Here is a 415,322-nt window from a genome sequence, read left to right as displayed (position 1 = left end):
CCTGGGCACATCTTCCAGGGGCGGGAATCCAGGGCCACCCTAAAATCCTGGGGAGGCGGTGAACAAATGACCCCATCACAGGTAGCAGTCCCGAGGGAGGCCCCGCCCTTGCAGCACCTACAACCCTACAGTTGTGAGCTCTTGGTCATCACTGCTGGGCCTTCACCGGGGGACCAGTGTGACTTCAGGGATTCCCAGGTGGGCCAGCAGCACCCATCCTCCAGGCCTCCAGCTCTGCCTGCAGGGAAGCTCCCTTAGCCTCAGGGAGGGCTGGGCCAGGGCTGGCCGCCACAGGCAGCATCACAGCTCCGAAGCTGGGCCACCAGCAAAGCCACAAAACCCATCACCTCCTGATCCAGACTCACATAACGTAACCCCAGTTGTAAAACTCCACAAACGCACTGCCCAGAGCGTTCCAGCACTGCAGGGGGCAGTACCTCCCCTCTCCCCCGTCGGGGGTTGCGGTGGCTCAGAGCAGACTCTGGAGAGCAAGCAGAGCCCCTCTGAATGCTTCTCCAGGTGCGGGGCTCAAGCCTCACCAGGTGGCACAGCTCGCCTGGCTGCTGGGGGCAGGGCCATCCCTCATGAACACCCACAGCACGTAGCCAAGTGCCACCAGTGGGAGGCCAGAGGAACAGCTTACTCTAGGCAATACAGCAGAGCCGCATGGGTCGGAGGAGGGCATTACAGAAAGTGTCACGGGGTCCTAAAGCCTGGGTCCCCTACTGGAGGCCTTCGTTGAGCACATTCACTCCCTCACCAGCCAGGTACTGCAGCAGGCCCTGCACAAGGCGGGGGTGCAGCTAGGGGTACAAGGCCTGAAGTGGGATGAGGTGTGTGCAGAGGTGACTGAAGACAGAAACCATGTCAAGGGGTGACAGGCCAGCACTTGGGAACTAGTACAGAGGGGCTGCTGCCCTGCATGTCCGCCGGAAGGCCCCTGGGCTCCAGGACCTGTGAAGAGCATAGCCAGGACTCTGGCAGGACAGAGCCACCTGCCCTTGGGGACACTAGTTTAACTCCTCACGAGGCTCCCAAGCACAAGGCAGACGGAACCCACATCACACGGCCACCAGAGGTCCCCACCACGTCCTTCCTCTTACGGATGGATGTCAGGGACACGGCACAGGATTCCTAAATATACAAGAGCACGGGAGTCAGCACCCCAACAACTGGTGACTACAGATGTGCAACAGGGAAGCCCTCTAAACCGTCGGATGCAGCTGCTGGGCACAGGATTGCCCGTGACCCGAGTGCATAAAAAGCTGCATCTGCAGGGCTGCAGGGTCAACACTAAAACATACTAAGAAGTCAGTCTCCAAAGCTGCTTCTCTCACAGCAAGCCCTGCTGTGACAAACAGGGACCAGGGACCAGGGACCAGGATGGAGCTGTATCTGAGCATCTCACTTGTAGGGAAACCAGACTCCAATTTCAAAAACACTCAGGCACCGAGGCTGGCCCGGTGGGCAGCGGTTAAGTGCGCACCTTCTGCTTCGGCAGCCCAGGGTTCGCCAGTTTGGATCCCAGGTGCCGATATGGCACCGCTTGGCAAGCCATGCTGTGGCAGGCGTCCCACATAGAAAGTAGAGGAAGGTGGGCACGGATGTTAGCTCAGGGCCAGTCTTCCTCAGTGAAAAGAGGATTGGCAGCAAATGTTAGCTCAAGGCTAATCTTCCTCAAAAACAAAACAAAAACCGCCACACACCATGCTATCATCAGGGGTACAGGCAACGCAGTGCTTGTCCATGTGGGCACCGCACAGCTGGCCTCCAGCCCTCCTCTGGGGTGGGCAGTGGGGCTGTCCTGGCTGCCGCTTGGCAGCAAAGTAGGTGCAGGGATTTGCAGGTGTCTTAGGGGTAGGAGAGGCCAGCCTTCTGCAGAGCACACATGGCCCCCGTTTGGGTGACGGGCCCCTCCTCGGCACAGCAGACGGGCAGACGGGCCCAGGGAGAGTCTGGCTGTGAGTCAAGGCAAGGCTGACTACCCAAATCTGGGGATGCTAAAGTAACTAGAAACTACTCTGATTAAAATAGACAACTTTACTTAACATTAGGCATTGGAACCTTCCCAGAAAAAAAGCTATTAAATTATTCAACCAGCAACTAATCAAACGGTTCGGAAATACAAAAAGCAAGATGCAATCCAGTCTCCGGGCTCCCCTGCAGCAACACCTTCGTCCCCTGCCAGGCCTGCAGGCTCCCCTTACAACAAAACATCTCCCCAGGCCACAGCCCGTTCCTCAGACGGATGTCACGTGGAGACCGCAGATTTATCGCAAGTTGCCCACAAGGCTTTATTTTTTCTTTTCCACATCCTGCTCTGCGGCCTCCTTGGCCCTTTTTGCCCGGATGCCAAAGAGCCGGGCGTTGGCGCGGGCCATGCGGAGGCTGGCGAAGGCCTTGAAGTTCTTCTCCTCGTCCGTGATGGCTCTGGCCTTCTCCTTCTTGTAGACCTGGAAGAGAGCGTGGGCTCAGGCCTCACTGCGGACGCCTGTGACGAGGCCGAGAACCAAAGGCCGGAACCCGAGGCGCCTTGGAGATCAAGGAACGCCGCCTGGCCAGGCCACTGCTGGGGCTAGAGGCCGCCAGGCCAGAGGTGTAATAACCCTCCCCAGGATTCAGCAACCTCCCCAAACTCAAAGCAGAGGCAGAAGCAACTGCCTCAGTTATGAAGGATGGTGGGGCACTGTGCTCAGACCCGCCACCCGTCCCAGAGGAACCTCAATGGCCTGGTCGCTTGCTGGGCAGGTTAGAGGATCATCAAAACATGCCCAGAGAAAAAAGAACCCAAAGATGAGGAAGTGCAAGCGAGGGTCCCCAAAGCTTCCTCAAAGGGAGGACAAAGCCCTCCCAAGGAGTGCACCTGTTAAGAATGCAGGATGCTCTTCCCAGGACTAAAGAAAAAAGTCCCTTTTCGTGAACCTATACATCTTAACGCAGGCCCCAGGTGCCGCCCTTGACTCCCTGCAACCCCTTCCCCGCCCCAGTAAGCCCTCACATGCGCACGCGCTCAACTCCTCCACTTACGTTCCGTATAGGCATAACCGGTCCTGTCAGCTGGGTGGCCAATTTGAGTTCTTCCGCCTGTTAACGAGAAAGGAGAGTCAAGTGGACTCAGCTCATTTCCCCAAGAGGTCCAACTGTCTAACCTTCTGAGACAGCCCCACGCCTCTCGCTAGACGTCCATCCCCATGCTTGGAAGTGGAACGGCGCCTGCCCCCACAGGTGCGTGTGTTCTGCACACATCCTCAGTGTGTCACTGGGGTCCTGGTGCATCTAGCTAACAGCAGACACGGGCAGACACAAGACAACCACCCAAGTGTGACCAGGGATGCAGGCAGAACAAACTATGGTCTGGACTATAAAGTCACCCCCCAAACCCTACTCCTGAAAGTCCATAGGCATGGACGCTGTCAACCGCGTCCTGCAGGTTCTTCTAGAAATGTCTGCATTGCGTATGAAGCATCTTAAACAGCAAGACACTTCCAATGTAAGAAAGCTAGCTCTAACACAAACAGCTCTCACCATCACCATAAGCCAGATCGCTTTTGAGCACAAGCGTGAACTGTGGCAGTTCTCACAATTAACGTACAATCTCCCAACAGCTTTTTTTCTCATTCATCAGTTCTCTATCACCCACCCATACAAGGCCACCCAACCTTAGGAAACAAAGAAATGCTAAGTAAATGCCTCCTCTTCTCACACCACCTGACCCACGGGCAGGCCTCCAGGCCCCTCTCGGGCCGAGCACTGACTCACCGAGCTGTCCCCCTTCTTGGGGGCCGAGGGCCTCCTGGGGAAGAGGATGAGCTTGGAGCGGTACTCCTTCAGCCGCTGCACGTTGGCCTGCAGGGACTCGGTGGACTTGTTCCGCCTCCTGGGGTCCACCGAGATCCCGATGGTCCGGGCCACCTTCTTGTGGATGCCGGCCACCTGTCCAGAGACACACAGATGCAGCCCCGAGGGATGATCGCCCCGCGCCCCCAGCGCGCGCCCGGCCGTCAGACGGACAAGGGTTCAGTGCACTTTCATCAAGGCCGTGCAGAGATTCCGGAGACTGTCATCATGCGACCGGCAGGGACGGCTGACGGCGCCCGCCGCGCTACTCACCCGCAGCTCCTCCAGGCTGAAGCCCCTGCCGGCGCGCACGCGGGTGTGGTACCTGACGGTGGGGCAGCGCACGACGGGCCGGACCGGGCCGCACGCCGGCCGCGGGGCGATGCGCCGCGCCTTGGCCTGCCGGGCCTTGCGCCTGGACGGAGAAAGGCCGAGCGCCGGTTACCCCGGGCCCCCGCTCGGGGACACGGCGGGACGGAGGAAACACACGGAGGAGGCACGGAGGGGACACAGGGAACATGGAGGGAGAAAGAAAATGCACGAAGCAGACACAAGGAACACGGAGCAACAGAGAGGAGACACACGGAGGAGACACAGGAGCACGAAGGAACGGAGAGGAGACACACGGAGAGGACACGGGAACACGGAGGGACGGGGAGGAGACACGGAGAGAACAGAGGGAACACAGGAGGCCGCGCCCGCCCGCTCACCTGCGGATCTTACGCGCCGGCTGGTTGAACCACGTGGCCACGCGCCGCTGCCAGTCCTTGTGGAAGTGCGGCTTCAGGATCATGCCATTCCGGCTGGGCGCCATGGCTGCTGCCTAGGGGCCTGCGGGGTAGGCAGCGAGTCAGCACCTGGGCTCCGGCGGACGCGGGGTCCCATCCGCCCGCCTGCCCACAGAGCCCGGGTCACGGCCCGACGCCATCTGCAGAGTCCCTTCCTCGGCCGCGCGGGCAGCTGCCCTACGCGGATGGCGGCGGATGGAACCCGATGGCAATCGCCGGCTTCCCATGGCGCCGAGCTCCAGCCTACCCACCTCCTCCTCCCGGGTACGGCCGGCGAAAAGGAAGTGGCGCCGCAAAGCCCCCTGGGATGGTTGTGGGCCCAGCCAACCAGAGGCGCCGGAGCTTTCTGACCAATCAGAGACGGGTATCCCGGAAGTGACGCCCGTGCGCTCCCGGCCGCTCCCGCGGTCCCTGGTGGACATGGCGCCGCCCGCGGGCTCTTCGCGGCCCCGGAAGAGGACGCCCCGACCCACAGGGCGGCCGCGGCTTGGGCTCAGCGGGCTCCAGTAGGTGCCCGGCCTTTCCTGCTCTGCACGACGCCGGACTCGGTGTGACCTCTCACCGAGGCTTCCGGTTTCGTTCCACCTCCCGTCGGGGCTTCCGTGCTACTTCAGGCCCGTAACTGTGCCGAGCGGGCCGTGAGCGGGCGCCCGGCTCCTCTCGGGTGTTTCCACGCGGAAGCCCCCCTCGGCGGGTCGGTAGCTCCGCCGCGGCCGGGCAGCTGGGACCGAGAGTCCCGGCGGCCGGCTGCAGGGGCCGCTCTGCCCGCCGCGCGTCCTCCTGACGCTCTCCGCGACGGGCCCGGGAGTCGCCGCCGCCCGTGAGCCTTGCCCCCAGTGACCCTCCTGCCCGCCCTCCTTTCGCCAGGTTCCCTCGGTGGACCCGGTCAGCGGTTTCAGGACGTCACGACACGAGTGGGACCCTCGGAGGCCGGCGTCCTCGCTGAGTAGACGGGTTGAGACACCCTTGGGCGTTGGAGGCCGGGCTGGGGCTCGGCGAGGAAGGCTAGGGTGTGGTCGGGGAGGCCGGCGTTGAGCCGCGCGGAGGAGTGCGCGGCCTGCAGGGAGGTCCGGGCCCGTCCGTGGTCGGCACAGACGGCTGGCACGAGGCGCTCCTCCCTAAGCCGGCCAGCCGCGTCTGTCTGGGAGGGTAGGACTTAAGATGCCTTTAGTCTGCCCCTCTCGCAGACGCAGGCGGGCTCACGTGGAAGGCCCGTGCCCGCAGGTCCCTGAGACAGCGGCGCGGGGTTGGCGTGGTTCTACCCGTGTGCCGGCGTCGAGACTTTGCCGAGGTGCTTGAGCTTCTCCCTTCGGTGAGGTGGGAGGACTGCTGGGAGTCCCCACTGCTTTAGGGCCCCGCACGCGGCGGCGCCCAGCACGGGGTGAGCCAGTGATGCTGGGCGGTCCTGACGTCGCACAGCCCTGCTTCCAGGCGACATGGCAGGAGCCGGGGTGGTGAAGGCGGCGCAGCAGAGGGGAGGGTTGGAGTTAGGGAATGCTCACCAAAACCGTGAGAGATGCTCTTCCGCCTCAGATCACCGTGTCCAGTGGAGCTGGGGCCTGAACCCACGCTCACTCCAGGCAGCAGCATAACTGCACCGACACTGGAGGAGACGTTTGTGGAATAAACGCTTGCCTTGGCTCCTGACAGATTTCTTTGAATGTGATCAGTCAGATGTTAGCCCACACTTCCTGTGCTGTTCTCAGCCCCTTGCAATGATCCCGCGGTGGACCCAGATACCTGCTCCGTCTAATCTCAAGCACATTCCTGTCCCCATCTGCAGTGTCTCTTTCTGGGCAGACCCACAGACTCAGGCAGCTCCATCTGCCCTAACCCACGCCTCCACCCGAGCTCCAGCTGCTTGCAGTTAAGATGCTGCCCTGGGCCACCGGGCCGGGGTTAAGGTCTGAAATTGGAAACACGGCTCAGAATTACGTTCCAGGTGAGAAGGCCGAGTTGTAATTTGAGGACTGTGGTCTGCTGCACACGGCCAGGCGTAGAATTCCAGTTCCCACGCCTGGAGACGCCACACTTCGTCCTTTAAAAGTATGCAAAACGAGGGCCGCCCGCTGGCGCAACAGTGAAGTGCACGTTCTGCTTCAGCGGCCCCAGGGTTCGCCAGTTCAGATCCTGGGTGCGGACCTGGCACCACTTGGCGAGCCATGCTGTGGTAGGCGTCCCACATATAAAGTAAAGGAAGGCGGGCGTGGATGTGAGCTCAGGGCCTGCCTTCCTCAGTGAAAAGAGGGGGATTGGCAGCAGTTAGCTCAGGGCTAATCTTCCTCAAAAAAAACAGTATACAGAATAGCAAGGCAAAAAAAGTGATATGAAATTCTACTGGAAACACGCTCAGCCTTCCTGTTGGGAAAGATTAAAGTGTCATGCAGCGGTCCTTTGACATGAAGCCTTGGCTGGCCCAAGGGTTTTAAAAGTCAGTAGCCATAGAGACAGTCCCTGTCCTGCTTTGCACAGAACTCCACAGCCTCAGCTCTGCTGAAGGGCTTTGGGCTTGGGCCTGCAGGGGCCACTGAGAGGGCTGCCACTCATGCCCCTGGAAGCCATGCCACGCTGGGCTAGGAGGCCCGGGGGCCAGAGGGCCTGGATAAACGCCCCTGGAGGTGTCGGAGCATGCTCTGCACAGCTTCCCAGAACTTCTTTGCAAGGCTGAGCTCCAGTAACTCAGCCGTACCGGCTCATTCTCCACCTGCACCTGATTGCCCTCATCCAGCTGCTGCTTGGAGGGTCGGCCTCAAAGAAATGCAGCCTGAGACAGTTGACGATAGCGTCTGGAGCCCTTGCAGGCACACAATCTTGATTTTATTTTTCTTAATAAGTTGGGGAATATTCCTTTTTTTTTTTGAGGAAGATTAGCCCTGAACTAACATCTGTGCCCATCTTCCTCCATCTTATATGTGGGGCACCAGCCACAGTGTGGCTTGATAAGCAGTGTGTAGGGCCACACCAGGATCTGAACCCATGAACCCTGGGCCACTGAAGCTGAGAGCACGAACTTAACTGCTGCACCACTAGGCTGGCCCCACAAAAATCCTGATTTTTAATATGGCAGCAAAGTGATTTTATAATGCGTTGAGGAAAAACATGTCATGTCTCTAATACCACTTTGCAAAAATTAGCATGCTAACAACATCCTATACATTGAACTAGGAAAGCCTCCAACTCAGTAGTTTTACACTGCCTGGTCACAGAAGGCGACAACTCCGCCTCTCAACTTCCCCAAATCAGCCTACACATAAATCAGATATGGGCGAACTCGGAGTCCTGTAATATGAGAAACACCCAATGTCATGGAAAGAAAACTGCAAGTACGTTATCATAATCATAAATGTTCCATTTGAAAGTTCTTGAGAGTAGATCTTAAAAGTTATCACAGAAAAGAAAATTCTGTAACTATGGTGATGAATGTTAACTAGACATTGTGATCATTTCACAATATATATATCAAATCATGTTGTAAACCTGAAACTAATAAAATGTATGTCAATTATATCTCAAAAAATAAATTTTGAAAAAGCAAAACATCATTTCATTCTTGAGTATAGATCAAAATGGAGAGGGGCTGGCTCGGTGGCACAGCAGTTAAGTGCACACGTTCTGCTTTAGTGGCCCAGGGTTCACCAGTTTGGATCCCGGGTGCAGATGTGGCACCGCGTGGCAAGCCATGCTGTGGTAGGCATCCCACATATAAAGCAGAGGAAGATGGGCATGGATGTTAGCTCAGGGCCAGGCTTCCTCAGCAAAAAGAGGAGGATTAGCAGGAGGAGAAAAAAAAAAAAAAACAGAACAATTTGTATTGTGATTTAAGAAACATAAAGTTCATTTCTCTCTTTTAATCTGCAGAGGCTCTCTATGTTAAGTATACGTTTACTTAAGCAACAAGTGTTCATCTCAACAAGGAGACTTCCCACGCCTGACTCAGAGAAGACTTGCAGAAGCTACGGCCAGGCCATGCTGCAGAGGGCAGAGGGCAGGGTTGTGGTCCCAGGGGTGCAGTCTGGCTGCTCCAGGAGACCACATGCTGTTGCTGGAGAAGCCTCTTCACTTCCAGGACCCCCTTCAAGGAGGTGTGAGGAGCAGTGTTGGTCCACGCACGAGATAGCAGAGGAGGCATTACCCACGGTGCTCTTCTCCAGCACCAGGTGTCTGATAACCGGGAGGTGACGTCACTTGTGACCCCTCAGAGGGCCCAAATCTGCGAACAACTCACTCGTGTAAATCTAAGCACGAAGTGACCTTCCTTCTCTGGGTGGCCATGAGCCCACTCACACCAGTGAGCACTGGGAAGCCGGGCTGCAGCTTCCTCCGCTATAGCAAGGTAGCCCTTTCCTGCCATTCACCTCCTTTTCCTGGCTAAGCATCTTCTGGCACTCAGCAAATGATTTTCCAAAGGATGGACAGACACAGGCTATTTGAATGAAGTGCGGGGGGTCCACCATCAGAGAGGATGCCACCCCAGGGCAGAGGTACCAGCCGCAACGCCCTAACTACATGCAGATCTTTGGGAATGAATTGGAGAGCTGGGGCAAAGGCCACAGTGCCCCTCAGAGCTGCCCTCCCTTGGTGCGTAACCACACCTGCCCTGCCCCATACAGCAGGTCCTCAGGGCAAAGGGGGGCAGCAACAGGACAACCCATCCTATCAGGAAGCGGCCATAACCGCTCCAAACGCCACTCACAGAGCAGGCGAAGCAGTGAGAGCAGCAGGGAGGAGCCCCCGTGCTGTCGGGCACCCCTGGAGACGGGGAGCTGAGGGCACTTCTGTCTCACAGCGATGCGGCGTCCTTGCCCCTTTATCCCAGATCCCTGTGAAAGGGGATCTTCAGTTGATTATCTCATGGCCGATTATACACTGCAGACACAATCCTGTGATCCAGGACAAACCGACAACCCCGGGGGGTTAGAGCTGGCAGTGCAATACAACGACCTTCTCCATCCACAGAATTTATTGGTAAGTATCCCAACAGTTCTCAGGTGTCCCCCACAGCACCACCAGACCAGCAAGGAGAGGTTCTCGTGCTCAGTGGTCCACACAGCAGTAGGTGGCAGTGTTTTAATCCTCTAGAATCTCGGTATCCCCACTGACGAGTGAGCACAAGGACAGGGCCCAGCAAGGAACCAGTGACAATCGGCTCAGAGGGTCCCTTCATCGCAGATCCCATTAGCATTCTGGTGAAGACACAGGAGCCGGGAGCAGCCCATGCAGCAGCCCCGGCATGAACAGGCTGTTCAGAGCCTGCCCGCTGCACTGCCCTGGGATCCCCCCACACCAAGAAGTGACAGGGTCACAGACTGGGGAACTCAAGAAGGGCTCCACGCGCACCTGGGACCCTCCCGTGGAGGAAAACCATCTAAAACAAAAGCTGAACCATCCATCTCTCGAAGACTTTACTAATCCCGGGGGGGGAAATGGGCACACAGAGCTCGGAAGCCCTCAGCAGAGACCAGAGCAGGCCGAGTCTCTGGCGAAGGGAACTTGAAGGAGCCAGTAAGGAGCTCGCTTTCTGGGCCTGGCAGACGCCGCAGCCCCACGGGCAGTCAGGGTGATCCCACTATTTGGGCCAAGATGGCTCTTCCCCTCGGAGCGGGGGCTGCTGAGGCGCCTCCTCCTCCCCGGCATCTTGCTTCTCTCGCTCAGCGTCGCTCCACCTCTGAGGCGCGATCATCTTCTTGGGTCCGTGAGGCGGCGGGCCAATGAGGGCCTCGATGTCCTCATAGTTTATCACTTCCTTTTCCAGCAGGGCATTCGCCAGCTAGGAGGAACAAGCAGGGCAGTGTGTGAGCCCCCGACAAGGACAGACAAGAGCCTTTTGAGAGCGCAGCACCCAGGAGGGAGGGGCCCCCCTCCCAGGAAGGGGCGTCTGTGAGCAGGAGGCCCCGACAGGCCACTTTCCCAGGGAAGCAGCACATGCAGGCAGCTCCAGCAAAGAATCCCTCCCTGTCTGAGGCCTGGAGAGGACCCCCAGCTGCCGGCCTCGTCAGCCTTCCACCTCCCTTTGCCAAACGGTGTGCATGTGTGCACGTCGGGGAGTGGGAAGCTAAAACGCAGAGCCCCTCACTGGGATCTGGGGAGAGGGAGCTGGCATTGAGGTCTGAGGGCCCTCACAGTTTGCGAAGGGAGGCTCTGCCGCTCCAGACGTGGTCGTGAGAAACATGCTGAGGAACCCTGTGAGCATCCCGCCCCAGCAGTTCATCTCTGCCGGCTCGGTGCCGACTACACGGGGACACTGCACGGCTGCTCCTGACTGCTTTCCGTCACCCCCAGATCGGGGCGACTGCTTCCTCTGCACGCTGCCCCACTATCTTGCTGAACTCTGAACCCACCAATGGTGTGAGGAGGCCACAGTGCAGACCAGAGACAGGACACTCTCAGCCCGCCACAGAGCCAGAGGCCTGGGCAGCAGCCACAGCCGTGAATGGCAGGTTCCGGCTCAGCAGGTCCGGTGGGCCTGACACTCTGCACTGCTCACAACATCCAGTGAGGCTGGTGCTGCTGGTCCAGGGACGACACTGAGCCCCTCCACCAGGAGCTGACCCTCTGCCGGGACACAGTCACTTCACCTCTGAGGTCACCTTCCCCAAACCCAACGCGCAGGCTCACTGTGAGAACATCTGGGGGACGCACTTCACACACCAGGCCAGGCCTCATAAAGGCCAAGGCCATCACAACAGGGAGTGAGAAACCGCCCCGGCCAGGAGGACCCTGGGGAGAGGGTGGACCATAGACGGGACGCAGGGCAACACTGAGGAAGTCCAACTAAGGTGTGCGCTTCAGTCACTAAGAACACGTCAGTTCTGGTTCACTAGGTGTGGCAGACGCTGACAGCAGAGAAAACTGGGTGTCTCCAGTAGAAGGAACTCTCTACTATATTTGCAACTTTCCTATAAATCTAAAACTATTCTGAACTTTAAAGTTTATTTTAAAAATTGACAAGAGTTTGGGCCTGGCCCGGTGGTGCAGCACTGAAGTGCGCACGTTCTGCTTCGGCGGCCCAGGGTTTGCTGGATCCCGGGTGCGGACATGGCACTGCAGGACAAACCATGCTGTGCTAATCTTCCTCAAAAAAAAAAAAATTGATAAGAGTTTAAGAGTTGGGAAAAGATTAAAGGGAAGTGACCAAACGCTAATTACTGCTGATGCTGCGCAAGGGGCACATGGGTTGTTATGTTCTTCTGTCTCCTCGGGAGGAAGTGACTGGACACGTTTGTAATAAAAAACTAAAAGGTATGGAAAATGTTCATTTCAGCTGAACTGAATGGAACACACATCGGTTATCCTGCTTGCTCCAGGTCTGTGGACAACAGTCCACGAGAGGGCAGGCAGCCAGCTGTGCCGGCACAGTGCAGTGACAGTCAGGGCCCTCCCCAACTTCTGGGGGACAGGCGGGGGCTCAGAGGTCTCACCGCCTGCAGCTTGTCCAGGTTGTCCTGCAGCACCTTCTCGGTGTGCCTGTAGGCCTTAGCCACCAGCAGTTTTGCTTCCTGCCAATCAAAGAGAACAGATCTGTAAGGAGCAAGGACAGCTGACCAATGTTCCCAGTGTCATCTATGGCCTGGCTCTGCACCAAAGTACGTGGAAGAAATGCAGGTTCAGAACACAGCCTCTCGTCTCTTAGGATGAACAGGAGAGCCCAGCTGCCAATAGTTTCCTGCCCCTAGCCTCTCCCCTGGGAATGCCTGCCTGCCACCCATTCACACCCACAGACACCCTGCCAGCTCCTGGAGGCCAGGGAGCCCGCTTCTGTCCTCTATGCCCAGAGCTGCTTGTGCACCAGGCCGAGTGGAGCTGCCCCAGGATGGGGACCCCTGCCCTGGTCCAGTCTCACGTGGGCAATGCAGTGCATCCCTACAGGGACCACGGGACACTGGCTCTATCATTCAGTGCATTTATTTGATATTTGTCCCAGTTCCACATAACCTACAGTTTCATCAGGAGCCACACGGGTCCTCATCCAAGAACAAAAACTTGGCAGGTCAGAGCTGCAACAGAGGCCAGGAAGAACACCCACGATGTGGGGGCCACATGACAGCTCTCAGCTCAGCGCAGTGGGGGCCTCACGTGGCAGAGGGCACCAGCACAAGACCTGTCTCCTAACCTCACTGCAGCGCAGGACGCGGCCGACGCTGGGCAGAGGTACAGCAGCGAGGGCCATGCAGACTCACGTGGTCCATCATCTGCTGGAGGCCCTGGCTGAAGGGGCGCCGTCCGATGCCCGTGAGGCCCTCCTGTGCCTCGGGGAAGGAGACGGGCCCGATGCTCGGTGCCATCCCAAACTGCCTCACCATGGAGTAGGCGATGCGGGTGACCTTCCTCAGGTCGTCCTGCGCCCCTGGAACGTGGGTTCAAGAAAAAACGTTTCTTTCCAGTAGTGCCAGGCCAGGGCACCCTGGTGCCCCACTGGCACACGTCTGGGCCTGACAGCAAGCAGAGCACCCAGGGGACAACAAACTCTTTTACTGTTCCTTAAAAGAAACTTTTAAAAATGCTCTTTTGTTTAAGCAGCAGCTCCTCAGGATGCGTGCTCAGATTCACTTCCCAGCAGTTCTCCGACACAAACCCAGGTCTGCACAGGGCGCGCGCCAGCACAGAGCCCCAGAGTCACTGGGACAAGCCAGGAGTGTCCTCCGCCTCCTCTCTGCACAGTCGACTGAGGCAACAGCTTCAGAACAGGGAAGCTGCTTGGATTTTATACAGTTTTATGTAGCCATTGCCAACAATTAACCAATTAAACGCATTTACAGTCTGCACATGTATGTGTTTTTTGCACATGTATGTGTTTTTGTATCAAATTATTTAAAAAGCCTTGCTTAGTTCCAAATCTCCTTTCCATAGCTCATCTTTTTTTTTTTTCCTTTTTGAGGAAGATTAAACCTGAGCTAACATCTGCTGCCAATCCTCCTCTTTTTGCTGAGGAAGACTGGCCCTGAGCTGACATCCATGCCCATCTTCCTCTACTTTATATGTGGGACGCCTACCACAGGATGGCTTGCCAAGCAGTCCCATGTCCGAACCCGGATCTGAACTGGCGACCCTGGGCCACCGAAGTGGAACATGCAAACTTAACCACTGTGCCACCGGGCTGGCCTCATATAGCTCGTCTTTTAAAGACACTTAATAAAACTCACAAGCACACGTGCATCCCCCTGTTCAGACGCCCCAGCATTCACCCCACATGATAACGGGTGTGAAGGCACTCTGAAACCCTCAGTCCCACCCGGCCGGCTCCTCACCAGAAGTGACCTTGTTGAAGGAGATGTTCTCTGACGCGCGGCCGCCCAGGGCCATGCACATCCGTTCAAACAGCTGCTCCTTGGTGAACAGGTGCTGGTCTCTTGGGAGCATCTGAGCAAAGCCCAGTGCAGCATTTGTCCGCGGCGCAATGGACACCTGCAGGATGTCAGGCGGCCCGAGTTAGCAGGCAGGATGCAGGCATCAAAGACAAAGGTGGGGCAACGTAAGATCTCTAACTGGAGGGCTTCAAAGCAGTGAAGCAATTCTGTACTGTCCCCGTTTTCACAGGAAAGCATGATCCTATCACTGAAGGAGGCTCACACACTGTGCGGTGTCTTCCTCACACATTACTACATATATATGAAGTAAAGAACAGCGGAGACAGGGCCACTTAGGTGAGGCCAACCAAGAGGTCAGGGACAAACTCCTCCCCTTACCCCCCACCCTGGGCTGTCTGCACTGCTCCTCCATCACCGCCTCCACTGCAGGCCACCGACCTGCATGAGCGCCCTGCGCCAAACCACAGACACGCTGGCTTGAGGATACAAAAGGGGAGTGGGGACTCTCCTTGCCTTTGCCCCCAGCCCAACACCAGGTGTAACCACGGGGCCACCACTCCAGCGGGATGAGACCTGCTGCAGGAGCGACAGGGAGGGGGCCTCGGGGCAGCAGGAGCTGTGCTGCAGCAGGCACTGTTTCTGAGGGTTACAGCACCGCAGAATCTGAAGGGCAGACAACCTAAAACTAGCACTAAAGTCAATTACAATTGAAAAGGCTATAAATAAGGACCAGATCAGTGACAGGAACTTCACAATCTGTCCCCAGCAGAGTACTGAGCCTTGGAGGGGTTTCTCATTACAACTAGTTTATCTGACTTTTAGCCATCAAATGAAGTGAAAATTCTGAGAATGGGAAATTGTTAATTATGATATTTACTTAATTGTGGATTTTTCTGCATTAATTTTTTTTGAGATACTGCATATTAAAATATTTATCTTAGGGGCTGGCCCCGTGGCCAAGTGGTTAAGTTCATGCACCCCACTTCAGTGGCCCAGGGTTTCGCTGGTTCAGATCCTGGGCATGGACATGGCACAGTTCGTCAGGCCATGCTGAGGCGGCGTCCCACACGCCACAGCTAAAAGGACCCACAACTAAACATATACAACTATGTACCAGAGAACTTTGAGGAGAAAAAGGAAAAATAAAATCTTTAAAATATTTACCTTCATTACTGAATTTTTGAGTGTCCCATAAATGTCACACCCTTGGTAGCTGTCCCGCCTGCCTCACTCTGGGCCCAGCCCTGGTCACCTCAGTGACTGCTGCATATGATCATCTTTGTCACAAGACACTAGACTTCCAGCCCTCAGATGAGCACATAAAAGGAACCAGCCTGATCGGTAGGACATCATCAAACACCACCAGACTAACAATCTACTTTGCTACAACTAACACCTCTGAAAAGAAAATTAACAGACATTTAAACAGCAACACAGCAGGCCGGCAACTGCTACATGGTCCCATTTTTGGAAGCTCAGGAAGTGCAGTGCAGGTCCCTCACAGCTTGGTGGAACCAAACTGGATGCACAGGCCCCCATGTGCTCTGCTCCGGGCTCCAGCAGGTCACAACCCACACCCTCAGCTTTAAAGACTGGGCACCCGCATCCCAAATACTTACATTGTCCTCAGCGGTCACTCAGGATCTCCTGGTCATGAAGCTACACATTTTGAGGAGGTGTTTATGATATTACCATTTGATACAAATAAACTTTCATCAAGCTCACAATTGTCTACAAGAGTAGTGTTTTTAAAAATGTAGACTAAACTCACTTCTCTTTAAGCCTAGGAGTCATTACATCAAAACACTTCAGAGCTGACAAGACTGACTGTGTAGACAGGGGAGTGTGGCCTCAAACTGTCATGCCCATGACTGGAGCCCCTGGTTCAGATGAAAGACCTCCCCAACCCTATGCCTCCCAGGATGACGGAGCCTGCAGTCGCCTCCCACCCTGGCCCAGGCCCACCTTGTCTGCGCCCCAGCACAGACATGCAGTGCTTCCAAGGTCAGCTCTGCTCACGGGCCTGTCAGGTCGGCCCACAGGACCTTACCTTCATCACAGCCTCGGTGTGCTCCAACAGCCAGCCCACCAGAGCATGGCCTGACTCATGAAATGCAACCACCTTCTGTTCCTCCTTTGAGAGGATCTTGCTTTTTTTGGCAGTCCCTGAAAGAAGGTCAAGAAAATGAGCTGGGCTGCAGATCACCCAGGCTAAGAATGCCAGGCTGTCTCCTTGGCCACGCGCAATTTCCACCCCATCATTAGAGCAGGGTCATCACCAGACGTCTACCACCTGGGTCCCTGTCCCCAGGTGAGCGCCACTCACATGTGAGTTTGCCAGATCCTTCTATATTCTATTTGAAGAGTGTGTCTGCTCTTAGGCAAACATGCAGTATTTAAATGAAGGAAAAATAAGTCCATTGTAAAGACCTGACTCAAAAACAGAAACACTTTATGTATTTTGTCCAATAATCCTTTGCTAATCACTTCCATCACACGACGTCTAAGCCTGACCCGGCTCCCTCCATCCCCCTTCCTCTCAGCATGTAGGGAACGAGCCCTGTGGAGAACCAGGTCCTCATACCAGCGATGACGCGCTCCACAGCGTACTCGAAGTTGAAGGTGTGGACGGCCGTGTGCCCTTCCCGTGCAGCGTGCAGTGCGGCCTCGTTACAGATGTTGGCGATGTCAGCACCTGTCAGCACACCGGGGGCGTTGGCTCTGCTCCCTCAGGGCTTGGGAGGAGGGGGGGCACGCGTTCAAGCAGATGAGGGGACTTGAGGGCAGGGGTGCAGGTGGAGAGGGCCGAGAGCAGGAGGCCAAGTGCCATTTCACACAACAGACCTGAACCACCTGCTCACAGCCACTCCCACCTCCTTCCGTGCATCTGCCTCTCCAGACACCTCACCACTTGAGTGTGACCACATCACCCTGGGTTTTATTCCACCTAATACTTCATGCACGCATTGATGGAGAAGAAATTAAAGGCTCTCTAGTATCCAAAAGAGTCTAGTTAAAGATGTTAAAAAAAAATCAAAAGGGAAGAAATTATATCATAATAAAAGGAATTATTTACATTGCCCTTTAAAATGAGAGCCATACAGGAAAAAAATCCTGATTTCTTTTTTTGTGTGTGCTGGGAAAGATTCACTCTGAGCTAACATCTGTTGTCAATCTTCCTTTTTTTTCTCCCCAAAGCCCCAGTACATAGTTGTATATCTTAGCTGTAAGTCCTTCCAGTTCTATGTGAGCCGCCACCACAGCATGGCTACTGAGAGACGAGTGGTGTGGTTCCAAGCCCAGGAACTGAACCCAGGCCACTGAAACAGAGTGTGCAGAACCTTAACTGCCAGGCCATCAGGGCTGGCCCCAAATCCTGATTTGTGATGTCTGTCTCTACTGAATTAAACCTGAGACCATGAGGGAGGGCAGTGGTGCCCCAGGGGTGACAAGGCCTGGCATGGCAGCACCTGGTGGGGAAGAGCAGGAACACAGGGTCTGTGCTGGACAGGATCTGAAGCAGCAGTATTCGGAGCCCTGAAGGCCGAACTACCAGTGTGGGGACACAGCACTGTGGGTTCTCCACCCTCAGGGAGGAAAAGCAAAGTACTGTGCAGCTCTATCTGCCGCTCACTCTGTGTGCACAACAGCACTCCAACCCAGGCTGTGTTGACCGCGGGGCCCTGAGCAGGGGGGACAGAGGGAACGTGGGGAGGCCTGTGCCCAAGTGTGCAGGCAAGGCCAGCCGACCCTCAGGACCAACAAGAACCAGCTCCCGTACCACTGAACCCCGGCGTCAGCTCTGCCAGGCGCTGTGAGTAAAAGCTGCTGGCCTGGGTCAGCTTCAGGCTCTTCAGGTGCTGCTCGAAAATCTCCCGCCTTTCCTGCCAGGAAGAAAGGACATGGGGGGGGGGCTCATGTTGACTGACATTCCAGGCCCCCAACACGCCTGCCCCGCAGACAAGAGCTGCTCAGGAGCCACTGGCTTTTAGATCAGTTGCTTCATCGTCAGTCACAACCCATGGTTTGTGAAACCAATTTAGAGCTGCACACAGCACTCCAAGAGTGAAAAGGAAGAAAGGGAAACAGAATGGACAAGGTGCATCACACACAGCAAGGGCCTCTCTTGTAGAACTTATGATTCATGTACATCCCATGTGCTCTGGACCCCGCTATCCATGTTATCTGTATTGGAAAGACGGGAAGCCCTCCTCGAGAGTGGTGTCAGGGGAGTGCCTTCCTCTGCTTCTTAGGGAGGAGCAGTCGAGAATCACCCCAGAACGATCACTGGGGTGTGCCATGGGCCACAGCCCTGCTCCCCCCTCGGGACTCCACGGGACATTAACCAACTAGCTAATTGCCAGGGCGACCCTCCAAATCCTTTCCAACTCATGCTGGGTCCCTCCCACACACGTGATCCTCCTCACAGCACGCTGGGTCCCTGCTCCCTCAGGCGTCACCACGAAGCCCCAAACCCCCAGAGGCCTGAGACAGGGAGGCTGGCGGGCTGAGAGGTTGCCAGGGCTTCCACCTGCTTCCACCAGCTCAGGGAAGCTGCACAGCTCATGCTCCAAAACCAGGGAGCACCTGAGTACTTGACTGCTCAGGATGGAGCTCTGAGGCTCTCCAAAGAACGCGCCACAGAACTCAACCCAGACCAGTCCATTCAACCCAGACGTTCGAGGATGAGGAGAAAAACATGAGTGACAGAAACAAGCTGCAAAACCAAGAGGAGAGCAGTGAGCCCACGTCTGGACAGACCAAAGGCACAGCAGTAGGCGACTGGGCCGAGGACAGCAGCCCCAGGCCACACTGACCTGCAGCGTGGGAAGGTCAATGAAGACGTGTCTGTCCAGCCGGCCTGGCCTCAGCAGAGCATTATCCAAAATGTCAGCTCGGTTGGTGGACGCCAGGACGATGACATGGTCAGTCGTGCCCATTCCTGGGGGGACAGACCGTGGCTGTTAAAGTAGGGGTCCCCAACACAATAGCATTCCCCACAGGGTCCTCTTCCAGGACACAGGACGGGAGAGATCTCCCACTGGGGTCCTGGGGAAAGGAACACACACATCGTCATTCTGAACTAGAAGCCATGAACTGACCCAGGATTGATGCTTCCCTGAGAACCTTTCACCAAAATCACCATAAGAGGCAGAATTCGCCTGTTTTATTTCCCCCAGCCCACCAGCCCAGAGGCAGAACCGCAGACCACACCTGGGCTCTGTCTAGGCCATCCTCTACATCCACACAGCATCCCCGGAGGGAACCTGCTTCTCACCAATGCTAACGGGGGACCTGGGGAGCAGGGGCCCTCTCCTCACGCTCCGTCACCGCACTTCCTCTACTTTACAATAACTCACTGGGCAGGAGGGCCGGAGAGGGAGGGTAGTGGACCAGGACAGGCCAGCTCCTGACAGGCACTGAGGCTGGCCTGGGACACAGGGCTCACCACACACCTCTCAGCTTTTGTGGATGTTTAAAAAGTTCCATAAAATAAAGATCCATGATCTACCCTTCGCTAACTTAAAAATTCCTAATAAACTGACATTGACAAATTTTAAATCTCCATCAAGTCTTTTAACGAAAGTGACATTTAGAAGAAATATTACACAATTAAGCTCTTGGAGTGTGTCAGCCACTGTGGCCTCACAGCAGGCTGTTCGTAACTGCACTGCACAATCCCATGACAGCGGCTCCCTCCCTCTCAGGCCAGGGGCTGCTCAGACGGACCACAGGGTGCAGACCTCCTGGGGCTGGGCCCTTGTTTTGTTTTTCAAACTGTGGATTTTGACATAGATACACAGCAAGTTGCAAAAACAGCAGAGAGAGTCCCCTCAACCCAGTTTCCCACAGTTGCATGTTAAGTAGCAAGGGTGCAGTGTCAAACCAGGAGAACATGCTACGCAGCCCACAGGCCTTAGTGGGAGCCCCCCCGTCCTACGGGCACGCCCTCCTCTGTGCTGAGTCCTCTGCAATCTGATCACATGCAGACTCACGGAGCCTCCACCTCAATCGAGACCGATTCCACCACCACGAGACCTCCTCTACAGTCACAGCCCTTCCCCTCTGCCTTTCTAACCCTGGTAACAGGCATGTGTTCTCCATCTCTAGAATTTGGTCATTTCAACAAGCTCATACAAATCGAATCATACAATTATGTAGACTTTTGAGGTCAGCTTTCTTCACTGAGCATAATTCCTTGAGAGCCACCCAAGCAGCCGCGTGTGAGAACAGTTCGCTTCCTTACAGTGCTGCACGGGCCACCAAGGTGAGCGCACACCGCAGTTCACACACTTGCTCAAGGACATCTGGCCGTTTCCCATTTTCAGCTATTACAAATACATGAGCATTCCCACACAGGTGTTCTGTGTGAACACTTCTTTGGGATAAGCGCCCAGGAATGTGAATACTGGGTCATGTGGTAAGTGTACATTTAGTTTTTTCAGAAACTGACAAACTGTTTCCCAGAAAGGTCACACCATTTCACATCCCCACTGCAACGTGTCAGGTCCACATCTCCCCGACAGCTTCATGGATGTATTTCTGCAGTTGCTTTATTCCAGTGAGGGCCCAGTCCAGATCCACCCACAGACTGGGGTCCTCCCCAGCACTTGGTGTGGCCACTGTTTGTTATTCTAGCTATCCTAGTAGGTGTGTGTTCCAATCAAAACCTCAGCAAGACTTTTTGGTGGATGTGGACAAGCCTATTCTCAAAATTATATGAAAAGGCAAAGGAAGGAGCTATAACATTGCTGGTCAGGAAGGACAAAGCGGGAGGAATCAAAGAGCCCAGAAACGGATTCTGCCAAATATGCCCAGCTAAGCTCTGACAAAGGAGCATGAGCCATCCAAAGGAAGCACAGTGTTTCCAAGACACGCTGCTGGAGCAGTTGGACATCCACAGGCAAGAAGGTGAAGGACAACCTAAACCTCACACCTACACAAAAACCAACTAAAAATGGGTCGCAGATTTAAAACAGAAGCAGCCACATGAACCGTAGCTGGGGTTTCTAATGGCTCCCTGTGGAATGAGAGCTCATGTCTCCGATATTCTTTCTAACACAATAGCTCTGACGGAGACGTTGAAGTGCAAAGCCCTTTCTGCCGATCAAACTGTAAAAAGGTGACTGTCAACAGGCAACTCGGCTAGGCCGAACCCAGAGCTCTCCGAGGCAGGTGCCCTCCCATGTGGTCTGACGGTCCTGCAGGGCCGCCCCTGCCTGGCCTATGAGCCGGGGATTTCTCTTCCTCGGTAAGCTTTTCCCACGACGGGCACAGCATCTGCTCCATGCTCTGTACTTCAATGAATAGACACTGCTCTTCCCCAACGAGTGACAAAGACTCCTCAGATAAATCTGGAGGGCTGAGAATGCTCGGCTGTGTCTGCGCACAGAGGGACTTGTTAGCTGCTGGCCCAGCCCAACAAGAGGGCTTCAGTCAGGGATTCTTGGGCGAGAGCAAATCCTGGGGCGGAAGCAGCTCCTTTCACGGCAGCGTAGAGAGGACCAGCTCAGAGGAAGATGCCATTTGGTAAATGCTTCCTGGTGGGCTCAAGTCTGCCCAAAAAGGTGGTCTCTGTCTTCAAGTGCAGAAGGCAAGATAAGCAGAAAGAGATGTGCTACTTCTCAGGGCCTCGAGTGCTCAGTTGAGAGAGCTATGTGGGAGCCTCCCCGTTGAGTCCCCTCACAAATAGGTCACAGAATCACAGATGAGGTCATGCACTTTAACCTCATTTTACACATCAGAAAACCCAGCTCAGAAAAGAAGGACCAGCGTGAACTCCACAGGGTCCTTCCACAAGTCCATGAGCATGCCTGAGGCCCAGCACATGGACGGGCATCTGCAGGAGCCAAAGGACAAATGTAAACATCGCCATACCTGCCAGAGCGGTTGAACTTGAGGAGGCATCTAGTCTGGACAGCCAACTAGTCATCTGATGACTTTCAAAAGATGTTCTCCCTTTGTACTCTCAACATCACAAAGGTTATTCTCTCTTTTAAAGAGATGACCAGAAGCTATCATCACAATCTGGCACTTCTGAGCAGAGACTCCTCAAATGCATGGCGCAGGGTCACAGCTGCCGGACAGAACGCAGCCGGCCCATCATGGCCGTCCACCTACCCAACCCTCACTGGTCACGAGACCCTGCGGCCAGAACCCAAGGGGAGTTCCAGATTTCTTTGAGACTCCAAAACGACCTCTGGAAGCAATCACCAAAGCCACAGTGAAGGCAACACGCCACTAAGAGATCATGTAAAGCCATTCAAAAGAGAAGCAATGCGATGTGGTTTCTTAGAAGTTGGAGACTTCAGAGGATAGCTTTTTCAACTATAAAATAGTACACAGCTTGAAAAGCAGATCCAGCTCATCACAGCCAGAGCACTCGGTGGAGGGAGCACACACGCCCCCAGAGGAGGGGTATAGAATCCCAGTGGGTCCCTGGGACCTGGCCTAGAGAGTGCACTTGGAGAGTCCCCACCTCTGAGGGTGTCTCTTGACAGCTACATGTCAGAATCTGAGCCCCACTCCATTCATGTGTCCAAAGGCACTGAGTTCTTCAGAAACGTCCTTGCCAAGAAAGTTTGCTCTTCATGTGGAAGGTGGCCCTTCAGACCCTGACTGTTGCTGCCATAAGTAGTCCCTGAGCAAATGTTGACGGCTGCCTGGACGAGGGAGAGACGGGACGCAGGATCTGCAGGGGCAGCTCCAGATGTAACCACTCTTCTCATGATGCAAGTCAGCCCTTCCCTCAGCTCTGAGGAATGATGCTCCGATTTTAAAACGCGAACTTTCCGAGCCTACAGAAGCCTCCAGTGCAGCAGCCCACCTGACCTGCGTGAGAGCGCGTGAAGAGAGGCCTCGCCACGCGCCTGCAGCTCAGTCCATGTCCCACACAGGGACAAGGTGCGTCAACGCTGTGTGTGGTGAGGGGCAGCGAGACTGCTGGGATCTTCCTGCCAAAAACGCACAGCTCTACCTGACTCTGAGGAACAGCACAGCCTCATGTAGGGACATCCCTTCACAGAAGTATCAGAAAGACAAAGACGCAGGAACAGTGCCAGCTGGAGGACACCAAGGAGACAGGATAACTAAACGCAATGTGTGAGGCTGGACTGCATCCTGGACTAAAAAAGGCACGTCTGTGGGATGAGAGGCCACCCACGTGGACGCTCGCATCCTGGTCATGTCCATGTGGGCCTCTGGGAAGCTTGGAGGAAGATATAAAGGAATGCGCTGACTGCTTTTGCAACATTTTCGTAAGTCTGAAATTATTTTAAAACGAGAGGTTAAAAGAAAGTTTTGCCTTTAGTCTCACTCACAGTCAAACTCTACTATCCATATGCTGGCCAAACAGTACAAACACTTTAAAAAGGATAATAAATACACAAATAAAAGCTCTCTTAGAACCAAAAATACTTTGAGAAAAAAGTGTCTCCATCAACTACAATATCTAATATAGAAGTAGAATTCTGCTTAAAGAAAAGTTAAAAACAGATCTTACACAGCAGGGTCTCGAAGAGACATTTGTATGCCCATGTTCTCAGCAGCCTTATTCACAGTAGCCAAAAGTGTCCATCAACCGATGAATGGATAAACAACATGTGGTCCATCCACACAATGGAACATTATTCAGCCTTCAAAAGGAAGGAAGTTCCGACCCATGCTACAACATGGATGAACACTGAGGACATTATGCTGAGTGAGATAAAACAGATACAGCAGGACAAACACTGGATGACTCCACTTATATGAGAGACCAAGAGGAGTCAGATTCACAGAGACAGAAAGTAGGACGGTGGGCACCAGGGGCTGTGGAAGGGGATGGGGAGTCAGTGTTTAATGGGGACAGAGTTTCAGTTTGGGAAGATGACAAAGTTCTGGAGAGGGATGGTGGTGATGGTTGCACAACAATGTGAATGTACTTAATGCCACTGAACTGTATATTTAAAAATAGTCAAAATGGTAAATTTTATGTTATGTATATTTTACCACAATAAAAATAAACATACAGGGGCCGGCCCAGTAGTGCAGTAGTTAAGTTGGCACGTTCTGCTTCTCGACGGCCCGGGGTTCACCGGTTCCGATCCCAGTGCAGACATGGCACCGCTTGGCAAAAGCCATGCTGTGGTAGGCGTCCCACGTATAAAACAGAGGCAGATGGGCATGGATGTTAGCTCAGGGCCAGTCTTCCTCAGCAAAAAGAGGAGGATTGGCAGTAGTTAGCTCAGGGCTAATCTTCCTCAAAAAATAAATAAACAAACAAACATACAGGGGCCAGCCCTGTGGCCAAGTGGTTAAGTTCACGCACTCCACTTCGGCGGCCCAAGGTTTTGCCAGTTCAGATCCTGGGCACAGACCTAGCACGGCTCATCAAGCCATGCTGAGGCAGCATCCTATACTGCACAGCCAGAAGGACCTACAACTATAATATACAATATGTACTGGGGGGCTTTGGGGAGAAGAAGAAAAAAACAAAAAAGATAGGCACAGACACTAGCGCAGGGCCAATCTTTAAATAAATAAATAGATAAATAAATAAATAACATACATTACATATCTACACCAAAAAAAAAAGAAGGAGCCAACCCAATGGCATAGTGGTCAGGTTCACACCCTCTGCTTTGGCAACCGAGGGTTCGCAGGTTCAAATCCAGGGTGCAGACCTGCACACTGCTCATCGAACCAGGCTGCGGTGGCGTCCCACATGTAAAGTGTAAGAGGATGGGCAGGGGCGTTGGCTCAGGGACAATCTTCCTCACCAAAAAAAGAGGATCTTACAAAGGTAACTCAGAAGAAACACAATTCCATGTCACCTTTACTGGGTCATCTCCATTAAAAAGAAAAAGAAAGCAAGCCAGCCTGAGGTCATGTTCAAGGGCAGCAAACACAGCACCTCCTCAGGGCACCAGAGGCCTCAGCTGCGTTCCACGGATGTCCTGCTCCATCCAACCTCAGCCAACCAGGCGGCATAGAGACGCACAACAGCACAATCAGCTGGCTCCTCCAGGCTGGAACTTGCCATCACAACCTGACCTGCCACCTATATTCCCAGTTTTTTTCCTTTTTCTTTTTCACTATCATCTTGACTTTTTAAAATTAAAAGCTGTCTTTCTTGAAAGCAGCAAGATGCTGACTACTCCTTAAACTGGCCTTGTTTCTGGTTCTTACCTGCTACAGAACAGCTCTCTCTGTGCTGACATCACCCTCACCTCTGGCAGGTGGCGTGGTGGAGAAACAATATAGACCAGTGACTGGAGGAAAATAAAATGCCTATGAGCATTAGTGTAAGGTTCTGGAACAATAAACATAAGCAGCGTGACCCTAGAAAACGACTGTTCTGAAAGAGGGAGGAAACCTTCCCGCACAAGAGCGGCTGGGCACGTGGGCACTCACCATCCATTTCCACCAGAAGCTGGTTGAGCGTCTGCTCCTCCTCCGTGTTGGAGAAGCCGGACATGGTGGTGGAGCGCTTCTTGCCCACGGCATCAATCTCATCAATATACACGATGCAGGGGGCCCGGGAGCGGGCTTCCTTGAAGAGGCTCCGCACGCGGGCAGCGCCGAGGCCTGATGGGACACAGAGGGCCAGGAAGCAGACAGGTGACGGGAGATGAACCCTATGTTTGTGCCAGGGGCCAGAGTTGCCCACTAAAGGTGACAAAATCTCAGCAAGTGTCCTCTCGTGCAAACAAAGCCAGGCACCCCATCCCAGAAGAGGTCACCCTGGTGGACGCTCAATCTCCCGGAGTCCCCAGGCCATAAGTGGAAGTGGCTTCAAAGAACATCACCACCCAATTCTCTACATAAATACGACATTTCCTGTAATACAGGTTTCATTCTTCCTTCTCTATTCCCCCCACTTCCTCGTCAGTTCAGCAACCTGAGGAAGGACGTGTGAAAGGAGAGCCATTCTGGACAAATGGTCAGGTGAGCCTGTCTGCAGCCCCCCAGGCAACACCTACCTCCAATGACCTCCACGAACTCCGGGCCGGCCATCGCCAAGAAGGGCACCTGGGCCTCTGTGGCCACCGCCTTGGCCAGCAGTGTCTTCCCACAGCCAGGGGGTCCGAGCAACAGCGCACCCTTTGGGACTTTGGCACCGAGCTGAAGGAAGCGCTCTGGGCTCTAGAAAAGCAGCAGATAATGCGACACTAACCACAGGTGTTTCCGAGAGAATTTTCAAGAAAGGCCTCACGTGAAGGTCAGCTCATGTATTGTCATGAATCAGCTACGGTTCAGGCGGTTCTGGGAGACGCAGAGGGCTCTGGCAGCGACCAGCTGGCTCAGGTGTGACCTCTCTTGCACTACCGCCCTTCGCTGGTTAACAACCACGCATTTCACCTGCTTGCTGTTCAACAGGCCCCAGCGTGTGCAGCATGCACCTGGCCCCCCCACCTGCACTCGGGGAGCTCCTGCTCAGGACACAACGTCTGACTGTGTGGCTCTTCCCTCAGGAGAGCGTCCTGGCCACCTCCTGCTCAGCACGTGCTCACCTTCAGATAATCCACAAACTCCTTGACTTCCAGTTTGGCTTCGTGCATCCCTGCGACGTCTTTAAAGCTGACTCCCTTCCCCGTCTTGCCGTCCACAATCGTGAAACGAGCCATTTTAAGCTGATTCTGGGCAGAAGGAACATAAGGGCAGGGCACTGTGCACCCCGAGAAGAGCAGGGAAGTGGAGCAGCTTGGTGCTGGCTCTGCCTGTGCATCCCCGTGTCCTCGCCCTCCCTCTGCCCGGAAATGCCAGCCCACACCCTCGCCACTCATTCAGACAGACGGAGATTAAGGTAACATTTCAGACATTTAAGGAGAAATGTTTATTTTACATCATTAGCAGTAAGAAAGCAGTGTAGCATCTAGCAATTTGCCTTAAAAAAAAAACTCTCCCCTACAAGCTAGGTAATTTAATATTTTTTGCATAGACAATCTTATTTTCCTATATGATTTTTCCCACTATCGTGTAATTTGTTCTTCTGATTATGAAAGAATATAACAGAGAATGGCCCGGTGGCATAGTGGTTAAGTTCACACACTCCACTTCAGCGGCCCAGGCATGAATCTACACACTGCTCATCAAGCCATGCTGTGGCAGCATCCCACATACAAAATAGAGGAAGATTGGCATAGATGTTAGCTCAGGGATGATCTTCCTCAGCAAAAAAAAAAGAGAGAAAGAAAGTAACATAATAACACTCAGTTCTAAGGAGTCTTGGTAGAAATGTTAGTTGGTAAATTTCTGGAGAGCAATCAGGCCAGAGAGATGCAGCTCTTTGTGAGGTGTGTGAGCTACAGCTAGGCTCTACTTTAGGGGGACACGCCAGGCAAGTAATTAGGCACTCAGAAGACATGTGCACGGAATCCACTGTAATATTATTTAAATACAACAACAATAAAAATAAACAGCCCAAAACATGCAAGAATTATCAAAGTGATTGAGTAAAACATGATGCAGCCTCACAATGAGACCCAGGGTGCCATTAAAGTAAGGCGTGAGCCTTTAGCTAGACACAGGAAGATGCTCCTAGTCTAAGTGGAGGCAACCAGGCGACACTCTGTGCCCCTGCCCTGTGACAGTTCCCAGGGAGGGGACCGGGAGGGGACCAGGAGGTGACTGGGCCACGGGCCTACCTCCTCAGCCCCTCTGCTGACATGGCTGATTGGCCACAGACAACCTGATGGGGAAGGAACGTGTACATTATAACGAATGCCACAACAAGAGAAGATTTTCAAAGTGTATCAACGTTGTCCTTTTAAAGGCAATCTTTAAAATTTCTCAGCATGTCAGCTAACAGGGGAGACCAAAAAGAAGCGATGCCCAGCTGACACTGAAAACTGCAGAACAAGCTGTCCTAGAGATGCCCCGGCTCAGCCCCCATGTCAGGGAGAGAGGGGCCTCAGGTAAGGCTGGCTCCCGGACACCCTCCGGCCAGCCAAGCAGAAGGAAAGGGGAGCCCACCGATGGCTCCAGGCCGGCCTGTGCGACAGGTCCCTCTTCCTCATGTGTGTGTGCTGCAGTGTGGGGGACGTGTTCGGCAAGCACATACACAAACCCTCAGACAGCAAGTACAGGGAGATACGATCTGTACAACTTACGAAAGCACTGAATCCTCCTTCTCTTCCCGTCATTCCAGCCAAACGGAAAACATACCACAGGATGGCCAGGCCCACTGCTGTCATCCCCAAGGCGTAGAGGGCACTAGCGAGAGAGAGGGAGAGGGAGGCAGTTATCACTGGGAAGCGGTAGCTGAGGGCACGCCTCACAGACTCAGCGGACCACGGAGGTCACGGAGGTCTCAAAGACAAGAAGAGCAACCCCTCCCGCCAAAACCAACGTGGAGAACAAACGACCATGAAAGTGGGTTTCCTCATCCGTCTCACCAATCATCCTCTTTTACATTTTTCCCAGCCCTCAGATGGAGCGTGGAGATGCTGGGGACACAGAGCCTAACCTTGGCATGAAGCCAGGAGGGCCGACGCTACTCACACACCCCGCCATCTAGAGCCTTGTGACAATTAATGCCCGACCAGAGCAGGTTTTCATGTTTAATGTGTTTCGTTTTCAAAAGTAGTCCATCAGCTCTGGTTAGTAGGGAAGTAAGCACAGCAGCAAGGAGTGAACCTAGGGCGTGGGCTCGCAGCGGGAGAGGACCCCCCCTGCCATGAACCAGACCCTCAGGGGACTCAGAGCCTCAGGGGCCAGTGGCTGCAGAGTTTAGAGACAGACCATTTCAGAGGAGCGCTTGCCAGTCACTGGCACCCTGTGTCTCATCAGAACTTCAGTGCGCACCCATGAACCAACGTAAACCCCTCCGCATACAGGTCTCAGCCACTGTTGGCTCCAGCGTGTGGCTGAAACAACCCCCGTGACCATGCTGATCAACTTGATCCCTTAAGCAGTCTGCAGGGCCCATCCATCTCTTTTTCTCTCTGTGACGTGGAACCAAGAGCTCCTACCGGATGTCCCTGCTTCTCCCCACCTCTTCCATTTTCCTATTGGTAGAAAATGGCAACCCTACAATGCACGGAACTAAGAGATGCCACAGGCAATGAAAAAAAGTGACTACAGGAAGCTCCAGCAGGCTCACAGATTTCCAAATCTCCCAGCACTGCGTCATCCACTCATGTTTATTTCCCCTCCCACAAGGGGGGTCTAGTCAACAGCAGGCAAGGCCAGTATGAGATCTATGTTTGAGGTTTGTTTCTCACATCACAAAGCCAACCTGGTTTAGTTCAAGAGCCAACAAAAATGACCAACATACTTTCCAAAGAATCCCGTCCGCTTATAGGAAACCGGGATCCTGTCCTTGCCTTCAATATTCAGCTCATCTTCAGCAGCTCGAAGCTTCTCTTCAAATTTGTCAATATTTGCCACCTGCATTCGGTACATCAAGGCCAGCCGCTGGGGGCAGAAAGCAGAGCACACCGTGAGAGTGATGAACAGGACAGACTGCCGACCCCACCTACAAGAGGACAGTCCCTCAACATCCTGTGCCGACAAAGCAGGGAAACTAGACTGGGTCACATCCTGATGCTCTGGGTCACAGAGGTGATGCTTTCCTGCTGCCCCGGAAACTGCTTCCAGGTCTAAAAACTTTCAGTTTTCTCAAACACAATTACAACAAAATTTCAGTAGATACTCTGTCTCTATTTTCAGCAATAGGCACATTTTAAGAAAATGAAGGGTGGTATTTGCATTTTAAACTGGGCCCCTGCCTCACACCCAGCCCTGCATGCTCACAGAGACACAGCAACGAGCCTGTGGTACTGGACTGGGGACGTGCGGTCAGCATACTAAGGCAAGAAAGACAGGTTTTCTGTTTAACCGCTGGCCGAATCTGAACTCAGCTACATGGGTTTCTTTTTTCCTCAGTAAACCTTTCCAAGTGAGAAGAGACTGAGGAACAGCGAGCAGGTGGAGTCTTCTGAAGTGGAAGTGCTGCCTCCTGCGGGACGTAGGCCTCACCAAGGAGGCTCAAGAGCAGGCCAGGAGCCCACACGGGGTCCGAAATCCCTTCTCAGCCAGCCGACCTGCTCACGGGGTAACCTGAAGCCCCCTCAGAAGAAACGTCTGAGCAGCCCACGAAGGGCAGGGGCCTCGGTGGGGAGGCCTGACTGTCTCTGCCATCATGGCCCATGTCACACCACTCCTGCAACAGTTTCCTGATAGCTGAGGCCACGCTTTCCAGAGCAAAACTGCTCCAAGCTCAGATTCCAAACAAACTCTTGGAATCTGGATTGAGCAGCCAGATTTCCCTCTGGCTCTTAGGAGTCTCAGAAGATTTCTTGTGGAATGACTGTCATTACGAGAGTGGCCAACCAGGCTCTACTTCATGGGGTAACAAGGCCAGATGCAGAGGTGGCCTCAGTTGCTGGGTGAACCTAATGGACCCCAAATGTTTGGCCTGGACTTCATCAATGCCTCAATCACTTAAAGATCTGGCCTGGCCACGTAAACAGGGTCACCCATTTGCACAGAAGGGGAAAATGTAGAAATGACTCTCTTTCTATGCCCAGATCCAAGAGCAAAATGTATGATTCCAGAAGCCAACTCATCTTGCACTCCTTCTGTAAAGCTTCCTCTCATCACCCGGGCCCAAATCATCCCTTGCTTGGGCCAGGCCCCGTAGTGCCACCAAGGTCACTCAGCACTCAGGCCCAGGCAGCGTCTGCCTCACCCCTCACTTCTGAAGTGTGCTGGAGTTCAGCTTGGACTGGTTAACAGTGTATGTATTGATCCTATCACCCAACCACACTACAAGCTCTTGCAAACTGACACCCAGCTGCAAACACCATGCTCGAGATCGTATCTGAAAGAGAAGCTTGGCAGCTGTGGTGCACCCACAGCCGAGCATGCCCAGCAGGACCAACACTCTGCCGACCACTCCACCCTACCCAGGAACCAGAGCAAAGGCTGCGGTGCACACAGGGCATGCTCTGGGGTGCCACAGAATTCTGCTGTAAGGGAGAGAATACTTCACCGAAAAGAGTAAAGCCATGTCCCCAGTGAGCAGACTGAGTCAAAACCAGAACGCCGATGTGTCTCCCAGCGTGGAGAAAGGTACAGGATGTGACCCAGTCTAGTTTCCCAGTGTCCAAACTTCTAACAAAAAGTGGGAAGGAGACTCAAGAGACACGACAATTAAATATCATTCATGATCCTTGGTTGGACCCTTAAGGCTGAGGGAGAGGCAGCTGGGAGATGTCAACAGGGACAGGGTTTTTAGAAAACACTGTGTCAGAGTGGCCTTTCCTGGGCCCAACAATGGTGTCGTGGTTACTAGGGGATCTGGAGGGGTAAGAGGGACAGGAGGGGAGACTAGAGAGAGTGGTTCATTTCACATGGTCAAGCTTTTGGGGCCCAGTCTCCATGAGCCCCCTCATTTTCCAGCAGTGCCAGACAAGTCGGCCCCTGTCACTAGGGCAAGTCTCTCCCCCTCTGTGATGCCCAGCCCTCCACCTGTGATGGAGTCCCACCCTCCCAACCCCTCTGCAATGCCTGCAACCTCACCTCTCACTGCCGCACACTCTGCAGTCTTGTCCACACTGGGCTTCCCTCCTGGGGGTGGGGGTGCCTGAGGTGGGAGATGAGCAGGGTCCCTCCCGTCCCTCTCTTCCTGCTGCTCTCCAAGGGCCAGCCCTCACCTGACTCCCAACTCTCAGCCACCTCTCAGAGCGCTGTTTCCTGCCCCTGACCGAGAGATTCCCACTTGGCCAATCCCCCATGCCCTCAACTCACCTGCATCTGCCAAAGCTACCCTGTCTGCTGAGCTCCAGCCAGCACCACACCACATGCCCAGACTGACAGAGGGAAACCTCAGGGCCACAGCTGGCCCGCCTCCTTGATCCCTAGTATCAGCGGTCACCACTGTGGCCACTCTGTCACTACTTCCACCTCCTCCTCTATCCACAGCAGCTGCAGACCCCAGCTCCTGTCTGGAGACGACCCTGCCTCCCCTGTTTCAACCTCCATCTTAGAAGGCCACCATTCAAAGGCCTTCAATGAGTCCTCCTTTGAATAGAGATACTCACATCTTGTTTCAAGAAAACCGAAAAGATGACAGTCAAACAAATGGGGGGAGCAGGGGCTGCCTGGAAAGGGGTGTGCACCCGAGCCCCCAGGTCCCTCCGAGTGGCTGCACCACAGAGCCCACACCCTCACCCTCACTCACAGGCCGCCCGAACACCACGGCTCCAGGGTGCAGGTACACCTCCACCACCTCGCTCTCGGGCACCACCTGGACCCGCTGCACCTCACCCTTGGCCAGCATCTCGTGCACAAAGTCGTTCCAGGAAATGTTGCCCCCGCTGGTGCTGAGCGCATTCAGAAGGCTCATGACAACGGCGATGACGAACAAGGTGCGCAGCCGCTCACGGTACATCTGGTCCTCCCTCTCCCTGCGCCTCCGCTCCTCTGTGAGACAGCAAGCAGAGGGAGTGTTAGACATGGGCCGCAGGCCGGAGCCCGCCCTCTGCACCATACCTCCTTTCGTCGGGAAAGCTCAGCACTGAGACAGTGGCGTCTCATCTCCTATAGGATCCTGCATTTGGGCCAATTTTTCAACAAAGTGGTTCAAGACAAATACTATTCACAGCTGATCGAGGTCAGCAAGATACCAAGTACTAAGGTCCCACCTGCTTAGATAACATGAAACCATTTTTAAAGTCAAAAACTCCCCAGGACCAGCACACGATGCGGTTCGACAGTCAAGCCTTCCCTGAAAGCACAGCAGACCCAAGGCTGGTGTGAAGTCAGGCTCTCCAGGTGTGACCAGACACCACGTGGCGGCAGCAGAGCATTTGTGGCACATGTGTAAGTTATCAATAACAAAGAAATAGCTTTCACCAACACCTGCCCTCCCCCAACCCACAACCACCTATCCTGAACTTGTTATTCATCAGAATGAGTAACATTCAAATAAGTTGTATGTCATTCATCACAATAACATTTGAAAATAGTACATTTAAAAGACGTAAGATATTGTTTAGTCTATAGAAACATACTGGGGACCACTTAATTCTAGAATGTTCCCAGAATCAGTTCTTTATCAGAACCATCAGATAAATTCCCCTCAACCACCTTACTCAGTTATCAATACCCTACTTAGGATATAGACAGCGTCATGCTCAGTTCTTAGGGGATGAAAAAAAGACACAAGACTCAACCCCTGATCTTGAGACAGAAGGACACGGCCCCTGGGGGAGGTAAGTGGGCTTCAGCAGGCAGTAGACAGAGGCTGCAGTAGGGGATTAGTGCAGCAGGAATGTGCAGGAATCCCAAGAAGAACACTCAGCGTGGGCACCACAAGCAGACTCCAGGAAGGAGGGAAGTCAGGGAGAAGCGCTTAGGGAAGGGACGAGGAGCACGTGCGCCCACAGCACAGATGGAAAACAGCATCCTGAAGCTGCGCTGGGATTTAGGGACCCACCAAGGTCAGGCCACAGTCTTCCTCCCAAACCCACCTATCAGATAAGCCCCTCCTCCACTAGGGATGGAGGGCAGGTGAATTTGATTTACGTGGTGCTTTTGGCCCAGCACTTTACATGGTCTCACTAGCCCACCTCCCCTAGCAGCCCACCTCCCCCCAGCCCTTACACCCACCTGGGTGCCTCCATTTACACACCAGGAGGCCCTGGAACTACATGTGTTGCTTGCCTGTGCAGTGTGGGCCCGTCCTTCCCAACACTCCATCTAGATTTTACCAGAGCTGTTGTTAATGACGCCTCTTGAGAAAAGCACGCACAGTCCTTCACCTTTTCTGCCCAGGATGGGCCCAGACCTATCGGAGCAACCAGACCTTTAACCATTTACTCATCCTCCCCACAATCGTGTGATCCTTCGTGCACACACTCGTGGTGTGCTCGGGGGAAGGGCGAAACCCACTCACAGGAGCACAGAGGGCCCGGGACCGAGGTGGAGGCAGCCCAAAGCCTGGGGTGGGAGGTCCACACCACGCTGCCCGTGTGGTCGCTTCTCCAAGGACAAGCGTGCAGCTGGACCTCACTGTCCTTTCTGTACGGCCTGGAGATATAGTCCCCACAAACACACCACCCTCCTCTCCAACAATCACTTTAGAAGAATTCAAAAGCATTTTAAACCAGCTTAAAAACACAAAATGAAAGGAAAAAAAGGAAAACATGAGACAAAAAAATAAAGAACTAAAAAACATCTCAAAATGAAACCTACTGAGAAAGCTGTCTCAGCAATCGTTTTGAAAACATGAAGGCACATTTTAGAAAGCATCGTATCTTTTAATAGATTATAATAACATATCTAATATTTAAAACTCATATTCACAAAAGGCAATAAAGGCTACCACTTATTTTGGAAAGCAAACATGGTCGCAGGTGAGTAGCTAATTTAGAGACCATCTGTTCCAAATATTTAATTTCCAATCTTGCTTTCTAATTAACAATGTTGACAGTCACCATACCTTCCAACAGCCACAACACGCTGCCCAGAGTGAGGCTCAGTGAGCAAGACGAACATCTCCTTTCAGAGCTTTCAGTGATCACAATACCTGACTCTCAACATAAGCAGGGATACAGTTCAGACACTGAATGTGAGCGAGTCCCTGTGATCCTGGCTGGGTGGCCACAATTCAAGAGAAGTAGTTATAAATTCACGCCCAGGCGATGTGACAGCTGTGCCCTTCCTCACCACTCTGCCCATGTGCCCATCATACTCCGGCGTAAAAAAGGTTTTGAAACAATTCTATGACTCACAAGCATCTGTTCATAGAACAAGAAGCAGGCCTATGATTTTTAAAAGATACAGCTTGGTTTTAAATAAAAGACAGCTTTGTGCTTATAACAAAAATTTTTAAAAACAATAAAATGACAGCTTGGATTTGGGCTTCAATAAACACCTGTTCTGCTCTCTTCACAAAATCCATCTCTTTTCGAATAAACACCAGCCAGGCGTTCTAACACACACAGAGCTGCCGCCTTACAGGCCGCCCCCATCACCCACTGGGGCCACACACCCCATTCTGTACTGGACTCTGCAGGCTGAGGAGAAACAAGTTCCACCTAGAGTGGTCACTGCCCTGAAGCTCCGGGAGAGCTCACTGGAGTCTTAGGGTAAAATAGTTTCTGTTTTTCAATAAATCCTCCTCTGGCTTCTCAGCCAAAAATCACCCTGAGTCCTCTTCCCCAGGCACAAAGGAGACCAACAAAGCACCCCTGAGGACAGGGCCACAGAAAGAGGAGTCTGTCCCCGCAATGGACACCCAGGTACAAAGGTGTGCAAACACGCGCTTCGACAGTGCACACACACGACAAAGTGCAAATGTTAAATGAGGGCCAGGCGTGGAAGAATCCAGACACCCAGGCCTGGGAGGTACAGTGAGCTGGCCCCACACTCATTCTCAGGGGGTACAAACTGGAAATCCTTTCTGAAAGCTAATTGGCCAGGTGTATCAAGAGCAAAGAAAACATTTAGTTTCCATAACTCACTAATTCTACTTCCGAAACTTTAACCCATGAAAACCAGAGCTAAACAAACACATCTGTAGTAGTGATCACGAAATTATAAGCCCAGCCCAAAAAACAAAAAAGATAACAGTGAGGGAAGATATGGATGCACTCTTGCAGGATTGGTTAAGACAAGGAACATTTCTGAGACTAAGAGATGAAACAAGCTCTGACGCTGAGATTCTAAACAGAACATGGCACTGAGCACTCCGGGTAGGAAAGACGCCTCCTCTACCTGGAAGACCCTCTTCCTTCCCAGAAGTCCCGTGAGCATCCCTTGGGGACACCAGCGCTACTGAGCTGCCGAAACGGCCTGCCTTCTGTCCGCTGGATCGCCTGCATTTCTCCATCCAACACCAAGGTGTTTTTCCTCCTGCACACTTCTCAGACACTTATTTAGTCTCCCTACAGGAACTGCAAGCTCAGAGAGAGCTGAGGGTAGAAACAATTTCTACTGCCCGAGTCCCCAACACCATGCTGTCCCCAGAGGTGCCAGGAAATGCTGCTGCCTCCTAAGCTGTCAGACTGTCCACCCACTGGACAGCAGCCTGCAGGACCACTGGGGAATTTTGGTGCCAAAATTCCCTTTTTTGGGGGGAGGGAGGGATGTCAATTGCTGCAGTTGATCAGCCACCTAAAGACAAATAAATTACTGATGCTGATGAATCTCAAGGAAACAGCTGTGGGAGCTGTCCCAGGTTTTCACTCCCAGAAATCCTTCTTGAAGAAATTAACCCCACTGACTCCAAGTGTGAGCACGGCGAAGAAGAACTTATGAGAAATGCAGTGGTAATCCAGTTCTTTCTAACAATCCCTGTGGAGCTGAGCCTGATCCTGAGCCTGATCGCCTGCAGAGTAACTCTGAAGAGGGAGATGAGGATACTCCCTCTCAGAAAGTATTCCCACTTCTCAAGGACAAAGGAGGCACTGAACACAAAGGGCTGTTTGGAAACTCCAGCAATTGCTCCGGTGCGCCAGGAGCTGTAAGAAGGAAGTGGCTGTTCCTTCCAGAAATCACCGAGTGCAGGCCTGAGTGATTGGAGCCTGATACGCAAGGCACACGGCAACACAGCTTCGGCCACCCACCTCTTTACAGGGAGCCCTTCCTCCTCCACTTCTTTTTAATTCAGAAAGGCCTTTCCCATTTCAAAATAAGGAATATTCCCCTATGTTTTCTCCTAATTCTTTTTTTTTTTTGAGGAAGATTAGCTCTGAGCTAACATCTGCTGCCAATCCTCCTCTTCTTGCTGAGGAGGACTGGCCCTGAGCTAACATCCGTGCCCATCTTCCTCTACTTTATTTGTGGGACGCCTCCCACAGCATGGCTTGCCAAGCAGTGCCATGTCCGCACCTGGGATCCGAACCGGCGAACGCCAGGCTGCTGAAGTGGAACATGCACGCTTAACCACTGCTCCACCAGGCCAGCCCCTCTGCTAATATTTTCTAATGAATCAAGCACTCATCCTATTCCTCTAAGCCCCAAAAACCTCCCAACTCAGAGTATTTCTGAAATGAATGACACACTTGAAAACATACCACATATTTTAGAATATGAAGATATAAATGTTCAAAAACTCGGCTTTAAGTGAAAACTAAGATCACAGTCATAAGCTACAAGTTACTATTATTCAGCAGAGCACTGCTTGTCAGATGCTGGGTTTGGAGTTTTACTTTAACACCTGAGCAGACACAAGTGAGCCAGAACAAGCTCAGAGGACCCTTAACTGGGCTTTCCTTCAACAACCGAAAACTCCTCCTCTGAACCTGGTTATGGCACCTTCCAGTCAGCACAAGGCCTAGAAGCCTACGTGAAAACGGGGATTGCCAACCCTACACCCCCTAGACAACAGAGGAAGTATAATTTGCAAAGTAAATCTACATGAAAACATGTATTAAGTATGAGACCTATAACCAGTGACAAAACCATTGAAATTGTAGGCAAAATAAAGAAAAATACCTACAGTCAAAGGCCATGCAGTGAAACGGTTAAGAACACATGGAGAAAGTTCAGAAATTAGGTCAAGACAGTGACACATTAAGATTCAGAAGTCTTTTAAAGAACAGCTGGGTCCCTGGGGAGCTCTCATGGTGGTGACGACAACTGACTGACTGACAGCCACGATGGAGTCACACTGAGCCTGAAACCAGAAATGTCTATGCTGAACCAACCAATGGCCATGTCATTTCCGGGAGTTAAGACCTGTCCTTAAAGCGCTTTAAGATGGAAACTTACTGATCCTCTCAACCTCAAAGTGAAGGTGCCAAGAGTGGAAAACATAAGCTTCCGGGAAATGTAGCACCTCTCGAAAACCAGTGAGCTCTGGGGCTGAAGCTCCACGTTCACAATGGAGCCAAGCACAGTCGCCATGTCCTGAAAACATGTCTGAACTGTGACCTGGGAAAAAAGTCCTCCTACCAGTTACCCAAAGCCTGTCCCCACTCAGCTTCCGGGTGGAAGCATCCTCCAGAAAGACAGGCTGGCGAGTGGGAGTCAGTCCACGTGCTGATTTCTGGTGAGAGGCGGGCCCAGGGGCCCGGTCGACAGAGCACTTCTGAGGCTGCCTTCACCCTTACGCATCTGGGGCTCCCAGGAACTGTGCTTCTGAGCACGGTTGGCCTTTGAGCCCTCCTCCGGGCCCCCTACTCAGGTTTCCTCGAACAATACACAGCAGCCACGTCAAAATCAGGACCCAAGTACAAGGGAGCTCCTTGACAAAACAACCATTCCTCCACGCATGTCCCTCCCGAGACCAAGCACACAGCAGGCATCCCATGTCCTCGGGCATGAGAAGGGAACAGTAGCTGGGTAATTCTGAGGAAAGAATTAATTGAGAAGATATATAAATCCCTTAGTAGGGTGCTGTGCACATTGCAATCATTTATAAAGGTTAGCAATTTCCATGATTAGCTCTAAGCAGCCAGCTTTTATCTCTGAGGTCAATTCCATTCAAACTTACCTTTCTATTTCCCTCACCCTTCACACCATCATCTAATCCTAATTCCAGAGCAGAGATGAGACGCAAGATTTACAAGTGAGGTCACTGTGAACTGGGGCTGGAGGCTGGGGCAGGAATTAACTGGCACACGGTGGTCGCGTGTACAACCAGTGATCTGTCCCGCTCCTTCTTCAAGGCCACACATTGTACCACCCTCGCCTCGGGGTGCGGCTTCTCAACTGCATGGGGATGGGTTCAGCCAAGGAGTCCTGGTGCCTTCCTCTCCACCCAGAACTCAGAGTTCAGGGAAGATCCGAGATTCACCCTCTCCATGCAGAGGACAGAAACTCCACCTGCCTTCAGACATTCTAACAGACAGGGGACACAGGTGCTGATGGAAGCGTCTCCAAAATGACAGGCAGGAAGGATCCAGCAATCACACGAGAGCCTGGGGGCAGGTGTGCCCAGGGTGAGGGAGACACAAGAGCCTGGGCTTGCCCTCCCTTTGAGATGGGTCTCCTGTTGCTTAGACTAGAAGACACACATGAAGACCACCAGGGTGGCCAACATTAAAAACATCATAGACATACCTTCATCATCTTCAGGGGTCCTCCCCTTGGATTTTCCCTTGTCCTTCATCTTCTGCCTCATCCTTGAGGTGTTAAAATAATAAGTGCCACCTACAAGGAATAGGGAAAATGTTTCACAACCAAAATCTGCAACCAGGGGACGTGAAGGAGAAGAGCAGGTTCTCAAATGACCAAAGCAAACTGAAACCCACATGCAGAAGATTTAGAAGTTTGAGATAATCATTCTCAGTATGGTATTTACTAATTATAGAATAATAAACTACTTCAACTTATGAAGTTAAGCATGTTTGTAATTTAAATTAGCCAACATGAGGGAATAAAAATTAGTTATGAACATAAATCTGAGAAAGTGTCACGAGTTTGTTGGAGAATAACCCTTCAATATATACAGGCACTTGAATTTAAACAAATGAACAACACAAGTGGCTTTGGCACATGCAGCAATGGCAGTGACCCACTGCCACCATTACCAAGACAGGCCCACATTAACACTCCTCACAAAAGATTGTCTTGTCTAAGAACTGACCAAATCAGTCTAAAATGGGGTGAGGGGGCTGGCCCCGTGGCCGAGTGGTTAAGTTCGCGCACTCGGCTGCAGGCGGCCCAGTGTTTCATTGGTTCGAATCCTGGGCGTGGACATGGCACTGCTCATCAAAGCATGCTGAGGCGGCACCCCACATGCCACAGCTAGAAGGACCCACAATGAAGAATATACAACTATGTACTGGGGGGCTTTGGGGAGAAAAAGGAAAAACATAAAATCTTTAAAATAAATAAATAAATAAAATAAAGTGGGGGGAAACGTCTCACAACCATGACGGCACCACACCTTTCTTCACAGACACTAACAGAACCACACATGAGACTACCTGGACAGCCACCACACAGGATCAGGCTGTCTGGAGGGTGGAGTGTGTGCCACTGGGTGCACGTGTAGATTTAAATGAGAAAACATAGCAGATGTGCACGCTGCCACCAAGTCAGAGCTGTCTCTGACCACATGTGGGCACCAGGCTGCTGAATGCACATTAGGAGTCGGAAGATTTTATTTTTTCCGTGTTCCAACTGAATAAAGGAGGGAGTAAAATTACAGGCGTCAATCCTCCAGGTGCTTTGACCTCAGGTCAAGAGACAGCAGGATGTCAGTGTCTCATTAGATGGTGCAACTCTACTGCGCGCACAAATTCTGTGTAGGCCGTTGTTGATCACCTTCTGGATGGAAAACACACAGAGCCACTTTGTGGATCTCTACTGAGCATTCTTGGAGACAGCTAGAGAACATGAAAAATCTTCTTCAAGCAACCCAATTACTGCTATACACCGGAATTGAAAAAAAAGATGACTCAAAAATAAGCAAAAATGGCCTGTTCAGACCTCAGATGATCTTCCTTTTCATGAACTTCCTTCAGAGCTTCTAACGGCTCACAATAAACAAAGGCCAAATGTCCTTACAGCGATTTTTGGTATCTTGTCAATGTCAAACCAGCGACGTTATCCTCATTTATTCACAAATGCCACAGGCTCTGTCACTTCTGTCTTTCCAAAGATACACACCTAACAGTTTCCAGAGTCTGACTGGATTCTGGACTAGATGCTGTTTCAACAGAAATCCACTGATCCCTTCAAAGGTGGGGGTGAGCAGTCGCAACCGCAAACTCTGAAAAAAAGGAGAGCGAGGCTCAGTCACGCCAACACTGCAGCACACAAACGATGTGCACTAGTTCCCCACTGCAAATGCTTTTCTCAAAGTCCAGATATATTTATTTGTAATGTTTACCTTGCCCTGAAATGTGAAGTTATAGTCTCAGCATTTATTTCAAAGTTTTAACATAACATCAAAAAAAAAAAGAAAAAAAAATCAAAACGTCAAAAGTGAGCAAGTCAAAGAAACGCTGAACTAAAGGCACAGAGCACTGGCTGTCATTCTGTGCCCTGGAGCTCACAACTCTCCTGCAGGACACAAGGAGCAGACCAGCTAGCAGAGGCTGCAGTGACTCCTAGACCCTTTGCTCCTTCTAGAACATTTCAGGTACTATAGCAGATTACTAGTCTATATTTCTAAAGTTCTATTTTCAGGGGCCAGCCCAGCGGTGCAGGGGTTAAGTTCGCACGTTCCACTTCAGTGGCCCGGGGTTTGCTGGTTTAGATCCTGGGCACGAACCTACGCACCTCTTATCAAGCCACGCTGTGGGAGGCATCCCACACATAATATAGCGGAAGATGGGCACAGACGTTGGCTCAGTGACAGTCTTCCTCGGCAAAAAGAGGAGGATTAGCGGTGGATGTTAGCTCAGGGCCAATCTTCCTCAAAAAACATAAAGTTCTGTTTTCAAGATGAGCATTTTCTCACTTGAATGTGTTTAAGATCAACAGTCTAATTTTTTCTATCTCTGTGTCGGTAGTTTCTTCATCCGTTTTATTTATTTACTTATTCTTAATTTTGTCCTTAACTCACCCCTGCTGGGCTCCTGCTATGGAGAAATCCAACAGCTTGCACAATGCTATTTGGTAAGGAGCACCTCACGTGCAATTTCCTGTTAGCAACAGGGTGAAAATTCCTGGTCTCTACAATCATTGTCCCATTTAATTAATACTACTATTCTTGGCTCAGCAACTACCAGCAGTCACATAAGGAGGGGCCACAGAGTGTGGACTGGGCCCAATAAACGAGTAACATCAGCGTCAGATACAGCAAAAAGAAAAATGTCATTCTCAAAGTCAGCCCCAAACACGGTTTAAACCAGGTTACTTTAGTTTATTACTGTTATAGCCATTGATGAAGTAATCTGCTTAGATTTCCAAAGAATGTGTGAACTGCCTACTGCAGCCCTTACGTTCACAGGATACGCCTAAAATCCGACTAAAGATTATAAACTATAATTTTCCTTCTCAAGAGAACTAAAAAGCCAAAAGAAAAGTAATATACCGACAGTCGCCCTCAGGTTCAGAGTGCCCAGTAACCCAGAACACGATTATAATTCAAACTGTTTCTCAAGTTACGGTAAAATAGAACAACAATAATGGACGACGACCGAAAACGTGCGGGATGAGCTCTAAGAGAGGGCTGAAAGGAAGCAACCGAAAAGCCCAGGACGCCGGGTCTGCGCTCAGGGCGGGCGTGGACCCGGGCCGCGCTGCACGGCCCTGCGCCGGCCGCTCGCCAGGCCAGGAGGCAGCCTGACGAGCCTGCCCGGACGAGCCGGGCCCAACAGTTCTCCGCCGGAACCGGGCGGCACTAGCGAGGCTCGACGTGAAACGCCAGGAAGACAGGTCGAAACACCACCACACGAAATCGGGCCGGAAACCAGGCTGCGCCTGGGCGGGAGCTCGCCCGGCTCACACCTGCGGCCGCCGAGGCCCACCGACCGCGAGTCGGGCGGGGCGCGCGGCCCCGGCCCCGGCCCGGGCCAGGCCCGGGGGTTACCTGCAGGGCTCGGCCTCCAGCCCCGGCGAGGCCCATCGGAGGCCTGTGGACGAAGTACGCCCACCTCCTCCCAGCCCCGGCGGAGAGGCCTGGGCTCCAGCCCGAGCAGGGGCCCCGCAGGGCACCCGGGCCCGGACCCTGACGGAGGGCCCGCCGCAGCAGCAACACAGCCGCCATGTTGGCCGGGAGGCGGCGCCTACGCGGCCGGGCCTCCCCAGGCGCCTGCGTGTTCCGGGCCTCCTCAAGCGCCTGCGCTGCCGGGGCTCTTGCGTCATCCGGGCCTCCTCAGCGCCTGCGCGATCGGCCCCGCCCAGGCTCTGGTCCCTGCGACCAGCTTCCGGAGCCGCGCCGCCAATTCGCTCCCCTAGTCCTGCTGGGGTTCCCAGCGGCTTACGAAGGTGCCGTCCCGTGCTGCGCGCCGCGACTAGAGCTGCAGCCTTGCGGGCCCGGGAGGGAGGGTGTCGGGACCCCGCGCCGGGCTGCCCTCCAGCTCTGGGGAGGACTCGGCCGGAGGCGGGGTCACGGGGCAGAGCCGGGAGCTCGAGGGGAGCGGGCGCCGGACCCCGGCCTGGACCCCCGACCCGGCCCTAACGCCGACTCCGACCCCGCATCGCAACCCCGGCCCGGCCTGGTCTTGGCGGCAGTGAGGCCGCAGGCCTGTCCGCGTGCCCGCGGTCGGTGGTCCGTGCACGGGGTCAGACGGTCGGAGGGCCGAGGGCCGAGGGCCGGAGCGGCACCGAGCTCAGGGGCCGCCGAGGGCTGGAAGGGCGGGCCGGGTGGACGTGTGACAGACGCTTATTTCTGTGTTTTTCTGTTTTCCCCGAATCCCCAGCGGCGAGTGACCGTAACAGTGAGCGGTCCTGCCGAGAGCGCCCCGGTGCCCGGCTCCGTCCGAACACTCATGTCATATTCACTCTGCGAAGTAAACGTCTTTAAAAACTGCGTTACCGGCGACGAAACAGACTCGGGAAAGGGAGACTCGCCTGTCCAAAGTCGCGGCTAAGGAGCGAGGACCGCGTTTCAGGGCCGGTCTGACTGGTTCCCGGCCCGCGCCCCCGCCATGCGCTGCTGCAACAGTCACCTGGTGACGCTGCAGCCCTCCCCGCCCTCCCCTGAAACCAGAGAGGGCTGGGGACACTTTTTAAACGAAGTGTCCTGATTACTGGTCCTCAGCTCTCGGGCAGCGGTGCCTTTGTGAGGTCCTTATTTGTGGATGGTTCGTGGAGGGAGCAGCCCTAAGCCGGGGCCAGGCGAACTACACGGCTGAACTGCCTTGTCGTCCTGCAGTCTTCCTTCACAGTCAGTTCGTCCTCCCCAGCTCCTCCTCCAGGATTTTTTCTGTCGCTGGTTAGATTGTCCCGCCCACTTTCTGCCTTCCGGCTGGCTGTGTCCTGCCCTCACTCTCCCCAGACCGGTCCCGTGACTGTGACTGTAGGCAAACTTCCCTGTGGTTTCTTGCACCCTCTAGAAGCTTGTGCAACACCACCCTGACAGGAAGGGACCAGGCCCCTCGCCCTCACCCCTGTTCCCTCATCACTCTGCTCAGAGGGTTTGTGACTCAAAGCCTCTAGCACACTTGCATGTTTTGGAGAAGAGTACAAGATGCAATCCTCTAACTATTGTTTGAGATAAAATTGTTATTGTGGTCGAACCTCTTTGCCCGGCCATTCAGTTGGAAACAGTGCAGGGTGAATGACAAGCCTCTGGGGAAGGAACCCTGGCTTCTGTCCTTCTCAGCCTATGACCTTGAGCAAGTCATGACCTTCTCCCAGCCTCAACTTTCTCATCAGCAAAATGGGGATAACAATTATCTGCAAAATGAGGCTAATGTCAGCTTTGGCTTTCCCATAGGGTTGTTGTAAAGATAAAATGCAATAAAAGTATGTGAGAGCAACTTGTCAACTGGGAAGCCAGCCCTTCATATCTGTGAGTTATTCCTAGGATGTTGTGGGAAATGAGGTTTTGGGAAAACAGACTATTGATCCATTTATTGAAACTCATTTATTTAACAAGTGTGCTTTGAAGGCTGGCTGTGTTCCAGGCCTCAGGTGAGAGGTGAGCTTGAATGAACCCACCCTGCTCCAGTTCCCCTCTGCAGTGGCCCAGAGGGAGGCTCCTGTGCTCTTGGCAATAGGGGTTAGTTTAAGGAATCAGATGCCCCATGACCTGGCCCCTAGAAGGGATGGTCTGTAGGACAACTGGCTCCCCAGGCCTCCCTTGGCTCTCAGGCCCCACTTCAGAGGCATCATCTCCTGCCAGGATGTCAGCTTCACTTTCAGCCATTTCTGTCACCTGCTCTCTCTGTTCTTTCTGTACTTCCTAACTTCTGTTTACTCATTTGTACTTCCTCCACTCTCTGAACTCTGCACGTCAGGACATTTCAGCGGGGCTTCCCTTAACTGACTCAGAGACAATCTCACAGTGAACTCCTGGTTTGAGTCAGGGTGTGTCCTAGGTGTCTGCACTGCCACCAGTCAGGGTGTGTCCTTGGTGTCTGCACTGACACTAGGTGCCAAGATCCATGAGCAAAGTGAAGCCTCAGGAGGTATGGAAGGGCTGCCCTTTTAGCCTGGGTCGTGGGAAGGGGACAGGAGCAGAGGGCGTCTGTCCCTTGAACTCCTCCCTTTGTTCCTGAGCACGGAGGAGGCGTTGGCTCTTGTTCCTGCTCACTGTCAGCCGAGGGGCTTCAGGCCAGCTGCTCTTGGAAAGTCCATCAGTCACCCCGTCTGTAAAACAGGAATAGTACTTTAGCAGTCTGGAGACAAGTTGGTCTTTTGGGCCATTTTTTATTTTAAGATCTAGGCTTTTTTATTTATATCAGAGCAAATAATTATTTGCTTCTTCCAAAATTAGGCAACTTTGCAGCAACTAAACATAAAATTTTTGTTTAAAAGCATAATTGCTTCCACGCTTCCCTGGCCTTTGAAGCCTTTGGACCTAGTCTATAGATATTTGGGTAATATTAGGATGTCTTCTATAAAATATACTCCTTTGTGGAATGTTTGAATAAACTCGTTCATCTCCTTGAATTTTGGTAAATTTTATTTCTAAACTAAAGATCTTTCTTTTTTCTTTTTTTCTTTTTTTGAGGAAGATTAGCCCTGAGCTAGCATCTGCTGCCAATCCTCCTCTTTTTGCTGAGGAAGATTGACCCTGAGCTAACATCTGTACCCATCTTCCTCTAACTTTGTATGTGGGATGCCTGCCACAGCATGGCTTGCCAAGCGGTGCTTAGGTTCACACGCGGGATCCGAACCCGTGGACCCCAGGCCACTGAAGCAGAACGTGTGAACTTAACTGCTGCACCACCCGGCCAGGCCCTAAAGATCTCTCTGGGAAACAATTTCATCTCATGTCGCTCGCTAACTGGATTTTACTCATTACATGTAGAAGATTCATGATCACAGATCTTGTCCTTGAAGGGATGAAAAGTCCATTTCTACTAGCAAAAACCTGTACAGGAATTTGTGCGTGACCGAAGAGCTGTGTTTCCCTTGCTGTTTCTTGAGACTGTTGGAGGTGGGATTTTGAATAGATATTTAGGAGGGACCTCGAAAGGGCAGGGTCTGTATCCTCTCCACATAATGTTAACTCCCTAAGCTCTGGACAGCACATACCAAATTCATTTATTTAACCACTCCTGTTGACTGTATCAGCTATCCGTTGCTAGGTAACAAATTATCCTAAAACTTAGCAAGTTAAAACAATGTTTATCTCACCCAGTTTCTGAGGGTCAGGAGTCCCGGAGTAGATGACAGGTTAGTTCTGGCTCTGGGGCTCTCACAATAGTGCAGTCAAGGTGACAGCCAGGGCTGTGGTCATTCGGAGCTTGTGTGGTGCTAGGATGGGCGTCCAAGGAGACGCCCTCACCTGGCTGTGGACTTGAGGCCTCAGCTCATCGTGTGGACTCTGCAAGGGGCTGCTCACATGACATGGTCCCATGCGGCAGGGACATCCAAAGATGTGAACACAAGGGGCGGGGGTCAGTGAGGGCCAGCTTGGAGGCTGCTGATCACAGTGATGATTGTAGAAGATATCTGCTGTTCAGGTCTGCTCAGCAAAACCCGTCTCCTCAGTTCCTCGTTCCCCTGATCATGTGGTCCCAGCCCTGACAGTGTCGCATTAATCACACTGATTGTTCAGGAACGAGAAGGTCAACCCCAGTAAGTCCTTCCTTAGGACTTTTATTTGAAGATGGAGGAAGGACCTTGCCTTTGGGGTCATGGAGTAGAAGGATGAACTGAGGGTACTGCTGGAACCTTCCCCACCCGGTGGGGGAAGCCAGCTGTGGTTGGAGAGGACAAGGCCACACCAAGAGTGAAGAAGCAAAGGTACCGGTGGGACTCGAGACATCCCAGTGTGCGTCCCTAGGTCCAGTCACTGAAGTGGGACCCCTTATTTCTGCATCATGACCCAACCCCTTTCTTATGATGCAAATTTACATTGGACTTGTGTCCATCCTAGCTGGGGTTGCCTATCCAGGTCCTTTAGCTACTGGGGAGTCATCACTCCAGAGGCCTGGGTTCCTCCTCAACTCCCAAGGCAGGTTCAGAACCTCATCTGGGTTTAGCTACCAGGAAAGATGGACCATGTCTGGATGTCCACTTTACAGCCTGTTCCTGAAAGTCACTAGCTTGGTATCTCTGGTCCCAGGGTTCCTTGTGAGGGAGCGATAGATATTTGAAGCAAGAAAGGGTTCACTTGTCTGCATAGGGTCCCCCAGAAAGTTGAATGCGCCATGAAGCTCACAGGATCCTCTATTTGCTCATCTCAGGATGTCGCCAGTGGTGGGATTGGCTGTACCCCACTCCACAATCCATAGCCAGCAACCGTCGGCAGGCGGCTCGACTTCGCTGGGCTGGATGGAGCGTGCTGTGTCCCTGAAGGAGGACAACCTGGGCCTTTGGCCTCCATTAAGGCACAGAGTGTTCACTGGCTGGCTGGTCCTGGACCCTAGAGGTCTGTGGCCATTATGGTTTTTCAGCAAATCAGTGGTGGAGAAGTTCCCAGGAACCACATTGAATTCAGACCACCACAGTCTAATGAGGAAAAGAGACAGTGACAGCAAGCGTTCTCAGACATTCTGGCCCTTTCTATCTGCCTGCTAAAGAAAACCTTGCCTTCCTCCGCTCAGAACTTCCAACTCCCTGTCCTCAGAGGTTGCTAGCCCATCCCGGATATTTTGTAATGAAGAACAAAAAGAGAAAGGACAAAAATAGGTCAAAAGAAAGGGGGAGAGATGCAGACGACGGGAAAGACATACCAGAGCTGTCCCTGACCCCAAAGTAAAGAGGATGGAAAGAGGAAGAAGGAGGGGTGAGAGGGGCAGGTGGGTGGAGTTTCTGGGGGCCAGTTTTTGGGGGGATTGGTGAGAGGCCCCCAAACAGTTGCAAAGAATGAAGGAACCGGAGAGAGAAGGAGATTTTTGGGGGATAAGAGGGAATTGCCTTAAACAGATATTTACTGTGTGGCCATCTCCGAGGTGCTGGGGACCCAGCAGTGAGCAAAGTGACACCTGTCCCCAGTGGTCTTCTGTTCTAGCAATGGGAGAGAAACAAGGAGAGGGGACTTTTTGGGGGGCGGGGGGAGGAAGATTGGCTCTGAGCTAACATCTGTGCCAGTCTTCCTCTATTCTGTATGTGGGACGCCACCACAGCATGGCTTGATGAGCAGTGTGTAGGTCTGCACCTGGGATCTGAACCCACGAACCCTGGGCCACCAAAGCAGTGTGTGTGAACTTAACCAGTACACTACCCAGCCAGCCCTAGAGGGAACTTTCTATCTTTTTTATTTTTTTCTGCTTTTTCTCCCCAAAGCTCCCTGGTACATAGTTGTATATATTTTTTTAGTTGTGGATCCTTCCAGTTGCAGCATGTGGGACACCGCCTCAGCATGGCCTGATGAGTGGTACCATGTCCTTGCTCAGGATCCGAATCAGCGAAACCCTGGGCTGCCAAAGCGGAGCGCACAGACTTAACCACTAAGTCATGGAGCCAGCCCCTAGAGGGGACTTTTTAAAAATTGTGGTGGGGCCAGCCTGGTGGCATAGCAGTTAAGTGCACATATTCCGCTTCGGCGGCCTGGGGTTCACTGGTTTGGATCCTGGGTGTGGACATAGCACTGCTTGCCAAGCTATGCTGTGGTAGGCGTCCCATATAAAAAGTAGAGGAAGAAGGGCACAGATGTTAGCTCAGGGCCAGCCCTCCTCAGCAAAAAGAGGAGGATTGGCAGCAGTTAGCTCAGGGCTAATCTTCCTCAGAAAAAAAAATTGTGGCTAAATGTACACAACATAAAATTTGCTATTTTGAAACAGAACTTTGGAGCAGGAGTGAAGGGAGGCCTGTGCAGGGCCAAAGATCCAGCCAGCTGGTGGGAGGGAGCAGCGGGCAGGCTGGGTCAGGGCTGGAGGCAGGCTGGGCTGGAGCCCCAGACTGGTGGGCTCTGGCTTTGAGCTCCAGGTGGATGTCAGGGAAGATTCTGAGCCGAGGACTGATTGCTCTATTTTAAAAGCATCGTTTTGGCTGCTTTGTGGAGAATAGGCCAGACGTGGGGAAGGGGAGAGCAGGAGGAGGCTGCGACAAGGCCAGCAGGAAAGATGTGGCCTGGCCTGGATGGAGGGGAGGTGGAGTGGGACGGGACGAGCTGGTGTCCAGGAGGCACAGAGAGTCCCGTGGCTTCATGTTTACCCTGGGAGCAGGCTGCTTTGCTCTACCAGCAGCCCCATGGAGTCAAGGCTGGCTGAGATCCGTGTCAGTAGCACATGACTGCCCCGCCCAGCCACCACGGGAGGGGGTGGGGAGGCGGGATTGCTGAGCCCAGGGGCAGCGGCCACAAGGCTCAGGTCTAGGAGGAACGAGTGCAGGTTCCAGACTCCGCCTCCTTCCGCTGTGATTTACAGGGTTGACTGAGGGAGGAAGAGGTGGCCACTTCCACACAGAATTGGAACCCTGCTCGCTTAAGCCCCCTGCCCCGTGAATCCTTGGAAGAACAGATACACAACAGCAGATGGCTGCTTGATGGCAGGACTGCTCTGCCGTGCCCTCAGCGGTTTCCCCAGGGGATCCTGTGTCTCTGGCATTCCCAGGCGCTCTGGTTGGAGAAGGCTGCAGAGCTGATTGGGTGAAGCTGGAGATTACTTGGAGACAGAAGGATACTTTGGCATTTTTTTTTTTTTTTTGCCTCAAATCAAAGCATGCAGCCTGGGTTTGCCATCTCCATCCCTGTTGTTTTCTGTTTTATTTTGCTTGACAGTATATTTCTTACTGGGGCCCTAAAACCATCCTATATGAGGTTACAATTTCAAAAACAGAATAAACAAAATAAAGTAAATCCCGTAGACTGTGTTTACAGTCCGTTTCTACTGGGAGAAGGGAAGAACCAAAGCCCTGGTCCGGGAGGTCTGGGCTGAGAGCGCAGTTGTTCCACAAAGGCCGGAGCGGCTGGCCTGGCTGGACAGCACGGGTGCTGCTGAGGGTCACTGAGAGATAATTCACAGTATTCAACAGTAAAATGGAGCAGCCCCGTAGCATTTCTATAGTTAAGTCATATGAAATGCATCTTTTTATTTTCTGAATACTTTTTATTTCTTTTTTTTTTGCTGAGGAAGATTTGCCCTGAGCTAACATCTGTTGCCAGTCTTCCTCTTTTTTATGTGAGCCACCACCACAGCATGGCCACTGACAGATGAGTGGTGTAGGTCTGCACCCAGGAACCAAACCCACACCGCCGAAGTGGAGCACACTGAACTTAACCACTAGGCCAATGGGGGTGGCCCATTATTTGCTGAATACTTTTAAAGTTGCAAACTAAAGCTGGGTTTCAGGGACAAAATGTATGAATTCCTATAATCCTGAGCACCTGCACTGTCCCCAGAATTACCCTGTGCATGCATAGAGCACCACCTCCTGCCGGCCAGGGACCTGATGAAGCAGGCAGGGGTGAGCCGTTCTCAGGCTGCTGGCTCAGGGAAAGTGCCAAGTGACTGACATCAGGGCAGTTCCTGCAGCCTGGGCCTGGGCCAGAACAGTCTCCTGCAGCAAACTCTCACCAGGAGTCTTCACTTATCAGCACTGGCAGATGCTTAAGTGACATGCAGGACAGCTCTGGGCGTCTGCCAGCTCAGGAGCTGGCTGAGGCCTCGCCATGCTCTCTGCACATTCCTTTACCATGTTCCCCAAACTCCCCACACTCGTACTAAATCAAGCCACCTCTTTCTCTCCCTCGCTGAGTGGTCCTGCATCCACCTCTCAGCCTAGTGACTCCATCTTCCAGACTCCAGGGCTCTGTACGGCCTTCTTGAGAACACTCGCCCTGGCCAGCAGCCAGCAGTCATGCCACCCAAATTGCCAGAGCACCGCATTCCCCCTGCCAGTGCTCAGCCACACGGCAACCCTCACAAGGCTCAGACCCCCTGGGTATTCAACACATGAGGTACGGGGAATAACTACTGGGATACAATGTGAAATGACACTCGCAGCACTAATGTAGTTATGTCTTTAGTTTTACAACAACAGTTAACATTTAGGTTTACTACACGTTCCAGACACTGTTCTAACCATGCTGGATGTGTTGATCTTCCAGAATCCCACCAGGTAGGTGCTCTCATTAGCCCACTGCAGGTGGGGAGACCAAGCCCCTGAGTGGTGTGCCCCCTGTCCAAGATCACAGTTAGTGTGGGGCAGAGCTGGAGTCTGATCAGTCCTTCTGGTCCTGGAGTGTAAGCTCTGAAGGACTGTGTTATCTTGGGAGAGTGGCCCACCAGGCTTTGTCTGCAGAAGACTGAGGTCGGATCCTCAGTCGTGATCGTATGCATAATACAGATTATGCATAATTTTCAAAATGCGTTTCCATTCGCTGGGGCTTGATCTCTTCCACTGGTGCCTGGTGGACGCCGTGCTGCCAACTCACAGCTGCTCAGGAGGTAAGTGAGCCTGAGCCTCAGCTTGGAGCCTTTAGTCTCAGGACCTCTTTAGGCTCCTAAATACATAAACACTACTAGGAGCCCAGAGAGCTTTTGTTTATGTGGGTGGTGTCTCCTGATATTTACCGTGCTAATATCCAAACACAAATGTTTAAGACGCAAGAACACACGTTCCTCAGCTGTCAGAGTGATGGCATCATTCCACGTGGTGGATCCGCTGGAGAACTCCACGGTCAAGAGAGGAGACGAAAGGGAAACAGACAAAACTCTTAGTATCATCAGGAAGATAGTCTGACCTTGGACCACAAAGGGTCTTGGGGACCCCCAGGGGTCCCTGGATCACACTTTGTGAACTGGTAGTCCAAGTCAATCACGGCAATTAAAATGCAATTAGCATTCTTTTTTATCAAAGATATCTGTGAGTTTTACACATTTAAAAAGGGAACTGGGGATGGCTGGGTGTCGTAGTGGTTAAGTTCGGATGCTCCACTTCAGCGGCCCAGGGTTCATGGGTCCAGATCCCGGGTGTGGACCTACATGCCATTCACCAAACCACACTGTGGTGGCATCCCACATATAAAAAATACAGGAAGATTAGCATGAATGTTAGCTCAGGGACAATCTTCCTCAAGCAAAAAGAGAAATTGGCGACAGATCAATCAAGGTCAATCTTCCTCACCAAAAAAATAAAAAAAATAAATAAAAAGGGAACTTGGCGTAACAAATTCAAGGTGATCCTTGTGAGCCCCTCTTCAGCTAAGCCAGCTTGAAGTACCCAGGGACAATTTGGGGACTTTGTTTGCAAATCTTCACTGAATTCAACATTAGTAAAAGGTTCTGAATTTACCATCCTGGAAAAGAAGTTACTTGCACAACTGGCACCAGCCGTAGGGCTGCTGTTCCAATGACTGTTATCAGCAGAACTCAACTGTGTTCCCAAGGGCTGGTTTCAGGGATGGAGAAGGGCAGGCCTCTGTGGTGACAAATCTGTGGCTCCTTCACAAATCCAAGGAGGGGGTTGCAGATGCGGGTCATGTCGCTTATGGAATGTGACCACCCCCCAGAGCTTCTGGCCTGTTATATGCCAGTTATATAATCACAAGATGGTGTTTCAGGTCCTGACTGTCCGGATTGTGGAGGTGTTGAAGAGGTTTTTGTGTTTTGTCCCTGGTGTAACACTGTCCGGCACACAGTGGGCACTCAGACATCTGTTGAATGAGTACATGACCCATCTTGCACTGTGGAAGCCTCCTGCTTTCTGCACGCTGAAATTCTTTGCATGAAACACATTATGCAATATTGTGACAGCCTTACTAGCAAAAAAGTCTTAGGAAGACATTTTTACTCTCAATCTTTCTAGTTGGATTTGTGATGAATTGATTAAAGAAAAGAATACATCATATATTTAGACTTTAAAATAACATCAAAACTGTTAGGGCTACAGGAAGAGTACTGGGTGTAGAGTTTTAAAAATTGAGGGTGGTTTTGGTGGTCCTAAGGTCAGGGGCCCCAGGAATATCAGAAACTTGCTTCCTGCCACAGTTCCTCCTTCCCTTCAGGTTTGTGAGGGTGACACACCACAGAGCTATGGTGACTGGAAAGCAACAGACATAATAATTTACTGTGAAATGAGCATGGGTTCCAAATTCTAATGCTAAGAATGCTGGTGAGCTGGTGTTGACTACAGGGCTGAGACTGGGCTGGCTGGGCCCAAACCCAGGTGTCACTTCTTAATACATGGCCACAGGGGAGGAGACAGGGGGGTGTGCCAGGACGTGGGTCTGCTCTGGCCACTTCTGCCACTTGTGTACAAGAGGAAGTAGGAAGAAGGAAGGTGGCTGGGCTGCCTCCATTTCAGCAGTGACCTCTGGCCATTCGACGAGGGAGCGAGGAGCCCACCCATGCGCGCACTCTCAGCGAGCCCCCAACTCTCCCAGTCTACAGCAGAGGAGTGGTTTGATGGGAGGAGGTGGGGGTGCTCCGAGTACCTTCACTTCGGGGCAAAATGAAGTAGGACACGTCGTTCCTTCTCTGGGCGGGCATCGAGCATCACCAGCACTGACTTTTCTGGAGCCACATGTGGCTAAAGCTTAGTCAACAATTAGCTTTTGGTTCCAGGGAACACAGATATGCTGGAACGTAAGTGCCTTTGGCAGGAACTTGGTTTTGTTCATGGTTGAGTCCACAGCTTTTAGATCAGTGTGTGGCAAATAGTAGGCCCTGAATCAATGTTTGCAGGATGAATCCAAGAGCTTTGAGTGGGGAGGGGGTGGGCTGTAACAAACACAGTCACTGAGCAGTATCGGAGAAGGCATCTGAGCAGAGGTACTGCCAGGGCCACACCTTACTGACTGGGCTGGGGGACGCTCGGGAGAAGCGAGATGGCCCTTGGACCATGTGGGTGCATGCTCTGGGTCTCAGTGCAGCGTTATGGAGTCAGAATGCTGGGTGGCCCAGGTGACTGCATTAAGGAAACCAGGCTTTGCGGGAAGGTGTCGGAGAACTACTCTTCAGGGCTAGAGCTCAGTAATCTGTAGGAATGATGTGTTTTGTTTGGCCCACACAGTGTTTGACAAATTAATTGCTTTTATTGAAATGTCCAATAAAAATTTAATTTCCAGTTTCTATGGAAAAACTGGAAGATGTGGCAATGCTAGCTCTCTAGCAGCTCCCTTCAGTCCCCCTGGGCCCAGCAGGTGCCTTCACTTCCATGTAATCTTCCTGTTCCTCTTTTCTCTGGAGCGACTGCGACGGCTTCCAACTTGGCCTCGCATCATGTTCTTGCCCTTCACACAGTTTCAAGAGCAGCATTTTATAAGAGGACTCTGTGTCTGTGCCTCCCGACTAAAGCCCTCACTGGCAGGTCCTGCTCACACGCTAAGGATCACTCATGTGCCCTGAGGCCTCGCCTCACCCTGGCCACCCCCCTACTGCCGTGTCCACCTAGCACCCATATGGAGGCCCAAGCATCTTGGGCTTACCTGTACAAAACTAAACTCCCGGTTTTTCAACCCAAACCTGTACCTCCTCCTGGTCCTTTTAGCCAATGTCGACTTCATTCCAGACCCTTCTCTTTCTCTTACAGCCCAAACTCTTGCCAACTCTATCCTGAAAAACATCCCAGGTTCGACTATCTCGTGAGTCCAGATGTCACTGCCGCCTCACTCCACCTTTTCTGTGCTCTCATCGTCTCCAGAGCAGTCCTTTCAACAGTCAGTTGCCTTGTTCCCCACCTCCCTGCGACCTTCCGTGGTTTACCTTTTCATGCAGGGTGAAATCCCAACTGTGAATTGGAACCCTCACCAGTCACCTCCTTCCTCTGTGTCTCCCAGGTTGCTCTGTGCTGGTGGCGCTCCTCCCGCCCCTCCTGGTGTGCCCTTCCCCAAGTCGGCTGCCTTGCTTCCTCAGTGGGCATCTTATCTGAGTCCTTCCTCGCCCCCATTACCCTGTATTTAAACAGGCCTTAGAACCGTGTGGGCACATAGTAGACACTTAGAAGCCTTAAATATGTGTTGAATGGAAGAGTGACTGCTGCCCCTCCAGCCACAGGCCTCTCTCCATGTCACCGACACCAGTGATGCTGCCCCTTTGCCCAGAGTTGTCCAACAGAAACTAAATGCAGCCAGGGTGTCACTTAAAATTTCCTATTAGTCACAATTAAAACAAAATGAGGGCAGCCCAATGGCGTAGCAGTTAAGTTTGAGCGCTCTGCTTTGGCGGCTTGGGGTTCACAGGTTCGGATCCCGGTCACGGACCTACACACTGCCCATCAAGCCATGCTGTGGCAGCATCCCACATACAGAATAGAGGAAGATTGGCAACAGCTGTTAGCTCAGGGCCAATCTTCCTCACCAAAAAAAGACACAAAAATACCCCAAAATGGGTAAAATTAATTTCAACACTATATTTAATGCAATTGTCCAAAATACCATCATTTCCACATGTAATAAACACAAAAAATTTACTTGTGAGATATTTTACATTCTTTTCTTCTTTGTACTAAGTTTTTGAAAACAGGTGTGTAGTTTATATGCACAGCACATGTCAGTTTGGACTCACATTTCCAGTGCTTACTAGTCATCTGTGGCTAGAGGCCACTTAGTGGACCAGACCTAGAATGCTCTCCCCACCACTTCTTACTCAGGTAGTTCTTCCTCGACCTTCTGACAGCAGCTCCAGGGTCAGGCCTTGGGGAAGGCTTCTGTAGGCCTCACCCAGATGAGACCTGATTGCCACTCAGTGTTCTCCCATAACTCCCCACCTGGTCTTTCAAAGCACTGAGCACGGCTTGTAATTAGGGACCTCTTCAGCTATTTGACGAACACATGTTGTCCCCGCCTGAGGAGAGGCCACACGTGGGAGAGACTGGACCTGCCCTGCTCCTGTTGAATCCCCAGTGCCTGATCTAGGGCCTGCCCACAGCAGACACTCCATAAATATTTTGACTTAATGCATTAAATGGCTTGATTCTTCCTTTGCTCTGCTTTTCTTTTCTCTCTAGTTTTGACTTACAGGTTCTGCTTTGGTGGAACTTTGCTTTTCCTTACTATGTTTTCAGATTGTTTCCGAGGGAAATTGCCTTATTTATATTTCCTACTTTAAATTCCCTAGAGAGAGTATTGGATTGGCTAAGGTCAGTGTTTTTCAAATTTTCTCATGGATGAGTATTGTCAGGAACCCAAAATAAAAAACGCTAATTCCGGGGCTGGCCCCGTGGCCGAGTGGTTAAGTTCGCGCGCTCCACTGCAGGCGGCCCAGTGTTTCGTTGGTTTGAATCCTGGGCGCGGACATGGCACTGCTCATCAAACCACGCTGAGGCAGCATCCCACATGCCACAACTAGAAGGACCCACAACGAAGAATATACAACTATGTACTGGGGGGCTTTGAGGAGAAAAAAAATAAAACAAACAAAAAACCGCTAATTCCTAGTTCCCTCTCCTCTAGATTGACACAGTAGATGAATGTGGGGTCTGGAGTCTGAATTTTATCAATTTTACCAGGTAGTTCTTACAATGAGGCAACTCTGGGAACCCTTGGGTCTTCTTGGATGCTCGTCAGCCCCTGGGTTGGCTGTTATCGTCAGGTGTCCCCATCCAGGGAAGTTACTGGGTAAGAGTGGGGAGAGCACAATCTAGCTGCCCAGAGGAGTCTGAAGTTCTCCATGGTTTCCCACAGGACGAGCACTGTTCTCAGGGTTGTGCACACCCCTGGTGGAACCTTCCGGGCGGCCCTTTGAGAGCAGCGCTGTCCGTGGTTCCCGCTCCGCCAATGAGACTGAGGGTCTGAGAGGTGATGAGGCTGCCCGGGCTCCGGCTGGTGGGTGGCCTGGCGGCGGAGCGTCCTCCACTCCTCGAGCACGGGGACAGGGTCGCAGGCTCTCCTCCAGCCCCAGTGAGTCCCCCCAGATGACGGGTCGCGGGCTCCCCTCCGCGGCTGAGTCCCCTGGACGAGCGGCGGGCGCACGGAAGGAAGCGGAACTCGAGCGAACCCAAAGCCCCCCAGCGTCCCGCGTCGGGAGCCACGGTGTAGGTCACCGCCGACCGCCGTCCTCCCGCCGGGGCGCGCGGCCTGCCCCCGCCCGGCCAGCTCGACGCCTCGCGCGCGTTTCACGACGAGAGGCCTCGGGCCTCGGGCCGCACGTAGCTCGCGCCGCGGCCGCACGGCTGACGTCCGGTCGGCCAGCGCCTTCCACGCCAGACTCAGGTTCTCGAGCGTGCCCTCGCCGCTTCCGGCACTCGGAGAGACCAACCGTCACGTCCGAGGACGAAAGACCCACCGCCTGCGCGACGCAGGCAGCCAACCCAGCTGCGCGCTACCCTAGCGTCCCGTGCGCCTGGACGCACTACCTTGGCCAATCCGTCCAGGGACGTCCTCCTGGTCCCGCCCCGGCCTGTCACAGCTGCTGTCAATCTCGCCGCCGCCCCTCCCGCGTCGCGCACTTCCTCCCCGACGCCTTGACGTGCGCAGCCCTGTGCCCGGCGCGGCGAGCCAATGGCGGTGGCGGATACGGCGGGCCAATGGGCGGCGGCGTCTCATGTGGCCGGCGCCCGCCGCAGCCGCCGCCGGGCCCCGGAGCCAGAGGCCGCTCGAGCCAGAGCGCGATGGAGCGAGGGCCCCAGGCGGGGAGGCGCCGCCGCCGAGCGCGCGGCCCGACGCCCCCTCAGTGAGCCCGAGCCCGGCCGCGCCTCCTGCCGGCCTCGCTGCCTCGCGGACGCTTGGAGCCGCCGCCACCGCCTTCCCGCTCGGGCCGCGGGCCGGGAGACGGGCCGGGGCTGCATGGCCTCGCCCGCGCCCCGCCGCTGAGCCCCGGAGCCGCAGCCCGGAGCCGGGTGAGAGCCGTTGCCGGCCGGGTCGTGGGTCGGGCGGGTGCCGGGGCGTAGGGGCGGCCTCGCGGCCTGCAGGCCTTCCGCACGGGCGGAGCGGCGCGACGGCTCGGACGGGCCTGGGGGCCCGGGGGGTCCGGGCGGGCCTGAGGGGCCGACGCGGGGCTCCCGGGCGGGCCGCGGGGTTCTGGGGGCTGTGAAGGGCCGACGCGGGGCTCCGGGGCAGGTCTGGGGCATTCAGGGGGGCGTGAGGGGCCGACGAGGGGCTCGGGGCGGGCCTGCGGGCACCGGGGGTACATGAGGGCCCACGGTGGGCTTTAACGGGTCTTAGGGAGCCTGGGCAGCCGTGAGGGGCCGACGGGTGGATCTTGGGGGTTCGGGGGACCGACGGTTGGCTCGGCGCAGGCCTGGGGGGACTAGGGCAGTCGTGAGGGGCCTAGGGGGGGCCTTAGTGGGGGTTGGGGGCCTAGGATAGCAGTGAGGGGCCGACGGGTGGATCTGGGGTTCCGGGGGCCGACGGAGGGCTCGGCGCAGGCCTGGGGGGGGGGTCCAGGGTGGCCTTGAGGGGCCGACGGGACCTTTGGGGGGGTCTGGGCAGCCGTCAGGGGCCGGCGGGGGACTCTAGGAGGCCCCAGGGCACCTGGGGAGCTGGGCCGCCGACCTCTGACCCGCGGGAGAGGCGCCTTCACGGTGTCGGTTGTAGTTGTTATTCCCAGCGTCCCTATTATTATCGCTGTTTTGAAATGGGAGCAGGCGGCTCTCGGGCTTCCAGCTGGAGGGGGCTGGTGAGCCGGGCCCTGGAGGTAGAGTGGGGGCGCCGAGGTTTGCAGGGGGCGCGCGTGGGCTCGCAGAGGGGCAGGAATGCGGGGCCGCGGCGCGGGGTGTGTTGTTTCGGGGGGAGGGTAGGCGGGACTGGGGGGCGGTGGGAGGGAGGCGGTGGCGGTGGCGGCTGCAACAGCAGCCCTTGGCCTCAAGGAACAATGTGAGACGTTGCCTGAAATGTTAATTTCCGTTCCTCATTTCATCATCCCCTGGCAGGGCGGTAGCTGTGAGTGTGTCTGTGGAGGGTTGGCCCTGCCACATGGATTCCGTCCCCTCTCAGAGATCAGTCTTGTGTCTCTGCCGTTTGGGGGGAACCTTAATTTTTCTTGAGGTCTGCTCTTTTCCTGGTGCCTCGTCCAGGTTTTCTGCTTCTGTTGTGTTTTTGGAAAGCTGGTCCTGTACACCAGCTGCCAAGGAGTTGTGGAAGAGGCTTTGGAAGATTCAGCTGGCTTGAGACGGCCTGTGCTTTCAAAACCGTTTTCTTTCTAACAGTTAAGATGGAGCATGCTTAGGTGTCATGGTTTCTATGGGTAATGAGAAGTTTTATATCCCTTTGCAAGAACAGGGTTGTTTTGCAAATTTCTTGGTAGAGAAATCTCAAATTTTGGACTTTTTTTATATGGTGAGAGTTTTCTAAATTGATTTGAGCAGTATCTTTAACGTTCCTTTTCAACTGAGGAGTAAAAGTGAGCCGTTGTTGAATTGAAAAATTTAGAATGTTTTGATTCTTGTGGGGGGATGACGGGACACATTCAGCAAAACTCTGTAAGATGATATTCTTGTGGAAAAACTGCCATTGAAACAGTTACTATTTTTGGTTTGTGCAAACCCAGTCAATGGCATAACTTGGATAGTTCTAAGTCAGAGACCCAGAGGCTGTTTATTTGTTGCTTTTAGGATCTTCATTTCTCTTACTAAGTTGCTGTCCTGGGAGACCCAGAGTTCTTTGTGTGTCTTTTGAGAATGATTGCGCAAGTATTCTGATATTACTTTGAAACTGTAGTTAGAAATAAAAGAGAAAGGAAAAACATCTTGCTTCAGTTGATTGTGACCCTTGAATTGGATCCGTGGGGTTGGTGCTGCCTTCCCCCTCCATTCAGCTGTTGTTCTCTCTGTCGTTCACGCTTAAAAGCAGGATCTCATTTGATAGGCTGGCCCTCCTGAATGGAACGGGATGGGAGGAAACAAAGAGCAAGTTGCTATGACATTTTTTTGTGTTCTTTGTGCATGCCTCTTGAGTTAGTTAAAAAGCTATCCAAAGATAGTGCTAAATTTGACCCAAATTTGAAACTTTCAAAAGTTTTTTTTCCTAAATATTGTTTTATTGTGGTAACAACATACATAAGATTTACCAGAAGTTTGTTTTTAAAGGTGTCACATAGTCATGAATTCCTCATTTGCAGTTGTAACTTGCTGTCAGCTTTCTGACTTGCATTGCCACTGCTGGATGTTTTCTCTGGACCCTCTGTGGACCAGCCGTGTTAATCATACTGCACCAGCAGTGCCTTGCATCTCTCTGAGCCAGATGGGCTGCTTAAGACTAGTGGCTGTCATGGTAGCTATAATTATAGTGTTGATACAGTGACAAGTAGAACTTTCTACAAATAGAGTTAAAGAAACTATGCTGTTTATATGTGAGAATATTTTTCAAGCAGCTTTGTGTGCCTTGGGTTTTTAAGTATGTTTGACATAGGTTATTTTTCCTCAAATATTAGAGGAAAGTTATTTTGCATATGGGCAATGAGCCCATCATCAATTAAATAACATAATTAGAGTGTCAGTAAATGCTGGTTCAGAGCGTAATCTGCATTTGTTGCCAAAATAAGTGTTTTGATCTGTCCATTACCCGGTATAAGTCCCTTCATCCCTCAAATGGTAAGTGTAATGGATGAGCTTCCTTTAATAGCAGGATCTTTGCTGGTTAATAGGTGAAAATGATGATGCATTGCTCGTCTGACTGCACACTTTGGCAGTTTATTAGTGCTGTGTAGTCAGTGCTCTGGGGATGGAACTTGACCCGTTTCATAACTTTATACAAAAATTGAATGAACTCAAATAACTAAAAGTTATTGTCTTAAAATGTTTTCAGTATATGTTCTCTTAATTTGAATTTCAAATGGAATTTCTGTGCAATTCAACTTTTCCAGTTTTATCTTAAAGCTATATGAAAGAGGGTGTCGATCCTCAGCTCCCGGAACTCAGGCAGTGGGAGATAATCAGCACAGAAAGCCTTTTTAGGCTGAGGAAATGACCCACTTTAACAACTACTTTGTTAATTCTGATAAAGATGTTTCTATTCCTAAGTGACTCTTTTTTGTTTGTTTGATGGATCTTATTCATGGTGTCTTTTAAAGCCAGAGTCAGACTCAGCTGTGTATTTAAATGTCTGTTTTGTTATCTTCTGTGCTTTTCTTAACTCATAATGTTCCCCCTCCATATTTAAAATTTTCCTTAAATTCATCTTTGGACCAAATAGTGTTTTACATATATGGTAGAACTACAAATGTTATTTTTATGATAATGTCCCATGCGATTATTAACAGTCTAACCCTGATTGTATGACCCCTCTTTCCCAGGTGCCCACTTGGATCCTTGGTCACTCTCCCTCTTAACTCCTGATGCTGTAGCTGCGTTGGCCTTTCGTTTCCTAGATTGGGCTGTGTGCCTTAATCTAGGGTCTCAATACGTGCTGATCCTCTGTCTGGACCACGGTCCTGCTGAGTGTCCATCATTACCTCCCTTCCAAATCCCCCCTCACCCCCGCCCCCGCACACCAACCAGGAAATCTCCAAGTTAACTCCTACTCAGCCATTGGGTCTTAGTTAAATATTGTTTTCTGGATCCAGCCTGGTGGCACAGCGGTTAAGTGCGCACGTTCCGCTTCTCAGTGGCCCGGGGTTTGCTGGTTCGGATCCCAGGTGTGGACATGGCACCTCTTGGCATTCCATGCTGTGGCAGGCGTGCCACATATGACAGTAGAGGAAGATGGGCACGGATGTTAGCTCAGGGCCAGGCTTCCTCAGCAAAAAGAGGAGGACTGGCAGTAGTTAGCTCAGGGCTAGTCTTCCTCAAAAAAAAAAAAAATTGTTTTATCGTAGAGATCCTTCTTAATCATCACTGCCAAGGAAAGTGGCTACCCCACCTTGTTACAGCCAGAAGGAACTTAACACAATTGATGAAATATGTCATGATTGGTTAATGTCTGTCCCCGTGATAGAAGGGGTGTAACATTACTGATGATAGGTTGTGTCTCTTTGGTCACCTGGGGCCCAGCCTAAGGCATGACAGTAGTCGTAGAATTCGCTCAAGAAATATTTGTTGAATGATTTTTTTTTTTTTTTTTTTTTTTTGAGGAAGATTAGCTCTGAGCTAACTGCTGCCAATCCTCCTCTTTTTGCTGAGGAGGACTGACCCTGAGGTAACATCCGTGTCCATCTTCCTCTACTTTATATGTGGGACGCCTACCACAACATGGCTTGCCAGGCAGTGCTATGTCCGCACCTGGGATCCGAACCGGCGAACCCCGGCTGCCTAAGGGGAACGTGCGCCCTTAACCGCTGTGCCTCTGGGCCGGCCCCAGTTGAACGATTTAAAGCCTGTATATGGAAGTAGTTGAGTAATTTTGAAAAGAGAAACTTAGGATCATGAGCTTTGATTTACTGGATTGACTAGGAATCATGTTGTGTGCATTTCAGTCATGTTCCTATTTGTTTTCATTATAAGTTTCCTTTATGATTTAGATAAAGGTGAGGGACAGGGCTTTTAAAATTGGTGCAGAACAAGAGACAAAGGAAAATAATTAAAGGGAAGATTGTCTTCATGGGAAGAAAAAAATGCTTTCTGTGAAAGCGGTTTTATTAGGACTGCTGCCTTTGGGGCCAAATCGAAAGCTGCCGAGTGTAGTGTGTTGTTGCTGTTGCTGCTTATGGTCCTTAGGTACTCCATCTAGGACTTTGAGCACTGCTGGCCCCTGTAACAGAAACAGTCGTTTAGCATCATAGTGGAGTCCTTTGAAAGCTTTAGCATTCTATTTTTAATTCTGTTGCTTCCTAAGTGATTGTAATAACGTTCGTGGGCGTTGAGGCCAAAGCCTCAGTTCAAACATAAATTCCCCAGAATGCTGGTGGCCCTCTTAACATCCCTCCCAGTTTTAGCATTTTAATGAAGAAAAAAATAATCTCTTTGGAGGGAAATACACCAAAATGGAGTTGTGTATTATTTTTTCCAAATTTTTAAAGATGAACCTGTTCTGTAATTGGCAAAAAGGTTGTTTTTGAAAAGACTAATTGTGGATATAATTTGGGTGATAGAGACTTGAGTTCTTGGTTTGGATAACAGTGAACTGGATTCGTGTGGTTTTAATTTTTTAAATAGTAAGGGGTGAGGGTAACTGGTTGTGGTTGAAAACAGGTAAAGAAACCATCCTAGAACTTAAGAAATGCCACAGGGCTAAAGCTGGTTCTGTGACTAAAGAGTTAAGTGGGTTTTCAGTGTGAAAATAAAAGAAGTCTGTCCTATTACTATAGCAGAGATTTTTTCAAGGGCTAAAAGGGCTGAAGATCCTGTTGCTGGGTGGAGGCTTCTGTGATGCCCCCACCAGGCCAACGTTGAGTTGGCTGTCAGGGGAGCGATGCTGTCTGAGTTACAGTGTCTTTACCGGCTGGCTGAGGGCAGGACCCAAGTTTCCAGTTCTGCCTTTGGCATCTGTGCAGTGAATTATTTATTATCCTGAAAATCTGTAGACACTCTTTTTCCACTTGTAAAGAAACCAGTGTGCACCTGTTCACTACATAAAATGTTAGCCTTTTCTCAACATAAAACGTTTTTGATCACTTAGATAAAAATATTTTTGTCAAGGTTAAATAAAATTCATAAAGTCTCCCTTTCTCCAGTACTTGTTTAACTAAAAAATGTACCTTTAAGAATTGAAATTTAACTTTTAAATGCTTAATATCTTTGTGATATCAAAGGTTATTTTTCATCTAAAATGTAGCAAATAGATTTCTTTTCTCAGGTCAATAGTACTAAATGTCCCTTCCTTCCCTCCTCCCAATGTTTATTTTCAGACCCAGAATGCTAATATCTTAGAAAAATGAATATTTCTAAATAATGAGAAGATTGCATAGGGTGCTTAGTTCATAAGGTTTTGGCTAAAGTTCTGATTAGTTTTTTTTCCACTGCATTGATATCTAGCAAAATAAACAAAGAAAACTGATTTAATTCTGGGTGATAATGTAAATTTGATATCATTATGGCTATACTGTGTAAACTTATCTAAAATAGCATGAGAGAAGCAGTGAGGAACCTTATTACTCTGAAGAAATTAAGCCTTGCTGGTACACGCCATGTTTCTAAATGTGGTTTTACATCCTGTAAAACAGGAAGTAAAAATAAAAAACCAAAAAAACCCCAAAGCAACACTCTTGAAGGAATAAACTTTTTTTTTTCTTAATTACTAAAATGCTGGGTTAATTAAAGGATATGCAGAACACTTTAAAACAATCTTGCCTTTTTGGATGATTATAAAGACGAAAACCCAGCTTTTAGGGGTCTGAACTGTGCTGAGAACTTGCACTGTTGGTCAGTATTCCACAGCCCCTTGAGTGATTCTGATTTCAAAGTGTTTCTAGACTTTGTGAGTTTTTTCTTTGCTAGAGGTGTATGACTTGCTCCTGATGTATTTAGATTACCTACAGAGGTATTTTCATTGCTTTGAGAATAGTCCATCTCAAATTTGAAGTGTTTTAGTTTAGAGCTTAATATATTAAATATGGTAAAACTCAAAATGTTTTCTTATAGGACATTTTTTCCCCTAACACTTGAGAAAGGTAATCTTTGATTGTGTCCTTTATCTTTTAGTAGGAAACTTAGAAAATAATGTGCTTTCACTCTTAGCTTGAATAATTTTCAGTAAATGTAACCTTAGTGAGATTTACATGCAAATTTTGTTTTTCTTTGGGGAAATGCTTAGATCTGATTCTGTTAAACCTGGGTTCTCATCAGATGACTGACTTTTTAAGACTGTTGAGGCAATAACTCTTTTTCTTTTTCTTTCTTTTTTCTTTTTTGAGGAAGATTGGCCCTGAGCTAACGTCTGTTGCCAGTCTTCCTCTTTTTTTGCTTGAGGAAGACCAGCCCTGAGCTAACATCTGTGCCAGTCTTCCTCTATCTTATATGTGGGTTGCTGCCACAGCATGGCTGATGAGTGGTGTTGGTCTGTGCTTGGGATCTGAACCTGCGAACCTGGGCTGCTGAAGTGGAGCATGCAGAAGTTAACCAGTACACCACACGGCTGGCCCTGAAGCGATAACTTTAATTTTTTTTTTTTTTTTTGAGATTTTATTTTTCCTTTTTCTCCCCAAAGCCCCCTGGTACATAGTTGTGTATTTTTGGTTGTGGGTCCTTCTAGTTGTGGCATGTGGGACGCCGCCTCAACATGACCTGATGAGCGGTGCCGTGTTCACGCCCAGGATTCGAACTGGCGAAACCCTGGGCCGCTGAAGCAGAGCTGGTGAACTTAACCATTCGGCCACTGGGCCGACCCCCGCGATAGCTTTAACTTTTTAAAAAAAGGATATTTAAGTAAAGACTAATGGCTTGAAAGGATATTTAAGTAAAGACTAATGGCGCGATGAAGTTTTAGAAAGTTGACGAGAAAAATCTCTGTCCTAGAATTTAACCTGTAGCCTCCCCTTTTCTTTTCTCTTGATAGTTTTCTTCCAAAACCCCAAATACATTGGCTCAAGAGGGATGGGGAACAGATGGTAGAAGGAGGGTATGTTAGAAGAGGTAACACAGGAGGTTGTGAAGGCTGGAAGGAAAACATATGCTCTCAGAATTTTGAGAAACACTTGTGTTTTTTCATGTTTCAGGGCTGTCATTATTCGTTTTCTACTGTTGCTGTAACAGATTACCACAAATTTAGTGGCTTAAAACAGTACAGGTTTAGGGGCCGGCCCCGGGACTGAGTGGTTAAGTTCGTGCGCTTGCTTCGGTGGCCCAGGGTTTCGCCGGTTCGAATCCTGGGTGTGGACGCAGCACTGCTCATCAGGCCATGCTGAGGTGGTGTCCCACATGCCACAACTAGAAGGGCCCACAACTACAAATATACAACTATGTACTGGGGGAGGCTTTGGGGAGAAAAAGGAAAAAATAAAATCTTTAAAAAAACCCCAACAAACAACAGTACAGGTTTATCATCTCACAGGTTTATCATCTCACAGGTTTATCATCTCTTGAAAGCCTGACATGGGTCTCACTGGGCTGAAATCAGGTGTCGGCAGGGTTGGTTCCTTCTGGAGGCTCCAGGGGAGGATCTCTTTCCTTGCCTCTTCCCTCTTTTAGAGGCTGCTCACATTCCTAGGTCTGTGGCCATTTCCTTTATCTTTAAGGCCAGCAATGTTCCATCTCTCTAACCTTCTTCCAAAGTCACATCTTCTTCTGACTATCTTTTCTGCCTCCCTCTCCCACTTTTTTTGTCTTTTTGCTCAGGAAGGTTCACCCTGTGGTAACATCTGTTGCCAATCTTCCTCTTTTTTTTTGCTTGAGAAAGACTAGCCCTGAGCTAACATCTGTGCCAGTCTTCCTCTATTTTGTATGTGGGCCACCAGCACAGCCTGGCTGCTCACAGAGCAGTGTAGGTCTGCACTCAGCAACTGGACCTGGGCTGCCGAAGCAGAGCACGCTGAACTTAACCATTAGGCTGCTGGGGCTGGTCCCTCCCTCACCCACTTTTAAGGACCCATGTGATTACAGTGGACCCACCTAGATAATCCAGGATAATCTCCCTATCTGCTGATTAGTAACCTTGATTCCCCTTTGCCATGTAACCTAAAATAGCCACAGATTCCAGGGTTAGGATGTGGACCTCTTTGGGGTGTTAACTCTGCCAACCATACTAGTGTTCCATGGATGCCGTATTAACACATGAGGTTGGGTCAGGTTGTTGTGCAACTGGCTCTGGTGCCTTGCCTCGGTTCACAGGAACCACCTTGGCTCTTGGAAAGACTTGGGGTCATTGGTCAACCAGTGTAGTCTGGCATTGATGGAGGATTACTGAGTGTGGTGCAAATACGCATCCTGGAAAAAGTTTTGTTTTAAATAAAATTTTATTTTGGAATAATTTTAGATAGAAAAGTTGCAAAAGTAGTAGAGAGTTCCACTATATTCTTTATCCAGGTCCTCTAGTGTTAGCATCTTACATAACAGTGGTAAGGTTGTCAAAGCTAAGGCATTAATGTTAGTGCATTACTATTAGTTAAACCCTGGACTTTGTTCAGATTTCATCCATTTTTACGCTAATGTCCTTTACTGTTCCAGGATCCTCCACTGCATTGAGTTGTCATGTCTCCTCCGTCTCCTCCTGTCTGTAACAGTTTTTCAGTCTTGTTTTTCATGATCTTGGCAGTTTTGAAGAGTACAGTCTTTCTTTTTTATGACTTTGTAACCATTCACCCATTTGGCACAGATGTACAGCACTGATAGCTGGCTTCTCGTTTATCTAACTCCTTTTCCCAGTGTGGACTGCTGTATGGGGAAGAACAGTTTTGTGTCTTTTTGCAACTGGAATCAGTTACATGTTTTATGGAGGGGGCTTCTCAGACTAGACAAACTTAGCTTTTTCCCACCTTATACTGATTTAGTGAAATGTTTATTGGTTCCTCGCTGTGTGTAAGGCTGTGTTGTAGAAACTTAGAGATGAAAGAGACATGTCCCTGCTCTGAGATCCGGGAGAAAGAGATGCACCCAGGAAAAGAGAGAGGAGTTCAGGGGAGAGAAAGCATTTCTGGCTCTGCAGTCTGGGAGATGTATTGGAGGAAGTGCTATTTAAGGATTGGTGGAATGTCAGTGTGTAGAGAGCAGGGGAAGGCTGTCATACACTGTGGGAAGGCTCTGGACCAAGGCTGGAAGGGTGAGATGTAGCAAGAGAATGTCAGCTAGACTTGTTTGACAGGGAGCCCATGAAAGAAAATGGTAGCATGAAAAGCTAGGAAAAGGGAATGGAGTCACATTGTGTAGGATTTGGAATGATGAAGCCTGCACGTGGCCTGCTGAGGCGGAGGCATTGCATTGCCTGAGGCAGGAGATGGTTTTGCAAGGCTGATGGTAGTGGATGGGCTGACAGTAGAGGAAAGTCAGAGGGACTCTGAGCAGAAGGCTTTGCAGTGCTCCTGTTTCTAGACTTGGCATGCCAAGATTGACCTTTCAAGCAAATATTGATTAGGTATGTATTGATATGTGCACAGAACTATGAGGGATACAAAACAAACCTGAGTCCGAGACAAGCCTGACAGGGTATTTGGGCAAATGACGAGATCACTGTTCTCCCTTCCATGCTGGCTACTTCTCCAGCACCTTCAATTGGCTTCTAGGAGTTTGGTGGAGAGAATCAACTCAGTTTGACCACTGCTTGTGAAAGAAGGTGAATGCAAGGTCACTGTTTTGTCTTCTAGCTTTCACCCCTAACGTTCTCTGCTTTTGGGTAAATACCAGGTTTAAAAAGATGTCTTACTAGAAACACTATTATAGAAAATAGGAACACCATTTTCTAGGGAAAAATGTAAAACAACCTGTTAGAAATGGATGATGGGGTTTAAAATTTGTTGTAGGAATAATCCTTAAATTCACACGAATGGCAGAAATGCCCATCCCAGAAAAGTGAGGAGTGGAGTGTATATACTAGAACCTGGATGGAGGCCTGTCAGTGAGAGACGGACCTCTCAGGTGAAGGGGATCTCCTGGTGGGAAGAGCAGTGTGGTTAAGATGTTCTTAAGAGGATCTACGGAATCTTGAAATGGGGAGGGGACTCTTAAAGTGGGCTACGTGTACAAGTTGTGAAGACTTAATTGTGTTTGCCAACAAGTATTTACATAAAAATGTTTGGAAATGAGAGAGTAAGTTGATTGACAGTGGATGGAATGGGGCAAACAAGTGCTGAGCAGTTTATAAAAGGACAGGGAAAGAGGGCAGGAAGGGAGAGTTGGGCAGCATGCTGACAGTTTGTCTTGTGCTGACTACATGCCACACTCCACCTCTGCCCGTGGGCTGTGATAAACCCAACGCCTCTGGTCTCGTGGTGCTTACATTCTGGAGGGAGAGATGGGCAAGCCTGGTCAGGAGAAGAAATGCCATCTAGGGAAGTCTGACGGACAGAGGCTGGGAGCCTGGCATTGTCGACAGTTCAGCTCAGCAGACGTTTAGTTTGAACACATCTTATGACCCAGACAGAGTCTGGTCCTTGCCATCAAGGAGTTTTCTTTCAAGACACTATAAACTGCAGGCCAAAGATAGTAGTTTTGGGCCCATATAGGAGGAGCTAGAGATGTTGGGGTCTGGAGAGGTAGCCACCATGGAAGGGAGAACAGCGATCTTGTCAGGCTTATGTTGGACTCGTGTTTGCTCTGTATTCCTCATAGTTCTGTGCACCTATCAGTAGATACCTAATCAATATTTGCTTGAAAGATCAATCTTAAAAGTTATGATTTTAAAAAAGGGCTTGAGGCTTGAGAAAGGAATAAATACCTGGCAGGAAATACACAATACTCTGTGTAAGAAACATGTAATAAGGAAAACGTGTGCCAAACATATTAACTAGTGTGAGAGTGTTTGTGCTTTGCTTCAGGTCGGCAGAGTGAGACCTGTCTCCAGTTCTGTCGTGGCACCGTTTCCCAGCTGCCGTGAGGGAGGAACTTTGTCCTTTGGTGCGTCTTTGGGCGGGGCAGTAGTGAAACTCGGGCATCTGGCTTTGGGAGCCCTTGGCTGGGTGACTGTGTCTGTTGGCTCTACTGTTTCTCTCAGGGCTCTACACCACATGTAGCTTAATTGCAGATGCAGAAATAAATGCTGAGCAGGACTCAGTGTTTTGGACAGCCTGACTGTGGCAGGTGCCATGGGTGAGGTGCACTTGAAGGCAGTCACCTCAGGGCCAAGGCGGGCCCTGTATGGTGTATTAACTTCTTTGTGTTTGTTTTAATTAAGCTCTCCACAGTTCTGCTAAATCTCTTTATTACTAATTCCTCTGTAACATTAGGGCATCTTATTTTTTCTTTTAAGATTTTATTTTTCCTTTTTCTCCCCAAAGCCCCCCCAGTACATAGCTGTGTATTTTTAGTTGTGGGTCCTTCTAGTTGTGGCATGTGGGATGGCGCCTCAGCATGGCCTGATGAGTAGTGCCATGTTTGCGCCCAGGATCTGAACCTGTGAAGCCCTGGGCTGCTGAAGTGGAGCCCGAACTTAACCACTCGGCCACGAGGCTGGCCCCAAGAGCATCTTATCTTTTAACTGGTGGACCACTGCTGTTTGTTTGACGGGAACTTGTTTCTACAGTTGTTGTGCTGTTGCAGTGCTAACCCGGCCACTGGTCCTTTCTTGATGAGCAGACTGCATTTAGAAGCTGCAGAGCAGTGCCATCTAGACCCGTCAGTGATTGGTGCCCCTCACTGCAGAGTTGGAGGACTGTGCCTATCACCGTGGGGTGGGGATGGGTGGGGGTGGGGCGGAGGGCTCATCCAAGTGTCACAGCAGGAAAGCATCACAGCAGTCGCAGCAAAGCTCCTCACCCGACCTGAGGCTGGCGAGTTCTTGTTTCTTTGTTGGTCCCGTGATACTTTTGAGGGCTATGCCTTCAGTGAATTGGGTGACATAAAAATAATTTCAGGGGCTGGCCTCGTGGCTGAGTGGTTAAGTTTGCACACTCTGCTTCATTGGCCTGGGGTTTGCTGGTTTGGATCCAGGGCGTGGACCTACGCACTGCTGTCAAGCCATACTGTGGCAGGCATCCCACACATAAAGTGGAGGAAGATGGGCACAGATGGCAGCTCAGGGCCAATCTTCGTCAGCAAAAAGAGGAAAATTGGTGGCACATGTTAGCCCAGGGCTAATCTTCCTCAAAAACAAAACACAAAACAAAACAAAACAAAATTTCAGATCATTGGGCCTATCAAGGCTATTTGGTTTTGAAGTGTTTGCGACTGGGGCTGAAGTCATTCAGTCCTGGGCGATTGGGTGTAACGTGTGGAGAAACAGTCTACTCTCATCCTCAGACTCTGCTCTTTCTATTGAGTCGTTTGCAGGCTTAAGTCATGTGAGACTTTAAAACACAGCAGAGCAGTAAATAATAGGTACCAGATACCTACCACTGCGGTTCCAAGCGTCACCTCGTTTTGAAAACGACAGCGTTAGCCCTCCGAGGGGAGGCTAGAAGTTGGTTGTGGGCATGTGAAGGGAGGAGGAGGGAATTGCGGCAGACTGAGCCCTGTTAACAAGCCTTGACTCTTGTGCTTGTCCTGGCTGTGGGTGTTAATTCAGCCTACACCTCCTTTTACTAGGCAATGACTTGAGAGTTGGAATGAGAAACTGTGTCCTCACCAACAACTTAGGGTGCTTTTAAACTTACATGTAAATATTTGTCATTGGTGGCTAAATTTCCTAGACTGTAGCTTTTACTGCTGAAAATGTAATTGCTTTTGTCATCTAGTAAGACTTAGAGCTGACAATCCCACAAATGAGACTCAATTCACACAGTTTTTTTTTCTGAATTAAATAAATTCACTTTTTTCTTTTTTGTTGGGAAGGAAGATTGGCCCTGAGCTAACACCTTTTGCCAATCTTCCTCTTTTTGCTTGAGGAAGAGTGGCCCTGACATAACACCTGTGCCAGTCTTCCTCTGTTTTGTATGTGGGACACCACCACAGCATGGCTTGATGAGTGGTATATTTCCGTGCCCAGGATCTGAACCTGTAAACCTGGGCCACCTAAGTGGAGTGCACTGAACTTAACCACCATGCCACCGGGCCAGCCCCTAACTTCACAATTTGGCTCGGAAGCCTAGCATGTAATTCAGAGAAGTAGACCCTCATTATTAATAGTTGATACTGCCTGATGATGTTGACTTCCATGAAGAGATGCTTCTGGTGTTGCTCACTGCATCCCAGGGGACAGAAGGTCCCCCTCAGCCAGTGGCTCTGGCTGGCTCTGCTCAGGGGAGAGCACCCCAGTTTCCTTGCTTGAAGGCCCCGGTGCCCTTGTTGGCCCAGCTCAGGTGGGCAAGTCGAGCATGGTGTGGGTGAGGCAGGGGTTTTAGATTTCATCCTTCCATGGGCCTATTTTTCAGGTGTTACGAGCTGATTAAGTAAAAAAAATTACTCTTTGGAATGTAAAATGTAAAGGTCAGGTTCATTCTGGGTGTTTATGTTAATGATGCATTATTAACATTACGTTATCATCTGCGTTCTCTCTTCTTGTGGAGCTTTCTTTAATAATGACGTTCACAACAACATCGAACTGATGCTCACTTGGTGGTAGGAGTACCATTTGGAAACCTCTTGAACAGGGGGAGGCCAGTGGGTTTCCCCGGCACCCTGCGGCGCTCCAGTGCCTCCTGTGGAAGTCCACACTGGCACCCCCTTTGACCACTGTACTCCTTCCCTGTCATTGTCACTGGGGTATTAGTACACCCCTACGTGCTTTGCTTTAAAGGATAATTTAAAAGGTAAACACATATAGTCTATAAACAATGTAAATAAAAGCAAATATCAAGTGCTGATTAATCTAGGGAAGTAGTTTTTTCAGGCTGCTTTAAATAGCCCTCAGTGTTATTAAAAGTCATTTCTGAGTAGTGAGATATTTTTTGTATCAAGTCGCATTTGTTTTCTACAAGAGGCAGACCTGTCTTAAAGTTCTTCTAGGACAGACACTTTCCTGAGGTCACTTATCTCACACCCGAAACGCTTCAGGACCGTAATTCCAAGAGACTGAGTGTTGAGTGGGGGATACATTGTCTATGCACTTATCAAAGGTGGGATGTTTACCTGCTGTGGGGTCATTTAATCTGAGGGCCAAGTGTGTCACTGTAGGACAGATCAGTTCAGGCATGTTTAGCTTTCCAGACTACCTCATCCTGGAAAACTTAGGAATCAGCAAGGTTTCATTCTGTTGAGGTGTGCTTCTTTGATGTTAGAGTTATGGGAATAAGAGGTTTTCATGAAGCACGAAGCATTGTTTATGAGAAGTCCTAATGAGAAATGTCGTGGGGAGAAGCTGCCAGTTGTTGCTAGATGATGGAAGGAATGGCTGTGCCTGAGAAGTGCTCTCCACCAGCCAACAGGTGGAAGGAAAGAGTGTGGCCTAAAGGGAGGCAGCCTCCAGCTGATGGGTGACTTGAGTACACATAGGATGAAAGAGACATGTGTGGACACTTTTGGCTGCTTCTCTGAGTAGGACATCCAGGTGGCTTCTAGGGGGCAGTCTGTCCTTGAGACTGGACACATGATCTCTTTGGGACATTGTGTACTCACTAGGTGGGCTGGGGGAACATTCACATGTGAGACGGAGACATCAGGTTGGTTTAGCAATCAGGGGTCTTTCTTTTTACTGAGATGTTTGGAATAGGATGTCTTATTTTTATATAGGTTTGAGGGATTTGAAAAGAAAAATCAACTCCAACAATTTGGCTTTACTTATCTTCCAGTTTGTGTCTATCCCTCTTCATTGTTACAGTCAGTGTCCATTAACGTGATTGTCCTGTGTGCACTCTTGTTTGTTGGACCCTGGCCGTAAAAGGAGTGTCCTTGAGTCACTAGTCACAGGGGTGTTTCTTGGTGTGTGCCTACCACCCCGAGGGCCCTGCATGTGTGCTGCTGCCTGAGGTCCAAGTCCAGGCTATGGAGGAGCCCCTGCTACCTGCTGTGTGCTGGCCCCGCGTGCCCTCACACAGGCTGTGGTTGGGACCCATTCCTGAAATGCAAAACCAACTGAGGAAGCACTACTCACTTAAACCAGTTTTTTCCTTTTTAAATTTTTTTTGGTGTCTTTTGAAGCCATAATAAATTCGAAATAGAAGAACACATACCAAGAAAAAAATAAGGTCTAATTTTTAACATTTAGGATTTATCAGTCATATTTAATGTTTCCAGATCTGTTTTACCGTGACCTGTTTTCCTGTGAAGCACAGGTGGTCCCATCCAGAGATGTGCCGTCAGCATGGCTCTGACAACTTGGTGAAGAGAGAAAGAAAAAAAGGCTGGCTGGCCACGCTCCCCATGACTGCTCTAAGGCTCACATCCAGGGAGGGCAGGCTACAGGGTGTTGTTAAACTCTTTAAAAAGAAAACACAAAACTTTTCTCATCTTTTTTCTGTATTTTTTTATTGAGAACAACATAAAAGTTTACCATTGTAGCCTTTTTTTTTTTTAAAGATTTTATTTTTCCTTTTTCTCCCCAAAGCTCCCCGGTACATAGTTGTGTATTTTTGGTTGTGGGTCCTTCCAGTTGTGGCATGTGGGACCCAACCTCAGCATGGCTTGATGAGCGGTGCCGTGTCTGCGCCCAGGATCCAAACCGGCGAAACCCTGGGCCGTTGAAGCGGAGTGCGCGCGAACTTAACCACTCGTCCATGGGGCTGGCCCCTGTAACCACTTTTAAGTGTTCAATTCAGTGGAATTAAGTACATTCATGTTGTTGTATCACCTTCGCCACTGTCTATTTCCAGAACTTTTTCAACCCTCCAAACAGAAACTCTGTCCCCATTAAGCATTCATTCCCCATTTCCCCCTCCCCAGCCCCTGGCACCCGCCATCCTACTTTCTGTCTCTGAATTTGATTCCTAGGGACTTCATATAAGTGGAATCATTCAGTATTTGTGCTTTTTATGTCTGGCTTATTTGACTTATAGCATAATGTCCTCAAGGTTCATCGATGTTGTAGCATGGGTCAGAATTTCCTTCCTCTTTAAGGCTGAATAATACGCCATTATATGTGTATACCAATTTCGTTTATCCGTTTATCCACTAGTGGACACTTGGGTTGTTTCCATGTCTTGGCTGTTGTGGGTAATGCTGTGTACAGATATCTGTTCAAGTTCCTGCTTTCAGTTCTTTTGGGTGTGTCCTCAGAAGTGGGATTGCTGGATCATATGGTAATTCTATGTTTAACTTTTTGAGGAACCGCCTTACTGTTTTCCACAGCAGCTGTACCCGTAACACATTTTTTTAAAAGGAGCATTTGTTTTTGACTTTTTACTATAAAATGCAGAAAAATAGACAGAATGATAAAATGGACATCCTATATGTATTATTTAGATTTAATAATTAGCATCTTACCATATTTGCTTTATTATTATTTTGTTGAAGTATTTTAAAACAAACTACAGATCCACAAAAACTTCAGGCCAGTTTCTTACAGTCACATTACCTTTGTCACACTTAACAGAATAAACAGTAATTCTCTATCATCTCATACCTAATTTAAGGAGTATTTAAAAAAATGTTTTTCTTTTTTAGAGATTGGCACCTGTGCTAACGTCTGTTGCCATTTTTTTTTTTCCCTTTTTCGTCCCCCCAAAGCACCCCAGTACATAGTTGCATATTCCAGTTGTGAGTGCCTCTGGTTGTGCTATGTGGGACGCCGCCCCAGCATGGCCTGATGAGTGGTGCCATGTCTGCGCCCAGGATCCAAACCAGTGAAACCCTCGGCCACCAAAGTGGAGCCTGCAAACTTAACCACTTGGCCACAGGGCTGGCCCCAGGAGTACTTTTTTTTTTTTTAAAGATTTTATTTTTCCTTTTTCTCCCCAAAGCCCCTTGGTACATAGTTGTGTATTTTTAGTTGTGGGTCCTTCTAGTTGTGGCATGTGGGATGGCGCCTCAGCATGGCTTGATGAGCGGTGCCATGTCTGCACCCGGGATTCGAACTGGCGAAACCTTGGGCCGCTGAAGCGGAGCGTGCGAACTTAACCACTCGGCCCTGGGGCTGGCCCCAGGAGTACTTCTAAAAATTGATTTTGTAAGCACTTACTAGTACAGTAAACTTGAGCAAAAAAGTCAGTGTTTTCTTTTTTTCTCCGAATCTTTAGTATGAAAAATTTCATAAATGTGGAGAGGCAGGAAGAAGAGTACAGTGAGCATCCCTGCACTGTGAATTGTCGTTCTGTTAACATGTTGCCATGTTTGCTCTGTCTGTGTGTGTGCACGTCTGGGCTGCCTGACAATTTGGAAGTAAGATGCAGAGCTCATGACAGTCCCCTCATAGACGTCTCTGTGCGTGCTGCAGCGCCACACCTCACCTGGAGGAGCATCTTCTGCAGGATCCTTTTGGGTCCATAACCAAGCCCTGGCAGGCCTGATCATGTGTTCCTACTTTCACTTGGTTGTCTCTAGTGTCGTGTAGTGTCAGGCAAGCCTCCTCACTTTGTTTTTCCTTCCTGAGTCCAAACCAGTCACCTGTAGCTGAGAGTGCATTCTTGAATTGTCTGGCTTTGTTCTTGTTGTGTGATTTAATTTGTTTGTTCTGTGTTTCCTGTAAACTGGAAGTTAGATTGAAAGACTTGATTAGAGTTAGATTAAACATTTTTACCTTCATGGATAAAATTTTTGGTTCAGAGCATTCTTGTAGTGACAAAGGATCACCTCATAAATGACTTCTTGGTTGCAGTGTGTCTTTATAGTTAGAAGACCTGGGAGTCCCCACCTTAACCAGGTGAGCAAACTCAGCGTCGCTGATACTGATTCACAGCTTCATCTCTGAAATATTCCTACCTGATGTTCAACCTGAGTCTGTATTAGTGACCATACGCAATGAGGAAACCTTGTCTGGATCCTGGTTTGGAGGGAGGGAACAAAAAGGCTTTTAAAAAAATGTTTTGATTTATATGTCAGTTGTACCTCAGTTAAAAAAAGTGTTTTGGGGACATTTGGACATTTAAATATGAATCAAATATCAGATGATTTAGTGAGTAATTGTTACTTTGCTTAGGTGTGGTTATGATTTTGTGGTTTTGTGGGAGGCTGTTCTTTGTTCCAGCAACATATAGACAGAGAGGAGGTGCAGTGTGAGCCCTGGAGTCTGGGTCCTGGGCTGACATGTGTGCCTGTGCACACTGTGCTGGAGTCTCACCTTTTCTGCATTCCACATTTTAATATAAAAATACTGGAAAAGTACTTTGTAGGTGATGCTTATATACTTCCTATCCCATCCATGTCCTGAGATACACAGGTAGCATGCTTACCTCCCTCCCTCTAATGATAGGTGAGACCAAGGAACACGAAAGGAGCACTTTTGTCTCACCTCGTTTCTTCAGTTGTTTTCATGAATAGATACTCATGGCATGAATTTCCACCCATTTTCCCCCTTGATTGGCTCCAAGCTTAATGAGCTCCTCGTTTTACAGATTGCCGGGTAGATGGCATGTGCTCATCTGTGCACATATGTAAGTGTGTGTTGTTTGTTCTCTGATGCAGTGAGATGGGTCTGCCCAAAGAGACTCTGAAGTCAGGACCATGTCTGGTCTACACCCAGCTCTTCTGACCCGGAGAGAGCCAGATTCATAGGGAAGTGAAGAGAGGACGTGGTTTGGGGAGAAGGGAGGCAATGTACTGTGTCTACTTTACAGTGAATGTTAGAGTTGTGGTTCCAAAGACACTTAGAAATGTATGGTTAGGTGACTTAGGTCTGGCCCACTCTTCCTACAGAGAAGATATAAGGAACTTGAATAGTAAAAATCTGAAGGTTTGACACACACAGGTTGGCTAGCACTTTCAGATCTCATAGGAAAAAACAGAAATTTTCCTACTGAGGGTGTTTAAGACTACAAGGTGATGTGGTAGATTGATTCTGTTGTGATGATTGAAATTTTGCATTCTCTCATCTTCACACAATTTGATTTTGTTTTGCTTTTGTCTTTATGCTTACATTTTCCACTTAAAATAGTGATTTTCTCTGTGTTGGCTGGGAGGGTAAGTCTTTGCTCCTGGTCCCCAGTCTTCTGGCACTGCACTAGAGGCAGCTTCCTTTCCATACCTGGGCTGTCCTTGAGGAGTCGTCCCCGTATGTACAGCATGTGAGTGTGTGTGAAGTGTTTTATACGAGTGGTAGATACATGTTATTCTGTACTTTGCTTTTTTTTTTTTTTACTTGGAATTTATTCTGTGTTAATAGGTACTGAGCTGCTTCATGTTTTTCCATTGTCATATTATGAATGTGCCGTGACATGTTTAACTTGACTGTTATTGATGGACAGTTCCTTGTTTCCAGTGTTTTACTGTGCCAGAATAATGTTGTGTGTACTTTTGCATGTGTGTAAGTATTACGTTCCTAGAATTGCTAGGTCAGGGGTTATGGATATTTAAAATTTTGATTTTGCCAGATTGCTTTCAGTTGAGATTTTGCTGGCTCACACCGATGATGGGTGAGTGCTTTTGACTTATTTTTAAAGACCATTTGCATCTGCTCTATGTTTTGAAGTGGCTTTGGGTCAAAAGCAGTAAAATTCTGACCTTTGAGAAAAGTATCAAATTGGTCAGCCTTTCTGAATAGGTTGAAAGGTTTCACACATTGAGTGACTGGTGTTTAGTAGGTGTTTGTATTTTATAGAGATTTCTTTATTTCTGTCTAGAAAAGGCTGAAAAAATTACTGGTTAAACAGTTAATGTTATTAAGATCTGTCACGATTTTCGTCTGTCATTATGCGTAGTGGCACTGCACGTCTGTCTGATCACGAGAGCCTGTTGGGACTACTTTACAAAGAACATGCGGCCGTGGTGAGTATGTGAGCCCTCTCTTTGAGTCGTCTTCAAAGCCATATATAGTTCTTGACCGAAGGTCGTTTGTGGATCTGGAAGAAGGGGCAGGCATCTCTTGGGCTGTCCTTTCTGTGAGGTAAAGGAGTTTCAGAAGCACAGGTGGATTTGAGGAAGGAATGCCAGGTCAGCACCCTGGTGGGCCTTTCGTTGGGGAAAGAAGGGGCTGCTGGCGGCCCTGGCCTCTTCTCCTGCCCGTGCGTGGACTGGCAGTGGTCATAGTGGTGTTGGCAGGAATGAGGTGCTAGAGCCTCTGGAAGGGCCAGTCACCTCCAGCCTGGCGCGAGATCAGGGAGAAGTGTCTTTTTGGGCAGCCCCAGTCCCTGCGGCTTGAGGTCTCAGCGTCTGTAGCTGCTGTTTGGAGAGCCGCACCCGACTGAGTCTGGACCTGCCCACTTGCCTGGGCTGGTCAGAGGCAGGCATAGGCCGGCAGGGTCCAGACACCTCTTCTGGTTTGGCCAGGCTTTGGTTTGTATTTCTTCCTCCTGTTGACGTTAAATCGTTACAAAGCAGATCACTTTGCTATTCTATAAACAACCTAAGAACAGAGGACAATAGGAAATAGTAACATTCTTCCAATTAAGAGTTCTGATTCTTTCTACCTCTTAAGGGCAGCATGGCCATCCTGATTGTGGTAGGTTATTAAGGTTTGTGACTGGTAAGAATTAGCTTTAGGGACGTTGAAAACAAGGTGTTTTGAATTTGATTCCAGGTTTTGAGACTGGGTTGAGGTGCCGGAATTGGGTTGTAGTTTGTTGTTGATGTGAGAAGTCTTTGGTTAAAATTGTTTTGTTCTCATAATTTGCATATTTCTATCTTTTCATCCTTGTTTTGCTCAGCTCTGTTTGTGTTCTTCATCTCCAGACTTCTGAGGGCATTTCTTGCTCCATGTACATATTAGAGCAAGGATCAGAACTTGGGTTTGGTTATGGTTAATAATTTTTGCACTTGTTGACTTGCTCTTGTGGTATCTTTGCCACTGCCTCCTAATTTAAAAATGGAGGACCTAGTGTACTTTATTTTTTTATTTTTTATTTTTAAAAGATTTTATTTTTCCTTTTTGTCCCCAAAGCCCCCTTGGTACATAGTTGTGTATTTTTAGTTGTGGGTCCTTCTAGTTGTGGCATGTGGGACGCTGCTTCAGCATGGCATGATGATTGGTGCCATGTCCGCGCCCAGGATCCAAACCAGGGAAATCCTGGGCCGCCTAGTGGAGTGCGCAAACCTGACCATTTGGCCTTGGGGCCGGCCCCTCAGTCTACTTTATTGGTAGTAATGTTTAGTGCCTATAAAATAGCTTTCAGACTTGTGATGTGAACAATATAAAATAATTTTAGAATTTAGAGAAAAATTGTTGTTTGTATGGATGGTGAATGAATAATTAGCATTAATGTTATTGATGTTGTTTACCTACTTCTTTATCAAAATGCTTTTGCTGACTGCAACATTTCCTTGTAATGGAGAATAATCTTCATGCTTGCTTTATATTTTCTTTCTGGTTGCTATAGAAACAATCCAGAGTGGTAGTGAGTGCTAATCAAGTGCCAGGTTACTTGGCTTTACAATGGAGCTCTCTGTTAATCAGGGCAACTCTTGCCAGCAGCAGCACGGCCTTGGGGGGGCCCTGAATTGTCTTCTTTCCTTATCCCATTGGGTCACGAGAGCATCAGGATCTGGATGATTAGAATGCTGTGATTTTCTTTCCCTTGAGCTGAAGCACTGGGGGCTTTTGTTCTTCTGTTAAGCGGTCTAGCTTTCCTTCCTACCTGTGAGTCTGCCTGTGCAACCCCACTGGCCTCTCTGCCGGTCCTGCACAATCACCTCCCAGGGAGAAATCAGGAGGGTCTATTGGAAAACTACTGCTTGAGCAAGAACTATTAAAATTTGTCCTGAATTGTGGAAATCCCCTCTGCCAACCCCTTAACTGAGGTCTTCAGCTCACTGTACCTGCAGGGCAGGAGGAGAGAGAGAGCAGGGATGGCCTGCACACCGCTGAGGGGAGGCAAAATCCAGTCACTTTGTTGCTGGACCACCAGCATGATTACATTTGAAGATTTAAATTAGATTTTTTTGTGAATCATTTTTATCAGTGAATTGTGGTCTGCTGTGTGTTCTGGGATTAGAGTTGGTGACAGATTTCAACCTGGAAAGCAGCATTCTGATAAATTATAAAAGAACTTGCAGTATGGTAGTTGTTGGAAGCTACGAGGTCATTTGTAAAGAACTTGGTCTCAGCTTGGTTGGCAGTCTGAGTCACGGGTTTTAAAGAACACTTAGAGTTCTGACATTCTCTGGAGCCTGGTGTCGGAGAGGCTATGCCCGCTTCTTGGCAGCTGGTATCCAGTCATTTGTGCATGTGAGGAGGTGGCATGGAAGAGTGCAGATAGGATGTGTATACTGCTGTGTAACAAATGACCACAAATGCAGCTTAACACAACACGTTTGTTACCTCACAGTTTCTGTGGATTAGGAGTCTGGGTGGGCCTTTGCTGGGTTCTCTGCTCTGGGCCTCACTTGGTTATAGTCCAGGTGTTGGGTGGAACTGTGGTCTCACTGGAGGCTGGCATGGGGAGTAGGTCCTTCTCCAAGCCCTCTCTGGTTGTTGTCAGAATGTACTCTTTCTGGTTGTGAAGTCCATGTTTTCATGCTGGCTGCCACCTGGAGACTGCACTTGGCTCCTAGAGGCCTCCTGCACTTCCTTGCCATAGAGCTGTCTCACAAGCCAGCAGTGAGTCTTGTGCTCCAGTCCTCTCAGACTGGATCTCCTAACGGCACAATCCTGGGAGTGCCATCACACCAACTTTGCCACCTAATGCAGCCTAGTCAAGCCTATCCCCTTTGCCACATTCTGTTGGTTAGAAGCGAGTCCCAGGTCCTGCCTGCTCTGCCCCGCAGGGGGAGGAGGTTACTTGAAGGCGTGGTCACTCGGAGGCGGGGCTCACTAAGGGGATCACCTTAGGGTCTGTCTGCCATCTGGGGTGTCCTCTGGAAGGGAGACTTCTTAGAACTCTCACTCCCTGGATTCTGACTTGGCAGTCATAGGGTGGCATCTCTTTCTTTGTTGTCTCCCCCACTGCCCATTCCATTCTCAGTGCACTAGTGGGCCTCTTTGCATAGGTGGGAGTAGAACCAAGACTGATAGCCACAGGTTGAGTAAAAAGAGCACTTGGATTGAACAGTACACTTGCCCTGCTACCTTATGATGTTTACCCCATGCCTCTGTTGTCAGCTGTCCTGCGTGCCGCTCAGGCTTATGGTGAAGACGGATGAGATCATGGGTGTGGTGAGTGGACCAGCTGGGCAGGGCTGTGGAATGCTATACTCTGAGCCAAGTGAACTAAACCGCCTCTTCTCCATTCTCCAGGCAGCCGATTGGTTCTTTTCAGTTGTAGGTGTAGGACTGTCAATTTCCTGTACCCTCTCAGACCTCCTGCTCCTGCAGCCTGGGCTCTGTCGAGTGCATTGGACCTTTGGAGGGGAGCGTTCTCTGAGGCCTTTTGGACGGCACTGGCCACTCTTCATTCTTCTCTTAAATGTCTTCCAGTCTGTCCCCATTGTCACTCCCTTCTACTGGTCATCCTCCTTTCCCTTTACTACTGCAGCAGCCTCTAACTGGTCCCTGACACTTCCTTTTGTTTTTTAGATTGGCACCCGAGCTAACATCTGTTGCCAATCTTTTTTTTTTTTTCTTTTTCCCCAAAGCCCCCAGTGTATAGCTGTACATTCTAGTTGTGAGTGCCTCTGGTTGTGCCATGTGGGATGCTACCTCAGCATGGCCTGACCAGTGGTGCCGTGTCTGCGCCTGGGATCCAAACTGGTGAAACCCAGGGCAGCCGAAGCAGCACGTGAACTTAACCACTTAACAATGAACTTAACAAGCCGTGGGGCCAGCTCCCAGCTCCCCTGACACTTCTGTACAGTTACCAAAGAGATTTTTTTTTTGCTGGGAAAGATTCGCCCTGAGCTAATATCTGTTGCAGTCTTCCTCTCTCTCTCTTTTTTCCCCTCCTCACAGCCCCAGTAACATAGTTGTATATCCTAGTTGTAAGTCCTAGTTCTCTGTGAGCTGCCGCCACAGCATGGCTGTTGACGAGTGGTGTGGTTCTGCACCTGGGAGCTGAATCCAGGCCACCGAAGTGGAATGCACCAAACTTAACCACTAGGTATCAGGGCTGGTTCCAAAGAGATTCTTTTTTTAAAGATTGGCACCTGAGCTAACATCTGTTGCCAGTCTTATTTTTTTCTTCTTCTTCTCCCCGAAGTTCCCCAGTACATAGTTGTATACTGTAGCTGTGGTCCTTCTGGTTGTGCTGTGTGGGATGCCACCTCAGCATGGCCTGCTGGGTGGTGCCATGTCTGCGCCCTGGATCTGAACTGGCAAAAACCTGGGCTGCCTAAGCGGAGCGCATGAACTTAACCACTCAGGCACGGGCTGGCCCCTCCAAAGAGATTTTTTAAAGTGAAGATCTGAACCTGTTACTCCCTTCCTTAGAGGAGACTGCCGTCTTACAGGTCTAAAATGGTATGCTTTCTGCCTGGGATGCCCTTCTCCCCTCTACCCCTGGCAGTGCCTACTCATCCTTAGGCCTCAGGTTCCCAATGAGCCTTCTTGATCTCAATGGCCTAGCTCCTTTGTTGCGTCACTTTTGTCCCCAGTGGCTAGATTCTCATTCTCTGTCTCCTGGTGCCCTCTGCTCCCCTCTCTGGTAATAATTTATTGTTTTGTGTTATAATCATCCTTTCCTTGGCTGTCTTCCCATGAAGCTCGATATATCCGCAAACACCACACAGGGCTTGGTACATTTCTGGCGGATACCTAATAAAACAGTGTCACAGCACAGCCTTTGGAATGGAACAGAGAGGACTGTGGTGTGTTCGTGGCTCCTGGTCACTCTCTAGTCACTGCATCCCTCACCTTTGACTGTCTCCACCCACCTTGCTTCTCATTTGCTTCGAGTGTCAATAAGTCTACTTATTTCCTTTGCTGGCTTTGTTGTGTGTCTGAAGTGATTTCCTTCTTTCCTTTAGTAGTTGCCCAGATCTCCTAAGTATTGTACCCAACATAGAGATATTGGGACACTCTCCCCATTTTCGTGCACGAGTAAAAGCATAGGCAGTGCCCAGATTTGGAACATGGAGAAGCAAGCTCACGTCCTTGCTTGCCTCCTGTTCTTCTGGCTTCCTCCTTAGCTCTTGCTTCTTTGCCCTGGGAGTGTTCATTTGGCACCTCTGACAGTCACGTCTACAGCAGCTTCTGCCTCAAAAAGGATGGTAACCCTGCTCTCGGATTTAGAACCCTGAAATGTGGTGCCATTTTACGTTTCTGTCCCCGATCCCAACACTCTCCTCCTTGGTTGGGAGCACCTTTATGAGAAGTCACCGGATGTCAGGGCTGGAGGCGGCCTTAGACTAGGCACTCTGGCCTCTTGTTTCACGGAGGTTTGTCTGTCACTGTGAGTGATGATTTATGCCTGGTAAGTGGGAGGCAGCAATAACTATACTAAGTTTACTGCTCAGGTACCCTTTGGCAGAAGTGAATAATGTAGTTTTTAAAAAGTTAAGGTAAAATCAGTGTTGTAGTGCTTGGCAAGGCTGCGTTCACTGGTGGCGGCTGCCAGCTGCCCTGTGTGTGGTGGATAGGGCCTGATAGGGAGGTGAGGACTGGAAATACATGGGTAGAGGAGTGTTTTCCTTTTACCTCTTTGCTGTGTGGTGTTGCATGCGAATTGAGGGCCTGGCGTGGGTAGTAAGTTGGACCGTAAACATCTCTTTATCCTGTTGGGCTCCTCAGGACTGTGGGCAACCTGGTGGGTTCTTGCTGTCCTGTGAGACTGAGTGCAGAGCTCTTCCGACTTGCCGTAACCAGCTGTGCAGATGTGTGTTCCCGAGGCTGAGGTGCAGGCATTCAGGTTGGCAGTCTTTTAAGTTTTGTGTTCAACTGCCCAAAGGCTATAATATGGAAGTTGTTGAATTTCCAAGTGATATCTAGTTTGGGGCTCAGCAGTGCTTATAAATTGAGAGTCCAGAGGGAAGGGATTGGTTCCTCTGCTTTCCTGCGATTCCTTGGAGGCTGATACTCTCCCTTTCTCCTTCTGTGTCTGTCACATCAACCAGTTTCCCTGCCTGCATTTAGTCTGGACACTAGATGTCCATGGCATTGTGGCCACTCGCACACCCTCTCCTCAGACTCATGTGTACTGACCTTGACGGTAATTGAGGTGCACACTTTCACTGTGCTGTGTGTGCCCTTTTCTCTAGGGTGGGAATTGTAGACAGGGTTATAAGCCATGACCATAGGTAAATTATTTAATTTCTGTTCTGTTTTTCTTATAAGAATTGGGATTATATCTGCCTCTCAGGGATTTTTTTTTTTTTTCTGGCTGAATAAGCTACTGACTATTACAGCTAGCACAGTGAGGAGCACAGAAGCCCTAAATCGTAATTTTATTTATTTTTCCCCCTGTTTTGCTTGGGCAAGGTGATATTCGATGCCTGGTAACTGCTGTTGTTTTACCAGCTTTATTCAGGTATTATTGACATACAATAAACTGTACCTATTAAAATGTAAAATTTGATAAATTTTGTCATATGTATATACCACAATCAAGATAATGAATATATCTATCACCCCCAAAGTTTCCTAGGCCCCTTCGTAATTCCGCCTCCCACCCTGCCCTCCCTTGCCCCCAGTCTGTCACTAGAGTACTTTGCATTTTCTAGAATTTTATGTAAGTGGAATCCTTTCTCTCTCCGTTGCCTTTGCATCTTTGTCCGAAATCAGTTGTCCGTATGTGAGTGGGTCTGTTGCTGGACACTCTCTTCTGTCCTGTTGGTCTCTGTATCTGTCCTTGGGTCATAGCACACCATCCCGATTACTGTAGCTTTGTAATAAGCCCTGTAGTCTGATGGGGTTGGTCCTTCAAGCTTGGTTCTTCTTTTTCAAAGTTGTTTTGGTCATTTTAGGTCTTTCATAGTTCCATATGAATTTTAGAATCAACACGTCATGTTGCACAAAAAAGCCTGCTGGGGCTTTGATTGGGATTTTGTTGGCTCAGTGACTAACTGGGAGAGAGTTGACGTCGTAACCTTACTGAGCCTTCTGTCCCGTGAACATGGGGTGTCTTTCTGTTGACTGGGGTGGACTGCAGCCTCCCTCAGCAGTGCTTCAGTTTTCTTTTCTTTTTTGTTTTTTTAAAGGTTTTATTTTTCCTTTTTCTCCCCGAAGTGCCCCCGGTACCTAGTTGTATATTTTTAGTTGTGGGTCCTTCTAGTTGTGGCATGTGGGACGCCGCCTCAGCATGGCCTGATGAGCGGTGCCATGTCTGCGCCCAGGATCCGAACCAGTGAAACCCTGGGCAGCCGAAGCAGAGCATAAGAATTTAACCACTCGGCCACAGGGCCAGCCCCTTCTTTTCTTTTTTTTTGAGGAATATTAGCCCTGAGTTAAGATCTACTGCCAATCCTCTTTTTGCTGAGGAAGACTGGCTCTGAGCTCACGTCCGTGCCCATCTTCCTCTACTTTATATGTGGGATGCCTACCACAGCATGGCTTGCCAAGCGGTGCCATGTCTGCGCCCAGGATCTGAACTGGTGAACCTCAGGCTGCCGAAGCAGAACGTGTGCACTTAACTGCTGTGCCACTGGGCTGGCCCCTAGTGCTTCAGTTTTCAGTATTGGAATCTTGCACATCTTTTGTCAGATTTATCCCGAAAGTATTTCATATTTTGATGCTGTTGTAAATGGCATTTAAAATTTTTTTTGATTATTTTTTACTAGCGTAGATGTCAGTGTTTTTCTTTCTTAACAATTCCTTTTTTTTTCTATTTTACTTCTTATTGAGGTTATGATAGTTTACAACCTTGTGAAATTTCAGTTGTACGTTATTATTGTCAGTCATATTGTAGGTGCACCACCTCACCCTTTGTAACCACCCCCCCCCAACCCCCCTTTCCCATGTTAACCACTAATCTGTTCTCTTTGTCCACGTGTTTAACTTCCACATAAGTGGAGTCATACAGAGATTGTCTTTCTCTATCTGGCTTATTTCACTTAACATAATACCCTCAAGGTCCATCCATGTTGTTGTGAATGGGATGATTTTATCCTTTTTTATGGCTGAGTAGTATTCCATTGTATATATACACCATATCTTTATCCAGTCATCAGCTGATTGATCTTGGATCCCACAGCCATACTAAACTCACTTATTAGTTCTAGTGGCTTTTTTATAGATTCTTTTGGATTTTCTACGTAGATGATGATGCTTTGCACAAATGAAGTCAGTTTTACTTCTTCCTTTCTAATCTGGATGCCTTTTCTTTCTTTCTTCTTGATCTGAGTGCCCTGACCAGAACCTCTGGGACAGTGCTGAAAAGAAGTGGGGGGAGCCGATGTCTGTTGGAGGCCTACTCCTGACTATGGAGAAGCATTTGCTTTTCACAGTGGACTGTGATGTTAGCTCTAGGCTTTTCACAGATGCACTGCATCTGGTGAGGACATTCCTTTTTATTCCAGGTTTTCTCAGTTTTTATCTGGAGTGGACTTGGGATTTTATCAAACGCTTTGCATCTATTGAGTTGACCCTATGGTATTGCTCTTTTTGGTTTGTAAAGATTGTGAATTATATTGATTATTTTTCAAATGTTAAACGAGTCTTTTATTCTGGGATTCAAGCCCACTTTGTTCTTTTAGTGGCGCAGCTGTCTTGACGGCCAGCTGGTTGGTTGATGGGGGTGCTAGAGCCATGTGCTCTCGTTGTCCAGCAGGTGGCTCGGCTTCCCCATGGCGGTGGTGGCTGCTGTGTTCTGAGAGCAGCAGAGGAGCTGGATGAGCACCACAGCTTCTCTTCTGCCTCATTTGCCAGTCAGAGCAAGTCTCGAGGCCAGCCCAGATTTGAGGGATGAGAGAGAGATTCTCCCATTCCACCTCTTGATGGAGGTAAAGTGTTAAAGAGCATGGGAAAGCCAGCAACTCTGTTGTTTTATCTGATTTTTATAAAAGCACAGTATTGTCCTACGCTATCTTGATGGATTCTGTATATATATGCACGTGTGTATGTGTATATATGCATGCATGTATACGGGGCCTTATGGGCTGTGTACATACAGACCAGTGTGAACAGGTACTGTTTGTGGCCCTGTGCAAGTGTGGGCACTGTTAACCGCTCATCTGGTCACTGCTGGTTTTTTTTTTTTTTTGCTGAGGAAGATTTGCCCTGAGCTAATATCTGCTGCTTCCTCTTTTTTTTTTTTTTTTTTGGGTACATGAGCCATCACCACAGCATGGCCACTAACAGATGAGTGGTGTAGGTCCATGGCTGGGAACTGCACCAGGTCTGCTGAAGTGGACCATGCCAAACTCAACCACTAGGCCACTGGGGCTGGCCCTGGTCAATGCTTTTTGAATGCTGAATTTACCACTATCAGAATGTTCAGGAGCCCACCCGGTGGTGTAGTGGTTAAGTTTGTGTGTTCTACGTCAGTGACCTGGGGTTTGCAGATTCAGATCCCAGGTGCAGACCTACATGCTGCTCATCAAGCCAGGCTGTGGTGGTGTCCCACATACCAAATAGAGGAAGATTGGCACAGATGTTAGCTCAGCAACAGTCTTCCTCAAGCAAAAAGAGGAAGATTGTTAACAGATGTTAGCTCAGGGTCAGTCTTCTTCGCCACTCTCCCCCAAAAGGAAAAAAAAAGTGTTCAGAACTCCTTCTGGTTCTCCTAAGCTTAGGGAGCAGTTAAGCTTTTTTTCCCCTTTGATATCAGTGTGATTTTCTTTCAAAATTTATTTGTTTTTTTTTTTTTTTTTGAGGAGGAGGATTCACCTTGAGCGAACTACTGCCAATCCTCCTCTTTTTGCTGAGGAAGCCTGGCCTTGAGCTAACATCCATGCCCATCTTCCTCTCCTTTATACGTGGGATGCCTACCACAGCATGGCTTTTGCCAAACAGTGCCATGTCCGCTCCTGGGATCCAAATCGGCGGACCCCAGGCTGCCGAGAAGCAGAACGTGCACACTTAACTGCTGCGCCACCAGCTGGCTCCCAAAATTTATTTAGTTTTTAGCCAACACATAATGCTAAAAGTCTGTTGGGTACTTAATTGTGTGCCAGGCACCATCCAAGCACTGTGCACCCCTCATGATCTCGAGTGATTGGCGGGATGGTTTCTGTTTTACAGATGACCAAACTGAGGCTCAGCAAGCAGGTTAAGAAGTAAGGCTTTCAGGTTTTAGATAAATGAGAGAACCATTTCTTCAGAGAAGCAAACTCTCAGCAAAATGGGGCTAGTTACAGAAAAGAGCGTGAGTGTGTTCTTCATTTGTTAGCGTGATGGAGCTGCCCCACAGCCAGTGGAGCAGGTTCTGCCAGCGTCTTTTTCTAGGCAGTGTTGCCTTCGTGCCCATTGAACCTCCTCCTGGTCCCTGTTGTCATCAGCATCCTGACAGTTTTGAAAGTGTGATTGGTGACTGTGGAGCTGAGTAGGGACTTCTTTCTCTAGATGTGACGCCTTGGGAGTAAGCAAGAATCATGTGGTTGTTGCTGGACACTGCAGAGGGATTTTCCTTCGTCTCATGGTGCAGTAGTGGAGGAGGAGCTAGGCTCACCCCCTGCTGGAACAGCTGTTCTCTGTGCAAGTTTTCCACTGATGTGTGTGGGCCGGAAGTGGGGCTGAGCAAAGAAACACACACAGTTACTCTCTTGCCCTTTGCATTAAAAGTTTGCCGAGTCCTGTTCTGTGTCATGTGGCGTCTGGTGTTGAGATGAGAGAAGTCTGACGCCCATCTGATTCATGATCCTGTAGGTAATTTTATAGGATTTTTATGGAAACTTGTATGGCTTTCTGTCTATCTGTGGGAGTCTGAAATTTCACTATTTGTTAGGGTTTGGATTTGACTTTTTCATACTGGTCAGTATCTAGTAGCTCTTTCAATATGCAGACTTGTCTTTTTTTACTCGTCTCTCAAAAGTTTTCTGTAAGGGCCAGATAGTAAATATTCTAGACTTTTGGGCTGCACGTTCTCTGTTGCACCTGCTCAGCTCTCCCATTGTCTCATGAAAGGAACCATAGACCATAAGTAAGCAAATGTGCCTGCCTGTGTTCTGAAAAATTGTTTGACACTGAAATTTCAATTTCATATAATTTTCACTTGTCACAAAATATTTTTTTCTTTTTCAATCAGATACAAATGTGAAACCATTTTTAGATTGTGGACTGTGTAAAAAACTGAGAGTGGGCCGGATTTGGTTGCCTGGCCACAATGTCCTGATCCCTGTCGAATTAGATGAATTTGAAACTGCTTGAATTCATCAATTTTTTTTTTGGCTCTTGTATTGTTTTTCAACTTTGCAGCAATCTTGACTTTGCTCCTTTCTTCTGTATAGTTTAATATCTGGTTTCTCTAGACTTGGGTTATTTGTCCCTCTGATCTGGTCAGTTGCTGGTATATATTGTATATATTGGAAAATAGTTCTGTTTTTCAATGCTTTATGGATTTATTCTTTCCAAAATGGTTGTCACTTTAAGACATTTTAGATGGAAGCGATAGACTCCACCATTGTGATCTGAAAGTATTGATGTTTTTGTAGACAAAATTGCACTCTGAACAGAAAACACTTTCACCACACGTGTTGTGACTTGTATAGAAGAGCTTTTCCCTCAAGTAGAAAGCTGTGGGAGCATTAAACTTAATAACAACCATAATGCATGTATACTAGCTTAAGGAATTATTTCTGAATTCGGTATGAACTAAACACTTTGCTGTGGAATAACACACTGAAATGAAGCATTTGTGATGATTGAGCGAGTGCTGATGAGGCTGCTTATACAGTGAGGCACGTGACATGCGGAGGTGTGCCGTTGATTGAAAATACACTGAGATGGACATTTTGCAGAATATACTGTATGATACCTCACAGGTGGGTGGAAGAGGAGGGAGAGGAGGATGATTTTGTCTTCTGACTAGTCCAAGAGCTGGGTTAGTACTTAGTAAACATGGCTTAAAAGAGAACCCTAGTTTTTAAAATTTAGTGTTTAAATGAAAATGACTATAATAATTAGTGTTAGAGGAGGCATTTATCCTTATTTCCTAGATTAGGAGAAAAAGTTTGGAGAATTTAGGCAACTGAAATACGATGATACAGTTAATGGTTTTATGAATTTTCCCGTTTATAGTAAAATTGCATTAAAACTGAATTATTGCCAACTTGAGTTTTCTTTTCATTGTGGTAAAACATATATAACATAAAATATGCCATTTAGCTATTTTTTTAAGATTTTATTTTTCCTTTTTCTCCCCAAAGCCCCCCAGTACATAGTTGTATATATATATATTTTCCTTTTTATTAAGATAACAATAGTTTACAACCTTGTGAAATTTCAGTTGTACATTATTGTCAGTCATGTTGTAGGTGGACCCCTTCGCCCTTTGTGCCCACCCTCCACCACCTCTTTCCCGTGGTAGTCCCTAATCTGTTCTCTTTGTCTATGTATTTAACTTTCACATGAGTGGAGTTATACAGAGATCGTCTTTCTCTATCTGGCATATTTCACTTAATATAATACCCTCAAGGTCCATCCATGTTGTTGTGAATGGGACGATTTTATCCTTTTTTATGGCCGAGTAGTATTCCATTGTATATATATATACACACCATATCTTCTTTATCCATTCATCAGTTTATAGGTACTTAGGTTGCTTCCACGTCTTGGCTATTGTAAATAATGCTGCAGTGAACATATGGGTGCATGGGACTTTTCGAATTGCTGATTTCAAGTTCTTTGGATAGATACCCAGTAGTGGAATGGCTGGGTCATACGGTATTTCTATTTTTAATTTTTTATTGAGTTAATGATAGGTTACAATCTTGTGAAATTTCAGTTGTATATTATTGTCTGTCAGTCGTGTTGTAGTTGCAACCCTTCACCCTTTGTACCTACCCCCCACCCCCCCTTTCCCCTGGTAGCCACTAATCTGTTCTCTTTGTCCACAGGTTTAAATTCCTCATATGAGTGGAGTCATACAGAGATTGTCCTTTTCTATCTGACTTATTTCCCTTAACATAATTCCCTCAAGGTCCATCCATGTTGTTGCAAATGGGACGATTTTGTTCTTTTTTACGGCTGAGTAGTATTCCATTGTATATATATGCCACATCTTCTTTATCCAATCATCTGTTGATGGGTGCTTAGGTTGCTTCCACATCTTGGCAATTGTAAATAATGCTGCAGTAAACATTAGGGTGCATAGGACTTTTGGAATTGCTGACTTCAAGCTCTCTGGATAGATACCCAGTAGTGGAATAGCTGGATCATATGGTAGTTCTATTTTTAATTTTTTGAGGAATCTCCATACTGTTTTCCATAGTGGCTGCACGAGTTTGCATTCCCACCAGCAGTGTATGAAGGTTCCTTTTTCTCTACAACCTCTCTAACATTTGTCACTTTTTGTTTTGGTTATTTTTGCCATTCTAATGGGTGTAAGGTGATATCTTAGTGTAGTTTTGATTTGCATTTCCCTGATGATTGGTGATGATGAGCATCTTTTCATGTGTCTATTGGCTGTCTGTATATCTTCTTTAGAGAAATGTCTGTTCATGTCCCCTGCCCATTTTTTGATCGGGTTGTTTGATTTTTTGTTGTTGAGTTGTGTGAGTTCTTTACATAGCATAGAGATTAACCCTTTGTTGGATATATGACTTGCAAATATTTTTTTCCCAGTTAGTGGGTTGTTTTTTTGTTTCAATCCTGTTTTCCTTTGCCTTGAAGAAGCTCTTTAGTCTGACGAAGTCCCGTTTGTTTATTCTTTCTGTTGTTTCCCTTGTCTGAGAAGACATGGTGTCTGAAAAGATCCGTTTGATACTAATGTCAAAGAGTGTACTGCCTATATTTTCTTCTAGAAGCCTTATGGTTTCAGGTCTTATCTTTAGGTCTTCGATCCATTTTGAGTTTATTTTTGCAAATGGTGAAAAAGAATGGTCAATTTTCATTCTTCTACGTGTGGCTGTCCAGTTTTCCCAGCACCATTTGTTGAAGAGACTTTCTTTTCTCCATTGTATTCTCAGCTCCTTTGTTGAAGATTAGCTGTCCATAGATGTGTGGTTTTATTTCTGGGCTTTCAATTCTGTTCCCTTGATATGTGCACCTGTTTTTGTACCAGTACCATGCTGTTTTGATTACTGTAGCTTTGTCGTATGTTTTGAAGTCAGGGGTTGTGATGCCTCCAGCTGTGTTCTTTTTTCTCAGGATTGCTTTAGCGATTTGGGGTCTTTTGTTGCCCCATATGAGTTTTAGGATTCTTTGTTCTATTTCTGTAAAGAATGTCATTGGGATTCTGATTGGGATAGCGTTGAATCTGTAGATTGATTTGGGTAGTATGGACATTTAAACTATGTTTATTCTTCCAATCCATGTGCATGGAATGTCTTTCCATCTCTTTATAGCGTCATCAGTTTCTTTCAGGAAAGTCTTGTAGTTTTCGTTGTATAGGTCTTTCACTTACTTGGTTAAATTTACCCCAAGGTATTTTATTCTTTTTGTTGCAATTGTGAATGGTATTGTGTTCTTGAGTTCTTTTTCTGTTAGTTCGTTGTTAGAGTATAGAAACGCTACTGATTTATGTATGTTGATTTTATATCCTCCAACTTTGCTGTAGCTGTTGATTATTTCTCATAGTTTTCCAATGGATTCTTTGGGGTTTTCTATATGTAAGATCATGTCATCTGCAAACAGCGAGAGTTCCACTTCTTCATTGCCTGTTTGGATTCCTTTTATTTCTTTTTGCTCCCGAATTGCTCTGGCCAAAACCTTCAGTACTGTGTTGAATAAGAGTGGGGACAGTGGACACCCTTGTCTTGTTCCTGTTCTCAGAGGGATGGCTTTCAGTTTTTGCTCATTGAGTATGATGTTGGCTGTGGGTTTGTCATATATGGCCTTAATTATGTTGAGGTACTTTCCTTCTATACCCATTTTATTGAGTTTTTATCATAAATGGATGTTGGATCTTGTCGAAAGCTTCCTCTGCATCTATTGAGATCATCATGTGGTTTTTGTTTCTCATTTAGTTAATGTAGTGTATCATGTTGATTGACTTGCGGATGTTGAACCATCCCTGTGTCCCTGGTATAAATCCCACTTGATCATGGTGTATGATCTTTTTAATGTATTGCTGTATTTGGTTTGCCAGAATTTTGTTGAGGATTTTTGCATTTATGTTCATCAGTGATATTGGCCTCTGGTTTTCCTTCGTTGTGTTGTCCTTGTCTGGTTTGGCATCAGGGTGATGTTGGCTTCATAGAATGTGTTAGGAAGTGCTCCATTTTCCTCAATTTTCTGGAATAGTTTGAGAAGGATAGATATTAGGTCTTCTTTGAATGTTTGGTAGAATTCTCCAGAGAAGACATCTGATCCTGGACTTTTATTTTTGGGGAGGTTTTTGATTACTGTTTCAATTTGTTTACTTGTGATTGGTCTATTCAGATTCTTTGTTTCTTCCTGCTTCAGTTTTGGGAGGTTGTAAGATTCTAAGAATTTATCCGTTTCTTCTAGGTTGTCCACTTTGTTGGCATGTAGTTTTTCATAGTATTCTCTTATAATCTTTTGTGTTGCTGTGGTATCTGTTGTGATTTCTCCTCTTTCATTTCTAATTTTATTTATTTGAGTCTTCTCTCTTTTTTTCGTAGTGAGCCTGGCTAAGGGTTTGTCAGTTTTGTTTATTTTCTCAAAGAACCAACTCTTTGTTTCATTGATCTTTTCTACTGTCTTTTTTGTTTCAATTTCATTTATTTCTGCTCTAATTTTTCTAATTTCCCTCCTTATGCTGACTCTGGGCTTTGTTTGTTCTTCTTTTTCTAATTCTGTTAGGTGTCATTTGAGATTGCTTATCTGAGATTTTTCTTGTTTATTGAGGTCAGCCTATATTACAATGAATTTCCCTCTTATGACTGCTTTTGCTGCGTCCCAAATGAGTTGGTATTGCGTGTTTTCATTTTCATTTGTCTCCAGATAATATTTAATTTCTTCTTTAGTGTCTTCAGTGATCCATTGGTTGTTCAGTGGCATGTTGTTTAATCTCCACATTTTTGTCCCTTTCCCAGCTTTATTCTTGTAGTTGATTTCTAGTTTCATAGCATTATGGTTGGAAAATATGCTTGATATTATTTCAACCCTCTTGAATTTGTTGAGGCTTGCTTTGTTTCCCAAGATATGGTCTATCCTTGAGAATGTTCCATGTGCACTTGAGAAGAATGTGTAACCTGGTGTTTTTGGATGGAGTGTTCTATATATATCTATAAAGTCCATCTGGTCTAGTTTGTCATTTAATTCTACAATTTCCTTGTTGACTTTCTGTCTGGATGATCTATCCATTGGTGTTAGTGGGGCATTGAGGTCCCCTACTATTATTGTATTGTTGTTGACATCTCCTTTTAGTTTTGTTAATAGTTGCTTTACATACTTTGGTGCTCCTGTGTTGGGTGCATATATATTTATAAGTCTTATGTCTTCTTGCTGGAGTGTCCCTTTTATCATTATAAACTGCCCCTCTTTGTCTCTCTTTATCTCTTTTGCTTTGAAGTCTACTTTGTCTGATATAAGTATGGTGCCACCTGCTTTCTTATGTTCATTATTAGCTTGGAGTATTGTCTTCCATCCCTTCACTCTGAGTCTGTGTTTATCTGTGGGGCTGAGGTGTGTTTCTTGGAGGCAGCATATTGTTGGGTCTTGTTTTTTAATCCATCCTGCCACTCTGTGTCTTTTGATTGGAGAGTTCAATCCATTTGCATTTAGAGTGATTATTGAAATGTGGGGGCCTAATGCTGCCGTTTTATTCGTTGTTTTCCGGTTCTCTTGCATTTTCTTTGTTTCTTGTCCCATGATTTTTGGACTACCAATTCAGCTAGGTAGTTTTCTATATTGGCTTTCTTATTTGTAATTTGTGTTTTTATTCTTGTTATTTGTTTAGTGGTTACCATGTGGTTTGTATAAAACATCTCATAGATAAGACAGTCCATTTTCTGATAGCCTCTTATTTCCTTAGATTAAGCTGTTCTATCCCTTGCCTCTTCCCCTTCTAGGTTGTTATTGTCAGATTTTTTTTCTTCCTTCTTGTGTTGTGACTTTGTGGTTAAAATGACAAGATTATATTTATTCTTGGTGTTTTTCTTCCTTTTATCTTTAATGTTATACTTAGCCTTTGCTAACCTGTTCTTATGGAGAGCTGCAACATAGTTGTATATTTTTATTTAGTTGTGGGTCCTTCTAGTTGTGGCATGTGGGACGCTGCCTCAGCATGGCCCGGTAAGCAGTGCCATGTCCCTGCCTGGGATCTGTACCGGTGAAACGCTGGGCCACCGAAGTGGAGTGCGTGAACTTAACCACTCGGCCATGGGGCTGGCCCCATTGTAGCTATTTTTAAGTGTGGCATTACATGCACAGTGTTGTGCAACCATTATCACCATCCCTTTCTAAAACTTCTTCGTCTTCTCAAACAGAAACTCTGTCTCCGTTAAACTCCAGCTCCACTTCTCCCCTCCCCCTGCCCTTGGCACCCACCATTCTGTTTTCTGTCTCCCTGAATTTGACTCCTCTGCTACCTCATATATGGGAATTGTACAGTGTTTGTCCTTTGCTGTCTGGCTTTTCTCACTTAGCACGGTGTCTTTAAGCTTCATCCATGTTGTAGCATGGGTCAGAATTTCCTTTCTCTTTAAGGCTGAATAATGTTCTGTTGTGTGGCTACACCACATTTTATTTATCTATTCTTCCCTTGATGGACACTTAGGTTGCTTTTACCTTTTGGGTGTTGTGAATACTGCTGCTATGAACGTGGATGTACAAATGCATGTTTGAGTCCCTCCTTTTACTACTTTTGTGTATATACCCAGCAGTAGAATTGCTGGGTGAAATGGTAGAATTCTATGTTTAATTGTTTGAGGAACTGCAATACTGTTTTCCACAGCGACTACTGTTTTACACTCCTGCTGACACTCGTTGTTGATTGATTGATCGGTTGATAATAGCCATCCTTATGGATGTGAAGTGGTGTCTCACTGTTGTTTTGATTTGTATTTCCCTAATGATTAGTGATGTTGAGCATCTTTTCTTGTGTCTGTTGGCCACTTGTATGTCTTCTTTGGAGAAACATCTGTTCAAGTCCTTTGCCCATTTTTAAATCAGGTTGTTTGGAATCTTTTTGTTCAGTTGTAGTTTTTTATGTATTCTGGATATCATTCCCATATCAGATAAATATTTCACAAATACTTTCTCCCATTCTGTGGGTTTCCTTTTCTTTCTGTTGGTAGTGTGCTTTGATGCACAAAAGTTATTAATTTTGATGAAGCACACCTTAGCTGTTCTTTCTTTTTTTTTTTTTTTAAGATTTTATTTTTCCTTTTTCTCCCCAAAGCCCCCCGGTACACAGTTGTGTATTTTTAGTTGTGGGTCCTTCTAGTTGTGGCATGTGGGACGCTGCCTCAGCATGGCCTGATGAGCGGTGCCATGTCTGTGCCTAGGATCCAAACTGGCGAAACCCTGGGCTGCCAAAGTGGAGCGTGCAAACTGAACCACTTGGCCACGGGGCCGGCCCCAGCTGTTATTTCTTTTGTTGCTTGTGCTTTTGATGTCATAATCCAAGAAAGCATTAGTGAAATACAGTGTCATAAAGTTTTTCTCCTATGTTTTCTTCTAAGAGTTTTGTAGTTTTAGCTCTTATGTTTAGGTGTTTGATCCATTTTAAGTTAATTTTTGTATATGGTGTTAGGTAAAGGTCCAGCTTCATTCTTTTGCCTATAGATATCCACCTTTCCCAATACTATTTGTTGAAAAGTGTCTTTTCCCCATTGAATGGTCTTGTCACTCTTGTCCAAAATTGTTGGACCATGTATACAAGAGTTTATTTCTGGGTTCTCTGTTTTATTCCATTGGTCTGTCTGTCTGACTTTATGGCCAACTTGTCTTTTTTTTTTAAGATTTTATTTTTTTTCCTTTTTCTCCCCAAAGCCCCCCGGTACATAGTTGTGTGTTTTTAGTTGTGGGTCCTTGTAGTTGTGGCATGTGAGATGCTGCCTCAGCATGGCCTGATGAGTGGTGCCATGTCTGCGCCCAAGATTCGAACCAGCGAAACCCCGGGCCACCAAAGCAGTGCATGCGAACTTAACCGCTCGGCCACGGGGCTGGCCCCCCAGCTTGACTTTTGAATTGGCTATAACCAGCCCATGACAGGAGTTTCACTTGGTTGTGAAAGTGTTTCTAATCACAAGAAGATTAGTAGCATCTGGATGGATAAACATTAGATTCTTCTTTTAGAGATTCCATTTTTTCCTTTTTCTCCCCAAAGCCCCCTGGTACATAGTTGTATATTCTTCGTTGTGGGTCCTTGCAGTTGTGGCATGTGGGATGCTGCCTCAGCGTGGTTTGATGAGCAGTGCCATGTCCGCACCCAGGATTTGAACCAACGAAACACTGGGCTGCCTGCAGTGGAGCATGCGAACTTAACCACTCGGCCACGGGGCCAGCCACAACATTAGATTCTTAATTGTATTTTAAAAAATTTAAGTCTTTTTTAAATTCATTTTTATTTTTTATTGAGGTAACATTGGTTTATAACATTATATATACTTAAGAAGTCTTTTGGTTAAAGAAGAGACTATAACAAAAACTAAAGGGAACTTTTCGAATTGGTAGGATTGTAAATAGATTGTGAGTTTCTCTTAAGGTTATTATTATTATTATTATTTTTTTGGTGAGGAAGATTGGCCTTGAGCTAATATCTGTGCCAATCTTCCTCTATTTTTTTTTTTTGAGGAAGATTAGCCCTGAGCTAACTGCTGCCAATTCTCCTCTTTTTGCTGAGGAAGACTGGCCCTGAGCTAAAATCCATGCCTATCTTCCTCTACTTTATATGTAGGACGCCTACCACAGCATGGCGTGCCAAGCAGTGCCATGTCCCCACCTGGGATCTGAACCGGCGAACCCTGGGCCGCTGAAGCAGAATGTGTGCGCTTAACTGCTGCGCCACCAGGCTGGCCCCCCTCTATTTTCTTTAATGTGGGATCCTGCCACAGCATGGCTCGATGAGCAGTGTGCAAGTCCCTGCCCAGAATCCGAACCCATGAACCCTGGGCCACTGAAGCGGAATGTGTGAACCCAACCACTGTGCTACCAGGCCAGTCCCAAGGTTGTGTTTGTCTTTTTTGTTTTGTGAGGAAGATTGGCCCTGAGCTAACATCGCTTGCTAATCTTTCTTTTTTTGCTTCTGGAAGATTGTTGCTGATCTAACACCTGTGCCAGTTTTCCTCTACTTTATGTGATATGCCACAGTGTGGCTTGACGAGTGATGCTCGGTCTGTTTCCAGGATCCAAACCTGTGAGCCCCATGCCACCAAAGCAGAGTGCGTGAACTTAACCACTATGCTACCTGGCCGGCCCCAAGATTATGTTTTTGTAATTTAAAAAATAAGATTCTTTTTCAGGCTAGTCAAATGGAAAGCAAAAATCAAAGTATTCGATATAGTTCATCTCTACTGTCTTACAGAGGCTCTCACTGCCAGTCTTGGGGGAGTATGGGGTGATGCCTCTGTGAACCATTTTTCCTGATAGGATTTAGTTCCCAGCCTGCAAAATCTCTTTAAATATCACTTCATGATTTAAAAGTTTTCTCAAAATGCAGTTTTTATGACCCCTGAATTTGTATTAATATAGTTATTCAAGGCTCCCGAATTTAAAACAGCTTTTCTTGTGAAAACTAGTTAAGGGAGTTCAGAATTTAGAAAACATTTTACCCAAGGTAAACTGTTGTAAAGCTTACTCTAGCTAGACCACAAATTGTTAGCAGTTCTAAATGTTAGGGGCAAAACTGCAAAAAAGTGGGTAGTTTTCACTTTTAGTGTTCTTTATTCAGTTGTGTAGATCCAAATTTCAACCTATTGTTTTCCTCCTTTCTAAGGAACTCACTTTAGTATTTCTTATAGGACTGCCGGTGATTAATTCTTTCAGCCTTTGTCTGTCTCCAAGTGTGTTTATTATTTTGTTTTTATTTTTTAAAGATTGGCACCTGAGCTAACATCTGTTGCCAATCTTTTTTTTTTCTTTCTCCCTAAAGGCTCCCAGTACATAGTTGTGTATTTCAGTTGTGGGTCTTTCTAGTTGTGGCATGTGGGACGCCGCTTTAGCCTGGCTTGATGAGTGATGCCATGTCCGCACCCAGGATCTGAATCCGTGAAACCCAGGGCCCCCAAAGCGGAGCACATGAACTTAACTACTCGGCCACGGGGCCTGCCCCTTGCCTTGTTTTTGAGAGATGTTTTTGCTGGGTCAAGAATTGCAGGCTGACCGTTTTTTGGAGTAGTTTAGTCATGTTGCTTCATTGAGCTCTGACTGGCATTGTTTCCAATGAAAAATCTGCTGTCATGTTTGTCTTCGTATCTCTCTATGTAATGTGTTTTTTTTCTGAATGCTTTGAAGATGTTTAAGCTATCTGATTTATGATATAGTTTAGTGTGGTTTTATTCGTGCTTCTTATGTTTGGGGTTTGTTGACTAAATGGATCTGCGGGTTTATAGTTTTCATCAGATTTGGAAAGTTTTTGGCCATTATTTCTCCAAATATTTTTTCTATCCTTCCCTTTTCTCTTTTAGAGACTCCACATACATATATATGAGGTTGCTTAAAATTGTTACACAGTACAATGATGCCCTCTTCATTTTTTCTCCATCTTTTTTTCTTTATGTCTTATTTTGGATAATTTCTATTGCTGTGTTTCCAAGCTCACTGCTCATTTCTTTGCTTTTTTTAAAGATTGACCCTGAGCTAACATCTCTTGCCAGTCTCTTTTTTTTCCCTTCTTTTCCCCAAAGCCCCCCAGTACATAGTTGTGTATTCTCATTATAGGTCCTTTTATTCTAGTTCTGCCATGTGGGATGCTGCCTCAGCATGGCTTGATGAGAGGTGCTAGGTCCACACCCAGGATCTGAACCTGTGACACCCTGGGCTGCTGAAGTGAAGCACACAAAGTTAACCACTCAGCTGGGGGCCGGCCCCAATACTCCTCTTTTCCTCTGTAATGTCTAATATGTCAGACATTTTTGTCTCAAAATTTTTTAACTCATACGTTATAGTTTTAGTTTCAACAAGTTTGCTTTGGATCCTTTTTAGATCTTCCTTGTGTCAGTCCTTAGCTTCTTGAATATATAGAATGCTTTTATTTCCTTGTCTATTAATTGTTTCGTCTATGTCAGTTCTGGTTGGTTGGTTGATTTTTCTCCTTATTGTTGCTCACGGTTTTCCTGCTTCTTTGCATGTCGGGTAATTTTTGATTGCATGCCAGAGTTTGTTAATTTTACCTTGTTTGTTGCTGGATAGTTTTGTATTACTATAAATATCCTTGGGCTTTGTTCTTGGATGTACTAAGCTACTTTGAAGTGATTTGATTCTTTCAGCTTGCTCTTTCAAGCTTTGTTAGATGGGATCAGAGCAGCATTTAGTCTAGGGCTAATTTTACAGATCTTTGGAATTCTCTCCCTGTGCAGCTGTCTCTGCAGACTCTAGCTGCTGTGGCTGTCTGGAATCCCAGCTTCACCCTCTCAAGTCAGGGAGACCTCTCCAGGCAGGAGGCCATGGCACTTGTAGAGCTCTCTTGATCTGGTGTTTCTCTCTCAGGGATCGCTTTCCTCACTGCTTGATGTCCAGTATCTTGAAAACCATTGTTTCCTACTTTTTGTCCAGGTTTAAGGGGGATGGTGAATCCAGTACATTTTACTTCATCTTGGTCAGAGTGGAAGCTGGGATAGAAGTTTTCCAAAATTTTAATTTTAATTTTATTTATTTACTTGTTTATTTATTTATTTTTTGTGAGGAAGATTGTCCCTGAGCTAACTTCTGTGCCCATCTTCCTCTGTTTTGTATGTGGGATGCTGCCACAGCATGGCTTGATGAGCAGTGTATAGGTCTGTGCCTGGGATCCACAACTGTGAATCCTGGGCTTCCAAAGCTGAGTGTGTAAACTTTACCACTGTGCCACCAGGCTGGCCCCCAAATTTTAATTTAAAATCTGGAAGCTCAGATTTTATAATTGACAACAAATACTGACAGATGTTTATTTGAGTAACTGTGGTTTGTCAGTCGTTTGTTCAAGTAAAATTGGGTTTTCCATAGCAAATGGCAACTCAGACAATTTCTCCAGTGCTTTGTTCCTGAGAACTGTTAGGCTGTGGTTTTCAGGAGATGTGCTTGATGATCATCTTTGGTTTTATCACAGAGCATTAAAGCAATATGTACATGTTGAAATTTAATAAAATTAGTGTTTACTGATTAATCCAGAATGGTCTTAAGTGACACTGGCATTTTTAAATTGCAGTTGTATGGTGATGACCAATATGGTACCTGGCATTAGGGATTCGAGCCCCTGCCAGCACTGTACCCTCCTTGCAAGTGTTGAGTCTGAAAATAAGTAATTTCTCAGTATCTTATGCCTGTGGTTTTGATCTCACAGATCCTCCGTAATGCACTGCTGGGCTGGAGGTGTCTGGAGGCAGTAATTGGTGAAAGTGGGTAAGGGCTGGCGCTGCAGTAGTGGTATTGAGTGGGTTTGAGATATTTTTAGGATCTGGAAGACACACTGTAGGCTTATTTTCCTTTTTGGGGATTTAAATTGTTTTGCTACCTTAGGCAAGACAGGTTTGGGTTTTGATTAAAGAAATGCTGTTGAATGGAGCAGTTTCTTTGTGTTCGGCAGCTCTGGAGATGATTGATGGAAGGTGTCTGAGCATGCCAGGGTAATATTTAGTCTTCTAGTGGGACCTCAAGTAAATGAGAGCACTGCAAAATAATTTTTTAATGTACGATGTTATGCTTCCTAAGAAATGACATCCACATATCTAAATTACGTAAAATGTGTGTGCTAAAGTAATACAAGAGCAGGAGTATATGTTTTGAAAAAAAATTGAATTTTATTTTGGTTAAACTTTAAAAATTAAATAATTTTTTTTAATGACTTAAAAACTGTTTTCTTTAGGGGCTGGCCCTGTGGCCGAGTGGTTAAGTTTGCGCGCTCCGCTGCAGGCGGCCCAGTGTTTTGTCAATTTGAATCCTGGGCGCGGACATGGCACTGCTCATCAAACCACGCTGAGGCGGCATCCCACATGCCACAACTAGAAGGACCCACAACTAAGACTATACAACTATGTACCAGAGGGCTTTGGGGAGAAAAAGGAAAAAAAAAATCTTTAAAAACTGTTTCCTTTAGCATCACTGTCTTCCCTTGGTCACCCTCAGCAGTGGTGTCACTCTAAGAACATAAGGTTGACTGTGCTGATGGCTCTTATTCCCAGGAGGGGCATCTCTAAGGCTTTGGCCCGAATCTTTCTGTGGGAGCAGCTCATTGTTAGGCATAGCCTCTGACCTTGAACTTCATCTGATTTTAACTGCTGTGTATCGTTTTTTGTGGTCCATCCAGCTCCATATTTCTGTGTTTCTTATGATAATCACTAACATACCTGTGATTGTTTCAGTGACATTTATACAGGTATACTTTAGAGAACAAAAGTGCCTATTCTAAAATCTACAGTTAGATGAATATTGACAGTTGCATCACCCCCTGTAGTCAACAGCAAAGATTGATACAAAACATTTCCCATCACTCTGAAAAGTTCCTGAACCCCCACCCTCAGCCCCACCCCAAGCAACCACCGATTTACTTTTTGTCATAGATTAGTTTTTTCTATTTTAGAATTTCAGTAAATAGTATATCATACATGATTATACTCTTTTGAGTCTCACATTGTTCCTACAGCATGATTTTTTTCAGTTGAGGTAAAGTTCACTCATAAAAAATTCACCATCTTAACCATTTTAAAGTGTGTAGTTCTGTGGCCTTTAGTACATTCACACTATTGTGCAGCCATCACCACTGTCTAGTTCCAGAACATTTTTATTACCCTAAAAGGAAACCCGATGTCCATTAAAGACTCACTCCTTGTGACTCCCTCTCCTGGAGCCCCTCCACCCACTAATCTGTTTTGGTTCTCTGGATTTGCCTATTCTGGACATTTCATATAAATGGAATCAAACAAGATTGGTCTTTGCATCTTCTTTAACTTAGCAGAATATTTTCAGGGATCATCTGTGTTGTGTAGTGGAACTTCATTCCTTTTTATTTCGTACTTTTTTATGTTTGAAACATATTCCGTTGTATGGATATACACACTTTGTTTATCCATTCATCTCTTGATGGACATGTGGTCAGTAGTGCTGCTGTGAGCTTATGTCTACAAGGTGTTTTGTTTTAACACATTTTGGGTATATACCTAGGAGTGGAATTGCTGGGTCATATCACAGTTCTATGTTTAACTTTGTGAGGAACCACCAGACACTTCCACAGCAGCTATACCATTTTACATCCCACCACACAGGCCAGAAGCCTACAGCTGCAAGTCTTTGAGAGCAGGGTGCAGAGTGCTCTCTCTGCCAGCAGCTTGCATGTGGGGGTGGGCTGTGGTGTTCAAGGGGGTGGAGTGTAAGCGGGGGCATTAAACTACCGTGGCGCTCTCCTATGGAAACTCAATGCCTTCTTCATCAAGTGTTCTCTGATGTGTAAGCTTTCAATGAGATTTCATAGTTCTGAAGGAGTTGATTCTGATGTTTTTACCAGCTTGTCTGTTGCTTTTTTTGGGAGGATGGAGTTGTGGAGTTCCCTGTTCTGCTATTTTTGGTGATGTCTTACCCTGGTGTGTTGTTTTTTAATTTTTTTTTTTTTTAAAGATTGGCACCTGAGCTAACATCTGTTGCCAATCTTCTTTGTTTTTTGTTTTTTTTTTCCTTTTTCTTCTTCTCCCCAAAGCCTCCCAGTACACAGTTGTGTATTCTAGTTGTAGGTCCTTCTGGTTGTGCTATGTGGGACACCGCCTCAGCATGGCTTGACGAGCAGTGCTAGGTCCGTGCCCAGGATCCGAACTGGTGAAACCCAGGGCTGCTGAAGTGGAGTGGGCAAACTTAACCACTTGGCCACAGGGCTGGCCCCACCTGGCGTGTTGTTTTGAGATTCATCTGTGTTGTCGCCTGTGTGGGTACTTCATGACTCTTTTCTTACTGAGTAGATGCATATGGCTGTGATGGCTTTGAGCCACGTCACAGCACTTCATGTGGAACAAGTTTCAAGGAACCTTTGACACTGGTCACTGCTGAAGAGGCTTGCCCAGAGCCTTTTTCTACAGAGGCCGGGCTTAAGCAGCTCAGATTTGTAATTTGTGAGGAAGAAAATTGGCATATAATGTAAGAGGAGTGTTTATTGAAGACTTAGTCCCTTATCTAGGTAGAGAATGGTGGTTCTAAGAACTTGCTGTTTCTTAGGCTCCTTTACCTGTTGAATCAGTGTATAGGGTTTAGAACCTGCAAGTCAGGGTTCTTAGACTGATGGGCTGGGCCCTCGCTTCCGAACTAGATGTCGCCTCACAGCAATTCTCTTCCTCTGCTCCTGTCCTCATCTGTCGGCAGGCGGGCTGCAGAAGTCGTGATCTCTGGCCCCTGGAGCTCAGGGGTTTCCACTTCCGGTGCCTGCGAGCAGCTCTGTGCATCTCTCATGCTCAGAGCAGAGTCTGTTCGTATCTGCTGTGGTGGTCTGCCTGCAGGCCCTGCATGAAGCACCTTCCACATGTGAGTTTAGCGAGTACATTGTGTATATTTATTATTGAAGACACAGTTATAAGACAGGTATGCTTGCCAGCTGCGGTTCTGTGTGCTTTATAAGATTCACTCACTTAATGTTGGCAACCCGTGAGGTGTAGGTCTACTGTTTGTTTTCCCGTTGTAGAAATGAGTAAATTGAGGCAGAGTCTGGGCCATGTGCCCAAGTTCACACAGGTCATGAGTGGCAATGCCTGCGTTAGACTCGGGCAGGCTGGCTCCAGAGTCCCACCTCTGGTCACTCAGCTGTGCTATCTCCAGTCACATGTTCTATAATTATTCTCCTTCTTCTTTTCTCTTTCTTTTTCATAGGTAAATACCATATGGTCAGGGAACAAGTTTGTTTTGCTGGCAGCTGCATCTCCAGTGCAAAATATAGTGCCGAATGAGCATCCTTTCACTACGTTGTGCTGCTCTTGTGTTTTCCCATTTATGTTCTTGTTCGTGAAAAGATGCTTTGTGCTTTTATTTAAATAATATCTCTCCTGCCTCCTTTCTGTTAGCATCCTTTTTGAAGTTCCCAGTACTGGTGCGAGTCAGCTGATTATTTACACATGGTCCTAGGTGTGGCACCTTAGTAGGCAGTTCCTGGTCATCCGAAAGGCAGGTTAGCTTGTAATAGTGTCTTTCTGTAAAGGGAGAGAACTTTTTTTTTTTACATTAAAAAAAATTTTTTTTTTTTTTTTGAGGAAGGTTAGCCCTGAGCTAACTCCTGCCAGTCCTCCTCTTTTTTCTGAGAAAGACTGGCCCTGAGCTCACATCCGTGCCCATCTTCCTACTTTATATGTGGGACGCCTACCACAGCATGGCTTGCCAAGCGGTGCCGTGTCCACTCCTGGGATGCGAACCGGCGAACCCCAGGCCACCAAAGCAGAATGTGCGCACTTAACCGCTGTGCCACTGGGCCGGCCCAGGAGAGAACTTTTATTGTGCTGATTACTACTTTAACTAAGCTATAAATTCCTTTTAGAATTTTTGAGGGAACTTTAATATGGAAATAGGTGCTTTCTGAGGGATTCCTGCTTCAGTTTTAAGTTGAAAGTTGTTTGACATAAACGTGGAGTATTTACCTTGAATGATAATTGTCTTATTTCCTGGGTATGGAACATGGATGTTAGCAAACCAAAGCAAAATTCGATGATAAAGCAATATTTTTTAACTACTAACCTAGTAGAAAATATTTAAAGTGTGCTTAAGATGTGATGTGTTTCTCCTCACATGTGAGACTGTGTGATTGCACAGAAAAGAAGGCAACTTGGAAATAAGGATGGAAAAGTAGAGGGTGTAGGACCCCTGATTAAAACAACATTCTCAAAGTGTTCTTGACTCAGAAGAGCTAAGGGCCTCGTCTTTGCTTTTGAACACTCTGTGGTTACTGAGAGAGTGGCATGATTTGGTTAAACCAGGGCCAGAATGTGGACATCCTAGCCATCGAGTACTTATTGCGTGGGTGGAGGGTAGAGAATTTGGGGTTTCCTCCTGACGTTCAAGAAGTGGGTGGGCAGAGCACCATGCCGACCTACCTGCACTCACAGTTTACAGTTCAGATGCACCTGTCTGTGATGCTTGTCCCTCCAGCCACAAAGGAGCTCTTTGCTATCAGAGATTAAAGCTTTTTAAAGTTTTTTTTTTTTTTGAGAAAGATTAGCCCTGAGCTAACATCTGCCACCAATCCTCCTCTTTTTGCTGAGGAAAACTGGCCTTGAGCTAACACCCGTGTCCAACTTCCTCTACTTTATATGTGGGATACCTGCCACAGCATGGCTTGACAAGTGGTGCCATGTCTGCACCCGGGATCTGAACCAGCGATCCCTGGGCCACTGAAGCGGAACATGTGAAATTAACTGCTGTGCCACTGGGTGGGCCACATAAATTTTTAAAGTTTTGAACACATGTTTAAGAGGAATTTGTAGGGATTTATTGCAAATTATGCCCCAAGTTTTAGGTCTTAAGTGACAAAAGCACAATTATACAGATAGTTAACTTTTCAAAAAATTTATTGAGGTATAATTTTCATAGGATAAGTGGACTCATTTTAACTGTATAATTTAGTGACTTTTTTTTAGTAAGTTTGCTAAGTTGTGAAATCAACACCATAATCCAGTTTTAGAACATTTTTGTTACCCCTGTAAGATCCCTCCACCCGTTTACAATTAATTCATGTTTCTACCCCCAGCCCCAGGCAACCATTAGTCTACTTTCTGTCCCTATAGATTTGCCTTTGCAGATAATTAACTTTTAAAATAAAAACCCTTAAACACCCTTAAAAGCAGCACCTTACCCACTTATCTAGCGTGAGTCAAACCTTGGATTCTGACATAGGCTAGGAGTCGGCAGACTTTTACATAGAGGGCCAGATGGTAAATATTTTGTACTTTGCGGGGCTATATGTCTCTGTCGAAAGTACCCAGCTGTGCCGTTGAACCATGAAAATAGCCATGGATAATTGGTAAAGGAATGAGTGTGACTGTTCCAATAAAACTTTATTTACAGAATCAGCACTTTGTTCAGCCCTGGTCTTGGCCATAAGTCTTAGATGGGTGATGGACCACTTGAACTTGCTATAGAAACCAGGATTAGACCCCACAGTAGTTTACGTTTTCATCAGTCATTATGATGGTTGATGTAAAGTAAAGCATACTTACTCAGTTTCTGGGTGGTATTAAATTAAGTAAAATGTGAAGATATCTGGGAAGATGAAGCTAGAATTTAGATTGTCCTGACAGTTCAGAGAAATTAGGAGTTTACGAGTGCATGTGTAGTACTAAGTTTTAGAAAGAGTTTGGGAATGATAATCACAAGAAAGCATTTGAGTTTTACAGGATCATAAGCAAGCATTCATCAGTAAAAAGGAAAATGACTGGGATTGGGACTTAAAATAAAACTTTCTCATTTTAAATATTGATCAGTTGAATTTAACTGGAAGAACTAACCACTTCTAGACTGCCAGGTGTGGGTTAGGTCCTGATGGCCCACCTCTTCTCCATGAAGGCTCAGTTGTTGTGGTAGAAGTGGTCCTTCTAGCCTGCTACTCTCAGTCTTATTCTTATGTTCTGTCTCCGAGTCTTAAGTGTTTGTTTAGTTTTTTTTACAAAATGGAAAAATTCCCTTCTGCAGTTATAAAAGTGCTGAGTTCTGAGCAACAGAGAGGTGTATATGGCAGAAATTGGTGATCCACAGGTATCTGCCCCCTTGGCAGAGCACCATGCTGGTGGATTTGTTGTATCCTCTTACAGAGCCCTCAGTGCCTGTCCTGGATGTATGAAAATAGGTGTGTGCATATGTTAAAACGTAATTGTTAAAATGTGAATGGGAACCATCTGTATTGTTTAGTTATCTGCTTTTCCCAGTCAGCATGTCACAGATCTTTGTGTGCCAAGACATGCTGTTTTCTCCTAGCACACTGTGCCCGTCTTTTCACCACATCTTGTATTGCTAGGCCTTCAGTTGGGATCTGAGGAAAGTATACAGAGGTTTCCCAGGGTGTCATTAAGAACAAGGTGATTTGTTAAAGTCAGGATTGCAGTGTGCACCTGTGTGCCCCATACCCATGCTGTGCCCCCTCTGCTCTGGGTCACTTCCTCCTCACCTCACAGATGTACTCCCCACTGCCGTCACTCTGCCCAAAGCCTTGGTGCTGGCGTCCATTTGGGTCTGGGCCTGGATGGTCCTGGGGAAAACTAGGGTATGAATTCCGTGTAGTGAGCCCTGCTTACAGGCATGGCTTCCCCAGCCCTGGGGTTCTCCTACCTCCACCTGCCGCCTATTGGAACACACCCCACAGAAAAGGACAGCGCTTGCGTCTTTTGGGTTGTGGGGCCTCTCTACATTTGCTTCCCACAGGGGTGTGTTGCCGAGATGTGTTTGGAAAGAGGTTTTAGATGAAAGGCTAAAATGAAGTGAGGTTGTAGACTGGGGTCAAACCTGAACCTCTAGGGGTCCATTAATACTCTGTCCCCCATCATTTCAGGGCTCTGCGTTTCAGGCCCATGGACTTGATTTTTCCTTAGTCTGGCATTTGGATCTCGAGAAGACATTCAGAATATGACTAATAGTGAGGACCTTGTGTAAGTCAGCTTCCACTTCTGTGACTAGAACCGTGGCTTACTTTCTGATTAATTTGATTTATTTCTGCTGCTTAATGCAGTTCAGCTCTTCTGCTGTAAGTGTTGGGTAGGTTTTAAGGTAGTTGATTGTATGCTGTAGAATTTGAGACATGCTTTGGAATTTTCTGAGACTTCTTTTTTTTTTGGAGGAAGATTAGCCCTCAGCTAACTACTGCCAGTCCTCCTCTTTTTGCTGAGGAAGCCTGGCTCTGAGCTAACATCCGTGCCCATCTTCCTCTAGTTTATATGTGGGACGCCTACCACAGCATGGCTGCCAAGCAGTGCCATGTCCGCACCCGGGATCTGAACCAGCGAACCCCGGGCCGCCGAGAAGTGGAACGTGCGAACTTAACCGCTGCGCCACCGGGCCGGCCCCTTTCTGAGACTTCTTTTGGGGCAGAATTTCATTATATTCTGGAGTGGTTCAAATAGTTTAACTTTTCCTTTCTGATAACTTCTTATTTCTAAGATAGAAAGGAATTCCAGGAAGAAGATTAAGTGATTAACTTGCTCAGTTTTTGTCTATTCCTGAATTTCTATGAAAAGACATAACTGATCATTTTGGATACCTTCGTTGGTTCTACCTGTCCCAAAAGTAGAGCTTCCTGAGACGGACACAGCACCGTTAGGTCCTTGGCCATTCACTAGCGTCTTTTTTTAGAACCCCTGCTGATTTTCCTTGGAAGAAAAAGCACAAGTTAGGATAGTTTGTGATTCTGTTAGCATAATAAAATGGCCGTATCTTACAGTTAATCAGTGAATGAGGTAAATTATGTCGAACCAATAATGCAAGAAAACGAAGTGATTCATGGAGCTAAAAAATGGGTTTGACACATACTGAGACCTGTTCCTGACCCCACAATGTTCATAAGTTTGTCTGAAAAGGGATATGTAACAACATGAATTTTGGGTGAATTTCTTAGGTGTTTGAATTTTAAATGACTAAAAATAATTTATGGCATGTTCTTTAGATAGAAGCTGGCTTCTGGAAGTCTCAGGATAGCTCAGTTAGTGAGATAAGATGAGCTGACTCAGTGCTCAGTTAGGCTCTCAGTGAGGGTCTGAGATAATGACATGATACAAGATTTGGGCACTGAGGTAAAGGGGGAGGTTAGGGATAAAGTCAGAGTTGTCCCACTGTATCATCAGCCATTTACTTCCCCTGTAACATGCGGGGAAATATGACACATTTTACAAACATGTAAGTGTTTATAAATCTTGCGGTCAGATGCTCCACACTGCAGTGATCAGGCCTCTCTGAGAAATTCAAGAGAAAAGAATGCCCGTCCCCAGTCCAGCTATGAAGACATGCCCCTGCTTCACACGGCAGGAGTCCCCGCCAAGTGCAGTGTGGTAGAAGCAGCCGGCACTGGGGGCCGGGAGGACTGCACTCGGCAGTTTGGCTCTGCTCTGTCCATATGACTGTGAATATGTCACCTGCTCCCTCTATTTCAGTTTGTACCTAACCTTGCTCAGGAGATGTGCAGTGCCTTAAAAGATACACATGGTTTTTCAAGGATAGAAGAATGCAAGGTGTGTGTGTATGGGTATAAATGCATGATGTGTGTGTGTGTGTATAATTGTTTTTAAATAAGCAGTTTTAAGAGATTCTTGTTTACACCGGCCCCATTTTATAGCTGCCTTCTCTCCATTACTGTCTCTGTTCTTGGTTTTTTTCTTTCATTTGTTGCTTTGAAGTAGTAAGGGGAGAAACAAGCTAGCTTATGTTGGTTGATAGCAGTAACAAGAACTAAAGAAAATGGTGAGATGGCAAGTGAAACGTGAACAGATGGCGCCTTAGGTCTGGGGTGTGCGGTGTGGGCTGTGCTCACAGAGCAGCGGGGGGCGGCGGGTGGAGAGCGCTCTGTTGGCCGTGCGGGTGCTGGTGCGGCTCTTCTAGGGCCCCGGGCCAGCGCCGCCCAGCCTTTTACTTTGTTTGTAAATGTTACATTCATTGAATTTGTGCAGTTGAATGCCTGCTTTTAATAAGGCATACTTGAATATTATTTGGAAGGTATTTTTGTACTTATGTCATGTATAAGGCTTATATTTTTAATTTCAGTTTTTGTTTTGAGAGTTTTAATAATATGACAGTAAGGCTAATTTTTTTGAAAGATAGTAGAGTTTTGTGTTCAGATGCTGCAGGTTTGCTTAGGCCACGACTTGGAATGCTTTGACAGGATTGGAAACCCGTAGTGTGAATTCTGACAGATCATGGAGTTTTTCCTTGTATACTAGCGTTAGTATTAATTTGAATTATTCTGTTAATTCAAATTTTAAAGAAAGTTTTTGATTTTGTCGTTGGGCTGAGTAGGTTAGTTTTGTGGTTGAGAACTTTAGGAGACTTTCTTCTTTGTATATTCTGTGGGAATATGTACCTAAGTAGAAAGGTAACCTGTTGAGCTTGAGGGGTCCCCTGCCTGCTGCCTGCAAGAGAATGTGACAAGGTCATTCCCTCTCGTTGAGCAGTGTCTCGTCCCGTTCTGGGAAGAGGCCTGTGCCACGAGCTTGTCCTGGACTCATTCTGAAGGGCTGCCACACCCACTGTGTGTCTGACTCTGTGCTTCAGTGTTGGGGCCACTGAGAGGAAGGCACAGTCCTTGCCCTGAAAGAGCTAGCTGCCTGCCTTTGGAGACAGACTTGACCACAGACAGCTAGAAGCGTTTGGGAAGGATTAGAAAGAGACGTGCATAGGGCTCTGATAGGACCATAGCCTGGGTTGAGCTGAGTCCTGTGGGTGAGCATGAATGTGCCACACCTTGTGCGCACGTGTCATGTTGGTGGTTTGCTCCTGTCATAATGCACAGGTATCCTGCAAGAGAATGGCAGCTCTCCATTCCTCTCCACAGCTCTGGGACATGCTGTGGCTCTGCCAAGATTGGGAGGTGGCTGGGGCCTAGAGATTCACCTGAAGGAAATGGGAACACTTCCAGGGGCTGCTTCCAAGTAGTGGCTGAAGCACTGGCTTTGAAGATGGGGTAAATGGTGCATTTTAGGATTATGTCTGTGTGCAGAAAGTGGTGTACAGAAAGTGTATGTCTTCCATTCATCGTAGTACTGTTAGGAAAAGGAATTTAAATTTAAATTTTCATTTAAACATCTTAAGAATGTTATTCTATTTAAAGAAAATATGAGATAAATGATGATACAGGTTATGAATGCAGAATTATGGAAAAAACTAAGGAATTTGGTACCTAGACGAGTGAGTTTTGCAAACATTGGCTGGGTGGGGCAGAAGACATCACAGCAGAGTGAATCTTGCTAGCTTTTTTTAAATTTAAGGGAATAGAGGGGCCAGCCCGGTGGCATAGTGGTTAAGTTCATGTGCTCCGTTTCGGTGGCCTGGGGTTTGCATGTTTGGATCCTGGACATGGACCTAAACACAATTCATCAAGCCATGCTGTGGCGGTGTCCCACATACAAAATAGAGGAAGATTGGCACATATGTTTAGCTCAGGGACAATCTTCCTCAAGCAAAAGGAGGAAGAATGATAATGCATGTTAACGCAGGGCCAGTCTTCCTCACCAAAATAAATAAATAAATAAAAATTAAGGGAATAGAATAGAAAACATCAGTGTGTCACACATTCTCTATGGAAATACAGTCTCTGTATATTTTTGTTTCTCTTGGATGTGGTATTTCCTGGGCCAAGGTGTAAATTGTGTTTCTCACCATGGATTGTGTTTGGAAAAAGTATGAGAGCCCTGGCATGAATGACCTTGAAGTGACTTTCCATCTCTTGGGATTCTGGTTTGCTTAATTTTTTCAGCAAATATTTATTGAATGCCTACTATGTGCCAGACCCTGGGCCAAGATGCTGGGTATAGAAATAAACAAGACACTCGAGCCCTGGCCTTATGGAACTCTTTGCCTGGTATGAGAAAACAGTCTTCATAAAGCAATTATTGCTATCTTTTCCCATTGATTCCAAGATGCATGACTTGTTACAACTCTGAAATGGAGTGTCTCAAGGACATGGGCAGCAGCGGTAACTAGTTGCAGTCCCCTGCACTTGGGTGAACCTAGTCATTGCTGTTGTGTTGTCCATTCAGCTGATATGTTGTTGGTACTAAAAGTCTTAAGTTCAGGTGATGTTATAACGTCTTCTGAAAGGTCACGCTAAGATTCATCCTTGAAATAGAAAGTTCCTGTGTGTGCAGAAAGGCACAGTAGCCACGGACTGACCAAAGTTCCTAACAATGAGGCACATGGTTGTCACTGGCCAAATAGTGGCAGTTCTGTATTTCTTGCAAAGCAACAGTTAAGTGCTTTAGTGAACCTAAGGAAGGATGTTACCCATTAACAAATGAAGCTCTGCTGTGCTTTATAACTGAAGAGTGCCTGTCACACCCCAGGGCTGCCACTGAAGACAAGAGGAAACAGCCACTTCCCTCGGAATAAATGAGAACCAGAGGCTCATATGACCAGCACACACATGACACAGGACTGTCATGGGGGCATGGTAGTGTTTGATTGGCAGCTGCATCCTTGATGGAATCTTAAGATAGCTGAAATGTGGTATGTGATATTAGAAATGTCATAGAAGTTAGCATAAGGCAGGGTGGTGGCCAAAAGAGTGCTGACCTCCGCCCAGGGGCAGTCCTCATGTGTTCCGAGGAAAGAGACTCCTGACCTGGGTTCTGTGGAATGAGTTAGGAGTTGACCAGATGGACAGAATGGCAGAAAGTAAGTGTGCAAAGGAACCAAAGGCTGACCAGCATGGAGAAGAGAACAGTGTGGCTGGGTTCCGGGAGGTGATGGGTGCTGGAGAGAGAATGGGGCCAGGCCAAATCAATGGGGCACTGAGGATTGTAGAGAGAACTGAGAGTGAATTGCAGAAGAATTTTTGTAGTATGTGTTGGTTGGTATGTATTAGGATATTTTACCTGTAAAAATACAGAACTTGTTTTGTAGTACAAGATAGAGAAAGTGAAACTTGGCAGAGATGGTTGGTGAGGCTCCCAGAGTAGCTAGGAAGGGTTGGGATTCCTTGGGAGGATTAGCCTTAGGCAGGAAGAGTCTGGGTCCTTTCTGGAAGCTCAGGGCCTGCATGCTGGTTATTGAGGAGGAGGGAGAAGAGGTGGTGCTCGGGACCAAGTGTAGAACTTGGTGAGACCAAGTGTAGCACCAAGTGAAAACTGTAAAGAATCCAGAGAGAGCAGAGGCATGACAGGGGATCATGAGGCTGACATGAAGCTCCTCTCGTTTGGGTGCCCAAGCTCTGCAGATGCCACAGCCTGCATCTCTCCGTGATGTTTTTGCAGCATTTTGTCAGGCCCCGTTGTTGGTATTCAGAACTGCTGGTTCAGCAACGTGCAGTGAGGATGTAATGGTAAGACCAAGGAGTCCGTGTGTTTGCTGGGGAGGGACCACCAGGGATGCTGTCTTTGGGAACTTGCAGTGTGTGTGACTGATGGTGGAAGGATGGGGGACCCTTTTGGTGGCAGTGGGCTGTAGATGTGGATTAGAGGTGGGGAGGTCACTGGAGTTGAGCAGGAACTTTGTGGTGGAACGGCTGGATGTGATGTTTATGTGAGGATAGCGCAGGCCGAGCTGGGGGAGGAGAGTGACTTGTGCAGTGTCCTTGTTGGTGGGACCTGGATTGTGGGCCACTCCTTGCCAAGCTCTGCTCCACAGAAGCCTTAACTAGGATCAGCCCTGGAGGGAGGAGCCAAGAGGGTGGCTCAGAGAGCATGCCTTGGCTGGCTGGTTTGCTGGGACTGCTGAGGGCAGAGGGCATTTGGCAGGCCAATGCAGGAGTGGCAGCTGGTCAGAGGAAAACTGGGTGTGGGAGAGCCCCTGGCCTTCAGAGTGGGGGAGGAGAGAGAAGCCAACAGCAAGGAGACGCGGGAGGAGGGTGTGTGAGAAGATGCTAAGAAGAAGGTGCTAAGTGGATGCCGGTGGTGCAGGAACTGCACGATAGTAGTGACTTTACCTGTGCCGTGTTTTGAGGGTGTTCTCAGTGTACATCCAGGGGCCCTGTCCGAAGGATTTCACCTCAAAGCCCCCTGCCCGAACAAGGTGAGGGCCGCAGCTCTCCTGTCTGGACTCCTCTTCCCGCTTCCCCTCATCTCTCTGTTCCAATAGCCCATTCTTTGAAAACACGCCTAACTAAGAGCTGATCATGGATTTTTTTACATCCTGTGTGAAATGCAGTTAGAAAGAGGCCCTTTAAAATTACTGTCAAATTGTAAAAGGCATTGTTCCTTGAGACAGTGGTTTTAGGCGGATCCCTCTAAAAACAAAACGAAATGTTTTATTTTCTTTGCTGTTCACTTGAGAACAGCATATATACTGCTGTTTATATATAAGAACATATACTGGGGCTGGCCCCGTGGCCGAGTGGTTAAGTTCGCGCGCTCCGCTGCAGGCGGCCCAGTGTTTCGTCAGTTCGAATCCTGGCGCGGACATGGCACTGCTCATTAGACCACGCTGAGGCAGCGTCCCACATGCCACAACTAGAAAAACCCACAACGAAGAATACACAACTATGTACCGGGGGGCTTTGGGGAGAAAAAAGGAAAAAATAAAAATCTTTAAAAAAAAAAAAAAAAAAAAAAAAAAAAAAAAAAAAAAAGAACATATACTAAGTTATAAGTATATAAGAACATATACTAAGCTAGTCTTTAAAAAAAATTTTTTTTATTTTAATCTTTTAAAAAATCTTTCTTTTTTAAAAAACATACGTGTTTCCTGATTTTAGTAAAGAGGCTGTTGGGATATCAGCGTAACAATTCAGAGACTTCAGATGTAAGGCAGGGAGTTGTCACTGTGTCTGCGATGACTGTTCTTTTGTTTCCAGAAGTTGGAATAGCCTGACAGTGGACGAGGTGGGGGTAGTTCACTGGGGGCTGGGGCACTGGTCAGGCAGGGTTTTTGGGGGTTAGGGTTTGAGGGTGATGGTGGTGCCCATGAGAGGTAGGATGTAGCTTCCAGGGGCAGCATCTAGGGCTCCAAGGAGAGGGTCTCTTGGTTTCCCTGAAACCCAGAGAGGCTGCCTGGATCTGCTGAGTCACTGGCAAGACTCGGACTATGACCTGACCTCGTCTCGACCAGAGTCCTCCTTAGCCTCTTGCCTCCCTGAATGACACCACGAGATTGTTGGGCTTTTCTGGATCCTGGCAGCAGCTGTGTGGTGAACTTTCCCACTTTCTGTCCCATTGGGTCATTGCCTTTCCCCGTGTTCTACCACAGAGGCAGTGTTCTCGCTGCTGCAGGTTGGAGGAGATGTGTCCTGGGAGATGGTTCTCCTCAGTTTGCACTTGGGCTGAAAGGGAGCAGCCATCGAGGTGTAGGCGCTTCTGTAGGTCTGACTGCCCTTCTTTCTGTTGTGAGAAGTGACAGTGGATCTGGCACTCACATGGTGTGGGGCTGCCGGGCAGGCCTACCCCTCGGTCTCATCTCTCTGGGGCTTGAGTGTCCAAAGGTGGAATCTCCCACATAGAGGTGCTGTGAGGATTCAGTGAGGTCGAATTGGTGAAGCACTCTACAAGTACCTAGCACAGAGCTGGTGCTGTGTGTGTTTGTTAAAGAAATAAAACAGCTCTGCTCCCTCTCCTCTGCCACATGCCATGAAGGCCACAACCAAGCAGCCTGTTTTCCTTTTACAAACAAGCCACACCAATAAGGTCTTAGCTTTCTGGGAAGGAATCAGCTGCTCATAGTTGTCTCACTGAGCTGGGCCTGCTGTGGATAGGTACGGGGGTTCAGTCAACTTGTACCCCAGCACCCTATGCCTGGTTCTGTCCCTTGGAGGCCAACAGGACTAGGCCTCTGAGCTTCCTGGGGGGAGGGGTGGTGTGTGGTAGAGGCTGTGTGGATCTGGGTGGCTCTGGGTCCAGCAGGGACCTGGTCCTGTGTGTGCCTCTGTCAGCCCTGGGGACATTGTCTTCTGTGGGTTCTTCTTTTTTTTTTTTAAAGATTGGCGCTGAGCTAACAACTGTTGCCAATCTACATTTTTTTTTTTTTTTTTTTAGGAAGATTAGCCCTGAGCTAACATCTGCCACCAATCCTTCTCTTTTTGCTGAGGAAGACTTGCCCTGAGCTAACATCTATGCCCATCTTCCTCTACTTTTTATATGTGGGACGCCTGCCACAGCATGGCTTGCCACGTGGTGCCATGTCTGCACCCGGGATTCAAACTGGCGCACCCCGGGCCACCGAAGTGGAATGTGTGAACTTAACCACTGCGCCACCGGGCTGGCTCCCTCTTTTCCTTCTTTAGATTTCCTTAGGCTCCCTTTGGTCCAGCCCTCTAATGCACTTCCCGCAGGGACTAGCACAGCTAGGGTCTCTTTCTTGGTGCTTCGTAGTTGATTTCTATTGTTAGAGTTTCTGAAAGTAGCTTTGCATGCTAATAAATCCCAGAGTGGTCCATAATAGTTTCATACCCACTGGTCTCATTTTATTTGTGCTGCTTTTGGAAGAAGAAGTAGATAAAGTCTGATAACTTGTTGGCTCCTCTGCTGCCGTTTGTCTCCTTGGATTTCAGGTGCCGTTCAGGGATAGAGGAGAGAGGGGTCCTGGGGAAGGGTCCGGCCCTGAGTAGTTGATAAAGCTTCTAATTCTGACAGCTGGCCCTACCCTGCCCCTCCAAAAGTAGACTGTCGAAGAAAGACTGTTTTCATGCTCAGCTGCTCTTCCCAGCAAAGGTCTTTGCTGCACAAGAAATTTGGGTGAGCAGCCCCTTGGAGAACCCTCCATCTGTTCACAGTTACAGTTCAGGGGAAGTGTAACTAGCGTGTACTCCAGCATGAGAATTTTCTTACTGCTAAGTTCTTGTGCTCACTGCTGTTTTTAAAAAGTTTATTTATTTATTTATTTTAAGGTTGGCGCCTGAGCTAACATCTGTTGCCAATCTTTGTTTTTTTTCTTCTTCTTCTCCCAAAGCCCCCCAGTACATAGTTGTATATTCTAGTTGTAGGGCTGTCTGGCTGTGCAATGTGGGACACCACCTCAGCATGTTTTGATGAGCGGTGCCACGTCCGTGCTCAGGATTTGAACCGGTGAAACCCTGAGCCGCCAAAGCAGAGCACAGTGAACCTAACCACTTGGCCATGGGCTTGGCTCCTGGTCATTGCTTTTAGCCCCCACTTAATCCATCCTGTTTGTGTATCTTTGCACGTAAAAAAGGGTGTTCCTCACTAATAAATACAGTGTCCCTAATAAATTCATTTCTCTTGCTTGCAAAACCTGGTTGAAAGGACTTAACAGGTCTGGTAGCCCCTCGGTGGGGAGGATATTGCTTGAAGAACTTTCCATGTGCAGTAGGCAGTTAGGGTGTTGGCTGGCATCCTTACACGTGTGATGTTGTCGCTAATGATACAGTGCATGATGTAGTGCAGGGCGGGGTTGGAGAAGGGATGTTTGTGTTGGGAATTGAGACTGTGTTCTCACCTTCTCACTGACTGGAGGGCGCCTCATGTCCTGGAGTGCAGGTACCTCTTCATTTGTGCTGACTAAGAACATGTCTAATTTCAAATACTTTACATTTGACAAATTTCCTGGCTAGAGGAAAAATTCCTATTTATCTTTCTAATGAAAGATGTAGAGAGACTGGATATTGTGGTGAAGTGCTCGGTAACAGTGGCCGAGAGCCAGTTGGAAGAAGTGATGGTGAGAGTTAGAGGCTGGCTGGGAGAGTGTGGGGGCTGTGCTTGGGGCTGGAGGTAGGAGTGGGAGCTCAGCCCTTCGTGCTGCTGGGGAGTTGCCTGGCGGAGGAAGCCATGGGAAGCTGCAGAGCCGAACATTACAGAGTGGTGTCTTGCTGTAAGAATCTGGAATCCACCAGCATTCCTGGTGGTTGGTGGGGAAGAAAGGCTTGAACCATCTTGTATCTGCCCTTTGTAAGACTTAGGCCTCCTCCTTGAGCCGCTTATACACTTCTAGAGGAAATGTGACTTAGATGTGTAAAACCGCTCTGGAATGACACAATCTAGCTAGGTAAAAAATTGATTTGTTTTGGCCTAAAGCCTACAGGAATTGAGTGACAGAGACGTTGACAGACAAAAACAATGTGTCTGGATAAGCTGTTTCTAGAGAGAAGTTTAGAAAACTTTCTTTACTCAATCAGTTTTGAGCAAAACTCTATGGAAAGGAAGAGTCTTAGAAGTCTTAAGCTGTTGTTAACAGGCGGCTTTCTGAGATAGTTGCCAATGCGTTATCTAGGTAGGTACTACTCCATCATGTCCCAAATGTAGTTGTTAGTTGTATTTTAAAAAATTAAAAGATAGTGTCAAATACTGAACCTTAAGTCCTCAGTGAGAAGAACATAGACATCACTGGCATTTTTTCGGGCACCACCATCTGTGGGGTTGAAGCTTTTTGGGGTCTGGAGCAGGTGTCCTGCCTTCCCTCTTGCTTCTGTTTATGCTGGTTCAGTGTCTGTCCTCTGTGATTCCTCACTCTTTGTACTGTGTGCTCGTTGTATACACCAAGGACATTTCAGACCTGTTTAACCCTGTACATATTGGTGAATTAAAGCTTATTACTTTTTAAAAAAAGTATATTTCTAGGATCTTAGTCATAGCTGATCTTGATTTTGCTTCCAGTGCAAGGATTCTTAACTTCCAGACTTTTTATTTGGAGTTGTTTAAACTAAAATAGATTGTTTTGAAATCTGCCAACGAGTGCATTGTCAGGCTGAGATCTTGGATGACTTCAGGAAAGCTTTTAGCAAAGAGCATCCGGCAAGCTAGCTTTCTGTGAGTGGCTGTAATTGGCTGGCGCTATGGGGTCACCATAGCAACACTGGGTTACCTAGATTGCTGCATGAGGCCTCTATTTAATTATGCAGCGCAGGTTTAATTTTTTAGAATCAAGTTTGCACATCTTTGAAATCATTCTTTTTTTGAAGAATTGATTTTTTTTGTGACTTTGCATTTGTTATTGGGTGGCAGAATGTATTCTGAATTGGATTTGCAAGATCTTAAAAAATGTCTGTGTGATAGAGCCTGTTTGGGGAATTTCTTTGGTCTCTTCAGACTGGAAATTCGTTTAAATATTTTAGGACTTCCCCCAGAGAGTTTTAGTATATGCGTAGTGTAAGAAATGTTTATTTTTTGAGAACTGTGATCTGAACTCTCTTTTGCTTCAACACACATAGCACACCAAGATTTATACACAGACGCACATTGCAACACAGTCACAAAGATGCCTATTATTGGTGCCATGCGGATTCATTTTCCACTCTGGCAAGACTGGAAGAGGTGCTGGTGGGAACTGTCAGCTCCCAGGGGTGGGTGGTCCCTCTTTTGGGCTCCTGATAGGCCCGGGCAGCTTCCCAGCCCTCTAAGCTTTGCCCACTTGGGTCCTTAGTTTGTCCTTGTTGTGGCCTTGTAATTTTCTTTTCTAGTTCTGTGGTTATCATTGACCCCTATTTCCGTGGGAGCATTGACATTTTATACTTAAATATTGGTAAGATGTTCACTGTTTAAGAACAGCACACTGAATTCTTTGGAGGAAGCCTGTTGAGGTATATCATTCCATTGTGCCCTTGAAGAGCAGAGAGAGTAAGAAGTGGCAGGGAGTATGGTGTGTGGGGCTGAGAACACAGCTTGGGAGTCAGGGTCATTTTATGTTTTAGCCCTTGGTCCCGGCCTGCAGGGATTCCCTCTGTTGTCTCTGACTCTTCGTCAGACTCCTCGTGAGAGTGAAGTCAAGATCACGGAGCTAAAATGGTGGACTGCGGCTCAGCTCCCAAACCATCGGATGCGGTAGTGTTTTCAGAAAGATGTGTGTCGTAGAGGTGGAGCCTTTCCTCCTGGAGGCTGGCCATCCATCCATACCCTCACTGAGCAATGCTTGCTGTTAGCCTTTAGCCTTTACTGGGGTTTGTATAGAGCATCTTGGTCTTGTGTGTGAGCTGTGTAGGTGCCGAATAGAACAGGCTTTTCTTTGTTGACGTGTGGGCATGTTCACAGCCCTGATTACTGAGGTGCTCTCCTGGATGTTTCAACTGCATCTTAATATCACATTGCATTCTACTTGGATTTTCTCACCCACGTCCCCAAGTCACTGTTTTACATGGAGAACTTTGTCACTTATTTTTTCCTTTGGTGCGGTTTTTAGCACTAAAAGGTATATTCGATTTTCTCTCTTTAGAAGTAAAACCATTAACTTAATGTTGCTGGCTTTAAAATTTTTGTATATTCAGAGGTCATATATATTTGTGCTCATGACTCATATGTAGAGTTATTTATATCTAAATACTGTGCATCTTTCAAAGAACTTTTCTGTTGACCAAAAACAATGGGACTTACTTGAACCTTCAATGCTGAGTAGGAAAGATAAGAATTTTATTTGTGTGTGTACTTGGTTTTGAACAGCGTATGTTATACATTAAGATAATATTCTGTTGTGATATTTATGTCTGAGATGAATGGAAAAATGCAGTCACATTTGATGTCTGGAGATTGAATCTGTTTATTTAGAAGGGACTATGCCAGGTTCTCTAGGACAATGTCTTTCAAACTGGATCATGACCTGTTATGTCTTATTTAAGAAGTTTTTCCCTATCCCAAGGACATAAAGATAGCTTCCTATACCTTCCAAAAATTTTGTACTTTTTTTTTTTTTTTAAAGATTTTATTATTTCCTTTTTCTCCCCAAAGCCCCCCGGTACATAGTTGTATATTCTTCGTTGTGGGTTCTTCTAGTTGTGGTATGTGGGACGCTGCCTCAGCGTGGTCTGACGAGCAGTGCCCTGTCCGCGCCCAGGATTCGAACCAACGAAACACTGGGCCGCCTGCAGCGGAGCGCGCGAACTTAACCACTGGGCCACGGGGCCAGCCCCTAAAAATTTTGTACGTTTGCCATTTATATTTAAGCCTTTAATCTATCCCAAATTTGATTTTTGTGTGCGGTGAGAGATAAGGAGACGACTGTTGATAGTTTTCCTTGTGGATACTGGTTGTCCCAGCCTCATCCCTTGAGTAGATTGTTCTTTGCCTGCGGACTTGCCGTGCATCCTGTCATTAATCAGGTTTCCTCGTGCCTGAGTCGCGTCTGAGCTCCTGTGTCCTGTTGGTCAGCTTCTCTACCCTTGTGACACTATCACCTGTCTTCATTTTATGTTCTGATTGTTGCTGGGGTCTAGAAATGCAGTTGACTCATGTATATTCATTTTATATTTTGTATCCAGCATCTTCTCTTTCTATAGATGAGAGAACTAAGAATGATACAGGTTGTTAGAATGTCCCCAAGGTCACTGCTGATACAGTGGCATGGTCAGAATTTTAACCATAGCCATCAGACTGCAGAGTCCCTGGTCTTAGCTTGCATACACTGCCCCATTGGCTTCAAGAAAATTAGACTGGCTACAGCCTGAAGATGTATGGCAGAGGTGAATTGCAGGAAGATATACAAGCTGGGAGTCACAGTGGCACTAGGAGCAGTAGAGGGCTACAGAAGTGAAGCAGACATCCTGGAGGTGTGGAGGTGTAGCCAGGACTGCACAGCCCTGAGAACAGAAAGGGGGAGTTGGAGCCCTCAAAAGTGCACTGAGTTTGGAAAGCCACATGGACACACCCCAGTGGAGGTGTGTAGCAGGAGGGGGATCTTGCCAGAGATGCCACACTCGACATAGAAGATTGGGGGTTATTTGCTCAGATTGAGGAGAGAGTGGGCAACGAAGTGAGAGATTAGGAGGGAGAGGAGAGTAAGAAGGAGGAAGAGATGCAAGAGGAGAGAGGATGAGGAGGAAGGTGGGAAGAGAGGGCAGGTGGGCCTGCTTTGCCCTGCTCGTTGTGGGAACATCAGAGGGAAGGAATCAGGCATTAAGGCAAACAGGGTTCCATTTTTGGTGTATAATGGAAAGAGGTTTTTTGTGGCCTTTTGCTTTTATTCTCTGTCAAAGGATACATAAATATCATCTTGGACTCCTGGACTGAGAGTCATGTCCTGTCCCCGACAAGGGACACTGCTTTCTTGGGGACAACACAGTTTGTCTTGGTTTTTAATTATGGGCTTTCCGTAAGGAATCTAACTTAGCTTAATTTCACTGTTTTGAAAATATACTTCCAAGTTAAGTTAGATTTGGGTTGGATGTTATTTTTGTTTACATGCTGCTTTCTTGTGTCACCTTTTAGGAGATTGGGGACAAGTTGTGCTGAATTTATCAACTGTGACCATCTTTGGTTTAAATGAAACTACTTTCAACTTCCTTGCTTTCCACCTCTCCATCTTGTTTAAGATACAGTTAATAAACATAGATTAAATTCAGAATTTTATTCAATTAGAGTAAGCAAGTCAGTCAGTTCATCTAAGAGCAAAACATGACTTCTTTTTTTAAAGAAGTACCATTATTGGGGCTGGCCCCATGGGCGAGTGGTTAGGTTCACACGCTCTGCTTTGGTGGCCTGGGGTTTTGCCGGTTCAAATCCTGGGTGCGGACATGGCACTGCTCATCGGGCCATGCTGAGGCACCGTCCCACATGCCACAACTGGAAGGACCCACAACTGAAAACACACAACTATGTACCGGGGAGCTTTGGGGAGAAAAAGGAAAAATAAAATCTTTAAAAAAAGAAAAAAAGAAGTACCATTATTTAACCCATATTTCAAGATGTCTCAACTGACACTTGGCTGGGTTTCTCTCATAATTACTTAATTATATAATTTAATCGAAACAAATATGTGGTCAGTTTTTTTTTGGTTTGCAAGCATCTCGCGCTTAGCTGTCAGTGTTGAAGGTATTTGTTTGGATTTTGAAGAAAGTCGGCTTACAAAAATACTCTGATGGTGAATCCAGGGAGGAGAGCTTTGGTTGCCCTGATTCTTCTTATTTGGATCCTAGTCGTTGTCCCCCTGCAGCTGCTCCAGTCTCACTGTTGTGGAATGGCCATCCCGCTCTGTTCTCTCTCCACTCCCAAGGCATACATTGTTGGAGGTTCCTGTAAGATACTTGCTACTAGAAAACAGTGTGTTTTTCTATTGAAATTTCTCTTGTTGATGAGGGTCGTCTACCAGGAAAGAAACTTGGATTTTCATGTTTTAATAGAATAAAGTTTTATTCCACTTTTCAAAACAGACATTCCACCCCTTTGCTTGGGGGAGTCTCCTGTCTGACGAGTTGGGGGATATGTGTGGATATGCACATGTCTCTCTGCTTGGTGTCAAAACCTCTTGGCTAATGAACACGTCATTTTAACAGTTGAGCACTGTTACTAGAACACAGTTGTCCTCCTGGAAATTTGAGGTGATTTAGAGATGAAGAGTGTCTCCAGCATATTGAATTAAATATAGAAATTGAAGTGAGAAAGAGGTGGTATTCTTTGAACTGACAAATTGTGTTCATTTGTGAAGGGGTGCTGACTGTGGGTTGTGGGTAGATGTTGGGCTCCCAGCAGACGGCGTATCTTGGAGGTGACTCACCACGCTGACGTGTACACTCTCACCTCCACCGTGCAGCCCCTACCACCAGGCCTTTCAGGTCAGTGTTGCTGTTCTTGTGCATTTGTACCTTCTTCAGGGTGGGGACGTCCTCCAAACACCCAGGAACTTAGCAGTAGATAAGCCATCAAACGTTAGATCACAAGAGTCTAAAAGAGGGTCTTGATTTGAGTCCTGAGGCTCCACGTGTGTGGTGTGGCTGTCTGAGTCTGATTTTGCCCCTTCACTCTCTACCCTTCAATAAAGAAGGATCTGATCTTGTCCTCAGAGCAGATTTTGGACCTGGGAGACGTCTGTTGTGAAATGTATGGGATCCTTTTGTTGAGTCGCTGGGTGAGAGTACCCTTCCTGGACTAGCAGCATGTGTTGCCACGTCAGCATGTTCATAGACAGGGCCGGGGTCCCCTCTGAGCTCAGCCTGTGGGGGGCACTAGACTCTATAGGAGGGGTGGCTTCTCCTTGCAGCCCTGCTGCTCCTGCCTCATGTGGCTGTCATGGAATCTTCTTCTTTCTGTGGCCTTTCTCAAACTAGGCCTCTGACTTATTTTAGAGGGGAAGATGTTTGAGAAACATTGCTTTCTGGTGATTGTTTCCACAGTTGAATAATTGGTGCTTTGGGTGGGAGAGTGAGACTAGATCCCTGATTACTAAATTTGCTTGGGAACCATTTAAAAAATTTTTTTACAATCCTCACCCCAGACACATGGGATCTGAAGCATCTTTAGGGGGTAGGAATATGTAGGAAACAAATCATGAGTGATTAAAGTCTTTGTAATAACAGTGGGCATATCTTCTGTGCAGCTGCATGCTTTCTTGTGTGCCTGTGTGCAGCTTGGGCCTCCTGTTAGAGCTAGTGGGTGGATCAGGCTGGGCAGCGGTAGGGGATCTTAAGTTCCTGGTGGATAGGAGGCAATGCAAGTGAGGGGGGTGGGCTGGAAATGGCTGCATTTGGAGGCCAGTGTCCTGTCTGCATCTCTACCCCCAGATACTATGGTTAAAGAAAAGAATCAATAACTGTTGCTTATCTTACACGTTTATGTAACTATTTTCCAGGTGCCCTTTGACTGTTTTCTTACGCAGTTCTTGTAGGCTGAGAGGAGAGCAGCATTCCCCTCCTGTCCTCTCTGTCTCCCTCTCCCTCACTGCTTCGTAACGGAAAGGTTTTAATTTGAGAGCTTAATCTTGCTGGAATTGGGCCTAGTGAGCAACACTTCTTTCCTAGTCAGTAATAGCATTTTGAAATCCCATTTCAGTGGTAGTAAGGTGGAGGAAAAAGAAGTTTGTAACTTTGTGTACACTTACAGGTATTCCAGTGCTGTCAGGAATTGGTAACTCGGAAAGGGGGAAAATGCACACTTTATTCATAGAAATGTACTAATTTGTAGGTGAGGCAGAATCAGAGAGTTCTGAGGAACCAGTTTGCTGTGCCAAAAATCTTGAGTTACCTGGGGACCAGGAGCTGCCCAGGCATGGCCACTCGGCTGGGGCTTGTAGTGACACGCTCTGGATGGGGAGACCTTCTTACTTTCTGTATTAATTAATTTCTAATTAATTTTGTCTATAAACTATGTTTATTTGCAGTGAATTTTCAGTTATATCAAAGAATGATTGTAGGCTGCATGGATTGAAAGGACAAATGCGCAGTGGTGAGGGGGAGAGCTTTATTGCGGCAGTGCTGCTCTAGGAAGCAGCCTTGTTTCCCTGCTTGCTCGCACAGCCGTTAGTGACGCGCTCTCGTGTTCTCCCAAGTGGAGGGTTTCCTCTACACTGTGTCTTCCATTTGCCTGTATGCCATGTGACCAGGGTGCAGTGTGGGGCTGGCTCCGAGACTGTGGATCCTTTAGGGACTCAGGAGACAGCACAACAGTTGTACTTCAGCATGAGTCGGGAGGGGCGCTTGGGAAAGGTTTCCCGAGGACGTTGGTGACATAATAGAAAAATAGAAAACAGTGTGTGTCTACTCTAGAAAATGTGAAACGTCTTGACAGCATAAGGAAGAAATTCACGACTCGAGTGTGATGTTGGAGGATGAATAGGAGCTGGCCCTGGTGGCAGGGGAAGAGGGAGCCTCCTACAAGGGAAACATGATGTTTTCAAGAAATTGGAAGAAGTCTGGAATTGCTGAGGAGGCAGCCCAGGACTGCATCATTCAAAGCCTGTGTTCCCGTGGCTTTCCAATAGGGGTCATGGCCTTAGTGGGATCCAGCCCACACCAGCAGCCAACCTAGAATATAGTAGAGACTGTATGAGTGGGGTGCCTCCTGTGGGAAGGGCAGTTTTGTCCTTGAAACCTTTTCTCCTGTGGTGTGCTTGTGTGTGTGTGTACTGCGTCATGATGTAAAACATTTCTCACTGTGAGCCTGAAGTTTGAAAAACACTAACGTATTCCTTGTTAGCCCGGTGGGTGACTCCTGTAGGCCAGAGTGAGGTGTAAGTAAGGTGATTCACATGTGCAGGTTCACTTCTCAGCGGTGGGGGCAGTGAACTGGCTGGTGTGTGGTTTCGGGGGAGATAACGCAGGTGAAGTCATACTGAGAGATTGCTGGGTTAAGATTTAGGACAGCAGCAGGAGGAGGGGAGAGAGTGAGGTTGGAAGCCAGAAGTGGCAGAAATGTCAACTGGCTTTGGATCGTAAGAGAGAAGGGGACAACAGGTTTCTGGCTTGGAGGATTGTCTAGACAGTGACACCCTAACCAGGGCAGGAGGTACAGCAGTCATAACTGACTGGGGGGCACGGTGCATGTGCTGTGGGTGTGTCTCTGACGTGGTTGCACTTTGTGAGCTCAGTGAGGAGCTCTGAGCTGGAGAAGTGGAATTGGGGTTTAACAACATGGTTGTTAAAACCACAAAGGCAGATAAGATTGCCCAGAGAGGGCTGAAGGAAGCCACATTTAAGGAGCAGGTGGAGGAGGAAGATCTGCCCAGTGAAACCAGTGGACACAGAGTTAGCAAGAGAACCTGGAGTGGTGTGTGGGGAGCTGGCAGAGGGGGCAATGGTACAAGAATGCTGCTCAGAGCCCAAGTAAGGTGGGCATCAGTTATGCTCCTGATATAGGCGGAGGAGGAACTGAGCCTGCCTTGGACTTCTTGGCGTGAATTATCTTGTCATAAGTGCCAGCATCATGTCAGTATTTGGGCTCAAGGAGGGCTTTGCCAATGATAGACTTAGAATGCTCTCCTGGAGCTGGGGGTACATGGGAGGTGGGTGGTGTGTGTGTGTGTGTGTGTGAGTGAGACTGTTCTGAAAGCAGAATACTCTAAAGCCTGAGTGTGATCCTGACTTTGAGGCAAATGATGTAACCTCTCAGAACCTGGTTTCTTAGCAGAAAAATGGGTATGATCCTGTTCCCCTGGGGTTGTTGTGAGGGTTAACTGGGATGGTGCATGGAGAAGTTGATGCAGGTCACTGTTGGGCACTGGCAAGACTGGCAGGGGCCAGGACTCTTCTGCTCTGGGACCCTTCCAGACGCTTGAATGGGTCAGAGCTTATACAAACAGTACGTAAATACATTATATACCAGGTCACACTCACTCAGGCCAGCCTTCTTTTAATGATCTGTCCTTCACCTTTGCTCCTTGAGAGTTCCGTGAACACAGTTGGATGCAGCTCCGCCTGTCAGAAAGGCTCTGTTGAGTATGCAAAGGCTTGGTTGAGAGGATGGATGGAGCTGGGGCTGACTTCCCCGGGGGGTCACGTGTTTTTCTCAGCCTGTGCACCCACTCCCGGCAGTTGTAGGGGCTCCATTTGTGATGCAAGAGAAAGAGGAGGAGTACAGTCATACTAAGTTAAGTGATTTCCAAAGAGAAATTGGAAAAGATACCTTCTAAAGAAGAAACTCCCCTTTGTCTGTCTGAAGAGAGCACTGTGGTTTATTCTGGTGACACTCCTCCTTTCCTTCCAGTGGCTAGGTGTCCAGTGGGGCTGGGGTAGAGCCTGCAGGGTAGAGCACCTGTTAATAAGTCACTCATTCAGTTATTCACCTTTGTCCTTATTGCAGGGAGCACTCGGCTGCATCTCTGAACGTCCGAACATCAGAGCTGAGCGTTGCTGCTCCAGCTCCGTTCTGTGACGTCAGAGCTGTGCACTCCTGCCTGCTGTTTCCTCACACGCCCCTTTACAGCCTAGTCATTGCAGTTCAGGGCTCAGCTGCACAAGTGACTGCTGTGGCTTCACGTTCTAAATGAAAAGAGCAGTACACATTTAGGGAAACTGATGCGTTTTAAAGGAAACAATGTTATGTTGGATATCAAAGAGTCTTAAACTTTTAGAACTAAAGGGCTTTTAGGGCTTATCAAATCTAATCCTCCTGTTTTATAGATTAATAATCTGAGGGTTTCCCCCCCAGTACTTAAAAAAAAAAAAATCACCCTTTTAGGGAAAAAAAAATGACAACATACAAGTACTTTGTCTACACTCAAAAAATATTCGGGAGAACTTTCTGGTTCCGTATGTTGCAGCACAGGTGTTTAAAGGAAAGCATTTGCGACAGTTCCATGTGGGTTTTAGGATCATTTATCCAGTTTTGGACAAGAGGCAGTTGGGATCGCAGTGAATCTGTAGGTCTCTTTAGGGGGAGTATTCCATTTTAACAACATCACACCTTCCAGGCCATGAGCACAGGGTTCTCCCCTTACTCAGGCCTTCTGTACTTTGTTTCAGCTGTGTTTTGTGGTTTTTAGTATATAAGTCTTGCACCTCTTCAGTTAAATTTATTCCTAATTATTTTATTCTTTTTGATGCTGTTATAAATGGCATTATTTTCTTAATTTCCTTTTCGGATTGTATAGAAATAACAACTGATTGTTTTGTGTATTGATCTTGTGTCCTGCAACTGTGCTGTGCCCATTTATTAGCTCTGATAGTTTTTTGTAGATTCTTTAAGGTTTTTACACTCCTTTTTTTTTCCTTTTAAAGATTGGCACCTGAGCCAACATCTATGGCCAATCTTCTTCTTCTTCTTCTTCTTTTTTTTTATCCTTATTCTTCTTCTCCTCCCTGAAGCCACCCAGTACATAGTTGTATATTCTAGTTGTGGGTCCTTCTGGTTGTGCTATGTGGAATGCCACCTCAGCATGGCTTGATGAGTGGCGCCATGTCTGCACCCAGGATCCGAACCGGGGAAGCCTCAGGCCACTGAAGTGGAGTGCGCGAACTTTACCACTTGGCCACTAGGCCAGTCCCTACATTCCTTTTTTAAGGTGGGTTTTCTAGTTGGACAACCCAGTTTAGTTCAAGCTTCAGTTGTGTCACATGGATGGAGGTGTTGGTCCCCTGTCTGTGCCCTGATGTGGTTGGTAGATTGTGTCTGTTCAGCTCTGTCCCGATAAGTCCTGTTCGTCTTATGTGGGTTTCCAGGGGAGGGAATAGAGAGTGCTTGCCCTGAGTTTAGTGGACAAGACTTTTGTAGATGAGAACAGTGTGTTCACGGAGCTGTGCTGATCCTGAGTTCCTGTGTAACAGAAGACAGGCTGCTACCTAGCTCCTGTAGTCTATCCTCCTTGGGTTATTCATTTTGTAAAAATAAAACAGATGAATGTTGGGAGAGGTTGCAAATAAACCTGCGATTGTTCTGTAGAGCTGCACACTAGTGAAGTGAAACAGCCACAGCACTGATTTCTGTCATCTTGGGTATTTCCAGTGCCCAGGACCCTGATCGTAAAATGGTGAGATGGCCAGGTAACAACACAGTCATGTTTTTTTGAGTTTTGCCCTTAGAGTGTAAGAGTGTAATGCTGATTTGGAATTCTGTGAGTTTGCTAACAGCTGGAGATAATGGTAATCTGTTTCCTGACTTAGACCCTTGGAAAAGTTGTTTGTCTTTGTTAATCAGGGTTTCAAGCTTGTATGATGTGTAAACGACTCTTCTTTGTTGGGCTTCTTATACTGGGCCGGGGGGTGGGGAGGGCAGGGGTTGTGTCAGGGAGCCTGTGAATTTAACAGTTGTGGACTTCGTGAGTGAAAGTCAGCACTGATTAATGTTTTCTGGAGTCTGAGTGACTCCTGCCAGGGACAGGACAGCCTGGTTTGCACGGTCCAGCGTTGTCCACTCCCTCTGGATGTCAGGGGCCTATTTTCACAGCTTACTCCCAGTTACTTTCTCTTGTTTGATTTCACACTTTTATCCTCCCAATTTTCAGGAATTTCTCAGTTTCTGGTCTAAAGAGCTGGCCTCTTCTGTCTTTCTTTATAGCTATGCATGTATTTATTTTAAGAAACTCATTTTCTGTCACTTCCCTGGATTTGTTAGCATGAGCGTGAGATCCGTTTGCTTTGGACTGGAGCCTCAGGCTTCTCCTGCTTCCTGGGCGACCAGCAGGGTGTTGGATTACTGTCAGCACAGTCCTCCTGCAAGGGGAGGGTGTGTTCAATGGACCCCTCTGTGCTCATTCTGCATCTGTTCACTTTACACTTTCTTCTGTTAAGGGGTATAAAGAGAATTGTCTTGAAACGTTAGTTTTCTGTTTCTTGCTTGTTTTGTCCTGCAGCGAAAGAGGAACATTTGGATTGAAGAAAGGAGTTGTGTAAGGAGCGGCCGTTCTCCTTCCAGCTTCTTTCCCACCCCACCTCATTTCTAAAGTTTGCTTAGTTGCCTTTATTTATTCCCTCGAGCCTTCTTTCTCACTCTAAATCAAATAAAGAAAACAGTAACGGGGGGCTGGCCCCGTGGCCGAGTGGTTAAGTTCGCGCGCTCCGCTGCAGGCGGCCCAGTGTTTCATCTGTTGAATCCTGTGCGCGGACATGGCACTGCTCATCAAACCACGCTGAAGCGGTGTCCCACATGCCACAACTGGAAGGACTCACAACTAAGAATATACAACTGTGTACTGGGGGGCTTTGGGGAGAAAAAGGAAAAAAATAAAATCTTTAAAAAAAAAAAAACAGTAACAAAGAGCACCCATTCTAAAACAAAAAACAAATAATTGCAACCCTCCCCCCCCAGCTTGTTTCCCTGGATGTTGGTCAAGGGCAGGATAACAGCCCCGACTGGAGATGACAGTGGCGCCCACTCCACAGCAGAGTGAGACATGGGACTGTGGGACTCTGGGCACTGTCAGGGGAGGGCATGTTTCCTGGCTTGTTGGCAGGTAGAATTCAGTCTGTCAGATCTTTCTGTGACTGCGAACTTTAAAATGCGGTGAGACAGATCCGTGGTCTTCAAACTGTCTTCCTTCAGTCCTCTAGGGTCCCGTTTGAAGGATGTTTTAAAAGCTGCAATGAGAAGAGCGCGCACGTTTGTATTTTACATTTCCAATTTTGAGAGAGAGAGTGACTGAGTGTGCGTGCTCTGCGGCCAGCCAGCCCAAATGTGAGTCCTCGCCCCACCATTAATGTGGGACCTTGGCTAAGTTTCTCACCTTCCCATGTCAGTTTTCTCCTCTGTAAAGTGGGGATAATAATGATACCTACCTTATGGAATTGTGAGGATTAAATGAATTAATATTAGGTCAAACCATATGACATTGCCAGTATTAGACCTTTTTTTTTTTGAACAAAATGAGATCATTGTAGGTTCACATACAGTTGTAAGAAATAATACAGAGAGATCCCTTTATAATTGGTCCAGTTTTTCCAAAAGTAACATTTTGCAGAACTGTAGTATAAAATCTCAACCAGGATGTTGACATTGATAGAGTCTACAAATCTTACTCTGATCACTCCAGTTGACTTGCACTGTGTGCTGTGTGCACTTTTATCACATGTTTAGGTCCCTGTATCCACCGTCACCACACAGGTCTCTCCTGTTGCTGTTTATCACCACACCCACCTCCCTTCTACCTCATCTCCTCACTCTTGTCCCTAACCCTGGCGACCACCAGTCTGTCCTCCATTTCTGAAACTGTCCTATGAGAATGTCATATAAATGGAGTCAGGTAGACGTAACCTTCTGGGACTGGCTTTGTTGGGTCCGCATGATTCCTTGCGATCCATGCGAGGGCTTGCTGTGTCAGTAGCTCCTTTTTGTTGGTGAGTGCATGTCATGGTGTACACAGACAGCAGTCTGTTTAACCATTCACCTGTTGAAGGACATCGAGGCTGATTCCAGATTTTGGCAATTATGAATAAAACTGCTATGAGCATTCTTGTGGAGACTGTGATTGGACCATTCTCGACCTACAAAGATGGTGATCTCAAATAGTTCAGTCTAGTACCAGGGAGCCACTGAGGGCTCTCCTGTGAGTGTTGGTGTTGCTGCTGGACCTAGCTTGTCTGTGTGCAGACCTTGAAACACATCTCTTGCTGTCTCTGAGCATGAGTTTGAACTTACTGAAGAAATATTTACAGACGGTCTCCGACTTACGGCTGTTCGACTTAGGATTTTTCGACTTTATGATGGTGTGAAAGCGATACGCATTCAGTAGAAACCATACTTTGAATTTTGATCTTTTCCTGCGCTATGCTCTTATGATCCTCTCTTGCGATGCTGATATGCTGCAGGCAGTGGCAGAGAGCCCTGCGATCACATGGGTAAATAACCGATACATTTACAACCGTCTGTCCTCACACAACCACTGTGTTTTCCCTTTCAGTACAGTATTCAATCAGTTACATGAGGTAGTCAACACTTTACTATAAAATGGGCTTTATGTTAGATGATTCTGCCCGACTGTAGGCTGACGTCGGTGTTCTGAGCACGTGTAAGGTAGGCTAGGCTAAGTTGTGATCTTCAGTAGGTTAGATGGATTAAATGCATTTTCGACTTAGGATGTTTTCAGCTCATGATGGGTTTATCAAGACATAAGTTGAGGAAGATGTGCACTTATCAGGAAAGCCATAGTTGGTACTGGTCTCTTCAGACCCAGCCCTGTGCCTGCCCCTCTGCTCACAGAGCCTCCCACACGGAAGGAATACGCTGCCGCTTTTCCATGGGGAGGAGGGAGGAGAAGACAGAAATGGACACAGTCCTGCAGCTCTTGGGATGTGGCCACCACACAGAACCCTGGTGCCGTTTGTGCTGGTTCTGTCACTGAGGGTACGTGGAGTGTAGTCATCCAGGGTGCCGCTTCTGGGGCACTGGAGTCAGTCAGGCTCATACAAGGAGCATGAGCCCCTTGCGTGGTGAACCTCTGCTGATGAGAGCTGTAGAAGAGGGGGATTGAGAAAGCGGTTCTGTGGCTAACAATGCTTTAAGACCTGTGGGCTGAGGCCTCTGTAGGAAGACCAGGCTGCTGCTAATTTGGATTCCTGGGCTAATTAGGGCATTTGGAAAGGTGGTGAAGGGACGGAGATCAGGAGGCCTGAGCCGTGTTCAGTACTTTAAATCCAGAGGGAAAATTATTAATCTGAAAGACTGGTGTGTGGGCCAACTAAAGATACCATGGTTTCTTTGGTGTTGATTGGAAGTACATCAAAATAGGTTTAAAAAAATTGCTCCTGGGGCCGGCCCGGTGGCACAGCGGTTAACTTCGCACGTTCTGCTTCAGTGGCCTGGGGTTTGCCCGTTCGGATCCTGGGTGCGGACATGGCACCGCTTATCAAGCCATGCTGTGGCAGGCATCCCACGTATAAAGTAGAGGAAGGTGGGCACAGATGTTAGCTCAGGGCCAGGCTTCCTCAGCAAAAAGAGGAGGATTGGTAGCAGATGTTAGCTTAGGGCTAATCTTCCTCAAAAAAAAAAAAAAATTGCTCCTCTACTGCTGATCAGAAAGTATGATTAGCAGTTATAGGTCTTTGATTAATAAAAATGGAGGTTAACTAAATATAGTTCTATAAGTGAAATCTTCCAAAACTTGGAGTTCCTTTAGAGGAGAAAAGGATGGCTCTCTGTGGTGAAAACATTAGTAATTTAGGACAGCCCCCCCCCCCCCCCCAAAATAATAGAGTCTATCTAGGGTCCTTACATGATTATGAGTCTTGCTGAGGTCAGTGTGCATGCCGTTGGTGGCTCTTCACGGAGAACCTGAGTGAAAACAACACTGTCTCTCGTTGTGTAGCAGAGAAAGGAAGGCCAGCTTTCCAGTGTAAATTTTCATGCAGAAATGAGATGGCTTATTATGAATATCATGAAATTTCTTGGTAATTTTTTTATGAAGTTTTTTCTCTGCCCCTAAAGTGGCCCCCAGCTCATTAAAGGAATTGGTGGGATATGAAAGAGTAGAAAGATAAATTTAAAATCTTGCATTGCCCCACCATTCAGAAATAACCACCACTAGTGTTAAAGATGACTCCTAATTTTTCTCAAAAATTTGCGTCATTTTCTTTCTTTTTTTGGGGGGGTGAGGAGGATTGGCTGTGAGCCAACGTCTGTTGCTAATCTTCCTCTTTTTGCTTGAGGAAGATTGTCACTGAGCTAACATCTGTGCCAGTCCTCCTCTATTTTGCATGTGGGACACTGCCACAGCATGGCTTGATGAGTGGTGTGTAGGTCCGTACCGGGGATCTGAACCTGTGAACCCTGGGCTGCCGAAGCGGAGCGCATGAACTTAACCACTATGCTACTGGGCCAGTCCTTGGTGCCATTTTTCTTACACAGATTGTATGTGTCAGACTTCTCAGCACTTGTCCATATTGCTAGCCCCATTGGTGGGAACTTCTCCCTCTTGGTTCTGATGGATTCTTGGTGAGGCAGTGCATCCATTGTGGCCTCGCCCACCCCCAGACATGGGTGGGCAGTTGTCTGTCTATCGAATTCCTGCCCCTCTGACTTGTCGCCTGCCAGCTGTATGAGACACTGACTTTTTCATGTCTCCATGGTCTGTGCCTGCACTCTGTGCCCTGAGCTCTTTATTTCTGGGCTGGGAACATGCTCTTTGAAACTCCTGAGCTAGAAGCTGACAGTAAAAAGTATAGTCTGGTGCATTTCTGTTTGAAACTGTAGCTTGATTCTAGTTGGGATAGTGATAGTTCTGATGTGAACGTGTATGCTGTGTGAAGCTTTTTTCATATCTTAGAATATTTCTTCTATGTGTATTCCCCAGAAATTGGATTACTCTGTTATATGGTATAAATATTTTAGAGGCTTTTAATTTGTATTGTCTTCCAGAAATAATTGAGTCAGTTACTAAAGTATTTTCCCTTAGAATGAAAAGTCCTTCAGACCAGGATTTAGAAGACCTGGGTTCTGTTTCCAACTTGGTTTTCATTCCCTGCTTGACCTCAGACAACTAAAAAAAAAATTTTTTTCCCACCTCATTTTACCAAATTTGGGCCCAGTTTCCTTATTTATAAAGTAGCAGTTGAATTAGAGCCTAATTCTCTACCAGATGCTTTTGCCCTTCAGGTGACTATGGCAGTGTCTGGAGACATTGTGGTCGTCACACCTCAGGGGGTGCTACTGGCGTCCTGTGGGTGGAGGCCAGGGCTGCTACTCCACACCCTTCAATGCTCGGGAGAACAGAGAGTGATCTGGCCCCAGTGTCAGCAGTGCTGAGTTGAAGAAACCTTGGATTGGAAGGGCCTCACATTTTCTTCACATCTGTGCTAGTCGATGTTATGATTTGCTGTCTTCCTATTACAGACATTCATTACACAATACAATTCTGTATTGTTCCATTACTGTTTTTATAGGAACATGGGAAAGCTTAATGACCTACTTGTTACTTTTCAGTAAAACCAAGTTGTAGTGATTGGAAGCTGCTTTTCCACGTTTGTGTTTGGTAGTCCCGGATGTTAATGTTGGCTTTGAAAGGGGCTGTACAAGATTATAAGGAGAGAAAAGTCTTGCTCCATCTTTGCAGGACACACACATGTGTCAGCACAGGCCAGGAAACCACTGTGAGCACAGAGCTTGGGACTCCTGTGCCTACGAGTCCTGAGAACCTGCCCTGACCGCCCCCCCCGCCCCGCTCACCTCGGGGCATGGAGAAAAGGGTGGGAGCGCTGTTTTCTTTTTCATTAGTACTGGTTTGTTTTATTCTTGAAGACCTCACAGCTCTCCTGGGAGATTATACAGTTTTATTACATTGATTTTCTTCATGGTTCTGCGGTATAATTTCTCACTTTCTTACTGGCACTCTTATTGTGTTTGTATGGCAAGGCTACGGTAGCTACTTGATTTATTTGATTTATTGTGTATAGGAGGTTTGAGAGGCTTCTAAATAAAATCAGTTTTTTACGGTGATTTTGCAAGATTGTTTATTGTGTCATTTGCTCTTTTTTTGATAGTAGACTTTGAGTTTACCCTCATATTGTTGAAATTGCTACATTTTGATGTAAAAATATTTGGTGAATGAAGTAAGTTCTTAGTTGTCTCTGTACTTTTAAATTCCTGGTTGTGAATGACAAAAATAAATTATTTCCATTAATCACAAAATGGAGGAGTGGCCAGTTGCACAGTTCAGGGACCAGGGATTAGCCCGGCTTTCACAGGGCGTGGCCTGTGCTACTTTCTCCTCTCCACAACCTGCCGGGGCAGCAGAGGAGTGCAGGGTGCGCAGCCTCTGGCACTGTGGGGGTTCTGGAAGTCTCTAGCTAGGACAGCGTGTGAGGTGTGCAGTTGTTATGGTGTAAACATGGCAGCCGGCTTCCCATGCCTGTGCTCCAGCTAAGCCTGCTTTACCCATATCCCTCGCGGAAACTTCTGGGTGCTCTTCCTGAGTAGTATCCACCTACCCCCACCACCAGGAGGAACCATTAGTTTGAATTTTGTATTTTATGGTGGTTTGCTTTTCATTGATGTTTTACTGTACACGTAGTAAATAAAATTTATTGTTTCCTGTGCTTTTGAAAGACACAGATATATTCAGTATCTTCTTCTGAGATCTTTTGTTTTCATTCGTTATTATGCTTTTTGAGATTCACTTATATTGATATGTATAGTTGTAGCTTAATAATGGGTGAAGAGATTGTTTACCCGTGGGTGGCAGCTGCACAGAGTGGCCCGGCTTCTGTCAGGAGTGAGTTGGAAGGAGGCAGCCTGTTGAATGGACTGCTCTGTTCGGTGAGCGCCGGCTCTGTGTGCTTGCCTTATCTAAGAGGCCCCTCTGTATGCAGCCACCCCCAGACACTATTTCTTCATCATATTTACAAAGTGTGCAGGCCATGGTGGGCTTGCCTTCGTCTTCCTGTTTCTCCTAAGTTGTGTTGTGAGGAACTCAAACTCATGTGGTAAGATGCTGAACTGGAGTCACTGGAACCATATTTGGTCTGAGTTATGATCCTTTGTCTTTGAGAATGGATCCCTAAGTACATTGAGGGAGAGAGTGAGTAGGACGGGCTAGATATAGGGTGGCCAGGAATGTCCTGTGAGAGAGACTGGTGCACAGACTGAAAATGGAAGAGAGAGGGTGGGTGGTGCTAAGGTGGGGCTCTCCGGGTGGAGGCCGCACAGCGGGGAGGTGGAGGTGTAGGTGGGCACAGGTGAGTGTGGGAGGCCGAGAGAGGTGGGCCATTGGGACTTTGTGAGCCAAAGGGAGAGTTTAGATTTTATTCTGAGTGTGACAGGAAGTCTGGAGAGGATGCAAAGTGCATAACTTTGACAAAAGTTTAATAATTGTGAGATTTCTGTCAAACTCCATGTACAGAGAAAAGTCTATGAATGGCTCCTCCAGGGAGGGCCCTAGTCTGGAAGCCCCGTGTCTTCAAGAAGGACAAGCCTACCCGAGTGTTCTCTCCTCAGCCTGGCCTTCCTGGCACTGCTTCCCAGGAAAGGTGATGGAGGACAGAGATTTCTTTTGGATTCAAACAAATCGTCAGCTGTGAGCCCAGCTCTGGCCTTTACTCTCCTTTTATGACCCCAGATCAGCCAAACAAATGTCATGAAGTCTTTTTGCTTGTGTGGAGTTAAGGGAAATGAAGGAAGGCAGTGGTGGGATAAATATTGGTCCGTAATGGAGAGAGACAGAAATGAGAAGCACTGAAGTAGGAATGGCCACTGACATGTGTTCGCTCTGCTCTCTGGTTTCAGGACACGGGCAGCAGTGCTCTGAGCACGGCTTTGCTGGGTTTGCCAGACAGTCCTCATCAGCACCGACTTTCAGCTATGGAATCGGTGAGTATTTGACTGCGCTGCCTCTCGTCAGTGTGTGTTCTTCTCAGTGGTTTGTAAAAAGGACTACACAGAAATACTTAAGTCTCCACGTTGGTTTTCTTGGGCTTGATAGAGTTTTGACTCAGTGTTCTGAGTTTTGTCCTGGATTGCACTCAGTGGAGGGTTTCCGAGTAGTGGTGGTGAGCTGTGTGCGGTTAATAAACAGCGTCCCTGGTGTCCTGGTGAGAGGAATTCTGCGGAACAGTTAAACAGGTTGGGAGCCTGGCCTGGGAAGGAAGTTTGTTTCTTCTCAGCTTCCTTTGTCTTATTTGCTCCCTCCCAAGTAGTCTGGAGACCACCAGGACTGTGTACTCACTAGCCGTGTTTGTTTTGTGCTCTATGCGTATTGCATTAACACTCTGCACGAGGAAGAGCTTTTCTAGTCTGAGAATTGTCACTGCTCCTCGTGGGGAAGCAGTGGATGCCTGACTCTGGTCTGGTGTCCCGGGTGTCTGGGCAGCGAGTACCTGCTGGGGAGCCTTGGTTGCTCCTTGTGGTATTCCTAGAAGTTTGAGGCCAGCGTGTATGGTGGGTGGGTAAGGAATGGGATCTTGTGCTAGGTTTCCCTAACTCCTTAACTCCTTCTGGGAGTTCCTGGCAGAGTTTTTGAGAGGAGGGGCGGCTGCTTCCTTAGAGACACTCGTCTCCCGTCTAACTGAGCATCTGTGCTCTAGGATGAGGTCTTCCCTTGGGAGATGTAGCACATTGGCAGAGGGTTTGTTTTGTCTGACATATGGATTGATAACAATTGGAAAGAAAACTCATGACTCATTTTAGTTTTTCGTACCTTGACCAGGTACTAGTGTTTCAAAAGAAATAGTCCAAAAGTGTATTATGTATTCTGTGTTGTAGTTCCTAGCAGGCACAAAAGAAACCTTTTGTGCTACTTTCTTTTTTCTTTTTTGTAAAGATTGGCAACTAACTGTTAGTTAACTACTACCAGCTAACATCTGTTGCCAATCTTTTTTTTCCTGCTTTTTCTCCCCAAATCCTCCCAGTACATAGTTGTATAGTTTTTAGTTCTCGGTCCTTCTAGTTGTGGCATGTGGGACACCGCCTCAGCGTGGCCTGACAAGCAGTGCCATGTCCGCGCCCAGGAGCTGAACCGGTGAAACCCTGGGCCACCAAAGTGGAGCGCGTGAACTTAACCACTCGGCCATGGGGCTGGCCCCCTCATGCTACTTTCTTGGTGAGTGTTCTTAAGCTAATATAACCCATCGTTTTTTTGGGGAAGATTGGCCCTGAGCTAACATCTGATGCCAGTCCTCTTTTTGCTGAGGAAGACTGGCCCTGAGTTCACACCCGTGCCCATCCTCCTCTACTTTATATGTGGGACGCCTACCACAGCATGGCTTGCCAAGCGGTGCCATGTCCCCACCTGGGATCCGAACCAGCAAACCCCGGGCTGCCAAAGCAGAACATGTGCACTTAACTGCTGGGCCACTGGGCCGGCCCCTAAGACATCCTTTATCTCAGCCATCCCTGAATCAGGCCATTTTGAGATGCACCCACATGGTCTCTTTCAATTGACTGAAGTATTTCCTTGGAAATAGGGATAAGGTTTGCTGGAAAAGAAATCTTAGATGTCTCTGACCGTAGGCCTGGGATTGTCTTCTGTTAACCTGCAGGATGGTTAGCAGTTAGGAAGTAGCCTGCCCGGCCACTTGGGGATGTGAGTGATCAGGTGGAGTTGATGGTGGGGTTTGTAGCACTCGAGAGCACTCATGGTGGTTTCCCAGGATGTGCACGTAGATTCTGTGTGATTGTCTAGGCAGTGGGGCAGCCATTGAGAAACAGAGTCCAGGAGAGGAGGATGGGGTGGAGTCAGAGGGAGAGCTAGACCCCCCATGAGGATGCTGAGCTCTGCCTGTGTTTAGACCTGTAATATTGGTCTTAATTTATAACAAGGAAAAGCAAAAAGCTGCTTAAGTTGGGTAAGTATTCTTAGTAAATATTTAATGATTTCTGAATAAAAGAAAACCAGTTATCAGCAGTTCTTTGCTGATAGATTCTTGGGTTGGCCCATTTGGTCTGGTGGATTGAGAGGAATAGATGTGTTAATATTTAGAAGGTTTCCTCATATATGAAGGATTGGCTTTTTTGACCGTACCACAGTAATAACCCAAGGTGCCTAATGCCATTTATCACTTTTTGTGAACCATAAGTATTCAGTTAATATTGATGATAGGGGCTGGCCCTGAGGCTGAGTGGTTAAATTTGTGTGCTCCGCTTTGGTGGCCTGTGTTTGCAGGTTCGGATCCTGGGTGTGGACTGACACACCACTCATCAAGCCACATTGTGGTGGCGTCCCACATGGAAGAACTAGAAGGATCTACAACTAGAATATACAACTAGGTACTGGGTCTTTGGGGAGGGGAAAAAAGAGGAATATTGGCAACAGATGTTAGCTCAGGGCCAATCTTCCTCACCAAAAAGCATACCAAAAAAATAAAGACTATAATAGTCTTTAAAAAAATCTACAGTGTTTGGATTGAATAAAGATAGAAGTTCTTATTAACGTGAGGTGTTATTGCAACTGCCCAATAGGGAGACCCTCCCTCTCGGTCAGTGGCCTGAATGTGTGAACAGGGGCCACAGGCCATAGCCGTGTGAGTGGCTGGCTGAGGTTTACCCTCCCAGACCTATCCTGACATCAAAAGTAGAATTTTAAAAATAGAGTAATTTTGTAGGCCCTTTAATAATTTTCCATTGTTATTCATATTATTATTTTTAATTCTTTTTTTTTTTTTTTAAATTGGCACCTGGGCTAACAATTGTTGCCAATCTTTTTTTTTTCTGCTTTATCTCCCCAAACCCCCCCCGTACATAGTTGTATATCTTAGTTGCAGGTCCTTCTAGTTGTGGGATGTGGGACGCCGCCTCAACGTGGCCTGATGAGCGGTGCCATGTCTGCGCCCAGGATCCAAACCCTGGGCCACTGCAGCGGAGCGTGCGAACTTAACCACTCAGCCACGGAGCCGGCCCCTGTTTTTAATTCTTATTTTGACCGTCGAAGGTGGATTATGAGCCACTTAGATCAGATTTATGGTCACTCTTTGTGACAAAAGTGGGCTTGTTAAAACTTGTTTAGTGTTTACTGCTGTGCTTCTGTACCCATCTGGGTGTCATTTGGGGCCCAGTTTGGATGAACTCTGGACTGGTTGTGCCCTGCGATATGCCAGGTGTGGCTGTGGTTACAGGGGTCTGTGACAGCCTGTGTGTGCTGGACTCACTGGTGCTAGTTCTGTGACCCTGGGCCCATGTCTTCAATCCTGTGAGCCTCAGTTCCTCCCCTCTGAAGTGCTAAGGGTGATATCCATCTTAAAGATTTCTTTAGAGATTAAGTGACACTGTTCATGGAAATAAAGCTCCATGAAAATATAGCTTTAAAATAATTAGATATAGGGTTTTTTTTTCTTTAACCTTTCTCTAGCATAAAACTCTACTTTGTGTTCACAGCTGGTATAATTCTCACTTCGTTGACATCTTTCTTGGTAAAGCAGAAGGGCCAAACCCCCTTTTCAGAGAAGTGATGAGATTGAAATGGCTCTTGCTGGCACACCTTTCACCAGGTTTAGGGAAGGAGGGAGTGAGGCTGGGCTGCTGCTGAGCATTGTTTTCCAGCGCTGACCCCGAGGCGGCACATGCATGTTAGACTCACGCTTACTGTGAATCGGGGCTGTTAGATTATGTTTCCAAAAACAAAATGGTTTCTGAAAGTGTCATGGTATAATAATAAAGGCAGTATTGTTTGTGTGAAGGGAGGCTTAGGTTTAATAGTTTATATTTTTAATTGGACACCTCTATTTGAAACAGAAAAGTGTTGACTTTTTGAGTTGCTGAAATGTTGAGTGTATAAGGCACGCGGAAGAGTGATGTGCATAGTCTCCCAGTGTCCAGCATGCTTGCCATGGAGGTGCGCACCACTGACACTCGGCCCTGCCTCACCAAGGGCACAGGGGACTGGAAGTCTTGTTAGCAACAGAACTAAGTTCCCCTCTCCCTGCTGTTCACATGCTGGTAACACGGGGGGCTGCCTGAACAGCAGGGTTGAAGAGGGCAGGAAGCAGAGGAGGGGTCCTGTCCTTGGTGCCCCTGCTGACAGAATGTTTTGACATCTCATATTGAAGCCGATAAGAGCAACTCTCCCTACGCAGATGCTTTTGCACCCGCTTGTCTGGTGCTAGTGACCCTTCTTCCTCACCCTGCCAGCACTCCGAGGACTAGCTGGCCGTTAGATGCAGTATATGGTCACCACACCAGAGCTCCTGTGGCTTCTGCCTCACACTGTGGCTGCCGTGGCCCTTGGACACACAGCCGGCTGGGTTGGATTTGCAGGTCGTCAGGAACTTGTAGACCCTAATGTTGATTTCATTTGCCTTTTTAACAAAGAAGTTTTGTTAGGATTTAAAAATAGATGATAAAGCACACCTTGCTTCATTATCAAAGAAATATGCATAACTAATTACACTGATACAGTTTACCAAATTTTTCAGTATAGTAAATTTTTATTGTAATTTTGAGGTACTGGGTAATATTCTTTGGCTAGGCTCCCTTAAGCTACATATAAAGTACAGAATGTTAGATGTCGCTTAATTAGATTTCATTAAATGCGTGTTTTTTTGTTACTGTAACAAGTGGCCGTTGCATTAACTTTTCCCCAGAAGCTCTCCCTCTTCTCACCACAGGTCTGGTTGATCAGTAGAACTTCGGTCCTCTGGAATTGCTGGGAGAGCCCTGTGTCTGGGGAGAAGGTTTGGGAAGCAGGCACGTCAGAACAGGGAGGGGAAGATGACCCCTGCCCCGGCAGTGGCTGCGCAGGTGCTCTGAGTTCTGGCTGTTGGACTCTGTTCTTTCCCTCTGGAGCTTTCTAGCTGGAACAGGACTCTGGGCTGTTCTGAACAGGACCTTAGCCGCACTGCTCAGCTGCACTGGGAAGGAGGGCATGCCATCTGCTTGGCCTGGAGAAGGGTTCGTAGGCTGTTTGTAATACCTCATTTTGTTAGCTGTAATATTGCTATTGTTTTCCTCCCATTACTAACTATAGGGATTCCCATGGAGCCAATGTTATTTTTTAATACCGTCAAATCTTAAGGCTGGCTAAAGAGATTTCCTCCATGTTTTATATTTGAGGGTGAAGAGATTTGCTTGTATCTGGCTTGGAGTAGATGCTCCTTAAGTTCTGTTAAAACTGAGCTGAACTTTACTGCTGGAACAACACAAAGTACCATCTTCCCTTCCTACTGTGCCTTACCGAATGTAACGCAGGGTGAGGGCTCTGCACAGCTCAAAACTGTTTGCTACAGCAAGTTGCTTTTGCAGCCCACCCATCTCGTTGGGAGGAAGAAGAAGGCTAGAGGAAGGAAATGGAGAGCTGTGTGCCGGTGCGGCTGTGTCTGGGGACTGGCTGGACAGAGTTGGGGAGGCACATTCATGATGGGCCTATGAGAATTCTAGTCTCTTCTCCACTCTAGAATAGGTATCATGATTGCTGTTTGTATTGCCTATTGGGAGAAGGGATTTGGGATATTCTTAGTGTCAAAAAACAGTGGTGGTGGGGTTCCAAGTGTGCACTCTTCTGAATGCGAGAGTGCAGTGTTTGCTCCAGCTGAGTAAGTCTGTACCATCTCTTACTTGCCACTGAGGTCCCCCCAGCTGTATGAGGGATACAAAACATGGAGCTGAGTGCTGCCAGGGGCGCAAGTTTGAAAGGGAAGCAGAGCAGAACAGTAGCCCAGTCCCTGGGCCCATGATTGTTCCAGCAAGAGCCAGAGGCTGGGAGCTGCAGAGTCTGTGTGGTGTGGCCCCGGACTTGTGCACAGCGGTGGCTGCAGCACCAGATGGAGTCCTGAGCCTGGGGCCAGGCAACTACCCCTCTTCCTCTGCATTTCACTCTAAGGAAACAAGTGTGGAGGCTAGGCAGCCGGGACATGTTGACTTTGGCAGTGGGAGCTGCCAGGTCTTTGCTCACAGTGTGACCCAGTATGTAAACCTCTACTTAGAAACACACATGCACGTGCACACACACACATTTTCTTCTCACTACTGACCACTCTGTGTTTTCTTTCATACCCCTGTCCCCCCTCCCCGCTTCTGTTGAAGCTCAGAGTCCCTGCCTGGGGCCTGGTTTGAAGCTCCTATGGGCTCAGAGGGCACTCTGCCTGGGCAGGGATAGGAAAAGAGGTAAAGATGTAAGAGAAATGAGAAAGAGTTCTTTGGAAATCAAGTGACACTTTTCTTTTAAAGCTTTGGACTTTGTTGACCGTTTGTTAATGGATGTCTTGTTTATTGGAAAAAATAAATCCTGAGGCCGTGTCCACATATGACAGTGTTAGCATATGAAGGTGGGAGCCACTGTTTGCATCCTGGGTGTTTTCGGAGGACAGAAGGGCAGAACCAGAATGAAGAGTTGAGGGCAGTGCTTTCCCTTGGTGCCTGGTCTCTGGGAGCAGATGCTCGGCTGGTGGTGGCCCTTGCTGGACAGGGCGTCTTGTGTGTGGTGTGTAGGCCTAGATCATGTGCTCCCACCACCACCTTCTGTGAGTCTTCTCCTCTCTCCATTTTGTCTATCTCCTGGATGTGGTCAGCCTTTGTTTAAAATTTATTCTTGTTTGTTTTATTTATTTGTTTATTTATTTTTTATTTTTCCTTTTTTCCCCAAAGCCCCCTGGTACATAGTTGTGTTTATTTTAATTGTGAGTCCTTCTATTTGTGGCATGTGGGATGCCGCCTCAGCATGGCCCGATGAGCAGCGCCACGTCTGTGCCCAGGACTCGAACTGGCGAAACCCTGGGCCACCAAAGCGGAGCACGCGGCCATGGGGCTGTCCCCTCTTGTTTATTTTTTGTTAGTGGGAACCAGAGTTCTAAACATTGCATCCCAGTGCCTGACCAGATGCTGCCTTTAGAGACAGATGGCTTCACGAAAATGTCACGTGATGCCCAGATGACAGTATCCACCTGAGTGGGTTCTACCATGTGCCTGTTTTTATGTTAAATTCTGCTGTGTGACACAATAACAAACAATGTTATAAAGTTAGGTTGAAATTGAGACTTGAGCTAAAAGGCCAATTTAGATGTGACCGGATTTTATTAAAGGAACTACAGAATCCTAAGGTATTTTGGCATGGTAATACCATATTTTAAGCCTCAGTGTTATAATTAAAACTTCTATTAGCATAAAAATCAATTTTCCTTTTCTTTTGAAAAGTTTACTGTGTAGCTCACCTCTCCCCCATGCCTTCCATCCCTATGTGTTTTTGTACTGCCTGTGGGCAGAGTAGTGACTTATGGAGGGTCTATAGGAACACTGGCTGCAGCAGATGGAGAAAAAGTGGAGACAGAGTGGGACCCCACTCCCGGGTTTATAGGTAGGTCTGTAACAGAGTTGTTTATTTGTGAATTGGGTGCTGGAGCTGTGGAATTGGGGCTTTAGTGTAGCCTGGTGACGGGTCTAACACTAGGATCTCAGAGACAGTCTTTGGGCCTGAGTCCCATGGAGATAGACAGGTGAGGGGCAGACAAAGGTTGCAACCGCGACTGGGATGATACAGCTGGAGAAACCCTGTTTTGAGTGTTTTTTTTTTTTTTTTTTTTTTTGCTGAGGAAGATTAGCCCTCAGCTAACATCTGTTGCCAATTTTTCTCTTTTTGCCTGAGGAAGATTGTCACTGAGCTAACATCTATGCTAGTCTTCCTCTATTTTGTATATGGGACTCTGCCACCGATTGGCTTGGTGAGTAGTGTGTAGGTCTGTGCCTGGGATCTGAGCTTGTGAACCCCAGGCCGCCAAAGTAAAGTGCTCAAACTTAACTGCTACACTGTGGGCAGGCCCTGTTTTGAGCTTTATTAAAGGAAAAGCTATAATCAAGTATGTAAGGTCATCTAACCTACTTAAGCTAAAACCTCACATCTTTTTTAAATCCCTTTTCTTTGTGTTTGTGGCTCTGCTCTGTAAGTCACCTGGTGCCTCACTGTGCCCCACAGGCCATTACCCTGGCGTTCTTCCCCTGGGGACGGCTGTTCTAGGTTTCTCTTCAGAGGGTGGATGGCGGAGTAGACGGCATGCTCAGGTAGTGGCTAGCGTTAGGCTTCAGGAGAGATGGAAGAGAAGCAGGTGGAAGGGCGGGCTGTGGGAAGTGATATGAAAGGTTCTGCTGTGTGGGTTTTCTCTAGCCGTGCTATCCCTGGGACCCTCTTCACACTGAAGCACGGTCATGCTGCAGGCCCATGTGCTCATCTCTGGGTCTGAGTGTGTGCTGGCATGGTGATGTCGCAGTTTCATCTCTGGGTACACCGTGCTTTGCTCCTGGCAGATGGACTGTGCTTAACTCGTTCCAGGCTCAGAGCAAGGCCAGGATGTAAAATAAACAAAGCCTGGGTCAACTGCTCTTGGGTTTGCGGCGAAGCCCATTTTCTGAAGGCCTTGTTGTGGCATCCTTTTCCCTCTCTGTGGTCCAGGGGCTTAGCTGCTGATCCTGGCCTCTTCTGCCCGGTTAGGCCGCTTACCAACACAGTGGACTGTTCCATGCTTTTTTCCTTGTCTCTGCTTAGATGGTAGCCTGAGACTTAAGTAAACTTGAAAGGCTTGCTACGGGCAGTGGTTTCTTTCATTTACCTGATGCAGTCCATGCCTGGGGAACGCCATACCTGAGCCTCTGTTGCCCCAAGAGAACCTTGGTGAAGTCCTGCCTCGCTTGAAGGGTATTCTCAAGAGAGAGATGCTGGTGTGAGGTTTACCACCTGGTAGCTCACTTGGCACTGGGTTCCTGACTGTGCACACCCAGGACTTTTTTTTTCTTTTGTGAGCAAGATTAGCCCTGAGCTAACATCTCTTGCCAATCTTCCTCTTTTTGCTTGAGGAAGATTGTTGCTGAGCTAACATCTGTGTCACTTTTCCTCTACTTCATGTAGGATGCCACAGCGCTAGGTCCGTGCCCAGGATCCAAACCTGTGAACCCTGGGCCGCCGAAGCAAAGTGTGGGAACTTAACTACTACACCACCGGGCTGGCCCCAGGACTTCTGAACTAGTACAGCATCCTCGGAGTTCGGCCAGCTGTGGCCATAGCCTCTTTCCTGTCCCATTCGTGCCAGTGGGTCCCTGCTGTCTCTGTCCTGAGCAGCTTTAGAGGGAGCAGCACCACAACTTGTATCTGTAACCATGGCTCCCACATGCTGGTACGGCTACTCTTGTTCTTGACCTGGTAATTGATCAGTCTGGCCTTTTTTTTTTTTTAAAGTTAAATGGGAGGGAGAGTTTTGTTGTATAGACAAAGAGTTAATTTCTTTGTTCTGTATGTGCTGTCTAGTTGCTCTGATCCTGGTGAGGTGGGTACCTTTGCCCTTGGGGTTGGGGCAGTGGCCAGCAGGAGAAGCTCATTGCAGTCTGGGCTTCCTGAGCGTCCTTCTTACTCCTTCTTTCAGCCTCTGTGACTACATTGTCTCCTGGTCATCTTTCCTGTCCACTCTCTCTGGTCCTTTGCTTACATGTTGACGTTTCTCGGGGTTCCCTCTGGGCTCTTTATTTTCATTCTCACCTTCTCTCTAGGCTGCCATTTTCATGGCCTGATGTGTCACCCACTTGTTTCCAAGGACCCCGCCTCTTCTCTTTCTACATTCCTCAGCCGTCTCTCCCTCTGTCTCTTGGAGGGCACCCATGTCTTGGATGTAGCACACCCAGTGGAGTGCATGGCTTTGTCCTGTGTCCTCGGTTGTGTTTGGTGGTTGCACTGGTCAGGTCAGGGCAGACAGTTAGGCCTGTCGTCTTTAAAGAATTCTTTGTCCCACTCTGTTTTCCAGGCAGATGCTACCTCTAGTGAACTCCACATCTGCTCTTCTGCCCCTGTGCACTCCTTGTCTGTTTTCTGTCTCCCCAAGAACCTAGGTGCCAGGGGTGCGTCTGTCTTCCTCTCCTCAGCTGTCCTGTTTCCATGGCGCATGGTGGTGCCTTTACTCCTCGTGTCCTTCTTGGCGGTGGGAACTTCTACTTCTTTTCCAGCACTGCCTGCAAGTCCAGGAACATGTTGGGTGGTTTGTCCTTGGGTCTCCTCTCCCCACATAAGGGGTGTTGGGAGACATGTGCCCCTGCCTGGGAAGTTTCTGTGCTTTGGTGGGAGTTGTGGGCATAAAATGTTCTGCTTGGAGGTCATCATGCATGAGCTCCACCCCAGAGTGACTGGGTCTTGAAGGGCTTCCAGCTCACAGCACTAACCCCTTACTGTGTTTTTATAATGAAGAAATAGAAAATGAAGTGTGTAACCGGATGTAGCACCTTGGTGATTTTCTGGTTGAGTTTTGCTGGAGACCAGTTGAGATTCACTGAGGTGCATCCTGTCCTCGGTAAGTGCTGGGACAGCCTGGGAGGAGTTGGAGCCCTGAGTGCCAGCGAGGTCTGAGTGGGTCCTGAGGACACTTGGAATCCAGCAGCACGTTTCCGGATGAGGGACTGAACATAATGCAGTCTGTCCTCAGGGAGTGTGCCAGGCAGTTACTGCGGGAAGAGAGGCTCTTGTTGATAGCTGTTTTGCAAATGTGCACGGCAAAATATTTTATTTTTCTCCCTCCTTTATTACCTAAGTAGGACATCTATCATAAGTTAGTGAAAATTATGTGAGGGCAAGCCCCGGTGACCTAGTGGTTAAGTTTGGCACACTCTGCTTTGGTGGCCCAGGTTTGGTTCCTAGTTGTGGAACTACACCACTCATCTGTCAGTGGCCCTGCTGTGGCAGCAGCCCACATACAAAAAGAGGAAGATTGACAATAGATGTTAGCTCAGGACGAATCTTGCTCAGCAAAAAAAAGAAAGAAAGAAAAGAAAATTATTTGAGAGCACAGATTCTAGGGGAAAAATGGCTCTGAAACTCATTTAGAAATAACCATAGAGAAATATTGAAGAAGAGAGGTTCTTGGGAAGTTTTTCCTCCCTCTGCCCAGCAGTCTCTCCACGTTAATGGTGGGTGGTTGTGCAGGAGAGCCTGTGATAGTGGCCTTGGGCCATGGTCTTGACCATGACCCTGGGGTGGGATGCAGAGAGGAGAAACTTATTAGATGGTTCTATTTAGAAGTCTGATTTAGTTTTATTTAAAACCACAGACTGCATTTCTAATGGTCTGTGGTTACCACTCTCTTGCTCACGAGTTCACATGACCCCCGTAGAGAAAAGAACGTCAACCAGAAGTCAGCAGTGTTACATGGCAGCTTCTTACTGGGAGCATTTTGAAAAACAGGTATCCATGTGGGGATACCTGAAGTCCAGGATCCTCAGAACAGCCCTGTGAGGTCAGGAGAGGGGAGCACAGGCTTGGCCTGTGTGCTCTTAAAAACACACTCTTCTGGGGGCCAGCCCTGTGGTGCAGTGGTTAAGTTCCCATGTTCTGCTTTGGCAGCCCAGGGTTTGCCGGTTCTGATCCTGGGTGTGGACCTACACATTTCTTGTCAAGCCATACTGTGGCAGGCGTCCCACATAGAAAGTAGGGGAAGATGGGCACAGATGTTACCTCAGGGCCAGTCTTCTTCAGGAAAAAGGAGGAGGATTGGCAGCAGATGTTAGCTTAAGGCTAATTAATCTTCCTCAAAAAAAGAAAAAGTATAAAAAATCCCCACACCCTTCTGGGGTGTAGGCTCAGGTCATGGTCAGAGTGTCTGAGTCTCAGAACAGTGACTATGTCTTTGTCCTCTTCTGTGAGGGGCCCGACTCATACTGGGGCCTTGGGGCCTCATCAGCCTCTGGACTGAGCATTGGCATCTTATAGGGCAACTCTTCATTCTCTTCCCCTTTGCCTGGGACCTTTTAAACTGATGCTGCATTTTCTGAAGGATACTAGAAGAGCAAAGTAACATTTTGTGGCTATTAATCCTTTAAAGGCAGAGGAAAATTTTACGTGGAAACCAGAGCAGTATTCTACATTCGTTGTTAAGTGTTTTCAGTGAAGGCAGTGTTTCCCTTGCCTTTGGCTTCCTTCCCACAGTTCCATTTTCTTAGTTACACAGACATTGGTGTCCTCAGTGACATGTCCTCATGATTCAGTGCTGGGTGGGGGGCGGCTGAGTAGAACTCCCTGGGCCTCTCAGCTCCCACGCTCTCAAGCCTCCAGGGGTTGTTGGCAGCCTCCCGCCTGTGAGGCCGCGCCTGGCACTGTGTGTTGACTGTTGACTTCTGAGGGGGACTCCTGTCCTTATGTAAACTTGTTCCTGGGTGTGTGGTGCCGTCTCCTCAGTAAATCCTGGCCAGCAGCTTCCTTACTTTCCTCTGAATTTGAATTTCAGTCCTGAGTGTGCCGTGGTTCGGCTATCTTGTGCCCATCAGCCCCGTGTCATCGCACAGTCTTGTTCCTTTCTTCACTTTGGATACAGCCATGCTCCGAAACCCTGCCTGGGAGGCTGCGGGATGTCTACATACATGGACTTGAGACTGTTGGTCTGGGGAGCACTTTTGAAGTCACTGCCTAATCCTTGTTGAACATGTGTGCTGTCACTGTCTGTAGATGTCCTGAGGTTGCCATCTCCGAGCCTACAAAGCTGTGGTTTATTGGCTTCTCCCAGGGTGGCTCCCCCATATGCACAGACCCTCCAGGAAGTGAGGCTAGGCGTGATGTGGTCTTAGACTAGGTTGGGACAGACAGGCTCTGACCAGCAGGAGCGAGTGATGGGGCCACACAGTGATTGTTTTAAAGCCCCTTTGTGACTGGTCTGATGGGCACGTGTCAGATGTTTCATGTCTGTCCTCAAGCAGAAGAGACTGAGCATATTGAGCCTCAATGAGTGTGGAGTATACTTGTCAATGAGGAATCTCTTTGAAGTATTTTACCTGAAAAGTTGAAGAACTTTTCACATGTGTAGTTCATAGTATCTGTGTGTAGGTTAGTGTGAAAGGACCACTTTAGGTTACTTACTGTCCGCATCGGCTGGGGGACCTCCTGGGCCAGTGGCCAGTTAGAGGCGCTCAGGCTGAGGCCGCAGGGCCCACTCCAGACCTCACGCAGTCGAGAGAAAGCAGCTCAGCCGATTCGGCCGGAAGGTTGCTAGGAACGGGGCTGCACTTCACAGAGAGCCAGACGCCGCGCGTCTCTGCTTGTGCCTCCAGCGTCCGTCTTCCCTCTCCCACGCTGCCCCCGTCACTTCAGGATGCGTCTCCTTCCCAGAGACCCTGAGGCACCTTTCTCATCCTGCTGCTTCCCTCCCCTGGGGTCACAGCTTCCCAGGCTCCTTTCAGTTGTGTCTAGTGCTTGGGGCTGTCAAAGTTGGCTAAATCTGTTCCAAATTTTTGTGAATTTAAAACAAATAAAAAATAAATTTCTGGTTATTGTTGGAAGGTTGGGAGTGGATAGAGTCCGGGGCAGAAACAGGATTTGGGGTTAGCAGGGGATAGAACTGTGACCATGAGTGAGTTCTGTGCTGTCACCTGCAGTCCTCACCTGGGCCGGTTTAAAGCAGCGCTCCGGCTCTGGTAGGGCGCTGTGCAGTGGCTGGCTCAGGCTGAGGGTGCGGTGAAACAGGAGTGACAATAAGATAACCCCCACTGTCTTCAAAAGAGCTGTGAGGACAGAGCGTTGGTGTCCACGTATAACGGGCATGCTGTTGCTGTCTTTTGTTGAAAGGCAGCTCTTTTATGCAGTGAACTGTAGAGATCTCATCTTTATTCTGAGAGTTACACTATTCAGTGTCTTACAGAAAAATTAGGGTTTCCCCATCGTTGAAGTAGTTCATGCACATGGAACAAAACTCAACATATCAATTTGCCGTGGTGGCTGTAACAAAGTCCCCCAGACCGGGCGCCTCACACCATAGAAATCCACTCTCTGCCGTCTGGGGGCCAGAAGCCCAGACCACAGTGCCGGCAGGGCTGGTTCCTTCTGAGGCCGAGGGAGAGTCTGCCCCAGGCCTCACCCCCGACTCCCGCTGGTCTGCTGGCATCTCTGATGCTCCTCGGCTTGTAGAAGCTTCACCCGCATCTCCGCCTCCATCTTCACATGGGTCTCCCTGTGTACGTGTCTCTCGGGGTCCAAATTTCCTCTTTTTCTAAGGACACCAGTCATCTTGGGTTGGGGCCCACTCTAAGGATCTCGTCTTGACTTGACTACGTCTGCAAATACCCTATTTCCCAATAAGGCCGCATTCTGATGTGTTGTGAAATTATGATCCCATTTTGTTTTTTGGGGGACGTAATTCAACTAGTAACACTTAGTAAATAAAGTTAAATATAAAGAAGAAGAGGGGCCGGCCCTGTGGGCAATGGTTGAGTTCACTTGCTCTGCTTCAGCGGCCTAGAGTTTCTCTGGTTCGGATCCTGGGCAAGGACATGGCACTGCTCATTGGGCCATGCACAACCAGAGGGACCTACAACTAGAATGTACAACTACGTACTGGGGTGCTTTGGGCAGAAGAACCAGCAGCAGAAAAAAAAAAGGAAGATTGGCAATGATTGTTAGCTCAGATGCCAATCTTTAAAAAAAATAAAAATAAGAAAATGAAGAAGATAAAAATCACATGTAATCCCACCACTCAAAGATAAATGTCTAAATTAAAAATTTTTAATGTGTTATGTACTTTTCACAAAATAGGGATCACAGTGTATGTTATTTCATGTTTTGCATTTTAAAACTTAGTATTAATTTTCCATGACAGTCTTCAAAATATGACTTTTAATGACTCCATAATTTAGAGAGAAGTTTATAGCATGTCTGATAAAATTTTACTTTTCACATTTCCTGGAGAAGGCGCCATGTCTCCCTGCACCTTGGCCCCTTCCCCATCTTACTGGACGCTGTGCAGGGCACTGCAGAGCGCGTGCTTGACAGGGTTGGGAGGAGGGCACATGAACTTATCTGTGGCCCTGAGGAGGTCAGAGACAGGGTGAAAAGCAGGTCTGGAGATAGGAATGGTGTCCCAAGGTGGCGTGCCTGGACTGTCTGCTGCTGGCTGGCTGGAGGGCCAGCTCTGGAATCTCCTGAGGCCAAGCCAGATGCTGTTCCTGAGGGCCTGGCCTGGGAGGGGTTTGTTTTTGTCTTGTAGATCAGGCGTTCTGTTCCTTGGGGCCTTTGCAGGTCCTCAGTTCTCCTGGGAACCGACCCAGTACTGTCAGCTTTGCAGATCCCAGCCTTGTCCTGCTGCATTTTGTTTTCTGGCGGGAGGATCACCTTTTTTTTTTTTTTAAAAAAAAACAGACTTTATTTTTTAGAGCAGTTTTAGGTTCACAGCAGAACTGAGAAGAAGGTACAGAGATTTCCCATATATGTCCTCCTATTTTGGGGTCCCCACTGTTAACATCCCCAACCAGAATGGGACATGTCACAGGGGATGAGCCTCTGCAGACATGTCACTGTCACCCAAAGTCCAGTTCCATTAGCGTTCACTGTTGGCGTTGGATGTCCCGTGAGTTTGGACAAACATGTCCTGACATGTGCCCACTGCTGTGGTGTCCTACAGAGTAGTCGCACTGCTCTAGAAATCCTCTGTGCGCCACTGTTCATCTCTCCCCTTCCCCCCTGCCAGCGTCTGACTTTCTAGAGTCTCCATGGTTTTCTCTTTTCCAGAATGTCACAGAGTTGGAACGATAGAATGTATGGCCTTTTCAGACTGGCTTCTTCCACTTAGTCATATGCCTTTCAGGCTACTCTGTGCCTTTTCATGGCTGACAGCTTGTTTCTTCTTTTTAGTGCTGAATGATATTCCATTGTCTGGATGGACCATAGTTTATTTATCCATTCACCTACAAAATGACATCTTGGGTCACTTTTTTCCCCCCTTTGGTGAGAAAGATTGGCCCTGAGCTAACATCTATGCCAGTCCTCTTCCACTTCACGTGTGGGACACCACCACAGCGTGGCGTGATGAGCGGTGTGTAGGTCCATGCCTGGGATCCAACCTGTGAACCCTGGTCTGCCAAAGCAGAGCACATGAACTTAACCACTATGCCGCTTGGCCAACCCCCTTGGATCAGTTTTAATTGTCTGTCTGGTCTTCTCTGATGGAGAAGTAAACAATAAACAGAGCCAGCTGCTGACCTGTGAACTCAGTTCTGATCTCTCTTAATTGCCTGAAAGAGGGAGTGTTCCCACCCGGATGCTGGTGCTGTGTTGTGCCCCTAGTTCTGAGAACCTTGGACCGTGACAAGGCATTGCTCAAGAAGGATGCAGCTTTCTGTCAAGGGGACACCGGAAACACCTTGCGCGGAAACCAACCTCACAGCGTTTGAACACTGCAAAGTTGGAGAGAGGGAGAAGGATGGCCTCAGGCTGTCTCTCTGCGGTCTCTGAGTGGTATGCATGCCTGGTCTGAGAGGGGAGGAGGCCCATCCCGGGACTCCTTGGGAAGTGTATGCGGCTGTGCCAGCCAGTGTGCCTGTGCCGACGTCGGTTAATTTTTCTTTCAGAGACTAGACTAGTAATTCTTAACTTGGCTTCAGAACATTCAGAGTGTATTAGCTCTTTCAAAATGTCCGCAAATTCGCCAAACAGTTTAATTTTATTCATTAACTCAACATATCCAGTGCTTTGTGGCCGTTTCTGGTCATTTTTGAGAAGTGAGTTCTGGACACTGATTCAGCAACAGGGATTGCTGCACAGGGTCCCGCGTTGCATCCCAAGGCAGAATCTTACCTGGGAAAGTGCTCGTCCAGGAAGGACTGACTGTGTCCTAGTGCTGGTAGCCAGCTTGGAATGACTTAAAACTGGCCCATCCCCCCTGTGCTGTAGCCTTCCTTCCAGGCCTTCGTTTCTTTGTCTGTAAATAAGGAGACACCTGCATTACATGGGATCCTTTTCATCGTGACGTTCAGAGGATAGTACTGGGTCGGGGTCTACAAGAAGACACTGTAAAATTTGACCTAGTGTGTCTTATTCTTGCCGAGCAAAAAGGACAACGTCCCAGTCATAACTCAGCTCAAGGCACATGGGCCTCTTGTGTCCCTGTCCCGTAGCCAGTGGGATACACTCTGCTAGTCTCCACACATCTCATTGGAGGTGACCGCATTTCCTCTTTCTGTAGAAGAAGCATGGACAGCAGAACCATCTGCCAGATGGGACTGGGCCAACCTCCTTGTTCCTTGTTCCTTGTCTCCTCCGTGCTCCCGGCATGGAGCAGCACCGTCCCAGCAGGAGTCACCCCAAGGAGACAGAAAACTGATGCTTCTTTGAGAGAAGGGCTCAGATTTTGTCTTTGTGCATCTTTTCTCTCTTCTCATCCAGTTGACAGCATTTAGGATGGGATCCAGGGAGTGGGATACACAAATTAAAGGATCTTGTCATGGCTGAGGCTTGGCAGGGTCTGCGATGGAGGTGGGGCCTGGAGGAGTGGTCTCCCTGTACCCCCTCAGCTCCTGGGCTGTCTTCACGCTTTTCCATCTCAGCAACTGTTTATGTTGTGAACCTGGAGGAGCCCAAATAACTTTTGTCTGTATAGGTCTATCTGTTGATAAAATGCTTAGTTACTAATTCCACTTGAAAGGAGGAGTAATAAACCATTGCGTATTACTCTAAATAACACATTTTTACTCAAAATAACTGTATTTTCCAAAACAAAAAGTTGGTGATTGTCTTTATGTTGCTTTGGTTAAAGTATGCAAAGAAAAATTGTAGTTGGAATAGGGAAGAATATTTGAATAGCTTTTTGACATAATTTTGGAGGTTTTCACACCTAAACTCAGTAAATGGTCATGTGGCGCAGCTCAGTGGAGCGTGGAGCCTCTGTGGAGTCTCGGGACGGCTCCTCCTTGTCCGCTTGCACACCCCCTGATCTTTCCTGCACTGGGGCCGGATCTTCTACCCGTGTTTGGTTTTGCAGCATCAGGCTTTGGTCATTTGGTAAACTTCGGTTTGCTGAGTTACTTAGATCTTGCAGATGCTGGCGTACTTTATTTTACTATGTCAGAAAGTTACTTTTGTTTCACTGGCCACCCTTCTCATCAGAGGAGCTTTTAGGCTGTCACAAGCTATCTGTTCCTGGCAGGGAGTTTTCCAGGATTCTAATATTTGACTGAATGCTTGAATTTTACCATTGACAATAAATTAGGTCAGATGTTTTCCTTGAAGTGGCAGTCTCGTTTTTTTTTTTTTTTTTTTTAAAGATTTTATTTTTTCCTTTTTCTCCCCAAAGCCCCCCGGTAGATAGTTGTGTATTCTTCGTTGTGGGTTCTTCTAGTTGTGGCATGTGGGACGCTGCCTCAGCGTGGTCTGATGAGCAGTGCCATGTCCGCGCCCAGGATTCGAACTAACGAAACACTGGGCCGCCTGCAGCGGAGCGTGCGAACTTAACCACTCGGCCACGGGGCCAGCCCCGTGGCAGTCTCATTTTGTTCGTTTTCCAGAACCAATCTGCCAGATACCCATGTCTGAATAACTAGAGTTTGTGTATCATTTTTTCATGTAAACATTGTGTTTCCTTCACTGCTTTTGCTGGAGACAACTGTTGTGTTTGGTACACAGCAGGAATGCTTCATGCACACTTCTTTTTGTCACATGGGAATTGAAGAAGACTAGTGCAAAAGGCTTGGAATTTAATGAAATTAATAATTATTGCTTTATCATGGAGATTCTTAAGCAAAGTGGGCCATCACCTTTGCACCATCATGCAAATATCACCCCAGCTAAAAAGATAGTGCTGTTACAAAAAAAGTTTTGAAAGGTTTGCAGGGCTCTCCAAGGGTCCTCAGCCCACACTTTGGAAACAACTGGACTAAGCTCAGTCTGTGTGAGAAAAGGTAGCTGGACAAGTCAAGTCAGCCTGAATGCTTGTCTATAACTAAAAGTGCCACAGCCTTAGTGTGACTGTGCCCATTACCTCCCCCAGTACAGAAGCTCACAGATTTGTGTGCATTTTCAGAGGGCTCCTGATTTGGTGGACCCTTTGGAGTGAACACCCCTCCTGGAATTCCCATGGAAATGTAAAAATGGGCCCCCCTTTTAAAGTAGGTCTGTGCGTCTGTTCTGGGGTGGGTGCTCACGAACTCAGCACACATCCTCAACTGGGTGTTGGCGCATGAAGGTGTTTTCCTTTCCTTTGATCATGCCTTTTGTTGTGTACTAGTAGCAAAAGGACCGAGTCCCACTTGCAGGCTGGGATTCCTACAGGACAGCCTGCTCCTAGGGCATGGACTCTGCTGCTAACACGGTTGCTGGGAGCCGTGCAGCCTCTTCCTCTGGCAGTGCTCAGCCCTTCCCTGATGTTCATCCAGTTTACTGCATAATTCTTCCTGTTAAGCTGCCACAAAACTGACCAGGCGTCTCATTGTTTTAGACCTTGATTCTCTTGGATTATTTCAATCATATTGCCTACCCTGGCACACTTTTATTTTGTCTTGTAGTTCAGCCTGATTACTTGACTTAAAAATTTATCTTTGTTCTTCTGAATTTTGCAGATCTTTTAAGATGATCTGGATTGCAACGACTTAAAATATATCATTGTGTATTTGCCACTTTGGAGAACTTTTTAAAGTTATGGAGTTCTGTGTATTCAACTTTGATTAGTCTTTTAAAAAATTGCTCTCTGCCTTGGCTGCGATGAGACCTTGAGACACATTTCTACTAATGCTGGAGCTGGTCAGCTTTAATTGGAAGTGAGGACTCTGGGCCTTTTTCCAATGACTCAGTAACCTCTAGTATTTAACTCTTTAGGCCATTTATTATGAAACTGTGATGTGCAATCCTGTAAGCATCTTTAATGAAGCTCTTTGTCATAAAATATGGCTGCTGTATATGAGAATGATCTTTTTCAGGTTTCACTGAGATGAGGAGAAAATACTGTTAATATTCTGTCAGAGGGTTTTTTTTTTTTTTTTTGAGGAAGATTAGCCCTGAGCTAACTACTGCCAATCCGCCTCTTTTTGCTGAGGAAGACTGGCCCTGAGCTAATATCTATGCCCATCTTCCTCTACTTTATATGTGGGACGCCTGCCACGGCATGACTTATTGCCATGCGGTGCCATGTCCACACCCGGGATCCAAACCGGTGAACCCCGGGCCGCCAAGAAGCGGAACGTGCAAACTTAACTGCTGCGCCACCGAGCCGGCCCCCATTACAGGTATTTTATATTAAGAGGAGTTTCTTGGTTGTTGGAAGTGGTGTGGCAGGCTTGGAGGGAGCCAGGCCATTTGTTCTCCACTGACATGGGGGCCAACTGGGATTGCAGTCTCAGAATGTGTGTACATGGAGAGAACCAGGCTAGAGCTGCAGTCCCGCGTGGACCCTGCGAGCCACCCTCACCTCTGCTTTAGACTGTGCGCATGGCTGCTGACGCTCTGTGGATGCTCACTCTGCACCTGGGACTTGGTGAAAGAGACCAGAGAGGAATGCCCTCTGAATTGCTAGCACTGTTGAATTTATGTGATCAAAACTGTGGGTCAGGACCCACTTCTGTTTTTGACAAATGGTGATTTGAGCTTTCCTTATCTGAAGCCCTCAGAATTAAATTAATCTCTAAGAACTTTCTTTGTAATTACTTTTTGGCATAAATTTTTTGATACACCTGCTCATGGAAATCAAAGTGGTAATTCTCAGTGTCCAAGGTATTTTCTTTTATTCAGGGAATATTTAGCACCTGGTGTGTGCAAGAGGTCGTGTAAAACTTGGCTGGGTTTCCAGGATCAAGACTAATGGAATGGCCTACCTGGAATACTTATTCCCTGTCAGCATTGGGCCAGCTGCTTCCCTGTTTAATCCTTTAACGTCCTCTGAGGTTAGCATTATTACTCCACTTACAGAAGGAAAACAGAAGTTTAATATTGCTGGGGGGGGGACCTCCCACAATCCCAGGGCATGCTGTTTCATGAGGCTGTGGTGTCACCTGTGAGCACAGGCAGACAAGGCTGTGTCCTGCTCTTGAGGCACTTACAGTCTTCAGACCTGCAGAGAGACCCACCAGCTCCTGTGAGAGGAAGAGAGGGAGACCATGTCTCTTGGGGGTCAGGAGTGCTGAAGGCTCCACCGAGGAGGTAGCATTTGGCTGGGCTTTGAATAATAAGTAAAATTAGAACTGATGGCCATGGCATTTAGAAAAGGAATTTTGGGTAAAGGAAACAACATGGGCCAGGAGCATAGAGTAGCCGATGGGTCTGAAGGTTTGGGGCACGGGTGAGGTTGGAATGCCAGACCAAGGAGTGTCCCGAAAAGTAGTGATCAGAAGCATCTAGTGAAAGAGCGTGTGGGGTGGGAAGCTCTCGAAGCAGGCACGAGGCCTCACTGCATGGCTGCCCTGGGATGGAGGGCCCCGCAGAGTGAAGGGCAACCAGATCCTTGAGCTTTGGTGACTAGAAGGATGGTCGTGTCATTGTGCAGACAGAAAGGGCTGCTTGGAGAGAGAGAGAGAGAGAGAGACAGATAGGAAGTTGAGGCCTGCAGTCCTGTCTGTGTGTGTGGCAGGAAGAAAGAAGGAAGGTTTGTTTACAGTCAGAATAAATCAACAAAAGCATGCTAGCATAATATAGTAATCTTCAGGCAGATTTGATTTTTTCTTTTAAGATAAAAAATTAAAAGAACATCTATAAAAGTAATTTCTCCCACTGTAACCGGTAGTCTTTGGATGGATAATATGTGGGTATTCTAGGTCGTTCTCTTATTTTGAGAAATAAGGCGCCTTGTACTTAAACCTCGTAGTAAGCCTAGCTCACAGTCTTTATGTTCCTGTTTTCTGTGCAATTTTAGGGTTTTAAAATTGTCCAAAGAAGCATTAATAATGACATGCTTTAGACTGAAGCCTACTCCAAAGAACCCAAGAAGTTTTTTCGTTTCCAGATATTTGTGGTGAGGCTTAAGTAGTTTGAAACCCTCATTTAGAAGTCATTTTTGTTTATTTCCTCTTTGTCAACCACTCTACTCCAGCTCTTGTAAAAGTGACCTCCTTCAGTGTTGGGAGGAGTAAGAGGTGAGACCACAGGAAGCAGAAAACAGGAAAACAAGTGAATGCAAGGGTTCGCATTTGCCCCTTTGGCAAGTAGGCTAAGTGGTGTTAAGGCTCTGTCTCTTGAAGTCTTGGAATCTACAGGTTTATTCCAGTTCTTTCCTGGGTGGCAGAGCTTTATCATTTGGGAGGGGTAAAATCGGTATCAAAGTGCCTTTGCTCAATTGGATGAAGGTGGGCCACTTGCTTTTTTAGGATGACAGGCAAGGCCACGAGTTGTGATTAAACACAGGTTCATTCTCAAGGGGGTTTTCTTGCTTAGCTAATGGAATTGGTTAAAATCTGTTTGCAGTGTTCTTTTTTTCTAGTGTAGCATTCAGAGAAAAGCAGCCTTGGGGGAGTTTTCTGTTCCAGGAGTTTGGTGGTTAAGAAGTGCAGGCTCTGGGCTTATTGGAGGCCCTGCAGCACGGGGATCTTGATGAACTTGTCCCTGTTGTTGGGTCAGTTCTGGTGGTCTCCTCTAATATGCGTTCTAGATGCTGGATTCTAAGTATCAACTTCTGCAGCTGGATTCAGAGGGACACTCAAGACGGGTTTGTTTCTAATGCAGCCTGCCTAGTGTAAATGCTCAATAAGTGTTTCCTGAATTAGGGACAGAACCCTGAAGCACCTCAGCTTGTGCTCCCCTGCTTTTCTTTTGCTTAGAAGATGGACCAGGAGGTCCATTGTGAAGTTCTCAAAAAATAAACAGTTTTCTTTTTCTTTTTTTTTTTTTTAAAGTTTTTTTTTGAGGAAGATTAGCCCTGAGCTAACATCTGCTGCCAATCCTCCTCTTTTTGCTGAGGAAGACTGGCCCTGAGCGAACATCCATGCCCATCTTCCTCTACTTTATATGTGGGACGCTTGCCACAGCATGGCTTGCCAAGCGGTGCCATGTCCACACCCGGGATCTGGACCAGCAAACTCCGGACCAGTGAACCCGGGCTGCTGAAGCAGAACGTGTGAACTTAACCACTGCACCGCCTGGCTGGCGCCAAAAGTTTTTTTTTTTTTTTTTTTTATTCCTCCTCTTCTTTTTCTGCCCAGAGCCCCCCAGTACATAGTTGTGTATTCTGGTTGTGCTCTCTGGGACGCCACCTCAGCATGGCTTGATGAGTGGTGCCATGTCTGTGCCCAGGATCCAAAACGGCAAAGGCTTGGGCTGCTGAAGCAGAGCATGCAAACTTAACCACTTGGCCCTGGGGCCTGTCCCAACAAACATTTTTCTTATTTCCATTTCCTGCTCACTGTAGAAAATACAAGAAGACATGAAAAAGGGGGAAAATCTACTTTATGCCCCACCATCCAGCTAAGGAGTCTTACTACTGTCTTCAGTAGTGGGTGGTCGTATCCTTACTGATTTTTCTGTGCATTTGAGCTATCAGTTATTCAGAGAAGGGTATTGAAATCTCTGATGATGTTTGTGGTTTTGTGTTTTCTCTGTGCAGTCTCATCGCTTTTTACCTTGTGTGTTTTGAAGCTCAGTTTTTAGGGACATAAACATTTGAGACTATGACTTCCTTTCGATGAATCTGCCTCTTTATCGTTATGAAATGGCCTCCTATCTGTGATGATATTCTTTGCTCTGCAGTTTACTTTACTATGTTTGATATTAAAATAGCCTCTCTCTTTCCTTTGACTAGTATTAGCATGCTATATCCTTTTCCATCTTTTTGAGTTTAAACTAGTTGTCTTGATATTTAAAGAGAGTTTCTTGTAGGCAGCCTTGAGTTAGGTATTGCTTTTTAAAGAAACCCAGTCTGACAATCTTTCCTTTTTAAGAAGTGTTCAGACTGTTTACACTTAGTGTGATTGTTGACATGATGAAGTTTAAATCCACTGTTATGTACACTTTGATAGTAAAAGAACCTGAAAGTAGTAGTTCCATGTCTCCCTCTCAGCTTTGATGCTGTGGTTTTCTTACATTTTACTTTTACAGATGTTATAAACTCCACATTTTATTGCTGTTGTGTTTGTTTAAACAGTGGACTGTCTTTAAAAGAGAGAGTCTTGTGTATTTGCCTGCATCATTGCCATTGCAGGTGCTCTTCGTTTTTAGTGTGGATTCTCACTTCCAACCAGCGTCATTTCCTTCTGGCTGAAGGACTCCCATTAGTATTTCTCATAGTGAGGTTCTCCTCGTGATGAGTTCTTTTAGCTTTTGTACGTCTGCAGAATTCTTTATTTTGACTGTGTGTGTGTGTATGTACTCACCTTCATTGAGATAATTCACATACCTTACAATTCACCCATTTGAAGTATACAGTAAATGATTTTCACTTTGTTCACAGAGCTGTGCAACTATCATCATGGCCTTTGTTTTTAAAGAATTTCAGTGGATATCAAATCCCAGGGTGAAAAGTATTTTCTTTCAATTTGTACTCACCTTCTTTCCCTCAAGAATCTGCTGTCACCATTGTCTCTCTTCCATTCTGCTTGGCTTTTTCTCTCTGACTACTTTTAAGATTGTCTTTTATCTCTGTGATGTACTTTGGTGTGGTGTTTCTGTATTTCTTTTGCTTGAGGTTCGTTGAGCTCCTTGGATCTCCGAGTTTATAGTTTTCATCAAAATTTGAAAACTTTTGGGCTTTATTTCTTCAGATACTTTTTCTGTCCCTCACCCCCTGTGGGCACTTCAGTGATCTGTTCCATTGCTTGTAGCTGTCCCAGCTCACTGACGCTGTGCTCATTTTCTCTCATAGTCATCTGTTCTCTCTGTGCCAAGTGTCTGTTCAGCTGTTAATCCCCCCTAAAGGGTTTTCACCTCCAGAGCATGATGTGGTTTGCACCTCTAGAGGTTTGTACTCAGCATATCTCTAGTTAAGTTTGAGAATATTGGGGAGCTCAGTTATATGAACTGTTTAATGTCTGTTTCTGCTAATTTTGCCATTTATGTCAATTCTGGGTTGGTTACAATTGATTGCTTTTTTTCTCGTTATGTATTTTCTTAATTACATGCCTGGGGATTTTTTTTTCCAATATACTTTTTATTTTGGGAAAGTGTTAGATTTACAGAAGAGTTGTAAAGAGCATTCCTCTGTATCTCTCATCCAGCTTCCCCTAATTGCTAACATCTTACATTACCATGGTATAGTTATCAAAACAAAGAAACCAGTATTGGTGCATTACTATTTACACTGCAGACTTTATTCAGATTTCCTTAGTTCTTATCTGATGTCCCTTTTCTGTCCCAGGGTCCCATCCAGCATACCCGTTGCATTTAGTCATTCTGTCTCCTCTGCCTCCTCCTGTCTGGGACAGTTTCTCTGTCTTTCCTTGTTTTTTGTGACCTTGACGGTGTTGAGGAGCACCAACCAGATATTTTGCAGGGTTTCCTCCATTCAGATTTGTCTGATGTTTTCTCTTTAGACTGGGATTTTGGTTGTGGAGGAAGATGACCACAGAGGTGAAGTGCCTTCTTAGCACATCCTATCAGAGGTAGATACTGTGACCGTGATTTATAGGGGGCTCACCCCACTCACCTGGTTAAAGTGACATATGCCAGGTTCCTGCACTGTGCAGTTCCTGGTCCCTTCTTACCCTCTGTCCTTTCCACATGAGCACCAAGTCCAGAGCTCATGCAAGGGGAGGAGAGTGTCTCCTTGGGGCAAGATTTGTCTCTTCCACCCATTTCTTCATTTATTCAGTCATTTCTTTACATCAGTATGGACTCATGTATGTTTATTTTATAGCGTGCTATTGATTTTTTTCTCAAATTCTTCCAACTTCCATGCCTGGGAATATCTGGATGTCAGACACTGAATTTTGCCTTGTTGTGTGCTGCATAGTTTTGTGTTCCTGTCAGTCTTCCTGAGCTTTGTCCTGGGATCCAGTTAATTCTTGGAAACAGTTTGCTCCTTTTAGGTTTTGCTTTTAAGATTCATGAGGCAGACTGTGCCTTGCTCAGTTTTGGGCTAATGCTCCAGGCTGAGGCAAGGCCTCTCTGCCCTTCCAGCACTGCCTGGGCCTTGGTCTGGCTGGAGGAGCCCGGTACTGCTTCTCATCTGTGTGTGGTTCCCTGCCTACTTGTGGGTTGTTTCCTGCAGATCTCTGGATATTTCAAACTATGTCTTCTCTGATCTAAATATTCCCCATTAACATACACAGAGGTAGCATTCTGCCTTTTTCATCATCTCATGGGCTTTTCTGTAAACTCCCTGCATATTTGACAGATCCCCATACAAAGCACAAACTGCTTTCACTCTGTTTTGTGTAGTTTTAAGAAGTGTTGTTTCATTTTATATCATAAAAAAGTAATCCGGGGCCGGCCCAGTGGCCGAGTGGTTGAGTTCGCGCGCTCCTCTGCGGTGGCCCGGGGTTTCGCTGGTTCAGATCCTGGGCGCGGACATGGCACTGCTCGTCGGGCCATGTTGAGGCAGCATCCCATATGCCACAACTGGAAGGACCTGCAACTAGGATATACAGCTGTGTACAAGGGGGGATTTGGGGAGATAAAGCAGGAAAAAAAAAAGAAAAGAAAAAAAAAAGTAATCCAATTAGGAGAACAAGGGAACATGACCCTGATGCAGCATGGGTCCTGGGCTGGAGCAGGATAGTCAAATGGGAGTGAGGCCTGTGCAGTCCTTAATAGCAGGGTGTCCATGGGTTTCTGGAATTAGATAATTTTACTGTGGTTACGTGTGATGTTAACATTAGGCTGAGTGGAGGGTATACAGGAACTCTGAATTTTTTTTGCAATGCTTTTTTATGCCTAAGGTATTTCAAAATAAAAAAACTTAAGTAAGAAGCCACTAGGTGAGTAGAGTCTTGTTTTTCCTCAGTTGATATTCATGACCATGTTTCACAAGATGAGTGCAGTCTTAATAGAAGTTTCTCAAGCTCACAAATGTGTAGTGTGAAACCTGAAGGCCCCGCCTTTCTGCCTTCACCGCAGCCCCAATGCTGCCTCCTCTTCCCGAGGCAGAGGGCAGCTGCCCCTGCCAGGAGTGTCCAGGGCCCCTCCTCTCTGTGTTTACATTCCACGTGCTTTAGTCAGCAGAGTTGCTTTGGTTTTTTAAGCTTGGTGTCATGTCCCAGAGATCTTTCTGCGTTGCCCCTGCTGAACAGTATTCCTTAGTTGGGCTTTGCTGTCTAATTTCCTTGTTGCCGAGGTGCTAGGCAGCCTGGTCTGCCTCTCCTGGCTCTTCTGTCTCACTCTGTGTGGTCACACTTACTTCCCACACGTCCTGTGTACATGTCTCACGTGTTCCCACCTGTCTAGAATCTGTCACATTATTAAGCCCTTCCTGATCCTTGACCTGAGTGTTCGTGGCACAGGAAATGATTCCAAGGGGTTTTGCTGGTGCCTGGTGCATGTGTTTCAGGCACACCACAGTGACGAGACACTCACTTGCCCACAGCTTGGCCAGTGATGGCATTGAGTCTTCAGGCTTCTATTTTATGAAGATACTGTTTAAAAGAAGTCATTGTATCATCTGAAAATGATTCTCTAGTGTTTATTTTGGCTTGGTATAATTTATGCTGTCAAGGCTATTATTTTCTTAAATAACAAATTTTTATAACTTGTGAAAGCATCTGCTTTCTCTGCCTCCCGGAAGTTACGAGGTCACTTTACTAGGTCAGGACGTGCCCTTTTGTCACTACTGGTGTCTTGAAGTCTTCCTCTAGAAATACTCTTCCCTACCAGGTATGTTTTAGGATGAGAAGCTCTTGAGCCAGTGTTGGCAGCTTTGATCCCCTGCCCGCCTGTGTTGCAGTGATGCTCCTGGGGAAAACTATCCCTGTATCTTCTGGAAGGCCTTGCCCTGCCCCAGAGCTGTGCAGGATTCTCTGTTCTCAGCTATCACAGCTAGGCAGCAAGGCACTGGTGAGTGGGGTGTTCGTGTGTGTACTTTCTCAGCGTCTCGGTCTGGAGGGACAGGGGCCTTGCGAGCAGGGGTGACAAGGAAGAGCATGGACAGGTGTCCTGGAGCTTTACCACATGTGTCATTTCATGTCATTTAAAGCCTGAGTGTGAGAGTCAACCCGGTGGCATAGTGGTTAAGTTCACATGCTCCACTTTGGTGGTCCAGTATTCTCAGGTTTGGATCCCGGGCGTGGACCTAGTATCGCTCGTCAAGCCATGCTGTGGCTTCATTCCATATAACATAGAGGATGATTGGTATAGATGTTAGCTCAGGGCCAATCTTCCTCACAAAAAAAAAATAAATAAATAAAATGAATAAAACCTGGGTATGCTGCCAGAAGGAGGAGGGGCTCCATGAATTGTCTGTCTTAACCATTGGATTTTTGCAAATGTGACTTTCTACGTGAATTCATCTTTGTATCCAGTTATTATGTTGATAGAAAACCTTGCAGTGTGGGCTTTCTTATTTTTTAACCCACATTAAAAGTAGGTAAATTGCTCATCTGAAGCCCAGCATTATATATTTTAATTGATAAGGGCTTTACTTAAAAAATTAAAATCTGAGAAATAGGAAAAACCCTGGCAGCCCCTTTGTTTCTTTCACAGGTAAATGTGACAAAACTAGTGATATTTTCCACTACTTTGTTGAGATTGTGTTCCTTAACTTTTTAGTCAGTTGAGAGAGCTTAGAGTTATTTCTCCTTTAAGAAGATTAGCTCAAACATTAACATTTCACCCTTTGTGGTCTGTTGAGGTTCTGGGCGCTCTAGGGTGGGCACGGGAGGGGCAGTGATGAGAATACGATAGTTGCCTCTTAAATGAACTAGAGGCACCGAGCTCAGACGTGTCCTGAGTCGCATGTCCCCATAACCGTGCTATGACTGGGTGGAGGGAGGTCTCCCAGGAGATGGATGATGGCGCTGTTCATGTCTGCCAGAGGCACTGACCTCCTGATCCCTGTGTCCCCAGTAGCAGGTTCTCCGCACGTCCCGTCACTACTAACATGGAGCTTTTTGTTATGAAAGTGAAGAATAGTGCTGAATGGGATTGTTTTCTTTTAAAGGCAGGGGTTGATGGGTTGTACCTAAAGTGGATTTATGTTTCTGAAATCTGAAAATCTTTGAGTGAAAAATGAAGACATGATCCTTAGACTTAATTTTATCATTGGGGATGGTGCCTCTGGCTTCTGCTTTCTTACTCAGTGGAACTGGGAGACAGCAGCTCTTGACCAGCTGCAGGGGTGTGCCGGTTTTCTGGGCTCTCTGTGCCAGCCCTATGCTGTGGGTGAGGGAAGAGATGGCGCAGAGGAGCTCTTAGCCAGCCGCAGGGATGCGCCGGTTCTCTGGCCCCCCTGTGCCGTGGGCGAGGGAGGAGATGGTGGAGAGCAGCTCTTTACCAGCTGCAGGGATGCGCCGGTTCTCTGGCCCCCCTGTGCCATGGGCGAGGGAGTAGATGGCGGAGAGCATCTCTTTGCCAGCTGCAGGGATGCGCCGGTTCTCTGGGCTCCCCGTGCTGCAGGCGAGGGAGGAACAATGTGGTGGCTGTGCACTTGCAGAATGGCCCTTCTCGTGTCTTCTGGGTGGGCCAAATGTGCTTAGATGCGTGGCCCCTTCACACCTGTGGCCTTGCAGGAGGGTTCCAGAGGCCCAGAGCCTGGTGCCTGTGCTTGCCATCTATTCTATTATGGCCGATGTGATCAGAAAGATCAGAAAGTTCTTTGTCCTTGTGTCTTTAAGCATGCTGCCCATTCAGGTGTTCCGGTTGTAAACCACTGGAAATGTGTTCTTAGCCATGGAGAATTAGAATTTCTTGGAACCTTCTCTTGGAACCTATTTTCAAAAAAGTTACAGCAGAAGACTATCAGAAAGATTTTGTGATAGCTTTAGCTTTAGGATGGCCTACAGTACACTTAATAGGTGTTTTCTCAGATAGCTTAGTGGTCTGGTTAGAAAATAATGCAGAGAATAAAAGTTTACAAACTGCATAAAATAGCCATTTTGCTTGTTATCCAAGAGTTGGGCATAAATTTCATTTCTGAAGGCAGAACTGGCAGTAGCTTTAGATGCTGTTAGCCTTGCCGTCTCATTTTATTTATGTCTTGCTGATAACCAGCAGAAACAGTCACTTTCCAGCCTGGCTTCCCGTTGGGGGGATATTCTTACCATAGTTAGGGCTCTCTGGGCATGTTCTTTCCTACCAGTGCACACCCTCCCTGTGCTGGAGGAGTGGACCAGTGCAGACAGGGCTCCTTTTTACTCTCACTGTGACTTTTCACAGTCTGGAAGCTCTCTCTTCTCTCATAGACTCTGCTGTGAAAGCCACCTCTTAGTATGTTCTCTCACACATGTGCTCACACATGTGCTCTCACATGCATGTACTCATGCACACCAGTGAGCTCCTCACTGACCTTCTGTGGTTCTAATGACCACTGGGCCATCTGTTAGGCTTGATTTCTGTAGATATTAAATGTCAGTTGCTGCAAAGTGCTATAAGACCAAAAGGTTACCTGATTGAGGTATAAAGAAGGAAAAAATCATTTCTTGTCCATTCCTAATTTTATGAATTTTTATTTTTCCCCCAGTTTTATTGAGATATAATTGACATGTAACATTGCATAAATTTAAGGTGTACAATGTGATGATTTGATAGATGAATATGTTGTGAAATGATCATCACAGTAAGCGTAGTCAGCATCTGTCACCTCACGTAGTTACACATTTTTCCTCTGATGAGAACTTGTGAGATCTGCTCTGTCCTTTTCTGTAGTGAATGTCTTTGGCCTCTCCTGACTTCTCCTCGTTCACCCCATCTACACCAGCCCCCAGTGTCTGATCCGTTCAGAGGCACCCTTCTTGTTGTTCCATGCTGGTCTCTGCAGTTTGAATTCTTGTCACTGTATTTCCGTGTTGGTGTGTGGAGACGGGTGTTGCGTTCTGGATCTCAGCTCTATTTTGATACCTAGGTGGCTATTTGACTCATACCTTGACCTTCCTGGCTCAGAACAGCTTCAGAGCAAGTGGCTGCCTGCACAACAGGAGGCACGTGTTCCCAGACAAGCCTAGCCTCCTTCCTGAGGGGTGCTTGGTCTCTGCTACCATGTGAATAAACACAGCCCTGAACTCTGGAGGCGTGTGTTGGTAACTCCTGAACCTCGCAGGCTGGCCCAGAGCTGGATTTGCAGGCACATCCAGCAGCAGTGTCAGTCCTTAAGTGCTTCCTGTTCCAGGGTTTGAGTGTGGAGTCTGGGACAAGCCTGAGCTCCCCAGGGAAGCCTTAGAAATATTCCCTTTCTAAGGACACTTCAGGAATCAGGACAGAGAGAGGATGTTTTAGATTCTTACTCTTGCCAGTTGCTTTTATGGAGTGCCTCCTTCAGTGGAGGCTGAGGCTGACAGAAGTTCTTGCAGGGTGCTAATGGGTGTGAAATACGGTCACCTGTCAGCATGAATGTTGTGTCAGGGAAAGGAAGGCAGGAGAGCGGGTGGAGGCAGCTCTCCAGGGTCCACGGGATGTGTGCGTATCTACTTGATGCCAGGCTCTTGGCTTTCGTCTTTCTTGCTGGCCACCACTGCATCTGGAATCCACAGAACACTTGACTGCCTGGCTCTAGTGTCCCTGCTGCAGCTTTGTTCCAGGGTGACTTCACTACCCTGCCACTGCAGACATGCGTTAAATAGCAGATGCCCATGTAGCGTGACACTAAGGTTTGGAATCAGAAGGAAATCAGCCCTTCAGAAAGGGTGGATGTCCAGGAGGTTCTGCCAGAGTTGGAGACACCCGTTGGAGGTGGGAGGCAGCTGATCTCTCATCAGCTCTGTATGTTCACTCAGAAACCAGTCGTGTGGGGGCTCTTGACGTTCCCCCAGAGCAGCTAGGAAGTTATGGCTGGGAGGAAGCTTGGATTTCTCCAGGAACCTTCAATCCCATCACTCTTGGTGGGTTTCTGTTATGTTACTTTCATCCTTGTTATGCAACTTTCATCCTCAAATTAATCATTTCCTTTTGTGGTTCCTCCCTTTTTATGTCCCAGGTGACCTTGGTCCCCACACCTGTCTCTCACCTTAATCAGTACCACGGCATCTTTTTTGCTTTAGGTTGTAGGTATGTATTTAGGGCAAGAGGCTTCTGGTCATGTTTTTGCATCTGCTTGAAGAGAAGAGAACCAGGAAAAGGAGAGACTGCAAAGCGACAGGGACTGGTTGGAGGAGGGAGGCAGCTCTTAAGGTTTCTGTGTTCCTCTCACTAGGAGCTGTCCAGTGGGGAGTCCACAGAAGAATCCTGATATTGAGTATCTTCTAGGGGTGTTGTTATGGGTTAATTATGTGGGTTGTGTCCCACAAGAGAGTGAGTGACTGACGAGAACCCGTTTCTGCACTGTGCTCTATGAGACAGAGGTGAACACTATCATGGCACCTTGGGGTGAACACTTTAATTCTTGCATTTCTGTTGTTAAACTGAGCAATGGGGAAAAACAGGTTAGGATTGTGGGTCCTTGTAATTTTATAAATTAATGTGGAGTCATTCACGGCAGATTTGGGTAATCAGTCGTGTTTCAGTGTTAACTTAGGAAAAGTTTGCTGATGCATAACGCTTGTAATCTTCAGTGGAGAAGTGGGGAATATTGATTCAAAAGTAAGTTACAAAACAGTGGATTCAGTATGACCTCATTTTTGGCTATGAAATACACCTGGATGTTTTGCTGGACACTTGGGTGGTGGGGGTTTGTCTTCAGTTTTCTTTTAGTGTGTAAGTATTATCTAAATTTTTTACAATAAGAATGTACTGCTTCTGTTTTCCTGTTAAATGATTGTTTAAAGAAAGAGATCATGGCTCACTTCCTCTTCCTTTCTCCAAACCCCTTGAGCCAGGCGTCTAGACTGTGGTGCTGGGGGTGGGGCGTGTGAGTCTTGCCTGAGTTAGCATTTTGTATTACGTGCTTTTCAGTCACTTTTAATAACTGTTTTTAATAACTAACAGTGGTTTGAGAGTTGAAAATCCAGACAAGAAAGAGGTATTTGACATGGCATAGTTGAATAAACAAATGGCTTTATTAAAAACTGTGTGTTTATTTCTTAGTTAGGCTGTGAGGTGGGGATAAAATGTTTGCTTCTAGACTTTGGGTAGCCTGGCTATCTAGTTTCAGGTGCAGCAGAGGCTAAAGGAGGAGATTTCCTTCAACTCTGCTTGGGGCATCCCCTGCAGTAGTCACTTGCCTTAAGTGTTTTTGATAGCTTTGACGACTCCAAGGAAAAGGGGAGGTGGGTCAGAATAGATCCCCCCTCACCTGGGGGGCATTTGTCCCTCCCTCCACCTGCTGGTTCCCTCTGCCTTCCCTACCTCAAAGGTAATGCTGGCAGAACACTTTTACTTGAAGGATCTCAAACACCCTGGGAAGGAACAGAACAGACATGGCCCAGAGAGCTTGCATGGCTGCACTGTGGTCACCAAGTGAATGACCCATGGCCGGCTGTCACTTATGCCCTCAGAGATATAATCTGGCCTCCCCCTGCCCCTGTCACATCTGTTTGTAGTGCTGAAAATGTTCGCTAAACACTTGATAAAGTGAGTAAATTTGGTAGATGTATATATATATATGTAGACATGCACATATTGACAGATATCCTCCAGCGTGAATTTGAGTAGCTGAGGGCATTGATTTCCTGACATGAGAATTCTAAGAGTCTGGTTTCGTGTCCCAAATTTCTTAACAAGCCTGTTGGGGTTCTTTCTGGGTTCAGGTGGAGGAATGTGACTGTGGAGAATCCCGTGTCTGGAGCCTGAGCTGTGTGGGCCGTCCTGGGGGCTCTTCATCGTATATCATGTACTACTTGAGTCCCACTGGCTACATTGAGGGGTCAGCTACTGGTTAATGGAACTGGGCAGTCGAGGACAGTGGGTCTGGGTTCAGGTAAAGCTCTCCCCTCTGCCTGAAAAGGTTTCTGGAAAACTCCTGAGGCTCCTACTTCTTGGACCAGCTTGGGGAAGCAGTCCCCCTGGCTGCTCCCAGCCCCCTTGACAGCCTGCCGGGCCAGCATACTTTCCCTGTTCCATGTGGAGGATGGCACCTGTCTCGCAGGGAGGCAGGAGACAGCGTGCAAGGGATCGAGCCCACTCTTCTCATTGTGAATTCTCCTTTCTGTTGGCTTCTGCAGGATTAACTCTGTCTTTCTTTTGGTGTTAGGAAGCGTTGTCATCCCCTGTAAGTCACTCACTTGCATAACTAGAAAATCATATAGCCTGTTTTATAAACTAGAGTACGTGTCATAATTTGGCTTTTTGTCCACAATTTAAGGTTGGGGCTTTTACAGTGTGAGAGCTGTTGCTCCTTCAGACAGCAAGCCTGGACTGATAGGTGTGGGTGTGTTGGCAGTTTCTTGGTGCCTTCCTTCCTGCAGTCTCCTCTGTTGCCCACTGCCTACTTGTATTCCCTTCTTAGATCAATTATTTGCCATCTGCTCCTGGCTTGGGCACTGAGACCTGTCAGAACTGTGCCTGGTGTGTCGGTGCAGTGAGCTTTCCTCTGGGGCACATGGTGAAAGCAGTTTGCTCTTCTCTTTTCTGTCTGCAGTTGTCACAGTGTCCCTCACCTCAGGAATGCATTGCTGGGTGGGGCCTCATAATCTTTTGGACCTGAACTGCACAGCATCTTTCCTCTGTAAACCCCGGTCCTAGTGATAGTCACTCCAGTAAAGTCTTGTTTGTATATCTGCTCCTACTTCTCCTCCTCCCTGCAAAGCAAACTTGTGAAGAGCCTTTAGCTGTCAATTCAGTTCCTCAGTCAAGTTCCACTGTAGTTTTCTCTAGATTTTCTCCAAATGAACCTGTGTTCTATTGATTTTTTTTCAACAAAGTGTTCGGCTTTACAGTGAAGATGTTAATTCTTCACTGCCCAGGGCACCTCGCTTTGATTGTGTGGTAACCTCAGTGTGGGACTGCAGGACCTTCTGGCCCCTCGAGGATGCAGGTGTAGCCAGGCTGTGATCTAGAGGAGCCTGCACAGATGGTACCTGAAAGCTCATGGCGCCCAACCAACCAGCTTAGGAGAAAAGGAGTTAAAAATGCATCATTGTTTTGCAGCTGGGGTGCCAGAAATAACATCTTTTCACAGTGAATTTCTTGATAGAAAGGAGGAGTTTTATATATACTCGTTTATATTTGGACCTGAATTGAAGCTTGAGCAGTTTGGAGATGTAGAAAATAGAGCGTTTGGTGAATAAAGATGAAGGTGTATTTTTTTGAGAAATGAGGATTGGAAACTGTAAAATGGTAAGTTTCTGCAGCAGGTTATTTCTTTCTAAATTTTTTGTTTTTCTGTATTTTCAAAATTTTTGGATTAAAATTATATTTTTTTAGGAAATTATTGAAAACAATTACAGCATAAGTGGAGCTGATATCCCCATTTGCCCTCCATCCCCCACCCCAGTTCTTCTTTAACTGTGGGAATGCACATGTCTCACATCAGTTGAACTAAACCGCTTCTTGTGGAACTCTCATATCCCATGAGAAAAGTCGCGACGCAGTGCATTGAGTTCAAGGGAGGCTCCTGGAAATGCATCGATTGGACTTAGTTGCATGAGCTGGTTTCTGGATGTCCTGACGGGGTCTGGAGCACATGGTTGATTGAGGCTGCGCCTCTCCGGTCCATTCACTGTTTATACTTGATTTAAACTCTTTTTTTCTTTTTAAAATTATCTTACCAGTTTTTCATTTCACTTAGAAACTGGTAGAAGAACTGTGTCAGAAATTCTTAGATTTTTAAAATGAGATAAAATGCCTGCATGTGCCTTGCTAGGATGCATGCCAGAGTCCTTCTAGACCCTGCTGACTGCAGATGGCTCCTCAAATGGCTTTGTGGCTGGTGTGGGGCAGGCATGGAGCTGTCCCTACCTTCCAGTGACCAGTCAGAAAGGCTTTCCAGACACATCCCAGCTTCACACGTTTTAGGGCCATTTGTGGTGGATGCGAATAACCCCACGTGTTGAGTCTCCTTTCTGTTGGTTGACTATTCTCAGAGGACCTGCCGTCCAGATGCTGGGCAGCCCCTCCAGGCCTGGGCTTGGCCAGATGTCTTGATATTTCTAATGTGCCATCTATGCCCTTTACAGTAATCTGATCCTAAAAAGGACTTCCAGCTTTGCAGAATCCCTTCCCACTCCCCATTCCTCCCCAAAAAAATGCACAAAAGGAAAAAAGCCGTTGCCTGAGAGTTTCTCCTCAATTCCAGGCTCTGGCTGCATTTCCTCTCCTCTGCTCTGCTCTTCCTAGCTGTGTTTGTCACAGAAATGATTGTTAACCACAACAGGGGTGCCTGTGCACCGTGGGCCATCCCAAGTGTGTGTAGGGGTCTGTGGAGGCATGAGACTCGGTGAAAGATGGAGGAAATGAAGGACACAACAGGTGATTGTTAACCCTTTCTGGTCTCGTAGCCCCTACTAAACTCACACTGTGTTTTGCGTATTATTAGGTTCATAACTCAGGCTTATGGATAAATTTAGATGTGTTTTTCTTACTTAGCCTGCTAATATTCGAGGTCTTTAACTATATCAGTGTCTTAAAAGAAACCTGACAAAATATCATGCTAGTTAACCATGCTTCATAATCCTATTGCTTTTATTTTCAACCTGCTTATCTGTAGCCTAATAACACATAAATTTAATATAGCATCTTTTTAAGCTTTACATTTTTATTTTCTTGTGTGGAGGTTGTTGTGTGGTCATATTTCACTGTTACGGTTTGAAATTAGTAACAAGAATTGGGCCTAAATATCACACTAATCAAGGTGGTAACTTGCATGTTCACAAGCTCGTTTTTTATAATCTCTATATACATGTTAGCCATGTGGTTTTTGAACCTGGGAGTTGTAATTCTTATCTCTTTCCATACCTTAACTGGACAAAGATGTTGAAGTACTTTTATCAGTGCTCTCTAGAGGAGCTTTTCTCCTCTAAACCAAAATTGTCTGAGTGACGGTTTTCTCAGTAAGGAGATGCTGCATGGATGGCGCAGTCTAGAAGCTTAGGAAGGAAGTTGGTTCCTTACATACAGTGTCTGTCTTAGGCCAGCAAGTCTGCTTCTTTTGTGGAACCTTGTGAAGGAAGGCAGCTTCCGGGCAGGGCTTGTCAGGCTCTTTCTGTGCAGGGCCAGTTAGTAAGTATTTTAGGTCTTGCTGGCCCTAGAGTCTCTGTGGCAGCTGCTTGCCCTGTTGAAGAACAAAAGTAGCCACAGATGATACGTAAACAAATGAGCATTACTATGTTCCAATGAAACTTGATTTACAGAGACAGACGGTGGGCCATAGCTTGCTGACCCCTGCTATCTGGGATACTTTGTTGGTGAAGAGAATTACCAGGATCAGTAAGCACAAGATCTAGTTGATTTCTATTAAAATACCATACATTTGCAAAGTCTGATGTTAATGTTTTAAAAAAGAATTGTTATGCATAAAGGATCTCTTTAAAGGATATCCTGGGGAGGGGAGAAGTTAAAGAAAATTACCTGTAAAATGGTTATTTAAAATTTTTGTCTTTTTTGTGGTACTGCCTCTTCTGTCATTCACTTATATGTAAATATTTCCCTCACTTCAACTTTGTGGAAGTGTAGGTAAAAACCAGCTCTTACCAGCCTAACTTTGTTCCTAAGTGTTAAGGATTGAGTGCCGTGAACGAGGAGCAGCATCTAGGACTTGTTTATACCCATCAATCATCAGCTAGCTTTGAGCACTTGCTGGGTATTCAGTGCTGTGTTAAGTAGTTTTTATGGCCTCAGGTTCTCACAGTTCACAGATTAGTTGGTGAAATGAGAGATAAACTATCAGCAATATAAGTATCTAAATAAGTAGTCTAATAGTATACATGGTTAATAGAAGTTCAGAGGAAAGAGATTTCCAGAGAGGAATAGAGGATTGGGGGAGATGGAGAAGAAGTAAGAGGCACCACTGGGGACTTTTTATGCTCGAAGCAAGACTTAGACTGAGTTTGAGTCTTGAAGCGCAGGTTGAGGCGAGACCCTGCTGGGCACGGAACAGAGACTTGGAAGTAGAAACGCAGGAGGAGCAGAGTATGCCACCCTCCTCGTGGGCGAGGCAAGGAGAGCTGAGGCTAAAAGTAGGCAGGGGTTTTGCGGATTGGCTCCAAAAACCACCTTCTAGGCGGGAAAGTGTTACAAGTGCTTGCACAGAGTTCTTCCGGGAAGCAAGGTCTGTCACCTTTGGTGTGCGTGCTGGGTCTGAGTGGACAGGCGTGTGTGGGCATTGACAGCAGTAGAGCTTGTGCTGGGCTCCCTTTGTCTTGAGACCCTGTGTTTGGACTCCTCATGTACTTGTTCAGCCTTTTTGCCACAGGAGGGAGAACAGGGGCCTGCAGAGCTGCTCCAGTTCCTAGAGTTCTTTCGGCCCCAGTGCCGTCCTCCAGAAGCCGACTGGTCTAGATGGTCCCCCGGGCTGGGACCCGGGCCTCGTGACCCTGTCCAGGGGTACCACCTGATGAAACTCAAGCCCGCATCTCTGTGTCTCATGGACTTAGTTTTCTCAAACAAATAGAATCAACAGTTTTCATCATAAGTAATTATACTGATGATGCCAATCTCGTGGCTGTAAAAGGAGCAAGGGTAGGTTGAGGGAGTGTATATGCTCCAAACGGGGGGTTGTGTTCCCACAGCCTGCCCGTGCATTTTGGTTGAGTATGAGAGTGAGTTGCACAATGTTTTGATTTTGGTAAGTAAAGTGTCTCGTGAGAATGCTAACTTCAGATGTTGGTAGTCACGTGCTAGTTACTTTCTTCCTAACGTGGTTGGTTTCTGGCAGTGTTGTGAGCTGCATTTACTGTCCTGTCTCTAAAAATCCATTCTCTAGAAGTTGACTTTTCTTGTGGTTCAGGAGGCCTGCGCACATTAGCCCTGTGACAGGCTGGTAGCACAGCTTACTGTGCCATTTGCTGTCTCTCGCACTCTGCCAAGTCAGATGTGTGGACTTTGGAATTGATTTTCCTGTACCTGCAGGTTGTTTTCCTCCTGGTCAGAGGAAAAGGCTGTCAGGGAGTCCTCCTCTGCTGTTTGTGTCTTTGCCCTTGAGCGCCTGGGGTTGAGACCAGTATCAGGTCCTGGAGGTGGGCAGGGGCAGTCCAGGGCTGGGGAGGAGGATGTGTGGCCTTGGCCGTGGTGGTACGCCCCCATGGCAGGTGCAGGTGTCCCTAGTGTGCTCACCTTTTTAGGTACCAGAATGTACAACTGCAGCAGGTGCCTCCAGCCCCACCATGACGCGCAACGTTTAACCTGAGGGTCCACCAGCCCCAGGTTCAGTGATGATGTGATGGGTACTGCCTTTTAACCCACAGCTCTACTACTTATTTTGGTATGATCTTGGAAATAATGGCTTTTTTGTTCAAGTTCAACCATTAACTAGGTTTAGGATCATGGGAAAGTAACTTAACTCTTTTGTTTTAGACTGGATGGTTTTGAAGGCCTTTTCCATTTCTCCCATTGCTCTCCTAGGGTCACTATCTAGCAGCTCTGTATCCTCGCTCCAAGGATCTGAAACAGAAGGACAGGTATTTACGGTGGTAATAATGGGGGAAGGCAGAGTGTGTGTCTGTGTGAGCACACAGACGAGCCTGCATGGCAGTCATTATATGAATGATGCACAACCTGGGGGTCATTCAGGAAAACTTCTAGGGACCGATGAACAGTAATAGCAGACTGAGTGGGGATGGTGAGTGTCAGGTAGTGACTTTCACTGAGCCCCCGAGACATGGCAGCTTTCTGATCTCACAGGTGAAGTTACAGTGTGTGTTTACCTTCTAGGAGGAGTGTTTCCAAACACTCACAGGATCTGAGAGACAGTGCACTGTGCGCCCCCTTCCAGTAGTCACCAGCGTTTTGCCTGTCATGTCTGCTCCCCCCTGCTTGTTTGTGTCTTTGTTGTCTGTCTTTTTAAATTGTTTAATTTTAGTATTTTAAAGTAGATATCAAGCATCATATCATTTTACCTGCACATACTTCAGTAGTATCTCTACTGAAGATACTTTGAAAAATTCTTTGCCTTTGTTCTTTCAGCAGTGGCTGGTTTAGGCAGCTGGCACCTGTGAACCTGTCTCTGACTCTGTCCCTCAAAGACGAGCTGACCACCTCGCTGCAGGTGGACACAGTGGGTGCTCCACAGCAGGTCCCATATCCTCTCGAAGGAGGTTGGAGGATGGTGTGCAGGTGGCACCGTGGTTGAGGGCGGCTTCCTCATCCTCTTCATAAAGGATAGTGTGTGTGGCTTTTTTCTTAGACTTCGCGTATTACACTGTATCTTGCTATGTGTTTATTTGTTCTTTTCCTCCTAAGAGTGTAAACTCTAGTGGCAATTTTTCATAGAACTGAGTTTTTAAAATCTCTTATTTGGGTGAGAGTCAAGTATCAGTAGTCTTTGTGGGGCCTTCAGTTCATAGTAGGAATCAGTGGAGAGGACCCCTGGGTTCAGTGCAGATGCTCACTCCCGCCTTTGTGCTCTTCCACCCCTCTGGTTCCACCTTTAGAACTCTGGTAGGATTTTTTTTTAAAGAATGGTTTTCAATAAACCAGCTGTTGGCATTGTGTAATGGACTGGCTAACCGGTTTGTAGGATATGGGAATGCCAGTGGACTCTCACACTAGCTGTCGGATGCACTTCCTTTTCCTCTTGGCACACCTGCAGTTGACATGACTCTGGTTTCTGTGGAGGAGCTCTGTGTGTGAACATCACAGATGCCCATCTGGGGTGGAGCCATGGACCTAACAAGGCTGCTGGAACGGTGCTGGTCCTCCTGGTGCACTGCAAGCCCTGCCCTCTCCTCTTTATGCGTCGTGATGCGAACTGTTAGTAATTCAGTCTTGGGGTGCCGTGGGTATAGTTTGTGCTGCTTGCTCATCCTGGAGAGTTCCTTCTTGGTGGGGAACCAGGTTTCAGTTGTGTACTGCCCCCCCCGCCCCCCCCCCCCCCCCCCCCCCCCCCCCCCCCCCGCTTCCTGGCCACCAGAGAGAAGTTCTGCTGTTGTAGACAGTGTGCACTGACTTCGAGGGAACCCGTGTGCTCTGTCATTGGTTGGTTCCACCTATGGGGCTTGCTTGGGTGCACAGCATCCTACATCCCACATCTCTTGGCGGTGGGCTGGATTTCAGCTATACCAGACTGTGAAATTGACAGTGGCAGTGTTAATTTGTTTCTTGTATACTGTATTTCTTCTCTTTCTTGGGAATAGCTCAGTTTGGTGTCATGTTCAACCTGCCTTTTGGTGACATATGCCTTTCTTAAGTGAGTATTTGTGAAAGAGTTTTGGGTGGAAATGAAAGTAAATCTGTGTTCCTGGTACAGTCCTACCTTGGGGATATTGTGGGTTCCATTTCAGACCACCACAATAAAGCAAATGTCGAAACAAAGCAAGTCACACACGGTTTTGGTTTCCCGTGCATATAATAGTTATGTTTTTACTATACTGTAGTCTATTAAAGTGCAATAGCATTATGTCTAAAAAAACAAAGAACATACCGTAATTAAAAAATACTTTATTGCTAAAAATGCTAACCATCACCTGAGCCTTCAACGAGTTGTGATCTTTTTGCTAGTGGAGGGTCTTCCCTTGATGTTGATGGCGGCTGCCTGATCAGGGTGGTGGTTGCTGAAGGTTGGGGTGACTGTGGCATTTTCTTAAAATAAGACAACAATGAAGTTTGCCTCAATTCACTCTTCCTTTCACGAACGATTTCTCTGTGGCATGCGACACTGTTGATAGCGTTTTACCCACAGTAGAACTTCTTTTGGAATTGGAGTCAATCCTCTCAAACCCCTCTGCTGCTTTCTCAACGAAGTTCATGTAATATTCTAAATCCTCTGTTGTCCTTTCCACAGTTTTCACAGCGTCTTCACCAGGAGTAGATTCCATTTCAAGAAAGCACTTTCTTTGTTCGTCTGTGGGAAGCGACTCCTCATCTGTTCAAGTTTGATCGTGAGGTTGCAGCTGAGTCACATCTTCAGGCTCCACTGCTCATTCTAGTTTTCTTGCTGTTTCCACCACATCTGCAGTTACTTCCTACACTGAAGTCTGGGACCCTCAAAGTCATCCGTAGGGTTAGAATCAAATTCTTCCAAACTCCTGTTAATGTTGATATTTTGCATCTAGAATGGTGAATCCTTTCCAGAAGGTTTTCAATTTACTTTGCCCAGATCCATCAAGAAATCACTATCTATGGAATCTATAGCCTTACAAAATATATTTCTTAAATAATAAGACTTAAAAGTTGAAATTACTCCTTGATCCATGTTTTGTAGAATGGCTGTTGTGTTAGCAGCATGAGAACAACATTAATCTCGTTGTGCACCTCCAGCGGAGCTCTTCGGTGACCAAGTGCAATGTCAATGGACAGTAATATTTTGAAAGGAATCTTTTTTTCTAAGCAATGAGTCTCAACAGTGGGCTTAAAATATTCAGTAAACCATTTTGTAAACAGATCTGCTGTCATCCAGGCTGTGTTGTTCTATTTGTAGAGCACAGGCAGAGTAGGCTTAGCATAAGTCTTAAGGGCTCCAGGATTTTCAGAATGGTAAATGAGCATTGGCATCAACATTAGCCCCTCACCCAGAATCAGCCTGTCCTTTGAAGTTTTGAAGCCAGGCAGTGACTTCTCCTCTCTACCTGTGAAAGTCCTAGATGACGTCTTCTTCCATTATAAGACTGTTTCCCCTGTGTTGAAACTCTGTTGTTTAGTGCAGCCGCCTTCATGAGTTATCTTAGCTGATCTTCTGGAGAACTTGCTGCAGCTTCCACATCGGCACTTGCTGCTTCGCCTTGCACTTTTATGTTATGGAGATGACCTTTTTCTTTAAACCTCGTGAACCAACCTCGGCTAGCTTCAGACTTTTCTTCTGCAGCTTCTTCCCCTCTCACAGCCTTCATAGGACTGAAGAGAGTTAGGGCTTTGCTCTGGACTATGCTTTGGTTTAAGGGAATGTTGTGGTTGGTTTGATCTTCTATCCAGACCACTAAAACTTTCTCCATATCAGCAATAAGGCTCTTTCACTTTCTTATCATTTGTGTCTTCACTGGAGTAGCACTTACAATTTCCTTCAAGAACTTTTCCTTTGCATTCACAACTTGAGTAACTGTTTGGCACAAGAGGCCTAGCTTTTGGCCCATCTCGACTTTTGACATGCCTTCCTCACTAAGCTGAATCATTTCTAGCTTTTGATTTAAAGTGAGAGATGTGAGACCATTCCTTTCACTTGAGCACTTAGAGGCTATTGTAGAGTTATTAATTGACCTAATTTCAATATTGTTGTGTCTCAGGGAACTGGGAGCTCCAGGGAGAGGGAGAGAAATGGGGGAATGACTGGTTGGTGGAGCAGTGTGAACATGCTTGGCATTTAACGATTAAGTTCACTGTCTTATATGGCACAATTTGTGGCACCCCAAAACAATTAGAATAGTAACGTCAAAGATCACTGATCAGGGGCCGGCCCGGTGGTGCAGCGGTTAAGTGCACATGTTCCGCTTCGGCGGCCCAGGGTTCGCCGGTTCGGATCCCGGGTGCAGACATGGCACTGCTTGGCACGCCATGCTGTGGCAGGCATCCCACATATAAAGTAGGGTAAGATGGGCACGGATGTTAGCTCAGGGTCAGTCTTCCTCAAAAAAAAAAATCACTGATCACAGATCACCATAATAGATAGAATAATAATGAAAAAGTGAAATATTGCAAGAATTACCAAAATATGACACAGAGTTACGAAGTGAGCAAATGCTATTAGAAAAATCGCGCTGATAGACTTAATGCAGGGTTGCCACAATTCTTCAATTTATAAAAAACGCAGTTTCTGTGAAGTGCCCTAAGGTGAGATATGCCTGGTACTCTTCCTGGTACATTGTAAAAGCTCAAGGACATGTGTTGTATTCTTCCATGGCAGTTTTCAATTCTCAGTAAGTCTCATTTGTCATGAGATAGGGCGGCCAATAATCTCACTACCAAACAAATTTTCCTTGAATAGGGAGACTGAAGCCTGGAGCTGAGCCGTGTAGTCAGAGGCCTATAGGGGCAGTCGGCAGCAGAGAGTTCTCACTTGGCTCTTCTCGTGGTGTGCAGAGCTATGGGGTAAACAGGAGTGGGTCCGGGGGCTGTTGTAGGCGCATGGCGACGTTGCTACCATGCTTGGCAGTCTCTTTAACCAAAATCCTGGAAACCTTACTTGAAATGATGGTGTCCTTGATTACATCTCACTTTCACATTTGCGTCCAGCAGTGGAAGGACATGAGGTCGGGTGAGTCAAGGGGGCCTCTGCTGCCACACTCAGCTGGGTGACCTCTGGGCTTCAGTGGGTTCAGTTTCATTAGTAGTAGAAATAGGAATTGTGCTGAAGGTAGAAACTGCCTCCTGATCTTCTCTGCCCTTTGTTGGAGGAACTGGCTCCACGGCTCATGTGTGTCAGGTTGCAGGAGCCTTTTACCATTTTTCCTGGCATGGTGGAGTGGGAGGTTTCAGGAGGTCTGCAGAATCCACTCTGGGCAGAGGATGTTGCTGGGGCTCCAGGGTGGGGACAAAGGTGGCCCTGGAGAGAGATTGGCCGGGCTGTGCAGGGACTCGACATCACTCCCTGGGCTGGGGTGCACTGGAGCCACCGCCCCACAGAGTGACCATAGATCAGAGGGAATCAGACTGTCAGATGGGACTTCTGGGCTACGCTGTGGCTTATAGCCCCTTCTGGGAACTTCTCCACGTGTGTCCTCACGCCCAGGTTACACTTCCTCAGAGCTGCTATGGAGACGTATACTGGCTGCCTCAGAACATGAGGTCCTCTCAGCCTGAGCGTGCTGAGTCCTGAGAAGAAACCCGTGCCTATTCTAGTACCTGCAAGAATTCTTGGACAGAAAGAGAAGCTGGTTTTACTGATTTTAATCTGTTGACCACCAAGCCCTTTTCACCATATCTGCTTCAAAGGGCTCATCTCTTGCCCTGCTTTCATGGGACTGGAGTCTAGGAAAGGTGTGCTATGTGGTCATGTGAGCATGGGCTCTGCCCAGGCCATGCTGGGGGACAGGCCCCCGCCTCTCAGAGCTGCAGCCCTCAGCTGGGGGTGTTGAGATGGGCTGGCCCCACCTGGTGTGTGTGTATGTATGTGTGTTGGTTTTCTTGAGATTGGGGTAGATTCACACGCTGTTGTAAGAAGCAATACAGAGAGAGCCTTGTACACTGCACTTAGTTTCTCCAGTGGTAACATTTTGCAAAACTATGAGCAGTATCACACTGGGATGGGATATCAGCATGGTGAAACCCTCTGATCTTAGTGATTGCACGCTTGTGCTTTTACTGAGTTGTGTGCGTGTTTACTGCTGTGCACTTTCTCACAGGTGTAGCTTCCTGTATTCAGCACCACAGTCAAGACACTAAAACAGTTGCATCACCACGAGGATTATCCTGTTATAACCTGCAACTACTAATCTACTTTCTGTCCCTGTGGATTTTGCTGTTCTGGACATTTTATGTAAGTGGAATCACACACTGTGGGACCTTCTGTGTCTGGCATCTTGTACCAAGTATCATATTTTCGAGGTTCCGCCACACTGTAGCTTGTGTCAGTGCTTCACTCCTTTTTATGTCTGAACCGTATTCTCTTGTGTCGATGGACCATGTTGTGTTTACCCATCTCCATCCAGTTGATGGACATCTGAATTGTTTCCTCTTTTTGGTGATTGTGAGTAGTGTGGCTGTGAATATTAGCATACATGTTTTGTGTGGGTGTGTATTTTTGTTTCTCTTGGGCCCATACCCAGGAGTGGAATTGCTACTCTGCTCTCTGTTTTGATTCAACCCTTTGGAGATGAGAGAATTTTATGTTCTCTTTTGGGGGAACCTGCTGAATTTGGGGTACTTGTGCTTTGATCTTGTGGGTCGTGCCTGTTCTAGAAGAGGCTTCGGGGTTGAGTTGAACAGTGAGAGTCTATCCTGGGGTGGCTCAGGACCTGTGGGAAGAAGAATGGACTCCCTGCTGGGCATTCCTCTCTGCTCTGGGGCCCCCATCTGGATGGAAAGCCTACATTCCTGCACACCGTCCACTTACCTCAGGAAGGCCAGGAGAACCTTCTGTGACTGTCCTACCATCCCTTGTTCTGTGGTCTTTCATTGTCATGTATTGTCCTTTAGAGCAAGAGAAAGTGCTGCACAGAAGAGCCTGGAAAAGGCAGATTTGGACAGAGTATGTTGGAGGCTGGTTTGATTTAGGACTTATTGTTCAAACCGCTGAACAGTGTAGGCACTGTGAACAAAACTAGAAACCATGTAAACGTAGCCTCTTCAGATACTGGGAGTAGTTACTGCAAGTCCAGCTTCTATGGAGTAGATATTTAAATTGGAGCTGCCTGCCGGGTCCTGAATAGGTGCAGCGGTAACAAATGAATAATACGAAGACCAACACAACGAAATCCATTTCCTTTTGTATTTAATTAAGAAAAAAAGAGGGAATTTAAAAGGGCTCTCTTGCTTTGAATCACTGTTTTATGTCTTTTCCTTCAAATATGACTGGATTTAATCCAGAATACGGAGTGAACAGTGGTGTATGATGTGTGTCTAGGAGGCATTTCTAAGCATAGACTCCTTTCCCACGTACTTATCTTGAGGCCTGGTGGTGGTGGCACCCACCCATGGCCATGCAGGACAGAGCCTCTGCCTTCCAGAGGGTGGCCGCTGGGGAGGGGCGAGGGGCGGCAGCAGCACGCATATGCGTGGTCACTGGTGGTACTCAGGATGTCGGGTGTAGAACTTGACCCAAGGCTGTGAGCACATTGCAGCTCTTGCCACCTGGAGTTGCTTGGGGGCCTCCTTGACGGAGAAGGTTTTGTTCCATGGAGGATTTCTGGAGGCCTCTGGAAGCAAGTGAACTCCTCAGGCTGGGGAGGCACTGTCCAGGAGGGGCCAGTCAGAGGAACTGGGCTGAAGGGCTCCCTGAGAGAGCACTGTGGGTTGCTATGGGCAGCTGCACATTCACTTGCAGGTTGTTTGAAAGCTGAAGCCACGCCTGGTTTCCTTGGGTTCCTTTGCCCATATGGAAGTGGAAGCGAGCAGCTCCAGGCTTACCCTGCAGAGGAGGGGCCCAGGCAGTTGCCTGGCTGGCTGGCTCAGGCATCAGCAGGTAGCCAGAGCCGTCGCCCACAAGCACTACTCCACTTCACGAGAATGTTGACCCCACATGCACTTGGGCACTCGGAGTTGTGTCAGGTGTTAGACAGCAAGCTTGGAGACATTCACAGGCCTGTGTGATTTCACTGTCCTTGCGCACGCACTTGTTTGGCCACAGGCCGTGGGCTGGCATTCTGTTGCTTGTATTTGTATGACCAGTTTGCTAAGGGTGGTTTTGACATTTTTAAAGGTTATTCACAACAACAAGGCCTGCAAAGACTAAAGGATTTGCTGTCTGGCCCTTTCCAGGGGTCAGCCTCCTGGAACCACGGCCTGGTGAGCACTGCCGAGCCTGCTCCAGGGAGTTGCTTTGTGGCTTCTGTCCCATTTAGGTCACAGATGTGCCTCTGACTTCAGCATACTGCAGCACCGCTGTGGCAGATGTAGGGAAGGAGTTGGGTTAGGCGAGGCTGCAGTCTTTAACAGGAGTCTGCTGGTTCTAGGCAAGTTGAAGCCAATTTCTCATGAAGACAGGTTTCTGTTGAGAACTCCCCTCAGTGCCTTCCTTACATGTCTCTGGACACTAAGCAGGAGTTATTGTGCAAGTGCCCTGCACCGCTGGCTCACTGCTCTTCCCTTTCTCCAGTGAGCACACCTGCTTCTCGACTGTTAAGGCACGCATGAGATGGGAGAGCTCGGAACCTTTTTGAAATCCAGTTTCAAAAAGTCCTGTAGCTACTCTATTGCAAAGTGTCTCTCCAGTGCAGTCGAGATACCCTGCCCTGCCTGAGGGGCGCAGCAGAGGCCCCTCCCCTGTGGGGCTCACTCCACCTGTGCAGGATGCTCTGCAGTACACACCTGGCCATGCTCAGATGTTCCCATTCTTCTGAACTGAAGGATGGTTGTGTATTGTGTGTTTTGCATTTTTCCCTATAAATAATTCAGCTTTATGCTGTTTGACATCAGAACTCTGCAAGGGTCTTTCATGAACCTACTGAGTTATGATGGAAATATTAAGCAAGTGATATTGGAGAAATATATATTTATTTATCATATATTAAAAAATGTATAGATTTTTACAAGCTTGTATGTGCTCCAGCATTAGGGTCCAAGTATTTGGTATACGTGATAAGAGGTCCTGGGGTTCACAAGTATGTGTTGTTATCAGATGGGATCTGAGGTTTCTGAAGTTTCATTTACACATCTTTTCTCTAAAAACCAGTTGTTTGCTCTGGAACTTCCCCTCCTGCCAGCTCTTTCAGCCATGTCTAGAATTCAGCTCTCCAACCAGCCAACAAAATTGTCGTCCCTGGTAGGGCTGTTTGAAGAATTGAATTAACAGCGTCTTAGAAAGGACTGCAAACAGCGTCTGTGATGAGAAAGTGGATAGTGAAAGGAGATGCTTGACACTTTTGAGACCATTTTATTAGATCTTGATTGTTTTGGCTTCCAGACTTGCTACTTATTAAAAGAAGTTTCACAGCATCCAATTTTGGGAAGGATTTTTGAATGTGACTTCCACTCTGAAATTTGAGAATTAATGTAGTATTTGTTCATTTTGATTCATACAAAAGGGTTTCACAAGTCTTCAGCATTTGGTAACGCTTTTCCCCTGGGCATCTGCTGCCCAGCATTTTGAGGATAACGAGGAAGCAGTGTGATGAGAGTGGCAGGAGGTGCTGATAGAGGCTTTCCCATCAAGGAGCCAAGACAGGATTGTGTCATTTTGAGTACCGTTGGCAGTCTCACAGGGAACACGAGGATGCTTTAGGATCTGACTGCTACTCTCGGTGCCATTTTAAGGGCAGAAAGGAGGAGGGGGATATTGGGAAGAAAATTAGATCTAATGGCATTGTTGTATTCGAGTTAAATGTGTGTTTAAGTAGCATCTTATACATGCTCTCCATATTTCAAAGTAGATCTTATCCTGAATGAGATGTATATCAGTTGATTGCTGTGTAACAAAACCCTCCCCAAACTTAATGTCTTTAAACAATGTTTAGTTGTTTCTCATAATTCTTATGTTGCCTGGGTGGTTTTTCTTCTGGTCATGCTTGGGGTCACCCATGAGGTGACAGTAAGCTGGTATATTGGCCGAGACTTTCATCTCCTGGTCTGGCCACAGCTTCCCCATGTGGGTGCAGGAGCGTTCCACGAGGGCCTCTGGTGTCCAGATGCTGGGGAAAGAGGCTCCCTGCTCCGTAGGAGGAGTTGGGGATCTTGTGGCCTTTATCCAGTCTACACAGGATGCGTGTGTGTGTGTGAGTAGTGAGCTAGGCTTGGTACAGAGATTGCACCAGAATTTAATTGTATGAGAAGAAAATTTGAGTTGATTTCCCTAAATTCTGGACACAGAATTGTGAACTACCTAGGTTTTTTCCTGTAGAGATTTCAAAACTTTGCAAGACTCAGTCTTAATCCTTGCCTGGCATTTAAGCATAAGTAGCACATTGGTATGCGTTGTCAAATTACAGGGTGAATTTAGAGAATACTTCACATTATAGAGCAAATGAAAAAGATCAGAATGAAAATTTACATATTTCTGACTAAATTCTTTCACCTAGAAGTATTATATGTTTTTAATAAATATTGATAGATGTATTTTCCCAACTTGGATTTAGGTTCCATTTATCGAGTATTTATGATGTTTCATTCAGGCTTGTGTGTTATCTACTTCATTTTGTAACTGCACGTTTTAGATTTGGTTCTAAATAGGGAGGTGCACACTGCCCTCAGTCCTGCCCAACTGAGCCTTCTCGGTCTGGGGCATTTCCCCTGATACTGTATTGACTAGTTCAGATTTTATTACAACCAAAGTAGGCAACACTTGTTAATATTTTCGTGATGTGACTCTGGAACATAAATAAGCAGAATCAAACCCTTCGTTTCAGAGTTGAATTGACAAAGATGGTCACTGGGCCTGAATGAGCAGCTCATGCTGCTTTGGGGATTTTGCTGACACTCAGAGAAGTGCAGGTGGTAACTCCCCAGCGCGTCCGCCTAATCCCTCACTGGAACAACTTTGCCCGGGGAGAGCTCTGCTGCCCCAGGCAGGCCTCCTGGAGGGCAGGAATGGCGATTCTGCAGGGTTTCCTGCAGAGAGTGTTGAGATGATGATTCAGGATAACTGTGGCGGGCTCTCCGCTTTTCTGGAGCAGGGTTTCAGACTTTGAGGAAGAATGGCAAGGCCTGAGGGAGGTGGTGGTGGGGGGGGGTTGGGATAGGGGCCTTCACAGGGAAGTGGGGCATGCTGTAGCAGTACAGGCAGGGGCCCAGGCTTGGAATAATCCACTCTGTGCTGTGGAGACTGAAAGCGGTTCTGTTCTGGGTGCGAGCTGGACGAGAGCTTTGAGGATGCTCTCCATGACTCCATGAGCCCACGCCGCATGGCCGGAGTCCAGATATGAGGCTGCTCTGGTAGAGGTACCTTTGACTGTGTTGAGATGGGCAAACCTTACCTGTACAGCTGAGAGGTTCATGCTGTGACTGACCTGATATTTTACAACTTAGATCCTTCTTGTGGGCACTAACAGGAGTATTTGGTGGATCTAAATCTTTCCCTCTTCTCTCCGTAGTCTCATAATACACACAATGTGTGTGAAAAGGGAGCCCCTGCATGATGGATAAGGCAGCTGAATGTTGCTGACAGATAGTCCAGGCTCTGTGTGGTTGATTTTGTCTTGAGGGAAGCTGTACCTATTGGGCCATCTTTCCTGGCACTGATGCTGCATTGCCACTGTATTCAGAGGGGATGGTAATTCTTGAAAGCACTGACTTTGGCTAATGCAGGTAACAAAAATGGGTCGGGGGGCCTTTAATCTTTTAAATATTTTAAGATTTTAAGGTGTATACTTCTTCAGGATTTCATCACACATATCTTAAATACCATTCATCACGGGTGTGTTTATCAGCTGATTAAAATATGTAATGCTAATTTTGGTATCTATGACACTTTGTTTTTCGGGTTTTGTAGCTTTTACACAAGAATGTGGTGCGTGCTACCCCCCTTCTTTCTGTACCACTAGAATGTAGCGAAGACCAAAATGTAAACATCTCATACCACAGGACATGAAGATGGATGAAGGTGCCTTCTATGAAATTACATACCAGCTGCAGGTTCAGTGTGGAGCAGGAGAGAGCCAGACAACAGCCTTTGCCGACATAGAAGAGGCTGAAATGAGAAGCCTTTGTGCCATTAATAACAGTTCTGGCTGGCAGCCAAAGGTCAGAGTGTAGGATTTGCTACAACAGTCAAGGCTGCTGGACCAAAAAGAGGAGGCGGGAGCAGCACAAGAAGCCAGGTGCAGGCTAGGGGTCTCTGCTGGGTCCCAGGAAGCCAGCTTCTTGCCTCCTGGGGAAGCTGTGCCCAGGTGTTCACGGCAGTTGAATTGTATTCAGTTGTATGGAAAATGGCTTCCATGGGAATCTTACTTGGTCTTCACTAAAAATAAAAAGAGGATTCTTGACCCCTCTGCATGTAGCATTTGTTTTGTGGAGGCACCGACGGTGTATGGAGGGCAGGGGCACGTCTGTGATCCTGTTTTCCAGATCGTGTTTTCAGGAGCAGTTCTGTAGGTGAGGACAGTGGCAGTGATGTGTAAGGACTTTGGAAAGCTAACGTGTGAAGCAGAGGCACACTTTGCTCAGTGAGTAACTGGCAACGTGGATGTAGAAGACGTTTGCTCTCAGTGAAGAACTCGGATCTTGTAATGGTTGCTTGCCAGTTCCTTCTCCTTCGTGAACTGGTTGATAACCATTCAGATGCTGCTTCACAAATGGAAGGAGTGATGCTCTCTTCTTTCTCTCACCTGTGAAGTCCGCACACAACAAGCATGGGCAGTTGCTCCTGAAGTTACCAGTGTTTCCTTGTGTGTTGTATTTGATCCCTTTGTAGTATTTTGGAAAAGTAGTTTGTGAGACATAACAGAACAGATTTAAGGGCATCTATATTTTTATTGAACTAGTTCTTTTTTTACTAGCAGAAATTAAAATGGCTATGAATAATCTTCCACAATCTTAAACAAAAAACCCACAACAAACAAAAAACAAAACACCAAGGCTAAATCTGTAACTTTAAGCATGAGGAGAATGACTGTCACATGCCTTGCTTCATGCATCTTTCTTGTATTTGTTACAAGCACCCTGGCTCAGGTGCAGGACACCACATCTGGAGCTTTTGAGTCGTCTCTGAAGTTGGCTGCAGGTGGCACCGGTCCAGACTAACTGAACCCTCTCGATTTATGAAGAACATTTTGTTGTTGGGTTCGTTGGTTCTCCATTGTCTAAGGCCTTCATTTCTTTTTCACCTTCCTTGACTTTAGAGCATAACCTTGTGAGATGCAGCTTTTGAGGAAGTGCGAGGAGCAAGAGTGCAGTATGTAGAAAGCCATCCTTGGAGCCTTGGGGCTGGCCTCCTAGCCCAGCCTCCCAGCACGAAAGCCACTGGAACCTGCCAGCTCTCTTCTTAAGAGAAGGCAGTTTAGAGAATATATGTCTAGATTTCCTGCTGGTGAGAGCATTATCTTCAGAAGCTCAAGTGTTTTGGTTTTTTTGTGTTCTTTATTTTTCTGAACACCTATTTGAGTTTGAACAGGACCTCTGAGTAAGGCCCATACGACCATTAAGGGGAAGGTCTTACAGAGGTCATTCTCAGATGCCTGGTGACTAAAGCAGAGTGTAATTTGGTACCAGTATTTAAACACAAATGCAAATACAAAAGGCATTGGTCTGCATTGCTCCTTGCGCTGTTGCTAAGCTCCGCACACTTACAAACTTGGAAGTCTTGGGGATGTGCAGCTGTGATGTGCCTGACAGAGAGGAAGAGCTCACCCGGCTGCCCCAAGGCCTGAGTCCAGGCTGTTCCCAGCGTCTGCCCTGCACAGGGGGTGTTTATCAAGGCCCCTGGGGTGCACGTTGCAGCCCTGGTTGTTAGTAGTAGTCACACCTTTGACCTGTAACAAAGGTTTCAGGTTAAAAGTTTCATCTGGGGGCCTCAGTTTCTCCATAGTTAAACCAGCAAGGGAGTCAGTATTCCTAGGGCCCAAGGCTGTAGGTGTGGCTGTTCTTGGTGGTGCTTGGGGAGAGACACATAGTAGCTGGGTGGTGTGGCCTAGAGGGAACACACCTCCTCTGCCCTCCAGGACCCACGATTGTGAGACAAGGTGGATTCATAAACAGAAAAGGACATAGTCACAGGACCATTTTTAAAGATTATTTCAGAAATTGAGCATAGTAATTGTGCCTGATTTGTGTCTTCAAGTACTTAACATTTTTCATTCTGTTCACTCCAATGTTCTTTTTTTTTTTTTTTTTTTTTAAGATTGGCAACAGTTGTTAGCTCAGGTGCCAATCTGCTTTTTTTTTTTCCTGCTTTATTTCCCCAAACCCCCCCGTACATAGTTGTATATCTTAGTTGCAGGTCATTCTAGTTGTGGCATGTAGGACGCCGCCTCAACGTGGCCTGACGAGCGGTGCCATGTCTGCGCCCAGGATCCAAACCCTGGGCTGTTGCAGCGGAGTGCGCGAACTTAACCACTCAGCCACGGAGCTGGCCCCTCCAATGTTCCTTACAAAAGAAAAGAGAAGAAAGGTGGTCCCAAATGGAGCAGCCAGCTCTCCCACCCCTCCTGTGGGCTTCTGGGGCGACCAGGAGAGGGGTCCTGGCATCAGCCTGCAGCCGCGGAAGTCCTGGCCTCACTGAGGGAGGGTGGCGATTCCTGGTGGTGCCTCCGTAGGGCCCCCTCTTCGAGTTCCGCTGGCTCCCACTTGCTCCTTGCTCTGCCCTCTGACGGGGTGCTCACCTGCAGCCTCCCAGCCGAGAAGCTGACCTCCCACATCCCCACAAAGACACCTGCTCCTGCATGACCACCACAGGCAGAAACAGCTCTGCTACTTAGAGTTGGCCTCGGGCACTCCCCAGAGCTAGTCCAGAAGGGGCTGACCGTAGTTGCCCGGGCATTGCTGCTTTGCACTCCTGAATGCCAGCGAGGGCTCTGCAGGTCTACTCTGTGACTGGCACAGCCTCTTCTCGGCTTCCTGCAGGGGTCACCTTGGTGAGGACCAGAGACCAAAGTGCCTGGGGCATGGGTGCAAAAGGTCTTCTCTTGGCCTGTCTGCTCCTGCTCTGACCAGGTAGAGAGGAGGCCAGGCTGGGAGAGGGCCATCCTGTGGGAGGGAAAGGAGGAGGAAGACAGAGAGGAAGGAGGCCTGGCTAGAATGGCCTGTGATGGCCAGTGATTACAAATGCCCCATTGTCATCCCATCTACTGTTCTCTCTCTATGAACTTGACTACTCTGAATACTTGATATAAGTGGAATCAAACAGTATTTGTCTTTTTGTGACTAGCTTATTTCACTTAGCATAATGTCATCAAAGTTTATCCATGTTGTAGTATGGGTCAGAATTTCCTTCCTTTTTATGGTTGAATAATATTCCATTGTATGCATATACCACATTTTGTTTATCGTTCATCTGTTGATGGACCCTTGGGTTGCTTCCATGTCTTGGCCATTGTGAATAATGCTGCTAAACACGGGAATGCAGATATCTCTTTGAGACCTTGCTTTCAATTCTTTTGGGTGTGTACCCAGAAGTGGAATTGCTGGATCAGATGGTAATTCTATATTTAGTTTTTTGAGGAACTGCCATATTGTTTTCCACAGTGGCTGCATCATTTTACATTCTTTTTTTTTTTTTTTTTTTAAGATTGGCACCTGAACTAACAACTGTGGCCAATCTTTTTTTTTTTCTGTTTCTTAAAGAACGGCACCTGAGCTAACAATTTTTGCCAATCCTTTTTTTTTCTGCTTTATCTCCCCAAACTGTGCCTCCCCCCCTCCGCCCCCCCCCCCCCCCCCCCGTACATAGTTGTGTATCTTAGTTGCAGGTCCTTCTAGTTGTGGCATGTGGGAAGCCGCCTCAACGTGGCCTGACGAGCGGTGCCATGTCCGTGCCCAGGATCCGAACCTGCGAAACCCTGGGCCGCTGCAGTGGAGCATGTGACCTTAACCACTTGGCCAGTGGGCTGGCCCCTCATTTTACATTCTTGATGGCAGCACACAAGGGTTCCAGTTTCTCCACACTCTTACCTGTTACTTGGTCCCCTGTGAGGTGCCCATGGCCACCGGCAGGTTCCTGTAGCCAGTCAAGACACATGGTCAGCACAGTCTTTCCTTCACAGCATGGCGACACGTTCACCAGATCCATGGATTGAAGGTGAATACCGGTGTGTTTAAAGGAAGTTTATTCATGCCACCCATCATGCCTTTTGGAGGTGCACATGTGAACCTGTCAGAGCCTCTTCTCCCAGTGTCTTCCCTCCCACTGTCTGTCTCCGTTGTCCCTCCTGCAAACTCATCCTCCTTCCTACCTCTGCCCTCTGGTTATTTTCTGGTAAATTTTTAGAATAAAAGATGTCAGAGCTGGATGTTGAACTGTTAGCGTTGGGACCTGCTGTCCTGACAGAGCAGCCTGCCAGCCCTCCAGGACAATCGGAGTTGGCCTGGGAGCTGACCCACCAGTGGCAGGAATCCTGGGCCTGTGGAGATGATGACTGTAGGGCCTGGGAGATGACACACAGGCTTTTGTTGCTGCTTATTACTTGCACTTGCACTGTCCTTTGGGGGGAGATCCCCAAAATTGCACCAGTACCTTCTTTACAGAGCTGGCATTTGAACCAGCAGTGTCTCATTGGAACACTCTCCTTAATGCCTTCTGGCTGCTGGACCTCGTTCTGCCTCTTCCAGCTCCCTCAGCCTCTTTCCTCTTCTAAGCACAAGGCACTGACACCCAGTTTCCCTCCGTTCAGTCAATGATGGCCTGGAGAAGCCTGTCATGTTCATCTCTGGAACTTTCCACTTTACTCCTGTGACAAAAAATGTCTCCTTTGGACTTGTTGAGAATCAGTAACAAATAATTTTTTAAAACCTGAAATAGTTTGTTCTTTGTCTGAAATCTATAAATGTTATATTTTTAAAATAAGAATCAGAAATTTGAGAAAAATTACTGCGCTTTGTTAGTGAAAAGCAACAGTTCATGGTAAGGTTTTCAAAATACTTTCACAATCATTTATTTGCTCTTTACAGTAGTAGTGTGAGGCGGCCTTGAATTGTTTAGGCTCATCACGTGCGCTTACACAGCTGCCATCCCTCCACTGGGTGGGGATCTGTCTGACTTTGGGGCTGGCTCTTGGCCTGGACCTGCTGATGCATTTCTTCTCTCTCTTCTGTAGGCCTGCTCTGGCCCAGCACTCAGGCAGGTCCTCACTAACAACACTAGCTCTCCTGGGTTTGGAGGATTTAGGCAGGAATTAAAGGCAGAGGCCTTCAGGTTTTCTCCAGGTTCCATTTCTTAAGATCTTGGGAAAGTCAGGTCATGTCTCTGAGCCCTGGTCTCCTAGCTGTAGGATGAGAACAGTCATGCCTCCGTCCACTTATTTCATGGTTATTTCATAGTTCCGCATGCCACGTGTTGGAGCACAGTCGCTCACTGTGGACAGATGATTGCGTGCCCCGGCTGGTGAAGAAACTACCCACCCCTTGCATGTCTGCTTAGCCCAAGATGAAGTAAAAATAAGCGTCTTTGCTTTTTACTTTGTTTATTAATGGAACAAAAACTTTGTTTTTAAAATACCTTGCTTTAACACTGATGATCCTGTGATTTGCAGGTCTGCTTCTGAGTTTATTTTGATGCTTCGTGTCATAGCTGGGAAAGGTAATTTTCAGAAGTAGAGCATACACCTTATACCGAGGGGAAGTTCACCACACCTGATAATTTTGACTGAATTCTGGTTAACCTTGATTAAGTCTTTTAGGCAGACAGTCCGGCTGAGGAAAGCTCATCCTAGCACAGGGCATGTTGGCGCCTCCCTTTTGTGGTTTTGGCTGAGAGTAAGCTGGGAGCAGGTGGGGTCTGCTGCCCCTCACTCCTCCTTAAGACCCGGCACCGGCTTGGAGGTCATGCGCAGCTCCACGCACAGCCCATGCCCGTTTACCTGGGAAGAGCTGGCATCGTTTTGATTTTTTCTGAGTTTTTTTTGGGGGGGGTACCAAATTACTTTATTTGAAGGAATGGTACAAATCCAAGAACTTAAGTAGATATTTTGGTACAACTTATAGAAAAGGTAAAGGTAACCCCAACATGCATGCACTGCCTCGGTGGATCAGGGAAGTCACCCGGTGGCTGGGGGAAGCTGGCCTGAGACTTAGCTCTCGTCACAGTCTCCCAGGGTGTGCTTGTCAAAGAGATACTCTGCCATGCCAGATTCAGGGGCCCCCATCCTGCGCAGGTTGGTTACGTGGTCACCCAATTCTTTGATGGCTTTCTCCTGCTCATTCAGGTAATGAGTCTTGAGGAAGTCACACAAGTGGGGGTCATTTTTGTCAGTGGCCAGTTTGTGCAGTTCCAATAGTGACTCATTCGCATTTTTTCCCAAGTGTAATGCACACTCCATTGCCTTCAGCCCATTCTCCCAGTCATCGTGGTCTGGTTTCTTGATGTCCTGAAGGAAGATCCAGCCGCCTCGTTGGTTCTGCAGCTTCATCAGTTTCTCAGCATGTTCCCTCTCCTCATGAGATTGGTGAAGAAAATATTTGGCGAAGTTCTTCAAAGCCACATCATCGCGATCAAAATAGAAAGACATGGACAGGTACACATAGGAGGCGTGGAGGTCCAGGCTGATCTGACGGTTGACGGCGGCCTCTGAGTCCTGGTGGTAGTTCTGGCGCACCTGTGAGGGGAACGCGGTCGTCATGGCGGACGGCTGAGGAGAGGAGAAGGCGGCGGCCGCCGGGCGGCGCTGTGAGGAGGTGAAGGAGGGCTGACTCAGTGGCCGGCCGGGGCGGGGAGCGAGCGCCGGGTTCCGTTGAAGCACTGTTGAAGCAGGAAACCGCGGCAACTCCGACGAAGACTGTGTCAGATTTTTTCTGGTATTTTAGGTGAAAACAAAGCATGTTGTTCCAATATTTTCTTCTTGCATTCTAGTGAGTCTTCAGCGCATCCCTCTGTGAACCCCCCTCGGGGCTCTGAGAGTCTGTACCCCTGCTCCCCTCCCACCTTTAGGGCTTTTCTTTCCTAGAGGAACTAGGAGATGGGAGCTTGTCACATCGTCCTCACCATCCTTTGATGATAGAATGCCCAGCAGACGAGTCAGACCTCAGATCCCTGCAGCCTTGCGGCAGGTCTCCATCCAGGAGGAGCAGAGGGCTGCCTGGGTACACCTTGCTCTCCGTCCGACCTGTGAGGGTTCTGGCCTTTTACCTGGGGTGGGGTTGCTGGTGCAGGAGGCTGGCTGGCTTTCCATAGTAAGTGCTGCTCAGAAGATTCCATTTGCTGAAACATTGATTGTCTTAAGCACTTTATGTTTGGCGACTTGTCATTAAGTCATTTCTTAGAGTTTTCTGTTTTTAAATTCAGAGTGAGGAGAAAAAGGAGGCTTTGCAAATTCTAGAGAGAGAGATACTGTGCTTCAACGAAAACTTTTTTTTTGGCTCAGTGCAGACTTCGTTACATGTAAAATTAATTTGTGAAGATGCCTGCTGGAGAAGACTTGAATGAGCAAGGGTGTGTTTGTCAGCCACCCTTGCAGTGTATTCTTTAAAATCAGTGAAATGGCATGGCTAGTACACCCCGAGGGTGGGGCAGGAGTGGGAATGTCTTGACTCATAGCTCCCTGGTCGGAGTGCTTTGGGGCAGTGTGCCCCTGGGTGCGACCTATCAGCCGTCAAAGACCAGGGCGCACAGCCTGCAGGGGGTCTTCGCTGCCCCAGCTCTTCCCTGTGGTCTGATGTCCTGTGGCCCAGGTAGCACATGCTTGGCTGCAAAGGCTGGGTCTTGATTTCTGGTGTCTCAGTGCTGAAGGGCTGGTGCTGTCTGCTGTGTGGCTGGTCCTCAGAAACGTTATGTTACGTAAATGTGTGACCAGTTCCCTGAGACTGGTGTTCATTTGTGATGAATCTTCCTGCCAGTCTTTCTTACTCACCCTTTGAGATGCTGTAGAGACAGGTGAAAGCTCCCAGTTTACTTTTTCTTGTGCTGTAATTTTACATTAGTGTTAGAATGTAGTAAGTAGACCCAGTAAAGTTAGTATTTAAATATTTAAGGTTTAACTATTCCATACCCTTTCCTCAAACTCATGACTTTAAAAATAATTTTGTTGTAATGGTCTCCTCTGCTTAAACACACCACTGAGTGGAAGAAGCAGCGAGTGGAAGAGGCCTGGGGGTCCGTGCCAGTTCAGCTCTGTCCTGCAGAACCGTGCACAGAACGTGTGCAGCTTGCAGCAGGGACGAGACGTGCTCAGTAAACCTGCATGGCTGAGCTGCAGACATTCCCAGAGGCAGGCGGAAGCTACGTCGATGGGGGTTCTTAATGCCAGGTTGGGTCATTTGGTGGACAAGGACCAGCATGGGACACTTTTGTGCTGAGGAGTGGCCAGAGCTGTACTCTGGGCTGGTCAGCTGCAGCATGTAGTCTGGATAGGCTGGGTCAGCGGAACGCAGCCCTGACCACAGGCCTCACTGTTCGCATGAGAGCCGCCCAGAATGATGGCAACGTTTTCTCCTGTGCTGTCTTTGCCGAGCAGCTCGAATAACAGTGTGTGCTCCTCTGCGTGCTCCTCTGTGCCCAGCAAGTGCTCTGCTGCCCACTGACCAGCACAGATAACAAGTCACTGGGGTCTTGGGCGCACGTTATCCAGGGGCCACGCTGAGGTGTGCTGTCTGCCAGAGAGTAGTGGGAGAAGGCCACTCTGGGCCTGCATGCCTAGCCTCCGAGCTTGGTCTGGGGCACATGTGCACAAGGCTGTCATGAGGCTCAGTCCCTTGGACAAATCCTAGTATTTGTCCTGTAGTCCATCCCTAACGAACTTTGTTTCATGCTTTTTAAAGAAAATAGCAGCTTTATTGAGATATAATCTGCACACACTGCACTTCACCCATTTAAAGTGGTCTTTGGTCTATTCAGATACATGCGCATCCATCACTAGAGTTAATTTTAGAACATTCTCATCACCTGAGAGAGAAACCCACCCCCTTTCATCCTCCTTCCTCATTTCCCCCCAACCCTAAGCGGACCACTTGTCTACTTTCTGTCTGTATGGATTTGCCTGTTCTGGACATGTCACATCATGGAATCTTACACTGTGTGGTTCCACAGAGAAACCCATGCATGTGTGCCTGTGGAGACAGGTCGGGAACACCGGTGGCAGCATTGTTTGTAATGGCAAAAACATAGAAAGAACCCAGATGTCCATAATTTAACTTGCAGACATGTTAAAGAGATTGTATCAAGTGTTTCATTTGAAAAGTTTGATATGGTCCTCTTTAAGTGTGACTGCATGTGTCAACTTGGGAGAATTGGTTATTTCCCCTGGGGCGTAATGCAGGTTTGCAGGACAAGTTGGCCTCCTTCCTGCTCTGCAGCAGTTTCTTGCCCCATCCCCTGAGGCAGCCATTGGAATTGCTGGCACTTTGACTCTAGAGAAGCTCTGTGCTCCTCCCAGTGTGCCTGCGGGCTCTGCTGTCTGCTGGGTACCGAAGCCACCCTCTATCCACTCCTGCTGACGCTGCTGCCCCGCAGGACACTGGATGCCACCATTCCCAACTCCCTGAACGACACAGCTTCCAGGAGCATCCCCCATTGCCCCCTCCACCAGGCGTGCTTTTGTGGGGGGGTGAGTGTGAGATGCTCTCATCAGCCTGCAAACATGCTGCCCTTGTCCTCTTTACAGAAGAAATCCAACCCTACTTTACTGCTAGCTGCCACCTCATTTCTTTGCTTCCCTCTGCAGTGGTGATGGTCATATCTTTGTCTCTACATCCTCTCCTGCCCTCTCTTTCTCAGCTTTACTGAGGTTTACTTTAAATACAATGAAATTCAACAGTTCTAAGTGTACAATGTGATATGTTTTAACAGAATCAGTACAGTCATGTCCCACTACCACAGTCGTGACATAGAATATCTCCATATCCCAAAAAGACTCCTTTTCAGTCAAAATCCTCCTCCTATCCCTTGGACCCAGGAAACCACTGATGTGCTTGGGTCATTATAGGTTTTCTTTTTCTAGAACTTAATATGAGTAGAGTCATGCAATGTGAAGTCTTTTGTGACTGGTTTCTTTCACTCAGCATGCCATTCCACTGGATACGTAATTCATGTGTTTTTCCAATTGACAATTGTAGATATTTGCATATTTTCCAATTTTTAACTATTATGAATAAAGCTGCTATGAATAGTTGCATACAAAACTCTGTGTGGCTATGTGTTTTACTTTCTCTTTGGTAAATAACTAGGACTGGGATTTCTGGGTCATATGGTAGAGAATGTTTAACTTTTAAAGAACCTGCCAAACTGTTTTCCAAAGTGGCTCTCCAGCTTCCTGTCCCACTTGCTCCATCCTCACCGTCCTTCGCTATTGTCAGTCTTTTTAGCTGTGGCCGTTCTGGTGGTTCTCTGGTGGTATTCCATTGTGGGTTTAATTCCTCTTCTCTGATGACAAATGAGGTTGGTTATCTTTTTCTGTACCCCTGCCCGCCTTTTGGGTCATCTCTGTATCTTGTTTGGTGAAGTATCTCTTCCTTCATATCTGTCTTTTTTGTCCATTTTTAAAAATTGAGTTGTCTTACTGAGTGTTCTTTATATATTCTGTACTTTAGAGAATCAATTACCAGATTTATGTTAGTCAGATATTTTCTCCCAGTCTGTGGCTTGTCTTTTTATTTTCTTAACAGTGTCTTTTTTTTTTTTTTAAAGATTTTATTTTTTTTTCCTTTTTCTCCCCAAACTCCTGATGGTACATAGTTGTATATTCTTCGTTGTGGGTCCTAGTTGTGGCATGTGGGATGCCGCCTCAGTGTGGTTTGATGAGCAGTGTCATGTCCGCGCCCAGGATTCGAACTAACGAAACACTGGGCCGCCTGCCGCAGAGTTCGCAAACTTAACCACTCGGCCACAGGGCCAGCCCCAACAGTATCTTTTGAAGAGCACAAATTTTTATTTTGGTAAAGTCCAAGCTAACAATTTTTTTCTTAGAAACTTCATGCTTTTTGTGTCTTAAGAAATCTTTGTCTAACCTAGCATCACAAAGATGTTTCTTCATGTTTTCTTCTAGAAGTTATGTAGTTTTAGCTCTTATATTCAGTTCTGTTGTCCATTTTGACATAATTTTTGTATAAAGTTAAAGGTCCATTTTTTTGGGCAAAAGGATATGCACTTATCCCAGCACCACTTGTGAACAAGATCACTGTTTCCATTCAGTGGTTTTACCTTCGTGAAAAATGAGTTGAGTGTGTCTGTGGGTCGTCCTCATGCAGCATCACACCGTCTTGATCACTGTAGGATAGAGCAAGTCTTGAAATCAGATAGTGTATGTGTTCGTACTTTGTTCTTTTTCAACATTGTTTAGGCTGTACTAGGTCCTTTTTCATTTCCATATGCATTTCAGAATCAACTCATCAATTAGTACAAAAAAGGGTCAGCTGGAATTTTGATTGAGGTTGTTTTGCATCTATAGATCAATTTGGAGAGAATCACCATCAATATAGAATCAAGTTTGTTTAGTGAGGCCTTACACAAATTTTATTTATCCCTAAGTAATTCATTTTGGGGATACCATTGTAATTGTATTTTTTTAAAAAAAATTATTTCCTATTGTTTGTTGGTAGTGTATAGAAATACAATTTGATTTTTTAAAAATAGTGACTTATCTTGCAACTTTGCTAAACTCATTGTATTTTTTTTTTTTGAGGAAGGTTAGCCCTGAGCTAACTACTGCCAGTCCTCCTCTTTTTGCTGAGGAAGACTGGCCCTGAGCTAACATCCATGCCCATCTTCCTCTACTTTATACGTGGAATGCCTGCCACAGCATGGCTTTTGCCAAGCGGTGCCATGTCCGCACCCGGGATCCAAACTGGCGAACCCCGGGCCACCGAGAAGCATAACGTGCGAACTTAACCGCTGCGCCACCAGGCTGGCTCCTAAACTCATTGTAGTAGTTTTTTAAAAAAATAGATTCCATAGAATTTTCTGCATAGATGTTTATGTCCAGTGTGAATAAAGACAGTTTCACTTGGTCGTTTCCATTCTGTATACCTTCTCTTCCCTTTTCTTGTCTTCTGCACTGTCTAGGACCTGCGGTACAGTCAGTGAGTAAGTAAGTGATGTGAGTAAGGTGATCATCCTTGGTGATGTGGGCGGCCCGGTTCTGTCTGTGATGAGGCCTTGAGACTTGCAGAGCCCAAGTGCTGCCCCAGGTTGCTTTCAGACTTGCCTCGGTAGCCCTCACAATCCTGAAAGCCAATACCTTGCAATAAATCTCTTAATATATAGTGCCTATTTAATATGTACCTGTGTCTCTGATTGAATCCTGACTGATATGAATGTATAATATATGTTTATTGATTTTATAAACTCCCCTCTCTTTTCCATCAGTGATTGTCGTCTTTCTGTTTGAGTAAGCTTCTGTCTCGTCTCCTGCTCCACTATGGAAAGACCTGTGGGGCCTAGTGTTTCATCCCAGTCAGGGTCTGGCCGGTGGCTGCACATGGTCACCTGCCTTCCTGCTTCCTGCTGCGTTGTTTAGCTAGTTCTCCATCACTTAGCTTGTCTGCTTCATGGCTTGTTTAAAACAAACACCCACCAGACTTGTTTGCTTTTTGTTTACTTCATGTTCTTACCTTCATCATGGTTCCCTCCTGTGCTTTTGGGTATATTCTGATATCTCTAACCTCTTTATTGGGACGCCTTCTGGAAGTAAATACATTTCCCTCTAAGAACCACTTCATCTGGATTTCCCAATTGACTCTGTAGCATTTGTCATTCCCCACTTTGAAGATTTTTAATTCCCACTGATTTCCTCTCTGATGCTGGACTTCGAAGTGCATTTCTTACCCTCAGATGGAAGTGTTCATGGTCTTCCCTGCCTTCCGCCTCCAAACTGCATTGTGGTGTGAGAGGTTGGTACTTTCAGAGTTTTTAGACTTGCTCTGGACGTGTGTGGGGTTAGTTTTCATGGCTGTCTGTTCCTTGTGTCCTTAAAGAGAGTGGGCATTGTGCAATTATTTGCTGGCATGTTTTGTATGTGCTCATTGGATCAAGCTGGCTATTGTGTTCAGATCTTCTCATTTGTGGTGGGGTTGTCTCCTTGGCCCGTTCATTGGTTAAAGTTGACTCCTGTGAGTGTGGCTGCATCTGTTTTCCCTGTTCGGTCACTTTTGCTCTTTACTTTGAGACTGTCTTACTCTGTGCGTAGATATTTGGGACTGTCTTCTTTCTCTTCCTCCCCTCCCCCCCCCCCCCCGACACCCCTTTGCGTTTTACTGTTATGGTGACTGATGTTCTTTCGTGAGTTGTGTTTTGGCTCAGGCCTGTGTCCAATATGAATGCAGCAGCCATGGCTCTTCTGCTTGGTGTTTACCTGGGGTGTCTTCTCTAGATCTTTCTGGAGCTTTGTGTTCTAGATATCCCTCACTCATCCTGAGCTGCATAGGTACCTTTTCCATTCTAGTCTGATGAACTGTCTTTTAACTGGACTTGCTTAGTCCTCTTGCTTTTGTGATTAATGAACATTTAGTTCTCACATATTGGATTTGAGCTTTCTATTTGTCGGCATGGAGTTATAGGGAAAGGCTCTTACCTTATTAGACGCCTGGAGCCCCTCCCAACGCAGGCTGCCTCTCCTCAGGCTCCTTGTCTATTCGTTTTGATTACGTAGTGTGTGGGTTTATATCTTTCTTCTGTGACTTTCACTTCTTCCAACTGTTCTTTTTTACTGGAGTTTTCCATAAGAAGCTTTGTAATGAGACCAGAGAAAATACAGTTTAGTGTTTACTCAAAGTTAAAGACAGAAATTTTCAAAGTTGTTCAAGTTTTCCACCTCTGTATTTGTGTCCTTTTACTTTTTTACTAGCGAGGGTGCTACTGCTGAAATCATCTTGCTGACATCATCTTTCACCCAGACCCTCGAGTGCTCTCCCCGTCATTGTGAAGGCCACAGTCGAGCTCTTCCCAGCAAGTCAGCCCTTGCTCCTGGCCAGGTTTATTCTCATGTCCCCTGACCCTCCTGAGCTGATCTCCAGGCCTTGAAGAAATACTGAGGCTTTATCCTTAAGACTGAGTTAGCTTTTAGACAAGGGAAGGGCAAGACTCCTTTGTTCATGGATTATTTTGGAAGGTGGAGTTATTTTATCCCCAGAAGGATAGAGTCGGTGTCAGTCTGTTCACTGAGAGCGTGCTGACCCTGTGGCTGTCCTGAGAGCTCCCCAGCTGGAGGCCCTGCCTGGAGGTTTGGCTGGCAAAACATGCCAGCGAGGGTGTGTCTTTGGATTATCTCAGCTCTGCCTTCGTTCGTAAAGTGGAAATAATACCATCTGTTCAGCTGAGGCTAGTTAGAGGCTCTAAATAAAATAACATATGAAAGTAAAGCACCGTGCAAATGTAATTTGAAATGGATCGTTAAACCCCAGTCACTGACTGAAGGGGGTGGGACGCTGTCATTAGTTACAATTGCCAGTGTGTACCGTGTACCAAGCACTCGCCTGTGCTCCGCATGGCCCTGGAGGACAGTGGCTTTTCCCAGTTTACAGACGAGGAGACCGAGACATGGATTAAATCGCTTGCTCATGATTTCAGCCAGTGAGCAGTGGAGTTGTTGATGCTGTGTCCACATCCATAGCCACGCCTGTGTGCTTCCAGCGTCTGACTTGCGGGTTCCCTGGACCTGAAACAGCCCCATCATCTGTAGTTCCCAAGGCGCCTTCTTTCCCTCTACTCCATTAGTTTACTCGAGTCTTTGGAGCAAGGAGCGGAGTCCTACACAGCCAGCAGAGCACAGAGCACACTGGAAGAGAAAATGCATGGGTAACGGGAGCGGGAGTGAGGTCTGGCTTGACCTGTCACCACCTTTGGTTTCCTTCTCAGAGTTGTAGGTGCTTCCTTGAGAAACACCAATGGTGAATCTTTGGGAATAAACCTGTTAATTTTTCTCTGCGAAGGTACCAAATATGGCTTATAAAAAGCTTCTCATCAGGCAGTAACTGACCAACAGGTTAAGACTGGTTGTTATTTTGTGTTTTCTCACTGGAGTGAAATTGTGAACCAGGTTCTTCTCTAGCAGGTTGTCAATCCAAGATGAGACTCTGGGCTTGCGTGTACCCCCTCCACTGTCACTGTCTCTCCCTCTACCTGGCCCCCAACTCACACACACAGGAACACCTGCGTACTCTGACTTTTAAGAAATTTCGTATAAAAAGACAAATCTGAATTGACTTTTACTTTGAAAGAATTAGCCACAGATGCAACTGAAATAGCTGGATCTTTAAAACAACCACAGTGTTGGAGTTTATAAATGTCGATTGTATCTGCTCAGAAATGTATCTGCTCAGAAACTGAGATATTGCTTAAACAAAATGCACTTAGATTTGTGAACAGACATTGAGTACATAATTTCTCTTGGTTTTGTATCCCAAGCTCAGAATTAGAAAGCGTGTAAATGACATCCTTTTCAGGACACGTGGTGCAGACCTTCTCTTCCTTCCCGTCCTGCCCTTCCTTTCCTTTACCCCTTTGCCATTTTGGGATACATCAATTCAGAAAGACACTTTGAGTAAGCAAAAGTTTGATTATTCTGTAAAAACAATTTCTCAGAAGAACTTTTTTTTTTTTGAGGAAGATTAGCCCTGAGCTAACATCTGCTGTCAATCCTCCTCTTTTTGCTGAGGAAGACTGGCCCTGAGCTAACATCCGTACCCATCTTCCTCTACTTTATATGTGAGATGCCTATCACAGCATGGGTTGTCAAGCAGTGCCATGTCTGCACCCGGGATCTGAACAGGAGAACCCTGGGCTGCTGAAGTGGAGTGTGTGCACTTAACTGCTGCGCCACCAGGCCGGCCCCACAAGAACATTTTTAACATCTCAGTTTTAACATGTGATTGTGTGTTTCTTTGTAATTTTTAGTATTTAATTTTAATGATGACTGTACTGAGAAGTGTATCTGTAGGGCCCATAGATTTTTTTTGTGCATGTGAGGAAGATTGTTGCTGAGCTAACATCTCTGCCAGTCTTCCTCTATTTTGTGTGTGGGACACCACCACAGTATGGTGTGATGAACTGTGTATAGGTCCCTGCCTGGGATCCAAACCTGCAAACCCCAGGCTGCCAAAGCGGAGCATGAGAACCAAGCCACTACGCTGCTGGGCCAGCCCCAGATTTTTGCAACATGAAATATCAAGTTTGTTTTTTCTCTTAAAAATGTCAGCTCATGCTTGGAGATTTATTTGCCTAGTTTTCTGTGTAATGCTTTAAAAATATGGTAGAAAGGAAATAAGGAAAACACATATTATTCTTCACCACATCACACGCTGGAAGAAGACTAGGATGGATACTTAGGATCTTACTGAAGATGAGGTGGGGATTGGTATGAAGTTATGCCAGTTTATCTTCTGTTCAGTCAGGCCTGAACTAAGCAGGCCTTCTGCTTAGTTCACGTAGGGCTGTTTCTCTGCAAGCCTGGTCTGGAGCACACCTGTTTATAGTATTGGTTTATCCTAGGCTAAGTGATCTCGTTCCAAGGTCTCAGAATCTCCAATTCCGCGTTTTCTTCCACCAAGATGAAATGGACTGTTTCCCACAGATAGAAATGAGTTCTGAGGCTGACATCTTGGACTGTTGCTCTGCTTTACTGGGAGTATGTGGTCTGGCCTGGACCGTCTCTCTGTGGCTGGTTTCCCCAGGCTGCAGGCCCGCCACACCTTTCTCCTGTTCTGTTGTGACTTGCTGGTTTGTGGAGCCAACCTGTCAGTACCCACCTGGGCTTTGCAGCCAGGTGCTGAGTGACTCACAGCAACCTTGGAAGGGGTGGGCCTGAGAGAGGATCAGCTGACCATGTGGGGAGGAGGGCATGAGTAGACTGTGGGTCAGCAAAGCCCCAGAAATCCCTGCGGGGACTGCAGCTGCTCTCAGGCTCACTGTCCTGTGCCACAGACTCTGCCGTCTCGTGGCCACTTCATGTCCGTACATGAGTTTGCACAAAGATCATTAATCCAAGGGCCTTATTTTGTTTTCTGTAGATACATAATTATTCAGAATGTCTGGTACATCCGGGGATTAAAGGCACGTTTGCGTACATGGAATTGCTCTGTGTTAGCAGTGGGATTTTAAGGCGTGGGTGGGTAGAGAGGGGAGGGGTGGGTGGTCCTTGCTGTAATCTGGGGTTTTTATGCCATTATCCTCTATTTACAGCTTTCAGAAATCAGTTGGTGTCACTGCACGTATGTTTAGAGCCGTTGCTAAGGTGACAAGCCTCGGTCTCACCGCCCACACTGTCCTTCTGGGAGGTGGGAATGGGATGGCTCGGTGGGGTCTGTGCAGACGAGGGCATCCTTGGTGCACCTGGAGGACTCTGCAGATGGCCCTGTTCCAACTTACCTTGTCTGCTTGCTCCTGTTAGCTTGACTGCCTGATTACTTTACCTAATAACTTAAAAGGAAGGACCCTGTGATGTGGTAACATGGAGAGAAGCAGAACAACAGCACTGCTCTCCCTCTCGTCCCCATTTCCTGGTTGCATCAGAGCCCCAGTGTTTTCCATTGGTTTCACCTGCTCTTTCTCCTCAGAAACAAACTGTGGACTTGGGCTTTAGACGTTCGTTTCTCAGTGGAAATCTCAAATTTTTCTTTTCTTTTCTTTCCTTTTTTCTATATTGTGTATAAGTAACATTAGTCATATGACTTGGGTTATAATGTGTGATTTTTTTCTGGGTTAAAGAAATCTGAAATAGGGGCTGGCCCCCTGGCTGAGTGGTCAACTTCATGCGCTCTGCTTCAGTGGCCCAGGGTTTCGCCGGTTCAGATCCTGGATGTGCTCTCGTCAGGCCATGCTGAGGCAGCATCCCACACAGCACAATTAGGATATACAAATACGTCCTGGGGGACTTTGGGGAGATTGGCAACAGATGTTAGCTCAGATGCCAATCTTAAAAAAAAAAGAAAAAGTCTGAAATTTATAGTATAGTTAAGTCTCTCTGGATGTGTTGGTAAACTTTTAGTCTGTTTGGAAGTTGGATTGGGAAAGTAAAATGTTCTTCTAGTGCTTCATTTGAGTGTATCTGCTATTCACTTGCCATGTTGCTGTGCACTTTCAGAAAGAAAAAACACCCATCTAAACCTTTTTGGGCCATGGACTCCCTAAGAGTTGGGTAAAAGCTATAGATCATCTCCTGAGGAGAACGTTTCTCTCTCTGCTTTCCCTGTGTGGCGTCTGGAGGTCCGGAGCCATCTGGGCTGTCATCCCCTCATCTCAGCTGTTACTAGACTTTATCTTAGATGTTTTGCCCAGGGAGAGCCTCATGTTACCACTTGAGTTTGCAATTTTTATTTAAATGGAAGTTTTTGATTATTGACTCTTTTTGTAGAACCTGATCTTGTTCCATAGGAGTCTTTTAGATTAAAAGTATTTTTCTACCTTTCCCAACCATGATCTCTTGATAATTCTGTAATGTTGAGACATATGCCCTAACCAGCGGTAAAGGAGGGCATGTTTGTGAATGGCTGTACTGTGTGAGGCTTCATCACATTTGTAAAAGCATTTACAGTTAGTTTCTTGCAGTTCCATTTCTAGTTGTAAACCTTGAAGGAAACTCTTATATATATAAAGAAGTGTATGGACAAATGTGCATTGTAGCATTGTCTGTAGTACTGAAGAGTTGGAACTGAACACTAGTCAACAAGAGAATGGGCATTTTTCAGACAATGAACACCACATTGCAATTAAAATAAATGAAGTGGAACTGCATGTAACAAGTATGGGTAAATCCCCAAAGCATAATGTGGAGGGGACAAGGTGTGGGCGGACCGGTGCAGTGTGTTTCCTGTAAAAACATCAAAAACGATGTTCATGGGTTTACATGTAGCATAGTATAAAACATGTATGGGAGAGATTAGCATCAAAATCCAAAATCTTTGGAAAGGAAGAGGAATGAGAGCAGGATGGGGGTTATATAAAGGGCTTCAACTATGTATGTAATATTTTTTATATTAAAAAAATTCCAAAGCAAATATGCAAAATGAACAGATGGTGCATACATGAGGGTTTGTTACATTCTTATGCTTTTCTGTATACTTAAAACATTTTAATGAATGTTAGCCATTATTCTTTGTTACTTTGTTGTAAATGATAAGGATAGGAGATATTTCTTATGCAGAAATCATAAAATATAATAACACATTTTAAATAAACTTAAGGGTACTCCAAATGCCTGGAATGCTTTGAAAAAGAACTGCTTTTACACCTGACACTTAACTAATGTAAATCTACCTGGTGCAGGACAGGTGCTGTGGACTGTAGGGCTTTAGAATCTGACCTTGGTGCACTGCTGTGGACTGACTTGGCCAGTTTGCAACTTTTTAAAAAAAAGTTTCATGGTTGGGGTTTTTTTTTTGGTTTTCTTTTGTTTTAATTGGCAGGCATAAGCAAACTTGGCCACATCTTACTCCTTTTCTTGTGTCCAGGAGGAATTCACATGTGTCTAAGGTCCTTTTATTATCTAATACATGGTTTTTACCTTAATAGTAAAACTTCATCTTTTGTTGTGATTATGGACTGAAAGGGAGTTTGACAGGCAGCACTGGAGGCAGTTTCTAGCTGGCCAGGGGTTCTGTTCTGCTCTCCAAGCATCTCGCTTGCTAGCCCTGGGCACTTCGTTTGCACTTTCTTAACTTCCAGTTTTTCACCTGTGAAGTAGACATCCTACTTACCTCATAGGGTTTTATCCAGATCATGTAAGCTAAATGATTAGTAAAACATGAAATGTAACAGAAAGTGTTAGTGCACAGTGACATTCTATTTTTTTTTCTGTAATCAGATTATAGAAACAATATATGTACATGGTAAAAACTTAGAAAACACAAGTAAAACTTTCTAAAAAACACATTCCTACTGCTCAGATTACCAGTGCTGATAGCTTCTGGATTCTTGTTTCATAGGTAAATTATATTTTATATATTTTCTATTTGTAGCAAAAATGAGATCATCCTATTTTATAGCCTGTTTTTCCCCATCAGTCTCTACCTTTCCATTTCAGTAGACCTTAGAGCTATCTTGTGGAAATGAGGATTCTGTCCATGACCTGTCCTGTTAGGCACGTTTGTCTGGTGTAGAGGTTGGCAGTCTTTTTTTTTTAACATCTGTTGCCAATCTTCCTCTTTCTTTTTTCTTCTTCTCCCAGATCCCCCCAGTACATAGTTGTGTATTCTAGTTGTAGGTCCTTCTAGTTCTTCTCTGTGGGACACCACCTCAGCATGGCTCGATGAGCAGTGCTACATCATTGCCCAGGATCCGAACCAGTGAAACTCTGGGCTGCTGAAGTGGAGTCCATGAACTTAACTGCTTGGACACAGAGCTGCTTGGGGTTGGCAATCTTTTTTTTTTCCTCTTTCCTTTTTTTGGTGAGGAAAATTGGTTCTGAGTTAACATCTGTTGCCAGTCTTTCTCTTTTTGCTTGAGGAAGATTGGCTCTGAGGTAGCATCTGTGCCAGTGTTCCTATTTTGTATGTGAGATGCCACCACAGCATGGCTTGATAAGCAGCGTGTAGGTCCGTGCCTGGGATCTGAACCTACCAACACTGGGCTCCCAAAGTGGATCGCTGAAACTTAACCATTGTGCCACCAGCTGGCCCCAGCTGGCCCCAGCAATCTTTCTCTTAAAGGGCCAGGTAACAAATATTTCAGGTTTTGCAGCCTAAGTGGCACTGTTGAGGAGGATATTATGTAGGTATTTGTATAACCATTTACAGATGTGAAAACTGTTCCTAGCTCCTGGATGGGCCCAGCCCTGGCAGGGAGTATGAGCACCACCGCTTGTTAGCCCTGGTCTGAGCTGGGGTGAGGGCCTGTCTGGGTCCCTGACCAGCAATTCCCCTTCTCCAGAGAGGGGCAGCAAGTGCCTGCCAGCCTCATTTTTGGGCTCAGCTGAGACCTTTTTCAGTTTACTGTAAACAAAGCCCAGTTTCTGCTCCTTGGCAGAGAATAGCCACATTCAGAGTCGGCTGCTATGGTTAAGAGGAGCAGTCAGCACTCCAGGCCTGGGGCTGTTCCTCTGGGTGGAGGTGACCCCAGAGACTGGTGTGCCACCTTACTCCAGGGGTCTGAGGGGTCATACTGAGTAAGACGGAGAGCCAGAGTGCAGCCTCTGCTGGCCGGCAGTATGAGCTGCTGCGTACCACATCGGTGATGTCACTGAGGCCTGAGGACACAGGGGAGAAGCCATCCTTCTTGGCTTTAGGAAGCAAGTGGTCAGTCATAGGACAATCCACGAGTTTCTTTATTATGCACAGATGTTGTGTTAGTTCCTAGGGCTGCTGTGATATTTAACCACACACTGGGGGGCTTAGACAACAGAAATGCAGTCTCCCAGTTCTGGAGGCCAGAATTCTCAAATTGAGGTGCTGGCAGGGCCGTGCTCCCTCCAAAGCCTCCTGGGCAGAGTTCTCCTTGGCCTCTTCCAGCTTCCAGTGGCTCCTGGCATTCCTTGGCTTGTCACCGCATCCCTCCAGTCTCTTCTCTGACTTCACCTGGCCGCCTCCTTTCCTCATCTTCCTCTCCCTTCTCTATAAGGATACTGTCATTAGATTTAGGGTCTGCCCGGATGATCCAGGATGACTTCATCTCGAGATTCACTTAGTTACACATGCGCAGACCCTTTTCCCAAACAGCATCACATTCACAGGTACCTTGTGGGTATATCTTTTGGGATGGGGCCTACCATTCAACCCACTACTGATGCTTTCTTGAGGTAAATGTATATTTTTTCTCTTTTTAAATTTAGGTATAATTTAGACATGAATAAACTGCACGAGTTTTAAGTGTACAGTTTGAGTGTGAATGCATACATCCAAATAACTCCCACCCCTCCAAGATAGAGACCTGGGAGACTGTGAGCCCCTTTGCAGTCAGCCCTCCCATGCCTCGTGGTGGATTCCTCTCGCTGTGGCAAAGCGTTGCCTGTTCTGGGCCTTCATCTAAACAGAGTTAAACTGTTAGCAGACACGGACGCCCCATGGGTGTCTGGGTTCGCTCCCTCTGCACGTTCTCTTTGGGATTCACCCATGATGGTGTGTGCACAGTAGTCCATTTTTTTTTTTATTGCTGAGTTGTCTCCCGTGATCTGATCACTGCACAGCTCGCTTATCTGCCCATCTGTGGGTGGACATTTGGTTGTTTATGGCTGTTACACATAAGGCTGCTTTGCTCCTTTCTACAGGAAGTAAGGTATTTGGGTAAATGTATTTTAAATATATTCTCTCCATTAATGCCCTCTTAATATGGAGAAAATAACGTAATTTCTTCAGATACTTTGCTGTCTCATCCAGGAGAAGCTTTTTGTTTGATTTTGCAAGGGTCAGCAGTTCTGGACCAAGAAGGAGGTTGATCAAGGTGAGTAGTCCTGGACTGAGATTTCTGTTATTTCAGGCTGCGGCCAGTGAAGCCAGAGCCTCAGGAAGGGCTGGGAGAACCAGAAGATCTGCCTGTAGGGTTCCTAAGGAAACATGAGACTCCCATTGCATCGCAGGACTCTATGCACACACTCGTGCAACACAGCCACTCCCACCCACCACGCTGTCAGCAGCCAGGAGGCAGCAGGGCTGTGGCCTCTTCTGCAAGCACTTTCTGTGGCCATCCAGCTTGTCAGCCTCTGTGTGCCCTAAACATTCAGCCAGGTTCATGCCTAGCCCTGTTCTGGTGATCTAGGACAGGACAAGTCTGGCCAGTCGACAGTGACTTTGAGGGGCAGGAGGTGGCTTCATTATGGGTTTATTTCTGGATGATTTTGTTGTTACAAATTAGGCATGTTTTGTTCCAAGCATCCACTTAACAAAACTTGCAGTTAAAACAGGGAAATTATTATTTTACCCAGTGATTCTTGCAACATAAGGAATGCAAAGAGGGTAGTTTTTTTGGTAGCTTTTCTGCACAGGACCTTTTGTTTTAGAAAACCAAAGAGTATTGTGAATACAGTATTTCCAATACAGACAGGTCCTTTTCAAACTCATGTTTTAGTTTGGCAGCCAGTCAGCATTTGTCAAGATCCCCTGTAAACAGATGATTATCCTGGTTTGAGTTTTGTCCTGGGGAACATTGCCGTGTGGCACTGAAGGAAGAGTCAGACAGGGTGCGGCCATTTGGAGCAGCATGTGGACAGGGTGAGTGGCCTTGATGATGCCTGGCATGGACAGATGGATGTGCTGGGCTGCAGGGGAGAGGCATGTTGTGGGGGCTGCAGAGGTGCCCACCCCAGCCCAGCAAAGGATGTATCTGGGGGCATCATCTGCACTGTGTGTCCTGACAGCCAGACAGGCCTTAGTGTCCTGTGATGGACACGGTGGAGTGATGTGGCGACACTGGTGTGCCAGGAGGTCACTCATGGCTGCATTCGATGTGTCCTGCGTGTGACAGTGAGCTTGGGAAGACAGGGCATGCACTCAGCAGGTGTGTCTCACAGGCTGGGATTCAACACATGGTTGAGCACAGGTCCAGGCTCACGCTAGCTGGGTGAGAACAAAGGTGCAAGGAATAAGCGTCGTGTGGTTCCTATGGTTAAGTCCCACTTGTGTGACTCAGGCCCGTTTTACGTACCACTTGGCCTGTGATGCCCTTGAACTGACTCACTCACTCGCTCTCTTAGGCTTGCTCTGAGTAACAGTCTCTTTCTTAATACACTCTAAGTCAATATGTAACTACTAAGATGAAAAAATGCATGCCACCTGGAAGCACCATACCTGCTCACAGGAGAACACAGCCAGCACCTGCAAAGCAGATGACTGACTGAGGGGCGCAGATGGTCAGACGGGAAAAGATGTACATGGACAGGCAGCCATGTACACCAGTATGATCATGTGGGCCCAGTAGGTTGATGTTAATCTTTTTTAAAAGTAGTTTTGGCAAGGGTGGGGGACTGGGCACCCTGGTGCTCTTGGTCAGGATGTGCGTGGGGCAGCCTTTCTGCAGATAGTGGCAGTTTCCTGTAGATGTGCATCCTAACTGCCTCTTGTCTCTGCCAAGACGCCAGTGCAGGAATGTAGGTCTGAAGACAGGGCGTGGAGACATGGACAAGGTGGTGAGGTGGAAATGCCACTGTGGGGCATGGGGCTGCAGGACAGGCCACTTGGAGTCCTGGATTTCCTGAAATGGCCATGTGCTCAGAGCTGCCTATGTCAGCACACCCAACTGAGGCTGAAAGAGGGAGGAGACATATGCGTTGTTTCTGTAAGAATTGTCTGAAACGTGCTAGTATATTGTGTAGCAGAACACTGTGTGAGTGCTCCAGATGAACCCTTGGCCCTCACTGTGTGTGGCCTGTGGATGGAGAATCCGAGCTGCTCATCACACCGAGGGTGATGCTCTGCATGCTGTCTTCACCCTGGTCTGCTCTGTTTGGTATTTGCAGTTGTTTTCTCATGGGAAGATGTTCCTTTATGTCTAAAATGTTTTACTTGTACAAGACCCTTTTGTCATCTCTCCTTTGCTTTGTCCTGCCATACAGTCAGACCATCCTGGCAGTGGCACAAAAGTGTTGATAGTTGTCCAGAGTGGGATGCATCGCAGGGACGTGTCAGCTACACCCCAGAAGGACCTCGAGGACACGCTGTGTTCCAGCAGCTGCTTCAGCGGGCGGTGGCTTCTTCCTTTCCCCTTCCTTAGAAGGCACCTCTTGTAGGCAGGCACCTCATATCTCGTGGAATTTCCGGGTTCCCACCAGTGTTACAGAGGCAGTGGTTATTATCTGAACCTTGTGGGAAAGTCTCAGGGAATGCAGGCATGTCAGCGATTTCTACGCAGAGGCCTGGTGATCCCGTCTTGAAGGGTGTGTGTTTATTCAATGAGTGTTTCCTGGGCACCTGCCCTTGCCTTGGCCCTGGGCCTTCACTGCCCCTGAGGACAGTGGTTCTGAGTCCTCAGTTCTCCTGGCTGCGTGGTCTCATGGTGAAAAGCCCATCAGCAAAGTAACCATTAAAGCTTTTTTGAACCAACTCGCAGGAAAGGTGTCTAAGTCGAATTTCCTGTGATGGCAGCCATCACTTCTTAATTTAGAATCTCTAATAAAAGATCTACCTGTGAGTGTCATTGGGCGACTGAAGCATGCCTTACAGTTGTGTTCACAGCAATGCATCAGCCAAGGCCGTGTCCTGCCACCAGCCTCTGTATGTCTGCTCACCACCCTGTGGAAGCACAGGCCTGGAGGAGACTCAGAAGTGCTCTTGGGTGAAATGATCAAATACACATGAGGGTAGCGGGCCTGAGTGAAGACTTGCTGCTGCTCTGCAAGCCCCAGCTAAGGTGTAGGGGAGGGGCACCTCACCCCTGAGCCTATGTGTGCGAGGGGTTTCACAGACAGGGCTGCACGCCGAGGTAATGTCACCTGCTGTTCTGCTTCTGGGTATTGAGGTGGCACAGAGGCTTTCAGAGGTGTGGTGTGGCAGGTAGGGTAGTGGGTGGCCAGTATGCTGTGTATCAGGCGTAGGACCTCAGTGGAACAGCCAGTCTCATCTGAAGCTCCAGGGTAGCAGAGACCCCTAAATGCAAAGCCCTCATGTGTCAACAGTGGTGCAGGAAATGGCACCCACCTTATGTGTGCTTAAGGATGGGTTGCTCGTTACATACATCTGTGTGACCACCGAAAGGAAGACAATTGTCCATCCCCCCATCACTTCCATTCTGACTTCTGGTACCATAGGAACCTTAATCACACAGTGTGCTGTCACGGTACCACCACAGTCTGTCTGTTCTCTTGATGGGGGATATTTGGGCTGTTTGCAGGTTTTTCACAAGTCGGTGTGATTGTGAAAGATGGCCTGTGCACACATGTCAGTTGGGGCGTGTCTAGAATGGCATCCAGGCCACGTCCACCTGCAGTGGAACATGGGCAGGGCCTGTGCCAACACTCCTTTCTCCCAGGTCAGGTCCTGGCCCATAAGCCCTGGCTGCTTCTCCCAGGGACCTCACAGCCTGCTGAGTGCTCAGCCGCTGGCCTGGGTGGCGCATCTTTTCATGAGTTTGCATCAGTGTGGCTCTTGGCCAGCCTGCAGTTGGAAGTGGCAGGACCTCACCCTTTGTTAGGAGTAAAGCAACAACGAGAGGAGATGGCTCCTTCAGAGGAGGAGGAGGCGCACAGCAGTAGAACTGAACTCCAGATAACAGAGTGTCTTCAAGAGAAGCGTTGAGAACATCCCACTGAGTGCCCTAGATGAATGCCACCTTCAGAGGTTTCCAGCATTAGTAACATGCTTCCTAGGGTCTCCATCTTCAGACCCACCCTCCCTAGCCTTCAGAGAAGAGTAGTTAAGGATCATTGATTGAGCTCTGGGCGAGGTGTCAGATGTTATCCTAAGCTCGTAATATGAGAATGGTTCATTTCCATATTTTATAGTTTGAGAAACCTAGATATATCTGACCACAAACCTTGGGTTAACCAGTTAGGCCATTGTTTCTGAAATGTCCTGACAGCTTCCCATGGTGAGAAAGGCAGTCTCCATCTCTCCCCTCAACACACACTCCACACACCCTGGAGCATGTTCACAAAATCATCTTTCTTAGCGAGACAGTGCATGAGATCATTTCTCTTGTGTTATTTTGCTTTTTAAAATGGCTGTTCATCATGCTAAAGCATGCCGGCTCTGATTGACTCTGATTTTGGAAACGCCCTGGCAGGTGATCCGCTCTGCGCGCCCCAGTTCCCATAGCCAGCTCTCCTCTCTGCTGTGGTGCAGTGTCTTGTGTCTGTGCTCTGACTGATCGTGTGTGGTGAATTGTTGTTCTAGTGTTTATTCTGCGTGCCGATCCTCCTCCATCTGACTGTCTCTTCACCTTCTACACTCGGTCTTTCAAGGAGCAGACGGTTATAGTTTTGTTGAGATAGTTTATCAGGTCTTTCTTTTGTCAATTGTACTTTTGGTGTCACATCTGAGAATTCCTTGCCTAGCTCTAGGTCTTGAAGATTTTCTCCTACATTTTTTTCTAAAATTTTTATAGGTTTTTTTGTTTTTTAGATTTATATGTAAGTATTTCATTTTTATTTGGAGCAATGGTAAATCGTATTGTGTTTGTATTTCTGTTTCCACATGTTCGTTGCTAGTTTGTAGAAAAAGAGTGGATTTTTGTGTGTTGATCTGGTATTCATTATCTCTAGGAGTTTTTGGTAGATGCCTTGCAGTTTTCTAGATAGTCACGTTATCATCACATACAAAGTTTTATTTTGTTTCTTCCTTTCCAATCTGTATGTCTTTTTATTTCCTTTTCTTGCCTTATTGTCCTGACTAGAACTTCCAGTCTGATGTCCAGTGGTGGGAGGGGACATCCTTGCATCCTCGCCTGTTCCGCACGTTAGGGAGAAAGCGTTCAGGTTTTCTCTGATAAGAGTGATGTTAGCTATAGGCTGTTGGAGATGTTCCTTATCACGTTGAGGATACTCCCCTGTACTCCTGTTGTGCTGAGAGTTTTTATCCTGAGTGTTGGATTGTGTTAGATAATTTTTCTGCATCAATTGTTAGGATTATGTGATTTTTCCTTTTCAGCCTGTTGATGTGGTGCATTGCATTGATTGATTTTTGGATATTGAACCAGCCTTGCATATTCTGCTTTTGTTAAAACAAGCATAGCCATCCCCACCTCTCCCAAGCTGCCCTCTGCCCTTGATGATCCCGTGGAGGTTGCTCCATAGGAATCCCCGTTGTTCTGCTCCATGGTGTAGAAATACTGCATGCCCCGAGTAGCACCTAGTGGGTGGACCTTGTGTCCCAGGGCTTCTCCAGGTAGCCCTGCTGTGAATCATCCTGTGCCCACCTTCTCCTGTCCGTGTCTGTGCGTCTTGGGGCAGATCTGGCAGTGGGACATCTGGGTTGCAAGGTGATGGAAACATGAATGCTGTAGGGTCCTCCACAATCCCTTCTTTGAGGGCATAAGGCACAGGGGCACCTGGATCCTCTTTCTGATCTTTTTCTGCACTTAGGCTTGTGGAGCAGCCTGAGAGGAGAGTTCAGACTCACCCCTCCTGCACACCACTGTTATTTTTACTTGTTTGTTGTTTGCCTTTGAAGCATGTGCCAACCTTTCTCTTCTCTTTTGCCACGTCTGGTCTGTATCTTCACTCTTTCTGTGTAAGACCGTGTTTCTCCTGCTCTGCTTTCTCAACCCCTCTTCCCTCCCACCTTCTGAGAGCTGTGTTTACCTCCAGTTTATCAAGGTTTTTGGTTTGCATTCTGTTCTGCCGTTACAAGTTGCTTGTTCTATGCTTTGCACATCCTTTGGGTTCACTCCAAATGTTGAGGAGCCTTGAGCTGCTCTCCCAGGATGTCTGCATAGCTGTGGTTCTCAACAGGGCCACATAGAGTGATGGGGCCACTGTCCCTTCCTAGGGGTCGGGGCCACTTGAAGAGAGGCTGGTCTTGCAACAGGGTCAGATAATCAACCTTCTGCTTCCTAAAGTGCTGCCAGAGTGGAGTGTGTGCCATGTTGTGAACGTATCTAGCTTTTAAAATTTTATTTATTGTGAAATGTCACATAACCCCCAAAGTCCGCAAAGTAAAATGTACAGTTCACTTATCACAGAGAACACAGGTGTATAACCTTTACTGAGAAACCCCCTCTGGTCAGCCTCTCAGTCAGGATCTCCAATCCCCAACCCACCCCCAGGTCCCCAGACTTCCCTGACAATCCTTCTTTACTTTCAGGTGGTCTCCTCACATGGGCATGCATCCCTGAGCACTGTCATTCAGTGCTTTCAGAAATCCATGTCAATATGTAATGTGTATTGTTCTCGACATTGTTTATGAGACTGTCTTCACTGCGGTGCATACCCATGTCAGTGTCATAGCATCGTGCCACCACTTGGGCTGCTCATACACATTGCTGGGGGCACATTCTTGGACATGTGTCCTGGGGCCTTTGTGCTTGCCCTTCTTTTGGGTGCCTGCCTAGCATGAAACTGTTGGGTTATGGGACATACTGATGTTCACTTTGAGGAGACAGTGCCAGGCTCCTGCCTCAGTTCCGTGTCCTTTGCTCTCAGTCTTCACTGATGCTTGGTATCTTCTTTTAATTTTTGTTTGCATTTCCTTAATTCTTAAAGAAGTTGCTAACTTTTTAATCTACTTACTGGACTTTTGAATTCCCTCTTTTGTGAATGCCTGAGTCTCACATCCACTTTTGTATTGGATGGTTTGTCATTTTCTTACCAATTTGTTGGAGGTCTATATATTCTGGATAAGAGCTTTTGTCAGTTATATGTGTAGGAAATATTCTCTTCTCCTTTATGGGAAGGTGACCTTTAAAAATGTGTTACTTTTAAAGTGTCAGAATTTTCAGACTTTTCCTTTATGGCAGTGTTGCTGATTTAAAAGGTCTTTCTTTACCTTGAAATTGTGAAGATGCTCTTCTGCTGTTGTCTGGTAGCTTAATGGCTGTGCCTTTTACATTTATATCTGCAGTCCGTCTGGAATTGATATCTGTGTGTAGTGTAAGATGGGAATCATGTCGCGTTTTGCCGTGTGGATGTCCAGTTGTCCCATCATCACTGATGGACCAGAACCATCTTTCACTCCTGTCCTCTGGTGCCCCCTTGGTGCTAAGTCAGTGTCCACTGCAGGCACCGGGTTGTTTCTGACTCTGCTCTGTTGTTGGTGCTGTGTCAGCATCATGTTTTAACACTGTTGCTTCAGCTTTTTGACTTTGACTTGAACTTTTGTTTTTTTTACTAATATGTATTTATGTGATTTGAGGTTCTTTCCTTTCAATTTTAAGTTTATTTGCATGAGTTCTTTCTTTTTGTAAAAAAGTTCTTTTCCCCTTTTTTTCTTAAGCCAGTTTGGGCTTCCGCTCAGTGGTCATTTTACAGTTTCATGGGACTACTCCCCTGCTCTGGGTCCGTCATCTCCTCATAGCAAGTCTTTCCACAAGGTTGACTCTGCTCTGTGCTTCCCAGAGGTTCTCCGACTTTTTGGGCTGGGATCCCATGTCGCGCTTGAGGGTTAGTGAGGACCCCACAGAGCTTCTCATATGTGGCTTATAGCTATCAAATTATTGTATGGAAATATTGTCTTTAAAAGTGTAACTGAGATGATTTTTTAATACTTAATTCATTAAAAAAATAATAAAGTATTACATATAAATTTTTACTGAAAAGTAACTATTTTACAAAAGAAATCAATGATGAAAATTTAGCAGAAAGAGTAGCATTGTTTTATATACATATGCAAATCTCCTTAATATCTGGCTTAAATGAAAGACAGCTGGATGCTCCTCCTTCCGTCTGCACTCCTTCTGTTGCATCTGCTGTTTTGTTTAAAGTGTATGAAGAAGACCCAGCCTCACGCAGACATGTGATAGGAAAAGGGAGGCGTGTGGGAGCCTTCTCACATGAGCGTGGGTTCATCTCTGACATGCGTGCAGCGTGGAGTCTGCAGACCCTGTTGTTTCAGTGCTGGGCTGCAGTCCCTGTGGTGTGTTCTGCGTGTGAATAGGTCTTTCCCCTGTGTTTGTATTATCCCACGTTGGTCATTTGGAAGATAATGGTTCACCAAGTTATGCAGATCTTCCAAATCTTGACATATTTCATTACACCTTATTTAAAAAATAACCTTTGGGGCCAGACCGGTGGCGTAGTGCTTAAGTCCGTACTCTCTGCCTCTGTAACCCAGGGTTCTCAGGTTCAGATCCCGGGTGCAGACCTATACACTACTCATCAAGTCACGCTTTGGTGGCATCTCATATACAAAAAATAGAGGAAGATTGGCACAGATGTTAGCTCAGGGCCAATCTTCCTCACCAAAAAAAAGAAATAAATAACCTTTTTCTGTCGCCACCAATCTCATTAAAATGTCTTTAAGTATTGGGATGTTGTCAGGCTCATGGAGGTGGATACAAGTTTCCAAAATTTAGATTTCATCTGAAAGCCCAAATTTTATTATTAGCCACAACTACTTTTAATTTTCCTTGAAGTGATAGGCCTAGTTTGTTCATTTTTTGAGAAAATAACTGCCAGATACCCAGTCTGTAACAATACTAGTTTGTCTGAAAGAGTCTTGCAAGTAAAACTTGTGTTCAGGGAACGCATAGCCAGTTGAGCTAGCAGCTCACACACTTGCAGAAGCTCCTCTTAAGATCAGCAGCAGAAGTGTTTCACGCAGGCTTCCATCTTGTCACAGAATATTGGAAGGACAAGATTCAAGGTTTGCAATTTAATAAAATTTATAATGTTTGCTGCTTTATCAAGGGCAGTCATAGGTGATGCTGGCTATTTTACTGTGATTGTGTGACAGTGAGGAGCATGGGGACACAAGGACGTTGCCTTCTGCTAGAGTGAGGCAGTGTCAGCACCATGGGAAAGGCAGGTAGCCTGTTAGTGTTACGCCCCTGGAAGGGGTCTGGGCATCCTCGGGGCCCGCGGGCAGCACTGAGAAGCACCCACTAGAGGAGGCCGCGGGCTCTGCACTCTGCTGCTTCTGTGCAGTGAAGGCCTAGAGCAGGACAGCAGTTGGGTGTGGCTGTGGTCCAGTGAGACTCTGTTTATGGACCAGGGAGTCTAGTTCCATGCAGTTTTCACCTGTCTTGATTTTCTTTGTCCCACAAAGATTTAAAATATATCCCCCATTCTTGGCTCTCAGTTCCTGCACAAGCGGGAAGAAGGATGGCTTTGGCCTGGGGCTGCAGTTTGCTGAGTATGACCTCCTGCCTTCTCCTTGGGGAGGGGACTTCACTTTCTGCATGCTCAAAAATGTCTTTATTTGCCCTTCCTCTGGTTGACAGCCTGCCTGACTTTTGTGTTTCAGCCGGGAAATAATGTTCTTAGGACCTTTGCTCCATTGTCACCTGATGCTCGCAGAGTCAATGAGAACTCTGATGTGACCTGTCTCCCCTCCTGGACAAGGACCTGGCATTGCCCCGCCCTCTTGTCTGCGTAGGGGGTGTTTGTGCAGGGCGGTGAGGTTAGGGCTCAGTTCATTCCTGCTGTCTGCCCTTAGTCAGAGTCTTTCTGTTTAAAGAGTCGTGTCTCGGCTGTTTTCTTTGATTATTTCTTTGGTAATGTCTTTGCCTTTGTATAATTCTGGGCTTTTGGAATTGGTTCTCCAGAACTTAGATTTTCTCTTATTTTAAAATTTCTGAATCTTTTATTCTCTCTCCTTGCATTTTTCTAGACTTCACTAAAACAAAATTTCTTCTCATTCTTTTTTTCCTTTCTGTAGCATCCTGCTTTGGTTCTTGGCCTGTTGCCTCCTGATGGCTCTCCAGTGGGCTAGTTAGGTGGGTTCTTGACTCTTTTCTCTGCACTCCCTCCTGGTGTGCGTGCTAGTTCATGCTGGTCTTCATCTTGGGCCACTTCTCCTCTTCCTGTGGTTACAGCTCAGCTGAACAAGGCGCCCTGGGGGCTGGTGGGCATTCCTTGACCGCTGGTGTGTGTGATCTGCACAGGGTCGCTGGAGCGTTTGACCCTGTGTCCAGCTCCACTGTGCCTTCCCTCTCAGAGCTGCTCCAGCCTGGCCGGGTCAAGCCCTCCCTGTGGACGTGGGGCTCACGGCACCTGTGGGAACATTTGTTGGCTGTGGCTTTTTCCATGGGAGTTCCAGCTGTGATCTACATGAGGCCAGTAAAAATGCCTTCAGAGTCCCCATAGTTTCTTGCTGTTAGCTTGTAACTTGAAAAGGCAGAATCAGGCTAATAACATTCCTAGGGTTTTTATTGGACTGTGGGCATTGCAGTGTCACCTCTCCTACATCAGGTTTAGTCTTGGAGGGAGCCTCTGTCCTATGTGCTGTGTCTCCTGCCCTTGTAGAGGGGCTTGCAGTGTGATGTGTGTAGAGAAGGGAGGACAAAGGCCCTGCATCTGCTCCATGGGGTGCAGGTCGGGGCTGGATACGACAGCGATGCTCACACATGAATGCTGCTCCAGGCACCTTTGGGAGGGAACACACTTCATCGTCCTTGTCCAGGGTCCTCTTGTCACGTCTGTCTTGCCAGCCCCTTTGAACAGATTGTCTCTCCAAGCCCACAGATGCAGCGTCCCAGGGCAGGTAGGAACAGCACCCTGCTGGCAGATGCCACATGGAACTTCCATGGGCTGTGTGCCATTCACAGTGTGGAAAGGTGCAGGGCCGGATGGCCTCCCCCAGCCCTGCGCAACCATGGGTCCGGGGCCTGGCCGCAGACAGCTGTTGGTTCCCCTTCAGGCTAAGTGGTGTTCTGTTTGGGCTCTGACATGTGGCTGCCAGTTGGCAGATTGCTTGAGCCAGCATGTAGGCATTATGCCTTTCATTCCTGGGAGTGTGTGGCATCCCTTAGAGAACTCGCCCCGTTCCAGTTCTCTCAAATGCTTTCCCAAATGGCCTCTGTGCCCCTGACAGCCTGGGAAGCTGACAGCTGCCATCAGTTTGGGGGTGCAGGAACGGGGCCTGCATCCAACAGCCTGTCCCCATGCAGGCGCTGGTCAGTGACTGAGGGAAGCCTCAGACTGGCCATGCTGTCTTCGGTCACCTTCACCTGCTCTGCAGATGTCTCCCGGGGTGCTGCTGTCTTGGTGCTCAGCGTCAAGTCTGCGTGCATCCCAGTGCACTGTGGAGTGTTTCGTTCTGACGTGGACTAGAGCGTCCTGAGTTTAAAATGGACTTCTGATACTGGAAGCAAGGGGATTCAGGCTGCACTTACAGTGGGTCTGAGCAGGGACAACCAGAAGACAGCCTTCTGGGGGAGGCTTGATGGTCACCTGTTGGGTTGTGGTCACCAGTGAGCTGTGGAGCACATTGATCAGAAAGCCCTGGAGCCCAAGTTGAGACAGCCTCAGAACTTTCTAGAAGGAAGGACCCCCACCCACGAAGACTGTCTTCACTGTGACTGCTCTGTTGGGTGGTCCCAGCCTCTTCATGAGTTTAACAGTGAATGCCCAGCATTAAGCAGGGAAGCCTGGGGCGTCACGGCAGCCCCCCAGTGTAAAGGATCCACAGAAGAGCAGTACTGCAGAGCCTGGCTTCCAGTGTGTGGCATCAGCCCTGCCTCAGAAGAAGTCGTGGGCGCTGATGAGATTTGCTGCTGGTTCTGCTTCATCTGTATCATTCCCTTTGCTGGTGCAGCCAAGCAAGGGGCTGACCAGATGGAGGGGCACAGGGTGGTGTGGAGCCCAAGGGACCAGGCAGCCTCTGGGAGGGTCAGGATGACCAAATAGATGGAAGAGGATGAGAGTGCATCTGAGCCTCTGTTCTCTGGTTTGTCATTGAGACAATAACAGTCAGGGTGGACCAAGGTCCCATTGGCCATGCACCTCATCAGACGGGTCCTGTGAGGCACGGGGTGGGTTGGCCCAGTACGTCCAGCTATCCTTCTAGAAACTCAGCTGGAGTGCATCACCAGCAAATGTGAGCTCTATCCTTTTGATGCTGAAAGCCCTTGTGAACCCCTGTTTCAGTGACTGAGTTGAACGAGATGAATGTAGTGTTCTAGGATGTACCAGGTCCTGAGAAATTAGTATCGTGGTTATCTTCATATTCCTGATTAGTTCTGTACATTGAGGTTTTTGTAACCAAGGACCGTGTCCAAACATGATGTGGGAGTGAGGTGGCCTAGGTGGTCTCGGCTGTCATCGTGAAGGTGGCTCAAGAAGCATGTCTTATGGAAAAGAAAACCAAATACCCGAGGTGACACTCCTAACCTGTCAGCGGTGTCCCCAGTCCTTTGGGGAGGGGTGGAGTGATGTCTTGAGGACAGTGGCCTTTTTGGTAGTGAGTGAGGCCCACTGGCAAGCCCAGGAAACAGCACACTTTCCTAGCTGCCAACACATAACGTCTCTCAGGCTGTCCTGGTGAGATGTGGGCCTGCCTTCACTCCATGACAGGCGGCGTGGAATTAGCTTGTTGATTGTTCACGAAATGAAAATACTGGCAAGTGTCTTCTGTAGCAAGGGACTTACTCCCTGAGGTTTCAGTGTTAATGTTAATGCCAGCATTGACAACCACAGAAGGCGCACCGTTGTGTAGTGCTTCTTGATCTGCAAAGTACTTTCAGAAATGGTAGGGGCACTTTTGAGGGCCTCTGTGAGAAGCCTTTAGGTGACAACTTGTGGGCTCGACCTGGACTTTCAAATATCAAATTTCAAATTTTCAAATATCTCTGTCCCCACTCCTGAGCCGTGGCGAGCAGAGCTCAGCCCAGCTGTAACACCCATTTGTAAAGCACCTGCTCCTGGGGCGCTGTGAGTGTTGAAGAGATCCTGGATGAGCAAGCTCAGAACTAACCTCACTGCTTCCTCTTGTGCCCTGGCTTCTGTGGGTGTGTTAAAGAGAGTTAGGCTTTGGAGGCTGGGGGCAGTTTCTCTGGAAACGCACTGCTCCATAGCCATAGTGCTGCCTTTCCCGAGCAGGTCAGAAGAGGAAGCAGGCCTTTCAGTTCCAGGACTCAGAGCTCCACTTTGAGTGGAGACCGCCTGGAGAGCCAGTCAAGGACACTGAGGGAGACCACTTGTTTACAGAGTGAAGTGGCTGTTGGTGTTCCCTCCTGATCCAGATGCTATGAACTGGCTGCGAGATCGGTGCAGGAGTCATGGAGCTGCATTGCAGCCACACCTGGGCTGTTCCCAGTGTTTCCTGCACGGTCTGCACAGACTCATCTGTGTTCACATCTAGGGGCAGGAGAGTTGGATGTTCCGTGATGGGTTCACTTGATTTTTTCCATCATGAGAGCAGACAGTCAACACTTTTTAGACATTTAACTTCTGGATAATCTTTAAATTTCTGCTGAAACATTGCTGATGCCGTGAGTTTCTACAGCTGTCCCTGCGTCAGGCTCTGAGATGCCATTCCTCCAGGCTGAGATGTTCCAGTTTTGTAGTAGAAAATTGGAAGAGAATGTACAATTCATAGTTTCAAGTAGAGACAGAAAGTGTCATTTGTGGCCTCAGCCATTGGAGCATGTGGATGGAAATACCCAGTCCACCTGCATTGTGTACAGGGGAGGAAGTGAATGGAATTGGTCAGCTTTGTCCTGCTCCCCAAAATGAACTTAGATATGTTCTTGGGTCAGTTAAGTACCAAGAGGATACTCTGTGAGATTTTATCAGTTAATATGGAAAAATAAGACTGGACCTCCAGAAGGTGTGGTGAAGGGCACATTGGTCTTGAGCGTGCAGAGAGCAGGTGGAAGGAGGCAGGAGTGCCGCTTACAGAATTGCTCTTCATATGTGATGGAGGCTGTTGAATTCCAGGTCAGTCCGTTACAGACAATACTCATCCAAGATGGCACAGCACACAGGGCGTTACTATGGGAAGGGGAGATGAAGCAGTGCGCGTGTTGTATTTGTATAAAATGTTTTCTAACTCTGATGATGAAAGTAAGGTGTGACGAGGAGGGCACTTTCAGGAAGGTGGAAGTAGATGTACTTTTTCCTGCTTCTCCTGCCAAGTGCACCTCACACCTTGGGCAAGATGCATGGAACAAACGTGGAGGGCTGGAAGATGGAGAGGAGGCTGTCTTCTAGGAGTGTCCACTCAGGCCCTCCCAGAGAGAGGGCACGTTGTGCTCTGCAGGGCCACTGGGGAAGCACCAGGGCAGTCAGGAGGCAGCAGACAGGAGCGAGAGGAGAGCCTTGGCCAGAACCTTTTAGGGAGCTTCTGCAGGAAAGGCAGGGCAGGGGGAGCAGCTTGAGTACCTCTGAGGGCTGGGCTGTAGGGTGGTCTCCACTTGCCTGCAGGCTGGGATGGTTTACCTTTGAGGAAGTGATTGGCTTGTGTCTGAGAGTGAGGTAGAGGGTGGTGGGTGGTTTTCCTGTGAAAGGCATGTCCACTTCGGGAGCCCTTGACTGTCTCTAAAAAAGGACTGGCCCTGGGAGGGGCAGTCTCGACCCAGACAGCAAACTTGTGAAGATATCCAAACATGAAAAAATAAAGTAAGTAAAAAACTGAGTAATGCAGCATATGTCCTGGGATTTCCTGGGAAATGCAGGGGCTGGGGCCTCAGGCCCATGTGCAGGGTCTGGCTCAGTGGGTAGGAATGGGGCACCAGAGCTGTCTGGACCTCCTTTGAGGACTCCCTCAGAGATGTCACATGGCTGCCTTCTAAACATTTTATTCAGGGAAGTTGGGGAATTGGGTGTGCTTGGTGCTTTTTGAAAAGCAGAATGATTCTCGTCCTGACCTTCTGTCTGGGAGTGCAATGTGGATAGGGAATTGCTTTCCCAGGTGGTGAGTTGGTATTGAGACTATGCCTGAGAAGGTGGTGGCCATGATACACCAGACCTGAGGGCCGAGGCACTGCACCTAGGGGTGTGACCTTGCCCATGGGGAAGGGAGGGGTGGGGGCTGCTGCAGAGCATGTGTGGAGCAAGGCTGGAGCCACTGGGAACCAGTGTGCACTCTGAGATCCAAGGTGCTGGCCATCACTTCCCAGAAACATGGCATTACCTCTGCAGGCCGATCCTGTCTGCATCTGTGAAATGCTTGCCCCACCATGTTCTTCCTTGTGGAGTATAGACATTCCTGCTGGGGTTGACCACCTCACTGGTGCATCCTGAGAGGTCCCTTCCTGGGTGGCCCTAGACAGAAAGTTGGTTCCGTTCACTCCGTTCTGTTATGTGAGTTTGAGATTGTCTGAGTTTTGTTTGAGTTCAACAAATCTTAACCCTCTGTGTCCTCTCTTTTGAAGCAGACGGTTGATGATGAAGCAATGGCCGTATAAATGAAGATCAAGTGAGGGGAGAAGAACGATGCCCAAGGGTGGGTGTTCTAAAACACCACAGCAAGAAGAATTTCCTCTCAGCAACGACATGGTGGAGAAACAAACGGGGAAAAAGGTAACATGTCTGACTCTACTCCTCTTCTCCTCCTCTCCTCCTCTCCTCCTCTCTCCCCTCCTCCCCTCTCTGCTCCCCCCTCCCCTCTCCCCTCCTTCTTCTCCTCCCCTCTCCGCTCCCCCCCTCCCCTCTCCCCTCCTCCTCCTATCTCCTCCTCCTCCTCCCCTCTCATTCCCTCCTCCTCTCCACCCCCTCTTCCTGGCCTCCCTTCTCCCTTTCCTCCCCCTCCTCTTCCTCCCCCTATCCCTCCTTTCCTTGCCCCTCCTCCTCTTTTCCCTCCTCCCCCTCCCCCTCCTCTCCTCTTTCCCTCCTCTCCCCCTCCCCCTCCTTCCCTCTTCCCCTCTCCTCCTCCCCTCTCCTCCTCCTTCTCCCGTCTCTTCCTCACTCATCTCTCCTTAGTACAGCGCTGTGTCTAGCCCAGGAGAAAGGCTAGAGTGTAGCATTGCCTGCTCTGGGTGTCCCTCACTCCACTGGAGTCATGTGTCTTCTCAGCCCCATCCTTGTGGTGTCCTCTACAGCCAGCATGGAGAAGGTCCCGTTGGCTGGGGGATGTGGAGAGGAGTGATGTTGCCAGACAGGTCTTGCTTCCTTTAAGGGTGTGTTTATTGTTTGGGGACCAAAGTTAAATTTTAAATAAGAGGTTTATGGACAGAAATTACTGTCTGAGTTCACCTTGGTTTGGCCTCATGTTTCTGTCCCCTAGGACCACAGGATTCCTGTCGTGGTTTCAGTGAGACCGAATTTGACATTTAATCATATTTGAGTTATCTTGACTAGAAACACTGCTGGATAATTTTACTTCCAATTTGGCTTGTTCTCAATGTGAATTGGAAAATGGGACGTAAATCTAAATCACCTTGTCTTATTTGTGTGCTGTTAATGCTGGGCTCGGGGGACGCGCTTCCTGTCCTGCAGTGCCGTGGGGTGACACTGGGCTCGGGGGACGCACTTCCTGTCCTGCAGTGCCGTGGGGTGACACTGGGCTCGGGGGACGCACTTCCTGTCCTGCAGTGCCGTGGGGTGACACTGGGCTCGGGGGATGCACTTCCTGTCCTGCAGTGCCGTGGGGTGACACTGGTCTTAGGGGTGCCCAGTCCATGGTGACCATGAACGCGTCAGTTATCTGCCCTGCTAACTCATCTCCACAGCAGGAACAGGAGCGTCTCGTGCAGTTGCTGGTGAGGTGAGATGCCAGTGCTGGATTGCCCAGGCGATGGCACTGCCCTGCCATCACCACCCTTCAGTCTTGCCCCTTTCCCTGCCTCCTTGACTTTGGCTCCAGGCCTCAGTGCTCAGGGGGCACCTGGCCGCTGTCCCTGCTTGCCTGTCCTGCCCTCCCGCCAGGCCCTGTCCCTCCTGGCAGTTGGGTCTGAGTGGAAGCCCCCACCTGCTGTTTGTGCTATCTCTGTTGGTGCTTCCTGCTGCTGCGGCTGCTGTGTGAGTTTGTGCCCCTATGTCTGGTGATGCTGGGTTTGGTAAGCTGTGAGGTTAGTGTGTTTTCCATGTGAGAAAATTAGGGAGCTGAGCCATGTAGTTCATTTAGTTTAGGTTAACTGTGAAGCAGTTCATGAACATAGGTGTGCTTAGGTGCTTGTCAGAATGACCAGGTGGGCCTCAGAGACCCTCATGTCTGGGCAGTTGTGTCAGTGTGTCCTCACCCACTTGCTCCGTCCTCTAGGCCTTGTGCCATGTGCAGGAACAGGTAGGAGCTGCAGTGTGGAACCGTAGGCAGGATGAGCGTGCATGGGAGAGGTGCACGGGTCTGCAAGGCCTGCGAGGGTCTGGGTGTAGCTGGGGTGGGCGTGTGCTGCTGTGCCCATGAGGAGTTGGAGCCAGTGGGGCAGACACGCCCTGGGTGAACTTGGTAATTCCCGCTCTGGTGGTGAAGTGCCGAGAGTATTGGGATGCTTTCGCACTGAATAGGCCAACCACCCCTGGAGTCCTGGACCAAGAACTCGGTCCAGGACCATTGGAGTCCTGGTCCCCAGGTCTATGCAGAGCTCTGGATGCAGGCCAGGAGAGCCCCTTGTCGCCTCTCTCCTGTGGTGGAGGCCCCATGCAACCCACTCCAGCTACTTTCCTGCCTCTAGACGGGCTCCTTGGGAGCTTCAGACCACTATCCCCATGCTCAGATCTCCACAAGGAGGAATAGGGGCTGAGCCTGCCCTAAGGATTCCCCGCCAAGGCCAGCCCGGCGCAAGGCCCATGGCTCAGCGCCTGCCTCAGCAGTGGCAGCTGCGCAGGCCTTGGGGCGCCCCATCCAGGGGCAGTGGGCAGGCCTCCCACGTGCCTTCTAACACAAGCTCCTTCTAGGCCAGTGTGAGTTGTTTTCTTTTACTTGATGGGAACAGAGACTGGAGTGGCTTGAATGGGCTCTGGTGTGGTCTCTGTGGGCGGCGTGCACACGTCTGCCACAGGAGACTGTGGGTCTGGCTTTGGTATTTTCTCAGTAAGGTAATTTTGTCCTTTTTATTTTTTAATGTACCCAAGATAAAGCCATTCGCTTCATGGAGGCAGACAAACTTTAACACCAGAGACACCACGTAACAGGGAGCCAGGTGCTCAGTGCTGCTGGAGCTTTCTTAGCTTAAATGGCAATTCGAAATAGACCACCTGGGAAGGTGTTCCTCATGGTGGCTGCAACTGCAGAGTGCTACCTCCACCCGAGGATTCGAGGACTTGGATGCAGAGCCCAGAGCTCAGAGCTGGCCGGTTCTGCTGTTGACACGCGTCTGAAGCTGTTTCTGCTCTGTTTCTATCACAAACTCCATTTTTCCAAGATACGGCTCCATGTTGCCAAAAGCAACGTGTTTTTAGATTTTTCCTAGAGATTCATGGTAGAATGATCTGTTTGGTGGAGACAGGGCCACCGCTCTGGCAGGAGCCGTCATGCCACACTTACTTGGCAGTTTTCTGCTGTCCTTTTGGCATGAGGTCTACCTGCGTGGATGCAGCAGGAGCCTGGGGGCTGTGTTGGAGACAGCGGTTCTTCCTCGGGACTTCCCCTCAGTTCCCTGCCTTAGGAAATGCTCTGTCACCACAGCAGGCTACAGAATCCTAGAACATCCGAGCGGGAAGGAGCCTGAGAAGGAACCAGCAAGCCCCTTTGTGGTTGAGGGTGTTCTGTGCAGAGAAGCTGAGGGCTGCCGTGATGTCTGAGGCCACCCAGCAAGAACTGATGCCCTGACCCCCAGTCTGGGGCCCTCCTGTGCCAGTCCTCCTCTCCATCTCACACAGTGTCCTTCTCCTTGTGCTTGGCACACACCACTCAGGGGAGACTGCATAGCAGCTCACAGTCACTCCAGGTTGCTGTGGTGCAGAGTTCACTTTCTTTTTTGCTAGACCAGTGGTTCTCAGAGCATATCCTCAGACCTGTGGCATCATCTGGAACCTTTCAGGAGTGCATATGCTCAGCCCCACCCAGACCTAATGCATCAGAAACTTGGAGGCTGGGTGCCTGCCTTCTGTTCTAACTAGCCCCTTAGGGACGTGGTGAGTGCTCTGGTCTGAGAACTGTGCATGTGCTCTCTACAATGCAAACTGTAGCATCCAGTGGTCCCTGCAGAGCGTTCTTAGAGGAAACCCCAGGGCCAGTCTAGAGAAGTTACAGACTCCTCTGTAAGTGAAGGCCTCTGCTTGAAGGCCAGCAGGCCCACCTCTCCCTGAGGGGTGGGGCCTGTCTTCAGAGGTGGTATTGTCAGTGCTATGAGTGGACATGCTTGGGACCCCATGCCCCTGCCTCCTTTCATCCAAGAAGAATGACTTCAAAAGTCACCTCAGTTTGGAAGCTGGAAGGAGCATGGTGATGTGGCCTTGACTCATAGCTGCTTCATCCTGTGGGGTTTTTTTTTCCTTTTTTTTGAGGAAGATTAGCCCTGAGCTAACTACTGCCAGTCCTCCTCTTTTTGCTGAGGAACCCTGGACCTGAGCTAACATCCGTGCCCATCTTCCTCTACTTTCTATGTGGGGATGGCTTGCCACGCGGTGCTGTGTCCGCACCCGGGATCTGAACCGGCAAACCCTGGGCCGCTGAGAAGTGCGACATGCAAACTTAACCGCTGCGCCACCGGGCCGGCCCCATCATCCTGTGGTTTTACAGGCAGGTCTTGGACGAGTCCGCATGGCCCCAGCTCCATGTGCTCCTCTTGATCCTGGGGAGCCCTAGGAGCACCCGGTTCCTCAAATCCTAAAGAAATCCATGGAAGGAAGAGCAGGCAGTGATGTCCTAATAATCAAATCACAGAAAGGATGACAGTGGCCCCAGTTTCCAAGGATCCCACGCCCCTGAGCGTGTCAACAACTTTCCAGGCTTCAGACAGGCTTTCTAGTGGCAGCGAAGGAGAGTCAGGTTATTTTCCCAGATGGACTACTGCAGTCTCCGTGACCTGGAGAGTAAGTGCTGACTGTTGGGATTTCTGGCTGTCTGTTTTGCAAGGGCAGGGAGGGAATAGAGAAAAACTGCAGAAGAAGCAAGATGTGCCAGGCTTGAATCCCCTTCTGCTCCCAGAGTGGTCCTGGGGTGAAGAGGTGGCCACACATCAGTTACCAGTTTCTGCTCACTTACCCAAAGGGCTTCCCAGCCACTGGTCCAACCTGAGCCAGTGCCTGCCTCCACTGCCCCTCTACCCTTACACTCCACTATCCTTTTCGGTAGCATGTGCCGCCCTCTGACACACCGAGCATTTGCTGCCTTGTTATTTCCTGTCTCCCACCACAAGGTAAGCCTCTGGGAGGAGCCATGTTGTGTGGTTTTTCACAATGTTCCCAGCTTCTGGAACAGTGCTGCATACACTGGGCCCCTCGCTAGGCATTATTGTGTGAATGCTGAGCACCTCGGATGAGCTGACACCCCCAGATGCTCACACCAGATTTCACAAGAAGGAGCAGTCAGGCCTTTGAGACACATGGGCTGGGAAGGGGGAGTGAAGGTCTTTACTCACCGACGACGTGATCATCTAGGGAGAAAAATCCTGAGGCATCTACATAGAAGGTACAAGAGCGAGGCATGAGCTTAGCAAGGTTGCACAGTACAGAGCCAGGGACACAAAAATGTATTTCTAAAAACTAGTCATGAAAAACTGGGTATTAAAATTTAAAAATACTTTTATAGTAGCATCAAAAATGTAGATTTTTTTTTAGGGATAAGTTTGATGAAAGGTGGGCAAGACCTGTTCTCTGGAAGCTTGCAGAATGTTGCTGAGAGACATGAAGGCAGATGGAAACATGTTCATTTGCAGAGAACTTTCCATGTTGTTTAGTGCTTGGCCTCCCCAAGTCGATCTATAGGTTCATTCTGATACCAACCAAAATCTCCATGGGCTTTTTGGTAGAAACTGATAAGCTGACTCTAAAGTTCAAACGGAAATTCAGAGGACCTAAGAATCACCAAAGCCACTTTGAAAAGGAAGAACAAAGTTGCAGGATGTCAGCTACGTGATTTCAGTTCACTACAATAATAAGATAGTACGGTATTAGCATAGGACAGGTGCATTGATGAGTGGAACACGAGAAAGTCCACAAATAGATGCCGTGTGTGTGGTCAGTCGCTTTTCAGTAAGGACGCCTAGGCAGCTCAGTTGGGAAAGGACAATCTTTTCAACAAATGGAGGTGGAACAATTGGATTGACGTACCTATGCTGTTTATAGTGGCTGATAGAATTTCAGTTCCTGTCGGGCTCTTTCCCTGTTGGTCATTTACAGGTAAGAGTTAGTTAATCATGGTGAAGGTTCCAGGTGAGTGTGTCAGGTGGACCGTGACCATCTTCCAGACAGTTGCTCCCTGTGGACAGCCTGGCATGGTATGGGATTAAAAGTCAGTTTCCCCTCTCTGCCCATGATGTGTGGGGAGCCCCCTCCTCAAGCATATTGTGAGGATACGTGAGGTAACATGGGCTGATAGGGTCACTGCCTGTCCCTGCGCCATAGCTGCTACCCCCCTGGCAGTTTTTATGGCATATTGGGGTTTGACACGGAGGCAGCTGATAAAAGTTGAATTTAATGTTTCAGGGGTTCTTTTAGCATTTAGGAAATGAAAACATTTTGTAACGTGTTCAGTTGGTCTTAGGAGCCCTGTCTTACTAGTAAGGAACGTTCAGTGCGGTTGAATGAACTCACTGCCCCAAGCCCTGCTGCCCAGCCAGGTTCTGAACCAGGTTTGCCCTGAGAACCTCATCGGAGCCCCTGCCACCCCTGGCGTCAGCTCAGCTGGAGCCCCGAGGTGCTCCAGGGGCACTGCAGGTGCCACTAGTGAGGTGAGGACCTGAGGCTTGAAGGCTTCTGTGAACTTCTTTAGTGAGGTGTCCACACAGCACATCATGTTTTGTATTTCAGTTTTAAAACCTGGGTTAATCACCATCCAGATCAAAAACACAGTATTACCGGCATCCATGGGGCCCTCCTGTGCAGTCTGCAGTGACCACTCCTGACCAGAGTGACCTCTGTTCTGACCTCTGTCAGCGTAGGCACATTTTCACTGTTGGGTTTTCCGTGAGGGGATCAGTTGTTCAGCTGCATCTGATGTTCGAGGTTCTGTCCTGTCGGTGCTTCTCTCCTGCTGTGTGGTGTTCCATTGTGTGAACAGTCACCTTCTGCCATGGGACATTTGGGTTCTCAGTTTGAGACATGACATGGACATACGGACACTGGGTTTTTCCACAGTCCTCCATCTGGCTTCATAGTTTGTCAGGGTGGTTTTTCCCGCCCTGCACTCCCCACAGCTGTGAGAGTTTGGGTTGACCCATGTCCTTGCTGACACTTGGTGGTATCAGTTTAAGTCACTTTGGTGGGTGTGGAGTGGCACTTCATGGTTTTGTCTGCTGGTCGTGAAGATGTTCTCCTGCGCTGTCTTCTAACAGCTTTCAGTCTGTGATGCATCCGGAGTTGGTTTTGTTTTGTGGTGTAAGGTAGGGGTCAAGGTTCCTTTTCTTCCCTCTGGATATCAACATGGTCACTGTTGCTTGCTGGAAAGACCCCTCTCCTCTGTGTTGCAGAGAGCCTTTGTCGCCAGTCGGGGGCTTCCAGCCAGCTCCTGCTCTTTGTCCTGAGTCTTTGGTCCTTGTCCAGGACCACATGTTGTGACACTCATTTTATGTCTTGGTTCCTGGTAGTTTAATTTCCTGAGCTTTGTGTCCTTCAGGATTGTCTGTGCTATTTTTGACCCTTTGCATTTCCATGTACATTTTCTAATAAGCTTGTTGACTTCCACAGAAAGCCTGCTGGGATTTTGATTGGATTGTTTTGAATGGTAAAGATCAGTTTGGGGAGAATTGCCATAATAACAATATTTACTTTTCTGACCCATGAACGTGAGTAACCCTCCATTTTTGTAAGCCTTCTTTATTTTCTCTCAGTATTGTTTTGTAATTGTCTGTATGGAGGGCTTGAATGTCTTTTGTTAGATTTATTCCTATATATATGATGTCTTGATATTAATGTAAGTGATTTTAATATTTCCTAATTGTTTATTGTATATAGAAATCAATTACTTTCTGTATCCACTGTTTTTCTCTAGTTCACTTACTGATTTGAATAGTTCAGTTGTCTGTTTGGATTTTTCAGGTATACAATTGTATTGCCTGAAGATTAAGACTTCTTATCTCTTAGGAAGAAAAAAAAGGAAAATAGGGATTGAGCCCAATGTGATTGCAGAGGAGACCTTATTTTGTGTCCACTATGTCCCGACGTGTTCACTGAGCCCAGTGCTATTCTCCCTGAGGTGCTCCTGGAGTGCCACCATGTTGTCACCTGGGCCCTGTCTGTTCACTGTTGTGGAGTAGTTCATTTGTGACTGCTCTGGGATAGGTTTACCACTGGCCCTTTGATGGGCAGTGGTGTTTCATCTTTTTACTATTGTGAACAAAACTGCTGTGAGCATCTGCACTCACTTCTTTCTTGTGGGAACTCCAGGGGGTCATGTTGTGCCACTCCCACCAGCAGACCTTGGAGGTCTGGTTGCTCTGCCACGCCCTTAGCCGCATTTGATACTGTTGGCCTTTTCTGTTTGAGCCATTCTGGTGGGAGTGTTGATATCTCCTTGTGCTTTCAAAGTGCATTTTCCTGAAGTGGAACACCTCTCTGGATGTTAACTGGCTACGTGGACGTTTTCTTCTGCAAAGTGCATATTCAGATCTTGGTTCATTTAAAAACAATGGGTTGTTTTGTTTTCTAGTAGACTTGGTGATGCTTGGTGTCCTTGCCTTGACCCCTCTCACGGGAGCACCCCGTCATCTGCGCTTGAGCCTGGGCTCGGCTTTTGGGTCCAGGGTGCCTTTTGTCAGGCCTTTTCTGCATCTACTGAGATGATCGTATGATTTCTTTCCTTTCTCTTTTTTTTTGGTGAGGAAGATTGTCCCTGAGCTAACATCTGTGCCAGTCTTCCTCTATTTTGCATGTGGGATGCCACCCCAGCATGGCTTGATGAGCAGTGTGTAGGTCTGTGCTCAGGATCCGACCCCACAAACCCCAGGCCACTGAAGGAGAGTGCGTGAACTTAAGCAATCACTACACCACTGGACCGGCCTGTCCTTTATTTTCTTAATGTAGTGAATTATATTGATTTTTAAATTTCCTGCATTCCTGAATACTTTGTTATTGTTATTATTTGTATTATCTCTTTTGTATATCCATAGATCAGATTTACCAGCTGGGCCAGGAGTTTTCTTCTCGGGAAGGTGTTTATTACGGTTCTGGGATTTTCTAATGGGTGCCGTCCTTCTCCCGGTGCTGGGGGTGGCGGGATATGGGTAATGACAGGTGTGCCTCACGGAGACTGTGGGGTGAGATGGCATGCCCAGCATCTGCCCGGCTCCAGGAGTTCTTCCTCGTTCCAGTGGCGTTGCTATGGCTCAGGCTTTGCCCGGTGGCCCCTCTTTGCACTCCAGATGCCCTCAGAGCTGGCAGTGTGTTCTGGCAGAGGTCTCTCTTGTCACTTGAGGGTGTCTCTCATTAACTGCCAAGGTTTGTGGTTGCCATGGCTGAGTGGTCAAGCTGGAGGAATGTTGGGGCCACAGAAGGCAGGACTGCCACAGGTGCTCAGTGCTGGCAGGCGGCTCCTCCCAGGAGCACCCTGAAAGCTCCTAGTGCTGTGAGAGTGGCGTGGGGGTGTGGCTGTGACTGCATGTGCTTGCCAACTGCTTCCCTGAAGAAAATTCTAGAAAGAAAGCTTGCTAGGGGGATAGGAAGTCATGTACTTGTAGCAGTTCTTTCTTCTGCACACCAGGTATGCTGACTGCATGGTGGGCTATGTGTGTGCTGCCTGCGTAGGGCTTGATGCACGTGCTCTCCGTGGACAGGGCAGGTGGCTGGGAGTTGTAATGCCTCTCCTGCCTGGGTCATTGTGTGCTGGTAGCAAACAGTCAAGGTGTTGGCTAGAATTTGGAAGACTCCTCAGAGCAGCCTGCACCTGGGATGACGCCATCAACTGGAGGGCTTGGGGTCCAGGGCACCTGCTGCTGCAGCCAGTGAAGTAGGGGCTCTCACTCTACACAGCTTGTTCCACCATCGGCCCCCACCACCACCTGCATTTTCGGATGAGGCTGTCCCACCCTTGCCTCCCAGGGCTTTGTGCGCTGCTATTTCCTCCCGGGACCTCCTCACCTCATGTGGCACAGCACTGTGTGATGAGCGGCTGCGTGTATGTCGTGCCCGTCATCTATAGAGCCTCCACTCAGACCCTTGAGGTGGGCACTGTCTCCCATTCTACAGATGATAACACTGAGGCAGACATAGTGCTAGGCTTGCCCAAGGTTGGCCGGCTGGTCAGGATGGGGCTAGAATTCAGGCTCCTGGCTTCTTATGCTGTAGGAGGACCAGGCCTGAGATTAGAGCAGGGAAGAGGGTGTTGGCGACACAGCCACCCACTCTCTAGACAGCTCTGGCTTTGGAGGTGGGTGCCTCCATGTGGGTTTGCAGCTGTGGGCTCTGCTCTGGGACCAGGGCTTGGCCTGAAGAATCTGTCCTGAAGACAGCCCCACACAGGCCTGCGGGGAGGCCAGTGGCAGCAGGAGCACTGGGCGCTGTGCAGGGATGTCAGATCGGGAAGGAGGAGAGCCCGCCCTGTTCACGGCAAGGGGGGAGCACACCATCTCAGGAGCTGGACATACTCCTGCGACATGTGGACACACTCCTGCACGGTGGGAGGCCCAGGCAGGCGGGGCAGTCAGGCACCTTCATTCCACAGGGAGAGTTTATAATGGAAAATGGGACTCCACCTGTTGACACCCCTTTTTAAGGCAGCTCTTGTATTGCGTTATCTAATCTGTCCCTGGGAAAACGGGGTCAGAGGCAACTGTGTCTGCTCTGCTTTCTTCATATGCATAAGTATAGTCGTTAGCAGCAGTTTCTTGAGACTTCTCCAGGTTCTGGACAAGGAGTAGGGCTGTGTGGGGTCATGGTCAGGGCTCGGCTGCAGCTCTGGTCTGTGAGGTGCCTCACTGGCGAGCACAGCTGTCTGGCTTACGGAGAAAGATGGAGGAAGCCACGTGTCACTTCTAAGATTGGCAGCAGGAGGAGCTGTTCATTTCCCAAATAAGAGATTTGCTTTTCCTGGCACATGAAATGACGTGAGGTTTTTGAGAATTTAACTTGGGAATGATGTCTGAAAGTGTCACTTTCTTTTCTAGGATAAAGATAAAGTTTCTCTAACCAAGACCCCAAAGCTGGACCGTAGTGATGGAGGGAAGGAGGTGAGAGAAAGAGCGACCAAACGGAAACTGCCCTTCACTGTGGGGGCCAATGGAGAGCAGAAGGACTCGGACACAGGTACCACCCCACCCCTGCCCCCTCACTGTGTCCCCCATCTCCTTGCTCCCTCCTGACTGCCTCCAGGTCATCCGCACCCGGCCCATTCCCACATCACACCTGCCAGACTCTTCTCTTCCATAGGAAGTGTCCTTGATCCCCACGCCTTGGGGGTCTCCTCACACCGGCCCGGCCTGGGCTGTGCACTCAGGACAGGTATCTCCCAGCCTCTTTGCATCTCTTGGCTTTGCTCTGGGACCCATCTGAGGAGTCCTGCAGCAGAGCTGAGTTGGGGTCCAGAGTGAGGCCTCGCAGTGCCTTCTCCTCTCTCTTAACGTTCAGGGTAACTCGGAACTGCTAGGGAAGGTTTATACACAGAGAATTCCCACAAGTACCCAAAGTAGAAACGCACCCCCAGCATGCCCAGGGATCCTCCCAGTGTGTGTCTAGCCATGGACGTGACATGGCTCCTCTCCTGTGAGGCCCCCAGGCCCTCCTGAAGGTTTTACGGTGGAGGATAAACATGTTTCCCCTCAGGGCTACAAAAGCACATAAATTAAACCCAGTTGTTTGAATTAAAAGCTGAAGGGAGCCCTGAAAGTGAGCAGGAGCCAGTGCAGTCTTCATGCAGGTGCAGGTGGGCCTGGGGGTGCAGAGCAGGAGAGTGTGAGTGTGTGAGTGAGCATGCATGTGCACTGTGCATGTATGTGGGCAGGTGTGAGCCTTTGTCTCTGCATGTGAGCATGTGTACATCTGTGTGTGTGTGTGTACGTGTACTTTGCGAGTGTGTCTGTATGTGTGCGTGTCTGTGTGTATCTGAGGAGTTAATAATACTTGATCTGTGTACTTTCAAGTTGAGCTGCTTGAGCTCACCTTGAGCTGCTCGTGGGGACGTGCTGGGTCCAGGCGAGAACCCAGCCTCCCTCCTGCTGGCCTGCACTCTCTTCCTCTTGGTCTTGGTGCTCAGTGGCCTTCCCAGCTTGCTGGTTATCTGACTGCTCTGCAGACTTGAAGACCAGTCACAGGTGGAGGTGGGAAGGGACGCAGAGACCCAGAGGCCACAGAGCCTGAGGTGAACCCACAGAACCACAAGGTGGGCCTGGCTTCCCCAGAATGTAGCCATAGGACAAGGGGCAGGGCCCTGCCAGGATGGGGCGTGGGGGGCTTCCTCCTGTGAGAGTTTGTCAGGCAGCAGTGAAGTAGCAGGTGCTGAAACAAAACAAACGTGAGAAAATTGGGAGAAGTGGCGGAAGGCACAGTCTGGGAATGAGTGTCTGTGCTATAGACTTTATTCACGAGGTCACAGTTCTGCCCACACACCCTCCTATGCAGGGTGCTCCCCAAGCGTCTGTCCCCATGGGGTTCACAGTCGCTGAACTGAGACTTTGGTTAGTTAAAAGCCAGTGAAGTAGATTTGGTTTTGCTGGCTGAGATGCAAGGAAGGTGGCAGGGCTCCGTGGGGTCCTTCATGAAGATTTGGCCAGGCCCATGGCTCTTTTGCTGAGGGACAGGAAGGAGTGAGTGGGCAAGGTGAAGGACGAATAGTCTACAGGAGAGCCGTGGGGTAGAGGAGGGAGGGGCTAGGTGCCTAGGGACACAGGGCTCCCACCAGAACGGGGGGGCTCGCAGGGACTCTGTGGCTCGGGCGTCAGGTCCAGGTGAAATGAGGCCAGGCCTGGACGCGCTCTCTCCTGTCCTGGAGTCCGTGCCAGGTTCGGTTGTAGAGCGTGCAGTACTGCTATTTGGTTTTCTTAGTTATCTGGATGCTGGGGTCTGGAGGTTGACGTCAGAACTCTGGGATGTTCTGGTAAATCCCTAGGAGCCTTGCTGTAGGAGTAGGAGCTTTTGCTTCCCAGGAGGACGTGCTTCTTGAGCAGGGCCGGCAGGGCTGTGTGTCTACTGAGCATGCCCAGGTGGGCGGATGTCCTCAGGCTGCCCACCCAGTTCTGGTTGGTAGGATTTCTTTGCAGTGACCGTTTGATCGTGATGGTGGCTTCTTGGGCCTGTGCTTCCAGAAATCTTACAGATTATCTGTTGATGAGTGGCATCTTGGGGAAGGGTGGCTAGGTGGGTTCATGGAGTCCAAGGGGGCTCCCTGGGCTGTCTAGGAGATCCTCGGGGTGTGCAGGGAGTACCCACGTTTCTTCTCCATGAGGGCAGGGAGGGAATGACTGTGAGGTAGGAAAAAAGTGAAGAATATTTTGAAAATCAGCTTTTCCAGGCAAGGATTATGTTAAAAATCTAAATATATATGAAATATAATATTTGCCATCTTATTCCGCTTGTTATCCTTTTGGGGCCAGTTTTCCTTAGTAACTTTCTTTTACACTTGCTTTGTTGATGTAACAGACTAGAGTTTCCAGTAAGATGATTCTGCTGGTGGCAGTGTCGAACATCACTTGTATCAGGAGCCTCTTAAACTAGGGAATCCTTGTGCACCCTGCACAGTAGCAGGAGGCAGGTCACCTGGGCCATGGCTGGCTCTGCAGGCCGGTTTACTTACACACAGGTTCCCTGTCTTCCTACCTCCCTTTCCTGGTGAGCAGGAAACCTGAGCCAAGCACTAACTCCACACTAACTACCGGAGCATTTGTTGCGCAGAAACCGGGTGGGATGGAGTGAAGCGTTTTCCTGAGAGGTGCCAGGATCTACCCGCCCCCCAGCCCCCCAAGGCTGTGCCTCCCGCTGAGTCAGGAGGAGGGAGAAGCCGCACCAGGAGACCAGTGTAAAGAATCATTAACTCTGATGAGTGACTGAGATAGGGAGACTCTGGTCCCCTCCTGGGTAAGCCAGAGAGGGAGCTCTTCAGGAGCAACAGACCTGGAGGGGCTGGGTGGGAGCTGGGAAGGGTCATGGCCAGGTACGAGGTGTGACTGTCCCCACCCTGTCTGGCCCCTGCCATGTCCCTCCAGCGCCCTCTACTGGGAAGATACAGTCTAGAGCTTACAATGAGGGGGATGCAGCAGAGGGCTCCAGAAATCCGGGTTCTCATGGCAAATGGTGAGTTTCTTCGGCTGTGCCCCCTGAGTGGGAAGAGGCTGATGAGGCTCTCCCTGAGACCACCAAGCTGCCTAAGAAGGTTCTCCTGTTTCCTAGACCCTCAGGAGCAGCCGCATGTGACCCTGGCCGCAGGAGGCCGGCCTCTGCAGTGCTTAGTCAGGGCTGGGGGCGGCCTGCCAAGAACAGGACGGCTCCGTCTGTGGCGAAAGCTAGAAATGCTCTGCACGTCCGTGCCCACGCAGAACCAGTTCACCCTGAGGGGGTTCACCGTTTCAGCTGCCCACAGAGCACCCTGGCCTGCTTGTGTCCGGGTGGATCTGAGCATGAGGCAGGAGCTGCTTCCCAGTCCTTGCGGAGTGCTGCACAGCCTGCCCAGAGCAGCACTCTCTCTGCAGGGCAGGCGAGGGCAGGGCGTGCAGGCTGCACACGCCACACCAAGGCCCGCCAGCCTGGGCAGACTGGGGACCTGAGGCAGGCCTGGCCGTTGGTCCAGGAGAGACAGGCAGGCCGGGAGACAGCTTCTCCTGTGGCCGCAGAAGAAGGCAGCCTCTCGGCCAGAGAGGAGGCACACACCGCAGACGGCTTTTCCAGGCAGGTGGTCTGGGGCAGCCCTCCTGCCCAGCTCAGCCTGCCCAGTGTGCCCACTGCTGACTCGATGCCAGTCTCGGGGGAAAGCCTTGGAGCGCCTGCACTGTTCCTGACCAAGTTATGTGATGCCTGGGACTTGCTTCAAATTAGGCTATTCTTTCTACTTTTCGCATGTTTAAATTTCCCCACAACTTAAAAAATCCATGAATAAATATTGCTTAGGTTGGTTTAGAGATCGGCCTCCCTCCTCAGGCTCCCACACGAGCCTCCTCCCCATCGTGCTGTCCATGCCTCAGTCTAAACCCCGGCCTTGCCGTTTTCTGCCTGCAGCCACCCGGCAGCTCCCCCTTCAGAGCTGCCCTGTCAGAGGATTCTCCACACCTGGGTGTTTCTTTGGTATGAGGAGAATTGAAGATTTTCTTACTTTGCTTTTCCCTTCTGAGTCAGACTGTTCCCTCTGGTATTCAGGTGTTTATTCAGAAGCTCTGAAATGTGAACTGCTCCTCATTTGGTCTTTGGGATTTGGGGACACTCACTTATTTACTGAACTCATGATCCCCCTGGTTCTGTAAGGGGAAGGGGCTGGCTGCTGTGACTTCTGCTCTGGGGCTGTCCCCTATGTGTGGAAGGGAGAGGCATTGGCCCTGCTGCTGGCGTCTGCAGGACTTCTTGGAACTCCGATTGCCGTGCCCTGCTGAGTACTGGAGGTGGCGTGTGTGGGATGACAAAAGGGCTTCTCCCACTCGCTTGCTTGCTGCCTCACCAGGCGCTGGACTGTGGCAGGCAGAGAGTGAGGTAGCACTGTGGGAAAATGATACTGCTGTGAGAACTCTTCCTGGAAAGGACGTGTGCCACACATGGTGTGACCCTAGGAGCGCTCAGGACTAGGGGGGTGCATTGTGACAAGACCCCCAAAGCTGGAAGGACTGACTGTAGCCACATGCCACAGGAAGCCCTGCCTCAGCCTTCACTGAGTGCCTGACCACCTCCCATCTCAAAACAAAGCCCAGAGCACAGCACGTCCCCAGTCCGTGTCTCGGTGGCTATCTCTGTGCACCATGTGGCTGACCTGGGCCTGCCCATCCCTAACCTCCACTGCCTTAGGAAGAGCAACTGCTGTGACTCTGGCCTGGGACAGCCCAGTGGTCGTCTTCCCATAATCTTGTGAAAGGAGGGTCAGTATCTGAATCAAGGTGAAGTCTATGAAGCAGAAAAGAGATGGGATGTGGAAGTTGGTGAGCAGAAAGAGCTGAGGGGGCCCAGCAACTGCCCTTCCCCCGGTGGTCCAAGTGCGAGGGTGAGAAGCCGGTGTATCTGAATAACCGTATGTACTCACTTGTGAAGAAGCGTGTTCAAGTTAGTTGCTTTCAAATACTTAAGAATTCCTTGTAATTGGCCTCTGGTCAAACTATTTCTCAATTATTTTTCCTTTCTAAACTTGAGCAGTTTCTTCTTATACAGAGGAGAGTTTGGACTAGCAAAGGAAGGCCCTTTCTATTTAAAATTCTCTATTCCCCCAGTTGCAGAAAAGGTGTGAATCCACAGGGTAATCCTGGGCTCCCTCAGGGCCCCTCACAGGGGTATTCGGCTGGTACCCAGGCCATGCTGTCAACGTAGTGTATGTGAGTCGGGTCCCCAGGACCACCCTGAGTTTTGCGATTCACTGGGAGGACTTGCAGGACTCCACGTGTAGTCATACTCGTGACCGAGACTGACTGCGGTGACAGGATCCCCAGCAAAATCAGCACAGGGAAGAGGCACGTGGCCAGAGTCCAAGGAAGCCGGCCGCAGCTTCCAGAGCCCTCTCCCCGTGCACCGGGTCGCAGGATGCCCCTGCTTCCCTGGCATCGAGTCGTGATGACACCTGGGAGTGTAGTCGACCCGGGAAGGCTGTGGAGGGGAGGGCGCCAGGCTGAGGTGGCAGGCAGACTGAGGAGCCTATCCAGGCTGCACCCTGCTAGACAGTGTGGGACTTTGGGCTTATTTCTTAACCTCTCTGTGCGACTCTGTGTGTTCATCTGTAAAGCTCTGAACTGTGAGGATCCTGTGGGCCTGCCCTGTGAGGTTGTGTGTCACCCCGTCGTCGTGTTGCGCGCTCCAGGCCAGCTCTCGGAGCAGTCCAGGTCAGGATGCAGTCACTCCACCTGGTGATGCTCCCAGGTCTGCGGCTGGGCGAGCCTGAGGGACGGTCGGAGGCCTGTCCAGGCAGACCCAGGAACTAGCAGGATTGGATTATGATTTATTTTATTTTGTTTAATTCTCAATATGCTCTGGGGGAGTGGAAGAGAGGAGCAGAGGTTGGGAAATTGTTTTTTTGGACCCTTCATCCTGACATCCCTTTCTTCTATGCTGGCTTCCTGTTTACGGTCATGACACCCCTCATTGAATTCCCAAGCACCTGTGGAATGGGGACTCTCATCGCCCTTATCTAGAGATGGAGAAACCCAAGTGTAGAGGTCACATGGCCGGTGAGCTAGGCAAGCCCTCCACCTGTACTGCAGGAGAAGCCAGATGTCAGAGATGGAGAAGTCAGGGACCCACTGAAGTTCACACTGACCCCCTCTTTCTTTAAATGCTCAATGGTAGTGACTTTTTAAAAAAGGAAAGAAAGGGGCCAGCCTGGGTGGCCTAGTGGTTAAGTTCAGTGCACTCCGGTTTGGCAGCCTGGGTTTGGTTCCCTGGGTGCAGACTTGTACTGCTCTGTTAGCAGCCATGCTATGCTGGCGGCCCACATACTGAAAGATGGATGAAGATTGATATGGATGTTAGCTCAGAGAGAATCTTCCTCAGCAAAAAAAAAAAAAAAAAAAAAAAATAGAATTAGGCAAAAATCAGGCAATCGGGAGGAAAAGTCAGTCGTAACTGCAGCTGGAATGTGAGACAGTGCCCCACCACAGTGGTTAGTGGGGCAGCTTTCTTTTGGGGCTCGTATCTTCTGTCTTGCTGCATTTGAAGAATTTGAGTGTAATGCTTAGGTGAGAATGACAGGCCCTCTGGCAACTCATTATCTGACTCGGATGCTCTGTCTGGTGAGGACATGCGGGTGGACTGTCCATGCTCTAGGCTTCTTGCAACTTGTGACTTTGAACGTCAAGATGAGGCCATACGTTTGGTGTGGAAGGCGTGCTCCTGAGACCAAGTTAGACACAAGGGAGCTGTCAGGATAGCAGTGTTCCCCAGTGCCCACCACCCCACCTGCCATCAGACTTCCTTGAGCTCTGCCGGACATGGCAGTGAGGTTCGTGATTTCACGACAGCACTACTAAACGCTCTCCTATGGCGTAGAACCAAGGTGATGTTGACATCTTAGGACTTGATGGTGGAATGTAGGAGTTATACGTTTTCCTTTTTGACAATATGGTGGACTTTGTCTCCTGGAAGAGCCCTCGGCTAGAAAAGCCTAGGAATTAGAGACGGTGAATGATGAATGTAATGGGCGACGAGACCTGGGGGCCGAGAGCCACACCTGTGGACCCCTTAGACACCCCAGGTGAGAGTTGGGGGCATGTCTCTGCCCTGGCCACAGATTTCTTGGGGAGGCAGTAGACAGGCTGAGGGCCTCACAAGGTTGGGCCCATGAGAGCTGTGCCTGCGGACCCCTTAGACCAGCACTTGTCTTTTCTGGCCAGTGTTCAGACAGGGTGAGGGGCTTTGAGCAGTCTTCCCAGAGACTAGCCCATCCTGCCCCCGGAACCCTGGCGCTCTGTCCTGCACCACCTCTACCTCGTGCTGTTCGAAGTACCTCGCGCTCCCTCCACCCAGAGGTCTGGACAGATGGCCTCCGTGCAGCTCCCTGGTGCCCGAGTTCAGGCAAACACAAGCGCCCAGTCAGAACTACAGACCCTGAGGGAGAAAGCCGTCCTGAGAGCAGGTCAGCCCCAGGGGCTTCACGCTTTGGGGTGAGCAGGTACAAAATATGAAATCAGTATAATGTGATAAAAGAGAAAATTGAAAACACAAGCAGGGAGCAAGATACTGTCAAAAAAGATCATGTAGCTTTTTTAAAAACATAGAACATATGGAAATGAAAATTATCACTGAAATTAAAAATTCAGTTGACAGATCATATAGTTTACTAGATACAACATCCAAAAGAATTAGTGAGTTGAAAGTTATAACTAAAGAAATTGCCTAGACTGAGGCCATAAAGAAAAGAGGTGGGAAACATAAAGGAGCTTGCAAGGTGAAGAAGACGAGGCTCAGTGTCTGCATCCAGCCAGAGCTCCAGGAGGAGAGAAGGAGAGCACGGGTGCACAGAGAAGACGAGAAGTCCCTGTGTGTGTGAAAACGAGAGTCCTCAAGTTCAGGGAGTGTGACGCCTTATGAGCTGAGGGGAGGGAAATGGCTACACGTGGGAGTATTCTGTGCTGAAATCACAGGACAGCACAGAGAAGGCATTGAAAGTGGCCAGGAAAAGGAGATGTTGCCCCCAGAGCATGAGGCCAGCCTCCCAGGAGTCCCCACAGCTGGACACTCCTGACTAGTCCCGAGGAGGAGCCCTCCCAGAGCTCACTCTATTTTCCTTGCTGCCGGAATTCACTATAACTCAGAAGAGTCTCTTCTCCAACAGATGACGTCTGAGTTCTACTGGGGAGTGAAACGCAGTGGCAGGAAGTGGACTCCTGAGAACAAAGGTCCATCACAACCACCTGCCCTCTGCAGCCCCTGCTTCCCGGGAAAAGGCCACATTCTAGCTAGACAGCTGCAGTAGAGTGCAGGAGAAGCGTGTTCCAGAAGGCCTGGGGATGAGAAGGAGAAATGGGTTTAGTGGGAAACTGTGACAGCCTGAGAGGGTAGGGATTCTTGCATTTGCCAGCTGGGTGACTGCACACCAGGAAAGAAAGATGAAACGTGGCACCGACTTCATCAAGCACCAGTGAGGTGAACGTGCACAAGAATGAAAGTGCTCTCAAAGTCCAAGACACTGTCATCACTGTGTTTTCCTAAAGGTGATGTAGGGGCTGTCCAGGCTCAGGGGAAACCGTCTTCCACCCATCAGCCTACCAGGTGTGCCACAGCTGGTGTCAGAATATCAGGAGACACACACTGACCTGATGGATCAGGAAGGAAGCCTCCAGTAGGAAGCTCCGGCCTTGCCCCAGCCGTTAGGGTCCTTTGGGATCGTGGGCTCAGCTGTTTCCCACCCATGCTTTCCAGGACTCCACTTTCCTGGACCTCTGCCTCTGGGCCCCGTGCTGCTGTCAGCTGCAAAGCCCTCCGAGCTCTTAATCCAAGCCTCTTCAAGCTGCAGAGCACAGGCTCCGCCCCTAGTCTTACTGGCAGCACCGCACCCTCAGCCAGCACTTATTGCTCATACAGGACTTGCTCTGCTGTCACACGGACCTGCCAGGTCTCCACTCTGAAACTTGGCAAATGCCATTTGGAATTCATATAAGTTCTTCTTTGCTTCTGGTTGGATATCAGAAACGAAAAATTAGCAGAATGCCAAAGGAGCTTGCCGGTTGTCTTCCTCTCGTCCTGTTCCCCGACTGCGCTGGCCAGTGAGGGCTCCCTAGCCTGGGGAGATAGGTTTTGAAACCTTCTCTTCTACCTCTGAGAGGTTGGCCTCACCTGTGGACCTCTGGGTTAGCCCTTGCCCACAAGACACAGCGAGCTGAGCTGTTTGGCATGTGGTAGGAGGCGCAGGCGGGACCATTTCTGTAGCAGGTAACAATGCCCCATGTGCTAGAATGGAGAGCTCCCTCTGTGGGTAGCGCTTCTGTGGGCTCTCGCTCCTCCCCAGACTCACAGCCTGGCCTGACTTGGACCCTCCAGTACCGATAGCTACAGGTGCTTGTAGAAAACTACATTTTGCTATTGTGAAATTGGCATCTTAGACGATGCGATTACATTTGGGGTTTTCCTGTGTTAGGACACAGAGATGTCCTGTTTAAGTCCAGGGAAGCCCCTGTGAAAAGTGTGCTCTTTTTCCACATGTGGGGCAAATGAGCTTCTGTGAGGGTCAAATTCATCATAGGAGGGAGTGTCTGTGCCTTTCCCTAGAGCATTGCCAGGAGCGCTTACAGCGCTCCTGGCCAGGGGAGAGGGAGGACACAGTCCTGCCTTTGCCAGAGCTTGGCAACAGCAGCAGAGGGTGGGGGTGTGGTGCTGTAAGGACAGTGTCACCTGCCTGTCTCCACACACGGCTATCCCCATGCTCCACACAAGATCTTTGTCTCTTCTTGAGACCGCAGGCCTGGTACCGTTAGGTCCTGCTGTGCAGTGGGGGACAAATTCTGTTGCTGCAGAAAGCCTTGTGTGCAGAAGGCCACAGGTTGTTCTCAGCTGCCACTCATAGAAGTGCAGGCCCTGCTGCCACCTCTGTGACCTCCAAAGAGTCCACTGCCTGCACTGTTGCTTAGAGACCGTGGCTCTGCTGACCTTTCAGGTTCCTCTGGCGTCTTGAAATCAATGTCATGTCTCTCCTTAAGACACCCCAGCGAGATCCTGCCCTGCTGTCCGGGTCCACCTGGGACCCCGAATACCTGCACACGGCAGAGAAGTGGTGCCGATGTGTACTCCATGACCTCTGGAGTTACTCCACGTGCTTAGTAAATGTCGCACGCAGCCAGAGGCTCTCAACACCGTGCGTGCAGACTCATGAGGCTGTGTGTGCTTTTCCGAGGCTCTGCTTCCCTCCTTCTAGTGGACATTATGTCTCCACGGCCCTAGGCAAGTGTTGTGCTCAGTGGGGCGCAGTGGGCAAGAGCCCCTGAGAGACCGGAGGCCCTGACTTTTGGAGACCATACAGTGCTTCCTGGGAGATGGGGTGGGAGTGGGGTCCAGAGCGCAGAGTGTGGGGATTCTGTCATTGTTTATACATTGGCCCTGGAAAGCTTCTCATCTTGGTCACCTTCATCATCAGAACATGTACATGAGCGCCGTGTGGCCAAGTGGGTAAAGGTAGAGAAGGCGTGGAGAGTGTGAGGCAGGTGCAGAGACAGGTCAGCAGAGCCCTCAGCGGTATGAGAGCTCAGACACTGCCGCCCTGGTCTGGGACGGTGGCCCAGTCACTTCTCAAGTGTGGCCTAGTGTCTTAGAGCCGCAAGGTCAGAGCTGCTGCTCTAGTTCGTTATCCCATGGAGGCTTCCACGAAGTCTTGCCCTGGGACGCACCAGGAGGCCCGCCACACTGCTGCCTGTGCCTTTGCCAGGGCGTAGGGAGAATGGGGGATGGAGCGCAGGGGCTGGGGTCATTGGTTATTGATGAGGAGCATTCTTTCTGGAATTTACTTCCTCTCTAGGACCTGGGCCTTACAGATTGGTTAAAAACTAATTGTTGCTGCTGGTGGTGCCTGCAGTGCCTGGGTTTTACCACCTAAAACACGTCAGCATTCTCAGCAAATCACAACCTTAGTTTTTTAAAAGGCAGTTTAAAATACTTTTTAAGGAAATAGCAGTTTACAGAAAACTCTTCTTCAGAAAGTGGAAAATGACAACACATTTGTGGGGCCTAAGGTGGTGAATAGTGAGGGCTCTCTTTTCTGCGAGCAGAGTGGGTGAGGCAGACAGGGGATCATTCAGTCTGTACATCACTGACGCCACCCACCTCTTTAGGGTCAGACCCCAGCCAGGGAGCCAGCTCAGTGGACCTGGAGAGTCTGAGTGGGAAACAGAGACCCTCAGAGGAGAGTTTCAGAGACCTGCGCTCTTGTGGTAGCCCCCTTCCCTGCCTGTAGTTCACACCCTGCGACCTAGAACACCACGAAACCATCTTGGCCCCACACAGGGCTTCCACCCAGAACGCATGGGGCATGGGGGGATTCTGAGGCTCTCCACAGATCCCTAGTTTCCCATCAGCAGGAGGGGTGAGGGTGAGGAAGAAAGTGAGCTGCTGGCTCCTGCTTAGTGAAGTCTGGAGGTATCTTCTCTCCCCGCTCCCTGCCTCTTTGGAAACAAACAGCACGATGTGTTTCTGTTCGAGGTTGACAGGGTATTTTGTAATGGGTCAGATAAGTAGAGGATTTGCCTGTTATGAGGAGGCAGAGACGGGAACGGCTGAGCTGTTCCATTGTATCTCGTTAGTGCTCTGTGTTGATACCTTTAGATGCCTCCAGCTCAGTCCATGTCGTGGTACTGCAAGGCTGGTTCGCTCCTCGAAGCGCCATGGCATGAAATGGAGGTTCCTAGAAGCAAGAAGAAAGGTACAGTACTGACCAGTCGGCCTTGATCTATTTATGTATTTCTAACTGTGTTTGCCATTTTATATCTGTACTGTTTGGAGGCGGGACGGGAAGAAGGAATTGGATTATAGACACATGTTATCTAATAGATGGAGACTTGTCCTGTGTGAGCCAGGACGTCCGTGATCGGCTGTCCCACCACCTCTCACGTGGTGGGCAGTTTGGGGGGCACCTAGATTGGAGTGAATGGTCAGTGGGGCCAAGGCTTAGCAGGCTTCATTGGCTGACAGCCAGGTGTTGGAGTTGTGTTGCTCACAGTTACTGCTGGCAGAGGTGACGTTGGGCACCAGGGGCGCTGCCAGCTCTGTTCTCCCCTCTCCCTGGGAGCTGAGAGCAGGGAGGCAGGGGCTCCTTGGCGCCAGGTCAGGCTCTGGGTTCTGAGGACTCCATGGCATGAAATCTTCCCCCTCTCTCCTCCACCACCTCACAGAGAAGCAGGGTCCTGAGCGGAAGAGGATTAAGAAGGAGCCTGTCACCCGGAAGGCTGGGCTGCTGTTTGGCATGGGGCTGTCTGGGATCCGGGCTGGCTACCCCCTCTCTGAGCGCCAGCAGGTGGCTCTCCTCATGCAGATGACGGCCGAGGAGTCTGCAAACAGCCCAGGTGAGCCCCTGGGGTAGGAGCCCCCTGGGATGGGAGAGGCTCTCTCTCTGGGGTGGGCACCTGTGCAAAGGCGTCCCCTTTCCCTCATGAAAACGGCCCAGGTCCTGAAGGTTTCTGTACAGCAGGGACACTCCAGCCAAGCCCCGCTGGCTCCACTCCCAGTAATGCTCCATCTGTCCTCTCCTCGGCCTGCAGTAGATACAACACCAAAGCATCCCTCCCAGTCGACAGTATGTCAGAAGGGGACGCCTAACTCTGCCTCAAAAACCAAAGACAAAGTGAACAAGAGAAACGAGCGTGGGGAGACCCGCCTGCACCGAGCTGCCATCCGGGGGGATGCCCGGCGCATCAAGGAGCTCATCAGCGAGGGGGCAGATGTCAATGTCAAGGACTTCGCAGGTGAGTGCTCGTGGCGCCCGTGGGCAGAGGGCAGAAGGCAGCATGGTGAGTTCACAGAGGGCTGAGGCTGCCTCTACAGATGGGCGGACCCTCTGGCCCAGCGAGCTCAGTGTCCTCAGGGGCCAGTAGCCCCACCCCTAGGGATCTGCTCCGCAGGAGTGGGAGCCATTCCCCAGTGTGTGTTTCCATGGGTGCTTGCACGCGTGCGTGGAGAAGACCCCACTTTATACCAGTATGATTTGCTGTTTCTGAGAAGGAAGAATTAGTACTTCTTGGGAGATATTGCAAAATAAAATCACTTTCTTGTTTCTCATTATTTTTAAGAGAATTGAGGAATTTTTAGATATTACTCTGCAGTGTTATATAAACCCCTGTTCTGTGCTGGAGGATTCCTTTTTCCTGGCTCCCAGAGGGTCTGCCTCTGGCGTATTTAGGAGGAAGCCGTGTTGTCCCAGCAGAGGCTGCCTCATGCCTGTCAGCCCGGGACACCCTCCCACCTCCCAGGGAAGAAGTATCACCCCAGACCCTCTTTAGGATGGAAACCAGTGCCCTCCCTGCCCTGAGACAGGCGAGGCCCTTTGTTTACTTGAAGGCCCGGTGAGTGCAGTTCAGTGTGGCCTTTTTTGCGTAAAGTACTTCCATTGTGCAGTGATGCATCAGCAGATTCCAGAGTTGGCTGTTCCAAGTGGATGAGAATGTGAGATAAATGAAGCAGTCTTCCGGTAGAATCCTGGATTTTTATCTCTGCCCTAGTTAGTAGTTGTCTCACCCAAACCTAATTTAGCACCTTTGTTTTTAAAAGCAATTCTCTTAAATCAGGGTTTTCCCAGGCACTGGAATCTGTGTCCACAGGGGCATGCCCTGTTTGCACACTGACATGGTGGCCACTCTTCCTGGTGACAGGTTGAGGCTCCAGGTGGAAGCTGCCACCAGAGGAGGCCTCCCTGGTGGCCTCAGCCATGTGCTTCCCAGGGCGTGTTTCCAGACCTATGGCCATGGCCGCGAGCTCTGCTGTCCTACACAGGAGCCTTCTCAGCCTGTCTCTGTTACCCGTGTGCTGACGGATGAGCAGGGCTGAGCTGCCGTCATCACACTGTGCTCACCGGTCCTTGTCCATTGACAGGGTCTTGCTCCAGATTACCCCTGCAGGTTGACAGTCTGTAGGGCTAACAGGCTAGATGTCAGTGAGCAAACGAGGTGTTACAGTAAGGAACATTCGAGGTTTCCCTAGACTAGAGTCCCTCAGTACAAGGGATGCCCACCAGGCTTCTGTCCCCGTCATTAGCGTATCCTTGGAGTGCTGCCTCGAGACAGGAGTGAGCCAGGAGTTGTTCCTGAGGATTAAGTAACATATGTCCTAAGTGTCTGTTTCCAGGCTGGACAGCGCTGCATGAGGCATGTAACCGTGGCTACTATGACGTCGCAAAGCAGCTGCTGGCTGCTGGGGCGGAGGTGAACACCAAGGGCCTGGATGACGACACCCCCCTGCACGATGCTGCCAACAACGGGCACTACAAGGTGGGCACCTCCTTGCAGACCTGGGTGGGCCTGCCATCGGATTTGTGCCTCGCTCTGTAGTTCCTGTCTCTCTGTCCTTGCTGTCCTTCACATTTGCTAGGAAACTCAGAAGGGGGTCTTTGCCCGTACTCCACCCCCCCCACCCCCAACCAGCCCAGCTTTCTCGTTCTGAGTGGGCACCTGGCTGGCCTCTCACATCCCAACAATCAGCACTGCCTGCAGCGTGTAGACAGGCCTGCTCTGGCCGTGCAGGGTGGATTCGTGTTCGTGCCATAGGAAGGAGAGCTCTGGGGGCTGCTGTGGACCCTGTCCTTGTCCCTGTGGTGCTGTCAGACCTGGAAGGCCTGGACTGATGCGATGCTGAGAGGTGTAGCCAGTACCCAGGATGATCGTTGTCACAAGTCCAGGAGCAGTGAGCACCTTAGTGCACATTTTCCCCTGAGAGGACTCATCGCCCCCATCAGGTCTGAAACAGAAGGTGCACATGATGTGTCTCATGCATCTTGTGCTGCCAGAAAGCAGGGTGGTACACAGAGATGATGAGGGCCTTGCTGTGGTCACTACCAGAGCCACGGGACAGTCAAGCATGATGAGGACACACCACAGCCCCTTGTAGCAACCCCGCCCGGTCACTTTTGGCAGATGCAGGGAACCGGCAGCATCGAGACTGAGCAGCACAGTTGGAAAATGACAAGTCGCTGTGGGAGAATGGGGAAAGGCTCTGAATTAACAGGTTTCTGAGATGACAGGAGAAATCTTAACACCAGTGATACATTTGATGTTAGGAATTACAGTGAACTTTCAGGGAAGATAATGGCATTCTGTTTTGTTTCTTAATTTTTAAGGGCTGTTTTAGAGAAATATACTGAAAAGTTTATGAAATGTCTGGCATTTGCTAAAAAATACCTCGGGGAATGGGCCAGATGTGGGTGAAATGAGGCTGGCTGGTGAGCTGGTAGGTGATGGAGCTGGGAGTGAGGGAGTCGCCATTTGAATCTCTGTAGTTTTGTAATTATCATTTTAAAACTTTTAAAAAAATTATGGAAAATGTCAAAGAGGTGGAAACATGGTGAGGGAAGTATAATAATGGCCCCCAAAGACATCCCCATCCTGATCCTGGACTGTGGACATGTGGCCTCCCATGGCCAGGGGACTGTGCGCATGGGAGATGATCTTGGGTTGTCTGGGTGAGCTCATGGCCCTCAGGGGTCCTTACAGCCAGAGACCCTGTCCTGGCTGGGACAAGTTACCAGCAGAGGCAGGAGGGAGGGTGCTCGAACTGTGCTGCCGGCCTTAGAGGAAGGGGCCATGGGCCAAGGAATGTGGTGGCCTCCAGCCACTGGGGTGGCACTCAGCTGGCAGACAACAAGGACATGGGGACCAGAGTCCCACCACTGCAAGGAACCCTGTGTGCAGGGAAAGGAAGGAGCCAATACCTTGGCCTCTGACCTCCAGGATCCTCAGACTAAGGTGGTTGTGTTGGTTCAAGCAGCAGTGGGACACTCGTCCCCAGGAGGCTCTGTCCTGAGTGATGTACTAGATGAGACAGAGCACGTGAAGAATGCGAGTTTGTATTGACCCTTGTGAAAGGTTCTTCCAGTGCTCTAGGCTCAGACTAGACTAAGGTTGAGACTGAATTCGGTATTTGTACTTGAGTTCAGTGAATCAGCTGTCCTGGGTGTGTGACGCACAGGCTGTTAGTTGTAAACAGTTCAACAGGGCTGTTGAAATGTCTCTGTGTTTCTCTTCTTCACGTGACTGTCCTTACCCGTGTAAAATAAAGCAAGGAAGAGGTGATCTTATTTTCTAAAATAAATGAAAATATAAAATAAACCTGCTTGCAGAAGCTTGGTCTTTGTTTTCTCTGTTCTGTAACACCGCCTGCTCCTCCCCTCCCCCCCATAAAAAACTTCCCCCTACATAGCCAGAAACTTCCATGACCACTGGACCGCACTGGATGGCAAGCTTGCCATTGGCAGGAGGGGAGCCTATGTGAGAAAATTCTGGCCAAGTGATTGACTCGTTGTGAGGGAGGACTTCTGGAGCTGGGACTGTTCCGCCTGGAGGGGAGCCTGTGAGGGTCCTTCCTGCAGGAGAGGCACAGGTCCAGAGACTCTGCCAGGCGTGCTGTGCACACAGCTTGCGGCCTCAGCGTGGGCTGTTTTCTGGTTAAGCACAGGCTCTCTGGACGGTCACAGTTTTACACAGGTATAGTAATAGTGCGTCGGTGTTTCTCAGAAAGCTCCCTCATGTGCCTGCTGCTGTTTTGTAGGTGGTAAAGCTGTTGTTACGATATGGAGGAAATCCTCAGCAAAGCAACAGAAAAGGAGAGACACCACTGAAGGTGGCCAACTCCCCGACCATGGTGAACCTCCTGTTAGGGAAGGGCACCTACACGTCCAGCGAAGAGAGCTCCACTGGTCAGTGGCTGAGTGCTGGGTGTGTGTGCAGGGCGGGGGCGGGAGCAGGTTGTGTGACGCTACAGGGGCGGGGCCTCCCTATAGTGCTGTGATGCCAGAGGCAATGTGCGTTTGCGTCTGCAGACCGGCACACAGGGTCTCCTCGCCTCCTCAACACCTGCCACTTACAGGAATTTCTGGACTGCGAGGACCCCACCCCACCTCCAGGGTTCCAGTGTCCAAAAGCCTGCAGGCTTACTACTAAGATGGCAGCCCTGTCTTTGTACAAATCTCTCTTTGATGTCCTTCTGCCCATGGTCGGCCTCAGATTTAGCAAATTAAGTGCAGTGCTTCTTTGGGGAAGCCTCCCTCCCTCCCTGGGGTGGCTGAGCACTCGGGGTTGGGGGGCCTTTCTCCAGGCCACCTCTGCAGACTCCTTTTCCGTGTCTGTGGAGTTGTTCTGCACCTGCCTTGACATCTCTCATTCTGTTTCCAACAGACAGCTCCGAGGAGGAAGATGCCCCATCATTCGCGCCTTCTAGTTCAGTTGATGGCAATAACACAGACTCTGAATTTGAAAAAGGCCTAAAGCACAAGGCTAAGAATCCAGAGCCCCAGAAAACTGTGACCCCTGTCAAGGATGAGTATGAGTTTGATGAGGATGACGAGCAGGACAGAGTCCCTCCAGTGGATGACAAACACTTACTGAAAAAGGATTACAGGAAAGAAACTAAATCAAATAGTTTTATTTCTATACCCAAAATGGAAGTGAAAAGTTACACTAAAAATAACACAATTGCACCAAAGAAAGCTACTCATCGCATCTTGTCAGACACGTCAGACGAAGAGGATCTCAGTGTCACCGTGGGGACAGGAGAGAAGCTGAGACTCTCCGCACACACGATATTGCCCAGTAACAAAACACGGGAGCCTTCGAATTCCAAGCAGCAGAAGGAAAAAAATAAAGTGAAAAAGAAACGAAAGAAAGAAACAAAAGGCAAAGAAGTGCGCTTTGGGAAAAGGAGCGACAAATTCTGCTCATCGGAGTCAGAGAGTGAGTCCTCAGGGAGTGGTGAGGACGATGGGGACTCGGTGGGGAGCCCTGGCTGCCTCAAGGAGTCCCCGCTGGTGCTGAAGGACCCCTCCCTGTTCAGCTCCCTGTCTGCCTCCTCCACCTCGTCTCATGGGAGCTCCACTGCCCAGAAGCAGAACCCCAGCCACACAGACCAGCACGCCAAGCACTGGCGGACAGACAATTGGAAAACCATTTCTTCTCCTGCCTGGTCAGAGGTTAGCTCTTTATCAGACTCCACAAGGACGAGACTGACAAGCGAGTCTGACTGCTCCTCTGAGGGCTCCAGTGTGGAGTCACTGAAGCCAGTGAGGAAGAAACAGGAGCATAGGAAGAGGGGTGCCCTGTCCGAGAAAAAGAACTGCTTTCACTCCAGCGTGGACGGCGCCATTCCCAAGCTGGACAAGGAGGGGAAAGTGGTCAAGAAACACAAAACGAAACATAAACACAAAAACAAGGAGAGAGGACTGTGTTCAGTCAGTCAGGAACTCAAACTGAAAAGCTTCACTTATGAGTATGAGGACTCCAAGCAGAGATCAGATAAGGCTATACTTTTAGACAATGACATTTCTACAGAAAATAAGTTAAAAGTATTGAAGCACGATAGAGACCACTTTAAGAAAGAAGAAAAACTTAGCAAAATGAAGTCAGACGACAAAGAATGGCTCTTTAAAGATGAGATAATCAAGGCCTCCAAAGATGACAAGTCGCTCAGGAGAGTCAGAGACATGAACAAAGACGTGAGCAGGCCTTTCCGAGACGAGAAAGACCGCTCGAATAAAGTGGAAAAGGAGAAGTCAGCGAAGGAAAAGTCTCCCAAAGAGGAAAAACTGAGACTATACAAAGAGGAGAGAAAGAAAAAATCCAAAGACAGGCCTTCAAAATTAGAGAAAAAGAATGATTTTAAAGAGGACAAAATTTCAAAAGAGAAGGAGAAGACTTTCAAAGAAGATAAAGAAAAACTCAAAAAAGAAAAAGTTTATAGGGAAGATTCTGCTTTTGATGACTATTGCAACAAAAGTCAGTTTCTGGAGAATGAAGATACCAAATTCAGCCTTTCTGACGACCAGCAAGACAGGTGGTTTTCTGACTTGTCTGATTCGTCCTTTGATTTCAAAGGGGAAGATAGTTGGGATTCTCCAGTGACAGACTACAGGGACATTAAAAATGACTCCGTGGCAAGGCTGATCTTGGAAACAGTGAAAGAGGACAGCAAGGAGAAGAAGCGGGAGAGCAGAACCCGGGAGAAGCGAGACTACAGCGAAAAGCGGAGCGACAAGGATGCTTTCTTTAGAAAGAAAGACAGGGACTATCTGGATAAAAACTCTGAGAAGAGGAAAGACCAAATTGAAAAGCACAAAAGTATCGCCAGCTATCTTTCAGAAAAAGACAAAAAGAGGAGGGAGTCTGCTGAAGGCGGGCGAGACAGGAAAGACAGGGATCTGAGCGACATCTGCAGGGACAGAAAGGACCCCCTCGAGGGCGCCAAGGAGCGGAAGGACGGCAGAGCCAAGCCCGAGGAGGCGCACAGGGAGGACCTGAAGGAGTACAGCTGTGAGAGCATCTTCAAAGACAGGTCTGACTGTGACTTTGGGAAGAATCTGGAGCCTTGGGAAAGGCACCATTCTGTGAGAGAGAAGGAGAAGAGAGATGGCCTTGAGAAGGAGAAGAGAGAAAAAATAAAACTGGAAAAGTATAGAGACAAGTCCAGTGACAAAGATAAGAACGAAAAATCTCTCCTTGAAAAATGTCAGAAGGAGAAAGAATTTGATAAATGTTTTAAAGAGAAAAAAGATACTAAGGAAAAGCATAAAGATACACATAGCAAAGACAAAGAAAGAAAAGCGTCTTTTGACCAAGTTAAAGAAAAAAAGGAGAAGTGTTTCTCTGGAATTATCTCAGAAGACTTCTCTGAAAAAAAAGATGAAAAAAAGGGTAAAGAGAAAAGCTGGTATATTGCAGATATATTCACAGATGAAAGTGAAGATGAAAAAGATGAGTATCCGGCGAGTGGATTCAAAATTGGAGAGGCCGGTGAAGTGCAGCGGGTGGATGGGCTCCAGGAGAAAGACGACGGGAGGGAGCCGCACCCCTCGGACAGGCACCGGAAGCACTCCGTGGACAGGCAACATTCAGAGAAGCCAAAAGAGAAAGAACCCAAAGAAAAGAGAAGGGACAGAGGAGCCATGGAAGGCGTGAAAGACAAGAAAGAAAAGGCCTTTGACAAGCACAAAGAGAAGAAGGATAAGGAGTCCACAGACAAATACAAGGACAGGAAGGACCGGGCTTCAGTCGACTCCACTCAGGAAAGGAAGAGCAGACAGAAGCCCCCAGAGAAAGCAGAGAAGAAGCCCTGCGCAGAAGACAAGGCCAAGAGCAGGCACCGGGAGAGGCCAGACAAGGAGCATGGCCGAGAGAGGAAGGCGTCCAAAGGCGTCGAGCTGGAGAGGAGCCTGCTGGAGAAGCTGGAGGAGGAAGCGCTCCGGGAGTGCAGGGAGGACTCCAACGACAGGGCCAGCGAGGTGTCCTCCGACAGCTTCACGGACCGGGGACAGGACCCGGGCCTGAGTGCCCTCCTGGACACGTCCGTCACAGAGCCCCCGGAGGAGAAGGTCAAGGAGAGCTGCCCCCAGGAGAAGCTGAAGGAGAAGGAGAGGCACAGGCACTCGTCCTCCTCCTCCAAGAAAAGCCATGATCGAGAGAGAGGCAAGAAGGAAAAGTCCGAGAGGAAAGACAAGGGTGAGGATTATAAGGAGACGGGCAGCAGGAGGGACTCCAGCCAGTGTGAAAAGGAGTTCCTGGATGCCGACGCCTACAGCATTTCTTACAACACGAAAGCCGACATAGAAGATGAATTAGATAAAACCATTGAATTTTTTTCTACCGAAAAGAAAGACAAAAATGATTCTGAAAGAGAACCTTCCAAGAAAGTAGAAAAGGAACTGAAGCCTTATGGATCTGGTACCATCAACATCCTAAAAGAGAAGAAGAGAAGAGAGAAGCACCGGGAGAAGTGGAGAGATGAGAAGGAGAAACACAGGGACAAGCATGGGGATGGCATCCTGAAACATGCCCGGGACGAGCACAAGTCTGCAGCCAAAGACAAGGATAGCCCCCCAGGTTCTCTTAGAGAGAGGCCGAGGGACGAGAGCCTGAGACCCAGTGAGGCCAAGCTAAAGGAGAAGTCCAAGGAGAATCCAGAGAAGGAGAAGGCAGACTCAGTGAAACTCAGCAATGGAAGCGATAAGCTGCCCCCATCCAAAGATGTGGGCAGGAAGGACGTCAGGCCCAGAGAGAAGCTTCTTGGAGACGGTGACCTGATGATGACCAGCTTTGAGAGGATGCTCTCCCAGAAAGACCTGGAGATTGAAGAGCGCCACAAACGGCACAAGGAGAGAATGAAACAGATGGAGAAGATGAGGCACAGGTCTGGAGACCCTAAGCTCAAGGAGAGAGTGAAGTCAGCCGAAGACATGCGGAAGAAGAGTCTGGATGTCCCTCCAAAGAAGCCGCTGGGGCTGGACCCTGCCCTTAAAGACAAGAAGCTCAAGGAGGCGGCTCCTCCTCCTCCAGCCGCTGAGAATAAGCCCCACCTGGGACCAGCTGTGGACGCCAGAGACTGGTTGGCGGGACCTCATATGAAAGAGGTGTTGCCTGCTTCTCCCAGGCCTGATCAGAACCGGCCCACCGGGGTCCCCACCCCTGCGTCAGTAGTGTCCTGCCCCAGCTACGAGGAGGCGATGCACACCCCCAGGACCCCGTCCTGCAGCACTGACGACTACCCCGACCTCGGGTTCGACTGCACAGACCCCCCACCCATCTCTAGCACGTCTGCCAGCGCCTGCTCCCCCTCCTTCTTTGACAGGTTCTCTGGGGCGGCGAGTGGGATTTCAGAAACCCCTAGCCAGACACCCACGAGGCCTGTGTGCACAAACCTTTATCGTTCAGTCTCCGTTGATATCAGGAGGACCCCTGAAGCAGAATTCAGTGTTGGGGACAAGCTGTTCAGACAGCAGAGTGTCCCTACTGCGTCTAGTTTCGACTCGCCAGGGCAGCTCTTGGAGGACAAGGCCCCTGTTGCTCCAGGTCCCGCCGAAAAGTTTGCTTGCTTGTCTCCGGGGTATTACTCCCCGGACTATGGCATCCCCTCCCCCAAAGCAGACGGTCTGCACTGCCCGCCTGCAGCTGTGGTCAATGTCACTCCCTCCCCAGAGGGTGCCTTCTCTGGTTTACAAGCAAAGTCCCCCCCTTCACACCGAGATGAGCTTTTGGCTCCATCCATGGAGGGAGCCCTTCCCCCTGACTTGGGCATTCCCCTGGAGGCCACGGAGGACCAGCAGGCCACTGCTGCCATCATCCCCCCCGAGCCCAGCTACTTGGAGCCCCTGGACGAGGGCCCCTTCAGCACGGTCATCACAGAGGAGCCAGTTGAGTGGGCGCACCCTGCTGCCTCAGAGCAAGGTCTCTCTTCCAGCCTAATTGGGACTGCCCCCGAAAACCCTGTCAGCTGGCCCGTGGGGTCAGACCTTCTGCTAAAGTCTCCACAGAGATTCTCAGAGTCCCCAAAACATTTCTGTCCAGCTGCGTCCCTCCACCCTGCTGCCCCAGGGCCCTTCGGTGCCACAGAGCCCCCTTACCCAGGGTCCCCTGCCTCATACCCTCTGTCAGGCACTGAGCCTGGACTCGAGGAGGTCAGAGACACTGCGGTGGAAGCAATCCCGGCTGCTGTCTCCCCTTCAGAAGAACCCACCCCTTTCACCCCTCCCTCCAGGCTGGAGTCCTTCTTCAGTAGCTGCAAGTCGCTTCCGGAAGCACCCCCCGAAGGGCCCCCTGAGCCTGCGTGTGTGACCACCGTGGCTCAGGTGGAGGCTCTGGGGCCCCTGGAAAATAACTTCCTGGAAAATGGTCACAACCTGCCTGTCCTCGGCCAGGTGGAGCCAGTGCCCTGGTCTGACCCCTTTACCACCCCTGTGGACGACTTAGACCTGGGACCCTTCTCACTGCCAGAGCTTCCCCTTCAAACTAAGGACGTTTCCGACGTCGAAACAGAACCTGTAGAAGACAGTCCTCTCATTCCTCCAGAAAATACCCCTGCAGGGGCCCCCATGGTCCTGAATGGTGGGGATGTCGCTGCATCAGCTGCTGAGGAGCAACTCGTGCTGCCCCCTGACCAGCCGGTCACCCGGCTCCCTGCCGAGCCTGAGCCCCTGGAGGAGCCGAAGCCCGCCATGATGCTGAATGCCACGGCAGAAGCAGGGGCTGTGTCAGAGGCGAGGGCTCCTGAGGACTCCAACTCCAGCTTGGGGCCTGTGCCAGCCCTCCCGGAGCAGCTTCCACCAGGGGGTGGTGACGAGGAGGCCGAGTGCCAAGACCCCTCGGCTGTATCCCACGGTGCACCTGACCCTCCTGTGGACTGCTTGGCAGAGGCGGACGGGGCTGGCCCCCATGACACTGCTGGGCTTGAGGGGCCTCCGAGCAGTGTCCTGCCCGAAGCTACAGAACCAGAACCCAAACCCACAGCCGAAGCCCCAAAGGCCCCCAAAGTGGAGGAGATCCCCCAGCGCATGACCAGGAACCGGGCTCAGATGCTGGCCAATCAGAACAAGCAGAGCTCGCCCCCTTCTGAGAAGGAGCCTGCCCCGGCGCCCAGAGCGAAGGGCCGCGGCTCCGAGGAGGAGGACCCGCAGGCCCAGCACCCGCGCAAACGCCGCTTCCAGCGCTCCAGCCAGCAGCTGCAGCAGCACATGAACACGTCCACACAGCAGACGCGGGAAGTGATCCAGCAGACGCTGGCTGCCATCGTGGATGCCATCAAGCTGGACGACATCGAGCCCTACCACAGTGACAGGTCCAACCCGTACTTTGAATACTTGCAAATCAGGAAGAAGATTGAAGAGAAGCGGAAGATCCTCTGCTACATCAGCCCGCAGGCACCCCAGTGCTACGCCGAGTATGTCACCTACACGGGCTCCTACCTTCTGGACGGCAAGCCACTCAGCAAGCTGCACATCCCCGTGGTGAGTGCCAGGGGCCGGCCTGAGGGTGTGTCCAGGTGACGGGTCAGGACCCTGTTTACTGTGTGTCTGAATGCGAACGTCAAGCTTGAGGATGCCAGAGCTTAGGACAGGTGTGGCGCCATCCTGGGGACCAGGCTTCAACACGAGGTCCACGTCAACACAGCAGCTCTGGGTCAGGACACCTGCTTCCTTTCCTGTTTGTCATTCACCACTTGTCCCATGTCAGCTCCCGATCCAGTGCCCTACAGGGTCACTGCCTGCCCAGCCCTCAGGACTACCCCAGCACCCTCCTAACTGTCACCCAGCTCCCTGTCTGCTGCGCCCTGTGGACCTCCAGCTAGAGCCATCCAGTGCTGCTGGGTCCCTGGTCTCCCAACCTCCTTCCCTGGGACTGGGGCTGACCAAGGCCCGCACCCTGTGTTGGGCACCCCTGCACACAGTCCCCCTTTCTGCAGCTCAGTCTCTCCTGTCAGCTCCCTTCAACAGCCCGAGGCCTCCACGGGACATCCAGCCTGGCTGCAAGCCCGACCCCTCCCTTGAGCTCTCCACGCCTCTGTCCTGGTTCCCAGCGGCCCCGGCGCCTTTGCCACCTCCTTGAAGCTCTCCTTTCATCAGGCTTCCAGCTTCCCCGCCTAGCAGGCCTGTTCTCAGCCAGCACCCCAGCCCACCTCTCTTTTCATCCTCATGTCCAAATGTCACCAAAAGGGGACATGTCCAAATCCCACCATGCACACCACCCTCCGCCCCATCCTCTCATGCCAATGTCTGGGCTGTCAGCAAACCCTGATGAACAGGACTCTGTGGGCAACAGGCCTCTCACATCGCTGCTTCCCCTGCTCCACCCTCCCCTGGGTTGGCTCTTGCTTCCTCCTTGCCCATGGGGGTCTGTTCTTAGCACAGCAGGCACAGGGATTCTTGTGGAGTAGAGCCAGGGTGCCCCCGCCACGCCCCCCTGCCCCCGTCCCCGCCCCCATTCCCTGGGCTCCGAGGACCCAGGCTCATGGTGCTCTCCACGTGTTGCTGATTTACACCGTGTGCCCCTTGAGGTGCTTTGTGCTCTTGACCCTGCCACCCCCTTGAAGAAAAGCCAGGACTTCTTTTTGCTTTATCCATTCAGCCTAGGGTGGGCCTCAGTCATGGCGATCAAGTGAATGCTGGTCCCCTGGGAGGCCTGGGCACGCAGCCCACACAGCCAGTCTCGAGGGAACTTCGTCCTGAAGGAGAGTCTCATGGGATATGTGTGCTGCTGCCAGACGTCAGTGTTCTGAGAGTCGCACCCATGCTGGCTTCACCAGGCAGAACACTCACTTCCTGGGACTGACAGCCAGCGTCTTCTGAATGAAGACTAGTGGCCTTGAGCACCAGGTGCAAAGGGTGAGGGCCAGGGGCACCACTGCCTGGACCACCACCCTCGCTGCCCAGCCCAGCCTACGTTTTGTCCCCTGAGCACGGCTAGCTTTGAACCCAGAAGAATGTCACCAGCGTCACTCTCCCTTCTCCTGGTCCCCTCGCCCGAGAAGCCCGGGGAGGCCACCCTGCACTCCTCTGGCCTGGGAGCCTTCAGCTGCCTGGCTCATCTGGGTCACCAGATTCAAAAAACCTGGCCTGAGCTTTCTGTTCAGTGAGACTTCCCTGTTTGTTTAAATTTTAGTTATTGAAACAAAAGAGTGCCGTGAGCACCCTAGAAAGTTTAGAAATTCTGGAGAAAGGAAACCAATAGAGGTCACTCCTCCTACCCCAGAGTTCACCCCGTCAGTGGTCCCTGCATCTCCTGCTCTCTTCTCTTCTGCTGGGACTTAGGCCTTTCTGGAAGAAAGCTCCATTTTACTTCCCAGTGCCACATAATTTGAGCAGCCAGGCTGTCAGGGCAGGGCAGGTGGAGGGCAGCTGTTCCTGTTTTTCACCAGGCCAGAGGCCTGGGGCAAAACAACCCAGAGCAAGAAACACTCATGCCTAGACACGCCCCTTTCATTGCACTTGCATCACCTCCAGGCCACCCAGGTGGAGTCAGACGAGGAAGGTGCAGGGGACCCCATGGGGCTGGGTGCATCGAGGCAGAAGACGGTGCAGGGGAAAGGGTGTGTGACTGGGGAGCTAGCGAGATGTTTTAATTTCTCATTTTGAGCTGATTTTAGACTGACGGAAAAGTTGAAAGCACAAAGCGTGTTTGTGGCTCCTTGCTTGGCCTCCTGGATGTGGCAGGTCACCCGCCTCGTCCTCCAAGACCTGACACTCAAGCGTGTGGATGAGGTAGTTGGTCTGACGTCCACAACTGGACTGAGGTTACATGTTTTTGGCGAGAACCCACAGATGTGACGTGAGGCCTCGGTGCCTTGAGTCGCGTCCCCAGTGTCATCAGTCCTGTAGTGTTGGCCCAGGTCCCCTGACGGCTCCCCTGTGCAGTCCTGTCTTTCCCTTTGTGGTTGGAACATATTTTGGGGAAGATACTTTGGGACTCCATCAGTTCTGTTTTCCTCGAGCGTCTGCCGCCTAGTTTCAGTTTCTGCAGGGGATCTCATCTGCAGGTTACTCTGTGGTCGGGCCTAATGCCGATTCTCCGTTTCTCTCTCCTCCGTCTGGTGATTGGAGTTCTCCTAGAGGCTGTGGGTTCTGATCCAACGTGAGTTACCATCATTGATTTTGTGTGCACATTGTTCCAGCCGTGGCTGTAGGAGCTCCTTCAAGTTGCCCCATCTTTTTTGAGCACACTCTCACTTTCTGGCCCCACGAGATGGTCCAGCTCTTCTTGTGCTTTTCCTGCCTCAGCCCTGTCATCAATCGTGTGGTCTCTTCTGGTGGGAATGGTGTTGAGAAACGAAGTCCTGGGCACAGGGTGTGCTCACTGTCCTGGGTGACATAGCGCCCAGCCCTCGGCGGACAGAACCAGGGCCTACGTGTGCTGCTCCGCATCCCTCCAGCTGGGTCTGCTGCAGAAACCCTGACTCCATCATGTGTTGCACCTTCTTTCTGCACGAGAGAGACCCAGTGCTGCTTCTCTGCAGTGTGGGCACTGACCTGCTCACTCTGGCGCACGTGTTCTGGGTCAGAAGTGCTGGCCCCCCATGAGGAGCGCCTTCATGCTTAGAGGACGGCGTTTGCGCTGGTTCTTCGGGTCTCCGCCCACTGTGTCTTTCCCCAGTGACTTAGGGAGCTCTCTCTTCCCCTGGCTGATGCCCTATTGAGAGAGTCGTGCTCACTGGTCGCATTTGTGTTCCCTCTTGGCACCCACGTCCCCGTTGCTTTAATGGATTATTTGGGGGTATGTGAAACCTCACTGTAGATGAAGGAAGCTCAGTGCTCGCCCTCTCCTCTCCCAGCGCCCTCTCTTGTTCATGCCTTGTCTGTCATGTTTCTTCCACACAGGCAGCCCTGTGTACATATTCTTTGTCTCCTCTTCTTTCTTGCAAGAAGGGCAGCAGTGTAGACACACTCTGCACCTTGCTTTTCCCTTCACACGATCTCTGGAACTCACTCGCCTCGTTCTTTTTTACCACTGCGTAGTCCTCCTCTTGGGCGGAGCGGGGTGGGGGGTGTGCCTTAGTTGCTTCACTTGCTCCCTATCTTCAAGCATCTAGTTGTTTCCAGGGAGGGCCTGGTGCATCCATGTTTTGGTGTGACCAGAGGTATGTCTTCAGGGCAGACGCCTACAAGCGGCATTGCTGGGTCCCTTGGGCTCTTGGTGCAGGTTCGTGGTCCCCACTAATCCCTCCCTCTCACCCTCTCCAACTGCAGATTGCACCCCCTCCCTCGCTGGCGGAGCCCCTGAAGGAGCTGTTCAAGCAGCAAGAGGCCGTGAGGGGGAAGCTGCGTCTCCAGCACAGCATCGAGCGGGTAAGAGGAGACCGGGTGTGAGGGGCCTGGGCCCAGGGGCCTCTGGCCCTTGTTAGTCTTGGCTCATCCAGCTCCTCTCCTCCAGGAAAAGCTGATCGTCTCCTGTGAGCAAGAGATCCTGCGGGTTCACTGCCGGGCAGCAAGGACCATTGCGAACCAGGCGGTGCCGTTCAGCGCCTGCACCATGCTGCTGGACTCTGAGGTCTACAACATGCCACTGGAGAGCCAGGTCGGTGTCGCCCAGGCTGGGCGCGCACTCCTGTTTCCCAGGAAGAGCTGGGCCTTCCAGGCTGTGGCTGCACCACAGGCAGCGAGCGGGAGGCGCCCACAGACCCCAGCCTGGTTACGTGGGCATGCCGCAGGGGCCAGATTCGCTAGTCCGCCTCAGAGATGGGGAAAGCAGGGTGACGGGGCAACAGTGCACTCAGTGCTGGTGTTATAAGATGCCACCTGGATCTGCAAGTCCCCATTCCAGGGTCTACCATGTGCAGGCGCCCAGGTCACAGGGCTGGGCCTCAGTAAGTTTCAGTCACTTTGAGTTATTTAGATTTTCCTCCAAAACATAGACATGATTAGGATGGGTGGGTCCCAGCCCCGTCTGTTGCTGTGAGCAGCGAAGGCTCCATAGGAGGGATCATGCTGGGGACACTGGTGGCCTTGCGCCAGCCTGGTGACAGGGGCAGCAAGGCAGAGCAGCCAAGGGCCAAGAGGTGTAGGAGCCTGGGCTGCTCAGCAGAGCAGTGCTCCCCCTCACTGGTCCTACGCCCCGGGCGCTGTTACTGCAGAATGGACCCATTAGGCTGGGCTGGGCCGGGCTGGGCAGCAGGGGCCAGAGCACTGCCGTCCATGCAAACACTGGCTCGCCTCGACCGCCCTCCAGAGTGGCCTGGCCTTGTCCACTCCTGTGGCCATCCCGCCACCTCAGGGTTAGATTTGTCCCACATGGTCAAACCCTGTGCTTCCCCTGCCCGATGGGGCCTGTCAGTAAACGTGTGGGCACCCCCACCCCATAGTCTCCCCACCTCTCTGCCCGCTGTGGTGCAGGACTGCTCCCATACTTGAAGGGGCCACTCCCAGCCTCAGGAGTTTCCAGCTGCCTCCTGACCTATCTCATATGTGTCCCCTGTCCTCCATCCTGAGCCTGCTGCTGCCCGCTGCACTCAGGCCTGGCCGCCTGAGGCTGTCTGCCTGGGCTTGACTCCCGGGATTCTCTTCCCCACAACCACTAAGACCTTTTGACAGCAGCTGAGATGCATCAGTCTGGGCTTGCCTGAACACTGTTGTTCCCTCGGGCCTGTCCTGCTGCCCCTTCACTGTTCAGGCCTTGGTGCCAAGTGCCCCTCCTGACAGATGTTCCTCATGGCCCCCTGGCCAGCGTGAGCCCCTGCTGCAGCCCAGGCTCCTGGGGGATCGCATGGACCCCTGGGGTTGCAAGCCTCATTCCCAGGCTGGCTGTGTGGCCACACAGTGGTTCAGTGGTTTTTAGTTAAAAACTTTTTTATTAGTGCATTAAAGATTTTCCCACTCACTTACATACAGTCTTCAAGGATATCTCTTAAAAACTCTCCTCATTTGATGTACTATGCATAATGACAAGTTTTTTCTAAAGCAACATTTGGTGACAAGCCATAAAACGAGGTTTGGTTGGGAACTGAATAATTACTTCAGGAATTGGGTGTCTGGAAGTTTCACTTTTTGTATTTAAATGAAAAAAGAAAAGGAATCTGCTAATCTTTAAGGGATTTCCTGGGTTGCTTCTGAATGTGACAGAGGAGGTCTCGGGCTCCAGCTCTTCCCTCAGATGTGGTTGGTGTGGGGCCTTTGCTCAGCCTCGGTGCAGTCGTGTGTGGCTGTGGCGAGAGACTGCTGTGTTAACCTTGTCAGCGTGACGGTCGCCCTCACCCGGGGGAGACCCTGCAAACCCAGACAGCAGGAGACTGCAAGAGCCACCTGCTTGCCTGTCTCCTCCATCCCCGTTGGTAAACCACAGCCCATCACGCACACAAATGCTGCTGTTCGTGAGGACGGTGATGGCAAGTTAGCACTCCCTGTAGAGTGAAACCAAAGGCTGGCCCTCGGCCACCTCAGGCCTCTCAGACGTCCTTTTCAAAGAAAAAAATTACCTCGTTTTTACAAACAGAAGGAATTGAAGCATGCCATTGCCAGCTTTACCGTGTGCCTCCATGTGGCCTGCAAAGGAAGCCGAGGCTGGAGTCTGAGGGGCCCCGTCTGTCTCCTCCCAGAACGCATATCTCCTCCATGGGGGTCATAACAGACATGTAGGACGCCCTCCTGGGGGCTCCTGAGTCACCCCCAGGCAGCTCCACCACAGACATCGTGGGAACAGTGTGTCTGGGACGGCCCCATGGCCGCCTCAGGCGTGTTATGAAAGCGGTTTGGGGCAGGGATGGTCCTGCCGCTGGGTCCCGGGGCACGTGGACAGTGCATGGACTTGGGATAAGGCTGCAGCTCCAGCTCTTCACGCAGCACATGGCAGGTGGGCCTCCGCCGTGCCCTCCTCGCTCTTCCCTGGCCAACGTCCACATCTCTTTCCCCACCAGGGAGACGAGAACAAGTCAGTGCGGGATCGGTTCAACGCCCGCCAGTTCATCTCCTGGCTCCAGGACGTGGATGACAAGTATGACCGCATGAAGGTGAGTGCTCCTTGCTCCCTGAGCTGCCACTGGGCTGGGAGCCCCCAGGAGTCTTCTGGGGTGGGGGGAGGCTGCTGCCGGGCCGGGTTTGGAGGTGAGTTTGAGACGCTCTCTGAACGCAGCTAACACTCTCTGGGAGCCAAGGTCTCCCCACCCCCATGTTGCCTCCTTAGAGTGTCTTCCCTCCTGTCCAGGTGTGCGGGGAGCAGTTCCTGTCACCAGCTGGCGGTCAGACCTCTGTGGGACCCCACCTTGAGCCCTCCTCAAAGGTCACAGCACACACCCATCACCACTGCTCTGGACGTGCTGACCAGTGCAGCAGGCAGAGGGTGGGTGGGAGATACAGAGATTAGCAAGTAAGATGCAAGTCCTCACCAGCAGTTGCTAGGGTTGCACATCGGGTCACCCAGGAGAGCCAAGTGAAAACTCACCACCAAGCACGTGCCAGTTACAGGATCTCACATGCACGTTAGCACCCCCCGGAAGCTCCACGAGGCAGGCCATGTGGGCCGTGCCTGCTGCTCCTCCCCCTGGGAGCCAGAGAACCAATGGGGTGAGCCCAGGCTCCCCACGCCACCCCTGTTCTTGGAGAGTAAGACGGTGTTTCCAGCCACACCCATGTCCCTTAGACCTCAGTGACCCATGAACATGGCCCCGCAGCCATGCACACAGGGAGGTGTTGGCACTGAAAGCCCAGAGAGGGACCGCCGAGCCCCCGTGTCACCTTGTGGGTATGTGTCTGACAGACCCCGAGGCGCTGGTGTAGTCACATCTCACTCTCCGCCCACCAGCCAGGCTTGAAGGAGCCACAGGAAGACTTTCCTATAAAAAGAGAAGTGATATTTGATGACATTAAAAGTAGACTCTGAACATTAAAAATGCCACATACATCTAATTTCTTTAATGTGCTAAGAACTTACAAACTAATAAGAAAAAGGTGGATAGAAAAAGAAACTAGTGAAGTGTATAGAGTCAGTGCAGGAAGATGAAATGGCCACACCTTCACGAAAAGATGTTTCATGTGACCACTCATTTCAGAACCTGAGGTCACGAGATCCTATGTAGGAGACAGACTGCTGGCCCATGCCTGCAGTCCTGGGGCCCGCGCCACTGGTGGCCTGTAGGTAAATGGACAGTAGCTGTCACATTCCACAGCGTTCTGGCTGCCTCACTGTGGTCATTCAGAACTCAGGGGTCTGCACAATGTTCACTGGAACAGTCCCGTCAAATGGAAAACCAGAAGCCCATCAGTGATGCAGTGTGCATGGTGCTGGGGAGCGCGCCAAGGCCGAAAGGCTGTAGGGCATCGTCCCTGCGGGCACACGCAGCCCGCGAGCAAGTGCTGGCCTGAGTCTCACCGAGGACCCGAGTCCTTCCTGAGGCTGCACACTCCAGCACAGGCGTGCCTGCCACAGCCCACGGTGGCTGTTTGCAGAGACTGGAGAGGGAGGAGGACTGGCATTCTCCGCGCTTCCTAAAGCAAGTTAGAGACTGATAGCCACCCCGGGTCCTGTGTGCACATCTAAGGGAAGATAAGGATTTTCCGGCCCCATCACATACCGCCAGACTTTGTTGGCACGACCGTGTTCACACGTCCGAGGCCCCGCCACGTTCAGAACTCCCCTATTCCCCAAGGTGCGTCCCACCCAGACCCGCATGCTCATCTGGTCAGGTCCTATTGCAAGAATCTGATTAGAGTCATTATTCAGTTTTCAACTTTCTACCTGCTTTATATAAAAGACTTAAATAGTCTTAACTGTTCACTATTATTTAGTGCCTATTAACAGTATACCCACGAATATTAAACACTTTAATACTAAACCCCAGATAACACTTTAAAAATTAAAAGGCATAATTTCCACTATAAATGCAAATGAAACCAACATCACCAGCCATAAATAAGATAACTGTAAAACAAAAATGGAAAAGCAGAGTGGTTACAAATTCCAATTAAATGTTGTGGCGAAGTGCACAGGGTGGGGGCACAGGGCAGGGACAGACCCCCGTGTGGTCAGCACCACCGCTGAGCAGGACCACCCCTGAGGGAGGATAGACCCAAATGTGAAGAGGCCAGGGGCAGTCAGGTGCCTGCAGGATGGCCCTGGGGACCATGCAGAGGCGCAGGCCACCACAGCCATAGCTCAACCTGGGTCCCGACCCCAGTTCTCTCAGTGGGGGTTTCGGCAGGGAGAGCAGGCAGTGGGGGCCCAGTGCTCCTGCTCAGGCAGCCGGGGGGCGGCTGGGAGGCGGCCAGGGTCTTGCCTCCGCTCTCCTCACCTGCTGTGTCCCCTGTGCAGACATGTCTCCTGATGCGGCAGCAGCACGAGGCTGCGGCCCTCAACGCTGTGCAGAGGATGGAGTGGCAGCTGAAGGTCCAGGAGCTGGACCCTGCAGGGCACAAGTCCCTGTGCGTGAACGAGGTGCCCTCCTTCTACGTGCCCATGGTCGACGTCAACGACGACTTCGTGCTTCTGCCAGCCTGACGCACCATGGGATGGCCGCACAGAACACAGGCGCGGGCCACACATCTGCCCGGTGCTGCTGCCACGTCCGAGCAGCAGGAGACCTTGTCCCTCAGGTGGGGACACCCAGGGAGAAACCCCGCACTTTGCCCCCTGGAGCGTGGCCCTTTTACACCAGCCGCTGCAGTAGGACAAGGAGACTGGGTGGGGCATAGACATGGTGGCCTTGGGGTCTGTTTTCCAGCCAGCTGCACAGGCATTTCAGGAGCTGCAGAACGGAGTGCGTTTTTTAAAATTTCTTGTTCCATTCTGATCAACTAAAGGAAATAAAATTAAGGTTTCCACCCCTCAGAAACAGTGACTCTGGGTCGGAGGGCAAGGGGAGTGCCGTCCTGGCCACTGCCCTGTTGCCACGGAGCCGCCAATGGCCGCAGGCCTCCAACTGGGCCTGGGACGCTGTGCCGAGCGACGCCCGGCTGCGCCGCCCACCCGCCTGTCACAGGACACAGAGCCAGGACTCTCCGGTTGTGTTTTTAATGGAGTCAAATCCACGTGGTTTGTATATTTTTTCCTTTAATCTTGGGCATTTTGTTTCTCTTTCTGAGAACATAACTTGAAACACTACAGAGCCAATAATCATATAAAAAGTGTTCCCGTAAACGCTGTACAGTTTTATACACATTCACAATGTACTTTTGCTGCCTTCTAGATAATTTATTTTGCAACACATTACTGCACAGTTGTAAATAACTTATGTACTGTAACATCACTTCAGTTATGTGTAAAGAAATAAATAAATTAATTAAATGCTCTTTGTACATGACAGTCCCCTCCGTGGGAGGGGCCGACATGCAGGACTGTGACACGAGGGGTCGCGCCACTGAAAACTCCAATGTCCTCAACTTTTTTCCTCCCTAATTATTAGCTTTTAATTTTGGAACAAATTATACTTTCCTGCCCTTCCTGGGCCCTAAGGGGCCGTGCCCCTCTGCCTGAGGAGCTGCTCAGCTCAAGTCAGGAGGTGCTGGCTGGGGAGGTGAGGCCTGGGGGTGATCCCTGTGTTCTCCACATCCCTCCCCGCAGGTGGACACCACGGGGCAGAGCTAGCAGCTCCTGCAAAATGCTAGGGTGTGGGGACGTGACAAGGACCAGCCCCAGGAAAGTCACTTCTCTCTAGGGCAGCAGGTCCCTGGGGCCATGCGGCCCCCCAGAGACCACCGTCCAGGCCCAGTCAGCTCTCGCTCCCTGGCTCTCTGCCTGCTCCCAGGTGACTGGCTCAGGAAGGCTGGGCTCCCTGTGTTGAGAGAGCGAGCCGCCACCCTGAGCTTCCACTTGGGGCAGGAGGGGCTGAGAGTCTGCATTGCCATCAGGTTCCCCAGTGAGGCTGCAGCGGGTGCAGGGCTCCCACTTTGAGAGCCCTTGTGCTAGCTGAAAACCAGCTTGGAGGACAAGAATTGGGGGTTTGAGCCCAGCACATCCCAGCAGGGGTTGGGCCTTGCACTAAGCGAATGGGGCTGTCGCACCCTGTGCTCCTCTCTGGGGCAGGCACACTGCGGGGACAAGTCAAGAGCCAGCGTGGTGGCTGTTGTGTGGCCAGCAGTGCATGGGGGCCATCTTTAGTGCAGGAGCTCCCAAAGTGGTTTTTCCCCAACAAGACCACGCTTGCCCTGTCCTTTCCACAACTTCTGTTCCAATGTCTGGCTCACAGAGTCAGCTTCCCTGACACCCAGGGACTAGAGAGATGTGTGGTGCGTGGAGGCGACAGGCCCAGGCAGTGAGGTCTGGGATAGACCTTGTCCTTGCACATCCTGGGACACCTCACCCTCTTCTCTGTGCTTCCTGTACCTGGCAGGGGCAGCAGGAGCTACAGAAATGACCCACACAGAGGACTGGGAGCCCAGCTCCATGCCCCAGTGCCCCTGCAGAGCAGCCTGAGGCAGCCTGTGGCCTTTTCCTCCTTGGGTGGAGGCTGAGCTCCTTGGCGTGGCCTGGGCTCTCTGGGGTCAGGCTAGGGCAGGACCTCGGTGTTCCCATGCACCTGGTGTGGCCCCTCGCCAGGTCCATGCCTGGGGGCTGGAGCACCGGCACCCCCATCTCCTGACTGTCCTCAGTGCAAATTCCCTCTGGGCTGGTCCCACCTTGTGTGTATCCTCGGGAGGGTCAGGGAGGCTGCTGAGCTCCCAGCAGGTTTTCTGGGCAAGTCGGTAGTTTTCCTAATCATAGAACTTTGGGCCCAGTAGCCCTGCTGCCTTTTCAAACAGCAGCCGCCAACCTGCACTCATTCGCATGGAGAGTCTTCAGGCCACAACAGCGGGCTCTCAGACTCCCCGGCTCCATGTGTGGGGGCCCTCTGCACAGCGTGCACACCCCAGGGGTGCCCATGGGCCATGTGCTTGAGTGTGGACAGCTCAGAGCCTCCTCTCGCCTCTACCGTCTGTTACAGACCACGGTCCCGCAGCAGCGAGCAGTTGGTACCAGGATGATGTCCTGACGTCCCTTTCCAGAGTCTGTGCACACTGGTGCTGCCCCATCAGATGACTTCCTGCCAGAAGAGAGAAATGACATAGACGCCTTGTCTATACTGCGTGGGCAGAGGCGAGCACCACTTGTGATAAATTCTCAGAACAGAGGCTCTGTCTGTGGTTCTGCTCCCAGTTCTCATCTGTCTGGACTTGAAGAGTCAGTGCAGAGGTTTCTCAGAACATCCTCGAGTCCAGAATCGTGCCTGAGCTGGAAACACTGCTGACTGTCCCTCGGGCCTGTGACTGCAGATGTGGGCATCAGGCCGCCCTCAGGAGGGTCCGGCTTGAGCTGGAGGAAGGCAGCGCTTTGCTGAAGATGCCAGGGTCCCACCATTGGCTCCTGCTCCCTGCACCTGGCGCCACCCTGACTGCTGCTGGAGTCCTGGCTCTGGTGGGCAGGTGCTGCCTTCTCGCCGCAGAGAGGTCCACCACCTGTAATTCAAGGCTCTTCAGAGGCTCTCAGAACCTCATGAGCATCAACACAAACGCGAGACGAACGCCTGCCTGGTCCTCAGGTGCCGTGGACCAGCGTGCCCACCCAGACATGGGTCCTGTCAGGGAATTGTAGCCCCCTGCTTAGATGGAGAGATGAAAGAAATGAGGAGCTTTTTACAACCTGAGGATACGCTGACAGCAGACTCTGCAACCTGGAAGCAGGTGAGGGGTTTTCATGAAAAGCCACGAGCAGCTTTCCTCTTGCACAGAAAGCAGTCAAGGAGGAGAGTTCCAGCATGCAGGGAGCCTGGAGGTGGGGCTGGCGAGGGGACCTCGCAGTATCTGGTCATGGCAGGAAGACAGGGTCTCCATCGAGGGGGCTCGGTGCCCAAGTGCTGATTGGACAGCTAAGTGAGAGTTGGTGACCTTGGCAGGAAGAGCCCTTCACGTGAGCCAAGTCAGCATGCGGGCTCCGGTGCTGTGTGGGCTCCCTAGCAGGCGAGGGCGTGGGAAACACCACTCCCAGACGTGCTTTTTTCTCCTTTATCTTGGGGGACTTAACGACAGGTGCACAGGATGGTGGAAAGAACTGGCTCAGGTTTTATTTGTCGGAAAACAGAATGAGAAACTGAAACCAGCAGGGAGGAAACACAACCTGCAGTGAGGGGCAGCACAGGAGTATGGGGCCCAGCACGCGTGTCACACACCAGGGCCGGGGCTTTGAGCTCCTCTTCTGGTGGGTAGTGAAATGGCACAGAACCAAGAGAAACGCTTGCTTATGGGCACAGAACATTACTTACAAACATAACATACGTGAATTATTTGTAACAGTCAAAAACTAGAAACAAATGTCATTTTCTTGAAAAAAGGATAAGTTGTCGGATATACAGCAGGGTTTCTCAGCCTTGGTACTGCTGACCTTTGGCCCAATGAGTCTCTTGTGTCGGTTGTCCTGTATGTTGTTGCCCTTCATCGAAGGCCCGTAGCACCCCCACCCCACCCCACCCCCAAGCTGTGACAACAGCAGTGTCTCTCAGTACTGCCAAATGTTCCCTGGGCAGCAAAATCACCCCCGCTGAGAACTGCTTATATACAGCAATGAGGATTAACAAAGTCCACCTACATACACAATTTGTATGATTCCATTTACATAAATTTCCAAAAGATAGGAACATAAAACTGCACGTGAGCAGTCAGTCACCGTGTGGGGCATGCAAGGGCTCTGAGGCATGCTGGCGATACCCTATTTCTTGACCTGGGTTTGGCTATATGGGTATTTGCTTTGTGATAACTCAATGGGCAGTAGATATGTTTTTGGCATCTTTCTATAATATTTCACATACAAAAATGTTTTTCTAAAAAAGAACACATTTCTCCACTTTCCCAGGAAGCCAGAATGATATGCACGGAAATACTTTGGAAAATATGATGCAGGATGCCACGTTAAAATGGCAGTCAGAGACATTTACCTTCCAGTCAAAATCCCAAAAAAAAAAAAAGAGAAAGGTGGGGTAGGGGGATGACAGATCCAAAGCAGCCCTATTCAAGAAACAAGGATCACATCGCAGATCAGAACCTCTGAGAAACAGAGAAGATAAAGTAGGGCGAATTAATTTGATGGAAAGTAAAACAGGACTTCCAGAATAGCAGAGAGAGGACCTCTAAAAACCTCCTCCATAAGAGCAATGATAACATTGGAGGGGAAAAGGACCTGTCAAAATAACGTTTTCATAACTCTAGAAATTAACCAAGGCTTGTAACAATCCAAGGAGTGATTAATGAAGAAAAATAGCTGAATCTCAGTACAGTGAGCTTTGTGTCATTTTAAGTTTCCACATTTCCATTTCTCTCTCTCCAGACACATTAGCCTTGAAAACTAGCAGCCACCAGAGGTGTCAGACTTGGTGTGGACCTCCTCAGATGCTCTCCCATCTCCAAGGGACCATCACATTTGACCTGTCGGGCAGCTCCCTGGAAAAGCCCCATTCATAGGGCTTATCATCATTTGACCTGACTTGGAGTTCCTTCAGTGGGAAAAGCCCTCTTCTCAGAAGATTTGTCAAAAACAATCAATGACAACTATTTAACATCACAGCGGCCTGAGGTGGTGATACCAGTAGGGGCAAACAAGAGCTTGGCCGCAAAATTTAAAAGGAAAATCTGGGGAATAAGATGCCCATGGGTACTCTTAAACACTGACGTATTCTTTGGGATATAGAAGGCCGTGCACATGTGCAGGTCTGTGTGCATGCCCAGGAAGTAACTGAGAACATCCTATTTTCTCACTTTGGGCTAAACTTGAAGCCTTGTGGACACAGGAAGTGAAGGCAAAGGCAGAGCTGTAAGCTGAAAAAGTATTGAACAGCCTTTGGGCAAAGGATGGAAGACTTACTGGATCAAGGCTTTTAAGGAAATCTCTGTCCAATCATTTGCTGAGCACAGAGACTTCACTGCCCACACACAACAGAGAACTCAAGACTTTACAGAATGAGTTCAGGAAAGTCACTAAACACAGAGCAGCAGCAGCAGCCAACAGACAGAAAAACAAAACGTGGGCAATGGGAAACTGATTTCCAGAGTCACTACATTATGCTATTTGAAACGTCTACTTTTGAGCAGAAAATTAGGAGATATGTAAAGAAACAGAAAGTATGACTCATAGACAGGAAAAAAAAAGTAACCAATAGATACTGTCTCTTAGGAAGCTCAGTGTTAAACGTACTAGACAAAGACAGCTTTGATAAGTCATGTTCAAAGAACCAAGTGAAATTATGTCTAAAAATTAATACAACAGTAAGAGAGTGGTTCTCACCAAATAGAGAATACCAATAAGGAGAGAAATTGTTTTAAAAAGAAAATAGAAATTCAGTAGTTGAAATTACAATAACTGAATATGAGTAGGCAGAAGAAAGAATCAGCAAACTTGGAGAGAAAGTCAATTGAGATTATCAAATTAGAGGAACATAAGAAAAAAAAAAGAATGAAGGAAAATGAACAGTTTCAGACACCTGTAGGATGCAACCAAATGTTCCAACATATGCATAAAAGGAGTCCTAGAAGGAGAGAGAGAAAGGAAGAGAGAGAGTTCGTTTTATGTGTCAGCTAGGCTAGGCCATGGTACCCAGAAATTTAGTCAAATATTACTCTAGATGTTTCTATGAGGGTTTTTTAAGATGATATCAACAGTTAAATCAGTACAATTTGAGTAAAGCAGATTACGCCCCCCCCCCTTACAGATGGGCCTCATCTAATCAGTTGAAGGTCTTAACAGAAAAAGACTGACATCCCCCACTGAGGAGGGAATTCTGCCAGCAGACAGCCTTTGGACTCAAAATGCAGCATCAGCTCTTTCCTGGGTCTCCAGCCTACTGTCCTAACCTTAGATTTTGGACTTACTAGCCACAATCTTGGAGATCAGTTACTTAAACTCTATGTATCTGCCCATCCATCTATCTTCTATTGGTTCTGTTTCCCTGGAGAGCCCCTACTAATACCTTAGACAAAGACTTAAAACCAGCTTTTATTCAAATAACTAAAGGAAATCATGTCTAAAGAATTAACGACCAAAATAAGAGAATTAATGACAGTAAGAGAATGGCATCTCACCAAATAGAGAATATCAATAAAGGGAGATAAATTATTTTTTTAAAAAAAGAACAAAATGGAAATTATGTAGTTGAAAAGTACAATAACTGAATATGGGTTGAAAGAAGAATCAGCAAATTTGAAGATAGATCAATTAAGATGGTCTAATCTGAGGAGCAGAAAGAAAAAAGAATGAAGGAAAGTAGCCAGAGCATCAGAGACCTGTTGAATGCTATCCATTGTACCAACATATGCATAGTTGAAGTCCCAAAAGGAGAGAGAGAAAGGGGCAGAAAAAAATATTTGAAGAAATAAAGGCTGAAAGTTACCCAGATTTGTTAAAAAATACTAACGTATATCCAAGAAGCTCAATAAACTACAAGTAGGATAAATCCAAAGAGATCCATACCTAGATGCATCATAATCTAATTGTCAAAAGTGAAAGACAGAATCTTGAAAGTAGTGAGAGAAATCAATTCAGTCCACAGGAGGACCCTCAAGAGGATTAACAATTGACTTCTCATCAGAAACCATGGAGGCCAGAAGGCAGTGGGATGACATTTTCAAAGTTTTGGAGAAAAAAACGACTGTCAACCAAAAGTCTGTAACTGGCGAAACTACCCTTCAAAAAATAAAGGAGAAATTAGGACATTTCCAGATAAACTAAAATGGAATTTATTGCTAACATATCTGCCCTTCAAGAAATACCAAAGAGTCCTTCAGGCTAAGCTGAAGATCACTAAATAGTCCACATGAAGAAATAAAAAACACTGCTAAACATAACTATATAGGTAAACATAAAAGACAGTGTAAGTTACTTTTGTTTTTAACTCTTCTGTCTTACTTAAAAGACAACAGCATAAAGCAATAATTACAAAACTCTACAGAAGGGCTTATAATGTATAAAGATGTAATGTGTATGTAATTTGTAGCAAAAAGGAGGGGAAGAGACAGCTGTGTTGGAGCAAAGTTTCTGTATACTATTGAAATTCCCTTACTATTCATCCAAACAAGGTTACTTTAGTTAAGACGTTAACTGTAATCCCCACACCAATCTTTTTTTAAAAAAGCTCAAAAGTATAGTCAGAGAAATAACAAAGGAATTTAAATGGAATACTAGAAAATATCTAACACAGAAACAAAACAGACTTACAGCATACAAAAACAGCAAAATGTTGGAAGTCTTACCAGGATTCCTTTAAGTGTGCATGGATAAGACTCTCCAATTAAAAGAGAGAGATTGGCAGAATTGATTTAAAAAAAATTATGATTCAACCATATGCTACCTACAAGAGACTCAGCAAAAACTGGCAGACCAGAAAGAACTGGACTGTCAACAGTAATAGCTGGAGATTTCAAGAGTCTCGCTTTTCATAATTGATAGAACAAGGGGGCAGAAGACAGGTGCGACACTATAAGCCAGCCAGCCATCTATGTGGCACTCCACCCAACAACAGCAAAGTATTCATTCTTCTCAATTGCACGTGGAATGTTGTCCAGGAAAGGCCAGGTGTTGGGCTCCTAATGAAGCCTCAGTAAACTGAAGAGCACTGAGATGATACAACGCATGTTCTCCAACCACAATGAAATGAAATCAGAAATCAATAACAGGAAGGAATTTGGAAAACTCAAAAACGTGTGGAAATTAAACACCACACTCCTGAATAATCAAAGAAGAAATTACAAAAGAAATTAGAAAATATTTTGAGATAATTTGATAGAAAAAAATTTGAGCTAACACACCATGTAATTAGCAAAAGAAGTGTGTGGGAGGGGGGCCCGCTGAGACAAAGAATGGTTTTCTCATCAGAGCTACCAAAACCCCCTAAGCGAAGGCAGCCAGACCAGGACCTGCACTGGAGGGCATCCTTGGGAGCTGCGCCAATGCCCAGCACCATGAACAGAGTGAGGGGCTGCAGCAGGGGCCCCCAAACTGCAGCTAGTGGTGTAACTCACCCAGAAAAGTGAGGGTTGAAGTTCCAGGCGAGATGGTGTGAACACACTGTGCCCACCTCTCCCACTGAGTACAGCACTAAAACCTCGAAAGAATGCAGGGCACAGCTAGTTGAAGACTGAGGAGTAAGGAGCAGCAAACTTCAAGGACTGCCAAACCGGCACTGAGTTAACCATTTTCTTTCTTCCAGTATCATCCGGCCTGAAGTAAGACTGGCACACAGATCCAGGAGAGCACCTGCTTCTGGCTGGAGGAGTGGGAGAGTGAGCTCCTAATGCTCAACGTGAGTGTGGGAATCCCACAGTTTCCTTTTCCCTCTATGCTCTCATGGGCCAGGCAGTTCTACGAGCAGCACTGGCAACAGCTGGTACAGGAGCTGAGGGGGGGCACCTTCTGAGGAAGGAAAGCTGTCTCTGCTCAAAGCAGCCATGAGACCAAGGGGGGGCCAACTCCCACGGCTTTTTTCTCTCTACTCTCCCATTATGTGGGCCCAAACACACAAGTTCATGGCAGAGCAGGTTAATTAGAGGCCTGAGTTTCTGCCCAGAGGATCAAGAGGGGGAGGAGGCAGGGAAAGAGAAAGTACCAGGAGACAGGGGACAGAGAGGAGCTGGGGAAAGTGATCCACAAGGAGGTCTGTGCACTCCAGGGCTCCCGCACCTATACATGCATGGACCTGTTCCTAACGAGCACAGTGAAGCCTCTGGGAACAGAGACACCCTGCCCACCAGTCACAGACTGCCACGCAGTGGCGTGCACCTGGGACAGACGAGAAGAGTGCCACAGAGGTTCTGGAAGCTGGACTGACACTGAACCACAGCCTGCAGAAGGCAAATTGGGACTTACAGCCTGACTCTATCCAGATGCGTTGCCTGATAAAACAAAGTGACAATCTTCATAGTTTTAAAACAAGGACCATAGTCTCATAAGTCCAGGATACAATAAATACTCTTCAGCCTATGAAAACCATAAAAATTTCAATTCACCAGGAAAAGACAACCAACAAATGCCAATGCCAAAATGGCACAGATGTTGGAATTATGTGACAAATATGTTAAAACATATTTGTTCTTAAAACAAATAGAACATCTCATAAAAGAAACAGAAGATATAAAATAAAACACAGTTGAAATTTTAGAACTAAAAAATAAAGTAAGCAAAATAAAAACTGCTGTATAGACTTAACAGCAGAATGGGAAGATTTTTGACAAGAGTTGCGAAGACCACTCAGTGGGGAAAGAACAGTATTTTCAACAAATGCTGCTGGGAAAGCTGGATCTCTACATGCAAAAGAGTGAAGCTGGACCCGTACCTCACACCATCATCAAAAATTACCTCAAAGTGGATGAAAGACCTAAAACTATAAAACTCTTAGAAGAAAACATAAGGCTAAAGCGTCACGACACTGGGTTTGAAGAGAGATTAATAGAAATTATTCAATTTGAATTACAAGGTAAAAAAAGATTGTAAAAGATGAACCTGAGGGACATCAACCAAAGGTCTAACATTCACGTCTTTGGAGTTCCAGAAGAAGAAGAAGAGGATGGTGCAGAAGAAATTTGTGGAAATAAAAGGCTGAAAATTTTTCCAAGTTAGGCAAAAGATATAAACTTACAGATTCAACAAGCTAAGTAAATCCTAAAGAGGATAAACCCAAAGAAATCCACACCCAAACATATACTCAAACTACTGAAAGCTAAAGAAATATCAATGAACAATCTGAAAGGGTAATTACAAAAACAGTTCCATTTGCAATAGCATCACAGAGAATGAAATACTTAGGAATCAACTTAACCAAGGAGGTGAAGGACTGGCACACTGAGAGCTATAGAACAGCGCTCGCTGAAAGAAACTAGAGAGACTTAAATAAACGGAAACACACCCACCTTCGTGGACTGGAATACTTAATGTTGCTGAGGTGCGAGTAGCACCCAGAGTGACCTACAGACTCAGCGCAGCCCCTGTCAGAATCCCAAGGAGACAGATATATTGTTTTGCATAAATAGAAAATCCATCCTAAAATTCATAGGGAATGTCAAGGGACCCCGAATAGCCAACCAATCTCGAAAAAGAACAAAGCTGGATGACTCACATTGCCTGATTTCAAAACTTACTCCAAAGGTGCAGTAATCAAACAGTGTGGCACTGCCGTAAGGACAGACACACAGACCAGTGGAGCAGAGTGGACAGCCCAGGAAGAAAGCCTCCCAGATATGGTCAAATGATTCCTGACAAGGGGGCCAAGGCCACTCAGTGGGGAGAGAACAGTATTTTCAACAAATGCTGCTGGGAAAGCTGGATCTCCACGTGCGAAAGAGTGAAGTTGGACCCGTACCTCACACCATCTTCAAAAATTACCACCAAGTGGCTCCAAGACCTAAAACTATAAAACTCTCAGAAGAAAACATAAGGGCAAAGCTTCACAACACTGGATTTGGCTATATTTCCTGGATATGCACCAAAGGCACAGGCAACAAAAGAAAAATAGACCAACTGGACCTGATGAGCATTTTTAAATTGGTCATCAAAAGACACTGTCAACATGGCCAGCCTTGGTGGCCCAGTGGTTATGTTTGGTGCACTCCACGTCTGCAGCCTGGGTTCAGTTCCTGGGGGTGGACCTACACAACTCATCTGTCAGTGGCCATGCTCTGGTGGTGGGTCACATACAAAAAAGAGGAGGAAGATTGGCAACAGATGTCAGCTCATGGTGAATCTTCCTCAGCAAAAGAAGAAACAGACACTATTAACAGAGTAAAAAGGCAACACATAGAGTGTGAGAACATATTTGCAAATCACGTATCTGGTAAGGGATTAATATCCAGGTTATACAGAGAACCCCTAAAACTCAACAGCAAAAAAACCAAATAACCTGATTCAAAAATGAGCAGAGGAGGAGTGATGTCAGTATAGTGGAATGAGTTCTCCTGCGATCTCTCGTCTCCATGATACAATGAAAAAGACATTCATACTCCAACAGATGACATCCACACAACACAAAAGACATCTGGGAGACCCACGCCAGCCCACACTGGAGGGTGGAGAGGCTGAAGACCCCCTCAGAGGAGGGGGAATGGGGTAAGAGAAAACTTTGCTCCCTCTCCAAAAGACTGCGATCCAGGACCACCAGCGGACTCCGAGAGGGAAGGAACGGGGGAAGGGATGTCCATTTGCAGATCAAAGACCTCCCGAGGGCCCTTGCAGCCTAGGGGGAAGCCCCCTACTGAGATGAAAGCTATCACGGGGATGACCTCATCAAGCCAACACCCCAGGAGAGCAGACAGCGAGGGCAGAGCGATAAAACCCCGAGAGCACACAGAAGAAAGTGCCCCTACCCCCACCTGCCCAGTGCCAGCTCCACCACCTGGGATCCCAGCAGAATGCAGAGGGCTCAGAATACACGGCTCTTGACCCCCCAACCCAGTGGCAATAGGCAGTAACTGCGGCCAAATAAAACCACGATGCGCAAAAACAGAACCATGCCCTCTAGCAGTATCAAACATTATATTAGATCTCCAGACCAGAGAGAAAATGACAAGTACCCAGAAATCAGTCCTGAGGACACAGAAATACGTAATCTAAATGACAGAGAATTCAAAATAGCTATCATCAGAAAACTCAGTGAGTTAAAAGAGAATGTAGAGAACAATTCAACGAGTTCAGGAGCTACTTCACAAGAGAGATTGAAACTATAAAGCAGGATCAATCAGAAATATTGGAGATGAAAGACACAATCAGTGAGATAAAACAAAATATTGATTACCTGAATGCTCAAGCGAACATCATAGAGGAGCAAATCAGCATACTTGAGGACAGACATGTTGAAATGCTCCAGAGAGAGGAGGAGAGAGAACTAAGACTAAAAAGAAATGAAGAAAGTCTCTGAGAAATATCTGACTCAATTAGGAAGTGCAACATAAGAATTATAGGTATTCAAGAGGGAGAAGAGAAGGAGAGTGGAGCAGAAAGCTGTTCAAAGAAATAATAGCAGAAAACTTCCCAAACCTTGGAAGAAGATGGAAATCCATGTGGAAGAAGCTATCAGGCTTTCAGCAGTTTTCTCTGCAGAAACCTTACAGGCTAGGAGAGACTGGAATGACATATTCAAATCTTTGAAGGACAAAACCTTTCAGCCAAGAATACTCTATCCAGTGAAAATATCCTTCAGATATGATGGAGAAATAAAAATTTCCCCAGATAAACAAAAGCAAAGGGAATTTGTAGCCACAAGGCCCCTCCCTCCACAAGAAACCCTCAGGAAGGCCCTCATACATGAAGAAAAGAAAAACAGGGAGAAAGGGGACACAAAACATGGAGTAAGGAGAGAAATAGGTAGACAAAATCAGAAAATTGTAGCTATCCGTCAGAACAGGTTAGCAAATATTCAAGTATAAAATTAAAGATAAAGGGAAGGAAAACACCAAAAACAAAGATAATCTTGTGACTTTAACCACAAACTCACAACACAAGATGGAATAAGATGTGAGAAAAACAACTTAGGAGGGGAAGAGGAAAGGATCTGAATTGGCTTAGACTAAGGAAATAAGAGACCATCAGAAAATGGACTAGCTTATCTACGAGATTTTGAATACAAACCTCACAGTAACTACTAAACAAAAAAGCAGAACAGAGACACAAATAATAAATAAGGAGAAAACAATGAAACACAACATAAAAACTACATAACTCAATTGGGAGACTGAAATACACGGGATGAGAAACAAAGGAAATGCAGGAGAACTGGAAAACGAGTGATAAAATGGCAACATTGAGCCCTCATACATCAGTAATCACTCTAAATGTAAATAGATTGAATTCTCCAATAAAAAGACACAGAGTGGCAAGATGGATTAAAGAACAAGACCCAACAATATGTTGCCTCCAGGAAACGCATCTCAGCTCCAAAGACAAACACAGGCTCAGAGTGAAGGGATGGAAGACGATACTCCAAGCTAATGGCAAACAAAAGAAAGCAGGTGTCACAACACTTATATCAGACAAAGTAGACTTCAAGATAAGACAGGTAGGGGCTGGCCCCATGGCTGAGTGGTTAAGTTCGCACACTCTGCTTTGGTGGCCCAGGGTTTCACTGGTTCTTGGATCCTGGGAGCGGACATGGCAGTGCTTGTTAGGCTACGTTGAGGCAGCGTCCCACATGCCACAACTAGAAGGACCCACAACTAAAATATACAACTATGTACCAGGGGGATTTGGTGAGAAAAAGCAGAAAAAAGAAAAAAAGATTGGCAACAGTTGTTAGCTCAGGTGCCAATTCTTTAAAAAAAAAAAAAAAAAAAGATAAGACAGGTAAAGAGAGACATAAGGGGCAGTATATAATGATCAAAGGGACACTCCATCAAGAAGACATAAAACTTATAAATATCTATGCACTCAACACAGGAACACCAAAGTTCATAAAGCAACTATTAACAAACCTAAAAGAAGATATTAATAATAACACAATAATAGTAGGGGACCTTAACACCCCACTCACATCAATGGATAGATCATCCAGACAGAAAATCAACCAGGAAACAGTGGAATTGGAATGAAAGGATAGACCACTTGGACTTAATAGACATATATAGAACACTCCAGCCAAAACCAGCAGAATATACTCAAGTGCACATGGAACATCCTAAGGAGAGACCAAATGTTGGGAAACAAGGCAAGCCTCTACAAATTTAAGAAGATTGAAACAATAACAAGCATCTTTTCCGATCACAATGCTATGAAGCTAGAAATTACAAGAAAAAAGCTGAGAAATGGACAGAGCTGTGGAGACTAAACAACATGCTATTGAACAACAAATGGATCTTTGAAGAAATTAAAGGAGAAATCAGAAAATATCTGGAGACAAATGAAAATGAAAACATACCATACCAACTCATATGGGATGCAGCAAAAGCTGTATTAAGAGGGAAATTCATCGCAATGCAGGCTCACCTTAACAAACAAGAAAAATCCCAAATAAGCAATCTCAAACTACACCTAACTGAATTAGAAATAGAAGAACAAACAAAGCCCAAAGTTGCAGAAGGAGAGAAATAATAAAAACCAGAGCAGAAATAAATGCTATTGAAACAAAAAAGGCAGTAGAAAGGATCAATGAAACAAAGAGCTGGTTCTTTCAGAAGACAAAAAAAAACTGACAAACCCCTAGCCAGACTTAGAAAGAAAGAGAGAAAGCTCAGATAAGTAAAATTAGAAATGAAAGAAGAGAAATAACAATGGATACCACAGAAATACAAAGGATTACAAAAGAATACTATGAAAAACTATATGCCAACAAAATGGACAATCTAGAAGAAATGGGTAAATTCTTAGACTTTTACAACCTCCCAAAGCTGAATCAAGAAGAAATAGAGAATCTGAATAGACCAATCACAAGTAAAGAGATTGAAAAGTAATCAAAACCATCCCAAAGAATAAAAGCCCAGGACCAGATGGCTTCCCTGGGGAATTCTACCAAACTTTCAGAGAGGATTTAATACCCACCCTTCTCAAGCTATTCCAAAAAATGAGGGAAGGTGGAACGCTTCCTAACACATTCTAGAAGGCCAACATCACTCAGACACCAAAGCATGACAAGGACAACACAAAAAAGGAAAACTACAGGCCAACATCGCTGATGAACATAGATGCAAAAATCCTCAACAAAATATTGGCAACCTGAATACAGCAATATATCAAAAAGATCATACGCCATGGAAAACAGTATGGAGATTTCTCAAAAAGTTAAGAATAGAAATACCTTATGACCCAGCCATCCCACTACTGGGTATCTATCCTAAGAACCTGAAATCAGCAATTCCAAAAGTCCCATACACCCCTATGTTCATCGCAGCGTTATTTACAATAGCCAAGACGTGGAACCAACCTAAGTGCCCAGCAACTGATGAATGGATAAAGAAGATATGGTATATATATATAAATGGAATACTACTTAGCCATAAAAAAGGACAAAATCGTCCCATTCACAACAACATGGATGGACCTTGAGGGTATTATGTTAAGTGAAATAAGCCAGATAGAGAAAGACAAAGAATATATGACTTCACTCATAGGTGGAAGTTAACATATAGACAAAGAAAACTGATCTGTGGTTACCAGGGGAAAGGTGGGGTGGGGGGAGGGCACAAAGGGTGAAGTGGTGTACCTACAACATGACTAACAATAATGTACAACTGTAATTTCACAAGGTTGTTAACTATCATAATCTTAATAAAAAGTTAAAAAAAAAAAGATCATACACCATGATCAAGTGGGATTTACACCAGGGACACCGGAATGGTTCAACATCCACAAATCAATCAATGTGATACACCATATTAACAAACTGAGGAAGAAAAACCACATGATCATCTCAGTAGACACAGAGAAAACACTTGACAAGATTCAACAGCCATTCATGATTAAAAAAAAAAAAAAACAACTTTTAACAAAATGGGGATAGAAGGAAATTACCTCAACATAATAAAGGCCGTACGTGAGAAACCCACAGCCAACATCATATCCAAAGGGGAAAAACTGAACACCATCCCTGTGAGAACAGGAACAAGACAAGGATGCCGACTCTCACCACTCCTATTCAACATAGTACTGGGGGTTCTGGCCAGAACAATTAGGCAAGAAAAAGACATAAAAGGAATCCAAATAGGGAGTGAAGAAGTGAAACTCTCACTGTTTGCAAACGACATGATCTTATATATAGAAAACCCTAAAGAATCTATTGGAAAACTATTAGAAATAATCAACAACTACAGTAAAGTTGCAGGGTACAAAATCAACTTACAAAAATCAGTTGCATTTCTATATTCTAATAATGAACTTACAGAAAGAGAACTCAAGAATAGAGCTCCATGTATAATCGCAACAAAAAGAATAAAATATCTTGGAATAAATTTAACCAAGATGGTGAAGGACTTATACAATGAAAACTATAAGACATTATTGAAAGAAATTGATGACAACATAAAGAGATGGAAGGAGATTCCATGCTCACAGATTGGAAGAATAAACATAGTTAAAATGTCCATGCTACTCAAAGCAATCTACAGATTCAATGCAATCCCTATCAGAATCCCAATGACATTCTTCACGGAAATAGAACAAAGAATCCTGAAATTCACATGAGCACAATTCCTAAAATTCACAAAGACCACAAATTGCTAAAGCAAGCCTGCGAAAAAAGAACACAGCTGGAGGCATCACAATCCCTGACTTCAAAATGTACCACAAAGCTATAGTGATCAAAACTGCATGATACTGCTACAAAAACAGGCACACGGATCAAAGGGACAGAACTGAAAGCCCAGAAATAAAACCACACATCTACGGACAGCTAATCTTCAACAAAGGTGCCAAGAACATACAATGGAGAAAAGATAGTCTCTTCAATAAATGGTGTTGGGAAATCTGGACTGCCATATGCAAAAGAACGAAAGTAGACCATTATCTCATGCCATACACAAAAATAAACCCAAAATGGATCAAAGGCTTGAAGATAAGTCCTGAAACCATGAAACTCCCTGAAGATAATATAGGTAGTACACTCTTTGACAGTGAACTTAAAAGGATCTTTTCGAAAACCATGTCCTCTCAGAGAAGGGAAAGAAAAGGAAAAATAAACAAGTGGGACTTCATCAGACTAAAGAGCTTCTGCAAGGCAAAGGAAACTAGGATCAAAACCAAAAGACAACCCACCAATTTGGAGAATATATTTGCAAATCATATGTTTGACAAGGGGTTAATCTACATAACATATAAGGAACCCACATAACTGAACAACAACAAAAAAAACCAAACAGCCCGATCAAAAAATGGGCAGAGGATATGAACAGACATTTTTCCAAAGAGGATATACAGATGATGAATAAACACATGAAAAGATGTTCAACATCACTAATCATGAGGGAAATGCAAACCAAAACCACACTAAGATACCACTTAACACCTGTTAGAATGGCTATAATCACTAAGACTAAAAATAACAAATGTCGGATGGGTGTGGAGAGAAAGGAACCCTCACACGCTGCTGGTGGGAATGCAAACTGGTGCAGCCACTATGGAAAACAGTATGGAGATTCCTCAAAAAACTAAAAATAGAAACACCATATGACCCAGCCATCCCACTACTGGGTATCTACCCAAAGAGTTTGAAATCAACAATCCAAAGTCACATATGTACCCCATGTTCATTGCAGCACTATTCTCAACAGCCAAGACATGGAAACTGTCCACGTGCCCATCTACTGATGATTGGATAAAGAAGATGTGGTGTATATACACAATGGAATACTACTCAGCCAAAAAAAAGACAAAATCTTCCCATTTGCAACAACATGGAAGGACCTGGAGGGCATTATGCTTAGCGAAATAAGCCAGACTGAGAAAGACAAACACCAGATGAGTTCACTCATGTGGAAGATAAACAAACACATGGACAAAGAAAACAGTTCAGTGGTTACCAGGGGAAGGGGGTTGGGGGTGGACACAGGGGGTGAAGGGGAGCAGTTATGTGGTGACAGACAAGCAATAACGTACAGTTGAAATCTCATATTGATGTAAATTATTATGAACTCAATAAAAGCAAACAAACAACAACAAAAAATGGGCATAGACATTTCTCCAAAAGATACATGAATGACCAATAAGCACATGAAAAAATGCTCAACATCACTAATCATCAGGAAAATGCAACTCAAAACCATGAGATACTACCCCACGCCCATTAGGACGGCCATCAAATAAACAGAAAACCACAAGTATGGCGAGGAAGTGGAGGAACTGGAACCCTTGTGCTCTGTTAGCGGGAATGTAAAATGGTGCCGCTGCTGTGGAAACAGTACGGCAGTTCCTCAAAAACACTAAAAACAGAATTACCATTTGATCCAGCAATTCCACTTCTCAGCATATACCCAAAAGATGAAAGCTAGGTCTCAAAGAGATATTGGTATATTCAGGTTCATAGCAGCATTATTCACAACAGCTAAAATGCGGAAGCAACCCAAGAGTCCATCAGTGGATAAAAGGGTAAGCAAAACGTGGTATGGAGAGAGAATGGAATTTTATTCAGCCTTAAAAAGGAAGGAAATTCTTTTTTTTTTTTCCAAAGATTGGCACCTGAGCTAACACCTGTTGCCAATCTTCTTTTTTTTTTCTTTCTGCTTTTTCTCCCCAAATTCCCCCAGTGCATAGTGGTATATTTTAGTTGTGGGTCCTTCTAGCTGTGGGACATGGGACGCCACCTCAACGTGGCCTGATGAGCGGTGCCGTGTCCACACCCCGGATCTGAACCAGCGAAACCCTGGGCCACCGAAGCGGAGTGCGTGAACTTAACCACTCAGCCGGCCCAGGAAGGAAATTCTGACACTTGCCACAACATGATGAACCTTGAGGAGATTACAGGATGGGAAAAAAGCCAGTCACAAAAGACAAATACCGTATTGTCCAGTCCTATGAGGTGCTTTGAGTAGTCAAGTTCAGAGAGACAGAAAGTAGAATGGTGGGTGCCAGGGCTGAGAAGAGCGGAGAATGGGGAGTCAGGGTTTAAAAGGCACAGAGTTTCAGTTTTACAAGATGAAAAGAGTTATGGGGACGGATGGTGGCGACAGCTGCGTGGCAGTGTGAGTGTATGTGATGCCACTGAACTGTGCGCTTATGAATGGCCGATGGGAAGTTTTATGTTATGTGCATTTTAACACAATGAGGAAAAAAAGAGAAAAACAAGTGAAATAAAGACATTTATGTAATATAAAAGTAAAAATAATCTCAAACAGACCCACACAAGAAATGTTAAAAGAAGTCCTCAGACAGAAGGACAGTGATAGCAGATAGAATGCTGCATGATGGAAAGGAATGAAGACCCTCGGAATTGTTAACCACATGGTTAAATAGGTAAGATTTGTTTTCTGTATTTCTTTAAAATATAATTGCCTGTTTAAAAAAGAACAACAACGCAGTAGGTGCATTGCAGCCCAGGTGAAATAAAACACGTCACAACAAGAGCGTGAAGAAAAGCGTGGGAGGAACGGCAGCGCGCATCGTCCGGCCTTCCGCGCGAAGCACATCCTGTCACTGGAGCTGGACTGTGACGAGTTAAACACACATTTAAAACCCCAAAGCAAAGAACACAATAACACAACAGAAAGTCATCGCTAATATGACAACAATGGAAATAGAATGAAATCATAAAAAATAATCTAAAGGCAGAAATTGAGGAAAAGAAGAACAAAGAAGAGATGGGACGAGAAGACCAATAATAGCAAGGTGACAGACTCGAACCTCCCGCCTCACAAATGACATGGAGCAAAGGTTCTGACCCTCCCAGCTGCAGGCAGAGACGGTCAAGCTGGATGGAAAATCCAGACCCAACTACATGCTGCCTACAAGAAGCACACTTTAAATACGACGACGCGGGCAGAGTGAAGGGGGAAGGGTGGGAGAAATGCACTGCACGAGCGCTAGGCAGAGAAGCCAGAGACTGTGCACGGAGCTCACAGATCTATTTGTAAAAGTCAAAGGAATAAAGTTAAAAAATTCAAAATGTCCTTTTATGAACCCAAATTATACCACATTTCTTATTTGTACAACCCATGAAATGAAGTTTATGTCAAAGAAAGCAGGCTAGAATAGCTATTTTAATAGCAGACAAGGTCGATTTCAGGAAAGAATATGACTAAGGATAAGGAAGGTCATTTCATAATGTTAATGGGGCCAACCCGTCTAGAGGGCATGTCAGTGTCTGTGCACGTAATGGCAAGTTTCAAAATACATGTAGCAAAAACTCATAGAATTGCAAGGAGAAATAGGCAAATCCATAATTTCAGTCTAAGATTTGAATACCTCTCTCAATAACAGATAGAGTAAGTAGGTAGAAAATCAGCAAGGACATAGTAAATTTGAACAACACCGTCAACCAAACCAACCTAACTCACATTTATGGAATACTTCACACAACAAATGCAGAATACACATTTTCTCAAGTACAGGGGACATTTACCATGATATACCTTTGGTCATAAAACAAGTCTCAACAAAGTCAAAGGATTCAAGTCATACGAAATATGTTCTCATTTGTAATGGAGTTAAGTTACAAACCAATAACAGAAGGATCTTCTCAAAATCGCCAAGTATTTCACAATTCAATAATATGCTTCTCTAAAACTCATGGATCATCGGGTCCGGCCCGGTGGTGCAGCGGTTAAGTGCGATCGTTCCGCTTTGGCAGCCTGGGGTTCACTGGTTCGGATCCTGGGTGTGGACATGGCACCGCTTGGCACGCCATGCTGTGGTAGGCATCCCACATATAAGGTAGAGGAAGATGGGCACGGATGTGAGCTCAGGGCCAGTCTTCCTCAGTAAGAAGAGGAGGACTGGCAGTAGTTAGCTCAGGGCTAATCTTCCTCAAAAAAAACCCCACAAAACTCATGGATCAAAGAAGAAATCAAATGGGAAATGCAAAAGCTGGTCCTTTGATAAGATCAATAAAATTGATAAGTCTCTAGCCAGACTGTTCAGGGGAAAAAAGAGTAATGACACAAGTTACCAACATCAGGAATGAGAGAGGTGACACCACAAAAGATTCTCCAGATATTAAAGGGATAATGAAGGTATATTATGAACAACTTTTATACCAATAAATTCAACAACTTAGGTGAAATGGACAAATTCCTTGAGAGACACAAATTACCTAAGCTCACCCATGAATAAATCCACAGCCTGAATAGTTCTATATCTTAAAGACACTGAACATGCAATTTAAAGTATTTCCATAAAAATAAACCTCCAGCCCCTGATGGCTTCACTGGTGAATTCCACCAAACATGTAAGGAAGACATAATACAAATTCTATGTAAAATCTTCCAAAACATTGTAAAGAAAGGAATGTTTTCCAACTTGTTCCACGAGGCTGGCATGATCCTGATACCAAAAAGAGGCACAGACAATGTGAGAGAAACATGGACTGATATCCCTCATGAACATGAAGGCAAAATTCTAAGCAAAATTTTAGTAAATCAAATTTAATAATATATGAAAATCCACATACTGCATTGTTGCTGTTGTGGGTTTTTTTGAGAAAGATTAGCCCTGAGCTAACATCTGTGCCCATCTTCCTCTGTACTGTTATTTTTAAAACAGGCAATTATGTTTTTTAAAAATATAGGAAATAAATCTTATCTATTTCACTATGTAGTTAACAATTCTAAAGATCTTCATTCCTTTATGTAGATGCAGAATTCTGCTATCATTACAAAGTAGGCTTTACTCCTGGAATACAAGGTTAGTTTTAACATTCAAAATCAATCCATGTAATTTACCATATTAATAAGGTAAAAAAATTATGACAATCTATATAGATTCAGAAGAAACTTTTCACAAAATCCAACATCCACTCTGACTTAAAAAATAAGTAAAACTCTCAGCAAACAAGGGTTAAAAAGGAATTTCCTCACCCCCAAAAAGGGCATCTTCTACAGCTAACATCATACTTAATGGTGAAAGACAATGCTTTGCACCTAAGACCAGGAGCAAGACAAGGATCTCCACTCTCACTACTTCCATTCGGTGCTGTCCTGGTCAGTCTAGCCTCTGCAGTGAGGAAGTGAAATACAGAAAAGGCAACCAGATTGTAAGGAAAGAAGTGTGATGGGCTTTTTTTCCAGGCAACGTGATTGCCTACGTGAAAAATCAATGCAGTCTTCAAAAAAAACTACTGGATGTAAGATCAATATACAAATATCCATTGTACTTCTTTATACTCGCAGCAGGCAAGTGAACGTGCAAACTAGAATGCAAATGAGGTAGACCTTGTATTCAATCGGAGGGCTGGAATTACTAATCCGCATATACCCTGACCATACCAAGCACTGGTGAGGACATGAAGGGACTGTCGTTCTGGTACACTCATGGTGAAGATGTAAATGGTACAACTACTTGGAAAAGGTTCTTAAAAAGATACACAGGAGTGACATCACCAAAAGTGGTAGTGTAGGAGCTCCAAAATTCCATCCCTCCATTAAAGAAAAGATTAGGCTGGCAAAAACTGTCAGGATCAACCTTTTTAGAACTCTGGAATCTAACCAAAAAAATGCATAACAACTGGGAATGCTTAATGAAGAAGTAAGCTGAATTTTGGTAAAAGGGTGTGTGGAAGATATCACTGAAGATAGAGTAGGAAGCTCCTGGAATCTGTCCCCCCACCTAAACGCCTACTGAGCTGGCAGAAACCGTCTGTAGCAAGTGTCCTGGAACTCTGGAGTCTGGCTGATTCACCTGCCGCACAGCTCGATGAAGACGCTAGTCAAGTTCAGCCTTTGCACCGTAGCAGCTGCCATCTCCCACCCCTACCTTGGGGGCAGCACATTCCTGGAGGAGCTTGTGAAAGCCAGAGTGTGCAATAAGGACCCTTTTCTCCAAGTAAGGGGTTCTAGGTTCTGACTGCCAATTGCTGCCTTTGATCACTAAGGGGCCAGAACAAAGGGCCACTGCCATTGTTTAAACCTCCATGGGCTGAAGTGGCTTCCTGGAGATTTGAAGAGACAATATTTATATTTTGTTGTTGTTGTTGTTGCCCACCCCGCCGCCCGCCCCCCCCCCCCCCCCCCGCTTTGGGAGCTACACATTTGAGGAAATCTTTTTCAGGTCATTGGCTCGCTGCAAAGATGACAGAAACTTTAATGGCTACACATAACAAGGAATACATGGTTGGCAGAAACAGTGTGGAAAAGTTATAAATGAATAAATCCAGCCCTCAAGATTCAGCAATCCCTGAGGAAAGAGAGAATATGATTTCCAGAGTTACCACAACATAATACTCAAAAAAGCCAGCTCTCAACAGAAAAAAATTATAAAACATAGAAAGAAACAAGAAAATATGTCTCATTCACAGGGGAAAAAATTGACAAAAAACATTCCTGAGGAAGCCCAGACTTTGGAATTATTAGTCACAGGGCTTAAAAAAAATTGACTAAATATGTTTAATGGAACTAAAGGAAAACATGGACAAAGAGTTAAAGTAAATCGGGAAAACGATGTGTGAGTAAAATGAAAACACTGTGAAAGAGAAATTATAGAACCAAACAGAAATTCTAAAACTAAACATTACAATAACTAAAACAGAAAACACACTTGGGAGTTCAGCAGATTTGAGCAGATGAAAGAGTCAACAAATCTGCAGACAGCTGGAGCGATGCAGAGAGAAGCAGGAAGAGAAAAGCACAAGGGAAAACGAGCAGAGCCCAGCGACCTATGGGACACCATGAAACGTACCCACACATGAACTACGGAAATTCCTGAAGGGAGAGAGAGAGCAAGAGGGAAGATACTGAGGAAATGGCCCAAACCTCCCAAATTTGAATAAAGAGATGAATATACAGTCCAAGAAGCTCAGTGAACTCCAAGAAGGATAAACCCAAAGCCAACTTAACACACACTGTAACCAAATTGTGGAAAGACGAAGAAAACTTTGAAAGCAGCGAGAGAGAAGTGACTCATCGCGTACGAGGAATCCACAAAAAGATTAACAGCTGGTTTCTTTTCCGAGACCGTGGAGGCTCGAGAGCAGTGGGATGACATAGTTAAAGTCACAGAAGAATCTGTCAACCGAAAATGCTATATCCAGCAAAACTGACCTTCAAGAACAAAAGAGAAATGAAGACACTTCCAGACCAACAAAAGCTGAAACAGCTCCTCACCAGCAGACCTGCTCGACAGAAGTGCTGGCAGGAGCCCTTCAGGGTGAAATGGAAGGACCTCGACTGTAATTCACAGCCATAGGTCAAAATAAGGAACACCAGTGTCTCCATCGATTTGGGCGCCATAACACAGGGCTGAGTGGCTCAAACAACATTTATCTCTCTCAGTTCTGGAGGTGGGGGCGCTGGAGATCAAGGCGCCCGCAGATTTGGGGAGGGCCCTCCTCCTGGTTTGCAGACAGCCAATTTCTTTTTGTGTCTTCCCATGGCAGAGAGAGGGAAAGAGATCTCTCCGTGTCTCTTCTTCTAAGGCACTAATTCCATCATGGGGGCTCCACCCTCACGACCTAATCACCTCCCAAAGGCCCCGCCTCCAAACGCCATCACCTTGGGGGTTAGAGCTTCAGCACATGAATTTTGGGGGACACGATTCAGTCCACAGCAGATAGTAAACGTAATTACATAGGTAAACATAAAAGCCAGTATTATTGTATTTTGTATGGTTTTTCCTCTTTTTCCCATATTATTTAAAAGGCAGATGAACAAAACCATCATTATAAATCCATGTTTATGGGCCTACAATATGTAAAGATGTAATCTGTGACTATAACAATATAAAGGAAGCACAGATATGTAGGAGCAAAGTGTCTGTATGCTTTTGAAACTAGCTGGCATTATTTAAACTAGGGTGTTATAAATTTAACCTAAGTTGTCATAAGATGTTAACTGTAATCCCCAAGGTAACCACTAACAAATAAGTAAAAAATATACAGATAAAGAAAGAAGAAGGGAATCAAGATGGTGTATTTAAAAAAAAATCAGAAAATACAAAAACAGCCAGTAATGGAGGAACTGAGGAACAAGAAACATATAAGACACACAGAAAACAAACAAATGGTGGAAGTAAATCCAAAAGAGAGCTGAAGTGGCTCTACTAGCATCAGGCAAAACAGAACACAATTTACAATTTGTTACCAAAGTCAAAGAAAGACATTAAAATCGATTTTTAAAAGGTCAATCCATCAAGAAGATATAATAATCATGAACCCATACACACCAAACACCAGAGCCCCAGATACACGGACCAAAACCTGACAGAGTTGAAGGGAGAAACAGACAGGTCTACAAACATGGTGGGGACTTCAGTTCTCAAGTTTCACGGTGGATTGAACAGCTGGAAAGAAAACGGACTAGAGGACTTGGGCATTGCAATCTAACCAGATCTAACAGACACACAGAGAACATTTCATCCACAGCCACGGGTTAAACTTTCTTCTCAAGTGCACATCAAGGACAGACTCTTTGTTAGGCCTCAAAATAAGTCCCAATAAATTTTTTTTGAGGAAGATTAACCCTGAGCTAACTGCTGTCAATCCTCCTCTTTTTGCTGAGGAAGACTGGCCCTGAGCTAACATCCGTGCCCATCTTCCTCTACTTTATATGTGGGATGCCTGCCACAGCATGGCTTGACAAGCGGTGCCATGTCCACACCCGGGATCCGAACCGGTGAACCCTGGGCCGCCAAAGTGGAACATGCGCACTTAACCACCATGCCACCGGGCCGGCCCCAGTCCCAGTAAATTTGAAAAGATTGAAATAATACAAAGAACCCTCTTTGACCACAACGTAATGGAAATAGAAATCAGGAACAGAAAGCAAAGTGGAAAATTCCAAACGTGGAAATTAAAAGAACACATGCTTAAATAACAACACATCAAAGGAGAAATCACAAGGGAAATTGTGAAAATACTTGGAAATGATAGAAAATGAAAAAACTTACAGGGTGCAGAGAATGCAGTGCTCTGAAGGAAAGGCCTAGCTGTGCCTGCCACATAACAATGAAGTCAGCAACCTAACTTCATGCTCTAAGGAGCAAGAGGAAGAGATAACTGAGCCAGAAGCCAGCAGATGTGAGGAAATAATAAATATTAGTGGAGATGAATGAAATGAAGAATAGAAACACAACAGAATCAACAGAACAAGCTGGTTCCTTGAAAAGATCAATAAAATAGACAGTTCTTTAGGTAGACTATGAAAAAACATGAGAAGACTCAAATTACTAAAATCAGAAATAAACAAGGGGACCTTACTATGGATTTTAGAGAAATAAAAAAGGATTATAACACTAAGAAGAATTACATATCAATATATTAGAAAACCTAGATGAAGTTGACAAATACCTAGCAAAAGAGGAACTACCAAAACTGACCCAAGAAAAACGAGACAATCTGAATAGACCTGTAACATGTCAAAAGATTGAGTCAGGAATCAGAAGCATCCCGAGAAAGGAAAGCCCAGGCTTCATGAGTGAATTCTACTAAAAGTTAAAGAATTAACACCAATCCATCCGAAACTCTCCCACAAAACAGAAGAGGAGGGAGCACCTCTGAGCTCATGCCATGAGGCCAGCGTAACCCCACACCAAAGTCAGGCAAAGACGCTGCAAGAAAAAGCTCCAGACCGCTATCTTTTGAATACAGATATCCTCAAGAAAACACCAGCAAGCTGAATCCAGCAGCATATTAAAATGATTATACAACATGATCACGTGGGGTTTATCCCACAAATACAAGCATGGTTCAACATGCAGAAATCAATCGATGTCATACACCACATTAATAGAAGGACGGGGAAAACCACATAATCATCTCAATGAATGCAGGAAAAGCACTGGACAAAATTCAACATCATTTCATGATAAAACCTAAAAACTTAAAAAACTAAAAATAGAAGGAAAATCCCTCAACATGATAAAGGGCATTTTGGGAAAACTTAAAGCTAGTGTCATAATCAGGGGCAAAGCCTGAAAGCTCGCCTGAGATCAGAAACAAGCCAAGGATGACCTTTCACCACTGCTAGCCGGTAATATGCGAGTAGCTCTAGCTGGAGCAATCAAGCAGAGAAAGAAAAAAAAGGCATCCAAACTAGACAGAAGAAAGTAAAACCACGTCTATTCACAGGTGACATGCTCTTATACGGAGAAGACCCGACAGGGCCCACACACTACATTCGAGCTAATGCGCTCCAGCAGCGGCACAGAAGACAAGGCCAATCGTACTTCTGTCCACTAGCAATGAAAAATCTGGAAAGGAAATTCACAGAATAATTCCACACACAATAGCATCAAAAGAGTAAAATACTTAGGAATAAATTCAATCTAGAAAATGTAAGACTTGTATACCCTAAACCATAAAACCTTCCTGAAGAAATTACAGATGACTTACGTACGTGGAAAGACATCTTACCTTCAAGGACTGGAAGATTTCAACTGATAAGATGGCAAAACTTCCCAAAATCCCAACGGGTTTTTTTGCAGAAATAGAAAAAGGGATCCTAAGATTCATATGGAACTGCTCGTGGCCTCAGATAACCAAAACAATCTTGAAAAAGAACAGAGTTGGAGGAGTCACATTTCCAATTTCAAAATGTGCCACAAAGCTACAGTTATCAAGACGGTGTGGTACTGGCATAGGACAGACAGACAGACCAGTGGGATGGACGTGAGCGGCCAGATAGTAGCCACACAATTGGTTTCATCAAGGACACCAACATGATTCAATGGCGAGAGAGGTCTTTGAACAGGTGGAGCTGGGCAATCTGGATAGCCACACACAAAACAATGAAGTCGAACCCTTATTGCACCCCATACACAAAAATTAACTCCAATTGGATCAAAGGCCTAAATCTAAGAGCTGAAACTATAAAACCCCTAGAAGGAAACCCAGGTGTAAATCCTCATGATCTTGGCTTTGATAATGGATTCTTACATGTCACACTAAAAGCAGGGACGTAAATGGAAAAATTGGTTGAACCTCATCAACATTAGAAACTTCCATGCATCAAAGAACACCATCAAGAAACTGAAAAGACAACTAGAGGATGGGAGAAGATATTTACGTCATTTATCTGAAAAAGCCTAGTATCCAGAATACGTAAAGAACCCTTACAACTGAACAACCAAAGGGCATGAAAACCAAGTGAAAAATGAGCAAAAGATTTGAACAATTATTTCTCCAAAGATATACCCATGGCCAACGAGCACATGAAAAGACATTCAACAAAACCAGCCATTAGGGAAACGCAAATCAAAACCACAAGGAGATACTGCACATCCATGGGGTGGGTATAGTTCTGTTTTTGTTTTTTTTTTAAAGAGAAGAGATAAGTGTTGGCAAAGAGCTGGAGAAATCAGAACCCTTACATTGCTCGCACCGATGTGGAAAACTGGCAGATCCTCCAAAAGTCACACTGAGACGCACCACATGAGCTGGCAATTCCACTCCTAGGTAAAACCCCAGAGGACTGAAAATGGGGGCTCAGGCAAATCCTTGCACATGAATGCTCCCAGCAGCAGCAGTCACTACAGGCGAGGAGTGGAAAGGCCCAAATGTCCACCCACAGACGAACAGATAACACAACGGGGACATCGCCGTACAATGGAGTGCCATGCAGCATCAAAAAGGATGAAGTCCGGACCAGAGCTGCAGTGCAGGTGACCCTGGAAAAGATCGTTCTCTGCTAAAGCAGCAGCCCCAAAAGGCCACATACTGTGTGGCTGGTGATTGCTAGGGGGCTGGGGGAGATGCCAGAGAGGCTGATCACTTAACGTGGGCCACGTGATGAAAATATTTTGGAATATGATCAGAGGGTCATAAAATGGTTAGTTTTATGTTATGTGAATTTCACCTCAAAAAATTTTTTACAGCCAATAACGTTCTTAAATGCAAAAAAATCGCCAGTTACGAAAGAAAATATAATGCAAATCCAGAGTTCCTTCACAAAGAGAAAAGAAAGCAAATCAGTTAAAAAAATTGTGCCGCGGGCTCCGACTCCCAGCGCCCTGTGCCCCGCGGGCCGCCGGCCTTTCGCGCCATCCTCTCACCTCCTCGCCTCCATCGACACGCTCCCCGCTATTCACGGGGTTTTCAGGGCCAGTTTTTTCAGAAGTGGGTGACCAGGTCCTCCTTCCCAGTGTGTCCGGTCTGGAAGCTCCCCTGACACCTGTCCACCACGGGTGACCTGCTGGTATTTGAAATACCGAAGGCAGAGTTTTCAGAATCACAGCCACACGCAGCTGCCACAGCGTGACAACGAGAAACGCGGGTGTGGTGCCCTGGCCGGGACACGGACCCGGGCCTGAATCCTGACCAGTGACCCCCAGGGCTAGAGCCTCAGAGCTGACTCAGGAAAAACCAGGGGTCATCTCCAGGACCTGCTGGACTTTCCGTCTCCACAAAGAATAAGCTGGAAACAAAGTGACCCACCTTGTTCCCGGGCCGGAGAGCCGGCCAGTTGGGGCGAGGGGTCCTTCCTAACCACGGACACGTGCCACTCCGGCCAGTCCCCTGCTGGCCCAAGCCCAGTCAGCAACCCTGGAACTCGACTCGAGAACAATCCACGACAACTCTCAGACCCCTGAGAACCAGACGCCAGCGGCCGCTGCCTGCCGGACATCACGCTCGGCCCGGCTGCCTCGCCAGTGGACACAGGACCGTCCGAGCCCGACAGCCAAGCCCCTCCCTCCCGGGCTGCAGCGCCGCGTCCGGCCGCCGGGGGGCAGTGGCGGCCCGCACTCGGCAGGCCCAGCCCACAGCCAGCGCGGGGTCCAGTGCCCGTCCGGCCCACGACCCCCGCCCGCTCCGGCCTCTCCGACTGCCTCAGGGAGTCGGAGGCCCAGAGGCCGCTGGGAAGGGCTCCTCTGCGACCCGCTGTCCAGACGCCCCTGACCAGCCGCGCAGGTCAGCACCCCCGACCTCGTCCCCGCCCCAAGGCGCCCGCCCACCACCAGGCCCCCAACCAGGACGCCCCTCTGACCACGCCCCCACACCAGGATGACCTCCTCGACCACGCCCCCGCGCCACGCCCCTCCCAGTCCCACCCCAAGGCCCAGGACCCTGGCACCGGCCCCGCCCTACACGGCCCCGCCCCTCGCCCCGCCGGGCCGGCCTGAGCGCCAGGCCGCCGAGGGAGGCGCAGGTGCTGGTCCTGCGCGCGGCGGCGGCTTCGTTCGGCTCCGCGCGACCCGGCGCTTGCTGGCCGCCGCCTCGCGGCTGCTGGGGATGGCGCTGGGGGTGGCGCTGGGGGTGGCGCGGGGCTCGGAGCCGCTGCTCACCGAGTTGCCCGCGCACCACTGCCGGCTGGACCCGGCGCTGCTGCCCCCCGCGCTGCGCGCCCCGAACCCCTGACCACAACACGTGGGCACGTGGCCCTGCACCACGGCTGGCACGACGTGCTGCCCCGTCACTCCTGTGCGCGCGCCCAGCCGGCCCAAGGACGGCCTGGAATCTTCTAAACTCTGCGCCTCTGTTCCCCTCCTCTGCGCGGGTCCTCTGCCCTGCTCCTCCTCCGTCCCCGCTTTCTCCGTCCCCTCTCCTTCGTCCTCCCCCTCCTCCATCTTCCTTCCTCCTCTGTCCTCCCCCCACCCCCGTTCTCCCCTCCTCCATCTTCCTTCCTCCTCTGTCCTCCCCCCTGTCCTCCCCTCCTCCATCTTCCTTCCTCCTCTGTCCTCCCCCCCCGTCCTCCCCTCCTCCATCTTCCTTCCTCCTCTGTCCTCTCCCCCCCCCACCCCCGTCCTCCCTCTTCTCCGTTCTCCACCTTCCTGGCTCCCCCCTTTCTCCGTCCGTTCTGCTTCCATCACCCCTCCTCTGTCCCCCCTCATTCTTCTGCCCTTGGTCTACTGGGGCGGTCAGTACTGGGGGTCTCATTTGGGGAGTCAGCCCCCTCTTGTCGGACGGCGCAGCAGATGCACAAGTATGCGGCAGGCCAGGCCTAATGGCTGAGTCTGAGGCCCGAGGGCTGCCCAGGTGGGGGCAGCGGCGGGGAGGGGAGTTACGCTGAAGGTATGAGCAGGTAGGCACCAGGTGGTCAGCACAGTGTGGAGTCCACTTCAGTGCCACGGACACTTTGACCAGCCCGTGGCTTCGGGCTGCGTAGGCGTGGACGCTGGGTCCCCAGGACACGGGGCTTTCGGTGGAGGGAATGAGTTGGGGAGGGGCAGCTGGCACCTCCCGTCCCACCCTCCCGCAGGCCTGCGCACCCCGCCTCCCTCTGGGCAGCCCCTGCCCGCAGCCCCACCCCACCCCCGGAGGGTAGACCCTGGTGTGGAAACTGGAACAGGGTTGCCACATCCCTGCCAGGCCTGGGTGGGGCCCTGAAACCACTGGGCCTCTGTGCTCCCGTCATGTCTGTTCCACCGCACACTTGCCCTCCTGTTTGGTGTATTGATCCATCAGCACCCCACCAGCTTCCCCAAACGGTCGGATTTTGAAATAAAAACTCTGATGACTGGTGACCCCAAAGGGTATGTTCAGCGTGGAGAGAAGGCCCCTCCTGGAAGAGGAGGTGGGGCGGTCCAGGGCCCTCTGCTGGGAACAGCGGGTGAGCACAGCCTGCAGCCCCTTCAGAGTAGCGCGTGAAATGAGCAGGGAAGGGAGGGGGAGTGAGGCCCTGGGGCCCTGGGCACAGCAGGTGGAAACCAGGGACGGCCAGGGGCCAGCGTGGGGGGGTGGGGAGTGATGGCTGGAGAGAGGCAGGTGAGACCCCATCCAGACTTGGGGCTCTGTGTGCATATCCTGGGGACCCCATAATAACCCCTTGGGGGCTCAGACCAGGAATTGTTCCAATTCCGTGCAAAGACCACCAGAGTGAGGAGAGCACACTGTGTGACCTTGAGCAAGTCCCTTGCCCTCTCTGTGCCTCAGTTTCCCCTTCTCTCCAGGGGGAAATTGGAGCAGGACACCTAGAGCCCCCTTCCAGCCTGACATTCTGGGAACTCCAGTGAGGAGGAGGGGGCGAGTCCTTGCTGGCCAGCAGGTGACTGGTGTCCCCCAGGTGAAACCTGTGTGAGGACAGCTGGAAGGTGCCTCTGGAGCAGACCAGCTGCCTCCTGTGCTGGCTGCGGGCTGTGTCCTCCTGGTGCGGCCGTGGCCAGTATGGCGCTGCCCCTTCCCTTCTGCCCTGGCAGCCCTCCCCTCGAGCCCCTCAGGGTCCAGCTAGACCCCTGAGCTGACCTGACCTGCATCCACGTGTGGCCCCTGCTGCCCACGAGATGTGGCGTCCCTGGTGCTGGCCACGGGCCTGGGGGCCAGCAAGGCCCTGGCTGCCAGCTTTCCCACCCGCTGGCCCTGTGGCTGCTTCATGGGGGCCTCCCTCACCCTCTCCATGGCTCTCGGGTACCATGGGGGGCCTCTGGGGGCGCCCACTCGGGCCAGGCCTATCCCACTGGAAGGGGATGTCAGGTGGCCCAAGGGCCCTTCTTGAGAAGGCGGGAGAGACACCGCGGCTTGTGAGCTCTGCTGTTTGTGGGCAGGCCCCTAAGCTGGCGTGGGCAGCAAGTTGGCCTCAGATGTCCAGCCTCTGGGCGGGTCAGCGACTGGTCCCCATAGCCCTGGACAGAACAGGCTCCAGAGAGGCCTTGGCCTCAGGCCATCTGCGTCTGCTCAAGCCTGGAGCTGTGCACCGTCCCCCTCCCACCGGGTCTTCTCCCTGGGGGCCACCTCTCCTCGGCGGTGGGCTCACACGGCTGCCGCCTTCTGCGGGGGATTTCTGCTGCTCTATGGGGTGAGTGTGGGGGAGACTGGTCAGTGGCTGCTCTGTTGGCCACGTGTGTCACCTCCCTCTGCACCTCCATGCAGCACCAGGCACCTGGGGGTAGGACAGGGACACAAAGCCACTGAATGTCTTGCCCCCCTGGGTCCAGGAAGGGGGCGCTAACCCCTGCCATCCCTGCAGGGAGGACCCGTGGGCATCCTTACCTCCCCCCTGCCCCGCAGGTTCCCAGCTCTGTTCCCTGGTCTCCCTGCTGGCTGCTGGCCAAACCAGGAAGGTCCTGTGGCACTTTGTGGCAGCGGGACGTGGACCCTGAGGACAGCTCAGAGGAGAGCTCCCTGGACACGGGTGATCACCAGCGAGGGGGAAGGGAGGCCTGGGTGTCAGAGGAGGGAAGAGAGGCGTCGCCCAGAGACACGGACTCATCCTGGGCTTCAGTTCATGAGGAGGGGAGGGAGCAGGCAGGCTAGGGGCGTCTGCACCCTCCACCCTGGGGTGGGGGTTTGGTCACTGTTGTCCCTGGCTCAGGCTGGGCCCAGAGCTTCGCCCGGCCTCCCAGGCTGATGAGCAGGGACCTCAGGGCCAGCTTCCTTGGCAGTCTGTCCCTGCGTGAGCCCACCTACTACCAGCCCTAATTCCTGGTGGCCGGCCTGGAGGCAGCGGCCACCGTCTTCCTGCTCCTGAGGTCTGATCACTGGGGGCGCCACCCAGTTCTGCTGCTGGCACCTTGGTCATGGGCCTGGTGCCCCTGCTGCTCCTCGCCAGGCCCAGCATGAGCGTGGGCCCTGCAGGCTGATGGGGTCGTCATGTTTGGCCCAGGGTCTACCCCATGGCAGGGGTCCTGGGATCAGCCCCCTCCTGGGGCCGCATGAGAGAGGCACAGAGCACAGGAGACTGCTGTTCTCTTTACTCTGTCCATCTCCCCACTGTGCACCCAGGGAAACTGAGGCCCAAAGAGTTAAGGGGTCAAAAGGATCCTCTGCAAAGGGGCTGAATGTAAGGGTCTGGTTTGGATGGGGGCAAGCTGGAGCACCTGACCCCCAAGCAGAGCGTGCAGACGCAGGCAGACAGGTCGAGGAGGCCAGGCCCACGCGGGACCCTGAGACGTGGACGACTGGAGGGCAGGCCCTGGAGTGGCCTGGCGTGGGCAGCCTGGGAGTCCTTTCTGTGTCCCTAGACCTGGGCTGGACTGTGTTGTCCCTCTCTGTCCTGGGGTTCTGGGTCTCCCAGGCCACGTCCACCCTCAGCAGCTTCTTTGCAGCTAAGGTCTCCCCGACAATGACCAGGGGGGCTCCAGGCTGCCCAGCCACACGGCAGGACGTGAGGTCCTGCCAGCCCAGTGCCTGAAGCCCCAGCCCACTTGGGGGCAGGCAGAAGGGAGGCGCGACCCCCGTGCACCTTCCTGGCTCCGTTCCATCTTGACCTGAGTTCAGATCATCTTCCTGGGTGGCGTGGTGGACACGGCCCTAGGAGGGTCTGGACAACAGCTCAAGAGGCGAGGGGGCAAGGGGAGGCGAGGAGATAGAGGCCTGGCGGGGGTGGGGGAGTGATGAGCCAGCCCCCAGAGAGGGCAGAATTCCAAGGAAAAAATCGTCATCCGATTTTCTAATGAAAATAACGAAACTTGTTCCAGGGCAGAGAAGAAAAGCTTTTCCACAAAAATTATGAGTTTTGTTTTCCTGGCCCCCCCATACCTTTGGTTCTGCTAAGCACTGGCCCCTCCCTGGGTCACATGCGTGTGTCCATGTGTCCATCTGCGGGGGGCCGTCTGTCTCAGCTTCTTCCTGCGCACGTGGTCTTTGCCCGCCCTGTGTCCTGTCGCCTGCCCCTGCTGCTGCCCCCCACATCCACCCGCCACACCTCCCAAAACCACTGCTCCCAACCAGCAGCCCCCATGAGCCAGGACACGGATGGCAATCAAGGCCCAGGGCACGGCTGGTCCAGGCGCAGTGACCACACTGGGCAGACACCCCCTCAGATGGCCACGTCAGTGTGGGCGGAGGCGTCTTGGGAAGAGCTGCAGGGACAGCATGAAAGGGGTGTCCCCACTGCGCCCCTTGCCCCTGGGTGCCCCCCAACGTGTGGAGGACAGAGGCGTCCATGGAACTTGGTGTCCTTGCTGGGTCCTCCCTCAGGCTGCACCCCGGTGTGACCACGGGTCCACTAGGACCAGGCCCACTGACCCCATCTTCTCAACAGGGTACCTGAGAGCAGTTTTCCAGGAACTGAGAGTCAACCCCTTGTCCAGCTCAAGCCAGTTGAGATCAACTCCTCAACTGGGTCTGTGCAAATGCCCGGTAGGTGACCCTTTTGATGTCAAGGGGAACGAAAGCCCCACCCCAGATCTTGCTAAGGCCACCCTTCCGTGAACACGTGTCCTGTGCAGAGCCGTGAAGCCTGACTGTGCTGGCGCGGGTCATCAGTGCCCTCACTCCTCCTCACCTCCAGGCATCCATCCCACACTTCCGACCACCTGCCCTCTGCCCCACGAGAGCTGCCCCAGGCCCTGCTCAAGGAGCCTGAGCTGAGAGCTCTCGCCGCCTGCCTCCTTGCAGGTCGACCTCGTGATAAAGCGGTTTTCTCTTCTCACAGCTGATGCTGTGATAACTGGCTTCTTATCCCATTGGGCAAGAAAGCCCCATCTTTGTTCATAAACCCGGGGCTGGAGGGGTTCCTTCTGGTGCCCCCCCCAGCTGTGTTTGCACCCCCCCCGCCCCCGCAGAGGCCCCAGGCTGGAGAGTCAGCACGTTTTAATTCATGTCTGCCCACACTGCTCCCTTTCACACACATGAGGTCCTCGTGGGTGGGAGATGAGCTGGGCGTGGGGCATCTGACCCCCGTGGAAGCGACTGACAGCAGGCCTGTCGGCCCTCGGGACACTTCCTTCTGGCCACTCCACTCCAGGCTCTGTCCCCGGGACTCTGTCCTCCCCTGGGAGAGGCATGCTGCCCTTCGGCCGCCTCCACAGAGGTCAGCCGGGTCTCCCGGCCACACGACCAGGTGTTGGTGTGTCCAGTGGGGCCCCTGTGGTCAGACTGCACGTACTGGGAGGACATCGTCCCCTGTGTCCAGGTGTTTGTGCCCTCAGCAATGTGGGTGCAGGTCCCCAGCAGGAAGCCCCCTCCCCTGGCCCAGGTGGCCACTGTGTCCTGCCCTCGCTCCAGCCCTCAGGGGGGGCCGTACAAGTCCGCCAGCCGTGCGAAGCGGGGGCCCCAGTCCCGGAGGCAGGTGTAGTCTTGGTCCTCGTCGCCCAGGCTGGACAGGATGGAGCTCAATGTCCCAGCCACGGAGCCGCCCCCCTCGTAGTCATAGATGAGAGCCGTGTCGTAGGGTGGGACGCTGGGGTCACTGTCTGCAGCCTCCAAACCCTGTGGGGAGGCCCAGGAGCTCAGGACCGTGCCCTTGCGGGGGGCACTGCAGCACAGGGCGAGGTCAGCCTCCGAGTGGCGGAAGGGGAGGCCCCGAACGGACAGGAGCTGAGGGGTGACCTCACGAGGATGGCTTGGAGGAGAGAGAGTTCCCCGGGGCAGCCCTCCTTCCTTGGGGTTAGAGCCCCTCGGCCCCTCCCCCCGGCTTTGTCCTGCCCCAGGGCGGGTCCTGTTTTCCAAGCTTTCACAAATAGTTCTGTGGCCACCACCTGTCCTGCCACCTGTCTGTGCACACCTCGCCCCCACAGTACTGCACACCCTCCTAACCAGGACCTGCACGGGGCCTGCTCCTCGCTGGGCACCTGGGGGGCTTTTTCTGAGCCAGAGGGCTATGTGTGCATGCCACTGGGCTCGCTAGTGAGAGGTCACATGTGCTCCTTGACATCACCCAATTGGATTTCCCGCATTCCAGGCATCTGCCGTGTTGGCTGCAGGAATCACTGACGCGTCCAGAGGGACTAGTGTGGACGCCCAGGTTCGGCTGATGGCTGCACCCCCACCCACAGGGGACACTAAGTCTCTCCTCGGCCAGCACCCCATGGAAAGTGCTCCGAGCAGACTCCAAGCAACTCCAGCTCAGCCAGGCCCTGCGTGACCCCAGGCGGGGGGTTGCCAGCCTCCTCTTTCCTCAGATTCCTGCCTGTGGCCCGCGCCTGCCCCACTCAGGAACTGGGTCCTCAGGAGCTTCCCAGAAGCTCCGCCAGGGTCCCCAGCGGTAAGGCCACTCCCCGCCGACAGCTCACCTACAGGGATGGGCGCACGTGCAGGGGTACACGGGCTACATGGGGTACACACAGGTACAAGTGTGTGCATATGTATGTGGGTGTGCATGCATGCACGGGTGTGTGGCCCTGATCCCCAGGCACCTACATCATTGATGAAGTCGGCAATGTCGGCAGGGCTGGTGGGCAGCAAACGGGGCGGCGGGGGCCGTGCTTGACCAAAGGGGGCATCGCGGCGCAGCAGTGGGCGTCCCAGAGGGGTGCCCAAGGCCCCTGTCGGGTGGCGCAGCTGGCTGATGTCGTAGGCGTCCTGTGGATGGAGTGTGTAGAATTCAGCCGTGGGTGATCGCCATGGGGTTTCCATACCAGGCACCTTCTGGGATGGCCTGATGGGGCCCTCTGCTCGCGTGGGGCCTAGGGTGTGGGAGGAGGCCTGTGGCCTGGCTCCTGGGGACCCTCCCACTGCTCTGCACTTCCACATTCCTGCGCCCCCTCCCCAGGCCCCCCTCCTCCTCCCTCCCTTCATGGGGTCCACCCCTCCCCTTGCCCTCCGCCCTCACCTGGTCCTCCTCCCCGCCCCCCTGCTCATCATAGTTGAGGATGTTGTCCCGGAGGTCGTCTTGCAGCCCCGGCAGAAGCCCCTTGTCCCACGACCGCTGCCGGGACCGTGCGACGAGGGCCACGGGCAGCGCAAGCACTGGGCGGGCAGACAGAGCAAGGTCGGTGTACGGAGGGGGTGGGGACTGTGGTGTTGGAGGGCAGGGGTCCTGGGGCAGGGGCACTCACACAGCAGCAGGATGACGCTGGCCAGCAGAATGACCAGGGCACCCAGGCTGAGGCCGGCACCCCCTGACCGCAGCGCACTGGCCCCGGGCAGGCAGGTGCCGTCTTGGCCGCAGCGGCACACGGTCACGTTCAGGAGCTGCTCACGCTGCTGGGGCGGCTGCCCTGAGTCCCGGAGCAGCAGGCTGAGGCGGTGCAGCCCCTCCTGGACCTGGTGTCTCAGCCGCAGGCGCACGTGGCTCACTGCGGAGGGCGCCCACGGTCAGCAGGGGCCCCACAGCCCATCCCACCTCCCATGTCCCCTCCATGCCCTGTGCTGCGGGTGGAGCAGCCTGATGGGTGGGGTTCCCGAGATGCTGGGCCTCAGTTTCCCCATCCATGCCCTGGGCATGATAATGAATCCCTGCCCCACCTGAGGATGCACTGCGGTGGGTAGCAATGGGACCACAGTGTTGACTGCATCCCCAAGTCCCAGGCTCTGGCCTCCTGGGGGGCCCTGGGGGAGCTCACCGTTAACCTGGCTGACACTCCAGTTCCGGGCCAGCTCTGGAACCCTGGGACTCAGCTGGAAGTGGAAGGGGGCCCCATGTGGGGGCAGGTCTTCATCCACAGCACCCAAGACAAGGCCGGCGCCCTGGTCTGGCTCACTGCACAGGCTGCCAGACGGTGAGGACAGCTCAGGGGCGTGGTCGTTGACCTCCAGGATCTCAATAGACAGGGTCCCAGTGGCTGTGCAGGGCGGGGAGGCTGCAGGCAAGAGAGGCCTGGTGGGTTCCTACTCCTCTGGAGCCCACCCACCCAAGTCTGCTCAGTGGAGGCTGCACTCCCAGCCCGCAGGCAGCCGCAGGGAGGCCCAGCCTGCATCGGGAGCCCTGGAGCCCAGCCACGGCTCAGTGCTCACCATTGTCGTGGACCAGGATGATGGCCCTGTACCAGCCATCCTTGAGGAAGGGCGACGCTGGGCTGAGCACACGCTGGGTCTGGACCTGGCCCGTGGCTCCGTCCACCTGCAGCCAGTCCTCAGGGTCGTAGTCCTTGGAGTAGCTGTCGGCCCAGGAGAGGAAGAGGGGACAGGGTGACCCTGAGCCTAAGCAGGACCCCAGACGTGTGGTCACACATAGACACACACACATAGACATGCACACACAAGCACATACATACACACATCCCCCACATACATGTACATACACCACACACAATGCACCCCCACACACATCCCCTCCACGCAGACGCACACCCGTACTACACCACACACACCCACACACACTTGCCCTGGGCTGGTGTGTTTTCTGTCCCATTGACAGATCAAGAACCTGAGGCTTAGGGAGGGCCGGGGAGTTGCCCAGGGCCCTGGGCCACTGAGTGACACAGCCAGGATCCAAGCCATGCACACAGTGGAGACGCGGCCAGCGCTGGGGGTGAAACCCAAGATCCTGATGGCCAGACCCACAGGAGCAACAGCTCCCCTGAACCGATGACTCAGACACTCAGGACAGCTGGAACAGCCTGTGGCCATGTCATTGTGTGTCAGCTGGAGCCCCACCCTGCCCTAAGGGACAAAGTTGCATCAGCACACACGCATGCGTGCATGGGGCTCGAGACTCCTTGGGCCCCCCATGACGCACACAGACAGATGAGACCTCCACCCTCTGACCTGAGCCTCAGGGTGCAAGGGCTGGGGCACCCTCAGCTGTGCCCTGGCCCTGCTGGGCGATGGTGGAAGGGGCCCCATCCCAGGGTCCGCAGGGCCCACCTGAGTCTCTGCAGCTGCTGGGTGTCCGGGTCTTGGGCAGCAAAGGTGGCCACGGGGGTTCCTGCGGCCGCCCCCTCAGCCAGGCTGGTCCGCAGAGGGTTCTCCTGGAACACAGGCGCCTCGTTGACATCCCGCACCTGCACGTGGACCCTGGCCTGGCCCCGCTCAGCTCTGGGGGCGGTCGCCTGCAGGGGGGCCTCGTTCTGTACCGCCACTTTGAGGTCATACTGCTCACAACTCTCATAGTCCAGGGGCTGTGGGGGGAAGCAGAGCAGGCGGTCCACTCAGGATCCGGGCCCAGCTCCCATCGGGGCCCCGGAGGCGGCCATGGGGCAGGGAGAGCCCTTCCACGGTGGCACTGCCGCCCCTGGGTCTGTCCTGAGAGCCCGCACTTTCCTTCTTCTTTTTAGCCTTGGAAAAGTAAAAACTGTGCAGGATAAAAAAGCACCAAGAATAATGCAAAAATGATAAAATAAGTGCTTGTCACTCAAGGTGAATTTGTAGTGTGGTCACTTTTGTGTCCCGTGGTGGGCGGTCCTCCCAGGGACTCATGCACACATTGATCTGGGTGTCGCCAAGAAAGTATGGCAGGTGTGGTTACATGAGCCACTACAGCCAGCGGGCTTCAAATGAAGAAGATCGTCCTGGATGATCTGGGTGGGCTGCACCCACAGCTGAGAGTCTTTAAGAGCAAGACGGCGATTTCCCGAGGAAGTGGGAGTTCTGCTCCAGACAGCAGCGTCCGAGTCCCAGCTTCTGCCCTGCAGCCCGCGGCCCGCAGCCCTGCCCGGCCAGCCCCACAGCAGTGTGAGCCATGTCTTGCAATACAGCTCTCCATATCTCAATATCTAAATCATCTGTGTGTGTGTGCACGGCTGTGTGTGTACACGCATCTCCTGGTTCTGTTTCTCTGGTTTCACACCTGGCTGGCACAGGTACAGGCCGCATTTGTACACACAGGTTACATTCGAAAGTGGGAGAATGCTGTAAACGACATGCATGCTCTCTCTGGGCCCGCAGCCCCCATGCTCCCCAGCCTCTCAGCTCCACCCCCTCCCTCTGCTCCTCCCCGAGGACAGGCACAGGGCCCCAGGGGGTGAGGGGCACCCTCCTCAGCCGTGCACCCCGCTCACCTTCACCACAGACAGCACGCCCTCGTTGGTCCTGGGGTCCGTGCGGATAGCGAACTGCCCATCGGGGTCACCCTCCAGGATGGTGAACCTGGCCGCCCAGTTCGGGGAGCCTGGCAGGTCCCTGTCCTCCACCTGGAGCCGGCCCACGTCCACTCCGCTGATGGCCTCTGTGGCCTCCATGAAGAACTGTGGGAGCCCCGCCCCAGTGGCCCGCCAGAGTTGTTGGGGTGGGGAGATGGGGTGGGTGAGGCCCTGGGTCCATGGGGACACCGAGGCCCGACCGTCCCCACCTCCCCACAGGGATGCCCTCCTTGCTCCTGCTGGCTAACTCTGCTGCCCACCCACTGTGGTGCTCCAGGCCTGTCTGCCTCGTAAGTCGCTACCCTGCAGGAACCCCGGGAGCCCCTCTTCAAGGCTCAGCTGCAAGCCAACCCTCCCACCGACCGTGCTGCCTTTTCCTGTTCCATCCCACACAGCGAGGCTGGGAGGATTCCCCCACTGCCCCAGGCCACAGAGGGGTCCCCCTGCCCCAGGGCCACAGAGGCGTTCCCCTGCCTGCTCCCCGACAGCTCCTTCTGACTGTTCATGTGTTTGTGAGCACCCGCCTCTGCTGACCCCTAACGTGTGTTTCTGCACCACTCAGGCAGGACGCCCAGACTCCCCCCTCCACAATGCCCCTTGTCCCCACCAGGAGCCTGAGGGGGAAGGGCAGCTCGAGCAGGGCCGGTGGGGGTGCGGGCAGTGGTGGCACCTCATCCCTGGTAAACGCGGGGGCGTTGTCATTGACGTCCTCCAGGGTTATGATGGCCAAGGCGGTGGCAGTGAGACCGTCTCCGGACATGTCCGCCACCTGCAGGGTCAGATTGTGCACGGCGACCACCTGGGGGCAGGGTGGCAGGGGTCAGGCGACTCAGGCTCAGGGCCAGGGCTGCTCGGCCATTCAGGCCTGTGGGCTGGACAAGGAGCAGGCCACCCGCGGCTCTGGCCTCACAGGAGAGCCCCGTGGGCAGCAGAGGCCGTGGGGCTCCAAGCCCTGCCCTGCTCCCAAGCTCTGGGGCAACACGTGCAGCCTGGCCTCTCGGGTCCGCCGGCACTGCTGTCAACCCCAGACTCTGCTGCGGGGGTCCCGACGGAGGAAGAACGTGCAAAGGACGGACGGGGCAGCTGTTACTCCAGAGCATGAGCGGTCGCTGTGGGCCCGAGAGGTGCGGGCAAAGACGGGCCAACACGACCCTGGCTGCCCAGGCCTGGCCTCCCTGGCGGAGCAGTGGCGGCCTCACCTCGCGGTCCAGGCCCACTTGCACCGTGCGGATCTCCCCCGTGTGCTCGTGGATGCTGAAGAGCTGGGGGCCGCCTTGCTCCAGGATGGAGTACCGCAGAGCCGCGTTGTCTGTTTCTGGGTCGTCGGCATCTGTGGCCTCAGCCTTGGTAACGTAGGTGCCTGGGAAAGATGCGGATGTGTGGGGCAACACCCACGGGGGTCAACCCTACCCGCAAAGCGCGGCTCACGGTGCTCCTGTGGCCACCACGCACCGTCCAGGTCCAGCCTCCACAGCCTGTGCAAACTCGACCGCCCAAGGCTTTGGCCTTGTGCTGTTTGGGGAGGAAGGGACTCGCAGAAACCTGAGTCACCAAGAGCTGACACCCATGTCTCCTGCCAGACACCAAGACAGCCGGCAGGGGCTGGGCACTGGGTCAGACCTGGTGGGCCAGCTGGAGACCCTGGAGCTGGCACTGGCCCTAAGCCCCGGCCCTGGGGAGACAGAGGGTGTGCCGGCACGCTGAGTGGGCACCATCCTCAGCCCCACCCGCAGAGAGAAGCAGCCACGGCCAGACCTGTATTCTGGGGCAAACAAGGGGAGAGGCCCAGGTCGGGGCCCTGGCGCCACTCTGGACCCCAGACTAAAGCCAGAAGGAAGGCTCTTGGCAGGCATCCTCTCACAGGGGCACAGGAGAGCTCTTCCCAACGGGCCTTCCGTGCAGCCTAGGACTGAGCAGATGAGTAAACACATCGGGGGGCCGGGAGCCAGGTTTCTCACCATCCGAGAAGGGGCCAGAAGGGACCCCACCGATCTGGAGTGCAAGCGAGGGTGCCAGCGGGAACTCGTGACGTGTAATGAAGACAGACATTAACCAGAGACGTGCATGAGCACACACTGCACACCAAATAAGGCGGTGTGCACGCACACTCACACACATGTCTGTATGTACACAGGCACATCCCCAGCTCTGTCGCTAAAAGAGCCGAGACAGTAGCCAGTCTGATGAGTCCCCCGTTGGCCAAATGTGGGCAATCTGAGCATCAAAATAATGGTCATAAAAAATTATAACCCACTGAATGAAGTACAGCACCATGAGTCCACACTAATGTTAACAACAAGATACAGATGCGTGAGGAGAGGTGAAAGTTCTGCCATATACTGGAAGCCAAGTGATAACGGAGAAGGATGATGGGTTCAGAAAACCACCATCAGAATAATAACTGATTCAGGCAAGACCATCAGTGATGCTAAAACTGGTGGGTGGAAGTTTGAGGAGTAAAATGATATTTGCACAGTCTCATAGCATCTTCCACAAGACACCTGCTAATTACAAAGGGAAAAAATAAAAAAAATCCCCGTGGAGAAGCCTGGCAGACAACCCCCCTCAACCAGGTGGATCAATCAACATCTCCAGCAACAGGACATGTGTGCCTCCTGATGTGCCACGCCGAGGAGGACACGCATCACTTCCGTGGAATTCCCACCCAAAGTGCAGAAGCCGAATCCAATCACACAGTCCACATTCACAGATGATCTTCAGAATGACAGCTTAAACGCTTTACGTCAGCGTCACCACCGAGGAGGTGAAGGACTGGCACACTGAGAGCTATAGAACAGCGCTCGCTGAAAGAAACTAGAGAGACTTAAATAAACGGAAACACACCCACCTTCGTGGACTGGAATACTTAATGTTGCTGAGGTGCGAGTAGCACCCAGAGTGACCTACAGACTCAGCGCAGCCCCTGTCAGAATCCCAAGGAGACAGATATATTGTTTTGCATAAATAGAAAATCCATCCTAAAATTCATAGGGAACGTCAAGGGACCCCGAATAGCCAACCAATCTCGAAAAAGAACAAAGCTGGGTGACTCACATTGCCTGATTTCAAAACTTACTCCAAAGGTGCAGTAATCAAACAGTGTGGCACTGCCGTAAGGACAGACACACAGACCAGTGGAGCAGAGTGGACAGCCCAGGAAGAAAGCCTCCCAGATATGGTCAAATGATTCCTGACAAGGGGGCCAAGGCCACTCAGTGGGGAGAGAACAGTATTTTCAACAAATGCTGCTGGGAAAGCTGGATCTCCACGTGCGAAAGAGTGAAGTTGGACCCGTACCTCACACCATCTTCAAAAATTACCACCAAGTGGCTCCAAGACCTAAAACTATAAAACTCTCAGAAGAAAACATGAGGGCAAAGCTTCACAACACTGGATTTGGCTATATTTCCTGGATATGCACCAAAGGCACAGGCAACAAAAGAAAAATAGACCAACTGGACTTGATGAGCATTTTTAAATTGGTCATCAAAAGACACTGTCAATAGAATAAAATGACAACACACAGAGTGGGAGAAAATATTTGCAAATCACGTATCTGATAAGGGATTAATATCCAGGTTATACAGAGAACCCCTAAAACTCAACAGCAAAAAATCAAATAACCCAATTCAAAAATGGGCAAAGGACTTGAACAGACATTTCTCCAAAGAAGATATATAAACGACCAATAAGCACATGAAAAGATGCTGAACATTACCAATCATCAGGGAAATGCAAACTGAAACTACAAGATGCCACCTCACGCCCATTAGGATGGCCATCAAATAAACAGAAAACCACAAGTATGGTGAGGAAGTGGAGAAACTGGAACCTTGTGCTCTGTTAGCGGGAATGTAAAATGGTGCCGCTGCTGTGAAAACAGTATGGTGGTTCCTCAAAGAGGTAAAAATACAACTGCCAAGTGGATCCAGCAACTCTACTTCTAGGAATACAGACAAAAGAAACGAAAACAGGGTCTCAGATCGATACTTGTACATCCTTGTTCAGAGCAGAATCATTCACAAGAGCCAAAAAATGGAAGCAACCCAAGGGTCCATTGACGGATGAGTGGATAAACGGAAAGTGGTCCATCCATACACTGGAATATTTTTTTTTAAGATTGGCACCTGAGCTAACATCTGTTGCCAATCTTTTTCTTCTTCTTCTTTCTCTTCCCAAAGCCCCCCAGTACATAGTGACGTATCCCAGTTGTAGGTCCTTCTAGCTCAGCCATGTCTGACGCCGCCTCAGCAGGGCCGGACAAGCAGTACTAGGTCTGTGTCCAGGAACCGAACCCACGAAACACTGAAGCAGAGTGCACGAACCTAACCACTCAGCCATGGGGCCGGCCCCCATAGAATGGAGTATTATTCAGCCTTAAAAAAGAAAGAAATCCTGACACCTGCTGAACTGTGAGTGAACTCTGAGGGCATTATGCTGAGTGAAATAAGCTAGTCATGAAAAGACAAATACTGTTTGACTCCACTTCTCTGGGGCCCTAGAGAAGACAAATTCACAGAGACAGAAGGTAGGATGGTGGGAGCCAGAGGCTGGGGAGGGGTGGGGGAGGAGTGTTCAGTGGGTGAGAGTTTCAGTTCGGGAAGACCTAGGGAGAGGGAAGCTGGGGATGGCTCCCGCCTCACCTGGGACGGCGCCTTCCAGCACCCGGCCCGTGAACACCTCCTGCCGGAAGACGGGTCGGTTGTCGTTCTGATCCACAACCACAATCTCCAGGTCCGTGGGCTCCTCCAGGGCAGATCCTCCCAGGTCCAGAGCAAAGGCCCTTAGCTAGTCAAGCAGAGAGCAGGGACTGGCACTGTGGGCCCCAAATTTCAGTGGCTCCCATGAGGGGCATGCAAAAGGGACAGCAAATGCAGACTCTGTGTCCCTCTGAACACCAACTTGAAGGGTGCAAACCAGCCCAGGGCAGGGCGCACGGGGCAGATGAGACCTCCCCAGGAGGGGGCTGCTGCCTCAGCCGGCAGGGCGCCTCGGTCTCCCCCTCTGGCCTCCCCCCCAGGAGCTTGCAGCTGTGTCAAGTGTGACTGAAGCCGCGCTCTCACCAGCACTCCTTCTCTCTCCCTTTCTCTATATGGTTCTGGCACCTCTTGAAATTTACTTTAATTCGTCTGCACACATGAAAATTTAAATTCAGCTGCCTCCTATCCTTTTGGAGAGTGGGCATGATATAATGTCCAGGTGAAAACATGCTCTCTGCTAACTTTGTGTAAGGGAATCGCAGGCGGGGCGCAGATCACTCTGTCTGTAGGGAACTCAGAGGAGGGTCCGGGCTCCCCTCCTTGGCCTGTGACTGTCTCCCTCCCGCTGCCTCTCTCTCAGACCTCACCACCCCAAGGCCTCCAGGGGCGGGTCCTGTGGTCCAGCCATGAGAATCAAAGGGCAGCTGTCGCTGGCATTTGCCAACACTGTGGGATCCTTCACCACACCCCGTCCCCACCAGCGCAGCCGGGCTGGGGAGAACTGGCCGTGGCTGACGAGGGCTGCGCCCGCGTCCAGGGGCGCAGTCCTCCCGGCAGGACCGAGCCCCTCCTCCCCCCGCCTCGGTCTGCCCAAGCTCCTCTGCTCCGTGGGAACGCAACCCTGACCCGCTTCCTTGGGCTGCACGTCCCAAGTCCCTGACTCCGCCCCCCCATTAAGGACTTCTGCTCTAGCTGGAGCTGCAGTCTGGCTAAACGTCCCCAACCGCGCCGGGAGCCGGCGGGCGTGGCCGGGAGCCCGTGGGAGGGGCCTGGAGCCCGGTGGGCGGGGCCGGGAGCCCAGAGGGACTGGAGTTGGGCCGGCGGGGCCGGCAGCCCGTGGGCGGCGCCTGGAGCCGGTGAGCGGGACCGGGAGCTGGTGCGGGGAGGGCCCTGGCCTCCCCCAGCCCTCCGGGGCCCCACCCTGAAGCGGTCTGTCTTCTCCCGGTCCAGCATGGCGTTCAGGGACACCTTCCCCGTGAACTTGTCGATGGAGAAGACGCCCCGGGGCTCCTCGTCCACGCCCGGCCCCTGGATGCTGTAGATGACGCTGCCTAGCTGTTGCTTGTCCGACTTGATCTGCGGGAGCAGGAGACGGGCTGGGGAGGCGCCCAGGCCAGGGCTCCCTCCCTCTCCGCAGCCTCGGCCCCTCCCCCAACTGGGGTCAGGGGCGGCTCGGCCTGCAGGCCCCAAGGGCGTCCGGTCCTAAAGCAAACCCAGCCCCTGCTCTGCCGGGGCCTCCCCTCGGCCCTCGCCAGCCCCTGGGCCCCTCACCTGCACCAGTGGGTACGGGAGGCGCTTGTGGTTCTCAGACACACTGATGGGGGGGATGACCCAGGCTCTCCGCACACGGCCCAGCCCGGGCGCCCGGCGCCAGGGGTACAGGGTGCTGGGCTTCCTCAGTCCGGGGAGCTCCAAAGACAGGCCCAGGCTCTGCAACAAAGACACAGACAGCTGTCCCAGAGGGCGCACCCCGACAAGACCTGGAGCCAGGCAGCTTCCCGGCAACCGCTGGGAGTGAACCGCCCCTCCCTGGAGGGCCTGGAGGGGGAGAGCACCGTGCCCCCAGCAGCCCTGTGCCCCAAGCCTGGAGCCCCTAGAGGCTGGTGTAGGTCTCCTGCCTTGCCTGGGAGCCCCGGAGCCCAGGGACCAGGAGTTGTCGCAGGCTCTGGTGAACCTGCTGGCTGGGAACTGACGATGCTGTGCCCCCATCTAGCTCATCTCCCTGAGTGCCAGGCACTTCCCCCAGGTGGCCCAGGTGAGGCTCAGGCGCCGGGGCTTGGGGGCATCGGGTGCTCAGGGGGCAGAGAGTGGCTCTTGCTCCCCAGACCCTGGGGCGGGGAGAGGAGGCCGCATGGGAGGCCGAGTGATGAGTAAGCACAGCTGCTGGGAACAGCTGGGCTGGTGGGGCCCCTCCCCAGGGACCCTTGTGGGTGAAGCATGCCAGCAGGGGTGGGGAAGGCTGATCTGTGTGTGGGGGGTGTCTCTGGGCTGGGACAGTGAGGGGTGACACGTGGCCATCCCAGGACTCCTCTCAGCTTGAATTCTCGAGGGTTCCTGGAGATGGACCAGGCCTAGGCTTTTGTCCCAGGAGGCCTGGGGAGTGGGGAGGAAGCAGCCGCCTCAGGTGCCCCACTCAGCCCAGGGCAGGCCTCCCTGTGGGGTCCTGGCCCGGCTGTAGAAGGGCCTATGGGGAGTGTCTGCAGGGGCAGCCCCATGCCACTTGTCCAGGCTGCTTGTGGGATGAAGGCCCAGGCCCCAGACGTCCAGGATGTTAGGAGCGACTGAAAACACCGCGATCCCCAGTGCCCTCTGAATTTGCCATGCAGGCTGCCCAAGCCATGGGGGAGTGTGCAAGGCCCGCGGGGGTGAGATGGGACAGGGGACCCAGGGGCCACTGAGAGGGACATGGTCGGCACAAGGGCAGCGTGGAGGCATCTGGACTCTCCGCAGCACGCCCCACCCCCAGGAGTGGACCCCCACCCCCACCCCTGGCCTACGCTGTTTTTCTCCCAGAACTGTGGAACCAGGTGGGACTTTCACCCCAATATATTAGTTCCTGGAACGTGGGGACACTCACACGCTCCTCCCTCCCTCTCCGCACGCCCAGGGGACTGGGGTGTCCTGTGTGTGACGCCCCCCTGAAGTCGCAGTGTCCCCAGCCTGTGGGGCTACAGACAGAGAATGGGGAGCACATGATGGCCATGCTCCCCCACCTCTACCCTGGGCAGGTGCACGCAGACACACCCCAGACCCTGCCCCAGGCCAGGCCACCACTACTGGCTGAGCTCTGTGAGCAGCGAGCAAGAGGGAGGGCCCGGCCTGCTGAAGCTCTCCCCAACCACTGAGGGGGGAAACTGAGCCCAGAGAAGGGACCCAACCCGCGAGTCAAGGGCAGAGCTGGCAGCTCCCCTTGGCCTCCAGCCCTGCTTTAAATACACGGTTTCTGTACTGGCTCCTTGGTTGGGCATGGGCTGGCCTGAGTGTGGACTCAGGCACTGTGGCCGGCTGCGCAAGGAGATACTGGGGCCTCACGTTCCCCGCATCACGAGTGAGGCCAAGGCTGGCGCAGCTCTGGGGCACAGAGCCCGGCTGGACGTGGCCAAGGGCCATCAGGGCCCATGAAGTGGGGGGCTCCACCACCTGCTGGGACCCAGCTGGGTTTGGCGGCAGGAGAATGTGAGCCACACCCCCACCCCCTGCATTCGCAGCTGACCGCTGCCCTGCCCTCCTCCAAGCCCAGGCAGAGGGGACACCTCCACCCCGTCCCCTTCCAGCCACCAGCCCTCTGTGCTCCCAGATGGCCCTGGGAGTGGTCTGCCCCCACCCAGGGTCTCCAGGCCCCTGGCTCCCTCTGGAGGGGGCTCCTTTCCAGCCCAGGTGGATGGGGTGGCTCCCAGGGCCCCTCTGAGGGGGGCCCACGCTCCCTGCTGCCCCTCTCCTCCTCACCCTCCAGCTGCCCACCCCCAGCCGCCCGGTCCTGCTGACGTCCCCTAAGTTGTCTCTCCCTCTGGCCATGCAGTCTAGGGGGGCTGGCATGGGATGGGTGGGCTGGTGGCCTCAGGGGAGGGGCAGCAGTGACAGTGCATGGTGGGTGCTTGGCCGGGGTGGGGGGAGCCAGCCAGGAGTAGGAAGGAGATAACAGCTCAGCCAGGAGGCTGCTGTCCTGCCCGAGCCTCTGGCCCTCTCTCTCCTCCACTGCCTCCCCGTTCCGCCCAGGGTTCATTCTCTGTGCCCAGGGGAGGCACAGTGGGCCTCCAGGGCAGCCCACAGTGGGTCCCTAGGGCAGCGCACAGTGGGTCCTCACACACTTTGTTGACAGAACAGCAGTAAAACGACCAAACTAAAGCCAACGCCCCTGGTGGCCCCAGTTCTGGAGTCCTCCTCCCGCCACCTCCCCTGAAATGCCAGGGCGTGTTCCCCTGCAGGGCCTGGAGTCCCAGTGGTAGCAATGCTGTTTATAGAAAGGACCATGCGGCTGGCCAGGCCCCCATGCTCCCCGACAGATGGCAGCGCTGGCCTCCAAGCAGCCTGGGCCGCTGGGGTTTCTCGCCAAAAGCACTTGAGCACAAGCCACTGCCAGGTCAGCGTGGTGTTCCTGCCAAGTGCAGACCTGCTGGCCCTGGTCACAATGCCAGTGGGGACAGCTCTGTTCCTGAGCTGGGGTGGGGGTGGGGGGGAAGCACCAAGCTCAGCACCCTCCCTGGCCCTCCTCCTCTCCATCTCTCCCTCCAGCCCCTCTCTAGGCCCTCAGCTCTCACAGCCACTAGGAATGGGTGATAAACACCTCATTTCACAGCTCCCCAGAATGAGGCTCAGAGAGGCTGAGCATTTGCTCAAGGCCACACAGCTGGAGAGCAGCAGAGCTGAGAGCCACAGGGAAGCAGCGTCTGAACTTCCATCTCTCGGAGGAGCCCAGACACACAGCAGCGCCGCCCTGACTTCAGCTTGGGGGGGTGGGGTAGAGGGGGCAGGGCAAGGGGCGGGGGACAGTCCGACCATGCTCCTTGACCTCAGGCTCTGGGAGGGACACGCTCTGCCCTGTCTAGCTGCTGCCACACCTGGGCCGGACCCCATGCCCCCAGCCTGCAACAGAGCCTCTGGCTGCCCCCTCCCTGCCAGTGGCCTCGCTGACACTCAGGACACCCACCAGCCTGGCGCAGGGCCCGTGGGGTCGAGGCACAGCCTGGGCGTCCTGGGTCCCATCTGTACATGGCCCAAGTTCACGAGGTCAGCAGAAGCCACAGAGCCTTGGCAGGGGCCCCTCGCCCAGATCAGAGGCTGTGGTGGGTGGGGTGGCCGGGCTGGGCCACAGCCAACTTCCGGTCTGGGGGACCTTCTCAGTTGGTCTTTTGTCTCCCACCACACCCTTCCCAGAGGACGTGGCCGCCTGGGGATTGCAGGACATCTGGTGCCCAGACAAAGCCACATGGGCAAAGCCAGTTCACACAGACCCTAGCACATGGACAGAGGAAAAAGGCATCCTTGAGTGGGCATGTGTTCACAGACGCCATCTGCCCCCTCTGTCCCACACTGGGCCGGAACCAGCGCGTGCCACGGACCCGGCGCCCTCAAGTGTACACCCCCACACTCCTTCTTGGCCCTGTCTGGAAGACCTAGAGACACCAGGGCCACTGCCCCCTCACAGGGCTCCGCCCCAGCCCTGGCACTCAGCTGCAAGGCTGCCCAGTAGCAGAGGTGCCCACCGCGGGCGGAGCGCTGGCTGAGAGCCAGGAGGAGTGGCAAGCGCATTGCACGCAGTGGTGCAGAGGGGGACATGGTGCGCCCCCTGTGCCCCCCAGGCGTGGGCAGGAGAGCGCCATCCAGCTGCAGGCTGCCGCCACCAGGCCCTGAGCCTGCGAGCAGCTGGCCTCCTACTGCCACGATGCTTCTCTGGCCTCAGGGAAGTTCCCATCCCGCTAGCCGGGCCATCAGCCTCCGCCGCTCAGACCTCACAGGGCGGAGGTCCCGCCACTGTGCAGGTGCTGAGGGGCAGGGGTGCTTCAGGGCAGGCTGGGGGTCCAAAGCTTGACGATCTGGAGCATCTCTGGGATGAGGAGGGGGGTTGGTAAAGACAGGGATTCTGTGGGGGCTGGCCCCATGGCCGAGTGGTTAAGTTTGCGCTCTGCTGTGGTGGCCCAGGGTTTTGCTGGTTCGGATCCTGGGCGCGGACGTGGCACCACTTGTCAGGCCACGCTGAGGTCGCATCCCACATGCCACAACTAGAAGGACCCACAACTAGAATATATACAACTATGTACTGGGGGGATTTGGGGAGAAAAAGCAGAAAGAAAAAAAAGAAGATTGGCAACAGTTGTTAGCCCAGGTGCCAATCTTTTTTTTTTTAAAAAAGCCAGGGATTTCATGAGTCTACCCCAGACCCTCTGAATTAAAACAGCCAGGTGGTCCCAGGCGATGTCTTATGACGAACCCCCAGGTGATTCTTGGGAGCCCCGGGAAATGGGCAGGCATGGGGCTGAAAACTGAGACGTCACGGTCAAACAGCCCTGACTGGGCTTCTGCTCCACAGGAAGTCCCTCCACGACCCTGGGCTCTGCGTGTGGGGGACACCAGGGCAGCAGCATGGTTTCTGTTCAGGAGCAATGGACGGAAAGTGCCCTGCCCCTGGGGGTGCCTGCCAGCGGCGCCCCCCGACCCCCGTCCCCTCAACCCCTGCAGGTACCCGTCCTGTCTGAGAGCCTGGGGGCGGCTGCAGAGCTCTCTGCTTCTCTCCACCAGCTGTGGTGGGTTCAAAACAAGGAATTACAAGGCACGACCCATCTCCCTGGGAAAAAAGCTGGGCACGTGGCTGGAGGCCCCTCCACCTGGAGATGCTGGTGACCAAGAGGCCAGGTGGAAAGTGAGGAGATCCTGCTTCCTGTCCTGGCACTGCCGGCCTCTGGTGGCCCCCTGGTGAGTGGCGGGCAAGGGGCCTGGGCTTGGGCTGGACATGTGCTGACTGGGGCCCAGCTCACCCACCGGAGCCCGGTCCACGGTGTGTGTCTTGGTTGAATAAAGGGGAAGCAAGGGTTCTCCATTAGCGTACCCGCCCAGTGGCGTCGGGCAAACCTTAAAGCCCCTTGCGGATGCAGCAACGGGCTCTGGGAGGTGGTTCCAGGGCTGATCCTACGCTCTGTGTAGGGACATCCCTGCAAGGTTGCTTTCGGTCCTCGGTGTCTCAGACATTAGGAACCAGGCGCAGGGCCTGTAGCCTGGTGGGTGGGGTTTCCTTGGGCACAGGAGAGGCCCCTGGTCTGGACTCCCCGCAAGCTTCCCAGGTCTGAGCCCCTTCCCCTCAGGCTGGAATCCGGCCGCCCTGTTCCTGGACGGCCTGGCAGGCATCAGGCACGCCAGGAATGGACCCAGCTGTCAGCCTGGCCCCGAGCGAGCGGCTCCTCCACACCCTCCAGCTGCTTCAGGCTTCAGGGGCGGGATGGGGGTGATGGTGGAGGGCGGTGGAGGGGGCAGCTGTTTCCTCCACCCGCCCCTCTTGCTGAGACACGCTCTGCCACACTCAGTCCACCCCAGGCTGTCCTGCCCACCTTGGAGGGGACGGTGGTCCAGGCTTCCCTGTTCTGCCTCGGGCGCTGTCACACTAAGGTGGGCTAGTAACCCCACCCGTCCTGGAGGAGATGGTGTGTGTCTGTGGAGAGTGCACTGCCCCGGGGGTCTTCACACTTTGCAAAGCTCCTAGGAGTGCGGCTGAGCCCTGCTTCCTCCCAGGGACCGTGTGGCTCACTGGAGCCCTCACAGGCTTGGGGCCCCTCCCAGCAGGGTGCAGCTCAGCCCTGAGGCATCCCTGGCCCCCCACCCCTCCGCCACCCCAGAGGGGGTGGGGTCTCAGGGACAGGCCCAGCTGCTGGGGACGCCGTGGGCACAGGGTGAGAGGACAGACGGACCAGGTCTGAAGGCACACACTCTGAGCCCCCTGGCTGACCTAGGGAACACAGGCAGGCGAGAGGAGTGTGGATCTGTGCAGAATCCTGCCTCTGGGCCCCAACTTGGGGCCGACTCCAGACAGCCCTGCTGGACCCCGGCCGCTCTGCCTTGGGGGCTCACGGAGGTGGAGGAAGGAGTGTCCAGGAAGCGGCCACAGGACCCAGGCATCTGGACAGCAGAGGACGAAAGTCTGAAAGCTGAGCTGACTGGGGGCTGGGCAGAGTCCTGACAGAGACATATTCCCGTGGACCCAGGAGAAGCTCCCCTCACACGGGAGCTAATCTGAGCCACACCAAGCGCAGGAACTTGAGGAGCCAGGTCCCACGGGCTGGCCTCCCCAGCCCCCCACCCCCCACTCCCCGCCCCGGCCCAGAATCCCCACAGCCTCCAGCTGTCTAGGGGATGGCCATCCTGCAGTGACCCTGGAGGCAGGGAGAGCAATCTGAGAGGATCTACTCCACTCCCGTGCAGCAGGGTCCTCCTGGGGCCTGGGGAAAGGTAGACACCCCCAGACTCCAGGAACGTGCCCACCCAATGCACTGGGTGGGGGTGCTGAGGGAGAAATGCTGTTCTCAGGGCAAGGAGGGGGTACACCGGAGGCACAGAGCCTCTGGAATGGATCCCAGTGTGGGGGCATCCCAGCCCTGCGGGGGGCCTCTAGCAGAGGGCTGGAGGGGCGCAGGCCGTGGGCAGCCAGGCTGTGCTGGGCCGAGGGCGACCATGGCCGTGCCGGGCCAGCTGGACATGGGCCGCTGAGGCCCAAGCTGTGGGGCGCTGTCTCCGAGGGGGGAAGTGGGCGGACCCAAAGCCAGGGGTGGAGGTGGCTGGAGCCCTGGGGCTGGGTGCCCCTAGGGGCTAGCTGCTGGAGATCTGGCTGGCGGGCACCTGGTCAGCTGCCAGGGGCTGAAACCTGAGCTGCCCAGCCAGAGCTGGGAGGGCTGTGGGAATTACGGGGACTCAGGAAGCCCCTGTGGTGGGTGCTAGAAAGCCCCACTCCCCTCGCAGCGTCCAGCGCTGCCTGGCTGGCCTGGAACTGTAACAGCGATCACTGATTTGGGGCCCTGCTAAGCCCTTAGGCTCAGTACCCATCCAGTCTGAGGCCTGAGGCCTGAGGCCGTCCGTACGCACAATGTCTTGATACTAGACAGCCCCAGCCCTGGCCTGTGACCCTGGCTCAGCCCAGTCCCCTGAAGGCAAGAGCCCACTGAGAATCCACTCCTGGGCCCAGCCGGGCGCCTGCCCAGCAGCCCAGAGCACGAGGAGACGTGGCCTTGCCCAGGGGGTGCCCCCGCTGGGGAGCGGGGCAGCCAAAGGCCTGTGATTCCTTTCACGCATCCTGCTCCCACTGTGACACGGGGCCAGGGGGCTGGGGACCCGCAGGGAGTGTGGAGGGCGGCGGGCTGCCTCTGCTGGGACCTGGCTTCGCTGGGCACAGGGCACTCCCAAGGAAGGGTGTGCTCCTGGAGGGCAAAGCCTGCAGCTGCCCCTGCTGGCCGGGCACATGGAGGGGCTCAGACTCCACCCTAGACTGGCCAGGGTCATTTGCCAACTCGCCTGGGGTGTCTCTACTCCTGGCTCCCGGGGTCGGGGGCGGGGTGTGAGTGCTCCTGCCGCTCCCCCTCTGTTCCTGCCCCGCCAAAGACTGACTGACTACTCCCAGACCTCGGCAGGCTGAGGGGGCACCTCCGGAAGGAGGGGTCGGCCTGCCAGGTTGTCTCCCAGCGGTCGCACTGCTTGGCTCCCTGTCGGGTCCAGGCCGAGAGGGTTACACTCGTCTCTGGACACCCGCCCCCCGGGGCGCAGAGAGCCCTGGACAGTGCTGCCCACCTGACCCTCCCGGGCCCCTCAGCTCACGGGCCCCCCTAAGGCGGCGGGGACCAGTGGTTCCGGGCAGGCTGGGGCGCCCCCCTCTCCCAGCCGTCCCGGACAGGGACCCCGTGCGGCGCTGATGTTACCTGGGCCAGCAGCCCGAGGGCGAGCAGGAGCGCGGCGTCCATGGGCCGGCGACGGGCGAGTGTCCGGCCCCGGTGGAGCGGCGCCTCCTGCTCGGACAGGACCCGGGATGAGTGACAGCGCAAGTGTGCGGCCAGGCGGGGACCGGTGAGCTACAGCAAGTGTGCGGGGGCGGGGCCGGGGCGGGGCCTGTGGGCTGAGTGACAGCACGTGTGCGGGGGCGGGTCGGGGCCTGGGGCCTGAGTGACAGCACGTGTGTGGGGGCGGGGGAGGGTCAGGGCCTAGAGATGAGTGATAGCGCAAGTGCGCTGGCAGGCGGGGACGAGTGAGTGACAGCAAGTGTGCGGGGACGGGGCCGGGGCGGGGCCTGACTGACAGCACGTGTGCGGGGGCGGGGCCAAGGGCTGAGTGACGGTACGGAGTGGGGGCGGGGCCTGGGGGCTGAGTGACAGCACGTGTGCGGGGGCGGGGCCGGGGCTGAGTGACTGCACGTGTACGCCAAGGAGGGGACAGGCCAGTGATAGCACGTGGGAGACCGAGGGCAGCTGGGCTGGCGTTGCCAGGCAGCTGTCCTGGGTCGCAGGCTCCCAGGATCAGCCGGTGGAGCAGAAGGAAGCCCGTCAGAAAAGGCAAGATGGGTCCGGCTGGTCTAGGGACCACAGCGGACTCATTCATTCATTCATTCATTCATCCATCCATCCATTCTTCATTTGGCTGGTCCCTGAGCTCACCCGGCGCCTCTGCCTCTGGGCGTTTGCACTGGCTGCTCCCTCTACCCCGAATGCTGGGCCCGCTGTCCCGAGGTTTGTCCTTGTCTGAGAGGACCTCCTCGGCCCCCTCGGACATTGCCCCTCACCCAGCACTGACCCCTCGCAGTTAAGACCACATTTCCGTGTTTGTTCCCCATCTCCCACTGGGTAGAGCTCCCCGGCTGAATGGTTCCCTGCTGTCGCCAGGGCTAGCACGGAGGAAGGCCTGGGTCAGCTGTCCTCACCCCAGCCAGAAGCCCTTCCTTTCTCTGGTCCCCTGGTGGCCTGAGCTGTTGGGTTAGCATGGTACCGCTCTCCTCCTGGAGACCCTGCACTCCCAGTGTGTGTGTGCATGTGTGTGTCCCTCAGCACCCTCCCACGCCCAGTGTGCAGTAAGGGGGTAGAGAGGGAAGGAGAGGAGGCAGGACCATGTGGAGCCAGAGGTGCTTTGTTCTGAGCAGGAGGTGTCGGCAGTAGGGCTGCTGACCAGCCCCGCTGGGTCTGTGGAGCCCGGGCCCTCTGCTCTCCTCTCCAGATTGCACGCGGCCGGCCGAGCAGGTGCGGCACCATCTGTGCCCTTGGCCTGCCTGGAAGGAGGCCGGGCTGCCTGCAGGAGGCTCGGCAGCAACTGCATCCCTGGCACTCACTGCCCCAAGGTGGGGGGCGAAGAGCCCCTTCCATTCCAGGCTCTGAGGCCCTGGGGCTGAGGAGCAATCCTTGGGGGTCATTGTCCTGCCTCTGAAGTTAGGGGCCCCAAACACAAGTGGGGAGGCCCTCTGAATGCTTCAGGCTTCTGCCTCCTGGTGCTAGTGTAGGGGTGAGTGCCCACCCTCCCCGCCCCAGAAAGTGGCCCCAGGGTTAAACTTAGGCACCCCAACCCGGGCTGGGGGGGTGGCCTCTGAGCCCCTCTCCTCCCGCTGCTTTTCCATCCTTCCTCCGACTTGCTCTTGGCCACCTGCCTCCCACCCAACAACCTCCCGGAGGTGTGGGGGGGTCTCCAAGGGGGAGGGTAAGCTGGGTCTGGTCATGGGTGAGCCCCAAGTACAGGGAGGGGAGGGGACCCCAGGCTGGTGCAGATGCCCCTGGTGAGCAGTCCCCTCCATGGGGCTCCCACTCTGGTCCTGGGACAGGGCAGCCCAGGAGGCAGGAGGCAGGGATGCAGGAGCCTGGGGTCCAGTCCCAGCTCTGGGCTCTGGGCTCTGGGCAGATCCTACTCTCAGCCAGCCTCAGTTTCCTCTTGTGTCCAGGGGAGGGAAGTTGGGTTCCATGAGCCTGGAGGTCCTGTCTGGTACAGGTCCAGCCCAGGCCACACAGGACCGGTTGACTTTCCTTTCTAATGAAGGACTTGGGGTACTCGACCCTTGCGCCACCCTCTCCCTTCCCCAACTCCGAAGCCTCCCTCTGAGGTTCCAGGCCATCAGCCCTCCATTCTCCCACCGACCCTCCCTCGGGTCCCCGTTGTGGGGAAGGCTGCAGACAGCACGGGGCTGTGTGGAGGAAAAGGGACGAGAGTGGGGCACACGAGCGGGCAGGGCGCAAGGTGCTGCATCACCCACTCTGCCCTGCAGGGAGCCCTGCCCCCTCCTCATCTGCGACCCTCGATCTGCGACCTGCCATCCATGAGGCTGAGCCTTAGGAGGCATTAGGGGCTCACGCGGAGCCGAGCTGGGGTCGAGAAGCCCTGGTGAAGGTCAGGGCCACTCCCATCCCCTGCTCCCCTGGGTGACCCCTCTTAGGGGTGCCTCTTCTGTCTCGGGCACCGTGACACAGTTTGGGCAGGACTGACCCACCGCTCACCAGGGCCTGAGTCCGCCCAGCGCTGACACAGACGGGGTGCAGTGGGTACATGCCCACTCGTCTAAGGGGGCGCATCTGTGGACCAGCAGAAGGACAGGGGCTGGGGGTGTGCAGAACCTGGAGAGGCCCAGAGGGCAACCGGCTGGTCCCCTGGCAGTGGGGGGTGTGGTCCAGGGTGGCCAGGGACCAACCCTGGGGGCTCATCCTCCATGTTTAGGGGTTTCAGCTTTCTCATGATAAAAGGGGGGCACTGACAGGGCTCAGCAGAGGTGACACTATTATAACTTTAAATAATACTATAATTATGCAGTGAAACAAGAATGATTATTGTGTATGAAAGTATGCAGGTCTATATAAAATTGCACACAAATACACCCCCCCCACCACCAAAACCCAGGGCCAGGCATTTAGTCCCCCCACTCCTGTGAGGTAGGGGCCTCTCTGCATGTGCACAAGACACTGCAGCTCAGCAGGTGCTGGACAGGTGGCCAAAAATGTCCATGCCCCGAACCCAGAAGCTGTGAAAATGTTACCTTCCATGGCAGAGGGACCCTGAAGAGGGAGATGATCCTGGATTGTCTGGGCAGGTCTCATCTATTCACAGAAGCCCTTACAAGCAGAGTGATCAGCGAGGGGCAGAGAGAAAGCAGAGCCGCACGACTGCCCGACCATGTTCTGAGGCCCAGGGGTCACAGGGAGGGGCCTCTGGGAGATAGGGATGGGCCTTGCCGACAGCCAGTGGAAATGGAGACCTCAGTCCTACAACCATGAGGATCTGGATTCTGCTGAGGGCCTGAAGGAGTCTGAAGCAGAGTCTCCCCCGAGCTCCAGGTGAGAGCTGCCCAGCCAACACTGTGCCTTCAGCCCCGGGTGACCAGGAACAGAAGCCGTGGCTGAGCCCACTCAGACGCCTGACCTGAAGAAACAGGGAGATAATGAACGTGTGCCGTTTCAGCCACTGAGTGTGCAGGACCTTGTTCTGGCGCGTTGAGTACTTGGCAATACCAGCTGTGTTCACTGAGTGTCCGCTTTGCTCTGAGCACCGCGACAACCGCATGTCCACACTCCCCAGCCTGGGGCACGCAGATCCATTTTGCGAGCGAGGGTCAGTTAGGGTCACATGGCAATGGGACAGTTGGTGTGAATGCAGCTCTTTGGGCTGTGCCCCTGCCCACCGGGCTTCAGGCTGCTGTGTGGGCGATGGGGGCTTGGCCTGAGGCTGCAAGCCGAGGGGAGGGGGAGAATGCTGGGCATTCAGGAGCTGCAGAGCAGGAAGGCGGTGACCCAGAGGCTGGCCTGGGTGAAGGACAGGTTCCCTGTGAACATGAGGTGCCCGTGGGCAGGTGGAGGTGCCCAGTGGGCAGTTGTGTGTAACCACAGTAAACCGTGCTCCTGGAGGCCCAGGCACTTTCTCACCACACGTGGCCAGTCCCTCTGGGGCCCCATTTTAGAGGCAAGGACCTGGAGGCTCGAGGAGGCCAAGGTCACACAGCCAATACAGGCAGGCCTGGCCAGGAGCCCAGGCCAACCCACTGCAGGGCCCTTGCCCTTTCCATGTTTGAGGCTGGTCTGGAGGTCGGGAGGGAGGCTGGGGGGAGACAGACACTCCCTCCCTCTCCCCATCCCTTTTCCTTCCTCCTTCCCCCTTCTTCCCTTCCCCTCCATTCTCCCTCCCACATCCCCCCCCCCCACCCCCGGGCCAAGCCCTTCTAGGCTCTGGGGCTTCCGCTGAGGAAAGTCCACATGGGGCTGTGCTCCTGGAGGAGTTGAAGCACCCACCCTGGTGTGGTGAAGAGCATCAGGGGTCCCCAGTGGACCCGGGCATACGCTGGGCAGACGGGTGCAGAGTGTCTGGGGGATGAAGGGGTAGAAGGGTCCTGAACCCCTGCCTGGTCCCTGCAGCCTGGACAGGGGAGCGGGGTCCTGTCCCTTAAATGAGTCCCAGGGTCAGAGGGGACGGTGGGGGTGGGGAGGCCAGGACGGGGCTCCTGGGCCAGCACCCAGCCTGGGGAGGGCAGGGGAGTCTCTGGCTGGGCCAGACGGCGCCCACCTTCTGGTGGCCCCAGGTGGAGGCCTCCCAGGACCGCACAGGTCCAGGGGCACCTGCCAGGTCGGGGAGGGCATTGTCTTTCTTAGAAGCCCAGTGACACTCCTAACACACGGAGAACAGTCATTCTCAGACTGTTTTTTTAAAGTCTGGGGTGCTCAAAAGATATGGACAGACAGACAGAGAGACAGCAGCTGGAAGAGAAGCTGAGCGTGCAGGTGGCCGCAGCACCTGGCAGCAAGGAGCCTGGAGCTGCAGGTGCCACGCCGTCTCGGTCCTGGTCCCACAGGGGCTGGGCTGAGGGTCTGGGGTACAGCTCTGTCCCAGCCTCCCTCTGGGCTGCCCGCCCTGGCACGGGGATGGAGAATCAGCAGGCCCTGGGTAGGGGGGTTCAACCAGGGGCTACGGCGGGTCCAAGCAGCTCTGGCCATGCCCGCCAGTCCCAGCAGAGGGCAGTGTGGCTCCAGGGAGGCCGGCAGGTGACAGGAGGAGGCGGCGGCCTGGCTCCCACTTACTGGCCCCATGGTCGTCCCTGGCTCTCAGCTCAGGGGCCAGCTAGGCCAGGCGGTGGGCCCTTCCCACCCCACCCTGGACACACCTGCCCACCATGATCCTCTGGAACTGGAGTCCCCACCGGGACCCCACACGCCCTCACCCCTCCCAGGCATGGACTCTCGTTCTCCTCCGCCTTCCTGCTCTCCCAGGAGAGATCGAGGGGCTGTCGGCCACAGGGTCAGCACAGACTCGTGCTCACATCCATTTCCGAGATGTCTTTGACCCCAGGCCGGGCAGGGCAGCTCTGCTGAGGTCTCGCCCTGGCCTTGGCCCTGCAGCAAGCCCGGCCTCCTCCCCATGGCTGGCCTGAACGTGCTGGGGCAGCCAGGGGCAGCCAGACCAGCAGGGGGGCATGGCCTCTGCCAAGTGGCAGTATTGTCAGCCGAGCCAGGTTACCCAGTGCCCTGCGCTCCAGGCTCAGCCCAGGACCCCGGCCGCAGTGAGGAGTCCTCAAGGGCTCTCAAGGTTTGGGGGAGCAGGCCTGCCACAGTGGCGGGGGGACACGCAGACAGGGATAGGTGGAGGGCAGGCCAAAGGACAAGAGTTTGCCAGGCTCGGATGGTCAAGATTTAAAGCAGTTTGTAAATTATAACAGCTGCTCCCAGAACTTTGGGGTTTTTGTTTTTGGTGAGGAAGATTGTCCCTGAGCTGACATCTGTGCTAATCTTGCTCTATTTTGCATGTGGGATGCTGCCACAGCACGGCTTGATAAGTGGTGTAGGTCCATGCCGGGGGTCTGAACCCACGAACCTAGGCCACTGAAGCAGAGCAGGCAAACTTAACCACTATGCCACCAGGCTGGCCCCCAGAGTCTCGATTTTGATGGAAAAACCCACTCCAGTAAAAACCCTTGCCGAGCCCCCAGGGCAGGGGTGCAGGCCTTGCAGGTCCCCTCATTCAGAGTCTCGGGGTGCTGAGGAGCCAGGACAGGGGACTGTGTGGGCAGCTGCCCTCTGAGCTAGGTGGGAGTGGAATGCGGGGCAGAGGACAAAGGCGGGGTGGGCACACCAGGCTGGGCCTCGTCATCCGTCTTCACTGCCGCGGCCTGGCTGGCGCCCTGTGCCCGTGGGTGCCGGCAGTGACTGGCCGTGATCCAGGCTTCCACATGCAGCGCAGCGCGTGGAGGGGCCAGGAGGGCGCCTGGACCCATATGCCCCATTCTGCTGGGGGCTCCCGGAGCCTTAGGACAAGGCCCTTTTCTTGGGGTGGCCTCAGCGTGTCTGTTTCCTGCGCTGTCACAATGCATTTCCCAGGCTCTGCACGACGGGTCACATACGCATCCTTAGTGTGCGGCCTGTGCTGGGGGTCCGTGTCTGGATGAAGGTGACAGGACGGGCTCAGGCAGGGGAGTGGAGGCTAGGGCTGTCCCCTCAGAATGGTGGCTGCCTGGGGGCAGCAGGCCCCAGGGCCCCCTCAGCTCCCTCCACATTCTTCCCACGCAGCCTGGAGAAGCCACCAGCACCGCTGCACATTGGCACCTCCTCAATCCCAGCGAGGCAGGGGGGCCTGGAGAGGGTGCTGGCAGGGAGGGAGGTGTGTGGTGTGGGGTCCTGAGTCAGCCCAGGGGCCTGCCCATCCCCAGCCTGTTCCACCCGGCACTGGCCCACTGTCTTTCAATCAACATCAAGTGGACTGGTGACAAATTTGAGAGCAAAGAATCCCAAACAGCCATGTCAATCCCACTGACGATCCAGATGAGCTCAGTGGCTGGAATAGAAGCCATCTGGCTGGCGACAGTGGTGCCGCACTTGATCTAGCCGTCCATCTGCAGCCACTGGGGGCAGGGGCTCGTTCACCAGCAGGACCGGAGGCTCTCCCCAGGGCCCAGGAGGAAGATGCGGGTGGACAGGCCTCGGGGCAGGAGACCAGGGAGAGGCCTGCACCCAGGTCGGTGCGAGAGCTGGTGGACATGCCAAAGCAACACCTGGCCGAACTCGGCCGCTGGGCAAGGCTTTGGCATCGCCGGGGCCCAGGCCCCACTGGGCAGCGCCCGGCTATGGGCCTCCTCACCTCTTTGGAGAATTGGCTCGTCTCAGCTGTTCTCCTGGCTCCTGACGTCCTTGCTTCCTCTGGAACGTTGGGAGCCCACATACCTGTCTGGGAGCAGCACCCTGGCCCCGTCTCGTTGCGCTGAGAAGTCTCTGTGGACATCAAGGCTGTGATGTGTGTGCACGCCAGAGCCCACCTTCCACTCCTCTCCGTCCCTCTCTTCCCACTGTGTTCTCCACCCAGGCTGCCGAGCTGAACCCGGCACCTTCCAGACCCCTCCTCCTGCAGCCTCCCGGTACTCTCCCCCTCTCAGAGCTGGCACACACCTCCTGGCTCCTCCCTCCTGCCAGTCAGCCACCCTCACGAGTCCCGTGATCTTCCCGGAACATGCTCCCATCCTGCCCCTGCCCCAGGCCCTAGGGCTCTGCGGTGGGCACCCTCTGCCGTTCCAGAGAGGACCCGGATGGTGTCTCAGGGCCTCATGTCTCCTCCCGCTGGTGTCAACCTCCCCAGCCAAGGCGTGTGCTCACCGGGATCCTGCAGGCATCCTTTTGGCGCCTGGTCCCCCAGAGTGAGGCTCCACTGGGCAGGACCGTGCTGTGATCCAGTTAACCCAGGACTGAACGAGTCACTGCATCTGACAGGCGTGCACCGGCTCCAGGGGGCCTGGGACGGCCCTTCTGCAGACGCAGAATCAGCACTTCGGCGAAGCACCCGCCCGAGTCCCCAGGACCTTCTGAGCTTCAGGGCGATGGTGCAGATGCGGGCTGAGCAGCCAGCCCGCCAAGCTGCTGCACTGGAGGAAAGGAGCTGTTGGGGCCCACACTGTCCTCGCCTTGCCCCGTCAGCGACTCCATTACTGCCTGGAATGACGTCGTGGGAGGCGACCCGAGGCTCTGTGGCTGTGACAGAAGCAAGAGTCCAAACTCCTTAGAGAGCTTGTCACAGGAGCCTGTCCTGCAAGATGAAACCAAACCAACGGGGCGGATCAATACTGAGGCCACGTTAGATCCGCACGGTTAACGGGTGGCTGAGGGTCCCGTGTGGCTGCTCACGTGAGTGGACTGAGGCAGACATGGCTGTTTCCGCACTGTCGAGTGGAGGACACAGAGAACCTCAGCAGCACCAGAGGAAGAGACCAACGAACTCGAAAGACACGAGGGCCGCGGGCACCAGGAAGCAGAGGTGCGAGGAGGAGAGCCTGCAGCGTGTGCCTTGACGGCCCGTCACTCACGAGTGCGGAAGAGGTGAAGACTCAGATGCAAAGGTTAGAGGTCACCACTCAGAACGCTTCTAACACAACCATCACAGAGTGTTGTTTATCAAAATGAAATCTGTTGAGCCAAGAAGTTGATAAAATGTCAGTCAATTTAATGATTGACTGTAAAAACAAAGCCTATTGATTTTTGTGTCCAAAACAAAACAAACCTGAGACGCTCAGGACACACATCAAGATGCGGGCGGGCAGGTCTCCCGAGGAGCTCGCAGCCCCGTCCTTGGCCACGGGGAGCCATGTGCTGCACCATGAACGCAGCTGGGAGAGAGCCACAGCCTTTAGAGTGGGTATTTAAAATTTTAAGGGTGCTCAAAGAACAGAAATTTAATTTATAATTTCCAAAAAAGCAAAGAGAAAAAAGTACAGAAGGTTATTTATGCAACACAAGAGAAGGTAAAACCATCCCAGATCCCTAAGGTGGCAGCAGAAAATGCAAAGTAAGATCGCGACGTAAGTCTGAATACACCGACAGGCACACAAATGGGCTAAATCCGCCTCCTAGAGGACGGTGACCGGATGCGTCGGCACATCGGCTCCGGCTCCACTGCTGCCAGGAGACGCGGATGACAGAGACGTGGATGATGGGGACGCGGATGCTGGAGACGTGGTGACAGAGGGCGCAGCCAGCCTTTTACTACAAAGCCCCAGATGCTGGAATAGTGACACTAATCTCAGACGAAATGCAGTTTAAGGAAAAACATGAATAGGGATAAAGAGAAATGCTAAATAACAATCCCCCCAAATTGATAAGAACCAAGTGTAACGTGGGCCTAAGAACATGGTGTAGAAACAGAGGAAACACCGGCAGGTGACAAGGGAAACGAAGCCCTGCGAGGCTGGGGAGACTTCCACACGAGAGATGGGGCCAGCACGGGCTCAGATGCACCGAAATAACCAGATTAACAGATTTAATCCAACAGATTCTGTTCCGTCAGTGACTCCGAAACAAACAGAGCCGCACAGGAGGGCACAAAGGCGGCCCGATTTCACAGAGCTGGAAGCACACGGCCGCGTTCCGGGGCGACGGAGGGCAGTGGGGATGGTGGGTTGAAGACGTGCTTGCCAATAGCTCACGGGGAAGAGATTCAATCAGAGGAGAAGTGTCCAAGCCAGGGGACGCTCGGAAGGCGCCTACGGACCCGGATGTGTTTGCAGGAACAAGGAGATGGACGCCCATGCAGAGGGCCAACGAGGCCGCCGGGGCAGAGCATTCCGGGAGACCCTGTAGGCAGGAGGCAGGAGGGCGACGGCAGGAGTTAACGAGACAGAAGAGCCAGAGCAGGCGGGCAACGGGAAGAAGAGTCAGGCCAGCCAGAGTCCTGCGAGGGGAGCAGGATGTCACTGCGGGCGAGGAGCACAGGTCCCAGGAGAGGACTTGGAGCAAGAAGAGTCAGGCCAGCCAGAGTCCTGCGAGGGGAGCAGGACGTCACTGCGGGCGAGGAGCACAGGTCCCAGGAGAGGACTTGGAGCAAGATCCTGCCCATCACTCTGGGCCCTGGAGAGACGTGCAGTGTCAGGTGTCAGAGAAGATGCAGGACCCGAGCGGACTCAGGAGAAAGTAACAGTTTTGCATAAACCAGTGGCCATTAGAGAGACTGAATCTGCAGTCAAGGACCCCAGGCTCCCCAACAAGGCCACGGTCCTGATGGTCTCGGGGGCCAGTTCACTACTCTTAAAAATCCTACAAACAACGCAGGCCGAGTCCCCGTCCAACCCCGTGGCCAGAAGCGTGCTGGAATTCAGGGTTTCCTGAGGTGTGAAGGGCAGGTCTGCCACACGACGGCGCCCCCTCAGCGTGCGGGCAGCACTGAGGGCACCCACAGACGGGGCCGAGCAGGGCCAGGAAGTCCTCACGCAGCCTCGCATCCTTCCGCTCAGCTGGCTGCGGTCCTCGTCCACTCAGGCTGCCGTGACAAAGCACCCCAGATGGGGGCTGGTAAACAGCCAGCACTGCTTTCTCACAGCGCGGAGGCGGCCGTCCAAGAAGTAGGCTCCAGCAGAGTCGGGTCTGCCAAGGGCTTCCCGGGTCGCAGATGGCCGTCTTCTCGAGGTGCCCTCACACGTTGGGGTGGGGGTGCTCCCTGGGTCTGCTTTATAAGGGCTCTAATCCCCGCATGGGGGCTCCACCCTCAGGACCCGGTCACACCCCGAGGCCCCACCTCCTGCCCCCATCGCATGAAGGGACACAAACATTTAGGCTGTCCCATCTGCCAACTGAGTTCCCTGCAAACACAAAAAAACAAAACCTCAAACAAACAACTTAGGTTTTCTGAGCTTTTGGGTTCTGAAACTGTAGATGAGAAACTACGGAGCTGGATCAATAACCCATTAAACAGAGTATAATTCAGCCGCACCCCCCCCCGCCCCGCCCCCACTCTGACCAAGTAGGGTTTATCCCAGGAACATGAGCATCTTTAACATCAGAAAATCGTCAGGAATCCATCTTAACAGATTAAAGATGGAAAGGATGGTCACTTTAATATATGAGAAAAAAGATCAATACATTTAGCACTCATTCACAAAACATCTGAGCAGTTGGGGCAGCAATAAATGAATCGATCTGAGCCGGGGCGTCTACTGCACTCACGTGTGGAACTGGACATTGGCTCTGCAGACACCCCCCAGCACGAGAGCCAACAGGCTGCCCACCCCTTTCTTCTGGTTTTCACTTCACTGAGATTTCAGCCATGCAGTAGGAAAAGAAAGAGACGCGAAGGCTGAGAATGTAAAGGAGGAGATGCAGCTGAGCCAATGGGCAGATGTTGACAATCCACAGAGGAATCCAGCAGGCGGCAGGACGGAAATACCACACACAAACCACTTCAATAACCCATTAAAAATTGAGACAAAAAGTCCCATTCAGGATTCCCACAAAAACTGCCAAGTACCTAGGACTAAGCCTCTCGAAAGACGTGTCAGTGTCACAGAGAAAACTGCAGGACACCAAGACTCCTGAGGAGAGGCGGAGCTGGGTCCTGTGCATGGGCCGGGGGGTGCAGTTTTGTAAGATGTCAAATCTCACCAAATTAATCTATAAATCCAATCACCTCCAATAAAAATTCCAACGAGGTTTTTAAAAAGAAACTTTAAGCTGCTCTTAAAATTCAGACGGAAGAGCGAAGGGCCAAGACAGCCAAGACGGCCCCAGGAGTCCGTGCCTGCCTCGCAAACAGGGAGACTGAGGAGGAAGACGGGACAGCCGAGGACAGAGGTGCGGAGCAGAGCAGCCCTGGACGGCGGCAGGGATGCAGGCGTGGGAGGTCGGGGGCACGGCAGGCTCTGCACGCCATGCTGGGAGCATCAGTTATTCTGTGTGGGAGAGATCTGGGCTCTTCACACCACACGAGAAAGCAAATTTCCAAGGAATTAAGTAAGTGCTTAAATGAGAAAAGCTAAGCTTTGTAACTTTTAGAACATACAGGAAAATTGCATGCAAGAGCTTAAAGTAGGAAAGGATGTTTTAGACAAGCAAAAGTCAAACCATAAGAAGATTAATGCACTTGAATACATTGAAATTTTAAAATTCTGCACATCAACAGATATCATTAAAAAGGCAAGCCACATAACCAACGCACGATCAAGACAATTACCACCAACACACAGAAAATGGGCAGAGAACAGGAACAGGTGATTCCCAGAATAAGAAACCCAGCCGGCGGTCAGTGTATTCAGACTGTCCCACCTCACTACTAATCACGGGAACACAACTTAAGATGCAGGTTCCATCTCACACCCGGCACAGGGGCAGGAACCAAAGGTGAGACACGGTGCCTCACATCTGCGGGAGGGAGTCTCCACGCCTGGGCCTCTTTGGAAAGAAGGGGCCACATCTGGTCAGTCGAAGGACCTATGCCTACCACCTGCAGTTCCACCCAGGAGTGTCTCCTGGAGGAATCCTTGCACGGAGCGCAGCTCTGTGCACGAAGATGGCAGGTGGGAACGGCCTACACGTCGGGCTGTGGGAGGGGTGGGCCTCTCCACGAAGATCGGAGCCCAGGGCTGCGTCTGTAATGCCAGCCGAAACCCAAGCTGCAGAACAGGCTGGCGTCCTGATGAACTGACGTCAGCTCTAAGCACAGAGCAACAGGACCACTCAGGCGCCTGTCACGTTCCGACAGCCGTCACCTCCCGGGGGAGGATGGGGGACCGAGGCTGCAGCTGTGGCGCTACTTCTCGAGGGAGGTCAGAGGCAGGTCCGATGTAAGGCTGAGACTTGGTAAACGGTGGGGCACAGCACCCGTCAGTCTTCTCTTCCGTCCTCAGTGTTTAAAATGACTTTTAAAGATGTTCTTAATCCACTGTTGGATTTCACTGTCCTGAGGTGGGAGAAGCCAGGTGTGTCCACATGCAGGCCCACGGAGGCGGGGAGGTGCTCTGTGGACCCCCTGCTGACCAGGGACTACGGGGTCCCAGCCTTGTGCTGCTGCCAGCTCCTAGCACGTCCCCAAGCTCTCCTTGATCCTGCTCTGGCTGTCACTGGCCACTGGGGCCTGGGGCAGCTGACACCTGGTGGGTGGCTTCAGAGCCCAGCTCTATGTTATTCATGGACATTTATGCGCCTGTGTCTGTGTGTATGCATGTGCATAGTATGTGTCTGTGCATGCATGTACGTGTGGGCGCACAAGTGTGTATGTGGTCGTGTACACGTATATATGTGTGCATATCCATCTTTGTCAGTATGCATGAATACACAGGTGATGTATTCCATGTATGTGCATGTAGTGCGTACCCATGTATGCATGTACCTGTGTGTGTGCCCGTGATTGTGTCTGTCTGTGTGCGTGTGCACTGTGCAGGAGACAGCCGATCTGGCTGCCGCAGGGTGCCATGGTCTTTCTAAGTGGCTCTTCGCCATCAAGGCAGGTGCTAAGGGGATGTCGCTGATGCATTAAGGATGCGGCTGCTTGTTGTTGCTGCTGGTTTAATGGTTTTATTGCGCGGTGGTGGGGAAAGGGCTACAGGCTGGAGTGAAGTAGATTGATGACTTAATGGCCCGCAGCCATTACGGAGTAATTGAATGGCTGTGTAGATATGATCAGACTGTCAATGGACGACGTGCGCTGCAAGCCGATGATGAGACGGGCTCCCGGTGGGCACAGCTTGAGCTCGGGAGGGGACCCTGGGGTGGGGCAGGATGGGCCGTGTCTTGTGCTGTCACCCTACATGCACATTCCCGCAGAGGGAGGTCACGCCCAGAAGCCTGCACGCAAACCCACACACACAGTCACCCATACACACATGAGCACACAGATGCCCGGCCCCACGTGCGTTTGTCACTCATCTTACACGTGTCCTCACACTTTACACACCCATGTGAAGCTCCTTACACCAGCAGATGCAGAAAGATGGCACCTTTGGAGAGGCCCAAGGGAGACAACTGTGACCGTCTGGGCTGAGGGTGGGTGTGCGTGGGGCTAGGGGTCAGAGGCTAGCAGTTTCCCAGCCTGTGGAGGTCACAGGTGGGGCAGAAGCTGGGCAGCCACCTGCCCAGTCCCGTGCTGAGGGGCTGCACGGCCCGAGGAGACAGGGGAGATGGCCAGTGTTCAGGGCGGTCAGTCAGGAGGGAGCCGCCCTTCTGGCATCTGCTCTGTGCTCTGCTGCGGCGGTGCCCTCGGTCCAGCCTCCAGGCCTGCCCCATCCTGTGCGCCTGCACCCCGTTCTGGAGGTGGGCCCTGCTGGCCCCAGCCCCAGGCTCCACGCCTCCCTGCACGGAGAGGACCCTGAAACTCCACCGATTAGTGGCTGAGAGCCAAGGAGGAACCCCCCTGTTTACTGAGCCGGTGGCCTGTGCCAGGAGCCAGGAGGAACCTTCCGGAATGTGATTTCCACCAAAACCTTCTCCTGCCTTTGGCCATGGGCAGCCTTTCCCTGTCTTCACAGAAGAGGAAACAAGGGGTGGGCACGGTGGCACAGTCGTTAAGTTAGAATGTTCTGCTTCTCGGTGGCCCGGGGTTTGCCAGTTCGGATCCCGGGTGCAGACATGGCACCGCTTGGCAAAAAGCCATGCTGTGGTAGGCGTGCCACGTATAAAGTAGAGGAAGATGGGCATGGATGTTAGCTCAGGGCATCTTCCTCAGCAAAAAGAGGAGGATTGGCAGTAGTTAGCTCAGGGCTAATCTTCCTAAAAAAAAAAAAAAGAGGAACCAGGCTCCTGGTGCACAGATGCTGGGGTCCTCCGGTCCTGGCTGCCCACCTCGAGGAACTGTCCCCAAGATGGGACACTAGAGAGGGAAGGGAAGGTGCAGTGGTCAGGAGGAGCTGGCAAGGGGGAGCTCAAGGACCCCTTCCCCAAACCCCTCCCTTCCTCCCTCCAGATGCCTCAGTCCGCCCCTCGGGTGCGGAGGGGCCCTGAGACCCCAGGACGCTGGTTGGGAGAGGCCACTTGGCCCAGGTTCCAAGAGAATCCTTCAGTATCCCGCTTTTCCTTCCTCATGAAATGCCAGCTGACGGGAGAAAGGTGTCTGGGCACAAGGGTCAGGAGGATGCTGTGAGGACTGCCACACCTGGAGGACAAAAGGGCACGCATGGACAACAGTGGGGCACTCATGGGGGGTCCAAGGATCTACAGCGGCTGGGGACCCACAGCAAGCTCCCTCTGGGAAGGCCCTGCTGTTGTAGTTTCCACAGCCCCTGACCAGCTCCAGGAGGAGTGATCGATTCACTAAGACGGGACCAGGCCACCCCAGAGATGGTGCTCTCGTCAGCCAGGCCAGGTCAGCTCCCTTCTCTGTGACACGCCCCGTGCCAGGCTCCTCCCTGCCCACAAAGTGCCGCCTCCAGCATGCTGCTCCCCACGCAGCTACCCCGCTGCTCCCGAACTCGTGTAGCCTCTTCTCCCAGGTTCCAACATGCAGAATCATCCCAGGGCCCTGCTGGCTTCACCTGGGCCTGTACCCTGGGCCGCACCAGGTTGCCTCCTTCCTGGACCACCCAAGCCAACCTGCCAAGACCAGCACAAATGCTGCTTGGCAGTGCTCCCACGGACGGGCCCACAGCCTCCTCCCACACCCATGCACTTTGTCATACAATCCTGATTGTGGTGTCTGACCTCACCCCTCAGAGCTGCTGCAGCTGCAAGACCCAGTGCTTTGGTGTCCACCCCAGCCTGCCTCTTCCTGTGACCCTGGGGCAGTCGCTCACCTCACTGACCGTTTCCTTGGCTGTAAAATGGCCCGGGACACTCTGCTGGAGTGTCCATCCCAGCATGGCCCCTGTGGCTAGTCCAGCTGGGTTGATCCTCCTCTCCCTCATATTTGGGGAAGGTACAAGCCCCTCCTGCCTCGCGGCAGAGCCGGGCACAGGCTCCCCGGGTGAGGCTGGTGGCCCGGCCCCTCCCAGTGGTCATCCATCTCCCAGCTTTATTAATGGCAGTGTCAGCGCCACGCGGGACGCCCGCGGCTGTCTGCAGTGATGGATCGCACAGCGCCTCTGCAGCTATTTATTCTCAGTGACCTTGTCCTCCCCGTTACTGCGTGTGAGAGTTATGAATGTGGGACATGATAATTTGATATTGATCTATTTGGTGAGCTAGGGATTTACTGCATCCTTGATGTTTTAACAAAGGTACACTTTACTCCCGTGAGCAGGATCAAGGCTGCTCTGAGCTCTGCTCACAGCCCTGTGGGAGGGGAAGCTAGCCCCAGAGGGCCCACCAAGGCAGGGTGTAGGGGGTCACAGTGAAGTGTGGGCTGCTCTGTCTCAGGAAGTTTCTAGAAGGGCTGCCAAGCAACCATGACAGTGTACACAGGACCACAATGACAAAGGTGATCTTGAGCAACTCACCAGACTTCGGGGGGGCTCTGACTATAAGGGAGTGATGGGGGAGGGGACTGTGGCGGTCCAGCAGGGGAGGGCACAGACAGGCCCAGGAAGTGAGGGAGGAGGAACAGGGAGAGGCAGGCATGGGGAGGGGACAGTGTGGGTCACGAAGAAGCCCACAGAAGTGAGGTCACAGACAGGACCATTTTAAGAACTAGAGCTGTAGTTTTCAAGTTGACTGTTTAGTGCTGGAAAACTTCAAAGTTTTTTATGTAGAAATTCAACATAAAACAGAAAAAGAGTTGGGATTTCAGAGCTTAAGGTGATTCCACGGGTTTTCGGAGAACTATTTTATAATCCTAGTCCCACTTAGCCCAAAGACTTGGGGAGCGTCACAGGACATGTGTGTGTGCACAGGCACGTGTATGCACATGCACGCAGGTATGTGTGAACACAAACGCGTGCATGCAGGCGTGTGCAGGGTGTATGCACCTGCAGGCACGCACCTCCTGTTTACCAGTCACTGGCGGTCAGGCAGGTGCTGTGCTGTCTCTCCAGGGCTGCCTCGTCTCGCCGGGCGCTGGGCTGCAGTTCCTGCACTGCAGATGTGTCACCTCCTCCTGAGATGGCAGCAGGCAGTCTCCACACCCTCTTCAGACTGGGCGCCCAGCTCAGTGCCCAGACCCGGGCATTGGGGGCGGTGCATTTCTTCCTGCGGGGCCTGGCTAGCCCTCTGAGGTGGCGGACATGGGGTCCTGCTCGGGGGTGCTTGGCCTCCCTGCCCTGGCCTGCAGGGCGTCCTGGCCCCACCTGTACTGACTGGGGGCCAGGGTGGCAGGCGGCTCTGCTCATGGGCTCACCTGCAGTCTGATCCCTGGCCCTGGGGGGGTCGCAACTCACCCAGGGCATGAAGGCTGCCTGCGGTCCTGGGGGCCTGGCACTGAGGGTCCACGCTCATGATGTTTCCTGACCGCCCCCTGTGGAAGGGGCTGTGAGGTTCCAGGGGAGCCAGGCCCAGGTGTGGACGTTCTCAGGCCCCAGGCGTGAAGGCCGGGCACAGAGGGAACACCGGAGGCCTTGGCTCGCTGAGTGACCCGTGACCGTGGGGAACCTCGTGCTGCTGGTGTGGCGGGAGGGCCAGTGTGGGCATTAGACAGAAAGATCCCAGCCATGGCTGCCACTGGGTGGACACAGAGGTGCCCGGTCAGTGGGTGCTGGCGGCCTGGCCTGTGCTGATCCCTGGCTGCTGGCACTCCGCATGCAGCCCACCAGGGGGCCAGGGCGGGTGGTGAGCTCCTGGGTGGGAGGCTGTGCTGGCATTACCAGCACCCCCAGACTTGGCTTCTGAGGGAGCAGAGCCCTCAGTCCTTGGTCAGCCAGAAGAGCCCTGAGGAAGCACTGGCCTCAGATCACAGAACGGGGAAACTGAGGGAGAAAGGGTGTGGGCCTTGAGGTGTCGGGGAGGGGCCAGGTAGTTTTGGCCCCATTTCTGTGTCTATTTCAAGCCTGTCCCCCGGGGGTCTCTCCCCCAAGCTGGTTCTGTCTGCACACATGGATGCTGAGCTCCACTTCGTCTGCTGAATAAATGGAGGAGGAAGCAGAGCCCATTTTGTGGACGAGGGCCTCGCCCCGGCCACCGATGAGTCCACATCCAGAGGAGAGACGTGGGAACACCTGGGGACAGGACGAGCCAGGCACAGCCCCTGCACTCTGGGGCCTGAGGGACCTGCAGGCGCAGGCCGGTCCCGCTCTGCGCGAAGGATGCGGCCTGTCTGAGGAGCAGCCCCCCAGACACCCGCAACACTCCCGGCTGCCTCCCAGTGAGTTCAAGCCCCACACGGCCAAGTGAGGCCACAGGCACAAATGGGTGTCAGTGGCACTGCAGCAACCTGCTCCCCGGGCCCCGCTCCTGGCTCTCCCTGGGGAGCCAAGTGGCTGATGGCAGGGGCTGCCGGGCTGAGGGTCGCACCCTCAGGGAGCAGGCATGCGCATGTGTGCGGGGGGAGGGAGACGTTTCCAGCCATGGGAGAGCTTTTGGGAAGCCTCGCGCCCCTGTCATGTTGACTTAGCAAGTGTGGCGCAGCGTCCTGACTGTCCTCAGAGGGATGTGTTGGTAGTTGAAGATGACCGTTACTTTTTGGAAAATGTTTCATACAGGTGGATAACAGCATAATTCAAATAATCATGTAAACATTTTTAGGAATCAAAATTCTCAGCATCAGGGCTGGCCCCAAAGCCTAGTGGTTAAGTTTGGCGCACTCTGCTTTGGTGGCCCAGGTTTGGTTCCTGGGAGTGGACCTACACCACTTGTCCGCGGCCATTCTGTGGCAATGACGCACATAAAAAATAGAGGAAGACTGCCGGAGATGTTAGCTCAGGGTGAATCTTCCTCAGCAAAAACAAATAAATAAAAATAAATAAAAATAAAAAAATCTCAGTATTAATACAGATGCAATGTCAAACCAGTGGGATTAGGAAAGATCCTGCAATGTTAGATCTGGTTTTTCTCAGTAGCATGTGGCTCCCTAGTTACCGCAGGGCCAGACACAAGGACAGTCAGGAGCTGGGGCCCGGAGTGTCTGGCTATGGCATCGAGTCCCGTGCCCAAGAGGAGCCGGGCTGCAGGTGCAGCAGCTGAGCCCCTCGGCAGCCTGGCCTGCTCAGTAGGCGGGTGACCGAGGGAGCACGGACAGGGGAAATTCCTCCAAGCAAACGCCATGCCCGGGGTCAGGCCTTGGGGGAGCCACAGGCCACACACAGCTCCTGGGGGAGTGGCCTGGGCCCCCGCGTGCTGCCCGCTGGAGTTCCGTCCGCTCTGCCCAGCCTCCTCTTGCTGGGCCACAGCCTCTCAGGGCCTATCTGTCCCCAGGGCACTGCACCTCCACCTGGCCTAGGGGGCCCCTCCAGCTCCAGCTCCCACATTTTGCTGCTCTTTCAGACCCATATTCCAGGAAAACAATGTTCTGGAAAAGTCAAGGCCAGACTCCTACTGTGCTGTGAGCACCACTTCTCAGTAGTCTTGGGCAGAACGGTCCTGGTCTCCAGTAAACGGTCCAGAAACTTCTGGATTCTCCACTTGGTGTGCACACGGGGGCACTCAGGCATCTGAATCAACACAACCAAGAACGGGAGAGGAAGGCCGACACGCGCGGTCGCTCTCTGCAGGTTAGCGCGCCCCATCGTTGAGCTTGCGGGCAGAGGACCTGGGGCCGCCTAGTAGGGAGCCCCTGTAGCGGGGACAGGAATTGTATGTGGGGTGGGGCAGCTGGGAAGGTGATATTTAGACAAAGACTGAAAGGAAGGGGCTCTTGTGGAGGGAGCACCAAGGCGGGGGGTGTGGGTCAAGGGTCATGGCAGAGCAGCTGCAGGCCAGTCGTGACCAGCCTATGGCTACCGCAAGGACTCTGGACTCCAAATGAGGACAGTGGGATCCACGCTACAATGGTGGAAGTGAGTGGCTGTGACAGGGAGCACGGCCGCAGAGCCCAAAACGTTGACCACCTGGCCCATACGTGAAGTTTGCCAGGCCCAGGTCTGGAAGGTTCCCTTTGGGGGTGCCAGGGGGCTGCTCGCAGCCACCCAGCACAGGGTCCAGGCACTCTGCTCCCTGCCTCTGGTCGCTGAGCCCCATCCCCACCGCCGCTGCTCTGCCCTGAAGAGGCCGTCCCAGAGCTGCCCAGGGACACACCAGGGAAGGTCGGAAGAGGCACCCAGGCCTGTCCTCCAGGTCGGCTGCTCAGAACAGTCCGGCGTCCACCCAGGGGGCTCAGGAGAGGTTGCAGGTCACCTGGGGTGGCTCCATGGGCTTCCCCGACGGCCAGAGACACCCTGCTGTGTGGTGCACAGGTGTGCACTCCTGTGCCCTGTGGTGAACGAAGCGGCCAAACGGGGACACACAGCACAGGCATCCCATTACTCTGTGCGGCCTTTATTGCATTCCTTTTGGAGACCTGTTTCCCTGGTGACACCTCTGGACTTTCCAGGACCTGCCTGGCAGCCTGAGGGCACCTGGGGGCAGGGGGCCCTGAGCATGTGGGGCCACGTGCAGGCGCGGGTGTGGCCCAAATACGGGGCAGAGGTGACATGCAGTCACCTGATGACTTGAAATCAGCCAGTGGCTGCAGAGGCCTCGCGCTGTGGCCTCATTCAGTCAGACTTGACTCTGTTCTGCCTGAGCTAGGGGCTTCGGGTCTGAAGGGGACGTTGGCTCACTGGCGCCCGGCCTTGGGGGCGCCCTGGTTGCATGGGTAGAAGTGCCTGACGAGGTCCCTCTTGTTGACCTTCCCCATCTGGTTCCGCGGGATCTCTTCCACCAGCAGAAGCTCCGAGGGCACCACGTACGGGGCCATGACGTCTCTGCAGAGACAAGCACTGGCTGAGCAGCGGAACCCAGCATCCTCCCCAGACAGCGCCACGGCACCCAGCCGCAGCTCGGGCCAGCCCCGAACTCGAACTCGAACACAGAGATGCCACAGTGTGTGGTCCAGGCCCTGCTGGCCCTCTGCCCCCGCCCCGGGGGAGAGGATGAGACCTCGCCCTGGAGCCAGAAAGGTCCTGCTCCACAGCTTGTTCTCTGCAGCAGGCCTCGGCCAGACAAGTGGAGGAGGTGGGTGGTCAGGGCCGAGGGGCCTGCGGGCACCTCGCAGACCACTGGGTGTGGTGGCCACGTGGGCCGGCGCTGCCCTCCCTCACCAGAGCCCAGCACCCAAGCAGCGGCAGGGGCTTGTCTGTGGGTCCAGGAGCTGCCCTGACCCCCCCGCACCCAGTTAGATGGTGTTTTCTCCTGTCAGTAGCTCCACAGTGGGGTCCCTCCACCCCCAGGCTCTACTCCGGAAAACTCCTCAGGCTGCAGGCACTGGTTCTCCCTCTGAGCAGATGAGAGCTGCCTGCTTCTCACTCTCCGACAGCTGCTTGCGGGGCCACAGGCCCTTTTGCGAGGAAATGGTAGACACTCAGGATGCTGCCTGGGGTGAAGGGGGAGACAGACCCGCGGCCGTTTCCTGCACCAGGCACGCCAGCTCCTGGCCTCCTGGGCCTCGGAGGGTCTGCTCGTGGGGCTGCTGGCAAGGAGCTTCAAGATGGGCAGAGGGTCACAGACAGCAAAGCACAGGACACGCGGCACCCCAATGTCTGCCCAGGGCCAGCAGGCGCACGTGGACCTCCAGGCTGCGAGCTGCGGAGCAGCCTCGACCACAGAGCACGCGTCACAGCCAGGAGCCGGCGATGGTGGCAGAGAAACCCCCAATCTCGGCCTTAGCAGCCCGGTGCTTATGCAGAAGCATGAGCCTCACAGCCTTTGTGGGCTGGGTGCAGCATCAGCGGGGATGGCTCATGCCACAAATAGCCTGCTGGCCAAAGGTCATGCTGTGGCTCCCACACTAGGGAGCTCGCGGTGCAGGCTGCTGGCTCGTGAGAGGAGATGGTGCCACTGTCTGTGGTCCTGGCAGCTGCAGGAGGCGGCTGGTTGCCCACTAGGGCTGGGCTGGACTTCACCGGAACAAGCCACCCGAACCGGCCTAGTTGCCCTGACAGTGCAGCAGGGCGAACCCTACAGCCCAACAGCCCCACCTGCTCCTGGAACAAAGCTGCCCATTCCCTGAGCCCTGCCGCCAACACTCTGTCTCCAGCAGGGTTTGGGTGGGCGTCGGTGCCGTGTGGCTGTCCCCACGCCCGTGCCTTCACCTTCCAGGTGGGCGTCCCACTTCCCCTTTGATGTGCCAGCGTTGAGCTGGTGGCAGGGCCTGGAGAAGAGAGGGCAGGGGCGGTCTGGGGCTGTGGCTGAGACGGCGGCAGGTCCTTGTGTGACAGGGCAGGTGAGAAGGCAGTGGAGGACTGCTTTCCACCGACTAAGAGAAAGCCCGTCACTCTAGAATCCCACGTCTGGGAAAGCACCTTTCAAGACTGAAGGTGAAATTAAAGATGCTTTCAGATGCACAGACGCTGACAGAGTTCCTCCTGAACCAGAGACGTGAGGCATCTGTGCCGACGGAACCCAGGTCCCGCTGGGTGGGAAGAACAGCATGTGGGGGCGTACACATCACTTTCCTTAGGACTAACTTCTCTCTAAGAAATACCGATTTGAACAGAAATACTAAGCATGCAGTGTGGGGTCTGTAACAAATAGAAAAGTGTAGTGACAACAGCAGGCAGGCAGGCAGGGTGAGGCGAGGCACGCTGTCTGTGCGGGAACGCGCAACATTGCAGGAAGTTAAAGCCACTCCTTATAAACCTGACTTAGCGACCACTAAAAGAGGAACAAAGGCTGGGACAACGAATAAACGACCTAAGAGTATGGTGAAGGACGTGGACCCTGCTGTTCTGAGAACAGCGGTCCTTTTGGGAAGGAGACTATCCCCTCTGGGAACCAAGGAGCCCGCCCACGAGTCTGTGCAGAGAACGCCGGCTCTCTTCTCCTCCAAAGGTCTCAGTTTAGCAGCTGGTCGACCATGACACTTTTAGAAGAGCTTTGAGGCCAAGGGGGGTCTTGGCCAGGAGCCCAGCAGAGCCGAGGTGCTAGTGAGAGCAGGTTCCCCCAGCAGTGGGGGAACCGCTCCAGCGACTTCCTCTGCTCGTCTCCTTGGGGAAGGACAGTGGGCACAAAGTTAGGACGGGACTTTAAGCCAAAGCCCACTACTCATCCACAGTTCCACGAGACGTCAACGTGGGGCTTGGTTTTAAGACTGGCTTCCTGAATATTCCTGGTGTTGAAGTCCCACATGGCCCATTTCAACTTGGCAGTTTGGGGGATGGAAGGGTGATGGGGCGACCATGTCCCACACCCTGAAAACGTGGTGCTGTTACCCGGATCCTGGGCCATCCTCACCCCCTCGAGGAGATACCCTGCCTGAGCTGGGGGTCGGCCAGCTCTCCTGACTCCCGCCAACAGTGTGGCAAGGGGAGAAGGACAGCCCTTTACTTGGGGAGCAGAGAGACGGAGGCAGCAAGCATCTTCAGAAATGAAGAAAATGGCAGCAAAAGGGAAAACATTATTTTTAAAGAAAACTTTTAAAAAGACCCCCAAATGGCAATGAACGTGACACGGAAAGGACCAGCAGCTTCACTAAAAAGCAGCATCCAGAAGAATCGGAGCCTGGAACCTCTCCCTCATCCCTCAGGTGTCCCACAGACGTGGATGGTGCCTTGGATGTGGACTCAGCCCTCCCTTTGAAAGGAAGACTCCTCCTCTCCCTCTACGGAATGGGCAACCTCGGTGTCGCCGCCTTGTGACTGCCCAGTGTGAGGACACAAAGGCCCAGACAAGGCCTCAACCTTGGATAGTCCTCATGGAGCCCACAGGCTGGCCGCCTGCCCTCCTGGGAGCACCTCCCCAAGGTGCCCCAAACCCTTTGCACACAGCGCCCATCTCAGGGCCTTGTCACACCCATGGTCAAGCCACAGTGACTGGTGCAGGCCCTGCAGGTGCCAGGCGAGGAGCCACCTGAACTCAGAGGGATGGACAGAAAGCATAGCACAGGGTGCAAAGGGGCAGAGCACTGGACATTGGGTGCCCGGGCCTCCTGCCTGAGGACGGCTGAGGGCTGACGTGTGGCTGGAGACCTGGACCCTGAAACTCTCGGGCAGAGCTCTCGGCACAAGGTACCTACTTTCTCTTTTTAACTAAGTAATGGTTTAATCAAAGCAGCAACCGGCTGACTAGCGTCCTCTCTGCCTTTGTTGCCATGCAGCATTCCACCACGAGGCTGTGCGTCCAGGGGAATCTAACGGCCCAGCTGTGTGGCCCCTCATGAAACAAGGAATCCTGCTGTTTGTGAATTCACGTTGGAGCCAAAATCTCTTTAGCACTAAGGAGAAGGAGGCAAGTTGGGGTGGAAGAGGGTGGGGGGAGAGTGGATAGAAAGGAGAGTATTCTTAGATTTAAAATAAAGAATCTGGGGATATTACTAACAGCTTCATTCCGAGCTTGCCAGGACACTGCCCAACGGTCCCATCAGAGGCTTCTCCCTGTCCTGTCCTGTCCAGCCTCTGATGACGGCGGGGGTTCAGGTTTGGGCTGGGACTGACTGCTGGGCACAGAGAAGGGGGCCTGTGTGCCTTGGGATGCAGAGAAACCACCAGGGCTGCGATGGGGGCAGAAGGGCTTGGGAGAAGGTTTAGGGTGACACGAGGGCAAATTGGTAAAGACGCAGGGGAGAGAGGGACAGGGCTCCTGCTGGCTCCCATGCAGGGGTGGGGAGCTCTGGCCTCAGCCAGGCAGTGAGCTCCCAAAGGGCATGTGCAAAGGCCTGTGTCTGCACCACGGTGGGGTGGCCCGCTGAGGGATGCTGCCATGTTTGCCCAGGAGTGGACGGGAAGGCTGCAACTCACTCAGCCCAGCCCCCAGGCCACGTCCACTGCTCTGGATCGCAGTGCTGGGCTCATCCATGTGTTTCCCTGACGAGTCCTGGGAGGACTCACCCGCTCACCGTAGGGGATCCTGTCCCCAGAGCACGTCTGTCTGCCACCTCAGAACCTGCCCCAAATCTGGGACCTGAGTCCTGTGCCAGGAGGGCAGGGGCCTCCTATTTCCCTGTAAGTGTTCACGGTCTTTAGGGGAAAGCACAGACAGGGCCACATCTGCTCCTGCTGTGGTCATGGCGCTTCCTGGGTCCTTGGCGTGTTGTGGGCAGACTCCTGTAAGTACTAGCATGTCTGACCCTCGAGGTTGACCCAGCCCCACGAAGGAGGCCAGCAGGACCCAGGATGCCACCTGTCCCTCCCTGACACAGGACAGTCCATAGCCCGTCTGTCCCTCCCTGACACGGGACAGTCCTCTCCCCACCTATCCCTCCCCGACACGGGACAGTTCTCACCCTGCCTGTCCCTCCCTGACACGAGACAGTCCTTACCACGTCTGTCCTGTTCGTCTGACCCTGCAAGTTGTGCCCTTCAACCCTTACCTTGCCCACTCTTTGAGCTCCCTGTGGGACAGCGAGTGTCCCTCTTGAAGGGTCACTACTGCAGTGACCCGCTGGCCCCACGTCATGTCCGGAACTCCAATCACAGCCACATCTGGGGACAGAAGAATAGAGAGGGGCACCTTGGAAATACAACCAGGCCTCCTGTGGGCTCCAGAGTAGCCAGAACGTGCAGCAGTCGCCCAGGGCCCTAGAGCCAGTCCTGGGACACCCTGTCCGCAGCTGAGGAGCATGAGAGTCCTGCTGGGGACAGGCAAGGACACCCTCCCCTGGCGTCTCTGGGGGGGTCCAGGGCGGGTTGGCCCTCCACCACTCCTGCCCTCCCCCTGCACTGTCCTGGGGCACAATTCTTAATATGAAGGCTGTGGACGATCAAATTCTGGAATGTTCTGCCTCCTGGGCCCAAGGGCTCCCATGGATGGGCCACGTGGACAGCCATCTCTGCCGTCCCCCGGGTCCTCACAGCCTGGGACCCAAGCTCAGGAGAAGGTCTGGATGGGGCCCACACTTCCTGGACCAGCACCCACGTGCCTACTGCCTCCCCTCAGTGCCAGGATGGCCACCTCCTCTAGTCTTGCCCAGGACAGTTGGCCCATGGCCAGCCCTGATCTCACTGCCATTCCTGAGCATGGGAGAGGGTGTGGACACCGCTGCTCTTCTGCTCGCAGGCTAAACAGACCTGGCAGCATCTGGATCAGGCCTGGAAACCAGCTGTGGTGTAGGGTGGGCACACGCTAACTGTGGTGGGTGGTAGGCAGATCCTCAAGGTGGGCTGGGGTGGGCAGACACTAACTGTGTGGCACCTATGATTGCGTCACCTGGTCCCATTTTGTCTATGATCAAGCACAGGAAGACATAGCTGGAGCATGTCCATCTGGGTCCAAGACAGGCTGGGTCTGGATCAAGAGCAGCTGAGCTGAACTGACAGGCTCAAGGTCAAGGCAGTGCCGTGGTCACTCACCTGTGATGCTAGGGTGGGCCAGCAGGAGTCGCTCCACCTCCAGGGCGCTGATCTTGTAGCCCCCACTCTTGATGATGTCCACCGATGTGCGGCCCCGGATCCAGTACCTGCCGTCCTTGAACACGGCCGTGTCACCTGGGAAAGGGGCTCTGGTCACTGGGAAGCATGTCCTGGGCTCCAATAGGGCTGTGGCTCCGTGTACTTTGGTGTGCACACGTGTGGTGACCCCTGGGTGCCTGTGTTTGGGAGCGTCAATACCAGGGGTACAGTGGCCGCATGGGGGTCATTTTGGGACAAGGCAGCGAACACGAAGTTCAATGGCCGTGACCTCAATCTGTGATGCCAACACCAGAAAAGCCCCTCTGGCTGTGGCCCTAAGCAGCTGGCAGCATCCCACGAGGATGGATATGGACTGCCCATGAAAACCAGGGCTCCGAGGCGTGATGGCTGCTGCTGTCACTGCCCACCCAGTGCCTTCCTGTTGTTTCTCAGGCCGTGAAAACAGAAAATGTAAGAGAACTTGCCACCTCCGATGTCCCACTGTGGAGTTCTGGCCACAGCAGGGCCCTATGGGGCCGGCACGACTGCGGCCCTTTCCCAATACCTCTGACACGAGAACAGGGACTTCCTGTCCCTCCACGCTGCCTGCCTGCACTTTCCCGTCTAGTTTCTCTGACGCAGCCCTGATGGCAGCCCTCTCAGCTGAGGACGCAGCCATCCCTTCTCAGATGGCCTGGGAAACGTGACGCCCGACCACGCGTCGCCCAGCATGAGCAGGGGGGTGGGACGGAGAACAGCGAGTGACATGGGGTCTGCGCTCCAGCCCAGGCATCCAGGATACGGGTGAGGCGGGCTGAGTGTGAGCATGGGTACATGTGCGTGCAAGTGCAGGTCCCTCAGATGTGCATGGATGCGAGAGTGTGTGCATGTGCGGACGCTTACACCCGCCCTCTGAGGGCAGCGCTGATGTTCACTGTCTGCTCTCACACACCCCGCACTTCACGCCAGGTTATCAGCTGAAATAAATCATAAAGATTTCACTATACATCATGCCATCCGATGAGGAAGGCGCCATCCATCACCTTGCGACTCCTGGCGACCTGCCACGGCACGCGGCGTCCCCAGTCTATTAAACAAGACAGATGAGTGTACCTGGACGGGCTGCGGCTTATTTATGGGGCCGAGGGAAGGGCAGGCTCCAAGAGCGCAGGGCTGCGAGCACAGCAGGTTCACTCTCCTGCGCTGCAGGAAGCAGGAGAAACGGGAGGGCCTGACATGGAGAGACAGCCTGACTCGGTGGCTGCTGGCCGGCAGGAAAGGGCACAGGCGTGGAGTGACAGGAGGGGCTGCAGGGACCGGGGCAGATGCAGCCTGTCCTGAGTCTCGTGAGGCCCACTGCAGCCCTCTCCCGTTTCTGCCATGCAGCCTGGCTCTGGCTGTGGCCCCTCTGCGCTGGACGGCCATGAGTCTTCCAACAGCTTCCTGACCACCATCCATCTGCCCCTGAAATGCACGGAATGGCCCCAGTCCAGGCCATCACAACTGCCCACGCCCAGAGCAAGGCTATGCTGGTATTCAGGTTGCTCCAGCGGCTTCCTGACCCTGCTCCTGCCTGCCGGCCTCCACTCAGCCAGAGACCCAGCGGAGTGGGGCATCGCTGCCCAGCCCTGGGCTGTGCCTCCCGTTCCCAGTCCTGCTGGAGACACCCCCCACTGCCCACACCAAGGCTGACACAGCTTCAGGGCCTCTGTCAACGCCACCTACACTTCTCTTGCTCTGTGTTACTGCCTCTTAAGTCAGGGCGAGAGCCCCTGACAGCTGCACCCATGCTGGTCCCTCCAAAGGCCCCTGCTCTGTTCAGACACTACTTCTTTGACGTCTCCAGGCGTCCCCCTCCTCGCACATCAGCTCACGGGGGATGAAGTCTTCCTGTGGCATCTGTCTCCTGTCACCAGTTCATGCACATACGCAGACCCTGCCCCAGCCTGATGAAGAGCAGTAAGAACCAGGACCTCCTCTGGGAAAAGTCAGGCCCCAAAATGGTAGGGATGGTGCTGGAGACACATGGAAATTTTATCAGGGAGAGATTGGGGGATTTATATGCCAAGTCAGGAAGGCTGCACACTCAGGAGAGCCCTGGTCACTTATTTGGGTCATCGTCACATAGAAGGATAGGTGGTGAGGTCATCCTGAGTTACCTGGTGGGCCCCAGTTATGATCTCACGCGTCCTTATAGGAAGGATGCGGAGGGAGATCTCACACACAGGAGAGGCCGTGTGACGACAGGGACAGAGATGGAGGGATGCGGCCACAAGCCAGGGACGCCTGGGCCCCACCAAGCTGGGCGAGGCAGGAAGGACCTCCCCAGACCTTGTGGAGGGAGCGCGGCCCTGAGACACCCGGATTCAGAGGCCTGGTCTCTGGAACCGAGAGGAGAAGTATCTGTCGTTTTAAGCCCCCAGTTAGCGGTGAGCAGTTACCGCAGCCCTAGGACACACACACGTCAAGAGCTGTGTTCGGAGTCCTCGCGGGCTGGATGCAGAAGCGGGTCAGCCCGGGCTCAGGGAACTCGGGCTGGAGGGGAAGTGACAGCTGTGAGAAGGAGCCGGGGGCAGGTGTGGTGGACGACGCAGGACTGTGCCCAGATGCACTGTCTTTACTGAGAGCCCCTGAAGCTGTGGGAAGGTCTGGCACAGGGGGCTTTAGACAAGCTCCTTCCAGCTGCATTGTGGGAACTATGCTAGGCAGTGCTGATGACTGGGGGCCCATCGATGGCTGCAACCACGTCCAGGCTGGAGACTGGGGTGGTAGGACAAGCAGATGGAGCTGAGGGGAACTCAGGAGGCAGGAGGACAGCACTGGATCAGGTCCCACACCAGGTGAGGGAGAAAGGAGTCTTGCCGTCTGCATCTTCAGGAAGAGCCCGCATCGATGCCCACAGGCCCGAGGTCCTTTGGGGTGGCCGGTGGCCAACAAATGACAGACACGGCTGTGAGCCCACCTGGCCCAACTTGGGCACCACTGGGGTCACCCCAGCCCAGTGCTCCCATGGGGCCCCAGGCTCCCGCACAGCTGTCCCTGCTGACCGCTCACGGGGAGAAAGCAGCAGAGGTCTGCGAGGCAGAGGCAAAGAACTTTGGGAGGTAGTGTGGCCGACATGGGAAAACTCAGGAGGGACGAGAAGACCAGGATGGGGACGGCCACTGCTTTCAGAAATACTGAGGTCATGAGTGGGGCCACAGTAGAGATGCTCCTGTGGGATGAGGGGTGGGGAGGGTGGGGCAAGTGGAGGAAGGAGACGAGAGTGGACCACAGACTCTTGAAGAACTCTGGTTTTGAGGGCATCCTGGAGCAGGGAGAGGCATGGTCAGGCTCTGGAAAGGCCGGAGGGGATGGGAAGGGGCACCCGCCTTCTCTAGGGTGAAGGAGACTGGAGAGGGTAGGGGCCAGGGGTGAGAACGGAGGGTCTGTGCAGAACAGGGCCCACCCAACACCAGTGTGGAATTGCTCTGCTCTACAGGGGACCCTTGCTGCATGGCCTGGAGACCCCGAGGCCCTGGCTACCTCACTTCCAAACACAGGACTGGGGCGGGTGGGATGACGAGGAAACACCCAGGATGGACACATACACACATGACACATTTGGAATCGGGAAGTATGGCCCATATGGCTGCTTGACACCCCAAAAAATGGGGACCCTGAACACCCCTTCAAGCCCATCTGCTCTGTTTCCCGGGACATTGGCTGAGACAGATGCTAAATCCCAGCCAAGAGCCGTGGGCCTGGAGGAGCGCTGCCCTGGCCCCCGCGAGCCTCTAATGCACACAGACATCTCTGAAGGGCAGCAGACGTGCGCTCAGTGGTGACGACGGAGGCCTTCTGGAAAGAAGGGTGTGGCCTGCGCGGTGCGGGGTCAATGCAGCACAGAAGCGAGCCCAAGGGCGGGTGCTGTTTACAGAGCGCCGGCACGGACATCGCACAAGCCCCATGGCAGAAGCGCACCGCCACTGAGAACCAGACTGCCGGGCGCCGTGCCCACTGGCTCCACAGGCCACCCAGCAACGGGCCGAGCTGGCTGTGAGAGGGGAGGGGATGGCGCTGGACGTGTGCACCTCGCCCGGCTTCCCCGCCAGCCTGAGGCAGCCGCACTACCGCGACCAGGAGGAGTCAGGGAGCAGCGTGGGTCTCCAAAGATCCCAAAGAGGCACAGCAGAGCACAAAGGGTTTCTAGAAGCTCAGGGAGGAGGCGGTGTGGGCAGGAGTGGCCGGGCGCTCCAGGAGTGTGCCTGTGGCCCACGCTGCCTCCCGTGTGGCCCAGTGTGAGGAAGGGCAGAGGCTGGCTGGTGCCCTGGTGTTTGCACTGCGCAGAGCCGCTGCCCAGCAGCACCTCCTGGACACACGACGGACGCTCCAGGATGGGGCCGCCTGTGCGCACCATACTGGACACCGCACTGGGCACCATGAGGCCCTGCACGTTCCTGCAGGGCCTCGGCCTCACGCAGAGCCATCCCCTGGAGGCTGCCACCCGCCCACGTGAGACACCTCAGGCCCTGAGAGCTGAGACAGCCCAGGGAGGGGTGCCCACCACTGCAGCCTCACCCACCTCACCCTGGGGACTGACTGGCAGCTCCGCAGCCACTGTTGAGCCCTGGCTCTGGTGACATGTGGGTCAAACCCAGGCAGCCACAAACAAGGGCCCTGTGTTCAGGTGGTGCAGCCAGCATGCGACGGCTCATGCCTGCTCTGCGCCACGCTGCACCTCCTTCGGATGAGATCTCCCTGAGCTTCTGGCCAGCAGCTGCCTCGCCCACAGCAGGTGTGACTGTGAGCGCGGAGGCTGGCCCGGGGGATGTGGAATTCCAGGGAGTTATGCTGAGGAAAAAGGCCAGTCCCCAGAGGCTCCATGCACACGATTCCATTTCCATGACACTCCCTAAATGACAAGGAGTGGTGGTGCTAGGGGTGAGGGATAGTGGCGGAGGGACACGAGGCTGGGAAGTGGCAGCACGTGGGAGCCTGTGGTGACGGAAACATTCTCACCGTGGTGGTGGTTACATGGATGGATATGTGCAATAAGAGGGCAGAGAGCTGAGTACACGCACACGTGCACACACACAGGTGCACAGAGCTGGTGGGACCTGAACGAGCCCCGGGGCCTGGCTCTGGCATTGTGCTAGTCACACAGGATACCAGCCCCTGGGGAAACCAGGTGACCCGGCGCTTTACTTGTGACTTCTTGTGAATCTGTAAGTATTTCAGAATAAGAAGTTTTAAGCAACAGCTGTTGGGTTTATGGAGAATTTTCTTCCCCAAACTCCAGGAGAGTGGCCTCCCCAGTGGGCTCACCACCACGCTGTCACTTGCAGCATCTGCAACATGTTATAAGTGAGCAATAATCCTTTAAGGAAAGAATTTATGTTAACCAAATTCATGACTGAGAAATGTGTCACAAACTAATGTGGGAAACTGCCTATCAGGATGCTAATGAGGGGTCCCTTGGGTGTCAGCCCCTGCTGGGGACACCTGCCCTGTTCCCCTGGGGGCAGGGATGGAGGGAGCTGCAGGGCCGGGTGAGTGCTCGCCCTCCACTCCACGCTCCACCAGGCCCTGTGACCCGGCGTGGGGTATGTGCTGTTCATGGGGCCAGCCCCGGCCAGGGTCCTGAAACAGCTGTGGGAGTGGCTCTCGGGTCATCTCTTCCCTGACCTTGGGCCTCTGCCCCTCCTCTCAGTGAAGTCTGGGTCCCCCACGGCCTCCCCACCTAGAGGCGTGCAGCTGTGCGTGCAGACCACCCAGGGGTCATCACTTGACCCAGCAACTGCACCTGAGCTGCACATGGGGTTTCCGCTCAGCCAGACTGAGAGCAGACCCTGAGGGCCATGTGCGGCTGACCGGGAGGGATGGCAGTGCTGGCTCACGTCCTTCTGGAAGCACCAGACTCCTGTGTCAGAGAACGTGGCAACCGCCGGTCAGGAAGAGGTTGTCCTGGATTCCTCGGTTACAGGATCGAGAGACTTGTCTCCCCATGAAAGCCAGCCAACGGGTGGTCAGCCCAGCCCCACACCCACATCAGGGAGGTTCTGGGGACGCCCAGGACTCACTTGGCTTGAGGGGCGGCCGGTCTGTGCCCAGAGTGTGTCACACATGCAGTGGGCCCTGGCAGAAGGTCGGGAAGCCTCATGCCAGCTCTTAACTCGGCCACAGCCACATAGCTCCTGCCGTCCTACATCAGAATCCTTATCCCCCTGGCTGCCTCGGAGTTCCTTCCCAGCCATAGCAGGGAAGGCTTCCCGAGGGCCACAGAAGAAGCCCCAAGTCTCCTGATGCGCCCATGGGGCCCTGTGGGCTCCCAGCCCTTCAGGAAGCCACAGTGAGACTCCTGGGGGGAGCTCTCGAGAGCACCGTCTTCTTCCAGCTCTGTAAGTGCAGGTCTCCCCCTGCTCTGCACATGGTTCCCTCTGGACACCCCTGCCCCTGCGCCCCCCGCTGGAGCCCCGCAGAGGGGCCTCCCTGCTAGCCCCATACCGCACAGAGCCCGTCCCGGGGATCTCTGCCGCGTTTGTGATTCCTGACTTCTCAGGGCGGCGGTGCTGGATGGGCTCCTTCCCAGAGCCCCTCCCAGCCTATGTCCTTCCGGCCTCCAGCCCCATCACAAGGGAGGGCCCAGCGCATGGAAGCCAAAAGTCTCAACAAGGTCTCAAGAGAGCAGCGAAGGTCGGCCCCATGGAGGGTCAGCACCAGCATCGCAGGCCCTGCTGCCCAGCAGGAGCTTCGCAGACACAAGGCACCAAACAAGTCACAACTTTCACTTTTGTAACAACACATCTACCCAAACATGTCGATTTGGAGTCAGTCCTGCCAACGACGAGTATCCACCTCTCGGCTCTAACGCTGGGGGAGGGGAGTTTTGTGCTGACAGATACAACAGAGCGATCAATAAAATCTTATCGTGGGGAGCCCAGGTCCACGGATCTGCAGCAGGATTTAGGCTCTGCTCGCAAATCAGTGCAACTTCATGTCTCTGCCTTAAACTGTAATTGAAAACAAATCTCCTGACACTCGGAGGCTAATTCTGCGGATGTGTGGGCAACACGTGGGCAGCAGACCTGGCCCCTGCACGTCTGCGGTCCTTAGAGGGTCCTGACCCTGGCGTGACACGGAACAGTGTCATCCCTGTCCCGTGAGGATCCTGAGCTGTCGATCTGGAGTGACGCCAGGTACCCCACACACCCCAGCCCGGCTGCGCAGACAGTGAGGGGAGGGGGCGCAGTGAGCAAGGAAGCTAGGTAGACGAGGCCTAGCCTGGCTCTCACAGTGGCCATGGAGCACCTCAGACTCAGGCTCCCGGTCCTCCAGGACACCGAGGGGGCCAAGAGCACTGCTGCCAGCGTCCCCCAGCTGCTCTGCCCTGAAGCCACGTGTGCGTCCACTCAGAGTCTTGACTCTGTCTACAGGCCAGGAGGCCGAGGCTGGGTGGGGCAAGCACAGAACCTGGCCCCCTCCCAAGCACTTGGTGAAGGTCAGCCACCCAGGTAGGCAGTGGTGCAGCCATCCCGCCGGGGGCCCCAGAGAGACAGTGCCCACACAAGAGACAGGAGCCGCTCCTACCTGGAGACTCTGTGGCCCACTGCCCCGACTCCTCCCTCCGTGTGCCTGTTCTCTAGGACCCACTCCTATGGAGCAGGGGCCAAAGAAGATACTAGAAGCAAAATGAAGTCACGACAACTTCCAGAGCACAAACCTCACCTGAAAACTGCCAGGAGAAATGGAAGGTGAGCACACACAGTGAGGTCCTCTCCCTTCTGAATCAACAGTAACTTTTTTTAAGGCAGAAAACCTTAAATTGGGGGATGGGCAAGGAGATTATGGGAAGAAAAACTGAAAGCTGGAAAGCAGTTGGACTAGTGGTCAAGATCCAGAAGAGCTGACCCTGTGTGGGCTGGAGTGGCTATGGGATGCGGATTCCTCCCAGAGGCTGCGGCAGACGCCCGGGGAGGAGGAGGACGGACTGAAGTGAGACACAGGGGAGCCTGGGCCCTCAGCACACCCTGGCTCATTCTCTGGGGGCTGAAGGGTGGACGGCCAGGCCCGAGAGCTCATGGTCCGTGGACACAGGCTCCGCCTCCCCACTCACCCCTCCCGCTCTTAGTACAGGACGTGGTTTCCAGAGCGCCAGCATGCCGAGGAAAATCAGGGCACCCCAGGTGCATGGCTTGTCGAACTTCAGGACTTTAGGATGAACAGAAGATCCTCTAGGACTCCAAAGAGGGGACAGGTCATGAAGTGCCAAGAATCAAGTGCTGCAAAGATGCCAGCAGCAAAGACAGACGCCAGGAACCAATGAAGAGACGATTTCTAACCCAGAATTCCGGACCCAGCCCAGCCAGACCAAAGACACTGCCAGACACGCAAGTCCTCAAAAAGTGCACGTCCCACACATCCATGCCCAGGAGGTGCCGGGGACTGCAGTCTCGAACCACGGAGAGGAAGAGGAAGGAGGAAGAGACTGTGACGACGGAGGAGGCAGCCCAGGTGGGGGCTGTGCACTGACTCGGAGGCGACCAGCCCAAGTGGAGGGCGGTGGGTCCCTGGGGGTCTCTCCCGGAGCAGGGAGGGCAGCGTGGGCGTGCCTGCCCCATGGAGCTAGTTGGGACTGGGATGCAGGAGACGAGAACAAAGCAGCCTTCCCAACAGGAGGACACGCGAGAAGGGAAGGAAGCCACGGTTCCCACCTGGCCTTGGCTCAGCTCTAAGCAGTGCAGACGCGGCACAGAACCGCTGCCTACAGACCACGTTGGGAGGACGGGCCGGGTGAGAGCGAGTCAGAACTTCATCTCCCACAGCAGGGTCCGCAGAGCCGCCAAGTCCTGAGACGGCAATCTCAGCAGTCACTTAGGACACCAGACCAACATCCACGAAACAGCTCACAAGTCTGGGGCAGCTGGTTATGGTTCCCAAACTGGTGAAACCACTGGGATCTTTAAGCCTTGAACGAACCACTTCGATAAAAAACAAAAACTTAAAAACACACCCTCTGCCCAGGGGTCTGGGACCGGCCAGTGCAGACCAGCAGAACACAGGAGCCACACGGGCCCAGGAGCTCTCACACAATGGGGACAACGTGCCCCGACGTCACCATGTCCCTCTACACAAGAGCCAGTTCCAGGTGGAGCCAAGACTTAACTTAGCGTAAGCTGAGCTAGACAAGGTTCAGAAGCAAACACAGGAGAACACCTTTCTGACCACTGGGGAACAAAGGATTTTTAAGTCATGTGAAAAATAAAACACACACACAGGAGACGACGCCAGTCAGGACTGCAACACAACCCAAACCCTCCACACACAGAAGGCACCACCAACCAAGGGACCGCGCCACAGCAGGGGATGTCTGCGCGGAGTCACACCACCGGGGTGTCGGCCTCCTGTAGTCAGGGAAACACCAGGGTGGCTGCTGGACAGGGTGGACTGAACAGCCCAACACCGAGTGTCCTTGGAGGGACCTGTCACCCAACGCAACCTTCACAGTGACCCTGCCTTGCGGGAGGAACGAGGATCACTTAGGAGCCAGTTGGCTCAGTCAGCTGGACTCACGTGGAGGGTGTCAACAGCCTGGGACACGAGCTGCCACACTCACTGACATGCGACATGGGTCCGTGCATCTCTACACTCTGCCGACCTCCTGACTATGATTTACGGTCACAGCAGAGCTCTCGTCGGAGATGGGAGAACTCAGAGCAGCACAGCGCAGTGTGCGGCACCTGGCGGGAAGTGAGCGGAGCCAACAGTACGCCTGAGGGCCACCCTGAGGCCTTCTGCACACGAGGAGGGCTCAACGTCAGTGCAAAGCTTAAACACAACTTACACTCATCTGTGTTTACAAGACTGAAAAAGCTTCCTACGGAAACACTGGGAGAGAGAAAACAAAGGAAGAAACAGAAATCACGCAGAGATGACAACAGGCAGCGCTGTGTGCTCAGCACACAGACCCAACACGCACCCACACAGGACACGCATGCACAGACGTGTGACACACCCACCCACGCACAGGATGACACGCACCGGCAGGGGTTCCCTTGTGTCACTGCTCTCCACAACCTGGCTTCTAAAGGCCTCACATACTCCGCTGTTTGGACACGTCACAGTAGGCCCCCGCCCCATCACTGGATAAGTGACTCTAGGGTCTCGTCTCACAAAGAACGCTGTGACAGATGTCCCTGTGCACTGTCTGGACCTCCCCGATGATGTCCTTGCGTCGATCCCTGGAAACACTCGACATACAGCTCCACTGAGTGGGACAGAACCTGGTCAAGGCTCTGAAGGTCAGCTTATGGAGGGTCTGTGCCAACCTGGTGACGAGGGGTCAGTCTCTGTTTCCGTAATTCTCTCTTCCATCCCACTGAGGAAGTGACATGTTGTCTGTGTTTTGCAGCTCGTTTTCCCTCCTGGGTTGCCCGGGCCCAGTGAGTGGTGCGAGCACACTATGACTTCTCAGCACTCCCACAATCCCTCAGGCTGCCAACCTCGGGCCGCCGGCCTCGAGGACATCTCTGCGCCCATCCCTGTCAGGGTTCACCCCTGCTGCCCTGCTGTGACTCATTTTCCTTTCTTAAATAAATATCCTTGACTGTCTCTGATGATAATATCATGTGCTGACTGTAGAAGAAAAGGAGGCATCGCCCCCAGAGGCCTGGTGCCGCCCTGGTGGGTTTCCTTATGGCTCTTTCTCCCGGTTAGCTAAGTCTCTCCTCCCGTGTCTTTCCTTGTGAGAGGCACATACAGTCCACCGCGTCGCCCTGACCGTTGAACAGTGCACGAGGGAGTGGTCTTTGAAGTCAGTCAGAGGACGTTTTTGTTTCCTCAAGTTCCGTTATCAGTCTCTTTACAAGGACAAAGCTGCTCAAGGGAAAGCGTTGAGAGGGCAGTTCGCTGGCTCTGTCCCCATGTCCTCATGTCCATCCTGCAACCCCATGTCCATGTCCTCATCTCCGTCCTGTGTTCTGGTCAATGTGTCCTCATCTCCACCCCCCGTCCTCAGCTGTGTGTCCCTTCTCTGTCCTGTGTCCTCATGTCCAGGTCCTCACCTCTGTGTCTTCACATTGGTCCTGTGTTCTCCTCTCTGTCCTGTGTCCTCGTCTCCGGCCTGTGTCCCTGGCTCCGACAGCAGGGTCAATGTATAGCCTGAGGACGCCCCATCTCCCCAGCCTGGGCCAGCCCTGAGCCTGTGTGTGTGTTCACAGCTTCTTTTTGGGCGTGGTGGTGCTCAGGTGGAACTCAAGAGAGTCTGGAGAGGTCAGTGCAGCTGTCGGGGGAGGGTCTGGGGGTGACGTTTGACTTCCTCCCTGAGTGGCAGCTATGACCCCTGGGGGCTTGCAAGAAGCTCCCTGCCCATTGGGAAACCGGGCTGAGGGGAAGGAGGCAGATGCACACAGGGCGGGGAGGGTGGGAGTGGCTGGAATCGAAGTAGGACCTCTCCCCTTTCATCTAGACATGGGGAGGCCACTGAGAAGGAGCTGGCCAACGGCCCTTCCACGCGGCAGCGGCTCTCCAGCTCCTGCCAGAATCCGCGTAGCAGGAGGGGCTGGCAAGGGAAAGGGTTAAGTTTAATTTATCCTGATTTCTATTTAATATCATGCTTTCCCCGTAGGAGCCAGCAGCTGTGAGCTGATTGCGCTCGCTCATTATGCAGTCTGTATCACTAATGGCCTGTGACAAAGGCATGCGGCTTCCAGGCCTTACCCCGGAGAGCCAATTAAACACACATACTCCCTTCCTGTTCGCAGCGCATTACAATGAAATTAAACTGAATTTCAAAATCATTTTCTCCTAAAGACATCTCTTTACAATAATTAATGCATGCTATTCCTTTCCGACTGGAATATTCATCAGGGTGGTGACTGAAATGTTTGAACACTGACTGCCCCAAGTTTTGCACTGCTGCCACCCAGCACCCAGTGAACCCTCTAGCTGCAAAATCCACGGGCTTTTGGTTCCTGTGCTTTTAAAGAAAAAAAATCTGCAGCTTTTTAGCTGAATTTAAAAATAAAAGGAGATGGCCACAGAGCAAGCCAGGCTTCCAGGTTGGGGCTGTTCAGGGGCTACGGGGGGGATGCACGAAAAAGAGATTAGTTCAGAAGTAACATTTCCTAAATATGCATTTGAAAGACAATAATAGAGAGAGGTTTATTCCCACCAGCTTGCTTGTATTAATGCAGATGCTGATAGAAGGTAAACAGGCAGGTGTGTGTTAACATGGTGACCACATTACAGACAGAGACAGGAGGGCCCCAACCAGGTGACCTGGGCTCCTGGGTCCCCAACCTCTGTGCCCTCTGCAGACCAGCCCCCTGGATGGCCCTGCCAGGGTTCCTGGGGCACTGGCCTCTGCTCTGGGGCTGACACACGTCCACTGTGCAAGCTCTTTGGAACCCTCCACACACCTGCTCTCTCTGCCCAGCATGGAGGGACCAGGGGGACTGGATATGTCCAACTCCAGCTCCTGGGACATGTGTTTTCAAGGCCACGTGAGAGAGAAAGGCATGGGTGGCTGTGGGACCACACGGTGGACGTGAGACTGGCCGGGACCAGCAGGCCCTAGTGCTGTCTGCCAGGGGAGGGGCAGGAAGGGGCCCCTCCACGTCCCCCAGGAGGACCTTCCATCTGCCCCTTCACCCCGAACACCCACTTGATGGGCCCACACAGCACCCCGAGACTGCCGGATTGTCTACATGAACCCCCGCTCTGTCACTCGGTGACCTCAGGCCCACGATGGAGGCCAACTGGAGAGTGGACATGTGATCCTGCCCATACAGACCTACGCGGACCTGAGCCCAGTAAGACGACATGTGTGTGAATGTCAGCCCCAAGCAGCACACCATGGGGGTCACCAGCCTAAGGCCACAGCCACTGACCACTCCATTCCTAACATCTTCTCTCCCTCTCAGGTGCGCACAGCAACTCCTCACAGTCGTGCGCCATCTGCAAGCTGCCTCCCTTCTCCGTCACTCTGCTCCCCACAGAGGAACAGAGAATAGGGTACATTTCTGATTATGTGGCCACATGTGATGACCTGTGAAAACAGGCCTTTCTTTTTGGAAAATATTGCCTTAAGATTATTATGAAATAATGCATGTCAGCACAAAAGTGTTAGAAATATAGACAGGCAAAAAGAAAAGGAGAAACCACCCAGAATCCCACCATCTGATGTTCGGCTCTGACATTCCAGTGGTGAACATGCACACCAGTGAGTCAACGTAGCTGCAAACCTCAACATTCCCAACATCGTTCACTTCAGCAGGACCCCTGGGACCATGCAGGTGGGGAGATAGGGGCCAAAGGGGCCAGGAGGTCAGGGGGTACCGATGGATGGGGGCATGGGGGATGGAGGAGGTGGGGGTCAGGTGGATGAGGGGACAAGGGGCTAAGGAGACCAGGGGACAGGGGAACAGGGGGGTGGCAGGACAGAGGGATGGGGGATGGAGAGGAAGGGGGAACAGGGGGATGAGGGGCCAGGGAGATGAGGGGATGTAGGAGATAGGGGTCAGGAGGATGGGGGTGGGGGGATGAGGGGACAAGAGGGATGGATGTGATGGGGGACATGGGCTCTGGGGTGGGGGATGGAGGAGATGAGTGTCAGGGGACTGGGGGCTCCTCAGAGCTAGCTCTGGCTGCCTGTCTGGGTGAGAGGACACCAACGTGGGGGCCCCTCTGCCTGCCCATGCACAGGGCCCTGGGCAGACTTCAGCGAGGGAATATGGTAAACGAGTGACCCAAACCACAAATAAACTACGTTCTATCCCAACAACTCTGGTCCTGAGTGGGGGAGGGGAAGGTGGGCTAAGGGTGAGGTGGGAGGTGTGAGGGGGGTGTCTGATGCAGAGTGCAGCAGTCACTTGGGAGGGGGAAGTCCTGACCCACGATGGGCAGCGGGGCCACCAGATGCAGGGCTGCTGACGCTCCTTAGGGTCATGGTCTCAGGAGCTTCCTTCTAGGGGCCAGCGGGGGCCAGGGCACTGGGTGGGGGGTGCAGCTGTGAGACACGAAGTGTACCCCCATCCCACTGTGTCTCTGCCCTCGACAGAAGATTCTGGGGGTCCAGGCACGGTGACAACCCATGGTGCACGAGTCACGCTCCTCCCCTCCCGCTTGGGGCCCCTCTCTCCTACCTGTTTTGAACCAGCCATCCGAGGTGAATGCATTTTTCGTTTCTTCTGGTTTGTCCCAGTATTCCCGGAACACGGAGGGGCCCCTGACCAAGAGCTCACCTTCCTTCTCCTTGAACCCTGGGGTCACCTGTGGCGTGGAAGAAAAGCGTGCACGTCAGAGCACACACCTCCCAGGGCAGGGTCTCCAACTGGCTTCCTTGTGCCCCCACCCATCCTGAGGATCACACTCTTCTGAAATTAGACGTTTTGTTGGAAATGATTGCTTTCAACATAGAACTCCACCATGGCACGCTGAGCTGCTCCCTGTCCTGCCCTATTCCAGGCAGGAGATGCGTGTCATCTCTTCATCCTAAAACAGCCCCGCCCTGTAGATTCGAAGACATGAGTAATGGGCCAGGTCTTGGAGCTCAGGGCTGGGCTGCATTCAACCTGTCTGCCCGCTTCTAAAAGCCATGCTCCTGGCACCCCATGAAACTCCATCTTCAAGGCATTTCTTGGACAAATCATGGAATGTGAGAGGTGGGCAGCTGCTCACACCCCACCTGTGGCTACTGAGGAGCTCGGAGTTGGCAGCACCTGCTGCAGGGCCTTCTGGAGTGGGTCACTTTGCTTGGTGAAAAGGAAGCTGACAGAGTGGCCAGCCAAGAGAGGAGGGCTCCACGAGGAGACTCAAGTGCCGGGGGGAGAGCGACACCTGGGGATTCACGTGGTCATGGGGAGCTGGGAATGTCCATGCTTCTCTATCTGTTGCCAGCAGATCTGGTCTAAAAGAATGATTACAGAGTGGTCTTCCAACAGAAGAGAAATGATACCAGAAGGAAACCTGGAGACCAGAAATAAAGGAAAAGCAACAGAATTGGTAAACATGTGGGTGAATTAAACTGACTCTCCTTTTCCTCATGAGTTCTTTAAAACATTTTTGCCTGCTGAAACCAAACATTATAACAGTGTCTAATGGAGTTTATGATATATGCATATGTTACATATGACAACCACACATGACAGGGAGAGGGCCAAGTGACCATGACAGTGGTGACAAAGATTCTTTGCTCAACCAGACTGCAGCCAGGTCCTGAACCTCCTCTGAGGCCCTTCTGTGTCCTTCCTTGCAAAATCCAGTTTTAGCAAGAACCCTGCTACGTCGGTTTAGCAAGAGACCCCCACCCTGCTATCTGGTCACCCTCATATCTGATGGGGTTCCTCACCCCCCACCATCCCCCAGGGGATGTCTGCCCACCTGGCCTGCCTTCAGTAAGCAGCCTGTTAGGTCCATTTAGCCAGAATCCCCCTCCCCCCGATGTTTCCTCCTAGCAATTTTCCATACACTGACCCCGCCCTGCTTCTTGGCATAAATTCCCATTTGTCCACGCTGTGTTTGGAGCTGAGCTCAACCTGTCTCCCCCACTGTAACCCCACTGCAGGGGTCCCTATACCTATGCCAGCAGTCCTCAACAAAGTCTCCTTCACCAACTTTAACAAGTGTCATTGAATATCTTTTTCTTTGGCAGTGGTAGAAGTTATATGTTCTTCTGGAAGTGTTAAAATGTTGATTCTAAGTAGGTTTCAAAAATTGAAGTATGTACACTGTAGTCCCTAGGACAACTACTAAAAAACTATACAAAGACATATGGTCAAAAACTGAACAGATAGATTAAAATGGAATACTAAAAAAATACCCCAAAGAGGGCAGTAAAAGGAAGCTGAGCAATGAGAAACTGAGGGACAAACAGAAAACTGAGAGCCAATGCAGGCTTAAATTCAAGCACATCAACAATCACACTAAATGTAAATGCTCTAAACATGCAAATTAAAGGACAGAGTGTCAGACTGGATTAAAAACACACATGCTCTAACTATATGCTGTCTATAAGTAACTCACTTCAAATACAATTATGTGGGTAGGTTAGAAGCAAAGGAATGTAATAATACCATGCAAATATCAATCCAAAAAGATTGAAGTAGCTATATTGATACTACACAAAATAAACTTAAGAGCAAAGAACGTTACCAGCAGCATTACATGATGATAAAAGGGTCAATTCACCAAGAAGACATGACAATTATACATGTGTTTTCGCCAAGCAACGGATTTTCAAAATACATGAAGAAACTGAAATCAGAAATGGACAAAAAAATTATAGCCAAAAAGCTCAACACTCCTCATTTAATAATAGAACTGGTATTCAGAAAACCAGCCAGGAAATAGAAGAACTGAACAACACACAACCACCTTCATCTAATTGACATTTACCCTTCAACCAAACCAGCAGAATACACATTTTGTTCAAGTGTACCAGAACATTCACCAAGCAAGACCGCCTTCTGGGCCATAAAACACACCTTAACAAATATAAAAGAACTGAAATCATGTCAAGTATCTTTTCTGACTGTAATGAAATTAAACTAGAAATTAATAACAGAAATACAACAGAAAAATCTTCAAACATTTGGAAAATAAACAATACACTTCCAAATAATCCATGAGTCAATGAGGAAGTTTTAAGGGACATCAGAAAATCAGAAAATATTTTGAACTGAATGAAATGAAAATACAAAGTATCAAAATTTGGGGGGTACAGTTAAACTAATGCTTAGAGGGAAATTTCTATCATTAAATACTAGATATTTAGAAAAGAGAAGAGGTCTCAAATCAATAACTTAAAGTTTCACCTTAAGAAATAAGCCAAAAGCAAGCAGAAGGAAAGAAACAATAAAGAACAGAAACTAATTAAAACTAGAAAGAGAAAAGCAATAGAAAAATTCAATGAGTTCAAAAGTGAGTTCTTCAAAAAAGATCAATAAAATGGATAAACTTCTAGGAAGAATAACAAAGAAAAAAGAAATAGAAGACAAATGATCAATATGAGGACTGGCGAGGATCTCACTTCAGATTCTGCAGACATTAAAAGGTTAATAAAGGAATGCTATGAAAAACTTTATGCACATAAATTCAGCAACTTAAATGGGCCAATTCTTCAAAAACCAATATCTACCAAAACTCACTCAAGATGCAAGAGATGACCTGAACAGTCCTATAACTATTAAAGAAATTGCATTCATAGCTACAATCTTCCAAAAAAGAAACCTCCAGGCCCAAATGGTTTCACTGGTAAATTCTATCAAACATTTAAAGAAATACACAACACCTATTATATACAATCTCTCCCAGAAAACAGAAGAGGAGAGAACAATGCCCAACTCATTCTGTGATGCCAGCATTACCCTCATACTCAAACTAGACCAAAAAAGTACAAGAAAAGGAAACTACAGACCAAAATCCCTCATGAACATAGATGCAAAAATCCTCCACAAAATGTTAGCAAACCAAATCCAGCACTATACGAAATAAATGATACACCATGATCAAGTGGGGTTTGTCCTGGGAATGCAAGGCTGGTTCAATATTAGAAATTCAATCAATGAAATCCATTGTATTAGCAGTCTAATGAAGAAAAATAAACTGAGGCAGAAAAAGCATTTGAAATATTCAAAATCCATTCATGATAAAAACTCTCAGCATATCACGAATAGGACGGAATCTACAAAAAGCCTACAGCTAATGTCATGCTTAATAGTGAAAGATCAAATACTTTCCCTGAAAGATCAGAAACAAGACAAGGACATCCACTCTAACTACTCCTGTGTGACATCATACTAAAGTACTAGCCAGAGCAATAAGGTAAGAAAAAGAAATGAAAGGCATACAGATTGGAAAGGAAGAAATAAAACTGTTCCTATTTGCAGAAAACTTGATTGCATATGTAGAAAATCCCAAGGAATCTACCAAAAAAACCCCTCCTAAAACTAAAAGTAAATTTAGCAAGGTTACTAAAGGATATGAAGCACACACACACTAAAATCAATTGTATTTTTATATACTAGAAAAGAACAAATGTAAATAAACAAACAAAAAGCTCTACACCTACAATAGCTGAAAAAGAGGAGGAAAACAAGGAGGGCTAGAAGAAAGAGAAAAGAAGAGGAAACACTTAGGTATAAACCTAACAGAACATGTACAGGATCTGCATGCTGAGAAGCATACACACACAACAATGCAGCCCTAGGCAAAGGGAGAGACACTGCGTCCATGGATTGGAAGACTCACCACAGTAAAGATGTCAATTCTCCCCAAATGCAATTTTGATCAAGATCCAAAAGGATTCTTTTTGGTAGATATAGAGAAGCTACTTCTAAAATTGGTATGACAACAAAATTGGGTAGACGACAGAACTAGAAAAGCCAAAACAATTTTGCACAAGAATACAGTTGGTGGAATAACACTATAATTTTGAGACTTACTGTAAATTTACAGTAGTCAACACTGTGGTAACAGCAGAGGAACAGATACATAGATCAACGGAAGAGAACATTCAACCTACACATAGACCTGCTCAAATATGTACAACTGATTTTTGACAAAGTTGCAAAGGCAATTCAATGAAGAAAGGGTAGTCCTTTCAACAAACAGTATTGGAACAACTGGCCATCCATATGCAAAAACAACAATCTCCACCTAAACCTCACATATGCAAACATTCACTCAGAATGCATCAGAGATATAAACGTAAACTACAAAGCTATAAAACTGTTAGAAGGAAACCTAGCAGAAAGCCTTTGTGACCCGAAGTTAGGCAAGGAGTTCTTAGAGAGAACATCAAAAGCATGATTCGCGAAAAAGATAAATTAGACTTCATCAAAATTAAAAACTTTCATTCTATGAAATACAAGAGATTGAAAAGGTGAACCACAAACTGGGAGAAAATACTGGCAAATCAGATATCCAACAAAGAACTCTCAAAACTCAAGACTAAGAAAACAAACGACCTGAGTGGCAGCCAGCAAAGCAGGAAGCAGCAGGACTGTCTCCTCACCTGGACAAGAACTGCGCGGGCAGAAGCTATCTGATCTAACTACTTTATAATGTGGAGTCTGTTTAAGGCTCGTAACTTCCAGGGGAAGACTTGGATGGCAAATTGTGGCTAATTTTGGTCATTTTTAGCTCTCAGCACAGTAGCAGCCACCCATCTCCCACGCCCAGCCCCATGGCAGGCAGCTGTGCACGTGTTCCTGGAGCAGCTTGCACAAAGCTTCCAGGAGCCAGGGTGGGCAAAAAGGACCTGGTCCCCCAGCTATCATGGATCTGTGCTCTGACTGTGGCTTCTGATCGCAGGTGCAGACAAAGAGGCCAGCAGCCACTGTTGTTGCCAGACCCTCTCTCACCAGCTGAAGTGACCTCCAGGGGACTTAAAGGGCTGGTGCCCACCCCCACCCTTCATTTTTCGCTTTTCCCTCTTTCAGGAGCCAGATATTAACATTAGAACATTCAAAAACAAGTGTTTATATAGGGAAAATCAGGAAATGACTGGGCATGCCTAAGGAAAGGCTCAAAAAGACATAAAAAGACACTAGGTTTACACCTCAGGTTGATCCTTAACACAGAGACTACCTTATATTAATCAATAAAACAAAAATAATAAACAAAAATAATGACAAAATACAGCAAACCCTAGGCAAATAGAGAATCTGATTCCAGAGTTACCACATTATTAGATTCAAATGTTCATGTTCAACAAAAACTCATAAGGCACACAAAGAAACAGGAGAGCACGGCCCATTCAAAGGAAAAAGTAAACCAACAGAAACCATCTCTGAAAATGACTTGATTGCAGACCTATAGAGAGAGATTTTAAAACAACTCTCCTACAGATGTTCAAAGAACTAAAGGAAGATGTGGAGAAAGTCAAGGAAATGATGCATGAACCAAATGGAAATAATAACAAAGAGAGAGGAAACCTAAAAAGAAATCCTGGAGCTGCAAAGTACAGTAATTGAAATGAAAAACTCACGAGGCAGATTCAAAGGCAGATGTGAGCAGGCAGAAGGAGGAAGCAGCAGACTCGAAGACAGGACAATGGAAATTGTTGAGTCTGAGGAACAGAAAAAGAAAAGATTGAAGAAAAGTGATCAGAGCCTAAGGGACCCATGGGACACCATCAAGCAACCAACAGATGCATCGTGGGAGTCCAAGAGGAGAGACAGGGAGAGAATATTTGAAGAAATAGTGGCTGAACATGTCCCACATTTGATGAAATACATGAATATAAACATCCAAGAAGCTCAACAAACTCCAAGCAAGATAAACTCAGAGAGACCCACACCAAGACACATTACAATCAAAATTGCAAAAGTGAAAGACAAAGAGAGAACCTTGGGAGCAGCAAGACAGAAGCAATTCATCACAGACAAGGGACCCTCAGGATCAACAGCAGATTTCTCATCAGAAACGCTGGAGGCCAGAAGGCAGTGTGTTGATCTATTCAAAGTGCTAAAAGAAAAATCTTCAACAAAGACTCCTCTATCTGCCAAAACTGCCCTTCAAAAGTGAGGGAGAAATGAAGGCATTCCCAGACAAACAAAAGCTGAGGGAGTTGGTGACCATGAGACCTGCCCTGAAGGAAATGCTCAAGGGAGTCCTGCAGGTTGAAATGAAGGGACATGCACAGTGAGTCAAAACCACATGGAGAAATAAAGATCTCAGGAAAGGTAAATACATGGGCAAGTATAAAAGCTAGTATTATTGTAACAATGGTTTGTAACTATACTTTTTGTTTTCTACATGATTTAAGAGACTAACACATTTAAAGAAAAAAAACAATTATTAGTGTAAAAACTAGCATTATAAACTTTGTGACTCCAAATCTTATCTACATAATTTAGGAGATTAATGCACTTAAGAGAACGTTTAATTTATGTTTTGGGACACACAATGTATACAGATGTAATTCTGTGACATCAACAACTGAAACGGTGGGGACAGACCTGTATAGGAGCAGTTTTGTATGTTACGGAAGTTAAGCTAGTACAAATTCAAATTAGTGTTATAACACTAGGATGTTAAATGTAATCCCTATGTAACTACAAAGAAAATAGCTATAGAGTATACCCAAAAGGAAAACAGAAAATATTTCAAACATTTAGCTACCAAAAAACCCAGGTTGACACATAAGAAGACAGTAATGCAGGCAATAAAGGACAAAAAAGCCATCAAGCATTTAGAATACAAATGGCACACTGAGAGAAGTTAGTCCCTGCTTATCAGAAATTACTTTACATGTAAATGGATTAAACACTCCAGTCAAAAGACAGAGATTCAGGGCCAGACCACTGATGCAGTGGTTAAGTTTGCGCACACTGCTTCGGTGGCCCAGGGCTCACAGGTTCAGATCCTGCATGCGGACCTACATACCACTCATCAAGCCATGCCATTGCAGTGTCCCACACACAAAATAGAGGAAGACTGGAACAGATGTTAGCTCACCAATAATCTTCCTCACCAAAAAAAGAAAAAAGGACAGAGACTGGCAGAATGAATAAACACACATGATCCAACTATATGCTGTCTAGAAGAGACTCACTGAAGATCCAGAGACACGGACGGACTGAAAGTGACAGGAAGGAAAAAGACACTCTGTGCAAACAGTAATCCAAAGAGAGCAGGGTGCTACACTAACATCAGACAGAGCAGTCTTTAAATCAACAAGGGTTATAAGGACAAAGAAGGACATAATATGTTAATAAAAGGTTCAGTACAGCAGGAGGACAAAACAGTCGTAAGCATTTACATGCCTAACGACAGACCATCAACACACACAGAGCAAAATGTGAGGGAGCTGCAGGGAGAGAAGGGCAGCTCTAACCAGGTTCCACTCTGTTAGAAGCAAGTCCTCTCCAGCCCAGGCCACCAAGCCTCCTACTGAGTGCAGCCATTCTTCTGGCACAGCTCAGGCACTCTTCTGTCACCTATTCAAATCCTTGCCGTCTGTCTCCTGAGTGGACCCAGATGATACCCACTGTGTGTGAAGTGACTCTACTCCGCGCTGTGGTCACTCCACCTCCTGCAGTCGGTGGATGCTCTCTATTCCTCTGTCCGTGCTGGGCTTCAGGGTCCAGACAGAGCAAAGCCACGTCCTGCCCTTCTCGCCATGGACAGGTGCACGCTGATGGCATGCAAGCTGGTCTGTGTGGTGGGCAGGAAGCAGGGACCAGAGTTCATCAAGTCAGACAGGGCTTCCTGCCCGGCCCCCAGTACTATGTCGTCACTTTCTGATTTCATACAGTATGAAAAAATATTTACCATCTTATTGCAAGCAAGTTGCACAAAATGAAGAGATACTAACTTTATTAATTCCGAGGATAATTTTTTCACAACTGGCAACTCTGAAATTGGGCTGTGTCTCACCTAAGACATTGTCTTGGGTTTGGTGAATGAGAAGGATACTATGGTCCATGGATGTCACACCGCCCCTTCCCATGACACACTGGCCAGTGCCTGAGCACAGCAGCTGCCAGCACGCAGGCTCTGTGGCCACAGACACATAGAGCAGAGAGTCGTGGACCGAAACCAGCTCTCCTTCAACTAGATCCCCTCCAGACTCCTCACCGACAGCTCAGCCCCATTCAACACGCGATCCGAGCCTCTTCTCAGGGCCACCTAATACATCCATCGTGGGCTCAGTCCCACAAAGACAGACACATCCATGAATCACAGTGTTCACACAGGTTCACCAAAGTCTCTGGTCTACTGAAAGCAAGTATCAAATAACTAAGATATGTCATCATTTTCTTTATGCCAAAAAAAGACATGGCATTCTTCATTTCTTCGTGGAGAGGGGAAAAGTGAGCCCCCCATGTGAAGCTCTAAGCTCTCCACACCCGCTCCACATTTGTTCCCTAAGACTAACTCCTCAGACAGGCCTTGGGACAGTAAGGTCAACTTAATTTTGGTCGTTGATGTTTGTAAATTTTAGAGACAGGGTATGAGGGGATGTCAAGAGTGAAGATAAACCAGGAGAAGAGGGACAGTCAGAGGAGAATAACACCAGAGAAACAGTCTGAAATAGGGCGCAACAATAAACGTTGCCTTTGACTAAAATCTATCCTCGGCCACGGGGTTAGGCACAGAGCCACAGCCCTCAGGGCTCCTGGTGACTCCTCAGAAGCACTCAGGGTCGACACCCCACAGCCACTGGGCATGAGAAACAGGGCTGGTGGGTGGTCAGCGAGGGCACTCAGGGCGCAGATGGGAGCAGGCACCTCCCAGACCTCGGGCGCCCAGCAGTCGCACATGACTTCATGCCACAGCTGCTTCCCACGCTGCAGCAAACAGTCTGGGCTATCTTCACAGGGAACTCCCATGTTTGGGTGTGTAGGACACGGTGTGACTGAGGGCACACGCACCTGTACAGGAGTGTCACTCCATTTTACGATGACCAGACCCAGGCCTGAGAGCGGCCAACAGAGAATGAACACCTCCTCATTTGAAAGCAGGCTGAGTCCCTTTCACAGACTCAGAGCAGGTTGATGGCCCCGACTCTGAGCCGCCTCGCTGGCCCAATGACCCGCAGGCAGCTGCACTGTCTTTCTTCTCTCCATCAGCGGCAAGTGCTACTGGAAAGCCCCAGGTGGGACCTCTGACAGCTGTTCAATTCTCTGACACAAGTTCACGCTTAGGGGATGGCTCTACCCCTCTGTGGAGGAGGGCGTGCTGGAAGAAGGTGCTGGAATCCAAGCAGGTGGGCCATGGGCCAAGGAGAAAGCAGGTGAGGAGACAGGACGCACGGCAGAGTCCCCGTCTCTGAAGGTCTCCTGAACCCCTCCTTGGCTGTGGGCTCCTGGTCCTGCCCAACTCAGCACTGCCCGCTGCACGGGTCAGGCCAGAAGGACCTGGTCGTCCATGTAGGGATGGAGCCAATGGGAGGAAGGTGGGCGACTCCTGCCTTGTGTTTCCCGAGTGTGCCTTTAAAGGGCATTCGGGGGCAGGCTCTGGTTTATGGTCGGGAAGAGAAGCACAGGGCAGCTAAGTGCTCGCAGACACGCACCTGGCATGTCAGGGTGCCCCCTGGACTTGTTCTTCCACGTGAAGATTCCCCACTTAGAGTTGTGTGGCCTCCTACCTGGCCCTGCATAGGGAGGTGCAAATCTACCACACCCAAGAAGCAAGGACCACATGGCCGAGGACGGGCTGTCATCTATCCGAAGCGAGGCCTCTGTGGGGATGGCACCCCCAGCGAAGGCAGTGTATGTCCAGGCCCTGCAGCACCCCCAGTCCCTGCCCCGCCGTGGGTTGCATGCAGCAGTTGGTGGCACACAGCAGTGGCAGTGACAGATGGCAGCCACGAGGGAGGCGGGAGTGGAGCCCAGGAGATGTGCTGGTGGCTGTGGGGGGAGTGGCAGCGGAGCAGACTGCCGTCCAGTGACAGCCTGCATACGGATAAACAATGAGATAATTAATTTTTAAGAGGGAAATGAAGGGAAGCAGAGCTCGCTGCCACCATCCTCCCACTCCAGCCAGCGTGCACATCCCATACAGGTCTCTGCATCCTCAGCAAGTGAAGAAGATTCTGTAAAGGCCTGGTTACCCTGTGTGCCACTTACAGCTGTGAAGCCATTTATCTATTGATGGGCCCTATTGTTGCTGGTTGGTGTCTGCTCACACGTAAGTGAGCAATTTGAAAACACAGAAATAAATAAAAAAAGAGACAGTGGGCGACGTGCTCGCAGAATTTACAGGCGGGATCCAGCTGGGCAGCTAAGGCACATGAAAGATGCGTCGCAGCAAGCAAAGCTCCTGATCTGATCTGTGGGGCGGGCAGACTCACCCCCTGGGCCAGCAGGCGACAGCAGCCAGAGGAAGCCATGAAGGTGGAACCACCTCGAATGGAGCCAGAGAACCGTCACCCACGTGGGAGAGGAAAGGTGCCGGCTCTTCCAGCACCTGAAGTCCAGCTAGACAAAGTTGCAAGACTTGGCATGGGCAGTGGAACCACGGACAGCTGGGACAACTGAGTGCCCCCAGGCCACTGGCCACATCACCAACCAGCCACAGCCGGGGCCACCACACACTGGGGGACACTGCATGAGGACCAACAGGGAGAGCCCAGACTGTGCTCCGCCATACCCAGGATATGGGAGCTGCTCTCCTGAGCTGTAACAGTAGCCCCAGACTCGGGCATCGCCCTGCTCCACATCTACCGGGCGATGTGGGCATGCGAGAGCCCACATCATCGGCTCGAGCTCCCCTCTCCCCTGCTCTGGGCTTGTGGGAGCCGAGAGGGACTCTCCACGCTGTCTGGGAAGGACTGCTTTGTCCAGCTGGCCCTGTGCCCTCACAGGGCGCTTGTCCTCCCTGGGACTCCCCTTTGTGGGGCAGACAGAAGCCTGAGAGCTCCCCCGGCCACTCACTCCTGATTCTCGGTGGTGGGTTCCGGCCAGAGAAGCCCCAAGACCTGTCAGGCTGCAGAGGCCCAAGGGACACCTTGCCCTGCACTGCATCTGCCATGATGGGTGCCATCACTGCTGACGCCTATCTCCTGATCCCGGTGGCTCTGTGGGGCATGGTGCCTGGCCCAGTGGAGGGCTCAACACATGCCAGGTGGATGAAAGAAGGAAAGAATGGCTGGAGAAGCTGAGTCTGCCATGCTCACAGTAGGGCAACCTGGGAGGTTCTCAGTGAAGGGTCCCTTCCCACACCTCCGTGTCCCACCCTCACGTCATCACGAGGTGCACTCTTGCTCAGCCAGCACCTTCTCTCTTCAATACACGCTCCCTGCACTGACATCATGCCTGTTGCTCAGAGATAAGGGCCTGGTGACCATCTGGCTAAGAAGGCATTTCCAAGTTCAAGACTTGTTCTTGTCATGACAAGAAAGGTGACACCTGTCCCCAGACTGAGCCTGCAGTGGAGGGAAGACATCAAACGTGATATCATGGGGTTAGCAGACAAAAGGAACACCATGGTGGTGGGGGAGGTAAGCCTGTGAGGGTGTCACACAAGTGAAGCCTGATCCTGAGCTGCAGTCATGTGAGGGAGCACCCACGCTGTGGGGTGTCATGGGTGAAGGCCAGGAGGCATGGCACAGAGGAAATCCGTGTATGGAAGAGAGTGGGGCCAGGTCAACAGGTGCTTCTGGGAAGGGGCAGATGGGAGGGAGGGTGTCCTTTGTACTGTGATTTTGGTAACTTTTCTGTAAGTTTAAAATTATTTCCAATTAAAAGTTAAAAAAAAAAAAAAAAACCTTGAAACAAATTGTCTTCAGACATCCTGACTTCTTAACATTAAAAATGTCAGTCTGGGCCCGCCCAGTGACACAGTGGTTAAGTTCGCACACTTCACTTTGGCGGCCCAGGGGTCACAGGTTCGGATCCTGGGTGTGGACCTAGCACCACCCATCAAGCCGTGCTGTGGTGGCGTCCCACATGAAGTAGAGGAAGACTGGCACAGATGTCAGCTAAGGGACCATCTTCCTCACAAAACAACAACAACAAAACATCAGTCCTTCCGAGCTTGGACTGCACTAAGAATTTATAACGGACCAGACAGGAGCTGGAAGGACTTTGGCAAATCTCTTTTTCAGAAACACTATCAATACTTTTCAGCAACATGTGCAAGACCCGTGTAAGGACACAGCAGACATGGCCTCCTGCAGCATCGGAGAAGCTGTCCTTCCACAGTGACAGTCCACAAGCTCACTGCAGCTTCCGCCTTGGTTTATTCACAATCAAGGTCCCCAATGGGGCAAGGCATTAGTTCCTGTTTCCACTTCGACAAGTCACTGAAATGGACAGAAACGCATTTCCTTCAACAAGATGGCCCGGGCCCGGCAGTTTTCACGTCTTCAAGCTTAGCCCTGCCTTCGGGTTCGTCCTATGCGCTGAGGCACTGATGGGCTTTTGGAAAGCAGAGGCAAGGATGGGATGTCCCACATAGGTCTCACTCCACTCTCACACTACAAAGTCTGGGGGTGGAGGGAAAATATCTCTGAGGCCCCACTTTAAATGATGGAGAAAGTGTTACAAATGCCACAGAGATGCAGGAGGCAGGTGCTGACCTGTTGCTGGGCTGTAGGTCTTACAGGTGACACGCCTGAGACCTCATGTCCTACAGCCCAGAGGTTCCTTCAAGCAGAACCCCGGGGAGAGAGAAGCAGGCCCCTGCAGCTGGGACTTCACCCCAGGGGCCTCTGACAAGTGCGGCCTCACTAGTCGCAGGAACAAACATGAGGCCCAGGTCCACCACAGCCCCAGCGTATGGCCCACAGGCCTGGTGGTTGTGCTTTTCCCAGAGAGCTGTCTTCAGCCTCTGCATGGCCACTGAGGCAGTTCCATTCTGGACTGTCACACTGACCCACTGACTGGGTTGGAAATGTTCTAGAACACGGTGTCACAGCACTAGACCCCTTACTTTCGTATTTAGATGGTCACGGGCATGTCTGTATGGGGCTCACCTTGCATGGACGACAGAAGTCTCTTATCCCCCCTCCTGTCTCATGGCCCCCTAGACCCCCAGTCGGTGGCGCCAGCTCGCCTGGAGCCCCACACCCTGTGAAACAAGTGCTTCTCTCTCTCTGATGAAGGAGCTCTGGGGCTGGGCTGCCGGCTCCTTCCATCTGAGGGAGTTTCAGTGCGGAACTCTCTGTAGACTGAAACAGGAACAGGCAGGTGGGTGGGCTGCTTGCCGCCACAGGGGCAAAGTAGTTAAATTGTATTATAATTTAAGAGGAGACACTCCCCATCCCTTCTCTCTGGCAGCATCTCCACCAGTTCCAGCAGAACAGGTGCACACGGAGGCCAAGCCATCAGGTGACCAGCAGCTGGAGGTGGGCAGTGCAGTAGCCCACGATGCCACCTGTGTTGCTACGTCTGACTGATCCACATGCCCCCATGGCTCCCCTCTCTGCTGGGGACCTCCTGACGGAGTGTGTCCCCAGAACCACACCCCAGCCCTCGCTCTCCACTGGCCATCCCTGACCCAGCACACAGGCTGAGCATCCAGTGGGGAAGGCAGCCTGTTGCTGCAGGGAGGGCTGGACCGCTGGACGCTGGGGCAGTGACCTGAGTGTGAGCAGGAGTCCAAAGGAGACAGAGGGGGCTGCAGAGCATGGGTGGAGGGCCAGAAAAGGACCCCAAGGTGTGAGTGTGGCTGACAGCCCTGGACCAGCTGGGCAGAGGCAAGAGCCCAGGCAGAGGGTGGTCAGGGAGTGACAGCTATGGCTCAGGACCTCGAGGCCACCCTGATGAGGGTGGGGCTCCACCTGAGGGTAGCATGGAAGTGGGCCCACACACCGTGGAGGGGAGCGAGGGCAGATCTGGAGGCCTGTCATGTCCAGGAGGAGAGGCTGAGAGAGCAAGAGCTCAGTGAGGTGCTGCGGGTGGACCCTCCACACAGGCTGGGGTCTGGGTGTGGGGGACCCACCAGGTGAGAGGCTTCCTACGGTCCTCTCTTGATGTCATTCTACAAATGTTCATAAAATTACACTAAAACCACCAAGTTCCAGCTATTCACTCAAGAGAAATGCTCAACAACCATCTCACCAACCCTCCTGTCTCAGGTGTGAGACTCAAGGCCCCAGAGGAGGTGCAAGGCTGAGAGAGACCGAGTGGGCCCAACAGTGCTCACAAACAAGAAAATGTGAGAGGGGCCAGCCCCATGGCCAAGTGGTTAAAGTTCCATGCGTTCTGCTTTGGCGGCACGAGTTCTCGGGTTCAGATCCCAGGTGTGGACCTACACCACTCATAAGCTGTGCTGTGGTGGCGTCCCACAAACAAAGTAGAGGAAGATCGGCACAGATGTTAGCTCAGAGCTAATCTTCCTCAAGCGAAAAAGAGGAGGATCGGCAACAGATGTAAGCTCAGGGAAAATCTTACTCACAAAAGAAAAACAAAACAAAACCAAACAGAAAAAATGCAAAATGAGGACCCACTACTTTTTCATCCTTTAAAACCTCAGAGTAACAGAAATCAACTACATGTGATGTCTAAAACGGACATCAGCTGTAGGGAAAATAACTTCCTTTTAAATCACAATTCCATTTCCTACTAATCCACAAACTTCTGTGTGACTCCTGCTCACTGACGATTGGCAGATCTGTAGCTACTAAAACCCTCATGGAAGCGAGACAACAGCCCACATGCCTTTCTTCTCCACCCTTGTCGATTTTAGAATAACAGGAACTAAGAGGGAGCCACCAGTGATTTCAGCAAAAGTGGGTAACTTCATTTACAGGGCTGTGTGAAGCTGCCTGAAGGGCCTCGGTGAGGCTGGTGGCACTGGACACACCAGCCCTGGGAGTTTGTGTTAGAGTCTGCTCTGAGTGGGCGCCAGGGTCCAGCCAGCACAGTATTTCTAACCAGATCCTGCTGACAACGACCTCTGTTTTAACTTGGGCTGTCCTTAGCCAAGCTGTCACCATCTGCCTCAAAGTGTCCCCAGTGGACGGAGCCTGGGGAGGAGCCAGACTGAGCACTGGAGGTCGGGGCACAGCTGGGCCTCAGCTCCCTCTACACCGTCCATGGGCAATTCAGGAAACACCAGCAGGCGCCCTCAGTAAACATCAGCCGGCATCCCTGTTGTCCAGCAGGGCAGTGGGGACTCTACCTCCAAAGCAGAGAGACCCTGAACCTCTGTGACTGGCCTGTGACCTCTGCGACCCTTGTGCCATGAGCCAAGAACAGAGAGGCTCACCTTAGTCTCCTTCTCGTTTCCTTCCGCGTGCAGGATATAGGGGTAGCCCTCCTTCTGTGGGTTTTCTGAGACAATGCGTACCTCGACGCCTGGCAGCGGAGTCCCCACAGAACCTGCAGGGAGAGGATAAACATAGGAGAAAAGGAGGCAGAGTCAGAGAGATCCCCAAGGACAGGACCACACGCCCGAGGTGTTTGGACCTGCCTGGACGTCTCGCAGGCGGGAGAAGACCCAAGAGCCAAGGGTACGGAGCCCAAGCAGTGCGCACAGTGGCTGCCCTGGCCGCAGCAGCTACCGGCGGCATTGAGGCCTGGCTCTGAATGCCCCAGAGACTTCAAGTCTTCTTGGGAGGGCCTCCTGGCACCCAGACTGGATGCTGGGACTGCTTCCATTTTTATTCTAGCACCTGATGAGCATTATGGGCACGGATCGCGGACTGTCCCCAACAACGGCACTGAGGTGCACTGTGCAGAGAAGGTCCAAGAGGGAGGAGTAGTGCCGGCAAGCAGGCGGTGAGCAGGCACCACATGGGAGGGGGACACTGCCACATGCTGGGTCCTTATTTGGCGCCATGGTTGGTTCAGTGTGTTCACTCCAGCGTGTGTGGCCAGCTTACAATCCAACTCGGGACCTGCATAGGTGAGGGCAGGTGGCCTGGCCGTGCCCCACAGTCATCATAACAAAGGAGTGAGGCAGGGCAGAGGTCCCGAGATCAGACACTTGGCACCTGTGGAATTCACTTCAGGGTCTCAGGCCCTCTACTCCAACCGCAGAATCAGGGAGGAGCTGTTCGGGACGATCGTTCGGGAGCCTGACTCAGCAAACTCTGCAGGCACTCAGTATTCTCGGATGCCCTGTCCACTCGCCACGAGCTCTGCTACGTCAGTCTTGTTCTGCTAGACCAGCGCCATCCCATCCCCATCGCCTGTCTTTGGCCTCTGAGGTCCTGGGGGTGAGGCCTGGGCCCCACAGCCTTCGGGAGCTCTCTGCTGTCCCACGCCCTGGAGGCCTCACACCTCAACTCTGGTCAGAAAGCCGTGTCCCTGTCCCAGCAGGAAGCAGATGGACCAGCATCCTCCCATCCCCGCTTCTTTTTTCTACGTTTTGCTTCCAAAGATTTTTTAAGTTAAACTGAAATTCATATAAGATACAATTAACCATCATAAAGTGCAGTTCAGCGACACTTAGCACATTCACAACATTGTGGAACCACTGTTACCACCTAGCTCCAGAACATTCTCATCACCAAGAAGGAAACTCATGCCCGTCAGCAGCCACTCCTTACTCCCCAGCCCCAGCAACCACTAATCTGCTTTCTATCTGTGGATTTGCCTGCTCCGGACATTCATATAAAAGGAACCACAGAACAGGAGCCCTCCCATCTCTTCTTGGTGATCCGTCTACTCAGAGCTGGCAGTGGCACAGGCGCCAGGACACTCAAGACTCAAGACAGCCTGGAAGTGGGGGTGTCTCACCTCCAGTGTGCAGACAAGTCTGAGGACCAGAGACAAGAATGAGCCTGTGAGTGCAGAGGGGGCTCCAACCCCAGCCCTCTGACCCAGCAGGCCTATCAGCACAACCCTGGGCACAGTGAAGCCCAGCTGCCACTCCACGCACCTGCGATGAAGTTTCCAGGTGATCTCGAGGTGGTTATCTGTTCCAGGTTAAATGAGCCCTTTCCCGGCAGGTCTCTGTTCAGTGACAGGTTTACCTCCTGTCCTCTACACTGCAGCTCCCTGACCTCACGGTCTGATGAGGACCAACAGACGCACGGGCACAGCGACCTGGCTGGGGCCCAAGGTCTTCAGGTGGCTCCCAATTGCTCGTGTGTTACTGACAGACTTCAGCAGGCTACCCTGGTGTTAGCCCTTCGTGACCACAGTGTGTGGTCGTAATTTATAATGTAAGTGTGGGTATAAAAGCCACAGAACAAAAGGTTTAAGGGAGGAACTGGGCAGATAAAGTGCAGAGGAGAAAGGCCACATGTAGGAGGTGGGGCCGAGGCCAAGCGGGACGCTGAGCCAGGCCACGCTGACCTGACACCATGCCGACCCGGGCCTCCCAGCTGTGCAGGCCCTGCTGGGCTGATGCCGCCCCATATCCACATCCAGAGAACGGTTCCTTCTGCTTGAAGGAGGTGGAGCGGTGCTGGGAAGGCTGATTAGTGCAAACAGTGAGAAAACATCAGACACTGCAAACTGATTTATTACCTTCCGAGACTGGTCAGATAGGATTTCTTCAAGTGCCTGCCAGAGATAAAGAGCTCCACGAACACACCTTGAGCAATCAGGCAGAGTGTGATGACTTCATCAGGAGGCACTTCATCAACTGGAGTATAGAATCTTACACAGGACCAACCGCCTCACAGAAGTAAAGCCCGCTCTTCTTCCCTTCCTTCTGAGCTCCCGTCTCAGCAGCGGGGTGACACCTGCTCCGGCCCCGAGCCCTGTCCGACAGCGATGTCTCCTCAAGCGTGAGCCTGCGCTCACCTCCCCAGAAGGAAGGAAGCAGAGGCTCCTTCCAGGCCCTGGATGCCACGAGCTATGTGTGGCAAACGGAGCCGTGTGGAGCTTCGCAGCTGGCCTCATGGCAGGGGAGGCACATGGCCACCCCAGGCCGTCTGACCACCTGCAATGGCTGTTGGGCAGTGTGTGGAGAAGGTTCAGGGCGCCGATCGCACAAGGCTGCCTGCCCTCCAAGACGCCAGTCACAAGTGGTGTGTCCCCAGGTCGCCCACAACTTCTGGCTTGGCTACAAATCGGAGGTTCCCACGACCCCCTGCTCCGGGTCAATAACCCGATAGAGTGGCCCACAGAACCCAGGAATTAGTTTACTTCCTAGGTCACCGGTTCATTACAAAGGACAGGACTCAGGAAGAGCGGACGGAAGGGATGCCGAGGGTGAGGCATGGGGAAAGGGCTCCAAGCTCTCATGTCCTTCAGACACCACCCTCCCAGCCCCTCCACGAGTCCACCAGCATGTTCAGGGTGTTATGGAGGCTCCATTATGCAGGGACGATTGAGTAAAGCACTGCCCATGGGTGAGTGACTCAACCTCCAGTCCCGTCCCCAGAGGTGGGAAGCGGGGGCTGAAAGTTCCAACCCTCTAATCACTGGCTGGTTCTCCTGGCAGCCAGCCCCCCTCCTTAGGGACTTTCCAAAGTCACCTCATTAACACAGACTGGGGTACCGTTGGAGGGGCTCGTTAGGAATAACAAAAGACATCTTTATCACCTAGGAAATTCCAAGGGTTTTAGGAGCTCTATGCCAGGAATTCGGACAAAGACTAACATATATTTCCTATCAGAAGAGGGACCTCCAGGCTCCCCCTCACTGCCTGCTCACCTGCCTTTCAATCCACTGCTTTCTCCTTTCCTTCCCGGGCTCCAGCCCCTCTCTGTCCTGCTCAGTAAGGCCTTTCCTCCCCTCTCAGCAGTGAAAGTTACAAACCGTTAAGAAAATCTATAACGAAAGTGCTGACAGAATCTTAATTAATTAGGAAATCACAAACACAATAGAATTAAAATCTCTAGGCAGAAACAACGACTTGAGTTTCACAGGCCTGTGACCTGTTAAAGTGAGGTCCACAGAGAGGAGACTGCAGCCAGGGAGGGGCAGCCATGGAGCGCCGAAACACCCCTGAGCTGCCCGGGGCAGAGTAGGGTCACCTGGGCAGCAGCCATCCTCCTAGGATCCATGTGGACAGCGCCCCCTCCTGTACCATGCGGACAGTGCGGCACTCCTAGCGTCCACCTGGGCAGCAGGGCTGGCCACAGTCAGAAGTGGCATGTCATTCTTCTGCCTCTCTTTAAAACAGTTGTCAGCTCTTCCCCGATAACTTTAATTGGCCTGTGGCTCTGTCCAGTGTCTGGGGAGCGAGGCTGCTCTGCAGCTGGTCCCGAGAGAATGGGAACAGGCTGATAAGGTCCTGGAGCTCCTGTCAACGCTGGAGTCCCGCTGCAGGAGCCATTAGCGCCTCTGATCTCAACCTCCAATTAGAGCCTGATTAGGCCCAGTGGTGCTTGGCCATGAATTATTCATCTCCCTTCACGGTAACCACATGGGATGCAGAGAATGAAAGATCGGAGGATCCCACTCAGCACTCACCCCTCGGCAATGTCCCTCCTTCACACAGCGTGCCCCTCCTCTGAGGATGCCCTTGCCCTTCCACGCCCCCACCAGGTTTCCAGAACCTTTAAATGAATCCTGGTGGTCGTTTGGGGGATGGTAGGAGTAATGCTCACAGGTTGCGTGGGCAGCAAGAGGAAGGGGCTGCCAGAAACGACCCCTGTGCTGGGAGCAGGCATGGGGGCGCCCAGGAGGGGCAGCACAGCTGTGTCTTGAGTGCAAATGGGACACAGGCCAGGCTCTAACACAAGTCCAGAGCCTCCAGCTGGAACAAGCCCAACCCAGGAGCCAAGGCACACTGAGAAGACACCGAGGCACCCAGAGAACCTCCTCAGGCTGATTTCTCCAGAAACAACTCTCAGAGATGGCACCTGAGGGATCTTCATGTAGCACTCCTGAATTTAATGTTGAAGGCTACTTTTTTCCAAACCACAGACATGGCACTGTGCTCGACTGTTAGAGGCTTGCTTTACAGACAAGAAAAAAATCATGGATGTCTGATTCCGGTGTACAGAAGGGAGACCACGCCCAGCCTGCGTTCTGATGTCACACACACTGTCTTTGAGGCCTGAATAGGAGCTGCAGCCATAATTTAAGATTCAAGAATTTCTGCACTCTAATTTCTTGCCCAATAAACCCTGGGTTTCAGAGTCTTTGGGTTCCACCTTCCACAGAGGGAGCTGGAGGTGGCCAGTTCAGTCGGGGACCCTCTCTGTGTACCTCTGTCCAGGGTGACTGCTCTGCCAGCTCACCTGAGGATTCTGCCTCCACCATCTGACCTGCACTTTAACATTGCCTGCAAACGGTCCCTATGTCTCCTTCCCGCAGGCAGAGATGGTCCCCATCTCAATCCCCAGTTAGTCCACGCATCACCCTTTGCTCACTCCATCCTGTCCCAGCTCCTGGTCTTGGCTTCTCAGCCTTGTGTTTGCTCTTGTAATTAAGGCCCAGAAGACTCCCTGTCCATCATTTTGCCCCCTCTATCTTCCTCCAAATAAGGTCGTCTGTTGTGCCGCTGTGCCCCCAGCAAAATGGGTGTTGCAGTCTAACAGTGCGAATGTCCACTCCGTCACTTACAGCCGGGTGGCCTTGGGCATGTTAGGCAGTCCCTCACAACCTCAGTCTCCCCTTCTGTCAATGGGGTAAGACCACCCCTACAGCAGGGGCTCTTCTGGAGATGGTCTGGCAGCTTCTCAGAAAGTTAAGCAAGCACGCACCCACCTCTGACCCAGCAATCCCACTCCGAGGCGTTTACTCACGAGAAACAAAGACATGTTCACACAAAAGCCTGCACAGGAACGCTAACTGTCAGCCCTACTGGTGATTGTCCAAACTGGATGCAGCCCAGCATCCTTTAGCTGGTGACAGGTTAACAAATGGGGGCCCATCCACACCACGGGATACTACTCGGCAATGGAAAGGAACACGTGCTGACACGGATGAGTGTCAGACACGTCTTGCTAAGTGAGAAGAGCCAGACCCAAAAGGCCACATCCTGTAGGATTCAGTTGTATGGCACTCCAGAAGCACGACTACAAGAAGAGAAAGCAGGAAAGCGCTGGTCCGGCCCTGGGGTGCAGGAGGTGCTGACCACCAAAGGGGGGAGGCTTTGAAGCAATTAAACCCTTCTATATCTTGATGTGACAGCGGCTACATGACCACGTGTGTTTTTGATAACTCAGAAGTGAACGTGAGAAAGGCGAATTTTAGTGTTTGTGCAAGATAAATGGATGTACGGATATAATTACAGATACGGAATTATTTTACTTCCACCTGAGCTCTCTCTTGTGCTTTGGACACACTGGAGGGGACTTATGGCGAGGACGAAAGAAAGGCCGGGAACAGCACAAAACACGTTCCAGTCTCAGGCCTCGGGCTCTGCTCGCAGATGCCCTGTTAAAGGCCCAGGACGTGAAGTCTGTTTAAATGAAAGTCAGAGCAGAACGTCTCGGAGAAGGCTGGACAGGAAGACCAAAGGTCAGGAACTCCTGTCCAGAGCAGCAGGTCATCCAGGGCACACAGTCACCAAGCACGGGGGAGGGTCCCCTCATCCCTTGCCTCCACATTAGCCGTCTGTCCTGCTGCCACCAGCCTTGAGTGGCACAGGGTGCCTGGACGGGAGCAGCACCTGGCCCTAGGAGGCACTCTGCTGAGCACACAGTTTCCACTGGCTCCCATTCTTCCCACTTGTCCTCCCAAGTCACCCGAGAAGGACACAAAAACATTGTCCTTGACCAGCCACTTGGGAGAAAAGTGAGTGCCAGAGAGAACAGGCTCTCCTGGCCCCCATGGATGGGGCAGCATTCCCCAGACTGGCCCACCTGAGCAGCTCAGAGCAGAGGGAGAAGACACGGCTGGGGGCACTGCTCATACCTGGCAGGCGGGCTGCGGTCAGGGGGTTGGACAGGGCCATGCCGATCTCCGTCATCCCGTACCTCTCCAGCAGAGTGTGGCCTGTGATGTTCTTCCACTTCTCCAGCACAGGCAGGGGCAGGGCGGCCGATCCCGAAACCATCAACCTACCCGGCACAACCAGAGGCAGCCTTAGCTTCTCAGACATGACTCCACTTCTTCAGCACCATAAAGAATATCCTTTGTCCAACATCACTATTTTAACATTCGTAATAAAAACTGTAGTTGGGGCTAAAATTTAACTTTGTTCTTTGAAAAGAATTTGTTGGGCATACTTCAGAATGTAAATACGTCTTCAAAAGGAATGTGTAATCAAGGTAAAAGAAAAAAATAATTTTAAGGTCTTTGGTGGCACTATTTGCAAGTACTATGCTGTGCACAAACAATCCTAAATGACAGCAACAATCATAATAAGGTGATGACGACAAAATTTAGTTTATAGATAAAATGCTACCAGGTCTGAGGAGTAGGTGGGGCAGAGAAAGGAGACAGCACAGCTGGGGGACACAGGCAGAGGTCCTTCACACCGTCTCGGGCTAACAGGCTCATAATGGTGACAATGACACTGCATAACCTTGAGAGCTCCTCTGTGCCTTGGCGTATACCACGTCCCTTCAGCATTATGTGTACAAAGACAACACTTTTGTTTCTGGTGGGAGTTGGAGAGTAACCACCACTGCACTTCCCCACAAGGGTGTACAGCGCACGGGGACCTTCCCCACCATGAGCCTGCACCAGTGAGTCCAAAGGCCTCTGTCACCCAGGAGTCACCCTGACTTCCTCTCTCTGATCTCAGTCTTGCCCTCGGTTCCTTAGATTTGGGTAGAATGTGGTGCTAATCCTGCTCCTGTACTGGTGGCCCGCACATCAGACACTGTCATCAACAGCTGCCCAATCCCACAATGCCACAAGAGGCTGGGCTAGGAGGGCGCGGGCAGCAGGCGCCATCAGAAGAGGGTTCTGGCTCCACCAGAACATCTACACGACAGGAGTACAGGAATGGTGGAGCACCATCACAGCAGCAGCAGCAAATATTTGTCTTGGATGATCCAGAATGCTCTCCGGGAAACCAAGGTGCCCTCCTGCGCTCTTCTGAAGGACAAGGAATCAGAAGCACGGAGCGGCGCAGAGGCCACAGGTACACGCACGGAAACACACTGAAAAGTCTAAACGCACGTTTCCTAGCAGCTCGCTCGCTGTAGTGTGAAAGGCTGTGCTCACCACAGGCACAGCTTGTCATGACTCTCTGGCAACGTGCGTTGTTGGCCTGCAAAAACTCACCAAGCTGCTCTCTTGGTTGTGCACTGAGCGGGTCACACTCTACCAACGAGCAGGGAGAGAACTTGCTGTGTCTACAGGTTCACAAGGGAACGCAGAGCAACCTCCCACCACAGAAGGACCCAAAGACTCAGCGCCTCTCTGTCAGGGAGTGTACGGGATCGAGGAGGGGGCGCCAGGAGCCACAGACTGCAGTGCAGAGAAATGACACACAGCGGGTGGGGGGAAGAGCGGCGCAGATGGGGAGTCAGAAAGGACGGGAGTGAGAGGGTCAGTTCACTGCCCTCACCCTCGTCCTTCAGACTCAACCACAAGACAGACACACAGTCAGATGGAATAGAGATAGAGATAGAGAATACAGATATACACAGAGATAGAGAGAGGGATGGACCAGATACGGAGCCCAGACAGATCTACAGGGAATACAGACATAGAATATCGATTGGTAGACATGATATATAGGCACAGATTTTAAAGGAAATGGAATACACTGCTTCCTAAAACTTAGTACAACTGATTTATTAAAAATAAGTTATACTGTCTGATCTTTAATAACGACTTTCTGGATGGGAAAGTGGATTGTTTTCATTTACCTAATTTTTTCTTCACAAACTGCACGCACAAAATCCTGGACATGAGGCTGGGTGAAATGTTTGTCATAATAATCCATCAGCTTGGTGTATATTGTAGGCACTGCCATAAACACATTAATCCGTGGAGTTTCAGAACTTAAGAACTTTTCCCAAACCTAAAAAAGAAAAGGAAGGATATAGCGAAAAGATTAGAACTAAACCCACAGGCAGATGTGTGCGGACACCAGGTTCCAGGAAGGCTGTTCTTCACGAGGCCTCTCCCTTCCTTAAGCAGTAAAGTCTCTGCAAGCGGCTGCCATCCAAAAGGGCGTCTCACTTTTACAGGGTGACACAAGCCTCTGGCCCCCCCGGAAACCACACTGTGCCAGGAGACATTCAGGTCCGGCCTTGGGTGAACTGTGAGGAGGGGCGGATTCAAGGACGAAGAGCAGGGGCAGGTTCTGGCCTCAGATCTGCCGTCAAGAGAGATGTGGCGCCTCAGGCTCTTCCACGTGGCCACCCGCGAGCCTGCGAGTCAGCGCAACGCCAGGCAGATGGGCACGCAACGATGGTGAATGGACGATATCTTCTATTTTACTGGAAAAAGTCACAGGAATTTTATATTTTACTCCATAAAAGATGCTTCCTGTTTTAATGTAAAGACGCTTCAGGGGCTGGCCCAGTGGTGTAGTGGTTAGGTTCGCGTGCTCTGCTTTTGGCAGGCAGGGCTTTGCTGGTTCGGATCCCAGGCACAGACCTACACACCACTCATCAAGCCATGCTGTGGCAGTGTCCCACATGCAGAATAGAGGAGGACTGGCACAGATGTTAGCTCAGGGTCAATCTTCCTCACACACACACACACACACACACACACAAAGATGCTTCAAGTTTCTCACCAGTTAAAGTACTTGTGTGTGAACGCTAATCTTCAAGAAAAGCTGGCATGTCAGGCTCACTATGTGGCTCTTACACTGTGGTGCCACCGGGTGAGCCCACGGTCAGATGCAGAGCAGAGCTCATGGCACTGGGTGCTCAGTATGTTGTACACACGGATCTCGCCCCGACGACATGTGAGACATGGATGAATGGAATGAACGCCGCAGCCCAGCCCAGCCCGGCCCGATTCCTAACTGGATGGAAATCACTAGCTCCTCACCTCAGCTGCTAGACAGAGGAAAGGCATGCCTCTGCGGGCACAAATAACATCATCCTTTTGAGGACAATGACTGGCATCCCCCCAGAATCACAAAGCACGTAAGGAAACAGAAAAATGTGGCCCATGATTAAGAAAAAAGCGCCAAAAGAAGCAGACCCTCAGAAGATGCAGATGTAGGAATTATCAGACAAGTAATTTAAAACAATTACAATAAATAGGCTAAGGAATTTAGAAGAAAAGATGAACAAAATGAGGGAAAATCAAGGATTTCACCAGAGAACTGGAATTACAAAAAAGAATCATTATAAAACTGAAAAATATATTATCTGAAACGAAGAATTCATTGAACAGACTTCACCAACTAGAAGCAGGAGAAGAAAAGATAAAGGAAATGGAAATGATCTAAACTGAAGTAGAGACACGAAAGAAAAGACAAAGGAACAGAGTGCGCGATGCACAAAGGAAGCAATCTCAGATGCTGTGACGGTGGTCACCAGAAGACTGAGAGCAGAGAACACGCTCATGGATCGGAAGACTCAGTATTGTTAAGATGGCAACTCTCCCCAAACTGAGCTACAGCGTCAATGCATTCCTACCCAAACCCCAGCAAGCTCCATGCCGCAGAAATTTACAAGCTGACCCTACAATTTACATGGAAAGGCAAGGAACCCAGAAGACCCAAAACAAATGTGAAAAGGAAGAATAAAGGGGGAGGACTTACCCCTCCCAACTCTAGAACTTACTCTAAAGCAACAGTGATCAATGCGGCGTGATCCTGGTCTAAGATCAGACATATAGATGAACAGAACAGACGAGGGTCCAGAAATAAACCAACACGCTGAGGGCCAAGTGATTTTTGACAAAGGAGCCAAGTCACTTCAATGGCGGAAAGGATAATCCTCAAGAAATAGTGCTGAGACAACTGAACATCCACATGCAGAAAGATGAATTTTAGACCCTTACCTCACCATACACAAAAATTAACCCAAAGAGGATCAGAGACCCGAACATCTGAGCTAAAAGTATAAAACATCCAGGAAAAAACACAGGAGGAAATCTTTATGACCTTTGGTTAAGGAAAGGTTTCTTAGATATGATACCAAAAGCGTGATCTATGAAATCAAAAAATTGATAAAAGACTTCATCAAAATTAAAAATGTGTTTCAAAAAATACTATTAAGAAAAGTAAAAGATAAGCCAGACTGGGAGAAAATATCTGCAAAACCGTATATCTGATAAAGGACTTGTATCCAGAATATATGAGGAACTCATATAACTCAGTAATAAGATAACCCAATTTAAAAATGGGCAAAAGATCTGAATAGACAGTTCACCAAAGATAAATGGATGCAAATAAGACCATGAAAAATGCTCAACATCATTAGTCATCAGGGAAATGAAAATTGAAACCACAATGAGATACCACTTCATATCTACTAGCACAGCTATAATAATAATTTAAAAACCAGTTAACGAGTGTTGGTGAGGATGTGGAGAAACTGGAACCCTCATACACTGCTGGTGAGAATGCAAAAATTACAGCCACTATGTAAAATGGTTTAGCAGTTTCTTAAAACATTAAACATAAACTTACACACAACCCAGCTATACTACTCCTGCACATCTACACAAGATAAAGGAAACACGTCCACGCAGGAGTGGTGTGCAAACGTTCACAACAGCATTATTCTTAACAGGTGAAAAGTGGGAACAGTCCAATGCCCATCAAATGGCGAATGGGGGGACAAAGGGGGTACACCGTACAATGGGGCGCTAAACAAGGAACAACTGACTGGTACACATGCTACAACAGAGATGAAACTCAAAGAGTTTTACAGAACGAAAGAAGCCAGACACAGAAGACTACATATTACACAATTCCGTTCATATGCAATGTACGGGAAAGGAAAATCTACAGAGGCAGAGGCAGACAGTGGTTGCCAGAGCTGGGCACGGGAGCAGGGATTCAGACAATGATTGAACACCTCTATAAATTTACTAAAAATTGCTGAATCATTTACAATAGGTGAATTTTACGGCACGTGAATTAAATCTCGATAGAACTGTTTTTCAAAAAAGGAAGACGTAATAAAAACATTTTCAGTGAAACAAGCTGAGAGAATTTGTCGTCAGCACAGAGAATCTGTCACTACAAGAACTATAGGCTGAAGGGAAGCACAGATCTGAGGAACAAATGAAGAGTACCAGAGAAAGAAACACATAGGTAATTATCTTAAAATGTAAGGACCTGACTGTTTAAAGCAACAGTAACAGTGCTGCATCATGAAGACACAGGAAGGAAATAATAAGGAATAGAAGTTAATGGAATAGAAAGCACAGCTGCTTTAGGGAAAATCAACATCAAAAAGTTGGTTCTTTGAAAGATTAATAAAATTGATAAACCTCTAAAACAAGAGTGATCAAGAAAAAAGAATGAAAACATAAAATCAGACAGTTAAAGGAGACATCACTACAGATCATAAAGACAGTGAAAGAATAATGAGAAACTATAAACTACTTTATGCCAAATAATTTGACAAATTGACAAAATGGACAATTTCCTTTAAAAACAAAAACTTACCAAAACCGACACAAGAAACAAAATAGAAAATATTAGAAGTCCTGTATCTATCAAAGAATCTGAACCCTTAATTTAAAACCTTCCCAGAAAGGCCCAGCCTAGATGGCTTCAATGGTGAGTTCTACCAAACACTGGAGTAAAGACCAGTCTCAGCCTCACACAGACTCTCTGGGGAGGAGAAGCAGAGGAGCCGCAAACTCCCTTCAGGAGTGAGCACCCAGGACCCCGGCAGTCAGCCTGCCACTGACAGAGGCAGCCTCCATAAACCCCGAAAACGCTGTGCTCAGGGAAAGAAGCGGGCAAGCGCTGAGACCCTTTCCCTACGAAGTTCAACAACTCACATAAACTGACCGACGTGGTCGTCAGTTCAGAGGAGCTGCTGCCTCTAGTGGGTGACTCACTGGAAGGGGTCATGAAAGAACGGGGGGAGGGGAACATCTATCCCACCTGGTGTGAGCTACACAGGTATATTCACCAGAAACCACTACACCACATGCATTCACTCCCTGTACACAACACTCCAATAAAAGGAAATGAAACACCATACACACACATACAACACACCCACCCACATGGCTCATGTTAACAAGACTGACAGTACCCAGTGTGGGTAGGGATGCAGAGAAACCAGCACTCTCGTCCTGCTGGTGGGAGTCTAACACATGCATCTACTTTGGTGAACTCTGGCGGTTTCTACCAAAATTAAATACACGTCTAGCCCAGTGGATGTCTAGCACTAGCAGGTACAGGTCCAAGAGAAACGTCCACATTTTTATGAGATCTTTATGAGAATGTTTATAGAGCTTTATTTACAATACAGGGATACCTCAGAGAAATTGTGGGTTTGGTTCCAGAACACCATTATAAAGTGAATATTACAATAAAGTGAGTCAGGAATTTTTTGGTTTCCCAGTGCATACAAAGTTATGTTTACACTATACTGTAGTCTATTAAGCATGCAGTAGCAGTATGTCTAAAAAACAATCTACATACCTTAATTAAAAATACTTTCTTGCTTACACGCCAAGACATGGAAGCAACCCAAGTGCCCATCCACTGATGAACAGATGAAGAAGATGCAGTATACATACACAATGAAATACTACTCAGCCATAAAAAAGACAAAATTGTGCCATTTGCAATAACATGGATGGACCTTGAGGGTATCATGTTAAGCAAAATAAGCCAGAGAAAGACAAACACCATATGACTTCACTCATATGTGGAAGGTAAACAAGCACACGGATAAGCAGAACAGATTAGTGGTTACCAGAGGGGGAGGGGGTGGGGGGGCGGGTGAAAGGGGTAAAGGGGCACATAGGTATGGTGACAGATAAAAACTAGACTATTCGGGGTGAGCATGAGGCAGTCTATACAGAAACTGATATATAACAATGTACACCTGAAATTACACAATGTTATAAACCAATGTGCTCTCAATAAAATAAAAACATAAAGATAAACAAAAAAAATACTGCTAAAAAACACTAACCATCACCTGAGTTTTCAGCAAGCTATAAGCTTTTTCCTGGTGGAGGGACTTGTGAAAGATGCAGCATCTGTGAAGCTCAATAAAACGAGGTGGCCTGTGTCCCCCAACTGGAGACAATCCAGTGTCCCTCGACACAGAACGGATAAATAAACCATGGCACTTTCGTACAATGGAAGACAACACCCAATACAAAAAGAACCGATGACAACTGATGCAACGCAAGAACAAATCCTAACATCGTATGATGAACTAGAAGCACGAAGGGCACAGCCTGGCGAGTCCAGTTACGTGAAGAACACGAGAAACTAAACCGCAGTGACAGAAGCCAGGCTAGTGCGACCTCTGGGGGGGGGGGGGGTGCCTACAAGAGAGGGAATGAGAGAGCACTGTGGATGATGAAAACGTTCTCTCTTCCTCTAAGCGGTGCCTGTTACACAGACGCACAGGCAGCTGTAATGCACCATGCTGCAGACTTAACTTACACACACCTTAATGCACGTAAATCATGCCCCAGTTAAAATAAAAGAAGCCATGACAACATTCCCCAGTGAATTAACAGCTCTGGGCAGGAAGCCTCAGTGAGTGCTGACATCACAGAACGAGGGACATGGGGCGTCATGTGCCCCTGCTGGACAAACACACATCACCTCTGAAGTCTCCCTACCCACGCCCCAACCAAAACCAAACCAAACCCCTGAATCTTCCAGGCCTCTAGATCTAACTACCACTTTTCAAGAAATACAGGGATGGGGAACATGTTAAATGACACCACAGGGATGCAACACACAAAATCTGATGTGAGAAAGTCTACAGGACACACAGCCCCATTCCTTAAACAAAGTGCAGGGAAAAGACCGAGAGAAAACCTCCCCACAAAACAAGACATGCAGCTGATCCCGAAGCACAAGGTCAGGAGGTGACTGAGGCCCAGTTCCAACACTCTACAACAGAGAGGGGGCCCCCCACGCGCTACAACAGAGAGGGGCCCCCCACATGCTACAACAGTGAGGGGCCCTCACGCGCTACAACAGTGAGGGGCCCCCGACAGCAAGGATATGGATGGAACATGTGATGACACAAAGGGACTCTTGCTCACCGCCTTGCTGTGACCACAGTGCTGTCGTCACCTCTAAGAAAAAGCGTCCCCACCTCTAGGAGATGCTGTAACCTTATGAGGGCTGATATTCGTCTGAACAAACTCCTGAGGTAGGAGGAGACGTTTCTAGATGAGACAAGAATGGTTCTGAGTCAGTAACTGTGAAGCTGGGTGATGCACATGGGTATTCATTTCTCTTGGAGACGGCTGGAACATTCCATCATTTGAAAGCTTTAGGATCTGATGAACAGAAAGCTGAGACTAGGCTCTTTCCCTCAGAGCCCTTGAACTCTGATACTCTGTGGTTCTCTACAGGCTAAGAAGGGAGCTAACATCATGGACTAGCAGAAAAATACTCACAACTCACAGTTACCCCGTCAGCATTTGGAAGTTCATTCATGTCAGCACCACTCCTATCTACCTATGGCTGAGCAGACAGAAAATAAATGTGTACTGAAATGAGAAGTGAGGATAAAAAATGTGCACATGGCGTGCCCCTCCATACAATCCACACTTCCTCCTGCCACTGAGCAGAGGAAATAAACCCTAATGGCTCAAACTCACCAGGCACTAACCAGTGGGTCCAGCAATTGAGAGCAAAGTGTGGGAAATCCAGACCCACACGAATCAACGGGGATGAAGACCACCTGTAGGCCACCCTCACCGCCCCAGGGCGGCCGTGACCTTGACCAAGCCCTGCAGCTTCCCTGTCTTCTCATACCACAACATTAATTTAGACTAATCCCTGAGGTCCCTTCCAAGCTCTGAAATGTGGATTGCTGGAAATTCTGTGTGGCATTCTCCTTCCCACTGGCTTGTACAGAAACGCAGGTCTGCCAAATTGGTGCTGACCCAGGTGGTGCCTGTCACAAGGGAAGCTGTGGGTCCTGGGAAGAGTGCAGACAAGGGGACACACGGGATACCACCAGACTTCCCCTGGGAGCGTTGACATCCTGATCTGGCTGACAATAAGCAGCCTCGGGCCCCCATGTCCTTCTTGCCCACAGCAGCATTTACAGGGTAGCAGTTGTGTTTGCTTGAGTTCGTTCAGGGTGGCTGACCTCTGACAGACCCCACCAGCACCCAGACGGACGTCCCAATGACACCCTCACCTTAGCCCAGTCCTTTTCTGCTCAGAAGGGCTCGACTGTTACCACGAGCACTCAGTCAACAGGTGCAAAAGCACAGACTTCACTGTGCCACCTCATAGTGAGGCCCTGCACACCAGCACAAGAGCAGGTAGCACAGGCCGCACAAGCAAACGGTCCGCGCACCCTTGGGGACCTGTGGTCCCCGCCAGGCCTCCTCCACCTGCCACACACGCAGTCCCCAGGCTTCCCACAAGAAGCTGAAGGAAGTGGCACATGGTCAGCCAAATGAAGGATGTTGACGGGTCCTACGGTCATCAACATGGACATGTGACCTGACACACAGCCAACATCCACCCCAGGAGCCACCTCCTGAGAATCGCTGCAGCTGGGAAGGCCTCGCCATTCCTGGAATTCACCCAAATCAGCAAAGTGGCAGGTGCCGTCCTAAAGCAGGATATTTATGACAGCAGCGTTCCTCCTCCATGGTGTTCAACACACTCAGAAACTTTACAACTGCAGATCTGGGGGACCCCCCAAAAGAACACCAAGCCTCCCTAGGCCTGCATTTTACTAGCGACAACACCTGTGTGTCAGCCAGACCACAGTGCTCAGCTGTCACATGAGCTGTCATGGCACAGACCAGACAGTGTTCCCAAACCAGGCTGCAGAGAGGAACCCCTGGGAGTTGGGGTCCCACCCCATTCCAGATGCAGTAGCGTGAGGGGTCTGGCACCTCTTTTACTCACCATCTCCCCACTTGTGCAGCAAGGGCTGGAAACCCAGGGTCAGATCCCAGCCGGGCAGGACCGCCAGACTGAGCCGACCAAGGACGGGGTTCATAAAGATGAAGAACTGTAGTCAATACTTACAGCACAAAGCAGCCATCCCCAAGGACTCAGCTACCCATTTTCTGGTCATTTGAAAAGGCACAGAGGACGGGGCTCCAGTTCTGTTCTTTAAGGGGCTCTGGCCACAACTAGGCAGTGAGAAAGGACATTTCATGATGAAAGGCCAGAGACAGGAAAACAGCAGCTCGTCCAGTTCCTAAGGCCAGTGTCCTGGTGACTCCCACACTGTGGATCACATCTGTGAGGTGTGCGAGCACCCCCTGTCCTAGTGACCCCGCACTGTGGATCACATCTGTGAGGTGTGCGAGCACCCCCTGTCCTAGTGACCCCGCACTGTGGATCACATCTGTGAGGTGTGCGAGCACCCCCTGTCCTAGTGACCCCGCACTGTGGATCACATCTGTGAGGCCTGAGCAGACCCCGTCTGAGTGACTCCACAATGTGGATCAGATCTATAAAGCCTGTGTGGACATAACGTGCTCTGCTTCCTTTCCCCAAACTCTGCCTGCGCCTTGAAACACACACTGCCCAAAAACAGGCCCCCTCCCACTTCAGCAGAAGCTGATTTCTCAGATCCCAGAATGAACTTCATCTGGGGCCACAGGTCCCCCAGGGCTGCATGTTTAACCACGGGAAGTGGTGTCCTGGGCAGGGGCACCTGCCTCAACTAAAACACTGGTGGTTACCCAGCAGCCTGCACAGCCGAGCCCCTGAGAATGAGCGTCTTGGTGCCCCAACCCCACATGACCACAGTTCTGGGGCATTCTCCTGCCTTGCTGGACTCATTGCACTCTGCTGGCCTAGCCTCTGCCCTCGGGCAGGCCCCCCAGGAGGTCAACAGAGGAGTGAGTGCCAACCCATGGTCCTGCCCTGATTTAGTCTCCTGCCACTGGAAGTTGCCCCCTCTGTGAGTGGCCATGATCCCGAGGAAGTCGCCAGAGTGAAGTTATCTGAGACAAGCAATCGACTGAGACTCTGGACAGCCTGCCCATCCATCTTCCTGTCTGTCCTCTGAGTCACTGTCACCTCATCAATCAGCCTCATGAGATGCTGACAGCCTGTCGTCCCACAGTTAGCATGTGTTTTGTTCAGTGGGATGACCTGAAGACCCCAACTAAGACCATTTAAACACCACTGCACATTTTTGGTCACCCGGCACCACTATTTTACACAAATTTCTTAAATATAAGCTTAGACAAAACCCCAAATTTTAACAACACTGAAAGCAACATTTTACTAATATAGTAAACTTCATCAGACTAAAGAGCTTCTTCAAGGCAAGGGAAAACAGGATTGAAACAAAAAAACAGCTCACTAATTGGGAAAAAGTATTTACAAGCCACTTATCCGACAAAGGGTTAATCTCCATAATATACAAAGAACTCACATGGCTTAACAACAAAAAAACAAACAACCCGATCAAAAAATGGGCAGAGGACATGAACAGACATTTCTCAAAAGAAGATATAAATATGGCCAATAGACACATGAAAAGATGTTCATCATCGCTAATCATCAGGGAAATGCAAATCAAAACTACACTAAGATATCACCTTACACCTGTTAGATTGGCAAAAACATCCAAAACCAAGAGCGACAAATGTTGGAGAGGTTGTGGAGAAAAAGGAACCCTCATACACTGTTGGTGGGAATGCAAACTGGTACAGCCACTACGGAAAACAGTATGGAGATTTCTCAAAAAGTTAAAAATAGAAATACCCTATGACCCAGCCATCCCATTACTGGGTATCTATCCTAAGAACCTGAAATCAGAAATCCCAAGAGTCCCTTGCACCCCTATGTTCATCGCAGCATTATTTACAATAGCCAAGACGTGGAACCAACCTACATGCCCAGAAACTGATGATTGGATAAAGAAGATACGGTATATATACACAATGGAATACTACTCAGCCATAAAAAAAGACAAAATTGGCCCATTCGCAGCAATGTGGATGGACCTCGAGGGTATTATGTTAAGCGAAATAAGCCAGTCAGAGAAAGACGAACTCTATATGACTCCACTCATAGGTGGAAGTTAATATATTGACAAGGAGATCTGATCGGTGGTTACCAGGGAAAAGGGGGGGTGGGGGGAGGGCACAAAGGAGGAAGTGGTGTACCCACAACATGACTAACAATAATGTACAACTGAAATCTCACAAGATTGTAATCTATCATAACATTAATAAAAAAAACCCCCAAATTTTAACAACACTGAAAGCAACATTTTACTAATATAAGTCTAATATAGATATCTAAATTCACAAACCCCTGAAACACAGGGTTGCAATCTTTTATCAGCCCCCACATCAAACTTGTTTCAAAATTCAGTTCTGCTGTTCTGAGAAATCCCAAGTCGGTGCCAAAAACCACAGAGGTGGCCCTCCTGTGAGCTGCCCTTGCAGCCTCCTACCTCTGACACCTCGACAGGATAAAGATGGTGCCAAATGGCAGAAAGGGCCCTCACTCCTCAGGGTGGTATAGGGACTGGGAGAGGGTAGGAACAGAGCCCGGGGCCCAGCCCGCCTGCCGGGGCAGAACTGCTAGCAGGGCTCTGCAGCAGAGACAGCCCACTGGGGGCGGCAGCCACAGGGGACAGGTGGGAGGACGGCCGGGAGGCCAAAGAATTCAACGCACAAAACCCGATGCTCAGGGGCAGGTCTGAAACCCCCGCAGGTGTCTCCCTGTCCAGTGCTCACCCACTTGTCTAAAATCCACACTCATTTTCAGAATATCTAAGCTACAACAGGTACATATTCAGCAAAGTTAATTCTATCAAGCTTTAAAACCAGCAAGACCTCTTTGGAGGGTGGAACACCAACGATGAGATTCTCTGCCTGTGCTTCCACATGAATCTCCCATGGCCCAAGGACACCGACGAGCCCATCCATGCTACACGCCTGTCCACAAAACACGCCATCATGGCCACCGGCAATTTCAGGCGGAGCCGAGCCACGGGCACAAGAGGCCTGATCCTGCAGTCCTGGGTCCTCACAAACACTGCAGAACAAACTTTTAAGTGGACCCCTGTATTACATTGTATTTACTTATGCTCAGACTCCTCAGAGAAGTTGATACAGTAAAACTTTTATTCAACAGATAACCACTCCCTGTGATTTCAGGGGACTCTCCCCCAATATGGCTATTGCACAAATGCAGATGGTCACAATGACACGTAAGTAAACTGAGACAGTCTGGAGAGAGGGTTTCCAACCGGCAGCCCAGGAGCGTGCCCTCCTGGTCCACACAGCAAGTGGGGAAGCGAGAGAGGCCCAGAGCCTGGGTGTCGTGTTGAAACACAGTGATACCATTCATCCATTCACTCACAAATGCTCCGACCCTGCTGCTCTAGGACCTGGGGAGACACCACGAACAGGAGGAAAACCTGTGCCTTCGGGGATGACATTCTAGGGGAAGAAAGAAGAAATGAGCAGGACACATGGGCAGATTCCATGAGGCTCCAAGGGGAGAAGAGTCGTGATAAACAGCAGTGCAGGGGCAGGGCCAGGAACCAGGTAGGGGCTGCAGTGCTGAGGAGAGTGGCTGGAGGCAAACGCTTACAGAGCTGAGAGCAAAGCCAGGGCAGGCGGGTCGGCAGGGACAGGGCACTCGGGCGGGCAGGTGTGTGCGGAACAGGAGGGAAGCCATGCAGCGGGAGTGAAAAAGATGGGGGTGGGAGAGGCGAGGAGGGGAACGAGCTCGCGAGGGGACAAGGCCTGGGTTAGCAGTCTTCCCTTGCTGCGCCAGCCCTGCCACGCATCGCTGCCACCCCTAACAGGGGCAGTCATGCCCCTGTGAATCAGGAACAAGGAAATCGGGATTCTTGCAACATCCACTGAGGCTGTCAGCCCCTGGGGCTCAGCCTGTCCACGTTTCTGATCGAGGCTTTCTGGGGCTCTGAGGCTCCTGATCGAGGCTTTCTGGGGCTCTGAGGCGGGGGGTGACCTGGAGACTCTGCTCTCTTGAGCTCTGAGCCCTGCCCTCCCTCTGTAATCAGCTAGATGCTGGTGTGTGGAGGAGGAGCCCACAGCAGCACAGCTCTGGCTCCCAGCTGTCTTAGAGGAACAGTCAAGTGCCCTTGATCCCGGGGAGGCCCTCCAAGTGGAAGAGAATTTGGAGGGGGGAGGGCAATTTGCATTCTTCGGAGACCCCACGGCGCTGCTGCATTCTTGCTGCACAAGCAGCCCAGAGAGTCACAAACAGCTCCCAGGCAAAGCGCCCCCTGCGAAGCACCCCGGGACTGTCTCTGCTTGCCCTTAGCAGTCACGCCCCTTAGCCCGACAGCTCAGTCGCCCCCTGCTCCTCCCCCAGCCCAGTCTTCAGCCTCAGTGCAGCAATGGCAGGTTGGAGAGAGCAGTGCTGAGAATCACAATGTGGCAGGGGCCTCAGTCAGCGCCAGGAAGGAGCGTGTGCAGGCTGGGCCTGACCATCCTTTTCTGAGAGTCACCTTGGCCCACCCCCCTGGCCAGGAGGCTAAGGGAGCCAAACATAGGTTTATGTCTAGAAGGTGAACTTGGCCTCAGCCTGCTGCCCTGAAAGGCATCTTTAAGCTGCAGACTCTCTGTTCATCTAAAATCATTAAAGGTCCTGCAGCTTAAAAATCCAACACAGGGGGCTGGCCCGGGGCCCAAGTGGTTAAGTTCGCAGGCTCTGCTTCAGCAGCCCAGGGTTTCACCAGTTCAGATCCTGGGCATGGACCTATGCACGGCTCATCAAGCCATGCTGAGATGGCATCCCACATAACACAACCAAAAGGACCTACAACTAGAATACACAACTCTGTACTGAGGGGCTTTGGGGAGAAGAAGAAAAAAAAAGATTGGCAACAGATGTTAGCTCAGGTGCCAATCTTAAAAAAAAAAATAAATAAATAAAACACAGAAAGATAAAGGTGAAGCTGTGGTGGGTGAAGGTGGAGGCGGCAGGAGCCCCAGAGCCTGCCTGCTGGCGCCCGTCCTGGAGCCATGCCTGGGGTTCTCGGGACGGGGTCTGAAAGGGACTGCCTTGGCCCATGGGCTGCCACCTCTGTTGTCATGTCGACCACTACCGTGCTAGATTTTTAAGTGTCTTTCTCTAAACCCCAATATCATCTGTCAACAAACAGGCTCACAAGGTCTCCTGAAGCTTTTCTACACAGTAACCACTTCTAGACTCTCACTCAAGCAGAAACAAGAGGATAAAGATCCCTTCTCAATTCTCTGCCTTTCTGGGACTAGAAGGCACTGACATTGGTCTTGTTGCCCCTCCATGTGCCAGGCTCTAGCCCAGACACTCCCACACGTTCCCTGGGCTCACATGGCCAAGGGCAGGGGTCACTGCCCCTCTTTCTCAGAAGACGAGACTGAGGGTCAGAGAGGTGGAAGGCTGGCCTAGGTTGCACTGCTCTAAACGGCTCTAAAAGCTGGGACTCAGCCTGCCTCATCCTCTCCACTCTCTGGCGGCTAAGGCTCCAGGCCGTGAGAGGACAAGGCCCAAGCCTCTCCAGCCCTGCCTCTTTTTGGTGGCCACAGACAGGAAGCTGGACTTCAGTGAACAGTGACTTCTGCAGCCCAGGGACCCCTGCTTTCAGGGACCCCTTCATGAGGAAATTCACACTCGACTAAAATGCAAGCTCTGAGCTGCTAGGCAGAGAGCCTGGGAGCTCTTCCAGACGGACGCTCCAAGGGGCCAGCAGGGCTTCAACAGTGGGAGTGCTGGGTTAGCACTGTGCTGAGGCAGGCGGCCTGCTGAGTGTGGGATCAACAAGGCCATGCTCCACTGGCTGGGGACGGTCCACCCCACAGGAGAGCCCCTGCACGGCCACCAGCCTACAAACCTGTGCACACCAGGAGCCTGGCCTCAGGGGTTTCCTGCGCTCTGCTGCTTCCGCAGTCCGAGCATTCCATGATTTGAGAACTACCATGATGTGATCCAAACACTAAGGGTTTTTACCACGTTCACTTTTTCCACCTTTTCCCCTTGAATAAACACTGTATTCATGATGTGAGTTACCGTGTAAATCAACGGACATCTTGGGCCTCACTCAAGGCAGCTGGCAGCACAGCCTCCCTGCAGGGACGTGGGCACCCCTGCTCCCGGGAGCTCACAATCATCCTCTCATGACCTCTGCAGCCCACGGAGCAGCTCCCAGGTGCAGTCAGCCCAAATGCATGAACAGAGTGGACAAGGACACACGGCCTAACAGCCTTCCTTCGAGGGTGGCCCCATGCAGAGCTCTGCCTCACCAGGCCTGTGCTCAAAGCCACCCCATCACCGCCGACAGATGGAAAACTGAGGGTCTGGGGGAGCGCTGGGCACCAGGCCACTAAGTGTCAGGGGACAGGGTCGGGATCTTTCCCTCCAAAGAGGCACCCTTCACCACTACACTCTGCTCAGCAGGACAGCTCTGCTCCTGCCTCCATCTCCACATGGCAGCAGCCAGTGTCCCTCCCCGCCGACCTGACAGCAGTGTTGGGAAGACCACCACACTGCAAAGGGGACAAGCGGGGAGACCAAGAAAGAGCCCCCAGCTGGACCATCCACGCTGGAATGCTGGTGTGGTCACCTGAAGAGCCCCAGAATATCCACATCCTAATCCCCATGAACATGTGACCTTATGTGGCAAAAGGGACTTGCAGACATGACGAGGTTAAGGATCTTGAGATGAGGAGGTTAGCCTGGATATCCAGGGGGCCCCATGCCATCATAGGGTGCTTATGAGAGGAGGCGGAGGGAGACTTGATCACAGAAGAGGCGGCGGCCATGAGACCACAGAAGCAGAGACTGCAGTGACGCCACCACGAGGCAAGAAATGCAGCTGTGTCTAGAAGCTGGAAGAGGCAAGGAACAGACTCTCCCGGAGAGCCTGCAGACAGAACCAGCACTGCTGACACTTTCATTTTAGTCCATGAGACTCATTTTGCACTTCTGACTTCCAGAACTGTGAAGGAATAAACTGTGCTGTTTGAAGCCACCCAGTTTAGGATCATTTGTTACAGTGGCAACAGGAACCTCACACAACCTTTGCCAGCTGCCAGAGTCTACACACCAGAGGAAGGAGCAGGGCCCAGGGGGCATCCAAGCCGAGAGCCCACCCCGACTTACCAGCTGAGCATTGAAGTTGGGCAGCATCACACAGGTGGCTCCCACCCAGAGTGGACAGAGCAGCTTGTTGACCACGCCGTGGACATGGTGCAGTGGGAGGACGTGGAGGATCACATCGTCTTTAGTCCACCCCCACTTGTGGACCAGCCCGGTCACCTGCAGGACATCAGCAGAGCCTGAGCAGGGGGAAGCCACAGCAGGACGAGGGAGTTCAGAGCAGGCACTCTAGCTGAGAGGAGGAGGAAGGCCATTCTTTGCTGTCCCGCCCTTAACAGGAGATGGTAACAAAACCACCGAGGGTCTGTGGGTTCACCCACTCACCCTCGTGTCAGAGAAGAGAGCCGTACAATTCGGGGCTTTAGCAAATTGGAAAGGGTCTTTGATTTGGGGGTCCCATGGCCTCGGCAAACACTCTTGGTGGCTCTCCCCCAAGGTGGTCAAGAGTTGCAACCACAGCTCCGACAGGCCCTGGGATTCAGGGCCTCACCAGTCCAGGCTGGAATCCAGTCACCGGCCTCTGCTGCCTGGCTGAGCTCCCTGCTGAGTCCACCACTATCCTCGCCCCAGCTCAGCCGTGACAGAACCCAGAGCTGGGTTTTCCAGGTGTATCCGCAGGTTTTACTGAGAAGCAACGTGAGACACGCCCATGTGAACCCTCTGAAATCACTACTGAGGACGTGGTCCTGCAGGGACCGCTACGTGCAAACACAGGCGAGAGACTCACTCCCTTGGAAATATAAGTCCAGAGATGGTCTCTACAGAGAGCAAGTCCGCCTTCCAGGAGAAAGGTAACAGACCACTGCACCTTGCTTACAGCCAGCTGGACTCAGTGTGCCCCTGACTTGGGGGACTGAATTAGCCTGACGCTTGAAGGCACTGATCACTACCTTCCTCTTTGTGGTTCGGAGCTTCTATTTTATCTCATTGCTCCTACTGTGTAAGAGTCTTTACGGTACCTAGAAATACTTTTTGGAAGCAAGAAGGTTATACATTACAGATAAATAAAGGGGCTGGGAGTTTTGCACAGATGTAACTGAGGCTACAGAACACAAAAACAAGGCCTCAGACATGATATGCATGAGTTCCTGCCTACAGGTTTCCCTAATAAGCCCCAATTTGGGGTGCTGATCATACACCCTGCATATTCACTCTGTGGCTGGTCTCCTTGAAGACTACCTGAACATCACGCACAGTGAGTGGCCCCTTCTGTCCTCACACACTAGTAAATCCCTCCACACCTGAGAGCTAGCCCCTTGGCCCTTTCCCAGGAGCCATCCTACGCGGGTTAGTGGACTGGATCCCCTGGCACTGTGACCCTTTATTGCTGAGTATTTCAGGTAGGGCTGGAAGGGTGGTGACAGCTGTGACTGGCCCTACAGAAAGGTGAAGGAACAACAGACCACCCCGGAAGGCACTTCCGACCTACGGACCTGGCCCAGGGGCCACACAATAACTGCTGCTGTAGGCAATGGCCCTGAGAGGGACAGAGCAGACCCCTCCCGATGGTGTGGCCTGAGCGAGCACTCACCACGGCCCTGATGTTGTAGTGGGTGCTCAGGACGCCCTTGGGCCTCCCAGTGGTCCCACTGGTGTAGATGATCATGGCACCCCGGTCTCTCCAGTCCCGCTCTGGTAACTGCCCATCCCCGGCTTCCTCAGCCACGCCATCATAGACCGTAGGCGTGAGAGGCAGGAGCGGGACCCCCAGCTTCCTGACCACCGGGCTCAGGAGCTCCACGTACTCTTGGCCGGCAAGGACCACCGAGCTGCGGGAGTCCTGGATGAAATACTCCAGCTCGGCCTGGGGGTGCTTCCTGTAGAGAGGGACGGCGATGCCGCCGCTCATCCATGAGGCCCACTGAGCCACCACATAGGAGACGTCGTTGGAGCACATGAAGGAGATCCTCTCCTCCTGGAGGTCCCCGCCGGCACACTCACGGAGCCTGCAGATCTCCCGGGACAGGCAGAGGCTGCGGTGGTAAAGGTCCTTGTACGTGTGGTGGCCGTGCTGGTCAACAAGGGCAACTCTGTCCCCGAAGGCCAGGGCACGGGTGAACACCGGGGCGCTTCTGTCAGAGCAGGCTGCTGGGGCTGCATGCAGGAGGTGGATTCCTTCGTGTCTCAAGGGAGCCGGCCGGTGGGAGGCCAGGGCCCAGACCAGGCGCCGGAAGGACATCACCACGTGGGGTGGCATGGCACCGACAAATGTCCGACTCGGTTTAGCTGGGGCGGGGCTGGAAAGAGAGGGGCACCAGATTACTGCTGCCAGATCGGCCCTACTTGCCCAAAGCAAGATTTAAAATACCCATCCAGATGGAGTCTGTTGACCATCAATCATAAGGTAACATCCCAAAATAGAAACCGTAAACGCTCTTGCCATACACCTTTGAAACTTAAATGTCCAACATTTTAGCATTCTATTTAACGTTAGTTTAAGGATTTCAAAACCACACAAGGTTCTAAAACAATGAACTAAACTAGGTAAAACCAAGGCAAAGTGAATAGAATTCAATGCACTTAAGGTAAATTCTGAACACCAGTTTTTAAAAATCTGAGCCTGGATGGGGCTGGTCCCGTGGCCGAGTGGTTAAGTTCACGCGCTCCGCTGCAGGGGGCCCAGTGTTTCGTTGGTTAGAATCCTGGGTGCGGACATGGCACTGCTCATCAAGCCACACTGAGGCAGCATCCTATATGCCACAACTAGAAGGACCCACAACGAAGAATATACAACAATGTACCGGGGGGCTTTGGGGAGAAAAAGGAAAAAATAAAATCTTTAAAAAAAAAAAATCTGAGCCTGGAAAAATACTAGCTAAGAGGAGGGAACACAAGGGTCACTATCCAAATATTCTCTCTCCACTGGCGGGCGAAGCTGGACACCTGAGCGAGCCCAACACAGACCCAGGCTTGCTTCTGTTCTCGAATGCTTCCCAAATGGTGGGCATCCGGGAACCTGGTGCCGCAGTCTTAAACGAAGCCAAGTGCACATGTCTGAACATCAGGGCTTTCTTTTTAAGCTGAAACATAACTCTTCTCTCTCTCCCCAAAAAACATAACTACTAAATAATGGCCAAAATAGTCAGCAAGAAGTGAGAGCTCACTGAAGGGGTCATGACCAGCTGGCTCAACTAGAATTCTTAGGAGGGTGGAGAGAGGGGAGACGTGGGAGGGAGGGCCCGGTCCAAAGCTCCAGCTGTCAAGGGCCAGTCTGACTTGCCATCCTGCTCTAGGACACTGTCCCGGGGGACAGTCACCACGTGGGTACTCAATAAGAAAGGGCATGCACTTTTCAAACTGCTTCTGCATAGACAGCAGTTTACCACTGAAGCTCAGCTCAGTTCAGGTCAGGAGCCCACCTGCCACCAGACTCTTTGCTACCAGCAAAACTGAAAATGCTTCCTCCCCAGTGCCAGTGCGGCCTGGAAGGTCAAGAACCACCACTGGCCCTGGTTTGAGGCCCCAATTTCACAGCTCCTCCAGGAATCCCTGCTCCCCACTACAGCCTCTGGAGCCAAAGAAGGGTCACAGTGCCTTCCTACCCAGCAGCACCCTCTGGCCTCTGCCCTCCTCTCAGCTCCAACTTGTGGCTCTTGATCAGAGCAGCATCCATGACCGGGAGCTGAGTGGACGAGCTATCCAAGGGGCTCCTAAAGGATTTTAATGAGTACTGGGTTTTGTTTTTTTTTTTTTTGAGGAAGACTGGCCCTGAGCTAACATCCATGCCCATCTTCCTCTACTTTATATGTGGGACACCTGCCACAGCATGGCTTGACAGCAGTGCACATGTCCGTGCCTGGGATCCAACCTGGCAGCCCAGGGGTTCACCAAAGCCGAGCATGCAAACTTAACTGCTACGCCACAGGGCAGGCCTCTTAATGAGTATTGTTTTGACAGTGATAATACACTTAATATGTTATGATGTGTTTTCATCTTGTAATTTCACCTTTAGCCACCCTGTTCAGTAAACACGGCAACCACTTTTAACTCTATGGGACACACGAGAAAACTCAAAGCTGTCGAGTTCCTAAAGCAGAGACAGGAGTCCGACCTGAGCCTTCCCACGCCAGCCATCTTTTCTCGCCACAGTCAACCACACTAGAAGCCCACGGCTGCTTTGGCCCACATGAGCACAAGGAAATGACTAGTGGGTGGAAAGTGTAGCTAGCTGTTCCTGGAGGGGGACAGGCACAAGGGACCCCAGAGGGCGCTTCTGAATGCCACAGGCTGACAGGATGCCTGCCAATGGGCCGTCTGACAACATTATAAAATAAAAGCTGTGGGTCTCGTTCCCTTCCTTCAGGCCCAGGAAAACAAGGAAGGTGAGGAATGACCTGGCAGGTGGCCCCTGCCCACAGGAGGCGGCCCAGCCCCACTCTCTGCTTCTCCACGCCCCTCGCGCTGCTCTGCGGGAGCTGCTCCTCCCGTGCTCGGCACATTCTCCCTGACAAACCCTCATTTCTCTGGCTCTTTCATTAACTTGCCATGGGGGAAAACTAATGTGTTATTGTTTGTTATATGAACTGAACAGTTTTGTTCTCGGTTCTTAATTTAAAAAACAGATTATACACACTTTATAATTACCTAACAAAACAAACAAACTCTACTACATTAAGAATAGCCAGATCTGAGCGATGCTTTGTACATGAGGCCCTCAGCATGCTGGTACTGGTATTGCCTGTTAGCTTCGGTGGCCTGGTTTCCGCTGCAGCCATGGGCTCCCCATAGAAAGTCACCCAGCCCCGCCCCCAGAGGAACCAGGGCAACCACACCAGCCTCCAGCCAAGTGGGGAAATCAGACACCTTGGAGACAGCCCACCCCAGGCGCTTCTGCAGGGACTCCCTCTCAGCTCTAGTGGGCTGCTCTGAGGACCTGTGCGAACACTCCTTAAGGCTCCATGGCCTCGGCCAAATGGCTGATTCTCACATACACTTGACCCACACTCTTTCCTGGTGAAAGAAGCAGGCTCTCAAAAGCCAGAGTGGCCTGGACTTCTCCATGTCCTGCCCTCCACACACGTTCATCGGTGGAGTCACGGCTGGTTTTACACCCCTGCATTTCTGTTACTATAAAGAAACCTGGCAAATTATAAGAAACAGCTGGGCTCAACCAGAGAAAACAAGAAATGTGATAAACATGTGAGATATGCCGGTTTCAGAAAGAAAGTCTGCTAGTAAAAAGCAACCCAGGGCAGCTTTTACGTGTTTCCTTTTCTCACTTCTAGCAAATTCTTCTCTATTTGCTTGACAGGTGGCGGGGGGGCCGGGGGGGCTGGGGGGGCAGACACAAAAACAAAGAGAACATGCAGACAGCAACAGAAACCCGAATACACAGTATTTCTGAGTTACAGCCCGAGGCCAGACTCCTGCTGGTAAGAGCACAAGAGAGATGTTCCAGGGGTGCCAGCTGGAAGCCACAGCATCTTCTGGGGTGCTCAGGAGAACTCAGGCAGCTGGGTGCTGCTCACACAGACAGACACATGGAAGACAGACAGATGACAGACGAACCAGGAATGGCAGCTCCTCCCACCCCTCTCCCTGGGAGGCACGGGGGAGTGGGCGGTCAGACACCACCCCACAGCTGCAGGTGCCAAAATCAACATGACTCCCCTTTCCACAACACCTCCCAGGTCACCCTGAAGGGCATCCCTGGGGTCTTAGAGAATAGGCACCCTCGCCTCTTATAGGGAGGTGCGAGCACTCTGCCAGTTCCCCATGGGGCCCCAGGAGCTGCACCACATGGGGCAAGGGGGGGGGGTCACGAGAAGCTGGAGTCTGAGGACTCAAAATGGAAAAGTGGAAAACAGGGCTGACCCCCAGCTTCCCTCCCTCGCTGGGGACCTCTGCTTAGGGTGGGAGGGTGGGCTTGCTGCCTGGGCTGGAGATGGACGGCTGAGCAGGCAGTCAGAGCCACGACTCCCAAATGGGACAGAGAGAAGAGGTGAAGTAAACTGCCCGAGGCCACAAAATCACAGGAGAGGCAGCAGTCCAAACCCGCCCAGGCTCGCAAGCCCAGGCGATGAGGAGTATCAGCCACAGGGAGCAGCGAGAGCGCCATCACACCATAACTCAATAGCACTTCACAGGCTACCTGCAGGGCTGCCCCAGGACGCAGGCGAGGGGGAGAGGCCCAGCAACCCTCGGCCATCCGAAGGGATGCTGTACAGGCACTTCAAAATGAGACATGAAAACAGGAAATGCAAGGCTTTTGTTCCCAGTGTATTCTAAGAATGTATCCCAAGGAAGCATCAGAGATGTACATAAAGATGCAGACACGGGGGCGCACGGCAGAGTTCTTTATAACATGGAAACACCGGAAACAAACCAAATGGTCAAGAAGAGGTCTGAGAAAACTGGGCACACATGTGTGGTGTTGGGGCCCCAGAACAACTGTGGGGGCACATGCTGACGGGGAGAAGCTTCCACAACACCACTAAGGGAAGAAGGACGGCCAGTCACAAAGGAGACTTGAAGGTCAACGTCCAGGTGTGATTTCTCTTTCTTCTTAGTGCTTCTCAATTTTCTCCAATTTTGCTACATGTATACAATACATACAATGAGCATGTATGACTTTTGTAATCAGATAAAAAGTCTAGTAAATGTCATTTATTTTTTAAAAATGGGGATGCTTCAACTTCAGCATTAATATTTTCTTTTATACAAAAAAGTATATAAAAATATACAGAAAATATTTGTTCTGGATGGTGAATCTACAGGACGTTTATAACTGTCTACAGCTCTTTAATCTCTCAAAATCATAGAAGCAAATAAAAATGAGATAACGGCATTCTTCTTTTAATTAAAGCTACTGGTTCATAAAAGGTTTACACAGACAATGAAAAAGTATGTTCTGACAACAGCCATTCAACCGCATGCTGTGCCAGCACTGAGCACTGGGTTCAGTCAGGCCGCACACCTGCGGCAGCAGAGACTGGGTTCCACCTCCTGCCACCCAGTCCCTGAGTGGGAGGTAGTGAGACTGCGATGAGCTCTGCATGGGGGCTCTGCATGCAGCCGGGCGTGAGCCAGGCAGACAGGGTCCCAGTGCCCGTGAGCAGAGCGCCCCTGCAGGCAGGCCCTCCTGGGAGGGCGGTGGAGCTGGAGCACAGAGTGAGAAGGAGCCAGACAAGCATGCGTGCAGGGCAGGAGGCATGGGAGGTGCACAGAACTGCGCTCCCCCAGGGCTGTCTGCGGAGTGGCTGTACTAATCCATTCTCCCGCCAAACATGTGGGAGCAGGACGCCACCCCTTCAAAACAGTTTTTATGTCCCTCACATTATGTGACCCCGAAACCACTCCATCGTAGTAACTTCTTTCAGTACAGAGCTAAATCTTCACGGTCATGGGGATCAGGGCCCTGCCTTGAAGAAGTAAACCAAAAATCTGTCCAGGGCAGATGACTGTGTCCTGAACACCTCCAGGTCCAGAAAGATCAACAGCTCCCTAGGAAGAGACCCACCTTCCCACCACAGGATCCCTTTGGTCACGGGGCTCCCCATCACCCCCAGCAGAAAGCCTGGAGTGATGCTGCGCCAAATAAATGCACTTTGGCCCTGGGTTTTCCCTGTCTCAATTAACCCACTTCATAAAACTGCTCTCAGCCCTTTGACCAAGCTGAGATAACCGCTGTCACCAACCGGCAATGTGAAAGACCCCCAGCCAAGAGCATGGAAACCTGCCTGCTGGTGAGCCAGGACACCCTCCTCCCCGAGAAGGACATGCTGCTCTCAGACTGCTCTGGGAGGCAGGAGCCCAGCCAGAGACCCAGCAGAGACCACTTGTGGTCTAACCACCCAGATGCACGGGTAGCCCACCTGGCATATGGACTCTCAGGACCCGGACACCACCAGGAAGATTACGTCTTTTGTGTCTTAAGAATACTGGTTAAGAGCCCAGATTTTAGAGTCAACAAGGACCCAGCCTGGGACATCCACTCCTTCCTTCCTAGCTTTCTTCACCCGGCTAAGCCTTCGTGTCCATCTGTAGTAACAAGACCTGCAGCAGGGAGCTCGTATGAAAACGACCTGGCACACATGGAGGCAAAAAGCAAACCGCCACGCCATCCTTAGCAGGGTGCTCACCACGGAGCCGCACGACAAAAATTACTTGATAAGAATGATACTTGCATTCAAATGAAGGCGGCTGGTTTCGAAATGAATAAAACGGCACCTGATCCATCACCACCACCCCAGACCCCCCAGACCAAGTTCAACGCAGACCCCAGCGCTTCCTGTCATCTGCTGCAGTGACGAAGGTGTGGGGTGGCAGAAGTGGACCACACTCCCCATGTGGAGGACACTTGTTTCAATACGATGCCTGTGGTTTAGGGGGTTGTTTTCAAAGTTACATTTTTAAGTAACAGCCACTCACGTTGCTTTCATGAGCACTACATTCAAATCAAAAAACCAAAAGGGAAAAACACGCACTTAAGCCCATATCCATATTAGGAAGTAAAATACTACTTTTAAAATGCCATCTGGAGGAACGAAGCTTACCCTCCCAGGCCCACAGTTTAATCCAGTGATTCAGTCTGCCTTGAATGGGGGTTCCGGGACTACAGTGTGAGCACAAGCAAGTCTCCTTTTACAGTGGTCACAGCATAGACCCTGGAACCATCACTAGATTGAGTCACACTTCACATCACAATCTCCCAGGGCACCCTGAAGCCCACTGGCAACGTCTGCGCCCCTGGGCCCAGGATAAGCGCCCCCACTGCCGTTTCCACCCAGGCCCCCAGCACAAATATCTCCCCTCCGGGGTCTGGGAATCCACAGCTCCCCAAATGAGTGACTCCTGTTGCCACCTCGAAGCTCTCGTCCTTTCCCTTTTTGGCAAACTCCTAGTCATCCTTCAAAGCCCAGCTCAATATCACCTCCTCTTTAAAGTCTCCCTTCTCTGCGGCAAGTTGGCTGCTCACCAAGTCCTCCAAAAACCTGGCACTTACACACTGTCATTGTTTGTGTACAGAGGAACCTGCCGGCGGGGGCTGGGCCGGCTCTACCTCAGCGCTATGCACCTCACCCAGCGCCCCGCGCAGGCGGACAAATAAATACAACGGGGGAGGGAGGTGCTCCAGGCGGCCCTGCGGGCCCGGGGAGAAGGGAAATGGATTTACTGGGACGCACAGACCGAGTCCCTTCTAACCACGGCTGAGAGCGGACTCGACGAACTCAACACCCTCCCGGGCTCCGGTCGCTCCCCGAGCGCCAGCACCGCCCGGCCCGGCGCCCGAACGGTGGGGTCCCCGCACGTGACCCGGGCCCCGCGGCCAGGAAGACGACGCCCCGGGAGGCGACAAAAGGGAGGAGCCGGACCCTCGCGGCGGCGGCGGGAAGAGGAGGCCTGGACGGCGGGGTGTACCTCGGCAGCCAGCGCTCCGCTCCTCCTCTTCCTGCTCCCCTCCTCCTCCTCGGGTCGCGCCGGAACCGGAACCGGAACCGGAAGCGCGGCTGCGCGCACCCCGCGTCCTTGCCCGTCGCGTCCCCCGGCGCGGCCTGGGGCCCTCGCGTTGGGTTCCGGTGCGGACGGCCGGCTGGTGCCGGAGGGCGGCCCGCAGAGCGGGGACTTTTGCTTTTATTCTCGTTTAACTTAGCAGCCGCACGGCCGCCTCCCGGGGCCCGGGTCCGCGGGCTCCCTGGGCGCTGAGCGGACACCAGCCGAGCTGGGGAAAGTCGTAACTCCCGGGCAGCAAAGGAGGCGTCTGCCCGACGCAGACTCCCTCTCTTTGGCGGAAATGTGTGGCTTCTTCTCTAAAATAAGAATAAAAATCAAAATCAGGCAAGCCGGATGTGCCGCCGTGGGCATGACTGACGCAGGCCTGACTTTCCCGAGCGCCTCCCTTCCTGGCGGGGCGCGGAGGCCCCTCTGGAGGAGGGTTTCCTGGGAGACAGGAGCTGGGTCTGGGGGCCGGCCGTGGGCCCGCCGCCACCGCGGGGTCACGCGGAGAAGGGGCATCCGGGCCTCCGTCTGCGTCCACAGCTGCTCCAGGAAGGACGGGCCGGAAACCTCCAGAACCAGGGCGACGCGGCTCAGGGATGGGGAGCGGGAGAGCACGATGCGGAAACGTGCCCTTCCGGGGGATCAGGAAGGGAAGAAATCAAAGAAATTCGAGAAAATGAGCAAAACTAAGGGGCATGGGCTTCTGGGTCAAAGGCCACAGGGCGCCTGGTACGTGAGTGAAAGTGGCCCGCAGAAACTTAGCCAACAGCGTGGGGTGTTGAAGACCCTAAACTGCCCACGGGACATCGCACTCACACGTCCAAGAGAGTCGCTCCCACGACGTGATCCACCTGAACTCAGGGCCTGAATGTTGTGTCCCCCGCATTCATAGGTCGAAGCCCTAACCCCCAATGTGATGTGGTAGGAATTGGGGCCTTGGGGAGGTGCTTAGTCATGAAGGGAGAGACACCACAAGTGGGATTAGTGCTCTTATGAAAGACGCCCCAGAGAGCTCCCTTGTCCCTTCTGCCATGTGAGGACACAGTGAAAAGATGGTATCTATGAGGAAGAGGCTCCCACCAGACACCGTATCTGCAGGCACCTTGATCCTGGACTTCCAGCCTCCAGACTGTGAGAAAAACGTGTCTGGTTTGTAA

At 50.3% G+C, this 415,322-nt stretch overlaps 6 protein-coding genes, 4 long non-coding RNA genes, 2 other non-coding genes and 1 pseudogene across 41 annotated transcripts; 4 read left to right on the top strand and 9 right to left on the bottom strand.

Moving 5' to 3' along the window:
• Positions 1-2,025: 2,025 nt before the first annotated feature.
• Positions 2,026-5,499, bottom strand: RPL13 (ribosomal protein L13). The gene is made up of 6 exons (XM_005608504.4): positions 4,877-5,499; positions 4,548-4,668; positions 4,111-4,252; positions 3,760-3,933; positions 3,028-3,084; positions 2,026-2,453 (listed from the first exon to the last, which is right to left on the bottom strand). The coding sequence occupies exons 2-6, from the start codon at positions 4,649-4,651 to the stop codon at positions 2,295-2,297; spliced, it is 636 nt and encodes a 211-aa protein (XP_005608561.1). The 5' UTR covers positions 4,652-4,668; positions 4,877-5,499; the 3' UTR covers positions 2,026-2,294.
• On the bottom strand, positions 3,986-4,066 carry LOC111773050 (small nucleolar RNA MBII-202). Its single transcript, XR_002807252.1, has one exon. It is a non-coding gene; the product is annotated as a small nucleolar RNA MBII-202 (small nucleolar RNA).
• On the top strand, positions 5,012-5,971 carry LOC138923598 (uncharacterized). Its single transcript, XR_011437430.1, has 2 exons — positions 5,012-5,131; positions 5,493-5,971. It is a non-coding gene; the product is annotated as an uncharacterized lncRNA (long non-coding RNA).
• Positions 5,972-9,567: 3,596 nt separating this feature from the next.
• On the bottom strand, positions 9,568-43,186 carry SPG7 (SPG7 matrix AAA peptidase subunit, paraplegin). 5 transcript variants are annotated; one of them, XR_002806891.2, is made up of 17 exons: positions 42,354-43,186; positions 40,484-40,586; positions 38,930-39,019; positions 32,100-32,341; positions 29,190-29,329; positions 28,024-28,126; positions 26,425-26,550; positions 25,894-26,056; positions 25,325-25,498; positions 18,748-18,872; positions 17,712-17,814; positions 16,515-16,625; positions 15,981-16,096; positions 13,871-14,027; positions 12,736-12,969; positions 12,044-12,121; positions 9,568-10,392 (listed from the first exon to the last, which is right to left on the bottom strand). XR_002806891.2 is itself a non-coding variant. In XM_023637526.2 (17 exons), the coding sequence occupies exons 3-17, from the start codon at positions 38,988-38,990 to the stop codon at positions 10,192-10,194; spliced, it is 2,067 nt and encodes a 688-aa protein (XP_023493294.1). In that variant the 5' UTR covers positions 38,991-39,019; positions 39,799-40,586; positions 42,354-43,186; the 3' UTR covers positions 9,568-10,191. The 5 variants fall into 5 exon arrangements, 4 of the variants coding, with proteins under 4 accessions (XP_023493294.1, XP_023493293.1, XP_070119292.1 ...); XM_023637526.2 differs by having other exon boundaries at positions 12,803-12,969; positions 39,799-40,586; XM_023637525.2 differs by having other exon boundaries at positions 12,803-12,969.
• Positions 42,299-44,255, top strand: LOC138923597 (uncharacterized). The gene is made up of 2 exons (XR_011437429.1): positions 42,299-42,751; positions 43,186-44,255. It is a non-coding gene; the product is annotated as an uncharacterized lncRNA (long non-coding RNA).
• Positions 44,256-44,335: 80 nt separating this feature from the next.
• On the bottom strand, positions 44,336-57,268 carry LOC138923599 (uncharacterized). The gene is made up of 2 exons (XR_011437431.1): positions 57,122-57,268; positions 44,336-45,079 (listed from the first exon to the last, which is right to left on the bottom strand). It is a non-coding gene; the product is annotated as an uncharacterized lncRNA (long non-coding RNA).
• On the bottom strand, positions 54,823-54,967 carry MIR9074 (microRNA mir-9074). Its single transcript, NR_128097.1, has one exon. It is a non-coding gene; the product is annotated as a microRNA mir-9074 (primary transcript).
• A 43-nt stretch (positions 57,269-57,311) lies between the features above and the next one.
• Positions 57,312-271,067, top strand: ANKRD11 (ankyrin repeat domain containing 11). Of its 24 annotated transcripts, XM_070263183.1 has the most exons (16): positions 57,328-57,604; positions 138,005-138,088; positions 183,215-183,348; positions 226,645-226,789; positions 237,409-237,547; positions 249,161-249,257; positions 249,727-249,897; positions 250,093-250,296; positions 251,672-251,814; positions 254,087-254,234; positions 254,713-261,302; positions 265,035-265,133; positions 265,219-265,362; positions 267,695-267,787; positions 267,982-268,116; positions 270,085-271,067. In XM_070263183.1, the coding sequence occupies exons 5-16, from the start codon at positions 237,521-237,523 to the stop codon at positions 270,268-270,270; spliced, it is 8,037 nt and encodes a 2,678-aa protein (XP_070119284.1). In that variant the 5' UTR covers positions 57,328-57,604; positions 138,005-138,088; positions 183,215-183,348; positions 226,645-226,789; positions 237,409-237,520; the 3' UTR covers positions 270,271-271,067. The 24 variants fall into 24 exon arrangements, with proteins under 24 accessions (XP_023493282.1, XP_023493285.1, XP_023493281.1 ...); XM_070263187.1 differs by lacking the exon at positions 183,215-183,348 and having other exon boundaries at positions 250,096-250,296; XM_023637518.2 differs by lacking the exon at positions 183,215-183,348.
• Positions 195,021-199,217, bottom strand: LOC100051834 (ferritin heavy chain pseudogene; annotated as a pseudogene).
• A 32,383-nt stretch (positions 271,068-303,450) lies between the features above and the next one.
• SLC22A31 (solute carrier family 22 member 31) lies at positions 303,451-304,453 on the top strand. Its single transcript, XM_070263173.1, is given in 3 exon segments — positions 303,451-303,707; positions 303,710-303,748; positions 303,751-304,453. Coding segments are annotated over 3 exon segments (780 nt in total). The 5' UTR covers positions 303,451-303,553; the 3' UTR covers positions 304,338-304,453.
• A 1,270-nt stretch (positions 304,454-305,723) lies between these two features.
• CDH15 (cadherin 15) lies at positions 305,724-325,424 on the bottom strand. The gene is made up of 14 exons (XM_005608502.4): positions 325,262-325,424; positions 317,142-317,300; positions 316,791-316,946; positions 315,534-315,678; positions 312,090-312,250; positions 311,561-311,689; positions 310,810-310,995; positions 309,677-309,930; positions 308,825-308,967; positions 308,434-308,670; positions 307,927-308,166; positions 307,701-307,837; positions 307,289-307,450; positions 305,724-306,358 (listed from the first exon to the last, which is right to left on the bottom strand). Exons 1-14 carry the CDS (start codon positions 325,301-325,303, stop codon positions 306,158-306,160), a joined length of 2,352 nt encoding a protein of 783 aa, XP_005608559.1. The 5' UTR covers positions 325,304-325,424; the 3' UTR covers positions 305,724-306,157.
• A 5,537-nt stretch (positions 325,425-330,961) lies between these two features.
• Positions 330,962-334,240, bottom strand: LOC138923596 (uncharacterized). The gene is made up of 2 exons (XR_011437428.1): positions 332,927-334,240; positions 330,962-332,548 (listed from the first exon to the last, which is right to left on the bottom strand). It is a non-coding gene; the product is annotated as an uncharacterized lncRNA (long non-coding RNA).
• An 11,097-nt stretch (positions 334,241-345,337) lies between these two features.
• Positions 345,338-414,679, bottom strand: ACSF3 (acyl-CoA synthetase family member 3). 3 transcript variants are annotated; one of them, XM_001488151.5, is made up of 10 exons: positions 414,088-414,679; positions 406,259-406,964; positions 404,731-404,886; positions 389,399-389,553; positions 387,489-387,634; positions 380,989-381,101; positions 365,469-365,595; positions 351,307-351,441; positions 350,328-350,439; positions 345,338-345,786 (listed from the first exon to the last, which is right to left on the bottom strand). In XM_001488151.5, exons 2-10 carry the CDS (start codon positions 406,922-406,924, stop codon positions 345,639-345,641), a joined length of 1,758 nt encoding a protein of 585 aa, XP_001488201.1. In that variant the 5' UTR covers positions 406,925-406,964; positions 414,088-414,679; the 3' UTR covers positions 345,338-345,638. The 3 variants fall into 3 exon arrangements, with proteins under 3 accessions (XP_001488201.1, XP_023493280.1, XP_070119272.1); XM_023637512.2 differs by having other exon boundaries at positions 413,857-414,126; XM_070263171.1 differs by lacking the exon at positions 406,259-406,964.
• Positions 414,680-415,322: the final 643 nt, after the last annotated feature.

This window comes from Equus caballus, chromosome 3 (assembly GCF_041296265.1).
Source record: "Equus caballus isolate H_3958 breed thoroughbred chromosome 3, TB-T2T, whole genome shotgun sequence".
In the NCBI taxonomy this organism is placed as follows: domain Eukaryota; kingdom Metazoa; phylum Chordata; class Mammalia; order Perissodactyla; family Equidae; genus Equus; species Equus caballus.
Note: the sequence above shows the minus strand (reverse complement) of the source record. Positions and strands in the feature narration are given on the sequence as shown.

Coding starts and splice junctions, on each gene's coding strand:
- RPL13 (XM_005608504.4), bottom strand. CDS start 4,651: ATGGCGCCCAGCCGGAATGGCATGATCCTGAAGCCGCACTTCCACAAG. Junction 4,253..4,547: donor CCGGCGCGTAAGATCCGCAG/GTGAGCGGGCGG, acceptor TTCTCCGTCCAG/GCGCAAGGCCCGGCAGGCCA. Junction 3,934..4,110: donor TCAGCCTGGAGGAGCTGCGG/GTGAGTAGCGCG, acceptor GTCTCTGGACAG/GTGGCCGGCATCCACAAGAA.
- SPG7 (XM_023637525.2), bottom strand. CDS start 42,530: ATGGCGGCTGTGTTGCTGCTGCGGCGGGCCCTCCGTCAGGGTCCGGGC. Junction 29,330..32,099: donor CCGTGGTGTTCGGGCGGCCT/GTGAGTGAGGGT, acceptor TTCTGCCCCCAG/CGGCTGGCCTTGATGTACCG. Junction 26,551..28,023: donor AAGGAGGATTCAGTGCTTTC/GTAAGTTGTACA, acceptor CCTTCTGCCCAG/AATCAGCTTAAAATGGCTCG.
- ANKRD11 (XM_023637514.2), top strand. CDS start 226,703: ATGCCCAAGGGTGGGTGTTCTAAAACACCACAGCAAGAAGAATTTCCT. Junction 250,297..251,671: donor CAATGTCAAGGACTTCGCAG/GTGAGTGCTCGT, acceptor GTCTGTTTCCAG/GCTGGACAGCGCTGCATGAG. Junction 251,815..254,086: donor CCAACAACGGGCACTACAAG/GTGGGCACCTCC, acceptor GCTGTTTTGTAG/GTGGTAAAGCTGTTGTTACG.
- CDH15 (XM_005608502.4), bottom strand. CDS start 325,303: ATGGACGCCGCGCTCCTGCTCGCCCTCGGGCTGCTGGCCCAG. Junction 308,167..308,433: donor GAGTGTCAGCCAGGTTAACG/GTGAGCTCCCCC, acceptor CGCCCTCCGCAG/TGAGCCACGTGCGCCTGCGG. Junction 306,359..307,288: donor TTGCCGACTTCATCAATGAT/GTAGGTGCCTGG, acceptor GCCTCCCCACAG/GGTTTGGAGGCTGCAGACAG.
- ACSF3 (XM_001488151.5), bottom strand. CDS start 406,924: ATGCCACCCCACGTGGTGATGTCCTTCCGGCGCCTGGTCTGGGCCCTG. Junction 404,887..406,258: donor ACTACAACATCAGGGCCGTG/GTGAGTGCTCGC, acceptor GATGTCCTGCAG/GTGACCGGGCTGGTCCACAA. Junction 345,787..350,327: donor GAGCTCAAAGAGTGGGCAAG/GTAAGGGTTGAA, acceptor TTGTCTCTGCAG/AGACGTCATGGCCCCGTACG.